Source organism: Symphalangus syndactylus, chromosome 8 (genome assembly GCF_028878055.3).
Source record: "Symphalangus syndactylus isolate Jambi chromosome 8, NHGRI_mSymSyn1-v2.1_pri, whole genome shotgun sequence".
Taxonomy (NCBI): domain Eukaryota; kingdom Metazoa; phylum Chordata; class Mammalia; order Primates; family Hylobatidae; genus Symphalangus; species Symphalangus syndactylus.
The window spans coordinates 76,216,810-76,664,804 of NC_072430.2; the positions used below are offsets into that span (position 1 = coordinate 76,216,810).

At 42.0% G+C, this 447,995-nt stretch overlaps 3 protein-coding genes, 2 long non-coding RNA genes, 1 other non-coding gene and 1 pseudogene across 17 annotated transcripts; 3 read left to right on the plus strand and 4 right to left on the minus strand.

The window, feature by feature from the left end:
• Positions 1 to 27,342: 27,342 nt before the first annotated feature.
• Positions 27,343 to 249,101, plus strand: ITGA6 (integrin subunit alpha 6). Of its 7 annotated transcripts, none has more exons than XM_055289741.2 (26): positions 169,178 to 169,590; positions 208,275 to 208,399; positions 210,230 to 210,309; positions 211,866 to 212,121; positions 213,729 to 213,860; positions 216,813 to 217,023; positions 217,682 to 217,875; positions 218,340 to 218,428; positions 219,081 to 219,199; positions 222,347 to 222,445; positions 222,694 to 222,755; positions 227,433 to 227,593; positions 227,767 to 227,910; positions 229,644 to 229,759; positions 229,886 to 230,075; positions 230,169 to 230,252; positions 230,350 to 230,429; positions 230,583 to 230,660; positions 230,748 to 230,850; positions 232,094 to 232,267; positions 233,622 to 233,720; positions 233,819 to 233,929; positions 234,027 to 234,125; positions 240,837 to 240,962; positions 244,630 to 244,759; positions 246,948 to 246,971. In XM_055289741.2, the coding sequence occupies exons 1-25, from the start codon at positions 169,409 to 169,411 to the stop codon at positions 244,735 to 244,737; spliced, it is 3,222 nt and encodes a 1,073-aa protein (XP_055145716.1). In that variant the 5' UTR covers positions 169,178 to 169,408; the 3' UTR covers positions 244,738 to 244,759; positions 246,948 to 246,971. The 7 variants fall into 7 exon arrangements, with proteins under 7 accessions (XP_063500740.1, XP_055145717.1, XP_055145716.1 ...); XM_055289739.2 differs by lacking the exon at positions 244,630 to 244,759 and adding an exon at positions 215,540 to 215,656 and having other exon boundaries at positions 169,188 to 169,590; positions 246,948 to 249,101; XM_063644670.1 differs by lacking the exons at positions 169,178 to 169,590; positions 244,630 to 244,759 and adding an exon at positions 27,343 to 27,361 and having other exon boundaries at positions 246,948 to 249,101.
• On the minus strand, positions 104,362 to 105,043 carry LOC129488774 (glyceraldehyde-3-phosphate dehydrogenase-like). The gene has a single exon (XM_055291316.2). The coding sequence runs from the start codon at positions 104,965 to 104,967 to the stop codon at positions 104,362 to 104,364; it is 606 nt and encodes a 201-aa protein (XP_055147291.1). The 5' UTR covers positions 104,968 to 105,043.
• LOC129488059 (uncharacterized) lies at positions 205,882 to 217,730 on the minus strand. Its single transcript, XR_010122167.1, has 3 exons — positions 217,248 to 217,730; positions 208,560 to 208,759; positions 205,882 to 207,309 (listed from the first exon to the last, which is right to left on the minus strand). It is a non-coding gene; the product is annotated as an uncharacterized lncRNA (long non-coding RNA).
• On the minus strand, positions 247,734 to 296,290 carry LOC134731327 (uncharacterized). The gene is made up of 3 exons (XR_010122166.1): positions 293,357 to 296,290; positions 255,027 to 255,211; positions 247,734 to 251,314 (listed from the first exon to the last, which is right to left on the minus strand). It is a non-coding gene; the product is annotated as an uncharacterized lncRNA (long non-coding RNA).
• A 470-nt stretch (positions 296,291 to 296,760) lies between these two features.
• On the plus strand, positions 296,761 to 440,171 carry PDK1 (pyruvate dehydrogenase kinase 1). 6 transcript variants are annotated; one of them, XR_010122138.1, is made up of 14 exons: positions 296,891 to 297,102; positions 299,432 to 299,573; positions 302,956 to 303,027; positions 305,257 to 305,441; positions 305,727 to 305,822; positions 307,626 to 307,703; positions 309,490 to 309,566; positions 311,483 to 311,581; positions 327,020 to 327,130; positions 333,581 to 333,694; positions 336,710 to 336,905; positions 411,967 to 412,056; positions 428,875 to 433,445; positions 439,841 to 440,171. XR_010122138.1 is itself a non-coding variant. In XM_055289762.2 (12 exons), exons 1-12 carry the CDS (start codon positions 296,907 to 296,909, stop codon positions 336,848 to 336,850), a joined length of 1,371 nt encoding a protein of 456 aa, XP_055145737.1. In that variant the 5' UTR covers positions 296,891 to 296,906; the 3' UTR covers positions 336,851 to 339,687. The 6 variants fall into 6 exon arrangements, 3 of the variants coding, with proteins under 3 accessions (XP_055145738.1, XP_055145737.1, XP_055145739.1); XR_008659571.2 differs by lacking the exons at positions 411,967 to 412,056; positions 428,875 to 433,445; positions 439,841 to 440,171 and adding an exon at positions 338,498 to 339,687 and having other exon boundaries at positions 296,856 to 297,102; XR_010122137.1 differs by lacking the exons at positions 411,967 to 412,056; positions 428,875 to 433,445; positions 439,841 to 440,171 and adding an exon at positions 364,804 to 365,698.
• On the minus strand, positions 426,667 to 427,075 carry LOC134737339 (U6 snRNA-associated Sm-like protein LSm3; annotated as a pseudogene).
• On the plus strand, positions 439,142 to 439,245 carry LOC129489068 (small nucleolar RNA U13). The gene has a single exon (XR_008659884.1). It is a non-coding gene; the product is annotated as a small nucleolar RNA U13 (small nucleolar RNA).
• Positions 440,172 to 447,995: the final 7,824 nt, after the last annotated feature.

Below are 447,995 nucleotides of genomic sequence, written 5' to 3' on the forward strand. Positions count from 1 at the left end.
TAGAAAAAGAGATAACAATGAAATTTTTAAAACCCTAAAAGATTAATGAAATAAAACGTTATAGATAGATACAGCAGTCAAATTCAAAGAAACAGACAATAGTGGTTACCAGGGTCTGGGGGAGAGGGGAATGGGGAGCTATTATTTAATGAATATGAACTTTGAGTTTAGGAAGATGAAAAATTTCTGAAGATGGATAGTGGTGATGTTTGCACAGCAGTGTGAATGGACTTAATGCTGCTGAACTGTACACTTAAAAACAGTTAAAATAGTAAATTGTATGTTATGTATATTTTGCCATAATAAAAATTTTTTCAGAAACCATTATGAACAGAGCATTGTCTCAATGAGGAGACACTAAGCTTGTTGACTTTTATCTTGGGTGCTGTCTGTGTATGTGTATTTATATTAAAAGTAACCAGTTTCCTGAAAACACAAAACCCATTCCTGGCCAACAGGCTCTTTTCCTGTGCTTTTGTGCATTCTGAAGCTGTCTCCATAGTGTGTTGGTCAGGAAGTGGGTGACTCATGGGGCCTTTATGACAGACCCTTGAGTCACACACACACACAGACACACACCACAAACACACACACACACACGTGAGTCACCCCTACAGGCTTCTAGGACAGGCAGGGATTTAGATGCCAGAGTGATGTGCCGGGGGCATGGTGGGAGGCAGCCTGGGGCCCATTGCCAGGCACATTCCTGGGGAGCCTCTCCCATGGTTTAGTAATAAATGGAAGCTGTGGCCACAGCCCCCAACTCCAGGCCCAGCAATAGCTGTTTCTCTGGCTTTTTAAGGACAACCTGAATGGTGGCAGGAGGGGAGAGCAGCTGGTATTGGAAACGCCCAGTGGCCCCTGGGCTGCTGTGAGTGGCACCTGTTTCAGGAGCCTCTCCACACCCTGGCCATGTGAGTGGCACTGGGTGTAGGCCGCTGAATCTGCTGGTGTGTGGTGGCAAGAGCAGGTCAATCACAGGGTGGTCTTACTTCTTCCTGGGGGTTGTGAATCGGTTGGGAGCCACCCGATATATATGAATATATTGTTCATATATTATATGAACAAATGGAGGACTGATCTAGACCTTAGGAGACCTGGTTTAGACTTTGATCTGCCACTAGCTTGTTTTGTTACCATGGTGAATCACATAAACTCTCTGGCCTTGGGTTCCTTGTCTTTAAAGTGAGGGAGTTGGGCTAGATCAGGATTGGCTGGCACACAGCTCCTGTGCCACCCGTCCCTCCAGTTCCTGAGGCAACAATGTTCACTGCCCTCTGAGCCCACACGGCAGCTCCTGGTCCTTCTTAGACAGCCTTCTGTTTCTATTCTCAATTGGAGTTAGCATCGGAAATGACACCTATTTGCTATCCTAAAAGCTGATATGTTGGTTTTCGACCTTGCCTATAAATTAGAATCACTGAAGAGCTTTTACCAAATACAAGTGTCTGAATCCTACCCATATGGATTCTGATTTAATTATTCTGGGATGAGACCCAGATATTGATAAATTTTAAAAGCTCTCTAGGTGATTCCAGTGTGTAGCCAGGAATGAGGGCCACTGGACGAGATGACCACTACAGGGGCCTAAAAGTCAATCACTTTGTGATCAGCTGTTGGCATGAAGATGACAGGAATGATTGGGCTGGTTGAGCCGAGCTCTGCTGGCAAGAACATTAGGGGATCAGGAGACCTGGTTCTCATTTCTAGTTTGCATTCCTAATTTGCTCATGATTTTGGGTGAGTTATTCATTCTTTTTAGCTTTAGTTGCCACATGTATAAACTGGGAGTAATAATCTCTTGAGCTTCCTACCTCACCATATTCTTAAGAGGAAGAAAGAAGTGTTAATGGATGTATAAGAGAAAAGTGCTACAGAAAATGCTACGTAAATTATTCCATTTTTATAACCCACATACCCCAAAATACTCTTCTAAAATTTGAAATATAAAAGTTTGAATCCATCCCTTGTGGGGAATTATGAAGATTCAGTGAGGTGGCATATATGACAGTCCCTAGCACAATGCCTGGTAGGTGTGCAAGCAATGCTTGTTTGAATGAACATTTTGATGGAGGTTACTGAAACAACAAATCACAAATAGAGTTCTGTGTGCCTTCAAAGGAAGAGGAAGCTCATTTCTGAGGCTGTTTTGTTAGAACTGGTCTTTTATTTGAGTTTTCTAATGTAAAAAATTATGCATGTAATGCCTGAAATATTTTCAGTATGAAATATTCAGGCTAGGCACAGTGGCTCATGCACTTTGGGAGGCTGAGGCAGGCAGATCTTCTGAGCTCAGGAGTTCAAGACCAGCCTGGGCAACATGGCCAAACCCTGTTTCTACAAAAAATTAGCTGGGTGTGATGGTGCATGCCTGTAGTCCCAGCTACTCAGGAGGCTGAGCTGGAAAGATTGCTTGAGATGCCCAGGAGGTGGATATTGCAGTGAGCCACGACTGCACCACTGTACTGCAGCCTGGGCAACAGAGTGAGACCCTGTCTGAAAAAAAAATCAAATGATAAATAAAAAGGGCAAAATTTGAAAGCCCTCTTAACCTCCTCCACCCCACCACTCCCCTCTCCAGAAGCAATCACTGATGGTGATTGAAGTGTATCTGTTCAAGCTCTATATGTTTACAATGCACAGCCCCATATTAAATATTTTTAGAAATGGGATCATACTGTTATTCTGCGTTTTGCTTAACAATATGTTTTAGGGCTCTTTCCATGATCTCTGGCAAGTTACTTAATCCTTCATGCCTTAGTTTCCTCATCTGTAAATGGGGATAATAATATAAGATCATTATAACGATTAGTTAATATTTGTAAAGTGCTTAAAATAGTGACTACCACTATTCCATGGTTAAGCTCACAATAACTCTTACAGAAATTTTCTTCCCCTCAATAAATGTCTATTAGGTAACAATTTAAAAATAAAAATTTCTGTATTCTCATTTGTGCTGGACTTAGATCGGATTGTAAAAAATACCATCAAGTTGAAATTTGGTAAAGAGTTTGTTTTGAAAGTAGGTAGATAGGTTACTGACCTTTCATATTTCACATAATGAATGATGGACCCAAGAGCATCCTTAGAGACCTTCATTCAGCTTCTGCAGCTTGGTTTCTCTGCTGGAAAGTGAGGTATGATATTATCCACTAGGCAAGAGGTGCCGGGGGAACTGGACTCAAAGTGGTGACCAGCTCACGGTGGGCAGCTGGTGATGCCCCAAAGCATTGGCCTGCAAGGCTGTGGAGCATTAGGTCGTGACCTTGTTTCCAACCTCTCTCGGGGTTTTCTGAAGGAAGGTACAAAAGAGGTGAAAGTGTTGGCATTTTGCCTCTAGGAAGAATTTTGATTAAGGATAAACATATTCCAAGATGCTGTGAAGTTGAAGTCACATGAATGCTAAGTGATTTCTTGGCATCAGAAATCAATCTCTTTCATGTCAGTCCTAAAAAAATAAACACTTTTACCTTCTTTGGTACCAGGAATAGCCAGAGAGGCTTCAGCTATTACAGCAAAAGCTTTTAAAATAATTACTTCTAGAATACGATAATATTAATGATTAGCTTTGTGTGAAAATTGAAGAGATAAGTAGTTAAATACTAGGAATAATAAATCTTGGAAGTGTCATTGTGTAATAAGTTTGCCCTTTAAAAGTATCACTTTTCAATGATTTTGTTCATAGTGAATCGTTCAGAAAAAATTAAATTCTTCACTGAATCCTTTTTCTATGATTAAGGTGACTTCTTAAAGTGATCTTTGATTTTCATACATTAGAGTCAGATTCCTTCAAAACAAGATTTTGTTTTAAATGGTAATTGCACTCTCATTTATGTCAGTCCTAAAATAGTGCTTAAATAGTACCTTTCTATGTTCTGGCCACTATGCATGCACAATCTTATTAACTCTGCAAATAGCCCTATGGAGTGAGTATCACTATTACCACCCCATACTAGAGACGGAGAAACTGAGGCTTAAAGAGGTTAAGAAAGCCAGATCTGCCTATTTGGGAACAAAATTTTCTAACTGGTTGTTCCATGAGCCAGAGAATTATGTTAATGAGATAAATTACTGCAAGGGTCTGGATTTGCCACATTGTCAGATTAACCCCCTGAATCACCAGTTATGTATAGTAAAAAGTGTGTGTGTAAAAAAATGAAGGATAAATGGGGTGGGAGGAATGGAAATCTGGTAGACCTTAAAAAATACAACTGTACTGGAAAAGCTGCCTCTCCAAGTGACTTGCTTTTCCCGGGGCACAGATTGGCTCAGAGAGGGTGGAGGCAGCTGGCAGCTTCTCTCGGCAAACAGGGCTGGCTGTGGGGAGGCCCTTAGGAAGAGCAAATCCCTGTCTGTTGGGAATGTTGGTTTTGTAATTAAATTAAGGGTAAGGGAAACTATACTGAAAATTCTGCTTGGTGGCTCAGAATTTGAACTTCACTGCTTCTGTTCATTGTTGCTGCAGCTAGTATAATAAAATCAGAATTTTTTTTGTCTTTTTTTTTTTTTTTTTTTGAGACCAGAGTCTCTCTTTGTTGCCCAGGCTGGAGTGCAGTGGCACGATCTCGGCTCACTGCAAACTCAGCCTCCTGGGTTCACGCCATTCTCCTGCCTCAGCCTCCCGAGTAGCAGGGACTACAGGCACCTGCCACCACGCCCAGCTAATTTCTTTTTGTATTTTTAGTAGAGATGGGGTTTCACCACGTTAGCCAGGATGGTCTCGATCTCCTGACCTCGTGATCTGCCCGCCTTGGCCTCCCAAAGTGCTGGGATTACAGGCATGAGCCACCGCGCCCAGCCTCAACAGACTGTTTTCTAATTTTAAATTCATGAGACTCAGTTGAGACAGTCAAGTGACCTAGCTGGCATTTTTTATATATGTATTATTTACATGCAAATATAAATGTAGAATGGTATACCATAAAATTCATGTAAGTACATGATAAGAACATTTAAATGATTTTAAAAAGTACAAAGTAACAAGAGAAGTTCCTTTGTTAATGGTGACAACATTAACAGGTTTTTGTGTTCTATCCTGAAACATTTATGTATCTACCAGCCATATCCATCTCCATGTTTAACAAAAGGAGCCGGGCAATGAAAGGCACAGACGCTGTGGTCCAGTAAGGGGCAATTCCCAGGGCAGAATGAACCTTGCAGTTTTTCCTGACTTGATGAACATCGCATGTGACTGCTTTCCATCCCTGTTGTGAGAAGCCTTCATGGGCTTGTATTGAGAAGGCAGCCTTTTGCTACTAATATCAACCAAGGGCAATGTACATGATATTACCTAATCAAATATAACCCTTATGGGGTTGATTAGAGAAAACTGGTAGTCAATTAACTCTGAGAAGCATTTAACTAAGCACAAGATTATAAGCTGAACTCAGGAATGGCAGCCTTTGCTAAAAGGGTTAGGATGGTTTCCTTTTTTTTTTTCCCCCCCGAAAAACCTCAGGCTCTCTTTAAAAATATGATAAAATTCATGACATAAAATTTACCGTCAGAGACATTTAGTACATTCTCAATGGTGTGCAACCATCAGTGTGATCTAGTTCCAAAATATTTCCATCACCCCAAAAGGAAACCTTGTATCTGTTAGGAGTCACTCTGATTTCTCTCTCCCCCAGTCCTTGTTAACCAGGAATCTGCTTCTATCTCTGTGGATTTGCCAATTTGGCATTTCACAGAATCATACAATATGTGGCCTTCTGTGACTTGAAAACACATAATATTTTCAAGCTTCATCAATGTTGTTGCATGTCTCAGCACTTTATTCCTTTTCCTGGCTGAATAGTGTAGCTAAATGTGGCATGGATAGCCACCTTGTAAAATCCATTAATCAGTCGATGGCCTATTTCTAAATATTGCTGTAAACCTTGGATTGAAGGGAGCCTCCTGCATGGGAGTTTTAAAATCACAAAATCATGAACTGTCAACAATCTCCTTAGGTCAGCAATTAAGTATGCCAAAAAATAAATTGTTTAAAAATCATCAGGTCCCTGCTACTAACAGCCGATAGCTCTCTGAAAGGTAAAAGGCAGAAGGACTTGACCAGAATGTAGGGGCTTTAGGATTTGTGACAATAGTGATCTGTCTTCTTACACCACTAACCTCCCCTGCAGCCCCTCTTGGGTGATAGGCCCTGAAACAACCAAGCTGCTGAAATAATCCCCTGAGTCTTGAGTCAGATGGAGCAGAATGGTCGCTCCTTACAGGGCAGCTTAGGGAAGGGGCAGCCACAGGCACCTCAGGTGATGCTGGCTCCCTCGTTACTGCAGAGATGTGCTTCCCTTTTCTGTGTATCATTAGAAAAAAACCCAGAAAACATCCTCCTCTTTGAACAAAAGATTTAAGAATTTCTCTTGTGAATAAGATATTGCTGGCTGCTTACTTCAACCTAGATCTTTACTGTGGTTGTATGTGTGTTTAGAACCATCTAGACAGGGATTAGCAAGAAACTCTTTAAGAATTCATGTGCTGGCTAATGATGGAAAATCCCAGGATTTAAAAGGAGCAGGGGAAAAACCGCCTGACTTGCTTTCCAGACAGATGCAAAATCTTCACCTTCCCTAAAATTAAAGTCTTGAGTCCCGTGGTGGGGCAGGGAGTGAAGGAAGGCCAAGCCCTGGGAGCAGGAAGATATGTCAAATTGCTGAGACCTCGGTGGCCCTGAGCATTGTTTGAGAGAAGAAATCTGACAAAGAATAATCGATTGCCCCTCTTCCTCCCCAGCTTGTCTCAGCTTTTCCATACTTAGCATTTTAAAGACTTGAATAAGAAAGGAGAGCCTGCAGGGAGCCGAAATCAGTGTAGCTGGCCTTTCATATCATCGAGTTCTGCATCCCTGGATTCAACCAACCAAGGATTGAAAATATTTGAAAAAGAGAACTGTGTCTATACTGAACATGTACAGACTTTTTTCCTTGTCATTATTTCCCAAACAATATACTACAACTATTTACACAGCATTGACATTGTAATAGGTATTATAAGTAATCCAGAGATGATTTAAAGTATACGAGAGGATGTATATATGTTATATGCAAATACTACACCATTTTATAGAGGGAACTTAAGCATCCTTGAATTTTGGTATCTGAGGTTGCGGGTCCAGGAAACGATCAGACAGTGAGGGATGATTCTCTAGGCAACAAGAAAAAGGGCATCCTGAAAGGGGGCCTAAGGCCTGCTTTCTGTACTTTTGATGGTGTAAATCTGATGATCTGGAGAGATTGTTTTTTGTTTCCCCAGCCAACTGTGCCCTCCTCACCCACGTCCATTTCTCTCTCTTGTCATTTATCCACCCCTTCTTTTCTTTTCAAGTCCTTCTCAAAATCCTGACAGTTACATCCCTCCTTGGCTAAGATATTCACTAGCAGGTGGGGCTTTCTTCCTTCTCCATGGATCACAGCTGCCCACGACCAATACATCAAGTTCCATATCTGTTGTCTTTCCAAGGCCTCTAGGTCAAGGCCAGCTAGTGCAGAAGGAGGAAAATACTTTCTGGTTACCTGTCTTTAGCTTTAAAGGTTCTGGAATATTAAAAACAATCAGCACAGGCTTTTCTACAGCATGTTTTTGAGACCCACTTGAGAATTTAGGTGGGGTTCGAAGAAACCAAATGTCTGGCCTATCCCAGGGGATATTAGTCACCCAAATGATGTTTCAGGATATAAAAACATATTAGACAAGTTCATACATGGGAGTGTCAGACTGGCCACTCCTTGTTGAAGCTTGAGGTTTTGAAATTCTGATCTACTTTCTCAAAGAGTTTGTTTGTTTTAAAACTAAAAAGGCCAATGGAGAAGAATTCTGGGAACTTTTAGAAAGTAACTTTTTTACTAAGGTGTAATAACAATCGAGAAAAAGGGAAGGGGAGTGCAAGAAAAAGGTAGGCATGACAAATATAGGTGTAGACCCCAAACATCATCTCTGCATTAACTTGTGCACCATCTGCCGTTGGACGGCTGGGTTGGACTCTGGTCTTTGTATGTCAGGAGAGACTGAGAAAAATTTTAGAGAAAGACAAGCCTGGAGCCAAAGGGGCCATGGGGCTTTGGTATATACAAAAGAGGTTGCATTAGTATAATCTCAAGTTCTGAAAAGTTGGGCCTCTTCACAGAGTAAATTGCTGGACTTATTAAAGGCTATGAAGCAAATCAGTTGCCCCAAAGGCCCTGGAAAAGTTGACAGGCTCTTAGTCACCAAATTCCAGAAGACTCAAGCAAGAAAGTCCTTGAGTCCTGATGGGACTAGATTCAGCCAATTAGAAAAAAGTTTCTGTGTATAGAGACTGCTCAAATGTAAACGAAAAGATCCCAAATAATTGTGCAGGTTGGACAAGGAGACCTTCTAAAAGAAAAAGTGGCTTTTATTTAAAAAAAAAAAAAAAAAGAAAAAAGCTTATATTCTCCCAAGTCAGCATTGAGAGATGATTCCAGCAGCTAATGTTCCCGTTCCTCTGGAGTTGCACCATCCATTATGGAAGCCATTAGCCACACGTAGTTACTGAGCACTCCAAATTGATGTGCATTGTGAGTATAATATACACACTGGATTTCAAAGACTTACCATGAAAAAAAAGAACGTAAAATGTCTCATCAATAATTTTTTCATGTGGATTTGTTAAAGTAACATGTTAGAAATACTGGGTTAAAACTATACTAAGATTAATTTCACCCCTTAAGTTATTTTAACATGGCTACCAGAAAATGTAAGACTTACTTATGTGGCTTGTGTTATATTCTTATTGAACAGCATTGCTTTAGAGTCCTTTGTTAATAATCACTCATAGTCATGCTTAAGGGGAATGCTTCTCCTTTGTTAACATCAACACAAGCATGTGTCGTATGGGCCTACAGCATGTCTAGAATGCCTGAAAGTTGATTTGCTGAAGGTCAGGGTCATGCCACTAGGGCAGAAACACAGAGGGTCTTGTTGATAAAAGCAATGGATTTTAACCTTTCTGGAGCTGCTTTAATTATGAGCCAGCTCCCCTCGCTTGCAGGGTTCTAGTAAGAGAAGTATCTAATAGTAGCATTGGGTTCTATCATTTATAGCACCTAGAACAGTGTCCATGGTAGACACTTTATAAGCATTCACGATTACACTTTTCTCAATAAAAATGAAACTCTATATAAATGGGTTTCTCTGACACGAATAGAATTCCCCATGAGTGTTTTTGCCCCAGTTTTTAAATGTAGGGAACAATGGCCCCTACTTCGCCTATCTATGAGCCATCAGGGCCTGCTATTGACTGAGTCTGGTACTTGAACCAATGCTGGAATGCAGATGCTCTTCTAGGGAGTAAGATTTGGACACAGTCTGTGGTTCCCCATTCCACTCACTGGGTGCCTGGGATGGATCTTATTTCTGGGGCACTTACTTAAGCATTTGATGTAGTCTCCTTGTCTTACTTCCCTCATGTCCTCTCTGAGACCCTTGTCCTTTTTTGCTCTGGACATGTTGGGTCATGGTGTTTGTCATGCTTTGGATCCCCCTTTAGCTGAAATGCCACCCCACCAATCACATGGCCCCTGCTCAATAAATGTGGCCATGTCCAATGGCAATTAATTTAAAATGATACAGAAATTTGGTTTTTAGCCAGCTATTAGTAACTAGGTACTGTGGATCTCAACCATTCAGCAACTATTAACATCATCCAGAGCAGTGGCTCTGAACGAGAGAGAAACTTTGTAATGACCTGGGTGCATCTTCAAAGGACCCATTCTTAGAAATCCTGGGACCCATTCTTAGAAATCCTGATTTCATGGGTCTGGGGTGCTACCTTGGGATCTGTACTTTTAAAAAGATCCCAAAGGCCGGATGTGGTGCCTCATACATATAATACCAGCACTTTGGGAGGCCAAGGTGGGAGGATTACTTGAGCCCAGGAGTTCAAGACTAGCCTGGGCAACATGATGAAACCTTGTGTCTGCTAAAAATACAAAAAATTAGCTGGGTGTGGTATTGCATGCCTGTAGTCCCAGCTACTCGGGAGGCTGAGGTAGGAGGATCACTTGAGCCTGGGAGGCAAAGGTTGCAGTGAGCTGAGATAGCATCACTGCACACCAGCATGGGTGACAGATGAGACCATGTCTCAACAACAACAACAACAACAACAAAAATCTCCCAATATGACTCAGGTGAATGTACCTGATTAAGAATTACAAGTGAGATAAAAATGGGAATACATATTTTCTATCATTTTGGGTGTTAAATAATTTTTGGTGTGAAGATTAGATGGCTAATATTTTAGTTCAAACTTCACAGCATAACCATTTGTAGATTTTATAAATTAGCATACTCCCTGGCACATAGCAAGCAATAACTAAAAGACTGCTGAATTGATGACTGTTTTAGTCCATTTGCACTGCTGTAACAAAATGCCTGAGACTGGGCAATTTGTAAAGAACAGAAATTTATTTCTCACATTTCTGGAGACTGGGAAGTCCAAGGTCAGAACAGCAGTGAATTTGGTGGCTGGTGAGGATCTTCTTACTGAGTCCTCACGTGGTAGAAGAGTGGAAGAGCAAAAAGTGGACTAGGCTAGTTCCATTCAGCCCTTTATAAGGCACTAATCCATTCATGAGCCCTCACTGAAGTGGCATCATTGTCTGGAGTAAATACCTGGGGTTCATCCTCTCATGCAGAGAAAGTTAATAACATGGACGTAGACACATGGAGTGACTTAAAGAGTAGAAAGTTTAATAGGCAGAAGAAAGGAGAGAGGAGAGTAGCTCTCTTTCTTGTGAAAGAAAGCTCTCTGATAGGGAAAAGTGGCAGACTGCAGCAGATTTTATAGGCAACGTTGAGGAGGCAGTGTCTGATTTATGTAGTACCCACAGATTGGTTCAACCCGGTGTCACGTTTGTTTATTATTTTTTTTTAAATTATACTTTAAGTTCTAGGGTACATATGCACAACGTGCAGGTTTGTTACATAGGTATACATATGCCATGTTGGTTTGCTGCACCCATCAACTCATCATTTACATTAGGTATTTCTCCTAATGCTATCCCTCCCCCAAACCCCTACCCCCTGACAGGCCCCGGTGTGTGATGTTCCCCACCCTGTGTCCAAGTGTTCTCATTGTTTAATTCCCACCTATGAGTGAGAACATGCGATGTTTGATTTTCTGTCCTTGTGATAGTTTGTGGAGAATGATGGTTTCCAGCTTCATCCATGTCCCTACAAAGGACATGAACTCATCCTTTTCTATGGCTGCATAGTATTCCATGGTGTATGTGTGCCACATTTTCTTAATCCAGTCTATCATTGATAGACATTTGGGTTGGTTCCAAGTCTTTGCTATTGTGAATAGTGCTGCAATAAACATATGTGTGCATGTGTCTTTGGAGTAGCATGATTTATAATCCTTTGGGTATATACCCAGTAATGGGATCGCTGAGTCAAATGGTATTTCTAGTTCTAGATCCTTGAGGAATCGCCACACTGTCTTCCACAATGGTTGAACTAATTTACACTCCCACCAACAGTGTAAAAGTGTTTGTATTTCTCCACATCCTCTCCAGCATCTGTTGTTCCCTGACTTTTTAATGATTGCCATTCTAACTGGTGTGAGATGGTATCTCATTGTGGTTTTGATTTGCATTTCTCTGATGACCAGTGATGATGGGCATTTTTTCATGTGTCTGTTGGCGCATAAATGTCTTCTTTTGAGAAGTGTCTTTTCATATCCTTTGCCCACTTTTTGATGGGGCTGTTTGTTTTTTTCGTGTAAATTTGTTTAAGTTCTTTGTAGATTCTGGATATTAGCCCTTTGTCAGATGGTTAGATTGCAAAAATTGTCTCCCATTCTGTAGGTTGCCTGTTCACTCTGATGGTAGTTTCTTTTGCTGTGCAGAAGCTCTTTAGTTTAATTAGATCCCATCTGTCAATTTTGGCTTTTGTTGCCATTGCTTTTGGTGTTTTAGTCATGAAGACTTTACCCATGCTTATGTCCTGAATGGTATTGCCTAGGTTTTCTTCTAGGGTTTTTATGGTTTTAGATCTGATATTTAAGTCTTTAATCCATCTTGAATTAATTTTTGTATAAGTTGTAAGGAAGGGATCGAGTTTCAGCTTTCTACATATGGCTAGCCAGTTTTCCCAGCACCATTTATTAAATAGGGAATCCTTTCCCATTGTTGTTTTTGTCAGGTTTGTCAAAGATCAGATGGTTGTAGATGTGTGGTGTTATTTCTGAGGCCTCTGTTCTGTTCCATCGGTCTATATCTCTGTTTTGGTACAAGTACCATGCTGTTTTGGTTACTGTAGCCTTGTAGTATAGTTTGAAGTCAGGTAGTGTGATGCCTCCAGCTTTGTTCTTTTCGCTTAGGATTGTCTTGGTAATGCGGGCTCTTTTTTGGCTCCATATGAACTTTAAAGTAGTTTTTTCCAATTCTGTGAAGAAAGTCATTGGTAGCTTGATGGGGATGGCATTGAATCTATAAATTACCTTGGGCAGTATGGCCATTTTCACAATATTGATTCTTCCTATCCATGAGCATGGAATGTTCTTCCATTTGTTCGTGTCCTCTTTTATTTCATTGAGCAGTGGTTTGTAGTTCTTGAAAAGGTCCTTCACATCCCTTGTAAGTTGGATTCCTAGGTATTGTATTCTCTTTGTAGCAATTGTGAATGGGAGTTCACTCATGATTTGGCTCTCTGTTTGTCTGTTATTGGTGTATCAGAATGCTTGTGATTTTGCACACTGATTTTGTATCCTGAGACTTTGCTGAAGTTGCTTATCAGCTTAAGGAGATTTTGGGCTGAGACAATGGGGTTTTCTAGATATACAATCATGTCATGTGCAAACAGGAACAATTTGGCTACCTCTTTTCCTAATTGAATACCCTTTATTTCTTTCTCTTGCCTGATTGCCCTGGCCAGAACTTCCAACACTATGTTGAATAGGAGTGGTGAGAGAGGGCATCCCTGTCTTTTGCGTTTTCAAAGGGAATGCTTCCAGTTTTTGCCCATTCAGTATGATATTGGCTGTGGGTTTGTCATAAATAGTTCTTATTATTTTGAAATACATCCCATCAATACCTAGTTTATTGAGAGTTTTTAGCATGAAGGGCTGTTGAATTTTGTCAAAGGCCTTTTCTGCATCTATTGAGATGACATGTGTTTTTTGTCATTGGTTCTGTTTATGTGATGGATTATATTTATTGATTTGCATATGTTGAACCAGCCTTGCATCCCAGGGATGAAGCCAACTTGATCGTGGTGGATAAGCTTTTTGATGTGCTGCTGGATTCGGTTTGCCAGTATTTTATTGAGGATTTTTGCATCGATGTTCATCAGGGATATTGGTCTGAAATTCTCTTTTTTTGTTGTGTCTCTGCCAGGCTTTGGTATCAGGATGATGCTGACCTCATAAAATGAGTTAGGGAGGATTCCCTCTTTTTCCATTGATTGGAATAGTTTCAGAAGGAATGGTACCAGCTCCTCTTTGTACCTCTGGTAGAATTTGGCTGTGAATCCGTCTGGTCCTGGACTTTTTTTGGTTGGTAGGCTATTAATTATTGCCTCAATTTCAGAGCCTGTTATTGGTCTATTCAGAGATTCAACTTCTTCCTGGCTTAGTCTTGGGAGGGTGTATGTGTCCAGGAATTTATCCATTTCTTCTAGATGTTCTAGTTTATTTGCATGGAGGTGTTTATAGTATTCTCTGATAGTAGTTTGTATTTCTGTGGGATCGGTGATGATATCCCCTTTATCATTTTTTATTGCATCTATATGAGTCTTCTCTCTTTTCTCCTTTATTAGTCTTGCTAGTGGTCTATCAGTTTTGTTGATCTTTTCAAAAATCAGCTTCTGGATTCATTGATCTTTTTTGAAGGTTTTTTTGTGTCTCTATCTCCTTCAGTTCTGCTCTGATCTTAGTTATTTCTTGCCTTCTGCTAGCTTTTGAATGTGTTTGCTCTTGCTTCTCTAGTTCTTTTAATTGTGATGTTAGGGTGTCAATTTTAGATCTTTCCTGCTTTCTCTTGTGGGCATTTAGTGCTACAAATTTCCCTCTACACGCTGCTTTAAATGTGTCCCAGAGATTCTGATACGTTGTGTCTTTGTTCTCATTGGTTTCAAAGAACATCTTTATTTCTACCTTCATTTTGTTATATACCCAGTAGTCATTCAGGAGCAGGTTGTTCAGTTTCCATGTACTTGTGTGGTTTTGAGTGAATTTCTTAATCCTGAGTTCTAATTTGATTGCACTGTGGTCTGAGAGACAGTTTGTTGTGATTTCTGTTCTTTTACGTTTGTTGAGGAGTGCTTTACTTCCAATTATGTGGTCAACTTTAGATTAAGTGTGATGTGGTGCTGAGAAGAATGTATATTCTGTTGATTTGGGGTGGAGAGTTCTGTAGAGGTCTATTAGGTCTGCTTTGTGCAGAGCTGAGTTCAAGTCCTGGATATTCTTGTTAACCTTCTGTCTCATTGATCTCATATTAACAGTGGGGTGTTAAAGTCTCCCATTATTATTGTGTGGGAGTCTAAGTCTAGGTCTCTTAGGACTTGCTTTATGAATCTAGGTGCTCCTGTATTGGGTGCATATATATTTAGGATAGTTAGCTCTTCTTGTTGAATTGATCCCTTTACCATTATGTAATGGCCTTCTTTGTCTCTTTTGATCTTTGTTGGTTTAAAGTCTGTTTTATCAGCGACTAGGATTGTAACCCCTCCTTTTTTTTGCTTTCCATTTGTTTGGTAGATCTTCCTGCATTCCTTTATTTTGAGCCTATGTGTGTCTGCACATGAGATGGGTCTCCTGAGTATAGCACACTGATGGGTCTTGACTCTTTATCCAATTTGCCAGTGTGTGTCTATTAAAAGACATTAAATGCCCCATTAAAGGGGGCATTTAGCCCGTTTACATTTAAGGTTAATATTGTTCTGTTTTAATTTGATCCTGTCATTATGATGTTAGCTGGTTATTTTGCCCATTAATTGATGCAGTTTCTTAATAGCATTGATGGTCTTTACCATGTGGCATGTTTTTGCAGTGGCTGGTACCGGTTTTTCCCTTCCATGTGCTTCCTTCAGGAGCTCTTGTAAGGGAGGCCTGGTGGTGACAAAATCTCTCAGCATTTGCTTGTCTGTAAAGGATTTTATTTCTCCTTCACTTATGAAGCTTAGTTTGGCTGGATATGAAATTCTGGGTTGAAAATTCTTTCCTTTCAGAATGTTGAATATTGGCCCCGCACTCTCTTCTGGCTTGTAGGGTTTCTGCCGAGAGATCCGCTGTTAGTCTGATGGGCTTCCCTTTTTAGGTAAGCTGACCTTTCTTTCTGGCTACGCTTAACATTTTTTCTTCATCTCAACTTTGGTCAATCTGACAATTATGTGTCTTGGGGTTGCTCTTCTTGAGGAGTATCTTTGTGGTGTTCTCTGTATTACCTGGATTTGAATGTTGGCCTGTCTTGCTAGGTTGGGGAAGTTCTCCTGGATAATACCCTGCAGAGTGTTTTCCAACCTGGTTCCATTCTCCCCATCACTTTCAGGTGCACCAATCAAATGTAGATTTGGTTTGTTCACATAGTCCCATATTTCTTGGAGGCTTTGTTCATTTCTTTTTACTCTTTTTTTCTCTAATCTTGTCCTCTCACTTTATTTCATTCATTTGATCTTCAATCACTGATATCCTTTCTTCCATTTGATCAAATCGGCTATTGAAGCTTGTGCATGTGTCATGAAGTTCTCGTGCCATAGTTTTCAGCTCCATCAGGTCATTTAAGTTATTCTCTACACTGTTTATTCTAGTTAGGCATTTGTCTAACCATTTTTTGAAGATTTTTGGCTTCCTTGTTATGGGTTAAAACATGCTTCTTTAGCTCAGAGAAGTTTGTTATTACCTACCTTCTGAAGCCTATTTCTGTCAACTCGTCATTTTCCGTCCAGCTTTGTTCCGTTGCTGGCAAGGAGCTGCACTCCTTTGGAAGAGAAGAAGTGTTCTAGTTTTTATAATTTTCAGCTTTTCTGCTCTGTTTTTTCCCCATCTTTGTGGTTTTATCTACCTTTGGTCTTTGATGATAGTGACCTACAGATGGGGTTTTGGTGTGGATGTCCTTTTTGTTAATGTTGATGCTATTCCTTTCTGCTTGTTAGTTTTCCTTCTAACAGTCAGGTCCCTCAGCTGCAGGTCTGTTGGAGTTTGCTGGAGGTCCACTCCAGTCCCTGTTTGCCTGGGTATCACCAGCGGAGACTGCAGAACAGCAAATATTGCAGATAAGCAAATACTGCAGAACAGCAAATATTGCTGCCTGATTCTTCCTCTGGAAGCTTCATCCCAGAGGGGCACCCACCTGTATTAGGTGTCTGTCGGCTCCTACTGGGAGGTGTCTCCCAGTTAGGCTACATGGGGGTCAGGGACCCACTTGAGGAGGCAGTCTGTCCATTCTCAGAGCTCAAACACTTGTGCTGGGAGAACCACTGCTCTCTTCAGAGTTGTCAGACAGGGACATTTAAGTCTGCAGAAGTTGTCTGCTGCCTTTTGTTCAGCTATGCCCTGCCCGCAGAGGTGGAGTCTACAGAGGCAGTAGGCCTTGCTGGGCTGTGGTGGGCTCTGCCCAGTTCGAGCTTCCCGGCCACTTTGTTTACCTACTCAAGCCTCAGCAATGGTGGATGCCCCTCGCCCCACCAGGCTGCAACCTCACAGGTTGATCTCAGAGTGCTGCACTAGCAGTGAGCAAGGCTTCGTGGATGTGGGACTTGCCACGCCAGGCATGGGAGAGAATCTCCTGGTCTGCTGGTTGCTAAGACCATGGGAAAAGTGCAGTATTTGTGGGAGTGTACCAATTTTCCAGGTCCAGTCTGTCATGGCTTCCCTTGACTAGGAAAGGGAAATCCCCTGACCCCTGTGCTTCTCGGGTGAAGTGACGCCCTGCTCTGCTTCTCTTTGCCCTCCGTGGGCTGCACCCGCTGTCCAACCAGTTTCAATGAGATGAACCAGTTACCTCAGTTGGAAGTGCAGAAATCACCCCTCTTCTGTGTCGATCATGCTGGGAGCTGCAGACCCGAGCTGTTCCTATTCGGCCATCTTGGAATGTTTATATGTGGAGCAGTGAAGGCTGGTCATCCCCATCCTAATTTTATTATGCAAATGGGCTTTCCACTTGGCTGGTGCCACCTTGTCTGCTCCTTACTGTACATGTGCCTGGCAAGGAGAAGATGGAGCCACCATTTTGATCATGCTTAGTCCCAGATAGCACGTTTTTCCTATTGGCACAACCACGAGCATTCGCCTGTGCAAGTTTCCAGCTTGCTTGTTTATGTCTACAGCTCAATTTTACAGGCTGCTCTTTGTTAGAAAAGAAAATGATTTGGGGACTGCTTTTCATTAAAAGGAAAACCTTACTGAGGACTTCCTTACCCTCACTATCTGCCTAGATAATTTCTTTTTAACTCCTGTATCATGATGACTTAATCACTTCCCAGAAGGCCCCTTCTCTTAACACCACCAAATGGGGATTACATTTCCATCCAGGAATTTTGGGGCAGATTCAGACAATAGCAATAAATGTGAATATCAAGTACATATTTGTAGAGAAAATATTTTTTAAATGTATTTTATAAAGTGTTTTTCAAGATACCTTTTTAAAATTTATTTTTAATTTTTATAGATTTAGTGAGTATAATGGCAGATATCTTTTTTCTTTTTCTTTTTCTTTTTTTTTTTTTTCCCGAGATGGAGTCTTGCTCTGTTGCCCAGGCTGGAGTGCAGTGGCACAATCTTGGCTCACTGCAACCTCTGCCTCCCAGGTCCAAGTGATTCTCCTGCCTCAGCCTCCAGAGTACCTGGGACTACAGGTGTGTGCCACCATGCCCAGCTAATTTTTGTATTTTTAGTAGAGATGGGGTTTCACCGTGTTAGCCAGGATGGTCTTGATCTCCTGACCTTGTGATCTGCCCACCTTGGCCTCCCAAAGTGCTGGGATTACAGGCGTGAGCCACTGCACCCGGCTAGATTTCTTTCATGTGCAGATTTCTTACATTTCTCCTGCCCTTCTGCCTTTTGGAGTCTCTAGTGTCTATTATTCCACTCTGCATGTCCATGTATGCCCATCATTTAGCTCCCACTTACAAGTGAAAACGTGCAGCATTTGCCGTCTGTTTCTCAGTTATTTCACTTAGGATAATGGCCTCCAATCCCATCTATGTTGCTGCAAAGTACATGATTTCTTCCTTTTTTATGGCTGAGTAGTATTCCATAGCATATATATATATATATATATATATATATATATATATATATATATATAAAAAATGTAATTTAAATATAATATATATATATTACATTTAAAAATTATTTTATTTTAATTTTAAGTTCTGGGATACATGTGCAGGATGTGCAGGTTTGTTACATAGGTAAACGTGTGCCATGGTGGTTTGTGCACCTATCAACCCATCACCTAGGTATTAAGCACCCTGCATGCATTAGCTATTTATCCTGATGCTCCCTCTCCCCCAACCCCGATAGGCCCCAGTGTGTGGTGTTCCCCTCGCTGTGTCCATATGTTCTCATTGTTTAGCTCTCACTTATAAGTGAGAATATGAGTATATACTACATTTTTAAAATTCAGTCCTCCATTGATGGATACTTAGATTGATTCCATATCTTTGCTATTGTGAATAGTGCTGTGATAAACATGCAAGTGTGGAATTTTTTTGATATAATGATTTTTCCCCCTTTGGGTATATACCCAGTATTGGGATTGCTGGATAGAATAGTGGTTCCATTTTTAGTTCTTTGAGAAGTCTCCATACTGTTTTACATAAAGGTTGTACCAATTTACATTCCCACAAAGAGAGTAAAAGTTCCTTTTTCTCTGCATCTTTACCAACATCTGTTGTTTTTTTCAACTTCTTAATGATAGTCATTCTGACTGGTGTAGTATGTTATCTTATTGTGGTTTTAATTTGCATTTCTCTGATCATTAGTGATGAGCGTTTCTTCATGTTTGTTGGCTGCTTATATGCCTTCTTTTGAAAAATGTTTGTTCTTGTCCTCTGGCCCACCTTTTAGTGGTGCTATTTGTTTTTTCTTGTTGAGTTCCTTGTAGATTCTGGATATTAGCCCTTTGTTGGATGCATAGTTTGCAAATATTTTTTCCCATTTTGTAGGTTGTCTCTTTATTCTGCTGATTGCTTCTTTTGCTGTGCAGAAGCTTTTTAACTTAATTAAGTCTCATTTGTCTATTTTTGTTTTTGTTGTGTTTGCTTTTGAGGACTTAGTCATAAATTCTTTGCCTACAGCCAATGTCCAGAAGAGTTTTTCCTAAGCTTTTGTCTAGGAATTTTAGTCTTGGGCCTTAAATTCTTCTTGAGTTAATTTTTGTCTATGGTGAGAGCTATGGGTCCAGTTTCATTCTTCTGCATATGGCTATCCAATCTTCCCAGCACCATCTATTGAACAGGGTATTCTTTTTCCAGTGTGTATTTTTGTTGACTTTGTCGAAGATCTGTTGGTTGTAGGTACGTGGCTTTATTTTTGGGTTCTCTATTCTGTTCCATTGATCTATGTGTCTATTTTTATACCAGTACCATGCTGTTTTGGTTACTATAGCCTTGTAATATAATTTGAAATCAGGTAATTTGATTTTGATGCCTTCAGCTTTACTCTTTTTTCTGAGGATTGCTTAGGAGCTATTTGAGTTCTTTTTTGGTTCCATATGAATTTGAGGTTTCTTTTTTCTTTCTTTCTTTCCTTTTTTTTTTTTTTTTTTTTGAGACAGAGTCTCGCTCTGTCACCCAGGCTGGAGTGCAGTGGCACGATCTCAGCTCACTGCAAGCTCCGCCTTCTGGGTTCATGCCATTCTCCTGCCTCAGCCTCCCGAGTAGCTGGGACTACAGGCACCCACCACCACACCCGGCTAATTTTTTTTGCATTTTTAGTAGAGATGGGGTTTCACCACGTTAGCCAGGATGGTCTCTATCTCCTGACCTTGTGATCCGCCCGTCTCGGTCTCCCGAAGTGCTGGGATTACAGGCGTGAGCCACCGTGCCCAGACAAGGATTCTTTTTTCTAATTCTGTGAAACATGATGTTGGTAATTTGATAGGGATTGCATTGAATCTGTAGATTGCTTTGGACAGTATGGTCACTTTAACAATGATTTCAAGATATCTTTAGCTTTAAAAACGTATTAAGCATGTAACTATAGTTAATAATAATGAATTGTATTTTTCAAAATTGCTAAGAGAGTAGATTTTAAATGTTCCCACCATAAAAAAATGCTAAGCAGATGAGGTGATGGATATACTAGTTTGATTTACTCATTCCATAATGTATACATATATCAAAGTATTGCATTGTACCCCATGAATATATATATTATTTGTCAATTAAAAATAAAATTTAAATATGTATTGAATGTTTCCATCAAATTTCATATGCCCTAAATAAGTGAGAACTGTGCCTCTGAAGAGTCTGGCAGGTGGCCCCTTGGAGGAGGCCACCTTCAGAGCTGTCTCCTCAAAGAAGACGTGGATGGGATAGTTCATTTGTTTTTGAACACAGAAAGGATACAGCTGTAGGAGGGGCCTTATCAACAAGCAGTCCCACTCTGCAGCAGTTAATTGCCACTTCCTGTCTAGAGAATGCAGCACAATAGACTGAGCCCATCTGCTGTTTGCATCCCCCATGCCACCCACATGGGCATTGTTTAAGGTGGTGGAGGTCTAACAAGCAAGACTGACAGGGAGTCTGCCAGTGGGAGACTGGTCCTTGGGTCTCTGTTAGCCCCAGGAATGGTTTCCACAGGTCAGGCTGACCTTCTGTGGCTGCCCTGCAAAGGGCCACACCTGTGCCTGCAAATACAGCTGCTGGCGTCTTCACACGGCTCAGCTCCCTGACCTGTAAACCTCTAACCGGAATGTTCTTTGGTGGTTAGGTCTGATGTTTCTGTTACAGGAAAAGGTTCCCAATCCAGACCCCAAGAGAGGGTTCTTGGATCTTGTGCAAGAGAGAATTCAGGGCGAGTCTGCAGTGCAAAGTGAAAGCAAGTTTATTAAGAAAGTAAAATAATAAAAGAATGGCTATTCCATAGACATAGCAGCCTCGAGAGCTGCTGGTTGCCCATTTTTATGGTTATTTCTTGATGATATGCTGCACGAGGGATGGATTATTCATGCCTCCCCTATTTAGACCATATAGGGCAACCTCCTGATGTTGCCATGGCATTTGTAAACTGTCATGGCACTGGTGGGAGTGTAGCAGTGAGGACGCCCAGAGGTCACTCTCGTCACTATTTTGGTTTTGGTGGCTTTTGGCCAGCTCCTTAACTGCAACCTGTTTTATCAGCAAGGTCTTCATGATCTGTATTTTGTGCTGACCTCCTATCTCATCCTGTGACTTAGAATGCCTTAACCACCTGGGAATGCAGCCCGGTAGACGTCAGCCTCACTTTGCCCAGCTCCTATTCAAGATGGAGTTGTTGTGGTTCACATGCCTCTGACATTTCCACAGGCTGCTTTGTGTAGACTTTTAAAGAACAAACAACCCACGAACCTATCTAAAAACAGTTGAACTGATGCAAATTCTAAAAATGACTGAAAAATAACCTTTATGGGGTAGGAGCCCTGTCCAAAGCAGTGCTTTCAAGGGCCCTGTGGGAAATCCACACCCACGTAGTTAGCTGGTTGCATCTCTTTACCCACATTAGATGGTGATTTTAATTTGTTTTTAACTTAGCAAGAATTTGTTCAGTGATGTTTCACTTTCACCAACCTCCATGTCAGAGAAGGAAGACGGGTCACGTTCTCAAATTGTCCTCCCTTTTCACTCTTTCATAAAAGTCCTGTTGTCCCCTTCCCTTTCTCCCCTGCTCAGCCATGTCCTTGCTCCCTCCCAAGCCTTCAGGAGTCTTTGTATCTGCAGAGAAATTGGAGCTCAAATTAGTTAGGCAGGTCAACAGAGGCAGAAAGAGGAACAGGGGTGGGCAGAGTTTCCACAAGTGGCTTTGCACGTCCCTGAGCTGCACCTTGCACCAGCAATCCCCTACCTATGCTTCACTGCCAATGACAGCGGGTCAGTGCAAAATAATCCAGGAACCACTGGCTGCCCGGGGGCTGCTGCTGCCTTTTGCTCAAATGAACATTATTCTCTGCTGGGAGCAGGGAGTCTACAAGCATGGATGAAAACATCATGTCTCAGATTCAGAGTTTGAGAAGGAGCAAGAAAGGAAGTCATCACAGACACAGAAGTATTGGGAACCTGAACGAACTTATGTAGTGGACATTGGAGCATTCTTTCTTTTGGTGCTGGCATTCCCAGTTTTAGAAGGGACACTGTTGAGTCAACACATATTTATCAGGTACTAGCTCTGTGTCAGGCTTCTGTGCTAGCTGCTGAGGTGCTGTGAGTGACAGTCCTGCTTTCACAGAGCTCATAGTTAAGAGCAGTAGTCTCCAAACGTTAGTCATTTTACATCCCTATAGGCAAAACATTGAGCTGAACTATTCTGTTTTTTATTTACAAATTATGTAATATATTGCTATATTATGCACATCAAGTAAAATGATTTGTGTACATTACAAAATGGACAGGCAAAATAAATTAATCCAGAGGAGATACAAATGTCTATATCTATATAAATTTCTAATATTTTCTTCTCACCCTCCAATGGCTTATTTTGCACAAGTTCTGGGATGCAGGCACCCACTGTAGAGATGACAGATGGGATTAAGAATGTGATCTAGTGTGAGATTTTTTGGGTTCTGATGTTGGCTCCAGCCCATACTTTTTGTGTGACCTAGGATGTGTTTCTTAAGTGCTCAGTCTAAGTTTCTCCATGTGTAAAACGGGTTTTATAATAATACTTTCGTTAGGGTTTTAGTGAAGATGGAATGAGGTGATGCATGTAAAGTGCTTAGTAGTCTTCCTGGCATTTGGAAAGAGTGCAATAAATGTTATTATTTTGGTTATTACAGTCTCTTCAGAGAGAAAAACACTAACCAACTAAGTATTTAATTTCAACTGTGGTGAGTACCATGCAGGGCTAGTCTAGGATGCCAGGAGGGTGTATTGGAAAGACTTCACCTAGTCAGTTTTGAGCTGTGTTTGGAGTTCAGGAGGGAGCCAGGGTTAGAGCAGGGGCAGAACATTCCCAGCTGAGAAACAGCACCTGCGAAGGCTGAGGCAGGAGAGAACTTAACTCCTTGGGGGAGGAGACAAGGGCCCAGTGAGAAGGGAAGAACACTAACAGGTCCAATAGGAGAAGCAGGCTGGCTGGAGACCATGCAGGGCTTCGTGGACGTTGTATCCGTGAAGGATCTGTTACTAAAACCAAAACCCATTCGCAGTCATTTCAGCAGAAAAAGGAGTTTATCAGAGGATATGAGGATACTTTCAAAATTTCTAGAGGGCCAGAAAGTCAGGCTTGTAGGCCAGGAGGTCAGAACAAGGCTCAAACCAACCACACCCTGGGAGTGAGTCAGAAAGGGTCTCTGCAGCTGCCTCCAAGTCTAGACCCCCTCAGCACAGCTCATGCCATTGTTGCCCCTAGGAGCTGGACACACCACTGCCACCCTTTCTAGCAAATGGATTCTGCACAGTTGGCTTGCTCATGGGCTCAATTCCAAATGAAGCTGTTTGTTAGACTATCTGATTGGCAGAGCCTGGGTCACATGGTGAGGTCTAGCTGCAAGGGAATCAGGGAAAGTCAGTTTTCTGGCTTCAGCTGTGGGGAGGTAAGAACCCCTAAGGTGTGAAAGTCCCCAAATATGGGAATGATGTCAAGGATTTTGGGCTTACCTGCTTTCACATCATCACATGGTCTGCTGTGGTCAGGAGGGCTGGAGAGGGGCAGAGAGGGTCAATCATCTTTGTAGAAATAAAAAAGAATAAACAAGCCTCAAATAACCAAACCCCAAACCCAGCCATTTGGGAAATTAAAAAATGCTACCTCCTGAAAACTTTGTCCATTTATTTGCAATAAGTCTAACAAACACTCTCAAGAGGTGGTGCTTAAGGGAGCTGTGCAGTGGGTTTGGATGAATGTGCAACCAACGCTGAACAAATATCCCTATTAAAGGGCGTGTTGTTCCAGGTTACAGTTTCTCTCAAGCTAAGGGCAGATCCTTTCTCTCAAAGACACAAACTGGAAAGCCCTGACTCAGGTGCCCAAATTAGGTTTGTAGGGTCAAGGATTGGAAGGACCCAACAGGACAGAAGTATGAGATGGAAGCATTTTGGCATGTCCAGAGGGAGATGGGTTAAGGAAGCAAGATGAAGGTCGGGCAGAGAAGCTGCTTTCTTAAGAAAAAGCTGGCAGGCACAGTGGCTCATGCCTATAATCCCAGCACTTTGGAAGGCCGAGGCTGGTGGATCACCTGAGGTCAAGAGTTTGAGACCAGCCTGACCAACATGGAGAAACCTTGTCTCTACTAAAAATACAAAATTAGTCGGGCGTGGTGGCACATGCCTGTAATCCCAGCTAATTGGGAGGCTGAGGCAAGAGAATTGCTTGAACCTGGGAAGCGGAGGTTGCGGTGAGCTGAGATTGTGCCATTGCACTCCAGCCTGGGCAACAAGAGCAAAATTCCATCTCAGAAAAAAAAAAAAGAAGAAAAAGCTGCATTTTTTCTTAAAGCAACTCCTAATGAGATCATGATTTTCATTGATACAAGAAGCTGGTTGAGTTGGCAGAGTGTTTTTTTGTATTAACAGAAACAAATTACAGCTTAATTCAGATAATAAATAATGCACTTCTACACACAAAGCAAAATGTATTAAACAAATGGCTGTGGAATAGAAGGTCAAAATGAAACTGTGGTAAGATGATTTCTATGCAGCTCAATATTTTCTGTTTATAGCCTGACTTGGAGCCAAAAATAGGATTCTCATTCAGTTGTATTATTAAAAATAAAATGATCTAGTAATTTAAAAATGGAAGTCTGATGAATCCTCTAGTATTATGTATATAATATAGGCATGTCAAGAGAGAAGATCTTAACTATTTTAACGATTTAATAAAAACCAGAATTTCTTAACTGATTATCTAGCAAGTTAAAAACATTGCACACCACTTAAACGTAACAAACTTTTTCTTATCCACATACCTACACACGTGCCACCTGACATCATTTGACTATGTTTTTGGTATCAGCATCCCTCTGAGACTTGTACTAATTTTATTTCAGTGCTTTTCTTCTAAAACGGTGGTTCTTAAACTTTTGGGGAGCTCATAAATCCCTTTAGTATTTGACTGTCTCCCTTAAAAATTGCAGTCTCATCTTACTCCTGCAACAAATTTCAAGGAGTTTCATGGACCCCCAGTTAAACTTCTGCCTTAAACCTCAGCTTTCTCACCATAAATCATGTCAAAGAGAGACAGGGAGCTCAGGCTGGTGTCGGTGATGATACCTGCAAGGATGGAAAGTCCCCACTGGGACTGCTTGTATGTAGTCCCCTGAAATACTGGATTCAGTGGTGCCAGCTTAATGGCCAGGAGAAGTTTTGTACCAGGAACTAACCGATTAGTTTTTTTTGTTCGTTTTTTTTCTTTGAAACAGGGTCTTGTTCTGTCACCCATGCTGGAGTACAGTGTACAATCTTGGCTCACTGCAGCTTCAGCCCCCTGGGCTCAAGTGATCCTCCCACCTCAGCCTCCCAACTAGCTGGGACTGCAGGCATGCACCACCAAGCCCAGCTAATTTTTGTATTTTTTGCAGAGACAAGATTCGCCATGTTGTCCAGGCTGGTCTCAAATGCCTAAGCTCAAGCGATCTACCCACCTCGGCCTCCCAAAGTGCTGGGATTATAGGCCTGAGCCACTGCACTGGCCTGATTGGTTTTTAATAACTATAGTGTGCTAGGTAGAATGGAAGTGGAAATGGCTACAGCACTGCTGCCTTCTGGCTGCCTGGGACCCTCTATGTCTGCCCCACCTCCATAACAAAACAGACCCTGCCAGCACCACTACAACGCCTTCCCCCCAGGAATCCTGCAGTGTTAGTGCTTTTGAAACATACATTCTTGTTAAGTTCTTAATGATGACGAATAGCTTCCTCATTGAGTTTCTACTTCTAAGTATACATATGCATTTTGAGAGGAAAGAGCTTTTATGTTTTAACTCAAAGGGTGTCTAATGGCAAAGTCCTCTCTGACTGGTCTGGGCACAGGGGACAGCAATTGGGAGCAGAGTTTGGGGATGGGTCCTTTCTAAAATCCCTAAAACTCCTGAACAGAAGATAGTCATTTAATTGCAAAATTACACATAAGGATGAAAATGAAATACCTTTTTGGAGGATTAACAGGAAATATAAATTTCTATAAGGAGGTAGTGGATGTTCTTTTCCAAAGAGGTTGTGGTAAGGCTTCAAGGTTTCAGGTAAAAAGTCTGGTTCTAATCCTGATTCTGCATTTTACTAATTCAGTGGAGATAGAGGAACTTTAGGGCTCCTCAAAAAGTTCAGGCCTCACTTTGTGGCTTTAAGTTTTGAATATTGCCAGTGTAGCCATGGCAGTAATTTGGGAAAATTTCCAACTTCCTGAGCCCACTTTCCTCATCTGTAAAATGACACACCTGCCTCCCAGTGTTGTTATGTGGAATTAAGGAAATAATACCTGCTATGTATTTAATCAGGTCTAAGGTTCTTATTTCCACCCATACTTTAGAAAGTTCTCTGAAATTGGGATGGCATCCAGGGGTCTAGACAACCCCAGTTTTATGGGGCCTGAACTTTATATTATTCAGGGACCTTTATAAAAAAGATAAAATAATTCGTGCAAAATTAGGTAAGAACATGAATATTTGTTTAAATGGGAAAATCACAACAAACCACAAATTTTAAAAAGCTGATATAAATCACAAACAACATAAAATACCATAAAAATACTATAATATTTGTAAAAATTAACTGCCTGGCCCACTTCTGTTATACTTCTTTGCCCTGCATTTTTGGAGGGGAGTGGGCTGTATGACAATGAATTCGTTATGTCTGTTTTCTGTAGAGAGAATAGACAGTTCAGTCTTCCTTCTCAATGGTTGATGAAAATTTATTTTTTACTATCAACAGTAAAATGTGTGTTTTCCAGCTTCACAACTATTTTTGGTAATGTCATATAAATCTTGAGAGTTTTTTTGTTAAATTTGGGGAAAACCTCTATGAAGTTTCTTTCCTATATGAACTATGAGATTTGGGAAAATTTTCCACAGACCAACTTCTGGCTCACACACTTCACACCTTATTTATTTTCTGCTACCCAGGCCATATGCTGCTGGCGAGTGTGGTGGGATGTGTTTATATTGGATGCAACCTGGAGCCCTGCACCAGAGCATCTTACTGCCAGGAGAGCTGGTGTGGTGGAGGTGAGAAGCAGTGAAGCCATTTCTATCCCAGCATGCCCAGCAGTAAGTTAACTGCACAGACCACATGGAAACGTCCCACTAAACCCAGACTAAATGTATCTCCAGCTCAACTTCCCCTTTAATAGGATCCCCAAGTTGCCCATGGCCACTCCAGTGCCACCCTCGTAAGGGGAAGTGTGACAGAGGGGAAGTCAGAGTGGAAAGAGACAGTGGTCTAACCGATTGCAGTTAAAATATCTTTTGCAAATTTTACAAAAATATATGGCCACGTGAACACACTGCTGGCCCCTCTCCCAGAACATTGGAAGGGCCCATGCAAATGAGGGGCCCTGAGGCTGAAACTCTCTTAGCCTCCCAGTAAATACACCCTGGATGGCATCCTTCAATTAATCGGCAGTAGGTTTGCTCTCCTGCTGGGCGTGTTACAGTTGGTGGCAACTTAGATTTGGTATCATATATGTAAAGCACCCCATACGGTGCCTGGCACACACTGGAGGCTCACTAAGTGTTCCTTCCTCCCCTCCCTTGGTGAAAAATCAGCAAACAGAGCTCCATCCCTGGCAGGGGACTATGTCCTTCAAGTGTGTTATTGAAGAATCAGCCTTGTAGAAGTTGGTATTCCATTAGTTTGCCTATAAAAATTTTAAATTGCAGTTTTTGAATTTATGGATCTTAGTTCAAGGTCAATAAAAAGTGATTGATGGGTAACCAGCGCATGCCCAGGGACAGAAGATGTCCTCCTGTTGCTTTGTCAGTGGTCGATGATAATGTACTTGTTTCCAGCCAACCACTAAAAAGGCAAGCCCATCTCTAAGAAACAGAAGAAAAAAGAACAAAATGGACTACACTGTATTAAAGACACCTGAGTTCTGTAGAGGAGCGTTTTCCCAGAATCAGCCCAACACTGCCCTATCGCCTACCTGAAGGGCATGTGCCAGACAGTCTGAGCTCATCAGATTCAGGACATGAGGAAAGTCGTCCTGGTTTTCCTTTCTACTCTCCCTTCTTCCCTTCACTCTTTCCTTTCCTCCATCTTGTCCACATTTTCTAGATTGCTTACTGTCACTTTCTGAAACAAGAAAAAGATTCCACTTTTCATTGCTTGTTAATGCTGAATGACTCCCCATTCCCTCGAAGCTATTAATAAAGAAGTAGGGCACGGAGTGCTGAAATGCAGCTGTGTGTCACTTAACGATGTAGATATGTTCTATGAAGTGCATTGTCAGGCGATTTCTTTGTGCAAACATCATAGAGTGTACTTGCATAGCTCTAGATGGTACCGCCTACTACACACCTGGGCTATGTGGTATAGCCTATTGCTCCTAGGCTATAAAACTGTACAGCATGTTACTGTACTGAATATACTATAGGCAGTTGTAACACAATGATCAGTATTTGTGTGTCTAAACATAGAAAAGGTTATGGTATAAAAGATAAAAAATGATATACTTGTAAGGACACTTAACCATGAGTGGAGCTTACAGGACTGGAAGTTGCTCTGGGTGAGTCAGTGAGTAAGTGGTGAGTGATTGTGAGGGCCTGGGACATTACTGTACATTACTGTAGACTTTATAAACACAACACACTCAGGCTCCACTAAATTCATTTTACTTTTTTTTGAGACAGTCTCACTCTGTCGTTCAGGCTGGAGTGCAGTGGCATGATCTTGGCTCACTGCAACCTCTGCCTCCTGGGTTCAAGTGATTCTCCTGCCTCAGCCTCCGCAGCAGCTGGGCTTACAGTTGCCCACCACCATGCCTGGCTAATTTTTGTATTTTTAGTAGAAATGAGGTTTCACCATGTTGGCCAGGCTGGTCTCAAACTCTTGAACTCAAGTGATCTGCCTGCCTTAGCCTCCCAAAGTGCTGGGATTACAGGTGTGAGCCACTGTGCCTGGCCTAAATTTATTTTAAAACTCTTCTTTCTTCAATAATAAATTAACCTTAGCTTACTGTAACTTTTTCACTTTATAAACTTTTTAATGTTTTAAACTTCTTTTGGAATAACATTTAGCTTTAAACACAAAGGCGTTGTACAGCTTTGCAAAAATATTTTCTTTATATCCTTATTCTATACATTTTTTCATTAAATAATTTATTATTATTATTTTTACTTTTAAACTTTTTTGTTAAAAACTAAGACAACTACACACACATTAGCCCGGGCCTAATCATCGGGGTCAGGATCATCAATATGTCAGGGGATAGGAATTTTTCAGCTCTATTCTAATCTTATGGCATCACCATCATACATGCAGTCTGTTGTTGCCTGATGTCATTGCATGGCACATGACTGCAGGGGGTGTGGGAAGCCCATTTCTGAGTCAGTTAGAGGGCATATATATTTTCTTCCTTTGCTGTCACTTTACGTTTGTAATTCTGAGGCTCTCTACACGGTTCACTTGGGACTGTATGTTAAGACTGCTGTTAACTATAAAACAGGTTAAACTGTATTTCAGAGTAGGCATAATTTATGAGGATGTTATTTCAGGAACAATGATAGGGATTGTGAATAGTCAAGATTCATTCTAGAATGAGCAAGAAATTTGCTGGAAAAAAGAGGTGTAATGAAAAAGGAAGCCTCTTTCTACTTCTGATGAGGAGCTTGGTATGTCTGTAACTTGATTTTGTAACAATTGTTTTCCCTGAAGTAATTTGGAGGCTGCATTAGTCTGATTGTTATGATTTCCTGTTTAGAACCCAGATACCTTCTCAATATGCCCCCAATAGCATATTTCTGGAAATGACTTCAACCAATTACATTAGCTCTCATCCCCTTGGTTTCTATGTGGTTCACCAGACAGGAATCAGGCTGCCCGAGTGTGCAACCCAGATAGCAAGAGGCAGTTGGTAGAGAGAGTTTGAAATTGCCCTGAGATACTGTGTGGTCTGCAGGTGGGTCCAAGTGAAGGAATGTGATGCAGCTGAGGCCTCAGGGCTGGGGCCGCGGGGCATATTTTTGATGTCTGAAATATCTTGACCAACTGGCCTTTCAGGGATAATTTTGATGACCATGTTTCATCTGGTGCTGAGTCTACTTCTGGTGCTTGACTCATGAAGGTATCAGTGGTGACAAGGATAATGAAATTTATCTTCAAACCTACTCCCCTTCACTGTAGTAGATGTAAGCACTGGGACAAATCTGAGAAGAGTCTTCAGCATCTCCTTAAGGTTACTACTATTATGGGTAACAGTGCTGTATCATTTACAAAACCGTAGCCATATCGTGCAGCAGGTATTATTATTCCTGTTTTACAGATGTGTAAACTGAGGCACAGAGAGGTTCAGGTATATACTAATGTTGCCTACTGAGTGAGCAGTGGAGGTGGGATTTGACCCCAGTCACCTGAATCCAAATCATCCCGTTCCCAACTTCTCCCCTAATGATGTCATGCCCTGTGCTGCATCGGTGGAGGAGCTTTATGGGAGAGTGACAGGAGCCTTCAGCCCCTTCTGTGGTACCCCTTGCACTCTGTGAATCCACCAAGGGAGGAACACACTCCAAGACTGCCCCAAAGGGGTATGTGCCCTTGTCTGCACAGATACTGGCTGTCACAGGACTGAGGAATTTCCCCAGGGGGAGATTTTCCCAACCACTACATTAACCTGTTCAAAGATCCTGTCCAACTCTGCAAGATTAGCCGAGATCTGAGGCATTTAGCATGGAGAGAACACATTCTTCTAAAGGGTCATTTCAGCCATTCTACCTGTGCACGTCTGAGTTTAAAAAACATGAGAGAAAGAGGGCAAACCTACTTCAAAGTGGCCTATTTGGCAGTTGACCATTGGAAAGCTAATGATGACAAAAACTGAAAACAGGAGGCACTCTCTTATGGTGTCTTGTCTTCTAGACATGCATAAGAAATGCAAAGGCACTATGGAACTTGATAAAACACTCAGCCTGCAAGAATGCAGTGGGGGACAAGATACTCAGAAAGTAGAGACTGTTTTATTTATGGGATGAGGTCTCACTTTGCTCCCCAGGCTGGAGTGCAGTGGTGCAATCATAGCTCACTGTAGCCTTGAACTCCTAGGCTCAAGTGATTCTCCTACACCAGCCTCATGAGTAGCTAGGACTACAGTGCATGCCACCATGGCCACTAATTTTTTAATAAACATTTTGTAGAGACAGGGTCCTGCTCTATTGTCTAGACTGGCTTCAAACTCCTGGCCTCAAGCGATCCTCCTGCCTCAGCTTGGTTGCTGAGGCAACAGGGGCACCACACTGGTCTTGGCCAACATTTTAAACTATTTGGCAAAACCAATTCTTTTGCTACTTCCCTACTGCACTCAGGATGGGGACACAGGAGCTGGGAGAAATTTCACCAAGGAAGAAGTGGTTATGTACAGCACAGACAATAGGCTGGCAGGTTTCATTTCCCCCCAGTCCTATAAAAGAAAGCATGTAACTTGAAACCAGTTTAATGAAGTAACTCGGGGATTCCAGTAGCTGGTTACTCTGGGCCAGAAAGCCTGGAACCACCAAGATTCCTAAGGATGTGGTGGACAGGGGCTGGGCACCCACGAGGCTGCAGCAGCTGTCAGCCATTATCCCTAAAATAATGCTTTTCCAGGCCTGGGAGCACAGAGGCCTTTGAGAAGGTCAGTGAGTGCAGCTGCCAGTCACAGCCTCAGTGGCTTTGTGCAGCTGGGCTCCACTCTGGAATCTGGAATCCTCAGTGCAAACTGTCAGGGCTAAGTGTCTGTGCTGGGGCTGCTGAGAGGCAAAATGAGTCCTTTGGGATTTGAAATCTAGCAGTTTTGGATTAGGTGAGACTAGGAGTTCTCTGGTTTTAGCTGAGTCCAGGGTGCTTATGTATGGGCAAGAAGTTCTCCCTTCCAATGAATGAAACCTGTGCAGTGCCCCTATCCTGCTCTTCCACAGGGGCACAAAAGGCTGCTGGCACAACATGCTGTTGGTGTGGGTGAGGTCGGGGAGTTTGGAGTCAGATCAGCCTAGTTTCAAATCCTGCCGTCCCTCCACTTCTTCTGTGATCTCGGCAAATTACTTAACTTGTTTTGTACTATTGTTTCTTTCCTTCCTTCCTTTGATCTCTGCAAATCACTTAAATTTTTTTGAACTACTGTTTCGTTTCCTTCCTTCTTTCCTTCCTTCCTTCCTTCCTTCCTTCCTTCCCTCCCTCCCTCCCTCCCTCCCTTCCTTCCCTCCCTCCCTCCCTCCCTCCCTTCCTTCCTTCCCTCCCTCCCTCCCTCCCTCCCTTCCTTCCTTCCCTCCCTCCCTCCCTCCCTCCCTTCCCTCCCTCCCTCCCTTCCTTCCTTCCTTCCTTCCTTCCTCTCTGTCACTCTCTCGCTCGCTCTCTCTCTCTCTCGTCTCACTCTTCACCCAGGCTGGAGCGCAGTGGCATGATCTTGGTTCACTGCAACCTCCTCCTCCCAGGTTCGAGCCATTCTCATGCCTCAGCTGCCCCTCCGACACAACATCTGGTTAATTTTTGTATTTCAGTAGAGACGAGGTTTCACCATGTTGGCCAGGCTGGTCTGGAAATCCCGACCTCAAGTGATCTGCCCACCTCAGCCTCCCAAAGTGCTGGAATTACAGGCGTGAGCGACTGCACCTGGCTGATCAGGTTTATCTTCTGTAAATGGGACGCCTTCTAATTATTGCTTGTAAACTGTGGAATGACTGAAGTGATCTTAACATTTCAGTTAACCAAGGCAACAAGTAATGCAGCTGTGTGATTTTGAGACAAGTTACTTAGCCCCTCTGTGCCTCAGTTTCCTTATCTGTTCATAAAACAAGTATTTTAGACTAGAGATTATTTTCATTCCTAGATTTTGTGATGTTATAGGGCTGTGTCTGAGTGAAATTTCACAGAGGAAAGGATGTGCCTCTCAATGGCTGCCATAGCTCATATTGTGGCTTTTATATTTGAAAAGAGACTTTCATTTTGGAAGGTGGGCGTGGTGGTGGTGATGTCCTGCAGTTTGAAGGAACAGGGCTAACCATCAGAGGGCCTGGATTAGGTACTGGCTCCACTATTTAGTGGCCAGAAAACCTTATAGGCAGCATCATTCCCTGGAAATAAAGCTCCCCTGGATACTATCTGTTCTGTATGAGCATCTGTTCCTCTTCCATGAAATGGACATAACTGTCAGTACCTTATCTGTTGACTTCCCAAGGTGGAGTGAGAATCACGTTAAATCGTTTACTCAGTCAGCTTGCGCTATGCAGAAGATTTTTGGCATTTTGGTGATATAAACCATAGGTTTGCATTTAGCTCAAAAGATTCTATGCTATGATTCTAATGAACTCTTAAACTCTTTAGATCCCAATTTTACACTGGAGCAGTGACCGTGCTTCTTGGCTGATCTCTTGGCTCTCCCTCTCCTCCATGTCCTTCCTCCACCTTCTAAAGGACGAACTGTTCATTGCTTAATAGTAACCACAGTCCACAATTTATATTCCAGAACTTTTCTCACTTGCTAATAAATAACTTCCATTGTTTCTATAACAAGGGAAGTAAGCAAATGACTTGAGGGGCACAGAGGTGAGTTCCGAGTTCAGTATAGGCCTGCCAGGAGTTGGCTTTCCATGAGCAAAACCCAAATTTTCATTCAGATAAGAGTATTAGCTCAGAAATCAGAACACCTACTGATCCTCAGTAGGCAACATGAATTAGGCATAAATAAATAAATAGGCTGATTTATTGTTCCCTGACAATGTGGTTTAGTTTTTAAATCAAAAGGAAATAATGACTATTTCAAACTAAATGTATGGACTCTTCCTGTTTTTTTCCTCTGATATAAAATTCCATAGGTCTTACTCATTCTTGTTGGTGATCCAATTTGAAGTACCAATAGATTAAATGATTTTCCTAAACTGGTGAGTGTCTCTCACAAAATCCATCAGAGCTGGGGCCTGATCCCTGGGCTCTGTTCCTAATGACCATCCTACATGTCTCTATAAATAGACCATTATCAAATGCTTTTTACCTAGCTTGGATTGGACGACAATCATGACTCTCAATTTTCCTTCCTTCCCTCTCATCTGATTTTAAATTATCTCTGACAGTCAGGATGTGATAAGTCTACTGTGTTCAGAGTTCAGAGTTCTGAACACAATTTTCCAACATAAGGAAGGCTAGAAATACATATTTCAGACAAAACGTGGAAATCCTACCAACTGCTGGTGAATTCCCTTTGAGTTTCTCTCTTCCCTTTCAGGAAACGTTCCTTGGGTCTCCTGTCCTTGTTAGCACCAGCTTCTCCGGTCTGGTTCCAAATGATCACCTTGGCAACATCACTTCCCACGGTACACAAAGCTTTGGACAGCCAGTCTCTATTTTGCCTTAATCGCCTATATGTTGGCCAGTAGGGTACAGAAGTCCATGACCTTGCTCATCCCAGCTTTGTTTTGTCCAAACTCTTTTGTGCAAAGAGGAAAACCAGGATTTTAAATCATGCACTGGGCTGTGCTGACACAGTGCCCAGCAAAATAAATCACAACCCCTTTATTTTAGAGCAGCTGGAAATGGACACTTTTAATGGACAGGGGAGTCTGGCCAAAACAGGACTGGGATGAGACAGGATCATCATTTTAGAATGCTGATTTTGGAGGGAGAATGTCACTTCTCTGTTTTTATACATCCTGAGTTTTCTTCCCTTATAGGCAGTTGCTGAGCTGAAGGTGTTTCAGCAGCAAGCATCCCACTCTGATCTGCATGCTGACTGCACAGACTGGGCAAAGTCTGTATCTTTCCAATCTGTGTGCAGACAGGCTAATTTGTCATTAGCTCTGCAAAAGTCATGAGAGGAGGTTTAATTTAATAAATTAAAATATAATCCCCAAACACAAGTTTATAACCAACATTTTCATGTGCATTGAGCAAGGCTTTTTCACTTAGTTGTAAAGGGGAAAAGGACTAACACTTATACTGAGGGCCCACTAAGTCTCACAACATTATGAGACAGGTACTATTTTGTCCCAACACCTAGCTCCTCTGGGCATTGTGCCAAATGGTGGTGGTGATGATGGGTGTTGATACTGGCAAGCAGCAGGAAAGGGGTTTCAAAGACTGCCTGCCACTGAGTCATCCTGGGAGGCATCTCTGGATAAATGGGTATGACCAACAGCACTGTGATGGTCAAGGGTACAAGCATAACACCCGTATAACTCCATCAAATTATGTTGGACTCAATTTTGTGCCTACGTTGAGGGATAATGTTGATTCAATCACTCATATCTTGCAGTAACATCTTTTTTTTTTTTGAGACAGAGTCTTGCTTTGTTGCCAGGCTGGAGTGCAGTGGCGCGATCTCGGCTCAGTGCAACCTCCACCTCCTGGGTTCAAGGGATTCCCCTGCCTCAGCCTCCGGAGTAGCTGGGACTACAAGCGCGTGCCAACACGCCTGGCTGATTTTTTGTATTTTAGTAGAGATGGGGTTTCACCATGTTGGCCAGGATGGTCTCAATCTCCTGACCTGGTGATCCGCCCGCCTTGGCCTCCTAAAGTGCTGAGATTACAGGCGTGAGCCACCACACCTGGCCACACCATGATTTTTAAAATAAGACCAGGTTTCAATGTCTCTGAGGGTATCAGATTCATCAAAGGGGCTTGGACACTTGAGTGTGGATGCACCCATGAAACCTGACTTTCCATTTTGTCTGGCTGATAACAGCTTAGGGGTGGCAGAAAAAAATCATCCTCTGCAGAAAAGATCTACACCCAAGAGGCAGTAAGATATAGCAGTTATAAACACAGATTTAGGGTATAGAATTTGGATTCAGATTGAGATTTATCATCCAAATTCTCTTACTTATTTCATGTGTGACATTAGGTGAGTTATTTAACCTCTTGGTGCCTCACTTTCTTCAGCTATGAAACTGAGATGATATATATAGTGTTTATCTTCCATAGGAGTTACAAATATTAAATGAATTAATATATATAAAGCATTTAAAGCAGTGCCTGGGCAGCCAGTCTCTATTTTTCCTTTATTGGCTATATGTTAGCCAATAGGGTACAGAAGTCCATGACCCTACTCATTCCAGTTTTGTTTTGTCCAAACTCTTGTGCAAAGAGGATAACCTGGATTTTAAATTATGTGCTGGGTTGTGCTGGCATAGTACCCAGCAAAATAAATCACAACTCCTTTATTTTAGAGCAGCTGGAAATGGACACCTTTAATGGACAGGGGAGTCCATTTAGCAATGTCAATATGTATTTGCTATTATTGTTGTTATGACACCGGTATCAGTTTACTGGGGCTCCCATAACAAAGTACCACAGACTAGGTGGCTTAAATAATATAAATTTGTTTTTGCACAGTTTTGAAGACTAGGCATCCAAGATCAATGTGTCAATAGGGTTGGTTCCTTTAAAGGTCCACAAGAGAAGGATGTGTTCCAAGCCTTTCTCCTTGGCTTGAAGATGACCATCTTTCCCTGTCTTTTCATATCGTCTTTCTTCTGCATGCATCAGTGTCCCAATTTCCCCTTCTTATAAGGACACCAGTCATATTGGATTTGGGCTCACTCTTGACCCTATCTTCAAAAAGGTCACATTTTGAGGTACTAAGGTTTAAGACCCCAATGTATGAATCTTTGGGGTACATAATTCTGCCTGTAATAGTGCCTAAGCAAGGCTTTTGGTGAAACTCACTTTCAGAGTAAATTTTGTTCTTACAGTGTTGCCTGTTTTTTCCTTTTTTGAGTAATCATTGTAAATTTTGGCTGCCTTTCTCATATTATCCCCTACTTTTAAACTATTTTAAAAAATCTAAATAAGTATCTTGGTCAAAGTTCTATAGATGCTGAGCTGGGTGTGGTTTTGGCATCTGTAGTCCCAGTTACTTGGGAGGCTGAGGTGGGAGGATCTCTTGAGCCCGGGGGTCCAAGAGCAGCCTGGGCAACATAGTGAGAGCTTATCTCTTAAAAAGAAAACAAACATTCTATGGGTGTTGAATAGAATGGATTCAATGGTATCTTCCCCATAGGAAAAAAATCCATGAAATGGATTTTTTTTTTACCATTCAAATGGTAACCTAATACCAAAATTTAGGGACAGGGTCATTTTAATACATTTAAACTTTTTTGTTGGATCCAGCTTTATTATGTTATTATTGATAACAACCATAAGTAATCACTTTTTCAATGGATTTCTTAATTAATTCAGTTAAAAAATGCTATGTCACTCCAGTCACTAAATGTTGGTGGCCTGCATGATTCATTACCTGTGTTTGTGAGCAGGGACTGGTCAGGTCTGGTGAGTACTAGGGGAATTCACCTGGGATTTGACTGGTCCACAGATTAGCCACTCAGGCTGTGTGTGTTAGGTAAGAGTTTTTGAGTGGCAAATATCAGAAATCAACTCCAGTTAGCTTAAGCAGAAAAAGGACTATATTGGGAGGATACTGGGAAATCTCACTGAATCCCAGGAATCACTAAAGTCCCAGGCCCCCAGGAGGCTGAGGACCAGGGTAGGAGTTTTGGGCGTTTGTCGGGTCTCTTCCATTTGTCCCTCCAGCTCCACTCTCTTTCTTTCTCTCCTGCTCGATGCTTCCGTGGACTGTATTGATGGGCGTTATGAACTGTAGCAATAGGCTCCTGTGCCCTTTGACTTCTGGTTGTGTTTGGGCAGTGATGTGTTTTGTCAGAAGATCAGAGGAAGAAAGGGGAGTGAGGCCAACAGTTCATCTCCTACCTTGGCTCCTACCTTGGATAATGCCTTGGGCTAGTCAAGTCCCTTGGCCAGTAGTCACAGGTTGTCTGCAGATGGCCTTCTGGGCATGACTTTCTCCTTCCAAGCTCTAGTAACCAGTCCTGTGTTTTATCCCTTTGGCCCTAGATGTGATAACAGCTCTGCTTTTCCCATCCCCAGGGTACTGTACTATCCCTTATGGTTTCTCTATACCTTGATTAGTTCTATGCTGGGCTATGTTGGAGCTTGAAGCAAAAGGAAGTATCAGTGATATGGTTTGGATCAGTGTCCCTACCCAAATCTCATGTTCAACTGTAATCCCAAGTGTTGGAGGTGGGGACTGGTGGGAGGTGATTGGGTCATGGGGGTGGAGTTCTCATGAATGGGTTAGCACCATCCCCTCAGTGCTGTTCTCATGACAGTGACTGGGTGAGTTATGAGATCTGGTTGTTTAAAAGTGTGTGGCACCTCCCCTCTCTCTTCCTTCTGCACTCGTCCTGTGAAGTGCGTCGCTCTCCCTTCACCTTCCGCCATGACTGAAAGTTTCCTGAGGCCTCCCCAGAAGTTGAACAGAGGCCAGCCTCATGCTTCCTGTACAGCCCACAGAACTGTGAGCCAATTAAACCTCTTTTCTTTATAAATTATCCAGTCTCAAGTATTTCTTTATAGCAATGTGAGAATAGACAAGTACAATCAGTAATACTAATCCTTTATTTAAAATGTTAATATTTTGTTCATCATAGATTTTTTTACAGTAATTTTGACTTTAAAAAATTATTACATTGAAGTATTATTTATCTTGATTGCTAAAATTTTTGGTGTCCCCTTAAAATTTTTTACCTTGCGGCAATTACATCACTCACTTTACTGTAGTTCTAGACTGGCACTGCACTTTTGTAAATCATCCCTTTATAAGACCCTCCTCTCCTGTGAGCTATGATCACACCACTGCACTCCAGGCTTGGCAACAAAGCGAGACCTCATCTCTAAAAAAGCTAAACAAAAACGCTCCTCTCTGAGCAAGCAACTTGTTTACTGATAGGACTCTGATTGATATAAATGTCTTCTCTCAAAAGCATAGATTGTAAATCATTGGCCCTTAGGCAATATTTTGTCAAGAGACATAATTTATTTGGCCTGTACAGTTTTGAAATTTAGTTGATCACTTTTAAAAGTCAGAGACCTTCATATAAAAATCTAGATTTCTGGTTTCTCTTGAAAAAAGAAAAAGTCAGACAACATGGCAACACAGATTCCTTTCCTGCATGGCAACAATTGGGAGAAGCTGAGTAGCAGCTTCTTTGGCCTGAGCACATCTCTCCAAATGGACGTAGTCCCCACCACTCCCTATTACCTCCCCACAACACTGAGACTTACTGTTAGTCAACATTTTTTTTTAATCACAGTGGTTCTGTTTTTTTTTTTAATTATTATTATTATGCCTGGCCTGCTTGCCTAGCTGACTCCTATAGGCTGCTGAGTTTGAGACACTTGCTCTAGTTCTTTGCTGTTATTAGGACTCCATTCCCGACCTATGCAACTTCCAGCTCAAGTTCTACCTTCCCAGGATGATGAATCAGATTGGTTCAACTTGAGGCAGATATCCATTTCAGCACCAAGCAACAAACCCAGGGGCCAGGATCTTGTGTGAGCACCTGCTGGGGCCCACCCTTGATAGTGGAGAGTGGGGATTTCCAGAAGAGAGGAATTGTATCTGTAGGCCATAGGAGAGGGACCTACCGCACTGCAGTGCTGGCTCTTGAACAAAAGTGTAATAGTGTATGCATTTTATAATTTATTTAGTCTTGAATTGTTCAGAGTAAATACCAGATAATGTCCCATTCAGCAGATTCTGCAGATTAAATGCTTCCAAGTGCAAAAATGGTAAAAATGAACGCAATTTAAAATGTATTCTTTCTGTAAGCAACATCTGTAAGAAGGGAGTAGGGACGTATTCACAAGCCACAGTCTGGTCCTCGAAAAGTCCATGTAAGACAGATCTATTTTGGTCTAGTTTGAGGATGATGGTCTAATATGGCTCTTGCACATTTGCCATACCCAGGCTAAAGACGGTCAACGTGTGGACCCATGAATCTATCTCTTGCCTGGCTCATTGCAGACATTGCTAATATGCTGCAGAACTCCTTACTACTAAGCTTCAGGATTCTTCTCAACGCAGTTTTCCAGGCCACCAGTACTGAGCAGGTGGCACATGAAATGAAACCCATTTGCCACCCCTGCCTGGAGGCTTCCAGGGTGACTTATCATGGAGCTTCCTTGAGCTACTGGAGCCAGCATTTTATTGCATGTGTGAAAACTGGGATGGAGGCTGCTCTGCTGAGCAGATTAGAAGCAGCTCCCCCTCAAGTCCTCAAGATAACTCCCCCATCTGTGATCTTGTTACAAACCCAAGGAGCCTGCTCTAAACCCTTTCCCCTGAGAAGCCTCAATTGGACGCAGGATGACTTCTTGTTTAGTTCTAAGGCAGGGAAGCGATTCTCTTGGGCCACAGTTGGGAAGGCATGCGAACAACCACAGGCCTCTGGAGTCAGACGGCCCCTAAGGGGACTTTTCAGGTCCAGAAAGCATTTATTCCTGAGTCCTGCGCAGGGGCCAGCCAAGGAAACACCAACGGCAAAGGCTGTTTTCTTCATTCCCAGTTCCCCAGGCCTCCATCCACGGCAGTGCAGTGGCTGACTGAGCCGGCAGGCTTCCAGACACCAATATTGCAAAACTGGTTATAAAGCCAAGCCTGATCTCTTTATGCCTTCCCTCCTCTCGACTCCCTGCTTCCTGATAGTTTAGTAAATAATCAAATTTAGATGGATTTTGTTTGAATGAGGAACCTCAGAATTAAACGTTTGCTCCCCCTTAGGGCTTTTGTGTGGGAAGATGTCCTATTATTTAGGGGTCGCCTCTTGACTTCATCAATGCCCTTTCATGTCAGCTGCTCCATACCCTCTGCTTTGAGAAAGAGCCTGGAACAGACATGAGGAGACCTGAGCTGCCTCCACCAGGCTGGGTGCCCTGTGCCAGCCCCTGGCCTCTCCAGCACTCAGGCATCTTGTCTTTAAAATGGAGGGGTGAAGATTGCTGGTGACTAAGTTCCCTTTCAGCTCTCAAAGCTATCATTCTAAGCTCTGACCCTCTCCATCACTTAAAAGTAAGGATAAACAATACTGAGACTTCCTGTGTGCTTGGAAGGGCACTAGGAGTTTTACATACATTCTTTCACTTAGTTCTTACAGAAAAAAATGAAGCAGTTACTTCACGTTATACCCATGTATCAGGTAGTATTCGGTGCAGCTGCTTACACAGAATGCCCTGAAAAATAGTGGCTTAGATAAGATAGAAGGGTTTTTTTATCTCCCCCACTGGAGGCTTTTTATTTAAAAAGAAAAAAAAAATAGAGTTTTTCTCGTATGTGAAAAACAAAACGTCTGGAGGTGGGCCCGGCCACTGTTGTTTCAATGGCTCCACAGTGTCATCAAGACGTCTACCTTTCTCCTTCACCATCCTTGGCATGTAACTTCAAGGTTACTTCTTGGTCCAAGACAGCAGCAGTAGCTGTAGTCATCACATCTCTGTTTCAGGTAGCAGAAAGCAGGAAGGGATGGTAAAAGGGCCATCTTCTTTTGTTCCTAGAAATCCGAATACTTCTGCTTCCATTTCATTTGTCAGAACTCACATATTACGTATTCATATCTAGCTGCGAAGAGAGGCTGGGAAATGCAGTCTTATTGTTTCCCAGTCACAATGTAACACAGGTAAATATTTGAGTTCTGTCATAAGACAAAAAATGAGAGTAGATATTAGAATAGATACCACCAGTTTCTTCACATTACCTTTGACCAATGAGGAAGCAGGGTACACAGAGGTTAAACAACTAGCCCTTTATTTTATTTATTTTTTATTTCAACAGCTTTTGGGGAACAGGTGGTTTTGGGTAACATGGATAAGTTCTTTAGTGGTGATTTCTGAGATTTTGGTACACCCATCACCCAAGCAGTGTACACTGTACCCAGTATGTAGTCTTTTATCCCTCACTCCCCTCCCCCCACCCTGAGTCCCTGAAGTCCATTATATCATTCTTTTGCCTTTGCATCCTCATAGCTTAGCTCCCACTTAGAAACGAGAACATATGATGTTTGGTTTTCCATTCCTAAGTTACTTCACTTAGAATAATGGTCTCCAGCTCCATCCAGGTTGCTGCAAATGCCATTATTTGGTTCTGTTTTATGGCTGATGAGTATTCCATGGTGTATGTATACCACATTTTCTTTATCCACTCGCTGACAACCAGCCTTTTAGAGATGTGCTTGGTGGCTGAGGCAGGTGTGGCCCCGGGCAGCCTGCATCCAGAGCCTGTGCTCTTACGTGCTGTGCCATTTGTCCTCCCTGGTGTTCCCTTGCTGCTGCTTTTCCCTTCTTATCAGAAGCTTCATGCAGTCTCCTTGGCTCTAAATTTAGTTCTCCCTCTCTATCAGGAAAGCTTTATTGAGGCTTCATGTTCAACCACCTCCAAAAGGCAGGAAAATTGGGCAGGACTACGAGCCCACAGTGTGACTGCCCTTCAGCCAGGGTCCTCCTGTCACCTGTGGAAGGTACAGTACACCTGTGGAGTCTCCTCTGGCCCCCAGGCTCAGTCCTCATTCCAGATATCCTTGGTCCCTCCCCAGTTCCGCATCCCTTAGTTCCCTCCATGATGTTCCCAAACACTGCGGAGTGCTCTCAATTCTGGTCCTGGAATAAATTGTTGCCTCTCTTCTTGAGGCATTCTTATTTGAGAAGATGAAGGGATAATTTTTCTGACTAAAATTTTAGGTGGCAGGGTTTCCCCCCCTTTTTGTAAGTTGGGGATGCTTCCCAAATTAAGCTCTTAAAATCATGTTACAGAGGACTCCTAGTCAGGTTGGTTTGCCACTAAAGCCACTGCCAGGAGCTGTCTCCTCCCTGTCTCTTCTTGTCTATTCAGTGTGATCTAAGAGCCAGACACGCAGAGTGTGTTAGGGGACCGGCAGCATCTGCATTACCTGGGAGTTACTAGGAATGTAGGATCTCAGCACCCCACACCGGGCTCCCTCCCTCCCACCTCCTCCTGGACCTACTGAACCAAACCTGCAGTTTAACAGGGTGCCCAGGTGATTTTTATATACATCACAGGCTTGCAAAACACTGACCCAGAAAATCTAGGCAGTTGGATTTCTAATGAGTCATTATGAACTAAAAAAATTCACCTAAGAGTATGCTTATTAAATTGATTGTTTGTTTTAGAAGACACTGAATTGAGAAAAAGAGCAAGTAAAAATTAGGTACTGAGATTTAAAAATTGCTGTTGATGGTACAGTCTTGGTCCTCATGATCTATCCAGTGTATTATGCAAATATCAGCAGTTCATTGACTGATTGATATATTAGGATGCAGAACCAGAAGAGAGTAGATAGAAATTCTCATGCTTACATTTCACCTTAAGATTCCCTTGTAAAATTACCCAAATCAGTGCACTTTTAAGTCTCCAAATGGCTTTTGCAAACCAGATAAGCTTGGCATTTGGGGTTCACGTAATTGGCCAATTTTGCTAGGAGACTGCCTAAAGCACCGTTGTCTAAACAACTATTTTAGTTTAAGGATACAATCTAGATTTAAAAGCCAACATGTGACTCACTTTAAGATCGTTAAAAGCTCAGAGGAGAGAGCTGTTGTACTCTTGATCTTGTTATTTTTGTATCCTATCATGGATTTCAGACAACTGAAAGAACAACAGAGCTATTTATTTCTATGAGCCCAGGCTTAAATTGTGGACAGCCTCAAAGAATTTCATTTGACACTTTAAAAATACTTCCCCCACCCCAGATCCTTCATGAATTGAGAGGCTCATGCAGAGGTTTTATACTTAGGCAGGCAGCAGGATGTAGTGGTTAAAAGCATGGGCTGCCGAATCTGACCATCTGGGTTTAAACCCAACTTTTATCAACTCTGCAAGGTGGGGAAAATAACCTACCGTCTCTAGGGCTGTCGTGATAATTGAGTGAATAAAGACTCACCCAGGTGGTGGCTGCCCTGTCGTAAGCATTTGCTGTTACTACATCTTCCTACAATACCTAAATGTCTGGCTCCCTCTTTTTATTTTGCACATGAGGACATGGAGAAGGAGAGGTTCAAGGTCTGTCTGCTGCCTGGCCTGGCAGGGATCCTTCCTTGCCAGCACCCCCTGTTCTCCCAGGGCAGCTCTGTGCTGAGTCAGCACCCACCCAGCATCTGTGTGGGAATTCTTTCCCTCCCACTGCATTTCACACAAATGTCCTTGGGTCCCCAGGTAGGGCCAATGACAAGAAAGGAATCTGAGGTTGATTCAGGTCCCGTTTGAACATTGACATCCCCCCTCCCACTCTGCTTACCTGGAGCTGTTTTCACCTTTTCACCCTGGGTGGGTGGTGTATGGTCTGGGATGTTGCTGGAAACCCAGCTGGTCTGTGACATCTGAGAGACAAGGACGGCTACCTCAGCTGTCATTAACAGCAGAACACTTCTAATTGACTACACTCAAAGCTACTCCTTCCCCAGGGTTTTGATAATTCCTCCCACCAATTATAGCACTTTACTCAGATTAACTAATTAATCCTCACCGTATGCCCCAGAGACAAAATTAAAGATAATTCTTTCATAACTGTAAAGCACCTTTTATCTAAGGATTACTAACACTGATGCATTTGTCTCCCATGACAACATCGCAAGTTTCAGAGATGACAAGGAAAATCTTCATTACCATTTCAAGAACTGGGAACAAAGAAAAATACCGTTCCGGGGCACAGAGGAGGAGATGCGGGTAGCTGAACAGAAACTTTTGAAGATTACCATGGGAATACACCTGTGAACTTCCAGGTGGGGCTATGTCCGCATCTGGTCCGTTTTCTTTATGTTGTTTACAATTTCCAGGGATCGTATCCATGATAACGAACAAGAGCTGGTTCACAGGCTAGTGAAGCATATGTTTGACTTCCTAAAGAACCTTCTGTTTTCTACTTGCCCACTGGTCTCCATTACGCTGTTGCCCTGTCGTCTGTATTTGCCAAAGTTCTGTTTGTGATCTAGATGAAATGAAGCTGATAGCCACATGCTACGGGAAGGAGAGAAGCTGAAAAAGACATTATAAACTGAGAATCCTTAAAGAGGAGAGTGGGAGAGGCAGGGTGGAGAATGGGAGAGAGGAAGGGAAAGAAGTCAGTCTGCCAAAGTTCTGGAATCCTCATTTGGGGTAAACGAAGGGAAAAGAGGGGTCTGCACTCTGTGGCCCAATATTAGGTTTGCTATGATTTCTTTGTAATTCCCTTGGCAGCAGATTAATTTTACTTGACTTGGCAGCACAGACAGCTGCTACTGAGCTGCAGCCGAGGCTGGGAACTACATCATTGTGCATTATACCATGGGCGCTTCATAAAGGGGATCTCAAAAACACTCAGGGAGGCACAAATGGTCATTTTGGATACACTTCTCTCATTTTGGCCAAGCAGTTGCATTTGTTCGAAGATTATTGGTGCAAACAACATGGCTAGGTGTTGGTAGTGATTTGCTGGTTTCTCTTCATGACCGACAGCTGTGACTGGAGCTCAGCACCCTGGACCTTCAGGATCTGGTGCTGGTGAGTTTGCTGCAGCCGACAAGCAGCTTGACAGGAGCTTTCTCCAGGACTCTTGGGAATAGGAATATCAGAAGGAAGAGCTCTTGATCAACTTCAAATTCAAGAAAGAGAAGTGAACAAATAAATAAAACGTAAACTTTACACTTTCTAGGGATTTAAAATGGGATCATAGGTCCATGATCTCATTTGAGCCTCATGACAAGCAGATGAGGCTGCACAGTGAATGAACACCTCTTATTTTGCCAGCCCAGTATCCCTTTCTTTTGGATACTGACTTTTCCCCCATTGCGTTCTGGTGGGGCTGCCAGTCACAGGACAGTCCCACCTCTGGGATCCCTTCCCTCCCCCACCCCCAACGTTGAGCAGATGGCTCCAGCTAGGCCACTGAATTCTTTTTGCTGGGGATTTGAATCTTATGGAGAGATGCCCTGGGAGAGAAAGATGTTGGAGTTGTGTATAGAGAATGCCCAGAGCCTGGCTGTTCAGCTCTTCCTTCCATTCTTTGAGTTATTTTAGTTTCCTTCCAGTAAAATTGCCTGAGTTCATGTGGGCTCCCGTCTACCAAAGAAACCCAAATTATAAACACCCCTTAGTTTCCAATTGCCAGGTGTTGAGCCCAGGTCCTCTTATCCCAAGTCAGTGACTCTTCATGATGCTAGGTAAATGCAAAGTCGCATGGGAAATTTAAGGAAGGAAAGAGAGAGAACTGAGAAGTTGAGAAATGCTAGCAATGAAGCCTTTTTTTTTTTTTTTTTTTAAAGAAGTCAAGCATCTTTCCCAATGGTGTCATGTCAGGATTCATCCCTGGGAATGCAATTCATTTTTAATGGCAGTTGTGTGAGTTGGCATGTATCCAAGTTCACCCACAGCCAACATGGTCAGGCCAAGCCTCTTTTTAGTTTTATTCTTGTTATGCTTTCGTAGGATGTGTGTTTGCTGGTAGGCTGATTCTTAAGTATATTTACCTACGAGTGTGTCTTTGTGTTTTCTCGACTCTATTGATTTGGCAAATAATCAAAAGTAGCTGGTGCAGTTCAGATGGAGAGGGAGGGAGGTTGTTGGGTGTGGTTAGCAAAAATTTAGCAGCAGGTAAAATTTTGGCAGGTAGGAGAACTCTTTTCAGGTAGCATATATGCTGAAACATATGACTTTGCTTTTTACTGGTTCATATCAAATAAAATTCCAGATTCTGTGCTTATGAATATACATGAATTCTATGTTAAAGGCACAAGGCTCTCTCTCCCTCTTGAGGCTGTTCTGGTACTTTCTGCAGTGGCATGAAATTAAGTGTGGAAGATCTCTTTTGTGAGAGGGGTCTCTTCTAGGTAAAACTAAGAGGTACCAAACTGCTGAACTATTAGCCTATTTAGATTATTTCCAGCCGAGGACTTACATCCTAAAGGAAGCCACAGGTAATCTTAAGGCTTTTGGAGTTTCTCATACATGATGGTTGAATGGCTGAGTGAATGAATAAACGGGATAAAGAGTGAGAGGAAGCCTAGAAGCCTAGAATGCTGCAACTAAAAGGGAACCTGGTGGTCACCCAATACAACCCTGCACTAGTTATTCATAGCTGCATAACAGATCACTTCAAATTTCAGTAGCTCAAAACAACAATAATCATTTACTATTTCTCTTATCGTTTCTCTGGGTCAGGAGTTCAGAGCAACTTGGCTGGATAGTCCTGTATTGAGGTCTCTTATATGGTTACAGTCATATGTCAGCTGGGCTGTGGTCATCTGAAGGCTTGACTGGGGCTGGGAGCTCTGATTCCCAGGTGGTTCATGCCTATAGCTGGCCAGTTGGCACGGGCTGTTGGTGGGAAGTTTCAGCTCCTCTCCATGTGGGCCCCTTCGTAGGGCCTCTTCAAAGAGCTGCGGGTGTCCTTTGGTGTGGCAGACAGCTTTCCCTTGGGCAAGTGATGCAAGAGAACAAGCCAGAAGCTGCAATGTCTTTTATGACCCAGTGTTGGATGTCACATACCATCACTTAAGCAGCCTTCTATTGTTCAGGCGGCCCTGGTATGCGGGAGGGAACTACACAGGGTGCAAACACCAAGCCAGGATCACCAGGACTATCTTGGAGGCTGACTACCACAACCCCTTCTCTTTCTTCCAGTTTTATTGAGGTATAATTAACAAACAAAATTGTGTCTATTTAAGGTGTACAATGTGATGACTTGATAAGTGTATACATTTTGAAATGATTACTACAGTCAAGTTAGTTAGCACATCTATCATTCACATCGTTATTATTTTTGCATGTGTGGTGAGAACATTTAAGAGCAACTCTCTTAGCAAATTTCAAGTATACAATACAATATTATTAATTATAGTCACAATGCTGTACATGAGATCCCCAGAACATATTCATCTTACAACTGATAGTTTGTACCTTTTGACCAACATGTCCCCATTCCCCCTACCTTCTATGAGTTCTCCATGAGTTTGACTCTTTTAGATTATAAATATAAATGAGATCATGCAATATTTGTCTTTCTCTGACTTATTTCACTTAGCATAATGCCTTCCATCTCATCCATGTTGTTACAAATGATAGGATTTCCTTCTTTTTTATGGCAGAATAATGTTTTCATGACATAAGTATATCATGGAACATAATATTTTAAGACAGATAAAAAGGATAAAGAAATAAAATTGATACATATATACTCACCACCCTGTTCAAGACATAAAAGAGTATCAATTCAGTTGACCCCCCCACCCCATATACCTGCCCTGATTGCATCTCCCTCTTCCTCCATCCCTTTATCCTTAGGAAACCATGTTCTGGATTTTGTGTTTAGGCTGCTATGCATTCTTTTATACTTCCACTACAAGTTTATGTATCTTTATATGTGGTGTTGTTTGGCATATTTTGAAACTTTCTGTATGGTATCATCCTGTATGATTCTTTCACAACCTACTGTTTTTATTCAGAACTATATCTGTGATATCCATCTATGCTAATCTATATAGCTCTAATGTATTTTTTATTTATATTTTTATGTTTCAAAGACAGGGTCTCACTCTGTAGCCCAGGCTGGAGTGCAGCAGTGCAATCATAGCTCACTGAAGCCTCAAACTCCTGAGCTCAAGCAATCCTCCTTCCTCAGCCTCCCAAGTAGCTGGGACTGCAAGCTAATTCATTTATTTTAATGACTATACAAGTGGTCCCCAACTTACAGTGGTTTGACTTTGGATGTTTTAATTTAGGATGGTATGAAGGCAATATACATTCATTATGCTCCTCGACTTACGATGAAGTTACATCTAGTCAAACCCATCATAAACTGAGAATATCGTAAGTTGAAAATGCACTCGTATGATATTTTCAACCCAATAATGGCTTTATCAAGATGTAATCCCATCATAAGTTGAGGAGCATCTGTATAGTATTTCACTGTATGAACAAATAATCTGTTTATCCATTCTCCAGCTGATTGACATTCAGGTTGCATATAATTGTTTTTGCAATTACACACATTAATTACTATGTGTGTTCTTGTAAACTCTCCTTGTAGCCTTGTACAAGAGTTTTTCTAGGGTATAGGTCTAAATGTGGAATGGATGGATCATATGATAGGCACAGCTTCAGCTTTACTCAGTCATGTCAGTTTGTTTTCCAAAATGGTTGCACTCATTTATACAACGACCAGTAGTGATGGAATTCCATTGCTCTTGATTCTAGTAATGTTAAACTAAAAATTTCATGCAAAGCTGATGGATATGAAATGGTATCTATTTATGGTTTTAATTTCCTTTTCCCTGACTATTAATGAGGCTCAGCATTTTTTTCCCTTACATTTGGCCATTTGGGTTTCTTCTTCTGAGCAATTTTTGTTTATATACTTTGCAAATTTTTCTATTACAATTTTTTTCTTATTCTTTTGAAAGAATTATTCATAGATCCTGGATACTACTTTTTGTCAGTTATATATGTTACCAACATTTTTTCCTGTTTGATGCTTGTCCTTTTTACTTTTTTGTTGTCTTTGTTGAGTAAAATTTTAAAGTTAATGCAATTAAATATATCAGTCTTTTCCTTTAGGGGTTGTTTACTATGGCAGAGACTACTGGTGTCCACTCAAATTCACCCCTTCTTTCTTTTATAGTAGAGTGAAGCGGACTGTGGCTGTGGAGTACGTCTGGAAGTAATGTGTGCAAAGTCTACTTCACTTGTATCAGAGGAAATCTGTTTCTAAATGTCCACTCTTTCTCCCTGCAGTGGCCTGAAATGGCAGCAACCAAAGAGCCTGGGAAACCTCACACTGAGGTGCTCAGAGCTGCCAGCCACCTGCATCTGCCACTACCTGCAACTACTGGCCCGGAGGCCTTTGCTGAACTGGGAGGGAGATGTAACTGCCTTTGTTTTTTCAGCTGTTGAATTACGGGGTCTTTCAGTTATTGCAGCTTAGCCTACTGAGGTCACAAAGATATTTTCTGTTTTCTTCCGAGAATTTGAAGTTTTGCTTCTTACATTTGAGTCTTTAATCTGCCTGGAGTTGATTCTCATTATGGTCAAAAGTTATACTTTTAAAAAATGGATTACCAACTGTTCCAGTACCCAATATTTTTCTTTTTTTCTCCCAGATGAATGAGGCCCAGAGAGGTTAAGACACTTTGTCAAGATCACACAGCTGGTTAGTGAATTATAGGTTGTATGGAGAGCTGGCATTTATAATAGTCTTCCCCAAAGCCTTACAAAGCAGGAATTATCATTAGTATTTGATTTTACATAGAAGAAAATCAATGCCATACTGACAAGGTGAGCAAGTCATCTCCATGCCCTGGCTCCTCCTGTTGTGCCCTTTTACTGTGTGACCATGCCATGGAGAGATAATTAAACCTAATCAAATCTAGTAAGTATTTATTAAGCACCTCCCATATGCAAAGCTCTGTGATAAGTGCTGTAGGCACACCAAGGTGAGTAAGGCACAGGGACACAGCCACTGATCCAGGGACCTTACAATCTGGTCAGAAATAAGGCAGAGCCACTTAGGAGTCTGAGAGAGAAAAAGGAGCTGTGGAGTTTGGGTTGTGTGTGTGAGAACGCGTTCTGCTCAGGGGATGTGGAAAGTCCTTGTGATATTTGAGAGCCCATCAGGCAGTCTGGGGGAAGAGTTTCCTAGGGGCAAGGAACTGTTTGAACAAAAACACACAGGCCGGGTTGGGTGCAGTACTCCTGGCACTGTAATTACGCGTGTAATGCCAGTACTTTGGGAGGCCGAGGCAGGCGGATCACCTGCGATCAGGAGTTCAAGACCAGCCTGGCCAACATGGTGAAACCCCATCTCTACTAAAATACAAAAATTAGCTGGGTGTGGTGGCACCCGCCTGTAGTCCCAGCTACTTGGGAAGCTGAGGCAGGAGAATCACTTGAGCCCGGGAGGTGGAGGTTGCAGTGAACCAAGATCGCACCACTGCACTCCAGCCTGGGTGACAAAACAAGACTCCATCTCAAAAAAGAAAAAAAGAAAAGCACACAGGCTGGAAAGCCCAAGGCATGCTTAGGGTACTGGCAGGAGTTGAGTTTGATTGGAGCGAGGTTGGGTGAGGGGCTGCGGGAGGTGAAGCTGGACTGGACCCAGCTGCATCTACCATCCAGCTGTTTCTATGAAAGAGCAGTAATGGCGACCAGGCATGTGGGCACCTCAGGTTACAGGGATTGCAGGTAAAAAACTTGTGGGAGTCAGTAAAATCATTTTTGCTTTAATCACCTTTTAAAATGTTAGTACAGCGTCTATATCACTATATTTTGTAGGGTTTTCAAACTTTATAGAACCTTATGTGAAAAGCAATTCAGGAGGTTGCAAAAGACATGATCATCTTAGGAGTCCTTTCCCAGAGCCACCATCACCTCTTGTGGAGCTGGCATTATATGTGTCCATTCACAGACCTTTAGAGACATGGCTATATCTCAAGCTTAGTATCAGTTCCTTCCAGCAGATTTTCATAGCTCTCTGAATTTCTTCACCATCTTGTGCTTATAAACTTTATAACTTGACTGATATTCTTCAGAAAAAGCCTTATTCATTGTTAGGTCCCCAAAGCCTGTGTCCCCTACCAGGCACACAGCAGGTGCTCACACACATTTGGGGAATGAGTAGCAGATGTTGGGAGGGACTAAGGAATGAATTCCTCAATGCTGCATGTGGCGACTGCTGTGCACAGGACAGGCAAGACAGGATGCCCACGTGACTGCCTTCTGCTGACATGGCAGGAGGCCAGAAAGAATTCCTGAAACTCTTTGTTTGTTTGTTTGTTTGTTTGTTTGAGACGGAGTCTCACTTTGTTGCCCAGGCTGCAGTGCAATGGTGTGATCTCAGCTCACTGTAACCTCTGCCTCCTGGGTTCAAGCGATTCTCCTGCCTCAGCCTCCTGAATAGCTGGGATTATAGGCACTCGCCACCATGCCCAGCTAATTTTTGTATTTTTAGTAGAGACGGGATTTCACCACGTTGGCCAGGCTGGTCTCGAACTCCTGACCTCAGGTGATTTGCCTGCCTTGGCCTCCCAAAGTGCTGGGATTACAGGTGGAGCCACTGCACCTGGCTGAGTTCCTGAAACTCGACGTTAATTCAGATCCACACCCAGGTGCTGTCACAGAGACTTGGCCTATACAACATAGAGGTTTATTTCTCTTTCACGTTGAAGTCCAAGGCAGTCTGCGGCTTGGCTTGCTAGAGTTGTCAGAGACCTAGGCTCCTTGTACTCTGTGGCTCTGCCATCCTGGGGGATGTCGCCTTGCCCACAAACTGCTCCATCACATCCACATTCTAGGAAAAAAGAAGGGGGAGAGGAGGAAGGGAAGGACATGATCCTTGTAGTAAGTGCACATCTTGGAGGTGCACATATCCCTTCTGCTCACACCCTGTTAGCCAGAACCTAGTCATGTGGCTACGCCTCACTGCAAAGGAAGATGGGAGATGTGTAGTTTTGTTCTGGATGGCCAGTATCAAGTAAATGATCCAAGTTATGGATTATTCCATGGAAAGGGAGAATAGATATCCATGAAAAACTTGCCATTCCCACCACAAGCTGATTTTATCTAATGTAGTTCAGATGCATGTACTCAAGTAGGCAGAGAGGCAGATAGTCTAGTCTGGTTGGATAGAAAGGATTTACTTGAACACATGTTTCAGTGTTGGCTAAAAGCCACAGCCTGCAATGCACCAAAAGTAGCATTGTCTTCAAATACAAAGATCAGTGGCTGTTCTTATTAGTTTGGTTTGGTCATTACGAATCTTCCAGCACCTCCCAAGAGTAAAGGAAATGGTCAGTCTCATAGGCTGGTGCATCACGACCTTAAGAACAATAGTGACGTGAAGGAGGAGAAACAGCACTTCAGCACTTGTGTAAGTGTATCATTGGACGTATTCCTTTTTAAGTGATTGGTCCTCTCGTGACATTTTCTACTTAAGGGGGCACAGCACAACCAATATTGGTAGCTGTCCACCAACTCTGGTCTCCTCTTCCTTTCGGGTAGATGACTAGCTACGATTCCACGTGGTGGAATTTCATGGGGCCATTAAAATTTTACACCGTTGAAGAAAATGTATTGAAGTAGGGAAATGCTCACAATATAACAGTAAGTGCAACAAAGCAGAATACTCAGGGGCCTGCAGGCCTTCCGCGACCTGAGTCTCTCCAATCCCCAACTCTCACCCCGTTTCTCACCACATTGCCCCTTATTCACTCCACTCCAGCCACCCTGGACTCCTGAACGTTTCTCCAACATGTCCAGTCTTTGCAGCCCTGGGACTTTGCTCTTGCTGGTCCCCTCTGTCTGAAACAGTGCCCTGAGATACTGCATGGCTGCTCCTTCACTTTCTTCAGTCTCTGTTTGCATCTCACTTTATCAGCAAGACGGTCCCTAACTAGTCCATGTAAAGATAGTAACCTCGCCTCACCTGACCTGCTGTACCCCATGCTCCAGCCTTTTACCCTGCCTTTTTACCCTACTCTCTACCTGGCACATGACATACACTCATGTTTATTTGCTTATCCTCTATCTTCCCATGAGGATTGCAGCTCCCTGAGGACAGGAACTTTGATCATTTTTGTATCTGTAACACATGGTAGGCCATCAATCAATATTGTGAGATAGATGGATAACATATGTGACTATGATCAACAATAGTATAAGACTTTTGTACAAAAACCTCATTCCAACGAACGAGGAGGTGATATACCGGATGTTAACTGTGGTTGCTCTTGGATGGCTGGATTGCTGATGATTTTGATTTTTTCATTACACTCTTCTACAGTTTTGAAACTTTTATGGCAAATATGTTATAATGAGAGAGAAATCAATATGTTGTTATTATTTTAAAATTCCACTATTTACAACAATCACTAATACCTATGCTGGTCAAATGTTCAAAATTGTAGAACAATATTTTTTTTTTTTTTAAGAGAGAGTCTTGCACTGTCACATAGGCTGGAGTACAGCAATGTGATCAGAGCTCACTACAGCCTCAGACTCCTGGGCTCAAGTGATCCTTCTGTCTCGGCCTCCTGAGTAGCTGGGACTATAGGTGTGCATCACTACACCCTGCTAATTTTTTAATTTTAATTTTTTACAGACAGGATCTCACTACGTTACCCAGCCTGGTCTTGAATGCCTGGCCTCAAGCAATCCTCCCAAAGTGCTGGGATTACAGGCGTCAGCCAACACATCCAGCTGCAATTCTATTTTTTTTTTTAGAAGTTCTCACTTTTTCCATTTGACAAATCTGGTGACTCTTCCACAGAGCTACATTTTATCAGCTACTGCCTCCTGGTATTTCCTTCCTCTGCCTGTTCCACTTCAACAAGCACCTCGAGGCTGCGGAATTTCTTTCTGGGCTCTACATCATTTACAAAAGAGGCTTATTACTCTCTGCATCTAGTGTGTTTGTCCCAGTGCCAGAGAGATCTGCCAAGCCTTCCTTCTCCTCGTTCTCCCCAGCCCAGCCTCTTCCTGGAGTTCCTTCCTGGGACCTGCAGTGCCAGGTGCTGGGGGAGATGAGGGAGTGGCCTTTCAAGTCCATCAGGCCTCCAAGGCAGAAGGTGAAGGTTACTTGCGGGGATTAGCTGAAAACAGAGGAGCCTGATTTGAGACAATGCATTAATTCCCTGAAGAGAGTTTATCACAGGAGCTACCTCCACAAAGGCCCACCTGCATGGGGATCTGCAGCTAGCCCTGAGAGGAAAACATATCCCAGCAGCCATGCGAACTGAAAGAATCTTTCCTTAAAAGAGAAGTGACTCTTGGCTCAAAACCTTAGGGTTCCCTTTATGGGTCTCCTCGCATTTCTTCCTAGTGTGGAATACCCAGCCACACAAGGTGAACGAAGGGTTATCATTCAGAACAGACACTATTGTTTCACTTGCCACAGCACCTCATTTATTTAAAAATACTGATCTAAATACAAAGAGTAGCCATCCTCTTGAAAACTAGACGCACATCCATAATGACCAGCGGGTGCACAGGCCTGGGATTGAAGGAAGGAAATCATCAGAAACAACAGGATAATGCTCCTCCCTCAGGGCATGGGTAGTGGTGAGCATTTTCAAGGTGAGGTGGACGACATTCAGTTATTATTTATAGACCCAGTGGGGAGGGCTTTGGGGCTGCTAGGAAGCCTGTGGCAGTCGGGGACAGCATGGGCTTTGTTTGAGCAAAGATACCTAAGTGCTGGGTATTGGGATGGAGTACCCGCCCCAGGCCAGCAGCTCCAGTGCACGCCCAGGAGGAAGCTTCCTCTTGCTGGCCTCTTAAACATGGCTTGCAATAGCAATAGTTGTGCCTTCTTAGAATGTTCAGCAGTGTGCTTAGGAATCCTGGGTGTCTGAACCATAGCTGCCCAGAAAAGAACTTCAACATGCACCCTTTGTCCTAGGCCAATCTCTACTTCCATTTCAAAATCCACAGACCTCCAAATTGGGTCCCTCCTCTGCAGTCTGAACACAGTGGGGTATGTCTTTATTTATCACCCTCCATATTGTATAAGAATGATCGGATCAGGTGTCTGTTTCCCTTACTAGAGAGCAGAGTCCTTAGAAGTAGCACCTGATGTTAACTCATATTTGTAGTTCTAGTGCCTGGCACACATAGGTGCTCAGTTAATAGTTCATGAATCGATTTGTGGAGTCTGTCTTTGAAAAGCTCATTTTAAAACATTCCAAATGATGGTGATTCCTTAGAAAAGTTGCTTTCCTTTTTCTTTCCTTTTTTTTTTTTTTTGAGACAGAGTCTCACTCTGTCACCAGGCTGGAGTGCAGTGGCGTGATCTCGGCTCACTGCAATCTCCGCCTCCCGGGTTCACGCCATTCTCCTGCCTCAGCCTCCCGAGTAGCTGGGACTACAGGCGCCCACCACCATGCCCAGCTAATTTTTTGTATTTTTAGTAGAGAGGGGATTTCACCACGTTAGCCAGGATGATCTCGATTTCCTGACCTCATGATCTGCCTGCCTCAGCCTCCCAAAGTGCTGAGATTACAGGCACAAACCACTGCATGCCTGGCCATTTTCCTTTTTCTTTTGAGAAGGGGTGTCGCTCTGTTGCCTAAGCTGGAGTGCAGTGGCGCAATCATAGTTCATGGCAGCCTCAACTTTCCGGGCTCAAGTATCCTCCTACCATGCCTGGCTAATTTTTGTATTTTTTGTAGAGACAGGGTTTTGCCACGTTTCCCAGGCTGGTCTCAAACTCCCGAACTCAAGCGATCTACCTGCCTTGGCCTCCCAAAGTGCTGGTATTATAGGCATGAGCCACTGCCTCCAGCCTGGAAAAGTTTTTTATTTAGGGCAACATTCATGGGCTATTTCTCAGGAATTATCTAGTTCTGAATCTTTAAATGCTGAAGAGGGAGGGGATCTCTAGGTCATCGGGACACTCAGGACCTCAGATGGGGTTTGTTAGTATTATTTGATACAATGATTATCACAATAGAAATTTCTTACGTCTTCAGCACTTCACAATTTATTATTTATTTTTACTTATTTATTTGTTTATTTATTTTTGAGATAGAGTCTTGCTCTGTGGCCCAAGCTAGAGTGCAGTGGCCTGATCCTGGCTCACTGCAGCCTTGAACTCCTGGGCTCAAACAGATCCTCCCACCTTAGCCTCCCAAGTATCTGAGGCTACAGGTACACACCACCATGCCCTGCTAATTTTTAAATTTTTTTTTTGTAGAAACAGGGTTTCTAAACATACAAAAATTAGCATGTTTCCCAGGCTAATTTCAAACTCCTGGGCTCAAGTGGTCTCCTGCTTTGGCCTCCCAAGTGCTGGGATTACAGGTATGAACCACCACGCCTGGCCTACTTGACAATTTAAAACCCTTTCAATTTTATTGTCACATATTATCAAGTGTACTTCTTATCTCTATGTCTGGCGAGACATATTTTTAAATCTCATAAAAATCAGATTACCTTGGGAAAATGTGGTGGCTCACAATTTTGGGAGGCCGAAGCTTGAGCCCAGGAGTTCAAGACCAGTCTGGGCACTATAGGAACTCATCTCTATTTAAAAAAAAGAAAAAGAAAAAGCTGAGTGTGGTGGTATGCTCCTATAGTCCCAGCTGCTCAGGAGGCTGAAGTGAGATGATAGATTGAGCCCAGGAGTTTGAGGCTGCAGTGAGCTATGATCGTGCCACCGTACTCTAGCCTGTGTGACAAAGTGAGACCCTGTCTCAAAAAGAAAAAAAAAATAGGCTTTGTGACTTGTCTGAAAGCCATATTTTTAGAATTAAGTACCACGTTGCATGCACTTGACACATTTATTGCATACCTACTATATGCTAGGCACTGTAGAAGGCACTGGAGATACAGAGATGGAAAATTATGATCCTTCTCATATTCAGTGCATCGATACAAAGTGATGAGGACTCTATTAAAGGTGTCATTAATGACTCTAGGAGCAATAAGCAAGAGGGCTTGATAATGCCTGGAGAGATATGAGGGAGGTGTTAGACCAAGATGATGGTAATGTGGATGAAGATGGGGATGGTGATGATCTCATCAGCAATATACAGTGCTTACCAAGTGCCAGGCACTGTTCTGGGCGTTTGCACATATTAACTCACTTGATCCTCACAACCACCCTATGAGATAGGGGCTCTTAATATTTCCATTTTACAGATAAGGAAAAATGAGGCATGCAGAGAGTAGGTAAATTGCTCAAGATTGCACCAGCAAGTGGTAGAGATTGTCTACTATTTCTTGAATTTCTGAAACTCAAGAGCAAAACAGCAATGATAATACTGGCAAAGAATGGGGCCATCTGCTGCCGCCAAAACCCACTTTCCCTGGTCCCCTTCCTGAGATGCAGCCCGTTTATTTCTTGAGCCAATCCTTGAGTTTGGCAGGGCCCTTCCTGTCCACACGGTGAACCTGGTTTGTGGCACTGGCCCCAGGTATCCAAACGGTCCACCGTGGATAGAGGGTCATGGTTAAGATCTGGGATTTCAAATCAGACACACTTGGGCTGGACTTCTGGTTCTGTCCATTCTCAGCTATATGACCTCTGAGCCTTAGCTTTACCATCTATAAAATAGAGATAACAGCCATGTCTGTGCCTCTATGGCCTCTCATGTCAGCAGCTTTTTGCCCACCCCACACCCCTCACACAAGACGAGGCCCCTGAACTAAACAGACACTGAAAGGAAGCCAACCTGGAGGCCTGCGGAGCTCCCTGGCATGATTGGAGCCATTGTTCTGTCGCTGGGGAAGGCCTTCTGGAAGAGAGGGCAGAGGGCTGCAGCGCCTTCGGCAGACATCTGCCTCAGAGATTTCCTCTGCCTTGCTGTTTGGAGACATAAGCTTTTCCTTCAGAGGGTGAAGTACGTGGAGTTGAAAGAAACTACTTCACGGAAACAACAGTTGTGACTGGCAGGAGGGCTGGCAAGAGGCCTGGAAGCGGGCTCAGCCCAGGGTTGCGTCCCTGGGGTGCACCTCAGAGAACCTGGGCCAACAGCATGCTCTCTGTTTATTCAGGGGTTTCCTCACTGAACCCTCTGAGGAAACAGCTTTGTAAGGAAAGGGAAAACATATGGGTGAGACAAGGTACTCGGTGGCCCAACGGAGCCCAAGTGGCTGCCTACAAATTGGCTCCTATCTTGATACCAAGGGGGAGAGGATCTCTCCAGTTCCTGCCCTGCGTGGGCTCAGGGCCAGTTATACAGTGCCAGGCCCTTGTGAGTGGCTGGCCTATGGCCACTGCCTTCTGGGAGACCTGGTACCTTTAGGGAGGTCCATTTACTCTTCCTGGCCTTTCAGGCCCCTTCAGTCATTTCTGAGAGGCATTAACTTGCCTGTTTGTAACAGAAATATCCATCTCTTCACTCACTTTGCTCCACCTCTTCTTCATCCTTGGTGGGAAGAGGTTTTTAAAGCATAAAAATATACCAAAATTATGCTGCGAAAGGTTATAATGTTAGCAGGTGAGATGTTTGTTTTTCTAATGAGGACTTTACTTGGAAAAAAGAATTGGCTGGGCGTGGTGGCTCACACCTGTAATCCCAGCACTTTGGGAGGCCAAGGTGGGTGGATCGCCTGAGATCAGGAGTTCGAGACCAGCCTGGCCAATGTGAAACCCCGTTTCTACTAAAAATACAAAAATTAGCCGGGCGTGATGGGGAGTGCCTGTAATCTCAGCTCAGGAGGGTGAAGCAGGAGAATTGCTTGAACCCCAGAGGCAGAGATTGCAGTGAGCTGAGATCACGCCATTGCACTCCAGCTTAGGTGACAGGGCAAGACTTCGTCTCAAAAAAATAAATAAATAAAATTTATGCCTCTTTCCCAGAACAAAGGGCAGGCTTCCGGGACCTCATGGCTGTGAGGTCTTGGTGATGCTGGTGATGAGTTAGGTAGGCACGAGCAAAGCTGAGGGTGAAAGGAGGGAGGGAGACTAAGGAAGCAGGACTTGCTCATATTCAGAGTTTGACCCCATAGGGACTGCAGTAAGTCCATCCTTACTGGAAGTCCATACTTACTGGAAATTATTTTACCATCCTCTGGGCACTCAGCTACCTGTGATCAGCTACAGAAAACACTGGGTTCTTTCAGGAATTGGACTGTGGTGTCTAGGGGAGGATGGAACAGCACAGTCTTTCTTGATTCAACAGCCCTGGTGTTTCCCACATGCCAGCAGCATGCTTCATGCGAGAAGAGACCAAGGAGCTGAGTGCCTCACGCTCTTGCAGAGGAGACAGTAACCACAGTAACAGTCACAGCAACGATTGAAGGGTGATAGAAGTGACAGCCTCCTGTGGGGGTGGTCAAGAGAGGCTTCACAGAGAGGCAGGTCTTCCCCTGGCCTCGAAGAATGGCAGGACAGAAATGGAATGGGACGCAGTGCCCGGACAGGGAGAGGATCTCCAGGGACACAGCTGCCTAGAGCTGGTTTTAAGTGTGGCTGTAGCAAGGTCTCTGAGGGAGAGCTTAACTCTGCCTTGAGATCCTTCTTTCACCATGGACTACTGGCCCTTGATCAATCAGTGCACACAACTGGACCCAGGACTCAAGGTTAAACTGAAGGGCCTGGGCCAGCCTGGGTTTTAGGGCCCAGGAGATTCTCTGGACTCTGGGCTTCTTGGCATCCTGTTACAGAAGCACCATTTATATATTTATATTGAAAAATAAGCGCAACGGAGGGAGATCTGATGCCCTCAACAAAGCTCAGAAAGACTTTTCTGGTTGAAGAAATAAGCATTGCACACACCACAAGTGCAAAGCCTTCTGCCTAGACCCTTGATGGAGAGCTGTGCTGAGCAGAGGGCAGGGGCTTGTGGTGCAGGCTGGGCTGCGATCGGCTGGGCTCAGTATGCAGCAGTGTTCCGAGAGTGTGGGTTCTGCTGGCGCCCAGATGGCTTCGGGGCTCCTGATAAACTTCTCCAGCTCTGATTTTCAGGTCTGCAATCCTCTTAGCTGCCCCCTTCAAGGGCTTCCACCAGAGGCGGCATAACGTAGCCTGGACTGTTCTACTCTGGGCCTCACCTCCCACTCCACCCACCTTGTTTATCCGACCTTCTTCCCCCGGGGACATTAAACCTCCCAGAAATATTAATATGTTTGATTTTTTTCTCCTTTGTAGCTATTTAAAAAATGTTCTCCTTTTTGTTTTCTCCTTTAAGAATTTATAGGAAAGAAGGATCTTGGAATGGTTGGTACAGATAATGAGAAAAGATTGGGAGCTTGTTACAATGTCAGGAGATTGGGAAGAAGAAATACTTCTTTCCCTTTGTCATTACAGCCAGTGGAGAAACAGTTTACAGCCATTCCGAGAAATGTGAGCAATGTGGAGGGATTTATGCAGCTCAGTAGCCGGGTGCATCCTATACATACCTCATAAGGTATACTGTAGAAATCTTCACCAGAAGATTTTATGAATAATCAGGAATATCATTTTGAAATGAGAGAAATGTGCCAGAGATGGATCTTACACTATTTTAGCTAGGATTTGCTATGATGCCTACAGTGTACATGGCAAAGTTGGTGTCAGAACTGAGAATACTCTGGTCTATAGGATCCAAGGGGAAGAATCCAGAGAGGAAGGATTTTTCACCAGTTGAACAGTGGTCCTTGGGTCCAGTGCTTGATTCTGCTTTAATAAGACCATTATTGCCATGTTCTCCTACACTGTGGACTGTTTAGAATTTACAAAGTGTGCTTCTAATAACACATTTAATGTGTGCTCTGATAACACATTATTCCATTTCTAGGTTTCTTTTTGAAATCTGAGCATGTTTAACTCAATTTCTCTGTGTAGGATCTGTGTTAAGGTCTTTGCATGTTTAGTAGAATTCTATTTCCAACTGGAAAAGTATTTTTAGCAGAATCTTTTTTTTTTTTTTTTTTTTTTTTTTTGAGACAGAGTCTTGCTCTGTTGCTCAGGCTGGAGTGCAGTGGTGTGATCTTGGCTCACTGCAATCTCCGCCTCCCGGGTTCACACCATTCTCCTGCCTCAGACTCCTGAGTAGCTGGGACTACAGGTGCCCGCCACCAAGCCCGGCTAATTTTTTTGTATTTTTAGTAGAGATGGGGTTTCACCGTGTTAGCCAGGATGGTCTCGATTTCCTGACCTCGTGATCCTCCCGCCTCGGCCTCCCAAAGTGCTGGGATTACAGGCTTGAGCCACCTCACCTGGCGGCAGAATCTTTTCTTTGTCTTCCTTTTATTTAAAAAAATCAAAATGAAGCCTTTTCGTGCAAAATTTTCAGAAAAATAGCTCTCTTTTCCATTGCCACATTGTGCTGAGAACATGCATGTCTTGAATCTGCCTCTATTCTTCAATGCATGGCAGCTACCTTAGTTCAGGTTCTTATCATCTCTTTCATTATTGTAATTACATGGCTACTTTTCTTACCTCCATTCTCATTGCCCTTCCTATACATCAACCACACTATTGTTAAATTGAACTTTGAAAGTACAGGTCTAAGAAAGTTGACAACACACAGCCAATGATGTGTAGAAGCAAGCAATCTCATAGATGTTGCGGGAATGAATTAGCGCAGCCTCTTCGAAAGGCAATATAGTAATGTCTATCAAAGGTACAAGTATGGTCACCCTTTGACTCAAAGTTCCACTTCTAGGAAATTATTTTACAGATATTCTTGTACCTGAAAAGATGTATGTGTAAGGATGTTCATTACAGCATTGTTTATAATGACAAAATATTGGGAACAAGGTAAAGGTCCATTGGTAGGAGCTATACAACTTGGGAGTTGGATAATGGAATTTGCAAAGGCCATCTACTGGTTGCTACCCTAGCATTCATTCCCTCATGCTCCTCCTAACTATTGATTGGTGTTGACCTCACTCTTATCTCCAGGGGTGGACACCAACTGGTGGAAGCCACTCACTCAATCCATCATATTTCCCTGGCCACAGTAACTGTTTCATATATAATGACATTCTAAGTAGGATGAATCAGAATGGATATGAGGCTTGAAATAGTTGTAGCCACATGGGTAAATCCTGGAGCTTCTGGGAGGCCTGAAGATGGAGACACTCATGGAAGCATAGCCTGCTGATGTCAAGCTGGGTGGCATGCTGACATTGGGTGAATTCCCTTTTGGTTTTGGTTTTAACTGGTGAGAAGTGAGTTGTCTTTCACAATAAAGACCCTAAGAGCTTAAAAAAAAAAAAAAAAAAAGCCAAGTGGCCGTGAAAGAAAATTAGGTGGATCTTCTTGTGTCCCTGTGAATGATATCCGTGATACTTGATAAAATAAAGGTATTATACAATGAATATAGAATATATTCTCTTTCATATAAATAAAAAGCTGTGAAAATGGGTGAGTGCCTATGTATACACGTGCATGTGTGTGATGTATATAAATGGCTTCAACTAGCCTATGTAGTACCTTTGTTTTCTGATTTTTTTTTCTTTTCTTTTTTTGAGACAGAGTCTTGCTCGCTCTGTCCCCCAGGCTGGAGTGCAGTGGTGCGATCTCGGCTAACTGCAACCTCTGCCTCCCGGGTTCAAGTGATTCTCTTGTCTCAGCCTCCCAAGTACCTGGGACTATAGGCGCCCATCACCACACCCAGCTTATTTTTGTACTTTTAGTAGAGACGGGGTTTCACCATGTTGGCCAGGCTGGTCTTGAACTTCTGACCTCGGGTGATCCGTCTGCCTCGGCTTCCCAAAATGCTGGGACTACAGGCTTGAGCCACCATGCCCTGCCACATGTAGTACCTTTGAACAAATTAGGAAAAATGTCCTCTCTGGTATATGCAGCCCCATGCCAGTGGCAAGCAAGTGTGCAATGGATTTTAACCTCCTCTAGTCTCCTTGACTGGTGGCCTCATGCAGTATACAACCTGCACAATAGTATGCTATGGTCATTTGTGTATAAATATATATGCCTGCCTGTGATGCTTCTGGTTGGATATATGTAAAACTAGAAAGAAAGATTGCTTCCAGGAAGGGAAGATGGGGAGCTTGGTAGTAGGAGGTGGAAAGGAGGCTTATCTCCATACCCCATTTGGAGAGTGTTTAATGTTACTATGTTCACAAACTGTTTTTCAAAACTAGCTTATTTAAATAAACAAAAGGAAAGCAAACGAAAAATGACAGGTTTTTTTTGTTTTGTTTTGTTTAAACCACAGGTTTGATCTCAGTTACTCCCTTACTTGAAGAAGGCTTCGATGATTCCTCATGGAGAAATCCCAGATACTTCTGCACATGATTCAAAGGTCCCTTACAACCGGCTTCAGCCTGCCTTCCAAGCCCTGTCCCTCGCCTCTCCCTTCCTTCACGCCGTGCTTCAGCGAGGTAGGAATGCTTGTGATTCGCCTTCCGGGTCAAGATGATTGGCCCCTCTGTCTTCACATATGCTGTTCCCTCTGCTGTTCCCCATGCTGCACCCAGGGAGCCGCCCATCACCCGCCGGGAACTTCCTGCCCTGGGTGAACCCATAGTGCTTTGTGCCTTTCTCTTTCTTGCCACTTGCCACATTTTACTGTAGTTATTTTTTTATAATTACAAATATAAACCTGCTACTCTAGGAGTAAGCTCTTTGAGGGACCAGTGTCTCCCTGGACCTACGACAGTCAGTGCTTGTGACACTATGGGAATAGGCGCCTCATAGCTGTTCCATGAATGAATGGAGGTGGCTTCAGATTCCAGCTGTCTTTTTACTAAGCTGCTCTATCCCTTTCAGATTTCTTTCTTTCTTTCTTTTTCTTTTCTTTTTTTTTTTTTTTTTTTACAGCTGCAAATTCTTATCTATTCTTTGCCTCTCGGCCCAGTAGCAATTAACCAGGTTGTAGCAGATCTAGAGTTTCCAGCTCAGCCCGGATTGTGTTTCCTTGCCCTTAGCAGGTCAGGGGAATCTTTTTTCACTTCACGAGGGATGCATCTGAGATTCAGAGCAGGTCCAATGACCCTTTTATTAATTGTTTGTCTGCTCCAACATGCACAGTCTGTCATGAAGTATTCATCCAGTTCAGAAAATTGAAAAAGCCAGGGAGAAGAGAAAGAGAAGGGAATTTGTGAGAATAGAGTCAGTCACTTCGGCATCTATCCCACTCAGCAGTCTTGCCCCCTTGGTGAGCCTCTTAACCTAGAGACTTGTTCACGAGCTATTCCCTTGGAGCCGTCTTTCCCTTTAAATAATAATCAGGCCCAGTAGAAACCTGCGATGAGTACATGAAATCAGCGAGGCTGAGACTTTCCAGGAAACAGACTCAGGGAGGCAATGGCTCACTCATTCACACAGAGGCACTAACCAGGCTTGCCCAGGGAGGACCAAACCACCTGGGGGCTGACCATGGCTGGGAGCATCCTAGGTGATCAGGAAGACCTGATGGTGGTTGACTGGCTGATGGATAAGGAAAATGATGAGCCACTAAACCCATTTCTGGAGCAAGGATTGGTAGAGGGTGCTCGCTGTTGAGGTCTGGGGAAGATAAGGTGGCCAAGGAGTCAAACAGCAGGTTCAGGGCTACTACTAACCTATATAGTGTCCTTGATTAAATCAGAAAAAAAGCAGCCCTTTGGGGCTGAATGGACCCCTAGAGCACAAGGCTTGCAAGTTGGAAGCACCTCTGTCCAAAGAAAGAAGGTTCATTACTCTGGGTAGACACAGCCCCATGCCGCCAGGCACCTAGATCCCGGCTCCCATTTGCCTTTTCAGTTGGTAGCTGTTATATAGCACATCAACTGCACAACCATACCTGTGGCATACAGGGTATCATAGTTCTGAGGGCATTGAGAAAGGAAAGGTGAGAGAAAAGTGAACTGATTATGGGTAGCAGATTATAACTAGCATTGTTTAGGGTTGTTTATTTTTAAACTGTGGAACTCCCTATTAGAATCACCTAAGATACTTGATGGGTAAGAACGCATATTCCTGGGACTCACCTCAGACCAACTCAATCAGACGCTTTGAATGGTGAGATCCAGCAGTCTGGATTTTTAACCAGCCCCCTAGGTGCTTCTAGTGCCCACTAAAGCTTAAGAACTGCTGGTGTAGCAACTCTTCCATCAGAAGTCCTTGGGGCTGGGCATGGTGGCTCAGCTTGTAATCCCAGCACTTTGGGAGGCTGAGGCGGGCGGATCACCTGAGGTCAGGAGTTCAAGACCATCCTGGCCAACATGGTGAAACCCCGTCTCTACTAAAAATACAAAAATTAACTGGGCATGGTGGCGGGTGCCTGTAGTCTCAACTACGCAGGAGGCTGAGGCAAGAGAATCGCTTGATTCTCCTGGAGAATCAAGGAGGTGGAGGTTGCAGTGAGCTGAGATCACACCACTGCACTCCAGCCTGGGTGACACAGTGAGACTCCATCTAAAAAAAAAAAAAAAAAGTCCTTGAGATCTGTCCATCTGGGAATCTAGAACTATCTGACTGGACCGAGAAAAAGCGATCCATCCATTCCCTGAGCTCTGCAGTGTCCACTCCTCACATGTCCTTGAGACATTTCCTAGAGGTTGCTTCTCTGGAGTTTGTGGCTGATGTAATTGTTTTTCCTGGCTCTACTGCTTTGCTATTTCTAAGAAACACCTTTAAAAGTAACAGCTTTTGGCCAGGCACGGTGGCTCATGCCTGTAATCCCAGCACTTTGGGAGGCTGAGGTGGGCAGATCACGAGGTCAAGAGATTGAGACCATCCTGGCCAACATGGTGAAACCCTGTCTCTACTAAAAATACAAAAATTAGCAGGGCATGGTGGTGTATGCTTGTAATCCTAGCTACTTAGGAGGCTGAGGCAGGAGAATCACTTGAACCCGGGAGGCAGAGGTTGCAGTGAGCCAACATCACGCCACTGCACTCCAGCCTGGATGACAGAGTGAGACTCTTGTCTCAAAAAAAAAAAAAAAAAAAAAGTAACAGCTTTTAGGATAAAAACTCTAGGAATCTTGAAACAGAGAGTAGTACGACTCATAATTCCACATTCACCCTTCCTTCTTTGGCTCCTTTCCTGTCTACTGGTCCTATGATAGAGAATGTTTCAAGTTGATCCATTTCAAGGAAATTGCCTGGAGATGCTGCATTTTCATTTGGTTTCCAGCCTGTATGAAAGTTAAGTTACATTTTGCTGAATTCCAAATGTCCAATTTGCTTTGTTGAATTGCTTATTTCTGCCATTTTGAGTAATGCTTGAAATATGAATGTGGGGCCGGGCTTTCGTGCTTGTAATTCCAGCACTTTGGGAGGTTGAGGTGGGCAGAGCCCTTGAGCCCAGGAGTTGGAAATCAACCTGGGCAATGTGGTAAAACCCCATCGCTACGAAAAATACCAAAATTAGCCACATATGGTGGTGCATGCCTGTAATCTCAGCTACTTGGGAGGCTGAGGCCAAGGATTGCTTGAGCCTGGGAGGTGGAGGTTGCAGTGAGCTGAGATTGCACCATTGCACTCCAGCCTGGATGACAGAGAAAGACCCTGTTTCTAAAAAACAAAAAATATTAAAATAAAGAAATATGAATGTGATCAGCCCATGCCCGGCCATCTTTCTTTTATTTAGAGAGTTTTGCTGGATCAGTGAAATTTTAGCTGAAACCATAGTGCTTACAGCTTATGTTGCAGGCACCCACTGTTCTGGGCCACAGGTCAGTGCTTATATAACTCCCTCCCTTGGGGGATGAAGTCATTCGTAGATGCTGTTCACATTGTTGCTCTTGTGCCAAGCAGGGTACAAGATACACTAGTGTGAGACGTTGAGCCCATGCCCTGACTTCAGGAAATTTCATCTCAGCCCTTGTTTTGCAATATGGTAGCCACCAGCCACGTGTGACTATGGAGCACTTCACATATGCTTAGTCCAGATGGAGATGTTCAGTAAGAGTAAAATACACACTGGATAACGAGGACCTAGTAGGGGGAAAAAGCATGTATAATATCTCATGAGCAATTGTTTTATATTACATGTTGAAATAATATTTTGGCTATACTAGATTAAATAAAATATGTTATTAAAATTAATTTCAGGCCAGGTGCGGTGGCTCACACCTGTAATCCCAGCACTTTGGGAGGCCGAGGTAGGCAGATCACCTGAGGTCAGGAGTTCGAGAGCAGCCTGACCAAGATGGAGAAACCCTGTCTCTACTAAAAATACAAAATTAGCCAGATGTGGTGGCGCATGCCTGTAATCCCAGCTACTCGGGAGGCTGAGGCAGAAGAATCCCTTGAACCAGGGAGGCGGAGGTTGCAGTGAGCCGAGATCACACCATTGCACTCCAGCCTGGGCAACAAGAGCAAACTCCATCTCAAAAAATAATAATAATAATAATTTCATCTGTTTTTTTCTTCTTTAATGAGACTACTAGAAAATTCAAAATTAATATATGGCTGGCACTATATTACTATTAGACCATACTTGTCTAGAGGGTGAGAAAGATAAGTCCTTGATGGTCGTGAAGCAGTGTGATTACTGTTGGGACAGGGAAGGAGAGGGTGAGCTAGGAGCGGTTCCAAAGGGCCTTAACTGAGCTTTGGCAGCTAGGGAAAGGCTTCCGGGAGGAGATGATATCTATTTCAGATGATGAGTAGGAGTGAAGTGAAGAGTGAGATGGTGAGGAGTGTAGGAGACAGTGGGGCGCAGTGTGTTTGGGGAGCTGTAAGCAGTTCAGCATGGCTGTAGTGGAGTGTGGGGGAAGTGGAGAGAAATAGGCTGGAGGGCAGGAGGGGCCAGGCCGTGCAGATGGGAGACTCTTTCTTTCTGCTGGGGCGAGCTATGACCTCCTTTTCCTGGAAATGGGATTGGAGTTGTTAGAGATGAATGGATATTTGGTTTCCTTTCCACTTGGCCTGGGCAACCGAGTTGAGGAGGAAATGCTCAGCAGTACTGAGGGTGGGGAAAAGTGTTTAAATTGTTGCCCCTTTTTCCAAGGGTAGAACTGATGAGTTAGAGCAATTCTTACCAATGAGATGAATTCTATCTTTATGGAAGTTGGAATCTTTGGAATATTCCAAATATGTTAATATTTTGAATATATTAGGTTAAATAAAATATTAAAATTAATTTCAAATTCGAATTAATTTTAAATTAATTTGATTTCATTAAAATCTGGCATATCCAGATTTTAGCCTATTTTATTGTCAGAGGAGGTGTGATTTGCAATAACAATGCTCTTAAAAAGGATTACCATCATCATCATCTTCATCATCATCATCTTCATCATCTTCATCATCATCATCCTTTTGAAGCAAAAGAATCCAAAAGGAGTAACAGGGATGACATTTAAGGTTCAGAATTCTATAGGGATGGTACAGCCCAGGTCATAAAGCAAGGATATTGTACTATTTTATCATCTTGTAGGGTGCAATGCATCCAGAAGATAAAAGCCAAAGATTATGCATCAGAGAACCACCAGAATCTTTCTGTTCTTGCAGGGAGCATCTTTACTCACATGGCTATAGTCATCGAAATTCCAATCAAGTAATAAACTAAATGCCTGGGTGTGGGATATTCAGAAGTTTCACTTCTGTGTGTGGTTTGGCTTTGCTCTTAACACACAGGAAAATTGTTAGCATCTGAGAGTTCACTTATCTGGAAATGGTTAGTTTGCACATTGCCTTCTTTGCCTTGGGGTTTCTCTGGGGGAAGGTGGGAGGGCAGATTTTGTCCAGAGCAGTTTCCCACAGATGAATGTTCTTTGGCCCTGGAAGACTCACAGCTGCATTACTTCTACCTAAGAAGAGGAGATTCTCCAAGGAAGGGGAAGTTTTTAGACGATTGTTCATTTATTCTTCCCATTTATTGAGCACTTACTATGTGCCAGGGCCTATACTAGTCACTGAGAATAGATAGATGAGTTAAAGGGGAGCCCTTACTCCACTGAGCTAATAATCAGGTCAGAGAGACTAACATAGAATGAAATAAGTTGGCTATGGTGTGGTTCAATGTTATAGGAAAGTTACGCCCAGCAAGCTCTGCAAGCCCAAGGGAGGAAGACATTCAAATTCCATGTGGTTGGGGGAGAAAGGGCAGGAGAGTCTTCACCTAGGAGGTAACATTTCAGCTGGGCCCTGAAACGTGAGCAGAAGAAGGTAGACATGGTGGGAAGGCTACCGAGGTGGTATGAAAGCACAGGACTTGCCTGGGGAGTTGTGGGCCTGTGCATAAAGTGTTGAGGGATGAGACTGGACAGATAGGGGCTGGAAGAGCCGGGAAGAACCTGGAATGGCATCCCTATGGATGTGGGCTTCTTCCAACTTTTCAGTTGGAGGGTGACAAGATCCAGTGTCTTTTTGAAAGGACTCCAGCAGTGCTGAAGCCTAAATTGGAGGGGAAGGAATACTCAACAGTCTGGGGCCAGGTGAGCTGGAAAACTACACCTGTCTGCAATTCCTTCCTCCTCTCTGGAAAATGTCCAGCAAGTCCCTTGGACCACCAGGCAAAAGTGAGATTCTTAGAGTGGAATAACCTTCTAGCTCCTTAAACAGGTAGCCTATGGGGCACGTGTCATTGGGATTCACAGACAACTTACCCTTTGTCTGCTCATGACAGACTTTCTCTTTGTCCACACTCCAGGGTTGGAAAGAGCCTTAGTCACCAAGTTGGATGGTTCATTGCATCCCACCATCCAGCCCACTGGGGCCAAAGTTGCCTGGCCGGGGCTTGGAGAGCCTGGCCCTTTCCTGGTGCCTGTGTCTTTAGGGCTGGCTGGGAGGCTGGACTGTCTCCACTGATGTGATGCTGGCCTTTATAACCACTGCGAAGTGGCAGGAACCTTCGTGAAACGTGAAGTTTCCGTTGGCCACCTGCCACTGTTCCCACTGCACACTGACGCTCCACCCGAGGCAGGATGCCCCACCCTGCGGAGTGGTTGGAAGTGATAAATACATTTGTTTTTGAATTAAAACCTTTCCTGGCATGGGGAGGAAATGCATCTGCAGCTGGCCTGGTCTCACTGCTCCCCAAGCCTCCCCAAGCAGGCTGCCATGCCAGCCTGCTCTCCGTGAGCCTGGCTTTTGCACTGGAGGCCTGGGTAATGATTACATTGGCTTACTGGAGCCCAATACTCCAAGGGCAGGGGCACTGGGATGAAAGGCCGTCGAAACAGCTTATCAACATCAAAGCTACCCTAATCACACCACTCCAGTTATCAAAGCCCAGCCCAACCCTGCTCCTCATGTCCCTTATTATGGCAATATGCTCTGTTGATTTCCACCCTGTGAGTGGCAGGAAGTCAGATGGTCCCCAGATACCCCTCAGGAGGCTGGACACTTACCCAGCTGGCGAAGCAACATTTATTTCACTCTTCACCTGCTTAGCAAAGTTGAGCAATTGGGTGCCTTTTTAAGAGGTTTCTGTGAACTCCAAACCCCAGATGCGGCCGTGACAGTAGGAGTGCCGATGGCAGGAGCAGGTGTGCCCAGGGAGATGGATGGGGTGGGTGAAACTAGGACAGGCCTTCCCTGGCCGCTCCACAGGGCAACTGGCTGCCTGTATTGTGAGCACTCTTATACAACACATCCATGGACAGGTGTTTGCTAAGCAACCTACATGTGCCAAGTACTATTGTCCATTTTGTGAGCGAGAAACTATAGTTTTAATTTAAGCTGCATTGTATGGTAATAATGAGGAAATTGTTTGGCTAGCCAATTCTCTTTGGTTGATACATACCGGCTAATTTCTGGGGAGACAGAAATTATGATATTAACAATCATTTGCTCTTTATTGTCCCAGCCTGGTAAGATATGTTATCCTTCCATGAAAAACACAACCCAAAAGTTTACCCTTAGTTGTCTGTTTAGGTATCACTTAAAGAGGGCTGAGGGCTATGGATTTGCTGAATTAACAAACAGTGTAATATTGCAGTTAAGATAGTTCAGTCTGGAGACACATCAACTGGGTTCAGATCCTCCCAAAGCTGTGTGACTTTGGGCAAGTTACTCCACTTTCTCGAAGCTCGATTTCTGCATCTGTAAAAGGGAGACACAAATATGACCAACCTCATTAGGTCATTGTGAGAATTAAAAGAAAGCCCAAGAAAAGGTACTGAATGACTATTCAGTAATATTATTAAGTGCCTACTCTGTGCTAGGAGTAATAGAGGAGAATATAGTCCCTATCTGCAGGTGTTCCAAGTCTAGTGGGAAAAATAGGTATTGACACAGGATGCTAAGCATGGAAATACAGGCATGTACAAAATCCCTTCCAACCTGAGTATCTAACTTCATGGAGAAATCGAGGAGGGATTTGCAGAGAAGGCAACCTTTAGCTAAACATTGAAGGGTGGTTAGGAGTTCACCAGATGCAAAAAGGTCTGAAAGAAACTTCTGGACAGTGACAACAGCTTTTACAAAGGCAAAGATGCAGGAAAGAGCATGGCCCAATCTGGGAACTGTAGGAACTGGTAGAAGAGGAAAAATTTTTAAGGATAAAATTGTGATTTTCATAGTATTATAAATTGTGTATAAAATATTTTATTTAACTCAATTCATGAGAAAACAAGTAAGATATTAGAAATAGTTCAAAGAAAAATCCAAAGAATGCTCATATATAGGTGATCAGAAATGCTGAACAGAATTTAAAAATAGATGCAAAAGTGGTCCATATCTACAGGGCAATAATTTACTGCATCTTGAGGGATGCATTTACACATTTAAGGCCAAAAATCATTTGCATCACTTTCACTAATTTATAACTTCTAGTAATAAAATATAAAATGGCACAGAGCAAGGGAAATTGAAGATAGCCTGGTAGGGAGCATTGGACCGGACACCCAAGAATCTTAATTTCACACTTCAAAGTCTTCCACGATTTTTCCTGACAGAGTGGGTTCTTTTTATTGGAGAACCAGAGGGCAGGGTGGGGAGGGGATGAGAGCGAATTGAGGCCTGAACTATGGGCGGGGACCAAATCACAAGGAGCCTCGCTGGCCATGCTGGGGAGTCTGAGTTTTATTCTGCAGCCCACAGTGTGAAGGATGGATGCAGTGGTGCTGAGGCTGGAAGACTGGGCCCAGGGGAGCAGTGAGGAGGTCCTGAACCAAGGTGGCAAGAATGGAGATGGAGGCATGGGGTTGAACTGGGTATGAAGCAAAGGGGATGTCCAGGGTGTCTTAGGTTTCAGGAGGAGAGGTACATAACCAGGTCATCTGAGGGGGCTCTAAGGAAGAGCTTTTCTTTATGTGCACCCCATGGGTTATGTTTTCTTCGGAGGCCTTCATTGCATTTGTTGGAAATTTGGACCTTCAACTCTGCCCAGACTTCTCAAAGACAAGGAATTTTCTTATAGGTAGCTTTCTTGGAAAAGAATGTACATCTTGATTTTCTCTCTTGGTTTATCTAAATACTCTGATTTCCAAAATATAGCAATTTCTATCCCAAATCCATTTGGATCTCTTGATTCAAGTAAAGAGATTGGAATGTTTTCTCTAATTGCCCCTGTAAATACACACACACGCACGCACGCACGCATGCACGCACGCACCCACCCTATCCATTCTCCTCCCTTCTCTGTGATTTCCCCAAATGGTATCAGCTGGCTCCCTTGTCCTCTGTCCTGATTGGGTTTGGTGCCTGGAGAGTGGGATGAGAGAGAGGTTAAAGTCATGTTTATTTCGCCAGCCTCTGCCTGCTTTGGTGTGGTGCTGGCACAGCTGTGGTGGTCTCTGATGACAGCTGTTGCCGGGCTTCAGGGCTCGAGTAGGCTCCACAACACCTTCTTTTCCATCTCCTCTCAGGCTTAGGGGTATGTTACGGGTTGAATTATGTCCCACCCAAATTCATATGTTGAAGTCCTAACCCCCAGTACCTCAGAATGTGATCTTATCTGGAAACAGGGTCGTTGAAGATGTAGTTAGTTAAGATGAGGTCATTCTGGAGCAGTGTGAGCTCCAGTCTTCTCTTATGAGAAATATTATGTTCCTGGTCTTTATATGCTTATCTGAGTTGTTTTGTATTGGAATTGTTGTTTACGTAAACTTGGGAGTAGTATTATAGAGAACAGTTTGCATTTTTTTAGCCCACAACTACTATAAATGGCAGCAGGCCAGAGCAAGAGATGGTAGTAGAAAACACACACACACAACCCTACTGCTGCTTTCCAGGGTGGCAAAGCTCTTGCACGTTAATGCCTACAGTCTGGGTGACTTCCTGGGCAAGCTAGGCCCTCATACTTCCATCTCCATATTGGGACCACATCTGTGTAGGGGCCTTCACCTTAAGCTCCAGGAAAAGCAATATTAGATCTAACAGACACACTTGTCTGTCTCCAGCCTTAGCATATTAGAAGGGCTTGTTGTATGCTGTGGAGTGTTGCATTCTGACGGCCACTGCAAGTTGAAAACACAAGTATCTCATTATCCCACAGCCCTTTTCTCTCCTTCACACTAGTGTCTGAACAAAGGTTAGACTGTATTCTTTGGCTGGGTTTCCAGATTTCTCCTCTGACCAGTAGAGAATGAAAAGATCTCTTCTTAGCTTAGTAGTCTCATTTATTTTCTCCACTCAGGAAAAGACATATCACCAGTTAATATCAGAGGTGATAAAGTGACACTTGGGCAAGGTCATACAAATGGCAGATATCCACACTGTTAATTTTCTCAGAGCTGAAATGTCACCATCTGTTCTTTTAAATGTGTGTGGCACTTTGTATTTAAAAGCCCATTCAACATATCCCATTCTAGAACTTTCTGTCTACAGAATGTTGTGCCAAACAGGTGGGTCTGTGGTGGTAAGAGAATCCTCACAGCAGTACAATACGGTACAATACAGCAGGACAATAAAGTTTACAATAGAAATTTCTTCCATATTGGGATGTAAGCCAGCTTTTCCAGTAGTTTTCAAAATAGTTCTATTCATAAAAACTCTCTTGCCTATCAGAGTAGCATTGATCCTGCCCCTGTTTACCAGGCAGCTTTTCCCTGGCCAAGGCATTCCCTGATATATTAATATAAATATTATAATAACCAGGCAAATAATTTTTATTTTTACTTTTTATTTTTGGCAGATGATTCTGGCTTTCCATTTTGGAGAGTATAATAACACTTATGTATGTATATTTATTTTTGATAAATAATAAAATAATAATAAATATATATTTATTTTTGAGACAGGATCTCACTCTGTCATCCACGCTGGAGTACAGTGGCACAGTCCTAGCTCAGTGCAATCTCAAAGCCCTGGGCTCAAGCAGTCCTCCAGTCTCAGCCTCCCAGAAACTGGGGCTCCAAGTATGTGTCACCATGTCCAGCTAATTTTTAAATGATTTTTTATAGAGATGGGGTCTCACCACATTGCCCTGGCTAGTCTTAAATTCCTGGGCTCAAGTGACCCTCCTACCTCAGCCTCCCAAAATGCTGGGATTACAGGCATGTGCCACCATGCTTGACCACAAAACTCTTTTTTATTCTGTGTGTGTGTGTGTGTGTGTGTGTGTGTGTGTGTGTGTGTGTGACAAAGTCTTACTCTGTCACCCAGGCTGGAGTGCAGTGGTGCAATCATGGCTCACTGCAGCCTTGAACTCCCGGGCTCAAGTGATCCTCCTGCCCCAGCCTCCTGAGTAGCTGGGACCACAGGCACAAACCATCATGCCGGACTAATTTTTTAACTTTTTGTAGAGATGGAATTTCACCATGTTGCCCAGGCTGGTCTCGAACTCCTGGCCTCAAGCAATCCTCCTGCCTCAGCCTCCCAAATATCTAGGATAACTGGCATGACTCACTGTACCTGATGCTAAAATTCCTTTTGAAAGGCAGTGGTGCTATGTCCATTTGACATTTTGAACATGGAATGACCAAAGTGTAGAAAACCCTGGTCTTTGAAAATGCAAGTGATTCTTCACTCAGCAAATAGATCCAATCCTTCACAAACAAAAATTGCAGTGCAATCCAAACAAAAGTCGAATAGAAAGAATAGTCAAAGGCATTCCCCTTTGCCCAGCCCTAACAGATCCCATGTCCTGAGCACATGGCTCAGTTCTCATGGCTGTGGCTCAGCCACGCTGGCCAAACCCAGCACCGTCAGGGGTCCCTCCCCAGGCCTCATTTGCATGCCAGGGGAGAGACTGGCTTGTTCTGTGAAGACACTGTCTACTCAGGAGCTGAGGCTGTGCCCCTCTTCTGGTGGCTCCTTAGCCCAGCCTCGTGTGTGCGGGGGTGGAGGCAGCAGCAGGTTGTACCAGGCTCTTGCACCTTCTTCACATATTTACACAGTGGACTCATTCCTTTTGGCTGCCATGACAAATCACTACAAACTTGGTGGCTTAAAAACAACTGAGGTTTCTTCTATCACAGTTCTGGAGGCCAGATGTCTGAAATCAAAGTATTGGCAGGGTTGGTTCCCTCTGGAGGCTCTGAGGGAGAAAGCACCCCAGGCCTCTCTCCCAGATTCTGGTGTTTGCTGTCACCTCTTGGCCTTCTTTGGCTTGTAGATGCATCACTCTGATCTCTGCTTCTGCCCTCACACAGCCTTCTCCTCCACTTGTATCTACAAATTTCCCTCTTATGAGAATACCAGTCACTGGACTAGAACCCACACTAATCCAGTGTAATTTCAAATTCACCTGATCACATGTGAAAGACCCTATTTCCAGACAAGGCATATTCACAGCTACCAGCGGTTAGGCTGTCAACATAACTTGCGGGGGGACACAGTTACACCCAGTACATACATCACAGCCTTTCTAAAGAGCCACAGCATTTTAGAATTGAAGAACAATTTCAAACGTGTCCAAGAGTCAAATCCCGCCTCCCCACCCTCCTGGGTTAGGTGCTGATTACATTCAATCAGTTTCCTTATCAGCAGGGTGAGGAGGACAGTAGTGCCTGCCCTGTGAGTTTATGTGAGGATTAGCTGGGGCAATACACATGAAATGGCGCCTGGCACAGAGCAAGCTGCAATGCATGTTACATAATCTTCTAACAGCCTCCAGATATGTGCAGTCAGACTCACAGAAACCAGTCGGTGTTCCATAGGATCCTTGACAAGAAAAAAATGACTTTCATGCTGGTCTGGAAAACAGAATTAAGCTTTTGGGATCAAGAATAAGTGCCAGGCAGGACCAGGCATGGTGGCTCAAGCCTGTAATCCCACACTTTGGGAGGCTGAGGCAGGTGGATCACGAGGTCAGGAGATCGAGACCATCCTGGCTAACACAGTGAAACTCCGTCTCTGCTAAAAATACAAAAAAAATTAGCTGGGCGTGGTGGCAGGTGCCTGTAGTCCCAGCTAGTACAAAAGAAGCTGCTGGCTGCCCACCCAGTTGGTACTTTCCTTGTTAACAGGACCCCTGAGTAGTCCAAGATGCCTTTGCTAGCAGGGCTGGCTAGTGACATCCAAGCAGTAGGGATGGGGCTTCCAAGACCACTCTTTAAAGGAAGCCTATTCATCTGACAGGGCTGTTTTACAACCAACCTACCAACCCCATCCAGAGGTGGGTGTGTGTGTGTGAGCTTTCATCTAAACACAGGGCATGTTGGTTAATCTTTGAAGTCCCTAATTAGGAGCCTATCTTCCAGGGCATGGTGAGTACATTTGCAGGGCTCTGCTTGGAGTCCACTCTCCAAACATGGCTGAAGACCACCACTTGAATCTACACATGGTCTGTTAATTAGCATAAGAGATTTTCATGGACAAAATGTGGGTTGGCTACAGATATTGTAAAGGTAAAGGCACCTCTCACCTTGCATTAATGGATGGCCAGCTTAACCCCCTTTGCAGCAGTGTTGTGGAAGGGGCTGTAGTTGTGTTCTGGGCCCCGACAGATAGCAGAGGATTCAGTCAGTAACGCCACTGGAATTTGAACTGACTCTGCTGCTGGAGCTTATACGTTTTTGTGCCTGCTTATTCATAAATGTTGGTATGTGTGGCAGAATTCTGAATGAAATCTGCCTTCATTTTCACACACCTCCTCACAGTAGGTCATTGGGGAGGGGAACTGTGGCTTTTATAGACCTCTAGCTATTGAAGATGGCCATTATCTGCCAAAAATGAACCTGACAGATGTGAATAGCCAAATTGACTTGGGTCAGTTGTCAGCAGCCTAGCCGCCATGTTTGGATGGGCAACTGTCCCACAGTTGTGATTACTTAGAGCAGAAGGGGATATTGGTCTAAGCAGTGGCAATGGTTTCTTTCTCCTGCCAGTTTGGAATTCAGGCTGAGAAATAGGAGTCTCAGGTGCTACTTACTGCTGAAGTGGAGGGAATGTAAGCCCACGAGTGATGAGGAGGCCATGTGGATGGCCAGGGAAGAAAGATGGTCTGCCGAGAGAAAAAGAGGGAGTGCACATGCAGGCAGGGATAGAGACCACGGGGCCCCACCAAGAGGGAGGGTGTGAGGGGCGGGAGTGAGGCTGCAGGGAGCTCCCGTGGCTCCTGCTGGCTTTCTGGTTCCAGGTTTTCAGCTCCTTGGGATCATCTGACTGGTCTTCCTGCCCTGAGGTTCCAGGATACACTCCTGTATCCCTACAATAAATGACTCCCTATTATTGATTAAGTCAGGTGTGCCCATCTGAACTCATTCAGGTGACCCTAACGAAGGCAGCACTAAGATCAGAGAGCAGAGGTCACTTGGGGCCAGTTTTGTCAGGTTTAAAGAAGTAAAGACTCTGAAGGTACACAACATAGTCAGTATCCAGGTAGAAAACGTGCACACCTATGGCATGCTTCATGAGAGAACAAATTAGTGGAAATACGTTTACTAAAGAGAGTAGTTTTGATTATGTATTATATTAGAGTACATAGTTAAATCGTCTACTGTGTAAGGTCCCAGCTCTCTTTTCTCTTGATGTAATTAGCTATTAGGTTTATGTTAAGCCTTATTGCTGTTTTGTTTTGTTTTGTTGTTTTGTTTTGTTTTTAAATCCACCAGCATTTAAAGAAAAGAAAAAGCTGGGCTATAACGGAGAGAACACGAAAGATTAGGCTGTGTTGAGAACACCAAATTCTGACTAAACATCTATTCTGGGCAGCCTAGTATAGTGGAAAGCACTAATTCTGAGCTGAGAGGCCCACGTCAAGTTTTGGTTTAGTCTCTTCCTCAGAGTTCTCAGGCAAATAACTTCATCTTGTTTGGGCTTTTCTAGATTGTCTGTAAAACAAAGGGGCTGGAGTAGATATACTTTAAGATCTCCTGTATCTCCTAAGGGCTATGATGTAGGATGTGCTGGGCATCATGCTATATTTGGTGGCCAACAGAAAAATGGGGACAATCCCAGGCCCTCATGGAGGTCAGTGTTCAGCAGGTAAAATATGCATACAACCTTATTTAGTTTACAAAGAGGCAAAACACTACAGGAAAACATTTAACTTCCTCCAATAATTGTTGACTTAAAATACAAACTAAATACCTTTGAAATTGGATGCTGAGAGGTTGATCATTTAAGTAAAGAAAGATCATCTAAAATAAAGGTAAGGCAAGGGCCCAAGAATACCTCCTCTTCACAGTTAGGGACCTTAGTTTTCCTTCCTTCTGTATTCCTAAAAATAAATAACCAGATAGAACTCTTTTGCTTCCCTCCACCCCAAATCACCACATTTAACTTTTCACATGGGAGAATCAGCCATTTAATGGAAAATCTGAATTTCGCATGGAGGTTGAAACATAATAATGGGAGAATTAAATCACAAGGCACCGAACAATTATCCTCTGACCCCTTAGAGAGACTAGGTCTCTTTTGTGTAGAATTCATTTGAAAAATGGGGTACTGTGTGCCTACCCCACTTGCTTATTATTATGAACATTATCTTTAACACAATAGGCAATTTAATTCTATTAATGATAATTTAATAATTTACCAAAAAATATTTAATGCACAGGAGCCCTCCTTTATCTCCAATTTTTACATGAAGAAATGAGGCCCAGGGAAGTGAATCAGTTAACCTAGGGCCACACATTTGGTGCCTGGCAGATCCAAGGTTAGAACCATCCATCTATATAAGCCCAGAAAATCCAGCAGACTCCATGGACTACAGGCAAGCAGATTTCTGCAGAGCACATGTGAAATCTACATAGTGGGACAAAGCTTTTGGTTAAATATGGCAGACCTAAGCTTCTGCCTTCCAAAACCCCAACTAAAAATTCTAGTAGAGGAACAAAAAGGTACCAGTGCACAAAACCAGATACCAACTAAAAATTCTAGTAGAGGAATAAAAAGGTACCAGTGCACAAAACCGGATACCCTGGAAGAGGAGCTACACAGATTTTGAATTGGCTCCATGGTGTAGACAGATGGAAAGCAGGTGGAGGGGTGGTGATTGGTTTAGTCTTCAGAGGGCATTCCAAGGAGGAGTGTGCCATACCCCCCCCTTTTCCTCCCAGCAGAACCTCAGAAAGGTTGAGGTTCTGGGGCACCAAATGCTGCAGGAGGCAGGAAGGAGTTGGGCAACTGAATGCAGGGGGCTGCTTAGAAGTCTGGAATTAGATCCCTAAGTGTTCTCCCCAACTGGGCAACCACACAATTCCTCTCCCTCCCCTTCCTCTGCCACCTGCTTGCATAAGGCTGGAAGTTTTTCTCTAGAGATGTGGAACCAAAAAGGCTATGAACATAGCCACATTAGCACAGAGGAGGGCAGGAGTGAGGTTTGGAGCTGGTACTGGGGGAAAGTGAAAGTCAGCACTGACAATGATTGAATGGAGATGATGACACCAGCCAGCCCCTGCCTCTTTGGCAGCCAGGCAGGCATCCTCTCCAGCCAGAGGGCAGGGATTCTGTCTGCCGTGGGGGAACTGAGCTGTAGAGAGAAGACCAACCAAAGTCCATTTGGGGCCCTACTCTGAAAAGGCTGCCTCAGTATTAGGTTTCTGTTAGTGAAATTCCCAGGTGACAAGCCTGCCCACGTGTCTCAAAGCAAACCCATGAATCAGAGTTTTGGATCTTCGTCTTCAATATGAATGGGCATGTGAGGGCCACCTGATTCTGGAGGAAGGCTTCAACATAAAAGAGATCAAAATCATTCAACTGGGAAAAAATACTTAGGAGGAACAAACAATGAAAGGGAACAGAATTTATAAATTTATAAACATACGAAAACTTCTTTGATATTGGTAGGGAGATAAGAGAGGGTGCTGTACCCATGAATCCAGAACGGGATGCTTTAATTCAGAAATCATCAAAGGACAAGAAAGAAAGGTCTTAAAAGCCCTAAAAAATAAATAAATAAATAAATAATAAAAAATAAAAAAACTCCCAGAAAAAATGAGCAAAAAACATGGACAACAGGGAAGAAATGATAAGAAAATGAAAGGATTAGTGCTGGAGGACTAACATTCACCTAAGAGGAATCCCAGAAAGACAAAGAAAATGAAAGTGAAAGAATGGGCAAAGAAATATTACCAGAATATTTCCTGTGAATTTGAAAACACCCATGCCAGCTTATACCACTTTGAAATTTCAGAAACCATGAATGAAGAGAAGACCCTAAACATTTCCCTAGAGGGATAAAACAGGTTCTGTTCAGAGGAACAGAAAGTAGAAGGGCATAGGATTTCTCAGTAGCAACCCTGCACACCAGAAGACAAAGGAAGTAAAATTATAGTGCACTCCTGTCCTCAGCATTGAGCAATTATCTAATCATGGAAACACAGAGGATAGATTTAACCAAAAATTATAATTTATCTATATCGAGAGAATAGAGGGAGGCAAAATATGGAGGAAAGTGTAAGAAAGAGTCTCCTAGCCTAATGGGAAGCTTATTGATGTCCCTACTGGATAAATCAATAGCAGCATAAGCATTTTATTTAGAAATTTGAAGGAGAATATAAGAAACAGCTGAAAGCGGACAGGTCAGGGGAGGAAAGCAGGAGGCTGGCTTTGTCTTTTCCATGATAAGACTCGGACTTTCTAAATCACTTGCATGGACTACATGGTAAGATCCCTGTAAGGACTTTGAAGAAAAGATGCCTTTTTTAAATTCCCTGATCTGATTGCTTCGACTTCTTGGAGCACACAGACTGACCCCCGCTATCTTACAACCTCTTCATCAATAGGGGATCTGGGTTCCCCTCGCTTGGGGGTATAGGACTTGTCTCTTGGAACAATGAGAAAAATAAGACTCCAATGGGGCTTTATGCCTGCGCTCACACGGGCAGATAAAATATATGAACTTTGTTCATTGTTCTCATGGGGATATTTACACAGAGTTCTTTTCCCTCTTGCTGTTTATCTTTTGGCTGGGGTTCTAAGCGGAATGGACTCAGGTGGTGAGTAACGGCTGAATCTCATTGTTCCCCTCCCTTGGTGACACACCCTGAGCCTGTAACCCAGCAGCAGCTTTCGTGCCATGTCTACTGTCCAGTGGAGTAAAGCTAGTCTTGCCTTTGATGTCCTACTGGTTGTAAGGATATTTTTTTTCTTTTTTTCTTTCTTTTTTTTTTTTTTTTTGAGACAGAGTCTCTCTCTGTTGCCCAGGCTGGAGTGCAGTGGTGCAATCTCGACTCACTGCAACCTGTGCCTCCCGGGTTAAAGCGATTCTCCTGCCTCACCCTCCTGAGTAACTGGGATTACAGGCACATGCTACCATGCCCAGCTTATTTTTGTATTTTTAGTAGAGACGGAGTTTTACCATGTTGGTCAGACTGATCTCGAACTCCTGACTTCGTGATCCACCCACCTCTGCCTCCCAAAGTGCTGGGATTACAGGCGTGAGCTAGTGCGCCCGGCTGATTTTTTTTTTCTTGACATTAACATGAACGTGGGTTTGTAAAAATCAATGTGGGACAAATATATTATGAAGAATGAAAGCTTAGGAGTTAAATGTAATGGAAATAAATCCTTGGAAAAGTTGGAGTGAATGAGTGGGGGAAGCTAGATTAGGCAATGAATTATTGTGGTTCTCTACTGCTGTTTTGTTTTGGTTTGTGTTTTGGATTCTAAGCTATGAGAATCTTACAATTTAGATTTTAATAGACCTCTTATAAGTGCTATAGCTCAAGGAAAAGAAGGAATTAAAATCTATTCTGCCGATTCTATCTCTTCGGAGTTTGTGTTCTCAAACCTACAAGCAGTGTCTCCTTCTGTAAATCACAAATTCCTGGAATGCCTCATAAAAGGGTCATCTTCCTTGGACCTTTTATCTGGTGGGAGCCAGCCGTGTGCACCACTGAAGGGAGGAAAGGAGGATGCTGCCAACAGTGATCAGTGACCTTCGGGAGAAGCAGAGGCCACAGACCTCCCAGCAAAGGAGTGGCCCTCTGCCAGGACACAGGGCTCACTGCCTTCTGCCTCGGCTTCCTTCTCCTCCCCTTGGTGCTTCCTTTCTTTTCCCATTAGGGCTTGAAGTCCATTTTCATCTGATTAAGAGAAGGAGCCCTCACAGACTGCACCTCCCAGGAATGGCCTAGGCTCCACTCGATGAGCTCCCTCCCTCTCCCTCCTCCGCCACCTCCTCCTCCTTCTCCGCCACCTCCTCTTCCTCCTCCGCCACCTCCTCTTCCTCCTCCTCCTCTTCCTCCTCCTCCTCTTCCTCCTCCTCCTCTTCCTCCTCCTCCTCCGGCTCTGGCTCCTCCTCCTCCTGCTCTTCCTCCTGCTTCTCCTCCTCTTTTTCCTCCTCCTTTTCTCTCTCTCTCTCCCCCTCCCTCTCCCTCCTTTTTATAAGATCTAATAAATACATTTTTCAGTTAACTGCTGAATCGTTTAAGGAAAATAGATGTGTACCTCTATAGTTTTGTTGAGACTAGGGGAGATGGGGAATTTATATTTCCTCAACATGTTTTATTTACAATCCTCCTGGTGCTTGAGAAGAAAAACACATGAAGACTGCCCTTGGATAAGATCCGTGCTGAGTTTAATCAAGTGCACTCCAGTCTAGCTCAGCCTCAAACTAAAGTGTGTGGGAGCAGAACTTGCGGTGAAAGCCACGTTTGATTAAGAACACTCATTAACATTTGAAAAGCAAATCCATGTCTCCACTGGGCTTCTACATGTCCGATTTCAAGAAGCTTATCCAGGCCCTGACTTTCTCTTCCAGAAGACCCCTCTGATGACTGTTTCTGCATCTGCCAACAAAATTAATTGTCCTCATCTCTTGCACACTTACAGTCTAGAAAATTCTAGAAGATGCTGATGTTTTTTTGGTGTTTACCACAAACAAAAGGCCAATGCTTTCAGCAGCTGCCCAGCCAGAGGGGTTTCGGAGTAAGTTTCAACAAATCCAACTTGAATTACAGGCCACCTTCTCTCTCTGGGGCTGCCCAATCTTCTTATCAGTAACCTCAGCTTCTGAGGCCAAGTAGGGTATTTTACTTGTCAAAGTAAGTTTGCTTCCTTAAGAAAAAAGGCAAAATAATGCACCACTTTCTTACCTGATGGGAAAATAAATCTTCAGTTTGCAGTTTGGGGAAAATGGTATGGTATTTTACATCTTGCAGAGTTTTATGTTGCATTTACAGTATTGCTTATGGAATGCAAAAATTTTCTTGTTTCTTAATGCAAAGAAACTAAGGACAAGAGAAGTTCTGTCCCATTCAGTTCATACAATATTTCTTAAACATAACTGGCATCAGGATTACCTGGAATGCCCAGGCATCCTGATTCCATAGGACCATAGGACCCCATTTAGAGAAACACTGACCCTTATAAGTGTCACAAAATTAGAAACGGCCTTGAAGCTCCTGATTCCCACCCTTCATTCTACAGAGGGAAGCCTAGTCCAGAAACCCGAAGAGGTTCTCCCAGGCTCCTATATCCCACACAGCTCCTGACGCTCACCAGAGGCAGAATCAGGCCCAGATTTTGATCCTGGGCCCTCTAGGTGTCCTGCCCTGCCCAGCAGCCCTGGCTGTTCTGCAACCTCATTTATTTCCTGCTCTCTTCCTCTCGCCCCTGCCCCACAGTTGCTTCTTCCTCCCTGGTCCCTGTTCTTAGTCTAACCAGAACCCTTAACTTGGGTCTTTCCTTTTCTCTGATCTCATCCTACTCCTGGCCCTGCCCATCTTACCATCCTTTCTTATGTTCTACAAAGTTGCATGGCATTGAAGTGATGAGAGCCCTCTTTCTTCTACCTGGTGAACTCCTACTCATTCTCAAAACCGAACTCAACTTTTATTTTCTTTACATTTTTTTGAGACACTGTCAAACTCGGTTAATTTGTCCCCTCTCCTAAAATTTTATGTGAAAATGGTATTTATATAGACAGCACTGTATTTAATTAATTTTTGTTTGGCTTCTAGTGGCTTCTCCACTAGAGCATGAGCTCTTTGAAGGCAGGCACCCTACCCTAATAGATCACTCTATCATTGTATTCCTCCGTGATTAGCTATTCTGGTTAAGTATTGTTGTAGGGGGAAAAAAAACCCTCAAAACTTAGTGCCCTAAAACAAAAAATATTATTTAATTGGTACATGAATCTACAATGTGGGCAGGGCTTAGCAGGGATGGCTCATCTGTGCTCCATTCAGCATCAGCTGGGGCAGCTCCAATGGGGCTGAAGTATCTCCTTTCAAAATGTCTTACCCACCTGGCTGGCAAGTTTTTGCAAATTGTCAGTTTCTCTCTGTATGGGTTTCTTCACAGGGCAGCTTGGGCTTCCTCATACGATGGTGTCTGGGTTCTAAAAGTGAGAATCCCTGGAGAAAAGGCCAAATGTCTCAAACCTTTGCAGCATCAGAAAGAGCAGTAGCTCCTGAGGGATTCTAGATTAGATTTCTTGAATTTTCTCTTTTAGATAGTTATCTATAGTTTTCTCAATTGTTTTGGATATATGAAAGTTTTCATACAATTGGGAAAGAAATGGATTCGGAGAATCCCAAGATACATTCCCTTCTTATTCTGAGACACCAGTGTGTGGGCCCTAGGCAGGAAAGGAAGACTTACTTTTAACAGTTTTCCCTTTTGTGCACTTTAGGTTTAGTACCATGTACAAATCCTATACAAGTATCTTTTTTTTTTAATTATACTTTAAGTTTTAGGGTACATGTGCACAATGTGCAGGTTTGTTACATATGTATACATGTGCCATGTTGGTGTGCTACACCCATTAACTTGTAATTTAGCATTAGATATATCTCCTAATGCTATCCCTCCTCCCACCCCACAACAGGCCCTGGTGTGTGATGTTCTCCTTCCTGTGTCCATGTGTTCTCATTGTTCAGTTCCCACCTATGAGTGAGAGCATGCGGTGTTTGGTTTTTTTGTCCTTGCGATAGTTTGCTGAGAATGATGGTTTCCAGCTTCATCCATGTCCCTACAAAGGACATGAACTGTGGCACAAGTATCTATTTTTTAAGTGTTTAAATTACAAAATGAAATTTAAATAAAAATTGTACATAATGGGCATGATGGCTGCAACTTTCAAATGATTCAGAAAGAATAGTAAATGTGTATGAAGATTATGTACCTAGGTATACATATACACATACACAGAGAAAGAGAACGAGGCTGGTTGCAGTGGCTCATGACTAATCCCAACACTTTGGAATGCTGAAGCAGGTGGATTGCTTGAGCTCAGGAGTTGGAGACCAGCCTGGACAACATGGTGAAATGCCATCTTTACAAAAAGCATAAAAAATTAGCCAAGTGTGGTGGCGCATACCTGTAGTCCCAGCTACTTAGGGGGCTGAGGGTAGAAGGATCACTTGAGCCCAGGAGGTGAAGGCTGCATTGAGCTGAGACTGCACTACTGCACTCCAGCCTGGGTGACAAAGTGAGACCCTGTCTCAAAAAAAAAAAAAAAAAAGAAAAAAATAAATGAGAAAGCAAGTGGGCAAAATGTTAACGGTAGGTGAATCTGGGGAAAGGGTGCACATGTGTACTTAGTGCTATTATTCTTTGTGCTTGCAAGTTTTCTGTAAGTTTGACATTTTCCAATAAAAAGTTTTCAAAAATCACGACAAAATGAAAGTGGGCCACAGCTGCTGGGCTACCAGCATAATAGCTTGTTTTTGGGAAGGAAGAGTGTTCTGAGCCATTCTCTTTGTTACTTGCTTGATACAAATTTAGGTTTTCATTCACAGACCCTTTTAAAATCATTTCCTGGAGCAAATTCTTTGATGAGTTTAACAATAACAATAATCAGAAAATCATGGTTAATGCAATAATTATCTCAAAATTGGCAGCATCAAGTTTAGCAGGTGACATCATGAACAGTTCTATGAACTTTGAATGTGTTGAACTTTGTCTCCTTGGTTTTTAACTGGCAAATTCCATAAGAGAGGAAAGGAAACTCACATTTACTTAGCATTTCCTAAGACAGGCACTGTGCAAAGGGTTCTAAGTAGATTATCTCATTTACTGCTCTCAAAACCCTTTCAGACAGATGTTACCATTCCCGGTTTTACAATTCAGGAAATGGAGACTCATGCAGTGGTTGTCTCAATGCTGATGCTCTTGGCTGCAAGTAAGAAACTTCCATTTGACTAACTCAAACAGCAAGGGTGTTCATTATCTCACATGACACAAGTCTAGGAGCAAGAAGAAAGGATTGAGTACATGCCAGGGATTCTGCTAGCCCCAGCAATATGAAGATGAGTAAGACCTAGCTCCTGTTCATGGGGGAACTCACATAGGGATAGAAAGGTAGGCAGATCCACAGTCTGTAGATTTGTTCATAGTGCCATTAGCTGGTAGTCAATCTTTATTTTTATAGGCACATGTGATTCTTATTAAATAAACACATGGCTTACAGACAGCTATTAAATAAGTCATTGCTTTTTAAGAGAAATATTTATTTGTGCTTCAAACCAATGATGTATTTTCTCATCAAGATTAATAATATTTCTGTATATCTACATATGACTTTATTGGCTTGCATTTTGTATAATCTTACGTCATCTTGCTTTTTTGGCCTTATTTGCAAATAGGGCAATTTTCTGGTCATAAGAATCATGTTCGTGTTAGATCAAAAAAACAGTTTGAGTCATTTTAACACTTTTATTATGAAAAATATTTTTAAAATAAGTATTTCATCTATTTTATTGCAGATAATTCTTTCCTTTGCACAAAAACTATTATTAGTCTCATGAAAAATAGATGTGTTTAGAACTAGCCCCATGATGCATCACTGACATTCTTCAAAAGTTCACATCTGATATCCTGTTCAAATTCTTGATTTTTTTTCTCATAGTTTTCTACAAGCCTCTCTTTATTAGACTCCAGCTTTTGTTGTTTTCTACTTTTTCTTAAACTTGTGTTGTAGAAAGCACGTTGGATTAGCAACCAGGAGACTTTAATACTAGTTTTAGTTTAGTACAATTTGTTCTGCACTTTGGCCTCAGCTTAATAAAACAAGATGTTTGACCTGGGTCAGAGATGAAAAAAAAATTTTTTTTCCTCCCTGCAGCTCTAACTCTGATTGGTAGTAACTGCCTGAATGACTTGTTTGCATTTCCAGGATAAACCCTATTTGGTCATAATGCATTGTCCTTCTTATATGTTATTGGATTAAATTTGCTAAAATTTTGTTCAGAATTCTTGAGTCTTATTTATGAAGAATATGGGTCTGTAGTTTTCTTGCAGTGTCTTTTTCTGGATTTTGTTATCGTACTAATTCTGGCCTCATGCAGTATTGGAAAGTATTCCCTTCTCTTTACTTTTCTGGGAAAGTTTGTGTATAATTGGTATTTTTTTTTCTTACATGTTTGATAAAATCCCCAAGTGAAGGAATTTGAGTCTGGAGCTTTCTTTGTGGGAAGATTTTAAACTACAAATTCAATTTATTTAACAGAGCTATTTAGGTTATCTGTTTCTTCTTGAGTAAGCTTTTTTAAGTGAGACTAGGGCAGTATTTGGTCTACGGTTAATTTCACCCAGTGCCAAGTGAAGGCCCTTTTGAGTAGTCTGCCTGATACCCTGTGAGTTATGAGGTCTGGCTGGTGAGAACAGGCATTGTTCCCAGCCCTAGGTGAGCTTCCTGTACTCCTTATTCCTTAATTTTTTTCAGGTAATTCTTTCCTACTCTCAGGCAGTTTCTTCTCATGTATATTGAACAAATAGTCAACTGAATATTTAGGAGGATCCTCTGCAGATTTCCAGAGTCCTCTCTCTGCAGCTCTCTCCTCTCTGGTATTCCACCCTGTGAGTTCTAGCTACCTCAGTCTCCCCAGTTTCCTCTACTCAGAGAGACAGCTGACTCCATCTGGGTTTCCCCTCCTTGCACTGTGGCCTGGAAACTCTCAATGCAGTAAGCTGGGAAAATCTTAGGGCTCACCTCATCTGTTATCCCATCTTTCAGGGATCACTGCCCTTCATTGCCTGATGTCCAATGTCTTGAGAACTATTGTTTCATATATTTTGTCTGATTTTTTAGTTGTTTCGAGTAGAAGAATAAGTTCAGTTTCTGATCATCCATCTTGGTCTATAACGGACATCTCCAGATTGGATAATTTTTACAAGTTCATTTAAAATTGTGATTCCAGACCTCCAAAATCACCTTCTTTGGGTCATTTTTAGATAGACTTTGGTTACTTAAATTATGTTTTTAATTTTGTGTTTGACAGTTTCTTCATTCTAATATCTGCTGTCCTACAGATAGGTTTTGGCATTCCGCTTGCTTCAGAAAAATCCAGGCCGGGCGCGGTGGCTCACGCTTGTAATCCCAGCACTTTGGGAGGCCGAGGCGGGTGGATCACGAGGTCAGGAGATCAAGACCATGGTGAAACCCCGTCTCTACTAAAAAAAATACAAAAAAATTAGCCGGGCGTGGTGGCGGGCGCCTGTAGTCCCACCTACTCAGAGAGGCTGAGGCAGGAGAATGGCGTGAACCCGGGAGGCGGAGCTTGTAGTGAGCCAAGATCGCGCCACTGCACTCCAGCCTGGGCGACAGAGCGAGACTCCGTCTCAAAAACAAACAAACAAACAAACAAACAACAACAACAAAAAACAACAGAAAAATCCAAAGCACTTCCACCTGTCTCTGTGTGTCCCCTGGCATGGAGGAGGGCAGACATCCACGATGTTCCACAGGTGACCCTTCTGAGGCGAGAGGAGTATGTGATTTTTTCAAGGTAGTATATTTCAGTAGTAGCAGAATTCTAGAAATTGATTAAGGTACTTGACCCTTGGGTCAGAGAACTGAGCCACCCTGTTTCTGCATAAAGTCACCTTTTGGGTACCCAGGACATTTTAATCTTGTTGGCATTCAGTCTGCAAATAAAGCTAACTCACAAGTAAATCCATTAAACACATTTTAAAAAGAATACTTGGAAGTTTCCTATCCTGCTAATGTCTAAAATTTCAAAATCAACTAGTCATTTATTTGGGTAAAGCAATCCTCTTCTAAGCATTTCTTCTATAATCCAGTTGCATCTCAGGGAAATAATATAAGTTAACATTCTATTTTAATTAACTACTTAGATTTTTTTTTTCCTATAATAACAGGAACAGGTGAAAACCCTCGTGTCAGTAAGCAGAGTATAAAAGGTGGGGAAAAGCATCTGGAGATGGCTGTACCTGTGAGTCAGCTTTATTTGCAGACTGAATGCCAACAAGATTAAAATGTCCTGGGCACCCAAAAGATGACTTTATGCAGAAAGAGCGCGGCTCAGGTCTCTGACCCAAGGAGTAAATCACCTTAATCAATTTCTAGAATTCTGTTGTTACTGAAATGTTCTACTTGCACAAATCACATACTTCTCTGGCCTCAAAAGGGTTATCTATGAATCAGGGTGGATGTCTGCCATCCTCCATGCCAAAGGACACACACAGACAGGTGGAAGTGCTTTGGATTCTTCAGAAGCAAGATGCAGACACAAAATATGTGTAGGATGCATTGTCAGCTTTTTGCTCATGATTGGAACAAGGCTGCAGACTTAATAATCAAGTTTCATCCCTCTGTCAATGGATGAAGAGTCATCTTGGGGACAAGAACAAGATCTCATTTAGTTATCTAGGTATTTTGGATGACACTTGGTTTTTTAAGGAAGGGATGATTTCTGCATTCCTGTGGACTTCTTTCTTAAAGTCAACCTGAAATGAAGTCTCAGAATCCTCATGTCATTTTGTTTTCTAAACAAGTAAAGTGGAAGTCAATAGCTCCAGGGACCTTTGCCACACAAAAAGAAACACCCGGCCAGGTGCAGGGGCTCATGCCTGTAATCCAAGCACTTTGGGAGGCCAAGGCAGGTGGATCACCTGAGGCCAGGAGTTCAAGACCAGCTTGGCCAACATGGTGAAACCCTGTCTTTACTAAAAATACAGAAATTAGCCGGGTGTGGTGGCAGGTGCCTGTAATCCCAGCTACTCTGGAGGCTGAGGCAGGAGAATCACTTGAACCTGGGTGGCGGAAGTTGCAATGAGCCGAGATGGTGCCATTCTACTCCAGCCTAGGCAACAAGAGTGAAACTCTGACTAAAAAAATAAATAAAAATAAAACAAGTTTTTAAAAAATCCCATATTTGTGTTTCCACAGTGGTCACTAAACTTTGAAATCCATCTCACAGGGTTTGGTGGGGTGGGAGTGGGGGGAACTAAAATTCCATATGGAAAGGAGGTGGAAGGTGGTCTATGAGCCTCTGGTTTTAGGTATCCTTCATGGATAATTATCCTGTCTACTACTGGGGCTTGATGAGGTGAGGTGAAGTCAGAGCAGAAGAAATGGACCCCTGCCTCCAAGAAATAATAATCTTAGTCATTAAGTTAGCATTTTCACAATCTTTTACCTTTTTTTGATAGAAATCTAGAAGACAAGACCCAGAGGACACAGGGAGCACAATTATTCCGTACTGCAAGGCATAATTGAGTCAGACTCACTGATGTACATCACATTCACTGGGGGACTTTTGTAAAACGTCGGATTTCCAGCCACTACTCCAAGAGATTCTAATTCAGAAAGGCTGGGATAGGGCCCTCAGCCTTCATTTTTAACAAAGGCCCAGTGTTTCTGATGTCTGCCTCACTTTTAGAAAGATTGACGTAGGTCTTTTAAGCTACAGTCAATGACTCTACTGGATGGTCCAAGTGTTTCCTAGGAGAGAAGCTTTTCAGGAAATGGGAGAACTGTAATAATTGAGGCACAAAAAAATAACTGAGGCCGGGCACAGTGGCTCACACCTTTAATCCCAGCACTTTGGGAGGCCAAGGCAGGCAGATCAGGAATTCGAGACCAGCCTGGCCAACATGGTGAAACCCTGTTTCTACTAAAAATACAAAAATTAGCCAGGCGTGATGGCGCATGCCTGTAATCCCAGCTACTCGAGAGGCTGAGGCATGAAAATCACTTGAACCCTGGAGGCAGAGGTTGCAGTGAGCCGAGATCATGCCACTACACTCTAGCCTGGGCAACAGAGCGAGACTCTGTCTCAAAAAAATAATAATAAAATAAAAAGAATAACTGAAAACATCCACTGGCAGGCAAACATGGAAGGTGATTCTGTAAAGAGAAGAGGGTGCTGGGACTCTCTGATGACCACAGCTTCCTCTTCTCCTGTGGTCCTTTGTCCTCAAGCCTCAGGCATGGGCCACTCCAGGCTCTGGGTGACACAGACAATGTTAAGATGGTGCAGGTATCACAGAGAATCAGAATACCCTCTGTCTTAGTAGGAGGACTTGGAACTCGATCACGTTCATCTGCCAAACAAAAGCAAGACCTGTGACTGAAGTCACCAGCAGCCAAACTTATACAGCTCTCCTACAAAGAGAGGTGGAAGCAAGGGCAGCCAGAAAGTCATGGGAGAGCCCTGCCTGTGGATAATGAGCCAGGGTGAGGTCGGAGCTTGGCAACCTTTCTGCTGGGCACTCATGAGGCCTGTTGGCAAAACCTCGCATGCTGGGGCTGGGAGCTGGGCCAGGCTGGCCTGTTCTATTAGACTGAGAGACAAAGAAAAATCTAGCCAAGGCTAGAAGGTGTTACTTTGGACTAGGGTCATTTTTTGGCAACCACACTAGGCCTTAGTTTCATATGGACATGGAGGGAGCTATATTAGAAGGGAGCTCCCTGAGGGCCCTCCATGCCTTCTTGTTCTGTGATTGAATGAAATAAACAGGACAAAGTCCTTGGTGAACTGGAAGCTGCTCCTCATGTGCACATTTTCAGGTCCCCAATGTGATCTCAGGGCATGTTGGTATTCAATAGGCGCCATACCCTTCTTCGGACACGTGTTGGGAGGCAATGAGGGCAACCCTCAGAACATGCGGTAGAGTGGGTGGTGCTGTGTGTGAGTCTATGTGTGTCTCTGAATGTGTGTGACTGTGTGTGTGAATGTGTGTGTGTGTGTGTTTTTAACCTAGTTTTGCTCATGAGGAGCTGCCAACAGGAAGAAGGAAGGATTATTTTGCCACAAGGAGAGCTTGAGTTACACAAAGAAATCTCTTTTTAATGCAGTTGCTGGATTTTGTTTCCAGGAATACAGGGCCTTACCCAGGCTTTGTAGCTCCTGCTCCAGTTCCTGCCACCCCCACCCTTGCTCACACACTCTCATCACCCAGACAATTCCCTCTTGTCCCCTCAACAATTTTATTCATATGGATCCTCAAACAGGTTCCTTTCTCATGGCTCTTCTTTGAAAATCTCTGAACCACACTTGAGACCCTCAGTGGCCAGGAAGCCACTCAGGGCCTCTCTGGCTTCTCTTGCAGGCTCTGTTTGTTTCTGCATCATCTGAGGTGCGATGGTCTTCCCAAAGCAGTCTTGCCTCTTCTAGTGACTATTTGCTCAGGCTGCCATCTCTTTTGCTTGCTGCTATCAAGAAGGGCCTTTAAAAATACTATCTCCTAGGGGCCGGGCGCGGTGGCTCACGCTTGTAATCCCAGCACTTTGGGAGGCTGAGGCGGGCAGATCACCAGGTCAGGAGATCGAGACCACGGTGAAACCCCGTCTCTACTAAAAAAAAATAAAAAAAATAGCCGGGCATGGTGGCGGGCGCCTGTAGTCCCAGCTACTCGGAGAGGCTGAGGCAGGAGAACGGCGTGAACCTGGGAGGCGGAGCTTGCAGTGAGCCGAGATTGCGCCACTGCACTCCAGCCTGGGCAACAGAGCGAGACTCTGTCTCAAAAAAAAAAAAAAAAAAAAAAAAACTATCTCCCAGGAAAGATGTGTCAGGCTGAGCTTGGCATCAGTGGAGTGGCTGTGGACATTCTGGGGAGATGAGGTAGAGTAAGGAAGGTGGGAGGCGAGGCTACTCAGGCCTTGTAAGGACCAGAGAGCAGAGAGGAGCAGAGCCTGAGGCAGAACAAGGGTAATGGATGGGCTTTGCAGGTCTGGGCAAATCAGGTTAATGTTGCTGTGGGTTTGTACCTTCATCAGAGGTGTTATGAACTCCAGCAATTTAAACATACTTGTTTTACAATATCTTCCATAGCCAGAAATGGCTTTATGGATTATTGACTGTTTTTGATTATCTACATCTGTTTTTATATGAACCGGGGCATGTTTATGCTCAAGTCCTCATCAAGACTGTTTGGGACGTAACAGCAAATGTACCTGAGTCAGGGGAAGGAGAAAGGGGGAATGTCTCATAGGATACAAGGCTGTATCACGATGGTAGGAATGTTGCCGAGGCCCCACAGGAGTCCAGAACCAGAAAGGACAGAGCATCCGTGGGCAGGGCAGCCATCTTCTCAGTATCTGTGGATAGGGACACACGGGGTCTGGTGACTCTTTGTCTCTTGTTCTATTTGTCCTCCTTTTTCTTCTGAGATATAGATGGCCTACATTGCCTGGGTTTACAGGTGCTCTGAATCACAATTCAATTCTCAGGAGAGAGAATTTAGCTCAGCTTGGTTAGGTGTCCACTCCTGGTCCAACTGCCTCTGGCAGAGCGGGGGATAGGTGATGATGTGTAAATATGGCCACCGGGTGCCATAGCTGTGAGAGGAGGTATTTCTCAGAGAAAGCAGATCACTCTGGGCTGGAGAGGTATCCCAGATGTGTCTATTATAGCTGTTCAAAAATACGTGTAACCTCTGCATGCCTTTTTCTCTCTTAATACCCACATTAATCATTTGCTCAGCCGGTTTCTCCTCCATGTTGAAAGTTCCTGGAGGCCAGGGATTTGGTCTGTCCAGTGCTAGAAGCCAGCAGGTTGACTTATACGATGTTCTGCATCTTATGAGAGTTTGCAATAGAGAATATAAGCAGGATATTTAACATCTTTTCAAACTTGTGCTTCACCAAGGTTAGACACATCTTGTTCTGTTCTAAAATTTAGAATCAGTAGAATTTTAAGAGACTTGTGATTCGCACAAGGATGAGACTTGTTCCTAATCCAAAATTACAATAATATTGTAAGAGGCTTTCTCTGATACTAACCTAGGGGAAAAGGGCAGCTATTAGTAGTGACAATGATATGAGCTTCCCCATCTGGCGGCCAGGTTCGAGGACCTCACATAACGACCTGTACCTGGAGAAATTAAGTAATGAAGAAACTAGGAGACATGCTTTTGCGGGAATTGTTGGCAGAGCTGAGACACAAAGGAGATCCTCTGCTCAGATCTTGTGCTCTGGCCTCTGGTTGGCCCCTCGTGGGTATCAGCGCAGACAAGATTGTGTTGTGAGATGTTCCTCATAGACACAATGCCCTCATAGGCGAGAAAATCAACTTTGGGGCTGCTTGCTCTTGCAAACTGTGTGACCTTTCTAATATGACACAACCACCAGGCAAAGAGAGTTCCATTTTAGAAAAGAGACCAAATTATCGCAGCAAGCAATAGTATATCACTAAAGTTGACCAAAGTTATTTGACCTTAAATATTTGTTCCCTGTAACCACTTAAAGGAGCAAGATACTATAGAGGAACGAGTTAAGCTCCATATAGCTGAGAATACACTGATAAAGTTGTTGATGGCCACTTTTTTGTTTGTTTGTTTGTTATTGGGTGGTCATCTTGCAAAAATTGTTGATGGCTATTTTTATTTTTTTTTGTCATTGGGTGGTCATCTTGCAGATTGCTTCTGTCAAAAACCTTTGTTTCAAATTCTAATATTTGAGTGGTAGGCTTGGCTTATTGACCCTGTTCAAGAGAATGAATGCGTATCAGTTCCACGGAAGGCAAATTTAGATTCAGACAGCCTTAGGTCAGATCACAGCCCCTGAACATAATTATATATAGCAAAAGGCTGATATCAAGCTCTGTGCTGGTAAGGCTGGTATCTGTCTTGTCCCCAGCACCACTCCTGCATCTGGAACCCCTAGCACACTAACCCAAGTAAATGCTGACACATCTCGCTCACTCCACTACCCAGCTCACCTAAGTGACCTCAGAGGTGTCTGCTGATCCTGGAGATAGGTCGTCGTCGTCCCTGTCCCCCGCCTGTCCTGGAGGCATGCTGGAAAGCCACAAATAGGCCTTCGTAGCAGCAAGAGGCAGCAGAACAGCACCACTGCAATGTTGTCATCACTCTTGGTGTCTCAAGCTCTTTCCATCCTCAGCCACTCTGTTCAGGTTTGGGTCCTTCAAACTGATTCTCAAGTGTGGCCCCACTGATAAGAGCCAGAGGTGCTGCTGTCTTCATTGCAGCAATTTTAAGGCAAGTGAAGAGTGATTCAGGCTCTTTCTGTTGATAGAAGGTTGTGAGGAAGATGATGTGGCAGGCACTGCGAGGGGCTGACCTTGAGGGTATCTGGAGGAGGAATGTTGTACAGCTTGTGTGCTCGGAAGCAGGCAAAGGGAAGATAAACAGAGATGAAGATGTGGTTGGTCAGGGCACAGTGATCCTCCCTGACGACCTCCATCTCTGTATACCCTATCATCAGCATCTTGAGGCAGGGAAGGGCTTGAAATGTCATATAGTCCAGTAACCTACTCGATACTTATATCCTATCTATTCCATACCTGTGGTGGAATACTTCCAGGAGTGGGCAACTCAATACCTTCCATAGCAGTCTATCTCTGGAGACGATAGCTAGAAAGTGCTACATGTCCAAAAGTAGGGGAATGGTTGAATGTGTAATGTCCATGTGGGATATTATGCAGCTGCTGAAAATAATATCTTCAAGGAATTTGAAAATGATATGTAAAGATACTATAAATGCTAAGTGAGAAAACCAGGAACTAAAACTATTTATAATACACAATTCCACATTTGTGAAAATTTGTGTGTGGGTATATGTGCTTATAGAAACATCTGTATATTTGCATCAGAAAGACTAAGCCAGGCTGGATGTGATGGCTCATGCCTGTAATCCCAGCCTTTTGGGAGGATGAGGCAAGAGGATCGTTTGAGACCAGGAGTTGAAGACCAGCCTGGGCAAAAAAGCAAGACCCCACATTTACAAAAAATTTAAAAATTGGCTGGGCATCATGGCACATGGCACTTGGGAGGCTGAGGTGGGAGGATCACTGGAGCCCAAGAGTTTGAGGCTGCAGTGAGCTTTGGTCATGCCATTGCATTCCAGCCTGGGCAACACAGTGAGATCCTGTCTCAAAAAAAAAAAAAAAGACTAAGCTAATCTATGGGTTGAATCACAGGTAACTTTGTTGTGGGAGACACTGTTGGGGGCAACTGAAAAGCCATCTTCTTATCTTTGCTGGTCTTCTATTGTATAGGCTGGAAAAGCAGATAGTTTTTTTCTAGCCTCTCTTGCAGCCAGAATTGGCTATATAACCCAGTGTGGCCAATGAAATATACAAGGACATCTGAGAAATTATTTTCTTTTCTTTTTTTCTTTTGAGACAGGGTCCCATTGTTGCCCAGGCTGGAGTGCACTGGCCCAATCATAGCTTACTGCAGCCTTGAAGTGTTGGATTCAAGTAATCCTTCCACTTTAGCCTCCCCAGTAGCTGGGACTACAGGCGCTCGCCACCACACTTGGCTAATTTTTGTATTGTGTGTAGAGACAAGTTTCTGCCATGTTGCCCAGGCTGGTCTTGAACTCCTGCGCTCAGGTGATCCACCCACCTTGGGCTCCCAAAGGGATAGGATTACAGGCGTGAGCCGCCGCCACACCTGGCCCATTTATTTTCTTTCCTGACAAAATTATAGCACCATTAAGGAAAAGGTCCTCTTTGCTACCTTGGCTACCCTCTTGCTGTCACCCTCCTCCCTCACTTTGAGTGCAGACTTGTGCTGTTAGAACTTCAGCAGCCATCTTGTGACCATAAGGCCACAGACAGAAGGATGAGGCCAACACTGAGGATGGTGGAGAAGAAGGTTGGAGAGCCTTAACCACAGGCTACTTCTAGACTTCTTTTTAAGTAGCAAAAATTTTTCTTTGGTTAAGTCATTATTAATCAGGTTTTCTGTTACTTACAGTTAAATCAGTACTAATGCGCACATCGGGTTTCTTCATTATACATTACTCCAATTTCTCCCTGAAGTATCCACTCACTGTCCTGAGTTCACTCCTCAGAGCCAGACATGACAAGCCCAGTCTTTCTCCATGCAGCAGAATTGTAGATGTTTATAGATAATTCTTGAGTCACTCTGAAGCTTATTGATATGGTTTCGATGTTTGTCCCCTCCAAATCTCATGTTGACATGTGATCCCAAATGTTGGAGGTCATGGTGGAGCCTGGTGGGAGGTATTTGCTTCATGGGGGTGGATCCCTCATGAACAGCTTGGTGTGCCCTCCCAGTAGTAATGCCTTCCCTTCATGTGAGATTTGATTGTTACAGAGTCTGGGATTTCCTCCTCTGTCTTGCTTTCGCCTCACCATGTGACACACCTGTTCCCTGTTTGCCTTTCACCATGATTGTAAGCTTCCTGAGGCCCTCACTCCAGAGGCAGATGCTGGTGCCATACTTCTTGTACAGTCTGTAAAACTGCGAGCCAAAATAAATCTTCTCTCCTTATAAATTACCTGGTTTCAGGTATCCCTTTTTAGCAATGCAAAATGGACTAATACTCTTGTCTTCTCCAGCTAAACAGCACTATTCCTACATTATGCAGTCCGGGGTTCTGTGAATCACACTAGCCATTTATTCTCTGAATGCACTCTGGTTTGCATCCTTCTAACTGGACAATAGGCAGACCTGAAGTTGATATTCCAGGGGTCTAACCAGGAAAAATGGAACTGATTACCTATTCCCTCCTTTGCATCTCATTTTTCTATCAGAACAGCTTCATATTCAGCTTTTCGGGTGCCCTCATCTGAGTTAAACCCCTGACCCCTTTAAATGTGTTTTGCATGGACAGTTTGTTTTATTTTGGTTTATTGATTTATTTTACTATCTCAAGTGCAGGACATTCCCTCATCCTTATTAAGTTTTCTCTTATTAAATTCAGGCTGGCATTCTAGCTTGTTGAGACTTTTGGGGATTCTAATTGGGTGTTTGCTGTTCCTTTCAGCTTCCTGTCCTCCACAAATTTGATAAGCATGCCTCCTGTGTCTTCATTTCAACTCCTTGATAACAAGTGCAACCCAGATGTCAGTTGACGTCACCCTGTCCTTTGAGATTTAAAATAAAATTAACTCGAGCCCCCGTCACACATCCTGTGGGAAGTTGGAGGCCTCCTCCCAAAGATCTTTGCGAAGCTTCAGGGCTTTCATGGTCACTTGTGGTTCCAAGGCCTCCTCCAGCTGGCCTTGGGCTCACACACACCCCACCTCTGGCTGCTCTCCTCTTCAGTCCATGCCAACCAGACTCTTTCCTTGATTTCTTTAAGGAAACTGCTTGTATAAGACATGTGGGTGGGTGGTAGACTTCACTCAGGACTTGCAGATACAGGGTGCATTTGGAGTAAAGTTGTGGTTGCACAACATGTACTTACATTCAAGTTATTAGGTATCCTTTTTCTGTCCTGGAAAGCTCCTCAGTAATAACAGCACCAGGACCTTCTCCCTAGCTTCCTTTTTCCAGGTGCTCCTCAAAACTGCCCAGAAAGCCCAGATCCCAAGTTTTCCCATTAACAACCCTTGCCCTGGTCAGGGTTTGGGGAGGAGAGCGGGAAATGGGAAATATAAGGGTAGACCCTGGGCAAATTTGTGAAGGAGTGTTTAAGATGCCCCCAGCCTTCCTTTTTAATTCAAAAGTAAATAATAGATTGCATTTAACCCAACATAATCAAAATATAATTTTACCATGTGTTATGGGCCGAATTGTGTTCCCTCAAGATTCATATGCTGAAGCCCTAAGCCCCAGTGCCTCAGACTGTGGCTGTATTTGAGATAGGGCCTTTAGAGAGATAATTAAGGTAAAATGAGGCTCTTAGGGTGGGCCTGGCTCCAATTTGTCTGATGTTCTTATAAGAAGAGAAAATTTGGACACACAAGAGATAGCAGGGTTGCATGCACACATGGAAAAGACCATGTGAAGAGGTAGCAAGAGGACAGCCATCTGCAGGTGAAGAAGAGAAGCCTCAGGGGCACCAACCCTGCTGGCACCTTGATCTTGGACTTCCAACCTCCTAAGTGGTGAGAAAATAAATTCCTGTTGTTTAAGCCAGCCAATCAGTGGTATTTCGTTATGGCAGTCCTAGTAAACTAATGTGACATGTGATCAACATAAAATATATATATGTTAAGGAGTATTAATGGGTTGAAATGTGGTCCTCCAAAAGTTGTGTCCATGTCCTAACCCCTGGAACCAGTGAATGTGACCTTATTTGGAAGAAGGGTCTTTGCCGATGTAATTAAACTTAGGATCTCAAGGTGAGATCATCCTGGATTATCAGGGTGGGCCCTAAGTCCAATGACAAGTGTCCCTATAAGAGAAGAAGAGGAAATACAGAGACAGAGACGCAAAGGCCATGTGCAGACAGAGGCAGAGATGGGAATTATGCAGCCACAAGCCAGGGAATTCCTGGGGGCGTCCAAGAATTAGGAGGCTCTGTTAACGTCTTGGTTTCGGACTTCTGGCCTCCAGAACGGGAAAGAATAAGTTTTTATCATTTTAAATTACCGAATTTGTGGTTTTTGCAGCAGCCCTGGAAAACTAATATGAGGAGGGATTTTGTGTTCTTTGTTCATTCTTTGAAATGTGGTGCATGTTTTTTATTTCTAGCACAGCTCAATTCAGAATAGCCACATTTCATGCCAGTTTATTTGGGAAGTGATCCCAGGCAGTTGGAGTGAGGGAAGGGATGGAGTCATAGGGCAGGAGGCCAAGATGCACGGTCAAGTCTGCACCAGCACACCCACCCCTCCCTTGTGCAGCTCACCTTTATGTCCTTGTGCCCACAATGGCCAGCGCCTTTCAGGTACAAGGGGGCTCCTGGGGCTGTCACTTAAGCTGGAGTTCCCTCTCAAGGCGGCAACCGTTTCATCCATGTGAAACTCAGAGCCACCTGTGCAGTCTCCCTCAGGGTGCTGGCTGGTGATCCGAGCTGAGCCCTGTGGCTGGGAGGCTGGGAAGTTTCCCCAACAATGTCCACATGCTGCTTTTCCCAAGACGGAGGATCCGTGTCCACATTCCCACCATTCTTTCCCTCTTGCATTAGTTTTCTAGGGCTGCCGTGACAAAACGCCACAAACTGGGTGGCTTAAACAACAGAAGGTTTTTACCTCACAGTGCTGCAGGCTGGAGGGTGAAGATCAAGGTGCAGGAGGATTGGTTCCTCCCAAGGGCTGTGCAGGAAGGATCTGCTCCACACCTCTCTCCTTCTCCCAGGGCCGCTTCACATTGTCTTCACTCTATGGGTGTTGATCTCCGTGTCCAAATTCTATTCCCATATTCTTTTTTTTTTTTTTGAGACAGAGTCTCACTCTGTTGCCCAGGCTGGAGTGCAGTGGTGCCATCTCAGCTCACTGCAACCTCTGCCTCCAGGGTTCAAGCGATTCTCCTGCCTCAGCCTCCTGAGTAGCTGGGACTACGGGCGCCCACCACCACATGTGGCTAATTGTTTGTATTTTTAGTAGAGATGGGGTTTCACTGTGTTAGCCAGGATGGCCTCGCCTCGATCTCCCAACCTTGTGATCTGCCTGCCTCGGCCTCCTAAAATGCTGGGATTACGGGTGTGAGCCACCATGCCTGGTGTAAATTACCCCTTTTTATAAGGGTACAAGTCATATTGGATTAGGGCTCACTTTAATGACCTCATTGTAATTTGATGACATCTGTAAAGACCCTATCTCCAAATAAGATCACATTCTAGGTAGCAGGGGTTAGGGCTTCAATATGTCTTTTTGTGGGGAACACAAATTCAACCTATAATACCTCCTTCTGGTTTCACCTCATTATCAGACCCAGTGCCCCTGGACTTTTCCTGGAATCTATGGTCTATTTATTTCTCTAAATCTCTATATTTAGTTTCCTCACGTGTAAAATAGGGGCCATCATATTTATTTTACAGTGTTGTAAGGGTTAAATGTGATAAAATATGAGGCCATGCTATACAATATGAGCTGGTGTTCTTGTTGCTTCCCACCAGCACCCCTGCCCTTCATATACCCTGATTAAGAGGTGGGACAATGCTAGCTGGTCCCTGGAATCTGTCACCAGCAACGAAGTAGCCAAAACAGACAGTGTGACATAAATCTAAGATAAAATTGGATTTTTCTAAAGGGAATCCACCAAGGAATAAAGTTAGACAACCCCGTATGCAAAACTATAGAAACAGATGAGTGTGTAGGATCCCTATAATGATTTTAACATAGGAAGAATGAGTGCAGGTAGTCTTGGCTGGCATGTGGCTATAAAGTGCCTGGGGTTAGCCCATTCCCCTTGCTTCCATCTTGCCTGCCTTACCTCCCTAATCCCCTAGTGTGGGGTCATTGGCTGGTGCTCATGGCCAAGCTCAGTTCTCCAAATCCTGTGGCCTCATGCATAGCCCGTCACCAAAGGGACTGAGCTTAGCATGGGTGCCCCAGCTCGGGCTGTTCCCACATCCTCCCAGGGACCAGGGCCAGCCCCTCAGAAGCCTCATGGTCCAACTCAAGGGATTTCAACAGTGCCTGCTCTGTTATGCATCCACCTAGGATCTTTTCTTGAGTGGAAGGAGAAAGTAAAATCTTTTTTGAGACAGAGTCTCGCCCTGTTGCCAGGCTGGAGTGCAATGGCGTGATCTCGGCTCACTGCAACCTCTGCCTCCTGGGTTCAAGCGATTCTCCTGCCTCAGCCTCCCAAGTAGCTGGGATTATAGGCATATGCCACTATGCCCAGCTAATTTTGTATTTTTAGTAGAGACATTGTTTCCTCCATGTTGTTCAGGCTGGTCTCGAACTCCCAACCTCAGGTGATCTACCTGCCTCAGACTCCCAAAGTGCTGGGATTATAGGCATGAGCCACCACGCCTGATCAATTAAGTCTCCATTTTAATCTTGTGTAACTGGGCCCATTCTCCCACCCTCACTAGCAATATGAAAGATTGGAGAGGAGAGGGGAGCACCTGATAAGACCTTGTATGAGGAGGCATCTCTGAAAGCCTTGGGTTGCTTTGCTGTCTTCCCTGAGCTGGGGTAGAGTAGAAAGAATTAGAGGATGGGGAAATTCACTGCAGTATAAAAGCATAAACCTTTGGCCAACATGAAGATTTTCTTAATCTGATTAGGTGCTTGGCATTCAGAATCATTTAATGCCTATTGTACAAAATGAATAAAAATGTGCTGAACTTCAGCTGCTTAATGGAACAAATAAAATTATAATTTACTAGGCTAATACATCACAAGGAATGGGGTTCTTTCTCTTTGGGGAATCTAGAGACCTGTGATTCAGAGTTCTGAGTCGAAAGACTGATTTGAACACTGAAGAATCCATAACAACAGATAACAAACAGGTCAAAATCCAGCAAAGGGCGCGCTCACCCTTCCCCAAATTCCTCCTCTGTTCTGGTATTTACCATATCTGGAACAACATCAGAACCCTAGTTCTGATGATGTTTTTATAGGATTGACTGGAATGGCAATTACCCTAGAACATTTAACTTTTATTATCCAAGCAATTCCATCTAGAATATATAAAAAGGCAGGAGAAACTGCACTCAACTCCACCTTCCCACTGCTAATTTCCTTCCTTTCTACTCAGTTAATAGGTCTCAAGAGGCTGTGTTAAGACAGTATGTTCAGAAGCTTTCAATTTTTTAAATTCCGTTTGAACATTTTCTACCCAATCTATAATATCACTTCTCCAATAGAAAAGCAACAATTATAATATGGCTATGGCTTTTCTTTGAAAAGGAAAAAGAATGGGGTGGGAGCAAGGGTGGGGCAGAGAGGGGCACGTGGGCTTGAAACTAAGTGAGTACATGTGTGGCCAATACGGACTCACAGAGAGGCAGCCAGGAGTATGCTAATATCCCATCTCTCCTGTTCAGTGCCATCTAGCTCCTAGTGATGGGGAAGAGGCAGGAATGCCTGTCATTAACCTGCTGAAAACTACACCTCAAAGATCATCTTGAACTTGATGTTGATTGAGTATTGATATTAATTTTCCCAACTTATCTTTTGGAGAAGGAGCGTAGACAAATGAACCTGAGGTTAACTTTTTTTTTTGAGACAGAATCTTGCTCTGTCACCCAGGCTGGAGTGCAATGGCATGATCTCTGTTCACTGCCACCTCCGCCTCCCAGGTTCAAGCAACTCTCCTGCCTCAGCCTTCTGAGTAGCTGGGACTACAGGCGCCCACCACCATGCCCAGCTAATTTTTGTATTTTTAGTAGAGACAGGGTATCACAATGTTGGCCAGGCTGGTCTCGAACCCCTGACCTCAGGTGATCCACCTGCCTCAGCCTCCCAAGGTGCTGGGATTACAGGCCTGAGCCACTGCACCCAGCTGAACCCAAGGATATCAATGGGTTTGAGCTATAGGCACCTGATTCCTGAGCACTGCACAAGGACACTGTCACAAAGACACTTAGGCAAAGACAGGTACTACTTCGACACTATGGATTTCACAACCATGGACAGCCACAGAAACCTGTTGTTTGAATGTTCATTGACTAAATATGTGTTAAGAATCCCCTAGCTGGTCAAACCTATTTGGGCTTTTTCTGCCTTGTTTGGTAAATTCAATATCCAAGGACATTTCCTACCACTACCCCCCTTGTGTGCTCCAGCCGTAGTAGCATCCTCGCTGTTTCTTGAACATAACCAGGGTGGCTCCCACCCGGGGCTTCTATACTTGACATTCACGCCACAGTTTCCCGGAGGGGCCATCCACAGTCTTCTGAGTGGCCGTGATGGCATGGACTGTGGTCATGAGTCCTTCCATGATACCAAAGTTGTCATGGATGACCTCGGCCAGGGGTGCTAAGCAGTTGGTGGTGCAGGAGGCATTGCTGACGATCTTGAGACTGTTGTCATGCTTCTCATGGTTCACACCCATGACGAACATGGGGGCATCAGCAGAGGGGGCAGAGATGATGACCCTTTTGGCTCCCCTCTGCAAATGAGCCCCAGCCTTCTCCATGGTGGTGAAGACTCCAGTGGACTCCATGACGTACTCAGCACCAGCATCACCCCACTTGATTTTGGAGGGATCTCTCTCCTGGAAGATGGTGATGGGATTTCCATTGATGACAAGCTTCCCATTCTCAGCCTTGACGGTGCCATGGAATTTGCCATGGAGGGAATCATATTGGAACATGTAAACCATGTAGTTGAGGTCAATGAAGGGGTCATTGATGGCAACAATATCCACTTTACCAGAGTTAAAAGCAGCCCTGGTGACCGGGCGCCCAATACGACCAAATACGTTGACTCTGACCTTCACCTTCCCCATGGTGTCTCAGGGATGTGGCTCGGCTGCCGATGCAAAAGAAGATGCGGCTGACTGTCGAACAGGAGGAGCAGAGAGCCTACTTTTGTAATTTTCATAACTACCACAAGCAATGCTTTTTTAAACACATATTTATTTCCAGGTGTAAGTAACAGAAAATAGGAAATTCATTTGATCATTTAGCAAACTTTCATTGAATATTCACTCACTGTACAATAGATCCTATGGTAGGTCTAGGGATTCAAAAATTAATTAAGACATAATGGTTGATTTCAAGGAATTTCTGGTGAGGCATGGTGGCTCATGCCTGTAATCCCAGCACTTTGGGAGACTGAGGCAGGAGGATTGTTTGAGCTCAGGAGTTTGAGACCAGCATGGGCAACATAGCAAGACCTCATCTCTACTAAAATAAAAATAAAAATAAATAGCTGGGTGTGGTGGCACATGCCTGTAGTCACAGCTACTTGGGAGGCTGAAGTGGGAGGATCACTTGAGCAGGGGAAGTCGATGATGCAGTGAGCCCTGACTGTGCCACTGCACTTCAGCCTGGGCGACAGCAAGACCCTATCTCAAAAACAAACAAGCATACAAAAAAACAAACAAAAAACTTCTACTAGGAAAAGAAAAACAAACCAAAGAAAGAACAAATAATATGTGCTATAGTGGAAACCATGTTACATTCATCAGGGTAAAAGGCTAAGCAGCTTTAACAAACAGACCCAACAATTCTGTGGCTTAAAGAAACAATGAATTTATCTGGCCTAACAGTGAGGGTGGGTAGGCAGGATGCTGTGCTTACACAGTCATTGAGGAATCCATATTGCTCCCCTTCCACCCAAAGACTTTGTCCTTCTCTGCATGATTGAGGTAGATTAGATTGTTGCTCAAAAATAGTTATTTCCTCCCCTAAACCTCCATAAAAGATGTTTTCTGCTCCTCCTCTTGAACTTGGCCTCCACCATGAGACTTGCTTTGGCCAAGGCAAGGTTGGGAGCAAGTGTGGCTCAGGCAGAATTTTGACATGTGCTTGCACAGCTAGGCTCACCCTCTGCCATCCCTGCCATCACAGTAAGAAGTTCCCCTAGGTAGCTGCTGCCCCTTCAGCTTGGGTCTCAAAATGAACGCTTGTGGAACAGATCAGAACTCAACCCCAGCAAGAGTCAGGCCCTGCCAGACCCGTAGCTTGAAGCAGAGCCACTTAGCCAACTCTCCAAGAGAAGAAATGATTCTTATTTTAAGCCTGGGTTTTAGGGTGGCTTGTTACCTAGTGCTAGCTCATTGATGCAATGGTTAGCACTGGGTTTCATAATACATCCATGTTCCAGCTCACAGGAAGGGGACAGAGAGCAGAAAAGCAATGCAGTGAGGTGGGAGTGGCACAAATCACATCTGCTCACGTTCCCCACATGGGCACACAGAGCTGCAAGCTGAGAGTGGGGGTGGTGTGGGAAAGTCAGTCTCTGGTAGGGTGGCCGTGTATTTAGCTACTTCCCTGTTGTTATGGAAGACAGGGAGAATGGATTATTTATTTATTCATTTATTTATTCATTTATTTATTTACTGAGACAGAGTCTTGCTCTGTTGCCAGGCTGGAGTGTAGTGGTGTGATCTCGGCTCACTGCAACCTCCATGTCCCAGGTTCAAGCAATTCTCCTGCCTCAGCCTCCCAAGTAGCTGGGACTACAGTTGCCCGCCACCAAGCCCTGCTAATTTTTGTATTTTTAGTAGAGACGGGGTTTCACCGTGTTGGCCAGGATGGTCTCGATCTCTTGACCTCATGATCCACTTGCCTGGGCCTCCCAAAGTGCTGGGATTACAGGCATAAGCCACGGCGCCTGGCCAGGGAGAATGGATTTTAGGGGCTAGCTAGCAGTATGTGCTACGTGCAAACAACAACCGAAATGGAGAGATGAAAGGGACCATCAGAAGATATTTCCCAGAAAAACAAAATACTTGGGTTGAAGCCTGGGGGTGTGGAAAAGGCAGGGAGAAGAATTCCAGGCAGAAGAAGCAGTGCACACAAATGGGAAAAATATACGGGAAACTATGGCTTGATGAGGGGGCGGTAAAGAGATTGATGTGATTGGAGTGGCATCGATGGTGCTGGAAGGAGAGCCGGTGTAAGCAGAGGCCTAGCATGATTAAGACATTTGGGCAGCTGAGAGGGCACATAGTTTGTTTTACTTGACTTTCTATCCTGATAGATCTTTATGATCTTTACATAGTCACAGAAAAACATAGAACCGAGGCATAAGTTTTACAGTGTGCCAGAGCTGGTTGTGTGTGCCTTTTCTGTTCTATCTGACTTGTTTTCTCCTAGGAAATGGGAGGTGGGGGTGTGCTCCCACCTGGGTGCCCCCATGTCTTTGACATGGTCCTCACTCCTGCAGCTTCAGGAACCACAGTGCACCTTTTCCAGCTTTCTGCATTGCCAATTCAAACTTCCACCTTCCCTTCTCCAAATGCTATCTGTGAAGCACATACATTTTTCTCCCCACTTCTCTAGCTCCTAACTTCCATGCAGAAACTAAACGAAGTCAGAAGATTACCCTAGACTAAGAAATGGAGATTATAATTTTCAACACCTTAACTGTTGAACTGTAGAAATGCTATAATGCAGCCTGCTATGTGGGGTTCATTATCTGGGAATCATGTCCTGGACAGGTGGATGGATGAACTCTCTAGTCCATTATTAGATATTAGCCCTGTCTCTCGATAAGTTCATTATGATGTGCCTTGTCTGTTTTGGACTCTGTTTCTGCTTGCTTCCTTTCTCAGTCCTGGCTAACAGAAGCTGGAGCTCACATTTTATGTGGCTTCCTGGTCTTTATTCCTTTCAAGAGCTCTCCACAGGGCAGGGCTTTATAGAGATATGAAATTTATGTGGTGTCAGCAGAACCTAGTCCCAGATGTCCCAATGCTGGAAAAATTCTATCAGGCAGGTGCTGCGACGAGTCTGCTTCACTTAGGGCCTGATAAATTGCAGATGTCCAAACATTTGCAACCGTCAGCATGAAGTCCGGATACTATCACTCAGGATCCCTAAACTCATCTTCTCAACACTTATAAAACTGCCCAATCTTCAGTATGCTAAGCCAGCGACATTAAGCAAATGGGGAAAATAAAACCTCCTTTTAAGCACATTATTTTCTACAAGAAAGCTATTTTCCATGTGAATTTTTGGAAAAGTTCCCCCTGACATAATGTGCCTGCAGCTATGCCAGGAAGAGGGAGTCGAGAAGCAGCCCTGCTGTCGGTTCCTTCTATAAGCATTTTGGAAGAAACTCCTGGAAACTGGCTTTCAGACAACACTATGGGTTGGCTTCCTCTGATGATTCTTGGCGGCACCTGAGGAAGCAGAAGAAAGTGGGTTGCTTCTTGGGGGCTGATGGTGCAGCAGTGGGAACTCTAGTCCTTCCGGTCCTGGAGGTGTCCTAAGGGTCACGTGACAAATCCCTCTGCATAAGGAGGGAGGCAGCCCAAGGTGATTCCTCACCCCTCACTGATCACTCTGTGGCCCCTGAGAGCTGACTGGACTAGGAGAAGACCTGACAAAAGGGCCACTGATCTATTGGCTGGCCCGTCAACAGAGTTCACCCAATAGGGATAAGGATAGAAACCAGCTGGACCAATCAAAGCCCTTTCTCTCAGGATTTGAATGTAGTAAAGCATCCCGTAAAGCAAACAAACCTGAAGAAAAGTAGAGACAGAGTGAGTGACTGTATCTCATACTGCTGGAGGCCTGGAGTAGGAACCCATGAACTCCCATCACTGAGCTGACAGAGAAATAACCCGGGGGCCAGAGCTGCATAATATTCTAGTCCAAGGCTCTAGCCAGAAAACAGGAAGGATGGCAAAAGCTCCTACAGCACTTGCTGCATGCCAGGCACCGTTCTGAGCACTTTACTTATGTGATCTCATTTAATCCTCACAATAATTCTGTGAGGTAGGTGCTTTTTATCATTCTCTTTTTAAGAGGAGGAAATTGCAAAGAAACTACCTATAGGCATGCCTCGTTTTACTACCTTTTGCTTTACTGTGCTTCACAGAGCCTGTGTTTTTTGCAAATGGACGGTTTGGGCAACTGTGGAGAAAGTCTATCAGTGCCATTTTCCCAACAGCATGGGTTCACTTCATGTCTCTGAGTCACACTTTGGTAATTTTCTCAATATTTTGAACTTTTCATTATTATTATATCTATTATGGTGATCTGTGATCATGTCTTTGATATTACTATTGTAATCGTTTGGGGGTGCCAAGACCTGTGACCATATAAAATGGCAAACTTAATTGATGAATGTTGTGTGTATTTTCTGACTCCTCCATCAATAGGCTGTCCCCCCACCCCCACCCCCCACCATATCTGTTCCTCTCCTCAGGCCTCCCTATTTCCTAATTAGCAATTAGGCTAATTAATAATCCTACAATGGCCTCTGAGTATTTGAGTGAAAAGAAGAGTCGCATATTTCTCCTTTTAAATCAAAAGCTAGAAATGATTACGCTTAGTGAGGAAGACATGTCAAAAGCTGAGAAGGCTAAAAATTAGGCCTCTTGTACTAAACAGTTAGCCAAGCTGTGAATGCAAAGGAAAAATTCTTGAGGGAAATTGAAAGGGCTACTTAAGCAAACAAACAAATGATAAGAAAGTGAAACAGGCTTATTGCTGATATGGAGAAAGTTTTCGTGGTCTGGATAGAAGATCAAACCAGCCACAACATTCCCTTAAGCCAAAGCCTAATAATCCAGTACAAGACCCTAACTCTCTTCAGTTCTTTGAAAGCTGAGAGAAGTGAGGAAGCTACAGAAGAAAAGTTAGAAGGTAGCAAAGGTTGATTCAAGAGTTTTAAGGAAAGAAGCCATTTCCATAACATAATAGTGCAAAGTGAAGCAGCAAGTGCTGATGTAGAAGCTGCAGCAAGTGATCCAGAAGATCTAGCTAAGATGAAGGTGACTACACTAAACAATAGACTTTCAATCGCAAAAATTGCAATTACTTTTGTACCAGCCTAATAGAAGAAATTGCCTTTCACTGGAAGAAGATGCCATCTAGGACTTTCATAGCCCTAAAGAGAAGTCAATGCCTGGTTTCAAAGCTCCAAAAGACAGGCTGACTCTATAGTTAGGAGTTAATGCATCTGGGTACTTTAAGTTGAAAGCAATGCTCATTACCATTCTGAAAATGTTTGAGCCTTTAAGAAATCATGCTAAAACTCCTCTGCCTGTGCTCTATAAATGGAACAACAAAGCCTGATGACAACACATATGTTTAAAGCATGGTTAGCTAAATATTTCAAGCCCACTGTTGAGATCTACTGCTCAGAAAGAAAGATTCCTTTCAAAATATTACTGCTCACTGACACTTTACCTAGTCACCCGAGAGCTTAATGGATATGTACAAGGAGATTAATGTTGTTTTAATGACTGCTAACACAACATCCATTCCATGGACCGTGGATCAAGGAGTTAATTTGACTTATTACTCAAGAAATACATTTTGTAAGGCTATAGCTGTCATAGATGTTTCTCTGATATATCTGGGCAAAGTAAATTAAAACCTTCTGGAGAGGATTTACAGTTCTAGATGCAATTAAGAACATTCATGATGCATGGAAAGTCAAAATATCAGCATTAATAGGAGTTTGGAAGAAGTTGATTCCAACCCTGATAGATGGCTGAGGGGGGTTCAAGACTTCATTGGAGAAAATAACTACAGATGTGGTAGAAATAGCAAGAGAACTTGAATTAGAAAGGGACCCTGAAGATGTGATGAAATTGTTGCAGTCTCATGATACAACTTTAACAAATGAAGAGTTGTTTCTATGGATGAACCAATAAAGTTGGTTTCTTGATGTATAATCTATTCCTAGTGAAAATGCTGTGAATGCATTGTTGAGATGACAACAAAGGATTTAGAATATTACATAAACTTAGCTAATAAAATAGCTCCAGGGTTTGACAGAATTGATTCCAATTTTCAAAGAAGTTCTACTATGGGCAAAATGCTATCAAACACTATTGCATGCTACAGATAAATCTTTCATGGAAGGAAGAGTCAGTCAATGTGGCAAACTTCATTGTTATCTGATTTTAAGAAATTGCCACATCCATCCCAATTTTCAGCAACCACCACTCTGATCAGTCGGCAGCCATCAACATTGAAGTAAGACCCTCCACCAGCAAAAACATTATGATTCACTGAAGGCTCAGATGATAGTTAACACTTTTTAGCAATAAAGTGTTTTAAATTAAAATGTGTGCATTTTTTAGACAAAATGCTATTGCATACTTACTAGAGTATAACGTAAACAACTTTTTTTTGAGACAGGGTCTCGTTCTGTCACTCAGGCTGGAGTGCAGTGGTGTGATCTTGGTTCACTGCAACCTCTGCTTCCTGGGCTCATGAGATTCTCCTGCCTCAGCTTCCTGAGTAGTTACAACTACAGGTACGTGCCACCCGGCCAGGCTAATTTTTGTATTGTTTTTGTAGAGGCAGGGTTTTGCCATATTGCCCAGGCTGGTCTTGGACTCCTGGGCTCAAGCAATCTGACTTACTTTTGTAAAATGCAATAAAATTAATGACCTGGGAAAATAAAATAGGGAAACCAGGTATATAAAGTACATTCCCAATTTTTAAATTATTAGAGTCAATAAACATAAAATTACTTATTTGTTATATGTGTGAATTTGTTATATATGTATAATGTTATCAAGCTTTCTAAACTGCCACTTTCTGTACTTACCTTACAGTAGACTGGTAACAAATATGTAAGCACTTGACAGATTTTTCTTGCCTGCTACACAGAAAAGCCAATTCACTGAGACAGAAGTATTGCAGTAAAGAAAGAATATAATAAATTCAAAGCTAGCCAAATGGAAAGTTGGGATCTTATTACTCAAATCAGCCTCCCTGAGAACTCAGAGGCTAGGATTTTTATGAATAATTTGGTAGACAGAAGGCTAGGGAATGGGTTCTGCTGACTGATTGGGGATGAAATTATGAGTGTGGAAAATGGTCCTTGTATGCTGAATTAGCTTCTGGGTGGGAGCCACAGGACCATGGGAAAAATTTAGTTATCAGCCTCAGGTCCAGGTAAAGTCAGTCAGTCACAAAAAAGCAAAAGCCTGAAAAACATCTCAAAAGACCAATCTTAGGTTCTACAATAGTGATGTTATCTATAGAGGCAATGGGGGAAGTCACAAATCTTGTGAATTCTGGCCACATGACTCCTGAGCAGTAAGGGATTATAGAAAAGCAAGCTGGGAAACAATGGTTGGTTATTGTTTAATTATGCCTATATTTTAGCAGAATTCAGGCATCTCTCATTATCCTAATCTTGTGGCCTTTCATTACTCCTACAAAGGTGGTTTCAGTCCCTAAACAAGGAGGAAGTCAGTTTTAGGGAGGGACTATTATCATCGTTTCTTCAAAGTTAAACTATAAACTAAATTCTTCCCATGGCTAGCTTAGCCTATGCCCAGGAATAAACAAGGAGAGCTGGTCTTTGAGGCTAGCAACAAGATTGAGTCAGCTATGCTGGATTTCTCTCACTGTCATAATCATTGCAAAGGTGGCTTCAAATAGATTTCAAAGACACTTTTGGTAGTGTTGTGCTAGATAATATCAACGCTTTCTTTCATTGTCAGTTAAGATATCACTTCCTCCCAGAAGTCTTCCTGACAACCCTTCCCCACCCCACATCTGAAGTAGGTGGTCTCATAGAATCTTGTGTGTCCCCCTATCAGAACATGAACCAAGCTGTGTTTGAAATGGGTCTGCCTTGCTGATTTGGGGGTGCTGCCGTTGCCTCTAAGTGTGTCAACCTTTTGCAAACATTCAGGGCTCCAAAGTCCGGTAGTCATCACAATCCCTTCTGTAAGCCAGTTGGCCAAAGGAGGTAAGTCTGTGTATGTGAAGGAAGAAATGCTGTTTGTCATTAAGTTTAAGATGCCATAATACAAAAATTAGCTGGGCATGGTGGTGGATGCTTGTAATCCCAACTACTCAGGAGGCTGAGGCAGGAAAATCGCCTGGACCCAGGAAGCAAAGGTTGCAGTGAGCCAAGACCACACCATTGCACTCCAGCATGGGCAACAAGAACGAAACTCCGGGCCGGGCGCAGTGGCTCACGTTTGTAATCCCAGCACTTTGGGAGGCCGAGGCGGGCGGATCACGAGGTCAGGAGATCGAGACTACGGTGAAACCCCGTCTCTACTAAAAATACAAAAAATTAGCCAGGCGTGGTGGCGGGCGCCTGTAGTCCCAGCTACTCGGAGAGGCTGAGGCAGGAGAATGGCGTGAACCCAGGAGGCGGAGCTTGCAGTGAGCCGAGATCATGCCACTGTATTCGAGCCTGGGTGACAGAGCGAGACTCCATCTCCAAAAAAAAAAAAACAAAAAACAAAAAAAACTCCTTCTCAAAAAAAAAGTCATGAATTGTAAAGTGCATACCTAGTTCAGTAATGTGAAAATAACAATTTTAAGACATGGGGCTTGGCATGGTGGTTCAAGCCTATAATCTCAGCACTTGGGAGGCCAAGGTGGGAGGATCCTTTGAGCCCAGGAGTCCAAGACCAGCATGGGCAACATAGGGAGGACCTGTCTCTACAAAAAAATAATGAAAATATCAACCAAACATAGTGATGTGAACCTATGGTCCCAACTACTTGGGAGGCTCAGGTGGGAGGATCACTTGAGCCTGGGAGGTTGAGGCTGCAGTGATTGTGCCACTGCACTCCAACCTGGTTGACAGAGTATTCCAGAGATGGTAAAGTATGTGTGTCTTTGAATTGATAACATGTGGGTGTTAAAATTTCAATCATCTGTCTTTTGAGTAAAGTCTCAATTGTCTGTCGAGAGAAGATTTTGTAGAAAAGGATAAAACGTAAAGTATATTTACATTTACGATTATAAATACCTCTGCCAAAAGAGGGTATTTGTGGCTTCTTGTAATCCTTTGCAGATATTGTCACTAATCTCTCCTTCATTCCTCCAAATTATGCGTGTACTTGGTATTCTTATTTCCTCATTCCCATCTTATCCCTCAAGTAAGTAAAGCCCTGGATACCTGAGTTAGTTATCCAAGACTTTGCAGTGAGTGAGTCAGAGAGGAATGGAATTTCTGTTCTCCTTACCCCCAGGTAGCATTGCCTAGAGCCATGCTGGGAAGATCACTCTGTAAGACAAACCAGGAAACCTAATTAACAGGACAGGTCTGGTCCTGACTCTACATCATTTTCATCTTCATATGGATGACTGATGAGGGGTGGCTATGACAGAGCTATCTGTGTTGTCTGATCTGGGAAACTGTTTCTTTGAAAAGCTCATAAATTGACCTATTAAGACTATTATCTGTGTTCCAGAACTAAATAAAAGCCACAGCTGGCGACTCCAGTAATACGTAAACATGAATCTATATCAATTTGAATGTAAAATTACCCAGAAATCTCTTGATAGACAAATTTTTATGTATGTTTTGCTTATCTATAACTGATCTCATAGCTTCCCTTGCTTACTGGGTATCATTATATAATAATTAGTGTGTTTATATGTGTTGAAGTATCTGCTAACTAGAATGATTTGGGATTTATCCAACTTGATCCAAAAACAAATTTGGCCAGACCTTTGATAATCCCTGCCTTCTAGGGATATCAATATATAAATAGTTCATATTAATATTTAGGAAGACAACAGACAAATGGCTGTTAAGAATGCCAGGACTTCCAGATAGACTAGTGATGCCAGAAATAACGAGTGGAATCTCAGGAGTGCAGAACACTTAGAAAATTATGGATCTAGAAAATGTGTTATTTTCCTGATAGTAGAAAAACATGTTGCCATAGAAACAATATTAAAGTGACCATTAGAGTCCCGAGCCTTCCCACAAACACTTGTGTGGCCTACATTGAAGCTACCCTCTTATCCTGATAGTCCTAACCTGATTTCTGGCTGCTAGGACTCAGGGACTGGGAGGGGGAAGAAGGAGAAAGAAGGCATTTGCCTTGCACCTTCTTTTCTTCATGTCTTTCTCTTCCTGGACCCCCTTCCTGGCAGCAGTGCTCACAAGCTGCCTTATCTAGACCCTACCCAGGCTTGCTCCTTTTCCCCAAGGCCCCCAAGCATCTCAGTGACTTCCCTCCTTTTTGCCCAAATGAAACTCTTATTCCCTCTTGGCAACGGAAAGCAATCAGATTTAATTGATTGGCACCAATCTGTGTTTAACTGATTATTCCCTATATTTGTCAATTCTCTAGGTCTGAATTTTAAAAAATATTTTCCAAACTTTGTCCAGTGGGTGGACTATAGGCAGGGAAACAGTAGTGAAAAATATTTAGTGTGTGTAGAAGGGGGATGATATTTAAACACATACTCATAAACACAACAAAGTATATGAGTTATGATTTTCAGATGTCAAGCAACAGAAACAAATGCTAATTCAAACAATAGAACAAATTCAAACAACAGAAACAAATGCTAATTGATGGCTGTTGAGTAACTCACAGAATCAAAAGGAAAGTTGAACAATTAGACTTAGACAGGAATCGTGAAGTTTGAGTGGAAGAGGAAGATGTGTTCTAAGCAGAACTGATGAGTGATATCTTACCAAATCAACTCCAACAGTCATTTTATCACTTGGTTAAACATTCAGATTCCTGAATAGCCTCGCTTGGGTCAGAGACCTTCTCCTTAGCTGGGACTGGGCAAGGCACCTTGATTGATGGTCCCAATCAAGGGGAGAAGGCGGTTCACTAGGGTAAAACTAGGGTTCCATTCCTAGAAGAGTGGATGGACACTGGTTGGATGGCTCACTCTCTGCTAAGTGCTGTAGGTGCCAATCTCCTTGACCAGCTGTGCCTGGGATGGTGTCCTCGAGTTCAATCTCCTACTCTCTACTTTTCACAGCTTCTACCCTTTTAGAACCCACAGCTGATCCAAATCAGTTCATACAACAGCTCTTACAAAACAGCAACACTGATAAAGTGCCTAGTTAGCTCGTCCTGCCCCCAGTCACCACTGTACAGGTCACTGGAAAGTCTGACTGCTTTGTGGGAGCTAAGGGCAATGGACTGGGTTGGTATCCAGGTTGCACTTTTTATTTTGGTCCTCTGGGCAGTATTCCAGTTAAAATGAGAAAAACAAGATTAATTCTAGTGACGTTTCATCCCCTCATAGAACTATCGAGTCCTTCCTTTGTGACTACCATGGATCTGGCCTCTTAGAATGTGGAAAAACCCTTGCTTTGCCCAAGGTAGCCTTTCTGGCAGGTGGATCTCAGAATTACTGTATTAAACAAAGTCTAATTAATGCCCAACGGAAGGAACAGTGACACAGATTAATATTTAACCTGTTGGAAAGAGTAACTGTGTGTTTGGGGTTTAGTAACAGATCTGCAGCACAGGTTGACTCAGTCTCTGCCTCATCAGCACTCCTTGGGTCACTCTGTTCCCTAGACCACAGTCTTTCCTTGACTTCATTCGCCACCCCTATTCCTCTATGAGGAACTCAGGAGGAAACATGGAAGGCAAGCCTCAGACTGAGACTCGCTAGCCAAAGGCGGAGCTGAGTTTAAGTTTAATATTTACTCAGCCAGGAAATACTCTAATTAAGCCTTGCTCTTTAAATCTTAAAGCCCTACCCTGGAAGGACAGAAGTGAGCTCTCCCAAAGGGTTTCATCCTGGGGATGAGGAATCCTTTTCCCCCTACATCCAAATATTTCTGAGATGGGGTTAGGCAGGTCTTCTTTCCAAGTTCAAACAGCATAACTAGGATTGTGGGTTGAATTTCCATGGGATACCCAGATGGCTTCCAGAATAAGAGCTGGCTGTGTAGATCCCTAATTCCAGACAACCAGAAAGGATTCACTGAATATCTGGAGCAAAAGGAGATTTTCAATGCAGGGAGGCAGTTTAGTATAAATATAAGAGCTGAAGTCAGATGTCCTGGGTCAAATCCTGGTCCCACCACTGTTTTCTGTGTGACCTTTGAGTGTGACTCATATCTCTAAGCCTTAGTTTCCTCATGGGGAAATTGCAGTAACAGTATCTACCTCATTGGACTCTGGAGAGAATTAAACAAAATAGTCCATGTAAAGTGCTTAATACATAGTAAGTGCTTAAAGAATATCTGCTATAAGTTATTTGACCATTCATTCAAAAAAAATGACTTGTGCCTAAAATGTACCAAATAATGTGTAAGATAATGGTACATATAAAGATATAATGGTATGTATAAAACTCCTTTTTTCTGAAGAAGCTCACAGTTTAGTGGGGAAGCTAACATAGAAGTTATTCTTCTATGTTATAATAATTGCAACAATAAAGGTATATAAAAGTACTATTAATGTGCTTATTAAAGGAGAGGGAGTTCCTTCTATGAAGAATTTCGGGAAGCCTTCATGGTGACATTTAAGCTGTGTCTTCAAGAAAGTTTTGGAATTTTTCATACCCAGAAAAGAGGACCAACTATTCCAGAAAGAAGGAACATCCTGAGCAGAAGCACAGCAATGAGAAAAATCTCAGTGTGTTTGGGAAGCAACAGAAAATTTGGCTGGAGTACTAGGGTGCAAGGTGGGTTTGGTAGGCAATGGGGTTGGAAAGTCAAGGTTAAGGATGTCATGGGCCATGTTAAGATGTTTAGACTTTATTTTGCATGATCAGTGTTCCATTTAGGAAGATAATTTTACCGTGGCCATTATGGGGGTATTTACATCATGGGTATTGGCAAGCACTACAAACCTGGCCTTTTTATTCCACAGAGTTGGTTGTTAAACATTTACCAGCATACCACTGCATGTGCACACATGCATGTGAATGTGCACGGACACACACACAGGTACACACACACACACACACACACACAAACACAGCCCCAGGATAGATTTCTTCAATTTTTTAAAATACAGGTGGTGTCACCTTTACCATATGTCTCAGCACAACATGTCAAGGAAAACGCTGTCATGCATTGAAACATTGTAGTATATGCATCATTCACAATTAGAGTTTCTTACCAAGATATTTATCTGTCTCCCTTTTGCAGTAATGACATTACTAGACATATAGTACTTAGATTTCTCCCCAATCTCCCTTTAAGGAATTCCTTATTGTGAGGGGCCTCACCCAAATAAGAAACCTGTACCTACTTTCTTAAGTGTAGTATTTTTTCCCTATTTTAAGACCACAGTTAAGAGCACTTCTGGCACAGAACCAGAAGTCTTGCCAATTTCCTAAGTCCTTGAAAGAGTAATCACTCAGTAGCCAAGGATAAATTTACATTGGATGACTTTTTTGGCCTTTCTCGCTAACAGAAATATATTTATTAATTCAGTGGCTTCACTGTAATATTATTTCCTTGCTTAGTACAATTAAGCCAAGTGTAAGCTTAAAATAGAATCAAATATTGAATACATACTGTTTTAAGGCTGATGTAATATCTTTCTTTTTGCAAGCTCCAATTGAACATACATATCTAACAGACCAGCCATACAGTGTTGGTGGGGGTGGGGGCAGCCAATGCTTTAGACTTTTAATCTACTTAATGGGAGAAAGGTTAGACATAATTAAATGTCTTTAAGCTTGAATCTTTCTGTGCAATAAGTAAATGAATTAAGTCTATCCAGGGGATAAAATAGAAACATTTGTCAAGGTAGCAATTTGGAAAGCATAAGTCTTCTTCCAGTCAAACTTAAAATGTCTTGGCAGCTTGGCCAAATGCCTGAAAGATATGTATCAGCCTTAGCATATTCTTAATAATGGCACTCATAAAAAGAGAGAATGAAAAGATGAATTCCCTCTTCTCTGAGCCCCAGGATTTTCCTTTTTATTTTTTTGGTCTCCATATTATCCTATGAACTTGCTGGAAGAATGTTGGAGGTCCCAAAATCAGCCACACCTTGAGTGGCAAAGGTGAGGCATTCAAACTCGGGCACCCTGAAGAATTTTCTGCACCTGATAGATAGCTAAAATGCAGCATGGAGGACAGGCAAACATTGCTTTGAGAAGATTATATTTTCCTATAAGAAGAAAGCACTTGGTTCCTGAAATGATTAGGTTTCCACTTGGCCAGTAGAGCAGAATTCCAGGAAGGTGCTCGAAAGCATGACATCCTGCTGCCTCAGATCCTATCTAGAGCCACTGTCCCGAGATCCTGGTTCCAGCTCAATGTAGAATTCTCAGTGTTGGTGGAAGCTGACATCAGTCACTCTTCTCTGCTACTTTGCCTGAGAAGACTGTGGTCCAAACAGATGCCTTTGCTAATGTAGCCTTGCATCCTGGCCCTACGCTGTTCTGCCCTGCCTCTTGACTAGGAAATAATGCATCTACTTGCTAGCCAATAAAACAAACCAGGTACACAAGATTCCTTGCAGATAATTCCCTAAGATAGTACTATGTCTGCAGAGAGATCTGCGCTGCTATGAGCAGTGATCAGAAGGCTAGAGGAAGGGAGTGAGTGATAGGGAAGAAGGGAGGGGGCTCAGTAACCAGGGCCCCACATAAAGACAAATCACATGGTGTCATGTGAAAGTAGCAAGAATTTCCATTAGCTGCTCTGATGCCTTGCCTCTAATATCCCAGAGGTCCCCTCTAACCTAAAATTTTAATGTTGGCCGTTTCTTTGCTTCTTAGAATTAGGAAATGGAGGACAGATGGTGACCAAGAGATCTTTCCCCACCTCCACTGCTTGCTCAAGCTCTTGTTCTCTCGTTCTCTCTCTCCTTCTCCCTCTCCCACACATATGCAAATGCACATACACATGACAGACCTACACTTGTGTGTGTGTGTGTGTGTATGTGTGTATATATATATATTTTTGTTGTTGTTGTTGTTGTTGTTGTTGTTGTTAGACTGAGTCTCGCTCTGTTGCCTAGGCTGGAGTGCAGTGGCATGACCTTGGCTCACCACAACCTCTGCCTCCTGGGTTCAAGCGATTCTCCTGCCTCAGTCTCCTGAGTAGCTGGGACTACAGGCATGCACCACCATGCCCAACTAATTTTTGTATTTTTGGTAGAGATGGGGTTTCACTATGTTGGCCAGGCTGGTCTCGAACTCCTGACCTCGTGATCTGCCTGCCTCGTCCTCCCAAAGTGCTGGGATTACAGGCGTGAGCCACCACTCCCAGCTTGTGTATATATTTATATAAGTCCTGATATTAGAGTTTGTTTCTGATTATGTTTTGCATTTTAACAGATATTTTTCTGGATCTCTGCTTTAAGAACACTGTATTATCCTTTCTAATGATGACCTATGTCTGTGATCTTTCATCTCCATGTTTATTTTGAGCCACTGTTTCTTGATGCTAAGTTTTTAACATTTTACATTTTCTTTTTTTTTTTTTTTTTTTTTTTTTTATTATACTTTAGGGTTTTAGGGTACATGTGCACAATGTGCAGGTTTGTTACATATGTATCCATGTGCCATGTTGATTTCCTGCACCCATTAATTCGTCATTTAGCATTAGGTGTATCTCCTAATGCTGTCCCTCCCCCCTCCCCCCACCCCACAACAGTCCCCGGAGCGTGATGTTCCCCTTCCTGTGTCCATGAGTTCTCATTGTTCAATTCCCACCTATGAGTGAGAACATGCGGTGTTTGGTTTTTTGTCCTTGCGATAGTTTACTGAGAATGATGTTTTCCAGTTTCATCCATGTCCCTACAAAGGACACTAACTCATCATTTTTTATGGCTGCATAGTATTCCATGGTGTATATGTGCCACATTTTCTTAATCCAGTCTATCGTTGTTGGACATTTGGGTTGGTTCCAACTCTTTGCTATTGTGAATAGTGCCGCAATAAACATACGTGTGCATGTGTCTTTATAGCAGCATGATTTATAGTCCTTTGGGTATATACCCAGTAATGGGATGGCTGGGTCAAATGGTATTTCTAGTTCGAGATCCCTGAGGAATCGCCACACTGACTTCCACAATGGTTGAACTAGTTTACAGTCCCACCAACAGTGTAAAAGTGTTCCTATTTCTCCACATCCTCTCCAGCACCTGTTGTTTCCTGATTTTTTAATGATGGCCATTCTAACTGGTGTGAGATGGTATCTCACTGTGGTTTTGATTTGCATTTCTCTGATGGCCAGTGATGATGAGCATTTCTTCATGTGAGAACAAAGCTGGAGGCATCACGCTACCTGACTTTAAACTATACTACAAGGCTACAGTAACCAAAACAGCATGGTACTGGTACCACAACAGAGACATAGATCAATGGAACAGAACAGAGCCCTCAGAAATGATGCCGCATAGCTACAACTATCTGATCTTTGACAAACCTGACAAAAACAAGAAATGGGGAAAGGATTCCCTATTTAATAAATGGTGCTGGGAAAACTGGCTAGCCATATGTAGAAAGCTGCAACTGGATCCCTTCCTTACACCTTATACAAAAATTAATTCAAGATGGATTAAAGACTTATATGTTAGACCTAAAACCATTAAAATCCTACAAGAAAACCTAGGCAATACCATTCAGGACATAGGCGTGGGCAAGGACTTCATGTCTAAAACACCAAAAGCAATGGCAACAAAAGCCAAAATCGACAAATGGGATCTCATTAAACTAAAGAGCTTCTGCACAGCAAAAGAAACTATCATCAGAGTGAACAGGCAACCTACACAATGGGAGAAAATTTTTGCAACCTACTCATCTAACAAAGGGCTAATATCCAGAATCTACAATGAACTCAAACAAATTTACAAGAAAAAAACGAACAACCCCATCAAAAAGTGGGCAGAGGACATGAACAGACACTTCTCAAAAGAAGACATTTATGCAGCCAAAAAACATTTTACATTTTCAATTCTATCAGTGTGCTCCACATAACAGAACTTGTTCGGGCCAAATACCCATAAAGAGAGTGTTTGCTTAACAATAGCGTAGATTCTCTGTTTCCCTATTGACTCACCTCAAACCCTGGTGAATGGAATATCTTGGCCTCACGAGCTACCTGGTAACCATCAAAATCACCTTATTTGACTGGGGGTATGAGGAGTGGAGGAAGAAGAATATGGTATTTAAGCTGTGATGACCAAGCCAAGGCCTTCCCTGGGCTCAAACTATATAAGAGACAATTGTCCCAGAGGAAATGCAAGGGTATGCATTTACCATGAGATCCAGAGGATGGAGAGGCAAGTTCCTGAGTGATGCAGGGGAGGGGCAGACAGAACTGCAGTTTGAAGGTGGTTACCCAAGACCAGGGGTCTCCAGGTGGCTCCCCACATGGAAGCCAAAGGATGGCTGTTCCTTTCACCAGCTGGGGAGCTGAATGGCACTACTTTCTGCCCATTCCTGGACCAAGTGCTCCCTATGGCCTGTCCCCATGATGGCATTATCTTTGAATCCCTGGACATCCTATTTCTGGAATGTCTGCCCAGTTTCCTATGGCCTTGAGCATTTTCTTCCCTGTGTTGCAGAGAGGTAACTCAACCCAGTCATCTATTGTACCTTTCCAGCATTGTTTGTGAAGTAACAGATGAAACTAAGAAATGTGTGTGGCTGACACGGTGCCAGAGGGTCTCTGCAGCCATGCATGTCTTTGTCCAGACTAGTGGACATTGCTAGGCCTGAGATACTCGTGAAGGTCCTTGTATTAGTCCATTCTTATGCTGCTATAAGGACATAACCTGAGACTGGGTAATTTATAAAGGAAAGAGGTTTAATTGACTCGAAGTTCCACACAGCTGGGGAGGCCTCAGGAAACTTACAATCACGGTGGAAGAGGAAGCAAACATGTCCTTCTTCATAAGGCGGCAGGAGAGAGAATGTCAGCCAAGTGAAGGGGGAAGCCCCTTATAAAACCATCAGATCAGCCAGGCACGGTGGTTCACGCCTGTAATCCCAGCACTTTGGGAGGCCGAGGTGGGTGGATCACGAGGTCAGGAGATCGAGACCATCCTGGCTAACACAGTGAAACCCCGTCTCTACTAAAAAAAAGCACAAAAAGTTAGCTGGGCGTGGTGGCGGGCACCTGTAGTCTCAGCTACTCAGGAGGCTGAGGCAGGAGAATGGCGTGAACCTGGGAGGTGGAGCTTGCAGTGAGCCGAGATCGTGCCACTGCACTCCAGCCTGGGCGACAGAGCAAGACTCCATCTTAAAAAATAAATAAATAAAATAAAACCATCAGATCTCATGAGAACTTACTCATTATCATGAGAAGAGCATGGGGAAACTGTCCCCATGATTCAATTACCTCCCACCAGGTCCCTCCCACCACATGTGGGGATTATGGGAACTACAATTCAAGATGAGATTTGAATGGGGACACAGCCAAACCATATCAGTCCTCATGGATGGGATCCCCAAGAAACAAGCCAGGGATCTGAGCTGCTGAGAATTCAGACACAGGGATGAGCCACCTCATCCTTGTTTTAACAAACCCTGAGTTTGTTAAAAGCCTATGAGAAGCTGCTCATTTCCAGCTGCAACTTTCACATATCCACTCATCCTTAAAAAAAGAGTAGATGAAACTCAAACTCAAAGAACTGGGCTCTTTCATGCCAAAAGTTCCCAAACCTGTGAAACCCTTCCATGCAGCTTTCTCCACTGGCAGGACTTTGCACTTGGAGGTGATGACCCTGAGCTTGCATCATTTGCAATTTCTATTTAAAGGCAAACCCCAGACAGAGAAATATTTGCCATAAATTGTTACAGCAACGTGACATATGGCTTTTCTGCCACTAAGGTCACACTGCCATCGGCCTCTCACTTCCTCCTCAATTGCTTGTTCATTCCACAAGGTTTCCTCAATTTCAGCAATTCTTGTGGTGCAGATCTGCCTGCCCAGCCATTTATCACCAGTAATAACAAGGAGAGTTGTGATCTTTACATCTCTACACAATGATCTGAGTCTTGGAAGGCTTCCCAAACCCCCTTGCCTCTCTGCCTGGCCAGGAAGGGCCTCTTTTCCTTTCTTAGTGTGACATATCAGCAGTTTAGATGCAGGGCTCTCCCGCTGGGTAGAAGCTTGTCGGTCACAGCGACATCCAACAGATTCATTAACATAGCAATCGCAGGAGAGAATAGAAGGCCAGGCATTCTGGTGAATGCTGAGCCTTGTTCTAAATTCTCATATAGAATCTCCATAGAACCAGGAAGGAGCGAGAGATCTGAGGCTCTGTTTTGCAAAAGAATTTCAGAGAGACACCAGCTTGGAAATGAAGCTTATCAGGATGGAAAGAAAGCCATGCATTGCAAAGCCCTCCTGCAAACACTCTCAGCTCTGGTGAGAAGGATATTAACTAAAATAACAGCACGTGGTAGTCAACAAGTTCCCTAGCTGTAACTTCACTGAAGCAGGTGAAAGTATTTTAAAATGTTGAATGAAGTGGGGGGAGGGGAACCCAAATAAAGTCAAGAATTCCTTTACTCTCTGCCAGTGGTTCTGTGAATTATTCCGTTGGAATACTGTGCCTTCTCTCTAGCACTGTGTTTCAGAATCAAGGGACCTTCCTGCAACCTACAGACATTTCCATAGATTTTGATGAACCTACCCTGGTGTCAGGGGTGGGAAGAAGGACGTGTTAATCAAAAACAAACTGAGAAAATGCATCTTTTGAGGAAGCAGGGCTGTGTGACTTCATCCATCTGCATCCTGCCTGTGAGTGGCCTTCTAGACAGGCACCCATAGCTGGCTGACACAGTGGCCTACGAGTGTTTGCCTGTCAGGGATAACTCTAGGGTAGTCCACAGCCAACAGAAAGCCTCCACACTTAAGGAAGGTCTGAGCAGTGGGCCATCTTGAACTCATAACCACATTTAGGGAACAAAAGCTATGCATAGAGATTTAAGGAATTAAAAACTCCAAAAAAAAGAACAACAATGGGATTGAAATGAAAGGGGACTGCTTTTTGCTACTGTCAAAGGCATGTGAACCAGAGCAGCTCCATCTTGAATAGGAGCTGGGCAAAATGAGGCTGAGACCTACTGGCTGAATTCCCAGAGAGTTAAGGCATTCTAAGTCACAGGATGAGATAGGAGGCAGCACAAGATACAGGTCATAAAGACCTTGCTGATGAAACAGTTTGCAGTAAAGAAGCCGGCTAAAACCCACCAAAACCAAGATGGCCACGAGAGTGACTTCTGATGGTCCTCACTGCTACACTCCCACCATCACCATGACAGTTTACAAATGCCATGGCAACATCAAGAGGTTACCCTATATGGCCTAAAGGGGGAGGCATGAATAATCCACCCCTTGTTTAGCATAGCATCAAGAAATAAACATAAAAATAGGCGGCCTGGAGCGGTGGCTTACACCTATAATCCCAGCACTTTGGGAGGCCGAGAAGGGGGGCGTTGATCATGAGGTCAACAGATCGAGACCATCCCGGCCAACATGGTGAAACCCCATCTCTACTAAAAATACAAAAATTAGCCAGGTGTGGTGGCAGGTGCCTGTAGTCCCAGCTACTGGGGAGGCTGAGGCAGGAGAATCGCTTGCACCCGGGAGGTGGAGGTTGCAGTGAGCCGAGATTGTGCCACTGCACTCCAGCCTGGGTGACAGAGTGAGACTCCATCTCAAAACTAAACAAAACAAAAATAGGCAACCAAGCTCACGCCTGTAATTCCAGCACTTTGGGAAGCCAAAGCGGGTGGATTGCCTGAGATCAGTAGTTCAAGACCAACCTGACTAACATGGTGAAACCCCATCTGTACCAAGAATGCAAAAATTAGCCAGGCATGGTGGCACACACCTATAGTCCCAGCTACTGGGGAGGCTGAGGCAGGAGAATCGCTTCAACCTGGGAGGTGGAGGTTACAGTGAGCCAAGATGGCACAACTGCACTCAGCCTGCACAACAGAGCAAGACTCTGTCTCAAAAAAAATAATAATAATAAGCAACCAGCAGCCCTTGGGGCTGCTCTGTCTGTGGAGTAGTCATTCTTTTATTTCTTTACTTTCCTAATAAACTTGCTTTCACTTTACAGACTCGCCCTGAATTCTTTCTTGTGTGAGATCCAAGAACCCTCTCCTGGGGTTGGGATCAGGACCCCTTTCCTGTAACATTACAACTAATTTTGCCCACAAATTCCAGAAAACTTATGTAACTGTCTTTTGGGTTTTTTTTTTAAACTTTTATTTTTGGTTCAATGGTACATGTGCAGGTTTGTCATATAGGTAAATTCATGTCATGGAAGTTTGTTGTACAGATCATTTTGTCACCCAGGTACTAAGCCTAGTACTCAATAGTTATTTTTCTGATCTCTCCCTTTTCCCACCCTCTACCTTCAAGTAGGCCCCAGTGTGTATTGTTCCCCTCTATGTATCCATGTGTTCTCATCATGTAGCTCCCACTTATAAGTGAGGACATGTGGTATTTGGTTTTCTGTTCCTGCGTTAGTTTGCTAAGGATGACGGCCTCCAGCTCCATCCATGTCCCTGCAAAGGACAGGATCTCGTTCTTTTTTATGGCTACACAGTATTCCATGGCATATATGTACTATATTTTCTTTATCCAGTCTACCACTGATGGGCATTTAGGTTGATTCCATCTCTTTGCTATTGTGAATAGTGCTGCAATGAACATACATGTGCATGTGTCTTTATAATAGAACATTGTATATTCCTTTGAGTATATACCCAGTAATGGAATTGGGCCAGCCACTTCCTACAAAAAGAGTGTACTTTACAAGTACAATATTTGGAACTTAAAAAAATCCAACAAACCAATGACCTTTCCTTACTTTGTGACTACATATAATCAAATACGCTAGAAAGTTGCATTTTTGCTTTCGAAGTCATCCTATTTCTCCCACTTTACAGTTTCTTTTGGTGGTGAGTTATTGTAAGGAAACTTGAATGATAGATGTGACTTGCTCTGTACTGGCCTTCCTTCCTTAGTACCGGCTGCTTCTTTTGATCAAAGAGCAAACCAGGGAGGAGCACAGGAGGCAGGAGCAAAGGAGGACCAAATAGCTGCCCCTGGTCCCTCCCACGGAAGCCCTGCCTCACATTAGTCACATCTCTTTACTCAGAAGGAAGAAGAGTTACCATTTGAGAAAATAAAAGAACTTTTATCTGAGGAATGTGAGTCATTTTAAATTATCAGGTCCAGAAAGACGTTAAAATGAGACAGCAATTACGTTCCACTACCCACTCTGAGCTATGTATTTATCTCCTGAAACTGCTTATTATTGCCACAAGTGACTATAAATTCACCTAATAGTGCCACACCAGACAGTAAACCCACACCCTATAGCTTAACAATCTATAGCCCATCACTAATCAATGTCATTTCTATAAACTATGAGAATTCCTGACAATAGCTTTGTGTCAGCCCACTCCCAGTCCCCACTTTTGCCTTTAAAAATCCACTTGTAATTGTGTATATATTGAGGGCAATTGAATCTATGTTCCCAAGTTGCAACGCTTAAGTTTGGCCCAAATAAACTACTTATGTTAATTTTGCCTGAGCTCCTTCCCTTTAGGTCGACATGTTTGTTAGTGGCTGAGAGTCGCTGTCTGCTCATGCTATTGATTTAGGTCCCTCTTGTGTCACAGCAAAGGGGGGAGTCGTGGGAGTGGGGAATCGGGGGCTGAGCAGGATGATTCGGTGTTTGAAAATGAACAAGTTGGGCTTTCTCTTGGAAGTACAGCAAGAATGGTACACACACAAGAATGGTACATGCACAAGAATGGTACACACACAAGAATGGTACAGAGGGCTGGCCGGGTGCGGTGGCTCAAGCCTGTAATCCCAGCACTTTGGGAGGCCGAGGTGAGCGGATCACGAGGTCAGGAGATGTAGACCATCCTGGCTAACACGGTGAAACCCCGTCTCTACTAAAAATACAAAAAAAAAAAAAAAAAAAGAATGGTACAGAGGGGTTGGGGAAGAGGAAGGCTCAGGGTCTGCAGCTGCTGAGGGCACAGTCATTCTTGCCACTGGGCCTCCCAAAGGGCCACCAAGCAGGGCTATTGTGTTGTACAACTCCAGGGGCCCCATTCACCCTGGGGACTGTCACACTGGCATACTAAGTCTGTGGGTTCCCATTTGGCAGCCTGAGGGGGAGAGGTGACAAGGACAGCGAAAGCCCATAACCCTGCCCCCACCCCCCCCACCTCCCTAGCTGGCCTCGACTCAGTCATGCAGCTGGCTGAGTGGCAAGGGCGAAAGTCTTTGAAGGCCGAGATGTGCCCGTGTGGGAGGGACCCTCTTCATGGCTTCGCTGCATATTAAACATCTGCCATGTAATTCTATTTCCTGAATAGAGGCCGATGACCAAAAGAAGGCTCATGAATGATGTTTGGAACTTGGCCTTCGAAACTGTACATCATGCCTTACACATTGCCCCCTAGACATTTCTTTTATACTCTTGGTGCTTCCTCATTTGGGCCAAGTCCATTCGTGTGATGACTGAGTTTGTAGTTTGGGCTCTGGGATAAAGGGCTGGTTCATCACACCCTGAGGGCCTGGAGATTCTCTCAGGTTGCCTCGAATAACAGTAGATGTAAAAACAGACATGGCGGAAAATGGGGATCCCACAAGAGCCCAGGATGGAGGACACCAGCTGCCCACAGAAGAGAGAGTAGAGTTCAGGAGTTGGAATGATCTAAATCTTCTCCAGGGCTTACTTTGTTGCTCCCTCACAGTGACAATTTTGTATCTCCACCATTACAGTGACTGAGCTCTTTTCGTTTTTCCTTGGCTTTTCCCAGCATCCACCCAGTGCCTTGCATTGTGTTTCATACCCTGTGCCTTGGCTCTGTGTCGGCGCGTTCAGCTGGCCCTTCACTCAGGGAGAGCCATGGCTTCTGCTTACTTATGGTTTCGGTTCATCTGTGGACTCTCACTGCTCATTGCCAGTGAATCAGTGCTCTTATATGTTCAAACTCCACAATGACAGGCCTGGTTTAAACACCAACAATCTTCTGGATTTCATGCAAAGACACTCACCAGGGCTGGGCACAGTGGCTCATGCCTATAATCCCAGCACTTTGGGAGGCAGAGGTGGGCAGATCACAAGGTCAGGAGTTCGAGACCAGCCTGGCCAATATGGTGAAACCCCGTCTCTACTAAAAATACAAAAATTAGCCAGGCATGGTGGCACATGCCTGTAATCCCAGCTACTAGGGAGGCTGAGGCAGGAGAATTGCTTGAACTTGGAAGGCGGAGGTTGCAGTGAGCCGAGATCACGCCACTGCACTCCAGCCTGGGTGACAGAGTGAGACTCCGTCTCAAAAAAAATTAAATAAAGACACTCACCAGTCTGTACATTGCCTTCCTAGACCTGTCCCTTAGCAGGGGGGTTGGGGGTCTTTTCCCTAGAAGAAGACTGTGGGCTTGCAGCACTTGATGGTTCCCTCCAGTATACAAAGAAAAGTGTGAAAAGGGAGAAAATGAAATTTTCTACTATTCCACAAAACCCTGGACGCACCCCTGATGCCGAGGCGCCTTGGAAGCCTGCTCTTACAGAGGCCCCTATTACTCATGTGGCATTTCTACCAGCAGAAGATTCTGCAGGTTGTTGGCCTGAAAGCAACGGCCAGCCATCATCTGCCTGCCATTTTGTAAGAAAAAATAATAATAGGAATAAAACCAAACCTTTGCTCAAGGCTGTGAATACTAAAATTTGCCAGAGAAAGTGGTGGGAGCTGCATTACTTAAATCTTTTCAAAATTGCCTGAATAAAGCATTTCACTCAGATACACAAAGAATAGACTGGCGCTGACCCTGCGGGGCATCCATAAGATGATCTCATAGGGTTTTTTCCTGCATCTGATTTCTGTGAAGGAGAAAGGCTGGAGCTGAACCAATGAAACAAAGAAGTAAGTTCATACCCCCTCTCACCCCAAGCCCTTTAATCTCTAGTTGGGCTCCGATTCCAGATCGTTTCTACCAAAGAAGTTGTAAAAGCATCTACACATAATGTCATCCTAAAATATTGTAAGATCATCCTTTCAATTTTAAAGAGAGAACCATTTCAAATAGCCTTTCGTGCTTCCATTTCTTCTTCCATAATTACTACAGATGTTGTCATGAATGGGCTCTGAGTAAGTCTCCCAATTCCCTCTGGTGCCTCAAAATGCCCTCCACCTCACAGCAGTCAAAGAGAGTATAAGATATTCCCTTGCACAGCTTTTACAGCATCTGTTATTAAGTAAGGGTTGTTTGCTCTTTGAGATCCAAATAATCATATGGCAGCTTCTCAAGCAAAGCTAGAATCCCCAAAAGTTAACAGCAGAAAGAAATGGGCATCTTTTGCAGGAGGTGTAGCTTTGCTTTCTTTTCTTCTTCTTTTATTAATTCTTTCCTTAGAAAGCAGATAAGGAGGTATTATTTATTGAGAAGGAAGTGTGCGCATTAGCTACCATGGTAACTTATGTTACTATCAGCACTGCCCAGGCCAATTAAAGCCCTTTCATAATGTTCATTTTCTTTCTCTGGCCTGAGAAAGCCACTCAAGTCAGAGACAGATAAGTATCTTACAAGCACGAAGCATCAGGCTTCGTATGTCCCTCTATTGACTTTCCTGGAAATCTTACTGTGCACAATGGAGTTGCATTTTCTTCCAAGTCTCTGGGAGGACCCTGGGCCCTGGACTGTGTCCAGCTCTAGCTGTAGGCAGGGAGAGACCTTCTTATGTAGGATTCAGTCTTGCCACTATGCTCTTCTGCTGTTGCCTCCCAGTTGCTCTGCAGTTAGTTAGATTCTATGGATTTCTTCTTTCCCAGGGGTCTTTGTTTAGGCCCAGGAACCTGTTATTATAATCTCTTTGGTACTAAAACTGCTTGTCCACTGAGATCTATCCATTTATCCATCTACCCTTCCATCTATCCATTCATCCATCCATCCATCCATCCATCCATCCATCCATTTATTACCTACTACATACCAGGTGTTGTATTTGGGTCAGAGATACTGAGATGGATAGGACATTGTTTCTATCCTCAAGAAACTTACAGTTTAATAGGTGAGGCAGACAAAAAAGCTGGTGATTTTATATATGAGCATATAAAATTAACATCATATGAAAGGTTTACAGTAAAACATTTTATTTTCACTTCTGTGGCGTATACCCCGGGTTCTTCTCCCAAGTAAACTTAAGAAATGAATTGACATTCTCCCAGGGCTATGTGTACATGCATATACCCAAGGTATCTGAGTTGGAGTGGACATACAGTAGATGTCTTCTGGACATGGGGACTCTAATTGAAGTGGTGAGGATACAGAGTCACTCTAGCAGAGAACTTTTGGAGCTATGTCCCAGTTTTGGTGCCCTAGCAAACATGTTTTCATTCTTTCCAACTCCCATTCGCTCACCTGTGGGTTAACCCTCCTAGGTTACCAGGATATCCATGATGCCTACTAATCCCTAGTTACCTGCTCATCATGAGACTTACTGTTTTCTTAACCACTTCTTTGGAGATGATAGAAGGCACCCTAACATTTGCATTCCAGGTTCTACGTAAGTCACTTCCATTGCTTCTTCGGGAAGGTTTGACTCCATCCTTCACACTTTATCAACTATAATGGGTATTCATCATAATGTAAAATAATGGGCAGGAAGAAAGGCCACATTGGATTAAAAACATGGTTGTCCAACTTGGAGTAATGTAGCTGATGTGCCAGTGGCTTGCAGCCTGGATAAAATACACACTAATAGTGGATTTGTATGCACTGGACAGCCGCGCTTGTTAATAGTTGGTGGATTTCTGATTACTCAGTGTCCATGCCATACGAATTCAAAACTATATCAGCTAAAAGTGTTGATATAAATAAGTACTTCAATATAAATAAGTATTTCATGGGACAGCTTTGAATAAAGCATGCCTGTATTTTATGTATTTTAATATAAGCAAGCATATATATTAGGCCTGGGATTTTAAAAGCATCTTCTGAGCCCCTTTAGCCTTTTCTTAAAGTTTCTCAGGGGTGACTTCCTTGGGTAAACAATGGGGCCAAGTAGGCAGGGCATTGGTAACCCTCCTCCACTTTGTCAAAGCACCTGCTCTTTTGCGTTGGGTTCTGAGTAGGATTTCTTTTGAAGGAAGTGCTCCGTTAATAAGAAAAGTGGTTGAAACTCTATGAAGGTTTTATATTAAATGGTACTCTGGTGGCATGTCTATGGAGCCCATGGGGATTCTAGGGGAGGGGCACCTAATTTAGTCTTGGGGGTGTGGCATGGATTAGGAAAGGCTTTCCATAAAAGTGATTCCTGGCCGGGCCCAGTGGCTCACACCTGTAATCCCAGCACTTTGGGAGGCCAAGGCGGTAGGATCACCTGAGGTCAGGAGTTCAAGACCAACCTGACCAACATGGAGAAACCCTGTCTCTACTAAAAATACAAAGTTAGCCAGGTGTGGTGGTGCATGCCTGTAATCCCAGCTACTCGGGAGACTGAGGCAGGAGAATTGCTTGAACTCGGGAGGCGGAGGTTGCAGTGAGTGAGATCACGCCATTGCACTCCTGCCTGGGCAACAAGAGTGAGAGTCCGTTTCAAAAAAAAAAAAAAAAAAAAAAAGGTGATTCCTGAGTGTGTGTAGAGTAGAACAATTGTGTACCTTCCAGGCAGAGGTAGCAGCATGTGGAAAGCCCCGGAAACAAGGCAAAGAAAATTTAGCTCATTCAGAAAAGTGGCAAGTGGTTCAATATGGCTTGACAGGTTTGGTTGAAGAGAAGCCTGAAGAAGCAAGCGGAGGTTAAGCCTACATTCCTGCCCACTCCACTCTGTCAGTTTCACATCCTTCAACCAATGCTCTGGATCTGGGTGGTGCCTCCCAAACTCTGAACTTCAAACCCAATGCGGGTACCACATGTTTCTCCCTGTCCTTTCTGCACTGCTGAACTTTGACCCCAACCACATGACCTAGCCTAAAAGACTGGACATTGGATCCTGACAGCTCACCTGTCCATTTGCTTTCCAGTAGTCTGCATATACTCATCAACTTTCCGGACTCCTGAGCCCTAGCAAGCCTGAGGCCTCATTTGTCTAAACCAAGTGCTGAACTTTCACTACAATTGAAAATGCCAGAAGTTTCCTCCCCTTGTGTGCCATTGAGCACCACGATGGCTGCCAGCAAGGGAACTTTGGATCTTCACAAAGAGCTCAGTTCAAAGTCTTTAGAAAGCCGTCCTTTCTGGTGGAGAAACCATAAGTCCTCTACTGCTTATTATGGTCTCCAAATTGTCGATTGTGACAAAGCAAGTTTTGTGTACAGGAAACAACAGCTTCCCTTCTCCTTTGGAGGATCTAAAAAAAATTGATCTTAGATAACAAGCCATAAATAATTACAGAAACACTCAGCCTTTGCCTTTTTTCTTTTAATCTCATAATGGTACTTTAGTAATAACATCAACACTACTATTTCCCTTCAGTTTTCACAGTGAAATAAAATAGCAAGAAAATGTAAATATTATAAATACTTGGTCCTTAAGACTTTGTGAGAAGACATTGTTATTATTCATTGCTGGCTCCTAATTTGCTAATTATGCATCACTGAATGCAAATTTTCCCCCCAAGGAGAGAAAAAGACCATTTTACAGGATGTCACAGGGAGCACAAATTTCCCAGGTATAGGAAGTCCTTGGGTTAAAACTGTGCTTTCCGATGTGAACTATAGATTCAATGTTTAGTTTTAAATATCTAAACTTTAAGTTGTCTCAAGCCATAAAGAAGTTAAAAGTCAAGCCACTCTCTAAACAGAGGTTGGAATTTCTAATCTGTTATTTTTTATGGGACAAAAAGAATGGCTATGCGGTATAAATGTTTAGCTGGCTTACCCTATGTAGCTTTTCTGTGGGAAGTTAGGAATAAAAATATGACCCAACAATGTGAGCAATAAATACTTGCCATGTAGTTAGTGATATTAGACATCTACTGTTTGGAAATGTTCTGGGAAAAAAAGGAGGAGTCACTTTACTGTGAAGAATAAGACTACCATTAACATGAGAAAGAATTTCCTAGATTTGAAGTGAAAAATGGTTGATTTAATATTTAACATTGGTGTTATATAGATTTTTAATTTTTTGTTTTTTTGTTTTTTGAGATGAAGTCTCACTCTGTAGCCCAGGCTGGAGTGCAGTGGCGTGATCTCAGCTCACCGCAACCTCTGCCTCCCGGGTACGAGCGATTCTCCTGCCACAGCCTCCAGAGTAGTGGGGATTACAGGTGCGCACCACTGTGCTTGGCTAATTTTTTGTATATTTAGTAGAGACGAGGTTTCACCATGTTGGCCAGGCTGGTCTTGAACTCCCAACCTCTGGTAATCCACCCACTTCGGCCTCCCAAAGTGCTAGAATTACGAGCGCGAGCCACCTTGCCCGGCCTGATTTTTAATATTTTATAACCACGGCAAAACATGATTATAACTTGGATATTATAATGCTGTATAATATGCTGTGACTAAGGAAGCTCATTTCATAAAAATTTTCAAGGTGGAAGCTTCATTTAATGCTCTAAAGCAGTTGTGTAATTGTCCCTTTTATTTAATTAAGCTTATTTGCCTCATAGTAGTAGATTTGATAGCATAAACACCATCTCTATGCCTCCCTATGATGCTTTTGTCATTCATTCATAACATCTGTTGAGCACCTACAAAGGACTAAGCCACTCTGTAAAGCAGGAGAAATCTCTGATAAGTAGGCTGTTGTCTTTGCCCTCCAGAAGTAAAAGATAACTGGAATGGAATGTTTGATGTGCTCTGACATAAGTGTGAACAGGGTGCAGAGGAAAAACAAGGCGGTAGGGGATTGGGTCTAGATGGACAGGGGCCTGGTGTACAGTCCTACAATGTAAGATTGACACATAAAAGATGAGAAGGTGTCATGAAGAAGGCCCTGCACTGGGAATCAGATAGCTTGAGTTTGGCTCCTTGTCCAGCTGCTTACTAGGTTTAGATTAGGACTCTGGGCAATTCACTTCAACTCCATGAGTTTTCTCAGCTATAAAATGGAAGTAATAATGGCTCCTTGGCCATCTCACAGAATGGTGGTTTTAAGGTTTAAATGAGCTGGTGCATATGAACATCTTTTTTAAAAGATTTAAAAGGCTAAGCTATGATATTTGGTAGGCTAGGTGTATTAAATACTTTTTTGACTTACGATATTTTCACCTTACAATGAGTTTATCAGTTGAAAGTGCATTTAATACACCTAACCTATTGCACATTATAGTTTAGGCTAGCCTACTTTAAACATGTTCAGGACACTTACATTAGCCTGTAATTGGGTGGAACCATCTAACACAAAGCCTGTGTTAGAATAAAGTATTGAATTCCCATGTAATTTATTGAACACTGTATATTTTGTTGAAATTGCAATGGTTTTGCACCATCATAAAGTTGAAATATTAAAAGTTAAGCCATTACAAGTCAGAGACCATCTCTATATATACACGTGTACATATATATCTGTTTACTATATAAGGTACATATATATTTATATTATGGGCACTGGCGTCCCGTCCCAAGCATTGTGGCTCCTTTAGGACTTCATAATGAGAGAGGAAGATGAAGAATTTCGAGAGGACTCAGGAGAGATGGATAAGGAAGTAAAAAAAGAATAAAATGAGAAACCCAAGACACCATGTACAATAAACACAGGAAGGGCCCCAGGTGTTTCCTATCTCTACTAAGAACCAAACGAGAAGAAATGGTTTTAAATCCCAGCACGAGAGATTTGGGTCAGGAATAAGGATGGTATTGTTTTCTCTAAAGAGCTGTTAAAACATTAAGATGGCCAGCAAAAAAAAAATGTTCTGGTTTTCCCCTCTGGGAGCCTTTAAAAATAGGGAGAATGGGCAAGGCGCGGTGGCACATGCCTGTAATCCTAGCACTTTGGGAGGCCAAGGCAGGCAGATCACTTGAGGCCAGGAGTTCAAGATCAGACTGGCCAACATGGCAAAACCCCGTCTCTACTAAAAATACAAAAATTAGCCTGGTGTGGTAGCGTGTGCCTGTAATCCCAGCTACTCGGGAGGCTGAGGCACAAGAATCACCTGAACCAAAGAGGCGGAGATTTCAGTGAGCCAAGATCACGCCACTGGGTGACAGAGTGAAACCCTGTCTAAAAAAAAAAAAAAAAAAAAAAAATAGGAAGAATGGTGCTATCTTATGATGGGTCACTGTTCAGTGCCGAGTATATAAATCAGAGGTTAAGTACAAGAAATGCACAGAAAACACTTGGTACAACATTAAATTATTCCTTTGGGGGAGAACTGGAATCCTGAGAATCACATCAGGGCTCCACTCAGCCTCCTGGATGTGGTAGATGGGAAAGATACGCCTTCTCTTCCCTGGACTTCTGTTATTCTTTATTCCTTTGTAAAACTTCAGATGTTTTATGTCATCTCTATACAGACTGAGGCCATGAAAGTCATTTGCTTCAAAATGAACCAAACGTGCAACTGCTTTCTCTTAAGCACGTGGGCTGATTTCCATTCTTGGTGGGATTCTATTATTCCATCCCATTGCAACGTAGAGCACCGTACAGGCTTCGTGGACACTGGACTAACACAAGCCTCTACGTTACAGCCTTTACTTCCATGCAGTCTAGTTCAGGGATTACTGGTATGTGGCTGGCTAGAAACCAGGAACATTGGGACCTAACGAAAATTCTTAATTTGGCTGTTTTCTGGACTCTATGAAGTGAATAAAGTGAACCAGAATCTTCAAAGCAGCCAGGTACAGATGTAGTCCAAAGAGAATAACCAGCTCAAACATACCTTAAAGACATCATTTGCCCTGTTGGAATTGTTCTGGAATATTTTAGAACTGACACCATGATTAAACCTGGCTTCCATTCCAACCACAGATGAGAGGCTACAAATGGGCAGAGGCCTACGATGGGTTTGCCTGTTGTCTCTAGTGCTGCCATTGCTCCTGCCTCTGCCCTTCTTTGGCTGTGAGAGAAAGAATTCGGGGCCAGAGGATGCACCAATGGGTCCTCTTCTTTCCAGTTGTAATATTTGGATCAGACTCGTTCTTGAAATGGCAATGTTCTTCCTTAAACATATTTCCCATCTGATCACACCATAGCTTGGAGCATGGGATGCTTTTTTCCACCCTCCATGATCAGGGACTCTGCGTCTGTGTTTGTGTAGCCAGCAGAGAAAATGGCAGAAGTAAGAGGAAGTTTCTGTTGTAACTGTCTATTTTTAGTGGCTCATAAACTTCTCAATATTCCTTGGCCTGAAGCTACACATGCTTGGTTTCAGCCCAAAGGGAAGTTATTTTGGAAAGTTTGAGCAAAATCCTCTCCATTGCTGTTTGGGCTGGGTAAAGGAGACAGAAATAAATGGACTTTTGGAAAAACAGGTCTGTGACTCTGGGGCTGGTGTGGAAACTGGCCGCTGGAATCCTACCTGGTGCACCCTCCCCCAGGCTCCCATTAGAGGAGGGTGCTGACTGAGGTCCTTTAATCAGCCGTCCTTCTAGCCACAGGAAAATGGCATCACCACTGCTGCTGAGGCGAGTTCTGACAGCAGGGTGGTCAACGGGCTACACTGTGGCATGAAAGGAGAATGAACTGGATCCAAACTCAGGAAACCTGTGATCTACACAGACAACTGGCTCTTACTAGTTGTGTGGCCTCAGACAGATCTATTCCCTTCCTCTAGGTTCAGTTGCCTCCTCTATAAAATGAAGTGGTTAGGCCAGTTCTCCAGCAGACACGTTCTAAAGTTCGAATTCTGATATGGAACAAGAGGATAGGAGTAGATTGAAAATACCCAAATAATTGGGGGGATATTCTCTTCATTCTTTGAAGGCAATGCTGGTCAGAAGCCACTGAGACCAAAAGTCAGGCTTTTCCTGAAGCCCGCATGAGGGAGAATTTAAAAATTGAGGCTCTGTTTTACAAGCGCATAGAATTTCTTGTTTGTGGAGGACGGAGATGCGGGAGAGAGCTAAACAAAGGTGATGATTTATAGGCGGTAATTCTGTGTCATTTCCCAGAAGTAAAGCTATTTATCCATCAAAGCAGATGAAAATAAAGCTCAATTCTCCTTCTTCCAAAAATGCAAAACCATTTGTTTATTTATTCATCTATTTCTTCAAACAATAATTATTGAGTGCCCGCTAATTTTCACCGTTTCCTGTTTGAGTGGGAAAGCAAATGGACAGGGGAAGGGAAAGGTAGGGGAAAAAATGGGTTGACACAGAAGATAGAGCTTGGGGCCTAGGGAGTACATTGAACTTGAAAATGATATCCTCCAGGAAGGACCTCCAGCATCACTAAACTGAGTGGCCAGATGCCCAGATTATATATTTGTACTTCCCACATGCTTCCAGGTTTCAGAGGCAAATCCCCCAACCCAGCTGACTAGCAAGATGCTGGGCAGGATGCCATCACACCTACATCAGCCTTGTCACTTCCTTGCTCTGTCATTCATTCCCAGGGGAAGCTCTGAGTTCCCACACGTCCTCGGCCAGGAAGGTAGGCGTGGACACATCTGTGTGTATCACAGAGCATGGCTGATAAGCACCAGCTGCTGGACCCCATTTGGCCCACAGCACCACATCCTCTTCCCTATCAGCTACTGCAGCAAAACCACAGACCTCATCCAGAGCCAGCTTTTGAGAAAGAAAAGAAGGAATGGTGTGGGGAGTTTGACTGGGTTTCTTGCTAACCAGGCTAGACAGACCTGGTGTTGGTACTGCTGCTGTCAGAAGCTGTAGAGGAGTGGCGGCATCCTTCTTCTGAGGCTTTAGCATGAAACCAAGAGAAAGGAATACCTCTACCTTCATCAACCTGAGAAAGCGATACCAGAGCATTAGAGTGGTCCTTCTCAGGCCTTCATGTGCATACAAATCACCTAGGGATCTTGTTAGAAGGCAAATGCTCAATCAGCAGGTCTGTGATGGCACTGGGAGTTTCCATTTTTAACAAGCTTCTAGGTGATGCCCAGAGACTTGGTCCATAGACCACACTTTGACTAGCAAGGATCTATGATAGTCTCCCCACCATACCTCCCCAGTGGTAGGAACACAATCATGAATCAAGCTGGACCAATGAAAACCTCTCAACATGGGCCAAGGGGTGGGCACATGACCCCTGGAAGGCCAATCAGAGTTGTTTTTAGAGAAAAAAAAGGTGGAGGGGTGGGTAGGGGATGGTCAATACAGAACTGAGAAGCAAAGCTCTATCCTCTAGCTGCTAAAGGGTAAGCCAGAGCCACTACTAGTAATGATTCCCATCTCAAGGAGAGAAGATGCAACAGATATGCAAGAAAAGGGGAACAGAGGAACAGAGAGGATCTTGACTGATTCAATGTCCTGGTTCTAGTTGTCCCTAAGGACAGCTCCACCTTCTTGTGGTTTTCCTCCGTGAGTTTGCTAATTGTCCTTTGTTGCTTAAACCAGTGGTTCTCAACCTGACTGCCATTGGGATCTGATGTCAGGGTCTCTCACCTGGGGAACTGGATTCGATTGGTCTGGGTCTGGGATAGGACTTGGGCATAGGTAGGTTTTAAAGCTCCCCCGGTGATTTGAATGCACTGCCAAGATGGAGACCTGCTGAATTAAGCTCATTCAAGTTGGATATCCATCACAGCGACTGAGAGAGTCTAAAGTGGGTTCTCAGGAACCACCGATCTAGGAGAGGAGTCGGACTCAACAGGAAGGCTGGGACAGACTCCAAGAGCATAGCATCTACAGAGGGCCTGAAGAGAGGGAGGCTGTGGGCAATACTCCAGCTTTCAGTGACCTCTCTGCTCCCTAAACTCTGTGCTGAAAGATGCCCTCTCTGAATCATGTGTAGTGCTCAGTCTTATTTCGGTCTTTGTTTCCAAGGGGTTAGCTCTTGCTTCAGATCCTATGCTCCTTAAGGGCAGGGATGGTATTTGTTGCCTCTTTCCTTTCCTTTCTTCTAAAGCACCAGCCTCTGTTCATTTACTGGCATTCTCACACAGGGGATAAATGGGCATCTGAGCATGTGCCATCATTGGCTGGCTTCAGCTTTCAAACCTGTCTTCCCAACTTCCTCTTTGACTGTGAAGAACTCCTAAGGCTGCTGACTGTGTTTTCAGCATGGGTTTGGAGGAGGGGAGTGGAGGCGGAGGTGAAGGCAGACGTTCATCAAGTGCTTGTTTTATAGTTCAGACCCACATCTTAGTTCAGAGTGGATGGAACATGCCAGAAGTGGGAGATAAAGGGGTTTGTGAATTCCTTTGCCACTTAGGTTCAACAACTTGTTCTCTTGAAATAGAAATAGCTGCTAGCATTTTTTTAGTCCAAGTTCAGGCCCTTTTCTCAGAAATGCAGTTGCCTGTGGAAAACTGACACTCCCTAACGAGTCCTTAACAACTGTCAGCCCCAGAGCAATAGTAATGATTCTGCAGGCTTCTTGCTAAATTCCAGCGATGGTTTCTGCCAGGGCCTGGGAACAGATGTGCACTGGAGCTCTTTGGGTGGTATCCTCTCCCCTTCCCTTGGGAGGACTTGCCCTGGGAGGCTTCCAGGCAGACCTTCCACAGCGGTGTGTGTGAGGAGTCCCAGGGAGTGGGTGTAGAGCTCTCGGGAGCCTCAGGGCACTTCTCCCTGAACTCAAAGAATCTTAAACGCAATAGGGTCCTGAGCTGACAGTTAAACAGACATGTGCTTTGCCAAGAAAACACACACACACACACACACACACACCTGCACGCTCATTAACATGTAGAAAATCTTCCACAAATGTAAACACTGTCGTTCATTGCATGGATGAAGGCAAGAACATACATAAGACAGCTTCCATCAAAGGTCCTCTAGGAGTCCAGAGCTTAGCTATGGTCTTCTAGACTATTATGCTACTACCCTGCTGTGTGATTTGTGATAGTTCAGTTAATTTGTCTGGGCCTCAGATTTCTCATGGCTAGATATCTGTGGTCCATTCTAGCAACAACATTTTTACAATCTGGCAAATTATTCTTTAAGGTCAATAGTCTTCAAATAATAGATGTGGGAAACTAACTACAATTATTGGAATATTAGGGGACTATTTCCAAGTGACTTGATTCTGCATAGATGTCAATTCTTTTATTTTGTGGAGACTTGGCAGAAACAAAAGGCTAATTGGGAAGAAATTGTAGCCTCCTAGTTGTAGCCTTGGTGTATTAAATAGATCCCCTTTGGCTTAGTGAGATAGAGAATTCTTTTTTTCTAGCTCATTTGAGAATTTTGGTTGTGCTTTGTTTCTCTCTCCCTCCTTCTTCCCCCCGGCTCAATGACAGCCAGAGGTGACCTGTCCCAGCACACCAGGGAAGGACATGGGAATGGGGTGGGGGGAGTCTAGTCAAGTCAACAGCTGCTTACTGCGCATGCTAAAAGGGCACTAGATAAATAGCAAGGGATACCTACCCAGAGAACTGCCCCTCCCAGGCCATTCTGGGAGAACTTCCACCTCCCAGAGGTGGAATCCAGCCAGTACTTCCTAGCTGGCTCTGAAATCGGATGCATGGTTTTCAGTTCTCAGTAGGGGGAGTACATTTAATTTCGTGTTCAGAGCCCGAGTTAATTTTTATTAGTATAATCAAATTATTGGTTAATTTTCTTTCTTATAAGTAAAACTCCAAAGTCTTCTAAGATAACATGAAGTAATCCCATGATGCCCTAAATATGTAGAAGTAATAAAGCTTGTATGTTCATTTATCCATCCATAAGTATTTGTTAAATAATAAATGAATTAAAAATTAGTTCTTAATTAACAGAATATATATATTTCCTGTAACTTTCTTTGAACTTTGCCATTTTTAAAAAAAAACCTTTAAATGAGAAAACACAAACCAGTGTTGTGTGTAGCACATAAATGTTAGCTATTTTAATTATTTTAATGTAGATAATGAATGGAATGCTTCCCCATTCAATACAAATCTGAACCCATCCTTCTATAAGGAGCCCACTCCCAAGATAACAGCTTTAACCCATTCAAGAGGGAAGAGCCCTCATTACCTAATCACCTCTAAAAGGTCCCACCTCTGGGCTGGGCATGATGGCTCATGCCTGTAATCCCAAAACTTTAGGAGGCCGAGGCGGGTGGATCACAAGGTCGGGAGATTGAGACCACCCTGGCTAACACGGTGAAACCACGTCTTTACTAAAAATACAAAAAATTAGCCAGGAGTGGTGGCATGCGCCTGTAGTCCCAGCTACGCAGAAAGCTGAGGCAGGAGAATTGCTTGAACCTGGGAGGCGGAGGTTGCAGTGCGCCAAGATTGTGCCACTGCACCCCAGCCTGGGCGACAGAGTGAGACTCCGTCACAAAAAAAAAAAAAAAAAAAAAGGCCCCATCTCTGAATACTGTCACAATGGCAGCTAAATTTCAACATGAGTGAGAGGAATCAAACATTCAAATCACGCAGAAGGGAAATAGGACAGGTGGTGTGCATTTCATTACTGGTGTCTTCAGAAGCCCTGAGGGTATCTGGTTAATTCCATCAGGACTGAGAGGGTTTGAGGTTGTTTTTAAGAACACTGATAAACAAGGTCTCTTTACAGGGCAGGCATTCCCCTCACCATTTACCCAACCCCTGTCCCTACCTCAACAGTGAGGACAGGGCTTCATCACCCACAGTAGCTTTCCTCTTTCCCCCACGCAGGTGGCTGTCCATCTGCAGGGATTAGGCAAACTTTCTGGCTTTATGTTATCCTGGTGTCCCCAAACATGGGCACGAGAGCCACGTCCATTTTAAGGATTGTTTTGCTGTTTCTGAACAGGAAGGCAGGTGACAACCCTTATAAGGTGCATAGAGCCGGGTGATGTGACTGGGGATCAGGGTCCAAATTAGGGTGAGGCAAGTGAGGACAAGGCATGCAAGTGCAGGGCTGGATCTGATCATGTCTTTATTTAACATTTTGATATTTTGTTCATGCTGGAATTTTGCATTAAAATATTCTCTTGCTTTCTGATATCTTTGGTACCCCCTTATACTTTGATGAAGTCAACAGTGTTTCAATCACCAGCACTGTCAGATTAGATTTAGTTGTTGAATTGGTGTTTTTTTTAATGGTTTCAGAGCAGATCAAGGCCTTGGTATTTGTATAACATGATGATGCATCATTACTTCTGAGTTAACACAGATAAATTAACAGTGCCTGGCGCAGGTTAGGAACTCAACAAGTGTAGGTTTCCTTTCTTCCACTCTCAAGGGTAGAAACGTCTCAAAGCTTGAGGGAATCTTCTCCAGCTTAATGAATATGTCCAAGTGAAATGTGATAGGTGAGTAGGTCTCTGTGGATCTATTCTCCACTGCGATGGAAGGATTGTTTTTACTTCTGATGTAAGAAAACTGTTTGCCTGCCTGTGGCCTCCTATAGCACTTCATCTGTCATGGATTACCGCCCTTCCTCTGCTGGTGCATCTGCTCCCATGTCTGCCTCCCACAGGACTGTGAGTTTCTCTATGCAGGGATGTTGTCTTATCCTGTTTCTCCCTAGCAGTGCCCAGTCTAGACCTGCTCAATAAACGTTTATGACGTGAAGGAATCAGTTGGGTAGTGTTTCTGACATATGCAAAATGTTTTTGGGAGACACCTTATTATGGTGCTTTTTTGCTGGCCTAAACCTTTTGTACCAGAAATTCTTTAACAAATCAGAACCAAATGCATTCTGTGAACGCTATCTAGCTCTCTCTTCCTATATTTCCATTTATGAGTGTTCAATGTATGTAGGGTCTGGCCATTTAGGAAAGCCAGTTTTGGGCCAGACTACCTGTCACTTGAAACCATTATTTTAGTGATTGAAAGTTTTCTTCAATTAATCAAGACCTTTTGGGTTTCAAGTGACAGAATCCAACTCAAATTAGCTTAAGTAAAAGTGAGAATTAGCTCAAATACCAGAAAAGTCCAGGATGGATAGCTGCTCCAGGAGTTGAAATGATGTAATCAATCTCCATCTCTCACCACTGGTGAAGATGGTTTCAAGTATTCTGAGGCTCACATGCAACCTGCTTAGCAACTCCCATTGAGGAAGAGCTTCTTCACGTTAAGTCCACCAGGAAAGTCCTGGGAGAGGACTAAATCATATGCTCGCATGTGAACCCATCACTGGAACCGGAGGTAATGGGCCACCTTGAACAGGCCCAAGTCCTATTCCCACACCTGTGGCAGAGGAGAGGTAAGGGTTAGCTCCAGCTGAACTGTAGGGCCTGAGCCCTCAAGGGAAAGGGGGTCTCCTTTACAGAAGAATAGGGTGGGTTCTGGGCAGGCAGAAACTACAAATGCCTACTACATTCTTGTTTTTTTTTTTTGGAGACAGGGTCTCGCTCTGTTGGCCAGGCTGGAGTGCAGTGGCATGATCTCGGCTCCCTGCAACCTCCGCCTCCCGGGTTCCAGTGATTCTTGTGCCTCAGCTGGGACTATAGGTACATGCCACCATGCCTGCCTAATTTTTTTTATTTTTGGTAGAGACAGGGTTTCATCATGTTAGCCAGGCTGGTCTCGAACTCCTGACCTCAAGTGATCCACCCGCCTCGGCTTCCCAAAATACTGGGATTACAGGCATGAGCCACCGTGCCCGGCTGCCTCCTACTTTCTTATATCAGACATTGTATTTGTTACATTTGCTTATTTTCCATTTAATTTTCATTTTTGCATTTTGTCTTATTAATGTATCTTCACTTAAGCCACTAAGTAGATTTATAATTAGAGCAGTTTTATAGTTTGACTTTAATCTTTTTTTCTCTCGGGGAAATTTTTTCAGGTCTGTTCTTTTATTTTTACCTCCGTATTGATCTGCTTTTCTTGATTTGCCAGTCTCTCCCTTTTCATCCTTGGCTCAGTGGTTGATCTTCATTATCCGGGGTTGATCCTGGGCTTCTGGTTATTGACAGCAGTATCACATGTGTGCTGTGTGCATGCATGCATGGGTGGATGCGTGTGTGTGTGTGTGTTGTTTTGAATCTTGACCGTCTTCAAATGTCACTTCTAATGACTTAAGCGAGCTGCCTTGTTCCACAAGGCCTGCTTCTGAGAACCCCCAGGTGCATGTGGTCTGGGTGCTCACTGGGGGTGTTTCGGGAAGAAATGCTGATTCTCTGTTCTCACGCCACCAAGCATTTGCATACTGTTATCTCTCTCTGAAATGCCCTTGCCAGGTCTATTTCTACTTGTCCTTCAAGTGTCTAATCAGGCCTCACTTCCTCTAGGAAGCTCCCGGGCCATCCAGTCTGGGCTGGGACAGGGTTTTTTCCTAATCAGCCAGTGCAGCCATTTATAGAGTCAATTGTTTACTGCTGGAGTCATTTCCGATTGGTGAGTTAAAGATCTTGAGTATTACCTGTGGTTAGAGCCCCTCCTCTGAGCTCCACTGCATCCCATATATATCCCTATTTGCTCATTATCATGCTGTTTGGCATGCACCTGTTTGTTTATCTTGCTCTCCTAGTAACAGGTGAGCCACTTGAAAATAGGGACTTTATTCCTAGTATTGGAGCTTAATAAACCTAGATAAATGTTTGGGGAATAACCCACCACCTCCACTCAGAGCCTCTTGCACTCTGCCGCAGGTCCCTGCTGTTCCCAGCACACATCCATTCCTGCATCATTGCTATTTGTTTGTGTGTCTCATTTCCCGCACTGCATTGTAAAGTTCCTTGTGCTAACCAAATGGTCTTTATTCGTTTCTGTTATCCGGCCCATGGTACAATGCCTGGCATATGTAGAAGGTGCTAAATAAGTGTAGAAAATATATTTTTAAACTTATGTCTCTTTACTCACAGTGGCAGATTATTATATCCCTTTTTGTTTGTATCTTCTGGAGTGCTTGGCTTTTTTTAATGTGATTTTTGTCAACACTTGGTTTAGATATTCCTTAAACGTCCTCGGGTACAAGACTGTTTAGTTGCACAACTAGACTTCTATTACTCTTCATATTAGGAGGAGAATAAACTCAGAGACAATGAGCGCAATCTGGGCATTTTGTCGGTCCCACAGTCCTATTATATCCTGGGATATGGCTTTATTAGGCACCTTGTGGAGAGTGCCCAAGCCTTTCAGTGAGCTGGGATTCTCAGACCTCAGATGGAATGGGGCTGGATTTGGGGTCCATCAGTGAGGGCAGCGGTAGGTCTGTATCAAGTCCACACTTGTAGATGGAGAATCCAGAAGTGAGAAGAAGCCACAGGGAGTCCTGAAAGGGGGTCCTGGAAAGACTCCCAGAGACAATGGGATGCAGCAAGGGCCTTGTCGCTCCCCGCTCACGATTGAGTCTATGGGTGGAGAGGGATTGTCTGGGACCATGAGTGAGCTCTGAAGTAGACAGAAGGAAGCTGGCTCTTGGCTACATGCAGTGGCAAGCCGGGGGGGCCACCACAGACATGCCATGTGTGTCAGAGGATATGGATGGAGTAGGCGGAATACCCAAGACAAATGTACCCTGAACTGGTCTCAGCCAGGCTGTCTGTGGGGCCCAGGGTGGAGGCCATGCATGTAGAGACAGGCTGCAGGATAGGCGTTGTTGCTCTCTTCTGTGTTCTGAGCAGCCTGGATTCTGATAACAGTGCTCCTCCTCATCCTAGAAGGAGGCAAAGCCAGCTCAAATAAATCTGATGAATAATGTGTCAGCTGCCATTCAGATAAAAGAGCACAGACCAAGCCTGGCTATCCAGTCAGTAATTCACACTCACTGAGTGGCAGTGGGCTCAAAACCTGTGCTGGACAAACTGAGGAAGATCGGGACAAAACGCTAGAGAAGAGAAGATGGGAAAGCTCGCATCTACTTTTTTATAATTGCAAGTGAGTTTAGTAAGATTTCTGAGTATGGAGAAAACAGACTTGAACCACTTTCTTCTCGGAAGGAGACACTTTCTTTCCCAGCCAGTTTACGTCAGAGTAGAAGATGAGGCTTTGATAAAACAATGTCTTTGTTTCCTATGTATATTTCTTTGTTCTGAAAAGAGCACTAATGTGTTTTCATGTTGGGTTCAAAGAAGAGATTGTCCTGGAAAAGTCACAGCTCCTTCGGAAGGGCAACCAGGATGTAAAATCATTTCTACTAAATCTTCACCCCGCCACGCTGAGAATTGAATTTCCTGAACCAGAGTGAACTCTGTGGCTCAGGTGGTTTTTAATTAAAGCAATTTCTATTCAAAGAATGTGCACACATGCAGGTTCACATAAAATCAATGAAGTCAAGAGGGGAAACAGAAAAAACTAATTGAGAAGCACTTATGTGGCAGGGCAAAAAAATTTTTTTAATTTAATTCTTGTTTAAAATATTTGTATACATGGCCTACTATCAGCCAAAATTCAAAATGTATTGCATGCTATTTACTATTTTCTCCCTTTCCAGCTCTACCCCTACAAAATAAGGCTAGGTTTCATCCTAGATTAGGCACTACTTCTTATTTTTTCACATTTTAACAAGTATACAGTTTGAATGTCTAGCAGAACACATGGAATAATTTGCTGCCACTTTCTTTCAACCAACTCAATGGGAATGAGTTATTAATCAGTGTCCCCTGAAACAAGCTCCACCGTTTTGTCATTTTCATGAAGTTTGCTGGCATATAAATATAACCCCCACATTCTTTTATGAAATACATAAATGCAATAAAATAGTTGCTTTGGTTCTTTCCTGGAGGCAGAGGGAGAAAAATGTCAAACTCTCATTGTTCAGTGTTTCTAACAGACCCCTTTTGTATAACCAGTATGACTTTCCAGCACAAAGTTCTGAACTGCAGATAGTAGCTTAAAAGGCTATCTGAACCCATTCTGTTATGTAGATGAAAGAAAGTCTTTAAAATTAATCTATGGCATCTCTGAATAAAAAAGAAGGGCACCCATCCAACTCATTTCCTTGGGCCAAAACAGTGAGCAAGCAGACCAAAAATGCCAAGATTCTGCTGCTCAAAAGCCAGAGTCTGACATGGCGCAAGCACAGCAGATTAGCAACCAGATTTTTACTTCTGACCTGTCACTGTTTGGAAATATGCAACAGCGTGCTATTATTCAGTGTTATCAGTAAACTAAGAGGCAATGTAAGGCATCTGACTAAATAAAGCATAGCATATTAATTAAGAACTGTTGTGTAACAAAATATTATTTTATGAGATGTAAATATTTAATGGAGATAAAATAATCCTTATTTAAAAATTAGACCATCTGTAAGAAGACTCTCTAAACCGGAGGAAGTAACTGAAAAACTGTGTTTGTCAAATTGGGATGAACATACTGGGAAATATGCATGACACATCACACTGGAGTATCGATTTTATTAATAAAATAGTGTCTGTAAATTTATATTACAACAAATATTATATTAAGGAATTCAATGCATACATGACCAAAATGAGATATTTATTTATTATTTTTTAAATTTTTGATTCGGGGGTACATGTGCAGAGTTGTTACATGGATATATTGTTGTGATGCTGACGTTTGGGATACAAATGGTCCTGTCGCCCAGGTGGTAGGCATACTACCCAATAGGTAGTTTTTCAGCCCATTCCCCATTTCCTCCCTGTCTCATCTAGTAGTCCCGTGTCTATTGTTCCCATCTTAATGTCTATGTGTAGTCAGCGTTTAGCTCCCACTTATAAGTGAGAATATATGCTATTTGATTTTCTATTCTTGCATTAATTTGCTTAGGATAATGTGACATCCATGTTGCTGGAAAGGAGATGATTTCACTTTTTTATGGCTGCATAGTATTCCATGGTGTCTATATACCACATTTTCTTTATCTGATCGAGCGTTCGTGGGCACTTAGGTTGATTCCGTATCTTGGCTATTGTGAATAGCGCTGTGATGAAGATGCAAATACACGTATCTTTTTGATAGAATGAATTATTTTCCTGTGGTTATACCCAGTCATGGGATTGCTGGGTAGAATGGTAGTTCTGTTTTAAGTTCTTTGAGAAATCCCCAAACTGCTTTCAACAGTCCCAGCTACTTGGGAGGCTGAGGCAGGAGAATGGTGTGAACCCGGGAGGCGGAGCTTGCAGTGAGCTGAGATCGCGCCACTGCACTCCAGCCTGGGTGACGGAGCGAGACTCCATCTCAAAAAAAAAAAAAAAGAGCACCAAGACCCAGCTAATGCCCTCATTCAGTATTTCTCACATTTGGTTAGTTTATAGACAGCTTTTCATGGAAAAAATTATTAGCCCAAGTGATGACTCAAATTATTTTTTTAAGTAACATTACTTCATTACCATCAAACAAAACTAGTTATATACTTCTTAGGTTTTTGACCCTTAAACATGTATAATGCTAAAATGCATTTATCAATTAAATATCCATAATTATAAAAATCAGTGAAATTCAAATGAGGAATATTTTTAAAATGTGATAAATGATATGGAAACGAAATTGCTGGTGTTGGATTGAATAGGAGGAAGATGTGTTTGGTGGTTTCATGTTTCACTAGCTGGTTGATGCTTTTGATCTGGAATATGATGAGCCATTATTTGAGGTTTAATTGTTCCCATCACTATTATTTTTAGCTCTTATGTTTGTTTTTATCCATTGATCGACTATGTTGATTGTCCAGTAAATTTAGTACATTGTCTTGTATACGATGTTGTGTACAGTGTTGCATATGACATTGAAAGTTTAGCACCAGTTCTCTTGGAAACACAAACACAGATAATGAACTCAAGCCAGTATTTAGTTACAAGATGGTCAGCCTGATGGGCCAGAACACTCTGATATGACTTTTCTTAGATCATAATCCAAAGAAAAGCCCCAAATTTAAAAAATTATCTCAGAACTTGTGAATCTCAGTTTGAGAAAACATTACCCTAGCTTACTTCAAGTAGTAACTGATTTAAAAAAAACTTCCAGGATAACAGAAGAAATTGGGTAGTATTTTGTGGTTATTATAAGTGAGACTTTGTGACATTGATCTATATTTTCAACACCCATCTTTGGCATGGACTGGCTGATCCTCCTTTAGAGATGGGCACTGCTAAGCCTATTCTGCAGATGAATAAATTGAGGCAGAAAACAGCACTCCAGGGGCATAGAGAAAATTGTGGTGAAATTTAGGTTCGAGGTCAAAGTTGTGCCTAACTGAGAGGGAAAGTGAGGGGCAATGACAAAAATTGCTCATTCTTGGCTTGCTCTGACACTGTTTAAGCTGTACCTTTTGTCTTCCTCTAGCTAACCAGGACAAGGCATCCCAGACCACAATGCAGGGAGCCTCATCAGGCACTTGTGCTAAACAGGCACTCCCTGTACCTGACCCCCTGTGTCCTATTCAGCTACAAGGGATGAAATGGAAACGAATCGCTTTTCTGAGACCATGAGAACCAGCAGTCAGCTTGCAAGACGTTATCCTCTTCTAATTATAGGTCCACAAGCGGTGACTGCTTGCCAAGGGAAGCTACTATTCTTTCCCAAATGCAGGTGTCCCTTCTTGAACAGCTGCCAGGAGCTCAGCAGCCTTGGAAGCCCTTCAGATAAATAGCACCTGAGGTTACACTGCCTCAGCTGTGGCATGTAGAGACACAACCCTCAGGTATCTGGGCGTGGACTTGCTTTAGTCATAGGGAGACTAGAGAGACTTGTCCTTCAAATCAGACCAACTTATAACCACCTCCCCAAACATCAGGGGAATAGCACCCTGGCCATAGTTACTATTGTAACCAAAGGAAATAACCAGAGCACCAGACTGTGCCAAGTAGATTCATTATGAGTGGTAAATAAGATAACATTTAGGATTAAACCGAACTTTCCTAGGCTTGAGACTTTTCTGCAACTCCACAGAATAGCACTGGAAAATAATTTCGGTTTTGTAGGTCTTATTATTAACTATGGTCAGGGCTGGAGTCCTGTTTTTAAATTACCAGATTTGACTTGTTTGCATGTTTGAGGTAACCTGCCAAAAGTGGTCACAGAAAACCAGGTTGCTCTCATTATGCACTTACTATTTTTGTTTTTAGGACCCCAAAAGTGAGCTTAATACATTATTAATAGGAAGTTTGACATATGATCTTTAATAAGGAGCTTTTAAATGTTAGTCAAAGTTTGAAAGCCAAATACTTATAAACATGTTCCTACAGGCATAAAAGGGAGGATGTAAACCAAACTGTTAACAATGATTATCTCAAGGGAGGGGCACTGGACAGGGTGGAAAATGTCACTTTCTGTTTTATACACTTCTATTGTCTAAGTTTCTTTGTTTAATACTGAGCATGTGACTCATACTTTAACTGTTTAAAAACAGTTTTTATTTAGAATAATTTCATTCACATATGAAAAATTAAACTGGATTCACACTCATGTCACAAGCAAGCATGACTCAAGGCATATTAGAATAAGTTGATTTGATCTGATTGACTTCAGGAGGAATTTGTGGAAATAAACCAACGTAATTTAGGGTAGAGCCTCTTCCTACAGCAGGAGGGGTGATTTTTCTCAGTCTCTTCTCATCCAGACCTCTGGATTGAGAAATGGTGTGAAACCAGTCAGATTGCAAGCCCTTGTATGGAACCTTGCTGGCAGTGACTGGTGATTACTGTGCCCCATTAAGGCAGAGGATCCAGCCTCCGTGGAAGCCATGAAATTGCCTCAGCCTCTGCCAAGTGTTTGTTCTACGACTGCATGATTTGTATGCTACTGCAGAACCCTATGAATCCTAGTGTGTTGCGATGTTGAGAAGAAGAATATGCCACTCTCATTTTAATCGGGTTTTCTGGGGAAAGTGCTTGCTAGGATTAGGGAGACTCACACGCTGGGCCTGGCTCTGCCCCTTATCCTTTATGGGCCTCAGTTTCCTTAACTCTATACCCAGGAGAAGACTGAATTTTACATGATCTCTAAGGTCTCTTTTGTCACAAAAATCCTTATGACCTCTGAAGTGGTTCATAAACCAAGAATTTTGAGTAGTGAGTACCGTATAGTTCCTTTCTTGTCCTTATTGATTGATGGATTGAGACAGGGTCTTGCTCTGTCACCCAGACTGGAGTACAATGGGGTGATCACAGCTCACTGTAACGTTGAACTCTGGCGCTTAAGGGATCCTCCTGCCTCATCCTCCTGAGTAGCTGGGACTACAGGTGCATGCCACTCTGCTCAGCTAATTTTTTTATTTTTAAAATTATTTTTTTGTGGTAGAGTCAGGGTCTCACTAAATTTCCAGGGCTGATCTCAAACTCCTGGTCTCAAGCAGTCCTCCTGCCTTAGACTCCCAAAGTACTGGGATTATAAGCATAAGCCACCGTGCCCAACCTCGTCATTTTTTAAAAAGCCCAACTTCAAGTAAACATAGCAACTTGGTCATAGTCATATATGTAGTCATATAGGTCTATGTTGTATGTTGTATGTTGTATGTGTATGACATGTCAGTCAAAGAAAAGTCAGCCCAACCTGCTTTATAAGGATGGGAGAGGGAGGACCAAGAGACATGGAGGGCTCAGGGTTTCTCATGAAACAAGTATGTATTTGGGATTAAGCTCTTGTACTCCATGCTCCCACATGGAGACAAGTCTGCCTTCAAGTTTCTCTTCATCAGCGCAGCACCTTAGAAATAAGGGCCATGTCGCCCAGTTTCCTTTAAATTACTCCTAGCTCAGGGGCAGAGGTGGTACAGGGTGGCACCCTCGGTGATGTTCTTCTGGCCAAGCCATTCCTGTTCTGATGGAGTCACTCTGGAGCGAGCAGGTGGGTTCCTGAAGTAAGCTGATGACTCACTCGGTCTTGGCCTGATTCCCTCAGATATGGAATCTGTCCCAAGGAGGTCTTGTGGAGAGTGGGGAAGGAAAACTGGACATGAAGTGCCCAAACTCCTTGTCACTCTATATGTCAGGCTCAACTTGAGTCACTTCCAAGCATGGATGTGATTGGATGATAACCAGCCCATTACATACTACATTGTACAAAATAAGAGAGGTCAGAGTGGCCTTCAGACATCATCCTGAAAGTGAATGCTAACTTGAACACCTCCTCTGACAGCCTTCCCTTCTTTGCTTGTTTCTTTTTCCTTGTTTTATCTAATCTCCAGTTCTTCCTTCTTATCTGACTCATGACTTCCCATGGCATGCATGGATGGACGTTGTGTGTTTTCCTATCTGCAGCTCAGATCCAAAGACAAAAAAACCCAACTGAGCCCTATCTGCCAACCATCCAAGTCTTCCAGGTGTTTCTAAATTCTTTTCTGAATGTCTGTCTCTACGACTAAGAAGTTCTGGGTCTTCTTTTGCAGGCTGTCAACAGATTCCCCCTCATGTTTGACAGAAAAGCTTTGACCAAAGCTCAGTTTTACTTCTATGAATAAAAGAGATAATTGTGATCAGTGATTAAAACCATATATATATATATATATACGTGTATATATATATATATATAGTGTATATATATATACACACACATATATATACACACATGTGTATATATACGTATATATATACATATATACATGTATATGTATACCTATATACATATATACGTATATAGGTATACATATATACCTATATACGTATATGTATACATATATACATATATACGTATATGTGTGTGTGTGTGTGTGTGTGTGTGTGTATATATATATATATATATTTTTTTTTTTTTTTTTTGAGAGAGAGAGGATCTTGTCCAAGCTGGAGTTTAATGGTATGATCATGGGTCACTGCTGCCTCGACTTCCCAGGCTCAAGCAACCCTCCCACCTCAGCCTCCTGAGTAGCTGGAACTACAGGAGCATGCCACCACACCCAGTTTGTTTGTTTGTTTGTTTATTATTTATTTTGTAGACACAGAGTCTTACTATGTTGTTCAGGCTGGTCTTGAACTCCTGAGCTCACTGATCCTCCTGCCTTGACCTCCCAAAGTGCTGGGATTACAGATGTGAGATACCATGCCCAGCTTCTTCCATAGTCTTTGTTTTTGTTTTTGTTTTTTTATAAAGAGATAGAGTCTTGCTCTGTTGCCCCGGCTGGAGTGCAGGGGCATAATCTCGGCTCACTGCAGCCTTGACCTCGCCAGCTCAAGCAATCCTTCCTCCCACTTCAGCCTCCCAAGTAGTTGGGACTACAGGGAAGTGCCACCATGCCCAGCTAATTTTTCTGTTTTTATGTTTTGTAGAGACAAGGTCTCACTATGTTGCTCAGGCTGGTCTTGAACACCCGCGCTTAAGCAATCCTCACACCTCAGCCAATACTCTTAAAGATAACAAAGAAATCACCATTAACTTTCTTCTCTCTAGACCACATAGCACAAACTCCCTGTGGCTTTACTTATAAGTCATACCTAATAATTTTGATTATTATTGGAACCCTTGTCAGAAGTCCTATGTGTTTTCTTAAAAGGATGACTAAGATGAGACGGTTTGCTATGTAAGATCTGAGTTTAAAGGAGCAAAAACAAAAACCCCAGCTCTTTGAAAACCATGATTTATATAATGCATTCATTTTCATATAGGCCAACATTATAATGGTTTTTTAAAACAATGTTTCCACATAGGTAGATGATTCTTAATTTTAGGTCATTTTTCTTTTTCCACATTAATATTTCCTTAACTTTTTTTTGGGTGGAAGGATTCTGCCCGAAAGTTAACCATTTTTATTCATCTACTTTTTGCATTAGGTTTTTCTGTTCACAAGGAACAACTACCCTCTTGAGTTATCTAAGGCCATGGGGCTTGTTGTAAGGGTCCTTGTGGACCACAATGGAACCGAGCACCACCAGAAATCTTGGCAGCTTGGCACAGGGCCACTGTCTGGCCTCTCATGTTCATTCATTTGTGTCTCCTCCCGTTCCCCTATTCTCTTTCATTCTGCATTTCTATCTCATTCGTCTCTCTAAAGTGACCACCTTGCTCTGCTCCCTCAAAGCTCCTGTTCTCCGTGGCCTTGGCTTGCACATGCATTTGGCCACAATGATCTCTCTTCTCCTTTCCCCATATCATAACTTTCCAACTTAAGTTCTGGTTGCCAACTGGGTCATTCTCTCTTCCAAAGCAAATTCCCAAGAGTGAGGATTTGATAAGACCAGCTCACTTTTTTCATTCCAGCCTATGGAGTGACTGAGGCTCAAGAGTGACCCAGCACCTTGGGTCAGGTGTTCACCTATGTCCCTCATCATGCTGGGCATGTGAAATTGTCATTCAAAGAACATGCATCTGGGAGCAACTGATCAGGCACTGTGATTGATAAATATCTGGTACATCTTAAGTGAACTGAATAGTTTCCATAGAACTATTCTCCCTACTTTCTGAGAGTGTATTTTCATTATCTCCCAGAATATTAACAATTCTACTAAATTTATTGTCATATAAAAATTGGGGGCATATATTCTAATGCTTTTTATCCACCTAATAAATACTGATATTAAATAAGATTGATTGTAAAAATGAACCCCATGGGACTTTCTTCTGAATATCCCAGGTGGATACTGTCCCATTGAACACTACTACCTGTTGGGTTCAATCCATAAGCCATAACTGTAACTCATACCAAAATAAAGCCAAAGAGTATACTTTTTCTTGATGGGTAACCTATAGAGTCCCAGGTTCTGGGAAGCAGTTGGGAGTGGGGTTTGCTTGCACAGGCTCTGGAGGCAGCCTGCCTAGGATCAAGTCCTGGCTTCAACACTTCTGAGCTGTATGATATGGGGGGCTTATGTGACCCCGCTGCTCTTCACTTTTCTTGTATATAAAATGGCACCACTAAGAGTATTTATGAGACAGGCTATTATGAGGATTTAAAGAATTAACGTAAGATGTTTTGAACAGTATCTACTACAAGGTAAATACTCCACAAAATAGTTACATTGTCACAATTAATTCCATAACCTTTTGTTGAATACCAACTATATAGCTTAAGCTAGTTTCAGGCAGAGTTCTGTGAATTTTACAATCACAGCAGTCTTTTTATTAAGCCATTTTAAAAATTTTATTTTTTTAAATTGACAATAATTGTACATATAACAGACATGTTTCAATACATATAATGTATCATGGTATAGGGTAATTACCATATTCATCATATCAAACATCATTTCTTTGCTTTGGGAACATTTAATATCCTCTTTCTAGCTATTTGAATCTATATGTTATTGATTGTAGACATCCTACACTGATATAGAACACCAGAATTTATTCCTCCTATCTAGCTGTAATTTTGTATCCTTTAAAAATCTCTCCCTATGGCTGCCTTCCCCCTACTTTTCCGAGCCTCTAGTCACCTCTGTTCTATTTTTTACTTCTATGAGATCAACTGTTTTTTAGCTTCCACATATGAGCGAGAACATGTGGTGTTTAACTTTCTAGCACAGTGGTCTTAAGAAAATACAGATGGATTTCCTAGTCACTTTCTATCAGTCTATGTGGCCATAATTTTATTATAGAAAGAAATTAGAACAAGTTGCTATGCCAAGCTCTTTACAGAATCACATTTGTAATTTTCTGTCATCTTCATATGTATTATTTCATGAATTTCCTATTACGAATATTTCCAACTGCCTGGGATCAAATTGAGAACAATAGCATTATTTTTACTGTCTTCCAGAATATTAGAGACTTAATTTAATTAATTCCAATGTAAATTTCCTTAATTCAATATAAAATATTTTACAAAGATCGTTCTGTGAATCTTACAGTGATGTTGTTCTTTGCATTTCCCCCACTGCATCACTTCTTGGTGTGGTGACTTGAAGCATAAATATATTGGTGTGAGAGTCTATACTGAAATAGACACACCAGGCCCTCTTGGATGCAAGTTCAATAAAAAATGAAGTGTGGCGTTGCTAGTGATCATACTGAAGTAAACTGCAAAAATTCTGCTCTAAGGTTTTGTCAAACTAAATAGACTTATATTGCTAAGTATACATATCAGGTTCACTGCCTCTAAACAGGCAGCCTCTCATAACCTAGTGGTAAACATTTTGATTAGTGAGAAGTGTTTTCACATCTGCTTATTTGAAGCACAAGTGTTTTTCTCCTCCTCACAGAAAAATTGGGATAAGGCAAATATCATCAGCTCCATTCATTTCCACTTGCAGTTTCAGCTAGTATGTAAATACAAGGCTCGGAGGACCAGAAGATGTCTTAAATTAACACAGTATTATAACTGCGTTGCCCAATGCTAGGGACTGATGGGAAATTGGCATTCCTAATAGAGCTGTGGTGAATATTCATTTTTCCATCTGGAAACTAAGTATGTGTGAATTTAGGAGATTAAAAACTGGTGTGACTTCAGCACTATAACTATATAAACTTTATAGTCTTGAGAGTGAAATTCAAATCAAAAATGTGTTTCTGTAAAAGTATTGAATGAGAACTAGAACTGAAACTAATTAAGTCCATTTGTCAGAAGTAACATAGGGCACAATTACATTTTAAAGAGAACACAGGTGGGGGATCCAAGACCATACTTTGATCACTATTTTAGAGACCATAGGAACTTGGAGAAGTTCTCTGCTCAGTTCCTCCACAGGATTCCAATTTCAATAAGAGTCGCCAGGATCTCCTTAGAAATACAGAATATTGGAGAAGTGGAAGGAAACAGTAACTGGAAGACACACCTTATGCCATAAATAAAATCCTGTAGTTATAGCATGGAGTGAAAACCTTCTGGGGATCGACAGCTCATTCCTCTCTTAGAATTGCTCTTTAGAAATTAATGGGCTTGGCTTTGTATCTCCAACTGTTCTTCACAAATGAACCAAACTGGGAATCAGTTGGAGTCACTGAAGCTTAACACAACTCCAGCTATTGTTTACATGGCTCCCATGAAACCCCTGTGCCAAACTGATTAGATTTACAGTTCATTCGATAAGCCTGTCTGCTCATGGCACATAAGGCAGTGAACCTTTTCACAAAATGAAACTAGAGCTGGAGAGGGGGGAAAACACACAAAGTCTTTAACGAAGAGGGAGGCTAAGAGACTTTGGTAGAAGATCTTTTAAGTTTGTAGAAAGCCTCCCTTGTATTGGAGCTTGTAGGCTCCACGTTGAATTGACACTTTCGGACTTGTCCTCCTGCCTACCAGAAACTCTACAGTGCCATTTTCAAATTATTTGTGATCATAGATATGTTTAATGCTAATAATAACTAAGGATTGGAAAAGACTCTTTAAAATAAAGACGAAGTGGGCCAGGGAGCACCGTGTGGATCCACAGAAGCAATTACCAACCACACAATGTCAGACAGAGCTGCTTTTGTTTCCAGCTATCTCCCATCCCCACCCTAAACAAGAGGCTTGGGGGAAGTGTGTAAAACCTATCCCAGTGGCACATGCCTTGGACCTATTATTGAGTGGTTGGGAATTAGTCATGGAGCCATAAAGTCATCACCCCCAAAACTCTTTTTAGTCCCTTTTTAGCCAGTATAACTGATCTCACTTCTCAAAAAGCATGACTCAATCACTTTGTAGACCCTGGCCTAGCACTGCAGACTTGCTCCCACTGTGACAATGGCAGAGGAAGTGGCATAGAAGCTGACACCCACCATCAGAAGAGTCCCTTGTGGGAATTTTACGTCATCCATTGCTTCATCACAGACTGCCCTAAAACTTAGTGGCTTGAAGCAACAACCATTTTATAAATACCTCTTAATTCTGTGAGTCTGTGATTCAGGTAGGGCTTGGCTGGGTGGTTCTTCTGCTCCATTTAGTGTCAGCGGGGGATACTCTGTTATTCAGCTGGTGGGTAGGCAGGTTTGTAGATTCCAAGATAGCTTTACTTCCACAGCCTTTGCCTGGACAGCTAGAAGGATGGGCTCAGTTGGACCTCTCCCTTTCCATGTGGCCTCGTATTCACTCCACCATGGAAGCTGGGCTTCTTACATAGTGGCTCAAGGTTCAAGAATGAGTTCCCAAGAGTCCCAGGAATAAGACATAATATTTCTTATATTTCAGTCCTGAAATTCCCGGGTCATCATGTCTGCTAATTTCTAATGGTCGAGAAAGTCACTAAGGCCAGTTCAGATTCAAGGGAAAGGGAAGTAGACCCCACTTCTTAATGAGAGGAGTGTCAAAAAAATCTGTAGCCATCTTGAATCTGCCTCAAACACTTTCTTTTGACCTTAGAAAAATAATTCAGTATTCTAAATCAAGTCATTTTTCACATATCTTACCCAAAAATGGAAAAAAAAATAGAAAAAATATTCTTTAGAAAAGAAACCCTTACATAATCCCAAATTTAAAAAAAAAAAAGGCATATTCCTTATTCAAAAGATGCCATATTCTCTGCCAGGCTTGGTTTCTCTTAGAACATAGATTCTAAATTTGGTTTTGTCGGTGCTCTTCTCCCCACCAACATGGCTTTTACTTTTACTTTTTTTTTTTTTTTTTTTTTTTTTTTTTTGAGACAGACTCTCACTCTGTCACCCAGGCTGGAGTGCAGTGGCCCGATCTCGGCTGACTGCAACTTCTACCTCCTGGGTTGAAGCAACTGTCATGCCTCAGCCTCCTGAGTAGCTGGGATTACAGGTACCCACCACCACACCTGGCTAATTTTTTGTGTTTTTAGTAGAGATGGGGTTTCACCATGTTGGCCAGGCTGGTCTCAAACTCCTGACCTCAAGTGATCTGCCCACCTCAGCCTCCCAAAGTGCTGGGATTACAGATGTGAGCCACTGTGCCTGGCCCATGGCTTTTAATTCTATCATGAACTCAGTACTTAATAATATTCAGTAACACTTGAGAGATCCATTAAATGGAATATATGACTGGGGGTAATAACCGAGCTTTCAAATGGATAATTCTTGGCTGGAAATTTTACTGTCAAGATTGAATAAATCACAGAGAAAATTGATGTTTAGGTAAAACAATACAGCCCATAAGTATTAAATTCTGGGACTCACACATTGGATGCCTCTTCCCATTCCTTGCATCATGGTCTACCATCTCATACTGTAACCATACTCCTTCACATACCTTCGATGTCTCCAGAATTCTATGTACACTATAGTTGTGGCTTTGAAGGATACCATGTCATCCTTGCAGGTGTGAACAGAGGCCATTTCCTTCAGTCTTTTCATTTTCATTGCAATGAAAAGGCACACTCGTAGGCACACACTTCTTCAAGCTCATAAACCTCAGCCATGTCTGCTATGATACTCAATGCATGCCTTCTCCCAAATATTTTCCTGAGAAGACCTTGCTGGCATTGAGCCTCTTACCATCTGGATATGTACAGTTGGAATAGGGAGAGGGCAGGGTGCAGAGACTGACCCAGTTATTTACCACTGGGTGGGTTGGCTGGGTTGGGCAGTGGAGGGAGAAATGGTTAGAGGAGTCTATCATCTCAACCATTTCCTTTCTAGTTCATGTCACCATGTCTTTGTATGGTGACTAAAGGATGGGACACATTGAAGATGGTAGCTTTATGAGTATCTTGGCACAGTAGACCAAAGAGTGAAACAAATACATTTTCCAGTTTAGGGAATCTACCCCTTCCAGAACCCTGCTGCTTTGTTCAAAGGGCTTCTCAATTTGCAGTCATCATGGCCCCCTTTCCAATCTACCCTCCTCTCCCCATTTTCCCTCCAACCACCCCGAAGTCCTGCTCTAGGAATTTCCATTCTAGATTATGCAGCTCATCTTAACTTTTTCCTTGATATCTTTGGATTGTTGACAGCATTATAGCACCAGAGACTTTGAGTCCAAAATGGTGCCTTGCTAATCAGCTGACTTGATGCAGTTTTTCATTTCCATGAGAATTACTCATCTGGGTAGACAGCATGTACCCTTTGGATAAAGTACACTGTTGGGTATGCTCCATTTTAAGAATGTAATGCAAGGATGACACATTTTCTAAAAATAAAACAGCAACAACAACAGCAACAACAAAATCCTTTCAACTTCAAAGAAGCCTTCTGGCGTAAAAATGATGATTGGTAAAAACCCTTTGGTAATACAGTGATTTTTTGGTAGCTTCTGTACTCTAGGGCCAGTGTTTGGCATCAGGGATAGAAAAATGACCAAGGCATGGTCCCTACTCTGAAGGAACTAAGGATTTAATAGTAGGCATCTAAGTAGGCAAATAAATCACAGTGTCCCTCAATGTGAGATAAGAGAGAGGGATATGCAGACTGTTGACTAGGAAGGGAGAGCCGGGGCAGATGGAAAGAGCATCTACTTAATGCCCACCTTCCTCTTTGAATTTATCGTAAGTGTAACCAAACCTAGATTCTGCTACTTGCTGCCCAAAAGCCAAAACTTGAGAGGCAAGAGTTGGTGGGAGGAAAAGCAGGTTTATTCGGAGATCCAGTAAACAAAGAAGATGGTGGACTAGCATCCTAAAGTACCATATTAAGTCAGTACAAATTTCAGGCTCTTTTTAATGTTAAAGACAGAGGGAAGAAGAGAGGGTTGGGATCAAGAGGTGACCAACGACCGCAGACATCTGGACGCCAATGAGGGTCTGAGGAGGTTGGGAACAGCTCTGTCCTTGGTCAGGTCACAACACTCCTATAAATCTTTAACAAAACATAGTTAATTGTTTACATACTTTCCCTTTAATCCCAGAGTTCGTTGCAAAAACTACATGATTGTTGTTTTTGCATATTTTGTCAGTGCTCTAAAATTATCCTAGCTTACGTGCAGGCTAAAGGCTCCTTAAACAAAAATGGAGTTTGCTATGTTAGTTCTTTTGCTGTTTCACTGTTACATAAGTGGCTGATGGCTGGAGTATAATCTATAGCTATAAATCCTTTTGATTAACATTTGAAAATGTTTCAACTTTGGAGCGTATTTTCAAAATACACATAACTCTCAAATTATTTTCCCTGCATTTGAATTATTTTAAAAATACAGATGAGAACTGTTTATAAGCACTAAAGACATTGCTAGCTGACTGTAGTCAGCACATAAAGTCTCAGAGAAATAGATGTATTTTGGTTATTTACAGAGTATAAATTAAGAAATTCTAAAAGCCCTCCAAAATCAAATGGGTGACTGTCTCCCATACTCTTACCTCCTTTTCAACCAATGTGGCATTTACCCAACTGTTTCTGTAACCAACAGCAACCAGGGGTGGGTTGGCTACTTGGGGAAAGTAAACTTCTGGGGCAATGGATTGGAGGCTCTATTTCCTAGTAGGGCCCAAGGCTGAAAAAATTCACTCTGGCTTATTGGATTAAGTGGGGGCACAAATCCCCCTAAGTAGCCTTTCTGTGCTTTGCATCCTTCTGTAAGCAGGATGAACAAGTAGCATGTGTTTACGCCTGAACCTCCCAACCTAACTGACAACGTGTTACTGGTGTTTTTTTTTCCCCTGCCAGAAAACACATTGGCTCAAGATCACACTTTGCAAACTGCTACAGTTCCTTGTTTGGGAAGCAGGAGATTTGGTCTCCATGGAGAATTTGTCTGCCAAAGCTGAAGAAGGGTTCAATGGAGTGGTCTGGGTTATGAAATCAGAAGTCGGGAAATCCCAAATTTTAATTTGGTCAGAGAGACTGACATTCTTTTTAGGAAAAGTCCCTGCTTTAGTGTCTCCAGATATAAAATTAGGACACTGGCTTTTGCTTTGTGGAGATGCACTGACTTTAGGGTTTGAAAAGATTTTTGAACATGAAATGTGATGTAAGTATCTGCGAACCCATTTTTCTCCTTTTTCACCAGGGAAAGTTCAGAAATATGTCGTATAATGCAGAAACGTTTGGCCCTTCACTTTTGGGCATGTGATCTGGGACAACAAAGCCATTGCAATAGGGACATTCTTGGCTATTAGGTGGTTCAGATTTCTACGTTCTTTTCCTCCTTTCTTTGTTATTCTATAGAGTAGTGTGTTCACAGGGCAGAATTTATTGCATTGCTTCAAATGTTTTGTTAATGTGCCATAAGAAGGGACCTGTTAAATATAGTGACTATGTAACTTTTCACCTGCCAGTGTCTTGCTTTCCAGATTCAAAAATGTTGAAGAAATTTTAAAGTTCAAGATTTGATTTCCCTATCAAGTGACATGTCCTCATAACTATCCTGTCAGCTTATTTTAAGTAGTATAAGCTGCTTTAGTATTAGCAGCACGATGTATTCAAGAAGATAAAGCTCCAAACAAAATAATAAGTTGGCTGTGATTTTGGATAATTCATAGTGCTAACTTTCTCCTTGGCTGAGCAGATTGTGATAAGGACGTGTTCAGTAATGTCCCTGTGCTTTTGTCTCTTTATTCCCCCCAGGCCTCCTAGCTAGCTTGTCCTCTGAACTGTTTGTCTCTTCTGAAGTTCCGGTGGACACAGAGTTTGGGACCCACTGTTACTTCTCCAAATCCTGGCAAAAGACAGAAATGGTTCAGACCCAGAGTGAAGCACCAACTTGTCTCTATGCAGACCTTGGCACCAGGAAACTATCATATGACAGAGATTATAGATGGCCCTTTAACAACATGGGTTTGAACCACGGGGGCCCACTTAAACATGGATTTAAAAAAAAAAACAACTCTCAGATTGAAAATACAGTATTTGCGGGATATGAACCCGGTGAATGCGGAGGACTGACTTTGTCTATATGCGGATTTTCAGGGCTGACTTCAGGGTTTGAGGATGCATGGATTTTGGTTATGTGCAGGGGTCCTGGAACCAATCCCTTGTGTATACCGAGGGACAACTGTATTTGCCAAGCTATAACGATAAGGAATGGTTTATGCTGACCATTTAAATGACGCGAATATGGGGCACAAGTGACCTCATTTGCATATTGCCTCTCCCTATGTTTAATCTTCATTATTTGAAGTCCCCTCGTTTTATTTTCTAGTATGCTTTCTTCACCTACATTTTCACAGCTACTATTTTATTTCAGCGTGCATTTAATAGTAGACATTGCACTATATACCTCACTTATATAATCTCATTTAATCCTTATAACAACCTGATGAGGTAAGAATTCTGGTATTTTACAGATTAGAAAATTGAGTCTTAGGCCAGGTGAGGTGGTTCACGCCTGTAATCCCAGCACTTTGGGAGGCCAAGGCAGGCAGATCACGAGGTCGGGATTTCGAGACCATGACAAACGTGGTGAAACCCTGTCTCTACTAAAAATACAAAAATTAGCTGGGCATGGTGGCACGCACCTGTAATCCCAGCTGCTTAGGAGGCTGAGGCAGGAGAATCGCTTGAACCCTGGAGGTGGAGGTTGCAGTGAGCTGAGATTGCACCACCGCACTCCAGCCTGGGTGACAGAGCGAGACTTACTCTAAAAAAAAAAAAAAAAAAAAAAAAAAATTGAGTCCTAAAGAAGTTGGGTAACTTGCTCCAGGCCCTCAGCGGGGAAGAGGGTGAGGCTAAGCTGCCTTCCATGAGTGTTTGCCTTAATCTCACCTGATACACTCCACAGATCACTGGCTGAAGTCCTAACTCAAAATCAGCCTTTTTTTTTTTTCCACAGGAGATATTTTTATAGAAAGCAATGAATTTTTTTCTTTAAATAACTTAATTTTAAAATGTCTACTCCATGTTTGGTCTTTCAAGAGTGCATTGCGTGTGGCATGAGATGTACATAGCTTCATGTTTGTTTCTAATGAAGGTGGGGATGGAAAACCAAATTTGCCAGGTGGGGATTTCACCCCAGCCTTGTGACTCAGTTTTAGATTTAACTTGATTCATTTAAGGTTGGAGTTTATTTCTGGCTGGCAAAATGTGGCTTCCTGGCTTAGAAAAATTCCCTCAAAACAAACTTGAAAAAAGTTTGCCCATCTAAAATGGCAACGTGAAACACTCTACATTTTAATGAGCTCATTGTAAGTGAATTAGAAACTTTCAAATGCAATTTACTTCAAAATAGATCTAGGTGTTAAAATAAGGAACAGCTGGCAGCATGGAGTCTCCTGATCCCAACCAAAGGCAGGTTTGCCCCTATTAAATGGTCTGTGACTTAGAGCGAATGTCACTGTTTTTTTTTTTTTTTTTTAACACAAAAGCATTAAGTTTCAGTGTAGAAGAGAAAACTCTGAACCTAATATAAAAAGACAAATAAAAAAACAGTATGGGAAAACTCTATTTCTTTCTCTGGAACAAAAAATCTGCCATTGAATAGTAGAATCCCTAGTCAGAACAGTTTATTAAGTTTAGTTCATGAAACTATAAGTATATTGTGGTCAATGCATAGCTCATAAAAGCCGTTATCTGGAAAGACTGTGCACAGGTGGGAGCTCTGGTTTTCATACAACATTCTAAGTGCTTTAGATAACATCAACTCTACTAATCCTTAAGAAAAGGCAACTACTGAGGGGTAGATGACATGTCATTATTTCCACTTTACAGCTGGGAAAACTGAGACATGGAGAGATTAAATGGCCTTGTGGCTAGTGTGGAGCAGAGGCAGGATCTGAAATAAAGAACTTGGGTTCCAGAGACCATGTGCTACCCACTCTCATGGATGACCTCACATTAAAGGGCTCCAGGAAATATGTAAAACTATTGGGATAATGTAACCACAGAAAGAGAATAAAGAGATGTTTTCAATAACTAGTTTCTTGAGATGGAGTCTTGCTCTGTTGCCCAGGCTGGAGTGCAGTGGTGCGATCTTGGCTCACTGCAACCTCTGCCTCCTGGGTTCAAGCGATTCTTCTGCCTCAGCCTCCTGAGTAGCTGAAATTATGGCATCACCACCACGCCCGGCTCATTTTTATATTTTTGGTAGAGATGAGGTTTCGCCAAGTTGGCCAGGCTGGTCTTGAACTCCTGACTTCAGGTGATCTGCCTGCCTCAGCCTCCAGAAGTGCTGGGATTACAGGCATGAGCCACCATGTCCAGCCTAATAACTAGTTTTTATGTTGCATGAAAAAAGCAAATATATTCTCTGCTGTTGGTGATGATGAAGTCAATATAACAATGAACTTGATAACAAAATGATTAAAGTAGGTCTCAGGGAATGGAAAATATATTAGGCATGACATGGATTCTTTAGACTTCTCCATGAATGACCAATATTCTAAAATTATTTTGAAAGCTCTTCTACAGAGGGTGGGATATAGGACAAATAAATAATTTTATTTTGAAAAGTGTACTGGTAAAACCTAAGAATTCAAAAGCTCTCACCTGAGCAAATACCTCTATTCATGGCTTTCACTGCCTTTTAATTAAAAATGTTCAGTTTATAGAAGTTTCTTCTGTGATGTGTTATTTTGTTTTCTAATCAGTCTTTTTTGTTTTTTTAGACACGTTTCTGCCAGTTAACTGGATTTGTAGGGCCCTTCTTGCACCGTGCATGTCTTGTTTTCATAGGCATGTGTGCTAGCACACACACACACATGCCCCATGCCCTATATACTCAGCACACCTTTATCACCAAGCTATCTCTCTCCCTTTGGTTCCAGACAAGTATCTTCCTGTCCCAGATTTTGTTTTCCCCATTAAAACTGTGTACTCCCTGCCCAGGTCTTTAATTTTTAGGGCTCTGAATTCTTTTATTCCTTTGGCCCCAGAGATTGATGTGTCCTCAGCAGATCCAGAATGACCTCTAAACCTCCTTTTTGTAAGACACTTTTGTAAAACACCCAACTCTGTTTTACAATGGAAATAACAACTGAGTCACAAAACTTGATTTTTTTTTTTTTTTTTTTTTTTTGAGTCAGAGTCTTGCTCTGTCACCTAGTCTGGAGTGCAGTGGCGCAATCTTGGCTTACTGCAACCTCTGTCTCCCCATTTCAAGTGATTCTCGAGCCTTGGCCTCCCGAGTAGCTGGGATTACAGGCGCCCATCACTAGACCCAGCTAATTTTTGTGTTTTTAGTAGAGACGGGGTGGTGGGGGGGGAGGGTCTCACCATTTTGGCCAGGCTGGTCTCGAACCCCTGACCTCAGGTGATCTGCCCACCTCGCCTCCCAAAGTGCCAGGATTATAGGCGTGAGCCACCGCAACTGGCCAAAACTTGATTGTTATAGTCAGAAGGAACTGACAATCTTCAAATAAATTATGTCAAGAGTGAGGGTTTGACTCAACTTCAAGTATCTTTGGCATCTATGTTAAGAGTGAGAGTTTGACTCAACTTCAAGTAGGTAGGAGACAGGTGGCAGGTAGGAGCGCTGAGCTAGTAAGTTTTCCATTTGCGACGGGCACTTGACATATTCCAGAACAAGACTCCCAGCCTTGTTTTTCTTTATCTGAACCTCTTCCCACACAAGCATAATTTGCTTCAGTAGTGCTATACATGTAGTTGTGATATTTAAATTTAATATTATTTAGAATTTCAATTTGAGCACAATCTGTGTTTGGGATAAAGTAAATAACTCTGGCCATTCATACATCATCCACTAAACACATCTTGGGAAGACAGGAATGAATGGTCTACAGAATTACTCTTAGAAGCAAGGGGTGATATTCAGAATATCATCTGAATGATATTCTGATGGTATGACATGGGGATACCAAGCTGGTATGACATGGGGATATCCAAGCAGAAGGAGCCCTTGCTGCACCAGGGCTTAAGGGCTTAAACTTTCATTTGCTAGGTTGTGAGGAAGTTGCTTAGTCCTAGGAAAATGGGCAGGGCAGGGATGGTTGCCCATGAGGAGCTAAGGGCAGCAGCTTTTATCAACCAATTCAGAATATTTCAGCAACTGTTACAGCCAAATCACCAGCTCCTGGCTGAGTACACTCTGCAGTGAGGTTCATTATACTATGGCTATAATAGTCTGGACCCCATCTCTCTGGAATAGTACCTATTTTACATGAAGGGAAAAGGCTAACTTGCAACTTATTTGCATGAAAAATCACGTTGCAAATACTTCTTAGTTTACTAGATTATTGTCTCCAATAGTTTCTCAATCTTATCAAGATGTATTTGTTAAAACTGTGCTCTCCAAAATCACCTACTGAATTTAAACCCACTGCACCCCACTTTGGACTATAATTGATTGGAGTTACTGATTGGAAAGGAAGTGGTACACACCCCTAATACTGACGGACTTACTCGGACAACTGCTACCACCTGTGGGGACCCTTGATGATGTTCACGCAGCTTTTCAGAGTGGCACATGCTGTTCTCTTGAATACTCCTTGAGGTAAAGAAGAGGCCACCCCCTACCCCTGCGCACACACAGCTCCTGCTCTTTCCTGGGGCTGCACCCTGCTTGTATTTCCAATGCAGGGATGTCAGATTCCAAAGAGGGCTCCCCAAGGCATTCCAGAAGGCTTCAGGCCAGCACGTCCCAACCTTTTCATGCCATGGGACCCCTTTGGCAGGCTGCTGAAAACCATGGACCTCTTCTCAGAAGAAGGGTTTTAAATACATAAACCACAAGAGGTTACAAAAAAAGCCAATAATATTGAAATATAGTTAACAAAATGTTTTTAAAAATTTGTGCTAGAACAATATATGTGCTTCATTATTGACATATAATATCTGGCCGATTGTCTAATAACTACTGTTATTTGAGATATTTGCAACAACTGTGATGTGATGTAAAAACCTATGGTTTCTAGTGATTACTAAGTCATAAATACTTATCCTACTGCTACTGTAGTTTGTTGTCTACGTTCATAATGGCAAAACATGCTAAATGTCAGAGGTTAGTGAAAATTAAGATGTAAATTTTTTCTCATCCAAGTTCACAGTACCCTTGAATTAATTATCTCTCCTCGGATTAAGAACCCCTGCAGGATAAGGTTGCCCCTAGGGCCAACACCTCACTGGAGCCCCGCCTCATGTCCTGGAGGCAGGAGTCTTCATGCGACCCACACAGAACTCGGAGCTGTCTCTTGGCCCAGCAGTTCTCCCCACAACTAGTTCTGACAGTCCGGGGCTAGGAAAGAACGGCATCATCGCCTGAGCTCCTGGCGCCACTTTAAACAACCCATCCTTGACTTGCGTGACTTCTTCCACTTGCTCTCCTGGTCACCTGGGCAAAATCCTAGGTGATCTGGGGGCAAGGCGGAGCTTCGATTTTCTGAACTGCAAAAAGAAACACCTACCTCATAGGACTGTTAGGATGAATTGAGGTAATGGCTGGGTTGTGTACATTATACAGCACTATCAAGGTGTGTGCTGTGATCATTTTTGAGGGTTAGGTCTTTGAGGACCCAGAACAGTCCCCAAGTGTTGGGCACGCCTTAAGCACTCCACAAACACCTGTAGAGTATGAATGACGTATGCATCTGCACGTGGGCCCACATCTGCAAGAACAGGCTGCTCAGGCAACGAGGCCCGGTGCATCACCTGCACTTTTCTTTATAACGGGTAGTAAAGTCTCCCTCGTTCTGTGCTGCTCGGCAACCACAATTCTCTCCAGAGAGGGCGGCGCAGTGGGGCTGCTTCGCCGCGAGCTCGCCTCCGGGTCTCCCACGTCGTGGCTTCCGGGCAGGTACCGGGCCGCTGGAGACGCCAGAGCCGGCGGGTAAGGTGCGGGCGGTGCGCCGGGCCGCGGGCGCGCAAGGAGGGGCGAGAGGGTGGGGAGGGGCGGGGCCGGCGTCCTCGTCACTTGATAAAACGCCTGCTAGTCTCCAGAGAACAACGGGCTCATTCAGCGGTCGCGAGCTGCCCGCGAGGGGGAGCGGCCGGACCGAGAGCGCGACCCTTCCCGGGGGTGGGGCCGGGCGCAGCGGCGAGAGGAGGCGAAGGTGGCTGCGGCAGCAGCAGCGCGGCAGCCTCGGACCCAGCCCGGAGCGCAGGGCGGTCGCTGCAGGTTCCCGCTCCCCTCCCGGTGCGTCCGCCCATGGCCGCCGCGGGGCAGCTGTGCTTGCTCTACCTGTCGGCGGGGCTCCTGCCCCGGCTTGGCGCAGCCTTCAACTTGGACACTCGGGAGGACAGCGTGATCCGGAAAGATGGAGACCGCGGGAGCCTCTTCGGCTTCTCGCTGGCCATGCACTGGCAACTGCAGCCCGAGGACAAGCGGCTGTGAGTTCCCCGACCCTTCCCACCCCCACCGGGGCGCCGGCCTGCGCGCGAGGAGAGGCGAGGGCGCGCCCTGTTCCCGCCGGCCCCGGGGAGGAGTTGGCCCGTGGGTCGCGCCCGGGCCGGCCGAGGCGCACCCAGCTCCCAGCGCGCTCGGCTCCCCGCCCTGACCCGCCCCGCGCGGCGCCTTACCCCATTCAGCTCGGGAAGGAGGAGAACCCGAGGGCTAGGCTGGGCCCCGGGAGAGTTTACTTTTTTTTCTGTTTTAAACAAAGTGCTTTCCGCCGGTTCTTCCCTCCGGGCATGTTTGCTGGGACCCCGGCAGGTGGCACGCTTTGCTGAGCTTCACGTGTGTGTTTGGGGCAGGGGTGGCGTGCGGGGTCACCGCAGCGCTGCTGTGGGTTTGCAGGGAGCGTAGTTCCAGGATGGTCCAGGCCTTCCCCACACTCACGGTGCACCCCGTCTCCCCAGCAGACTGGCGCGCCCCGCACAAGTTGGAAAGCCACTTTCCATGTGTCCTGCAATGACTTTCCCAGCAAGGCGGGGGCGCTCCTTAGGAGATACTTTTACATGCCTTACAAAAAAAGGCGGGGGTGGGGGGTGGGGCGGGAATTAACCAAGCACCTGTTCGCTGGACTAGATCAGCTGAGAAAACAAGTCTGAGTGATGTGCCCAGCCCCCAAAGTACTCGGCCGCACCGGAGACCCGCTCGGCTCCCGCGTTGGGCGGGCACAGCCGAGAGGTTAAAGCAAAATGTCCGATCTGAGCCTGGACTTTGCAAACAAGGTTTGTAAGGGACAACCCCCCAGCGTAGCGGTAAACCTCCCAGGAGAAAGAGGAGACCGGCACTACTGGCCTCTCCTTTTATTTCTTAAACAGTGTTTGGTTCCCACATGATTGGCTATTTAAGCCGGAGAGGGTATTTTGGCGCTTAGTCGCCTTAATCGCTATGGGGCTGCATTCTTGATCTGTGCTACTGAAAAATAGGCTGTAGCAACAAAAGGTCTCTCCTCCCCACCCAGGCCTTAAGTTGAACCAAGGACCTTCCAGGACCAACAGACCGGAGAAAGCAAAGTGCAGCCACAGTGAAGAGATTTTGTGTTTAGGAGAGGCGAATGGGATTTCAGAACTGGAGGAAACCTCTGGATTTCAGCAGTTAACAACTTTGGAATTAGTGAATGTTGCAGCCCCTGAATTTTAGTCAGTTTTATTTTTCTGATAACACCTGCTACGTGAAGCACAGAAATTAGCTGGGGGTGGGGAGGCCTAGGAGGGTGGTCTGAGGCTGTATGCCTGGCCAGCTGCTTATACTCTGCTTTCTCTCAGAAATAATTGTTGTTAAGCTATAAATCTGAAATGAAAGGTTCCTGTTAACTCAGTTAATGGATGACGTTTATTGTCTCGGAATACTTGGTGTGTAGAATTTGAGCTTGTTAGTGCAGAAATGATTGTGGGCCAGCAGAGGGAATTCATTCTCCTGGGCATTCTCTCTCTGCACCAGAGGCCCACTGAAACCGGTGGCTTCCTTGAAATACTTGTTCAAGCAAAAAGTGTGAAGGGAACGTACTGGGACAAGAAATATCCTGGCAGTGGACACATTTGCAAAACGTGACTTTGCCAGGAATCTGTGTGGTGAAGGTTAGCAGCATGCTTGCTAAAACTTGTTACTGCTGCTGGGCTTCTCTGGTATTAGAGTGAGGCAACTCCTTCCGAGGTAAGGATAAGCCTGCAGTGGGGTCTGATGCCTTCTAGAAATGCTCTTCTTAGCAGCTGACAGAGGGGAGAGGCCCCGTATAAGGAGACTGTATGTTTCCTAGAGTCCAAAGGCAGGGACCACGCTTTAAAGAGGCTATGGTTTATGTCACATGCTGCCCACTTCCATGCTTTTGTAAAGTGTTCCAGCTTCAGGAATAGCATTGGTCTTCCCAGGAGAACCAGCACACACAGGCCATAGCACAGGTCAGTTGTCACCTTTGACAGTAAAGAATGTGGGTGTAAATGGCAGAGCCAGTAAGACTGAGAAAACTTCTGGACCAGCTTCCTAAACTCCATGGAAAAACTCAGTGGGGGTCTTTCAGGGAGCTGGTGGGAGAGAGACCTAAGCTGAGATTCCTTCTCGGCCTTTTATTAGCAGCTGTTAATTTACTTTGAGCTTTAATTTCTTTATCTGTAAAATGGAGATATTACTGCTTACTGGGGTTATTATGAGGATTAAGAGATAATATGCAAAGTGCTTAATGCCTGCTTGGCAGGGGTACTTGCTGACTAAATGGTAGCTGTTAATGATCATTTAAAAAGCAGTAATTGTGTACCTACTGTGTGTCAGGTACCTTACAAGGTGTCTTAAACGTTCTGTGATTCTAAGATTGCCTGAGAGTAAAGCCAAAGGTTATTGTTTTTGGGTAATGATATTTTAAACTCAGTCATGTTTATGAAACCCATGTTCAAAGCAACTTAACTTTAATAGGTCTTAATTAGACTTATAACAAAAGTGAGTTTAATGAACAGGGGACTTTGAGGAAGGAGAAGTAAAATATCACATGCATGGGACCGTCAGATAAATGCACGATCATAGAAGACCTATCATAAGTTTTTGTAGTTTAAATTTTCTATAGTGCCTTTAACTATTCAGTCACATTTTAAACTCTAGTAGTTATGACTTTATGACAGAAATAATACTGTGTCAGAGAGCCCCCAAACATGTTGGGTGTTCCTAAAGCTTTGGAGACTATAAAATTGAAGTAGATACCATGAAACTTCATCCAGGTTTTCAGGCTGTATATTAAAGAAGTTTCAGACTCCAAAAGATTACTCAATGGTCAGCCGAGTTGGTCCGCCGGGTGACCGAGGTCAGGGTCTGAGCACCTTGGACTCTTTCATTTCTCTTAGGTAGTTAAGATTGAGTCATTCCCAGAGGTGGAAGGTATGTGATGATGACTGTGGGTATATCCAGCCTATGAATCATCACTCTTAGCTCTTCTGGGAAGAGATAGATCTATACATGATCACAGGGAAGAACCTAGAAGAAGGAGATCTATAAGAGATAGTCTCATGAAGTCATTTTGGATTTCTGCCAACTCTCATTTTCTTCTTTATGGGGTCTCTCTCTGATCACCACTGTCTTCCAGAAATGCTCCAGGCCCTCTGTCTGTTCTATTCTGACCCTTACTAGGTTTGTTCTTGACTTTTCTCAGACTTGTCATGTTCCATCTCTTAAAATCATATTTTCTGAACTAGAGATCATCTAGTCCAGCTGCCGCTCTTTACAGATGAAGAAGCTGAAGCCGAAAGTTCAGCTTGAGCAGAATCTTAACAGAATGTGGATTTGAATCTCTGACCCATGCTCGTGCCATTTTTAAATGGAAAAGCCAGAAATGTTCTTCAGACCTAGAGAAATCGGCAAGCGTCTGAATTTTGGAAGTGTACCGTATTGTGTTGATTTATCAAACTGCTTCCCATATGCATAGGTCAGGGCTATCTATTTAAATATTGGTGCCTGGACTCTTACTATTGACTCTATTCCAGCTGGCCTTGGAACAAGTTCTGGGTCCGTCCTTCTTTGCCTGCCTCCACCCTATTCCCTTCTGAAAAAGCCCAGTGAAGTGTGGCTATAGCTAGCCAAGAATCAGAGCTGTATTCAGGATGTGTACCTAAGCACTTACTTTCCTGCGTTTATTCACTCCGAGTGCCATGTGGCCCACGGCCATCTTCCAGGGATTGCTGGGTCACCTTGAATGCTCAGAGTAGAGAAAAAGCCAAAATGGGCAGCGAGACTTACAGGAAGTCTTAGGACTCTGCAAGAAAGCAGAAATAGGCAAGTTTAACACAGGCTGGTGTGAGACCAAGTAATGACAGGGTTGGGGAAAAGAGTCAAAGTATTTATATGGTATAAATAATTTGTTGGGGAAGTCAGGTTAAATGCTTAGATAAAAGGATTCCTTTATTATAAAGAAGTGGTTATTCTGTGTTCTCAGTTATATAGACTCTCTTAGCATAACAATATATTGAGATTTAATTTAAGCTTTCATAACCAAATAGTACCAGAATTATGGCGCATGGTTCCCTGAAGACCTCGGCTCAACATATTACTGTGGACAGTGAGGCCAGTGAATTATTTGGTATTTTCAAGAGGGACAGTGAGACAAAACAGAAAATACTGTCGTAAGCTTAGATGACAGGGTCAATTGTGCCTGAAACACTGATTTAGTGCTGAATCAGCCCATTTTAAGAATATAATCATAGCTTAAGAACCAGCTTAAAATTTCCCCATCCTACACTAAAGCAATGTCTTTAACTCCTTTGGATGTCTGTAGCACATTGTATCTGACAATTCTGATGTTCTGTGCTTAACTGTGATCCACTGTCTTTAGGACATGATCTAATCTCTCCCAACTGGATTGTAGTTTGTGTGAGGGCAGGGGTCTTACATTCATTTCTTTGCCTCCTAGCTCCTAGCATATGCTTTGCAAATACAATAGAGTCTGATATTAAACACTCAGTTTAACCTGTGACATCAACTCCTCCTGCTGAGGGTGGAGAGAGGGAGAAATCCCATTAACTCTTTGCCCTTCCTTGCTCAGGCCTCAGTGTCTTCTGCCTCTGAGGAAATGGAAGCTGTAAGCTTAGCAAAGACATGCGCAAGAAGTTAATTCTTGGTTTTTGATTTTTCAAAGGCGGGGGTTCCAGCTAAGGGCTTTTCATGAGTGATTTTAAATTACACTTGGCTTTTGCCCTAGGCAGGCTTTAGAACCAAACCCCAGAAATACAGGCTGACCTACACTGCAGTGGGTACTCGGGACTTGCTGAGGTGGTTGGTTGTTATGAGGCTGGATAGAGAAGGATGACTGTGGAATAGATATCCTTCTGAAAGCAACTTGACAGGGGTGTGGGGGTCAAATGGAAGTGTGCAGTACATGTGTGAAGTCACTTGTGAATTGATAGCGGTAGGTTTATTTCTTCAAGGATAGTAAGGGAATCTTGGATATATTTAACTCTTTCGGTAGGATGGTGGGAAGGCTGCTTGCCTGCTTCAGGAATAAGCCTAGGAGCCATAGCATGGGATCTGGGATCTGTGTAGCACCCCCGCTGGCTCCTGGGAGGATGGTAAAGATTATGTACTGCGGCAGTGGGAAGTGGACGTAGTCTCAGCCCCCAGTGCCCATCTTCCCTTTCTGGGCTTGGGTACAACTCTGGAATCAAATAACTTTATATCTGGAAGGAAGCTTAGGGGTTCTGAAACCTGGCTGGTCTTCAGGGTAACTACTTGGGCAACCTTTTATAAAAGTGTGATTCTCAGCCCAGCCTAGTTCTATTACATCAGTTTCCATAAGTGTGCTCCAAGAATCTGTTCTTAAAGTCTTCTTCGTTTGAGTCAGACTAACTTTCCTCCTTTACACAGAAGGCAGAGTATAATGTAGTGACTAAGAGCAGAGCCTAGAGCCAGGTGGGATCAAACCCTTTTCTGCCATTGACTAGCTATGATTTTGTGCAGAATTCCTAACCTTCCTAGGCCTTCCTGCCTTCAGCTGTGAAGCTAGTATCCTTGCACATTAGAATAGTCCTGGTCCAGAGTGAGCATTTTGTGTTTGTTAAATAGATGAGGAAACCAAGGCTGTAAGAGGTGCAGTGGCCGCGGCATGTCTAGCAAACTTGGTCTTCAATCTGCGTCTTCCCTGCTTCCCGGCCTGTGCTGTGTGTGTGCTTTCTCTTTTTAGGTTTGGTTTTCATCACGTTTAAAGGTTTGGTTTTCATCACATTCTCCCTTTCTTCCATTCCATTCTCCAGTTGGAAAGTGCATCTCAGAAGAGCCGTCCGTGCCTTCTACTTAGCAGCCCTTCGTAGCCACTAAGCCATAGATAAATCCCAGTGAGGTCTCAGTGTTCAGAGATGAGTGGACAGATGGGTGCACAGACATGACAGGGCAGTGACTGTGAGCTGGATACCCATGGAGGGTGGGTGGTGCAGTTACAGGATGGGCTTACTGCTAAGGAATACCACCTGTCTGGTTTCCAGGCCTTCTTAGACCTCTATGACCTTGAAAGCACCCCCACACCTCCATCCCTAGGAGGCTGGATAACTTGCACAACACCCAGGGCAGGTTTGAAAACGATTTATTTTTCTTAGTTTTTTGCTTGGCACTAATGTTTGCTAGGAAGGAGCTTGTGGATTATTGGTGACAAAACTGCCTAAGGTTGGAAAGTATGTGGGCAAATATGGAAGTAGTGTTTCCTTCACAGGTTGGTTTGTTAAACTGGCATTTAGATTTGCAAACACTGATCTCTTGGAACTAAGTTAAAAGGCTAATTGTTAATTAGCCCTGAACTGGGGGCAGGTAGATGGGCCTCTCACCAGTGTAGGTCCCTGTCAACCTAATAACAGGGTTTGATAACCACCATCAAATCTGCTATCTGGCTTTTCTGCTTAGATAAACAAGGCAAGATGATCTCAAACCAGCGTACGGATTCCGAGGTTGGCATGTTTGTAGAAGACTGTTCGCAGGCTGCAGTGTGGCAGCAGACCCTCCCCAGTTCAGCCCTATGCCAGATTCCAACGTCGGATTCCACTATCGCTTCATCTCATCCTAAATTGGCAGAAAGACTGTTTATAAAACTAAGTCTCTAAAACCAATTAAATGGTAAAGAAGACGGTTCTGAATTAGGGGGAATGGGAGGAAGTACCACTAAACGCAAGTTACAAAGGGCAAAAACTTGTGACATGGAGCTGTGGGTATCTGCTTGCGTGTTTATTTGCCAAGTGGCTAGTATATTTTGCATGTCACACAATCTGAAACTTACTTTTTTGAAAAGCCATTTCAGATATAGTATAAGAAAAGCCTTTGAGAGAAACAGGCTTTCTAAATCTGGGAGTATAGAAATAAAAATAAACTTTGCAATAATTTGAAAGGGGCACACTGGTTAGTGATTTGAAGAGTAAGGAAGCACCCAGTAATGCCTCTTTACCGAGAGCTCTATTTGCTTTGCGCAGTGATATAAATGTCATTGTGTTTTCTTCATTTTGGAAAGGAAGTTCATTTGTACTGAGGTGGTTTTAAGTGTGTGTGTGTGTGTGATGCAAATGATAATAAACATTTCAGACCCAGAGGGTAGAATGTCACTGAACCTAAGCCTTCCTGAGCCAAATAACTCCTTTGTCCTTGCAGAATCAGGAGCCCTTCTCTTCAGGATATGCTGCCATTATGATAAAGCATTGTGATGTAAAGTTAACGAGAGGATCCTTATCCAAGTGTATCACAGCCAAGGGGGGGAATGGTTGGCCTCTGGTATGGATGCCCCATTCAGCAGCACTGAGAGTTTGGAGTTGTTCTGTTCTCCTTCCTCCTTGCTGAGGGTAGTAAGAAATCCTCCCTAGGCCCCATTCCCCTGATATATCTTGTGGGTGATGGCCTCTTACTGGCAGTGTGATTATGTATGTCCCTTTAGAACAAAGGTATTGAAACAATAAAAGTTGTGAAATGGAAATGTTTAGAATGCTACAAGGCTCCAGAGAGATTAGAGATAGGTGGGAAAAAAGCCATTGTTTTCCAATCAAATGTGCTGAGAACCTGTTGATTGAACCTAAGGAATCCAGCTTTGCCGCGACACAAAACCCAAGAGTTTTGTTTCTTTTTCTTTCTTTTTTTTTTTTTTTGAGACAAGAGTCTCACTCTGTTTGCCCAACCTGGAGTGCAGTGATGCGATTTCAGCTCACTGCGGCCTTGACCTCCTTGGGCTTAGGCAATCCTCCCACCTCTGCCTCCCGAGTAGCTGGGACTACAAGTGTGCAGCACCACACCCAGCAATTTTTTTGTGTTTTTAGTAGAGTTAGAATGTTACCATGTTGGCCAGGCTGCTCTCGAACTCCTGGATTCAGGCAATCAGCCTGGCTTGGCCTCCCAAAGTGTTGGGATTACAAGCGTGAGCCACCATGCCCAGCCCCAAGAGTTTTCAAAAAAGGAAGAGTTCAAAGAGGCTCAGAAATGATCAAGTGGACATGCAGAGACATAATTTTAGGAAAGGGATATCATTAATATTTGCCAGTGAGGCCTCGTTCCTGCTGGTGAGACTAGGCCCAGGTGCCGACTTAAGATGATACTGTGAAAAAGTTGAGAGGTGGCTTAAAAGACCTGGGTGATGAATGAAGAAGACTTCCATGAATTTACAAGTGCAAAGAGATGGGTCTGGGCACTGCTGGGCCTTTTAGAGGCTCAAGGACGGTGGCCTTGGGGAAGGCTGAAGGAGACACCTATTGAATTAGATGGTGCCAAGGCTGAGGGAGGACTCTCGGGAATCCCAGACTATAGAAGTGTTTTAATGCCAAGAACATGGGAAAGCCATTTCAGATACTGTATCAGATAAGCCAGCTTAGAAAAGCACTTTCTAAGGCTTGCCCTGTATTTAGAAAGGGATGCTACAGAGGTTAACTGAGAAGAGGTTGTAGGAATGTGGAAAGGCATTGTGAGGATCCTCATTCAGGATGATCTGGGAGGTAAGCTCTGAGAGACAGTGATCCCTGTCTCCAAGCTTAGCAGCCATGCCAGAAGCCAGCTGAGAAGGTTTTTCAATATCATAGAATCTGTAAGCTCTGTAAGCTCATTTATTTGTGTGTGCGTACATGTTGATTTATACTTGTTTTCTGTTTTAACCCAAAAGAAATAAGGATTTTTGTCTTTATTTGAACATGCAGGGAACATGCTCTGGACCTGCCAGAGAAACTATGGCCAGCTTTTTGGGGTTTTCCTATAGAAATTGTTCATTCAACAGATATTCACTGAGTATTTACTATGTATTTGGCACTGTTCTAGTGCTGGGGCTACAGCAGCAAACAAAATAGGCAAAATCCCTGCCTATGTTCTGATCGGGGAGACAAACCATAAACAAAAAGATGTATTATGTTAGATAGTAATAATTAATGCAGAAGTGTTAATGCAAGAGAGGGGAGAATGGTTGATGTGATCTGCAAAAATATGAAGTAGAGAGGGAACAGGGAGTGCAGATGGGGAGGGAAGTGGTCAGCAATAGGGCTGCCTGGGAAGACTTTACTGAGAAGGTGAAGCTGCATTCCTGGCAGAGAGAATGGCAAACACAAAGGCCCTGAGGCAGAAGCATGTTCAGGCAAAGCAACGAGTCTCCTTGGAGAAGGCAGATTGTATAGGGCCTTATGGCTCATCAAATGACTGGCTTTTACTCATGAATGAGATGGGGAGCATTGGAAGGTTCTGAGAAGAGTAGGACATGTCCTCACTTGGATTTTAAATGTATTTCTCTGGCCTGCTGACTTGAGAGTAGACTGTATGAGGACAAAGATAGAAGTAATGATACTGACTAGGAGGCTCCTGTAATAAACAGATAAGAGATGGTGATTTGGACCAATGTGGCAGCAATGAAGATAGTAAAAAGTGCTTGGATTCTGGATATGTCTTGAAAGTAGAGTCAACAGGATTTCCTGGGGACTAGGTATCAGTTGGGACAGACAGAGTAGAGAAGAATGTGTCCAAAGTTTTTGACCTGAGCAGCTGGAAGGATGGAGTTGTATTATGGTTTGGGGAGAGATGTGAGAGGAATAGATTTTGGGGGCAGGGCAGGAGTATGGTTTTAGATGTGTCAGGTTTGGAGTGTCTAGACAGCCAAGTGAGTTATTTAGGCAGTTGAGTAAGCAGCTGAGTCAATTAAAAAAATTGAATTTAAAAGCCTGAAGTTCAGTTGGAAAGGTTTGATTGGTGATGCGAGTAGAGGAGCCTCTAGGTTGTGTTTAGAATGATGAACTGATGAGGGCACCAAGGACGGGGACTGAGGCCTGAGCCCTATGGTGTCCTTACACATGGAGGTTAGGGAGAGCCCTGGAAACTGACACCCATGGCAGGACGAGAGATAGGAGGAGAGGGAGTGTGTGGTCCTGGAAGCCACATGATGTGGTTTCAAAAAGGAAGTGAAAGATCAGTTACATCAAATGACACTTACTGAGATTTGATCGCTAGATTGGGAATGTAGAAGCCACTGGCGACCTTGTGAGAGCACTGATGGGGAGGAGTGGGAGCAATGCCTAATTGGAGTGGGGGTTTGTGAGAGAACAGGAGAGAAGGAATTGGAGACCATAGGAACTCTTGAGGGGTTTTGCTGTAGAGGGGAGCAGAGCCATGGCAACTGGAAGGGGAAATAGTGGGTTTTTGTTTCGTTTTGTTTAAGATGGGAGAAGAGTATAGTGAGCTGGTTTGATGAAGATGATTCAGTCAAAAAGGAAAAGTTAATGCAAGAGAGGGGAGAACTGTTGGTGTGACCTCACCAGCTGAGTAGGTGAGAGGACGTACGTGGGGGAGCTGGCCTGATGACTGGAGCAAGGGTAGCTCATCACAGTCGTGAGGAAGAAAGGCCTGATGAGGGGCACAGATGCAGGTAGGTGGCTAATTGTCCTGGTGGAAGGGCACGAGGTTTTTCCATTGCTTCTTATTTCTCAGTGAATAATAATAAGTCATTAGCCCTGAGTTACTCAGTAGTTGTGTAAAAGTTTGCCTCATTAGGAGTACGAACTTCACTAAGGCAGATGGATGTGGATTTGAATCCCAGCTGCTTTATATTCCATTGATTTTGACGTTAGACAAATTACTGATCTTCATTGGTCAAATGGAGGTACTAATAGCACCTACCTCAAAGGGTTGTGAACATTAAAGGTGAGGATAAAGCACTTAGCAGAGTGCCCGGCATATCCAACCAACATCAGCCTTTACTGTTATGGGTCGCTTAAAGTAAAATATGAACATAATTCCCTCACACTGGGGAGTTTTTGTAGCTCTCTTATCTTTTCAGTCTGGCGGACAACAGAGGTTACCCTTTGGGGGCCAGGTCAAAGGTTAAGTTTCTCTATGGAAGACTGCAACTGGAGGGCAGTCCACAGGCCGCTGTGAAGTATACATTGTTTTGATGAAGACAGGAAGGGGAAATATGGGACTTGGAAGAAGGAAGGGAAGATGGCAACATGTCAAAACTGTTTGGCAATCTGCAGACCTTTGTGCCATATTTGAGCTACAGAGAACCACGGCTTTTTATTTTGAGTTCTCACAAGGCTCATTTTAGGTGTAGAGAGAGCTCTTCCCATGTGGGTCTGCAGCACCAGAATTGGGTAGTGCCTTGGATGGCACAGTCCTGGTGTATCCTCCAGGCTGAGTGGACAGGAGGGTGTTGACTGGGTGTGTGTGATACAGGGTGGAAGCCAGCTCCGGGAATGCAGCAGGAGAGTCAAGGTGGTACTTCCTGTTCCTGCTGGCCTGGTTGATTTGTCTTTGTAATCCTAGTCAATGTATCCAGTGTCTCAGTGCATATATTGAATAAAAAATGACACATGGCCTTGTTGAATTGTCAGGAGTGTAGAAAATGAGGCTAAATCAGCACTTTGGGTTCTAAAATACTGTTGTTTTTCAATCTCTTCTTTCAAGATTATTGGTATAGACCTTGAGGGAAATCTGAGTCCAAAAGGAAATAGAATATCTTTGGAATTTTGCAAAAGTATGAGTCATCGGGGCTTGAGCATCCATTCCCCTGGTGTGCTGCAAATCAGATATGAAACATCTTCCTGAGGTGGCATGGTGGTGGTATAAAAGCTTCATTATAGTACAGAATGAAGTGTGTACTTATATAAAACACAAGTCTTCGAAGATATTGCAAGCTTTTGGTGGTTGCTTTGCACTATGCCTCTACATGTTCACCTGCCTCTGTCATTCAGTGCTTTTGTGAAAATGGCTGGGAAGCATTGACCAGCTCAACCTTTTCTCTCTAGAAGGAAGACTGAGACCCAGAAAAGTCAGGTGACAGTTAGTCGGTGGCAATGTGGGCCCTGAAACCTAGCTGCCCAGTGCCCAGTCCACCTGATGGTATGCCATACACATCTTCCGTTTGGTGAAATAGCCCATTCTTGGAGTTAAACTTGTGCCACATAAATCTTGCCCTTAATAGAACAGTATCTTGGGTTTTTAAATGTCCCCTACATAGTGGGCTGGGAGAGATAGCAAATACAGCCACTGTCACCCCTTCCCCTGCTTACTAGGGCACTCCAAACGACCACAGCACATTTTTTCAGTGGAGTCTCAGAATTCTTCAGGTCAACATTGGTCAGCCTTCACGGTTGTGTGGGTGTTTGCAAATAAGACAGCACCTGTTTGCCCTCCTGGCCTTGCTAAACCCCGTGCATATGGAAGGCACCCTATAAATGTATGCCTGATGGATATGAGTCCTGTTGGTTTGTGAGCTTCTTAAGAATAAGGCTGACATTTTGTTCTTTTTTGGTTCAAATCTAATACATAGAAATGGATATTCAGTAGGTATTTGTTGAGCTCTTAGATTCCCCAAATACATTAAAGGCTTTTAGAGAACAGGAACCAGGGTAACAATTTCTTTAGAATGATCTTTTACACACTGGTACTTTGAAAAAAAAAAAAATTGTGGTAAAATATACATAACATAAAATTTATTTTAACCATTTTAAAGTGTATGGTTCAGTATTGTTAAGTATATTCACATCATTTCTTGCCCGGAAATGATGTTGTTTCATATTATGAGGCCATAAAGTATTGATAAGCTAAACAAACTTTAACTCAATATATGATTGTGCTATATCATTTAATACTATATTCTAATGTGTATTAGTGGCAATGAAATTTAAAGGTTAACATATTTATGGTACAAATTGAAATTTAGTCTCATAGCTTATTATGTGTTTTTCCAATCTGGTTAAGGACTGCTATGAGTTGAATTCAGCAGTTGTATACCTGGCACCAGCAGCCTTTGAGAAACCAAGTAATTTAAGTTTTTAATTAACAGAAAATTGCAACTGATAAAATGCCTGGCTATATTAGCTTATTTGTCATTTTTATGTTGTTAGTGCCCCTTAACTCTTGGTAGCTTTAAGATGAAACCAAGAGTGGTTTCAGTTGCATTCTGTGTTCTGATTGAAGCTCAGGCTTGATTTGTGGCTTGAAGTTTGAAAGGAAGTGCCTGTTTGTTCAGGGAACACCAATTGGACTAACAGCTGTCCTTTGTAGTAAGGTCATCTTTAGCTTGTCTTGCAAATACTTTCCTTGTTCACTAATCCCTGCTCCCCACCCTGCTTCCTTTAGAGCCATGTTAATCTGTTACCTGGGAGCAGCTCTAGATTCTTGAGTTGGTAATGACTAATTTCTCTGTTGCTCTCATCCTGTTGAGTTTAATAGGCTCTCTTTTTTCTTACTGATGTTTTCATGATGAGATTTCTAATAAGCTATTTGGGAGCTATCAGAATAGAAACTAATAAATATTAGCTATCTATTAGCTGTCAGAATAAAAGCTTACTGAGGGTCCTGAACTGTGAGGCCACTGAAGGCAGGGCCTTAGGTCTGATTTATCTGTGTTTGCCTAGAGCTTTAACAGAGCCTGACACTTGTAACTCTTAAAAATATGCTTTAAAATAAATCTAAACTCAGCCAGACATGGTGGCTCATGCCAGTGATCCCAGCACTTTGGAAGGCTGAGGTGGGAGGATGGCTGGAGCCTAGGAACTCAAGGTGAGAGTGAGCTATGATTGTGTCACTGCACTCCAGCCTGGGTAACAGAGTGGAGACTCTGTCTCTTAAAAAAAAGAAAAAAAAAAAAATCGAACCTCAGTGCATAAGACACAGGTGTTTTCATCTGTGAACGAGAGTAGACACATTCTAGCAATACCCAATGTTTTTGTGAATTTCTTAACAATTGAAACTATTTTCCACTTGTTAGAAGTTGGGAAGGAACTTGGGGAATGGCTTAGAAAGGTAGACCACCACCCTCATTTCATAGAACAAGAAACGGGAGACCTAGGATTTGTCATAGTCCTGTAGCCAGCTACAGGCAGAGCTGTGCCCACAACTCCCTTCTTGTCCTGAGTTGTTTTTGCTTCCTTTCCCACTAGAACCTCATCCCACCCTCACCCCTAAGCAGAGGTCCACCTAGCTAATGTGTCTGTTTTTATAAAATGTCACCAGAAGCTTAAGTACATCGGTTCATGTCCCATCAAACTTGTCCAAATCTCTTTCTCATCATAGAGAGGTACCATCCTGAGTTGCTCAGATGATGAACATTTCTCCATTATAAACTAGGCTCAGATTTGCCTGTGGCCACAAATCCAGAAGCAGCTGTGTGTTCCCCATGTTGGTCACCAACCCCTGCATCATGTTTCTGAATAAGGAGTCCTGGTTACCGCCACACCCCTCATTCATTGCTTTAGATGAGATGAAAGGCGAGGTGCCTGAGTCAGGCCACGACTCACTCTGCTTGGGTAAACCCAGCTCCTCCCGGTAGGAAGTGATTACCCCAGGCAGGTTGAGCAGTGCCCACAGCATCCAGGACTAAAGCATTTGGACCCGGCAGCTATTTATAAACAGCACTTTACAGTGCTGTTGGTCTGAGTATTGGGACTCCCCTGGAAAGGACAGATTCAATCCTTTCTGAAAGGAGGATAGACGAAGGGTGAGGAGTTCGTGTTGGACGTATTTTCATAGCTGAAAGGTTCCCCTGAATGCTGTCAGTGCCATGGATGTTTATAGGGAAGGTTAGAGTTCTGTCTCTGATGTCATTGCATTTTATGCTGCAGCTCACTTGACTGTGGGGCTCCCTAGGAAAGCTTATCTACCTTTTCAGCTGTTGCACCTCTTTTCTTCCACGTAGTTTGGCCTCTGCCTTACATTCACTCTTTATTGTAATGCCCCAGTTGCCAGCACAGTGCCTGGTGCACAGTAGGTACGTGTTTGTGAGCTTGCTTTACTGATGTGTTGTCATGCCTCTGGAACGGGCTGTAAAAATCAATCTTTGACTCTCTTTGCCAGCAACCGCCTACATAAAGAGAGCATGTGTGAGCTTGTTTTATGCAATTATAAGGTTTGCTTCATGACTTGTGGGCGCTGATTTTTTTTTTTTAACCTCACTATCTCCATCATTTTCTCTGCAAGATTTTCAGTGACCCCCGTGTCCATGGACTGACCTCCATTTTTGAAATTTCATTTTTAATTTATTTTTGAATAGGTAGTACAGTCACATGGTACAAATATTAAAACTACGAAGATGGAATGAAAGTCAACCTCCCACCCTTGATCTCTAGGCATCCTATTCTTCCTGGAGGCAACCATTGTTTTACCAGCTTACTGTGAATCTTTCAGAGCTACCTATACATTTGCAAGCAAATATGTACATAGATTTTTTTTACTCATTTGCCATGTAGATTCTTCTGCACCTTGCTCTTTTTCTCTTGGTATGTTTTAATGCCTGTTCAATCTTGTAAATAAAGAGCTTCCTTATTATTTTTAATCTCTGCATAATACTCAGTTTCGAGGATGAACTATGATTTATTTAACCAGTCTGGGTATTCAGATAATTTCTAATCCTTTGCTGTTAAAAGCAGTGCTGCAGTGAAGAACTTTATGCTTCCCTCATTTCACCTTAAATGGAGGATCAATTAATTCCTCGTGCAGAGTGGCCTGGCCAGCGTTGTTGTTTTTTAATGGTCATGGCTGATTCTGGGGGAGTGGCTGCCCTCATTCCTTTCTATCCTAACCATCTGATAGGACCACAGGCTATGCTATCAGTGGGTTTAGTAGAGTCTTTTCAACAATAGAGTTGCCAGCCTTATGCCCAAGCTGTTGGATCCCTGAAGGCTTCAATGTTTGTGTCCTAGCTGTACTTTATGCTTGTTAAAATGTATATGTTAAAATTAGAATGGCTTGTTGGAATGTGTAAGATTGTGTATAGTGTTTCATGTTTCATCACTGTGTTAAGAGTTTACAAAGTTACTTGACGTTATTTCATTTTTGTTTTTTCTTTTTTGAGACAGGGTCTCACACTCTTGCCCAGGCTGGAGTACGAGTGGCGCACTCACGGGTCACTGCAGCCTCAACCTCCTGGGCTCAGGTGATCCTCCTACCTCGGCCTCCCGAGTACCTGGGACTACAGGCATGCACCACCACGCCTGGCTAATCTTTGTATTTTTTGTAAATATGAGGTTTCACCATGTTGCTCAGGCTGGTCTCAAATTCCTGGGCTCAAGTGATCCTCCCACCTTGGCCCCCAAAGTTCTGGGATTACAGATGTGAGCCACCGTGTCTGGCCCATCGTTTCATTTGATTCTTGCAACACCCTATGAGAAAATTTAGATAGAACGATTTCACAGATAATCCATAGTGATACTCAGCTAACGGGTGATACTGCCAGGACTTGAACCCACCATTCTTGTAACTTCCTTGGTATTTCTGATTATGGTTTTGGCCTGCCAGTTTGTTATGGAGCAGAAAAGAAGATGTCAGCTTTCTGGAGGTAGTAGCTGCTACAGGCATACGCTGTATTAGCAATAGCAAGTCCAAGTAGGACTGATTCAGTATACACAAAGAAGTACTAGTTGCTAAAATATTGAAATAACTTTCATTCTGGTTGGTACAGGTTGAATATCCCAAATATGAACAACCAAAATCTGAAATGCTCCAAAGCTGGAAACTTTTTGAGTGTTTTTGAGTGCCTGCCAACATGACATGCAAGAGAAACATTCATTGGAGCATTTCGGATTTTGGATTTTTAGATTTGGGATGCTCAGTATTAATGCAAATATTCCAAAATCCCCATCCCCGCCCTCCACCAAAAAAAACCAAAAACCCAAAACACTTGTTGTCCCAAGCATTTCAGAAAAATGGTACTCAACCTGTAGATAGCTTTGTCCCAAACCCCCTGAGTTTCTTTCTCTACTTCCCTGGCCACTTTTCACATAGGAACCCCCCTAATCGCCACATATTTCCCCCCACAACCCAGCAACTAAGGGAGAAATGCCCTTGTAAGCGAGGAGCCCCTGGATTGTAGCTCCCGTGTTACGGCCACCATCTGTGCTCACTAATTGGTTCCCAAGCCATACTGGTCCCTAAATATTCTTAAATCTCTGAGTGCAGGAATGGAGTAGTAAACAATTTAAATGTTTAGGCATATAACTTGATTTCTGTAGGGTTTTTTTTTTTTTTTTTTTGAGAGACAGAGTCTTGCTGTCACCCAGGCGGGATCTTGGCTCACTGCAACCTCTGCCTCCCAGGTTCAAGTGATTCTTCTGTCTCAGCCTCCTGAGTAGCTGGGACTACAGGCGCCCACCACCATGCCTGGCTAATTTTTTTGTATTTTTAGTAGAGACAGGGTTTTGCTATGTTGGCCAGGCTGGTCTCGAACTTCTGACCTCAAGTGACTGCCCGCCTCAGCCTCTCAAACTGCTGAGATTACAGGCATGAGCCACTGTGCCCGGCTGGTATTTATACTTTCTAAATTGCCTTTGTTGTTCACAGTATCCTATTGCTAAATCTGTTTTCTTTTTCTTTTCTTTTCTTTTTCTTTTTTTTTTTTTAAAAAAAGAAAAGCCTGAAAGACCTCTTTTGGTTTTGCTTTTTGCTTTGTCTTTGCCTTCCCGGCCTCTCAAAATCTGGGTAGCTGGTCTGAAGTGTTGGGACCCAGGACTTGCTCTCTTGTTGCTCCACCATTGGAGCTTCAACCTCAAATTCAAGGTGGTGGCACCTACATTCCAGGCAGCTGAAGAAAGGAACAAAGAACCAAAGAACAGAGCCAAAGGCACATGCATGCCATCTTCTGAGGAAAATTATTGGAAGCAGCAGTGTGATGCTTTGTCACGCGTCCTATTCAGCAGGACTGAGTTGTGTGGCACATCCAGCTAAAGAGGGAGGTTCAGTTTAGTAGTAGTTATTCAGGGTGGCCTTATGCCCAGCTAAAAAGTCTTTTACTATGGGAAAGAGGAGAACTGATATTGGGTGACAGCCAGCACTCTCTGGCAGAGCTACTAAGCCTGTTGTTTCATTTATCTCATTTAGAAAATAAACTGTGACCATATTAATTTCCTTTTCAAAGCATTGAAAAATTTGTATTTCCTAAACTGTTGGAGTAGTAAAATGGGTATGGTGACCCAGCAGGTGTGAGCTCATTAAGTCTACCTTTTCTCTTCTTGTTTTTTATTTAAAATATTTTATTGAAAAATGATGTAATGTAAAGTCGCCTTTTCCTTTGCAGATGAACTATTTGATAACAGGTTTTAAGAAATGAATCTTATTTTTTGAGTTAACACTGATAATATTTATGCTTGGTACACTTGAAATATAAAAACCTGCTTGGTCACAACATGCTAGAATTTAAAATTATTAAAAGTGATGAATTAATGATAAAACTTTATTCCCATAACAGAAATTTACTAAGCATCTACTATGTGCCAAGCACTGTGCAAAGGTCAGGAATGGAAATGGTGAGCTCACAATCCAGTGTGTACAGTTTCCTATACTTGGTTTCTTGAAAGGAAAACTCACTAGAGATTGGACTCCAAATCACAAATGTCATTTGGCAACTGATAAGTCGGGTATCTGGTAATTCAGAAGCACAGGAAATGATTAAATGCCACATTTGACAAGATCTGGCTGCTGCTTTGTGAAACTGAAAGAACAGGATTGCTTGGAGACAATTATCAGAACTTGGACTTTCATTTTTCCTTGCTGCAGTAGACAGTGTTTTATTGTGGCTCTTTAAGAGATGTCTTAGTGGTATGAATTGCTTGGTCAGCTGAAAAATTTTCACCTAATTTTATTTTTAATTTTTTTGAGACAGAGTCTCACTCTGTTGCCCAGGCTGGAGTGCAGTGGCGCAATCTTGGCTTACTGCAACCTCCACCACCCAGGTTCAAGCAATTCTTGTGCCTTGGCCTCCGAAGTAGCTGGGATTACAGGTGTGTGCCACCGTGCCCGGCTAATTTTTGCATTTTTAGTAGAGACCGGGTTTCGCCATGTGGGCCAGGTTGGTCTCAAACTCCTGACCTCAAGTGATCTCCTTGCCTGGGCCTCCCAAAGTGCTGGGATTATAGGTGTGAGGCACCACGCCTAGCCAAATTTTATTTTTATTTTTATTTATTTATTTTTTTATTTTGTGAGATGGAGTCTCACTCTGTCGTCCAGACTGGAGTGCAGTGGTGTGATCTGCGCCTCCCAGGTTCAAGCTATTCTCAGGCCTCAGCCTCCTGAGTAGCTGGGATTGCAGGCGTCCACCACTCCGCCCAGCTAATTTTTGTATTTTTAGTAGAGACGAGGTTTTACCATGTTGACTAGCCTGGCCTCGAACTAGTGAGGTGGCCGCGAATGCCCACCTCAGCCTACCAAAGTGCTACGATTACAGGTGTGAGTCACCACACCCAGCCCTAATTTTATTTTAAAATGAGCTAGTTGTATAATTATTTCTGTACTTATAAATTTCTGTTGAAGTGGAATTCTTGATCATTTTAAATGCAGGCCAGTTGCTTTTGTGATTTTTGTGTTGTTGCTAATGTTATTCTTCTTTCCTTGAGGTTATTGAAATTCTTATGTTGGGAGATAACAAGCAAGTGTTGGTGGACAAGGTCACACCAAAAATAGATCCTAGGGATAGAACCAGAATTCCAGAATTCTTTTCCTGTCTCCTCCTCCATTTTCCTGATCTGACCACTCTTATTAGCGTATTCCATTTAAATAGTTGAAATTGAGGGGTGTGATTTCACATTTTTTCCCCTGTTACGTGGTAAAGACTTTGAGCTGAAGGAGTTGAAAGTTGTGGATGTTAAAAACACATTCTGCTTTGGATGTTCCTTTATTGCATGAGCTCCCTTGCTCTTAATGAGACACACCCATAGTAAAGTGCACTGAGTCAGGTTAAGAACTAGAACCCTCAGGCACAAATGTCACATGAGCGTCATATTCACTAGAAAATGGGTTTAGTTCTAGCATGCTCTTTCAAGGAGGCAGGAAAGAAGGCATCTTGTGAAATTTTGGGAAGGCCAGGATAAAATTGCTGGTCTTGTGCTCCAGTAAAAGGTAACAGGTATTCTTTGCCTTTAATTTTGCCTTTAGCACAGATCTCAAAGTACTGAATAGACGTTAGTTATAACTGACCATGCTCTTGTAATAGATTTTTTTTTAATGAGTAAACTGGGGTATAGTGATGTCATCAAATCAAGCAGAAAGGAGACTCTCGGTGTAGTGGTTTAGAGCAAGATCTGGGAGCCCGGGAGTGCTGGCACAACTCCTGGTTTGTCACTTAGCAGCTGTGTGACCTTGGACAAGTTACTTGTCTTCTCAATTTGTGTCCACATTTGTAAAATGGGTGATGGCAATAGTGTCTCTTATATTATTGTCTCTTATAGTGTCTCATATTATTAGGCAGAGTACCTAATATGAGAGCATAGGAGATGATAGCTGTTGGGGCATTATTAATAATAGCTTGTTTGCCTCCTTTGAAAGTAGGCTATGTTTGTGATTTCTTAGAAGGTTATTAGAAATCTAGTCTTTTGAATGTGAAGTTGTAGTTTATAGTCAAAAGAGAGCCTCAGCCTTTTAACCAACTTTCTGTGTAAACATGAAAATTCCGGGCTGGATTTGTTCCACTGTGAATTTTAGCTCATACTTGCCCAACTGGCTTATCCAGTAAGTATAATTTAAAACTAGAGTTTGGTTTTTCTTCTCCAAACACCCTTAAGGTTACAAAAAAAAGCAGGATCTGCTTCCTGCCCTCAAGGAGTTTATAGCCTAGTAAAGTGAAATTGGGAGAAGTACTTGCCCTTGGAGATGATGAAACTTGAGTTAGGGGTCTTGAAGGCAAAATCGTAGGTAAAGCCTGGAGCTGGAGCTTGGTAATTGACGGTGTTTATGGGGTTGGGGGCAAGGTGGCAGGAAAATGTGAGCAAAGGCGTCAAAGTCCTTGTGTGCCTGGGAAGTGAGAGGAGGAGGGGCAGCTCCTGCTGGATGGCCAGGGTGTGGCTAGATGGAGGAGGAGGGCTCCCAATTGTGGTGGGAAGAATGCTGCACAGTGGGAAGGGCACTGGGCTGGAAGCCCTGCCCATGTCAGGGAATGTCTGAGCCTTGGATTTTTATTTTCTGGAATGAAGATACTTGCCCCCAGTTGCTGAGATATTTGAATAAAAGTATATGGGAAGGATTTTGTAATTATAGAATGTCCTACAAATGTGAGTAGTTCATTTGCTACTTTTTTGGCGAAGAAAAATATTGGGATGCATGAATAATACCTACCTAAGGTTGTATTCATCCCATTTATTGAATGCCAAGGATATACCAGCTACTGCTCCAGGTGTTGTATTCAGGGAACAGAAGAAGAGTGCCTGTGCCTGTGGAGCTAACAGCATTCTAGGGGAGGAAAGATGGGCAGCTGACTTTCATGACCTCAGGTACTGATGAAGATTGTGAAGATTATTACATCGGGTGAATGTAGGGTGATTTAGAGAGAGCTGGTAGCTAGGATGTTCAAGGAAGGGCCTCTGTGAGAAAGGGGATGGTTGGCCGGGTGCGGTGGTTCACGCCTATAATCCCAGCACTTTGGGAATTTGGGAGTTTGAGACCAGCCTGACCAGCATGGAGAAACCCCATCTCTACTAAAAATACAAAATTAGCCCAGCGTGGTGGCACATGCCTGTAATCCAGGCTACTTGGGAGGCTGAGGCAGGAGAATCACTTGAACCTGGGAGGCAGAGGTTGCAGTGAGCCGAGATCATGCCACTGCACTCCAGCCTGGGCAACAAGAGTGAAACTTCCTCTCCAAAAAAAAAAGGGATGGTGGAGTTAGCCCTGAGGAATATGAAGGATGCAACCAGCGAAGATGTGAGTCAAGAGTGTTTGGAACCAAAGGAAGCGATTTCGGTGACTCTGAGATGGAAATGAGGCTGCTGTGTTCCAAGGACAGAAATGGAGTCAGTGTGGCAGGAGTGCACACCTGAGGGGGGCGCAGCTGGAGAGGGAAAGAAAGGGCCACTCACCATGGGCCTTGTAGAATGTGGCAGGAATTCAGATTTCATTCCATTGGCCATCGGAACCCACTGGAGGGCTGTAAGCAGAGGAGTGATGTGATATGACCTGAGATGTGCAAAGAACAGCAGTTGCTCCGTGGAGGACGGGCTGGGGTGGAACAACAGTAGAAGCAAACCAGTTAGAATGATGCTGTAGTTGTTCAGGTATGATGTGATGGTGGCTCAGGCCTTTGTTTTAGGGGTTTACAGGAGCTCAGAGCAGACAGTACAAGTGGCCACCTTTAGGCAAAACACAAATGAAAGGGTTGATCACAAACTGGATTAAAGTTAGCAGTGAGAATACTGAAAAGGAACTACTGAGAAGTGGTCAGAGTAAAATGTGGACGTAGAGCCTGTAGACTTCATTGATGCATTGGACGTGGGATGTAAGGGCAAGTGAAGAATCAATGATGACTCCTAGGTTTCTGGCCTGAGCACCTGGGTAGATGGTGTACATTTAGTAAGATAGAGAAGGGGTCGGGCATGGTGGCTCAAGCCTGTAATCCCAGCACTTTGGGAGGCTGAGGCAGGTGGATCACTTGAAGCCAGGAGTTTGAGACCAGCCTGGCCAAAGTGGCAAAACCCCATCTCTACTAAGTATATATATATTTTGTATGTGTGTGTGTGTGTGTATATATGATATATACACATATATTATGTAATTATATATAAATATATATTTATATAATATGCAAATATATATTTATATAATGTACAAATATATATTTATATTTTATATATTATATATAAATTTAAATTTAAATATATAAATATATTCTGTGTATATATATTGTGTGTGTATATATACATATATACGTATACACACATACGTATGTGTGTATATACGTATACACACATACGTATGTGTGTATATACGTATATACACACATACGTATGTGTGTATATACGTATATACTCATACGTATGTGTGTATATACATATATACATATATACACATACGTATGTGTGTATATACGTATATTCACATACGTATGTGTGTATATACGTATATACTCATACGTATGTGTGTATATACATATATACATATATACACATACGTATGTGTGTATATACGTATATACTCATACGTATGTGTGTATATACATATATACATATATACACATACGTATGTGTGTATATACGTATATTCACATACGTATGTGTGTATATGCATATATACACACGTGTGTGTATATGCATATATACACACGTGTGTGTATATGCATATATACACACGTATGTGTGTATATGCATATATACACACGTATGTGTGTATATGCATATATACATGTACGTGTGTGTATATGCATATATACATATAGGTGTGTGTGTATATATATACATATACGTATGTGTGTGTGTATATATATATATACACACACACACATAATATATATATATACACAGGCAAAAAAATTAGCTGGACGTGGTGGCGCATTCCTGTAATTCCAGCTTCTTGGGACGCTGAGGCATGAGAATCACTTCAACCTGGGAGGCGGAGGTTGCAGTAAGCTAAGATTGCACCACTGCACTCCAGCCTGGGTGACAGAGCGAGACTCTGTCTCAAAAGAAAAAAATTTTAAAATAAAGATAGGGAAGGAGGCCGGGCACGGTGGTGCAATCCCAGCACTTTGGGAGGGCAAGGCAGGTAGATCAGTTGAGGGTCAGGAGTTCAAGACAAGCCTGGCCAACATGGTGAAACCCTCTCTCTACTAAAAATACAAAAATTAGCCTGGTGTGGTGGTGGGCACCTGTAATCCCAGCTACTCGGGAGGCTGAGGCAGGAGAATTGCTTGAACTCAGGAAGCAGAGGTTGCAGTGAGCCAAGATTGCACCACTGCACTTCAGCCTGGGCAACAGAGCGAGACTATCCAAAAAAAAAAAAAAAGGTAGGGAATGTTTATGGCAAGCCTGGCTGGGGGAGAAGCTGAGTTCTATTTTGAATGTATTAAATATGAGATGTTAAGTGGAAATGTTTAGTAGGCAATTGAATATCTGAGTATGGAGTTCAGGAGAGAGGCTGGGGCTGAAAAGAGGTGTTTTGAGAGTTATCAGTGAATGGATGGTGTTTCCAGCCACAGGATGAGAACGCAGCTAGAGATGAGGAAAAGGTCTAAGATCTGGTGGAAGAAAGGAGCAACCAGCAAACTCGAGGAGAAATTGGCAAGTATCGACTGACTTGTACATCCATCTACCTTGCTGTCCTTCCTCCCACTGTTTGGTCTAGTTCCCAGCTGAATCGAATTAGAGGGCCAAAAGTGAACTGGATGTGGGAAGTCACAGAGACACTTAGATCTGTCTGCTCTTAAATCAGAGCAGTGAGCCCACAATTTGAATTTGTTGGCCAGGTGTGGTGGCTCATGCCTATAATCCCAGCACTTTGGGAGGCCAAGGCAGGAGAATTGCTTGAGCTCAGGAGTTTGAGACCAGCTGGGCAACATAGCAAAACTCCATCTCTACAAAAAATAGAAAAATTAGCCAGGTGTAGTGGCATGTGCCTGTAGTCCTAGCTACTAGGGAGGCTGAGGCGGGAAGATTGCTTGAGCCTGGGAGGTGGAGGTTGCAGTGGGCTGTGATCACACCACTGCACTCTAGCCTGGGCGACAGAACGAGACTGCCTAAAAAAAAAAATTTTTTTTTCTCGTGGGGGCAAGATAGGAATGATCATAGTGGATAGTTTCTAACCTTGCAGAATATACGGGCAGTGCTACATTTTCAGTTAGGGGAAGAAAAAATTAGAAAGGGCTCTCTGCACGGTACCCTCCTAGTGTTAACCATTTGAAGCTCCAGCAGTAAAGAGGAGCCCCTGGTGTTTATTCTCACTGCTAACGTTAATCAAGTTGGTGATCGACCCTTGTTTGTGTTTCGCCTCAAGATGGCCACTTTCACTGTCTGCTCTGAGCTCCTGCAAACTCCTAATAATCCGAGGGACAGAGGGGAGTGGTGGTGTAGTGTTCTGGTATCTACTTTTATGATTCAAAAATCTGTTCTTTTTGAAATCACATGGTACTTAAAGATATGTATATTATCTTCTCTATCGTCTTTTCCTCCATTTTTACTTTGGTAATTTTACCTATTAAGATTGTGAAGGAACTTGACATTTTAGGGATTTCTTGTAGATGTTGTAATGAAATATGGTTTTGGAATTTGATTTAGAAAGAGGTGGAATGTAGTCCGTTTTCTTTCTCTGGCTTCCCTCAACCTTCCAGTTCTTTACAGGTGGTTCATTGCTTTGATTACCAGAGGCCTTAAATGCAGGCTGCATAGTTGACCATGCAATCTGTGAGGCTCCCTTTGAACCTTTGCCCCTATTTCTGTAAAATTAGGAGCTCAAATGAGATCAAGCTGGGCTTCCGTGATTTCTTCCAGGGAATAGGGACTGGTGGGAGTCAGTGGCAGCAAGTCTTGTCTAAAGGTGTGAGCAGCAACAAAGCAACACAGGAGGCAGAAAAGGACCAGGCTTCATTAATGGAGGTGATGCTTGGGCTGAGATGTAGAGGGGATTGGGGGCTGGGCACGTGCTTTTTGGAGAATGGGCAGCATTGCACAGTGCGGGAGTGCAAACAGATCCTGGTGGGCCAGCTCCAGGCGGTGACCCCATCAGTAGGTGTAGGGTAATTCTCCTGCATTTTCTCATCTATAAGTAGCCATGTGGGGAATCCAAAAAACCAGTTACCAACATTCAAAATTACTAGTGCTGTTAGTTCTGCAAGTGTAAAATTAGAAACAAAGTTCAAGCTTCATCTGCCAAGTTGAAGTTTCCTAAGCATTCTCTCAAAACCCATATTAATGGACTCATTTTGGCATTTGTAACCTGGTAAGTTACAGATAAGGGCATTTGCATTAACTAGAGTTGCCTTTTGAAAATCCTCAGCCCTAGCTTTGGTTTCCCAAATGTGGTGTGGGTATTTGGAGTAAACTGCTGTAAGGCTGAGCTGTTAGTAAGCATTTGATTTTGAGAGTGCTGTTTCCTTTGCAGCTCTTACAAATGCATTACTCAGTAGGAATTGCTGGAAATTAGAATGACTGCCTCCTCTAATAAGTCTAGTTAAGGTGGGGTGGTGGTCCCAGTCACAGCACAGGGCAGAGCAGTCACTTAGCAAGGAGCTCAGGAAATGTGTGCTGAATGAAAGAGTGGAGGAGTGAAAGGTCGTGTTCTCAGCCTGGCAGCTGGCATTTCTGCATCACTTTTACTCAAAGATTTGCGGACAAAACTTTTTGTTTAAAACAATGCTATGTTAATTATAATCTAACTCTTACACAATTTTTTTTTAAAAAAATCACAGTACAGGGCTGGGCGCAGTGGCTTATACCTGTAATCCCAGCACTTTGGGAGGCCGAGGCAGGAGGATCGCTTAAGCTCAGGAGTTCGAGACCAGCCTGGGCAACACCGTAAAAGCCCATCTCTACTAAAAATACAAAATATTAGCCAGGTGTGGTGACACACGCCTGTAGTTCCAGCTACTCGGGCTGAGATGGGAGGATTGCTTGAGCCCAGGAGGTGGTTGCAGTGAGCCATGATTACGCACTGCCCTCCAGCCTGGGCAACAGAGCAAAACCCTGTCTCAAAAAGAAAATCACAGTATACATGGAATACAAAGGTTTTTTGTGTTTGTTTTTAAGAACTAGAGCCTTCGGCCGGGCGCGGTGGCTCACGCCTGTAATCCCAGCACTTTGGGAGGCCGAGGCGGGCGGATCACGAGGTCAGGAGATCGAGACCACGGTGAAACCCCATCTCTACTAAAAATACAAAAAAATTAGCCGGGCTTGGTGGCAGGCGCCTGTAGTCCCAGCTACTCGGAGAGGCTGAGGCAGGAGAATGGTGTGAACCCGGGAGGCGGAGCTTGCAGTGAGCAGAGATTGCGTCACTGCACTCCAGCCTGGGTGACAGAGCGAGACTCTGTCTCAAAAAAAAAAAAAGAACTAGAGCTTTCGAAGGAGCATGTGGCTTACTGGTATTGGGCTGAAGGATGATTGCATGGGGCCCATCTGGATAATCCAAGATACTTTCCTGGGCAGGGGCATTGACAGGGATATTCCCTACTTTCTTCCACCTTTAGAGGATTTACTTTAGAAATGGTTTAAGGTTTCTCAAAGTTTTAAGTCTGCTATGTTGGAATTATTAATACTGGAGTTTGTCTTTTAATTGTGTAAATTACTTGGCTTGTTCATTACAAATAACCATTGAATGTCCTGTAAGTGCTAGGCACTGAGCTGGATGCTAGGTGATGCAACAGTGACGAGGACAGGTGTGGCCCCTGCCCCCACGGAGCTGACCTTCTGGGTAGGGAGAAGGACAGTGAGCAAGTGATCTCACACACAGTCGTATAATCACTAACTGTGGCCATTGCTGTGCAGGAAAGGCAAATGATAAGAGGGTGGGACCTGAACTAGCCTGGAAAGTGGGAAGGTTTTGTGTTTTTTTTTTTTTTTTTTTCTTTTTTTCGAGATGGAGTCTCACTCTTGCCCAGGCTGGAGTGCAGTGGTGCCATCTCGGCTCACTGCAACCTCTGCCTCCTGGGTTCAAGTGATTCTCCTGCCTCAGCCTCCCGAGTAGCTAGGACTACAGGTGCGCGCCACCATGCCCACCTGATTTTTGTATTTTTAGTAGAGATGGGGTTTCACTATGTTGGCCAGGATGGTCTCGATCTCCTGACCTCGTGATCCACCTGCCTCGGGGAAGGTTTTTAAGCAGAGACATGAAGGGGTGAGTGGGAGGATGCCTGGAGGAAAGAAGAAACTGTGCAAAGGTCCTGAGCCGGGAGAGTGCTGGTGGTTGGAGGGGTGTGAAAGAAGCCCAGTGCAGTTCAAGAGTAGAGAGTGATGGAGAGGGTTAACCCAGAATGTGCCCTTTGGAAATACTTAACCTGAAATACTTTTACCTAAGCCATTGTTAGGATCTGAGTTCTTGGTGTCTTGAGCACAACTGAATGTGAATAAGAGGCTGTTTGGATTTCCTGCTGTGGATGGCAGGATGCTATTCACAAAGAAGCCTATGTCCTGACCCTCCAGACCTGCTGCTACATTAGGTTAAATGGCAAAGGAGCATTAGGTTGCAGAAGGAATCAAGGTTGCTCATCAACTGATGTTAAAATCAGGGAAGTATCCTGGATTATCCAAATGGGCCCAGTGGTTCTTGTAATGTGGAAGAGGGAGACTTGAAGATGCTCGCCTGCTGGCTTTACGGATGAAAGAAGGAACCATGAGTCAGGGAAAGTTTTCCTGTTGGGCACTAGGCTTAGTATCTGAGTGACGAAATAATCTGTACAGCAAACCCCGGTGACACGAGTTTTCCTGCATAACAAACCGGCATGTGAACCCCCGAACCAAAAATAAAAGTTAAAAAAAAAGCTGGAAAGGGCAAGGAAACAGATCCTCTCCTAGAACCTTCAGGAAGGAATGCAGCCCAGTGAGACCTGGGTTGGCCTGTGGCCCTAAGAACTATGAGATAGTAAGATAAGATGAAGGCTATTGTAATAACTGTGTTTTAAGCCACTAAGTTTGCGGCCATTTGTTAAAGCAGCAATAGAAAACATTCTGCCTACCCAACTCATCTCGTTGCATAGGTGGGTGTTACCACCAAGTCACTTGGCAGTGACGACCTCTGGTGCTTGCTTTGCTGCTCACAGAGCAGTGGAAGAGTGGCTCTTACTAATCATGCCTCCAGGTAAATATTGCTCAGTAAATACTTATTGAGGGCCTGCCACGTGCCAGACCCTGCTCTCAAAGCTTGGGATAACTCCTGGGTGAAAATGGTAAGATGTGTGCCCTCACCAAGTTTCATTCTAGATGCCTCTCAGCCCTGCCCCATGGAGAAGGGCCAGCTTGAGTATGAATTTCACGTCCAGACACCAACCCTGACTGCGACTGCTGCTAAATAGTTGTGAATAGCCGTGACTTTTCCCTGAAAAAGAAAGTCCCTTCCTTATCTTAACTACTTGTAGGAAAACATATATATACTGAAATAGTTTCCTTCCAGGTTATTCTGAAATGATTCTTTGGGACTGATAAAATGGGACAAACTGAATACAATAATATTTGCTGAAGCATAGCTCATTACTGCTGGATAGAACTTGTTGTGAGTACAGAGTTCTCAGATGTCTTTTTAGATCTCCAAATCAGTCACCAAAATAAGGAAAATAGTTTTTAGATAAAGTACACACACACCAACATGCATATAGGCTAGAAAGCCTGATATGAGGTGTTAGTCTGGTAGATTGATTTCTTGTTCAAAGGGAGAAGAGTTTACAGAGGCAGAGGCACAGGGTTTGGGTAAAAGCACAAACAAGCTTTAATGCCTCCTCTGCTTTTCTTCACCAGGTGGAGAAGGCAGGAAAGGGGGGGACCCTTAACTAAAGAGAGGAGAGTAAAGACTGAGCAGTCAAGGCAGGCCACCAGGTTTGCTGAGGGCAGCCAGGAAGTGGTAGAGGGTGTGGACATTCCTTGTTAATCACCGGCCGTTAGAGAGCAGGCACTTCCCCTGCAGCCAGAGGAGAGACAGTACTTCTGTCAGTGGATACCTGGAGGGTCAAGCTGTGGGAAAGGAGAGGGACTCTTATAAGGCCAGTGAGCTTTGACCAGATGAGCTTACCCTCAGGTATCTTGATCATGTGGAGACTGGCCATATGGCTTCCCAGACCAAAATAACTCACCTGTGCCTGTGAAACCATACCAGGGCCAGATGCGGCCAGATGCAGCTGCACTGTTGAGATTTGAAGCGTGGTGCTATTGAATTCAAGCTGCTGCATCAGTCAGGTTTCTTTGCCAGCTTTCTGTCCAAGGCTGGGGTGACCATATCATTCATCTTGCAAACTAGGACACTTATAATGAAAGGGAGTGGAGTGAATGTTCAATTTTTAGACAACGGGTATGACCCAGGACTGTCCTGGGGAAACCTGGACACATGGCCAGCCTAGCTAAGGCTAGAAGCGTTAACCATTCCATTCCATAGGATGGTCTGATGACCCAAAATGGCTCAGTACAACGTAGCCTGTGTGTGGAAGGGCCTCAGCACCCCCAGGAAGAGAGGGATTGTCCCAGCTGCCCTTGCTAGCATACATGCCCATAGCATAGATAGCTCTCTGATGTAGGGGGTCTAGAATTGGTGTTTTCTTTATAATCCAAATACAAAGCAAGATTTATTTTTTACCCCAAAATTATTCCCCTTGTATTTGAATGTTACAAAATTGTTCTCTTATGAGAGCTGCCCTTCTGACTACTTTATTTTGGAATGACACAGTCATCTGTTCTAAACACCTTGGCTAATCTAAAAGGACCTCAATCCATTTTAGTTGGGGATGCTGATAGAGGTTAACTTTGGTTTTAAATAAAAATGAATAATTTAAAGAAGGAGGCAGGCCACTGTGGTGGCTCACACCTATAATCTTAGCACTTTGGGAGGTTGAGGTGGGCAGATCACTTGAGGTCAGGAGTTCGAGACCAGCCTGGCCAACATGGTGAAACCCTATTTCTACTAAAAATACAAAAATTAGCCAGGCATGGTGGCGGGCACCTGTAGTCCCAGCTACTCAGGGGGCTGAAGCAAGAGAATCGATTGAACCTGGGAGGTGGAGGTTGCAGTGAGCTGAGATCACACCACTGCACTTCAGCCTGGGTGACAGAGCAAGAGTCTGTCTCCAAAAAAAAAAAGAGGCAAAGAAATTTAGCTCACATTCAGTACTCATTCCTCAGGATTTAGCATCATAATTGCAAGTACTGGATGTTACAAACTTCAAAACATCCTGGAAATGTTCTAGAAAACTGGGTTAGGCATTGCTCTCTGATGAAGTAATGTCAAAGAAACAGTTTGATTAAAATTGCTTGATGAAATACAAATAAGATTATTAAGTGAATGTTTAGTATGTGTGACTTTAAATGTTTGTATAAATTTAAACGATCAAATGTCAGTTGACTTCCATCTGCATTCATAAAGCTTCAATATACATGTTAGCCAAAAAAAAGTTTGGAATGTTTTTCCCCATTATATTCTTTTATTTAGGCATACACAATATGTGAGGAGTGGTAGTCACGATAAGAGAGACGTTGTGGTAACAGCTGGGGAAAAGCATCCCCCTTCAAACTGTGGGGGAAACTAGGCTGGGATGAAAATCTGATGCCTGCAAGAAATGATTGTATTTTGACTTGTGGTTCCAGATGGCAAACTAGGTATATGGGTTTGCTTCCTGGCTCCTCAAGGCTCCCTAATAGTTTAGAGATTATGAAGAAGCAGAAAGCAGATGAGGTCTGGGCTTATGACCTTAGCAGGGGAAGGAGCCAAGTCTTAGAGTTCATCATGTGCCCCTCCCCTGACCCCCAACCAAGAGTGATCAGGTAAAGCAGGGACCAGGAGAGAGGAGTGGGTCTGGAAGTGAAGGACCACACGGGTCCACGGAGACCAGGTGATTCCATCGTTCCCTACCTCTGTCTGGAGTAGGGGCTGCTGGCACTTAACACCCTGGCTGTGGGGAAAATACCAAACCCATAGCACTTCTGGGGGCAGGCAGATAGGGGAATGTTGACATGTACGTGTTTTACAAAGCTTAAATTGATTACAATGCACAAAAATAAAGAATAAATTCTTTTTTTTTTTCTTTTGAGACAGTCTTTCTCTGTCACTCAGGCTGGAGTGCAGTCGTACAATCTTGGCTCCTGAAACCTCCATTTCCGGGGTGCAAGCAATGCTTATGTCTCAGCTTCCCGGATAGCTGGGATTACAGGCGTGAGCCACCGCACCCGGCCGAGAATGAATTCTTTATAAAAGTATATTAGGCCAAGTCATGACACTAAAAATAAAAAAAATTCCCCCAAACTAGGGCTTCTAGTGTGAATATTGGGACCCAAGAATTAAGCTGTCCTCAGTCTGGCATTTGAAGAGTGATTTGCGGTCTGATAACTAGCTGGCTACCCACTCAGCCTAAAGCGAATCCCTGGAGTCAGCAGCCCTACCCAGGACCCCCTTTCAGAATTCCTGCTCAGGGTGAGAGCAAGCCAGAAATGGACCTTTTTATACAACATTCAAAACAAAAGAGAACAGGGATTATCAGGCATGTGATGAGAGCTAGCAGCATAAAAAGCAATGGCCGAAGTAAACCAACAGAAAAACTACAAGAAACAGATAATCCAGGAACACAAAGAACTGTAGGAAAACTTCTAGGCAAAATGCTTAGAATTTTGGGAACATGTTAAACCCACAGAATAAGATTAGGATCTGTTATGTAAAAGGCACAATCAGAACAAAGAGCTCTTGAAGACTGCAAATGTGACTACTGAAATTAAAAATTTCAGTATAAATAGCAGAAAATACAGTTGAAAAATCTCAGAACCACAGAGAAGGAGGGAAAATGAGAGAAAGGGTAGATTAACCCAGGAGGTTCACCACCTGACTAGTTAACAGAGGTTTCAGAAAGAGGACAGAAAACATACAAATGAAACGATCCACACACAATAAAAGAAGTTTCTGGGAAATTCGTGTCCTAAGTCTGCGGAGTGAGAGAGGTCACACATAGGCTTACCATCATGCTGTTCAGAATGCCTTGGGTAAAGTAGAGAACGTAAAAGTCACCCTCGGTGGAGCATGGTGGTTCATGCACTTTGGGAGGCTGAGGTAGCTGGGGCCTTGAGGCCAGGAGTTCAAGACCAGCCTGGTCAACATGGCAAAACCCCATCTCTAATAAAAGTACAAAAATTAGCCAGGCGTGATGGCGCGTGCCTGTAATCCCAGCTACTGGGGTGGCTGAGGCATGAGAAGCACTTGAACCCGGGAGGCAGAGGTTGCAGTGGGCCGAGATCATGCCACTGTACTCCAGCCTGGGCGACAGAGGGAGACTCTGTCTCAAAAAAAAAAAAAAAAAAAAAAAAAAAAGTTACCCTTTTGAGAATCAAGACTAACACCAGAATTTCCACTGGCAACACTGGATACTAGAATTAATTACAGCAGTGCCATCAACGTTCTGAAGAAAATGTTTTTCAACCTGGAGTTCTACACCCAAACTATCGAGAGCAGCATAAAGACATGTTTGTATATGCAGAGTCACTCAGTTTACCTGTCATATGCTATTAGGACAGTATTTAAGAAAGTAATTCAAACAAGGGGGAACATCAGATCCCAGATCAAATCCAGTCACCCCAGGATAGCCATGAAGGGCTGTTCCAGCATGATCCTGTGTAGCAGGCCCGGCAGAGCATCAGGTCTACATTGCTGCAGAAGGGTCCAGGAGCTCTGAGAAGGGAGGTGTGAGCCAAGACGAGATCCTGATTTAACGCGGGTATGGCTTGGGAGCTTAGAGAAGATTGAGGCTTGGATAAAGGTGAACAATATAAGAAAAAAGAAAGGCAATGAGAAAAGCCCAAAGAAAGCAAGAGTCATGGTCCAAATGTGAAGTACACAAAGCAATTGATAGAATGTAAGAATAGCAAGTCTGTTTGACCTTAATGCTAGGAAACAGTTTCCTTTGAGGCCGAGGGCTTCTGACACTGCTCCCAGACAGAAAAAGGAAAATCAAAATACAGTTTGGTTCAGCACTGAATAATATTTATTTGGCTATGTAAAAGAATAGATGACTGAATTGTGGTTAAAAGGCAAAATGTAAGTGGTAGTAATAGGTCCTGTAAATGTAAAGGTGTAGCTGGTAGATAGCAAGACATGGAGAAACTAAGAGGAAAGTTTGGAAGGAAGAATCCAAGTGCTCATAGCTTTGTCTCACTAACTAGGGAATCAAGGTTTTTGTCAAAAGTTGAAGGGAAAATAGAGGTTTAAATCTTTAAAACTCGGAGTAGCAAATAGAGGAAGTAAATCTAGTTATTAAACATAGGATGGGAAGTGGCAAGCAGTTTGTTCTTTCCTTTTCATATTATGGGGCCAAAAGTTATTGCCTAAAGCTGATAAATCAATACATATATAATAATCCAGAATTATGGAGAAGTAAATCCAGAATGAAAAGAGGTTTGTCCAGAGTGTGGGGCTTGGGATGAATTTGGAATCTGTTGCTTTCTACCGTTAAGTCCTTTATTTTTTATTTCCTATCATTTGTACTTAATACTTTAGCAAAAATTAAATCCTGAGTTTGAAAATGGGTTAAATGTAGAGGTGACACAATTGCCACAGTAATGCTACTTTCTAACTTTTTAGGTCTTAATTTGGACAAACTAAGAAGGCTGTGTTTTAAATTAAGCAATAATAGTGCTCTTGTTCTAATGGTGCAATATTTCATGTTTCCTCTGACCAGCTTGCATAGCTAGGGGCAGAATCTTTAATCCTTGAGGAAATGAATTATTGCCAAAGACAGTGAAGCAAAGCTGCCATTGTCCTTGGAGTTTTAAAATGTCCCAGTGTTTAGAACTTTTGAAGTATTTATGCAAAAGTATACCATCTCTCTTTGGGGAAGAACTTGAATATATGAAACAGGAGTGTGGCTTACTGAGGAATTTTGAAATAACCTCATGTTCATAGCACAATAGTGAGTCCTGAGTCTCTGTGCCTAGAGCTCTGATTAGACTCCAAAGACCTGAATTTATATCATATTCCCGGTTACTGTTATATCGTTAGATTTTTACATTCCATTTTAGTATCTCAGTGTTTATTTCTTATCTTTAAAAATGATATTGTGGTTTTGAGTTTTGCCTTTTAAGTGTGGGTTTCTGATATGTTGAAATCCCAAGGCAGTTTTTATTTCGGTGCAGCTTTAAAATTCAGTGGAGGTCATTGTCCACTGGCCAGTTTTGAAATGATCTTAGTTCACACCCAGATTCTTGCCCTTTGTTTAGTTTTGCTTGGCCTTGACCAGATATGGGAATAGACCTCTCAGGCTCTGCTCTGTTAATTTCTGTCACTTCCCTACAAAGGCCCTAACTCATATCCCTTGGTCCCTGTGGCTCTGAAGGTCGAGTTGTCACATAGCTCTTTCTTCCTTCATACGTACTGGGACGGTCAGTAATGAGTGCTGCAGCTGCCCTGGTCCTAGGAGTTGCTGTGAGCATCCTGGTGGTGCCCAGAGAGTACCTGCTTTTCACACTGAACCATCTGGGTGGCCTGGGCCCAGCTTTTAGCGTTTAAGGGCCTTGGAGGGAAAGGGAGGAAAGCTGGAATTTGAGCATGAATTGGATTTTGTGTGGGCTGAGGGTCTTCCTAGGTGTAGACTGTCCCTCCTGGACCTGTACCCACTCTGCTAGCTCAGGAGCCAACCATGTCCTGAACATCTTAGACCAGCACCCAGAGCCTAAATGACCTAGATTAGGAAGTAGATAGGTTGTTCTCTGCTGTCATTTTTGGACACAGCTCTATTTACCTTATTTATTGTTCCTGCTAGGCATAGCCTCAGCTAATGGGCTGTGATCTCCTGCCTTTAAGGCTGGTTCAAGGCAGAATTAAGAGCCTTTGCTTGTTTCCCAAACCAGGGAGGGCAGCTTTACCTTGAGGATGAAGGCGCCTCCAGTTGCTGAATGTGGTTGGGGGTTACTGTGTTCTCTCATCAAGGTGTAGCTTTACCTTACTTTCGATGATGGGTTCTGCCACCTTATCGCGGTGGGTCCCAGGAGACCGGGTGTAACCGGAGCAGGGGCGCCCTCTGCTGCTGGGCGTCGGCTCTTCCTCCCGCGGCCGCCCAGGGGATTTGCGAGGGGCAGTGGAACACCCCTGCTTCCTCCATCCCCTGCGGGACCACCCGAGGTGGAGGAAGGACAGTGCCAGGACCACGTGCAGGCGGAGCTCGCCCAGAGGCGGTGCAGCAGCTAACGTTATTCTCTGTGGGTGCGTTTCTCTTGTTTGCAGGTCTCTTCTCGAATCTGTTGTCCTTTTTCCCTAAACCACCCTGCTGCCCCCATCCTGCCGTGTGGTCTGCTGTCATGTGCAGTAGCCACCGCATGTAAGACATGAGGACCAATTCTGCAAGAGCTTGGTGTGGGCATTTGTGAAATTTTGTCACCACACCCCCCGTAACCAGCCAACAAATTCGAGTTAAATGTCTATTCTTTGTCCCACACATATTAGTTACAGAGAGTGGAGAACAAGTGGCAGAGAGGCTGGGGGAAGCCAACCCACTCTGAGGTAATGGGCACGTAAATGGGACAACCTCCACAGCTTTTTAAACCACAGGACACCCAAAAGCAGCTGTACCCTGCAGGACATAGCAGGCTACAGAAGCCTGGGGCTCAGAGAGTCTCCGACCCTTCGTCCTTTAGCGCTGCTGACCAGGCTGCTGATCTTCGACCCCTTCTTGTCACCCCACTGTGTCCCTCTTCTCTCTTTTCTCTGGCTCCTTCCCTTGCAGCCTTTGCATATGCTGTGTTCCTTACCTGGCCACCTCCAGCCCCGCTGTCATCTCTTAGTGACATCCTCCCTTCCTCTCCAGCAGGTGCTGGTGCCCACAGCACTCTGTTCCATCCTCTCATTGCCTTTAGCTCCCTGTGGTTTCATGACCTCATGACCTGTTCACGGATCAGGCTTCCCCAGGCCAGAGATTGAGGGGTGGGGGCAATTCCTTATTCATCCCAGGAGGCTCTTAATCAGCGTTTGTTGAGTGAATAGATGAAAGAATGTGGGAATGGGATAAACAGGAAATAAGCCCTGTGCCTGCCTTAGGTAACTTAGTAGCCACCTTGGGTGTGGGTGAGAAGAGGAAGTGGTTAGGAAGACACACAGTTAAGACACTGAGACTCCTGTGCTGCTTTTTCTAGGCTTCTCTTTGCCAGTGGTTACCTTTACAGGAAATCTCTTACCCAGCCTTCACTCCACCCAACTGCAATAATGCTTTTCTTCCTTCCCTCTACTTGTCTCTATTATCTTAACTTTATCAGCATACAGAACAGTTTTGGTTGTGATGTTTTATTTGTGTAAGTTTTGCCCTTTCAACTAGGTTGTAAACTTGAAATCCCGGTTTTACTTCCTAAGCAGCTTTGTAAAGAAATGGAGACAATATTGCACCAAGATAATTTTTGTCATGGCCACCCACTAGCTGTGAGATCTTGGGGGATGAGTAATTAAGCTCCTCAAGGCCTCTGTTTATCTGTAAAATTGGAGGACTGGTCTCTCTCAGAGGCTTCCAGTGTGAAAGTCCTGGGGTTCTGGGCCTCTGATCCTGGCACCCCACTTATCCCTTCCAGCGCCCACCACATGACTCCACCTCTGACATCTGCCAAGTACAGTAATTGAACACATTCACCTTACAGTCTAGGCCAGTTCACCTCCCAGGTACTTGTTTGTTGGCATTCCTGGGATCAGGGACATCACTGGAATAGGTGTGGAGCAGACCTGTAGGGACCCCTGTGGCCCTGGCCTTGCCTCTGTCCTCTGTCAAGAAGGTTCAGGCACCAAGGACACTGCTCCAGTTCCTAATTTAAGTCTGTGTGTCAGTTCTGTACCTTGGTGTGCGCTGTTTTGTTCCTTCAAATGTAGGGTGGGTTTGGAGGTGGGGGCTGTGACTGTCCAGGGATCTGGGAGGAAGGACAGTGCTGGGGCTATGTGTTCTCCATGAGCCACCCATCCTTCTCTGTCTGGGCATCTTCTGGCCCCCTTCCCTGCTTTCCAGGTACACTTGCCTCCTGTGGCACCTGCTGCATGATATTGGTTTAAAAAATGTTAATCCTTTATTGGAATGATTCCTTTATTGGGACCCAACAGGCATGAAGGTAATAGAGATTATTTGGTTTGTATTTTCATTTGTTTTGCTTTTGCTTCTGAGATTTGTGGGTTTCTTGACGGCCAGGAGTGGCTTGTTTTCTGTTGTAAGAGTTTGTTGTTTGTACAGGTTCGTGTTCCCAGTCCTTTTCCTCAGCTCCAGCCTTGTTTCCAAAACTCTCAGCTCTTGGTTTATCTCTGTCCAGTCAGGTGTGTGTTCTTTGTCTTTGTTTCTTGTCCTAGTTGTTCCATGAGTCAGCCAGGCCTCAAAGACTGTAAACCTGATGGTGAGTAAAGCTGTTAGCAAAAGAGACCTAGCAACAAGGTCGTTGGATCTCTAAAGAGCCTGTCCAGCTGCGGGATGGTGAAATTTTAAGGACTGTGGATTTGGATTGGGGGCCTCCTTATAGGAGATAAAAACACTCGGTTGGGGAGAAGAAGGAATATTACAGTGCCTAGTACATAAGTGGAGCTACACCAGTTGTCCCTGAATCCTTTGTGGGAGACTGATAGGATGAGAGAGGACGAACTCTTGTAATGTGACAAAAGTGCAAAGAAGTAAGAACTGACTTGGAAGAACAAACATCAACTTGTACACCTCAAATATATCTGCTTTTTATTTGTCCATTCTACCCTATTAAAACTGGAGGGGAAAAAAAAAAGAATTGGAAAGAGGCCAAGGCTGCAAGTGAATAATTCAGTCGAGTTGTATCTTACTTACCTAAGTTAGGTTCTCTCAATCAGTATATAAACTGAAAATCTAAGATATGGGCAGAATTACCCTTGAAAACTACCTCAGGAAGGCACAGTGTTAGAAACTGACATATTATTGCTTATTACATTTAGTGTGGCCATTTTTTCCTTCCATTGTCACAGGTATTTATTTGGTTTCTTGAGTTTCATATGATATCCCTGGCATCATAGGGGCTTAGAGGTTGTAGTCTATGAAGAGGGTGTCTTTTAAACACCAGATCATACCCAGCAAGAAATGCTCATACTGTGAGAGACAGGCCTATTTTCCTCGTTTCGGTATCCCCTCTTTGGCTTCCCGTTTAGTTGTGTTTGTGCGTTTTGCATGAACCAGCCACAGGACTCTACATTTGTTCTCACTCGCTGCCTAAGCTGTTGAAGAATTAGTGGACTCCTACCTAGACAAAGAATAATCCCACTATCTCCTAGTTCTGACTGATTTAAATGTTAAATGTATATTAAATTCAAATCTCCAAATTGTTTATTTCATCAACAGGTTGCTCGTGGGGGCCCCGCGGGCAGAAGCGCTTCCACTGCAGAGAGCCAACAGGACGGGAGGGCTGTACAGCTGCGACATCACCGCCCGGGGGCCATGCACGCGGATTGAATTTGATAACGATGGTGCGTTCCTTTCCCTCACTCAGCCTTCATTCCGGCAGCTTGCCTGTACTGTTGCCATGAGGGAGGAGAGTGGGGACTAACGTTTATTCTTGTAGAGAGGACCTCTTTTAATTGCATCAGACTTGACTGTTTTTTATTTGCCCTGAAAATATTTACTTACTTTATTTAGAAAAATCATACTGGGATGCCGCGTGTTTTGCTGCTCCTCCTAACGGTGGTTTCTAAACCGATATGGTGTAGGGATGTTGCCACCTAGTGATGTGTTGAGGTTCTGCAGGAGGTTGTGGAAAAACTGATTTCATAGCAATGAAGAGAATGAATGAGCGTATCTTGTATTCATCAGCCAAAAGTTCTCACATGCTGTTAAAATATTTGGGAGAAAGACAGTTTTAAATATCAGACCCCTTTGGAATGAGAGCTGGCTAACAGAGATAAAGTTTTCCCTACTGTCTCAGATAGAGACTTGTTTTGTTAAGGGCTCTGGATAGGTAGAAGATATCATGAGGTAGGCATGTTGAAATCCAGTGTACCTGGCTTCTTGTAGGTTGAGCAGAGCAATTAGTGTACTGAGAAGCTCTAGCCAAACCTCATATGATATGTTCAGTCTAAGTAGATTTGCAGATTCGTGTTTATGTTCTTCTCTTGCTTCTTCATCTTTTAGAAATAACATTTATTGGCCAGGTGGCCATGGCTCACACCTGTAATCCTAGCATTTTGGGAGGCCGAGTTGGGTGGATCATTTGAGGTCAGGAGTTGAAGACCAGCCTGGCCAACATGGTGAAGCCCCATCTCTACTAAAAATACAAAAATTAGCTGGGCATGGTGGTGCACGCCTGTAGTCCTAGCTACTTAGGAGGCTGAGGCATGAGAATTGTTTGAACCTGGGAGGCAGAGGCTGCAGTGAGCCAAAATCGTGCCACTGCACTCCAGCCTGGGTGACACAGCAAGATACCATCTCAAGAAAAGAAAAGAAATAACATGTGTTCTTTTATTAGAAAATAATATGTGTTAATTTTAAGAAACTGGTAAAATACACAGACCTGTGAAGAATAAAAAAACCCACTGGCAATCTCAGTATCTAGACTTATTTTTTAACATTTTAGCATTTTTCCTTCTGTCTGAAGTTGTTTAGTTTCATATTTTTGTAATGATTCAAGATTAAAACTTGTGTCTGTATTGCTACTCATGGAGGAGTGCAAAAATTTGCATATAGGTCACACAGTGGGTTTAAATTGACACCGAAATGAGCATCTGGTGGTGTTTGTGGTCCCCCTCTCTGTGACTAACAGTAACTCTCCTGTTTGGCATTGATACATTGTCAGCTACAAGATCCTAAAGTAAATCTGAGTCTTTTTCTCCCATCTCCAGTAAAGAAAAGAACATTTAATGCTGTTACATAAAAAAAAAATTGGGGAGTATATAGAGAAGTACCCATTTTTTGTGTTAGTTTGGATGGTAGCTGGAGCTGTGAATACTAGATTTTACATTGTTGCCTTAAGAGATGTATTTTGGAGGGCTCCCTTAGTTTTACAGTTTCATTTACCTTCTGCATTCAGGACCCTGGGTATCAAGAGAGGGCAAAGGGTATTGTTGGACAAAATAGGTGACTATATAGAGCTAAGTGTTTATGTTTCAAATTTTTGAAAGATTCCAAAAACCACTTCTGTTTCCTTGAGATGACAAGTAATTTTTCTGGATTGAGTAAGTGAATTTATCGAGTAGCTGGACTCAGAGTCAAGGCCATTTGGAAACAGTTGCTTGTATTTTTGTTCAGTGATGGTTTCTGGCACGTGCAGTCACTTGGAAGGCTAACTGTGCTCCTTTCTGCAGCTGACCCCACGTCAGAAAGCAAGGAAGATCAGTGGATGGGGGTCACCGTCCAGAGCCAAGGTCCAGGGGGCAAGGTCGTGGTAAGTGTAGAGACACATGTTCATCCTATAATGTTGGACTGCTGGTTACATGCCAGCACCAGGCTTACAGCAGGGGACAAAGCAGGGAGCATACATTCTAGCGAACTTATTGCTTTAAAGCAGGAATGGATGTCAAAAGGAAATCAGACTAGGCGTGGTGGCTCATGCCTGCAATCCCAGCACTTTGTGAGGCCGAGGCGGGTGGATCACCTGAGGTCAGGGGTTTAAGACCAGCCTGACCAATATGATGAAACCCCATCTCTACTAAAAATACAAAAATTGGCTGGGCATAGTGGCATGCGCCTGTAATCCCAGCTACTTGGGAGACTGAGACAGGAGAATCACTTGAACCTGGGAGGCGGAGGTTGCAAGAGCAAAACTCCATCTCAAAAAAAAAAAAAAAAAAAAAAAAGTAATCAAAGCCTTATCTCTCCTGTGATTCCTGATATACTTTGAAGCAATCACACAACCTACTTTTCTTTAGAACTTTCAGATTTAAATAACTTATTAAAGAACCTTTATTAAATATTCCTAAAACTCTAGATGTCTAGTTTTGTTTTGTTTTGTTTTTAATACCATCATTTCTGTCCTCGGAATTTTATAGCTTTATAGATAAGTTAGTAAAAATAAGGGCATGGTCTTGGAAAGTAATAACCAGGTAGTTTTAACCTCGTTATTTATTCTGAGTTTTTTTCAAATAGAAGAGCTAGCAAAGAAAAGAGGGTTTGTTAGGTGGATTGGGCTAGATGGTCATGGCAAGGCCTTCCTGGTTGGAATATGATCTTTTTGTTTCCTTCAAAATCTGGTTGCTGTAACGAAATTTATACAGAATTTTGAGAAAAAAAATTTAGTGAACATTGAGTTTTGATATTTAAGGAATGACATTTATGGAAAATTGATTTGATATTATATTTTTAGGCTGTCTTTACATGGAGGGTAGCAATTCATACCCTGTAGAAATTATAGAGATTATTTCTATCTCTTCTGGCCTTGTAATTCTCTCTGCCTTTTAAAAGTAGGCATATTTTGGGAAATAATCTCAGAGCTCAGGGTGTAAGTTAGGACTGATTACAAGGAAATAGTGTGGGGAAAAGGAAATGTCTTTGTTTTAGCTGTGTTTGATCCCTATGAAAACAGGTCCATGATTTCTCTCTAGAACATAATTACCCACTTTCACACTGATGTTCTGAAGGTTTATACAGCCACTAAAAGCCAATTTGAATTAAGAAAATGAAATAAGGTGTTTCTCTTTGTTTATGTGACAGGTAAATTTACAAATAAATTGCCTATGGATACAGATTGTCATTCAATGTTTGGATTGGAGGATTATTCTGCGTGAGAATAAGGCACATTCTAGTTTCTGTATGCCTTGATGATGGTCTCCTTAGTGCCACTTTGGGGAATATTTGCTGGTCTGGAATCCAGTCCCAAGATGAGGACATGCTTAATCATCCTCTTTAGAATTAACCTCTGTATTGACCATTTTATTCATAGGTAATTTTTTAAAAACAAAGTTTATAGACAATAATGGGCTACTTTCTTCCATCTGCTTGCAGACATGTGCTCACCGATATGAAAAAAGGCAGCATGTTAACACGAAGCAGGAATCCCGAGACATCTTTGGGCGGTGTTATGTCCTGAGCCAGAATCTCAGGATTGAAGATGATATGGACGGGGGAGATTGGAGCTTTTGTGATGGGCGATTGAGAGGCCATGAGAAATTTGGCTCTTGCCAGCAAGGTGTAGCAGCTACTTTTACTAAAGACTTTCATTACATTGTATTTGGAGCCCCGGGTACTTATAACTGGAAAGGTATGACCTTTGTATTTATAGAAATAGAGATTAGAATGTCTCCCTAATTTCTGTAATATGATTTAGTACCATGATTTAGTACATTTTGAGCTAAAATATGTTAGAAGACATTTGTATATTATAAAAGTTGGGTAGGATACTAAAAATCTCTAAATGATACGATTTTTAAAAGCTAATAATAGTGGAATGTATGTTTTAGTGTTGACATTCTTTTCCCCTCTACCAGTACTTTACTTTAATTCAGGTAGTTAACTTTTTTTCAGTAGGAATATAATAATTAATATTAGTATTTTTTGCTGTTTTATATTTGTGTGGCTCATGAAGCTAGAAGTGTTAATTTTAAGTTAGTGATCTGAAAACTTAGGATTAAATAATGGTATATACAAATAACAGTGTATTAACATGGACATTAATAACAGAGTATTAATATGGACATTTCTCTCTGTATGTGTTATTTTCAAAGGCCTGCTTTGCTAATAATTCAGTAACGTTAGAAGGGCAGATTACAGACAAATTGGGGAATTTTGAGGTATAATTTCAGATATGTGAGGAAAAGTTGTTTGATTATTGTGATGTGAGTAAATGGAGATGTGGAGAGGTAAAGAGGAAAATGGCCCACATTATTTGACTGTGTACGTATAGAAAATGCTATATCATAAAAGACAACCTAACTCTCATCCATGATGAAGAGAACTGCATCTGATTGGGAAATAAGCCATTTTTGAGAAATTTATTAATATAAGTCACATAACACTTTCACTCATCAGGAAAACTTAGGAAAATGGTCCCTTTTCCATTCAACAATTTGTTTTAATTCTGGTTCTAAATGACTCTTGAACACCTTTCTCTGTGTGCAATCTTCAAGGGTAATTTCCCTTTGTCCCCCACCTCCACCCCAACAGAATCTTCATGTACAGTATTTCCCAGGTTATTTTGACCTAACTGAAATAACATGTTGAATTTAGTTTTATTTTAGCATGAATAAATGCCATATATAGTAAAACAAAACAAAAATACCCACCAATTATGTATATTTTAATTCATGGAAAATATGGTTTACATGCTTTATAAACCCTGACCTAAAATGTTGCCGTTTAAAGCCATATAGTGATTTGGGCTTACTATATGAAATCTTATGTTTTAAATTACTAATTGTAAGAATTTTTAAAAGATGAAATCTTGGTTAAAGTGATCTAAAGAAAAGATCAATATGTCTCACTTTTACACTGCAGAAAAAAGACAAATTGAGGTGGGATTACAGAGAATGTAAAATATATATATCAAGTTCATGTCATTTAAAAATTGGTTCTCTGTAGATTTTGCTAACTAAGCAAACCTTCCGTTTTTCATCTAGTTTCATGGCATTATAAAGATAGTTCATGAAAATGCATGGGACATTTTTTTAATGACTCAAACAAATTTCTTTCCCATAAAAATTTACACAAACATATTTAACAACCATAAAAGTCATCTCTGTCCTTCCTTTTTTTCCTCCAAATTTTTTTTCCTGTAACTAGTGATAGCATGGGGGATGTTTATTAGGAACCATTTATTTTCTTTTGTTTCATCTTCATTTTTTTGTTGTTTTTACCATTTCATTCCTTTAGGGATTGTTCGTGTAGAGCAAAAGAATAACACTTTTTTTGACATGAACATCTTTGAAGATGGGCCTTATGAAGTTGGTGGAGAGACTGAGCATGATGAAAGTCTCGTTCCTGTTCCTGCTAACAGTTACTTAGGTAGGAGCAGGCACAGATGGCTGCCTTTGCCCACCTTCTCAGATACCTTGTGTGAAACTCCCTCGCAGGGCCTATGGCCCCTGGACTTCTAGGCTGAGAAGAGGCCAGCTGGGGCCGGGACCTGTGGCCACTTTTGCTGGAATTTGATAAGCTTGGTGATCTAGAGGTGTTAACCCGACTGATGCCTGGGATCCTTTCCTTCTGACTGGGGCTCCCTCAAAGGAGGAAGAAACCTATTATCACCTAAAATCGTCCGTCCTCCCTCCTGCTCAGAAGTCTGTCTCTTGAGCTAATGGCGGCCTCCATAACCTGAAACAGGCCATTCATGCAGCCATGAAAATGTGCATATGGGTGTTCACAGTAAGCTGAGATCTTTGCTCAGTGCCTCTTTCCAGAGATACTCTTAAGAACTGCATTTAATAAAGTAACTCTTAAGTGGCAAGTCAAGACCTCCAGGTCCTCCGTCTGTGATTGTGGTTCTCTAAGGATTGGGCCGGCTTCTGGATTGGGACCCCATGTCACAGGGCCCCGCAGATGGATAAAAGCTTCCCAGTGGAGGTTGAACAGTACTGCTAAAGCGGCTTTCAGGACACCTAGACTGTGTCTAAGGGCCAATTCTTAATCCTAAGGCTTGTTTGCATGACTAATGGGCGTCCTAAGTTATTTATGTGCATTATGGTAATTACACAAAGGCTTTTAAAAGCTTTAATTCTTGGTATGAGTTGACATAAAGAATAATTACTGTGCATTTTTTGGAAAAAATGTAAAAAACTTCTAAACCTAAATAGTAACCTGTTTAAAAAAAAAAAAAAAAGTGGAGAAACGTACCCAGATGTTAGGATATTACTGGAAGAATGGAAGGTAAAAAAGGAAAAAACAGGTATAGATATATGAATAATTTCAAGCAATGTGCTAGTAAACACACACTAAGAAGTTGTTCAGGCCAGGCCTTGTGGCTCACGCCTGTAATCCCAACACTTTGGGAGGCTGAGGTGGGCAGATTACTTGAGGCCAGGAGTTCAAGACCAGTCTGGCCAATGCAGCAAAACCCCTTCTCTACTAAAAATACAAAAATATTAGCCAGGCGTGGTGGTACACATCTGTAGTCCCAGCTACTCAGGAGGCTGAGGTTTGGAGAATCACTTAAGCCTGGGAGGTTGAGGTTGCAGTAAGCTGTGATTGCACCACTGCCCTCCAGTCTGGGCAACAGAGCAGGACCCTGCCTCAGAATGTTTTATTTAGGGATTACTTATGATTAAAATACTTGATTGTAATCGCACTGGCCAAGAAACCAACACTTTGGTCTTTAAGATGGATGGCTGTGGATTTTATAAATTTACTTGCTGTCAGAACATTTGAAAATATGAAGCATTTTTTTTCTCAAACACATTTGCCACTGTTAGAATGGATTTCCTCAAAAGCGAATGCCTGAGAAAGAAATCAAATTCATATTGTTACATTTGGTTTGTCCATGCTGTGTGTGAATCTGTCACTTCAAAAGATCAGAGGGTTTAGGGGAACAAAACAATCTGCCTGAGGTTTTGGAAGTTGGCAATGAGAGCAGCTTGCCGGATGCAGTGGTGGCCTCCTCATCCAGCGAGAACAGCAGTGGCTGTCCTGCCTCTTACCAAGCATAATTACTTTTTCTTCAATTTCTTCCATCCCGTGCATGCGTACAGGCCTGCTGTTTTTGACCAGCGTTTCCTATACAGATCCTGATCAGTTTGTTTATAAAACACGGCCTCCCCGGGAGCAGCCTGACACATTCCCTGATGTGATGATGAATAGCTACCTAGGTTTGTGACCTCTGTGATGACAAATAAGTTGGTTGTGGTCATTAAAATTTTTTTTTTTGATCCATACAGAGCATAAATCTTTTTATGTTCTATTTTGTTTCCATTGAAGCATACACAAAAAGCATGCGATGGTTGGGGCTCTGTGGCCAGATGGTTGTAAGAGCTAGATTCCATATTTCCCTGTAATCTGATGGCTCATGTTTTTCAATTCACTTCACAATTTGAGAACTGCAACGGTAGTGGTGAAGCTTTTCATAAGTAAAACCCAATAAAGGGGGTGAACTTACATTCTGCATCTGCCTCACCTTTCTATAGAAACATTTACTTAATTTGAATGGTTTTGATATGGGCACTTCTGTTTGCTTTTCACCAGATCTGTTATTTGTAATCTGACATCCTACCTGATGATTTATAATGGGGGTGTCCTAATGTTTTCTGCCCTCTGAACAAGTGTATAACTGATACCAGTGACAACTTCCTCACCTCTGTTGTTTATACTAGGTTCTCAAATACCATATATCATCAGTCATTGTTTTGTCTGCATGTTTGTGTCTGAGAACTAAGTTGGTCCAACTCAATGAAATGCTATCTATGGTGTATTAGTGATGTTAACATTTGTTTTTGTCTGATTACCAAAGAGATTGATGCCTCTTACCAAGCTTAATTACTTTTTCTTCAATTTTATTTTATTCCTGTAAAAATACTAGTCATTACATTATAGCAGAACCCTGTAACATGCACTCAATTATGCTTCCAGTCAGGTTATATTCTCTGTGTATATGATGTAACATAACCAAATTATTCCTGGACAATTCAGTATCTAGCTTGATCTCCTTTTACCATAGTTCCAATATTAAAATAGGGTGCAAATTGATTCTTAAGATGTATGAATACTTCAAAATTCAAGTTATACATAGGTGCTTTTCATTAAAAGTCTTAATATCCATAGAAAGCAGTAAATTAGCTAGTCCCAGGACTTTGTCCTTGTGTCAAATCTGAACTCTGTCACTCATATTATGAATGTGATAGCTGGTGGGAAGGTCAGGAGGAGAGAGGGGTGGGAAGCCAGAGGAAGAGGTAATGATGGAGTTACCAATGTCATAGGCCTAAAATATATGGATTGATGTGAGGGGCTCTATATATTTTGTTTTTCTAGGTTTTTCTTTGGACTCAGGGAAAGGTATTGTTTCTAAAGATGAGATCACTTTTGTATCTGGTGCTCCCAGAGCCAATCACAGTGGAGCCGTGGTTTTGCTAAAGAGAGACATGAAGTCTACACATCTCCTCCCTGAGCACATATTCGATGGAGAAGGTCTGGCCTCTTCATTTGGCTATGATGTGGCAGTGGTGGACCTCAACAAGGATGGGTGAGAAAGCCTCAGGTTATATTATGCTGCAAATCATTGCTGCTTTGACTAGCTTCTATGGGACTTGAGAAGAGTCGTCCTTTCAGGTTCATTGATGTAAAGAATATTTTTACTGCCACATTTTTACCAACCTATCTTTATCATTTCTATGATGGCAGCAGACAGACATTCATATCCCTCCCCAAGGTATAGGATTATATTTTTGATTTTCAGTTTTTACTTACATGTTGGGATCATGAGTCTATGAGAATTAAAATTTGAAAAAAATTAACTCAAAACACTTGCATGATTCTGTTCTGTGGTTTCATATGGGGCTGATGGAGCATCAGCTCCTGTTGAAAATAGGGATTGGTGATAAAGTAAAAAACATGTGGCTGCTGGTGTCAGTTGGGGTGGGGTGGAACAGTGAGGTCTTAATGGGAGTCCTGCTGCACTATGGTTCTAACCCGAGGAACTGGCTTTGAGTTCTTGCCCTTAGTATTTTTCTTGGGGCATTTATTATAGGCTACCTTGGTTTTTTAAAAATATTATAATTGAGTCATAAATTCTGGAGTTGAGGGCCTTTCTATTATATCTCTTTGTATCCTTAGTACCTAGACTGGTGTTGCTGGTATGTTAGCTGTTGGTTCACAGCTCTTTCCCCTCATTATGTTTTTAGGTGGCAAGATATAGTTATTGGAGCCCCACAGTATTTTGATAGAGATGGAGAAGTTGGAGGTGCAGTATATGTCTACATGAACCAGCAAGGCAGATGGAATAATGTGAAGCCAATTCGTCTAAATGGAACCAAAGATTCTATGTTTGGCATTGCAGTAAAAAATATTGGAGATATTAATCAAGATGGCTACCCAGGTAGATAATAGATTATGAAATGGCTATGATTTATAGATTATTTGATTGTTTAAATAATAGCGCTGCTGGGCACAGTGGGCTCACGCCTGTAATCCCAGCACTTTGGGAGGCTGAGGTGGGCGGATCACCTGAGGTTGGGAGTTCGAGACCAGCCTGACCAACATGGAGAAACTAAAAATACACATTAGCTGGCTGTGGTGGCACATGCCTGTAATACCAGCTACTCCCAGCTTTGGGAAGCTGAGACAGGAGAATTGCTTGAACCCGGGAGGCAGTGGTTGCGATGAGCTGAGATTGCGCCATTGTACTCCAGCCTGGGCAATAGGAGCGAAACTCCATCTCAAAAAAAAAAAAAAAAAAAAAAGCCAAACAAATAAATAATAGTGCTTATGTCATCTTAAAACATTTTACTGGAGTGTTTCTAAAGCGTTTGTTAAAATGTTAAAATGTGATGTTGTCAACAGATATTGCAGTTGGAGCTCCGTATGATGACTTGGGAAAGGTTTTTATCTATCATGGATCTGCAAATGGAATAAATACCAAACCAACACAGGTAACCAAATAACTGGGATTTCTACAGCTAGAGTCTCAACTTCTTGCCCTATAATAAAATATTTAGGTTTAAGTGACTTTTCACACAAATCTTATTTTATTTATAAGTCCACAATAGTATAGATTTTTAAAAATGTATTACTAGAAGATACCTTCAAAATAAATGCAATGACTTGCTTGTTCTAACTGTAAAATTTCTTAGTTAAGTTAGGAATCAAAGTAATCCAAAGCAAAAGAATGTTATTCTACCCTGACGGCATAAAGAGAGGAAATATGGGCAAACAAAATAGATGACTGTAACTACATGGAGAATGTAGACACCAAAAATTAAAAATTTCTTTTGAGAAAAATAAGACTTGTAGGGAAGGTAGGGAGATTTAGTTTGAAATGGCCTGATTGACTTCAATAAACAAGCTCATCAGAAATGGGCTCTTTTCTGCTTTGAGATACTATGTAAATCGAATAACTTTTATGAAATGAAATGTATGAAGTGTTAGATCATATAGAAATTTATGACTCGTATATAATATAATTTACTTATAAGTGAACTCTCACATTTCAGTTCAAAAGAAACTTGTGTGTCTTTTTCAAAGCATTGTTAAGAAGCTCATGTTGATAGCCTAATGTCCATTCGGATGCCCTGTGTATTTCAGGTTCTCAAGGGTACATCACCTTATTTTGGATATTCAATTGCTGGAAACATGGACCTTGATAGAAATTCCTACCCTGATGTTGCTGTTGGTTCCCTCTCAGATTCAGTAACTATTTTCAGGTCTGTTATCTATGATTTTAGTGTTAAGCATGTTCTATAATCAGGTTACACTAAAATGTTGACCTTTCGGATTGAAATTTGTCATACCTATACTTCAAAGGTTTATATGAATTGTGAAGCTATTTCTTTTTCTTTTGAAGGTAGTAAACAATGTAATAAAAACCTATTTTCTAAAATCTTTTCCTCAAATACTTTAAAACATAGATCCAAGTTAGAATTTTTACTTCATATATTTTTAAAACCTTAATTTTGATGATGAAAAAACAAAACACATATAAAATGTAACAGTACAAAGAACATACAGAAGGAAACCCCCTATAATTCACCATGCATTATTAAACTCCAAGATCTTGATTTCTATTCTTTTATTTTCTGTGATTGGACCATGTATATTTAACAAAACTAAGACCATAATTGTGCATAATTTTGTAACCTGCTTTTATCTCTTTAGGATACATAGTGGACTTTTCCTGTGTCACTGAGTACTTTTCCAAAATGAAGTTAACAACTGTCTGTGAGGCATCTTCTGACAGATTCAGAGCTTATTTAACCAACTGCCGGGCTCTCACTGGATGGTTACGTTGCTTCACAATTTTTTTTTGCCCCCATGATATAAAAAGCTGTGGAAAACATTCTTACTTTTGTTTATATCCTTGATTATTTCCTTATTATAAATTCCTGGATGTGAAATTGATATATGTGCTTCAAGACTTTTGATTCAGTTTCACCAAGATGACCTCCCGAAATGGTTCAAGATTTCCCATCCGTGGTGTTTGAGTCTCCCTTTAACCAGCGCTTTCATCACTGCTGGAAATCACCATTAAAAATTGGAGGATTTTTTTTGTTTTTTAATTTTCAAAAAGTAGCAGATTTATTTTTTTTAAAAGTTAATAATATAGAATTATAGAAAATCCAGTACATTATTCCCATCTTCCATAAAACTTCTGAGCATTTCTCTACTTTTAGGGTATCATCAAAAGGCTACACTGTAACTTCTGCTGTCTAATCTGGTTTTTATTTAATCTTGGGCTATCTCTCCTTGTCAATACAATAGATGACCTAACTTTTGTCAGTTGAATGTTTGCCTCTGTGTGTAATTGATATTTTAATATCCTTACTTTCCTGTCCTCATAAGTAGGTTGACTGTCAACCCTGTACACTTGTTCCCTCTTTACTTGCAGACAGTATGAAAGTAAAATTCAACAACCCTTTGATAAGAAGAGGACTAACCTCCCCTTATTTTACAAATGAGGAAACTGAGGCACAGGACTTGGCTTGAGCTTTTAAGGCTGAAGCCTGAGAGACAGAATGTAGCACCTAAATCTTCCCGACTTGAATCCCATGCATTTTTTCTACTAAATCGTACTAGCACTTCAGGGTAGCTAGTAAATAAACACCAATTTTAAACATGAGGCAGCCAAACTAATAAGACTTATTTTCTATGTTAAACATAATTCATGTATACTTTGCCCTCAAAATTGTGTGTTGTATGTTTAAAAAACAAATTAAAATATGTTCTAGGCAGAAATGTCTGTTAAAATACTACGATGTGTAAAATACTGTATCTGTGGCAACTGATTTTCAAATACTTGTGAATTTTTGCCTTTTAAATATGCTCTCAAAACTTAAGAATGTATCTAGTTAGTATCTTAGAACCTAGCAGCTGTCTAAATGTAAAATAAAAATAGAATGGTAAACAATAAAGGAAAATAGAAAAACAGGGAATGTGGGCAGTATTTGACCCTTTATTGGCCCCCACTTTCACCATGAATGGACTTGTGCTCTCTAGCCTACCAACAGATTGATTCCAGAAGTTTGAGCTAGCTGTTTGGATTTGGAATGCATTTTCTTATAGAAACACTGTTCTCCAGAATGGCTGGGTTTACCACAAGCCCACCAGAGTCAGCCTAACTGAATCCACGTGGTAATGAAACCCCAGGCCCCATTCTGAGTTCTGGTGGGGAGCGATGGAGGTGGGCCTCCTCACCCACTCATACCCCTCAACCCACCGCATACCTGCATTTCTTGTGCCTGTGGCAGCAGTCGGGCCACAGACCCATGGAGACCCCTGTGGCTGCTGGGAGCAGGGCAGCCAAAACATACGAAAAGATGTTTTCAGATGGTGAACCAGAGTAAGGCGTGGAATTGGATTCCAGCTTCTCAAGTGTTTGCGGGGTTGCAGTAGGCAGTGCAGAGATGGGAAGAGGTTTAAAAGTTCAAGTTTTTGCTTGCAGAGATATCGTGGGGGTAGAAAAGTTGTCAATCCTGGCAATAGGAAGGCAAAGACTGAAGGTTGTGGGTGGGAGACTCCAGGGGAGGCTGAAGAGTAGGGCAAGTGTTTGTACAATGGAGATTCCCAAGTTCAGGATCGCCTGTATTAATTCACATACTGTAGACACGCTGAGCATGAGCATCTCTGGTATTAGGTGTTTATTGGTGTAATTCTTCCAGAGGGTATGTTGGCAAGACTACTCGTAATGAAAAATGCACATATTCTTTGACTCCAAAATTCTGCTGCTAGGAATTTATCCCACAGATAAACTCAAGTGTGTGCACAGATGATGTTTGTGAAAGCAGAAAGCTCAACAACGTGAATGTTTACCGATTTAGGTACTGGTTTAATAAAGGATGTTACATTGATACGGTGTAACGCCATCAGGTGTGAAAAACAGTGAAGTAGATCTATGTGTATATACAGGACAAGACCTCTGAAATGAATGAGAAAAAGCCACATACAGAGCAATGGCAATTAAGTTCCCATTTAGTTGAAATTATACATATATTTTAATATTTAATTTTAGATAATTTTAATAGACATGTCTGTAAGAACATACAAGGCTACTTGGGTGTTCGGGTGGGAATGGAGACAAAATATTTACTTTAAAACTCTGAAACCGCTACATGTTGCACATGTACTCATAGTGTGTACGTTTTTAAACAAATATTGTATAATGAGGCTCTGCATTGTATACATTTATATCTATTAACAGTTTTCTTCTTCAGCAATGGGGGAAAACGTCAAGTGTATTTTTTTTCCTGTGTTTTTAAGCTGTGCTGGGCAGCTAAGGATGCCATCTAGTATGTGAATTAGTCTCACATTCTAGGTAACAAGAGGCTGAGCTTGTTTTTCACTCCTTTTGTCTTCAGATCCCGGCCTGTGATTAATATTCAGAAAACCATCACAGTAACTCCTAACAGAATTGACCTCCGCCAGAAAACAGCGTGTGGGGCGCCTAGCGGGATATGGTGAGCGTCCCTCTGTCTTGGTGGGATCCCCCTCAGTTTCCCACCTCCACTTCATGATGACTATTGTCCTGAGGAGCCACAGGGAAGATGATGGGAGTGCTGGGCAAAGGGAAGAGGGTCTGTCAAGTGTTTTTATAACATGTTGATCATCAATGGGCAGTGGGGGGACTGGAGAGCTAGGGAACATGTTGGGTTTTTTCCACTGCAATAATAGATCTTTTAAGAAATATGTGTTTGATTTTATTCAGCCTCCAGGTTAAATCCTGTTTTGAATATACTGCTAACCCCGCTGGTTATAATCCTTCAATATGTAAGTACCTAGTACCTTTAAAATATGTCTATTTTCTGTCTGCCAGGTTGAAAGTTCTGCATAAATCACGGAAAAATAAAACTGCAGTGGCCAACATGGGTCTGTCAATTCTTGTGTAAAGAATTAAATGTATGTTTTGTCTCCCTTTTAATCAGGAGGGCACAGCACAGTGAGGGAGGGAAAAAACTCCACTTGGTCGCCGTTTGAGTTTTCCAGAGCAGATGGTTTAGGACAGAATGGCTTGGAAAAGTACTTATTTGCTACCACAACCGTTTCCTCCGTTTCTGTCTTTGAAAAGCAGTGTGGAAAATTGATTTTGTGGTTGTGAGGTGGTGGGTGGTGGCTGGTGGTTGTGAAAGGGCAACGGCAGGAGCCAGAGCACAGCACAGAGTTGCTGCCAGGCTGCCTTCTCTTCCCCACGCCCCCTCCTTCCCAGAACACCCACCCTGTGTTCCCAAGAGCAGGCCCCTAGGGAATCTGCAGGCCGGCCCTGAGAGGTCAGAGACCTGGTCTCTGCTCCTGGTTTCAGCTTCGATACTGACTGACCCACAGGGCAAGTCCCTTAACATTTGAGTTTGTTTTCCTATCCGTTCAGAACAATGCCTAATAGTCATTAGTGCATACAGTTGTGCTGGAGATCAACCGAGAAGACATGAAAAGCAGTTTGTCATTTATTAGATACTGTTCTGCTTCCTTTTTTTGTAATTCAAAATAAGATTTTTTAAAATTTTTGTGGATACATAGTAGGTGTATATATTTATGGGGCAACTCAAGATTTTTGACAAGAATTTTGACACCATTAATGATACTCTTAACAATAGTGGCCATAGTAAGCTCTCCTCTGGCATGTTTTAACAGCAGCCACACTTCTTCAGCTGTGAGTCACCTGACCCCTGGCTCCAGAGTCAAGGCCAGGGGCATAGGAATTCCAAGAAAATCTTTTCTGCAAAGAGGAAGTGAAAAGAATGAGGAAATTCTCATCCCAGGTCCGGCCATGGTCCTGGCAGTTTGGGATTCTAGTGTACTGTATCTGCCACCAAGGGACACTTTGTGAAGAACAAGGTCATTCTGTCCTTTCATATGGTTGTCAGCCTTTACGATACTATGAGGTAATGAGTCCTCTGAAGTGTTCTCCCTGTTATCTAAAGTAGTACTGTTTTCTTTATTTAAAAAGATGTCCCTTAAATATTCCAGAATATAACTTAATTCAAATAACCTAAAGTTGTTGCTTGAAACAGGAAAAAATAGCCACATAAGGACTAGGGTTTGCGATGGTGAATCCTCTCACACCTCACGGCTCTGTTCTTAGCTGTACTCTAATTCTTCTTTAACTTTATATGAAGTTTTATGTAACACTAATGAATGTATCCACTAAGACAACAGAATGAAGATACTGACCTGTGATAAAGTTCAATGAATTATGAAAAGGGACAGTTTAAATAAATGTACTATCTTTAATTTTTTTTAAGTCCCCCTTCACCTGATTCTCACTGTCATAAGCTCAGTTAGCCTTTATCTTTCCAGATTTCCAGCTGTCTGCAGGTGGTTTCTCCGTCTCCCCTTCTGTGGGGTCGTCTCCTGCTGTGTGGTCTCTCCATGGGACCTGCAGACCTTGCACGAAGCATTCTTAAAGTGGATGGATTATGACTTTGTGCACAGGGGGAGCTGTGGCCTTTCGCTTTGCTTTTTGATGCAGCCGGCATTTTGTCGAGTGTAGAAAGCAATTCTTTGTGTGGCTTTTAATGACAAGAAGATGTATACTGTGACTTCTCAGGATCTATCATCCTTTCAGTATCATTTGTGTTATTTTTACCCAAATGCCATACCTTACACTAGCCCACTTGGATAATGGGCCCTTTGCCAGTGTTTGGAATGAATTACAGAGACAACGAGAAAACAGTGATTCTTTGACTAGGCAGCTAGAGAAAAAGGGGAAACATTTTTATTCTATTCTGATGGCCATTTTTTCAAACCACTCTCAGTTTGACTGTAGATGTGAAATATCATCAGAGCACTCCTTGTCTTCCCCCAAATTAATCACCTATATAAAATACAGACTTTCTCCTAGCTGTAGCACAGCATTTGATGCCATGTGTATTACTTTTATGTAGCTACTCCATTAACCAAGTGTTTATGGATGGCCTATTATGGGTGGAACTTTCCTTTGAAGACATTCAAAGAACATTTGCTTTCATTGCTTTTACTTCCACAGTAAATTCTAAATGAACTAAGACAGAACTTCTACAAAGCTACATAAGTTAATACATCTAAAATCTTCTCCCAGTATCCAAGAATGTGAGCTTATTGTTTGACCGGGCTATTTTAGCTCAGCAGTCCTCAGATGTGGTGTTCCATACATATAGATATCTATAATTGAGCCGTAATGAGTGTTCTACTTGGCTTGCCCCTCAAGTGGTTAGCAAAGGTGGCCTGCAAAGATTTTAAGATGATGTGGACTGTCTGGAAGGTTAGGGAAGGTTAGAGTGAATCTGGCAGATAAACGGTTTTCCTGCACCCACACCTCCCATACTTTTGCTGTGAGGGGCACTCAGCGTGTGAGCCTTTATCTGGTTCATTGTGAAGCTAGCAGGTCACATAAATGGATGATGTCAAGGCTGCAGAGGGCCTAAAATGGGGGAGCATTCCATTTGGCAGCTGTAACATTTAAGAATTCTCCAGATGGACACAAAAATTACTACTGAAACTGTCAGTGTTTCTAAATTTTGGTCTGAATAGCTCACATTCAGCATAAGAATGTCACATCGTGTGTGTGTGCAAGTGGGGAACCAGTTACTCCCACTTCTGTTCATCTGTTCTATAAATCATATGTCTATCAGGTGTTGTGCTAGTTGCTGGGGACTGTGGTGGGGAATAAGACTGATGTGATCCTTGTCCTCGGCTTTGCCCCACTGTGGGAGACAATCAGGAAATGACAGCGTAGTGGGCCTAAGTGTAGAGACTGGAGAGATGGAATACTCTAGGATCGCGAGGAGAGGCCAGGACAGGCTTCCTGGAGGAGGTGAGGTCCAAGCTGAAATCTGAAGGGGAAGGGAGGGCTTAGCCAAGCAGGCCAACACTGCTGGGAGGTGGAAGGGAGAAGGGAAAGACAGCCAGCTGAGGGAAGGAGTGACTCCTGCGGTGGTTAGGAGGCAAGTGAGACCTGGGCATCTAAGACCCTGTAGAAAGCAATCACCTTTTGTGTTTGTGATAGAGACTTAGAAGCTGGTGCTGCCTCTGTCCCTCTAAGTATGACCCCAAGCCTCCCCAAAAAAGGTCTCTTCCAACTCTAAAGTGAATATTAGAATGTGAGTTATTCATTTTCTGTGTTTTCTGTAGCAGATTTTTGTCCTGGAGGTTGCCTTCTCTAGCCCTCTGCACACTTTGGTTTGCTTTCCCTTTTGATAGTTAGTGAGTGCTCAATGAATGTAAGTAATTTAAGTATTGGCCCATGAAAAACAAAGTTAGCAGCCACATCTAATGAACCAACAAAGAATGCGTTCTGAAGTCAAAAAATGAGATTCTGATTGTCCACATCCTAGCTTCCCTCCAGGTTCCATTAGTGTAGGTTATCAAGAACAGGCTGTGCCTTCTAGCCCAGTGCAAGGTAGGCAGTTTGGTTATGGGAGCTATATTATGCTGATCGACAGGCCCTCCATCCACTCAAAAATATATAATTTACCTTTTAATTCTTTTTTATCTTTATTATTTTTTATTTTTATTTTTTTGAGAAAGTTTTGCTCTTGTTGCCCAGGCTGGAGTGCAATGGCATGAATTTGGCTCACTGCAACCTCTGCCTCCTGGGTTCAAGCGATTCTCCTGCCTCAGCCTCCTGAGTAGCTGGATTACAGGCATGCACCACCAAGCCCAGCTAATTTTTGTATTTTTAGTAGAGACAGGGTTTCACTATGTGGGTCAGGCTGGTCTCAAACTCCTGATCTCAGGTGATCCACCCACCTTGGCCTCCCAGAGTGCCGGGATGACAGGCAGAATTCACTGCACCCGGCCTCTTTTTTATTTGTTAAGGTAAAGGTCTCATCCTACCATCAAAAGACTTCTCCATCTCTAAAATACATTATTCCTCTGTTTAGACAACTATCCTTTATCAGTGCTTCTTAAAACTTTAATATGTATAAGAATCATCTGGTGATGCTGTTATTACTAAAACAGATTCTGGTTCCGTAGGTGTGACTGGGCCTGAGGTTCTGCATCATCACAGGCCCTCAGGAGATGCTGCTGTTCTAGAGACCTTTCCCAGATAGCAAAGGCACGAGGCCACTTGAATAAGCATTGACTGTTTAAAGGGAGAAAATCAGTTTAGGTCCTCAGGGGGAGTGTTGGATTCCTCTGCTTATCGTTAGTATTCTGTGGGTTCATGAACTTCAGCCAGAAACTGATTCTTAATAACTGCTGCTGCCGAAAGGTTTTAACTTATTCTTGAGCTCCCCCAGGTGGCACAATGAAAATTTAACTTTGAAACATTGTTAACAGCAAAAGGAAGGAAAAAGACAGCTTGATTTGAACCATCACAATTGTGCAAATGCATATTACCAGGAAATACGAAGAGAAACAATGGCAATGTTTTCTACAAGGAATTAAAATCTTAAAAGGAGGTCAACATGCTCATGGCTGGATTGTGCATGAATGCACTTACGTTAATACGATTTTAATTTTATCTAGCAATTGTGGGCACACTTGAAGCTGAAAAAGAAAGAAGAAAATCTGGGCTGTCCTCAAGAGTTCAGTTTCGAAACCAAGGTTCTGAGCCCAAATATACTCAAGAACTAACTCTGAAGAGGCAGAAACAGAAAGTGTGCATGGAGGAAACCCTGTGGCTACAGGTGAGGGCTGCAGATGGTCACATCTGTTTTATGAAGAGGACAGAAAAAGGTTATATGGTGATATACAGATTTCTGAAATTTATTATAGCAACCTCTTAATCAATACAAAATCATTGTTTTGGAATTCCCCAACAGCATGTATACCCCACTTTGACTGCATGCTTTTCATGCAGGATAATATCAGAGATAAACTGCGTCCCATTCCCATAACTGCTTCAGTGGAGATCCAAGAGCCAAGCTCTCGTAGGCGAGTGAATTCACTTCCAGAAGTTCTTCCAATTCTGAATTCAGATGAACCCAAGGCAGCTCATATTGATGTAAGTCTCTCTGAATTTCATTTTGCCGAAGTTTTTTGCCATTTTTGATGCTAAATCAAATGTCTTTGAAGGGAATAGAACTAGTGATTTGCTTTAAAGGCCATTCTTTTGTATTAATATGTTTCTAATGTATGCAAAGTTAGAGAAGACTTGTTTCCCAAATTAGCAATAAACATAAAAACATGAAATACAATTTGGGGCCAGAGCATATTTTCCTTCCTCATTTTTGGTCATTATAACTTATCGAGACTATAAATGGTAGAGCTTATATTCTAACACTGTTTCTCCTTTAGCTGTACATAGAAAGAAAAATACATTGTGTTTTATTTACCAGAGAACACTGAAATGTAGAAAATAATATGTTGCTAGTCAGAACATTAAAATCAAGGAATATCAAAATTCAGCAAAGCAAAAAAGTATTATTAGCATACAGTAGTCATTTAGTGCCTAATATAACCTAAGTCATCTTTGGAAGAAACATGTATATTAGATGGCCTGCGGGATACCTCATATGAGGTGGGGTCTGTTTGCTAGGGGTTTAGGATGGTTGAGATGCAAGGCTAGCCCGGGGAGCGATGACAGCTTGATTTGGCATTATGTTCTTGCTTTCAAAATCTAATTGATGATGAACGGGTGTGGTGGCTCATGCCTGTAATCCCAGAACTTCGGGAGGCTGAGGCAGACAGGTCACTTGAGGTCAGTTTGAGACCAGCCTGGCCAACATGGTGAAACCCCGTCTCTACTGAAAATACAAAAGTTAGTGGGTATGATGGAGCATGCCTGTAATCACAGCTACTCAGGAGGCTGAGGCAGGAGAATCACTTAAACCCGGGAGGTGGAGGTTGCAGTGAGCCGAGATGGCACCACTGCACTCCAGCCTGGGCAAAAAGAGTAAGACTCTATCTCAAAAAAAAAAATCTAATTGATGATGAGTGTCTGTCCACTCTGGGGCTCCTGGTACTGGTGCCTTACTGAGGCAGCTTTGCGGAAGTGAGTCCTCACTGTCTCAGGAGCTGATGCTTACATCTGCATATTGTCAATCATTTTTGTCACCAAATATAGTTCCTTATACTTCTGTATACTTTTATGTACTTTTGTTGTTATCATGTTAATATTTCTTGTGTACATTCCCAGCTCCATAGCTAGAGATGATTTTCTGTTTATTGGTGTGATTATCAAGAACCCATTAGCATGGTGCTAGTATGCCGTTTGCTTACCTGACCTTAAGCTCTCTGTTTCATCATCTCTACAATGAGGATCATAATAATAGTATCTTTTTAGAGGCCTGTTGTGAGGATTAAATGAGTTAAGATATGTAAGTCCAGTATCATAATAGTTGGCATCATTATTATTATTGATACTTCTTATAGTAGCCCTATAAAGTTAGAATGGTGGTATCTCCACGTTACCTATGATGAAACTTGGACTCTGAAAGGTTAAGTGACTTGCTAGCTAAGTAAGCGGTAGAGCTGGGTTTCAAACCCAAATCTGTGTGGCTGCTGGGTCACACTCTTCTATACCACACTGCCTCTATGCCCTGGTCAAAGTGTTCTTCAAACACAATTTTACTAAAGGACAGAATGGAAATTTGATGTGTGGTAAAGTACATTTAAAGCTTGAATTCTGCATTGGTAATTGTCACACAGGGAAATGAACTGTGTGGAATAGCCACACATCGATGCCTTCCTGAGTCCTGAATGGTGTAAAATGACAATAGTTTCGTTTTCCTACAGGTGCACTTCTTAAAAGAGGGATGTGGAGACGACAATGTATGTAACAGCAACCTTAAACTAGAATATAAATTTTGCACCCGAGAAGGAAATCAAGACAAATTTTCTTATTTACCGATGTAAGAATCGTTCCGTAGCACTAGCAAAAATGATTCTGGCTTCATGGTGGCTTTGTGTTAAGAAAGTTTACTGGAAATGTATTGAGGACTTTGCCTTTTTGTTCTTGTTTTCTTTTTTTTTAATAGTCAAAAAGGTATACCAGAACTAGTTCTAAAAGATCAGAAGGATATTGCTTTAGAAATAACAGTGACAAACAGCCCTTCCAACCCAAGGAATCCCACAAAAGATGGCGATGATGCCCATGAGGCCAAACTGATTGCAACGTTTCCAGACACTTTGACATATTCTGCATATAGAGAACTGAGGGCTTTCCCTGTAAGTATTGTTAAGAGACCAGCTGAGAGGGGAAAAAACCAACACTGTGTGGCGAATGAGTGGATTGTGACCTAGTGCGTGTTTCTTTTGCAGGAGAAACAGTTGAGTTGTGTTGCCAACCAGAATGGCTCGCAAGCTGACTGTGAGCTTGGAAATCCTTTTAAAAGAAATTCAAGTGTAGGTGATGCCTTTATATACTGTATTTTACTGTTTTAAATACCATTGCAGTGTCTATATGCACGGCCTGTGTTAACAGCTATTTATGTTTTTTTAGGTCACTTTTTATTTGGTTTTAAGTACAACTGAAGTCACCTTTGACACCCCAGATCTGGATATTAATCTGAAGTTAGAAACGTAAGAGTTACATCAACCTCTCCATTCAGAATTATTTCATGAAAACATGGGCAGTCAATGAATTGGCCCTGATCTACCTCATAAAAGAAGTCTAATTGTAGTGAGAAAACTGACTGGTAAAATACAACCCTATTGTTTCCTTTTCATTTTCAGAACAAGCAATCAAGATAATTTGGCTCCAATTACAGCTAAAGCAAAAGTGGTTATTGAACTGCTTTTATCAGTCTCGGGGTAAGTGTTTGTGTTTAGCATAACAAATCAATGTTTGAAAGAACCATTTACAATCCTCACTAAAACTGGTGTTTTTTAATTTGACAGAGTTGCTAAACCTTCCCAGGTGTATTTTGGAGGTACAGTTGTTGGCGAGCAAGCTATGAAATCTGAAGATGAAGTGGGAAGTTTAATAGAGTATGAATTCAGGGTAAGTTGGAGCAGTTGGTCTTTTCATTATACCAAAAGCTGACATATACTAGGTATGGTCTTGTGTATGTCATTTTAATAAATCAGTAATATTAATAAGCATTATAAATAAATCATAGTTAAAAATTAGTTTGCCAGCTTTTAAAGAACATACTGGCTTATAGTAAAAATTTTATCCTCCAGGATGGAGAACAACTGTCACTGTTCAGAATCCAGTTCAGTTTAGAATGCGTTATGATTTATTCCTTCCTCCTTTATAAGGTCATCTTTCTTATTGCTTGTGGTTGAAAGAATATTAATGTATGCCTAACAAGCCCAGTTTTGTGGTGAATGTAGATTTGGTATATGCCTGTAGGAAAGGCAGTGATTGGCTCTGAACCATTTCAAAGCAGGCAATCACAGTGACTCTCTTTCCTGTTGAATAAACATAAACACGTGGTACGGAGTCCGCTCGTTAACTCACACATGGGTTTAGGTCTATGTGGCTGAAATCACATTCCTGAAGGCATAGTGACCATTGTGGTGAAAGCCTCAAATGGCAAGCATGGGCCCACCTTTGACTCCGGCAGAATGAAGAGGCTGAATTCTCCTCTGTGTGTCTCTTAGCATTACAGACACAGCTGGGGCAGGTGGTGGTGGTGGTTATGATCTCTATGCAGGTGCAGCTGGAAAAGAAGTCTTTGGGTTCCGGAACAGTCTCGACACCAAGAGGGCTCTTACCTCCTGTGTTTGGCTTCTGCTGCAGGACGTCGCTCTGTTCCCAGCTTGGACTCTCAGATTCATGGCTGTCCTAATGGTTTTGCAGAATCTCCTCTGGGACAGAGGCAGCTTCATTTTTGCAGTGGATGGGGTTTTCCAGAAGCAGGTTGTTGGTACACTGCCTTGGCCCAGGCCTTGTCATTGGCCAAGCAGGGTGGTTACAGGGCAGTTCACAAATTCACACATGATTTTCCCTGGGCATATGCTGAGAACATGGTATATCTACACTGCTGGTTCTGTTGCATACAGCAGTTGTTCCTAGAACGAGTTAGCTATCATTTGTCCTTTGACCTTTTTGTTTTTATTTACAAAAATCTTTAGGCACAAGTCTTTATTTTGAATGCCCTATCTATAGTCCATTTTTGGAGCCTGTGCTTTTATTATAGGATTCCGCTAGATATTTTAGCATCTTTCTCTTGGTAATAGGAGCTGCTACTTTACATTGAAAAGATGAGACTGAGATAATATGTATTACTTTCTAACAGGTAATTAACTTAGGTAAACCTCTTACAAACCTCGGCACAGCAACCTTGAACATTCAGTGGCCAAAAGAAATTAGCAATGGCAAATGGTTGCTTTATTTGGTGAAAGTAGAATCCAAAGGATTGGAAAAGATAACTTGTGAGCCACAAAATGAGATAAACTTCCTGAACCTAAAGGTATGTTGGTAGATTTATCTAATGTCTCTGTAAATGCAAATTAGAGAAACTAACTTTTTGGGGGAAAATCATTACTGTCCCTAGGAAACTGGCATATTCTGGCAGGTTGACTTTCTCTTTTTGTCACAATTTCTCTTTTCTAGTTGAGTAACTGAGGCAGGCTGAAGCATTTTTGCTGGTTAGTGACCATTATAGTACATAAGGCAGAGTCATTCAGTGCTTGCTGAGGCAAATGGTATTTTCTGACATTTCATCATGACCCAGTATGTTACATAATAAGGAGAACTGGGGGATGCTCCTGGGTAATAGTAGCTGCTATTACCCAGGGGCCAGCCAGTGTTCACTCCAAGTAGAACCAAACTCATTGGAAAAGATAACGGCATCTTAGCAAGTAACCTTGAAAGCTTTTTATGCTTATTTTTAAAATAGTAATTATTTATTGTGTACTCATTGTGTCTCAGGAACTATGCTAAGCATTTTGTTTTCATTTTCTCATTTCATTCTCTGGATGGTCCTGTGAGGGAGTTTCATTATCCCTACCATTTCACAGATGAGGACATTAAGATTCAGAGAGCAAGTAACTCTCTGTCACTCAGGTGTTGAGACAGATTCCACATTCAAGCCCTGCTCTGCCTGATGTCAAAGCCTGTACTGTTAACCCCTCTCTCTATACTGCTCCATGCTTAGATAACTGGCCTATCATTTGTGTTCCAGTCTGATGAAGGTTTGCATGTTTCTTTCTTTTATTTTAAATTCTAAGGTGACTGGATATGATCAGTGATCAGAGTTGGTGGCTTATAGCATGATCTTCTACTCATCAACGTTAAAAATCAAGATAATCCATTATTACTAATCTTTGCTATAAGGAAAATGCAATTTTAAAAGTTCTTGTATGGCTTAGTTTTCATTGCTCTGCCCTGAATGAGCTATATGATGGGTCTTTTTGCTTCTTTCTCTGTTCTTCGGTGTCACTTATTCCTTCAAGATGTGCTAACTACCATGTTTTAGGAACAGAGCTGGAGGCTAGGGATACAGGAATAAGATTTGATCTCTGATCTCAGTATGCCCACAGTTTGGTGGGGATACAGGGGAACAAAGAAAGCATATTTCTCTTTCTCTGAGTTTTAAGGTCAGAGTGGGAATAAATTACTTAGTCCTATGAGTAAATCAATAAACTTGAATTTAGAGTGATAATACTTGCTGGTTTTATACTTCTGTGCCTTTGGCAGGAGAGAGGCAAATATTGTTGATTATGTGAACCTGGCACTGTTTGGGAGGGTATGCTCAAGAGGCTTCTATGGTAGCGACAAAGAATTACATAAATTGGAACTATTTTGGATATAATTTTTTTCAGGAGTCTCACAAATCAAGAAAGAAACGGGAAATTACTGAAAAACAGATAGACGATAACAGAAAATTTTCTTTATTTGCTGAAAGAAAATACCAGACTCTTGTAAGTATTTTTCAAGAGCTGTGAGTATTTGAGAGGATGAGGGGAAGGACTTCTTCAGAACAATGTCTTTTGGTGACCATTCTTCCTTTTCTCTCTAGAACTGTAGCGTGAACGTGAACTGTGTGAACATCAGATGCCCGCTGCGAGGGCTGGACAGCAAGGCGTCTCTTATTTTGCGCTCGAGGTTATGGAACAGCACATTTCTAGAGGTATGACCTTGGCGTGAGGCTGTCCCATGGAAGTAATTTGCCTTTGCCTAGGACACTTTTCACTTCCCTAATGCATTCACTAACTGTCTCCAAACAGGAATATTCCAAACTGAACTACTTGGACATTCTCATGCGAGCCTTCATTGACGTGACTGCTGCTGCCGAAAATATCAAGCTGCCAAATGCAGGCACTCAGGTGAGAGGTTCCCCAGCTTCATTCAGGTTCAGAACATGTCTCTTTTCCCTGTACCCCACACTCATGTCCTGAAGTCATGTGCTTTGGTGCTCATTTCCCTCATAGCCCCATTATGGAGAAAACTGTCTTAAGGTACTGGCACTGCAAGCTGTATTTTAATAGAATCATTGAAAAAAAGAAGTAAATCTAGGGTCATCCAGTTCAGCAGTGCCCATGGTAGGTTTGAGAACTATTGGCTCAATTCAGAGAATGGGTGCACCTCACAGCCCTCTAGAAACCTGTCTTCTACCATCTCTAATGCTGCAGCCATTGGTGTAACGCCCCAGTGATGGCCTGTAGCTTGGCCACCTGTAATTATTAGAAAAGATCTCTTCATAGCTGAATCCTGAACTGAACCTTGTAAGTCCCTGGTTATGCCCCTCAAACAAGTCTAAAATAAGTTCTCTCTCTCGGCCATGTAGCAGCCTCTCAAATAATTGAAGGAAATGGTCATGCCTCCTTGGATGTTTCCTATTCTTCTCAGAGCTTACGCACCCAGCTCTTGAGTTATGCGTCACATTGGGCAGAGGTGAACTGGCTGCTGGCCTCTCCCTTCCTGGGCAATGTGATTCCCACGTGGACAGAGCAGCTGAGGGTGGGGTCTGCTTGGTCCCACTTACCCTGGGGCCTTTACCTCTCAGCATCTTAGCACCACACTTCTGTCAGAGCTGCCTAAAATTTGCTTTTTCAAACCATTGCTGAGCAGCATGTTTGAATTTCTAGCAGCCGCTATTTTTCTGTTAGTGTTCTACCGAAACTGCCAGGTGTTTTCATCAGAATTTGTTGTCAAGCTGTGTTTCTAGTATCCTGTCCTTGAGCTATTTGTAAACATCTAAATGTATGCCTTTAAGTGTATCCTTACATTTTATGTGATTTGCTTTGGGTCCATTGTTTCAGTTTGCAAAGTAATTTTGAATCTTGCTTCATCATTTGCTTTCTCAACTTTCTATCCCTGAAAGTTTTAAAAACTGAGAAGCATGTTCTCTATGTCTTCATCCAGGTAATGACAAATATGTTGAATAGGACTAGGTGTAGAACCTTGTAGTGAACCAATAGTGAGGGGTTCTCTGTGGGAGTCTAGAACCCACAGGGACTGGTATAATGATCTCGAGGCAGAATGACTGCATGTCATGGTGGGAATCATGAATGGGAATGTTTTGCAAAAGAGTCTGGAGAAAGAAATGCTGCAAATTACTGTTCTTAGTTAATCTGCCAGTCTGCTTATGGAAATGTTCTGGATTCAGTCATTTAGCTAGCTGAAAATTCAGGGAGCCTCCCTAATCATTCTGTTTTCTGAAATATAGCGGTCCTTATGATTTATTATCCAAATAAGAATACATTTTTGTGTTTTTATTTGGTTTTTTGAGATGGAGTCTTGCTCTGTTACCCAGGCTGGAGTGCACTGGCGCAAACACGGCTCACTGCAGCCTTGAATGCCTGTGCTCAAGCAATCCTCCTGTCTCACCTCCTGAGTAGCTGGGACCACAGGCATGCCACCACGCCCAGCTAATTTTTCAGTTTTTTTGTATAGCCAGTCTCACCATGTTGCCCAGGCTAGTCTTTAACTCCTGGGCTCAAGCAATCCGCCTGCCTCAGCCTCCCAAAATGCTGGGATTATAGGTGTGAGCCACTGCACCCAGCCCCAGGATACATTTGCCTGAGACAAATGCTGTACTGGGCAAGCTGCTGGGATAAGTGGTATCAGCCAGCACTGTCCTGGTCTCTCCAGGACATATCAACAGGCATCATAAGGGACTTTCAAATAAACCACACCTTCCCTAAGGATCCTTTCTCTGCATCTATAAAGGCAGCAGGTATAGCTTTCTATAACCGTAAATCAACAACTCTGAAAATCACTGAGATTTCAGAGCTAGACAGAGAACACTTTAGAGGGAAGGGACTAACATTAATGAAGCCTTAATAAAATGTCTACAACTTACTAGATACTTTATACTCTATCATTTAAACTTCAGAAAAATGCCAAGGGTAAACATTGTACTCATTTTACAAATAAGGAAGCAGACTCAGAGAGGGGATATAATTTGAGACCCTTGATTGAAACCCGTAATTGTCTGACTTCAGGGCTTCTGTTCTTTGACTCTGTGACACTTGGTCCCCTTAAAGTCCCCAAATCTCAAATTTAGATAAGAAAACTGAATCCAAGGAAAGCTATCTCCCCCTCACGGTCACCCGACCAGCAAGTAGAGCTGAGACCAGACCTTGGGTCTGATGTCTCCTCTTCAAGTGCTCTCTTCTTCTGGAAGATGATGGAACTCTGGGGCCCCTGGTGTCCAGTCTAATGACTGGGTCACAAATGAAAATGAGGTTCTCTTGGGCATTTTATGTTCTTAGAGCTTAGAGAACTCATGCCTCCCAATGGGAATTGATGTCTTCACAAATTGGTAGATTTGTGAATTGGTTACTGGTCTCATATCTAGAACCCATGTCTTTTGAAAATGAGACATTTTCTTAACCTCTAGTCTTCTGACACCTTTTCTGTTTTCTGTGATTTCTGAAATACAATAGCTCGGATGTCATATCTGCACATTTCTTGAGTAGTTTAAGCTGTAGTTTTTCTGGGCTTTGAAGATCTAAGCTTAATTTGGCTTAAAAAAGCAAAAAAACTTTTTTGTTTCTTTATAACCCAACCAATTTCAAGAGTTTTGTGTTCACCTTTTAATAAAACACAGTTAAACTTTGGGAGGCCAAGGCAGGTGGATTGCTTGAGCCCGGGAGTTAGAGACCAGCCTGGGTAACATAGCAAAACCCTACCTCTACAAAAAAATACAAAAATTAGCCAGGTGGGGTGGCACATGCCTGTATTCCCAGCTACTTGGGAGGCTGAGGTGAGAGATCACCTCAGCTCAGGAAGTCGAGGCTGCAGTGAGCCAAGATTGTGCCACTACACTCCAGCCAGGACAGCAGAGTGAGACCCTGTCTCAAAACAAACAATAAAAAACACTTTTAAATTAGGACACTATTATAATGAAGTCAGGGAGAGCAGAAGTCACATAATTGAGCCAGGTAAGCCATGCTATATTTTAGCATCAGTTAAATTAAATCCATGTTGTTAATAAACACCTATGAAAGACACAATGTATGCCTTCCCTGTGCTAAATGCTAGAGATGCAAAGTTGGGTAAGATACAGTGTCAACTGTTAAGAATGTCATGCTGTAAGAGACAGAACCAGGAAAACATCGTCAAATTAGCCAGGGAAATTGAGGGGGATTGTTTATTGGTTGTATTTATATTGTCCCCATTTATCCCTAAGGAGGCAAGTAGAGAGTATCCAAGCTTCCTGGCTGTCAAAATTTTTTTTAAAATGACCAAAAAAATGCATAATTCTTCAGGGGAGTAAGATTTTCCCTTTTGGTTCTTTTTTTTTTTTTTTTGAGACTGAGTCTTTCTCTGTCCCCCAGGCTGGAGTGCAGTGGCACGATCTCGGCTCACCGCAACCTCCACCTCCTGGGTTCACGCCATTCTCCTGCCTCAGCCTCCCGAGTAGCTGGGAATACAGGCGCCCGCCAACACGCCCGGCTAATTTTTTGTGTTTTTGGTAGAGACGGGGTTTCACCGTGTTAGCCAGGATGGTCTTGATCTCCTGACCTCGTGATCCGCCCGCCTCGGCCTCCCAAAGTGCTGGGATTACAGGCTTGAGCCACCACGCCCGGCTTCCCTTTTGGTTCTAAATTCAGAGAACAACTTAAGATATGGATCATTTTATAAGATGGCCTCTTATAAACACCAAGAGTGGATGATGTCCTTAATAGATAATTTTGTAAAAGATATGAAAATCCCTTCATTGGGTGACTTCCTGTACTGAAGTTCAATGAGAACAGTGGGTGGTACATTACAGAGTAATTTAGGGAAGGTATTTTGGCAGTTGACAAGCTAATGTGGTCTAAGCACTGCTCACTGATAATCGAATTTAATGCATCAACAGAGCTTATATCCCTCTTCCCCTTATGGGCACATGGTGGATGAGTTTCACAGGTGTGCGTCATCCCCATGGAAATAACTACACTGTAATGAAACCAGAGGTAAGAAATTATTTTTGGAGTTGTAAAGCTCTACAGTAGTTTCTACTCACCTGTTCATCAGTAACAGCTGGTGTGACAAGACAGAACCAGGCTTGGAGCTCTGGGAATCACAGCCCACCCTTTGTCTTCCATCTTTGGCCACCTGGCTCTATGGCCAGCTTCCCCTTGTTCTCAATCCCAGCTGGAGAATGACTGTCATACCAAAAACAAAAACAAAAAAACCTTCAGTTGACAGTTTAAGCAAACAACCAATAAAATCTTCCTGACTGGCCTCTCGCCCTCCAGAACCACAGAGCACATCTGCCCTTTAAATGTGTAGCCAACCCAGTCCCTGACTTTCGTCCTCAGTCTTTGATGCCTAGTGAGTTAACAATATGTGGAAGTTCTGGTTTGAATGGTGCCAGGCCTGGGGCTTAGAGCTTCAGCTGGATTCCCATCCACCCTGCCACTCCAGGCTGCAAAATCAAAAATTACTTTGCTCAATTGTTAACAATGTTGGATCCCAACCATTTATGGGGGTGGCTTTCCCCTATTATCAGCTGTTTTAAAGACACTTGTGCACAGTGTCATTATAATAAAGCTGATTCTCCTTGCCGAAGACTAGTTTCCACTCTCCACTTCCAGATTTATTGGAACTTTTTCTTACAAATGAGGATGGCCCTTCCACATGACCACCTTGCCCTAAGGATACACTGTATACCTTCCTTGTGTTAGATAATAGGGCAACAAAGTTAAACAAGATACAGTTTAGGCTAATTGAAATCATCTATTTGGTTTGTTTCATTGTAGTCAGCTTACCAACAACATAACTATTCTATTGCTTCACTGGTCTGTCCCTGTTTCTTCTTCCCTTCTTTGTAGATGTCCCTGTGCTGAACCCAGTAATCTCTTCTCTGTCAGGGGAGGGAAGGAGAGGGGAAGTGAGCCACGAGGCCACCTTGGGGCTCAGAGCTTGTAGAAAACCTCATTTAGAGCATAACAGGAAACATGGTGGCTGATAAAGGTGTTTTATGCCTGCCTGTTACCATCAGTATAATTGGCTAAATCTCAAGATGTGATTGCTGTCTATTGAATGTTTAAAGAAAAGCAGTTTTACTGCTTTTAAGTATTTTTTGTAAGTCAGGTGAGGTTGAGAAACTGTTTCCTAGAAGTGGAAAGGGAAGTACTTTGATGAGAGATTTTTTAAAGAAAAACACCACTGCATAGAAGTATTGAAGCACAGTGTAGACATAGCAGCATCCAGGGTTCAATACGGACATAGAATATTTGACTGAAAACACTTCTTAGAAGTTAAATGCTCCCCCTGAGTTTTGTTTCCCTTTACTTTACATTCTCTTAATTCAGAAATATCAGAAACTTCAAACCAGTAGATCTCTAATCAGTGTAGTTTACAAAATCATGTTCACAGTAATCACCAGGTCTTCAGCGTGCTTTGAAAAATGGTTCCTGGTATCACAAAAGTTCATTTGCATTCTAAACCCATGTAACTGAGCTGTTGGAATTGCCAGAAGCAGCCTTTTAGGTTTCTGAGTAAACACTATTTCTATTTAATTGATATTTTGCAAACTATCCTATGTTTAGAGTTTTAGCTTCTCAGCAGCAGGAGCATCTTAAGCGCTAAGCTGCCTCTGAGTGGGTCCAGGGTCTAGTTTGTTCATATAGCTTTGTAGAAGATGGCACCAAGCCATTTCAGGAAATGTTACTGTTTATGAGGGTCTTTAGTGTGATATCCTAAGAAAAAGGTAAAATGGTGTCCATCAGTCATGCAGCCCCATCCCTATTTTTGTATTTCACAACATCTTTAAAGTCTGAATGAGGAATGTTGGCTACTGGTGCCTAAACTGGCCCTTTTATTTCCATTGCTGAAAATTAATTAAAGTATAGGCCAGGTGAGGTGGCTCATACTCATGATCCCCACACTTTGGGAGGTCAAAGCAGGAGGATTGCTTGAAGCCAGCACTTTGTGAGCAACATAGTGAGACCCTGTCTCAACAAAAATTTTTTTAAAAAATTAGCTATGCGTGGTGGCATGCGCCTGTAGTCCCAGCTACCTGGGAGGCTGAGGTGGGAGGATCACTTGAACCTGGGAGGTTGAGACTGCCGTGACCCATGGTCACACCACTTGCACTCCAACCTGGGCAACAGAGTGAGACCCTGTCTCCAAAAAAAAAAAAAAAAAAATGTTCTCAAAAAGATACCAGGTTAGATAGAACAGACTGGCTGTTAGATCTATTTAACTGGGTATCTTTCTGAGAGCAATTTGTTTAGATAGATACACAGACTGGCTGTGTATTGATAATTGCTGGAACAGGATGATGAATACATAAGGGTTCATTATACAGTTTACTTGTGTTGATAACAAAATAAATTTTTTTTTAAGATAAATTAATGAAGTAACCACTTTGTCAGAATACAACCCCGCATTTTCAGGATTCTGGGGAAAGATCTTCAAGTAATGTCTCTTGAAGCAATATCCTGTTAAGAGAAAGGATCTTGCATCAGAAAGTCATCTCATCCATTTACAGGCTGCACTGTCCAAAATATATTCAAAAGCAGAGTTAGAACCATAAACTCCTGGTGTGAACTCTTGCCACTGTATGCAGTAATGCTGCTTTCTTTTCTGCCCTGTAGGTTCGTGTGACTGTGTTTCCCTCAAAGACTGTAGCTCAGTATTCAGGAGTACCTTGGTGGATCATCCTAGTGGCTATTCTTGCTGGGATCTTAATGCTTGCTTTATTAGTGTTTATACTATGGAAGGTAAGTCATATCTGGCATTTGAATTTCATAACAAACTTTATTTCATGTTTTAAAAAATGGGAATCAGCACCGATGGTACGTTTTCTTTTTCATTGCTTCCTTTTTTCTAACATTAGGAAACTCTTTTGACATAGCAAATTTGAGGAAAATTTTACCATGAACACCTGTATATTTACCGAATATTTTGTATTTAAAGTATATTATTTGTACACAATAAGTTTCTTCATTTGTCTCTCATACATAATTTAGCATGTTTAGCAAATAACAAATTTAGATTTTATTACTTTAGCATTTTCTTCACCTAAGATTGAAGTCTGGATCTAAGCCAAATTATTAGGGCATTGTAATTATCTGAATCTGTATCCCTGCTAATTTCAGTTTCTGTGAAGAATGTTCATAGCAGCCATTGGTGTTGGTTATGCTTACAGCTAGATTCGGAAGAGTATGACATGAATGAATAACTCTATTATAGCATGTATCAAACATAAGGAAGGTCTAGGTTCAATATGAGGTTCCTCATTAGAATTTGGCCCTTTGACTGTAAATAAAATGTAATATCTTCCCCTGATTCTACCAGCGAAGAGTCTACGTTATGAAAAACTGCGTATGAGATGGATACAAACTCTTATTGCCCAAAGATTACAACCTAAAAATTTTAGATTATTCCCAGTGAGTGATAGAGGCTTACAGTCTCTTATCTGCCACTCCAAAAAGCTCTGAAACCTTGAAGTATATAATGACTTATTTGGCAATAAAACCTGACGTGATGTGAAGAGAGACTACTTCCAAGTCTTTATCCTTTATGATTAATTTCACTGCAGAAATATTAACATTTTGATTATAGTAGCATTAGGTATGCAGTGCATTACTCCTTTTAAAGGACAAAAATTTTGGATTCTCAAACATGTCCAGTCTGGAGGGTTCTGTATGAACCATCAACCCCCTAGGATCAAACTATCCTTTTCTTTTCACTGGATCCAAAAATATAATACATAAGGGTTCAAGATAGTCTTACTTGCAAATATTGAGCATCTGTTTTTGCTTTATTTTTTTCAACTGACTTTTGCCAATTTGAGATAATTTTCTGATGTCTTCTAGACACGGGATTGAAGCTTGGTATCTGCTCATGACAAAACTCCTCCTGGTATGGAGTTTTAGCCAGTTTACCTCTAATGTTTACCTTGGGCAGTAGGTTCCTCTGGCAAACATAGCCAGTCAATATAAAACATTTTTTCAAGGAGATGCCTTGAAGAAAAAAAAAATTTTTTTTGAGACTGGGTCTGTCACTCTGTCACCCAGGCTGGATTGCAGCGTCGTGATCATGGCTCACTGCAGCCTTGACCTCCTGGGCTCAAGCAATCCTCCCACCTCAGCCTCCTGAGTAGCTGGGACTACATGCCACCACATCTAACTAGTATTTAAATTTTTTTTGTAAAGATGAGGCCTTGCTGTGTTGCCCAGGCTGGTCTTCAACTCCTGGGCTCAAGCAATCCTCCTGCCTTGGCCTTCCAAATTGTTGTAATCACAGATGTGAGCCATTGCACCCGGCCTTGAAAATTATTTCGATATCAAAAACTAAAGTTGGGGTTTGATATTTGAGGATGATGTTGTGTTTTCTGGAAGAGGTCATAAGGATGGTCTTTTTCAGAGCATTGGCAGCCTTTAATGAGGGTGAGACAGCAGTGGATTTAAAGTTAAGAAACCTAAGCTGTATATAATCTTGGTCCAATCATTCCATCTCCCTGGGGGCCTCTGGTTGCCTCGTCTGTTAAATAAGTTGATTGGATTATTAGATGATTTCCTTATTTTGGAAGTTTTTATTTTGTTTTTGTTTTTTGAAGCTCTGAAGTATCCAGGCTGTCAAGGGGACTCTAAAATACAGACAACTTATGCAACCCCACATGAGAAGCATTTTTATTACTTTATACTTTTATTCAACTGAATAATATGTTAAAGTCATAGGATTTTAGGATCAGAACTACACTTTAGTGGCCCTTAAATTGGATTTTGTATAACCATGTAGAGGGCAAAGCTAAACTAGGCAGGATGAAGATCCCTACTTCAACCACAGTAGTTCAGATTGTATCCATTTTAAATATCAGGATTCTGTACAGGATTTTGTTTGCAGGTGAAAAAAAAAAAAGTCCCTTGGGCTGGTCTAAATCACCTTCATTTTGCTAACAAAGATGCTCATGACCAGGCATATTAAGAATGTTGCCAGCCGGGCATGGTGGCTCATGCCTGTAATCCCAGCACCTTGGGAGGCTGTGGCGGGTGGATCACGAGGTCAGGAGATCGAGACCATCCTGGCTAACACAGTGAAACCCTGCATCTACTAAATATACAAAAAATTAGCTGGGCTTGGTGGTAGGCACCTGTAGTCCCAGCTACTAGGGAGGCTGAGGCAGGAGAATGGTGTGAACCCAGGAGGTGGAGCTTGCAGTGAGCTGAGATCGTGCCACACTGCACTCCAGCCTGGGCAACAGAGTGAGACTCCGTCTCAAAAAAAAAAAAAAAAAAAAAAAAAAAAAAAAAAAGAATGTTGCCAAGTTGGAGGCAGGACCAGGCCTCTTGGTTCCTGGTTCATTCTTCTTCCCACCCTGTTTACTAGCACATATTATTGAAAGCTGCCCAACAAAACTCTGTACTGATGGAAATGTTCTGGAGCTGCAGCATCTAGTATGGTAGCCATTAGTCATGTGTGGCTGTTAGGCACGTGGAATATGGCTGGTTCAATTGAGGCATAGAGTTTTAGATGTAATTTAAATTAATTTCAATCTGAATAGCCTCACGGAGCCAGCAGCTCCCATATATTGTACAAAGTGAATCTAGGCTTTTACCTTCATGAGTTGCTGGACTAGGAATCAGAGTTTCTCAGGAGATTTTATTTGACCAGGTTAAATTTTATAAAAGACAGTTCCATGGCCTTATGAGCTAGATAAAAGTAAATAGGAAAAGTTCTCTATCGTTGAAGAAAGGAAATTGTAGTAGAAAGTGGAACTATACTTTTATACTCATTTAGAGTGACCTAACCTGAGGAGCATTGGGTCCCTACCATTTAAGGGTTTTATGGTGCTCAGAGTTCGGGAAAATGACAGCAATCATTCTTTCATGATGGTGTATTCGAATTTGTATTGTGATTCACCCCACAGATCCAAAGGCCTCAAGTAAATGGCATTTGTTCCATAAAATTTACTGTAAAAGGCAGAAAAATACCCACAGTATATCTATATTTTATTTGGATTTGTGCTTTTATTTAGAGAATTTATTTTCTAACCTTTGTCTCAATAAACTGCCAAAGTCAATCTTTTGCCTCTTTTGAAGTTCATATTCTCCTGCAGGAAGAAACTACCCAAAGCTACAATCAGCAATGTATATACGTTTTCCCTATTAGAATGATTTTTGTCCACAAGATTTCTGTTACAAAGAGAAAAATCAATGAGCTGACTAGTGTCATCCATATAAATATTTGACCAGAGATGTATGGTGAAGGGTGTATTGAATGTGACAACGTAACAATGCAGTGGCTGTTCACTGTTGGTTGACTGAAAGTGGTCTGTTTGTAAACAAGCCACTAGTAGAAAGCAGATTAAAATTTGAGATGTTCTGTTGTTTGGCTCTTATACACAAAACTGTAAAATTGACTAAATACCTTGCTTCCTTGTAGTGTGGTTTCTTCAAGAGAAATAAGAAAGATCATTATGATGCCACATATCACAAGGCTGAGATCCATGCTCAGCCATCTGATAAAGAGAGGCTTACTTCTGATGCATAGTATTGATCTACTTCTGTAATTGGTAATTGATCAATGTTTTTTAATTGCTAGCTGTGGGACCCGCTATGGTTGTGGTGGCTAACTTTAAGAACAACAGCTTGCTATGTGTGTCCCATTAACAGATGTTTCCAAATGTCCACACTGGCTTGCCTTGCTTGGATTTGTTTTATTTTATTTCACTTGAAAGCTCAGTTTTGTTTTTTATTTTTTTTAATGCACAATCTTTCGTTGCAGGTGAGTTATTTTATGTTCTTGTTAAATATCACCCACAGCAATGAAGAAAATTTGCAATATTTGTACACACAAAATGAGGCTTTTAGCCCTCCATAGTAGCCCAACTTGCCATGTGTTATTAATTCGGTATGTCGCATTCCACTAGGGAATTCAAAGATGCATAAGAAATCATTCTAGATTTCTTGTTCATTTTGGAATTTTCCACAGATAGAAGCTGTGTCGACCGCCTAATTAACCTGTTGCATGTTGGAAATGTTGTGTTTCTCTTGGTGAGGCTTCCTCACTGTCATCTTTTTGTTCTCTTTGCTATAAAGTGATGGGGTAAGGCTTGGAATGCTTTTTACTGTTGCTCAGGAATCATTTTATGCTAGCTAAGCATGCAACTTCCATTTCCTGCATATCTCCTACAGGTCAAAGACCATTACAACAAACTATGACGGGCTTTTATGGCCAACTTCAGAAGATGATCCCTTACCAAAGTTACCTTCCATCTACAAAATTCTAGTACAAAAAATACCCTGAACAGTTTTTATTGCAATATGTTGCGATGGAGTTTGACCATATTTATTTCATGTGTCCAGAGATTTTATCCAACCTTGGATCTCAGTTGATTTTCAATTCAAGTTTCTCTTATTTGGAAATACATGGAAATAGGAATTGCTAGTGATTCCTTTCACCATTTATGTGGGCATGAGAGGACAGAATTACTCCTTTAATCCTTTCCATGGCACTATCACAGTGAATCACAACATTACCATTCAGCTTTACATATTACCCTTAATTTCCCTCTTTGTTTAAATGGGGTAGACAGCAGTCATATATTGTAATAGATAGGTACTTCGGCTTTTTTTTCTTTTTTTGCACAGAATAATAAATGAATCCATGTAGAAATGACCTGGAACAAAACATCTTGGTCCATTTTGCCTATTGATTTAGTGATAACTATGCATATAATTTTATCTTGCTCCATGGCATTTTTATAACATCATTCAACATAAATGTCCTGTTACTATTGATGTCACATAATAAACACATTAATCAACCATTCTATTAATATCCTCATTCTTCTAAATTGCATTTTAAAGTTGAAAACACCTTTTTTAAAAAATGTATTTCATTTAGAAATTTAATCTCAATTCAAATTTTTTCAGATATATTCTCAGTAAAAATATACTTTGGATCAGATTGAATATTTAAATGAATTTTTTATATATATATATACACACACACACACACACATTAACAATTTAAAGGTAAATGTATTTTTGCAAAAGAAGAGAAATTAGGGAGTGCTCTGAAATTCAGTGTAGTGATACACTTCTCAAGTCCTATGCAGCACATGATTTTTATTGCAGGAAACAGTTACTATGTGATTAATGAAACAGCTTAATTAGAAGCACAATAGCAAATCCAGGCAACATAAATGACCTCCTAGCTAATGAGAGAAGTGATATGTGTACTAGAGCCTCAGAGGAGAGAAGAAGATTATAAAGTTGACCTGTTGGAACACTGGCATATTCAAATAGTAATTTGTAAAATACTTGTGACATGATTTGCATTTTATTAGTGGGAAAGGGGCATGAAATCTTTGGTTTATGCTTTTTAAAAATTATTCTTAATCTAATCTGATAATCAGATGTTTTACATATAATATTGTGATTATTTTTAAATATGGAAGCACTGTTTTCATAAACTCTTAAATTGTTTGTTAGTAAAGAGGTAGCCTACATTTGTTAAAAAATGTAAAGAGAAGATGAAAACGGACATTTCTTCCAGTTTTACAGCTGTTCTCTTCCGTTGATCCCCACTGGCTCTTCTTTCATTTCAACCTCTTGGTTCTTTCTTAAAAGAAAACCATGTCTTTTTCCCCTTAGTCCAGAGGTAGACTATAGCTGAACAGAAAGCTTAGACATTCCCATTTAGTGTACTTGCTTCTTTGTGAGATTAATTTCTCTTTCTCTTTCCCTCTTCTCTAGTGTGGATTCTTTAAACGCTCTAGGTACGATGACAGTGTCCCCCGATACCATGCTGTAAGGATCCGGAAAGAAGAGCGAGAGATCAAAGATGAAAAGTATATTGATAACCTTGAAAAAAAACAGTGGATCACAAAGTGGAACGAAAATGAAAGCTACTCATAGGGGGGGCCTAAAAAAAAAAGCTTCACAGTACCCAAACTTTTTCCAACTCAGAAATTCAATTTGGATTTAAAAGCCTGCTCAATCCCTGAGGACTGATTTCAGAGTGACTACACACAGTACGAACCTACAGTTTTAACTGTGGATATTGTTACGTAGCCTAAGGCTCCTGTTTTGCACAGCCAAATTTAAAACTGTTGGAATGGATTTTTCTTTAACTGCCTTAATTTAACTTCTGGGTTGCCTTTGTTTTTGGCGTGGCTGACTTTACATGTATTGGGGAAGGGCCTGCCCAGTTGCACTCAGGTGACATCCTCCAGACAGTGTAGCTGAGGAGGCACCTACACTCACCTGCACTAACAGAGTGGCCGTCCTAACCTCGGGCCTGCTGCGCAGACATCCATCACGTTAGCTGTCCCACATCACAAGACTATGACATTGGGGTAGTTGTGTTTCAATGGAAAGTGCTGTCTTAAACTAAATGTGCAATAGAAGGTGATGTTGCCATCCTACCGTCTTTTCCTGTTTCCTAGCTGTGTGAATACCTGCTCACGTCAAACGCATACAGGTTTCATTCTCCCGTTCACTAAAACACACAGGCGCAACAGACTTGAATGCTAGTTATACTTATTTGTATATGGTATTTATTTTTTCTTTTCTTTACAAACCATTTTGTTATTGACTAACAGGCCAAAGAGTCTCCAGTTTACCCTTCAGGTTGGTTTAATCAATCAGAATTAGAGCATGGGAGGTCATCACTTTGACCTAAATTATTTACGGCAAAAAGAAAATCTTTATAAATGTACCAGAGAGAGTTGTTTTAATAACTTATCTATAAATTATAACCTCTCCTTCATGACAACCTCCACCCCACAACCCAAAAGGTTTAAGAAATAGAATTATAACTGTAAAGATGTTTATTTCAGGCATTGGATATTTTTTAGTTTAGAAGCCTGCGTAATGTTTCTGGATTTCATACTGTAACATTCAGGAATTCTTTGAGAAAATGGGTTTATTCACTGAACTCTAGTGCAGTTTACTCACTGCTGTAAATACTGTATATTCAGGACTTGAAAGAAATGGTGAATACCTATGGTGGATCCAGACCGATCCAGTATAAGACTACTGAATCTGCTACCAAAACAGTTAATCAGTGAGTCGATGTTCTATTTTTTGTTTTGTTTCCTCCCCTATCTATCTGTATTCCCAAAAATTACTTTGGGGCTAATTTAACAAGAACTTTTGTGTTTTAACTGTAAAAATGGCAGGGGGGTGGAATTATTACTCTATACATTCAACAGAGACTGAATAGTTATGAAAGCCGATTTTTTAAAATTACCATGCTTCACAATGTTGTTATATGGGGAGCAACAGCAAACAGGTGCTAATTTGTTTTGGATATAATATAAGCAGTGTCTGTCCAACACAATTTGTAGTGCCACTGTTGTTTTGGGGGGCTTTTTTCTTTTCAGAAATCTTAAACCTTAAGATACTAAGGACGTTGTTTTGGTTGTACTTTGGAATTCTTATTCACAAAATATATTTTGTTTACAAAAATTTCTGTAAAACAGGTTATAACAGTGTTTAAAGTCTCAGTTTCTTGCTTGGGGAACTTGTGTCCCTAATGTGTTTAGATTGCTCAGGAGCTGATATTTTGACAGTGTTTTTAGACCTGTGTTATTAAAAAAAAAGATGAATGTCCCAGAAAGGGTGTTGGGAGGGTGGTTCAACAAAGAAAGATGTTATGGTGTTTAAATTTATGGTTGTTAAAAATGTCATCTCAAGTCAAGTCACTGGTCTGTTTGCATTTGATACATTTTTGTACTAACTAGCATTGTAAAATTATTTCGTGATTAGAAATTACCTGTGGATATTTGTATAAAAGTGTGAAATAAATTTTTTATAAAAGTATTAATTGTTTCATAACACAGCATTGTATATGTGAAGCAAACTCTAAAATTATAAACGACAACCTGAATTGTCTATTTCATCAAACCAAAGTTCAGTGTTTTTATTTTTGGTGTCTCATGTAATCTCAGATCAGCCAAAGATATTAGTGCCAAAGCAATGGGATTGAGGGTTTTTTTTCTGTGTTCACTCTATGTAGGTGATCCTCAAGTCTTTCTTTAATTTTCCTTCTTTATGATTAAAAGAAACCTACAGGTATTTAACAACCTACAAATTGGGAGCTGTCTTTGGATTGAATCTTCCTCTTCACTGCCTGTCCTTTTAAGGATAGGGAATTGCTTAGCAATGATAACCTGGCATTAAAAAAGTTCTGATGGCTAAGCTGCTTCCTTCTTAGAATATGTTTTGGATGTGGGAGCAGGCTAGCTGTGACATGTGTGTGGCAGAATCAACTAGTCAGAAAATATTTTCTTCAAAAGATTTTAGATTTGAGTTTCATGAAACTTCTCTAGCTGGATTATCACAACCTAATACAAGAAAATATATATATAATGCCTGGACAATATAGTGTACCCCGGCCTGAATAAATGTCTAACATATTAGGTAATAGCTTTCTACTATACTTGGTATTACATAAAATCTTGGCCTTCTTGGTTCTTTGAAGATCAAACAGGTGTTACCACCCAAAGAAATATGTGATTGGCACTTAACGATTTGGGCCAGTGGCTGTGAACCTTTTCAGCCTCAGTTCACGTATCGGATATACCCAGATTAAATCACTACAATAATATGTAATCATCATAACCTCATAGAGCCTATCAATCAGCTGTGGTGTGACTAGGGCTATGGCATAAATAACAGACTGTAAGTCATGGCCCATCCAGTCATAGTGCCTGTGATTCCAACACTTCCCCTCCCTCTCAAAAAATACAGGAACGTCTACCAGTAATTGTGGTATTATTACAGGGTTATCCTTGGATCTATTTGGATTCACAGAGGAATCACTGCAAACAAACATTGATACTTCATTATTGGTTGCAAATTAGTTGCTGCAAATTCAGTGTGTCGTGCATAGTCATGGTTTATGCTTTTCCCTTGTGGCTGAGAATATTCTAGCATGTGGTGTTGATATAGGTGGGGAATGCTTTAAAGATTGTCCAGACTGCCAGCCATGGTGGCTCATGCCTGTAATCCCAGCACTCTGGGAGGCTGAGGATCCTTGAGACCACAAGTTGAGACCAGCTTGGGCAACATGGCAAGACCCCATCTCTACAAAAAATTTAAAAATTAGCCAGGTGTAGTGGTGTGCACCTGTAGTCCTTGCTACTCGGGAGGCTGTGGTGGGAAGATCGCTTGAGCCTAGGAGTTTGAGGCTGCAGTGAGCTATGATCATGCCACTGCACTCTGGCCTGAGCAACAGAGTGAGATCCTGTCTCAAAAATTGCCCAAATCAGGGAAGTAAGGATAAGATCAAGCCTTCTACTCTAAATGAAAACATCTTAATGAGAAGCTCATCTCCAGTACACTATCCCACAAAAGGACAATGTGGGAAGACAAACCGGGATTGAAAGACTTGTTTTCAAGGAGGGAAAGAGACACTGTCAGTGGTTGGGTTCCACATAAGTACATCCACAGGGCTGAGAAAACAGAAATGTGGAAGAGTTTTTTGATCAACTTGGGTAGCATAAAGTAAGTGATTTAAAGGCAGTTCCTTAAGACCAAAGGACAGGGTCCAACCACTTGGAATGAGGAAAAGGCGAGGGTCAAAGAGGTGAAGAAAATGAACTTCAGAATGATTTCAAGAGTGGCTATTGCATGCTAGTGGGCATCTGTTCTTCCCGTAGTTTCTGATTACGGTTAATAGCAAGTTCTTTTTCTCTCCTGTACCTTAAACAGGTTTTGCCAGCTCCAAAAGGCATCTCATCCAGCTATTGGAAGGTGGGAGAGCTGTACGCTAGGAGCTGAGACCAGGTCTGTGGAGGTGCTACCAACAGACCTCATCTAGGAGGAAAATTCATGAGGGGATTCATAGCCAAATCCTCTTGACTCAGGGTAAATGAACTGTAAAACACAAACCAGAGGAAGGAAACTGGTGTGGCCCAGTGCAAGGGTGGACCAGGCACCACAAAGGGCAAAACTAACCAGGTAATGGTTGATGATTACACCAGAGTTGAGAGAGTCAAGTGGTCAAGTGCAATTTTTGTAGCAGTCAGCAAAGCATAAGTGCCTCAATCTTCTCTTGCCTTGGAGCCATCTCTCAGTCATGCTGCCTGTGCTGGGGTTATGGAAACAGTTCCATGCTAGGAGAGATCAGATAAATTTCTTACTCTTCAGCCTTCTAAAACATGTGCCAAAAATCTCAAGAAACTACAGGGTCAGAATGTGCTAACTTTGTTATCTCAAAGCCTAGCAATTTAAGTTTTCAGTTCACCAACAATCAGTAAGTGGATTTAAGTGAGTGTTCTGTTAAGATCCTGTCATTGTGAGAGGAATGTGATTTAATCAGTATTTCCAGTTGGAAGCAAACAGATGTTTAGGGATGTTAAATTAGGCTCTGGGGATATACATAAGACACTGGCTCTGACCTTTTATAGGAAGCTTATCTGAAACTACAGATGGTATTGACAAGCATAAGTGAATTCACTTTTTACAGGTAGCAGAATTTAAAACCTTAAGATATCAATGATTGACACATAAATTCAATACCTGGCCAGGCATGGTGGCTCACGCCTGTAATCCCAGCACTTTGGGAGGCCGAGGCAGGCAGATCACATAAGGTCAGGAGATTGAGACCAGCCCAACTGACATGGTGAAACCCCGTTTCTACTAAATACAAAAAATGAGCCAGGTGTGGTGGTGGCACATGCCTGTAATCCCAGCTACTTGGGACGCTGAGGCAGGAGAATCGCTTGAACTGGGAGGCAGAGGTTGCAGTGAGCCAAGACTGCACCACTGCAGTCCAGCCTGGGCAACAAGAGCAAAACTCTGTCTCAAAAAAATAATGATAAAGTCAATACCTGACTCTTTGTGGGCGGAACTTGCCCCTAGAACAACCCCATTCCCAGAAAATTTAGAGTCATTCTCAACCAGGTCTACACATTTAAATCACCAAAGAAATATATATATATTTATTAAAATCCTGATGGCTGGACAATCTGCCACACTGACTACATGAGAATCTGAGTGTGAGACCCAGGAATTAGCGCTGCTTAAAGCTCCCCAGCTGACTCGTAAAGTGCAGCCAGGATTGAGAACTGCTTTAGAGATTATTGGACGTTGTGAATATTTATCAAAATAATATGCTCACTGTGTGGAATGCCTCATTCCTGTTTGTGGTACTTCCACTGCACCAGTAACAGGTGCTGAGAAGCTAGAGGGCATTTGCTGTAGGCAGGGAGGCAGCTGAGCAGTGCATAAGGGCATGTCTCTGGAGCCACACTGCAGGTGTGAATTAGCTTCTCCTCTTAGAACATAACCTTGGGTGAGTTACTGATATCTCTGTGTCCAGTTTCTTGGCCTATAAAATAAGACTGGTTATAGTGCTCAGAGGTTCTTTTTTTCTTTTGAGATGGAGTTTTACTCTTGTTGCCCAGGCTGGAGTGCAATGGCGCGATCTTGGCTCAGTGCAACCTCTGCCTTCTGGGTTCAAGCGATTCTCCTGTATCAGCCTCCCGTGTAGCTGGGAGTATAGGCGCCTGCCATCATGCGTGGCTAATTTTTTGTATTTTTAGTAGAGATAGGGTTTCACCATGTTGGCCAGGCTGGTCTCGAACTCCTGACCTCAGATGATCCACCCCTGCTTCGACATCCCAAAGTGCTGGGATTACAGGTGTGAGCCACTGCACCCAGCCCAGAGGTTCTTGTAAAGAGAAAATTGGACCATCTGGAAGTGCTTATTAAATGTTAGTTACTTTTATACTTACTCTTGTTTATTATATAGAGCCATAAAATGTTAAAAGGGGAAGGAAGCATGGAAATCTAGTTCTACTTCCTCGTTTCACAGATGGGGAGACACAGTTTATTTTTATTTTCATCTCCTCGTTCTTCAGTGTCCACCAACTTAAGTCTTACTAGTGGGTGTTATAACTACATAAACAATAGGATGAACCTAACTCTTAAAGTCCTTATCAACATAGATCATTTTGAACAACGACAAGAGTGACCTTATTTCTATGTTAAATTCTGTCTCAGCCCTCACTGTATTAAAGTGACCATAATGCAGTCTTCAGTTGGGGTCAGAAAGATGACAAGATAATCAACAAAGCATCTTGAAATTGCTAAGTATTGATTCTTTGTGGTTTTTCCCCCCTGACATGGAAGAGTGTGAAAAGAGCAGATTCTCTTTTTGAACCTTTTCTCAGAGTTCTTTACACACCATCAATTTATTCGGTTTCCTTTAGTGGAAGGCAAGCCGCAGTTTTACCGCTTATTACCTTTACTGCCATGCAGAAGAGGAAATGCTCACAGAGCTCATCTTGCACCTGAGTTACACCATGTGTGTTGGAACGGAGTTTGTCACTGGAAGAACAAATTTGAAAACTCCTGCCTCCCACATGTCACAATAATGCATGAACTGCAAGACTATGTAAAGGCAAAAAACATATATATACATGCATTCTTCCATAGGAAGACTGGGGGACTGCCTGATGCCAAGGTGTCCTCAAATTGCTGATGGAACTGAAGTTCTGGGGTTCTTACCTAACTGAGGAAGCCACTGGTGGTCAGGAAATCTCAATTAGAGAAGTTAAGAGCAGTCTTTCTCAAAATTTAACATGCCTAAGACTCACCTAAGGATCTTGTTGAGATTCAGGTTCTGATTTAAACAGTCTGGGAAACAGCCTGAGAATCTACATTGCTAACAAGCTCCAGGTGCTGCAATACTACTGCTCTACAGACTACTCTTTGGGTATCAAGGGTCTCTAGAGCCAGTCTTATTCAAGTCCCTATTGTGTCACTTTTTACTGTATGACCTGGGCAAGTTTAAATGCCTGATGCTTTAATTCCTTCACCTGTAAAATGGTATAAGGAATAAGATTATAACCTAGGCTACCACGGAATATACACTATCTTATGTACCTCTACACAACTTCCAAACCCCTAACATGCTCAAATGTGTGGATAAGGACCGACTGGGGTGCAGTTAAGTCTTTGGTTTATCTAAATATATAGCTTTCACCATCTTGACAGGATAGCTGACATTTGTTGTAGGCTACTCTTACAGGCCATGCTTTTAAGATTCCTGCCCTGTGAGAAGTAAAATCCCATGACAGTGAATAGCATTACAATGGAATGGGAAACAATGTGCCAGTTCTAGTAGCTGACCCACAGAAGCAGTGACATGTTGATCTGGTTATAAAGACTTATCTAAATCAGTAACAAAACAAACACATTGAACAGGTTCAGGCTGACTTAAAGAGAAGCTTTTGCAATTTGACATTTCCTTTCTCAAGCAGCAATTATTCAGTGTTTCTTTGCCTGTGCCCACCACGAACAACCCAAGTACTCATGCCAGAAAACACACACACATAAATTAATAAAACTCCTAAGCCACTATGATACGTATCTGTGGACTGGCTTGCTCTATTCCATACTTTTTCTAGTTGGAAGGGCTGAGGTGCTAAAAATACCTTCCCAAACTCCCTTGCAGCTAGGGTTGTACATGTGAATTTTTTATTTTTACGTATTTATTTAGAGACAGGGTCTCACTCCGTAGCCCAGGCTGGAGTGTAGTGGTGCAATCTTGGCTCACTGCAACCTCCACCTCCTGAGTTCAAGTGATTCTCTCACCTCAGCCTCCCAAGTAGCAAGGAGCTGCAATTACAGGCACCCACCACCATGCATGGGGCTACCTTTATATTTTTAGTAGAGATGGGGGTTTCAGCATGTTGGCCAAGCTGGTCTCAAACTCCTGACCTCAACTGATCTGCATGCCTCAGCGTCCCAAAGTGCTGGGATTACAAGAGTGAGCCACCGCACCCAGCCGAAATAAATTTAATTCTATGACTTGCATACCTGTTCACTTGAGATCTGAAAGATGGACTCATGGTGGCTGTTTCTCCTAGCAAGCATGGCACGGAGTCCCAGGATTCAATGTTGAGTGTCTTCCAGCTTTCTGAGCCATCATCAGAGAAGGATTATGACCTCTTGATTCTGTTTTCTTGACCTTGGATTGCAACTTCAAGTATTTGCCTTCAATCCTATTTTGAAAAATAAAAATGAAATCCTAAGCCCCCCAACCAAATAAATGGACCCCCTCTTTGCCACGGGGACCCCAGAGTAATTTTGAAAACCTGAGTTTAAGGGATGCTGCATCTCCCTTTTGTGGTTTTGACACAACAATTGACCAGCATTTCTTCCTGATAAGAGACCACTGACCATGGAGTGGCTCTGGCTAGTCTACATGTGACTGATGAAGGAGCATGAAGCTCCATTGCATATGTGCATATTTCTCCTTTTGTAAATATTCATGATTCCTATTGCTGGCCACTCTGTTCAGCATAGACTCCTGTTCCCTTTGCCCCTCCCTCAAAGTATCTGTTTCTAGCTCCTGGCCAGAGGCTATCCTTCCCAGTGTCAGAATGGTCACCCTGCCAGCTGCAAACTTTTATGAAAAACAAAGCTCTCCTTTCCAAATTTATAAACTTTGTAACTAACCAATGGGTTCTCCTTGCCTACTGCCCAGATAGAGCCAATTTATCAAGACGGGGGATTGCAATAGAGAAAGAGTTTAATGCATGCCTCTGGGGATTCAGTCAGGATGGTGGGGAAAATTATAAGACGCAAACCTTGGAAGGCCTGGGGGAGATGCATAAGCTCCAGTAATAAACTTGGCTGAAGGCAGCCTTGTCCCCTTAGTTAAGTAAATTAAAGTAGAAACAAAGGAATGTGGGGAGTTTATCTAACTAGCTTGTTTACTCATGTGGTCCTAAGACTAACCTTTGATCAGGTGCTTAACTGCTTTCTACTCAGGAGGTCCACAATGTCAACTACCCTCTAGTGGTGTTTACTCATGACCTTTGTCAATTAATCTTTACTGAATAAATGCAAGTCTCACTGACTGATCAAGGCTGCAGTCACAACTGTTTACAGCACTCTGCTTGTAGTCTGTAAGCAGCCTGGATGCTCAGCTGGACTGGCAAAGCAGAATATCTGTGTGTCAGTGTACTTTATTCATCCATTGTTGGGTCAGGGTCTGTGGGACAGACCCCGCAGCTGGTGCCCTGTGTGGGGATTGCTGTGAAGGGAGCACGACAGATCCCCAGAAATGAAGGTGGAGAGGACTGGCAGTCAAGTCAGTAAAACAGTGAGTCATTGGTGCCTGCTTGGGATTACCAAGTTTGGGGGGGGATTGTTCAGGCTGAGATTTCATGATGGGACAACAGTTATCAGTTCAACAGGGACAGTACATAAAAGTGTTGAAACAGTTACTTAAGGCTAGGGGAGCATCAGTTTTGCAAGCTCGATTAAGAGACCTAATGCAAACTGTTGTCTCACTTAATCCATGGTTCCCAGAAGAAGGACTGCTAGATGTAGGGGTCTGGGAACAAGTAGGGAGAAATCTTAAACAACGTTATGCACAAGGGCCCAGTAACAGCTTTTAACTGGGCTATGGGCTTTAATTAGAGCAGCCCTAGTTCCGTTATACACGGAGGAGCCTAAAAAGGGGAAGGAGGAGGAACCGTCACCCATCTTATCGCCTCCTCTTACCTCAGCCCTGATATCACTGGGCCAAAATAACAAAGAGGAAACAGAGGTTGTGCCTGAGCCACCTCCTCCAATAGATACGAAAAAAAAAAATGAGATACACTACAGCTATGAAACCCTGTCTTAAGCAGGCAGCATTAAAAGGGGAGCTCTTAGCCTGCCCAATAATGCAAAATTACCAAGGCAATCAGGTACCTAAAGAATTGTTTAAAAAAAAAAGCATTAGAGGCCAAAGCCAGGCGGCTAAGCAAGCAGTAAGCAGAAAGAGAGGCTCCCCAGCAAACCAGAGCCAGCAAGTTCTCCCAGGAACTCTGTCCACACGGGGGCAGCAGCAACAAAGAGCCCCGCGCAGCGCTCGGAAGTTAGCCTGTTAGGGGCAGGAGGCGCATGCGGGAAAGTCGGCCCAGCAGGCAACAGCCACCCTGCAGCGGGGGTAGGAAGTGGCACAGACAAAAAGCGGCACAGAAAAAAGCAGCGCTTTTGCAAGTGCAACGCAGCTGCCACCTCAGGACCCGTCTGCTCAGCGCTCCAACTCTGCAGGTGGCCCGTGGCAAAATTTCATGTGCTCCTTGTAGACGAGAGACATCCCAAATTATAATTCTATGCTAAGATTTAAGTAAAATTTAAGAATTTGAAAAACCTCTTTCTGAAAATGGGCACTGTTATCTCTTTCTTACCCCTAACTGACTCTCTCCAAATCCAATTTAAGTAAAACTGTAACCTCTAAAGGGAGAGAAATTACAAACGGCCCATGAGTTAGTTAAGGAGCAATTAAAGCAAACTTTACTCCCCATTAGAAAAAAACAAAAACAAAAAAACTTCCCGATTACAAGGTTGTTCATTTTATGGATAATATTCTACTAACAGCCCTTGGAATTCACCCAGTTTTGTCATTCCCAAAAAGTCTGGGAAATGAAGACTTGCATGACTTACGTGCTATTAATGCTAATTTGCAGCCTATGGGACCCCTTCAACAGGGCCACTCCTCCCCTGTGGTGATTCCTCAAGATTGGCCTATAATCATTATTGACTTAAAAGATTTTTATACGATTCCTCTAGCAGAACAGGACAGAGAAAAATTTGCGTTTACAATACCAGCTATCAATAATGAAAAGCCAGCTTGTCGATTTCATTGCAAAGTGCTTCCTCAAGGAATGCTAAACAGTCCTACCATGTATCAGTATCATGTAAATCAAGCTTTGCTCCCTAGTAGAAAAGAATTTCCTGATTGTAAAATTATTCATTTTATGGATGATATTCTAGCAGCGCCAACGGAGCCAATACTTTTAAATTTATATTCCTCTGTCGTAAAGAATACAGAGCTAAGAGGTTTAATGATTGCACCTAAGAAAGTACGAATGTCCTCTCCTTGGAAATATCTTGGGTACATACTAACTTCCTGGTCAGCAAGACCTCAAAAGGTTAAATACTAGCAACGTATACACCTTAAATGATTATCAGAAATTGGGTGATATTACCTAGCTCCACCCCACTTTGAGGATTCCTACTGATAAACTACAAAATCTGTTTTCTATCTTAAAGGGCAATCCAGCCCTGGATTCTCCCAGATATTTAACCCCTGAAGGAAAAAGGGAAACTGAGGAAATACAGCATGCCATCTCTCAGAGGCAGCTAGATTGCATTGATCCATGGTATTCAATTTAGTTGTTTATTTTTCCCACCAAACACCCCCCTACAGGGTTAATAGGACAGATGACCCCAGGGCTACACTTCCTAGAATGGGTTTTTTGCTTACATACCAGGACTAAAACACTATCTCCGTATATTCAGTTAATTACTAAAGTCATCTATTCAGGCAGCAAATGATGCAATCAGTTGCTAGGTTATGACCCTGATGTCATCAGGATTCCTTTAAGCAAAAAGCAATGCAAATCAGTATTGCCCTTATCAATAGATCTGCAAATAGTTTTCTCCGATGACACAGGACAAATAGAGCACATGCTTCCTGCTGATATACTCCTTCATTTCTTATCTCATACGCAGGTAATCTTACCCACAAAAATAGTTCACTCCCCCATACCTAATGCTTTAACACTGTTTACTGATGGGTCTGGTAAACATGGAAAAGCGGCAGTCTGGTGGAGACTACACAATTCAATCACTTGATCTGGGTTTACTAGCAATCAGAGAGCTGAGATTGGGGCTCTGATACTGGCCTTGGAAACTTTTTCCACTCAGCCCACAAATATTGTAAGTGACTCGGCTTACTCAGTATATTTGCTACAAAATCTTGAAACAGCTTTAATTAAGTCCACTCTGGAGCCAGCCTTGTGTGCTTTTTTTTCTCCGACTTCAGCAATTGCTAGATCAACATACACATCCTATTTTTATTACACACATTCGAGCCCACAGCTCTCTGCCTGGCTCATTGGCTTATGGCAATGAACAAGCAGCTCTTCAGGTTATGACATCACTGCTTGACCAAGCCACCCAATCGCATCAATTTTTCCACCAAAATTAGGGAAATTTATCCAAACAATTTCAACATATACAAAGGCTGGCTAAACAAATTATCCTACAATGCCCAGATTGCCAGCTCACAGGCACATCCCCTCCTTCCACAGGTATTAACCCTAGAGGACTAGAACCTAATCAGTTATGGCAGACAGGTGTTACACACGTCCCTAAATTTGGAAAACTGAGATATGTATGTATCTGTTGATACCAACACCCATTTAATTAGTGCACATGCCCTTCTGGGAGAGTCTACTCGATATGTCATTAAACATCGTCTTTTAATCTTTGCACTTATGGGATGGCCCACAAAAATTAAAATGGATAATGGTCCAGCTTATGCCAGCTCACAATTTCAACAATTTAGTCACATGTGGAATATCCAACATTCCACAGGGATCCCATATGATCACCAAGGACAAGCAATAGAACGTGCCCACTCTTAAAAATATGCTCAAGAAAACAAAAAAACAGGAAAGAAAGAGTATGGGTAAAAGACCCTGCAACACTATAGGCACAAGCCTTATTTACCCTTAATTTTTTAAATTTAATGACAAATTTCAATCAGCTATAGAAAAACACTTTGCTAAAACTTCTTAAGGCATAAAACCTGCAGTTTGATGGAAAGATGTAAACAGTAATGTATGGTGTGGTCCAAATGAATTATTAACATGGGGAAGAGGGTATGCTTGTGTTCGCACCTCCTCAGGTCCTCTTTGGATTCTAGCATGACGCATCAAACCATACCATGGCATGGCTAGGACCCAACCCGGTACCAAAAATGAAGGAGTTAACCCACAGACCCAGAAGATGCGGCTTCCGTGGATGACACAAGCCCAGATGTTACCTGGGGGATGCTGAAGAAGACAACTCAGGGGGCTGAACAAATCCTGCTCCGGACACAGACAGCATTTACTCCAGATAATTTGTTCCTTGCTATGTTTTCTGTTGTACATTGCAACTCATGTAGGGTATTGATCCTTTTTATGCTCTCGCTTTGTTTGCAACTGGTACCTGCTACACTCTTTTGGGCTCATTATCTTAGACCCGCCTTTCTTTTGCCCTGTCACCTTGGCAGACACTCCCTTCCCAGCCTTTAATAACGTGACTGCTTGGCTAGGAGGGATAGATTTACCCCCAGTGGGGCCCCTCAATAATCTCACACATTGGACTAAAGTGCCAAATAACACTACATAACACTCCACTATCCTCCCACTGTGTGTAAGTTATAAAGGTTCTAACCCTTACTATGTACCTGCCCAAAAACAAGTATGGCTACATCATGGCAAAGGAAATGCCTTAACATTCTTAGCTGCAGGTAGCCTCAAACCAGGCAATGCAATCAATGCTGCTTTCCCAAACATTCCTTCCTGTGCTAAAGAACAGAGCCAGAAAAGTAATAGATTCCACTTTAGCTGGGATGTCTATCACGGCAAACAAGCCCATAGTCTCCAGTTAGGCAATTATAACATCTTAGACTGAAGTCCCCACGGCCGATTGCAGGGCAGCCTTACTAATGTCTTCATCCATCATAGCACCAATCACAGTTTCATAGCCATGTCTTGTTCCCCTGTATTTTGGGCCAATGCAGGGATGAGATATCCCAGACCCCAAGTAAAGTCCATGCCAACCCAAGGCACCTTATGGTGCCTGGGACATCACAGCACCTCCCTTAACACCTGACATTGGACATATCATAATTCCCATTGCAACTATACTACAACCTTTATTCATAATCACACTGATCAGTGCCTGATTTGCACTACCCATCCATATGTTTTCCTTATGGGAACTAACATTTCCATTATACCCCAAAACTCCACGTTTGTGACCCAGGTGCAGGGATAGGCTTGGTTTGCCTCATGTATCACTCACCACAATATATCTAATTTAAAAATCACTAGTGTCATGGTATTAACGAGACAATCTGAGGCATTTTTACCAGTCAATTTGACACGATTGGCAAGGTTCCTCTGCCCTTGCCACCTTAGAACATGCTCTGTCCCAGGTCAGACACAAAAGATTCAGTTACACTTATGGCCTTTATAATCTCAACCATAGTCATGCTGGCAACTGCTAGCATTGCTGTTCCATCTATTACTGAGTCAATATAAACAGCTAGCTTTGTAGATAATCTGGCCAAAATGTGTCTAATGAACTTCTCTTACAGCAATGTATGGATCAAAATATTCTTGCATGACTGTGAGCCCTTGAGGCTGCCTTAGAGTATGTGGGGGAGTGACAAGATGCACTGGCATTCCAAAAGCAATTAAACTGTGACTGGGGCATAAACATATCTGTGTCACTTCTCTACCTTGGAATCAATCAATACATAGTTGGGATGAGGTAAAACAACACCTCTGGGGGACCTTTCATGACAATTTAACAGCAGACATAAAGCAACTTAAAACTAAAATTTGAGAATCCCTTCACACCATAGATCTACACACCCAACAAACAGCCATATAGAAGGGTGTGCAAGATCATCTCTTCTGGTTAGAACCCCACACCTGGGGGTCACTCTTTGACTGGAAAGAATGTTGCTAATTGTACTCATGATTGTATTATGCTATTTGCTAATTCTAGGATGCAAAGCCAGAATAAGAGCAATGACCACCACGCCTGACAAACCTGTTGCTGCATACATGTACACTCTCCAATCAAAAAGACCTGATGCAGAAAACAAAAATGGGGGAGATGTGGGGGTTCAGTCAGGATGGTGGGGAAAATTATAAGACACAAACCTTCTTGGAAGGCCTGAGGGGTTTGCATAAGCTCCAGTAATAAACTTGGCTGAAGGCAGCCTTGTCCCCTTAAATAAATTAGAGTAGAAACAAAGGAATGTGAAGAGTTTATATAACTAGTTTACTCATGTGGTCCTAAGACTAACCTTTGATTTGCCCTGGGTGCTTAATTGCTTTCTACTCAGGAGGTCCACAATGTCAATTACCCTCTAGTGGTGTTTACTCACGACCTTTGTCAATTAATCTTTAATGAATAAATTCAAGTCTGATTGAGGCCACGGTTGCATCTGTTTACAGCACTCTGCTTGGAGTCTGTAAGTGGCCAGTACACTCAGCTGGACTGGCAAAGCAGCATATCTGTGTCTCAGTGTACTTTATTCATCCGTTGGTGGATCAGTGTCTGCAGGACAGACCCCTGCACATGCCCTGTCAGCTAAAGGGGAGATCAGAGTCATTATTCAAATTAGTCTTTCCGAAAATTTGAAGACTTCCGGAGTTTTTTAAGGATAATTTGGTGGCAAGGGGATTAGAAAGTGGAGAGTGCTAATTGGTTGGGTCAGAGATGAAATCATAGTGGGTTGAAGCAGGTTCTTCTTGCTGTCTTCTGTTCCTGGATGGGATCACAGAACTGCTTGAACCAGATTACTGGTCTGTGTGACAACAGCTGGTGCACCAGAATGTGGGGTCTCAAAAATATCTCAAACACCAGTATTAGGTTTTACAATAGTGATGTTATCTGTAGGAGCAACTGGGGAAGTCGGGAATCTTATGGCCTCTATGGACTGCGACCTCCAGGTTATATGTAGGTTCGAAGTTATACTGAGGGCTCAAGAAATGCCCTGTGAGATGTGGGCCATGAAGGCTGCACCACTGTCACTCTAGATGAAAACCAGTGTTCCAAACCAAGGAATGATTTATTAAGGCCTTAATGGCTTCAGAAGCTCTTTTTGTTCAACAAAGAAAAGCCTCAACCCAAGGTATCCACAAACAAGAGTAAGTATTTCAAGTTACCTGCTATCCTTGACATCATAATAAAATCAATTTGCCAGTTCTCTATTGTTCCTCCACCCCCAGTCTGAACTCCTGTGTTAAGTGGGGACGGCTAGTTTTTGGGTTGTTCTGGGCACAGAAGAGACATTTTTCTATAACCTTCCAAATGGCCTTGTTTATATGTGAACCAGCAACATATTTTTGTATCCATTGGAAGGTGGCATCCCTACCACACTGGGTAGAGTCATGAATACATTCAACAATGTCATTCCTAAAATATGCCAGTGCCAGAATTGTTCCTCTCTCATTGTATATCCATCCATCATGAGTCCTCTGATTGGGGTCAAAACCCCAACTGAGTGCTCTTTTTAGGTCCTCATCTGAGTATATGGGAGGCTCAGGGCCACAGTCTGTTTTAGGTAGCAAAGGTATCAATAGCATTTTGGGGCCTTTATCCTTACTATTTTCTTCGTGGCCTCATCTATGCAATATTGTCCTTTGCCACCCAACTATCTGTCTGCTGGTGCCCAAGGCAATGTACTATAGTTACTTCCTGTGGGCTAAAATGGCATTTAATAGGACTAGAGTTTCTCTAGCATGTTTTGTTTTTAATTGTCAGAGGTTAGTAGTCCCATTTCTTCCAGATGGTGGCCCCATGAATATGAAAACAGAGAAAGCATATCTAGAGTCTGTGTACATGGCCACTTGTGCTCTGTTACCTAGATGGAGGGTTGCAATGAGGGCTCTGAGCTCCGTTTTCAGTGCTAATGTTCTGGAAGGCAGTGCTCTGGCTTCTGTAGTCTGTCAGTGGGTTACCACCACACACCTAGCTTTCTATTGTCCCTGGCCCATAAAGCTGTTCCTGTCAGTGAACATCTCTAGGTCTGGGCTGTCTACAGGTACGTCTGTCAGGTCTGGCCAGCTGGAATGAACTTCTTCAACTGTTTGTAGATAGTTGTGCACAAGTTCAGGTGGCATTCAATGAAGGAGGGGGCAGGATTTAGAGTAGAGACGGCCTTCAGCATTACATTTGGGTTGTCTGAAAGGATGACCTGATACCTGCAGAGTCTCCCAGAGGTCAGCCAGTATCCTCCCTTCTGTTCCAGCAAGGGGAGCACACAGTGGGGTGGGTGCACTGTGGTTGGCTGGCCTGATGTAAACTTTTCTGCTTCCTGGAGGAGGTCACAAGTGGAAGCAACAGCCCAAATGCAGGGAGATCATCCTTTTGTGACAATGTCCAATTGCTTTGAGAAACAAGCAATGGGTCTTTTAATATTTCCTAGGTCCTGAGTTAACACTCCTAGGCTTATTCTTGTCTCTCAAGTACAAAGAGATCAAAGTGCTGGGGCAGTCAGCAGTTTTCCTTTGATATCAAGGAAAGTCCTCTATCAGTCTCCAGTCCATTCTAGGGGTTCATTATCTCCTCCCCACAAAGCATTGTATAGAGGCTTGGCAATAAGTCCAAAATTAGAAATCCATATCCAGGAAAATTTGGCCATAACTAAGAAATCTCACAACTGTTGCCAGGTGGTTGGTCTGTCTGCCCTGGTGAAGGTGTCCCGCTGGTCAGGGACCAGGTTCTTCTGCCCTTGGGAGAGCTCGAACCCAAGATATTACTGCAGGCCGAGAAATCAGAGCCTTTTTCTTGGATGCCTTGTACCCTAGTTCAGCCAGAAAACTTAGATTCAATATAGTGTTTTGGTCAGACAACTCCTGTGTGGTACTGGCAATTAAGATGTCATCAGCATACTGCAATAGAGTCCCATTCTTTAATTGCAAGTCTGGGAGGTCTTTAGCAAGAATTTCTCCAAAGACGGCAGGGGAGTTTTTAAACCCCTGAGGGAGAACTGTCCAACAATACTTTTACTGTGCTATACTATCTAGGTCTTCCCATTTAAAAGCAAACAGTTCTTGTGACTCAGGGCTCAGGGGGATGTAAAATAAGGCATCTTTTAAATCTAAGACTGTGAACCAATGGAGTTCACCATTTGAGGTTGTGAGTAAAGTATAGGGGATTGGGGGCCACTGAGTAGATCTTTTTTACCATTGATTGATAGCCCTCAAGTCCTGAAAAAAATCTGTTTCTTAGTCCCAGGCTTCTGAACCAGCAGAATAGGTATGTTACATGAGGACTAGCAAGGCCTAATGAGCCCAAACTGAACGAAAGCACACAGCACAGGTTGGATGTCCCTTCTCGCTTGTTGGCTTCACAAGTATTGTTTCAAGCATGGCTTCGTTGTTCCCACCTGTACCTTCACTTGTACTAGATGGCTGTTCTGGCCCTTCCTGATCTCCTATCTGCCCATGCTTCTACAGCAACCTGCAGGGCATAGGCTTGTTCTGGAGGGTACTAAAATATTTAGTCATACTGGGCTGAAAGTAACTTTGGCATTTACTTTAGTTATGAGGTCATGTCACAGCAGAGGAATGGGGCATTCAGGCATATATAAGAAGCTGTGCTTCAGGTGGGTTGGCCCAGCTGATATTCTAAGGGTTGAAAGATGGTCTTGTTAAGGTTTTTCCCAAGACCCTGGTCACTTTAACAGTTTCTGAAGAGTTTAGACAGCCAGGTATTTATCACCAAGTAACTAGCCTCAGTGTCTACCAAAAAGTCCAAAAGTTGATTTCCCACGGTCATCACGACCTGGGACTCTATGTGGGAATATGGAGGGTGTTGCCTGAGTCAGGAGGAACCCCAGGGCCCCATCATTCATGGTCCTTATTCTAGGTATCTTTAACCTCAGACCTCTTGGCTATTTCAGGCATCTGGTGAACAGGGAGCGGGTTTTCCCTAACACTGTTCTTTTTACAATGTGGATAGTCTTTCCTCCAGCGGCCTATTAGCTTGCAATAAGTACACTGCTTGGGACCTACAGTGGGGTGTCACCCTTTGTTGGTCTGGGGCTCAGTAGGTGTCTTACCTGGGATGGAGCATCTGAAGGAGATTCACGCTGTGGTCCTGGGGCCTCTCGAGTCAGAGCCACAGCCAGAAGGTTAGCCTGATGTTTCACCTTTCATTGTTTTTTTTTTAAAAATTATCTGCACTGGCAAACACTCTAAAGGCAATCTCCATTAACTGGGACAGGGACATACGCAGAGTCCCATCCATCTTCTCCAACTTTCTCCAAATGCCAGGAGCACTTTGGCTGATAAAGGTCATATTTACCATCTGTCGGTACTTCTAGATCATGTCTGTATACCACCTACCCACTTTAAACATCCATTCCAAGAATTCTGAGGGGCTCTCATTAGATTTCTGCCTAACTTCCTGAAACTTATTAAGACCTTTCTAGGCTGGGCGCAGTGGCTTACACATGTAATCCCAGCACTTTGGGAGGCTGAGGCAGGTGGATCACCTGAGGTCAGGAGTTCAACACCAGCCTGGCCAACATGGTGAAACCCCGTCTCTACTAAAAATACAAAAAATTAGCCAGGCGAGGTGGTGCATGCCTGTAATCCCAGTTACTCAGGAGGCTGAGGCAGGAGAATCACTTAAACCCAGGAGGCGGAGGTTGCAGTAAGCTAAGATCATGCCATTCTACTCCAGCCTGGGCAACAGAGTGAGACTCTGTCTCAAAAACAAACAAAACAAAACAAAAAAAACCTTTCTGTTTCAGCACTCCTTTGCAGAGGCCAGCCAGAATACAGTCGCAGTCTTGGTAAGACTAAACCTTGATAAAGCCTTCTCCATTTATGTTCCACTCTTGGTCTAAGGTGGGTACAGCCACCTGTGCAGCCATTCTTACCAGGTTACCTGGGACCTTGTGCATGCGACCTCTGGCCTTACCTAGGACCATTCTCTGCTCCTCTGAGGTCAATAAAATGCAAAGGAAATTTTGTACATCTGCCCAAGGTGTGACTGGGTTGCAAATATCAAGAACAAATCTTCCATCCTCCTCAGATTCTCCAAGTATGTGGGTACGTTATCTTTCCAACTAAACTAATTGAAGGTGGAAATGGAGAGTAGACCCAGATAAGCCCCATTGGCTAACCTGTGACAGCATCAATGCCCCCTATAGGAATCTGCTGAAGAGGGAATTGCCTTCCCTGAGCTAGAGGGGCACTCTGGCTGAATTTGGTTTCCTGTCAGAGGTGTGGGGGTAGACCATTCCTATTGCTCCTGGATTCTATTTCTGCAAAGGTGGGGAGATCAGAGAAGATGGGGAGATCAGGGAAGATGGGGACCCCAGCTCAGGCGCTCATAGAGCAGCCACAGCCGCCATAGGTAGGAGGAAGAACTGAGGGCTCATTTAACCGAGCAATCAAAATGTCATCATCTTTTCCCTGTGACTCAAAAAAACAGGCTTTTTTCTACTGCCAGTTAGTTGGGCCACGACCTTACACCTTTTCTGCATTGGTTTATTTTGCCTAAGTGCCATGAAACACTGTACATAGGAGGTCCCATCCCATTTCTCCTTCCCTTTACAAAACAAATCTAACTCCAAGATTCTGTGGTGACAAACAGAACCCTGACAAGGCCATCATGCATTCTTAATCCCACAGGAAACTGGCCAAGTTGTGTTACAGAGAAAATAAACTGCTTACGAGTCAGTGGGTAACATCCCCAAAATTTCCATTTCTTGAGGATACATGCCAATGGGCTCTCCTCCAGTATAGCAGACATTTGGGTGCCCATACTTCTGTGTTTTTATCACAACTTTGTCTCCAATCTTCAAATAAGAGCCTCCAGTGGTTTGTAGGGACACCCCATCCATCAGATCAAGCCCAAAACAAGTTTTCCGTTTTCTTGGCCTGATAGGAAGCCCAATATGCCAGAGGATGAACTTGATGGCTTCCCCATGGGTCAAAGAAAGCACATTAAGAGCAGGTGCAGGCATACAAGATGGATTGAGGTATTTCCCTGTTGCGGGAAGTCTGGGACCCCGAATCGAGGGACTGGCTGAAGCCACGGCAGAAGAACATAAATTGTGAAGATTTCAAGGACATTTATTAGTTCCCCAAATTAATACTTTTATAGTTTCTTACGCCTGTCTTTACTGCAATCTCTGAACATAAATTATGATTTCATGGACATTTATCACTTCCTCAATCAATACTCTTGTAATTTCCTATGCCTGTCTTTAATCTCTTAATCCCGTCATCTTCGTAAGCTGAGGATGTATGTTGCCTCAGGACCCTGTGATGACTGTGTTATCTGTACAAATTGTTTGTAAAACGTGTGTTTGAACAATATGAAATCTGGGCACCCTGAAAAGGAACAGGATAACAGCGATTTTCAGGGAACAAGGGAGATAACCAAAAGGTCTGACTGCCTGCGGGGCTGGGCAGAACAGAGTCATATTTTTCTTATTGCAGAAAGCAAATAGGAGAAATATCACTGAATTCTTTTCCCAGCAAGGAATAACCCAGGGAAAGGACTGCATTCCCAGGGGAGGTCTATGGACTGCCACTCTGGGAGTGTCTGCCTTATGCAGTAGAAGATACGGGATGAAATATGCCCTGGTCTCCCGCAGTGCCCTCAGACTTGCTAGCGTTAGGAAATTCCAGCCTGGCGAATTCTAGTCAGACCAGTTGTCAGCTCTCAAACCCTGTTTCCCGTTAAGATGTTTATCAATGACAATGCATGCCCAGTGGGACATGGAAACTTATCAGTAATTCTAATTTCACCCTGGCCTTGTGATCTTGCTCTGCCTCTCTGCCCTCGTGATCTTTTATTGCCTTTTGAAGCATGTGCCCTTTATGACTTACACCCTCTTCATACCCCTCTCCCCTTTTGAAATTCCTAAAGAAAACATGCTGGTTTTGGGGCTCACGGGGCATCATGGAACCTGCCAATATGTGATGTCACCCCCAGAGGCCCAGCTGTAAAATTTCTCTCTTTGTACTCTTTCTCTTTATTTCTCAGACCGGCCGACACTTAGGGAAAACAAAAAGGACCTACGTTGAAATATTAGGGGCTGGCCCCCGATATAAAACAGCACATAAAGAGCAGCTGCAGGCATACAAGAGGGATTGAGGTATTCCCCCAACTGCCACATAGCACCTTATAACCACCCTCCCAAAGTGGATTCTGGAACATGTGTTCCCACTCTTGATCTCAGTATAGAAACCTCTTCACTGTCCAACAGTAGCCATAAGAGGGCGGACGCAACCAAGGTAGGGGGCCAAAGTCAAAGCAAAGCAGCTACCACCCCACCACCCACACCTATCTACGGACAGGACAGGTTGAATGAAACTCTCCAATAATAAATTTTAGATTCCCAGAAAGGCAGAAAATACACACAGAACAGTACACAGACATTAGTTTGCCAGGGTCCAAATATTGACCTAGCAAGACTAAAATTTGACCCCATTGGCCCCTATCATCTTTGATCCACTGAAGGTGGGGAGGGATGACCTCTGACCCAAAATTCAACTTGTCAGTATTACAAAGCCAGTCTGGTTCCCAGGTGAGAAGGAGATTTAGGGAAAGCACTATATCATCTTTGTTTCAAAGCTAAACTATAAATTCCTCCTATAGTTATCTCAGCCTATGCCCAGGAATGAACAAGGGTGGCTTGGAGGTTAAAGGTAAAATGGAGTTGGTTATGTTAGATCCTTTTCACTCTCTTTTGTTGTGTGTGTGTGTGTATGTGTGTGTCCTCTAGCTACATAAATCCTAAACCTGGGTTTTTTTTTTTAAAGTTCTAAGATACATGTGCACAATGTGCAGGTTTGTTACATATGTATACATGCGCCATGTTGGTGTGCTGCACCCATTAACTCATCATTTACATTAGGTATATCTCCTAATGCTTTCCCTCCCCACTCCCTCCACCTCACAACAGGCCCTGGCATGTGATGTTCCCCCCTTCCTGTGTCCAAGTGTTGTCATTGTTCAATTCCCACCTATGAGTGAGAACATGTGGTGTTTGGTTTTCTGTCCTTGCGATAGTTTGCTGAGAATGATGGTTTCCAGCTTCATCCATGTCCCTACAAAGGATATGAACTCATCCTTTTTTATGGCTGCATAGTATTCCATGGTGTATATATGCCACATTTTCTTAATCTAGTCTATCATTGGTGGAAATTTGGGTTAGTCCCAAGTCTTTGCTATTGTGAATTGTGCCACAGTAAACATACATGTGCATGTGTCTTTATAGCAGCATGATTTATAATCCTTTAGGTATATGCCCAGTAACGGGATGGCTGGGTCAGATGGTATTTCTAGTTCTAGATCCATGAGGAATCGCCACTGTCTTCCACAATGGTTGAACTAGTTTCCAGTCCCACCAAGAGAGTAAAACGGTTCTTATTTCTCCACATCCTCTCCAGCTCCTGTTGTTTCCTGACTTTTTTTTTTTTTTTTTTGAGATGGAGTCTTGCTCTGTCCCCCAGGCTGGAGTGCACTGGTGCGATCTCAGCTCACTGCAAGCTCCGCCTCCCAGGTTCACGACATTCTCCTGCCTCAGAATCCCGAGTAGCTGGGACTACAGGCGCCTGCCAACATGCCTGGCTAATTTTTTGTATTTTTAGTAGAGACGGGGTTTCACCGTGTTAGCCATGATGGTCTCGATCTCCTGACCTCGTGATCCACCTGCCTCACCCTCCCAAAGTGCTGGGATTACAGTTTCCTGACTTTTTAATGATCGCCATTCTAACTGGTGTGAGATGGTATCTCATGTGGTTTTGATTTTCATTTCTCTGACGGCCAGTGAGGATGAGCATTTTTTCACGTGTCTGTTGGCTGCGTAAATGTCTTCTTTTGAGAAGTGTCTGTTCATATCCTTCACCCACTTTTTGATGGGGTTGTTTTCTTGTAAATTTGTTTGAGTTCATTGTAGATTCTGGATATTAGCCCTTTGTCAGATGAGTAGATTGCAAAAATTTTCTCCCACTCTGTAGGCTGACTGGTCACTGTGATGGTAGTTCCTTTTGCTGTGCAGAAGCTCTTTAGTTTAATTAGATCCCATATGTCTATTTTGGCTTTTGTTGCCATTGCTTTTGGTGTTTCAGACATTAAGTCCTTGCCCATGCCTATGTCCTAAATGGTATTACCTAGGTTTTCTTCTAGGGTTTTTATGGTTTTAGACCTAACATTTAAGTCTTTAATCCATCTTGAATTAATTTTTGTATAAGGTGTAAGGAAGGGATCCAGTTTCAGCTTTCTACATATAGCTAGCCAGTTTTCCCAGCACCATTTATTAAATAGGGAATCCTTTCCCATTGTTGTTTTTGTCAGTTTTGTCAAAGATCAGATGGTTGCAGATGTGTGGTATTATTTCTGAGGGCTCTGTTCTGTTCCATTGGTCTATATCTCTGTTTTGGTACCAGTACCATGCTGTTTTGGCTACTGTAGCCTTGTAGTATAGTTTGAAGTCAGGTAGCATGATGCCTCCAGCTTTGTTCTTTTCGCTTAGGATTGTCTTGGCAATGCGGGCTCTTTTTTGGCTCCATATGAACTTTAGTTTTTTCCAATTCCGTGAAGAAAGTCATTGGTAGCTTGATGCGGATGGCATTGAATCTATAAATTACCTTGGGCAGTATGGCCATTTTCACGATATTGATTCTTCCTATCCATGAGCATGGAATGTTCTTCCATTTGTTTGTGTCCTCTTTTATTTCATTGAGCAGTGGTCTGTAGTTCTCCTTGAAGAGGTCCGTCACATCCCTTGTAAGTTGGATTCCTAGGTATTTTACTCTCCTTGAAGCAATTGTGAATGGGAGTTCACTCATGATTTGGCTCTCTGTTATTGGTGTACAGGAATGCTTGTGATTTTTGCGCATTGATTTTGTATCCTGAGACTTTGCTGAAGTTGCTTATCAGCTTAAGGAGATTTTGGGCTGAGACAATGGGATTTTCTAAATATACAATCATGTCATCTGCAGACAGGGACAATTTGACTTCCTCTTTTCCTAATCGAATACCCTTTATTTCTTTCTCCTGCCTGACTGCACTGGCCAGAACTTCCAATACTATGTTGAATAGGAGTGGTGGGAAAGGGCATCCCTGTCTTGTGCCAGTTTTCAAAGGGAATGCTTCCAGTTTTTGCCCATTCAGTATGATATTGGCTGTGGGTTTGTCACAGATAGCTCTTATTATTTTGAGATACGTCCCATCAATACCTAATTTATGACAGTTTTTAGCATGAAGCGCTGTTGAATTTTGTCAAAGGCCTTTTCCGCATCTAGTGAGATAATCATGTGGTTTTTGTCTTTGGTTCTGTTTATATGCTGGATTATGTTTATTGATTTGCATATGGTGAACCAGCCTTGCATCCCAGGGATGAGCCCACTTGATCATGGTGGATAAGCTTTTTGATATGCTGCTGGATTCGGTTTGCCAGTATTTTATTGGGGATTTTTGCATCAATGTTCATCAGGGATATTGATCTAAAATTCTCTTTTTTTGTTGTGTCTCTGCCAGACTTTGGTATCAGGATGATGCTGGCCTCATAAAAGGAGCTAGGGAGGATTCTCTCTTTTTCTATTGATTGGAATAGTTTCAGAAGGAATGGTACCAGCTCTTCCTCATACCACTGGTAGAATTTGGCTGTGAATCCATCTAGTCCTGGACTTTTTTTGGTTGGTAGGCTATTAATTATTGCCTCAATTTCAGAGCCTGTTATTGGTTTATTCAGGGATTCAACTTCTTCGTGTTTTAGTCTTGGGAGGGTGTATGTGTTCAGGAATTTATCCATTTCTTCTAGATTTTCTAGTTTATTTGTGTACAGGTGTTTATAGTATTCTCTGATGGTAGTTTGTATTTCTGTGGGATCGGTGGTGATATCCCCTTTATCATTTTTTATTATGTCTATTTGATTCTTCTCTCTTTTCTTCTTTAATTGTCTTGCTAGCAGTCTATCAATTTTGTTGATCTTTCAAAAAAACAGCTCCTGGATTCACTGATTTTTTGAAGGGTTTTTTGTGTCTCTATCTCCTTCAGTACTACTCTGATCTTAGTTATTTCTTGCCATCTGCTAGCTTTTGAATGTGTTTGCTCTTGCTTCTCTAGTTCTTTTAATTGTGACGTTGGGGTGTCAATTTCATATCTTTCCTCTTTTCTCTTGTGGGCATTTAGTGCTATAAATTTCCCTCTACACACTGCTTTGAATGTGTCCCAGAGTTCTGGTATGTTGTGTCTTTGTTCTCATTGGTTTCAAAGAACATCTTTATTTCTGCCTCCATTTCGTTATGTACCCAGTAGTCATTCAGGAGCAGGTTTGTTCAGTTTCCATGTAGTTGAGTGTAAACCTGGGTTTTCTAAGGATAAAAACCTCTGAGCAAGATGGAAGAGCAATGGTCACCCTGAGTTAGGCCTGCTGGACTTCTCTCAGCAACTCCTTCAGGGATCCCCCCCATATATGTAAATATACAAGGAAGTAATGACAAAGAGAAGGCCTTCCAAACCACAATTCCAGACCAGATTTCAAACCAGAAGAGCATTTCTTTAAACATGTTCCTTATTCTTCATCCAGCTAGGGAGAGATTGCTGCAAACTGCGACTCTTCTTACAATTCCAGGGAGAGCTGGATAGTCCCTGTGATGGGGACACAGGTGCCTCTAGAGAGGTGAGTAGATCAGGAGAACAAAGAAGGTTTTGGCAGCACCTGGAATACTCACCAAACCAGGTTATAAGATGTCTTCGAGGAACTATGTCTCCATTGCAATTAGATCCTTGCACTCTGGGTTGGCAGAAGCCTGCCAGCAGAGACAGCACCAGAGGCAGCCCTTAGTCCAAGAGAACTAAGCAGCCACTTGGATCGGCCTGTGGACCTCAAACTGGTGAGGGACTGCCAAACCATAAACAGATGTCCACAAGAGCTATCCCAGACAATCCCCCAGATTTGTAACTGAACAATGGATTCTTCTTGCCCACTGCCCACAGAGACAATTTATCAAGACAAGGGAATCGAATAAAGAAAGAGTTTACTACACACAGAGCTGGCTAAAGGGGAGAATTGTTTTATTACTCAAATCAGTCTCCCCCAAAATTCAGAGACGGAGTGTTTAAGGATAATTTGGTGGATAGCGAGTTAAGGAGTGGGAGCACTGATTAGATGGGTTAGAGATGAAATCATAGGAGGTTCCAGGTGGGTTCTTGCCATCCTGTCCCTGGGTGGGATCACAGAACTGGCTGAACCAGATTACTGATCTGGTTGGTGCCAGCTGGTGCATCAGAATGCAGGGTTTCAAAAATATCTTGAACACTTTTACAAACACTGATGTTATTTCTAGGAGCAATTGTGGAAGTCAGGAATCTTGTGGCCTCTAGCTACATAACTCCTAAACCTAACCTTGTGGCTAATTTCGTTAGTCTTACAAAGATGGTCTGGTTCCCAGGCAAGAAGGAGACTTCTTTAGGGAAAGCTCTATTATCATCTTTGTTTCAAAGTTAAACTATAAATTCCTCCTATGGTTATCTCAGTCTACACTCAGGAATGAGCAAGGGTGGCTTGGAGGTTAAAGGTAAAATGGAATTGGTTATGTTAGATCCCTTTCACTCTCATAATTTTTTTTTTTTTAATTTGAGACAGAGTCTCACTCTATCACCTAGGCTTGAATGCAGTGGTTTGATCTTGGCTCACTGCAACCTCCGTCAACTGGTTCAAGTGATTCTCCTGCCTCAGCCTCCCAAGTAGCTGGGATTACAAGCATGCACCACCAAGCCTGGCTAATTTTTGTATTTTTTTAGAGATAGGGTTTCACCACGTTGAGAAGGCTGGTGTTGAACTCCTGACTTCAAGTGATCTGCTCCTGACTTCAAGTAGCTCAGCCTCCCAAAGTGCTGGGATAACAGGCATGAGCCACCGCCCACTCTCATTTTTACAAATGCAATTTTAACTTAATCATTTTCAGTTGGCAATTTCCAGTGACTGCCTCAGAACTCCCTAGCTGGGTTATTATTTTAGAAATTATTCTCAGTGGTACAGCCTAGACACCACTTTAGTCTATTTTGCTTACATTTAATCAATCTCAATTAAATCTCTTCATGCCAATAATATCTACAGTGGTTTCTATTTTATGCATCAAACTCTGACTGATATGGCCATCCACCCAAAGAAAATGTTATAAGATCTGGGAAATTGAAAGAGAAAATATGTAGACAAAAGGTAAAGTTGCCTTCTTCCAGCTCATTCTGAATTCAAAGAACTTTTACTGCTTTTAAGATCAACTTGATTATTCAAGATATGTCCAATAAGTTTATATCACAGTGAATTGTTTCTTCTTTTTTCTAAATCTCTAAGAAGGGTGAAAATACGTGTGTACATTACTTAACTAAAAAATAATAAATGGGGTTGGGCTGAGTGGCTCATGCCTGTAATACCAGCACATTGGGAGGCAGGCAGATCACGAGGTCAGGAGTTCAAGACCAGCCTGGTCAATATGGTGAAACCCCCCTCTACGAAAAATACAAAAATTAGCAGGTTGTGGTGGTACATGCCTGTAGTCCCAGCTAGTCGGGATGCTGAGGCAGTGGAATCACTTGAACCTGGGAGGCGGAGGTTGCAGTAAGCTGAGATCACACCACTGCACTCCAGCCTGGGCAACACAGCGAGACTCCATTTCAAAAAATAAATAAATAATAAAAGAGACAGGGTTCAGGACATACCACCCGAAAATATGACTGTAGGAGAATATAGCACTCTAAATTTACCTTGTTAGCATAAAGATTATTTTGAGCTGATTATTTTGCAAAACAGCAAAAACAGGGGAAGCTCTGAAAACAGAGATGTTACCCTTTTGTAAGAGAAATTATACATCTATAAAGGAAATCACCACTTGTTAGGATGGCTTCCACTCTGCACTCTAAAATCACTAGAATCTAATCAATGAAGAAGGCATTGGCATAAATCTACACAACAAACCTTGCTCTTGTTTACCAGGAGTTTCCTGGCCATTATGTCATAATTGAGTCTCCCCCACACCATTGATTTGATTCAGAAAACCATAGTATTTAAGCCTAAAGTGAAAGCCACCTCTTAGAGATTTACTCATTTCTCTGGATTATCTCCCATGTATATAGGAGATGTATGTGTTAATAAACTTCTGTGTGTTTTACTCTTGTTAATCTGTCTTTTGTTCCTAGAGTCTGGGAACTCCCATCAAAAGAAGCAATCAGGAAATGAGAAGAATAAAAGTTAAGTGTAAAGAATCATTATTCTTCAAGTTTTAAAGAATGTCACATTTCGTGAATTGAATGTGTTTATTAAATCCCACTAACAAATTCCAGAAAAATTTAAAAATCTTCAGTTAGCAGAAATTTGTAAGTACAATAAAATATTTCCAGAGTGCAGAATATCAAAATTGGTGATGAATGGGTATGGTTTTTATTTGCCTAGCATCCTATGATGGAGTGTGTGTGTGTGTGTATGTGAGCTGCCTCTCTACTTATTCCCAGTTTCCAGGAGTGGAAACATGGTCCAGCCCCAGCCAAACAGAGACTATCCTGGTGCTTTTCAAAACTGACTTGGAAAGAGGTCCTCACTACCAAGGTTTTGCCCAGCTAGGACTACTGAAGCCTTGTGCTACTCTATCCATCCATCATTATGAGGAAGGCAGACACCAAGGAAAGCAGAGCTGAAATAAGGAGAGGAAGCAAAGTGAGGGCAGTACACATTCTGGTGCTTTAGGTCCAACATAACTGAAGAATTTCCAGTGACACTGATAGCGCAGGAGTCAGATAAATGCCTAGAGAGATGGGGTGGGTCACGGGGAAACCCCATCTTCATGCCAAAGACAGTTTAAAGCCTAAAAGCCAAGCCACAAGTCAAATCCACAGATTGGATTGAGAACCTGTCTTCCCGCTTGATGCACTGGCCTCTGATCACCAACCTTCACCTATTTTACAGATACCTACACTTCCCCAATTGGTTTTTTACATAGCCATGCACACCTTTGAGTGGTGCCTTTGTTTTGAACTTTTTGCATACTCACAAAACAATCAGCATGCACTCCCCTATTCTGAGCCCCTAAAAGCCCCAGATTCAGCCACACTGGGAGAGAAACCACCCAATTTGGGGTGGGGTACCACCCCTGCATCCCCTCTGCACTAAGAGCCATTATGTTGCTCAGTACAATTCTTCTCCACCCTCCTCACCCTTCAATTGTCAGAATATCCTCATTCTTCTTCGATGCAGAACAAGAACTCGGGAACCACCAAATGCAGGTACGAGCTATAACACAGCCATATGTGCAAGCCAGGTGCAGACTGGGTGCGCTGAGGGGGCAGGTCACCTCCTGCAGCAGGCAGTATGCCCAAATGAGGCCTGGGTCGGGGCGGGGGGGGGGGGTCACCAAGAGGAGGTCCCTGCTGGCAAAATGACTGAGAAAAATCCTGCATCATTTTCTGGAAACTCATCCGGGATCATCAGAAGGGTGAGTAAATGTGGACCTATGATGCTTCACTTTTTCCCAAGGCTTCTTACCCTCAGACTTTCTTCTGAAGGCAGATGAAGCACCAATCCTCTGATTAGCCAATTAAGGGCAAATGGTACAGCTACAGAATAATGCTGGGGAGGAGCCTGCCACACTCACCCCTGCCCTGTTGCACTCGGGTGTAAGGAATCCTGGCTTTGTTTCCCTTCACAAAGGTCTGGCCATCATCGGGGATCAGAATAAGGTCCTGGGGCAACTGAAGGCATCCAGCCAAGGGCACACCTCGATGTTGCCTTAAGTTCCCAGACCAGCTCCAGTTCCCAACCACCTGTTAGGGTGTCAGCCAAGACTTTGCTGTGGCATTTCCCTTTTTTCTTTCATGGATTGTAATGGCTCCTATCTCTTCTTTTATAATATTAAGGGTGCTGTTGCAAACTACAGAGATATTACTGGGTAGGATGGGCACATGGCCCAGTTATAAAAATGTAATTCAGAACAATGTGGTTTCCATTTATTCTTGGAGGCAGCGAGGAGGCAGTGATTAAGAGTTTTTTTTCCCCCATTGAAGGAACTCATTTGCATAAGAGCAAGAGGCTTTTTTACCCCAGGTGCCTACACTTTCCTTGACTTAAGCTGTGTTGTTTTTTTTTTCTTTCACCATGTCAGGAGTTAACACAGACCTGCAAATACAGAGAGCTTTCCTATGTGAGAGGTTTTTTTTTTTTTTCCTTTTGGGAGGCACCTTACTGGGCCACATCCCCAAATCTTGGGACTCCCTTTCTCTCCCTTGTTAGAGGAGGATGTGGTTCCACAGCTCCACCTTAGCAGTCTGCAGAGAAACAACGGAGGAATGGCCCAGGCTGCCACTGCCAGTCACTGACTGCAGTTTTGCAAGGCCCACATGGGAGTCAATTTAATGAGTCCATGCACCTTCCTGGGGCACTTTGTTGTCCCAAACTCAATTCCAACCTTCAGGTTGAAACCCCAGAAAAGAAAACTAGGTCTTAGATCAGACAACAGCAGAAGTCTAGGGGCACAGCATAGGCAAGTATGACTAATTCCTGCCAATTAGGCACCTCCTGCCAGCTTCATGGAAGGAGGTTATGTGTGTATCCAAGGCATAAATGAGGTATAGGGGACTCGAAGGTTACCAACAGCAAGAGGACAGGCCAGTGCAGATATTCCTACCCTCTAGGCTTCCCTGCTACATGGGTGAAGGCCATATTGGGACCCATGGGCAGCACCTGTCAAGGTTGGTGAAACACGGGGATATAAGGATGGAAGAAAAAAGAGGATGCATTTTTTTTCCTCTCCCTCATGTACCCTGGGTATTTGCTGGGAAGAGAAATTAAGGGATGCCTTTTTCCCCTCTTTCCAGATGCGTAAAAACCATTTTCAGTCTGTACTTCGCTCCAGTGCATCTTGAATCGTTGGAACTCCTTTGAAAAAAAAAAAAGCCTTTTTTTCTGTTTCCTTCTCTGTCCTCTCTTTGTGGATGGTTAATCGTGTCTCCATACCACAGGAAACTCTCATTCACATGTATCCCCAAACTGGGATAAGTATAATTTCCCGAAACCTTAAACTGTTTGGCCTAAAAATGAACCAGGAAGAAATTACAGCTCTAACTGAAAAATCTCATGAGGAGGGACAACTTTTACAGTATGTAGATAACCTCTCTGTCTGCTTCCCCTTCACAGGACTCCAGATAGGACTCCATAGCTCAGGGGAAGGGAACTCAGAAACCTGACATGCCGGCAGAAGGGTAAAAGTTCTTACCAGTGACACTTCCGGCCTCCCTCTCTCTGTAAAAACTGGATGAATGAATGGTAAAAAAAAAAAAAAAAAAGAAAGAAAAAAATCAATGTTTATATAATCTGTAAAGATCTGATTAATGGAAAAAAAGATTTGTGAGGCTAGTCTTAACCTATAGCTAATCTGGTATACATGGTGTGTCTTTCTATATCGTTCTGTCATAAGGTTGAATATCTTAGAATACAACCTGGGCTTAGGATCCCATAAGCCTGCTGTTGAAGCAGGCCAGAAAACTGGATAGTTACAAACTTTGCTACAGGTCTAAGAAAAACAAAAACAAAAACAAAACAACACTGGATGAGGTCTCCATCTTGTTTTACATCCCTGGGAGCTTAACCTTGTAACCACATGGAAGTATTTTCTCTTGCTCTCTGCCGTTTTACAATGGCATCCCAGGTTCAGTCCTGCCTTAGGGAATGAGTACTTTCTGGTTAATATCTGTGTGACTTTTTTTTTTTTTTCTTTTTGAGAAGGAGTCTCTGTCACCCAGGCTGGAGTGCAGTGGCACGATCTCAGCTCACTGCAAGCTCCACCTCCCAGGTTCACACCATTCCCCTGCCTCAGCCTCCCAAGTAGCTGGGACTACAGGAGTCTACCACCACGCTCGGCTTATTTTTTGTATTTTTAGTACAGACGGGGTTTCACTGTGTTAGCCAGGATGGTCTCGATCTCCTCACCTTGTGATCCGCCCACCTCAGCCTCTCAAAGTGCTAGGCTTACAGGCGTGAGCCACCACGCCTGGCCCTATCTGTGTGACTTTTACATTTACTTATTCTGTTCTCATCCATCCACAACTTCTAGCTTCCTTTTTTAAATCTTCCTTTCTGTGAGCCACATTTAAAGATTCTAGATTTTTAAAAAACTGCTTACCATCTCTTTGAAACTAATTCATGATACTTATGGTTAAGTCATAACCTTAGTTGAGGTTTGTTAGTTTCACCTGTGAGGGTGCTTTTGGTAAAGTTCAAAAGCCAGAAATATTGGCTGCTTGACCAACTCAAGTAACAAGGGATTTGAAAATATTTCTTAAAAGAGCACCATGGTTAAAAGTCAGCTTATATTAAAAGCAGAGGCTACGTGTGGTGGCTCACGTCTGTAATCCTAGCACTTTGGGAGGTCGAGGTGGGTAGACTGCATGAGCTCAGGAGTTTAAGACCAGCCTGGCCAACATGTCAAAATCCTGTCTCTACTACGAACACAAAAAATTAGCTGGGCATGGTGGCATGCACCTGTAATGTCAGCTACTTGGGAGGCTGAGGCATGAGAATTATTTGAACCCAAGAGGTAGAAGTTGCAGTGAGCTGAGATTGTGCCACTGCACTCCAGCCTGAGCAACAGAGTGAGACTGTCTGAAACAAAAAAAAATTGGATATCCTAGCTATATGTATATTTAAAACACCTTTATGTCTTTTTTTTCTCTTCTTGGATCTTGTTTGGTTGGAAAAAGGTTTTTTTTCTTCTCAGTTGACTGAATTATTTTTCTCCACTCAATGCACACATGAGAAGCTTAAGATAATAAGATAGCCTGGGATTCCTTGGGAAAAACAGAGAAGGCACCACAGAATCCATTTTGGAGAAAAATCTGTTTTCCTCAGGGAACCCTAATAATTAAAGTCAGATAGATCCCTTTCAAAATCTGTTTTTGTCTTCAAGCTGTACCTACTTATTAGGCCCTAGAAACGGCATGTTTTCCTATCCCTGTTTTTTGAAGAGCTCCACCCTGGGACCAGTAACCCAATTAGGAGATTGGCAAGTGAAAAATCTGTCAGGGCCAGGTGGCTGACACCTGTAATCCTGGAACTTTCAGAGGCTGAGGTGGGTGGATCACCTGAGGCCAGGAGTCTGAGACCACCCTGGCCAACATGGTGAAACCCAATCTCTACTAAAAATAGAAAAATTAGCTAGACATGGTGGTGGGTGCCTATAATCTCAGCTACTCAGGAGGCTGAGGCAGGAGAATCACTTGAACCCAGGAGGTGGAGGTTGCAGTGAGCTGAGATCACATCACTGCTCCCCAGCCTGAGCGACACAGCAAAACTGTGTCTCAAAAAAAAAAAAAAAAAATCTCATAACTACTGCATCTTCTTCTGTCTGTGTAGTTATACATGTGATATGTGTATGATGTTTATATAAAAAAGAGCTCCAATTAATTGGATTAAGTAAAAATAAGCACTTAGATCAAATATTTTTTAAGAAAAAAATAGAAGTTGTAATGCCTTTTAGTTCATGTGACTTTAATCTTTGAGAAATAAAAAAAGTCTTAGAGATTATATGACAAATGTCTTCAAAATGTAAATATGTGGTCTAAATTATGCAGGTCAAATACTAGGATTACTAAATACTTTAAGGTCAAAAACTGCTTCTTCAGCTTTTGAAAATCATTAGACTTGCCTGCTTTACAGTCTAAGGCCTGGGGACATATGGAGTTAACCATGCCCCTAATTATGCTGGAAAGAGACCTTACCTGTGCCTAGTACAAAATTAAAACAACTTACCAGGTTTTACATTAACACTAAAAATATATGAGTTACCATTATAACATGTAACGGAGGCTACCGAAAATAGATTTACATGCAAGGTGTGTGAGAAAAGTAAAATATGTTTTTAGTAAAAGATTATAAGAAGGCATGGGAATGGAAATTTTTGCCTAGAGAGTTAAAGGATTGTTTTAAATTAAAGATTTGAACAAGTTGTGGAAGGTCTGTAAAAATTAACTTTGTAAAAGAAATCTTGTGTGTAAATGTATTGACTAAATTCAAAAGAGTATTATTTGTTTTTTCCACGAATAGAACATTGGAATAAAAGGAAAACAAGGTTTCCTAAAGGCACTGATCTGCTCTTTAACAAAAATGTGTAAAGAGTTATAAAAGGCTTATAAGAGGATGGGGGCAGTGGCTCACACCTGTAATCCCAGCACTTTGGGAGGCTGAGGTGGTCGGATCGCCCAACCCCATGTCAGGAGTTCGAGACCAGCCTGGCCAACATAGTGAAACCCCATCTCTACTAAAAATACAAATATTAGCCAAGTATGGTTGTAGGTGCCTGTAATCCCAGCTACTCAGGAGGCTGAGGCAGAAGAATTGCTTGAACCAGGGAGGCGGAGGTTGTAGTGAGCTGAGATCGCACCACTGCACTCCAGCCTGGGCAACAGATCGAGACTCCGTCTCGAAAAAAAAAAATGGTTTATAAGAATCTCACCTCACAGATGAACACGTTAAGATTGGATAGAATTATAAGGTTTTCTGTTGTTGTTGTTTTTGAGGCAGAGTCTCACTCTGTCACTACCCAGGCTGGAGTGCTGTGCTGCAGTTTCACTGCAACCTCCGCCTACTGGGTTCAAGCGATTCTCCTGTCTCAGATTCCTGAATAGCTCGGATTACAGGTGGGTATCACCAGGCCCAGTTAATTTTTGCATTTTTAATAGAGACAAGGTCTGTCCATATTGGCCAGGCTGTTCTCGAACTCCTGGTCTCAAATGATCCACCTGCCTTTGTCTCCCAAAGTGCTCAGATTACAGGTGTGAGGCACTACCCCCAGCCTATAAAATTTCGTTTTTTAAAAATTAAGGCTGACATTAATAGTAGACTAATGTAAGGGTGGAATTTGGCTTTCTCACTCTTAAACAAGATTTTCATGTAATATAATTAAAGGACAATGAAAGATTTTTGTTTGCCTTGCAAATAAGCTACTGAAAAAAAAGGAAGGGAGAGACAAGAGACAGACTGTTTGGAAACCTAAGTCTTCCCTCTAAATGAGTAAAGGTTTTTGCTTTTTAAAAAAATTTTTGGGCTGACTCTCTTTTCAGACTCAGCCCACCTGTACCCAGGTCATTAAAGCTTTAATGCTCACACAAAGCCTGTTTGGTGGTCACTTCACATGGATGTGAGTGAAATTTGGTGCTGTGACTCAGATCGGGGGACCTCCCTTGGGAGATCAATCCCCTGTCCTCCTGCTCTTTGTTCTGTGAGAAAGATCTACCTACGACCTCTGGTCCTCAGACCAACCAGCCCAAGGAACATCTCACCAATTTTAAATCCAGTAAGCGGCCTCTTTTTACTCTGTTCTACAACCTCTCTCACCATCCCTCAACCTCTTTTTCCTTTCAATCTTGGCGCCACACTTCAATCTCTCCCTTCTCTTAATTTCAGTTCCTTTCCATTTCTGGTAGAGATGAAGGAGAAATGTTTTATCCGTGGACCGAAAACTCTGGCGCCAGTCATGGACTGAGGAAGACAGTCTTCCCTTGGTGTTTAATCACACGGGGACGCCTGCCTGATTATTCACCTATGTTTCAGAGGTGTCTGACCACGCGGGGATGCCTGCCTTGGTCCGTCACCCTTAGCAGCAAGTACCACTTTTCTGGGGGGCAAGAACCCCCCAACCCCTTCCCTCTGTGTCTCTACCTCTTCTCTGCTTTTCTGGTGGGCAAGAACCCCCCAACCCCTTCTCCTTCACCCTTAGCAGCAAGTCCCACTTTTCTAGGGGGCAAGAACCCCCAAACCCCTTCTCCTTCACCCTCAGCGGCAAGTACCGCTTTTCTAGGGGGCAAGAACCCCCCAACCCCTTCTCTCCGTGTCTCTACCCCTTCTTTGCTTTTCTGGAGGTCAAGAACCCCCCACCCCCTTCTCTCCGTGTCTCTACTTTCTCTTCTCTGGTCTTGTCTCCTTTACTATGGGCAAGCTTCCACCCTCCATTCCCCCCTTCTTCTCCCTTAGCCTGTGTTCTTAAAAACCTAAAACCTCTTCAACAAACAACTGACCTAAAACCTAAATGCCTTATTTTCTTCTGCAATGCCGCTTGACCCCAATACAAACTCGACAGTGGCTCCAAATAGCCAGAAAATAGCACTTTCAATTTTTCCGTCCTACAAGATCTAATTCCTGTCGTAAAATAGGCAAACGGTCTGAGGTGCCTGACGTCCAGGCATTCTTTTACACGTCGGTCCCTCCCTAGTTTCTGTTCCCAATGCAACTCATCCCAAATCTTCCTTCTTTCCCTCCCGCCTGTCCCCCCAGTCCCAACCCCAAGCGTCGCTGAGTCTTTCTAACATTCCTTTTCTACAGACCCATCTGACCTCTCCCCTCCTCGCCAGGCCGAGCTAGGTCCCAATTCTTCCTCAGCCTCTGCCCCTCCACCCTATAATCTTTTTATCACTTCCCCTCCTCACACCAGGTCCGGCTTACAGTTTCGTTCCGAGACTAGCCCTCCCCCACCTGCCCAGCAATTTCCTCTTAAAAAGTCGGCTAGAGCTAAAGGCACAATCAAGGTTAATGCTCCTTTTTCTTTATCCCAAATCAGATAGCGTTTAGGCTCTTTTCCAACAAATATAAAAACCCAGCCCAGTTCATGGCTCGTTTAGCAGCAACCCTGAGATACTTTACAGCCCTAGACCCTAAAAGGTCAAAAGGCCATCTTATTCTCAATATACATTTTATTACCAAATCTGCTCCTGACATTAAATAAAACTCCAAAAATTAAATTCCGGCCCTCAAACCCCACAACGGGAGTTAATTAACCTCACCGTCAAGGTGTACAATAATAGAGTAGAGGCAGCCAAGTAGCAACATATTTCTGAGTTGCAATTCCTTGCCTCCACTGTGAGACAAACCCCAGCCACATCTCCAGCACACAAAAAGTTCCAAATGCCTAAACCGCAGTGGCCAGGCATTCCTCCAGGCCCACCTCCCCCAGAGGCTTGCTATAAGTGCCAGAAATCTGGCCACCAGGCCAAGGAATGCCCACAGCCCGGAATTCCTCCTAAGCTGCATCCCATTTGTGTGGGACCCCACTGAAAATCAGACAGTTCAACTCACCTGGCAGCCACTCCCAGAGCCCCTGGAACTCTGGCCCAAGGCTCTCTGACTCCTTCCCAGATCTTCTCGGCTTAGCGGCTGAAAACTGACACTGCCCGATTACCTCAGAAGCCCCCTAGACCATCACAGACGCCAAGCTTCAGGTAACTCTCACAGTGGAAGGAGAAATTTGAACTAAGATGGAAAGGCTCATGGCAGGCCCTCAGAACCTACATCAGGGATGGACCTTTTCTGCTGTCCAGAGTCTCCTGTTGTTGTTCTTAAGATCACCAGACTGGACCCTTTGGATACTGACAGCAGCTCAGCTTGGGCCCAGCACTATTCACAATGGCAAGGACTTGGAACCAACCCAAATGCCCATCAATTATAGACTGGGTAAAGAAAATGTGGCACATATACATCATGGAATACTGTGCAGCCATAATAAAGGATGAGTTCATCTCCTTTGCAGGGACATGGATGAAACTGGAAACCATCATTCTCAGCAAAGTAACACAAGAAGAGAAAACCAAACACCGCATGTTCTCACTCATAAGTGGGATTTGAACAATGAGAAGACATGGACACAGGGAGGGGAACATCACACACTGAGGCCTGTTGAGGGGTGGAGGGCTGGGGGAGGGATAGCATTAGGAGAAATACCTAATGCAAATGACGAATTGATGGGTGCAGCAAACCAACACGGGACATGTACATGTATGTAACAAACCTGCACGTTGTGCATATGTACCCCAGAACTTAAAGTATAATAATAATAAAAAAGAATGGATTATATGATCAAAGAAATAAAGATACATAACATTAAAAAATTTTTGAGCCATCATTTTAGGTAAATAAATGATTTATGATAACCTGGAATTCTATTTCATAATATCAAGTGTTCTAAATCTTTAACATATTTGATAGGCTTCCCAAAATCAAACTTCGACTTCAAAATTGTCTTTCCTGACTCCTAACTTTTGGCTGCTACAGAGGACCCCTGAAGCATCCAAAAGAGAAATAAACAGGATTATCTGAAATGTTTAGTTACTCAGCATTGTCAAAATAAAAATTATGTTTAACTTCTTCAGGTTATATTTTAGTACATCATATTAAAATACATTCCAAAATTGTATTGGATTTCTAAAATTCTAATGTCTGAGTATATGCTACCAATCATAATTAGAATTACTATGTTAAGTTATTGTAAACCACAATAATAACCAAATTTCTTTGTTAATCCTGTTTTTGACTATAACTACCCTGGACATTTTGTTATTCAGAGACAACATTGTCTTGTTTTGATCCTTTTCAAAAGACGGTTTATAATCAGCTACAGGACTTTGACAGGTGCTCTTAAAGGTTTCTGATAACTTGGGAGATTGTGACATTGGAATAGAGGAAAACAATATAGGATTCATGAAGAGCTGAACTGCAGAATAAGAGTTAACAGAATGGACTGAACTAATAGAAAACTGAAGCAATCCTTTTTAATTTTTTGCTTAAAACGTTGCTGATCCTTTTGTTTTTCAAAGCAAGGAAAACTTTTATTTTCAGCTATTTACAACTTTTAACAATTGAGTAAGATATACTCCTGTGAACAAAATTTGGAGCATATTTGTTTCTCTCTGCCTGGTTTCTCCAAAATTTGGAAGCTAGATGTGAATATTCTTAACTTATAGCAATATAATGTTCTGCATAAGTGCAATAAGAATCCATTTTCTTTTGCAACAAGATGCAACTGGAGAAACTGGTTCTTTTACCAAGGCTTTTACTAAAAGGGTGTGGTTCCCTTTAGGGAATCAAGCTTGACTTGCAGAGGCAATAAAACTTGCAAGTTTTCCCTTAGGAAAACTTGCCTCATGCCTTGTCTACACAATCTCCGTACAGGTTTGGTGAGTTAGAAATGTCACTTTCTAACAGGGCTAGGAACCCCAAGTCATCTTGGGCCCTCAAGAAGAGACAAATGTACCCAATTCATAGGTATTTAAGAGTACAAACCCATGGCTGGGCTGGGCTTTAAAAAGTCTCAACTGAGATTCCTTAGAGAACAGGGTTTCATCAGAGCCAATTTTTAAAAGCCTATGTGAAAATAATTATTCTTGCTGCACTTGATGCAAATAATCAGGCCAAGTATGAAACTAAACTCAGTTTTGCAAACAATTCAGTCCTATCATGATTTGTTTTAACAAAAATGAGGACTGGAGAGAGAGCAATTATGCTTCAAAACTTATCATACACTTGTCATTATATTCTAGTCTCATTATTAGTAGTTTTTAAGTTTTTGTCTGCATTTTAGACTAAGCCTGCTTATTCCTGTGAACTAACCAGTGATCTCTGGCTGCAGTTCAGAAGAGACAAAAGGGATGGGTAATGTAAAAATCTGGATCAATGTTTAAGTTCTGGGCAATCATTCTGCAAATCCTGCCAAGCGACAGGAGTAAATAGGGTGTCTATAACCCAGCAGTTTCGTTTTTGGGAAAATAAGACCAAAGGAGCTAACCAAAGCTAAGCCCATGCACCCAAATCTTAGCAGGCATAACCATAGCCCTCAGTTATCTGGCTGTGTCAGCAGCCTCAGGATTTTGGAGCTGCCCTTAACCCCCCTCTTTTGTTTTGTTTTGATACATGTTCTCTTTTTTTCTTTTTTCTTTTTTTTCCAAGATGGAGTCTTGCTTGCTCTGTCACCCAGGCTGGAGTGCGATGGTGCAATTTCAGCTCACTGCAACCTCTGCCTCCTGGGTTCAAGCAATTCTCCTGCCTCAGCCTCCTAAGTAGCTGGGATTACAGGAATATGCCACCATGCCCAGCTAATTTTTTGTATTTTTAGTAGAGATGGGTTTTGTTTTTTTTTTTGAGATGGAGTCTTGCTCTGTCGCCCAGGCTGGAGTGCAGTGGCGCGATCTTGGCTCACTGCGAGCTCTACCTCCCAGGTTCATGCCATTCTCCTGCCTCAGCCTCCCGAGTAGCTGGGACTACAGGCATCCACAACCACACCTGGCTGATTTTTTGTATTTTTAGTAGAGATGGGGTTTGACCATGTCAGCCAGGATGGTCTCGATCTCCTGACCTCGTGATCTGCCCGCCTCGGCCTCCCAAAGTGCTGGGATTACAGGTGTGAGCCACGGCGCCTGGCCAAGATGGGGTTTCACCATGATGGCCAGGTTGGTCTCAAACGCCTGACCTTATGATCTGCCCATCTCAGGCTCCCAAAGTGCTTGGATTACAGGCATGAGCCACCATGCCTGGCCTGATATATGTCTTCTAATATGTTTCTTCTTGCCTTCAGGCTATCAAACTCCAAACTGTAATGCAACCGCAGCTTCGGACAATGGCTCCCTTTTACCTGGGACCCTTAAATAGGCCTCTGAGGGAGATCTGACTGCCGTCTTCCCAAAACAGCACCCCCTGTTGCAGGAAGCAGTTAAGATCAGTCTTCATTTCTATTCTAATGGCAGTTAGATGTACCTCCTCAGAGATGGGAATGGATAGCAGAAGGAGGCAGAAAAACACCTAGGCAGACAGGGACAGGTACCCGGTGAAACCCCACCTCCAAGCCAAAGACAATTTAAAGCTTGAGAACCGAGTTACAAGTCAAATCTATGAACCAAATTAAGAACCTGTCTTCCAGTTTGGCATGCTTTCCTCTGATTTACCCCTACCCTTCACCTACTTTACATATACCTACCCCTTCCCTAATGGGTTTTTTACAGTCATGTCCACCTTTAATTCATGCCTTTGTTTTAATCTTTTTTGCATATTCACAAACCAATCAGCACGTACTCCTATTCTGAGCCCATAAAAGCCCTGGACTCAGCTGCACTGGGAAAGAAACCACTCAACTTCAGGTGGGGAACCACCCCCATGTCCTGCCTCCATTGAGAGCTGTTCTCTTGCTCAATACAATTCTTTTCTGCCCTCCTCACCCTTCAATTGTCAGAGTACGCACATTCTTCTTGGACGCAGGACAAGAACTCGGGGACCGCTGTATGTGGGTACGAGCTATAACACAGTGGGGCTGGGGCCCAGCCTGGGTGGGTTGAGGGTCAGGCCACCTCCTAGGGGCAGGTAGTGTGCCTCACCAAAGCCTGGGAGGGAGCATCACCAGCCAGAGGTCCCCAGCTGGCAAAGTAACCGAGAAAAATCCTGCATCAACATCAGACAAAATAGCCTCCAGTTATTTAAAGACGTTTGAACTGAGTTTTTTGTGCTTGAGTGTGAAAGAGGCCTGGCAAATACAAAGCAAAAATCTGTCAACACAAACGTCAGGCCTCTGAGCCCAAGTTAAGCCATCATATCCCCTGTGACCTGGATGTACACATCCAGATGGCCGGTTCCTGCCTTAACTGATGACATTCCACCACAAAAGAAGTGAAAATGGCCTGTTCCTGCCTTAACTGATGACACTGTCTTGTGAAATTCCTTCTCCTGGCTCATCCTGGCTCAAAAGCTCCCCCACTGAGTACCTTGTGACCCCCACTCCTGCCCATGAGAGAACAACCCCCCTTTGACTATAATTTTACTTTACTTACCCAAATCTTATAAAATGGCCCCACCCCTATCTCCCTTTGCTGACTCTCTTTTCAGACTCAGCCCGCCTGCACCCAGGTGATTAAAAGCTTTATTGCTCACACAAAGCCTGTTTGGTGGTCTCTTCACACAGACCGAGTGAAAACCATTGCATCTCTGAAAGGATTAACAAAATAAAATAAGTATTTGGTTATTCTGCCCCTCCTTAGTTGGTTTACCCAATGAGCTTCTCCCTTGTAAACCAAAAATAAAATTCGGCTGGGGCAGTGGCTCAAGCCTGTAGTCCCACCACTTTGGGAGGTGAGGTGGGCGAATCATTTGAAGTCGGTAGTTCAAGACCAGCCTGACCAACAGGGTGAAAACCCACCTCTACTAAAATTACAAAAATTAACCGGGTGTGGTGGCACATACCTGTAATCACAGCTACTCGGGAGGCTGAGGTTGGAGAATCACTTCAACCCAGGAGGTGGAGGTTGCAGTGAGCTGAGATCATGCCACTACACTCCAGCCTGGGCAACAGAGTGAGACTCCTGCCTCAAAAAATATATATATTCTAAACCCTCCAACCAACTGAATGGACCCCTCCGTTTGGCCAAGAGCATTCCAAAGTTAACCTGAGAAACTAGTTCAGGCCACGATGGGAAGGTGGGGTCAGACATGTCTCATTATTCTCTCCTCCCTTCTGGAATTCAGGTATAGCTGACCAGCAATTAACATTAACATAGAGACTTTAAGTCTGACAAAACAGACTGTTTGTAGCCTAAGATACCAACATGACAAGGAGCAGGCTCTGCAAGAAACTAAAGATTTTATCTCAAAATATATTTCTTGACATATTTTGAAATGGCCCTGCAAAGCTGTCTCTTGTGGGGAAAATCTACATTCTATAGAGAATCCTCTTCCCTTTCCAAGTACTTTCCCTGATTCAGAAGGGAAGTAACTAACTCTGGCACCTTTTTAAAGTCTGATAAGAAACATTTACAAGGTTGGGCGCAGTGGCTCATGTCTGTAATCCCAGAACTTTGGGAGGCTGAGGACTCCCAAACTCTGTAAAATATTTGAAGAGATTTATTCTGAGCCAAATATGAGTGACTATGGTCCCGTGACACAGCCCTCAGGAGGTCCTGAGAACATGTGCCCAAGGTGATTGGGGCACAGCTTGGTTTTATATGTTTTAGGGAGGCATGAGACATCAACCAAATACATTTAAGAAATACATTCGTTTAGTCCTGAAAGGTAGGACAATTCAAAGTTGGGGCTTCCAGGCTATAGGTAAATTTAAACATTTTCTGATTTACAATTGGTTGAGTTTATCTAAAGACCTGAGATCACAGAAAGGAAATGTTCAGGTTAAGATAAAGGATTGTGGAGACCAAGGTTCTTTTGAAGTTTTATTGTGGCTGCCCTCAGAGACAACAGATAACAAACTTTCCTATTCAGATCTTTAAAAGGTGCTAGACTTTAAGTTAATCTTTTTAGGATTGGGAAGGCCTGGAAGTAAAAGATCTAGCTATGTTAATATAGATTCTTTAATGACGCAAATTTTCCCCCACAAAAGACAGATTTGCGGGGCCATTTCAAGATATGGCAAAGAAACATGTTTTGGGGTAAAATATTTTGCTTTTCTTCCTTGTCATGTAATGTTATTCCAGAGTCAGGGTGAAAAGTAAGTCTTGATATATAGGGTTAAATAAAACCCATCTGATGAGAATTTATGGTTTGTAGGGCATGACTCCCCAGAATTCCTAGATAGGAATTTGGGCAAGATAAAAAAATCAGAATTTACTCCTCAGTAACATCACATGACAGATAGCAGGTCCCGAAATAAATTGAAGTGTTTTACTCCAAAACATATTTTTTTGACATATTTTGAACTGGCCCTGCAAAGCTATTTCTTCCAGGGAAAATCTATATTCTGTAGAGGATCCCCTTCCCTTTCCAGATTTTTCCTTTTAAGGTCTGACACCTTTTCAGGTCTGATAAGAGACATTTACCATCTGTTCTCTCTGAAGTCTGCTACGTGGGGCCTTTATCTGTGTAATATGAACCTTGGTCCCCACAACCCCTTGTCTTAACCCAGACACTCCTTTCAATTGATCCTAGGTCTTGAGATAGTAACTTAACTCTTTCAACCAATTGCCAGTCAGAAAATCTTTGACTCTCCTATAACCTGAAAGCCCCCTCCTGCCACAAGTTTCCCAACCCCCCTATGTCTTAAAGTTGTCCTGCCTTTTCAGACCAAAGCAGTGTATGCTTTACATGTACTGAGTAATGTCTGCTGCAACTTCTGTTCCCCTAAAAATGTATACAATCAAGCTATAACCCAACCACCTTGGGCACATGTTTTCAGGACCTCTTGAGACTGTGCCTCAGGTCTTGGTCACTCACATTTGGCTCGGAATAAATCTCTTGAAATATTTTACAGAGTTTGAGTCTTTTTTTTTTAATCAACAGTTCAAATAAATTTTTAAAACTTTTAATGTGCCCAAATTTATCTTTTAACATTACCAGTCTCAGTTTGTAAAAGTCTAGCGTTCTCCCTGTCCATGTCTGTAAATTCTTGAGGCTCATAGTCTCATTTATAGTCCCCCCACCCCACCACCACTCAGACTCTTTATGTGCAAAGTCTATCTCTATTGCCACAAACTGTCACAAAAAATTCATCCTTTCCTCCAATTTTCACAAAAGCACAACATGTAAAAGATTCAGTATCCAATAATCTCTCTTTTTTTTGCAAACTTTACTGAAGGTTTGGGTTATAAGGAGCGCTCACATTGTGAACAGTCTTTGCAATCTTCTGCTTCCTCCCCTTCCCCTTCGCTCTACAAAGTGAATTCCTCTCCTAGCTTCCTGTAAAGCTGTTCTGAGCCTTCCCTAGAGATCTCTCCTTCCACCCCAGCAGCATTTCAAAGCACTTACTCCAGATAAAAACTATGTTTTTGCTAAATAAATCCTGGTGAATAGGATGCCCTCATATCACTACACAAGTAATTACCTGAATCAAAGTACCCTTTAAAGAAAGAAGGCAAATGTATATGGAGAAAAATTACGCTTCAGTGGAATATTATGTATTGTTTAGAGCACAACTTTTCAGCGTATCTGATTCTGATTCACTGTCTTTGAGCTATTTTACAACTCTGTAAATTGCAGATAAATGGTAACAACGCACATAATTCTTACCTATACATGTGCAAATAAATTCTGTCAGGTAGAAGGGCAACCCTCCCTGATTCCCAAGGAAAGAGCCAATTTTACAGCCTTTGCAAATTTTTCTGAATTGCTGTTTTTTCACTTCTCCTTTGAACTGGCTATAATATCTTTACTGGTTCCCTCATTTAATTAATGTATTAAATAAAATTTTTGACACGTTGTTGTAGCTGCGTGAGAGTCATTATTTTACCTTTTTTGAAAATTATCTTTCCAGCATATCAAAAAGGGTTCTAGGGTAGGAAATGATAGCACACTTAAAAGCGAAATTGATTAATTGATAAAGAGACTATTTACAGGACTGTGGGCAGAATTAAACCTCCAGGGCTGGTGAGCACCCAATCAGTAACAGAGAAAAATTAGTACTATCTCTAGGGATACTGGACAAAGGTAGGAAGCTGTGGCCACACTCAGAGGAACACAAATTATAGCCTGGAAGAAAAGAATCAGGGGGAAAAAATATCATGACTTTTCTTTCCTTTTGTCTTCTGAACCTCATGAAGCCAGAGGGTACTGGGGACAAGGTGACACAGTCTAGTTTGTTTTCTATTGCTTTTTCCATTCCTTTCAGTCACATCAGTCCAACATGGATCACAAATTCTCAGTGAATTTACAGGGGCTGGCTCATGTCTGCTATGTAAAAATTTTTTTATAGAAGCTTACAGTACGATTATACTTTATATCTACATGTGTGTCAGTCTGTTAGTGGTGCTGTAACAAAATATTTCAGTCTGGGTAATTTATAAATGACAGAAATTAGTTTTCTTACAGTTCTAGAAGCTGGGAAGTTCAAGATCAAGATGCCAGAATTCAGTGTCTCATAAGGGCTTTCTCGCTGTGTCCTCATGTAACCATCCAATAGGTTTTTCTTGCCTGCTGCCTACATAGAGCCAATTTATCAAGACAAAGAGTTTAGTGCATGTGGAGCTGGCTAAACAGAAGATGAGTTTTATTACTACTCAAATCAACCTCCTGAAAATTCAGGGGCTAGAGTATTTTTTAAAGATAGTTTGGCAGACAGCAGGCTAGAGAATGGGGAATGCTGATTGGTTGGGTCAGGAATAAAATTATAGGGAGTCATAGCTGTCATCTTATGCTAAGTCAGTTTCTGGGTGGGGGCCACAAGACCAGATGTGTCATTTTACTTATCTGTGTGGTTCTAGCTGGTCCATTGGAATTCAGGATTTGAAAAATAACTCAAACACCAACGTTAGGTTTTATAATAGCAATGTTATCTATAGGAGCAATTGTGGAGGTTGGTGATCTTGTGGACTCTGGCTGCATGACTCCTGAGCTATAATTTCTAATCTTCTAGTTAATTTGTTAGTTTATTTTTTGAGACAAGGTCTCGCTCTGTCACACAGGCAGAAATGCAGTGGCAGGATCTTGGCTCACTGCAAACTACACTTCCTGGGCTGAAGTGATGCTCCCCATGAAGCACTACAGGCATGTGCCACCATGCCCAGCTAATTTTGTTCATTTTTTGTAGAGACAAGGTCTATGTTGCCCAGGCTGGTCTCGAACTCCTAGACTTATGCAATCCTCCCACTTTGGCCTCCCAAATTACAGGCATGAGCCATTATGCCCTGCCTAATCTGTTAGTTTAACAAAGGTGGTCTGGTCCCCAGGAAAGCTGGGGATTTGTTTCATGGAGGAGCTGTTATCATCTTTGTTTCAAAGTTAATATATAATCTAAATTCCTCCCAAAGTTAGTTTGGCCTATGCCCAGGAATAAATAAGGGCAGCTTGAAAGTGAGACGCAGATGGAATTAGTTAGGTCAGATCTCTTTCACCGTCAAAATTTTCTCACTGTTATAATTTTTCAAAGGCAGTTTCACTCACATGGTAGAAGAGATGGTAGGAACAGACTTACACCCTCAGGCCCTTTTATAACGCTCTGCCCTCATGACTTAATTCCCTCCTAAAGACCCCACCTCTTAATACTATCACACTGATAATTAAGTGTCAACATAGAAATTTTAGGGGACACATTCAGACCATAACAACAGAGAAGTAATACAGCTCTTGACTAAAGTCCTTAAAGGTTCTCTACAGTTTCTGGACCCTAAGTCTTTGACTAAGAAGCAAAAGTTGACACCATTTAATATGTGCTTTTACATGCACATTCTCTGTATATTGGTTGAAGCATGGTGAATATACTTTGGAGAAAGGAAAAAGCACTTTATACAACAGTTGATTCCTTCCTGAGGGAAAAAAATCTTGCTAAAATAGTCTCAAGGTTTCTGCTGGGCCTTTGTACTTTCACGCAAATTAATGTTCAGCTGAGCATCTTGACATGCTCAGGCAGAAAGCAGCAAAATTGCAAACAGGGATTAAGGGAGCTGAATAATGCTGTGCATGATAAAGTGACAAGACTTTGCAGCTCAGGGAATAATCTAGAAGGAAGGAGATTAGAAAGGAGGAGGCAACCTGAGAGGCTGGAGTAGAGCTGTGGAAATGTTTGAGGGACTATTTTAAGAATGTGTAATATTCAACTTGAAATTGTTTTCTTCTTTCGAACTTAGGTCCCGCAGAAGAAGGGTGGGAAGAAGAAGGGGGCCATTCAGCCATCAATGAGGTGGTGACACCATCAACATTCCCAAGCACATCCCATTGAAATGGACTTCAAGAAGTGTGCCCCTCGGGCACTCAGCAAAGATATCTGGAAATTTGCCAAGAAAGAGATGGGAACTCCAGATGCACACAGACACCAGGTTTGACGAAGCTGTCTGGGCCAAAAGAATAATGTCCCATATGGTATCCACGTGTGGTTGTCCAGAAAAACATAATGCGGATGCAGATTCACTGAAATGTGAAAGGAAAATATCATGGGCCCCAAAATCACTGAACTGAAGGGAAAATTCAAGCTGGGAACTGCTCAAAGCAAACCTGCCTCCCATTCTATTCAAAGTCATCCCTCTGCTGAGACAGATGCATATCTGACTGCCTCCTTGGGAAAGGTTTATCAGAAACTCCAAAGACTGCAACCATTTGTCTCTCACCTACTTATAACCTGGAAGCCTTCCTCCCTGCTTCAAGTTGTCCCACCTTTCTGGCAGGAACCAATGTACTTCTTACATATAGACTGATGTCTCCTGTCTCCCTGTATAAAACCAAGCTGTGCACCCACCACCTTAGGCACGTGTCCTCAGGACTTCCTGAGGCTGTGTCACAGGCACGCGTCCTCAACCTTGTCAAGATAAACTTCATACACTAACTGACACTTGTCTCAAACTTTCAGGGTTCACAAAACTATGTACCCGTTACACTTTCTAAAACCAACAGTTAGTGTGGGAGAAGAACTGCTGATACTCGAATACATCAAATAAAGTTATAAAACCGCCAAAAACCGTTTTCTCTCAAACTTTTGGTAAAACGTGCTTCAGGGAAAACACAGGTTAGTGGTTCTGATAAAATCTTAACAAGAAAATAATTTTAAAAAGCAATAATGGTAAAAATAAATCCCATTTATTATCTGGTATGCCCCCGGCATTGTGCTAACACAGATAGCTCTACTACCCATGTCACAGCAACTGAGACAGATATTATGCTCCTTTTTCAGGTAAAGAGACGGAGGCTCAGAGAGGTTAAACAGCTCACTCAAAGGCACACAGCCAGTACATGGCAGTACATCTCTTCTCCTGGGGCCGCCGTTGCGGTGATACTATTTAGGGCCACACGTCCCAGTGTTCAGCATTCGTATTTACGTACCACTGTTTGGCAAGCGGGGACTCCTGAAGCTCTCCGACCCTGGAAAATGTGTGGCTTGCGTCACAGTGGAGCGTTTCTGGAACGCGCTCGCAGCACCACACCGCGGTGCGTGCAAGCGGAACGCCGCCCTGTCTTTGAGCCTTTTGGCTGAGACTGGGAGGGCAGAGAAAGCAGGAAGGTGGGATTTGTTTCAAAAGGGTGCGGCAAGGGGACGCTCCACACCGCCTCGCCTCTTAGTGTCCCCAGTCCCGTCACCCGACGTGTACGGGGACGGCCGACACGCGCACCCCACACCTCGGCGGCTGGGGCGGGATATGGGCGCGGGCTGCGGCCTGGCGCGTGCTCCGCATCTCCTTCCCCGCGAGGCCGGGCGGGACTGCAGCGAGGGGGCGGGCCCCGCGAGCGCCCGCCCCTTTTCTCTCCCTGCCTCCTTCCCGCTCCGCGTCCCGCCCAGCGGCGCAGGGGGCCGGGCTCCGGCGAGGGGGTGGGGGCCGCGCCGGTGACAGCCGTTCCCCGCCCCTGCTGCCCGCCACGTCCCTCACGTACCACTCGGCAGAGGCGCGGGGAAACCTGGCGACCGGGTTGTGGCTTCTCTAGCGGGACTCGGCATGAGGCTGGCGCGGCTGCTTCGCGGAGCCGCTTTGGGCGGCCCGGGCCCGGGGCTGGGCGCCGCTGGCCCCAGCTGCAGCTTCAGCTCGGACTCGGGCTCCAGCCCGGCGTCCGAGCGCGGCGTTCCGGGCCAGGTGGACTTCTACGCGCGCTTCTCGCCGTCCCCGCTCTCCATGAAGCAGTTCCTGGACTTCGGTGAGTGCGGCCCGGACCTCGGGCCTTTGTGCGCGGTCCCGGGCGGGGAGCTGCGGCCGCTGCCCCAGGCCCGGTCGGCGCCGGCCAGCTCTCGCCTGAGGCGCACCCCTCCTCCTCAGCGTTTCCGCCCCCAGCGCCTTAGGTGTTTCCTTCCTCCCTCCGAGGTGCCGGCGCTGACTAGCGGCGTAAATAGTGGTGGGCGTGTGGCTTTGACGGTATTGTTGAAAACAAACCAGCTGGGCCGCAGAATGACCTCCCGCCTGCCGGCGCACGTGTGCAGGTGCGCGCTCGGCCAGGCCCCTTCCGAGGAGTCGGGCCCGGGTGGGAGGCCGAGCGTGGGCACCCCCGAGAATCGCGTTTGGATTCCGCGCAGTGATGATGAATGCCCAGTTTTGCATATGATGATTGCATAGAATTGGCGTGATAAGAGGAAAGGCAGATTATAACTGGCCCAGGGTTTCTTAGAATGTTTTCCTTGCCAGTGGCTTAAAACTGCACCAACAGCACATTTCATCATCAGCAAGTAAGTCTTTGAGCACGTGTTGAGTGCATGAGGACAAGATGCTGTGAAGTTTACCACATTATCTTGGTTTTCTCTAGAAGCTGTTCAACAAATTGCAGAAGGAATTGCATAATTAGGCATTTTAACTTTTACATCCCACTTCCCATGTGAAGGCAATGAGGGGAAAAGGGAAAACCTTAATTCATAAACTTTGAGTACAAAGGTTATCTTCTGCATTGTGACTTCTGCATTGAATGATACCTGCATGGTTGGCAACTTTGTCTTAAAACTGTGGTAGTGGCATAATTTTTGGCTCAAAGCCTTAGGTTTTTGTTTTTATTTTAAAAAGACCCTAGTTTGAGGAAGGGGCGAATTTGTTGGTATTCATAAGTATGCCATAAAACTTTTACAAGCTGTTTTCCTTTAATATCTTAATTTCTACTGTTGACAATCTAGTTTTTGCTAACGTTTTCTCTGCTAAAGCAGCAAGAATAGTAAGTTTAAAATGCATTACTGGAATAATAAGACCTTTTAGTTTAATTTTAAATGGAGCTGTTTGCCAAAGGACATTCTACAACGATTCTACTTAGGGAGTGATATGGGATCCTGATATGGGAGTGTAGAGGGGTCAGGAGACTTTCCAGTAACCACACAATTGAATAGGACCTACTTGAAGATGGTGCCAACAGGCAGTGGTGAATTTTGCTTTCTGTTGCTTGAAAGCTTTCCTCTGCACTTTTTTTTCCCGTGTGTGTGTGTGTGTGTGTGTATATATACACATATATATATATTTTTAGTAGAAATGGGGTCTCACTATGTTGCCCAGGCTGGTCTCAAAACTCCTGGGCTCAAGCCGTCCTCCCACCTCGGCCTCCCAAAGTGGTGATAGGTGTGAGCCACCACGCCCGGACTGCACTTACTCTGCTTATGGTAATTAGCATTAGTGGTTCTATGTGGAATCAGTCTTCCTATGCAAACATCAAAATTTTCCTCTTTCTTTTGAGACAGGGTTTTACCCCGTCACCCAGGCTGGAGTGCAGTGGTGCTATCATAGCTCACTGTAACCTCAAATTTCTGCCTGAGCCTCCCAAGGCTAGAACTACAGGCAAGCACCACCACGCCCAGCTATTTTTTATTTTTTATAAATATGAGGTCTCATTGTGTTGCCCAGGCTGGTCTTGAACCCCTCAAGCCTCGGCCTCGCAAAGTGCTAGGATTATAGGCATGAACCACTGTGCCTGGCCCCCTGCTTTTAATTTATTTTTTTTTTTTGAGGCTAGTCAAGTAAAGCAGTGGGAGTGGAGAAGGAACAGAGAAATCTGTAACCGGTTGTGATCAATTAGTTGTAAATACCACTGCATTCGGACCGGCTTAAAGTTTCTGTTTCTTAGACAGGCATTTACTCTTTTTAAACCTAGAGTTAGAAAACAGATTTTCTAAATGATAGCAGCAACAGAGTGTACAGGATAGACTTTTCCAGGTTCTGCTGTTAATTTTATAAAGCCTTGCTCAGACATGCTCAGGTTACCTAACTTCTAAAATGGGTGATCACTTTAAGGATGCAAATTAGGGAGACAAGAGTATCGTATTTTCTGTACAGAGCCATTGGAATGTCAGTAATTGGAAGGTCATAAATCTGGAGACTGGGTTATCTCATCCCTCACCTCCCACAGGCAGGGATATCTTTGCCTCCTATTCCCTGCCCCATCGTGGTGATTCTATCCCTCTGGCCTTGCCAGATAACTTCCTCTCTATTTCTCTCTGCCTCTTGCCTTCTGTTTCCTTACGGCTTTTACTTACTGCTTTACCCATCATGTTTGGTTTCAGGATCAGTGAATGCTTGTGAAAAGACCTCATTTATGTTTCTGCGGCAAGAGCTGCCTGTCAGACTGGCAAATATAATGAAAGAAATAAGTCTCCTTCCAGATAATCTTCTCAGGACACCATCCGTTCAATTGGTACAAAGCTGGTAAGAGTCTCATCTTGTGTTTGCAATTCGATGGAGTTGTGGACTTTATTCAAGGTTACAGCAAATGCTTTTTTTACTCTTCGGTGGAATCTTTTTTTTTTTTTTTTTTTTTTTTTTTTGAGACAGTCTTGCTCTGTCGCCCAGGTGGAGTGCGGTGGCACGATCTCACCTCACTGCAAGCTCCGCCTCCTGGGTTCAAGCAATTCTCCTGCCTCAGCCTCCCGAGTGACTGGGATTACAGGCACGTGCCACCACGCCCAGCTAATTTTTGTATTTTTAATAGAGACGGGGTTTCACCATGTTGGCCAGGATGATCTCGGTCTCCTGACCTCATGATCCGCCCACCTCGGCCTCCCAAAGTGCTGGGATTACAGGCGTGAGCCACCGTGCCCGACCAGAATCTTAAGGTAGTAGCAGTATTCTTTTATTGGCTGGGGGCGGGTAGGGAACAATGTATTTGGGCTTGTGCCCTGAATTGTGGACTCCACAACTCCTTGATTTTGAGAAAACCAATCAGAACTGCACTGAAATACAGATGCTAAATTTAGGATTTATGTTAATATATCTTCAAGGATGTTGTAAGAAAAATGTCTACAATTTGTTGATGACTAGGTATTTACGTATATTGCCTTCAATCCCTTCAACAACCTTGCACAGTGGGTATGATTCTCTCCATTTTATTCATTGTTATTATTTTTATTTACTTTTTTTTTTTTTGAAATGGAGTCTTGCTCTGTTGCTCAGGCTGGAGTGCAATGGCATGATCTTGGCTCACTGCAACCTCTGCCTCCTGGGTTCAAGCGATTCTCCTGCCTTAGCCTCCAGAGTAGCTGGGATTACAGGCACCTGCCACCATGCCTGGCTAATTTTTGTATTTTTAGTAGAGACAGAGGTTTCACCATGTTGGCCAGGCTGGTCTCAAACTCCTGACCTCAGGTGATCCTCTCACCTTGGCTTCCCAAAGTGCTGGGAATTACAGGCATGAGCCACTGCTCCTGGCCTTTTTACTTATTTTTTTGAGACAGGTTCTTACTCTGTCACCCAGGTTGGAGTGCAGTGGCGATCACAGCTCAGCTCACTGCAACCTCCACCTCCCTGGCTCAGGTGATCCTCCCACCTCAGCCTCCTGAGTAGCTGGGACCACAAGCACATGCCACGCCCAGCTAATTTTTGTATTTTTTTTTTAGCAGAGATGGGGTTTTTCCATGTTGCCTAGGCTGGCCTCAGACTCCAGAGGTCAAGGGATTTGCCCACCTGGGCCTCTCAAAGTGCAGGGATTGTGGGCATGAGTCATTGTGCCCAGCCTGTTTATTATTTTTTAAATTAATTTATTTTCTTTTTAGAGACAGGTCTCCATCACCCAGGCTAGTGTGCAGTAGTGTGATCATGGCTCACTGCAGTCTTGACCTCCTGGGCTCAAGAGATCCTCCTGCCTTAGCCTCCCGAGCAGCTAGGACCACAGCCATGTGCCACCATACCTGACCAATTCTTTTATTTTTTTGTAGAGATGGGGTCTCACTTTTTTGCCCAGGCAGGTTGTGAACTCCTGGGCTCAAGCATTCCTCTCACCTTGGCTTCCCAAAGTGTTGGGATTACAGACATGAGCCACCGCACCTGGCAGGTTAACTCTGTACAGATGAGGATGCTGAGGCACATAAAGGTTAAATCTTTTGCATAAGGCAGTACCATTGATAGTGGAGTTGGGATTCAGACCCCCATTTGTCCATCTCTGCTATACCATGCTATAGTCGGAATGATGAAATATATGAAAAGGTATACGTATTTTTAATAAACCGTGTTTATTGAAGGGTATCTTTTTATAAATTACAAAAGTTAAAACGTTTATTTTTCTGTTTTAAAACAATTAGAAGTTTTTGGAATTGTGTAGAAAAAGTGTGATCTCTTCCCAAAGATAAGTAGAGATGTTAAGGGTATACACTCATGGAGCCACCTATATATAGCCTTCGTTAATGTTACTGATTTAAAAGTGTTGTTCTTTTAAGCACTATACGCTTCAAACAAATGAGTTGCCCAGAGTTAAGTCTTAAATGGAAAAGGTCTAGCTGCAGGGCATTTCTCAGTTATGATTCATGGAGATTCAAGTTTTCTTTTTGTAGGCATTATAGTGTATGGGAGAAGTTGATCTAATCTCAGTTTAAAACAGCAAAATATGACTGCTATTATATATGATAATCAGATGCTATCTAGTCCAAGTATGGAATAGTTAAAAGTGTGGATTAAATGGGAAGCATTTGTTTAGTAATTATGATGGGATATAAAGGAGAAAATATAATATTCCATGGAAGATTTTTCCTGTTTTTAAAAAATTCTTCATTAGACGTAGAATATGCTGCTTTTTGAAGCTTATCAGTCATGAAGTCTGATCGGTGCCTGTTGTAGGTACTCAAATGTCTCTTGGATGGAGAGTGTAGTTGTTCTTGCCAATTAAGAGGAAATTAAGGGTTAAAGCAAAGCAGCAGCTGGTATCAGAATCCCTTAACTTTGGAATGCAGTAAGACATATTGCTTGTCAGAAACAGCTTTCCAAATCAACAGATGGAATTACAGGTTTTTAAAGCACTTTCATTGCTCCTAGATGCCTGCTAAGTTAGGGCAGTTGCAGATAAAGTGCTTACAGCCAACTGGAGCAGATCCCTTACACTGTACACTGTCGAAGAAAGTAATTCAGTGGTAACAAGTTATTTTTAGCTCTGGCCCTGCAGTGCCATTGTACTTGCCTGCAAGACCATCAGAAAATCATTTGGCCTTCTTTATTTTGCTCATTCCTTAACAGATGCTTTGATACTTTGAATTGTTAGATAAATTTAAAATCTACATTTTTATTACTTTTGTGTTTTTTGTTCAAAGAACTATGTAGTAGATTATAGGCTTTCAATAAATACTTGTTAGTTGGACATAAATATGTAAAATTAAGGTTTTAAAGCACAGATATTTAAGATACAGGCTTAGAGCAAGAGAGGCTGTCATCCTTTTACTGATAATAAGACAAATTAAGTCATTTGCCCCAGATCACATAGTTACTGGTGACAGATCTCAGCATAATCAGTATATATACTGTAATGTACAGTGGTAAATTAAAAAAAAATTAAAAGCCGTTTTAGAATGTAGAACTTAGAATAGAAAATCTTAAAATTCTTAAATTTGACCTATGCTTTTAGGGGAAAATGTGCACCTTTTACCATTTGTTCCCAGCACTTTGCTTGAATGTGCATGGGTGTAAAAATTCTACTTCAACCATAATTTTTAGCAGTATTCTAAATTAAAAATTATAAAATGCTAAAAATAGCTTTCGAGCTAATTTTCATGATATTGAACTTTCAGAATATAAAAGAATGAACTTACCCTACTGATCTGCATTTTAGGTATATCCAGAGTCTTCAGGAGCTTCTTGATTTTAAGGACAAAAGTGCTGAGGATGCTAAAGCTATTTATGAGTAAGTTCACTATTTTGACCCTATTCTTAAACCTATTATTAGTTCACTTTGGGGAAATTGATTAACTTTTAGGTTGCTACTACTTTAGAACATGTGATATATGTGACTATAGCAGCCCATACAGGCAGGACAAACAACAATCAGTAAATTTGACTAGGCATAAGAAATGCTTCATGTTCCTCTTTAACAAAAGACAAAGTTCAGGTATGATGATCAATGGAAATGTAGGTGTAGCCTCAGTGCCAGTTGGACTGTTCACCTGGAGGGTGCATGCTCCTTCTAATGGACAACCACCTTCAGCCCCAGCTGATCTTTGCCATATGAAAATACTGCCCATATCATCTAATTGTTTTCTGATTTTAAAGGAAAGCTACAAGTCTAGATTTGTAATGTAAAATCTCTCACTTTTGAAAGATTGGCAACTAATTAAAACATTTTTTAAAACACAGAAGGCCTATAAGAACATGGTTGCAGGTCTCTAGTTTATGCTGTATGGCCTGTAAGATGATGTAAGTAATATGACAAATTTAATAACCCATATTCCAGAATTGGTAAACCAAAGTATTTGGCTTATGCAGCTACCTGTTTATTGCAGTGAAGGGTACTGAGAATGTAATGACCATCTCTTGTCCTCAGTTAGTTACACATGTTTTTTGGACTGTCTTTAAAGTGAACAGTAACACTTCATTTTTTTAAACATGATTTTAATCTGAAAATAACTTCAGCAAGAGTTTACTCCTTGCTTAGGTATTGAGCTGACTTTACATGAATGATGTTTTTTAATCTTTAAAACAATTCATTGAAATAATGCTGTTTGTGCACAAAGAGGGTAAGTAGCTTAAGGTTACATAGTTAGCAAATGGTAGAATCCAAGCAGTCTTACTTTAAAAGTAAACATTATGTTATAGATAGAGCCTTCTGAAAACAGTCATTCAGAGCTGTGGAAAATAAGTAGTCAAGCAGAATAATACAGATTTGTGTTTCTTTGAAGCAGAAAGAAAATAAATTAATAAAGGAGTGACTAGAATGATGAGTTGTTTGTTGTTTTCGAAGAGTTTCCTTGTTTGTATTTTGGTTTAACAGTCGTGTTTTGAAGCTCATTACTAACTAGGAATTCCAAAAATGTTTTAAGCCGTGGAAACATCATTGGAATAAGTTAATAGTACTCGGATGATGACTTTGAATAGGAAAGCACTCATTTGGAAGTGTAAATTCAGATGGGTTATGTTAGAAAATTGGTTTTGTTACTGCATAATTAAGACTTCTTGGGCCGGGCACGGTAGCTCACGCCTGTAATCCCCGCACTTTGGGAGGTTGAGGCGGGCGGATCATCTGAGGTCGGGAGTTCGAGACCAGCCTGACCAACATGGAGAAACCCTGTCTCTACTAAAAATACAAAATTAGCCAGGCGTGGTGGTGCATGCCTGTAATCCCAGCTACTCAGGAAGGCTGAGGCAGTAGAATTGCTCGAACTCAGGAGGTGGAGGTTGCAGTGAGCCGAGATCGCACCATTGCACTCCAGCCTGGGCAACAAGAGCAAAATTCCATCTCAAAAAAAAAAAAAAAAAAAAAAAAAAGACTTGTTTTCTCTTTCATTTAGTTCTTTAACCATGCAGTGTCTTCTAAGTGACAGAGATGGGAAGGCTAGATGATTTGGAGATTTGTCTTTTAATACAATTGTTTACTTTTCCTCTCCCGTTTTATAAACTCATAGGATGAGTGAAATGAGAATTCTGTTTTTCTGTCCTAAGTGTTTCCTTCTCTCTTTGAACCCTAGGGAATAGTTCCAAAACAGGCAGGCTTTATTGGCTCATTCATCTTGATTCCTTGCAGAGCAGAGCAGGTGTTCTCTAGAGGCGAGTGCTTTGTCTTCTCCTATGCAGAATGTCTCTGGAATACCATCCTCTTAGCCAGTGCTCAGATGATCTTAGTTGACAGCAGTTAAAACCATTAACATTTTTTGGATTATGTTTTGTGGCAGCCTTACTCTTAGGAAGCCAAGAAAAGAATTAAAATCTTGAAAGTTTTATTTTGGAGGTCCGTATAGTTTCATAGATTTGGTATATTTTCTGATCTGAAATACATTTAAATAAGTATAGGAAAACATGAACTGATTTTCCTTTTACTAAATTAGGGATTTTTTGTCTAGCATAGTTGGTTAAACTTATATTTTTGTATTAAGTTTACTTGTCAAAATATTTGGCTGTTTTGACAGATGGGTTTGTTTAGCTTTACAGATACTGTGATACGGATCAGAAACCGACACAATGATGTCATTCCCACAATGGCCCAGGGTGTGATTGAATACAAGGAGAGCTTTGGGGTGGATCCTGTCACCAGCCAGAATGTTCAGTACTTTTTGGATCGATTCTACATGAGTCGCATTTCAATTAGAATGTTACTCAATCAGCACTGTAAGTGTCCTGAGTCAAGAGAAGAAGCTAAATGAGATGTGTTGGCATATTTTAAATTTATTTAGGAAACTTCCCTTTAGGTAGAAAATTTAGTTTTATCTTTTGGCTAATTAAGAAAAGTAAATAGACTGCCATCAAGAAAGGTGTTTTTATTGAATGTAAAATACTATATTTATCCTAAAGGAAAATATTTGTTCTTTTTGGTACAATTTAAACAGTATTCAGATTTGGAAAAGAGCATTAGGTGGTTTAGCTTATTTTGTTGGTTTTTTCCTTTTTGGACAGCTTTACTGTTTGGTGGAAAAGGCAAAGGAAGTCCATCTCATCGAAAACACATTGGAAGCATAAATCCAAACTGCAATGTAGTTGAAGTTATTAAAGGTAAATACTGACATTTCTTCTTGCAAAAAAGATACAAAAATCAAAATTATTGTTATTTCTTACTATTAAAACATCTATTTGTATCATGAGATAAAATGGTAGGCACAAATGCATGGGTTTGAAAATAACCTTATAGTATTATTTGTGCATTATGTATAGTATGACTATTTTATTGATAGAATTATTTGTTAGGCAAAGTTTGGTGATACTATAGAGGATATCTTTTTTGTTTTGTTTTGTTTGAGACAGAGTCTCACTCTGTTGCCCAGGCTGGAGTGCAGTGGTGCGATCTCAGCTCACTGCAGCCTCTGCCTCCTGAGTTCAAGCGATTGTCTTGCCTCAGCCTCCTCAGTAGCTGGGATTACAGATGCTCAACACTACGCCTGGCTAATTTTTGTATCTTTAGTGCAGACAGGGTTTTACCATGTTGGCCAGGCTGGTCTGGAAACTCCTGCCTGCCTGCCTGCCTGCCTGCCTGCCTCGGCCTCCCAAAGAGCTGGGATTACAGGCGTGAGCCACCGAGCCCAGCTGAGGGTATCTTTCACTTAAAAAAGAATTGAAGTCCCTACTGCCCTGTTTCTAATTCCTAACACTATGAGCAGTAATTCGTAACAATTTGGTTTGAATCATTTCACACTTTTTTCTATTTATACCACTTGTACACATACACAATTGATGTTGGTCTTACATTGTTGTTTTTAGAAAATGGGGTGCTCTATGTTTTTTTCTACAAGTTTACAGACATCTTGCTGTTCAATACATCTGGATATACTCCAAGGTTTTGAATGGCTCTATGGAATGTATCAGTATGTGTTAATTCATTCTCCTGTTGATGCACACTTAGGTTGTTTTAATTTTTTTCTGTTACCAGCAATACCAGCAGTACTGCTGTGAACATCCTTAAATACGTGCTCAGTTTTGCTAGTATTTCAGAGGGTGAGATTCCTAGAATTAAAAACATTTAAATGCATATAAAATTTTGGTATCTCCAGAAAGGTTTCAAACAATGGATAAGAGTGTTTCCTAACCAACTCTTAAATTTTGTTACATAGATAGCAAATATTTTCTCCAACCTGTTTTCTTTTTTACATTGTTGTTGTTAGTGTCTTTTTGGCATATAGACTTTTACATTTTTTTTGTAGTTATATTTGTCATTCATTGTTTATGGCTATTCAGCTTTGTCCTGTCACACTTAGACTTTCCCTGGGCCAGGGACAGTGGCTCATGCCTATAATCCCAGCACTTTGGGAGGCTGAGGCGAGTGGATCACCTGAGGTCAGGAGTTCGAGACCAGCCTGGCCAACATGGTGGAACCCCATCTGTACTGAAAATACAAAAATTAGCTGGGCGTGGTGACCCACGCCTACGTGGTCCCAGCTACTTGGGAGGCTGAGGCAGGAGAATCACTTGAACTGGGGAGGTGGAGGCTGCAGTGAGCCGAGATAGCGCCACCACACTCCAGCCTGGTTGACCGAGACTCCATCTCAAAGAAAAAAAAAAAAAGGAAAGGCTTTCCCTGGTTGGGGGCAGTGGTTCATGCCTGTAATCCTAGCACCAAGGCAGGAGGATGGCTTGAGCCCAGGAGTTGGAGACAAACCTGAGCAATATAGCGAGACCATGTCTCTACCAAAAAAAAAAAACAAAAAACAAAAAAAAAAGCAAACACTTTCACCAAACTATCAAAGTATATTTTCTTCTGTAGAGAGTTTAAGACTTTGATTTGTCAATACTATTGCCATCTTAACGCATGAAAGAGAAGTGTATTTATTAAATCCTTTTTTGTTTTGTTTTGATTCACACTAGATGGCTATGAAAATGCTAGGCGTCTGTGTGATTTGTATTATATTAACTCTCCCGAACTAGAACTTGAAGAACTAAATGGTAAGCCGGATGTTGTCTTTTTCTCAATAATTAGTGATTTGATTACTTGATAAGGGATAAGAATTTAAATGTTTTAATGGAAGATGACTTTTTCATCAACTTCTTTGGATATGAAGGCTAAAGGATAGTAATCATGTAAAAAAATGTATCTATAAACATATGTAATTTAGTCAGATTCTTTATGAAAAGATTTGGCTTTTTGTGCCTCATTTTCTTTAATTGATAACTTTGATTCTTTGCTTATTTTTTATTTTCTGTTTAGTCATAGAAAATGATGCCAAGAAAGTTACATTTGACTTTTACATGCACTTCAATAATGTAAGACTTACCCTTTTCCTACTTCCTGAGTTGTAAATAATTTTCTGTTGTTGAGGACATAGAAAGACTGGGGTTGTAAAAGAGGAAAGAAAGATGCTCATCTATTTGAGAATCTGTTTGTCTCTGATGGTTTTCTTTTTACCCTGATTAGGGCCTTTTGGGCAAAAAGGGTTTAGATGCCTTGAAAGGGGATTGATGAGTCTCTTTTTCCTGAAAGCATGGTAGTTTGACAGAGAAAAACATTTCCTAAGATGACACTTTAAGAAGGTGTGGTGGGAAGAATAAAACAAAATAGGCTTTTACTAAGCTGTATTCTGGACCTTAGAGTGAGAGAGCAGTGAAGTTACACAATTGAAAATAGCATTGCTTGGTGGTTTTCTAAAGCCATATTAACTCCTTTGAGCCATGATGGTAGCATAGCATTTGGTAAATAACAATCACAATGTACAAGTGATAGTTTGCAAACCTGAACTGTTGTGAGCAATTTCCAGCTGTCCCATTTTTGTTCCCAAGGGGGAGTTTATTCAGAGGAAGGTCTGATTTATTGGTTGAATTAGAATTCGAAGATATCATGAGTCTTAATCGTTTATTCTACTAAATGTCTGTTTTACACACACCCCTATCACCACCCCCAGTGGGGCTCCTATTAAGTGTTTAAATGTAGAATTAATTACTGTCTCGAGAAACTGATGCTAGCTCATATTTTTTTATTCAGCTTTATATCCATTGAAATGCCTGAAATAAAACAATATTCCACCCAGGTGAAACATTTTGAAAATGGCTTAAAGAATGTATGGGCTGGGTGCAGTGGCTCACGTCTATAATCCCAGCAATTTGGGAGGCTGAGGTGGGCGGCTCACAAGGTCAGGAGTTCGAGACAAGCCTGGCCAATATGGTGAAACCCCGTGTCTACTAAAAATAGAAAAATCAGCCAGGCGTGGTGGTTGGCGCCTGTAATCCCAGCTACTCAGGAGGCTGAGGCAGGAGAATTGCTTGAACCTGGGAAGTGGAGGTTGCTGTGAGCCAAGATTGTGCCACTGCACTCCAGTCTGGGCAACAGAGCAAGACTCCGTCTCAAAAAAAAAAAAAAAAGAATGTATGCATGTGAATTGGACTGTGGAATTTATAGACTTTAAGCTTCTCTATTTGGAAAGTAAAATTCCTACCTGAAAGTTGAGCGATCTTTAAAAAGACTTTACCATCCTAGAGAAAAATGGGCACATGTGTTGGTTCGATTGTTATGCAGGATTGTGAGAAGTGACCACAGGACTCTTGTCATCGTCAGTTGTAAATATTTGTGGGTATGGGTTCAAACACTAATACATTGAAGAAATGGTGTGGCAGTTCTCCCCCAGATAATACTGTCCTCCATAGTTAATGTTTTCTTTTCATCACTACATAGTTTATTCTTAAAAATGCTTTAAGCACATCTCTCTGTACTTTCATATTTTTCTCTTCTGCTCTGTAGCAAAATCACCAGGACAGCCAATACAAGTGGTTTATGTACCATCCCATCTCTATCACATGGTGTTTGAACTTTTCAAGGTTTGTAAAATAGTATTACATAACCTTTACCAGTACTTTTCTGAGGTTAGGAATCTGCTCTGAAAGCCAAATATTCCACTAGGTTCTCCTATTAAGAAGTGCCATTTCATGTCAGTATCATATCACATTGCTGGAGATCAGCCTTTTATCAACACAGGGAGACACCTCCATGTAGTGGTGAGCTCAGACTATGGAGTCAGAAAGACCTGGGTTTGAATCCCAATTATGGCACTTAATATGTGTGTGACCTTGGGCAGGTCACTCAACCTCTCTGAGCCTCAGTTTCCTTTTCTGTAAAACAAGAATACTGTCCAGGATTGTTTATGACTATTGGGAATAACATACTAAGTGTCCAGTACGGTGGCAACGTATTACATATAGGTGCTCAATAAAGTTATCTTTACGTTTTTAAAAAACAATATTTAGAAGAGTGATTCTCAACTTGCTACCCTCAAAGGACCAGAATTCTTTTTTTGGTCTGGCTTTTCTTGGGAGGGGGAGGTCATTTATATTGACTTACAGGGCTTCTGCTGTTATCTTTGCTCTTTACAACAAATTTTGAAGACCAATTATGCCAATAATATTGAGAGTATCTTTTTTCCCCGCCAATGATACTTGCTGGTTGACAGGAAAATGGGTGAGGAGTGAGGGGCACAGGTCCTGGTGGGTGAAAATGATTGCCCTCTATCAGAAGCTTGTAGTCTCTCTTTAGTTCTGTTTCATCAGCCAGCAGCAAACTAGAAGAGAGAGGGGGTGGCTTTCAATCTGATAATGTAAAGGAAAAGTGCACTGAAACACACAGAAACTGACCGAATATCTTAGAACAGCACCAGAATGTTCTTTCTTCCAAGACAACAAAAATGTATTTAATACCTTACAAAATCTTTTTTAAAATATTTATTTTATTTTTTGTAGAGTCGAGGTCTCACTCTGTTACCCAGGCTGCCCTTGAACTCCTGGCCTCAAGCAGTCCTGCCTTGGATTCCCAAAGTGTTGGGATTACAGGCATAAACCACTGCACCTAGCCCCAAAATCTTTTTATCCAAGTGGTTAAACAAGTAGTGATGGGCACTTAAAGCATTAACACGAATTTTTTCCTTGAAATTCCAGTGGCATAAAGATCTTGTGCCCCATGATTGAGGCATTCCATATTATATTGTACATAATGTCAGTAATAATGGCTTTCACCTGGAACCTAATCTTAAACTGCCTTTGGTGGAAATGACGGAATCTCCTCCATAAGGGGACTCAATCGCAGTTGCTGTGCCAGGACCACACACTTACTTCCAAATTCGGATGCCTTTTTAGTTACATCTAGTTTGTATCATTTTCTACTGCAATGCTGAATGTCATGATATTGTTTAAGGCTTCTGATATGTTGGCACTGTGTACCCTATTTCCTTTAGAAATTAGTCAAAGCAGCTTTACAATGTCAGTACCCTTAATTTCAAACTAGATATAAAGGGATTTATTGCTCCATCAAATATGATCATCGCTGTTACTACTATATGAAAAAAATTATTTTCCTTTAAAGAAATTTATGACAGTTTTTTAAATAGTTCTAAAAATAGAGCTGAAACTACATTTTCAAAAATGTTTTGCCCATCATTTACTAAAATTATAAAAGTGTTTGAACAGAGTTTTCTGCTTTAATGTAACTAATTAAAAGTGTTTTGAAGTCTGACTTTGGAAAATATGCAGAATTTAGTTGGAATCTTTAGGTCAGAATATCCTTCAAATCCCCCCCAAATTGACTCCATTAAAAAAAAAAAACTTTAAATGTGGTTATAAGAATTGTGATTCTTTGGCATATTTCCATCAAATTTAAAAACTTCAAATAGTACATATGTACTTGAAAATTACACTTTCTCTTTTCTAAAAAGCTGTATTTTTAATACAACCCTAATATATTTCAGAATGCAATGAGAGCCACTATGGAACACCATGCCAACAGAGGTGTTTATCCCCCTATTCAAGTTCATGTCACGCTGGGTAATGAGGATTTGACTGTGAAGGTAAATGTGTTTGGTGGTTTTTTTTTTTTTTTTGTAATCGATGTACAGACATGCAAAGGTAATCATACGCATAATTTCTAAAAGACATAATGTACTCTCAGGGGAAAAGAATCTTGTCTGTAATAGATAATAAGCACATTGCTTCATTGAGCTGGTGAATTATAGTTATCCCTTGAGTCTTTTCTATGCAGGTCCCCCGTCGAGGTGATTCAAGTTAAAATAAATCTTGGAGACAGACAATTCATCATTAATATCTCCTTGATAAGTAAGATCTAAAATTTTTGGGTAGTTGCAGTATTATGGAGATAGTATTTAATATATAATTTAAAAAATTTTAAAACAATGCTTTTTAGTCTACTTTGTTTCGTTTGATTCAATGACGTAGGTAATTTTATCCTCACTTACACAGGTGAGGAGACTAAGACAGTGATTAGCTCAGGATCACACAGGGCAGAAATGCTATGGGACATGATATCCAGTCTTCTGTCCCCAGTGCTAGGCCTTTTCTATTACATTGTTCAGGTGGCTCAGTTTTTTCTTTTACATTTTATTAAAAATTGTTTTCTGTCACCCAGGCTGTAGTGCGGTGGTGTGATCATCGCTCACTGTGACCTGGAACTCCTGGGCTCAAGCGATCCTCCTCCCATAGCTTCCAGAGTAACTGGGACTGCAGGCTGTAGGCATGCAAGCCTGGCTAATTAAAAGAATTTTTTGGGAGGTAGAGACTAGGTCTCACTTTGTTGCACAGGCTGATCTCAAAACCCCTGGCCTCAAGTGATCCTCCCACCTTGGCCTCCCAAAGCACTAGTATTACAGGTGTGAGCCACTGTGCCTGGCCCCAGTTTAAGAGTATGATAGTGTTTTTCTTTTTTAATAATCATTTAAAAATTTATATTAAAGTAATAAATGCAGAGACTATAAAAATTCAAATGTATCAGTTCTTGGCCCTTTGTGGGCCTCATTACTCAGAGATTCTTAGTCTTTCTTTCTTTTTTTTTGAAATGGAGACTTGCTCTGTCGCCCCGGGGTGGAATGCGATAGTGTGATCTCAGCCTACTGCAACCTCTGCCTCCCGAGTTCAGGCGATTCTCCTGCCTCAGCCTTCCGAGTAGCTGGGATAACAGGCACCCGCCACCCCGCCTAGCTAATTTTTTGTGTTTTAGTAGAGACAGGGTTTCACCATATTGGCCAGGCTGGTCTCGAACTCCTGACCTCGTTATCCGCCTGCCTCGGCCTCCCAAAGTGCTGGGATTACAGGCATGAGCTACTGCGCCTGGCCTAATGTTTACATTTTAAACAGTAAATATTACCTTTCTGTTATAGTAGTTGAAGAGTTAGCTCTCTTTAATAGAGCACCTGCCCCCCTCCCCTCCCCTAGCCCAAGGGCCACTTTCCCTATACTATTATCCCAATATTTAAGTTTGTATATGAAATTCGAAGTTGAGAATAATCATCTTGCAAAATTTTGAAGGCATTCATTGTTCCTTTTTTAAAAAAGGTACAATTCAGTGGAATTCATAAGGTTATTCAAGTATTGCCACTGTCTCATCTTAGAACATTTTCATCAGTCCTAAGAAAAAACACAAGTACTCCGTCAGGCACAGCGGCTCATGCCTGTAATCCCAGCACTTTGGGAGGCCAAGTCGGGCAGATTGCCTGAGGTAAGGTGTTTAAGACTAGCCTGGCCAACATGGTGAAACCCCATCTCTACAAAAAATACAAAAAATTAGCTAGGTGTGGTGGTGGGCACCTGTAATCCCAGCTATTCGGGAGGCTGAGGCAAGAGAATCGCTTGAACCCAGGAGCAAAGGTTACGGTGAGCTGAGATAGCACCACTGCACTCCAGCCTGGGTGACAGATCAAGACTCCGTCTGAAAAAAAGGAAAATACCCAGTACCTATGAAGTCACTTCCCATTTTTCTCCCTTCTAGCCCTTGGCAACCACTAATCTGTTTTCTGTTTGTGTATTTCTCTTTCTGGGCATTTGATATAAATTTAATCATGCAGTATGTGGTCTTCTGTTACTGACTTCTTTCACTTAGTATATTATAGTATGCATTTGTACTTCGTTCCTTTTTATGACCAAATGATATTCTGTTATATAGATATAACACCATTGGGTTATCCATTCATCAGTTGATAGACATTTGGTTTGTTTCTATTTCTTGGTTATTATAAATAATACGGCTATGAACGTTTATGTACAAATTATTGTGTGAACATGTGTTTCAGTTATCTTATGTATATACCTAGGAATTGAATTGCTGAATCATAGGAAACTGTTTAACTTGAGAAGCTGCCAAACTGTTTTCCAAAGGACCTGCACCATTTTGCATTCTCATCAAGTGTGTAAAGGTTCCTGTTTTTCCTCATCCTTGTCAACAATTGTAGTCTGTCTTTTTTATTATAGACATTATTGTGAGTGTGAAGTGGTATCTCATTGTGGTTTTTATTTGCATTTGTCTAATGACCATGATGTTGAGCATCTTTTCATTTGCCGATTGGCCATTTGTGTATCTTTGAAGAAATGTAGATTAAGATCCTTTTTTCAGTTTTAAAATTGGCTATTTGTCTTTTATTGTTGAGTTGTAAGGGTTCTCTCTCTTATGTATATGTGTATATATATAGGGATTCTATGTGTGTGTGTGTATATATATATATATATACACACACACACCTTATATATATTCTATTTGTGTGTATATATTCTATGTGTGTGTGTATATATATATACACCCGTATATATATATAGGGGTTACTAGTCCCTGATGAGATGTATGATTTGCAAGTATATTCTCCCATTCCGTGGGTTCTTTTCACTTTCTTGATAGTGTCCTTTGAAGTACAAAGTTGTGTTTTTTTGTTTTTTGCTTTTTTAAATAGAGATGGGGGTCTCGCTATGTTGCCCAGGCTGGTCTTGAACTTCTGAACGTAAGCAGTCCTCCCACCTTGGCCTCTCACAGTACTGGGATTACAGGTGTGAGCCACCACACCCAGCCAAAGTTTTTAGTTTTGAAAATTTTCAATTTTTTTTCACATTGCATGTGATTTCAGCTTTATGTCTAAGAAACCATTGCCTACTCCAAAGTCTTGACAATTTATGCCAATATTTCTAAGAGTTTTATAGTTTTAGGTTTTACATTTAGGTCTTTGATCCATTTTGAGTTAATTTTTATACATGGTTTGAGGTAGAGGTTCGTCTTCATTCTTTTGCATGTGGATATCCAGTTGTCCCAGTACCATTTGTGAAAAACCTATTCTTTCCCCATTCAGTTGCCCTGTCACCCTTGTCAAAAATCAATTGCTCATAAATGTACGGGGTTTATTTCTGGATTCTCAGTTCTATTTCATTGATGTGTATATCTCTTGTTATGCAAGTACTTAATGCCTGTCTCAATGATTGTAGCTTTAAGTTTGAAATTTGCAAGTGTGAGTCCTGCAACTTCTTTTTCAAGATTATTTTGGCCATTATGGGTTCTTGCATTTCCATGGGTTTTAGGATCAGCTTGTCAATTTCTGCAAAAAACAGTGCCAGCTAGAATTTTGATGGGCATCATTTGGGAAGTGTTAACTCTTCTAATTCATGAACACAAGACATCTTTACACTTAATAACACAGGGCATCTTTATAGGTCTTCTTTGCTTTCTTTCAATAATATTTTGTGGTTTTTAAGTGTACAAGTCTTGGACTTTTAAATTTATTCCTAAGTAGTATTTTTGATGCTATTCTAATGGAACTGTTCTCTTAATTCCATTTTTTGGATTGCTTATTGCTAGTGGATAGGAATATAACTGATTTTTTTGTACTGATCTTGTATCCTGCATCCTTGCCAGATGTCTTTATTAGCACTAGTAAATTTTTGTGGATTACTTAGAATTTTCTATATAAATGATCATGTCTCTGCAAAAAGATGTAAGTGTGGCTAGAACCTCTAGTACAGTGTTGAATAGAAGTGCTGACAGGAGACATCCTTGTCTTTTTTCTGATACTAAGGGGGAGACCTTCTTGTCTTTCACTGTTAAGTATGATGTTAGCTCTGATTTTTTTCATAGATACCCCTTATCAGATTGAGGAAGTTTGCCTGTATTCTTAGTTTGAGTGTTTTTATCATGAAAGGATGTTCAATTTTGTCAAGTGCTTTTTCTGTGAAGATTGAAATGATTGTGTGGTTTGTTCTTTGTTCTATTAAGTAGTGTATTACGTTGCTTTTTCCGTATCAAACCAACCTTGCATTCTTGGGATAAGTCTCAATTTTTTTATGGTTTATGTTGTTTTGTTGAGGATTTTTACATTGATGTTCATAAGGTATGTTTATTGGTCTGTAGTTTCTTGTGATGTGTTTGGTTTTAGTATCAGGATGACACTGGCTTTATAGAATGAGTAGGGAATTTCCCTCTTTCTATATTTTGGAAGAGTTTTTGAAGGATTGGTATGCTTTCAATGTTTGGTAGAACACAACAGTGAAGACTTCTGGGCCTGAGCTTGTCTTTGTGGGAAGACTTTTGATTACTAGTTCAATCTCTATTTGTTATATATTCAGATTTATGGATAGACATTTATAAATATAAATAATAGGTCAGGCACGGTGGCTTAACGCTTGTAATCTCAGCACTTTGGGAAGCCGAGGCAGGTGGATCACCTGAGGTCAGGAGTTTGAGACTAGCCTGGCCAACATGGCAAAACTCCATCTCTACTAAAAATACAAAAATTAGCCAGGCACGGTGGTGTGTGCCTGTAATCCCAGCTACTCGAGAGGCTGAGGCAGGAGAATCACTTGAATCTGGGAAGCAGAGGTTGCAGTAAGCTGAGATTGTGCCATTGCACTCTAGCCTGGGTGACAGATCAAGACTCTGTCTCAAATAATAATTAAATAAATAAATATAAATAATACATTTGATATCTATTCAGATTGTCTATTTCTTCCTGAGCTCCTGAGCTGTGTCTATAGTTTGTGTGTGTTTTTTTGTTTGTTTTTTGAGACAGAGTCTCACTCTGTCGCCCAGGCTGGAGTGCAGTGGCAGGATCTCACCTCACTACAAGCTCTGCCTCCCAAGTTCACTCCATTCTCCTGCCTCAGCCTCTCGAGTAGCTAGGACTACAGGCGCCCGCCACCACGCCTGGCTAATTTTTTTATTTTTAGTAGAGACGGGGTTTCACCGTGTTAGCCAGGATGGTCTCGATCTCCTGACCTCATGATCCGCCTGCCTTGGCCTCCCCAAAGTGCTGGGATTACAGGCATGAGCCACCACGCCTAGCCTATAGTTTGTGTTTTTATAGGAATTTGTCCATTTCATTTAAGTTACCTAATTATTACACACAATTGTTCATAGTATTCCCTAATAATCCTTTTTATTTTTGTAAGATTGGCAGTGATGTCCCCACTTTCATTCCTGGTTTTATAAATTTGAGTCTTCTTTTTTTTTTTCTTGGTCAATATAGCTAAGTATTTATCAATTTTGTTAATCTTTCTAAAGAACAAATTTTTTATTTCATTGATTTTCTCTATTTTTCTATTCTGTATTTCATTAATTACACTCTAGGCTTTATTATAATTTCCTTCCTTCTGCTTGCTTTGGTGTTACTTTGCTCCTGTTTTTCTAGTTTCTTAAGGTGAAAGTTTTGGTTATTCATTTGGGACATTTTACAACTATAAATTTTACTCTAAGCACTGCTTTGTCTATATCTTACAAGTTTTTAATGTTTTGTTTTCATTTTCATTCATCTCAGTATTTTCTAGTTTCCTTTTGGATTTTTTCCATTGGTTAATAGGATTGTGTTGTTTAATTGCCACATACTTGTGAATTTCCCATGTTTTCTCTTAATCATTTAAATTTCATTCTGTTGTGATTGGAAACATACTTTGTATGATTTCAAGTATACATCTATTGAGATTTGTTTTATGGCCTAACATAGGGTCTATCCTGGAGAATATTCCATGTGTACTTGAGAAAAGTGTGCATTCTGCTGTTGTTGAATGTTCTACAGATAGCTATTAGGTTTAGTTGGTTTGCAGTGTTGTACAAGCTTGTCTTTCCTTGTTGATCCTGTAATTGTTATATCCATTGTTGAAAGTGGAGTAATGAAGTCATCTCCAATTATTGTTAAATTGTCTGTTTCTCCCTTCAGTTCTATCAGTTTTGCTTCATGTATTTTGGAGCTTTGTTGAGTAGATACATGTTTTTAATTATTTTATCTTTTTTGTGTATTAACCTTATATCATTAAAAAATGTACTATTTTGTCTCGTAACAATTTTTGTTTTAAAGTATATTTTGTTTGAAGTTAGTGTAACCATCCCAACTCTTTTTGTTTCTGTTTTCATAGTGTATCTTTCCAGACTCTTCCTTTAAACCTCTTTCTGCCTTTCGGTCTAAAATGTGTCTCTTTATAGCATATAGTTAGAATTTAAAACCATTCTGCCAATGTCCACCTTTTAATTGGAATGTTCAGATCAATTACATTTAGTGTAATTACTATTAATGTAATTAACAGTAATTTTGGTTTATGTTTGCCATTTTGTCTTCAATATATGTCATATCATTTTTTATTATTTCTCCATTATCACTGTCTTTTGTTAAAATGATATTTTGTATTATATCATTTTAATTTCGTTCTTGTTTTTGTTACTATATTTCTTTGAGTTTTTAAAGTAATTATCCTTGGGGATTACAACTAACACCTTAATTTATAATCTAGTTCAGATTAATACCAATTTGCTTTCAATAGTATACACTGATTTTTGTCGTAAATAGGCCTTTTCCCCTCCCCACCCATCCTTTGTGCTGTTATTGTCATATAACATACATTTTTGTACATTGTGTGCCTGTCTACAGAGATTTATAATTACTGTTCTATTCAATTGTCTTTTAAATCAGATAGGACACAAAAAGAGTTACAAACAAAAAATATACTCATATTATCCTTTATATTTACTTTTGTAATAACTTTTACTGGCACTGTTTATTTCTAAACGTGGATTCAATGTATTGTCTAATATCCTTTTGTTTCAGCCTGAAGGATTCCCTTTGGTATTTCTTGATAGCCCATGTCTGTCAGTGATGATCTCTCTCAGTTTTTGCTTATCTGGAAATGTCTTAATTTCTCCTTCATTTTTGAAGGATAGTTTTGCTGGTTATAGAATTCTTGTTGATAGTCTTTTTCTTTTAGCACTTTGGAATATTTTATCTCACTGCCTTCCAGCCTCCATGGTTTGGATGAGAAATCAGCTGTTACAATGTTATTAAATATTGCACATATGTGATGAGTCATTTCTCTTTCTGTTTCTGACTGGATAATTTCAGTTGACCTGTCTTCACTATCACTGATTCTTTTCTTTCATATGCTCAAATATGCTATTGAAACCCTCTAGTGAAATTTTCATTTCATTTATTTTTCATTTCATTTATTGTACTGCTTAATTCCAGAATTTCAACTTAGTTATATAATATCTATCCTGTTTTTTCACCTTTGCTAAATCTTGATGCATATCATTTTTATTGCCCTATATTTTATTATTGTATCATTTAAAATTTTATATTTTGAGACATCCTCATACTTTAGTTCTTTAGTGTTTGTTTACGGAGTCTGAGTTTACTGACTCAGGTATAGTTTATTGACTGATTTTTCCTTACCTGTGTATGGGCAATACTTTTTTGTTTTTTTCATATCTTGTTATTTTTGTAGAAAACTGGACATTTAAAATAATATATTTTGACAGCTCTGGAGATTAGATACTGCCCTCTCCCCAAGGTTGTTTTTGTTGTTGTTTCGTAATTTTTTTTTTTTGGAGCTAATTCTTTTAAGTTTGAATTCTTTGTTGTGTGTGGCCTTTGAAGTCTCTGCTCGTTTAGCTTAGTGGTCAGCTAATGACTGGACTGAGATTTCCTCAAATACCTGGAATCAGTAAGTTTCCCAGTCTTTGCCAAGGGACTCTGTGTGTGTATGGAAGTGTTTAGGAGAGTATCTTCAACACTCAGCCAGGCAGTTGACAACTGTGCCTTAACCTTTAGGTCCTGCTTGTATAGAGCAGTTAGGGCCTTCTCATGTCTTTCCTGAGCATGACCCTGGGCATGAGTATGGCCTTCCGGATTCCTAGGAGATAGCTGAGTTTTTCAAGCCCCTATGGCTATCTCATTCCCTAGACCTTCCTGTTAAGCTTTTTGGTTAGCCTTATTGTTTGCCCTAGCTGTTGTCCAGTTCCTCCTGCAGCCCTCAAATTAATCAGTTACTTCTAATTGTTTTTGACAGATGTTTCCAGGGATGGGGGTGGGGTGCGAGACTTTTGTACTGGGGAGCTCAGAGTCAGGTCAAATAAATACAGTCTTAGCGGCTACCAGGCTGCTGGTTTCACTCTGATTGCATATTGATTGGAGGGAGGGGGAGCAGATGGGAGCAAGTTAAAATGCTTGCTGTTCTTATAGGGATTCAGTTGTTTTACTTGAATAAATGTTCCCCAGATTGCTGCATATCTTTAGTTAATTTCCAGAATTCTGTCAAAGTTGATTCTTCATGATTTTTGCACTGCCCCCCCCCCCTTTTTTTTTTTGGTGCTTTGATAGACTTTTGCAGGTTCTTTCTCTCCTATTTTTGCTGATGTCACTCCTGCTGTTCTTTTTGAGAAGACAACGTTTATTACAATTCCTCTTCCTTTTTATGTGACCAGTTTTAGATGTCTACTTTTGTTTAACTGGAGTTTCTAACTTTTTTTTTAACCTGTGTTCCGAAGTTTCAGTGATGTGACTTGGTGTGGGCCTTTTCTTACTTATTGGCCTGTGGTCTTTGAACTTCCCATTATTTTCTTGATATTTTCCTTTTCAATGTGTGTTTAGTCTCTTTCTGATAGTCAGATTAGGAGGATGTTGTGCTTCATGACATCATACCCTGTTTTTTATCTTTTTTCTCCTGTTTTTTGTCACTTCAACTTTTTATTCTATTCTGTGAGATTTCCTTGACTTCAGATTCCCAGCCCTTCTATTCAACTTTTATTTCCATTATCTTACAAATTTCCAAGAACCCTTATTTTTAAAATTAATCCCTTTTTAGAATTCTGCTCTAGTTTTATTTTATTGCTCTGAGGATATTATTGTGTTTTTTTTTTTTAATTAAGTTGCCTCTGCACCCTGCATTGTCCACTTCCTGAGTTTCCTTTTGTCTGTTTCTCTCTTGTTTGTTCATTTTAAAGAGGTAGGCACAAATAAGTCGATAAATGGCAGTGCCATCTGTTTGCTGTAAAAACAATATGAATGTATCACTTTTTTTTTTTTTTTTTTTTTTTTAGCTCAGATGCTCATGTGTCTATTTTTCAGTTAGTTATGTGTCAGCTACTTGCCCATTAAGGTTTACAGTCAAGAAAAGACCCATTGGTCTTCTGGTTTGGGGTTTAAGTTGTGCTGCAGCATGTTCTTTCTTGTACCTTTTTCTGCTTCTATTAGAAGTGCTTTATTTAGCATTTTGGTCTGCAGCTGCTTTCTATTGCTATTACCCGTCATTGCATGGATTCAGGTTTACTGAGTTCTTAGACTCTCAGAAGAGATTACTTCTGTGCTGGTGGATGGGCTTCGCTTAGGGAATCTGTCTTTATGATGTAAAGAAAAATTCATAATGACCCAGCAATCCCACTCCTATGTCTATACCTCAAAGGATTGAGAATATTTAGGCAAAAACTTACACACAAATACTCATAGTGGCACTATTCACAATAGCGTACAGGTAGAAACAACCCAAATATCTATCAGCTAATGAATGGATAAATAAAATGTGGTATGTCCATACGTGGAAAATTATTTGGCCACGAAAGGAATGAAATACTGATATATGCTACAAACTGGTTGTTATAACATTGAAGACATTATGCTAAGTGAAAGAAGCCAATCACAAAAGGCCACATATTATATGATTTTATTTACGTGAAATGTCCAGAATAGGCAAATATATAGGGACAGAAAGTAGATTAGTGGTTGCCTAGGGATGTAACCACTAAAGGAGCTAGGGTTTCTTTTGGAGGTGATGAAAATATTCTAAAATTGACCGTGGTAATGGTTGCACATAGCTATGAATATATTAAAAACCAATTATATACTTTAAGTGCATTAATTACATGGTACGTAAATTATTTTTATCTTTTCTGAGATGGAATCTCCCTCTGTTGCCCAGGCTGGAGTGTGATGGCATGATCTCAGCTCACTGCAAGCTCTGCCTCCCAGGTTCAAGCGATTCTTCTGCCTCAGCCTCCCTAGTAGCTGGGACTACAGGTGCCTGCTACCACACCTGGCTAATTCTTGTATTTTTAGTAGAGATGGGGTTCCGCCATGTTGGCCAGGCTGGTCTCGAGCTGCTGACCTCAAGTGATCAGTCTGCCTCTGCCTCCCAAAGTGCTGGGATTACAGGCATGAGCCACTGAGTCCAGCCTGCTCTGTAAATTATATCTGAATAAAGCTGTTTAAAATAAAATAGGCTTGTAAAGTTCTCAAAAAGAGTGTTCTAGAAGCCTGCTATGTTAATTATATTTGAATAAAGCTGTTTAAAATAAAATAGGCTTGTAAAGGTCTCAAAAAGACTGTTCTAGAAGTCCTGTCTGTATTAGGCTCTGCCTTCACCTGTTGTTTCTGTTCCTCACATCCAAGGTCACATGAAGGCATCTCCTCTTGCAGCCTCTCTTTACATGTTAAATTCTTGCTTTTTCTTCAGTCGAGCTTTGATCCCCATTACTTACCCTAGACTTTCAGAATCAAGGCTTGGTTTTTTTCTTCCCCATTTTTTTTTAGCTTGTTCAAATTATTGATATTTTTTACCTTTTATCCTCCTGCTAAAAATCCTATACAAAAGTTGTTGTTTCTGTCTTACAGCCCTAGCTGCTCTTTCAATTCTGTGTTTAGTATATAATCTATAAATAACCTATGTGTTATAGCCACATGTCTTTTGTTTTGTTTTTTTATAGACGGAGTGTTATTCTGTCACCCAGGCTGGAATGCAGTGGCAGAATCTCGGCTTGCTGCGACTGCTCTTTCCCGGGTTCAAGCAGTTTTCCTGTCTCAGCCTCCCGAGTAGCGGGGATTACAGGCGCGTGCCACCACACCTGACTGATTTTTGTATTTTTAGTAGAGACGGAGTTTCACCATGTTGGCCAGGCTGGTCTTGAACTCCTGACCTCAAGTGATCTGCCCACCTCAGCCTCCCAAAGTGCTGGGATTACAGGTGTGAGCCACAGTGCCCAGCCTACATGTCATTTAAATTAAAACTTAAATGTCTTGGTTCATTTACTGTTGATGATTTTACAAACTTAACAGTGAAAACACTGTTGGCTAAGAAACTTTAGGAGCTCCAGTGAATACAGGGAATGTTCTGGCTTTAGAGCTGTCATCTAATCAGCAGTGGTTCATCTGGGCCTAGAGTTCACATGAATTACCCTAGGGAGCCTAGTGTTACCGGGAACAGGAAGTTAGGGATGGCAGCTTTTGGTTAGATGACATTGACAAGTGGTGCTTTTGTGCACTGAAGAGAAAACTTTAAAAATAATGGGCAAACTTCTCTTCCTTGGCCTTCCTGTTGACATTACTTATCTCTTATTATCTTAATAAGGTTTCGTGTTAGTTTTCACATCTCTCTTTCAATACATTTGTCATCAAAGGTGCCATTCTTCTTGCCTTGAATATATACAGACTAAATATCTGTCTCTCCATTATTCCCTCCCTCCCTTTTCCTGAAGAACTTGGATCCTCCAATAATCTATTACTGCTCTTTTGGAAACTTTTGCCTACTTTAAAATCCACTGGCTCCAGTTTATTGTATTGTTGGCTGCAAAGCAAAGTACTACTTTGACTGTAGTTTCTAACTATGCCTGTGGCTTAGTTTGCCCTTTACCTCTAGCGAGATGATGCTTCTCACATCCTCTCTGTCCTGTCTGCTTAGCCCCTCTTATTCTCCCATGCAGCCTGAGGCTGGAAATGACCTATTTTGTACTTGCCAGGTTGTTGTTACAGTCTCCCTGGCCAAAAGGTTAAGGAAAACCAGGAAGTATTTACTCAAGTCTGCCTTTTTATCTCAGTGTCTATTCTAATATGTTCTTTACTCCCTTCATGTATTTATAGAATACACATACTTCTTATTCATGTTACTAGCAAATGTGCAGCAGAGCATTGAATTAAAGGATGAATAATTAACAAATTGATGGATTTCTCAAAATACCCAGAGTTCTTTATTCATCTTACTAAAATAAATTGCTTTACAGGGCCAAGAGCAATTTCAAGCATAATACTGGATAAAAGTTTTTTTTTTTTTTTTACCTGAGCAGAGTCTCGCTCTGTCACCCAGGCTAGAGTGCAGTGGTGCAACCTTGGCTCACTGCAACATCCTCCTGGATTCAAGAGATTCTTGTGCCTCAGCCTTCCGAGTAGCTGAGACTACAGGCGTGCACCATGAGGCCTGGCTAATTTTTGTATTTTTAGTAGAGACAGGGTTTTGCCATGTTGGCCAGGCTGGTCTTGAACTGCTGACCTCAAGTGATTCGCCCGCCTTAGCCTCCGAAAGTGCTGGGTTTATAGGTGTAAGCCACCATACCCAGCCACAAGTTCCTAATAAAGTCCTTGTATACTTTATTATTGATAGTGTAATTACTTAATTTTAGATGTATTAGAGGCAGATCTTTCAATGGTATTTCAAGGCAGTTTTTTTAGTTATAAAAATCAAAATATCTACATAATTACTGTTATAAAGGTAATATACATATACTGTAAAAATTTTTAAATATATAAAAACTCAACTGTAAGCCATTCAGCCTATTGACTTTTAATACATATTATTCAGTACTATTTTAATCTATATATACATAAATTAAAAGCAGATTTCTTTGTATATGACAACTATATTATAGGCAGTGAAATCAATTCAGATTCTGTGACAAAGGAAAATGGCTGTGTAGATTAGAATACAAGCTGGATAGTAGCTAGGAAAATAAGTCCATGTTAACTTTGAAGGAAAAGAAAAATTATACGTAACTAGCTAAATTTGATTTGCCATACTGTTTATTTGAGTTGAAAAATGATATAAAAATGTAAAGACCTACATGCCTTACGAACACATCAGAAAGTTTCCTGGTGTTCTAGGCTGTAAAATTGCTTGTAGATGGAAACGCAAAGTAGCGATTCTTTTTCTCCCTGAAAATGAAAATTACACTGTTTTTTTCCTGTTAAAGTAATTGTGAAGAAAATTCAGAAACTGAAAACCCCAAACAAGAAGAGAAAATTACTCATTATACAGACAATAAAATTGGATATCATTTCAGACCTTTTTATAATAGAATTTTTACAGAGTATTATAAATGCTTCTTTGTAACTATTTTTGCTGCTTAACAATATCTCTTATGCCAGTATATAGAGTTCTATATAATATCTAATTAATAGTTAACAATATTCTATTTTAGAATGTACTTTGTTTTACTTAACTAATCCCCTGTTTAGGTTGTTTACTTTTAGGTATTCTTCACCGAGCTGTGATGGATGTTCTTATACATACTTTGCATGCTTTTCTGCTTATTTTCTTAGGATAAATTTCTGGAAGTGACATTGTTGTGTGAAAGGTACATGCATTTTTTTTTTTTAATAGAGGCAAGGTTTTATTCTGTCACCCAGGTTGGAGTACAGTGGTGAGATCATAGCTCACTACAGCCTCAAACTCCTGGGCTGAAGTAATCCTTCTGCCTCAGCCTCCCAAGTAGTTGGGATTACAGGCATGCACTACCACATCTGGCTAATTTTAATTTTTTTTTTTTTTTTTTTTTGTAGAGACAGAGTCTTACTATATTGCCCAGGCTGGTCTGGAACTGCTGGGCCCAAGTGATCCCCCTGTTATGGCCTCCCAAAGTGTTGGGATTATATGAGCCACCACACCCACCCAATATATGCATTTCTTTTTTTGTTTGTTTTTGTTTTTTTAATTTAGAGACAGTGGCTCACTCTGTCACCCAGGCTGGAGTACAGTGGTGCAGTCATAGCTCACTGTAGCCTCCACCTCCTGGGCTCAAGTGATACTCCTTCCTCAGCCTCCCAAGTAGCTGGGATCACAATTGTATGCCACCATGCCCAGCTAATTTTAGAAATTTTTTTGTAGCGATGGGGTCTTACTCTGTTGTGCAGGCTGATCTCAAACTCCTGGCTTCAAGTGATTCTCTTGTCTCAATCTCACAAAGTGTCGAGATTAGAAGTGTGAATCACCATGCCCAGCCTAGTACATGCATTTTTAATTTTTTTTTTTTTTTTGGAGAAGGAGTCTTGCTCTGTCGCCCAGGCTGGAGAGCAGTGGTACGATCTTGGCTCATTGTAACCTCCATCTCCTGGGTTCAAGCAGTTGTTCTGCCTCAGCCTCCCAAGTAGCTGGGACTACAGGCATGTGCCACCACACCTATCTAATTGTTATATTTTTAGTAGAGATGGGGTTTCGCTCTGTCGGCCAAACTGGTCTTGAATTCCTGACCACAAGTGATTCAACCACCTCTGCCTCCCAAAGTGCTGAGATTACAGGTGCATGTTTAATTTGCTTCTAGTCACCACGCTGCCCACCATAAAGGAATAACAGATTTATAGTTACATACAAGATAGGGTTAACTTGTGCCCAGTTCTGTGCTATAATGCACTGTTTTTTTTTTTTTTTTTTTTTGAGACAGAGTCTCGCTCTGTTGCCCAGGCTGGAGTGCAGTGGCGCGATCTTGGCTCATGCAAGCTCCGCCTCCTGGGTTCACGCCATTCTCCTGCCTCAGCCTCTCCGAGTAGCTGGGACTACAGGTGCCCGCCACCACACCCGGCTAATTTTTTTTTGTATTTTTTTTTAGTAGAGACGGGGTTTCACCGTGGTCTCGATCTCCTGACCTTGTGATCCGCCCGCCTCGGCCTCCAGTGAGACTCCCAGAAATATACAAAGCCACAGCAGTATTATGAGGGAGTTTATGTATTAGAGTTTCACATATTAGAGGAGTTGGGTTGGGTTCAACAGTGCAGGAAATGCTTATATTGGCAACTTGGATTGTGTTGTATTCATTTTCAAAAGCAGCACTTAGGCTGGGCGCAGTGGCTCATGCATGTAATCCCAGCACTTCGGGAGGCCAAGGCGGGCAGATCGTGAGGTCAGGAGAACGAGAGCATCCTGGCTAACATGGTGAAACCCCGCCTCTACTAAAAAAAATTAGCCGGGCGTGGTGGCGGGCGCCTGTAGTCCTAGCTACTTGGGAGGCTGAGGGAGGAGAATGGCATGAACCCCGGAAGCAGAGGTTGCAGTGAGCTGAGATCGCACCACTGCACTCCAGCCTGGGCGACAAAGCGAGACTGTCTCAAAAAAAAAAAAAAAAAAAAGCGCTCTCCCACCAGCAGTTAAACTGTGATGCTATGAGTAAGTGTTGATATTTTGCGGTTTTGAGGATTTGGGCATAGAGCATGATCCTTTTCTTACCTTAGATGAGTGACCGAGGAGGTGGTGTTCCTTTGAGGAAAATTGACAGACTCTTCAACTACATGTATTCAACTGCACCGAGACCTCGTGTTGAGACCTCCCGCGCGGTGCCGCTGGTATGTTATCAAGAAATAATGAAGTGTGTTTCTGTGTATTGCCTTCCACATGCTCTAGCTGTCAAATAAGTAAGTTAAACCGTCATGTAGGGTACTCCACAAGGAAGAAGGAAGCTTTTAGAAACACACACTTTCCCCTAAATTTAAACAGCCTTCAGAAAACTTTTTTTTTCCAACTGAAATGGGCACGAGACAGAGATTTGGAGTTGTTGTTACAAAGTTTGATCATGATATAGCAGTAGTTTTCCTGTGTGAAACCATGTTTTGAAATATGGTTAACCACATTATTTCTAATGTGGGGAATAAATTACTGGTTTTAATAGTGTTTGGTCAACACTGAATTACTATTTAGTGTTGACTTTTTTCTCAAGTATTTGTCATTAGAATGATCTCATATCCTAGACTGAAAAATAAGACTAAAATTCTAATCTGTTCAATCACCAACCTGAAGGCTTAAATTATAATTGCTTTGATGGTGTTTTTATTAATCTTAGCCCCTCCTATTTTCAGGTTTAATAGGGTCAACTTTTGAATTGACTCCATCCTTATCTTTATGTTCTAACTCCCCCACAAAAAGTATGTTGCCAAAATTTTGTCTGTAATTCTAGGAACTCTATTGTTTTAGGCTTGGAAATTTCTCTGACATTTCCAGTAGAGTTATGCTGTAACATGAGGGGATATAGTATAAGATAGATCTGTTTTAGACGCCTTCCTAGGAAGTTACTAGGACTTTATTCTGATAGTTTTGTGTCTGGAATTGGTGGATTCTTGGTCTTGCTGACTTCAAGAATGAAGCCGCAGACCCTCACGATGGGTGTTACAGTTCTTAAAGATGGTGTGTGCAGAGTTCCTTCAGATGTGTCCAGAGTTTCTTCCTCCCAGTGGGTTCATGGTTTCGCTGGCTTCAAGAGTGAAGCTGCAGACCTTCACAGTGAGTGTTACAGCTCATAAAGGCGGTGCGTCCGCAGTTGTGTGTTCCTCTCAGTGGGTTCATGGTCTTGCTGGCTTCAGGAGTGAAGCTGCAGACCTTCGCGGTGGGTGTTACAGCTCATAAAGGCGGCACGTCCAGAGTTGTTTGTTCCTCCGGGTGGGTTCGTGGTCTTGCTGGCTTCAGGAATGAAGCTGCAGACCTTCGCAGTGAGTGTTACAGCTCATAAAGGTAGTGCAGACCCAAAGAGAGAGCAGCAGAAAGATTATTGTGAAGAGCAAAGAACAAAGCTTCCACAGCCTGGAAGGGGACCAGAGCGGCTTACTGCTGCTGGCTCGGGTGGCCTGCTTTTATTCCCTTATCTGGCCCCACCCACATCCTGCTGATTGGTCTTATTTTATAGAGAGCTGATTGGTCCGTTTTACAGAGAGCTGATTGGTCCGTTTTACAGAGAGCTGATTGGTCCGTTTTTACAGAGTGCTGATTGGTGTGTTTACAAACCTTTAGCTAGACACAGAGTGCTGATTGGTGCATTTACAATCCTTTAGATAACAAAAGTTCTCCAAGTCCCCACCCAATTAGCTAGACAAAGAGCGCTGATTGGTGCATTTACAAACCTTTAGCTAGACAGAAAAGTTCTCCAAGTCCCCACATGACCCAGAAGCCCAGCCAGCTTCATCTCTCAGTTTTACCTGATGCATAGCACAAATTCTATGGCTACAGCTGTACTATAGTTGAAATGCTTGCTCTAGTAATGTCCTCCAATTCAGGTACATGGTCTCCAGGAGTTGGCATCCATATGTCAAGGGGCAGACAGACAATGTCAAATGATAAACATGAGCATCTTTTCACAAGTCTAGTTTTATCCTAAAAAGTAGAGGGAGAGAAGGGAGCTGCTGTTGTTGTAGTAAACGAATATTGTAGAATTTTTGTGGAGAGTAGCATAGTGAGCTAGTCTAGACTCTGGATCTAAACTCTTTGGTTCTGTTTCTGATACTGCTGCATCTTAGATGTGCAGCCTTGGGAAAATTATTGACCTCTGGATGCCACAGATTCCCCAGTTAGAAAAATGGAGTTATTGTGAGAATTAAGTGAGTTGATATATGTAAAAATGCTGTTTGTAGTGCCTGACTCATGGTAAATGCCATGTAAGTGTTTGTTATTTTAGGTTGTAAAATGTATGTGAATATTTAAGAAAATAGGAGGCTTGACCTGGAACAGGCTCCCCCATAAATCTACATGCCCTTAACAAGGCTAAGACTGTTACTAATTTCTTGCAGAGCCTCCTTTCTGCTGACATCGCTTTGTAGATGGTCCCAGTCAGCAGGCAGTAGAGTAGCTGGAGAAAGGCCAGCTGATGCCCACAGGGGTGGCTTTCTTGTCTACCTGGTTACTGAGGGCTTCCTCCCTGTGGATACCTTCTGGTGGGTCTTTGCATGGATAGGCTATCTTCACACTGTAAGTCCAGAGAGGAACATCCACACATCTCTCTTCCAGACCTCCTTCTCATCCGTCACTCAGTTTTGTTCTTTCCAAGTCCTTAACAAGCCAGCCACTTGTTTTGTCACTGCCTATGCTGGAAGGGTTTACTTTCACCGCTTTCTTTCAGGCCTGCCCTCCAACCCTGAGAGGGATTGTAGTAGGAAAACGGTAGCCTACTTTCAGATGGTGATAGCACATGGGGTAGATCCATCAGTGGACTAGGCCCATGTTGTTTTTCTTCCCTGTTAACTGCTTATAGGGGAAGCCCTATGAGTCAGCCCGTAAGTGTGGTCAAGAGAGAGCACATGGTAAAGTAGGTCAGGTATTGTGGGAACCTGAGCCACCTGCTCATACAGTTTTCTTGGGGCCACTTCTGAGACCAGTTAATGTATCGGTCAGAGTCACAACAGGAAAGAGGTAGCTCACTCAAATTATGAAGGAAGGCCTTTTTACAAAGAAACTAATTACATAGGTGTAGGTAAAGATAGCACAGGAACCCAGGGCTAGCAGCAGCAAAGTTGTCACCACCTTGGTTCATGAGGGATGAGGAGAAGGCAAAGTTAGCGGAACCCAGAGGAAGGGAAAGCTGCAGAGTAGCTGCTTACTCTCCAGGGGCCTGGCCTGCCCAAGGCAACCTCAGGGAAGGAACCAGGGGAGTAAATGCCCTGCCTTGACTCCCTCTGAACTCCTGCTGGGTTTTCCAAGACACGCTGTAAGCAGAGGGCATGGGAATCCAGTGACATAATCCAGATTAGCCTCCCAGAGCAGGGAGGTGTGAAAATGGAATAGTTGATTTGCATGGGCAAACAGAGACTCTGGGTAGAAAAGTCAAGTTGTAATTGGTGGAGTTAGGTAAAGCTGGAGCCTGGATTTGTGAATAGCACTCTGATTCTTGAGTCCACACAAGCTGATAGTCAGCATGCTATATGGAATGTCATTAAACATATGACTTGGTAATAAAAACCATTTTCCCATTTATCCATGTGTTTTGTTTTGTATTAGGAATTGGTAGGATTTATCCAGATAAAGAGGCTATTCTGGATACTGGGAACAAAATGAACAGACACGGAATGATATGTTTAAGTAATGTAAGAGCAAGAGGCGTAGTTGTGCTGGACTGGAAAGTGGGAGGCAGAGACCTGATCTTACCAGGTCTAGAAAGCTCTTTTTAGAAGCTTAGGTTTTGATTTCTAAGATAGTGGGATGGGGGTGGTGGGAGTGGTGGTATGTTTTGAAGATTTTTAAGTGGAAAAGTGACCTGTCAGTGAGAATTAAGAAAGTAGATCTGTATTAGAGATGTCTCCAGGCTCAGAACATGGCTGGAAATTTATGATATGAAGTCATGAGATAAATTTATTAGGCTGCAACAAGCCATTTTCTACTCTTGCTCGTAAAAGAGATAACGTATTTTATATGATATTGCCAAGAGCAGTATTGAGATACCACGTCCGGAATTGGTTCCTTCTGGTGGGTTCTTGGTCTCGCTGACTTCAAGAATGAAGCCATGGACCCTCGTGATGAGTGTTACAGTTCTTAAAGATGGTGTGCCTGGAGTTTGTTCCTTCAGATGTTCAGATGTGTCTGGAGTTCCTTCCGGTGGGTTTGTGGTCTCGCTTGACTTCAGGAGTGAAGCCGCAGACCTTCGCAGTGAGTGTTACAGCTCTTAAAGTTGGCGCGTCCGGAGTTGTTTGTTCCTCCTGGTAGGTTCGTGGTCTCACTGACTTCAGGAGTGAAGCTGCAGACCTTCATGGTGAGTGTTACAGCTCATAAAGGTAGTGCAGACCCAAAGAGTGAGCAGCAGCAAGATTTATTGTGAAGAGCAAAAGAACAAAGCTTCCACAGCGTGGAAGGGGACCCGAGCAGGTTGCCACCGGTAGCTGGGGTGGCCAGCTTTTATTCCCTTATTTGGCCCCGCCCATGTCCTGCTGATTGGTCGATTTTACAGAGTGCTGATTGGTGCGTTTACAAACCTTTAGCTAGACAGAAAAGTTATCCAAGTCCCCACCCAACCCAGAAGCCCAGCCAGCTTCACCTCTCAATTCCCCCTCTAAACAGGACACCCCAACTGTTGTTGAGAATTGGGCGATGACTGCTGTAGCTACTTCCTGCTGGATAGGGGCAAAGAAGGGGCCCTGTAGTTGTAGTGTCCTCCAGAGGGGAACTCTTTAGGCCAGTGAAAGGGCCAGCGGGTTGGTCCAGGGGTCCTCGGTAGAAGTTGTTAGTTGAGTTCATTTGGGGTTCCATTTGTAAGACCATCTGTAGTTTGATGGCCTTGATTCTAGAGGAAACAAATTTGACAAGGAGGTTAAAAATACAGGGCCCGAAGGTGAGTAATAGCAAGATGGCTGTCACAGGACCTACAAAGGGGAGAAGCCATGTTGCCCAACTCCAGAGGTTGGTAGAAGAGTTTGAAAGGTGTTGTCTGATTTCAGAAGACTTTTCCTGTAAATGCCGGGCGGCATCTTGTACTATCCCTGACTCGTTAGTGTAAAAACAACATTCTTCCCCTAAGAAGGTGCAGAGTCCTCCGTTCTCAGCAGTGAGGAGGTCTAGGCCTCGGCGGTTTTGGAGAGTCACTGCTGCCAAAGAGTCTATTTGGGATTGTAGAGTAAGGATAAATTTTGTTATTTCTTGCACACTGTCTGAGAAATCCTTTGAGAGTGTGTGGTGGTAGGATAATGAAGTAGATAAACTGGCTATTCCGGTTCCTGTAGCAGTGGCCATTTCTAACTCTATAAGTAGGGTTATTAGTTGTATGGCCCTGTGCTGACAGACTTGAGCTTTGAGGGGCACTGGTAGGGTCTGATTTCCATAAGATTAGAAGTTAGGATAATATATGTTACACTGTTAACTTTTAGCAAACTTTACTTTTGTTGAAAACCTTGTAAGTTTGAGATTTCAATTATTCTTTGCCATTAATAAGACCTTGTTCAGTCCCTATTAATTTAAAATTGGTATAGATGGCTCCTTCCTGATTCTGTAAGTACTTTAAGGTTTGGCTGAGTGCAAACAGCTCACGTTTGAGCAGACCAATTATTAGGCAATTTTCCTAACTCTGCTTCTACAAGAGTTTCCTTATCACTTACTGAATACCCATTGTGTCTTTTTCCCTTAATCGCCTGGGAGGAAACATCTATCGTCCTGTCCTGAAGGGAGTTCCTCCTATGTCTGGTCGGACCTTCAGATTTAGATCCCCTTTTAGGAAACCTGCTGGGTTAAGGATTTTTGATAGGAAAGCTACGGGTTGTCAGTGGCCTCAGTGCTTTCGGGCTGTGCCCTTGTTTACACTGACAACAAGGTGGTATTGGAGTGTTACAGGGTTACAGAGAAGACCTTCAGTTATCAGTTATAGGTTTTAAATTTACCCTGGCTTTTAAAGGAATAGGGTACACTGTTTTTTCTTTACTACTTCTATCTCTCTTTCTGTTTGACTTCTTTGTCTATCTCTTTCTGACTCCCTTTGTCTGTCTCTTCCTCTCTCTCTTTGACTTTGTCTCTCTCTCTGACTCCCTCTTTGTCTCTGTCTCTTCCTCTCTCTGTCTCTGACTTTGTCTCTTTCTTTCTCTGTGACTCCCTCTTTGTTTCTCTCTTCCTCTCTCTGTCTCTCTCTCTGACTTTCTTTTTCTCTCTTTCCTTTCTGTTGGTCTTTCCCTGCCTCTGCCAGCTGCTTATGCTGCTCTTCTCCCCTCTCCTGGAGAAGTCCGCAGACCAGGAACCCACTGGAAGGAACCAATTCCGGACACAATATGGTCGAGCAGGCCAGCAAGTAAAAGCAATATACTTTTTCCAGACCAACCACAAGTCATTTTATAGAAAGAATAAAGAGTTTTAAATGACCAGAGGGAAGTCAGCTGATACAGTACTCAAGTAAACCTCAGCTTAATCATTATTAATGCTTAAATATTAATTATATTAAATATAATGCATCTCTCAGATGCAGGCTCTGATAGCCCCAGGGTACTCAATGGCATCTATCTTAATTAGAAAAGTATTTCAGTGTGTGGCTCTCTGAATAGAATTTTGTTTTTCTCATCAAACAGGCTGGTTTTGGTTATGGATTGCCCATATCACGTCTTTACGCACAATACTTCCAAGGAGACCTGAAGCTGTATTCCCTAGAGGGTTACGGGACAGATGCAGTTATCTACATTAAGGTAATAGCTGTAGTTTTCTTAATTTAATATTTCTTTTGGTGATAAGAACAGATGCCCATACTTAACTGTAATGAAATTTAACTCTACCACATGCTGTTTAAATAGAAAAAAAACTATGTTTTTTTGCCTGGGATCTCTCACTCATTTTGATAGATGATCCCCTCAACTATGGGGAAAGAGTTTTGTATCCGGGAGTGATCAGGACTCTGGCTATTAATAGGAAAAAAATTGGATTAAAGTAGAGAATCATAAGTTATATATCATACAAGTTTAATTTTAACATGAAACACATGAATGGACATTGATACGCCAAACTTCTGATGTACTGCCAAGGCTTTTTCTTTGTATATGGGTCTGCAGATTGGAGTGTCACGTTGTCTTTTTTGCAGAAGCTGTACTGACAATAGATGATCCCCTCAACTATGGGGAAAGAGATTTGTATCCGGGAGTGATCAGGACTCTGGCTATTAATAGGAAAAAAATTGGATTAAAGTAGAGAATCATAAGTTATATATCATACAAGTTTAATTTTAACATAAAACACATGAATGGACATTGATACACCAAACTTTTAATGTACTGCCAAGGCTTTTTCTTTGTATGTGGGTCTGCAGATTGGAGTGTCACGTCTTTTTTGCAGAAGCTGTACTGACAATGCATCATTTTAGTTTCTTTAAACCAACAAGTGCATACTTTTTTTGGACTTTTATTCAGTCCTTTACAGATACCTCCTGACTGATTTGACAGCAAGTTTTCCTTCATGAGTCTTTCCAAAACATTCATCTTAGTTTTCAAGGAAACATTCCCTTTTTTATTCTTTGCTTATGTAATGAATTTTGTAATTATAATGACAGAACTATACAAACAGATTTGGGAACAAGCAAAAGTGACTCTTGGTAAGCATATAGCTTACCTGATGGACACAGAAGCACTTAGTCTGCTTGCCTGGAGTGTTCAATGCATTAAAGAAGGATCCACACATTTTACATGGTTGGAAAAACACTAGGTTCCATCATTCTCCTTCAGCTAGCTGGTGGCTGTTTATGCCTGATTTAGTGACTCTAGTTTCTTGTTCTGGCCACTAGATGGCATCTATTTTATAGGAAATGTTGAAGAATTTATATTGGAAAAAATATCTGAAAAGACTAAATTCTTTCTAGATGGTATTTTTCGTTTGTTTTTTTAACCATGTCAATTGCGAGGAAAAAGGGCAACATCGATGCAATTTTTTTTTTTTTTTTGAGACGGAGTCTCGCTCTGTCACCTAAACTGGAGTGCAATGGCATGATCTCGGCTCCCTGCAACCTCCGCCTCCCGGGTTCACGCTGTTCTCCTGCCTCAGCCTCCCAAATAGCTGGGATTACAGGCGCCTGACTAATTTTTGTATTTTTAGTAGAGATGGAGTTTGACCATGTTGGCCAGGTTGATCTCGAACTCCTGACCTCAGGTGATCCGCTTGCCTTGGCCTCCCAAAGTGCTGGGATTACAGGCATGAGCCACCACACCTGGCCCAATGCAATATTTTTATGATGAAATGTAACATTTTGATCTAGCCCATGAGTGTCCAATCTTAATGGCTTCCCTGGGCCACAGTGGAGGAACAGCTGTCTTGTGCCACACATAAAATATGCTAACGATAGCTGATGAGCTTAAAAAAAATTGCAAAAAAAAACTCATAATATTTTAAGAAAGTTTACAAATGTGTTGAGCTTCATTCAAAGCCATCCTGGGCCGCATGCGGCCTGTGGGCCATGGATTGGACAAGCTTGGTCTAGCCTATAGATCAAGAAATTCTGGAATATTTAGAGAGAATATGGAGGTGAAATGTTTTTAGTTCTACCTTAGAGAAAATAGAAGATAAGACGTCTTAGAGAATCATTAAAATTGTTAACATCGAAGACTTTAGCATTATCAGAATGAGATTTTCTGGTTCAGGATGTTCTGCATCTTAGGAAATGCCTTTGGCCTGGGATGGAAATACTACTGAAAAATCCTAACTTGAAGAAGATAACCAGAAATGTAGTTTATCTCAGGTTCCAGTGACTTATGGGAAGCTGAAATACAATGGAGAATTACTGGTAATAATATATCGAAAACATGAAATCATGCATGATGCAGAAATCTTGTGCACAGTGACTGAAATTGGAGGCCGGAGAAGACACAGGTTCAAACCCAGGGCCAATAAATGTTCACAAAAAAGCTAAGATGCCTTAGACATAGATTTCTATTTATTAATAATGTTATAATGAGTTTTTAAATTTTTATGTATTTATAGAGACAATGTCTTGCTTTGTTGCCAGGCTGGAGTGCAGTGGTACAATCATAATTCACTACAGCCTTGAACCCCTGGGCTTCAAGTGATCCTCTTCTCTCGGTCTCCCAAGTAGTTAGGACTACACCCGTGTGCCACCATGTCCAGCTGATATTTTTAATTTTTGTAGAGACAGGATCTTGCTATGTTGCCCAGGCTCGTCTCCAACTCCTGGGCTCAAGCAGTCTTCCTGTGTAAGCCTCCCAAAGCACTGGGATTATAGGCATAAGCCACCGTGCCTGGTTTGTGATGAGTTTTTTTAAAGCACAGTGACTATGCTGAAAAAAACACTATTTCTTCTAGTAAATAATTAAAATAGAGTTCATTAAATTTATATACATATATTAAGATACATATATCAGTTTGTATGCTTTTACATTTAACCAACTTCTTCAGTTAGCCAACTCTGATCTGGGTCATGTTTTGTGTAAAATTTCAATCCGGCAGCATCCAGGATGGCTGGGGAATTGCTGTAAGCAACAAACTCAGTCAACCTGCCCATCAGTCAGTGCCATAGATTTAATAAATAACATGTTTCAAATATACATACCATTTAAAAGTATATTTAGGTGGTATAAGGATTAATAAGATACTAGTAGAATATTATTTAATTTTTTGTAACCTTTTTACCATTCTCTATTTTCTCAAATAATGAATTCTAAAAAATGCCAGACTTAATAGGTCTTAGGTTTTTTTTTTTTCAGGCTCTGTCAACAGACTCAATAGAAAGACTCCCAGTGTATAACAAAGCTGCCTGGAAGCATTACAACACCAACCACGAGGCTGATGACTGGTGCGTCCCCAGCAGAGAACCCAAAGACATGACGACGTTCCGCAGTGCCTAGACACACTTGGGACATCCGGAAAATCCAAATGTGGCTTTTGTATTAAATTTGGAAGGTATGGTGTTCAGAACTATATTATACCAAATACTTCATTTGTCATTTTCACAAAACTATTTGAGTAGAATAAATGGAAACTGAATTCCATTTGTGCCCGTTAAACCTCCTAAAGGATGAAATTGCACCTATTTTACACTTATATTTTCACAGTTAATTGAACGTATTTTTAAACAACTGTAGTTTTGGTCAACTTTTCGCTTTGTGGTAGACTTCAGAAGTGTGGAAATCTTCGGGTTTCTATAGGAAACTAGTTTTTTTTTAAGAAATACTTTCATTTATGTTTGCTAGAAACGTTTTCTAAATGATAGTGATTAGCTGGTTAGCCATCTTCCTGTTATTTGGAGGAGTTCTGCCATCTTTTATTCGGTAGTGACAGCTGTAATATGGTCTTCATGTTTATCAGTGACTTGACTACAAGTAAAGCAGAAAACAGTTGCCCTGTAATCACAGAACCAGCCACCCTTCGGCGTCTACGTGCATTGTCTTAGCTCTGAGGTTAATTTATCATTTTTAAATTTTATTGTAAAGAAGTGTAATGACTAACTCTGTGGATCTATGCCAAAATCATGGGCCGTCTGTTCTAAGTGTACTTGTGATTAATGCAAGGGGAAATTTTTATACTGAAAACAAACAAACAAACTAGCAGCTACTAAAATAGAGAAGAAATTGAGGGCAAAGTAGTATGTCTCCAAAACTGAACTGATTGCTTGTTGAGATTACCTAGAAAGCTTTTGGAAAAAAATAGAGCTTTTCTGCATCCTACTCCAGATATACTGAATCAGAATCCCTAGGACTAGAGCCTAGAAATCTCACTTTTAAAATGCTTCCTAGGTAAGTCTGATGCCTACCCTAGGTTGGGAACTACTCTTTCAAAGTAAGTAGTGATGACACAGCATTTGCTAAAGTAACAGATCTGTAGGTTTTGGTTTCCACCTATTTAAAGTCAGATTTATAGACTCAAGGAGACAGAAACTGAATCCCACACCTGGTGCAATTAGAAGCATAATTAGAAGCAGAAGAACAAAATGCCACCTAACCTAACCAAAGCATCAGAGCCATCATTGCACATGTCTTTTTTTCTTTTTCTTTTTCTTTTTTTTTTTCGAGACAGGGTCTCACTCTTTTGCCCAGGATGGAGTACAGTGGCGTGGTCAAGGCTCACTGCAGCTTCAATCTTCTGGGCTCAAGTAATCCTTCCACCTCAGCCTCCCATATAGCTGGAACTAGTTGTGCACTACCACACCTGGCTAATTTTTTGATTTCTTGTAGAGATGAGGTCTCAGTATGTTCCCAGGCTACTGTTGAACTCCTGAGCTCAAGAAATCCTCCTGCCTGAGTCTCTGAAAGTGCTGGGATTATAGGCGTGAGCCACTACACCTGGCCTGTTGCACAAGTCTTCACAAACAACATAGATTTTCTAAAACTATCCAGATTTCATTATCAGGGAAAAGTTTGCTTAGGTTTATTACAGCAGTCCTTGGCATTCATATGGTAATTTGTACTTTACAAATACTTTGATATATTATAACTCTATTGGTCTTTGAAACAAAGCGATACAGTGTAGGTGGTATCATTCTCTTTCTCACTCAGTGTGGCCCAGAGTTGCTCAGAATTGGAGCAGAGCCTGAGATGTATCTGCAGATCCTGTCATCAGCTGGCAAGTCCAGGAGACTGTGTCATTTAGAGACTGTGTTGTTAGTTACCCCTTAACATCTTCTAAGGTGGCAGGAAATACATTGGAAATAACATTTTAAAGTAAAAATTTTATAAAGTTTAAAGAAGAGTTTTGCCACTTAAACAGGGGAGCTTTGTCTGGAAAATACACTGAGTTGAAACACTTCATCCTTGGAAGGATTATACAAGATGAACAGTTGTGATAACTGTGTAGATTAGAGGGATGTGAACGGGCAGTTAGTCCAGTGCCCTCATTTAAAAGGCCAAGATCCTGATTCAGAGGAGGCATCCTTTGCCCAGAGCTGCTTAGCTAATCTGACCAAATGTTGGGAAAAATGTCTCACACAACCCACTATTCCTTAATTATGGATTTTATGAAAAACAATAGAACATGTTAATGAGTAATTTATATTAGCTCGATGTATTACAGTTTTTTAGCTTTAAATTACACTTTTCTTATAATGATGAAATGTTTTAGAATCCTTTGAATCTAAGTATTTGTTTCCTAAATGAAACATTTGTACAACATTTGATGTTTTTACTTATGAAATATTCTCCTCCCCTAAGAAAATTTAAACTTTTTCTATTTAAAAGCTAAGAAATGTTTTAAAGGAAAAATGAAATTATCTTCCTTTAGCTTATTTTTAAGGTAAAACAGCTTTTTACTCTGTTGTTGTGGTAATGGACAGAAAATTACATACAAAAATATTCTGGGAGAGCTTTCTCCTAGTTGGTTTTAAATCATTGTGCTATCTGAAAGATTTTTAGATTTTATAGCAGCTAATTTGTCCACCAGCATTAATGTAACACACTGTAGTTATGAAAATATATTGAAGGACAAGAAGTGGACACGAAGTGATTTTTGTAACCTGAGCAGTTAATGAATGTGCCAACATTTTCTAGGAAGTGACAGCAAGAATATTCTGCTCTGTAGTTAAAATACTGGCTGGCTTTTGATGTCTTCATGCTTAATTGTGATCACTTTCTTGCACTGTGATGTTTTTACGTGAATATGTTGAAGTAGAAGTCTACCATATTATTTTATAAAATGTTTTCTGTATGGCAATAAACTGAAAACATGGATCAACCCTTCTTTTGAAAATAAACTGAGTCAATTTAGCTTTTTAAAAATATAATCATCTCTTTTAAATAGAATCCTCTTCCACCATCAAGGCTCAATATTTTGTAAGCATCCAAAAAATTGGTAATTAGGGGGCTTGCACTTAATTTCACTATCTTCAGTAGAGAGGAACTGTTTGGAACTTAGATTTCCAATGTGTATATTCTAATGGAGAAAGCAAGAGGTAGAGTTTGTATGTTTGACTTACCTTAGATTTTTATTTTCCATACATACCACAGATGATTGACTTGTTGCATAAATGAAGATCTTCTTTTGTATGCTTTTCAAACACTGTAAATAAATTTGAAATTTGAATAACTTTCCACAGTATAACTGTAAAAAAAAAAAAAAAAAAAGGTCTTAATTTAACCAGCATTACCCTCTGCTTGTACCAATTGAGTGGCAGAACTAAACTCCTATAGTCAAAGATAAATTCCTATCCTATTTCTAATTGATGGGATATAGGCACCGCAATTTCCCTTCATTGTTGAAGCCAACAAGTTCCGTAACAGAACTCCAGAGGTAAATAGCTGGGGAAACTATTAGTTTTAAGGTCCCACTGTAGCTCTGTGAATGACTAATCAGAGGAAGCCAAAAATCAGCCAACCAATTTCAGTTATGTCTTTAATTGTGATGTAAGTGTGAAGTTTCTACATATGGGTAATCAGGGTTGAGTTAGGTAGTTTGCAAACATGACTTTTGCTGGAGGAACTTTTAATCATGTCTTATTAATTTCTGGTCCCAATAATTAATTTTCTTACAGTCAAACCAAATGCACTTGAAAAATAATATAATTAATACTGTGTGAAGAATTTTTTGCATGTTAAAAAAAACAAACTACTAGTTTGCTTAGTTCTGGCATTCATAAACTACCGCACCTTCTGTTCTATTGACATGTTTGGAAAAAAGAATTGAACATATGTACCACCCCCCTCTTTCTAGAGTCTCCACAGTTCTTTAGCAATTGCTAACCATAGGTTTTTAATAGCAAAAGACAAGATTGTCAGTTTTTAGTGCAAAACTCTACTCTTTTTGGTTGACTTGGAAAAGCTGTTGTTTATATTGGGAATTGTGACAGCTGTCTTTTACTTTGTTAAATTAGAAATTATTTAGCAAAAATATAGAGTTTCACCCCAGTAAAATAAACTTCCACGTGAGAGTTGTGTTCATTCAAGGGTTATTTTTTGAGAGAAGAAGTACATTTCCTGCATTTGTCACAGATAATATCAGAAATTTTGTTGTTTTGATTAAAATGTTGCCATCTACTTATAAGTTAAAAATGCTGAGAAGGTTTTTTTTGGAAACAGTTTATGAGGCCAGGACATTTTTAAGTTTGACTCAAATATAAAAAGCCACAGTATTCTTGCCATGGTTTTGTACTTAGATGTCTCTCATTATGGGATTCAGAATGTAACAGTTATAGTACTGCATGAAAATACTTACGCAGTTCTACAGTTACAGTATTGCGTGAAAATGCAGTATGGTATGAAATTATTTGTCCAAAACTGTACTCCAGAAATGGAGCCCATATGATTTTATAACTATAAAATAGGATGGGACAGAGAAAAATATGTCTGTATTACAGTATAAACATATCTGGTTTAATAAGAACTATTTCTTTTCATCTCTTTACTCCCAGTATCTCCATAATGCCCAGTATGTAGTAGGCACCTGTAATTGTGAAGCAGCCTCGTTGTCTGGGGTAAATACCAGGGTTCTTGGTCTCATGGCCAAGGAGATCGAGGTCGCAGACACACACAGTTTGGAGCAGGAGTTTAATAGGCAAAAGGAAATAACAGCTCTCTGTTACAGAGAAGGGTCCCAAGCAGGTTGCCAAGTTGTAGTAAAAATGTCAGGGTTTTTATAAATGGGCTAGCGAGGAGGGGGCTCGTGAGGAGGGGATGTCTTATCTTCCTAGGGTCCCAGGACGCTTTAGTTGGGACCAGGTGTGCTATCTGTACAGAGCAGAGCTTTTTATCAGCTCTTATCCCATTCCCTGACCACATAAGGCTCTTAGACTCTTAGTCTATGTTTCTTTGTCCAGCTTATCTGGAAGGGAGAGTTTCTGTGTCTGTTCCCATACATCTTGCAGCTGCAGGCATCCCCCGTAGTCTGCTTTTAGCTTCCTTATCTTAGTGCCCCTAAAGGGAAAGGAATGTGCTTATTAAGGGTTTTACTGGAGTTAACTGCATGAGGTCAAAAAGGGAGTTATTTTTGAGCTGCTGGTTGTTAAAAGTTTTCTGCCAGGGACTCGCTTTACCCTAACTGTCTACCTAAATTCTTTCTGCCTTCTATAACAATTGTATGCTCAGTAAATACATAAGGAATAATGAACTTAATAACATTTTTTTCCTTGCTCAAAATGATACTTAAATGACTCAGTACAACAAAGAAACTATGAGTAGTAACCAGTGCAAAACTAGCAAAAGGATGAAATACACAAGAAAATGAGAGAATTTAAGAGGAGTAGCAAAACAGCACTGCTTAAGTTTCGGGTTTATTTTAAAGTTTAAAATAGAAGTAAACAAGCAAACACACTGATAATGGTTAGGCTTTCTGTCCCCACTGCACAAATCTCATCTTGAATTATAATCTCCACATGTTAAGGGAGAGACCAAATGAAAGGAATTGGATCATGGGAGTGGTTTCTCCCATGCTGCTCTCGTGATAGTGAGTTCCCATGAGATCTGATGGTTTTATAAGTATTTGGTAGTTCCTCCTGCATTTATTCTTCGTGCTGCCCTGTGAAGAGGTGCCGTCCACCATGATTGTGAGTTTCTGGAGGCTTCTCCAGCCATGCAGAACTGTGAGTCAATCCTCTTTTTATTATAAATTACCCCGTCTCGGGCAGTTCTTTATAGCAGTATGGGGACGGACTAATACTCACTGGGTTAGCTGGGGTAGGTAAAGCCACAGCTGTGGCAGCAACCAGCTGGTGGGTGTGCCTTGATGGAGGCTTTGCAGGCTGCAGCAGAAGGGACCCTTCAGATAAACCTCCAGTCAGGAAAGGAAAAGGCCCAAATAAACAGTATTTTGATTTTTTTTAAAAGGGCATAAGTACCAATAGAGATTTAAAATAATCATAAGAATACCATTAACTTTATGATAAAAATTTTGTAAGTGGAGAAGAAATTGATATATTTCTAGGAAAACAGTAGAAGATCCATCTAAGATTTTGACAATTTAAGTCAACCACTAAAGAAATGGAATCAGTAATCACAAGTCCACCTCGCCAAAAGACAATTTTTGAAAGATGAATGTTACCAAAACATCAAGAAACTGATTAATTCCTATCTTATACAAACTTTGAAATGAGAGAAAGCTACCCAACCCATTTCAGAAAGTTAGTAAAATCTCAAAGCTACACTTGAGCAAAGACTGTGAAATATTAATAGACCCATCTTGTTTATGAACATAGATGGAAAAATTGCCAATGAAATACTGGCACATTGAATGTAGCAGTACATAAAATATTGTATCATGAGCAAAAGGAGAATCTTTTCCAGGAACAGGAGGATGTTTTAATAAAAATATGTAATTTACCTCTGTACAGTTTAAAGGAGAAAAACTATATGATCACGTCAACAGAAACAGGAAATTCAGTTTTTTGGGGTGATAGTTGTAAAAGTGCTTAACTCACTTATATAAGCCATTAGTGGATGTTACAATAAACCTTGTATAGTGGCAGATATAAGACAGACATACTGGAATTATCTTTGGGGTTGGATCCACGGGCCTGCCATGGAAAATTTATTGAGTAATATGTCCAAGGCGTCACCATTTGCCAGACGTTGCAAGTGTGACCATTTGCAAGGTGTTAACAAAAAGTTACCTGCCTATAGATTCCCCTTTCTAACTCTGACCTATTATTTTGGAACACAGAGGAAAGAAACATCTGATGTTTCTGTGTTTGGGTAAACATTAGGCTTATAAAAGGGCCTAGGGTTTTTTTGTTTGGTAAACCATTGCCTTTCCTGCTTTGGTGTGGCAAATCTTCCTTTGGAGAAAAAGGTCCCTTTCATCTTAAAACCAACTCTCAGTGACCAACAAAAGCAACAAATAGGAACCACCACCATTTAAGAACCATCAGGTGATGCCTCATTTGCTGTGGTGCACAGCTGAACTTGATTGTTGCTCTTGGATCAGGGTTGGCTTGATAAGGACTCACTTAACCAATGGAAAGTAAGGTTAAATCTTTGTAAGCAATGCTTCTGATGCGAATCACCTGGAGATCTTGAGAAACTGCAGACTGGTTCAGCAGATCTGGAGTGGGGCCTGAGATTCTGCATTTCTAACAAGTTTCCTGGTGATATTAATGCTGCTGGTCTGTGAGCCATACTTTGAGTAGCAAAGGACTAAAGGTTGTGAGATAAACTGCTTTTAGCAGCCCAAAGGGCCAACTGGAAAGACGAGACCAGTTGCAGAGCAAATGGCGAGACAGATCTGGTAATCTTATTCTTAGAGTACTTAAAAAAGATAAGAAGGATCTGTTCCTGATATCCAGGGTACTTGGTGGATGTGTCCATGACCTCGAGATCGAAAACCCATTAGTTTAATCTTTGTGAAATCTGAATTTTAAGGACCTTACCCAGTGAACATGTAACTAGTGGAAATCCTGAAAACTGGCTAATGCAAGGAAGTGATACCCATGTGTGATGCTTATCTTTGTATCCATTTCATGGGGAAGGTCATGGAAGACGACAGCAAACTTGAGTGGTTAATGAGAGCTTCATTAACGTTGTCTGCTCCAGGCAATAAGTGAAGTCTCTGGCAGTGGGAAGCATGGACCCAAGACCGAAAGCTCTGGCACTTTATAGCAGTGGTAGGGGGTAGATAGGACTTAGTGTGGCCCCTTAAAGAGCAAGGTCCAAGTGATTTTCTCTGGTGAATGTCGATGTGGATCTATTCTCCGGGGTTAGATCCAGGCAGGTAACATCAAAGTCAGTTGGTAAGACCTTATGCCTGTGAATGGAAGGCCTTGATAAAACTTCATTATTAATGTTTTGCATCAATTTAGCAGATGACTATAGTCATTTCACATAATCTAATACATGAACATCCTGTATGGGTGACTGCTGAGGGTTTAACGAAGGAGAGTCCATTTATAATTTGGCTGGTAAGGTGGATGCTTCTGTCACTACTGATGGGCAAGGATATTAACATCAATATCTAAAAACATTCTGAGATTTGGATTATAATGTGTTAAATTTCTAGGCCAATTTGAGGAGAATTTAACAATGGTGAGCTTTTCAATTAATGAACGTGGCATATATCTTTTTTTGGTGGGGTGGGGACAGAGTCTTGCTCTGTTACCCAGGCTGGAGTTTAGTAGCATGATCTTGGCTCACTGCAACCTTTGCCTCCTGAGTTGAAGCAATTCTCCTGTCAGCCTCCCCAGTAGCTGGGATTACAGGCGAGTGCCATCACACCTGACTAATTTTCATATTTTTAGTAGAGACAGGGTGTCACCACCTCAAGGGATCCACCTGCCTTGGCTTCCCAAAGTGCTGGGATTTATAGGCATGAGTCACCGTACCTGGCCAAACATAGCCTACATCTTCCTTTACATAGATTGCCTTTGATTTCTTTCATTGTTATTTTGTAGTTTTCAGCTTACAGATCCCGCGCATATTTTGTTAGACTTAAACCTAAGTATTTCCTTTTTTTTTTTGATGACCCACAAATTTTTTTAAATGTTTTTCCTTTTCAGCGTTCATTGCCAATACATTGCACCGTTTGAATCTCCAGTTCAGAAAAATCATGGCCTCTGGAGTTTTACTGAGGACTAGAGATAGCTAGATAACATAGTTCCACCTTATTCACTTGGTCTTTGATGTGGTGTCCATAATTGAGTAAATGGCAGTATGTCCAATGCAACATCATGCTGCCATGAACTTGACTTTGCCCTCTTGTCTAGCCCTCTCCATTTAGACTACTTGGAAGGGTCAGCAGTAAAATTTCACTGGCCCAGTCCAGAGCTGCTTGAGTGTTAACTGTTTTGTGCCATAATATGTTGTGGCCAGACTACTTTTCCAGTTTTGAGATTATTTTGGAGCTTTACATTGGGTATGTTCTTTTCCAAGTATCATTAGGGGCATTGATCTCTGATGCCCTTTTCTTTCTTATCTTCCAAATGGCAGGCAGTAAATGGCTTATTAAGCAAGTATAAGGTTCAAGATCTCAGCCCCAAAGATATAGTTGTAGATGCCAGGCTTAACATTCCTGAGGCTCTCAGAGAAAACTTTTCCCTCTATAGACTCCCCATTTTAAGAAGGAGGCATGGGGCTTGGTTGGCCTATTTAGTTAGTGACGCACCTATATTACTCTCCTTGGCATCTTACCCCCAGCCCATCCATTGGGTTGTGTCAGTCTTTTATTTCTAAGTGAGGATCCAGTCAACAGAAGGCACAAGAGATAGAACCAAATACCATAATGCCTCCTTCTATTCCACTATGAACAGTCAAGGACACTGGAGGCCTCCGGGTGGGACACATATGCGTTCAGGAGCCTCTGAGCTTAAAGATGTGTGAGTGGAGCTAACTAGACTGCCCAGGTTTGGTCTACACTGTACATTTTTTTTCTTTTTTCTTTTTTTTTTTTTTTTTTTTTTGAGGCAGAGTCTTACTCTGTTGCCCAGGCCAGAGTGTAGTGACATGATCTCGGCTCACTGCAACCTCCGCTTCCTGGGTTCAAGCGATTCTCCTGCCTCAGCCTCCAAGTAGCTGGGACTACAGGTGCCCACCACCATGCCCAGCTAATTTTTGTATTTTTAGTAGAGACAGGGTTTCACCATGTTGGCCAGGCTGGTCTCAAACTCCTGAGCTCAAGTGATCCTCCTGCCTTGGCTTCCCAAAGTGTTGGGATTGCAGGCATGAACCACTGTGCTCAGCCTCTCTGTAAATCTTGAGTCGGCACTGAGCTCATGAAAGCTGTGCTGAATGGGTTTCTTTAGATTTTCATTTTCATGTTTGCCCCATTTATGCTAATATTAATTACTGGAAAATACATTCACCTACTTTGCTTCTCTCTGACCAACATAGGGGCAGGATCTGTGGAAAGACATTTACCACCTGTTTGAAAAGGTCAGCGTGCTGATATTCACTAACTACTACCCCCACAACTCTCCCTCCCCAGACCTGATAGATGCTATAATTTCTGCAGTCCAATCACTATTCTTCCCAAACTCCATGAGCCAGATTTTATACGTACTTTGTGTGACCATAAAACTCTGTACTATTATAAAACCATTTAATTTTGTAGATACCTTCAATGGTGGCATCACTGGGTCCTCTCTTGGATAGCATAGTCCTATGACTAAATGGGTCAGTGGTTGATCAGGCTTCATGAGAATATGATCCCTCGGAGAAATATACAGCTAATTTAACAACAAATGACTGTCCTAATTCTGGAGACCTGGGAAGTACTGGTAAGAGTATAGTGATCATAAGCAGACATTGGGTGCTTTAAGGTAAACTGTGCGAAGATCTCCTCTCTCTTAGAACTTAATCAAACTCTTGGCATCCACAGAAGGCTAGGAGGATGTAATGAATACTTACACTTTTGTGGAAGCCCACAACCTTTTGAATGGCCTTTCTATACTTTAGTGAACCTCCATGTTACGAACCTTACTTCCTCAAGTCTCTTTTGCTGCTAGGAGGCGGACAGTAACTTTGGTAATTAGAAATATCTGCACTCAGCAACATGCAGCACAAGTTCTGTGCTGTCGTCCATATGCTGTCATGAGTTTTGCCATATGTATCATCTGGCTTTCAGAGGACCTTTCATGGTTGCCAGGTCAAGTTCCTGATACAGAAGTGGCATCAGTGCTGGTGTTAATGGCTGCAGTAAGGTCAAATTCCTAGATTTTAGTGCTCTGTGGTAGCAGAGAGAATGGTGGTAGTTTATTTTTTCTTTCCTTTTTTTTTAAAAAAAAAAAAAAACCTTTTTCATGTTGAAGTTCACATGACCTACAACTAACCATTTTAAAGTATAATTCAGTGGCATTCAGTACATCCACAATGTGCAATCACCACCTCTTAACTAGTTCCAAAACATTTTTATCATCCTAAAAGGAAACCCTGCACCCATTAAACAGTGGTGGTTTCTCTATCATCCCACTTTTGTAACATGCTTTGGGGTCTTATTCCTGGGATCTTTCTCTACAGTGGTATAATTATATAAGGGTGGAAATATAAAAGAGTAAGCCTTTAGAAACAGTTTGTGTCTAAGTTAGCTCTCAGGCATATTGTCTTCAAAGGAATGTTTTAAACCAGCCAAAGACTAACATCAACATGCTTACATTTTGAGTCCAAAATTAAAATCCAAAATAGTGAGCCAAGCATGGTGGCTCACGCCTATAATCCCATCTACTCCAGAGGCTGAGGTGTGATAGAATTTCTTGAACCTAGGAGTTCCAGTGAGCTATGATTGTGCCGCTGCACTCCAGCCTGGGTGACAGAGTGAGATTGCTTCTAAAACAAAAATTTGAAATAGTAAGTGCATTGATTTTTTTTTTATATAGAATCAAACAATTGTGAAAATATAATTGGCTAAGTTTCATATACAGTTCTTTCTAAAACTCCTGCTGTTCTCTTAGATGTAGTTTGAACCAGCCAAGGATGATGGCTTCAACATGCCTCCAGTTGTCTTGCCACTCCAGGGCCTGACTCAAACCAAAATAAGACTTGCTGTTACCCCGAGACAAGCCAACTCTCATTGCTTTGGCAACCACTACAGCTACAGGTTGTTGCATCATGCCAAGCTCTGTGTTCTTTCTAACTAGTAGAGTGGAGTGGGATGGTAACATGATGGTGAACCCAAAACAATGGTACTAGGAAGGAGGTTGGCCAAACTCAGAGTGGAGGCTGACCCTATATCTGGTTGTAGCAGAGCCAGTCCTAGGGAAACAGGCTCAGCAGCAGCAAGGATGCAAGGACCAGAAGGCAGCAGGGGAAGGAAAAGAAGCAGGGGGTAGGGGAACTTTAGGAGCAGAGTAGTGTTGATAACTGGCATCTGGAACCTACAGTTTCCAGTTCAGAGCAGTACACCATACTCAGTGTATACTTACACTCCAAGACATTTCCTGGGCAGTGATCTAGAAATGACATTTTTAAAAGGAGCTGTGTTTCAGTGTTAGACTGCAGTTATCCAAGCAATATCAGATAGTGTGCAGTTTTTGTAGTATAAGGTAAAAATCTGGATAATAAAGATTATTAATAACAGTTTTAGTTAATACTTGACTGACATTGAGACTCTCGATGCAAAAAGGTAAGTAGAAGAGAAGGCTGTAAACTCAAGACCATCATACCCTGTGGGGAATTTACAATCTAAATATAACAAACATATAGAGTGAGATAGGAGAAAAGAAATGGGATTGGTAATGATATTGCTGGTACTAAAGTCTATTTAGGAAATGGAAATATATAGCAAGAGGAGTCAGATACTTCTTGGGCATTGATCAAAGAAAAATACACAAACATATAGAAGGAAATAAACATCGTTTTAGTTTATAACATTTTCCTCTGATTCTACGTGATTATATAGCTAGTCTACTCTTCCACCCCCAAGATTCTGGGGTATTTTGGCTAATGTTATTTACAATGTCCATAAACTCAGAAGAAGTTAGTATTAACAGGGATATGAAAGAACCTCCAGTTATTGTGCAAGAAATTTTGAATTTCCATCATGTTAAATGGAACAACTGTTTATCATTCACTCTGCTATAAGTCTATGCGAAACCAAATCCATGGATTTACCAATGGCCATTTTACCACCTCCAAACTATCTTTTATTTTTTTGAATTGTATCTATTTCCTTATTCCATTTTCTTCTGTTTGATTAAAATCCTTCATGTTCTCCTGCATCATATGTCACTCATTTTTGTGTGAGCCACTGAGACCCTCTGAGAGAAAATTCAAAGCTACCCACTGTATGATTGTTCATTCACTGAACATGTAATTTTTGAGTGCCTACTGCATACTAAGCATTATGAAAGGCACTGAAATGGAAAAGACTAAGACATCCACCATCCACAGATGGGCTTTTGTAGGTCCTGGAATTGAATTTGTCTTTTCTTTCCCCTATCATTTAACAGCCACTCAGGACGTTGGTAATTGGATATTTTCATAAACCACATTAAATTGTATAATTCTGAATTTCTATACTGGAAAATTATAAAGTCCCAAATCAATGAAGATAAACTTACTACATTATGCAAAACTAAAAATATGCTTGATTTAGAAGTTTTATTTTCTAAGGAGACAGAGTTAATAATGGACACTTTTGAAATAGCACCCTAAATGCACTTTTAGTTTCCAATCAGCAGATAGCAGTACTTGATTCCAATTCAAAGAGAAAGTTAGGATGGTGTTCTGTGTGAATGCTATCTATGACAAGGACATTCAACTTCCAGAAAATGATTCTTAAGTGGAAATTGGGCACATTCTAATTGGAGATTGTCTGGTTTGTCTTAGAAAGGGGAGCGCTGCTGTATACTGGTCAGGTACATTTAATTAAGGTAAAAGACAGCTTTTCCTCCTCATCAGTGTAAACAACTGGACTTCTTCCTGTTAAGTATCATATTAAACACAATCTGAAATTTTACTTACTATAAAGAAAATAAGATTTTATGCTTTTTTGATTAACTTTTCTCAGGTGCATTCTAAGTGAAGTGAATTTGATTTATTGCAATTGGAGTATTACTGCTGCAGGCACAAAACTATCCACTCCACTCAATAAAATAAAGACCACACAGAAGAAATTATTAGAGTCCAAACAACCCAGAGAAGTAGAAGGAAATGCTCTAAGGAAGGAAATGGCGGACGCTAAGTTTCTAAAACGGACATACATGTTTCCTTAAGTGCACATCATCATTGGAACACGTGATTATCCTGCTGTTTATACTTGCAGTATTGTCCCAAAAGTAAACTCAACCACCTGGAAAATGCAGTAGATGGGCCCTATGCTAAACCTGTAGTTGTTGAGAACTACAGAAAAAGCATTCACTATTTTTTTTTTTTTTTTTGGATATGGAGTCTGTTTCTGTCACCAGGCTGGAGTGCAGTGGTGTGATCTCAGCTCACTGCAACCTCTGGCTCCTAGGTTCAAATGATTCTTGTGCCTCAGCCTCCCAAGTAGCTGGGACTGCAAGTGCTTGCCACCACGCCTGGCTAATTTTTGTATTTTTAGTAGAGACAGGGTTTCACCATGTTGGTCTGGCTGGTCTCAGACTCCTGACCTCAAGTGATCTGCCTGCCTCAGCCTCCCAAGGTGCTGGAATTACAGGCGGTAGCCACTGCACCCAGCCAGCATTCACTTTTAATCTGTAATATTCTAGCTGAATTATGTCTTGTTCATCTAGTATATCCTTTGCTGTGAATTCTATAATACAGGATTTCAGGTTTATGTCCACTCAACAGTGACTTTTCTTGGTTTATCTTCTCCAAAATGTATCTACTGCATGAATCGTCCCTCTTGTTCTGCAGTCACTATTTGAAAAATAGGTATCCAGTATGTTTAGGCACTGCCTGCCCCTACAATGCCTCCCAGGGCTCTGAGCGTGGGCATACCAGATCTCCTTGCAGGGCCAGCACCAGCCACCATGGTGGGGGGCTCCTTCCTGCGCCTAGGTTTTTGAAACACCACATCTTTTCTTTTGTTCTCCAGTCCTGGGTGGGACTGAAAACTTATTTTCCTCACAATCACCTTTTGGTTTTTCAGTTTTGTATTATCTGTGTAATCAATTTCCTACATCAAATTATCTATATTTAATTTTTTTCTTTTTTCTTTGAGATGGAGTCTCACTCTGTTGCCCAGGCTGGAGTGCAGTGGTGCAATCTTGGCTCACTGCAACCTCTGCCTCCCGGGTTTAAGCTATTCTCCTGCCTCAGCCTCCCAAGTAGCTGGGATTACAGGCACCCGTCACCACACCCATCTAATTTTTGTATTTTCAGTACAGATGGGGTTTCACCATGTTGGCCAGGCTGGTCTCAAACTCCTGACCTCAGGTGATCCGCCCTTCTTGGCCTCCCATAGTGCTGGGATTACAGGCATGAGCCACTGCACCCAGCCTCTATTTAAAATTCTTAATTTCTGTTTTCCTTATTTGATTAATACAGCTATAAAAATAGCAAACGTATCTAAAGTGTTATTTCAGTGGAAAAGGAAGATTTTTATTTTGTAGAATTTATGTGTGATTTTAAGTGAAATATTTGTTTGGATCTTGGGGTTTTGGTAGCATAATAAAATCAGATACTTAGGGTTACAGAAGGGAAAAAATCCTCAGCCTCACATTCAGCAATGGTTTAGATTCATGAACAGGTTGATAGTCAAATCCTGAGTATAAAAATACTTTGCATTCTATCAACTTCTTCTCAAATTACTAGTAAGAACTTCATATTTTATGATTCTCTCATTGACTGTTTTAATCTTTTCCTTAAATAAAACCAGGAGCAGAAACCTCAAAAGTACCAGAAATCAACCAGGATGAAATAATGTGCATAGTCCTTTAACCAGTAAATAAATTGAATTTGTAATTTTAAAACTTCAAAAAAGGAATCTCCAGACCCACATGAAGAATTCTGTGAAGAATTCACTGAAGAATTCTATCAAACATTTTAAAAAGTTACCAGTTTCATACATTAAGTATGTAAAAAAAAAAAAATTAATGTTAGTTTACACAATCTTTTCCTCAAAATAGAACAGGAGGGAAACACTTCCCAACTCATTTTATAAGACTAGTTTTACCGTGATGCCAAAACCAAACGCAATACAAAAAAGAAAACTACAGATTAATATTTCTCACGAACTTAGAGGCAAAACTCCCCCCAAAATATTAAATCCAATAATGTATAACAAGAAGTACATGTCATGACCAAATGTGATTTATCCCATCTAAGCAAGGATGGTTCAAGATTCAAAAATCAATTAGTGTAATCATAGAAACAGGCTGAAGAAGAGAAATCATATGATAATATCAATTGACATAGAAGAAGCACTTGACAAAATTCACATCTATTCAAAATAGCCAGTGGTCCCCACGTTGGGATCCGATGGTGCTGACTCCCCTCAGGCACCTTTTCCCATCTTTGATACTCCCTGATGTAAGAATAATGCTTTTCATATCTCATAAATCAGTGAGTCAGAATTCATAAGAAATACATGGCTAGAAATGGAATAAATCAAACACATATTTACCATATCATAATTATCCAAGTCACAATTTTAAAAGGTGTTTTCTCACAGAGAAGAGTATTTCTCTAAATATATAATGTAGTTGGAAAATTCATAATTACTCCTATGGTACACACTTTATTGGCCTAAGCTAGTAGAGACCGTTTCTCTTCCTAAGATCCACAATTATACATTAACATTTGAATGATTATTTTCATTATGCAGCCAAGATAGCAATTCCCAGATCCAATGCTAATGCACTTCCTGGCTAAAGCTGAAACTCTTAAGAGCAATTAACTAATTCCTGAGTTAATATTGTTTAGACATAAGCCTCTAGAACTAAATGAACTAATGTATGTACAATGCTTAGCACATTTCCTGCATATAATACTCAATATATGATAGTATTGCTGTCATAAACTAACAATGTCAAGAGGTTTTTTTACATTGATCAGGTTTTTTTTTTTTTTAAACATTTTCAAGCTAAGCATAAATTTCTCAAACCCATGGTCAAAGGTGATAGGAACACTGTGTTCTCTTAAGTCCAGCCACCACTCTATCCAAAATTCAATTTTAAGATGTACTAATAGTTTTCCTGTGTGTTTAGCCAAATACATGCTGTACATGCATGTCAGTAAAAGAAAATGCTACCAGTAGTGTTTTTTTGTTTTTGTTTTTGTTTTTTTTTGAGACGGAGTTTTGCTGTTATTGTCCAGGCTGGAGTGCAATGGCGTGATCTCAGCCCACTGCAACCTCTGCCTCCCGGGTTCAAGCATTTATCCTTCCTCAGCCCCCTAGTAGCTGGGATTACAGGGGTGTGCCACCACACCTGGCTAATTTTTGTATTTTTAGTAGAGACAGGGTTTCACCATGTTGGCCAGGTTGGTCTTGAACTCATGACCTCAGGTGATCCGCCCGCCTTGGCCTTCCAAAGTGCTGGGATTACAGGCGTGGGCCACCGCACCTGGTCCAGCTAGTGTTTTAATTAAAGCCTTTGCTACAGAAAAGTTGTGTCACTTGGGTACTCTGGGAAGCAGATGCTGAGATAGGAATGTAAAAGGTTTATTGGAGGGTAAGGAAACAATTTAGAAATGAATTGTGAAGGAAGCAGTATTGGGCATAGAGAACCTCAGACCATGATGCAGAGCTGAGTCTTGACTAACAGGAGGAGCTCAGGAGCGAAGACTGCCCATGGGGACACCCACTCAGGGCAGAAATGGCTGGTACCCTGGCCCTGCTCAGTCATTGGCAGGGACTTCCCTAGAGGGGTGTGGCCTTGGGTTGAAAGCTGAAGCACACAGCTTGAAGGAACTGACAGATGGAGCTTATCAGCTAATTCGCATTCTTTACAGCTAAACTGTACATTCTTTCTTGAGGGGAAATCTGAGCAGTACACCTCCATGACTTTAGAAGAAATGCTGGAGAAGACAAATAGTAGTAAAATCCTTATCCTTATTTGACCGTTTTTGCTCCTAATTCCTTTTTTTTCTTTAAGAGATGGAGTCTCGCTGTCACCCAGGCTGGAGTGCAGTGGCACAATGATGGCTCACTGCAGCCTCAACCAGAGCTCAAACAATCCTCCCACCTCAGCCTCCTGAGTATCTGAGATTACAGGTGTACCACCATGCCCACCTTTGACTTTTTTACTTATTCCCTATCAGATAGTCTCCTATCTGGACTATCTGAAGGGTGGTTTTAAAAACATATTTCTGTGGAATCCCTACCCACTTAAAAATGTGTAATAATGATGCCAGCAGGGAAGTGTGGCTGGGGCTGCATACTCCATGGAACCAAGGGGAGCCCTTCTCCTTCTGAGTTGGGACAGAAACTCCCAGTGCTGCTGCGGCCACCCAAACCGCAGCTGTAGACCCAGGCCTCCTGCTCTATGGAGCAGGCAGGAGCCCTGCCCTCCTGGGCTCCTCAAACTGCAGCTGTGGATCCAAGCCTCCCTGTGTTCTTGGGGGAGCCAGGAACAGGCAGGATTTGCCCTCCTGGGTGCAGCTGCAGCTGCCACACCCACAGCTGCAGATATGGGTCTCCTGCTCCAGGAAGCAGGCAGGAGCTGTGGACAAGCAGGAGCCCTGCCCCTTCCAAGTTGATGGGGTGGGAGCTCGCGGGTGCAGCTGTGACCACCCTCCCAAGTGTAGAACCCAGGAATCTCTGCAGCCTGTGCCCTCAGGGGTCCCAGAAAGGACCCCCCCCAACCCCCATCCCTGCAGGTTCAGGGGTGTCTGGTCAGAGTCCTGAATGGAAGGGGTGAGTCCCCAGTAAGTCCCCACCTTCCAGCCAGGGAGGGCCTGAAGACTGGGGGCCAGGCTGCCAGTGGCTGCCAGTCCCTCCAACAGGTGGGGACTCGTGCTCTTCCGTGCTGCTCATGGCCGCCTATGGACCAATCAGCCTGTACTTCCTCCCCTCTGAGGTCCATAAAAGCCCTGGGCTCAGCCAGAGCAGGGCAGAGGATGATGGGATGACCAGCTGCAGAGAGGAGTACTCTACTGATAACTGGAGATGATGGGTGACCAGCTGCAGAGAGAAACTGCTAGCAGAGAGGAGCTACCCTCTGCTGAGAGCTTCAGAGACCTGCAGACATCTGGATGACTTGCCTGCAGAGAGGAGCCTCTCTTTCCAGGGCCTTCTCTCGGCTGAGAGCTGAACACCCAATGGGATAATCTGCCTACAGAGAGGAGCCACCCACTCCTCTGAGCTGTTCTAACACAATAAAACTCTTCTTCACCCTTCACTTGTCTGCATACCTCATTCTTCCCTGGATGGAGGACAAGAATTCAGGCACCATGGCCATAGAGGTTTCTGGCCAGAAAAATTGACACCCCAGAGATCCTGAAACAGTCTATTTCTAATTCAGAAACACAAAAAGATTTCATAAAAATTAAGGTAATAGATAACATTTTTCTGAATTTTAAGTTGTATTAATTTTTCATAAATTTGATGCCTCATGACATATCTGTTAAGTATTAGTACACAACAGTGATGAACAGTCAGGAATAGCTGTTTATACTTTTTCTTGGACATAACTTTGCCTAGTCTAGCTGCAGACCCTGCACGGAGTTTGCTCCTGTGTCGGTGGAGTGGCTGCCTAGATCCCACACTTGTTCACTGATGTGCTCCCTCCCACAAGGGGTTGAGCACAGCAGGCCAAGTAGACAGGGTGCCCCTGCTGGGAGTCTGGCAAAAGGGCTGAGAGAAATCTTGCATCACTGCCAACGTTGGATTCAGTATTTCATGTTTTTCTGAAAAAAATGCTTAGTATTCTGAAAACAGCAGCACTGTTTGAGTTGTTCAGTCACTAGAACAAAATTTAGAACTTCTCTACTGCCATTAAAATCAAATACTAGAGGCCAGGTGTGGTGGCTTATGCTTGTAATCCCAGCACTTTGGGAGGCCGAGGCGGATGGATCACCTGAGGTCGGGAGTTCAAGACCAGCCTGACCAACATGGAGAAACCCCGTCTCTACTAAAAATACAAAATTGGCCGGGTGTGGTGGTGCGTGCCTGTAATTCCAGCCACTCGGGAGGCTGAGGCAGGAGAATCGCTTGACCTTGGGAGGCAGAGGTTGCAGTGAGCCGAGATTGCACCATTGCACTCCAGCCTGGGCAATAAGAGTGAAACTCCGTCTCAAAAAAAAAAAAAAAAATTAATAGAAGCAAAATACTGCTTCACCAAGGGTAATATGCAAAATCATCTTTATAATAATTACGTGGACACTTTTTGAAACAAATCAATTATGCAAAAGAATCAGTTATTGGTCAGTTAACTAAATTGGCTATATAATGAGACTTATTTAATTACAAGTTTAGGGAAGTAGAGCTTGTGGTACCCTGTAAAAATGAACATCTTTCTTAAATTAGCAAATCCATGTCCTAAGTCTTATTTTGCTACATGTTACACTTATTCAATAAACATTTAGGGAGTGCCTACAACAGAAGAGGCACTATGGGGACACAGCTGCGAACAGGCACTTTATAGAAGAAAGCCAGATAGCCAAATGTCATGTAAGTAGGTGCTGAACCTGCTTAGTAATCAAGGAAGTACAAATTAAGACCACCTTGAGGTACTACTACTTTATATCCCTTAGAATAAAGTTCTAACAAAGCCAAATGTGAGAATATGAATCAATGTGAACTCTCATACATTATAATGCATGTGTAAATTTATAAAATCACTTTCAAAACCAATTTAGCTGTTTTTTTGTAAAGTTACACATTGAAATAACTTGTGACCTAAAACTCTACCCTTAGACATACATTCTAAGAAAATTTGCACATATTTGGAATGCTAATAACAAAACAACTGGAAATACTCTCAAAACCCAATGACGTGAAATAAATAAGTTTTGATATATTTATCCAGCGAAATAATATACAGCAGTTAATGAACTATAGCTACACACATGGATGAATCTTAGGAACATAATTTTGAGTGGAAAAGAACTCCCAAGAGACTGATACTGTATGATATCTCCATAAACTAAAAAAACCAAAATGAACAAAACAATGCTCAGGTATATGAAAACCTACATTTTTTGAAAGGTGAGGGGATGATAAATGCAAAATTCAGGCTAATGGTTGCATGGATGGGATAGGGAAAACTACATAGGTGAATGAATGGTATTGTTCAAGTTGAAGGTTTTGTGAGAAATAGGTTCATAGAGGTTCATATTACGCTACATAATTATATGTGATGGGTTATTTTTAAATTTAGAAATATTTTAAAATTATTAGGTTAATTTTAAAAGCAATAAAATAATGCTCCCCCTTGAATAGCACACTTCTGCATCTAAATTGGCTAGTGGTAGGACTGACAGTGGAATGCATATTTTCTTTCAGGGTAGTGTCTTGGAAAGTCAACTTCAAAACAGAAGAAAAACAACATGGCATACAGTATACTTTCCCAATAAGATGTTCTTTTTCTTTGTAATTTATTAAAAAAAAGATTGGTCATTTTCTTTTATTTATTTATTTTGGGACAGAGTCTCACTCTTTCGCCCAGGCGGGAGTGCAGTGGCGTGATCTCAGCTCACTGCAGCCTCCGCTTCCTGGGTTCAAGCGATTCTCCTGCCTCAGCGTCCTGAGTGGCTAGGATTACAGGCATCTGCCACCACACATGGCTGATTTTCTTTGTATTTTTAGTAGGGATGGGTTTTCAACATGTTGGCCAGGCTGGTTTCAAACTCCTGACCTCAAGTCATCTGCCCACCTTGGCCTCCCAAAGTGCTAAGATTACAGGCATGAGCCACCATGCCTGGCCAGTTATTTTAAAATTCAAATAATACTTAAGAAAATTAAATAGATAAAATTATTAAAAATGTTTTATTAAAGAGATAATTCTTATTAAATGAAATAATTTATATTAAATAAATATTATTCCCCTCTTCTTAGTCCATTTCGTGCTGCTATAACAGAAGATTTCAGACTGAGTAATCTATAAAGAATGAAAATTTATTCTCTCTCAGTTCTGGAGGATGAAAGTCCAAGAGCAAGCCACTGGCAGGTTAGGGCCTGGTCTCTCTGCTTCCAAGATGGCACCTAGAACACTGTGTCATCTGAGGGGAGGACTATCATATCCTTATATGGCAGAACACCGAGACAGCAAACCAACTCCTGCAGGCCATTTTTCTAATGGCAACCTATTCATGAGGGCGATCCCTCATGACCTAAACACCTCCCATTAAGCCCCATCTCCCAGTGCTGTTGCATGGGGGGATTAAGCTTCCAACACATTAGTTAAGAGGGGAACAAACATTCAAACCATAGCATCCTCTGAACCTCTGAACTTCTATAATTCCATGCCCCAGATATAATGACTGTGAATATTTTTGTGCATTATTCCTAACATTTTCTATGTATATGCAAACATACGTATATTTATACACATTAAACACATAACTTTATTTAAAAAAAACCTGTTTGCTGAAAACCATTTGGCAATAACCTATTCCTTTACTTACAAAACATATTTCATGTTAGAACCCATAAATCACCCTCAATACTTTTAGGGGTTATATAGTTTTCCATTGTAATAGATATGATTTAAACACTCATTTGATCACAGTTATTTAGGTTATTGCAATGTAACAGGACAGTAAATGAGACTGTCAGTTTTAGGGGAGGATTCCAAGTCTACAAATGAAAGGATCCAACTACCCCTACGTTCTATAGTGAGATGGTAGACTAGGTAGGTAGGACTTACTATACAAAGGAGGCCTTTATAAACTGGCTTAGGACCCTGAAGTCATCATTCATCTTAAGATATAAAACTATTCAAGTGTATAAGATTGAAAAAGAAAAGTTAAGATTTTAGAATGAGATATTTTGAAAAATGCTAAAGACAAAAATAAGGGGTCTCTTTTAGTTTACCCAAAAGTAGATGGCAAGGATACATTGGTCCAATGTTTGGACAATGATGGCAACAAGCAATAAAGATTAAAACATTCCATTCCTACTTTGCTTCACTTTCATAATCATCATCTGGTAGGAAAGAGTAGAAGTAAAATTGGTGTGTGAGAACTGAAGCCAAAGATGAATAAAGAAGAAAAGAATAATAGTGCAAACCATGATTCTCTAAAATAATTTATCTCTGCACCTGGAAAAGTTATGTTTGGAGCAGAATTATGAAATCTTCAAGCTATTGGCTCAGGTGAGCAGATACCTTAGATGAATTCCCTGGCAACAAAATTAAGGAGCGCTGAGAAAATTTGTTTGGGAGAGTTCTTAGAAAATACACCTGGAAGGAGTTGGGGCAGGTAGGACTGACCAAAGTAAGAAGCTTTTCTACAGTGTGGCTGCAGCTGAGGTCCCAGCTGATCCTTCTGGGAGTTCCAGAGCTGGGGATGGCTCTTCAGAGTTGTGCCACATTGAGGCTAGAGAAGTGAGCCATTTTATTCCTGCATCAGCGAGCACTGGGAAGGGTGTGACTTTGGGTAAAGAAATTATGGTCTGCAGCTAATATCCCCAGCAGCTTGGGGTTAGATGCATCGACCCTATAGAGCAACTCTGGATGAAGTGCTGCAGTATCCGCTATAAGAAGTAATGCAGGTTTTTCTTCCTAGTACTCATACATTTCTGTTTTAAGCCCTCATCTTTGCACGACTTTCACCGCTTGTATGCTTCCCTCAGGCTTACAGGAAATCATTCTGCCACCCCCTGCACCCCACTGCACTGGGGAAAGCAGGGCCTTGTGAGGTTGTCTTGGGCTGCTGGGATACATCATGTGGACGTTTGCACTCATTCTGCTCCTTCTGGGCGGGAGAAAACCCTCAAGCCTTGCCTTATTCACCAGGGGTGCCCACATTCTCTCCTGTTCTTGGATTTCCAACTGTCTTGAGGATTTCTCCTCTGTCTTCCCATAGTCTGAACAAATTTCCATAGCTCAGTGGACCAGGGGTGGAGCCGAAGGGAAGCAGAGGATCAGGAAAAACAGACACTCTGCCCATAACTCATCTTCCCCCATTAAATTTTTGTGCTTGAATTATCTCTAGGCCTAGATTTTTTTTTTTTTTTTTTTTTTTTTTTGTCTAAAAGCATAAGCTTCAGAAATTTTAGAAGCTCTTTCTTTGGTTTTCTGCTGTAACAGTCTTTCCCTGAGGCAATGAATGCATTGACTAAAGGAATAAAAGGCAAAGAGTAAAAAATTCAGAGAAGGATTTCTCAGGTAATATCTCAAAATATTATCCCACCACAATTACACCCAAGGATATTGACAGGATCTGTGATGAGATCCATGAAAGCTTATAATAGCCTTTGATGGCTCATGAAAAGGAAAAGGATCAGATGATCAAAGTCAGGGAAAAGTCTCAATTTCATTTAAAGAAGGAAGAAAGAGGATGCTGCCAATTATAGATTGGCAATCTTAATGTTCTACATGAAGAACATTCCAGACAAAACTGATCTCAGGCCAGGCAGGTGGCTCACACCTGTAATCCCAGCACTTTGGGAGGCCCAGGTGGATGGATCATTTGAGGTCAGGAGTTCGAGACCAGCCTGGCCAACATGGCAAAACCCCGTCTCTACTAAAAATACAAAAATTAGCTGGGCGGTAGTGGCGTGCACCTGTAATCCTAGCTACTCAGGAGGCGAGGCAGGAGAATCGCTTGAGCCTGGTAGGTGGAGGTTGTGGTGAGCCAAGATCACATCACTGCACTCCAGTCTGGATGACAGAGTGAGACCCTGTCTCAAACAAGCAAAACAAAACTCATTTATTTTTTTGATAGTTTGTCTTGGTCAGACAAAGGCTGTTGAAATAGGTATCTGGACTTCAGCAAATAACTGGATGGTCTCCTGAAATATCATGAATAAGATGTAAGAATGGGAACCAGAAGACAGAAGCGCAGGTAGATTTATAATACAGTGAACAACCATGCCCAAAGAGGACTGGAACATGGCCACAGTAAAGTGATCAAGATAGAGGGGACTGTGGAAACGGTGGCATGTGAGGGAAGTTGGACAGAACTGAGGATATGAAGCCTGGAGAAGAAAAGCCTCAGGGAACCTAGGGTAATCTGAAATTGAGACCCATCATCCTATGCAGGCTCATTCTGTGGGTCTCGGATATGGTTTAGCTCTGTCTCCCCACTCAAATCTCATGTTGAATTATAATCCCCAGTATTGGAAGTGGGACTTGGTGGGAGGTGACTGGATCATGGGCTGGATTTCTTATGTAGTGTAACACCATCCCCTTGGTGCTGTCTTCATGATAGTGAGTTCTTGCAAGATCTCATCATTTAAAAGTGTGTGTCACTCCCCACCTCACACTCTTGTTCCTGCTCTCACCGTGTGAAGTGCCTGCTCTCCCTTTGCCTTACACCATAAGTAAAAGCTTTCTGAGGCCTCCCCAGAAGCACATGTCACAGTGCTTCCTGTACAGCCTGCAGAACCGTGAGCCAGTTACATCTCTTTTATTTATAAACTACCGAGTCTAGGTACTTCTTTATGGTAATGCAAGAATGGCCTAATACAGGCTCAAAGGAAAAAAACACTAGAACAAATTTCTGTTGGTTAGAACATGTCGGCTGGGCACAGTGGCTCACTCCTGTAATCCCAGCACTTTGGGAAGCCAAGGCGGGCAGATCGCTTAAAGCCAGGAGTTCAAGACCAGACTGGCCAACATGGTAAAACCCCATCTCTACTAAAAATACAAAAATTCGCTGGGCATGTGTGGTGGTTAATACTGAGTGTCAACTTGATTGGATTGAAGGATGCAAGTATTGATCCTGGGTGTGTCTGTGAGGGTGTTGCCAAAGAAGATTAACATTTGAGTCAGTGGGCTGGGAAAGGCAGACCCACCCTTAATCTGGGTGGGCACCATCTTATCAGCTGTCAGTGTGGCTAGAATATAAAGCAGGCAGAGAAACGTGAAAAGACTAGATTGGCTTAGCCTCTCAGCCTACATCTTTCTCCCGAGCTGGATGCTTCCTGCCCTTGAACATCGGACTCCAAATTCTTCAGTTTTGGGACTTGAACTGGCTTTCCTTGCCCCTTAGCTTGCAGATAGCCTGTTGTGGGACCTTGTGATCATGTGAGTTAATACTTAATAAACTCCCCTTTTATATATATAATATATGTTTGTATATTATATATATGTTTATATATTATATGTTTATATATTATATATGTTTATATATTATATATAATATATGTTTATATGTTATATATAATATATGTTTATGTTATATATAATATATGTTTATGTTACATATATGTTTATATGTTATATATGTTTATGTTATATATATGTTTATATGTTATATAAAATATATGTTTATATGTTATATATAATATATGTTTATATGTTATATATAGTAGGAGATATATAAATAGATAGATAGATAGATCTCCTATTAGTTCTGTCCCTCTAGAGAACCCTGGCTAGTACAGCATGATGATGCATGCCTGTAATCCCAGCTACTTGGGAGGCTGAGGCAGGAGAATTGCTTGAACCCAGGAGGTGGAGGTTGCAGTAAACAGAGATCATGCCACTGCACTTCAGCCTGGGCGACAGAATGAGACTCTGTTTAAAAAAAAAAAAAAAAAGGATTTGTTTCAAAAACAAAACAATCACATGAAAACCTGGGCTGTTGTGAGGTAATAAGCTTAACAGCAGTGTGATGCCATAGTGGAGATTCATTCATTCCACTAAGTGTACAGAGTGCCTACCCTCCACTCACAGAGAAATAGAGAATGAGGTCAGATGACTTCTGAGAGCTGCCACAGTTCTGAGCAGCTATGATTCCACTCCTAGAAAATGCAAGTGCTAAGCCAAAACCAAGTGAATTGCCACTTTTTGTTTTTTACCAAAATGTTTTATGTTTTACAGAAAAACCAGTGATTCAGAAAGAGGTTTATAAAAGCCTGTGGATGCACTCAGAGTCAATTTTATCGCTCATGACTGGCAATATTAATAGAAGCACTAATAAAAGTTATGATATGTAGTAATAAAACACCTAAGCATGCACTCATAAATCATATTCCCACAGGATTTGCTAGGGCAGGTTGTTTTTCCCTTGTGATTGAAGACAGAACAAATTTTACACTAAACTTAGCTTTTCCCCAGGAGACCCATAAACCTCAGTACAGGCTAAAGACTGGAGTAAAACCATGTTGTTTCAAAGATAAAACACCAATGAACATATAGATATGAAAAAAAGTGACATTCTAGACTTACACAATGGAAATGTTTAGTCATCATACTTCATAGCATAAGAGCACAGCAGGTTGCTCATTGGGCACTCCTAACTTAAAATTCCATAGGTTGATTTTCTACCGTTCAGTTCTGCTAAGATCCTAAGCCAAAATTTGATGGGAAATTAAAACTTATATAGCTTTGGTGATGGCTGTTGTTTTTGCAGCTACTTACCCCTGCTTTCTGGTATTAGAGCCTTTCTTTCTCTGTTCCTCTCTGGAACTCCTCCTCCCACATCTGATGGAGCTACCAATCATCAGATCTCCTCTGCCTCTGAGGTGCGACTCAGGCTGGCAAATCAAAGTTCTTCATCCACTTGGGCTATGACTGGCCCTGGGTGGTTATCTGATCCAAGGAAGTCCAGAATCCTTTTGCAGGGATTATTAGAGATGCTAAAAGCATGGTTGGGGAAAGCTTATCTCCGGAGATGATACACTAGAGCAGGAGTTCCCCAGCCCCCGGGGCCACATACGGGCACCAGTCTGTGGCCTGTAAGGAACCCGGCTGCACAGCAGGAGGTGAGCAGCAGGCAAGTGAGCGTTACTGCCTAAGCTCTGCCTCCTATCAGTTCAGTGGTAGCATTAACTTCTCATAGAAGGGTGAACCCCATTGTGAACTGCGCATATGAGGGATCTAGGTTGCATGTTCCTTAGGAAAATCTAATGTCTAATGATCTGAAGTGGAACAATTTCATCCCAAAACCATCCCCCAAACACCATCCATGGAAAAATTGTCTTCCACGAAACCAGTCCCTGGTTCCAAAAAGGTTGGGAACTGCTGCACTAGAGATCATTTGAGTGGAGATGCTGGGGTCCCATCCTTGCCACCATAAGGAGAGAGCTTCCCTGGGGGTAAACCAATGGAGAGGAAGGCAGAGCTGAGAATAAGAAGGAAGGGGCAGGGCCAGGTGCGGTGGCTCATGCCCGTAATCCCAGCACTTTGGGAGGCCGAGGTGGGCAGATCACCTGAGGTCAGGAGTTCAAGACCAGCCTGACCAACAGAAACCTTGTCTCTGTTTCAAAATTAGCTGGGCGTGGTGTTGTGCACCTCTAATCCCAGCTACTTGGGAGGCTGAGGCAGGAGAATCACTTGAACCCAGGAGGCAGAGGTTGCAGTGAGCCGAGATCGTGCACTCCAGCCTGGGCAACAAGAATGAAACTCCGTCCCAAAAAAAAAAAAGCGGGGGGCGGGGGAGGGATACAAGCCTGATAATGTCTTTTGAATGCTTGAATCCAGGGAGAAAACATGGAGATATGAATGACTGTGTGGAGCAGAACCCACCTTCTCCCAGCTCAGCTTTGGACTGTGAGGTGACAGAGAAATAAACGTTTGTTGTGCTAAGCCATTGATATTTTGAGTCATAACAGCTGTTAGCATCAACGAATCTGACTAATACAGTAGCCCACCATATGACTGTTCACTAGTATGTCTAAAATTCAAGGGCTGTGATCAACCACTCTCCCCGTCCCCACTCTGACAGTTAATTGACCTGTGAATTTGCCTTTTATGTAAATTCTCTTTCTATCCTTACTGCATTATTGTATTTCAGCCTTTGTTTGGTTTCCTGACAGATGTAATTGTCCTGTGTGTCCTTTCTCCAGGCAGAGTGATGTTCCTGGAATGTTCATCTAATCATATCATGCGTCTGTTTGTAACTTTCTCCCTTCAACCTTATCTCCTGCTAGTCCCTGCTATACCTCTCTATGCTTGGAACGTATTTTTCTTATGCCCTTGTTTTCCAAGGACTGAATCTGACTCATCTTTTGGGGCTCTGTGTAAATATCCCTTTATCCAGTAAGCCTGCCTTGAACATTTAGTCTGGTCTAATCCTAATCTGGTGCCTCTGCTATGAACTCCCATAGTACTTTCTATTTGTCTTAATGGAGCACTTATGACACCTTATTTACATTGCTTAATTGTCTGTTTCCCCTCTCTGGATTTGAGGTATAAAGGCTCTTGGGCATTGCATTCCCAGGGCCTTGAACAATGCCTGGCACATAGCAAAAAGATATATAGATATGTTTTATGTGTATGTATCTATATATGTCATATAGATCATATGTACATATATGTGCTTAATGACATGAATGAATCAGTGACAAAGAGAAAATAAACGTAAACATCACAAAGATCCTCCTCCCATGCAAGTGTCGTAACTGATGTCTAAAGGTAGTGAGTCTGCAGCAGGTAAAAACATTTCCTAGAAATCTTTCAAAATCTTTCAAAATGCAGTCATGTATTGGATTCTTTCTAACATTTTTTTCTTTCCTTGGCTTGGGAGATTATAATATCTCTGGAAGATAAAAATATCTTTGGCTTGGGGCAAAATAATTTATAGTTAAGAAACTAAGTTTATTTATTTTTTGGATTCTGAGTGTGATTAGTTGCTGAGGCTCATTTATTATCTGAAATGTAAGTAGTTAAAAGTTGTCAATAGCCTAAGTAAGATATGTGCTACTTTTCAATTTGACTTTGCTTTTGAAGGTGGAGTGACATTAGTAATAATGGGGGTGATAAATAAAAAGGAATTTATATACCTAAAATTTCTGTTGACATATTGGTATTGCCAGCATAGTTATTTCGGAGAAGAGGGAAGCTTTTTAAGGAATGAAATGAAATAACTGTTCTTGTCTCTGTAGTTTGGCAATCCGTATAAGACACAATATCCAGTATTTTAAAGATATAGTTTTGAAATTAACATGTTACAGGGCGCAGTGGCTCACACCTGTAATCCCAACACTTTGGGAGGCCGAGGCAGGAGGATCACTTGAGCCCAGGGGTTTGAGACCAGCCTGGACAACATGGTTGAGACCCTGTCTCTACTAAAAATAAAAAAATTAGCCCAGTGTGATAGTGCATTCCTGTAGTCCCAGCTTCTCGGTAGGCTGAGGTGGGAAGATTGCTTGAACCTGGCGGTTGAGGCTGCAGTGGGCTATGATCATGCCACTGCACTTAAAAAAAAAAAAAAAGAAAAGAAATTAATGTCACACCTTCTTTTGGGGTAGGTCATTAATTTATTTAAGAAATCAATAAAAAACAAGATAAACTAATATACAGAGATTGCTGAAATGTCTTATAGAAGGCACAGTAAAATACAACAGTATCCAGTCCCTTTCTTTCTCAGCTCTGAACACTTATGAAAGACATACAACATCAATTTCTACAGAAAAGAAAACCCCACACAAATCCATTCTTGCAGAATTCTAAAAGATAGAGAAAAAAAGAGGGGAGAGAATGAGAATCTGAAAAAGCTTCAACACTGCCATAGGAATTTTGTCCCAGGCCCAGCAACATGGTTATGCAAATCATTTCAGATGTAGAGGACTGAATGATGCACACGGCTGAGAACATTGTCTGAAAGAATAGTATCTAAACCTGCATCCAGGGCCACCTGTGGATTGTCACAAGCTCTGATCTTGGCCCATTCACTCTTCATTTCTCATAGTTTCAATTCAACATTCAGACATTTTCTGCAATACAGGTTTCACAAAGCATTATGTTCGTCAGGGAAATACTTCAGTGGAACATAAAATACTCTGTTGTGCCAAAGCAACAGCAGCTGGTGGAGTTTATAGAAATGAGCAGAACCCAATATGATGAATTATAAACATGCTTATGTTTAAAGCAAGCACTGACATAAAAGAGGCAACAGAACACAGAACATGCTTCTATTTTTTTTTTTTTTGAGACGGAGTCTCGCTCTGTCGCCCAGGCTGGAGTGCAGTGGCGCAATCTCGGCTCACTGCAAGCTCCGCCTCCCGGGTTCACGCCTTTCTCCTGCCTCAGCCTCTCTGAGTAGCTGGGACTACAGGCGCCCGCCACCACACCCGGCCAATTTTTTTGTATTTTTAGTAGAGACAGGGTTTCACCGTGATCTCGATCTCCTGACCTCGTGATCCGCTCGCCTCGGCCTCCTAAAGTGCTGGGATTACAAGCGTGAGCCACCGCGCCCGACCACATGCTTCTATTTAGCTCAAAAAATATGTACAGTATCAAGAAAGCCATACATAGTCCTTAAAAGATCTAGGAAATTCACATACTAGACCATATTTTGTTCTCTCTTCCCTCGGACATCAGACGTGAGATGGAGTAAGGACCTCCTTAGAGGCCTGTGGGCTCCCTGAAGCATGGAAATTAAGGAAAATCTTGAGTTCCTTCAAGTTCCAGGCACCTAGTTAGCCCTGAGAAGTAAATAAGCAACTTGATGAGCAAGCAGGTAGCCTAAAGCAAGAGCCAAGGAAGCTAGAATCAAGGGATATTTGGTTCCCCTATACAAACCAAAGATAACATTGTAACATATGTCTCCAAGTTGTTTTTCAGAAACTGAACCCTCACCAAACAGATCTGCTTGCACATCTACCTGCATGTAGACCTCAGATAAGGGAGATCTGGGGCCTGAACTCTGACTACCATCTTTTCTTCTAAATTTCTTCCCCCAGGGTGTGGAGAAAGTCACACCCATGAGCTGGACCTAACATTCTTTTCTGCTGACCCCAAATTCTTAAACCTTCTCAAACCAGTTGCAAATCAGAAAGTCTTTGAATCTGTCTATGACCTATAAGCCCCTGCTTCAAGATATCCTGCACTTTAAGGCCAAAACCAATGTGTAACCTTGATTTATGGTTTTGATTTATGGTTTTGGCCATAAATCATTGATTTATTATTTTGCCTATAGCTTCTGCTTTCCTGAAATGTACCCCTGCTTTACAAACCCTTACCTGCTAGTCATAGGGAAGGTCAAGGTTTAAGCGTTAGCTTAGCTACCTGAGCCTCCTTGCTTGGCACCCTGCCAATAAAACACCTTCCTTTCTCCTGCTGCAAACCACTGTGTAGATATCTGGTCTCACGGTGCTGGGCTAATAGAACCCATTTCAGTTCTATAACAGGTTTGAGGGTTAAGATAATTCTTTCTTTTCCTTTATGACATATAATCATCACTCCTGTCTGCAGTAGCCTTTTCTCTTTTTCCCCCGATCCCTGCCCCCCCCCCCTTCCCTTTCACCCTCTACTTCATGGTGCAAAATTGTCAGTAGGTACCAAGCAAGAGTAATGTGTTTGATATATGGCCTTGGTTATATAAACATCTTTGAATAATATATAACTATTTCTGGGTGAGTTGATGTTGGAAACCCGTGTTCATAGGATCATACTATCACATCTCACTCTATTTCTTACCCTTCTCACCTAATACTAGATTTCCCAGCCCTCTTCATGTTGTTGTATGTAACTCTGGTTCATTATTTCTGACTAACAGGGTATTCCATAGTATACCTCCATCAGATTTAACGTCTGCATTCCCACCCACGATAAACTTACATTGCCTCTAAATCTCTACTGTCTTAATGTTGTGGGCCATGGTGGCTCATGCCTGTAATCCCAGCACTTTGGGAGGCTGAGTTGGGAGGACTTCTTGAGCCCAGGAGTTCAAGACCATCCTGGGCAACATAGGGAGACCCAATCCCTACCAAACATAAAAATAAAAAATAAATTAGCCAGGTGTGGTGGTGCATGCCTGTGGTCCCAGCTACTGGGGAGTCTAAGGTGGAAAGATTGCTGGAGCCTTGAGGAGGTTGAGGCTGCAGTGAGCCTTCATCATACCACTGCACTCTAGCCTGGGCAACAGAGCAAGACCCCCGCTCAAAAAAAAAAATGTGATGGGCACCTTTCACCTTTGTACATGTGATATGGACAGGAGGCAGGGAAATACTGGGTAGAAGAGGGCGGTCCCCAGCGAGGGCTACACCCTCAGGCCTGGACCCATGGCCCAAAGTGAGAACATGCATTTCTGTTTTCTTGCCTGAATGTTCCCTTTTTATTTATTTATTTATTTTTTTTTTTTTGAGACGGAGTCTCGCTCTGTTGCCCAGGCTGGAGTGCAGTGGCGCAATCTTGGCTCACTGCAAGCTCCGCCTTCCGGGTTCACACCATTCTCCTGCCTCAGCCTCTCCGAGTAGCTGGGACTACAGGCGGCCGCCACCATGCCCGGCTAATTTTTTGTATTTTTAGTAGAGACGGGGTTTCACCATGGTCTCGATCTCCTGACCTCGTGATCTGCCCGCCTCAGCCTCCCAAAGTGCTGGGATTACAAGCGTGAGCCACCGCGCCCGGCCAATGTTCCCTTTTTAAAAAGCACCCTGGCTCTTCCCACCCCCCATCCTGTACCCATAAAAACCTCACAGGCCCCACTGGTGGAGGGGCAGAGCGGCAGAAAAAGGAAGAAAAGAAGTAGCCAGACGTCGGAGAGAAGCAGCTTGACTTCAGAGGGATGATTTGATAGTGAGATCTCAGAGAAGAGTTAAGCGGGGGAAGACCATCTTCCCAATCCAGCCCCCTATCCTGCCGAGAGCCACTGCCACCACTCAGTAAAATCCTCCACATTCACCACCCTTCAATTTGTTCGTGTGACCTGATTCTTCCTGGACGCCAAACAAGAGCTTGGGATACAGAGGGCTGTCACACTGAGCTATGAAACATTTAGCCGTCTGCAGACAGCAAAGCTAAGAGAACACACTGTAACACTCCCTCTGGGGCGTCAGGAGTCACAGGCAACCCCTAGGTGCTGCTGCAGGCCTGCATGGAGTTCTGCTCCTGCCGGTTGGCCGAAGTGCTCATCCTGGCCTCTGTACCCTTTCACCTGTGTGCTCCCCCTCCCATGAAGGTTTGAAAGCTGTGTGGGCTGAGTAAACGAGCCAACCCTTTGGCTAGTCCTGTGAGGAGGTCAAGGGAAGTATTCGGTTTCACATTCACCTCCTGAACAATCTGTGTGTGAGCTGTTCTAAGGAAGGTGAGAAGGATTGATTGGTTATTTGATATATAAATACTTCATTCCAAAATGGCTGCACAAGCCTACTACTCCCCAACCTTCAACAGTAAATGAGGGTTGCCCTTCCCCACATCCTCACTAGCACCTGGGATCATATGACTTTCCAATTTTAGCAATACTATCTTATGGTTTTAATTTGTATTTTGCTTATTTACTTGTGATTTTGGATCTTTTCCTAAAAACTGTGTACTTGGGCTTCCCCTCTGTAAACCTATTTATATTCTTGACCTATTTTTATATTGGACAATCTTGTATTTTTTCTTATTGATCTGCTAGAATACTTCAAATTACCCTAGTTCTGCACTGCTCCATATGGTAACCACTAGCCACAGATGGCTATTTAAATGTAAATGAATTCAAACTAAAAATTCAGTTGTTCAGTTGCACTATCCCCATTTCAAGTGCTCGGTAACCCAGTGTGGATAGTGACTACCATATTGGAGAGTACAGACAGAAAACATTTCATCATTACAGAAGGCTCTGTCTTCTCCCAAATGATCATCCAACTGTCTTATCTACCATTTCCTTCATTGAATAATGATCCTTAATATTCATATGGTCATATCACGTATTTTTTACCCTCTCATGGAAATTTTTTTTTTTTTGAGACCGGGCCTCATTCTGTCTTTCAGGCTGGAGTACAGTGGCACAATCTCAGTTCACTGCAACCTCCACCTCCCAGGTTCAAGCAATTCTCGTGCCTCAGCCTCATGAGTAGCTGGGACTACAGGTGCATACCACCGTATCTGGCTAATTTTTTATTTTTTGGTAGAGATGGGGTTTTGCCATGTTTTGGCCAGGCTGATTTTGAACTCCTGACCTCAAGTGATCTTCCCACCTTGGCTTCCCAAAGTGCTGGGATTATAGGCATGAGCCACTGCGCTCGGCCACCCTCTTGTGGAACCTTAAGAAGTCCTTCTCCATCCCCAAGTACTCAAAAAATATTCTTCTACATATTCTATGTTCACTTCATAGCTTTACCTTTCACATTTAGGTCTTTGATCCATTTGGAAGTCATCTTTATATACAGGGTGACAAAGTTTCAGCTTTATTTTTCTATATACAATGGGCCAATTTTCCAAATGCCATCTGTTAAACAATGTACCCCTTTCTTGCTGTTTTGTGGGGCCACCTCTATCAAATAACAAATTACCATATAAACGTGTCTATTTTGATTTTTCTATTTTCTATTTCATTCCATCCCATCCCATCCTATGTCATTCTATTCCACAGTTTGTTTGGCTTGTGCCAGATGTGTACTGATTGTTGCGTTGTTTACTAGAAGACACAGTCCTCTCTTAAAGCAGATTCTCCTAATTATGATTCAGTATTCATTCTCTTTCATTTTCACTAACAGAACCCTCCTTCTCTGCTTGTTCATGTGCACTTAACATCCACCATTGTGGACTGGCCTCCCAGTTTTGTTTGGGACAGCAATATATATACTCAGCCAAAATACTCATTTTCTCAGACCCTTGCAGCAAAGGTTAGCCATGTGGTAAGGTTACAAATAATGAGATGGAAACAAAATTTCCTAGGGTGATTTTTGTTTCCTGAGTAAAAAGATCTCACAGAAAGTCATTCTTCTGTTCTCCCTTTCCTTCTTTTCTTGCCTAGAATGTAGACAATATTCTGAGGTAACACACATGGGGACAAAGGTATATATCCTAAGGATATAAGGACAGGAAAACTCAAAGAACCTCTATGACTGGTAGCATTGTTTAGCTGTCAATATCAACCCAGCTGTCTCTTGGCCTGTAGCATGAATTAAATCATCCCTTGTCTGTGCAACTCTTATGGTAGGGCTTTCTGATATTTGTATACGAATACACTTCTGACACAGCCTACCTTTCCCCTTCTTTTCTGAAATTGCTTTACTTAGACTTTAATTTTTCTATATAAACTTAAGAATAAAGTATTCAGGTCTCTTAAAAACCTTCCCTTGAGGCCAGACGTGGTGGCTCACACCTGTAATCCCAGCACTTTGGGAGGCCGAGGCAGGTGGATCGTCTGGGGTAAGGAGTTCGAGACCAGCCTGGCCAACATGGTGAAACCCCATCTACTAAAAATACAAAAATTAGCTGGGCATGGCAGCGGGCGCCTGTAATCCCAGCTATAGGGAGGCTGAGGCAGGAGAATCACTTGAACCCAGGAGGTGGAGTTTGCAGTGAGCTGAGATCGTGTCATTGCATTCCACTCCAGCCTGGGTGATAGAGTGAGACTCTGTCTAAAAAAAAAAAAAAAAAAAAAAAAAAACCAAAAACCTTCCCTTGGAATTTTGATTGGAATTGCATTAAACTTATAGATTAATATAGGAAAAAAGGGACTCTTTACAATAATAAGTCATCCCAACTGTAAATATGGTGTATTGCTCCATTTATTTAGATCTTCCTTCATGAAAGAATTTTAGTGAGTTTTTTTGGTAAAGATCCAGTGCATGCTTTGTTGGGCTAATTTGTGATGGAAGATCCAGTACAAAATGCTTATTGCATTTTGCCAGTTCTAATATGTACTTTGTTTCATTTTGCTTTACATTTGAACATGTCTGCCATGTGGATTCATCTTTAGATTAATGACATCTAATAGTCATTGTTGGCAGTTGGCAGTGTTCCCTCCACCTGTCTCCTTTGTGGTACACAAAATAATGATGCATTAGAACATAGATGGTTTTGGCCGGGCACGGTGGCTCACACCTGTAATCCCAGCACTTTGGGAGGCCGAGGCGGGCAGATCACGAGGTTAGGAGATCAAGACCATCCTGGCCAACATGGTGAAACCCTATCTCTACTAAAAATACAAAAATTAGCCGGGTGTGGTGGCGTGCACCTGTAGTCCCAGCTACTCGGGAGGCTGAGGCAGGAGAATCGCTTGAGCCCAGGAGGCCGGAGGTTGCAGTGAGCTGAGACTGCACCACTGCACTCCAGCCTGGGCAACAGAATGAGACTCTGCCACAAAAAAAAAAAATGGAACATAGATGGTTTTGATTCAAATAAATATAGTATACATTTTTATTTAATATTTTTTCCTTTTTAGAGACAAAGTCTCGCCCTGTTGCCCAGGCTGGAATGCAGTGGAGCAGTCATAACTCACTCCAGCCTCACACTTCTGGGCTCAAGCGATCCTCCTGTCTCAGCCTCCCAAGTAGCTGGGACTATAGGCATGCACCACCATGCTTGGCTAATTAAAAAAATTTTTTTTGTAGAGATAGAGCCTCACTATGTTGCCCAGGCTGGTCTTAAATTCCTGGTCTCAAGTGATCCTCCCACCATGACCTTCCAAAGCACTGGGATTACAAGTGTGAACCAATGAGCCTGGCCCTATTTGATATTTTGTATTTGTTGATTTTCTTTCTTTTCTTTTTTTGGTCCATTTTCTTGACACTTCCAATTGATCAAAATCAAAACTGATCATTTTCTAGAAATGCTTATTAACTTTCCAAATTATTGTATGCACTGCTGATTCTGATAATTTAGCATTCTTTAGCTAATTTAGCTAATTTAGAATTCTTTAGCTAATTTAGAATTCTTAGCATTCTAAGAGCATTCCTACATTTTTTGTAGATAAAGCCAGTCTATTTTTTTGTTTTGCTTGTAGTTTTTTTAATTAAAGTTTTTTGAAAAGTACAATATGTAACAAACTCCCATAAGCCAGCCTCACAGTTGAACAAATATTGACATTTTATATTTGCTTCAATTCAATTTTCCTCTCTCTTTAATAAAAATATAATAAAGTTTTTATTTTATGTATTAGCTTAATTTATTTTATTTAATAATAAAATTATTATGATCGATGAAAATTTCGTACTTCTCTTTTTCCTTTCTCATATCTCACCCTCCCAGTATTGTTTTATGGATTTTAAAATTTTGCCCGTATGACATCTTTAGTTTATGATTTTTTTTTTTGTTTTTTTTGAGACGGAGCCTTGCTCTGTTGTCCAGGCTAGAGTGCAGTGGCACGATCTCGGCTCACTGCAACCTCCACCTCCTGGGTTCAAGCAATTCTCCTGCTTCAGTCTCCCAAGTAGCTGGGATTACAGGCACACTCCAACAGGCCTGGCTAATTTTTGTATATTTAGTAGAGATGGGGTTTCACTATGTTGGCCAGGCTGGTCTCAAACTCCTGAGAGCTCAGGTCATCTGCCCGCCTCGGCCTCCCAAAGTGCTGGGATTACAGGCATGAGCCGACGCGCCTGGCCAAGTCTATGATATTTCTGAAATTTTCATTCAATATTATGTTTTTTAGTTCTTGCTGTGTTGGAAGATATAGATGTAATCTATTTATTTTATCATTATTATTATTATTATTTTTTTGGAGACTGAGTCTCGCTCTGTCGCCCAGGCTGGAGTGCAATGACGCAATCTCAGCTCACTGCAAACCCTGCCTCTCAGGTTCAAGCAATTCCCCTGCCTCAGCCTCCTGAGCAGCTGGGATTACAGGTGCGCACCATCACGCCTAGCTAGTTTTTGTATTTTTAGTAGAGGCAGGGTTTCACCATGTTGACCAGGCTGGTCTCAAACTCCTGACCTCAAGTGATCTGCCTGCCTTGGCCTCCCAAAGTGCTGGGATAACAGGCGTGAACCACCGTGCCCAGCCATAATCTACTTATTTTAACGTCTGGATAGTATTTTATAAATTCCTTTACTGAGAGACTTTTGGATTATTTCCACTCATTTGTTATTACAGTCATTGCTGCAGTGAACTTTGAACATGTTTCCTTTTTCATGTTCAGGTACAAAGAATTCCTCAATCCTACCTTCTAGTCTCTTGATTAAGGCAATCTATTCTTAAAATGCAAAAAAAAAAAGGTAAGTTTTTTTATTATTTTCAAAAAGAAAATACATAATTTATAAAAACTCTAAGGAAACTTTACTCTCTTTGTATGAAGTAACTGCAGTGCATTAGTGCATTATAATGAACAGTCATTGTAATTGCATTTCATGAAGGAACTCGTATCAGAATGTCAACATTCTTTATTTCATTGAAAACTAATTGTTTAAAATACTCCCTGCTTTTCTCCCCCAAATCAAGCACAACCTAAAATGTAGACTTGCATAACTCTGTTTCATCAGAAATAGTGAAATCTCACTATATGTGTTTAAGTCTACAGTATCACTGCATTGTTCAATATATAAATCTAGTATTTATCTGAACACTTATACCCTATATATGTTTCTATATACTATAGAAACAGTAGGATTTACATGACTGCATATTTATTTCACAGTAAAATTTATATAAAAATGTATTTCATTCCTATAATCTTATTCTTACCATACTTTCTTAGATTCTGTATTTGTCTATTTGGCATCTATTTATCACACTGCCAATTGTATTACCTTTTTTGGGAGGCTGGGGGATGAGACAGAGTCTTGCTCTGTTGCCGAGGCTGGAGGGCAATGGTGCGATCTTGGCTCAGTGTAACCTCCCACTCCCGGGTTCAAGTGATTCTCCTGCCTCCACCTCCCGAGTAGCTGGCATTACAGGCACCTGCCACCACACCTGGCTAATTTTTGTACTTTTCGTAGAGATGAGTTTTTGCCATGGTAGCCAGACTAGTCTCAAACTGCTGGCCTCAAGTGATTTACCTTCCTTGGCCTCCCAAAGTGCCGGGATTATAGGCGTGAGCCACTGCACCCTGTATTAACTATTTTTCTGTTTTTTGTGTTCTTGATGCTCTGGCATTTGGGGGGCCTTACAGACCCCGGGAGAGACTGCCCCTCCCAGGGCTAATTCCTAAACATAGTGAACAAATGACTTGGGAGTATGCCTTTCATATGCAAGCCAACTGCTCTCTTTAACCTCATACACCAACCCAATATTTCCTTTTCCCCGCATCATTCCAGGGCCTGTCACTGTTCCACCAGGTGCCACCCCAATAGCTCAGAGCCCACCAGAATTATTCACACTAGCCAATCTTAAACTGCTTCCCCTGCCTTGCCTTGGCTTTCCTGTGGAAACCCAGTAAAAGCTGTGACCTAGGCTCTCCCCTGGCTCCTTTCTGCCTCCTAACCAAAACTGATGTTTCCCTTGTGGCCCCACATGGCATGGTTTCGCCTTTTCTGTTGGGAAATGTAAGTAAGAAATTCTTCTTCCAGTGGCCTTGGCCTCTCCATGTCAGCACACAGTCACCTCCACAAATTAGAATCCCATGAACACAAATGAGGCATATCTACAGAAGGTCTGTATCTTCATCTGTTTTGCTTTGCTATAAAGGAATGCCAGAGGCTGGGCAATTTATAAAGAAAGGGGGTTTATTTGGCTCGTGGTTCTTCAGGCTATACAGGAAGCATGGCACTAGCATGCGCTTCTAGTGAGGGCCTCAGCCTGCTTTCAGTCCCGGAGGAAGGCGAAGGGAGCCCACATTACATGGCGAGAGAGGGCGGCAGAGAGAGGGGGAGGAAGGTGCCAGGCTCTTTTAAACAATCATATTCTCGAGGTGACTTAAAGAGCAAGAACTCAGCCGGGCGCAGTGGCTCATGCCTGTAATTCCAGCACTTTGGGAGGCTGAGGTGGGTGGATCACCTGAGGTCAGGAGTTTGAGACCAGCCTGGTCAACATGGTGAAACCCCCATCTCTACTAAAAATACAAAAATTGGCTGGGCGTGGTGGTGGGCACCTGCAATCCCAGCTACTCAGGAGGTTGAGACAGGAGAATCGCTTGAACCTGGGAGGCTGAGGTTGCAGTGAGCTGAGATCGCACCACGGCCCTCCAGCCTGGGTGATGGAGCAAGACTCCGTCTCAAAAAAAAAAAAAAGAAAAAGCAAGAACTCATTCATTACCATAAGGACAGCACCAAGACATTCATGAGGGATCTACCTCATGGTCCATACATCTCCCACCAGGCCCCACCTCCATCAGTGGGCATCACATTTTAACATGAGGCTTGGAAGGGACAAACATCCAGGTGATGTCAGTCTACTACCCTCCACCCTCCAATGCAAACAAAATAAAAAAGCACGTAGAAAAAAACTCAAACTGTACAAAAGGGTAAACAGTAAGTCCCCTTCCTACTCCAGAACTTAAGTTCCCCAGAATCCCTGGCTCAGTTTATAATACATAAGCTGTTTATATAACTGTTTATGTTATTGCAGGATTTCAATAACACTTATGAGAAAGAAGAGTCCAGAATGGGTTAATGAATCTGCAGTAGAACTGACTCAAGTGATTTCTGTATAAGGCAGCTTTGTGGATAACTTTTAAAAAACGGTTCATGTTTCCAGGTATTCCTTAGTTCCCACTTCGACCTGGTCCGGAGCAGCTCCCGGACGCTGGCAGTTTGGTGCTCTGTTCTGGAACACACTGTCTGGTGAAGGACCCTTCACTGCTCAGTTAGAACATTTCACATGCTCACCGCTAAACATCCACAGGGATCACTTATTCTGCCTATTTCTCTTCACTGGATATTCCTTTAATGCCTACCAAACAGCCTCAGTTGGCCCCGTACCTGATACACCTTAACCCATTTAAAATTATTCTTTTATCAAGAATAAATAAATGTTGGGACTCTTTGGTCTACAGAATTCTTTATCATCCTTAGGATATTTAGAAATAGTATAATCAATAATTTTTGTTTTTCTCCTATTTTAATCCACTTTTCTGTAGATTTACATTTAAGTCATCATAATTTAGTTGATTTAAGTAAATACATAACTTAGTACTTTCATTCTGATCTGCTCTCTTTTCTACTTCTACATCAGTAGGCTGCATTTTTTTTTAATTGAGGTGGAGTCTCGCTCTGTTGTCCAGGCTAGAGTGCAGTGGCGCAATCTTGGCTCACTGCAACCTCCACCGCCCAGGTTCAAGCAATTCTCGTGCCTCAGCCTCCCAAGTAGCTGGGACTACAGGCTCACACCACCACACCCAGCTAATTTTCTTGTGTTTTTAGTAGAGATGGCATTTCACCATGTTGGCCAAGCTGGTCTCAAACTCCTGACCTCAGGTGATCCACCCTCCTCGGCCTCCCAAAGTTCTGGGATTACAGGCATGAGCCACTGCGCCTGGCCTGCATTTATTTTTTTTTAAAATGGAATAGGGAGAAAGCTGATAAAAATCAATATTAAGTTAAATAAATAAATTCCTTTATGTTTGGTTGATTTGCATAATTGCTACTTGGATAGAAACAGTCATATAAGTAACTGGTGATCAACCAACCTGCCCAAGTATGGGCCCAAGAAAGAAACACCATGGACTGCTGCCATGGTCAGAGATGGCACTTTTATTTAAAAAAGTAACTCATGAAGAAAATGGCATTTTATTATCATGAATGAATTGTCTTAGGTGACGCCACTCGTTACTACAAAGCCAAAAATAAACAAGTGAAGAAAACAAATTAAAATGAACCTTTAACTGCCATTTTATCTTCTTGCTGACATACATTAACAAAGACATAAAATCCTCCTCCCTATGAAGTCAGTGGGAGGAAAAAACTGTTTTTGAAAATTATTAACTGAATTTCTCCTGAAATATTAACATGTAGAAAATATTATTTCTTTGGTGGAATTAATCATATAGGTAAAACCTATATAATGGTCTTTATCTGTAAAAGAGCTCATATTCAGGATAATATGTAGCATAAAACTAGGAAATATCTATACTTAAATCTTATTGAGAGGTGAAGCTGGCTGGGCTTCTGGGTCGGGTGGGGACTTGGAGAACTTTTCTGTCTAGCTAAAGGATTGTAAATGCACCAATCAGTGCTGTGTGTCTAGCTAAAGGTTTGTAAACGCACCAATCAGCACTCTGTGTCTAGCTAATCGGGTAGGAGACTTGGAGAATTTTTGTGTCTAGCTAAAGGATTGTAAACGCACCAGTCAGCACTCTGTGTCTAGCTAAACGTTTGGAATTTTAATGATTCCACATGTAAATTAAACGTTCTTATATTTGCATTTAAAACTGGCATCACACCATATCAAGATGAAGGTAGAAATGCTGATAATCTATAATTTTAACTTGGAATGGCATCAAATAGCACGTAAAAACGTCATGACAAGGTGAGAGGGAAACTGCAGAAGAAAAGAAAAAACATATTTTAGTACCTTTTTAAAAAAACTTTATTTAAAAAAAAAATAGAAACAAGGTCTCACTATGCTGTGCAGACTCATCTCAAACTCCTGTGTTCAAGTGATCCTTTCACTTCAGCCTCCCAAAATGTGAGGCCTTTTGCTCCAAAAGCAGGATTACAGGCATGAGCCACCATGCCTAGCCAAGTATCTTTAATGGCAAATTTTTCCTGCTTTTGGAGCAAAAGCCTTCACATTTTCATTTTGCACTGGCCTTAAACACTGTGTAGCCAGCCGTGGAGGGAGCTACACAGTTACATGAATTCGGGAGCCACCTATGTCCTGAATGACCTGTGTGCTCACTCTCCAAAGGGTCTGGCTAATGGAGTCCCTGTTCTTCCTGTGAAGTTTGGGCACCTGATTTTTCTAGGTTCCCATGTGTCTTAGCCATGTGTCTGAGGTCCCCATTTCATTGTTACTACGAGATGATTTATAACAGACTTGCCTAATCGGAGACAACCAGAGTTCTCTATTCTTTGCGATTAAAAGCACCTAACATAAAACCACAAAATATGCTATGATTTTTGTTCAGTAAATTATGTAGAATTATTTTCATTCTCAAAATAAGTGATGCTAACTTAAATATGCTATATGCTATGGTTTGAATATGGTTGCCCCCACCAAAACTCATTTTGAGGCTTGGTCTCCAGTGTAACAGTGTTGAGAAATGGTGGTATTTTTAAGGGACATTGGGTCATGAGGGATCCACCTTCATGAAGGGATTAATGCCATCTTTTGGGTATGGGTTCTTGCTCTCCAAAAACAAACAAACAAACAAACAAAATCAGCAAAATGGGCGAGGGAATCTAATGCTGTCATCACACTTTTGCCCTAAGGGACTCCAGCCTTTATGTGGGCTTTAGGGGAGACATGTCAGGAATGAGCACAATCATTGTGGGTTTAGTCTACATAGCCAGGGCATAGCAGTCAACACTGACTGAGTCAGCAGTGACATTTGCCTCAGCAACAGATGACTAGGTGGAAGGTGAAACAAATGTGAGGATATGGACCAAGGAGATAGGACTGGATTATGGAAATCAGTGGACAAACCATAAAGCCAAAGAAATATTCCAAATGGACAATGTGATAGAGGCCATGGACTACTGCCAGGAAATTTTTTTTGTCTTTAAACTTTATCCTGTTTGATTTTCCTCTTGACAAAGGATAGAAGGGTACTTACTGGAGAATGTAAACATTTTAGTATGGTTAAGTTATGGGCAGTATCTACTGTGAACAGAAATTGAGACTCACTGGAGAAGATGTCTTATATTCATACGTGTATATTTAGGTTTGACGTGAGTTTAGACACTATGTCTAACTTTGGGCCCTCCTTCCTGGTCCTGAAAAGCAGTACCCCAACCAAAACTACCTGAGAACTCAGCCTTCTCATTGGCAGATGAGGTCAGCAAAGGCAAATGGCTACACAGAACCCTCAGACAAAGACTGAGAGAAAAAAATATATATATGGTTTGATTGATAGATAGTATGTTTACAGACCCAAACAATTGTTTGGAAATGTAATAGCTGGCAGCTCTTTGCTTCCTTGGTTTGTTCAGGGTGTTTTGCTTAAATACCACAGGGATGTGCTTGGAGCATGTGGCCTTCTGCTCACAGCCAACCACAGTGAGGCATTAGTCTTTTACACGGAGAGGTAACCTGCTTTTGTTAGAGGTGATCATATGTTAAAAATAGAAATAGGAAGAGTTTAGATAAGGTAGGGGCCAAGGGCCCTCTAAAGGTTTGCTGAAAATCACTGACATGAGGCTAATTGATTAATAGGAGAAAGGGCATGCAAATTTATTTCACATGGATACACAGTAGCCTTGAGAATGAAAATCCAAATATACAGGGGAAGCTGTCCTTCCCTCCCTCCCTCCCTCCTTCCCTTCCTTCCTTCCCTTCCTTCCCTCCTTCCCTCCCTTTTCTCTTTCTCTGTTTCTCTCTTTCTTTCTGTTTCTCTTTCTTTATTTCTTTTCTTTCTTTTTCTTTCTTTCTCTCTCTCTCTTTCTTTCTTTCCTTGTCTCTCTCTCTCTTTCCTTCCCTCCCTTCCTTCCTTCCTTCCTTCCTTCCTTCCTTCCTTCCTTCCTTCCTCCCTCTCTCTCTCTTTCTCTCTTTCTCTTTCTTCTTTCTTCTTTTGAGACAGAGTCTTGATCTGTTTCCCAGGCTGTAGTGTAGTGGCCTCATAACTCACTGTAGCCTCAACTTCCTGGGCTCAAGCAATCCTCTCACCTTAGCCTCCCAAGTTGCTGGTACTATAGGCACGAATCACCACCACACCTGGCTAATTCTTTTTTCCTTTTTGTGGAGACAGGGTCTTTCTATGTTGCCCAGGCTTAATCCCAAACTCCTGGCCTCAAGTGATCTTCCCACCTCGGCCTCCCAAAGTACTGGGATTACAGGTGTAAGGTGCCACATCTGGTAACTTGTCCATTTTTTTTTTTTTTTTTTTTTTTTAGACAGAGTCTCACCCTGTCGCCCAGGCTAGAGTGCAGTGGCACGATCTCAGCTCACTGCAAGCTCTGCCTCCCGGGTTCACACCATTATCCTGCCTCAGCCTCCCAAATAGCTGGGACTACAGGCACCCGCCACCACGCCCAGCTAATTTTTTTGTCTTTTTAGTAGAGACGGGGTTTCACCATGTTGACCAGGCTGGTCTCAAACTCCTGACCTCAGGTGATCTGCCTGCCTCGGCCTTCCAAAGTGTTGGGATTACAGGCATGAGCCACTGTACCCTGTCCCAGATCATTTATTTATGGCCAGTTTTTATACAAAAAGGCAGAAGAAAAATTAGAGTAATATTTTTAGGTTTTATGGCTGGCTTTTGGGAAAATGTATTCTGGTTTCTACAACCTGCCTTGGGGAGGAAGAATTCTAGTTTCTATGGCTGGCCTTGGGAGAGAATGGGACTGAGAGACAGGAGGGCAGAAGGGCAGAGAAAACCTTTGCTTCTGAGGCTGCTGGTGAGCCTTTCATTTGGGGTATTATTTTCTAAGCTCCAACAATAACGTCATAAGTAACAAATCCAAAAGAAAGTTAGAGATGTTTGAGTGGTTTAGGCCAATTATGAAAGTTAGTGGTTAAGGAGATTAGATTTCCACAAAACATCCCCCATCGGCACTGCTGTTGGGGAAGAATACAGAGCTGAATGGAGCATCTATGGTGTTGTTTGTCTGATTGTAGGAAAAAAAGGATGTGTTATTAACGTTAAGACTTTTGGAATTTACCAATACCTTGAGACTGCATGTGCTTTTTCTTTTTTGTTGTGCAAATGGCTTACCCTGTTGAGTTTAATCTCTTATGTGGGTACTTGGTGTGAAGATGGAATATCAATTATGTAATTAGGAAGGTGGTGGGGGCGCAGTTATAGAGGAAGCTGAACTGTGAGTATGGTGTAGGAGTGGCTGTGAAAACCCTAAGGCAGAGGTTCTCAAAGTGGTGTCCCTGGACTAGCAACATCGGCATCTCCTGGGAACTTGCTAAAATGCAAGATCTGGGACCCCACCCCAGACCTACTGAATCAGAAACTCTCAGCGCAGGACCCAATGGCTCTGTTGCCTTTTAACAAGCCCTCCAGGTGAGTCTGATGTGCTAGGAAGTTTGAGAGCTTTGAGCCAGTGAGAGAATGAGTTGGGCCTAGTGTGTTCATAGAGACTTCCTGACAGGGTGGCCGGTCCCATCCTCAAGTGTGTCCCATGATCTTGGGCTCCCTCCCTCAGGCACTTTGTGCCAAGGTACTGGCTTTCTTCTCCTCTTTCTCCTTTTCCTCTTCCTTCTGCTCCTCCTCCCACTCCTCCTCCTCCTCCCACTCCTCCTTCTCCTCCCACTCCTCCTCCTCCTCCTTCTCTTTCTCCTCCTCTTCCTCTTCCTTCTCCTCCTTCTCCTCCTCCTCCTCCCACTCCTTCTCCTCTTCCTTCTTTTTCTCCTCCTCCTTCTCCTCCTTCTTCTTCTCTGCTGAGATTTAGGAAATTTAAGTGTCAAATCTTTTCTCTTAGGACATCATCTGTTTTCATACTCGGTGAACTAAAATAAGATATCCCAAAATTTGCCTATTCAAGAGGAGCTTTGGAAGGAGGTAGCACTCAGTAACTCTGATTGTACATAGGAAAGCACTGGGAGTCTTCCCTTCCATTAAACTGTAGTTCTTTTTGGAATGTCATGTTTGTTATAAGCCATTAGCCAAATGGTGATATTGCATTAGCTCTCACATTGGTGTTATGGACATTGGGGCTGAAAAGGTGACTGTTAGCCATTGCCATGTAGCTGTCACCTCATAATGGTGGCAGTTTTATAAATATTAGATTACTGCCTCACCTCCTTTCATCCATTTGTCAAATACTTGAGTCATTCAAACTTAACGCCCACACGTTTGAAGTTGTACTCCAGGAAAAGCATACTCACCATCAGTCCCAAGCCTAGATCTGCAGGAGTGGGGCGTGGCCGTGAGCCCTGTGCTTCCGAGGGCTGTGCTGAGTCCTCTTTTAGCCTCAAGGCATCTCTTCTAGCCCCTGGGCCCTGGAATCTCCTGCCCAAATACCCGGAGTGCACATCCAGGCCTAAGCAGGTCTCCTCCTTAGGTCCATCTTCCTGGGGACAGGCCACATCTCCAGTGTGTGCACTCCCAGACTTAAGGGGTGGCCAAGGGGCAGCTGCTTGCTGGGAAGGGGGACCTAGCTTGGATGTATGGGCTGGAATGTCCACATTCATGTGTGCAAGGACAGAGCTGAGGATGGGGAGAAAATGGGACAGGCCTTTGGTTAAGGGCCAGTTCTCCCTACCCCACCGTGAGAAACTCTGAGGAGTTCAATAATTCTAAATTCCAGCCTGGCTCCCTAAAGCATTATGAAGAACAGAGTACATTTGGTTTAACAGTTTAATAGCTTGATTTATAATTCTAAATATTTAGACAAATTGTATGTGGGCCTCTGTTAGCATTCTTGCCCTCAGGCCCCACAAATATCAAGGGTGGGCTAGCCACCCACAGTGACTCATGTGTTCCCCCATTATATGAAACTTGAAGCTTCAGTTCCCATTACTGAGTTCTATGAGTGCCATCTTCGGAGAATGGTTAACATCAAAGGGCATGACAAATGTACAGCAAAGCAGACTTGGAGATGCCCCAAGGGCATGAGGAGGCATCCAGCTCTTATGGCTACAGCAAACACCTGCTGTAGGTAAGAAAGGAGAGGTGACCAGGAACAGGACAGGAAGAGAGACTTTAAAAATGCGCCAGAAAAGAACTTCAAGGAATATAACAAGGAGTTGGGCTGCTGCGACATAAAATCAGCCAGCACCTCTGTCTGTAGTGTTTCAGGACTGACTAGGATAACATAATAGTTAAATAGTTCAGGTTCTAAAAGCATATGCCTGGGGCTTAAATCCTGGCTCTGATGGTCATTAGTTGTGTGGCTTGGGCCTTTTTTTTAACCTCCTCTGTGCCTTAGTTTCCTGTGTGTAACATGGGAATGGTAATAGTGCCTACTTTACAGGGTGGTTGTGAGGATTAAATAAAATGAAACACACAGAGTATAGAGTGCCTAGCACATTTCAAGTACTCAGTAAATGAGAGTTGTGATTACTATTAGTCTTCGTGGAAAATGTTTGCTTATACGGATAATAAGCACAGTTTAAAGTGAAAAGCAAACTCTTCAATGAATGGGTTAGCTCTGAGCCAGAGGATAAATACAACTTGAACTTGAGAAAGTCTCACAGCCAAAGGAGCAATGGCTTCCTTTTCCAATGTGAAGGACTGCTTTCGAATCATCTGGAAAATGCAAATGAGAATTTTAATAACTTTTCATCTTATTCCATACTTATTACACATAAGGAGTATGATGTCAGTCAGTATAATGCTAGCTTTAGCCTCACAGAGCCCAGGTTTACATCCTAACTTTGCTATTTGCTGTATGACCCTAAACAAATTACTTAACTTCTTTATGCCCTTGGTTTTCTTATCTGTAAAATACAGATAACATTACTATGACAGTACTAATACTAATACCCAGTACATAGCCTTGTTGTGAGGATTACATTCGGTGGTGTGCTGGAACTAGCTCATACCATGGGAGACTCAATGGTTAAATTTTTAGGATTTTATAAGCCAATTTTTAAACACTGGGTATCTTGAAATTAGCTGTGATGAGAGTATTTACACTAGAGAAATCAGCAAAAACTACATATCATGCCCTTTCCCCCAGAAATCCATTTACCAGCACTGCACTGATGACATTGGATAAACATTTAAAAGGCTTAGCAATGTACACAGCACAAAATAGGCTTTTTTTTTTTTTTTTTTTTTTTGGAGATAGAGTCTCATTCTGTGGCCCAGGCTGGAGTGCAGTGGCACGATCTCAGCTCACTGCAACCTCTGCCTCCCGGGTCCAAGTGGTTCTCCTGGAGTAGTTGGAACTACAGGCGCTCGCCACCACGCCCGGCTAATTTCTGTATTTTTAGTAGAGACAGGGTTTCACCATTTTGGCCAGGCTATTCTTGAACTCCTGACCTCAAGTGATCCACCCGCCTTGGCCTCCTAAAGAGCTGGGATTACAGGCGTAAGCCACTGTGCTTGGCCGAAAGCTGTTGCTTTATTGTGCTCTTAATACATGTTTACATCTATTTGAGGCACTGTATAACGCCACTACTGAAAGAGGATGGTTGTGCCTATGGTGCTCCAAGAGAAAACGACTTAGCCTGTGTCTAGAGGACAGGACAAGGAACGTGTTGTCATCATAGCCATACAGACTGGAGCAGTGGTCACTGCAACCTTCTCCATCTCTGTTAGACTCTTTTATTCATCTTTATTTCCCCTAGATTCAGCACAGTACCTGGCAGAAAGGATGTTTGTTGGATACATGATTGAGTAAATCAGTTTGATCATGCAGTAGTAAAATAATGTATATGACTGGTCAGATGTCACACCAAAAACCTGATTTTTAAAACATTTCACTGACTGGTTGATTGAGTCAGGCTACTGTGGGAAAACTTAGCCAAAGTACTCATTTCTATAGTTTCTTCTCTTTGTAAACATGTACCTTTAACAATGAAGCAAATAACACCTTTTAAAATACTAAATAAGATAGCGTAATTGCACAGTGTGCACTGCCCCAACTGGATTATTATAATTTGCTGAAGGGTTTGCTGTGGATAGATAATAATATGCAAAATAGATAAAGACACAACAGAAAAAAGACTTCTTATATATGTCTGTTGAAGAGCGATTCTCATACAAAAGGAGTTTAAATTAGATGACAACTTAATTAACATATTTGCTATTTTTGTTTTGTTTCCATTTTTTTGGCATTGTTTCATCTGAGAGAAGGACGCTAGAAATGAAAAGAAAAAGGAAATGGTGCTCTGTGGTGGAATATTTATATTACTCTTTGCAAACAAAAATCCTCTTTTTTTCTTTCTAATTTGACAGTCTCATAGAGGCACCAAGTAATCTGTTTGGAACTGTTTGGATGATACTCAAGAAAAGGAGAATTTTGAATTATGGGAATCTTTAGATAAACACATCGAAGGCAAAAAAAAAGCAGTCAACTTGATGCAGTTGCTTCAGGTAGAGTTTAGACTGGAGGGATGAATTTTGTTAGCCTGCCTGTGATTTTTAGTAATTACAGTATAGCTTGTTTCAGTGCTCCTCAGACTAGCATGCATAAGAATTCCCTAAAGAGCTCATTAAAATGTTGATTCTTAGTCTCTGTCCCCAGAGATTTTGCTTCAAGTCAGAGAGACCGAAACCTTGCATTTCCTTTTTTTTTTTTTTTTTGAGATGGTGTTTTGCTCATGTTACCCAGGCTGGAGTGCAATGGCGCGGTCTCAGCTCACTGTAACCTCTGCCTCCCAGGTTCAAGCAATTCTTCTGCCTCAGCCTCCCAAGTTGCTGGGATTACAGGCATATGCCACCACGTCTGGCTGATTTTGTATTTTTACTAGAGATGGGGTTTCACCATGTTGGTCAGGCTGGTCTCAAACTCCTGACCTCAGGTGATCCACCCGCCTTGACCTTCCAAAGTGTTGGAATTACAGGAGTGAACCACCATGCTCAGCCTAACATGTTCCCAGGTGATGCTGATGCTGCTGATACATGAATCACACTTTGAGTAGTACAATTTAGAGGCCAATAAGGAGCATACTGCCATAGCCCATGGAGGAGGACAGTGATTTCCAAACACGGATGAGCTTTAGAATCAGCACCTAGTGAGTTTTTTGTGTGTTTATTTACAGAATCTAGATATAAGCCCACATCAGACTTGCTAAATCAGAGTCTCGGGAGGGGGCCCAGGAAATATGATGGATCAGATATACTGTGAAGTTGAAGGACCCTTGTGGTGATCACTCTTCGTAAGCCAGCTTCTTGGTCAGGACAGATGGGACTTTGAGGCTGCCACACTGAGGAGCATATGCTGAAAAGAGGAAAGCTGTCATATTCAAGTAAGAAACTGCTCAAAAAATAATGCAGGCATGTCAAAAAGGACACAGGAGGCAACTAATGGCCAAAGTAGTGCTAATTCAAGGACTAAAATAAACTGATAGCATTTCATTATAGCCCTCAGAAAAAAGTTAACTATCCATGAGTCCATACTGACATAAATAAATAATTGAATGAATGAGTAAAAAATAAATAAAGGAAAAGAGACACTTCATCCTTAAGAAAGAATTCCAATTAATAAATGTAAAAGGAGTGCGGAAACTGGAAACTCACTATGAAGCAAGCTCTACCATAATAATTGTTGCAGGCAAGATCCATTGATGGATGCTAAAATTAGTAGATAAAAATTTGATGAGAAACAGAATAGTTGCAGAGTTTCAAAGTCTTTACCACAAGATATTTGTTAGTTTCTAAGGGAAATACCGTAACTTCACAACAAAGAAACGCAGCAGACACTACCTTTACCAAGAATCAAGGTGAATATCACCAATAATAAGACATATTCTCACGTACCCACTGACGTGATGCACCAAGAAGGAAGGTCACACCACTTTGTAATATTCGTGCCAGCAATGTTTTATTTGGATCTAATCATGAGAAAATGCCAGGCAAACCTAAATTGAGGTACTGAACAGTAACCTTCAAAAGTTTCAAAATCATGAATGACAAAGAAAAATTTAGAAACTGTCATGGATTGAAGAAGACTAAGAAGAAATGAAAACTGCATGCAACGTGGGATGCTGACTTGGATTCTGGACCAGAAAAAGGATCTTAGTAGGAAACCTGATAAAATTTAAATAAGGTCCACAGTTGAGTTAACAGTATTATAACAGTGTTAATTTCCAGGTTTTGCTAATTGTCCTATGGTTAGATGGTAAGATGTTAGCCTTAAGGGAAGGTCAGTGAAAGATATATATTAGTAACTCTCTCTTAGTTTTGCATCTTTTCTGTAAGTTTAAGATTATCTCAAAACAGAAAAATTTTAAATGTTGAATAGAGGAGGGAGATTCCAAGATGGCCGAATAGGAACAGCTCCAGTCTGCAGCTCCCAGTGTAAGTGACGCAGAAGACGGGTGATTTCTGCATTTCCAACTGAGGTACTGGGTTCATCTCACTGGGGCTTACTTATCAGACAGTGGGTGCAGCCCACAGAGCAGGGCGGGGCATCACCTCACCTGGGAAGCACAAGGGGTCAGGGAATTCCCTTTCCTAGCAAACGGAAGCCATGACAGGCGGTACCTGGAAAATCGGGACACTCCCATCCTAATACTGCGCTTTTCCAATGGCCTTAGCAAACTGCGCACCAGGAGATTATATCCTGCACCTGGCTTGGAGGGTCCCACGCCCATGGAGCCTCTCTCACTGCTAGCACAGCAGTCTGAGATTGAACTACAAGGCCACAGCAAGGCTGGGGGAGGGGCGTCTGCCATTGCTGAGGCTTGAGTAGGTAAACAAAGCTGCCGGGAAGCTCGAACTGGGTGAAGCCCGCCGCAGCTCAAGGAGGCCTGCCTGCCTCTGTAGACTCCACCTCTGGGGGCAGGACATAGCTGAACAAAAGGCAACAGAAACTTCTACAGACTTAAACGTCCCTGTCTGACAGCTTTGAAGAGAGTAGTGGTTCTCCCAGCACGGAGTGTGAGATCTGAGAACGGACAGACTGCCTCCTCAAGTGGGTCCCTGACCCCCAAGTAGCCTAACTGGGAGACACCTCCCAGTAGGGGCCGACTGACACCTCATACAGCTGGGTGCCCCTCTAAGACGAAGCTTCCAGAGGAAGGATCAGGCAGCAACATCTGCCATTCTGCAATATTTGCTGTTCTGCAGCTTCTGCTGGTGATACCCAGGCAAACAGGGTCTGGAGTGGACCTCTAGCAAACTCCAACAGACCTGCAGCTGACGGTCCTGACTGTTAGAAGGAAAACTAAAAGAAAGGACATCCACACCAAAACCCCATCTGTAGGTCACCATCATCAAAGACCAAAGGTAGATAAAACCAAAAAGACCAGGAGAAACCAGAGCAGAAAAACTGAAAATTCTAAAAATCAGAGCACCTCTTCTCCTCCAAAGGAACACAGCTCCTCGCCAACAACGGAACAAAGCTGGACAGAGAATGACTTTGACGAGTTGAGAGAAGAAGGCTTCAGATGATTGGTAAAACACACTTCTCCGAGCTAAAAGAGGATATTCAAACCCATCGCAAAGAAGCTAAAAACCTTGAAAAAAAATTAGATGAATGGATAACTAGAATAAAGAGCATAGAGAAGTCCTTAAATGACCTGATGGAGCTGAAAGCCATGGCACCAGAACTATGTGACACATGCACAAGCTTCAGTAGCTGATTTGATCAAGTGGAAGAAAGGGTATCAGTGATTGAAGATCAAATGAATGAAATGAAGCAAGAACAGAAGTTTAGAGAACAAAGAGTAAAAAGAAATGAACAAAGCCTCCAAGAAATATGGGACTATGTGAAAAGACCAAATCTACGTCCGATTAGTGTACCTGAAAGTGATGGGGAGAATGGAACCAAGTTGGAAAACACTCTTCAGGGTATTATCCAGGAGAACTTCCACAACCTAGTGAGGCAGGCCAACATTCAAATTCAGGAAATACAGAGAATGCCACAAAGATACTCCTTGAGAAGAGCAACTCCAAGACACATCATTGTCAGATTCACCAAAGTTGAAATGAAGGAAAAAATGTTAAGGGAAGCCAGAGAGAAAGGTCAGGTTACCCACAAAGGGAAGCCCATCAGACTAACAGCTGATCTCTCGGCAGAAACTCTACAAGCCAGAAGAGAGTGGGGGCCAATATTCAACATTCTTAAAAAAAAAGAATTTTCAACCCAGAATTTAATATCCAGCCAAATTAAGCTTCATAAGTGAAGGAGAAATAAATTCCTTTACAGACAAGCAAATGCTGAGAGATTTTGTCACCACCAGGCCTGCCTTACAAGAGCTCCTGAAGGAAGCACTAAACGTGGAAAGGAACAACCAGTACCAGCCACTGCAAAAACATGCCAAATTGTAAAGACCATCAAAGCTAGGAAGAAACTGCATCAACTAACAGGCAAAATAACCAGCTAACATCATAAAGACAGGATCAAATTCACACATAGCGATATTAACCTTAAATGTAAATGGGCTAAATGCTCCAATTAAAAGACACAGACTGGCAAATTGGATAAAGAGTCAAGATCCATTAGTGTGCTATATTCAGGAGACCCATCTCACGTGCAGAGACACACATAGGCTCAAAATAAATGGATGGAGGAAGATCTACCAAGCAAATGGGAAACAAAAAAAAAGCAGGGGTTGCAATCCTAGTCTCTTATAAAACAGACTTTAAACCAACAAAGATCAAAAGAGACAAAGAAGGCCATTACATAATGGTAAAGGGATCAATTCAACAAGAAGAGCTAACTATCCTAAATAAATAGGCACTCAATACAGGAGCACCCAGATTCATAAAGCAAGTCCTTAGAGACCTACAAAGAGACTTAGACGCCCACACAATAATAATGGGAGACTTTAACACCCCACTGTCAACATTAGACAGATCAATGGGACAGAAAGTTAACACGGATATCCAGGAATTGAACTCAGCTCTGCACCAAGTGGACGTAATAAACATCTACAGAACTCTCCACCCCAAATCAACAGAATATACATTCTTCTCAGCACCACATCACACTTATTCCAAAACTGACCACATAGTTGGAAGTAAAGCACTCCTCAGCAAATGTAAAAGAACAGAAATTATAACAAACTGTCTCTCAGACCACAGTGCAATCAAACTAGAACTCAGCATTAAGAAACTCACTCAAAACTGCTCCACTACATGGAAACTGAACAACCTGCTCCTGAATGACTACTGGGTACATAACAAAATGAAGGCAGAAATAAAGATGTTCTTTGAAACCAATGAGAACAAAGACACAACGTATCAGAATCTCTGGGACACATTTAAAGCAGTGTGTAGAGGGAAATTTATAGCACTAAATGCACACAAGAGAAAGCAGGAAAGATCTAAAATTGACACCCTAACATCATAATTAAAAGAACTAGAGAAGCAAGAGCAAACACATTCAAAAGCTAGCAGAAGGCAGCAAATAACTAAGATCAGAGCAGAAATGAAGGAGATAGAGACACAAAAAACCCTTCAAAAAATCAATGAATCCAGGAGCTGGTTTTTTGAAAAGATCAACAAAATTGATAGACTGCTAGCAAGACTAACAAAGAAGAAAAGAGAGAAGAATCAAATAGATGCAATAAAAGATGGTAAAGGGGATATCACCACTGATCTCACAGAAATACAAACTATCATCAGAGAATACTATAAACACTTATATGCAAATAAACTAGTAAATCTAGAAGCAATGGATAAATTCCTGGACACCTACACCCTCCCAAGACTAAACCAGGAAGAAGTTGAATCTCTGAATAGACCAATAACAGGCTCTGAAATTGAGGCAATAATTAATACCAACCAAAAAAAGTCCAGGACCAGATGGATTCACAGCCAAATTCTACCAGAGGTACAAAGAGGAGCTGGTACCATTCCTTCTGAAACTATTCCAATCAATAGAAAAACAGGAATCCTTCCTAATTCATTTTATGAGGGCAACATCATCCTGATACCAAAGCCTGGCAGAGACACAACAAAAAACGAGAATTTTAGACCAATATCCCTGATGAACATCGATGCAAAAATCCTCAATAAAATACTGGCAAACCGAATCCAGCAGCATATCAAAAAGCTTATCCACCACGACCAAGTTGGCTTCATCCCTGGGATGCAAGCCTGGTTCAACATACACAAATCAATGAAAGTAATCCGTCATATAAACAGAACCAAAGACAAAAACCACATGATTATCTCAGTAGATGCAGAAAAGGCCTTTGACAAAATTCAACAGCCCTTCATGCTAAAAACTCTCAATAAACTAGGAATAGATAGGATGTATCTCAAAATAATAAGAGCTATTTATGACAAGCCCACAGCCAATATCATACTGAATGGGCAAATACTAGAAGCATTCCCTTTGAAAACTGGCACAAGACAGGGATGCCCTCTCTCACCACTCCTATTCAAAATAGTGTTGGAAGTTCTGGCCAGGGCAACCAGGCAGGAGAAAGGAATAAAGGGTATTCAATTAGGAAAAGAGGAAGTCAAATTGTCCCTGTTTGCAGATGACATGGTTATATATTTAGAAAACCTCATCATCTCAGCCCAAAATCTCCTTAAACTGATAAGCTTAAGTATCTCAGGATACAAAATCAATGTGCAAAAATCACAAGCATTCCTATACACCAATAACAGACAAACAGAGAGCCAAATCATGAGTGAACTCCCATTCACAATTGCTTCAAAGAGAATAAAATACCTAGGAATCCAACTTACAAGGGATGTGAAGGACCTCTTCAAGGAGAACTACAAATCACTGCTCAATGAAATAAAAGAGGACAAAAACAAATGGAAGAACATTCCATGTTCATGGATAGGAAGAATCAATATTGTGAAAATGGCCATACTGCCCAAGGTAATTTATAGATTCAATGCCATCCCCATCAAGCTACCAATGAGTTTCTTCACAGAATTGGAAAAAACTACTTTAAAGTTCATATGGAACCAAAAAAGAGCCCACATTGCCAAGACAATCCTAAGCCAAAAGAACAAAGCTGGAGGCATCACGCTACCTGACTTCAAACTATGCTACAAGGCTACAGTAACCAAAACAGCATGGTACTGGTACCAAAACAGCATGGTACTGGTACCAAAACAGAGGTATAGACCAATGGAACAGAACAGAGCCCTCGGAAATAATACCACACATCTACAACCATCTGATCTTTCATAAACCTGACAAAAACAAGGAATAGGGAAAGGATTCCCTATTTAATAAATGGTGCTGGGAAAACTGGCTAGCCATATGTAGAAAGCTGAAACTGGATCCCTTCCTTACACCTAATATAAAAATTAATTTGCCAGGCGCAGTGGCTCGTACCTGTAATCCCAGCACTTTGGGAAGCTGAGGTGCGTGGATCACCTGAGGTAAGGAGTTTGAGACCAGCCCGGCCAACATGGTGAAACTCCATCTCTACTACAAATACAAATATCAGCCGGGCATGGTCGTGGGCACCTGTAATCCCAGCTACTTGGGAGGCTAAGTAACGAGAATTGCTTGAACCTGGGAAGTGGAGGTTACAGTAAGCCGAGATCGTGCCACTGCACTCCTGCCTAGGCAACAAGATCGAGACTCCATCTCAAAAAAAAAAAAAAATTAATTCAAGATGGATTAAAGACTTAAATGTTAGACTTAAAACCATAAAAACCCTAGAAGAAAACTTAGGCAATACCATTCAGGCCATAGGCATGGGCAAGGACTTCATGACTAAAATACCAAAAGCAATGGCAATAAAAGCCAAAATTGAGAAATGGTATCTAATTAAACTAAAGAGCTTCTGCACAGCAAAAGAAACTACCATCAGAGTGAACAGGCAGCCTACAGAATGGGAGCAAATTTTTACAATCCACCCATCTGACAAAGGGCTAATATCCAGAATCACAAAAAACTTAAACAAATTTACAAGAAAAAAAAACCCCATCAAAAAGTGGGCAAAGGATTTGAACAGACACTTCTCAAAAGAAGACATTTATGCAGCCAATAGACACACGAAAAAATGCTCATCACTGGCCATCGGAGAAATGCAAATCAAAACCACAATGAGATACCATCTCACACCAGTTAGAATGGCAATCATTAAAAAGTCAGGAAACAACAGGTGCTGGAGAGGATGTGGAGAAATAGGAACACTTTTACACTGTTGGTGGGACTGTAAACTAGTTCAACCATTGTAGAAGACAGTGTGGCGATTCCTCAGGGATCTAGAACTAGAAATACCATTTGACCCAGCCATCCCTTTACTGGGCATATACTCAAAGGATTATAAATCTTGCCGCTATAAAGACACATGCACACGTATGTTTATTGCAGCACTATTCACAGTAGCAAAGACTTGGAACCAACCCAAATGTCCATCAATGATAGACTGGATTAAGAAAATGTGGCACATAGAATACTATGCAGCCATAAAAAATGATGAGTTCATGTCCTTTGTAGGGACATGGATGAAGCTAGAAACCATCATTCTGAGCAAACTATCGCAAGGACAGGAAACCAAACACCACATGTTCTCACTCATAGGTGGGAATTGAACAATGAGAACACTTGGACACAGGATGGGGAACATCACACGCCAGGGCCTGTCGTGGGGTGGGGGGCTGGGGGAGGGATAGCATTAGGAGATATACGTAATGTAAATGACGAGTTAACGAGTGCAGCACACCAACATGGCACATGTATACATATGTAACAAACCTGCGTATTGTGCACATGTACCCTAGAACTTAAAGTATAATAATAAATTTTTTTTTTTAATGTCAGTGCGCTCTGCCTCATGGAAAACCCAGTTGCCTAAGCAACTCTACAGCCCCCCTACCTGGCTATGGATAAGCTGCAAGGACGATTTCACCCGAGAGGTTACCTAATAGCAGGCAGAGAAGGCAATACAAGCACGAAAGCCTGTGAGCTGCAGGGGATTGGGATTTTGTTGGCTATACTCAGTACTGCCTTGTCATCCCCTTTCCCCAAGCCACTACCCCATATATGAACAACAACAAGCATGGGAGTCCTCAAAGACTCCACAGGCAGAATATCCTGGATTTTGGATGATATGGGGAACTTCTGTAGCTCCTGACCCACCTTTTGGAGCTCCCCCGCTATCCAGCCTGCAGCCTTGCCCACCTGGTGGCTGGAGTCAGCAGGCTTCTGCAGCCTGGCAAAGCCCTTCTCCCATTTTGTGGACTGGATGAGGCCCATGGGCTCTGCTTTAAGGTGATCATCTGTCCCAAGGACCAGCTTTAAAAGTCTTTCTTTAGAGAGCATTTTATTGAATACAAACTCCTTAGGCAGCATTGTTCACATTTCCCAGTGTTGAACAAATGGTGGTTTTTAGTCACACATTCATGGTTCCAGGTCTTGCTGATTCACTTCCAGTGACCCGTTTTAGGAACCTTTTGCTAATCCCACTAATAGAAAGAGCTCATTCCACTCCTTTGGTTATTTCACATTCACATGGCCAGGCTTACATTTTATTTAACTTTCTTTTCATGTAAGAAGGTGAAAAAGTGCTAAGCTATATTTTCTAAGCTCTTGGATCATTTCTTGGTCATTCTGGAAGCAGCATGGTGGTGAAACGGGAGAGTTCCCTGAACCCCTTTGCCTGATGTTTGACACGGGTGTGGCTTGTCTGTTTGGTCACCATCCCTTCAAACCCTTACGGGATGGGGAGCAGGCAGCTGGACAAGTGCAGGAGCCCAAGTGGGCGTGTGTTACAGTGTGCCCTTTTAGCCTTGCTGTACACGGACAGCTTGAGTGGTGGCCAGCTCAGTGGACCCTCTGCCTTTCTGTAAGGGCAGAGTGCCAGTGTGACACCTTTTTGTATCCCAAACTCTTGTCCAGCATCCTGGGAGAAGTGGGTCACACATGAACTTGAAGGATGAATGCAGGGGTTTCGTTGTGGTAAAGATGACTCTCAGTGGGATGAATGGGGAACCAGAAGTGGGGATGGAGTGGGAAGATGATCTTAACCTGGAGTTTGGCCGTCCAGCAGCCAAACTCCTTTCTGACCACCCCCAGCTGAACTCCTCTCAGCGTTCAGGCGCTCCTTCTCTTCTCTCTTTCTCTGCCACGTTGTTCTGCTGTTCATCTGCTTGTCTCCTCATCTGCTCATCTGCTCCTGGAGCTTGGGGTTCAGGGTTTATATGGGTACAGGATAGGGGGGTGTGATGGCAGGTCAAAAGGCCACTTTTTGGGCACGAAAACAGGAATGCCTGTTCCCACTTAGGGCTGCAGGTCTCCAGGCTTAAGGGTGGGGCTTCTGCCGGGGAACCACCCTCTTCTACCAAGTGTTTCCCTGTCTCTTGTCTGTATTAGTGGGAACTAGCAGAAGCTGCAGAGAGAGATTAAATTGGGTTTGGTTTCTGGTTGTGATGTTTATTAATAATCTGACCTTGCATAAGTCTTTTTAGGCTTTTGAGTCTCAATGTCCCTGACTACAAAAAGCCATGAATAATACATGTAATCTTGGATTACATAAAATAATGTCTCTGTAGCATTAGAAAATAAATCTCTCATTTATCAGATATAATAAAAATGATCTAAAACTCATCCAACCTTAGTGAAGAAGGGAATGTACAAGTAAAAGGAGTCTTCCACAGAGCAGAAGCTGCCTCTAGACCCACACATACTTTATTTGGCCAGGACTGGCCTTTCTTTGGACTGAAAAGGAAAGGAACTAAACCAAGAGCCAGGTCTCATTAAGACTAAATTATTTATGTCCTGTTTAGATATTAAATGATAAACTTCCTTTTGTCGCTAACTTGTTTTTAACTAAGACTGTTTTTAAATTTCTGTTGGGTAACTTTTAGCCTTAGCTGACTGGAAGTCATTAATTATGTTTTTGGTAAGAAATGCAGTGGAGCACATAAGGTTTATGTCTAAATAGTTCTTAGTTGTAAATTATATCACCCATGTTGTGGGGGTGGTGGGTTTTTGTTTGCATATTTTTATTTGTTTTTCCGTACTCTTTATATACATTGAAAAGCTCCAAGTGAAGGAAAAAAACATTGAATCCGTTTTCCTCCCAGCAACTACTGATTTTTAGAGTAAAGAAGTAACTTTGGCTTGTTTTTGACTCAAATCTAGCATGAAGCTTGGTTTCTTCGAAGACACAAAGACTTTAAACATGAGAGATATTCAATAAAGATGAGTCATCTTTCCCTGGATCTTTATAGTTTGTCCTCCATAAACATCACCTTATTTGTATGTGAAGCTTTATTATCTGCACCGAATTCACTACAGATTGTTTCCATTTTTCTCTCTTTAAGACCTGACATTATCCTCAAGTGCAATTAGGTAGCTTTATTTTAGAACGGTGGTTTCAGAATCTCTAAGTATTTTTTACACTAAAACGATTTACCGAGCCTCCATATGATAGTGGCAGAATCCCACATTATGAAAATACAGAGCAATAAGCTACTATACATTCAACATTGTTTTTAGCTGTAAACCCTTGTTATCTTATAGGAGCCTGACTGATGTGGTAGTGAGGTGTGGGGTGGGGGACACATTCTACAGTCCTATGATTAAGTCTCAGCTTGTGGTGAGCCTGTGCCCCTGGGCTGTGACCTTTACAAGTGCTTCTCAGGTCTCCCCCATGCTCATCCCTTAAAGGAGCCTAGAAGATTGGAGTTGAGTATTTTTCTTCCCCAGGTTGATTAGGCTCTGGGAAAATAGCTTCCCTGGAAGGCAAGCTTTTGTTAAAGAGAACAAAGCCTCTGGTATATTGCAAAATAGTTCCCCCATGCGACTGTATGTGATGGCTCATGCCTGTAATCCCAGCACTTTGGGAGGCTGAGGCAGGAGGATCACTTCTTGAGGCCAGGAGTTCAAGAACAGCCTTATTGGGCAACATGGCAAAATCCTGTCTTTACCAAAAATACAAAAATAGTCTCATAACCTGGCCTCAAAATAAATAATAAAAATTAAAAGATAAAATTTTTAAAAAGTAATTCCCCCACCCACACATGGGGGAAGTTTTTCTCTGACCTTCACCTGAGAGTTTGATGAGACTCTTGGATGTAAGACTCAAGAAAAGTGTGGGGGCCCTCCTAAGACTGGGTTCACCCAGAGTTTTTAACTCCCAAGCTCATTCACATTGAGGCTCCAGCAATTTGTCAATTACAGTTTGTGTTCCTACTGGTATTGCCACAAGTGCTGGCCTTTTATTCCTGGGCTTCTGTTCTTGGTAAGTTGTGATTCTCTACATCCTCCTGTCTTGCAAATTTTCTAGGAGGTGGTTTGCCCTGTGACCTCAATTCTCTGATGGATCTAAGAATAATTGTTTTGTTTCATTATTTTTATTATTTATTATTATTGTTAAATGGAGACGGGGTCTCACTATGTTGCCTAGGCTGATCTTAAACTCCTAGGCTCAAGTGACCTCCACACCTTAGCCTCCCAAAGTGCTGGAATTACAGGCATGAGCCACTGTGCCTGGTCAGAAGAATTGTTGATTTTTGGTTTGTTCAGCTTGTTTCTTGTTGTGAGGATGAGAATGATGACTTCCAAGCTCTTTTCATATTGAACCAGAAACCAGAAGTGTCTCGATACTGCTTTTAAGTGAATTTGGATGGTAATACTTATAAGAGCATCTGCTTATATTTTTTAACTTGTGATTTTTATTATGTGCAGGTTGTATTATTTAATATTAATTTACAGATAAAATCTGATACACTTATGGACTCATAGATTTCTTACAATTACTGAAGGAGTTAAAAGCATGACACCCCAAAATATCTTGCTCTGGCATATTGACTATTTTGAGTTAAAGGCACTTGAAAAATAGCAGGTGCAAGAAGATCACTCTGACCTTTCTTCAGTTTCTTAAAAGCAGGAGATGAAATTCCCATGTGAAAGATGCTCTCCCTATGCCAGAAGGAAAGCATTATTCTTATCTTCAAGGATAAGAAGTTGAGGCTGAAGGAAATCTGTACAGTCTTAGCCCATTCTAAGTTGCTATAAAGGAATGCCTGAAGCTGGGTAATTTATAAGGAAAGAGGTTTATTTGGCTCTTGATTTTGCAGACTGTACAAGAAACATGATGCCAGCATCTTCTTCTGGTGAGGCCCTCAGGCTGCTTCCACTCGTGGTGGAAGGTAAAGGGGAACTGGCATGTGCAGAGATAACATGGGGAGAGAGGAAGCAAGAGAGAAGGGGAAAGTGCCTGGCTCCTTCTAACAGCCAGCTCTTGTGGGTACTAATCAAGTTGAGAACTAACTCACACCACCCCACCACCTCCCAGGGAGGGCATTAATCTATTTATAAGAGACCCACCCCTGTGACGAAAACACTTCCCATTAGGCTCCACCTCCAACACTGGGGACGAAATTTCAACATGAGATTTGGTGAAAACAAACCATGTTGCAGGAAGTCAGGGACCCCGAATGGAGGGACCGGCTGGAGCCACAGCAGAGGAACATAAATTGTGAAGATTTCATGGACAGTTATCACTTCCCTAATAATACTCTTATAATAAATTTCTTACGCCTGTCTTACTTTAATCTCTTAATCCTGTTATCTTCTTAAGCTGAGGATGTATGTCACCTCAGGATCACTGTGATGATTGTGTTAACTGTACAAATTGATTGTAAAATGTGTGTTTGAACAATATGAAATCAGTGCACCTTGAAAAAGAACAGAATAACAGCGATTTTTAGGGAACAAGGGAAGACAACCATAAGGTCTCACTGCCTGCAGAGTTGGGCAAAAAGAGCCATATTTTTCTTCTTGCAGAGAGCCTATAAACGGACATGCAAGTAAGAGAGATATCACTAAATTCTTTTCCTAGCAAGGAATATTAAGACCCTAGGAAAATAATTGCATTCCTGGGGGGAGTTCTATAAACGGCCGCTCTGAGAGTGTCTGTCTTATGCGGTTGAGATAAGGACCAACATACGCCCTGGTCTCTTGCAGTACTCTCAGGCTTATTAGGATGGGGAAAAAACCACTCCCTGGTAAATTTTAGGTCAGACTGGTTCTCTGCTCTCGAACCCTGTTTTCCGTTGTTTAAGGTGTTTATCAAGACAATACGTGCACAGCTGAACATAGACCCTTATCAGGAGTTTTTGATTTCGCCCTTTGCCTTGTGATCCTTCCTTTGCCCTTTGCCTTGTGATCTTTATTGGCCTCAGAAGCATGGGATCTTTGTTCTCCTTTCTGCCCTTTGAAGCATGTGATCTTTGTGACCTATTCCCTGTTCATACACCTCCTCCCCTTTTGAAGTCCTTAATAAAAACCTGGTTTTGTGGCTCAGGTGGGCATCATGGTCCTACCACTATGTGATGTCACCCCCCCAGCAGCCCAGCTATAAAATTCCTCTCTTTGTACTCTTTCTCTTTATTTCTCAGACCGCCAACACTTAGGGAAAATAGAAAAAACCTATGCTGAAATATTGGGGGCGTGTTCCCCTGATAAAACCACATCCAAACTATAGCACAAATCTAATTTCACTAACTCTTATCTTTCTGGCCATTTCACCCAAGTAACTACCCTAGCCCAAGCCCCTTTGCTTTCTCACATTTTCATAATTTACTACTCTTTGTTCCATTCAGTATGTAAGTGTTCAACCCTAACTGCATCTTTGGGCCTTCATTTTCTTATGAGGGCTCCTGTGCCATATGAAACATGGATTAAATAAATTTGTATGCTTTTCTTCTGTTGATCTGTCTTATGTCAATTTAATTCTCAGCACCCCACAACTGAAAAAATCTCTAAGAGGGTAGAGGTAAAATTTTGCCTCCCCTACATTACCCCACATGCTAGGGGAACCAATGTTTTAAAGTACACTAAAAGCTCATAATTTTGAATCAATTGTGAGGAAAGCATCCATTCACTAAATTCTGAAAAGAGATGACCTCAACATGAACACAATTCTGTTAGTTTCAAACAGGGCAATGTAGGGTACTTTAACAGGCTCTCCTGGCTCCAAACGTCTCCTTCCCCAAGCCCTGCCTGTCTAAAATATCTATGTAATCAATCCCTTTGGAATAAGTTATTGAAGGCTTTTTGTTAAGGAGCAACTCCTTTTCTGGGAAGGGAACACTTTCAAACTACACACGCTTTAGCTGGACTTGACCGGCTGAATCATTAGATTTCGTGAATCTAATGATCTAAGTTGCCCTCTAGCAGAAACGTGAGGGAATGAGATACAGAGGACGTTCTGATGCTGCATGGGGGTTCTGCTGATTGAGGAGTCTGGTAACCAGCTTAGGCAACCAGAGAAAATTGAGGAAGGTGAGGGGTGAGAGCAAGAGAGGGACTGACCCTGGGCCCAGGGTTCCATGGATCAGAGATTCCAGGATTGCTTACTAATGTCTGAATAGATTAAAGGGGATGGTTTGTAATTAACATGTCAGTGTATCAATCTAAGTAAAGTTGCTTTCCCTCTCTCTCTTTTTTTTTTTTTTGGAGATGGAGCCTTGCTTTATCACCCAGACTAGAGGGCAGTAGCATGATCTTGGCTCACTGCAACCTCTGCCTCCTGGGTTCAAGCAATTCTCCTGCCTCAGCCTCCCTAGTAGCTGGGACTACAGGTGCACTCCACCACACCCCGCTAATTTTTTTATATCTTAACAGAGACAAGGTTTCACTGTGTTGCCCAGGCTGGTCTTGCACTCCTGAGCTCAGGCGATCCACCTGCCTCAGCCTCCCAAAGTGCTAAGATTACAGGCGTGAGCCACAGCGCCCGGACAAGCCTGATTTTGCTTGTCTCTGAATGATAATTTGACCTCCTTAATCATATTGTTCTTTTAATAGGCTAACATCTCCCTTGAAATTTTATTTACACTGCTCACATGTGACAGCCTCAAGGACACTTCTGCTTGGTGGGGGCAGCCCTGGTTGAAGCAGGTCCTCAACTTCAAATCTGTGGACACTTTGGGTTTCCTGTGGGTTCCTGCTCCAGCCTCTCTTTGTCCAGGCACTTTCTTCAGTTCTCTTTTGTTCCATTCCTTGCAGGTGCAGGGTCTCTGCCCTGTTGCTCTAATAAGCCCAAGCCAGAGTTCCAGCTCTGGACTCACCTGTCTGGCAAGGGAGGAAGGACAAGAATAAATATTCTTTGCTTTCATGAGCTCTGTAGATGGTAGTGGTATAAATAAGCTTGATAATGGTATACAAAAGGCAAAAATGAGATTCATACTGACGTTGGGGGGTTGGTATGGGTATGATGATAATGTGACCTTACAAGATGAGGGAACTACAAGGTGAGGAAGTGAAATTGACATTTCATCAGGAATGTTCCTCCATTCTGATCAGCAGCTAGGGTTGGGGCTTATGGTTTTCAGTATAGTGTCGCTGTGCTTACAGTAGGCTCTACCCTCTCCCAGTAGACCTCCAGGCAGAGGGGTGCAGGAGCTGTCTTGTGACAGCTGACTGTTACAGTTTAAGAATTTTGCAATCTGGTGGTCAAACACAGCCATTATTCAAGCTTAAATTATATGCCATTATTGTATAAATTATATAAAAGTTATATATTGAAAACAAAGGTAATAAATACTCAAAAGCCATCAATTCCTAATTGTCTTACTACACTTTGCTGCTGTTCTTGAGGTTATTTGGTGCCTGTCTGGGGGAAATACCACATAATCATGTACTGCTGCACGTCCTTCCCAACTCCACATTCAGTGACGTCAGCCATGAAATCAGCTGCAGTTGGAGTTTTTACACCATGGAATTACAAATATTGAAAGCCAGGGCTTGATTTATTATTTTTTTGATTGTGTAGACTTAAGAAATGGTTGAACCATGGAATGCTATGTAGTCATAAAAAGAATGAGATTACGTCCTTTGCCGCAACATGGATGCAGCTGGAATCCATTATCCTAAGCAAATTAATGCAAGAACAGAAAACCAATACCGCATGTAACTTGTAATTGCGAGCTAGACATGAGTTACACATGGACATAAAGATGGGAACAATAAACAATAGGGACTATGAGAAGGGAGAGAGAGGGAGAGGGGCAGGGGCTGAAAAACTACCTATAGGGTACTGTGTTTACTACCTGTGTGATGGGATCATTCGTATCCCAAACCTAAGCATCAGGCAACATGCCCATGTAACAAACTTGCATGTGTACACTCTGAATCTAAAATAAAAGTTGAAATTATTTTTTACAAAGGTATTGAAGAAAAATGTTAATGCAGATTAAACATGTGTCTATAGTTGTTACAATGGGAATAGTACAAACACCAAGAGAATATTCTAGTTTTGAAAAACTATTATTTGATTCAGTACGAGGAAGTCACTCACATCAATGGTAAATGAGTGAAGTTCCAACATACATTTTCATTATCTTTCTTTTGCCTTACTCATTAAAGTAAATGAAAGCATCAACCAAAACTCATGGTGGAACTGCACTCAAAGATACAGTTATAAGATATTTACCAGCAAACAGCTGCCAGGAGGCCACAATTCACTCTAAAAATTCAGTTCTGATTAGCCAGCACTGCCCTCTGTGGATGAGAGGGAGCTTTTGCTTATTGTACAAAATCTTAAAAAGGTATCGATAAGCAAAAATAAAGTAAAAAATCCCTGTAATTTCTCCACCAAGAGATAACATGACTCATATGCATATACATATTTTCAAACAAATATCGAATTATAGCTATAAAGGGAAGACTTTTTAAAATTGTGTGTGTGTGTAAAAGAGTATTTGGAGAGCATCTTTCCATGTTATTCAGTTTTCTTCTAAAATCTCGTTTGTAATTATTCCATAGAAGGCTGTTGTACTGATTATAACTTATTTCACCAGTCCTCAGTGATTGAACATTTGGATCGTTCCCAATTTGTGGCAATTAAAAATACAACCTTAGGAAAATAAATAAATAAAACAAACAAGTGACAAATAAAAAAGACAACCCTACAAAGAACTTCTTTGCAGCTAAATAATACATCCTTTGTTTTCCTTAGGAGAAATTTCTAGAAAAAAGATACATGCATGACTAGGCCTTTTTCTCCTCTTTTCTCTTTTTTTTTTCTTTAGGGAATGCCATCCCAGTTCTATACTAAGTCTTTAAAAGACCTCTCCTAATAAACTGGAAGCTTCATGTGGGCAGGGACTGTGTCTGCAAGTTCATCCCTCTAGCTTCAACCTGTGGCCCAGTGCCTGATGTGGGGACATATTCAATGCATATTTGCTGAATGTAAGAAGGAAAGAGGAAGGGCTGGTGTATTAGTTTGCCAGGGCTAACAACACAGTATCACAGACCAGGTGGTTTCAACAGCAGAAATTTATTTCCTCACAGTTCTAAAGGCTAGTAGGAGTCTGAGGTCAAGTTGTCAACAGGCTCGTTTCTTCCAGGTTTCTGTTTCCTCTGTTCTGGACTTGTAGATGACCAGCTTCTCCCTCTCTCTTCACATGGTCGTTCCTCTGTGTCTATGTCCTTATCTCTTCTTCTTAATAAGGGCACCAATCATATTGGATTAAGGCCCATCCTGATGGCCTCCTCATTTTAACTTAATTGCCCTTGAAAGATTCCTTTTCCAAATACAGTCACATTTTCACAGGACTTGAACATACAAATTTTGCAGGAGACCTAATTTAGCCCACACAGTTGTGCAGATTGCCATGTGGGGTTGTGGTAAGTTAGAGCCAAAAAGGATGAATGTCTTTGGAGACCAAAGTAATGAATTTTCTTGAGACAGAGTCTTACTCTGTGACCTAGGGGCTAGAGTGCAGTGTCAAATCACAGCTCACTGCAGCCTCCACCTCGCAGGCTCAAGCGATCCTCCTGAGACAGCCAGGTGGGAGGGAGTCCTGGAGAAACTCCAACCAGCCTGCCTATTGAGGTGGAGCCTCGGAAGTTCCCTGCATTTGCAGCAGGGAGGAGCCTGGCCCCTCCGCTTCTTGGGTGGAATCTGGGATTCAAATGCTGGGCAGGAAGCGCTCTAGCTGGGACTCTGGCCTAGTGAGAGTCCCCGTTTCCCCCTTTTCTTCCTTTAACCCAATAAAACCTTGGCCATAGGATGGACAAGGACCCCGTCTTTAGCTGAACTAAGGAAAAGTTCTGCAACATTCCTACCTCAGCCTCCTGAGTAGCTGGGGACCACACACAGGTTTATGACAGCATATCTGGCTTTTTTTTTTTTTTTTTTAACCTCTTGTAGGAATGAGGTTAGTAAGCTTTTAAAACGCATTGCCTTGCCGGGCGTGGTGGCTCACGCCTGTAATCCCAGCACTATGGGAGGCCGAGGCGGGCAGATCTTCTGAGGCAGGGAGTTTGAGACCAGCTTGGCCATCATGGAGAAACCGTCTCTACTAAAAATACAAAATTAGCTGGTGATGGCACGCACCTGTAATCCCAGCTACTTGGGAGGCTGAGTTGGGAGAATTGCTTGAACCCAGGAGGCAGAGGTTGCAAAGAGCCGAGATCATGCCATTGCACTCCAACCTGGGCAATGAGAGCAAAACTCTGCCTCAAAAAAAAAAAAAAAAAAAAAAAAAAAAAATTGCCTTGCTTTATATGTTGGTTTTGAAATGTCTGATGCCAGTCTAATTCTTTTACCTTTGTAAGTTGTTTGATCTTTTTTCCCGGAGGCTTGAGAGTTTCTTTCTTCTTTTTTCTTTCTTTTTTGAAATCTAATAGTTTTCTAGGGTTCTACCTTGGAGTATGATCCTTCTGGGTAAATTTTTCCCATTACTCAGTGATCTCTAGGAATGTGTAGGCATAGGTCTTTTCCCACTCTATAAAGTTATCTTGAATTATAGTTTTAGATATTGGCTGTGTCTCATTGTTCTGTTTTTTCTTCTTCAGGAACTCTGAAAGCACAGAAATTATTATTATTATTACTGGCCTGTCTTCCATGTCTGCTACTCTTCCTCTGGCCCTTTTTCCTTCTTCACTTATGCCTTTCTTATTCTCCTCATAGTTTGCCTGCTTTTCTTCAATGCCTCTTACTAACTTTTAATTTGAGTCTATTCTATTAACTTTTAATTTAAGCCTATTCTCGTTTTATCAGAGGAGAATTTTTCTCAGTTGATATAATTGAAATTCCATTTCCTGGCTTTTGTTATAGCTGCATATGGACTTCAATTTCCATTTGTTAATTTTTATGGTATGAAGATGTTTTCAAACTTTTTGGTTTAATGGCATCATCTTATGTTGGTATTGCAAAGTCCAGGTCTTTGGCAGGATATTTTGGTTTGATTTGCTGGGATAGAGAGAGTTGTGAATCCTCTTTTTTCTTGCAGGAACCTAAAATTTCCATCTTTTCTTTTTTAACTCTTCCCACCTAATGCCAAAGGATGTTTTTTTTTTTCTTTCCTTTTTTGTTTCTTTTGTTCTTTCCCAGAACTTTTGGGTTTCAACGATTGCCCCCTTTAAATTGCCCAGACTTCCAAGTTCCTTCCTGAAGTCCATGCCCTGATCTCAGACTAGGGTGGACCTAGACTTTCTGGTGTTAAATCAAACTCAGGATCCTTCACAAGCTTCCCTATTTTGCCTTCCCTGCAGTCTCTAGGTTTGCTTTTGTTTGCCCTAAGGGCTAGGGTGTGGTGAGGGAATAAGAAATTGTGTTCTGAGGTCTGATTATTCTCTTTCTATTCATAATTATTTTGAAGTTTGGACATTCTGTCTTTAGGTTATGCTGAAGGTGTGGCTTGCATATAAATTCACTTTTTGTCCTTTGTTTGGATCCATGAAGAGGCAGGTAGCTATGGTGCTGCTGTTGCCTGAGCCTACCCTGAAGCCCCTTAACCTCACTTTTGTTAAAAATTGTAGCAGAAGTGCAATTTGTCTACCAGATTCCATTTTTCTCTCATTCTTCCTTGATAACAAAACCCCAGTTTGCACAGGAAGAATCAGATATGCAGCGTTGGCATTTTAAAATCTAAATTCTAGGCTGCTGTGACCAAGTAGCACAGTTTGGTCAAACAGACATAAGCAGAAATCGATGGGGTGGGGTTTGTGAAAAAGTCTGAGTGTCTATGGAAATTGTCAGACTGAGCTAGCAAAGCCCTTTGCCCCTTTCTTTCCCTCATTTTTCTTCCTGGATCACTCAGACATAACACCAGGAGAGGCAGCAGTTATCTTGTGGCCATAAGCATGAAAGCCAAAAGCTAAGGATGATGGAACAGAAAAATAGTAGGAGCCTGAATATTTGAGGAGCTGGGTCAGCTCTGGATTTCCTCTTCCCAGATTTCTGGTAATGTAAGAAATATAAACCTCTTTCTTAATTAAGACCTGATGTTTTAGGTCTCTGTTTAGGGCTGTATATACGATCAATACTTTGATTTACTGATGATGCATTTCCTCCTTTGCATTGACAAGATTATCATTTCCACAGCTCAACTTGTCTAGGGTCCTACTAACCTACTACACATGCTGTTTCTTATGTCTCAGTTATATGTTAAAAGGCTCAAGATTTACATCAATAGAGGAGTACAGAGAAAACATTCCTGTAGGTATCTTTCTCCAGTAGTCTATACAGATGTTGGAAATAAATTTTCAGTGCCACAAAAGAAATAGCACTCAAACATAAATTTAATTTTCTCAGCAAGGCAATTTTACTTCTATAGAAGGGTGTGTCTCATGGATGGAGCAATGGCGAGAGCACACCCGAACAAGGGAGGGGAAGGGGTTCTTATCCTTGACACAGGTAGCCCGTACTGCTGTGTCATTCCCCTATTGGCTAGGGTTGGACCATACAGTCTAAGCTAATTCCGATTGGCTATTTTAAAAAGAGCAAGGGTACGAGCTGGAGTGGCAGGGTGGCTAGTTTGGTGGGAAGGACAGTTACAGAACAGGTGACTCAGGGTGACTAAGAACTGAGCAGGTGACCAGGGTGACTAAGGTCAGAGCAGGTGATAGAGGCTAGGAGGGGGTTTATTTACTAAAACTAGGGGCAAGGAGACGTAAAGAATGAGGAAGTTAAACTTTAAAATGAAGAACAAAGAACAAGAGAGCTGAACATACTGATACATTAGTTCTTTGGAGAGGATCTCAGAACTCATTTTACTTAACAATTTACTGGCTAAAACCTTTGAAGGGGAATTTATTATATCCTACACAGACACAGAAAGTTTTGTTGTGAAGAAAGAGATTTAAATTTTTAAATTTTTAATTTGTATAAATGTAAGGGGTGCAGTTTTGTTACATGGATATATTATGTAGTAGTGAAGTCTGGGCTTTTCATGTAATCATCATTCAAATAATGTACATTGTACCCATTAGGTAGTCTCCCATCTCTCACCCACTCTCACCCTCTCACCCTTCCAAGGGAACTAGAAAAAGGAAGACATTTTTAATACTCACATATTCCTAGAAAACAGAAGCAGGGCCTCTAGGGAAGCAGCCCCAGGGTGGTCAGAAAGCAGAGGGAATGAGAGAGAAACGTGGGAAAGGGCCTTTATTGTGGTTGTCTCCAGAAGGAACAGGCAAGACAGAGTGAGCAGGTTTACAATTAACTATTTTGAATAATTTCAGGAAGGTCCGGGGCAACGGGGCTGTCCCTAGTTGCCTGGAACCTGTCCCAGGGGTGATTAGGAGAGGGATACACAAGAACCAAATACAAAAGGTGGTTGGTAATGTAGGCCCTGAATTGGTTGGTTTGCATAGGAAAGGTGCAAACATTTGCTATCTCTGGAAATTAGCTAACCCTGTGAAGGACAAATCCTCCAGGTCAGCAAGTCCCTGGATGTGAAAGCTTCAAATTCAGAAACTAGAAAAGCATGGGTTTCACAAATACTACTGCAATGACCTCAGTTTCTTGTAAAGACCATCTGATAAAACATTCTTGTCAGATATAAGCTAATTCATAAGGTAATTCTGTATTCTGTAGTGCTCTCTACTAAGTACACATATTACAATTTACATCACCATCACATACTAACACAGCTTCTGGTTTTGGGCTCTCCGCCATGTGAGTCCTCAATAAATAGAGCTTAATGAATGCTATAGAGCCTTTCAATAAAAAACTAAATGCCACCAATGACAGCACAGTTAATCAGTGGCAAAACCGGGAACTGATCTTAGGCTTCTTGCTTCCAAATGCATTGTTATCCAGTAAGATTATGCTTTGCCAGAGCAAAATTCTATGCAGCTGCTCTTGAGAAAGCCTCAATAATAAACGTTAGGTAATAATTGTCTCACTTCTGGTCTAAAATCAGGAGCCTATTTAAAGGACTGACTGGGAAATTTGAGAGAAGCTCCAGGAAGAGTTTTCTCCACTTCTGTTTTCTGGACTTGCAATGTCTTATTGAATTCCTTCCCAAATATGAATCATAGTAAGCCTCATTGAATCTAGAAATCTGGTAGTCTTGGAGGCATCAGTAATAACTGCAAACCAGCAACAATTAGGAAAATCCCAACACCCTGAGCTGATGGTTTCTCTATTTTTTTTTTGGCAATGAAACCAAGTTTAAGAGACCCAAAGCAACTTTCAAGGTCATATCTTTATTTGTTGCCAGTTGAGCCACTTATATCTCCACTTCCTAGAACAGAAAACCCCCAGTAATGATCTGTGAACCATAAATCTTGTGATTCAGTTCTTTGATTATTTTTCTCGATCTAAACTGTATATACACTTTATGATTTAATTTTGAACTCAAGTGGCCTACTCTTGCTGCTTAGCTATGGATAGGAGCTTGGGTATGTGTCTAAAATGTTACTTTAACGATGTTTGAATCTCTCATCCACTCTCACCTCATAGGAAATTATGGCCTCTTTGTATGGGTGCTCTGCAGCTGCCACCAGTTGTCAACCAGCCATGATGAAGACTGTTTTATTGATTGGCTACCAGTCAGGCTATTGTCATTTGTATTTCCAGCAGAAGGAAGAAATGTCATTTTATTTTATATATACATATATATGTGTGTGTGTGTGTGTATATATATATATATATATATAGAGAGAGAGAGAGAGAGAGAGAGATGGAGTAAGCTCATACAATATTTGTCTCCCTGTGCCTGGCTTACTTCACTTAACATAATGTCCCCTAGCTTCATCCGTGCTGCTTCAAATGACAGAATTTCCTGATTTTTAAAAGCTGAATAGCATTCCATCGTGTATATATAACACATTTACAAAATCTGTACATTCATTGTTGGATGCTCAGGTTGTTTCCGTGTCTTAGCTATTGTAAAAAATGCTGCAGTAAACATGGGAGTGCAGACATCTCTTCAGCATACTGATTTCAATTCCTTTGAGTATATACCCACTAGTGGGCTTGCTGGATCATATGGTGGTTTTATTTTTAGTTTTTTGAGGAACCTCCATATTGTTGTCCAGAATGGCTGTACTAATTTACAATACCAGTGTATCAGAGTTTCTTTCTCTCCACATCCTCACCAACACTTGTTTTGGTAATAGCAGATTTAATAGGTGTGAAATGATATCTCGTTGTGTGTTATTTGCATTTCTCTGATGATTAGAGATGTTGAGCATTTTTTAATTTATCTGTTGGCCATTTGCACGTCCTCTTTCGAGAGACATCTGGTTGAGTCTCTTGCCCATTTTAAAATTGGAGTCTTTGTTTTCTTGTTTTTGAGTAGTTTGAGTTCTTTGTATATTTTGGATATTAACACCTTATTTGATGTATAATTTGCAAATATTTTCTCCACCTATGGGTTGCCTCTTTGCTCTATTGTTTCTTTTGTTGTGAAGAAGCTTTTTAGTTTTATGGAATCCCGTTTGTTGAGTTTTTTAAATTTCATTGCCAAGGCTTAGATTAAAAAAAAAAATTATTTAGAGACAGGGTCTTGCTCTCTCAACCAGGCTACAGTGCAGTGGCACAATCAGACCCCACCGCAGCCTTCAACTCCTGGGCTCAAGTGATTCTCCCACGTTAGCCTTCTGGGCAGCTGGAACTAAAGGCTCATGCCACTGTGCCCAGCTAAAAATTGCTTAAATTTGTAAATTTTACACAGATTTTAAAGACAAATAACCATGACCTAAAATTTTCATATTCTAGGATCTCCAGTGTTGCTCAAAAGGAACATTTCCATAATTTGAACTACCTGCAAAAATATTGACAATTATAATTTAATTTATGAAATCGAAGATACTATACTTGAACTTTCAGTTGAGTGAAAAAATGTTGTTTACTGTCGATATTTACACATGGAAATTTAGTTTGCTAAATTTATGAAGTTTTAATTAATGTTATCTTAGTAATGTGTGAATATTTGGAGATATGTCAATTGCCTGAAGGTTTATAAATTTGATTTTAGACAAAGTACAAATAGTGAACATTCTTTTCCTCACACAGAATTTCCCTTGGGCATTAAGTAAATAATTAAAGAAATAGGCATTAAAAAAATTAAGGTTTTCTCAAATGTCTTAAACACTAAAAAATAAACGAAATCAATATTGCAATGATTGCAAAACTGATCAGTTCACTTGGTTATAAAAGTATTTGTATGGTGTATTTATTTTTAAATTTTCTTTATTTATATTTCTATTCTTTTTCAGGCTAACCTCTCACACTCTTGAAGGTTATAAGAGGGATTGATAGTCCATGATTCAGGTCTTGACATAAAAGGCATGAACGTCCCTCCCAAGGTGAGTTATTTGAGTCTGTCATCCAGTTGGATGAACTTTGTTAATAGTTATACTTCTTACATTGCCTCAGGAGCTACAAAATGCTAACATGTTGACTTTGATCCATAGAGATGTTTTGATTTTTTGTGATGTACATGTTCCTGCAACATGACTTATCTTCATAGGAAGAATGATAAAAAATCTAATTCCCTGTCATGTTTTGGGTGTCTTTTTTTTTAAAAGCACAACTTAATAGCTTTTCTTTGCAACTGTTGTTCTGAGTATCTTTTCCTTATCATATATTGTAGGATACGTTTATTTTGCAATTACTTGTTTTGCGTCATCCTAGTCTTTGTTAAATCTAAAGACCTTGAACAAATTTAGTTTTCTTTCTCATCAACCACTAAGACCCGTAAGATTTTGTCACCTTTATATATCACTACTGTAAATAATTATGTTATAATTATGAATAATTGATATCTGATAATTATATGAATAAATAATATATACATCATTCAAAGATAAGCTTTTTATTCTTTAGGAATTTTCAAGCTAAAATAACCAAAATAGAGTGGAATGTATCTATAAGTTAATGCTTTTTTTTTAAGCTCTTAACATATTTAGGCCTCAGTTGCTCCCTCAGAGGATTATAATACTTCTTCCATCTATTGGTTTTTTTTTTTTTTTGGTTGTTATAAAAATAACTTGAACTGTAGGTTGTGAAGATTCTTTGTAAATTACTGTCTAAATGACTGTACTTGATATAATGACTATTCTTGATATAGCACACACTGATAATGTAATAAACCAATAAATCTGAGCACACGTGAATCATAAGGGGTAATTACATCTCTTTTTATCTGTGTGTCTATGGTGAAGCATGAATGCAGAAGAGAAAGAGAAGAGGCAATGTTTCTGTCTTAGAATAATAGTTTATCATTATCCTTAGGATATCCCTAGCAAGTTACAATGAAAGTGAAGATAGGTAACACAGTAAAAACTTAAATACATTTCAGAGAAGGGAAAACAAGATAAAAATTTGGAGAAAGATGAATTCTCAATAAATATTTATTTTCATGAGTTAATTAATTGACAAATTAATTAGATAGGAGAGTAGAAAGTCAGCCGCCATTTTTCTCTCACTATTTATATGAGAAACCTCCGGAAAGATAAGCACCATGGGTTGGCAGAAGTGGGAGTCTTGGTAAGGAGAGCGTACTTGACTTTGAAAGAGACAAAAAGTATTCTTGCAATGTTAGTAGGTCTGCAGAGAGGAAGACAAATGTAGATCCTTCCCAGAACTATTGATTTTATATTTGTTATCTCTGAATCAGTTGAGCCTCTCATTTTAGTCATTCTCCTCCTTTTTCAAGCTGTTTAAAATTTGAAATTAGCATCATACATCAGAACAAACTCTCTTGCTAAGTCATAGCTCTCCTTTATGTGTTCAGTGATTGTATTTTTATCCATGAATCACCAGTTCTCTAGATGACATACCTTCCTTCCTCCACTCCTTGCTAAGTAAATTTGTTTATTTCACCATTTGTTCTCTTCACAGTCTAAATGTCAAGCACATTCTCATAATTATTGAGGATCTGTGATTTTTAAATAATGACCCCAAAAGGCTGCTGAGATCTCCCTATCTAAGCACACCTCATTTAATTGTGCTTTGCTTCATTACCCTTCACAGATATTGCATTTTTTACAAGTTGAAGATTTGAGGCAACCCTTCATTGAGCAAGTCCATCAGTATCATTTTTCTTTCTTTCTTTCTTTTTTTTAAAAAAAGAAGGTTCTTTTCTTTGTATTTTTGCAATATCATTCAATAAAAAGCAGTAGAAACATAACAGTCTTAATATTAGGTTTACAATGGAATATTTGAACAAAAAATCTGTACACATTATAATTTACAGCAATTTTATGTGGTAAATCCACTGATTGTTAAAAAATCTTCTTTATAAATCGCTCTGCTGCATTAAATCTTGGAGTATTATAAAGAATGCACCTAGCTCTATTTACAAATGTTAGCAGCAGAACATACCCAAGTCATACAGCATCAAAGCATGTTACCAGCGGCAAATCCACATGGGTCTTCAGCAGCTTCAATTCTTGCCTCCTCAGAAGAAATAATTCGACTGAGAGGCATGAGGCAGAAGGAGAGACTGAGGCAAGTTTTAGAGTGGGAGTGAAATTTATTATAAAGCTTTAGCACAGGAATAAAAGGAAGTAAAGTACACTTGGAAGAAGGCCAAGTGGGCAACTGGAGAGATTAAGTGTGCTGTTTGACCTTTGACTTGGGATTTTCTATGTTGGCATACTTCCCAGGTCTTGCATCTCTTCTCGCCTGATTCTTCCCTTGGGGTGTGCTGTCCACATGCGCGGTGGCCTGCCAGCACTTGGGAGGTGAGCATGTGCATTGTGTTTATTGGAGTTGTACGCATGTTCACTTGAGGCATTCTTCCCTTACTAGTTGAATGTCCCTTGGAGGTCATATACCAGTTAAATTCCACCATTTTGTCTCTTAATAAACATGCTTAAGCCCAATCACCCAACTCCCGAGATCTTATCAGGAAGCTGCTGATCACTAGGCTCAGGTTTTTCTATCTATTAGGAAACTGCCTTTCCCTGGCCCTGGCTATGACTAATTATTATTTAGAGAGACAGTTAACAACCTCCCTGAGCATCACGTGATGGTCGCCTGACATTCCTGGTGTGTGTGCCAGGGGAGGGCCCTCTCCTGTCCTGCTCATGCCTGACTAGCTACCTACTGTAACACAGGTACCAAATGAAGAATATAAACTTCCATAAAACCCGTCAGTTTCACAGCTCAACTTAACATGTTTGTTCAGAGCCCTGTCTGACATATTGATAAAGGGCCAAAAATTAAGTTTCCATAAAGATAATAAAGGTTTCTGACTCTGACACTGCTTTGCCAGATACCTGTAAAGAAAGATTACTCTCAATTGGTCACATGAATTACATGGTTAAATCCAAAACAACTCATCTGACAAGTGGCAACTTAAAATACTTGTGGAAAATCCATTTCAGTATACTTGTCAGTTTACCTTGGAGCATGGTAGGGGATTAAAGCAGTTTGCCACAAGCCTGCTTTAAGTTTAAGCTTCCTTGGATTTAGCCCCATTTGCAATTTAAAACATGCAAAATACACTCACTATACATGAAATTAATGTTCTTTAAGAAAATAAGGCTTGACTAACAATTTATTGTGAGATGATGAACTATTAGCAAAGAAGCCCCCAGGTGCAAGTGCGCACACGTGCTTGGCACCTGATCAGCCTTCCACCAGACCTGGGAGGAGCTGTTTCTTTTGGTGGCCGCAGGTGGCGCAGTTAGCTCATGACCCAGAAGTCTCTCAAGGGTTCAGTGAAACTTAAAATCGAATTCGTCCTGCACTCTGCAGTCCACGCGTGTGACTCTGATGGGTGCCAGGGCATGTTTCAAAGTCGTCCTGTGAGCCTGGCTGGGGCTCGGGGCTGCCCTCTGCGGATTTGAGGTCTGCAGGGTGGATATCTTGGCAAATCACATCCTCCTTCAGCCGGAGGATCCCAGAAATGCAGAGCCACTTCCAGAGTCTGATTTTCTGGTCCACGACTATGCTTCTTAAATGTACTGGAAGTCTGGGTTGAATGCCAGGTGGCCGCATGTGTCTTGGGACGTCTTTAGTGTGGCACCACAGGCAATCGTGTCTGCCTCCTCCTCAGGACGCTCCCCTCTGCAGAAGTCGTCGGCACTGTGGATGCAGGTTCCTTTCCATCAGAACTTCCCGATGAAGATTTTCTCTCTTCCAAAGTCCTGTGTGAGTTTTCTTTTATTTTGCCATTCCTTTGTCAAACTCTGGTTCTCATTTTATCTTCCGCTGCCCTCCTCTCGTCTGAACGCCTAGAACGGAGCTCAGGGCCTTCGGGAGGGGCAAAGCCCTCGGGCTGCGGGCTACCGGCCAGGCCCCGGGGTTCCTGCGCCTCTCGCCGGCTGTGCGCCGGCGTCCAAGACGCCACCTTGCGGGGACAGCGGGCGAGGACTTCGCGGGCCCGGTGCCATTTTTCCAACAGCATGTGCTCACTTTGTCACATTTTGGTAATTCTCACAATATTTCACATTTCCCACCATTATTTTATCTGTGTGGTGATGATCTGTGATCAGTGGTCTTTCATGGTGCTATAGTAATTGGGGGAACCACAAACCACGCCCATAGCAGATGGCAAACTTGATTGATAAATGTGTGTGCTCAGACAGCTCCACTCACTGGCTGCTTCCTGTCTTTCTTTTTTTTTTTTATTATACTTTAGGGTTTTAGGGTACATGTGCACAATGTGCAGGTTTGTTACATATGTATCTATGTGCCATGTTGATTTCCTGCACCCATCAACTCGTCATTTAGCATTAGGTGTATCTCCTAATGCTGTCCCTCCCCCCTCCCCCCACCCCACAACAGTCCCCGGAGCGTGATGTTCCCCTTCCTGTGTCCATGAGTTCTCATTGTTCAATTCCCACCTATGAGTGAGAACATGCGGTGTTTGGTTTTTTGTCCTTGTGATAGTTTACTGAGAATGATGTTTTCCAGTTTCATCCATGTCCCTACAAAGGACACGAACTCATCATTTTTTATGGCTGCATAGTATTCCATGGTGTATATGTGCCACATTTTCTTAATCCAGTCTATCGTTGTTGGACATTTGGGTTGGTTCCAACTCTTTGCTATTGTGAATAGTGCCGCAATAAACATACGTGTGCATGTGTCTTTATAGCAGCATGATTTATAGTCCTTTGGGTATATACCCAGTAATGGGATGGCTGGGTCAAATGGTATTTCTAGTTCGAGATCCCTGAGGAATCGCCACACTGACTTCCACAATGGTTGAACTAGTTTACAGTCCCACCAACAGTGTAAAAGTGTTCCTATTTCTCCACATCCTCTCCAGCACCTGTTGTTTCCTGATTTTTTAATGATGGCCATTCTAACTGGTGTGAGATGGTATCTCACTGTGGTTTTGATTTGCATTTCTCTGATGGCCAGTGATGAGGAGCATTTCTTCATGTGTTTTTTGGCTGCATAAATGTCTTCTTTTGAGAAGTGTCTGTTCATGTCCTCTGCCCACTTTTTGATGGGGTTGTTTGTTTTTTTCTTGTAAATTTGTTTGAGTTCATTGTAGATTCTGGATATTAGCCCTTTCTCAGATGAGTAGGTTGCAAAAATTTTCTCTCATTCTGTAGGTTGCCTGTTCACTCTGATGGTAGTTTCTTTTGCTGTGCAGAAGCTCTTTAGTTTAATGAGATCCCATTTGTCAATTTTGGCTTTTGTTGCCATTGCTTTTGGTGTTTTAGACATGAAGTCCTTGCCCACGCCTATGTCCTGAATGGTATTGCCTAGGTTTTCTTGTAGGATTTTAATGGTTTTAGGTCTAACATTTAAGTCTTTAATCCATCTCGAATTAATTTTTGTATAAGGTGTAAGGAAGGGATCCAGTTTCAGCTTTCTACATATGGCTAGCCAGTTTTCCCAGCACCATTTATTAAATAGGGAATCCTTTCCCCATTTCTTGTTTTTGTCAGGTTTGTCAAAGATCAGATAGTTGTAGATATGCGGCATCATTTCTGAGGGCTCTGTTCTGTTCCATTGATCTATGTCTCTGTTGTGGTACCAGTACCATGCTGTTTTGGTTACTGTAGCCTTGTAGTATAGTTTGAAGTCAGGTAGCGTGATGCCTCCAGCTTTGTTCTTTTGGCTTAGGATTGACTTGGCAATGCGGGCTCTTTTTTGGTTCCATATGAACTTTAAAGTATTTTTTTCCAATTCTGTGAAGAAAGTCATTGGTAGCTTGATGGGGATGGCATTGAATCTATAAATTACCTTGGGCAGTATGGCCATTTTCACGATATTGATTCTTCCAACCCATGAGCATGGAATGTTCTTCCATTTGTTTGTATCCTCTTTTATTTCATTGAGCAGTGGTTTGTAGTTCTCCTTGAAGAGGTCCGTCACATCCCTTGTAAGTTGGATTCCTAGGTATTTTATTCTCTTTGAAGCAATTGTGAATGGGAGTTCACTCATGATTTGGCTCTCTGTTTGTCTGTGATTGGTGTACAAGAATGCTTGTGATTTTTGTACATAAATTTTGTATCCTGAGACTTTGCTGAAGTTGCTAATCAGCTTAAGGAGATTTTGGGCTGAGACAATGGGGTTTTCTAGATATGCAATCATGTCATCTGCAAACAGGGACAATTTGACTTCCTCTTTTCCTAATTGAATAACCTTTATTTCATTCTCCTGCCTGATTGCTCTGGCCAGAACTTCCAGCACTATGTTGAATAGGAGCGGTGAGAGAGGGCATCCCTGTCTTGTGCCAGTTTTCAGAGGGAATGCTTCCAGTTTTTGCCCATTCAGTATGATATTGGCTGTGGGTTTGTCGTAGATAGCTCTTATTATTTTGAGATACGTCCCATCAATACTTAATTTATTGAGAGTTTTTAGCATGAAGGGTTGTTGAATTTTGTCAAAGGCCTTTTCTGCATCTATTGAGATAATCATGTGGTTTTTGTCTTTGGTTCTGTTTATATGCTGGATTACATTTATTGATTTGCGTATGTTGAACCAGCCTTGCATCCCAGGGATGAAGCCCACTTGATCATGGTGGATAAGCTTTTTGATGTGCTGCTGGATTCGGTTTGCCAGTATTTTATTGAGGATTTTTGCATCAATGTTCATCAAGGATATTGGTCTGAAATTCTCTTTTTTGGTTATGTCTCTGCCAGGTTTTGGTATCAGGACGATGCTGGCTTCATAAAATGTGTTAGGGAGGATTCCCTCTTTTTCTATCGATTGGAATAGTTTCAGAAGGAATGGTACCAGTTCCTCCTTGTGCCTCTGGTAGAATTCAGCTGTGAATCCATCAGGTCCTGGACTCTTTTTGGTTGGTAAGCTATTGATTATTGCCACAATTTCAGAACCTGTTATTGGTCTATTCAGAGATTCAACTTCTTCCTGGTTTAGTCTTGGGAGGGTGTATTTGTCGAGGAATTTATCCATTTCTTCTAGATTTTCTAGTTTATTTGCATAGAGGTGTTTGTAGTATTCTCTGATGGTAGATTGTATTTCTGTGGGATCGGTGGTGATATCCCCTTTTTCGTTTTTTATTGCATCTATTTGATTCTTCTCTCCTTTATTCTTTATTAGTCTTGCTAGCGGTCTATCAATTTTGTTGATCTTTTCAAAAAACCAGCTCCTGGATTCATTAATTTTTTGAAGGGTTTTTTGTGTCTCTATTTCCTTCAGTTCTGCTCTGATTTTAGTTATTTCTAGCCTTCTGCTAGCTTTTGAATGTGTTTGCTCTTGCTTTTCTAGTTCTTTTAATTGTGATGTTAGGGTGTCAATTTTGGATCTTTCCTGCTTTCTCTTGTGGGCATTTAGTGCTATAAATTTCCCTCTACACACTGCTTTGAACGTGTCCCAGAGATTCTGGTATGTTGTGTCTTTGTTCTCGTTGGTTTCAAAGAACATCTTTATTTCTGCCTTCATTTCATTATGTACCCAATAGTCATTCAGGAGCAGGTTGTTCAGTTTCCATGTAGTTGAGCGGTTTTGAGTGAGTTTCTTAATCCTGAGTTCTAGTTTGATTGCACTGTGGTCTGAGAGACAGTTTGTTATAATTTCTGTTCTTTTACATTTGCTGAGGAGAGCTTTACTTCCAACTATGTGGTCAATTTTGGAATAGGTGTGGTGTGGTGCTGAAAAAAATGTATATTCTGTTGACTTGGGGTGGAGAGTTCTGTAGATGTCTATTAGGTCCACTTTATGTAGAGCTGAGTTCAATTCCTGGATATCCTTGTTAACTTTCTGTCTCGTTGATCTGTCTAATGTTGACAGTGGGGTGTTAAAATCTCCCATTATTATTGTGTGGGAGTTTAAGTCCCTTTGTAGGTCACTGAGGACTTGCTTTATGAATCTGGGTGCTCCTGTGTTGGGTGCATATATATTTAGGATAGTTAACTCTTCTTGTTGAATTGATCCCTTTACCATTATGTAATGGCCTTCTTTGTCTCTTTTGATCTTTGTTGGTTTAAAGTCTATTTTATCAGAGACTAGGATTGCAACCCCTGCCTTTTTTTGTTTTCCATTTGCTTGATAGATCTTCCTCCATCCCTTTATTTTGAGTCTGTGTGTGTCTCTGCACGTGAGATGAGTTTCCTGAATACAGCACACTGATGGGTCCTGACTCCTTATCCAGTTTGCCAGTCTGTGTCTTTTGATTGGAGCATTTAGCCCATTTACATTTAACGTTAATATTGTTATGTGTGAATCTGATCCTGTCATTATGATGTTAGTTGTTTATTTTGCTCGTTAGTTGCTATAGTTTCTTCCTAGCCTCGATGGTCTTTACAATTTGGCGTGTTTTTGCAGTGGCTGGTACTGGTTGTTCCTTTCCATGTTTAGTGCTTCCTTCAGGAGCTCTTTTAGGGCAGGCCTGGTGGTGACAAAATCACTCAGCGTTTGCTTGTCTGTAAAGTATTTTATTTATCCTTCACTTATGAAGCTTAGTTTGGCGGGATAGGAAATTCTGGGTTGAAAATTCTTATCTTTCAGAATGTTGAATATCGGCCCCCACTCTCTTCTGGCTTGTAGAGTTTCTGCCGAGAGATCAGCTGTTAGTCTGATGGGCTTCCCTTTGTGGGTAACCTGACCTTTCTCTGTGGCTGCCCTTAACATTTTTTCCTTCATTTCAACTTTGGTGAATCTGACAATTATGTGTCTTGGAGTTGCTCTTCTCGAGGAGTATCTTTGTGGTGTTCTCTGTATTTCCTGAATCTGAATGCTGACCTGCCTTGCTAGATTGGGGAAGTTCTCCTGGATAATATCTTGCAGAGTGTTTTCCAACTTGGTTCCATTCTCCCCATCATTTTCAGGTACACCAATCAGACGTAGGTTTGGTCTTTTCACATAGTCCCAAATTTCTTGGAGACTTTGTTCATTTCTTTTTATTCTTTTTTCTCTAAACTTCCCTTCTCTCTTCATTTCATTCATTTCATCTTCCATCAGCGATACCCTTTCTTCCAGTTGATCGCATCTGCTACTGAGGCTTCTGCAATCTTCATGTAGTTCTCGAAACTTGGCTTTCAGCTCCATCAGCTCCTTTAAGCCCTTCCCTTCTCTCCATTGGTTATTCTAGTTATCCATTCTTCTAATTTTTTTTCAAAGTTTTTAACTTCTTTGCTATTGTTTTGAATTTCCTCTCGTAGCTCAGAGTAGTTTGATCGTCTGAAGCCTTCTTCTCTCAACTCGTCAAAGTCATCCTCCATCCAGCTTTGTTCCGTTGCTGGTGAGGAACTGCGTTCCTTTGGAGGAGGAGAGGTGCTGTGTTTTTTAGAGTTTCCAGTTTTTCTGCTCTGTTTTTTCCCCATCTTTGTGGTTTTATCTATTTTTTGTCTTTGATGATGGTGATGTACAGATGGGTTTTTGGTGTGGGTGTCCTTTCTGTTTGTTAGTTTTCCTTCTACCAGACAGGACCCTCAGCTGCAGGTCTGCTGGAGTTTACTAGAGGTCTACTCCAGACCCTGTTTGGCTGGGTGTCAGCAGCGGTGGCTGCAGAACAGCGGATTTTCGTGAGACCACAAATTCAGCTGTCTGATAGTTCCTCTGAGAGTTTTGTCTCAGAGGAGTACCCGGCTGAATGAGGTGTCAGTCTGTCCCTACTGGGGGGATGCCTCCCAGTTAGGCTGCTCAGGGGTGAGGGACCCACTTTAGGAGGCAAACTGTCCGTTCTCAGATCTCCAGCTGCGTGCTGGGAGAACCACTACTCTCTTCAAAGCTGTCAGTCAGACAGGGACATTTAAATCTGTGGAGGTTCTTGCTGAGTTTTTGTTTGTCTGTGCCCTGCCCCCAGAGGTGGAGCCTACAGAGGCAGGCAGGCCTCCTTGAGCTGTGGTGGGCTCCACCCAGTTCGAGCTTCCTGGCTGCTTTGTTTACCTAAGCAAGCCTGGGCAATGGCGGGCGCCCCTCCCCCAGCCTCGCTGCCGCCTTGCAGCTTGATCTCAGACTGCTGTGCTAGCAATCAGTGAGACTCCATGGGCATAGGACCCTCCGAGCCAGATGCGGGACACAATCTCCTAGTGTGCCGTTTTCCAGGCCCGTTGGAAAAGCGCAGTATTAGGATGGGACTGACCCGATATTCCAGATGCCGTCTGTTTCCCCTTTCTTTGACTAGGAAAGGGAACTCCCTGACCCCTTGCGCTTCCCGAGTGAGGCAATGCCTCGCCCTGCTTCGGCTCGCGCACAGTGCGCTTCACCGACTGTCCTGCACCCACTGTTAGGCACTCCCTAGTGAGATGAAACCGGTACCTCAAGCAGAAATGCAGAAATCACCCGTCTTCTGTGTCACTGGGGCTGGGAGCTGGAGACCGGAGCTGTTCCTATTCGGCCATCTTGGCTCCACCCCCTTCCTGTCTTTCTCTCTCTCTCTCTTTCTTCTCGGCCTCCCAATTCCCTGAGACAGAACAATATTGAACTTGGGCCAATTAATAACCCTATAGTGGCCTCTAATTGTTCAAGTGAAAGGAAGATCTCACCTCTCTCACTTTAATCAAAAGCTAGAACTGATTAAGCTTGTTGAGGAGGGCATGTTGGAAGCCAAGATTGGCCAAAAGCTAGGACCCTTGCATCAAACAGCCAAGTTGTGAATGCAAAAGAAAAATTGTTGAGGGAAACTAAAAATGCTACTCTAGTAAGCACTAGAATGATAAGAAAGTGAAGCAGCCTTATTGCTGATATGGAGAAGGTCTGAGTGTTCTGGAGAGACTATCAAACCAGCCGTAACATTCCCTTCAGCCAAAGTCTAATCCAGAGCAAGGCCCTAACTCTCTTCAATTCTATCAAGGCTGAGAGAGGTAAGGAAGCTGCAGAAGAAAAGTTTGAAGCTGCTAGAGGTGGGTCCATGAGGTTTAAGGAAAGAAGCCATCTCTATAACATAAAAGTGCAAGGTGAAGCAGCAGTGCTGAGGGAGAAGCTGCAACAAGCTATCCAGAAGATCCAGTTAAGATCATTGATGAAGGTGGCTACCCTAAACAACAAATTTTCAATTTAGAAAAAACAGCCTTCTATTGGAAAAAGATGCCATCTAAAACTTTCAGAGTTAGAGAGGAGAAGCCAATGGCTTCAAGGCTCCAAAGGACAGGCTGACTCTCTCGTGAAGGGCTAACACAGCTGGTGACTTTAAGTTGAAGCCAAGGCTCACATATTATTCTGAAAATCCTAGGGCCCTAAAAAATTATGCTAAATCTATTCTGCTTGTGTTTTATAAATAGAACAACAATGCTCGGATGACAGCACATCTGTTTAAATCATGGTTAACTGAATATTTTAAGCCCACTGTTGAGATCTACTGCTCAGAAAAAAATAGTTCTTTCAAAATGTTCCTGCGGATTGACAGTGCACGTAGTCACTCAAGAGCTCTAAGGGAGATGTACAAGGAGATTAACATGATTTTCATGCCTGCTAACACAACATCCATTCTGCAGTCCATGGATTCAGGAGTAACTTTGACTCCCCAGTCTTATTTGAGAAATACATTTTGTAAGGCTGTAGCTGCTATAGATAGTGATTCCTCTGATGTATCTGGGCAAAGTAAATAGAAAACCTTCTGGAAAGGATTCACTATTCTAGATGCCATTAAGAACGTTAGTGATTCATGGGAGGAGGTCAAAATATCAACATGAACAGGAGTTTGGGTGTTGATTCCAACCTTCATGGATGACTTTGAGGGATTTAAGACTTCAATAAAGGAGATAACTGTAGATGTGATAGAAATAGAAAGGGAACTAGAATTAGAAATGAAGCCTGGAGATGTGACTGAATTGCTACAATCTCATGATAAAATTTGAACAGATGGGGAGTTACTTTTTAAGGATAAGCAAAGAAAGTGGTTTCTTGAGATAGACTTTACTCCTGGTGAAGATGCTGTGAACACTGTAGAAATGATAAAAAAGGATTTAGAATATTACATAAACTTAGTTGATAAAGCAGCAGCAGGTTTTGAGAGGATTGGCTCCAGTTTTGAAAGAAGTTATATTGTGGGCCAAATGCTATCAAACAGCATCTCATAATACAGAGATACAGAGAACTCTTTTGTGAAAGGAAGATTGAATCCATGTGGCAAACTTCATTGTTGTCTTGTTTTAAGAATTTGCCATAGCCACCCCATCCTTCAGCAACCACCATCCTGATCAGTCAGCAGCCACCAATATTAAGGCAAGACCATCCACCAGCAAAAAGATAACTCACTGAAGGCTCAGACAGTTGTCACCATTTTTTAGCAATAAAATATTTTAAGATTAAGGTATGTACAGTGTTTTTTAAAGACATAATGCTACTGCGTACTTAATAGACTACAGTATAAAGTAAATATAACTTTTATGTGCACTGCAAAACAAAAAAAATTGTGTGACTTTCTTTATTGCAATATTCATTTTATTGAAGTAGTCTGGAATCAAACTCACATATCCCCAAGGTATGCCTATACATTGCTTTTGTTGCAGTGTGATAAATGGTGTCGTTTTTGCAGCAAGTAGCGTTTTTGCTTCCTCAGGCAGGACCAAAAGGTTCAGAGATTTTTATTAGTTAAGGTAGCAATGTGCCATGCTTCTTTCTTTCTTCATATACTTCCTTTATTTGCTGACACGTATCTTCCAGTAGCTTCCTAGAGTATTGGCAAGATACATTTTTTGAGGCTTTGAATGTATCTATTTTGTCCTTACACTTGATTATTTGATTGGGTTCAGAATTCTGAGAAAAAGGAAATTTTTCCTTAGAATTTGAAGAGAAGTCTCAGGACAACAGCTTTTCAACAAGCCCAGACAGCAACTTGCTCTGGATTGCAGCCAGAGGACAGAGGGCTCCAGGAACAAGGCTGTTAAGGGAAAATAACAATTGGAAGTGTTTGAGCACTTGGGAAAATTATTGCCTAGACATTTCAAAGCTCTGTTAAAGGATTTTGGGAAAAATAAAAGTACACAAATAATTAAACACCTTAAAAAGAGGCAGTTAACTTCAGAGAAAACAAAAGGTTATACAAGAATGAAAACATCACAGTGAAGTTATTTGGCTTAGCAGTGAATAATACTTAGATGGTCAAGATAAGGTAAGTATTGATTATGGATTTAATCCAAAACTATATAGCTACATTGGGAGGATGAATAAAAGGGAAATTAGGCCGGGTGCAGTAGCTCACGCCTGTAATCGCAGCACTTTGGGAGGCCAAGGCAGGTGGATAATCTGAGGTTAGGAGTTCGAGACCAGCCTGGCCAACATGGTGAAACCCCGTCTCTACTAAAAAGACAAAAATTAGCTGGACATGGTGGTGGGTGCCTGTAAATCCCAGTTACTCAGGAGGCTGAGTCAGGAGAATCGCTTGAACCTGGGAGACGGAGGTTGCAGTGAGCCAAGATTGCACCACTGCACTCCAGCCTGGGTGACAGAGCGAGACTCTGTCTCGCAAAAAAAAAGGGGGGGAAAGTAGAGGGAGTCAGAGGGCTTAACCACAAAAGAGAAGTCTATCGATCCTGTGTTATAGCAGCACATCAAGATGATTCCTTGGAAGTATAGAAGTCATGTAATGAATCACATAGAGACACTTCTGAGAGTGAAGGGACCACTGGCTATAATTATTCTGAGACAACAGGTACAAACTGGAATTGATGGGCAAACTAGATGTATGGTCACCCAAATTACAGGCATATTATTTTAAATGTAGAGGTAAACGCCAGATGAGACAGGTAATTCAGTTGGAAGTGGCTGTCTCTCTAGGGAGTGGGATTGATGGTAGGAGAGAGTAAGACAGGAGACTGTTGGTTTTTAACATGAGTCTATTAGTACTATTTGATTTAAAATAATGCTTATGCATTATATTAAAATAAACTTAAAAGTTGACTTTTTAGAACAGATTAGACTAACATTGCCTAATGCTTTTTGATATAAACCAAAATGTTCCTTTTATGGCAAGAGGCCATATAGAAGGACTCCTGGAATACTTACTTCCTATACTATTTATTTGATTCTTTCCCCAATTTAAGAAAGGTGCCACTGGAGGGAGAATAAGTACTAGGTCTTCTTTGTCTCTGAAATAGGGCCTTGGCACAAAGTAGATGCTTATTAGTTATTTGTTAATGAATAAAAGCAACATTCAGTAGCATTTTCAAAGGCAGAAAAACCTTTGAGAAACCAGGTTTATCAGATGATATTTCCCAGTACAGGTGTAATGGCTTACCAGGCTTACCCTGAGTGGGGTTCGTCAGAAGGGGGTCCTGCAGGCAAACGGAAGCAGGGAAACTTTTTTTGTTTTTACAAAATATAGCTCTAGAGCTTAGAGTGTACAATGTTGACTCTCTCACAGAGATTTCTTTAAGACAATGGTACCTAAAGCAATAATAATTGAACATTCAGAAATATAGCCTGTAATGTTTGCCTTTATGGATAATGGTATGGTTTTTTTTTTTTCTGCATCTTGGGGGTCGTATTTATTGGAAGAGCTTGAGAAAAATGAAAATACCATTAAGCTTAAGAAGTTGTGAGTTATCTGCAAAACAACTCATTTCAGGAGTGGAAGAATCCTCGGAATTATTTCTTAATATCAAAATGTATGCAGGGTTTCTCTTGTGAATGTTTTGTACTTTTAGAGAGGCCACTGTACAAAGTCTCCCGTTTTCCATACAGGACAAATTCTTTGTTTCAGCCAACTCTCAGCAGAGGGGCAACCAGGACAATGCCATCTCCCCAGACAAAGAGCATTGGAATATTCCGTTTCGTTGATTTATATATCTCTTTATATGTTTCTTCGTCAATTTCTATAGTAGTCACAGTTTCTTCCACATCTCCCAAGATCATATTTAAATGTTGATCATAAGCATGTAATCTGCCTCGAAGCTCTCGGTCATTTCTCATTTTCACACAAATTCACTCATCTAGGCTGAGCCTGATAAGATCCAGGGGCTCCTCTACAGTGTTGGTAGTTTGTTGCTGGTCTATGTCGTCCGCCATGTTTCAAACCCTGCGCCCAGTGGTATGTTTTTTACTGCTGACTTGATGCTCATTAGTTTGTAACTTCCCTAAATTTTTATTCTCAAAGAAAATTTTAAGCCAAGCATGATGACTCATGCCTATAAATCCAGTGACTTGGGAGCCTGAGATGGGAGGATTGCTTGAAGCCAGGAGTTCAAGACTAGCCTGGGCAACATAGTGAGACCCTGTCTCTAAAATTTTTTTTAAAGATTGGTCAGGTGTGGTGATATGCACTTGTAGTCCCACCTGCTTGGGAAGCTGTGGCAGGAGGATCACTTAAGCCCAGGAGTTTGAGGCTGCAGTGAGCTATGATGCCACTACTGTCATCCAGCCTGGGCAACAGGGCAAGACTCTGTCTCTTAACAACAACAACAACAACAAAAAGAATATTTTATTTTTCATTGTTATTTGAGCAACAAGATGAAGTTATGAAGTCTTGAAGAAAGAAAGAACTGGAAGCATTTTCTTTTGGAAAACATTTTTATAGCCTAATGTACTATAGTTTCGAGGAGGGCTTGGATCAGTGATGACCACCATAGGGTGAACAACTTGTTCAGAGTATTTGCAGTGAAATAGGACCAATAGCTTGTGAAATTGCAGCTTGTTGTATATTAACATGTGTTCTCTAAATTGAAGTTATAATGGAAAAAAATGGGGAGAGAAAGAAAAAAAAAGAATGGAAGCAAAACAGAAAGAAGAAAGAAAAGAAGGTAATAACTCAGCAGATCTAGCTATTGGAAACCAGGTCGAACACAGGTTAAATCTCTAACCTTAGGGTTTTGGGGGTTTTTTAGCCTCTTCATTTAGGGCACACCTAAACTTAGGTTTTTTATTTTTATTTCTTTAAGTAGAATTATCTGTCAAAACAGACACAAGAAATACCAAAACCAGTCTTCTTAATTTGAAGCCATTTTCCCTTCAATGCTTAAGAGAAAACTTACATTTTTCTTAGTAGAGAACTTTTCTTGACCCCCAAGTTCAACCCAGCCAGATGCTTCTTCCTTGCACTCTCTGTCACAGTCTTTATCACAATTGCATATTAGTAATTGTTTACTTGCCAGAATTTTTTCCTGAATTGCAAGCTCTGGGAAGGGGCCATTCTATTTTGTTCATCAATACTGCCCTAGGTTCAGTATTTGGGCATAGTGGACGCTCAATCAATATTTACTGAATAAATGAATTGTACTATCCTTTCTTTCTCTTTTTTTGTTTTATTTTTTAAATAGAGACAAGGTCTCACTCTGCTGCCTAGGCTGGAGTGCAGTAGCATGATCATAGCTGACTGCAGCCTTGAACTCCTGGGCTCAAGTGATCCTCCCACCTCAGCCTTTGGAATAGCTGAGAGTACAGGCATGCACCACCATGCCCACTAATTTTTTTGTTGTTGTTTTTGGTAGAGACAGGGTCTAGCTATGTTGAGCAGGCTGGTCTTGAACTCCAGGCCTCAAGCGCTTCTCTCCCTCAGCCTCCCAAAGTGCTGGGATTACAGATGTGTGCTATCGTGCCTGGCCCTATTCTTTTTTACTTTATGTCTATAGGAACCTGTCTGGAAACAATGTGCACTCATTGAAAACTTGACTCCAACAATAAATTCTGAATTTGGCAACTGGTCAAAGCTCTCTAGCCCAAAGGGAATAAGACAATGGGTATTGTCACAGCTTACAGGCAACAGAGAGCTTAAGGCAGCTCTCAAGAGCAGCTACAGAGGGCCTGGGCCAATTAGACAAAGGAAAAACCTGGGATTCCCGTCGGTCTTTGACACTTCTCTTTCTTTTTAGTGACTGTGAGCTCATTCCTTAGCCTGTGAAGCAACTCAGGGTAAGTATAAATTATGGCAAGAAACTATACTCCATCTTTCACCTGGCAACAGGCTTAGTACATCTGGCTTATTTCTGAGCTGTTGTGTGCTGCCTGGATATTGTGATCTCTCTTGTTTTGGACTGTAATAACTCTGAGAGCTTTTCTTTCTCTTTGGGAACAGTTTGGTAGCAATCATTTAAACTAGGCACTGTATTTAATTTATTGGGAACGCAAGTTGTGCCCACAGAGGAAAGGAGTGAAAAGAAGTTAAGCGATGCTCTGAACCAGGGACAAAGTCCTTATTATTACATAATGCCACCCCAGTCCCAGTGAAGTTGATCATTCTGATCACTAATAGTGGACATGCACATTATGGAGCTTAATTTTATTATTTAATTTTGAATTTTGTTTTTGCAGTGGGGATAGACTTGTACCAGTTAATTGGTGTCCTCTTTTCTAATTCCCTTGTGAGACTTGGCATGCAGCTGAAAGGCAGTCGTTCCTAACCATGAGATAGAAAATGAGTTATCAGCACCTACATGCATTGAGTACCTCTCTCAGCTTCTGTCATTCGTTGATTCAACAGATATTCATTGAGCACCCATTATGGGGCCAGACATTATTCTAAGTGCTGGGGAAACAACAGAATGTAAAGTAGACATGATGTTCTAGTTGCAGAAGATAGACAACACACATAATAAATAAGTAAATTATACATGTTCAGAGGTGATTAGTAGTATACAAAAGGAAAATCAGGGTAATGGGCATGAGGAGTGTGAGTGGGCAAAGTGGGGAATTGCAATTTTATTTATTATTATTATTTTTTTTTATGGCGTCTCAGTCTGTTGCCCAGACTGGAGTGGAGTGGTACGATCTCTGCTCACTGCAACCTCCACCTCCCAGGTTCAGGCGATTCTCATGCCTCAAACTCCTGATACCTGGGACTACAGGCACCCGCCACCACACCCGGCTAATTTTTGTATTTTTAGTAGAGACAGGATTTCACCATGTTGGCCAGGCTGGTCTTGAACCACTGACCTCCAGTGATCTGTCCACCTCGGCCTTCCAAAGTGCTGGGGATCAAAGGCGTGAGCCACCATGCCCAGCCAGGAATTACAATTTTAAATGAGCAAGTTGATGTAGGCCTTATTGAAAGCTGACATTTGAGCAAAGGCTTGAAAGTGATAAGTCAATTCTGCCAGTATCTGGAAGAAGAGATTCCAGTCATATAGAGACCCCAAGGTGGGACTGTGGCCAGCATGTCTGAGGAACAACAAGGAGGCTGTGTGGCTCGAGTAGAGAGAGCAGGGGGAGAATAGGAGAGGACATCAGCAAAGTGATGAAGGCTCAGATGGTACTGGGACATGGAAACCCCTCTCAGGGCTTTTTCTGAAGGTGAAATGGAGAGCCCTGGAAGCCTGTGGGCAGAGGAGTGACCTGATCTGATATGTGTTTCAAAGTCTGGCCACCGCAGTGAGAATGATCCGTAGGGAGTGTGGCGGAGATGGCCAGCAGACTGCCAAAATCCACCCTCCTTCCTCCACAGTGGAGAGTTGTCAGTGGAAGCAGCTGGCTAACCAGGGACCACATTTCCTGTCCTCCTCTGCATGCAGGTGTGGTCATGTGACCAGAAGACAGTAGAGTGGCCATTGGCTGAGAAAGGAATGAATGTGTGGTAGAGAGCTGCTTTGCAGACCTGAACCCAGCCCAGACTGTTACATAAGAAAGGAATAAACTTCTTGTTCTTGAAACTACTGAGATTTGGAGGTACTTTTGTTGTGGAAATCTAGCCTACCCTAACTAAGACAAAAGCCAAGAGTGAAATTTAGAAGATCAATGGGGAGGCTGTTGCAATAGTTTAGGTAAGAAATGGTGGTGGCCTGGCAAAAGGCATTAACAATGGAGTTAGCACAATATAAAGAGGCTGGACCATGAACATATTTTGAAGGTAGAGCCCGCAGACTTTCATGACAAAAAAGGAAAGCTGTTTGACTTCATGGTTTTTGTGCTGATACCTTATAAGGTTGAGGAAGTGAGGTGATGGAACAGGCTTGAAAGGGTCTACTTGGAGTGAGGTTTGGGTTGTGTGCTTTTTAAAAAACTTACAAAGAGGCTAGGCATGGTGGCTCACACCTGTAATCCCAGCACTTTGGGAGGCCGAGGCGGGTGGATCACGAGGTCAGGAGATTGAGATCATCCTGGCTAACACAGTGAAACCCTGTCTGTACTAAAAATACAAAAAAGTTAGCCGGACGTGGTGGTGGGTGCCTGTAGTCCCAGCCACTTGGGAGGCTGAGGCAGGAGAACGGCATCAACCCAGGAGGCGGAGCTTGCAGTGAGCCGAGATCGTGCCACTGCACTCCAGCCTGGGAGACAGAGCAAAACTCCGTCTAAAAAAAAAAAAAAACTTATAAAGAAATGAGTTTTAATTGGCTAACAGTTCTGCAGGCTGTACAGGAAGCATGGCACTGGCATCTGCTCAGCTTCTGGGGAGGCCTCAGGAAGCTTCCAGTCGTGGCAGAAGGTGAAGGGGGAGCAGGCGTCTCACATGAGCAGAACAGGAGCAAGAGTGGGATGTGTTAAATTTGAGATGTTAATTCATCTCCAAGTGAAGATGTTGAATAGATACATGGATATATACATTTGAAGTTTAGGAAGATGTCTTCCCAGGGATGTTAATTTGGAGTGAGTAATGCATGGATTATATTTAAAATCATGGAATTAGATTGAGACTACTGTGGGGATGAGTAAAGTTACAAAATAGTCAAAGGATTGAGGCCTAGATGACTTCATCTTTAAGAGGTTGGAAAAATAGGGAGAAACCAGCAAAAGTGACTGAATGGGAGCAACCAGTGAGAAAGAATGAAAACCAAGAGAGTGGTGAGCTGGGAAACACGGACCTGTTATACTTAGATGTTCAGACCTCCATGCTGCACACCAGGGCCTGCACCCCAGAGAAAGACTGGAATGGTTCTTTGCCTTTTAGAAGCAGGAGAAATACATATAAACTAGAGACATTATGATGAGAACAACCCTGGAGGCATAACAGAGGGCCAGGAAAGAGATTTTATAGCTGAGAATACCCTGGCAGCAGCAGTGGTAAGTTGGGAAATATTTGGATTCTATTTTTTGATAGGGAGGAGAGAGATATATTTTTTGAGCAATGGCGATAATCATTTCTATTTTAGAGAAGGAACTGGGCTGGGTGCAGTGGCTTATGCCTGTAATCCCAGCACTTTGGGAGGCCCAGACAGGTGGATTGCTTGAGCTCAGGAGTTTGAGACCAACCTGAGCAACATGGTGAAACCCTGTCTCTACAAAAAATACAAAAAATTAGCCAGGTGTGGTGGTGCATGCCTATGGTCCTAACTACTTGGGGGACTGAGGTGGGAAGATTGCTTGAGCCTGGGAGGCGGAGATTGCAGTGAGCTGAGATCGTGCCATTGCACTCCAGCCTGGGCAACAGAGCGAGACCCCATCTCAAAGTAAAATAAGATAAAGAATAGAGAAGGAACTAGTGACAGGAGGGGGACTAGATTTTGGGGAGAACATAAAAACTTTGTAGGTATTTACAAGACCAGTAAACCAAGCTGGAGATGAGTCAGTCCCCTTAAGTGGCCTTGGGATCAGTGCCCCAGTGACTTTAATCAAGCTGGGATCAAGGGGCTGACTCTGAGTACAAACTTTCCCTCCAAACCTGGTCTTTACTTGTGTCTTCAATCTCAGCAAGGACATTATTATCTACTCAGTTGCTCATGCCAGAATCTGCTAGTTACTTTTAACACCTTCCTCCCCTTCACCCCATGTCCAGTCATTCACCAGTTGCTGATGATTTGGGCCTCCTAAATATTTCTCAAATTTGTCTACTCCCCTCCACAGCTGATATGGTTTGGCTCCATGTCCCTACCCAAATCTCATCTTGAATTGTAATCCCCACATGTTGAGAGAGGGACCTGTAATCCCACATGTCAAGGGAGGGAGGTGATGGGGCAGTTTCCTTCATGCTGTTCTTGTGATAGTGAATGAGTTCTCTTGAGATCTGATGGTTTTATAAGTGTTTGGAAGTTCCTGTCTTACTTCTGTCTCTCCTGCCACATTGTAAAGAAGGTGCTTGCTTCCTCTTCACTTTCTGCCGTGATTGTAAGTTTCCCAAGGCCTCCCCTGCCATGTGGAACTGTGAGTCATTTAAACCCCTTTCCTGCATAAATTACCCAGTCTTAGGTATTTCTTTATAGCAGTGTGAAAACGGACTAATACAACTGCTTTGCTCACCTAAGCCACTCCAATAGGTTTCTGACTGGCCTCTTCAAAACAGTCCCTGAAGCCCTGCTCTAGTCATAGACCACAATGGAGGCAGTGGGAGCTTTTAAAATAGAAATCTTGTCACCTCACTTCCATATTTTCCCTTTCTCCTGGATTAAAATCCTGAGGCTGACCTTCAAGGCTCTGCATGTTCTGATTTCTACATACTTCACCAGCTGTGCACAAAGAAACATCATTTGCTGAATGAATGAATAAACCAGTAGACTAAGACACAGCCTCACTTTGGGTAAGTCACATAAATATTCTAAGCCTCATTTTCCTCATTTGTAAAATGAAAATTATTATTTTCCTCACTGGGATTTGCTAAGTTAAACAATAAGATACCACATTTATAAAATGTGAGTGTTTAGCATTGCATACTATAATTGATCATTGCAAATATGCCAAATCAGCACTTAGCACAGAACCTGATAAATGCACCCAATACGTGTTGTGTTGTTCATGATAAATCAGCACTTTGGGGTTCTAATTATCTTAGGTGACTTTTTGTTTCCATCAAATTACCTCCAAAATTCCATACCACCTCATTCGATGCTGAACAGACAGCTGCACATGGCTATTTTCAGCATCATATTGCTGCTCAAAAAATCTTCATTGTCTCCAATGCCTATGAAATCCGGTTTAAACTCCTGTTTTGCATTCACATTTCCGATTTTGTTCAACATACATCCTATGCTCCTGAGAAATCAATCTCAAACAAAATTTACAGGGTTTCTACAAAATTCCAGGAGCTGTGTTAAGTGCTGGATATTTAAATTTAACCACTGAAGACTTGTATGATGTAGTTTCACCACTGAAGTGCTATTTCATTTAAAGAAACAGAGTCTAAATAGGCCAAAATATCAGAAAAAAGGAATTTTACTCTTTAGTAAAGTCTCTCAAAGGATATCAACAGGAATCGTGGCCCTAGAAACACAACCCAGCACCTGTGGCAGCCATAGAGATGCACTGCTAAGATCTCCCTTTGAGAGGTGAAGGCAGCTGGACTTCCTGGGTCAAGGTGGGGGACTTGGAGAACTTTTCTTACAAGAGGTTTGTAAAATGCATCAATCAGTGCTCTGTAAAAATGCACTAGTCAGCACCCTGTAACTAGCTAGAGGTTTGTAAAATGTACCAATCAGTGCTCTGTAAAAACACCAATTAGCGCTCTGTAGCTAGCTAGAGGTTTGTAAAATGGACCAATCAGTGCTCTATAAAATGGACCAATCAGCACTCTGTAAAGTGGACCAATCAGCACTCTGTAAAATGGACAAATCAGCAGGACATGGGTGGGGACAAATAAGGGAATAAATCTGGCCACCCCAGCCTGCAGCAGCAACCTGCTTGGGTCGTTTTGCAAGCTGCGGAAGCTTTGTTCTTTTGCTCTTCACAATAAATCTTGCTGGTGCTCACTGTTTGGGTCTGTGCCACCTTTAAGAGCTGTAACACTGCGAAGGTCTGCGGCTTCATTCTTGAAGTCAGTGAGACCAGGAACCCACTGGAAGGAACCAACTGGACACATCTTGATCTAAATCCATCTATGTGTCTATCTGTCTATCTACCTATCTGCTATCTATCATGATCCAAATAAGATTACTATTTGTAAAACAACTAAAATGAACTTAATAATCACATACCATCTGTCTTCGATATCATCTTTAAAAATCACACCTAATTTTTTAGGAAGAGAATAATATATGCACTACTGTTTTATATAACAATTTTTAGGAATATAAGCACTTTTTGTATGGTTGAGTTCATTCATAAGAAGTATTTAAGCTTGTTTTGAAATAATAATACCCATGTAAACTAACAATATATTATATAGTAATATGTAGAAGTTGTAAAGAGAAACATACAATTTAATGAACTCTATTTCCTGCCTCCTTCCCAAATATATTTTATTTGATTTTAATTGGAATCAGGCCAATTACTAATGAGGTTGAATATCTTTTTATATGTTTATTGTCTATATTGTTTCTTCTCTGTAAAATACTAATTCCTGTCTTTCCCCATTTTCCTATGAAGTTATCATTTGTTTATTTAAGAAGTTTTTTTTTTTAAACGTATTCTGGATTATACTCCTTTGTTGTTAAATGCATCACAAATACTTCTCTGAATATGTGTCCTGTCGTTTTACATTTTTAGGGCATCCTCCAAGTTTTCCTGGGGATATTAGAAGAGGGAAGTTAGAAGGATGAACTATAGCTCCTGTTCCTGTAGTTGGTCTCAGGGTCACACTTCATACTCATCCTCTTTTTCCCCATTATCCATTCTAAATCCCCACCCCCCAACTTCAGCTATCACCTCATCAAGGCATGGTGGATTACATGGTGTTGTTTCCCAAACCTTCATTCCGAGGGGTCTGAGCGCTTGGTTTATCATATCTTTCTCAGGCTGGGGTTGCTATAAATGTCCACAGTTACAGCTGGGCAAGAGAATAGCAGGAGTGTCCAAGTGGATCATTTGGGTTCACACATATTCCTCTCTGCCTGCATTGTGTAAAGTCAGCCTGACCTTCTCTTGCTAATGGGAGTCAATTGCCCCTGACAAGATGGGGACTCCTCTTCTTGCCTGCTGCCCACTGAACACAAAGACTTCCAAGTGAGGTGGCAGCAGCCATAGCTTGCAGTTCAGTGGGAGCCTTACCAAGTCCCCCTGCACAGGGATCCCCTTTTGGGAGCAAGGACCTCCAACCCTGCAAAGCCCAGAATTGTGGGGACAGGAAGCACATAATCCCACAGTGGGTCAATTAAGAATGATGGTAATTGGGACTACTTTTGCTTTCACCCTTGGTTCCCAGACACATGTATTTTTCCTTGAGAGGACACACTGCCGTAGAGTTCTCTATTTAAAAGATGTAGGATGGGATAGCATCTATCCTTGCAGAGGGTGACCTCTGAGCATTCCAGCTAATCCTTCAGTAGGCTATTGCAGTCTTTTGTGAAGCAGCTCCTTCTGGATTGTGCCAGAAGTATGTGATATGTATGGATGGATGTGTGTGATCCCACTCTCATACCTCCTGCACTGTGTAGTCAGAGCCTTAGTCAGATGCTCTTTGTGTGGGATCCCAGAGCACCAATGTTGAAATCCTTAGCAATTAGGTTAACTACCTCGTGCCAAGGATTTTTGTGCCTGATGTTTCCCTCATGACTGGGTCCTCCTTGCCAGCTGGGTGGTGCATGAACCAGTCCCAAGCCCCAAATTACTGACTGTTGTCTTGTACCACTCTTGGTACCACTTGTGTTAGTTTGCATCCTCCAAGGAGCAGACCCCAAGGTGGGATTTGATATGCAACAGGCATTCAAAATGCCTATGAAGGATAAAGGAGGAGGAAGCAGGAAGAGGCAGAAGAGCCTTTAGACCATTTGCAGGTCTAATATCTGGGAAAGGAGAGAAGGAAGGAAGATAGGGAGAGCCTTAGCCTCAGTGCACTCCCCTAGCACCCCTACCTAGGCCATTCACTGGCTGAGTGCAACCCAGAATAAGCTTGGCCTCAGTGTGAACACTGTGTTGAATCCCACATGGCAGCCAGAGGCTGTCAGTCAACTCTGTTCCCCAAGCATCTTCTGCTGAAGCTGTGTCCAGAGTTGGTTCCTTCCAGTGGGTTCGTGGTCTTGCTGACTTCAAGAATGAAGCCACAGACCTTCATGGTGAGTGTTACAGCTCTTAAAGGTGGCACGGACCCAAAGAGTGAGCAGCAGCAAGATTTATTTTGAAGAGTGAAAGAACAAAGCTTCCACAGCATGGAAAGGGACCTGAGCATGTTGCCACTGCTGGCTAGAGTGGCCAGCTTTTATTCCCGTATTTGTCCCCACCCATGTCCTACTGATTGGTTCATTTTACAGAGTGCTGATTGGTTCATTTTACAAACCTCTAGCTAGCTACAGAGCACTGATTGGAGCATTTTACAAACCTCTTGTAAGAAAAGTTCTCCAAGTCCCCTCTTCAAGGAGAACTATTGCTCGAGGAAATAAAACAGGACACAAACAAATGGAAGAATATTCCATGCTCATGGATAGGAAGACTCAATGTTGTGAAAATGGCCATATTGCCCAAAGTAATTTATAGATTTAATGCCATCCCTATCAAGCTACCAATGACTTTCTTCACAGAATTGGAAAAAACTACTTTAAAGTTCATATGGAAACAAAAAAGAGCCCGCATTGCCAAGACAATCCTAAGCAAAAGAACAAAGCTAGAGGGATCATGCTACCTGATTTCAAATTACACTACAAGGCTACAGTTACCAAAACAGCATGGTACTGGTACCAAAACAGAGATATAAACCAATGGAACAGAACAGAGGCCTCAGAAAAAACACCACACATCTACAACCCTGTGATCTTTGACAAACCTGACAAAAACAAGAAATGGGCAAAGGATTACCTATTTCACAAATGGTGCTGGGAAAACTGGCTAGCCATATGTAGAAAGCTGAAACTGGATCCCTTCCTTACAACTTATACAAAAATTAATTCAAGCTGGATTAAAGACTTAAATGTTAGGCCTAAAACCGTAAAAACCCTAGAAGAAAACCTAGACAATACCATTCAGGACAGAGGCATGGCCAAGGACTTCATGACTAAAACATCAAAAGCAATGGCAACAAAAGCCAAAATAGAGAAATGGGATCTAATTAAACTAAAGAGCTTCTGCACAGCAAAAGAAATACCATCAGAGTGAACAGGCAACCTACAGAATGGGAGAAAATTTCTGCAATCTACTCATCTGACAAAGGGCTAATATCCAGAATCTACAAAGAACTCAAACAAATTTAACAAGAAAAAAACAAACAACCCCATCAAAAAGTGGGCAAAGGATATGAAAAGACACTTCTCAAAAGAAGACATCTATGCAGCCAGCAGACGCATGAAAAAATGCTCATCGTAACTGGTCATCAGAGAAATGCAAATCAAAACCGCAATGAGATACCATCTCACACCAGTTAGAATGGCAATCATCAAAAAGTCAGGAAACAACAGATGCAGGAGAGGATGTGGAGAAATAGGAACACTTTTACACTGTTGGTGGGAGTGTAAATTAGTTCAAACATTGTAGAAGACACTGTGGCAATTCCTCAAGGATCTAGAACTAGAATTACCATTTGACCCAGCAATCCCATTACTGGGTATATACCCAAAGGGTTATAAATCATGCTACTATAAAGACACATGCACATGTTTGTTTATTGCGGCACTATTCACAATAGCAAAGACTTGGAACCAACCCAAATGTCCATCAGTGACAGACTGGATTAAGAAAATGTGGCACATATACACCATGGAATACTATGCAGCCATGAAAAAGGATGAGTTTATGTCCTTTGCAGGGACATGGATGAAGCTGGAAACCATCATTCTCAGCAAACTATGACAAGGACAGAAAACCAAACACCGCATGTTTTCACTCATAGATGGGAATTTAACAATGAGATCACTTGGACACAGGGCGGGGAACATCACACCCTGGGGCCTGTTGGGGGGGTGGGGGGCTGGGGGAGGGATAGGAGAAATACTTAATGTAAATGATGAATTGATGGGTACAGCAAACCAAGATGGCACATGTATACCTATGTATCAAACCTGCACGTTGTGCACATGTACCCTAGACCTTAAAGTATAATAATAAAAATAAATAAATAAATAAATAAAAGAAAAGTTTTCCAAGTCCCCACTCAACCTGGGAAGTCCAGCTGGCTTCACCTCTCAAAAAGACACTGTTGAAGTTACCCTTGGTTTTTCTGTTTATTTTTAAAAGCAGACTATTTTTTAGAGCATTTTTAGGCTCTCAGAAATATTGAGCAAAAGGTAAAGAGACTTCCGATATGCTTTCTGCCCCCATATATGCATAGCCTTCCCAATTGTCAACATCCCACAGCATAGGGGTACATTTGTTACAATTGATGAGCCTACATTGACACATCAATATCGTCCTGAAGCGATCCTTTTGTAGTTCATAAGCATGATTATTTGGTGTTCACGTGCATGTGTGGGATGTGGCGCCCCCAAACCTTGTTAGGACATTGGCACATTACCCATCTGACATGAAGAAATATACATTGCACTCAAAATCCATAATTTACATTAGAGTTCCTCTTGGTTTTGTACATTCTAAGGGCTTGGACAAATGTGTAATGACATGTATTCACTATTATAGAATCATTACAGAGTAGATTCACTGCCCTAAAAATCCTCTGTGCTCTGCCTATTCATCCCTCCCTCTCTGCTAACCCCTGGCAACCACTGATCTTTTTGCTATCTTCATAGTTTTGCCTTTTTCAGAATGTCATGTAGTTGGAATCATACAATATTTAGTCTTTTCAGACTGGTTTCTTGCACTCAGTAAGAGGCATTTGAAGTCCCTCCATGTCTGCTCATGGCTTGATGGCTCATTTCTCTTTAGCACTGAATAATATTCCATTGTCTGGATGTACCACAGTTTATGTATTCATTCATCTACTGAAGGACATCTTGGTTACTTATAAGTTTTGGCAATTATGAACAAAGCTGCTATAAATATCCATGTGTAGTTTTTGTGTGGACGTAAGTTTTCAACCTCTTTGGGTAAATACCAAGGAATTGGATAGTATAGTAAGAGTATGTTTAGCCTTTTAAGAACCTTGGTGTATTTTTTAAACAGAAAGCTGGATTTCTCCCCTTTGGCCAAGAATCCTACATTGGAGCACTTGAAAAGGCATCAGTGACACTTCATAATCAGCCTGCCCATGCTTGATGGCAACCAATATAGGCATTCAGAATTATGTAACCTTTGGTGCAGTGGAGAGGGATGCATCCAGGGATAAGTATTCAGATTTCCTGGCACTGGAAATATTCTGTGTCTTAACCTGTATGAAGAGAACATGAAAATTGGTTTTATTATTATTTATGCCATATATAAATTATGTATTTTGGTATCGATGAGGAAATATACCATAAAAATAAAAATTTTTTAAGGCTCAAATACAAGGTACTGGTGGCTCTGGGATTATATAATAGTAGTTTACAACCTTTGTATGTTTGTCACATATTTTCAAAGTTTAGAACTTTTTGCTGTTCACTTAAACAAACCACTGAATATGTCTGCAAGAATCACACTCCTTAAGTGTAATAGCCTGTTACTGAACCAAACTGGATCAATTTGCCCATGCGCCATGGAAAGCCAAACACTGAAGCACCAGGCTTTTGTAGAGAGAAGAGTTTATTACAAGCTGCTGAGCAAAGAGACAGGAGTCTGCCCCAAATCTGTCTCCCCAAGTTGGGGGTTAGGGCAGGTCTTATAGGGAGAGGGTATTGAGGCATGCAGTGACTGGCTCTTGCAGTGAGGTGATGCTGGGAGCTGTGATCTGACTGGATCTTGCCATGAGGTGATGCCAGGGTGCGATCTGATTGGATCATGCCATGTGGTATCTGCATTTAATTTGGTCCCCATATTCCTTGGTCAGAGCACTTAGGTCCACCTGTGGTTGCACACTTGGTTCACCTGGGGATAATCAGGTTACGTAACTTGCACCCATGGCAACTGGAAACCAACTCACCATTTTATTACACAAAGTTCAACCAGATTGGTTTGGTTCTGCAGTTACAGCTTCACAGAATCTGCAAAAGCATCCACAGTAATCATTCTGTTTTCCAAGTCACCCTTTAGCACTCACTGGGTGGTGTTTGACAGAGGTGTCTACCTGACCAGATTTATGCTTCAGTCAAATCTGGACCCTCCTGGAGGACCAGCCTACCCCGCAGTGAGCCTCTTCCTTTGCACCAAGTTCTGCTCTCACCTCCTGTGCCCATGGCTAGCTCAGCCCCATCTGACACATCACTGTGGTGATAGGAAAAATACATTTTACATGTGAGTCAGAATGTCCATATGCCCTGGGAAGTGTTGATGGCACACTGGCTGGAAGCCATTGGCTCATAAACTCATGAGTCACTGCAGCAGCTCCGTGCAGAAAAGTCCACAGCGTGGGAGTGGTGAGGAGAATCTGCTTGAGTGGTATTGCCTAAGCTGGAATTCTGGCTTTGCCATTTACTGGGTGGGTAACCCTGGGCAAGATACTTGACTATGCTTTTGTTTTCTTCTCTATAAAGTGGTAATAATGTTAGCATACCTACTTCATAGGGTTGTTGTGAAAATTAAATGATTTGGTATATGTAAAATGCTTAGAAGGTACCTGGTACCTGATGCTATATGAGTGTTTGATTTTTTTTGTTTCTATGGCGTTAGAGTAGCTCCATTTAAGTCCAAATGGCAAATGGGATGGGGTCAGAGTTGGGGAGAGGACAAACCTGCTTTTTGCTTTTCTATGCCTTGAAGCTGTAATAAAGAATCGGACTCTATTTTGATTGCTGACAGCTCTGGAGCCACACCTCTCTTCCTCTTCCCCTCTTGCTCCACATCTGAGCAAGCTGAGGAGAAAGCCCACATTCCCCTCTCTTGGTGCCCATAGGAAGCTCAATCCACACAGTCCTCTTCTCTTATGCAGGAACCCCTAGCCCAGCCCACTCCCTAACTACAATAAAGGCCAAGGCTGCTTTCCCCTCCTGGCTCTCCCTCAAGGTCCATTTTCAGACCTTCTTGGGAGCCTACTGTGCTCTCCCCAGCAAGCCTCATTATGTAAGAAGTAAACCTCCTCATACCCTTTTGCTTCCTGTGTAGTCAGGATATCGGAAAAAATGTTTGGTGTATGTGTGGGGTCCCCCACCTCCTTGTGGTGACCATAGCAGAGAGGCATGGGGCCGGGAGACAGGGAGGGTAGAAAGCTACTCTTTCTCTTTCCTCACCCTTCACCCAGTCTCCAGGGTAAAGACGTCAGGATCCATAGCATTGAGGGAAGAGAACTGCACTTCACACTTCCTTTAAGTAAGGCTCTTGCACTGCCCTAATGCAATGTCCATGTGGTTACATAAGAGACTACCCAAGCATTTAAGAGTGTAGCATTTCTTTTGTTTTTACAGAAGCCATTAGAATCTTATTTCTTCACAGAGCTAAAAAAGAATGGAAAATAGAAAATAGAAGAAATACAGCAGGTCCTCAAATAGCATTCAACATTGTTTCATTATAACATTGATGAGAAAAAAGAAATTAATTCCTGCCGGAACCACTGTCTGTGTGGAGTTTGCATGGACCCTCCCTGTCTGTGTGGGGGTTCTCCAGGCATTCAAGTTTCTTCCTACATCTCAAGGATGTGCTAGTTTGGTGAATTGGTGTGTCTAAGTCATCCCAGTCTGAATGAGTGTGGCTGTGAGTGTGCCCTGCGTCTTGTCCAGGGTTGGTTCCCACCTTGCACCATGAACTGCAGGGATAGACTCTGGCCACACTTGGTCCTGAACTAGAATGATTGGGTAAATAATTATCTTACTTGTTTTTATTAATCTTTCTTAAATGTATACATAGCTCTCATTTATTTCAATGTTTAATATTAGAAGTGTTTTAGTCTTTATGTAGAAGTTTGGTAGGCTGGGCACAGTGGCTCAGAGCTGTAATCCCAGCACTTTGGGAGACCAAGGCGGGTGGATCACTTGAGGTCAGGAGTTCGAGACCAGCCTGGCCAACATGGTGAAACTCCATCCCTACTAAAAAATATAAAAATTAGCTGGGCATTGTGGTGTGCGCCTGTAGTCCCAGCTACTTGGGAGGCTAAGGTGGGAAAATCACTTGAACCCAGGAGACAGAGGCTGCAGTGAGCCTAGATGATGCCACTGCACTCCAGTCTGGGTGACAGAGTGAGACCCTGTCTCAAAAAACAAAACAAAAAAAGCCTAGCAATGTTTTTGTGACCAGAAATATGCCATAGAAACTTAAATCTTGTTTATATCAACTAGCCTATGATGAAATTGGTTTTGTTATATGTTATTTTGCTTAAAGTCACAGTTTCTAAGAACCTATGGATGCCATACTGTGCTCTATCACACTGTAGGGGAAAGGGAGGGAAGAGAGCGAGACAGAGGACTTAACTCATGTATTGAGGACCTACTCCACGCCAGGTCCTGTGTTCTGCCCTCTTGTCATGCACACAACATAGACAACAGTCTATAGGGTAGAGATTACAATTCCCACTTAGCAGAAGGGGAAAATGAAACTCAAGCAGGCTAAATAAATTACCTGTGGTGGACAGACTCTAAACTCTCCCACGTATCCTGCTTTCCAGTGTCCAAACCTTTATGTAAGCACGTCTCCTTGAGCATGGAGGGGATCTAGGACTTGCTCCCAACCAATAGTATATGGCAAAGGTGATAGATGCCACTCCTGGAATTATGTTGCATTATATAAACCTCCATCTTACTAGGAGACTGCTCTAGAGACTCTGCTTGCTGGCTTGATGAAGTGCTTGTGTTGGGAAGAGCCAGGTGGCAAGGAACTGCAGGTGGCCTCTAGGAATGACAGGGGGCTTATAGGAACTGCAGACAGCCTGGTTGCTGAGGATGTCCTCCAGGCAGCAAAAAGCTAGGGCCCTCAGTCCTACAGCTACAAGGAAATGAATTCTGCCAATAACCTGAGTAAGCTTAGAAGAGGCCGAGAATGGTGGCTCATGCCTGTAATCCCAGCACTTTGGGAGGCTGAGATGGGTGGATCACCTGAGGTCAGAAGTTTGTGACTAGGCTGGCCAACATGGTGAAACCCTGTCTCTACTAAAAATACAAAAATTAGCTGGACATGGTGGTAGGTACCTGTAATCCCAGCTACTCAGAGGGCTGAGGCAGGAGAATTCCTTGAACACAGGAGACAGAGGTTGCAGTGAGCCAAGATCTCGCCATTGCACTCCAGCCTGGGCAACAAGAGTGAAACTCTGTCTCCAAAAAAGAAAAAAAAAAAGCTTGGGAGAGCATTCTTCCCCAGTTGAGCCTCCAGATGAGAGCACAGCTTGGCTGGCACCTTGATTACTGACTCGTGAGACCCTAAGCAGAGAACCCAGCTAAGCTATGCCTGAACTCCTCACTCAAAAAAGCAATGAGGTAATAAATTGTTTTGTTTTAGGCCAATAACTCTGTGGCAATATATAATTCATGCACTACCCAACTCCTGTTTTTAACATCTCCTAATTTTAATTTTTTAGTGTTGTAGAATCCTATATAACAACCTATAAAGTGTTGATGAAAGGCTATAGAACATCTTTGACTGTGGGCCATTTTGATTTAGCTGCTCTCAATCTGTTTGAGAAGTTGATTTTTGAGGAAAGTGTATAATGATCATAATATGTGTTAGTATGATGACATAGGATCACTGACATATTAGGATTTAATAATATCCTAATTGATAGCTTATTTTCTGTTATTTATACACTCTGACTCTGTCACATTCTTCCAATGTCTATGAAAAGAGTAAATTTAATTTTATTGCTTTATATTTCTACATTGCTAAAATTTTTCCAGTTAACATCTTTTATAAGGAATCTTATGAAGTTTCTCAATATCTTCCACAAGACTACTTATTCATGACCTTATAGGATCCTTGTAGTGTATGAAATTATTCGTAAGTGTTACACACCTTTGAATATCAGTAATATATAAAGGAGAGGTAAGAAGTGGTAATGTTTGTGCCAATCAACCAACATTCACAAGTCATATACTATATTCTAATTTATTACTCTGCTTCTATCCCAATTAGTATTTTTTTAAGTTTCCTTAGTAAAAGCACTTATTAATATAAATCCACTTCTGCTTGTAAAATTGGTGAATTTGTTACGGAAGATGTTTGAGAGCATATTTCCCAACTTATCCTTGCAATGACATTACCCCAAAAAGAGAGGGCTCCTTTGTGTGAATGCTACCCATTTGCTGCCTTAAGAAAATCTAGTTCTGTCATTTGCCAATTCCAGCTGCAAAAACCCACTGGGCAAAAATCACTAAGTCAAGAAATAATTCTGTGACCAGTTCCCCAAGATCTGTAATTGACCCTGTTTGTACAGTCCCAAAGACACACGACAGGGGATAGCAAATAATAAATGGCACGTTTAGTTTTAAATTTGCTGGTAAAGTATCCAGATAGGTTCCTGCCATTATTTTCACACATAAATATCTAGCTTTATCAAGCCTCTGACATTTCAAGAAGTATATTTCTTATATGGCTGTTGATTATACCAAGTATACCACTGGCCATATTAATCAGGATGGATGGGGCAACTGCCCTCCTTATCTTTAGAATACACATGCTGAGCAGTGATGCTCTATGATCCAAGCTGAGCCCAGAATATCTCCAGTTAAAATACAGTCCTCGGAGATTTTAGAGATGTTAATTAACCCCAATAATTACATGTGGTTCTCCCCAAGATTGAGAATCTTCTTAAAAACAGTTAGTGTGACATTAATCTTTCAATAAATATGTGTAATATTTCAATTACACATATTTTCAAATATGTGTAATCCTTGTCTCAGAAGATGGAGGAAACTTCCCCATTCTTAAGATACTGGCCCCGATCAACAGAAGCTGAACTGTGTATCTCATTCATATTATATGTTACCACAGCTATGGTTTTAGCAAAAATTGCAGTGTAGCCTCACCATATGCTACTTGCCAATGAGGAGAATTTAAAATGGTGTCCAAAGGGATTTACCACGGCAACTGTCAGAAGCATCTCACTGGAAGACTAAAAACCCTAGAAAATGATCCAAATGTCAGCATTTGTTTATTCTGAAGTACAATCCCACAATGAGATGGCCACCCGTCTTCCTGAAGGAAATCCCAGTCTACTGTGTAATTTTTACGGCAGAGATAAAAGTCATCAGCATCAGCCTAGAGGGCGAGATGCAATACTTCCTAAAACCAGTTTAATTTTGCGTATCTACATGGAGGTATGCATGAATCATCCCCCACTTTGTTCTACCAAATATTTAGAGTTTCTAATTTTCATACTCACTAGACTTCTGAGCATTTTCCTGCCCCTTCCTTTCTCTCCACCAAGAGTCTCCCTCTTCTTGTGCAAGAAAATATAGCATAAGTTTGGGCTGGTTTGTAAGTGTGACTCACTTCACCATGGTATGACTCATCCTGGGTGAGCTAATCCTAAAAGAAAAGCACCTTCCTCAGCAACGTCTGGTCTTCCACCCAAGCTACTACAGAGCCTCCTACCCCTCAGGAAGAAAGTCCATCTACCTATATTCCCTGTCATGTGTTAACTGCATTCTCTTGAAAATTCCTGTTATATTCTTTTAAGCCTAATGGTTGGAACTTGAGTGTGCACCAGAACTATCTTGAGGGCTTGTTAAAATAGAGGTGACTGGGCTCCACTGCCAGAACTTCTGATTCTGGAGGGCTGTGGGAAGCCTCAGCATTCGCATGGGTAACAAATTCCCAGGTGACTCTGAAGCTGCTGGTCTAGGAACCACTCTGAGAACTACTGTTTTAGGCAATGGTCCTCAACCCTGACTACACATTAGAACCACGTGAGGAGATATTAAACAACACGCATGCCCAGGGCCTCCCAAGACCAAGTAAATGAGAAACTCTTGCAGGGGAGTCTCAGGTACTGGTCTTTTTTGTTTCTTAGAAGTTGCTGCTAGGATGAGAACCATTACAATAAGAGGAGCTGATGCCAGAGATGCAAAGGGGGGTGAGATTTAAGGAGAGTGCCTTGACTCAAAATCTCCTCTATAGGTTTTGTATTTTATGGGAAGAATGCATGTTTTAATATTTAAGCAGCATTTAAAATATTTCAAAAGCACATTAATATATGTCTCATGTCCCCAGAATCTATTGTTAGTCAAATATTAAAGAATTATAATAGCCATAATAACAGCAAACTTTCATTTCTAGTTGCTACAACTGGGTGGCTAGAAATTTAATTACGCTATTTTTTATGGCAAGATGAATGTGCTATTTTCTATGAGAGAATAAAAATTTGCAGTATTTGAGCACAGCAAAAACGTAATAAATGGCATGGAAAACATATTCCTTATCAAGAGAATAATTATCAGGAAACCTCAGCTGAGTAAAACTAGAGCTTCTTAGTGAACCTGAGCTGTAAGTTAGTTTGTGCTTGGAAACAAACTCTTCAGTTCCTGCAAGTAGTCAACTGAGTCGTTCCTATTTTTTTTAAGACACCTGATTTTTGAGTACAGACATCATCTGATTTTTTTTTTTTTTTTTTTTTTTTTTTTTTTACTGTTCAGATTGTAAACGTTAAAAGTAGTGCACTGGATTGTTATTCCGTGAGACCACTCAGTCTCTGTGGGACTCAGGTAATTGCGACTGATTTTCGGGCTAGACTTCAGTCTTTTCAGGTTTCTTTTCCTGCTTTCTAGCACGGCACTCGGTACAGAATAGATGCTCCACAAATATTTACCAATTTAACTGAAAATTATTGCTGTATTTCAGAAGAACTAAATGTGCTTTTTTCTTTTTCTTAATTTAATTTTTATTTGTACGAAGTAATAGATGCATATAGTGTTAGAAGTCATGGCTTATGACAACAACAACAAAAAAATCGGCCACTTGTTCCATCTTCCTCACCCTCCAAATTCTGCTTCCCAGACACAAGCACTTTCTGCTCTGTTAGTGTTGTTTCTTCTGGTATTTCTATCCACATTTTTGTGTCAAAGTCATCACAAAAGTTGTCTTGATAAAAACAGGTACTATGTTTTGATTAAAAACGACAACAACAATAAGCTGAGCTTAATGAAAACTTCTCAGACAATGCACGACCGTCCAAATGAATCAGTCAAATGAGTTCCCTGAGTCGCCTGATTTATAAAATTTGTTGGAGTGGAGTTGGTCGTGGGATGGTTGATGTAGGAGTCAGAGTTAGAATCTGGGCAAGAACTGGTGAAGATTTGTAAGCCCAGGCACCCAGGATAACTTGTTT

What these genes read in the sequence shown, in the direction of transcription:
- LOC129488774 (XM_055291316.2), bottom strand. Translation starts at nt 104,967, where the DNA reads ATGGGGAAGGTGAAGGTCAGAGTCAACGTATTTGGTCGTATTGGGCGC.
- ITGA6 (XM_055289739.2), top strand. Translation starts at nt 169,409, where the DNA reads ATGGCCGCCGCGGGGCAGCTGTGCTTGCTCTACCTGTCGGCGGGGCTC. An exon ending in GATGATGAATAGCTACCTAG is followed by an intron (nt 215,657 to 216,812) that starts GTTTGTGACCTC and finishes TTGTTTTTCTAG; the next exon opens with GTTTTTCTTTGGACTCAGGG. An exon ending in ATTAATCTGAAGTTAGAAAC is followed by an intron (nt 230,430 to 230,582) that starts GTAAGAGTTACA and finishes TTTCATTTTCAG; the next exon opens with AACAAGCAATCAAGATAATT.
- PDK1 (XM_055289762.2), top strand. Translation starts at nt 296,907, where the DNA reads ATGAGGCTGGCGCGGCTGCTTCGCGGAGCCGCTTTGGGCGGCCCGGGC. An exon ending in GATGCTAAAGCTATTTATGA is followed by an intron (nt 303,028 to 303,476) that starts GTAAGTTCACTA and finishes TTTAAAACACAG; the next exon opens with AAGGCCTATAAGAACATGGT. An exon ending in TGTAGTTGAAGTTATTAAAG is followed by an intron (nt 305,823 to 307,625) that starts GTAAATACTGAC and finishes GATTCACACTAG; the next exon opens with ATGGCTATGAAAATGCTAGG.